This window comes from Bos grunniens, chromosome 14, assembly GCF_055505025.1.
Source record: "Bos grunniens cultivar Pamir isolate PY7600 chromosome 14, Bosgru_T2T1.0, whole genome shotgun sequence".
Lineage (NCBI taxonomy): Eukaryota > Metazoa > Chordata > Mammalia > Artiodactyla > Bovidae > Bos > Bos grunniens.
In genome coordinates, this window is record NC_141178.1 from 50,912,913 (window position 1) to 51,472,386 (window position 559,474).

A 559,474-nucleotide genomic window follows, 5' to 3' on the forward strand; every position below is an offset into this window, starting at 1 on the left:
TGCTAAGTCACTTCAGTCGTGTCCAACTCTGTGCGACCCCATAGATGGCAGCCCACCAGGCTCCCCCATCCCTGGGATTCTCCAGGCAAGAACACTGGAGTGGGTTGCCATTTCCTTCTCCAATGCATGAAAGTGAAAAGTGAAAGTGAAGTCTCTCAGTGGTATCTGACCCTCAGCGACCCAATGGATTGCAGCTTCCAGGCTCCTCCATGCATGGGATTTTCCAGGCAAGAGTACTGGAGTGGGGTGCCATTGCCTTCTCCTGACTTAACCTAGTGTCTTTCAAAGTTTCAAGTTTCTACCAAATGCATTTTCTGTGCCAATGGCTACACTAGATGCTAGGCTTATAGAAATGGATAGATGACGTTTTTGCTCTGTATTATTCATTAATGAGTGTCAAGTGCATTGATTAGGATAAGGCTAGCTGCTAAATATACCCTTTTGCCCATGTAAAGTCCAAAACAAATATTGGATGACTCTCCATCAAGTTGTAATTCCAGGGACCTTGGCTCCTTGTAACTTGTGGCTCTGCTGTCTTTAGCATGTGGCCACTGAAAGGAAAGAGCATGGAAGACTGCCTGTGGAAGATTTTTTTTTTTTTAATGAGCTAAATCTGGATGCTAAGTCGCTTCAGTCCTGTCTGACTCGTTGCAACCCTAGGGACCGCAGCTGGTCAGGCTCCTGTCCATGGGATTCACCAGGCAAGAATACTGGAGTTGGTTGCCATTTCCTCCTCCAGGGGATCTTCCAGACCCAGGGATCAAATCCATATCTCTTATCGTCTCCTGAATTGGCAGGCAGGTTCTTTACCACTAGTGCCACCTGGGAAACCCAAATCTGGATGGCTACACTTAACTGCAAGGGAGAGAAGAAAATACAGTATATCTCTGTAAAGAAGAGTAAATAGATTCAGTAATCAGCTAGCACCTTCAACAATACCTGTTCCAACACTGGCATGACAAAGAAACAAAAATTAGAAATGGAACTTGTTCTCAAATCTTATTACCTATGAGAGTGAAGACAGAAATCAATATTATGTCTGATCTAGTATACCAAATCTCTAACTTCCAGGAATCTATATAGAAACAGCTATTTTAAAAAAAAAAAGAAAAGAAAGAAACAGCTATTGGAGTGAAATTAATCAATTTATGGATTTGTTTCTTAGGATAAGAAAGTTAAAAAAAACTAATCTATTAATACTAGCCCACTTTAATTCTGGATCACCTTCAAGGTTTCCATTTTTATTTCCCATGGTTTTTAGCCTGTCCCAAATTACAGCCTCTCCTTTTGAGTTTAGTTGGCTGCATTAGGACAAGTCCATAGTCAAGGGCCCTGGAGGAGGGCATGGCAACCTACTCCAGTATGGTCCCACCGAGTTGGACACGACTGAAGCGACTAAGCAGCAGCAGCACAGTCAAGGCAATCGAATGGATCAGAACAGGGAGAGACACATTCTAATACTTTGAGATCTAGTATTGATAGAGCCACACAGTAGCTTTGAACTTGGAAAGATGTGCACCTAGATCACCATGTAAACGAATTCTTCCCATTTAATGGTTTTCCTTGTTATTTTCTGTTCTGAATGAAAACACTGTGGAAATCCGAATAATTCTTTGGTAACAAAGTAGGCACACGGTCAGCTGTGTGTCTGCGGTAACGTCTGTACTTAAAGCTTTTCCATTCTGAAACTGGTTTTCATATCCTCGACTGAACCTTAGTATTAGAGGCACAGAAAACACAAAGCTCTAAAGGGCCTCGTCAATCAGAAGCATTCATTTGTTCCTTAACTTTAGTCTCAATTCAGAAGAAATCTCAGAGATTCCTGATTTACCCTACAGAGATGAAAAAGTGAAACATTCGTGCATCCTCGTCAGATCGGTTGTACTCTTCCCAAGAGAGAATCCTGAGGTAGTCGGGGGACACGGTCTTGGATCTAGCAGTCTCCTGCGGCTGGTAATTAAATTTAAGAGTCGAGAGCGGCAGGTGGAAACAGTGCCGCCGAGCACCGGCCACGCGGCAGGTGGAACGAGTGCTGTCGGGCTCGGGCCCTGAGGGTGTTTCCGTGAGTCCCAGGGCGGAAGGGGCTGCGCGCGCGCCCGCCCACCCACGGGGACTCTGGAAAGTCGGCGAAGCGCCCGCAGCGGAGCCCGGAGCCGCGTCCGCTCGGCGGCTTCGGCGGCGCCGGGGGTCATCGGAGCCCGAAGCACCCAGCGCGGCGCCGCAGGACGCCCGCCACGCCCCGCACCGCCCTGCAGGCGAACGCGGGAGGCAACGAGGCCCCGCCAGGCCGCCGTAGCGCTGCGGCTCGAGCCGCTCCTCCCGCGCCGCCCTCCGCCCCCTGCCTCCCGGCGCCGCGGCAGCTCTGGGCAGCCAACGCCGCCGCCGCCGCCGCTTCCTCCTCTGCAGCCGTTCGGCCGCTGCGTGACGCGTCGTTTCCTCCCAACATGGCGGCCGGGGCAGGTCGGCGGTGATGGAGGCCAGTCCGCGGCCGAGGCGGGTGCTCGTCCCCACAGGAGCCAGGGCAGCCCTGCTCTCGCCGGGCCTCTGATCCGCCGCCTCGTTCCTCGGTCCACCAGCCTGACGGCCGCCGGGCTGGGCTCCCTCGCCGTCTCCCGGGCGGAGGGGCGAGTGAGGGGGAAGGTGGTGGTGGTGGTGGTGGCCGGGAAGCGACCCCCGGGCCGGGAGAAGCGGAGGTCCCACGGGCGCGGCCCTTTGGGGGACGGCTACGACCTGCGCGCCCCTCGCCCGCCCCGCAGCCGGCCCAGCTCCCCCGCCCCTTCCTGATCCCGCCGCTGCCCTCCACGCCTCCTCCTCTCCCCCACCGCCACCCCCTCTCCTTTCTCTCGGCTCTTCCTCTCCCTCGTCGTCGTCCTCCTCCCCTCCAGCCGCTGGGATCCGCGGGTCGGACGAGCCGCCGCCTCCTTCTCTGCGTCCATGTATGAGGGGAAGAAGACGAAGAACATGTTCCTGACCCGGGCCCTGGAGAAGATTTTGGCCGACAAGGAAGTGAAGAAGGCGCATCACTCCCAGCTGCGCAAAGCGTGCGAGGTGGCGTTAGGTGAGCGGGGAGGAGGCCCGAGGGATGGGGGTAGGGAGGGTGCGGGGCGGGGGGAGGGAGGCCGGCGCGGAAGGTGGGGTCGCCGGGGGCTAGGGGCTCACCCCTGGGCCGGCGCCTCTGACCTCCGGGAGGCCGGGCGAAGCTCTGGGGCTGCGTGGCAGGAGTTGACAGTAACTCGGCTCGATGCGGGGCAGGGGCAGGGTGGAGGAGGAATGGCAGTGAGACGGGCCCGGGGAACGCGGCCGGGCTGGGGGGTGGCGGGGGTCGCCTGGGGAATCTGCGAAGGTTTGGTTGGTGGACCGTGCGGTGCGGCCGGGGCATCACCCTTTGTGAAGAGGCAGGAGTGGAGGTGCTGTTTATTCGCTGAGAAAATTGAGGTGGAGCTGACTTGTCAAGATGGGGCGTGGGAAGGGTTCCGTCTCGTAATTTCAAATAACTTTTCGTTTGGCGTGGTACTTTGGGAAGAGAGGCTGAAGTTGTTCCCTTGTTGACAGTGTCGAGAAGGGGTTTGCTAGAGGTGCAGCCTGTACTGACATCTTTCCGCCTCCGCCACGGGAAAAACAGAGAGTAATGTTGTATCCGACTGGGCTGACCTGGAAGAACAAGACCTGAGGTTAAGGGGTGGGGGTGGCGAGATAAAAGCGGGGAAGGAAAGGACCTTTAGATAAGCTGGCTTTAGTGACGGGAAGGGAGGCTTTGAACGGGGGAAATGAACAAGACAATGACACCCACCAGCCACATGTCTGGACCGTGACAGCTGCTCGCAAGCTTGAATTGTGATTTACAGTTCAGACGAAAGAGATCTAGTGTCTTGAAGCCCCTTTGCAGGGTAAATGCAAACAATACCCTACAGCGAAGACTGGCAGATGAGGAATTGTTAAGGGGAACCACTGATGGATCTTTTGCATTCATCAGGAGTGAAATCCTTTAAGGCAGGACCAGGACGTTAAACGCAAAGACGAATTCCTAATGCTTGGCTTTAGTTTATAGCGCTGGAAACAGACTAGATTAAGTTGACGAGAAAAGCAATCGTGTTAAGTGGGCTTGGAAAAAAGCATTCTTAAAAGGGGCAAAAATCCAGAATAACTTGGATGTATGCTAAAGGGTCAAGATAGGTCAAAAGCAACTTTGCCTTTTAATTATTAAAATAAAAAGACTTTTTAACTTATTGTAGTAAGCGGTTTTTATCTCCTTTTTGGATCCTTTAAAGTGATGAGATAAGTATTATTGAAGAAATTTTCATTAATTTTTTTTGAATTTTATGTATAATAAATTAAACATTTTTTTTAACCCTTCATGGATCAGAAGTACACCTTTTGTCATTCTTGTAGCTAGCGAAAGACTATTCCAGGTTTCTGAGAGGATGTTGTACAGTGGTAAAAATTGAATTTATAGCTGGGTCTTGAAAGAAATAATCACCTTGAGGCAAGGAATGATTTGGGGAATTTTTTTAAAAAATTGTTATGTGTAGGTTTTTTAATAACTTGTAGGTTAAAGAAGTTAAGAGTTCAAACTAAAGTTTTAGTTTTTAAGGTCAGATTTTCTGTGTTAAAATATACCTTTCATATACTAAATTTTAAGTATTAGATTAAGGAAATGGAGTGTTATGTGTGTGTATACATATATATATACACACACACACACACATATATATATATATATATATTTTTTTTTTTTTTTTTCCCTCTCCAAAATGCTAATATAAGTATCTGTTCTAAATGGTATGCTTACTGGAAGGAGAATCAGATCCTGGCTTTAAATTGCAGTTCTGTTACATTGCAGCAAAGTCAGGTCTGTGGGCCTTGGATTCCTTCTCTGTACAGTTAGGATATTGAGCATAATGGTTGTAATGTGCCACGAATGTGAACACAGTTGTTTTGTTAACTTGTACCTTGAGAGTATTCCGGTCACTCTTGATTGGCATCTTTAGAGGCTTTAATGGCTTGGTCCTTGCTGTTTTGAGAGGGAAGGATTACTTGCTCATGTCTGCCTCGGCTCTACAAAGATTATTTCAGATTTTGCCACTTATTACTTGTTTGTCCCTTCCACATAGTTAGCAGAAGCTTATGAGGAATGTCCCAGAGTACTTTTCTTTACTTTAGACATACAGGGCTTTTTCCTTTTATTTCATAGTTATATTTAGTCTCCTACAAAATCTCATTGAGCAATCTGATGGTAATTAATCCCAGATGACCTTTGTTTCTTCCCTTTTAGTCATCCATGTACATTACCGCCCAAACATAATTTAATAGGGATGACACTTTTTATCTTTGCAGAAAGTATAATGTCCTGTAGTAGGTAGTATCCCCAAATACATCCTTGGAAGCTGTCATAGGCCTCCCTCTTCCACTTCACTACTGAGACCTGGGTCAGGCCACCTTTGGTTTCTTGGTAATCTGTATGGCTAGCAAGCTGGATGGGAAAGTAAACTGGAATGGCCTGGTTTGGTCATTCCTTATCTCTGGGTTGTGAGTGGGTAGGAGTTGGCTGGTAGTGGTAGAGAGGTGGGTGTTGCTCTAACTCTTCTAAATAGACTTTGTAAATAACCCACCTAAATACACCTGCCTGCATTTATTCTGTGTGTCGTCAGCCCCCCCCCCCCCATTTTTACTGAGCACCTACCATATAGCTAAAGGGAACAAGAAAATACATCTAATCCTTTCGTGTTTTAAAATCATGTTAGTGGTGTGTGAGTAGATTCAGAGCACTGGAATTCAAAATTCAGTTATCTTTTAACAAGATGACCTATAATAAATTGATTTTCTGTAAATTATACTCATGAAATTACAGTTCATCTCATGTTCTTAAGAATACTGTATTTTTTTCTTTTTTCTTTGGTCACAATATAGCTTTTTGGAAACATTACCTAGATAAGGGGAGATTTTACTTTATTAAAACAAAACCCAATCTCAAAAAACACCACATAAAAGAGCTTTTATTTTCATGTAAAGAAAGATAATGAAACCTTTAAAGCAGATTATTGGAAACTTTTGTAAAATTATCTTACATTTCAGACTTTATTTTGAAGTAAAGTGGTTAAAAAAAAAAAGAAAAACAAAACCCTTCCCACCTTGACTTTATTTTGAAGTAAAGTGGTTAAAAAAGAAAAAGAAACAAAATCCCTCCCACCTACGTTGTTACCATCAGTGTGAAGCCCACAGGCCAGGAACAGCTCCAGGTTGCCCTCTCTTGGTACCTGCCCCACACCAGCTTTCTGCAGCAACCACTGAACTCTGCAGAGTCAGGGCCTCCAGGCTGCCCTAGCTTAGCTTGATCCATTCCTGCTCTCTAGAATCCTGAATTAAAAATAGTCTGGCCATCTGCTGGCAGATGAGACAACAGCAGAACTATTTTTAGTTTTAAAGAATTTAGGATTGTTGAGGGATTGGGCTTGAAGGTAGCATTGTTTGTCTTATAGGGAGGGGAGGGTACAGTTGGGCCGTATTCCAGCCAGGCCTCTTAAAGTTTCAAGAGTTTCTTTGATGTTAGGGCTATGACTAGTTCAGCTTTTGCCTCTAACATCAAATATCTGTGAAGATATCCTGCAAATGTTAGGGTGAGTGAGTTCAAGGTTGGAAGCTGGCACTGATAGAGAATAGAAGTGAAAGAGGTGACCAGAAGAAGGTTTTAGAGGCAAGGGAGGCCTGCAGAGGCAGCATTAAGGTTGGGTTCCCTGCAGAGATACTGGGGAATGATGGAGAAAAAGAGGGATTGCTAGGAAAGTAATTTTTGCATCATACAGGGTGTGAATTTGTGTTCATCATGTTCTAAAGTGATCCTGCTGATTTTCTTTTATGAGTTTGTTATCTAAGCTTATAGTCTTTTCCAGAAATGTAGATATCAATATCATATTTAGGCTAAAAACTTTCAAAACTTGCTCGTTGTGCACCTCCAGTCTCGCCCTTGTTTTGGTTAGTGACGTTCTAAAAAAGAAGTATGAGTCGGCAGGAGTGGGATTATTTGAGTGCATTTGACCTCAGTTTTATGCTACTTCTGGTAATTTTATTAGTTTTTGTCACTCTTGACTATTTACCAGAAAATGACTTTGTCTCAAATAATACCCTGCAGACAGTGAATTATCTTAATTATAATTTAAATCCATTAGCAAGTCTCCTTTTAAACCTTCCGTGATACCTAAAATAAAAGGTGTTTTCAGTAAGTCAGGCTGCTAGAATTTTTGAGGTAGCTAGGAAAGAAGGGCCTGATGAATGATGTGACTGAAAGAGTATATTAGGGTTGAGTGGAAAAAAAGTAAGTTTGGGTTACAGTGTATATACTCTTTCCATTGTGGAGATTTATACTGCACATTAACATAGTTAAGATTCTGAAGAGTCCTCTATGAAAAAAAACCTGCTCAGTTTTGCTTAATGAAGTTTTCCCTAAATTTGACCCTTTTCAGTATCTGTTAACACCCCTCGGAAATGTTGTTCCTTGAAATTTACTTTGGGACACTGTTCAAGGGGAAAAGACAAATGCAGATAGAATGGCCCTAACTGCTGAGGGAACCATTCTTATGTTTTTGGAAAGCAGGAGTTTTGTTGATAGTATGTGAAGAAATGAGGTGTAGTTGGACAGAGTGGTATCAGGATCAGAGGGCCATTTGGTTTCTAGCTCTTTCTTTCCTATCCTGTCTAATGGCAAAGCAACTGCTTGTCTCGGGTGTTAGTGTTTAACTCGTAGAGAAACTTCTGTCGGTAATTATTGTTTCAAACCAGAGTAAAAATGTATTGTGAATGGGAAATAATTTGGGGGAATATTTGTCATAATGTTCATCACAAATTGGATGAGGGAATTTCTGAAAAAGGGAAACACATGAACAAATTATTGTTGCCATTCCAAGTTAAGTGTATTCTTCATTCATATCCTTGGTTGAACTAGTATGGGCCAGGTAGTGTTTCAGCGCTGGGCATAAAGCAGTGAGCCAAATATGCTTTCATGGAACGTAATTTCTAGTTGAGGCTGAGAGTAAAAAACTGATGTTTTGTATTGTCAAATTGATAATTGTTATTATCTGAGGAAATAGTTCAGAAAGGTAAAGGGAGAATGACCAGGAGGGCAAGTATGGGTAGGGCTGTCAGGAAAGGCCTTTTCAGGAGGTGACATTTCAGCAGAGAAGTGACAGATCCGGTTTTTCAAATACCTGGGTGACACAGGCAGAGGGAACAGCGAGGCGGGTGTTGTGCTTGGTACCTTCCAGGACGAAAGGAAGCTTGTGTGGCTAGAGAGTGAGAGGAGGGAGGAGGAGAGGAGAGCAGCTTTGGCTTTTATTACATCTGTGCTCTGAGTCCCTAGAGAGTTTTACAGGGGGTGACAAAGCAGGTTTACACGTTGAAAGGCTCACTTTGGCCAGAGGTGATAGTGATTTAGGCTGATGGTGGTGGAGGGAATGAGAATTGGTTGCATTTGAAATATGTATTTTTTCCCGTGGGGCGCAGGGTGCCATGTTCAAAGCCTCAGTTCTTTTTGTTGTTGTTGTTGTTTTAATATATATTGATTTGACTGGCTCTGGTTTTAGTTGCAGCACATGGGATCTTCCTAGACCAGAGATCAAACCGTCTGCATTGGTAGGCGGATTCTTATCCACTGTCACCAGGGAAGTCCTGGAATATAGAGTTGACAGGATTTGCTGATGGGTTGGTTGCGTGACAACAAACAGCCAGAGCTTCCAGGCTATTGGAGAAGGCGTTCACTATGATGGGGAACACCAGGAGAGAAAACATATTAGTAAAACATTTTATTCAACTCTTTGTGTATTTTAGAATTTTTTAATGATAGAATTTCCTGCTGATGTAATAGGATATTTTCTACTGAGAAAAGGGCACACTTAAAATGATAGAATGGCTTCCCTGGTAGCTCAGAGGGTAAAGCATCTTGCCCGCAGTGCAGGAGACCTGGGTTCGATCCCTGGGTCGGGAAGATCCCCTGGAGAAGGAAATGGCAACCCACTCCAGTATTCTTGCCTGGAGAGTTCCATGGACAGAGGAGCCTGGTAGGCTACAGTGCATGGGATTGCAAAGAGTCGGACACGACTGAGCAACTTCACTTCACTTCAAAATGATAGAACATAGTCTAGTGAGAAGGCACAAAACAATTTCAGATTTGAGTTGTCAGTTTTTTCTCTGAGGTTTTTTCCTAAGGGAGCATGCCTTTCACATTGTTTCAATTACAGTAAACAATTGATCTGGTCTTTTCAGGGACAGTTAAGGATCTTGAGATGAAATCAGCTTGGATTTAAGGGTAGGTCCTAAGTCCAGTGACTGGTGTCCTCTGTAGAGGGAAAAACACAGAGACACACAGAGGAAGAGAGGCATGTGGAAATGGAGGCAGGCAGAGATCGAGGTTATGTTGCTGGAAGCCAGGAGGTGCCAGGTGTCACCAGGTTGAGACGGGGCAAGGAAGGATTCTTCCTGGAGCTTTCATTGGTGGAATGGCTCTGCGAACACCTTTAGTTCAGACTTCTAGCCTCCAGAACTGAGAGAAAACGAATTTCTAATGTTTTAAGCCAAGTTTGTGGTAGTTTGTTGAGTCAGCCCTAGGAAACTAACAACAGTTGTCTTTATCCTGACTTTAGACCCACTTCGATTTATTTGAGCTTCTCTTTTTAGAGTGCAGGTATACTTGAACAACATGGGGGTTAGGGGACCCACCCTCCAAGCAGTTGAAGATCTAAGTATAACTTTACAGTCAGCCCTCCCTATCCATGACTCCACATCCTTGGATTCAGCCAGCCTTGGATCATGTAGTGTTTATTAAAGAAAATCTGCATATAAGTTCAGAAGATCAAATGTGTTTAAATAATCAAATACTGTCTTTGGTCTCTTTCATAAATTTAGAAAGGAATTATTCTCAGGCTTTAATGTTCATGAGTCTTAAGAAACCTCTTCTAATAAAAGAGTCCTGGGCCCAAGTGTTTAATTAAAAGTTTTATGTTCTACTTTTGATAAGAATTCACTAATCAGCTGTTTAATAACACTCATCTGTCCACACCTTGCTAAGAAATTAATTAGTAAAACTGCAAGCAAGCAAAGTAGTATCAGGAAAACCAAGGACTGTTTTCATAGCAGAGTCCTTGTGCCTTTACTCAGTTTACTTTTAATTACATGTAAGTCCAATAAATTTAGCAGTTTACTTTTTTAAAAAAATAAATCCTTTTCTTCAAACCATTTTCAAAAGTAGAACTAGGGGTAAAAAATCACCCATCACAATGGAGGTAAGTGTTGTTACCTTTACAAAAAATTTCATTGAAGTCACAATTTACAATCTGTAAAATATGCCCATTTAAAATATATTTTTTACTAAATTTCACTGAAGTGTGCACCCATCACCATAATACAGTTTTAGAACATTTCCATCACCCTAGTAAGGGCCCTCGTGCCCATTTACAGTTAACCCCAGTTTGCAGACATCCACTAATCCAGGTCTTGGCCTTTTCTGGAAATCTGTGTGTTATACATATGTGGTCTTTCATGCCTGACTTCACTCAGCATAATGTTTTTGAAGTTCATTCTTGTTGTAGCATGTATCAGTATTTTTTTTAATTGCTGAATAGTATTCCATAATGTGGATGTGCCTTATTTTTTTGCTTGTCTTCGCACAGTTGTTAAGCATTTGGGTTGGACACAGAATGCTGCTATGAATATTCAAATGTAAATCTTTATGCAGGTCTAATATTTTATTTCTGATAAATACCTAGAAGTGGAATTGCTGGGTCATATGATAACTTTGTTTAACTTTTAAAGAAACTAAGTTGTTTTCCAAAGTAACTGCATCATTAGGGTTTCTCATACAGCCTTGCCAGTTAATATTTTTTATCTTCTGTGTTTTTTATTTTAGCCATCCTAGTTAATATGAAGTTATTTCATTTAAACAGTGTTAGCTTTTTGAGGCATTTTTTTCCCCCAGACTTTGTATACATACACATGAACAGATAAATTCTTCCAAAAGTTGAGCTATTTAACTTGAGGTGATAATAGGAAAAGAAATAGCTGACATTTATTGAATGTTTACTGTATTCCAAGTTCTTTGCCAATTAAGTACTTCATTACCTGTATCTCAGTTAGTTGTCAGAACAATCCTATGCGCTCTGGTGCTATTATTCTCTGCGTTTTGCAGAGGAAGAAACTGAGGTTTAGAGCTGTGTTTAGTACAGTTGGAATGTACTTTTGGCTTAATGTGGCCGTCCTGAACTGTGCCCTAAGTCACGGAACTGTTTACAAGTAACAGATTAAAAAATGAGATAAGAGAGCAATCACAGAAAGAAAGGCACGCTAAGAAAAGATAAAGAACAAAATACATAAAAGACAGAGAAACAGTCAGCCAACAGCAACAGAAGAAAATACTGCTCTGTACATTTCAGTGAGTCTTGAGGGTGTTTATGTACTGTGTGCTCATAATGGCGTCCCTGAGTCCATCATGCCAAAAATCATTTTATTGTATGTTCTACCTAGAAAATCAGGCAGATTCTTGTGCATTTCTGTGTCTTTTGAAGATTTTTACCAAAATTTTAAAGTCAGATTTTTATTTGAGCTCTTTGAAAAATTCAGCTGTGCTCTGACTCCCAAGGACTCTGGCCAGGCTAGCTTTCATTGTATCTGTAGTCCTAACTTGTAAAAATACACTACTCTCATGTGCTTTCTTTCTTAATGTTCATAGCATTTCAGATCATTTTAAGAATTGAAAACAAGATCTTATTGAAATGTCATCTTATGGCAAATTACAAATAAGACAACCTAAAAATAACTGGTTGTATTTCTCAGTGTAAGTCTCAGTGGCTTCTTTTATAAGTACACAAATGTAATTATTGTGTAATTGTCATAATTTTTGGTTGTATAGTCTCATATTTCATATGCTGTATCTGTTTCTTCCTACCTAGCATTTTAATAAGGTGTCATTTATTTAAATGTTTTTGACTTTGGGAGTATTTACATATAAAATTTGCTTCACAGATTTTTCTTTTATTAATCCCTGCAAAATTCTTTGAGCATTTTGTTATGTATGCAGAATTACCTAAACATTAAGATGGAGCTCACTGGGTCATTAGAGTGTGGTCACTTATGGTTCTTGTTCTTTAGGCAAAGTTATCATAAATACAGTTGTGCTGGGTATAACTGTACATACAGCACAGTATGAGGAAAATAAGTCAGGGTATTCATCCTCTTTAGATTATTGGTTTTGATCCGTTTTTACTGTAAACATTCTTTTTCATTGTTTGCACTTTTTTTTGTTCTAAAAGTAGGAATTAAAGACATAAAAACTGCCTTTTTATAGTCAGGATAAGTATAATTTTGTTTTCTGTACATTTTATTTTTTCATACTTTTTTCCTTGATATTTATTAGGATATAATGAGTTTTATATTTAATAAGTTTACCTTGTCTCAGAATTGATAATCAGGTATTGAAAAGCAGTTACTAAGTTAGAAAAGCATTTTATGACATCTTATTCAAGTATTTCTGTTTAGTGCTTAGTGAAAGTGAAGTCGCTCAGTCGTGTCCGACTCTTTGTGACCCCGTGGACTGTAGCCTATCAGGCTCCTCCGTCCATGGGATTTTCCAGGCAAGAGTGCTGGAATGGATTGCCATTTCCTTCTCCAGGGGATTTTCCCAACCCAGGAATCGAACCTGGGTCTCCTGCGTTGCAGGCAGATGCTTTACCGTTTAGCCACCAGGGAAGCTGTTTAAATTGTATCAAATATGATTGACTAGTCCTCATTGCCCCTTAACTTTTTTAATAACATTTGATTTTCTTTCCCAAATAATTTTAGGATTTTCTTTATTCTTTAATATTTTCTTTATATTCTCTTAGGCAATGGCATGCCACTCCAGTACTCTTGCCTGGAAAATCACATGGATGGAGGAGCCTGGTGGGCTGCAGTCCATGGGGTCACTAAGAGTTGGACACGACTGAGGGACTTCACTTTCACTTTTCACTTTCATGCATTGGAGAAGGAAATGGCAACCCACTCCAGTGTTCTTGCCTGGAGAATCCCAGGGGTGGGGGAGCCTGATGGGCTACCGTCTATGGGGTTGCACAGAGTCGGACACGACTGAAGCAACTTAGCAGCAGTAGCAGTGACTTATTAACATAATACTTAATCAGCATTTCTTACCTTATTCTTGTGTATCAGATAAAAAGTGTAATTACACTTGGTAATAAGTTGGTTATTTGGTTTCATCTATTTTATTGGGTCCTCATGCTTCTAGTCTCTAAGTGTTAATTCTTACATAATTGAGAATGTATTTAATGCAGTACTAAGCAAAAGCTTAATTGTGATTTCTAATGTGCTTGTTTGTATCTTTAGAAATGGAGATGGAACACATGCATCGTCTAGTACTAGGTTGGTGCAAACGTTATTACGTTTTTGCATTGTTGAAATTTGCCGTTTGATATTGGAATGCATTCTTAAATGTGGTTATGTTATACATCATTTTAATGTGCATTTCTCCCTTTGTTTTTTGCTAATGACTTATTACTTGATGTTTATCCTATATTTATTTTAAACTATGGAAATGATGCTAAACGAAAAGCAAATTCAAGCAATTTTCTTGAGTTCAAAATGGGTAGTAAAGCAGTGGTGCATTGGCCCAGTTACTGCTAACAAAGATACAGTGCAGTGGTGGTTCAAGATGTTTTGCAAAGGAGATGAGAGCCTTGAAGATGAGGAGCACAATGCCTGGCCATCAGAAGTTGACAACGACCAATTGAGAGCCATCATCAAAGCTGATCCTCTTAACGACCACATGAGAAGTTGCCGAAGAACTCAAGGTTGCCCATTCTACAGTTGTTTGGCATTTGAAGAAAACTGAAAAGGTGATAAAGCTCGATGAGTGGGTACCTCATTAGCTGACTGCAAATCAAAAAAATTATCACTTTGAAGTGTTGTCTTCTGTTATCCTATGCAACAACAATGAACCATTTTTCAATCCGATTGTGATGTTCACTGGAAAGTGGATTTTATATGACAACCGGCGACAACCGGTTGGTCTGAGAAGACACTCCAAAGCACTTCCCAAAGCCAAACTTGCACCAAAAAAAAAAGTCATGGTCACTTTGGTGGTCTGCTGCTTGTCTGATCCACTACAACTTGCTGAATCCCAGCGAAAACATTACATCTGAGAAGCATGCTCAGCAAATCGATGAGCTGCACCAAAAACTGCAGTGATTTAGCAGCCGGCATTGGTCAGCAGAATGGGCCCAATTCTCCACGACAGTGCCCTGCTGCACCTTGCACAACCAGTGCTTCAGAAGCTGAATGAGTTGGACTATGAAGTTTTGCCTCATCTGCCATATTCACCTGACCTCTTGCCAACTGACTACCACTTCTTCAAGCATCTCAACAACTTTTTGCAGAGAAAATGCTTCCACAACCAGCAGGATGCAGGAAAGGTTTTCCAAGAGTTTGTCAAATCCTAAAGCACAGATTTTCATGCTACAGAAATAAACATTTCTCATTGGCAAAAATGTGTTGATTGTAATTGTTCCTATTTTGATTGATAAAGATGTGTTTGAGCCTAGTTATAATGAGGTATAATGATTTAAAATTCATGGTCCAAAACCACAATTACTTTTGCACCAACCTATTAATAGAACAGAAATAAGATGTAATATGTTTGATACCAGTTAATAATTAAGTTAGCACTTGTTAATAATTAAGCTTTTAAAGTGTATACCAGTTCCAGAATGGGTATTTTTAAATTTTCTTTTCCCACAATGGGTATTTTATAATGATTAGAGAACAGAAGTTTTATAGTAAATACTGTGTCTGCAGATTATTTTTCCAGGAGAGACATGGACAGAAGGTGAACTTACATTATCAGAATGTACTTTTTTCCTAAAAGCAGTGATGAATCTTTGTGTTTGGATATATGAAGTGAAAAAGTATTTTATTCTCTGTTCCCATCTCAACTCTCATTTTTATGGCTATTGGGAAAGTCTTGAATGGCAGATTAGAAAGAAAGCTACTTTTGTTAGTAATGTGTAGCAACACACACACACATGTGCTTGCTTGGCAGGAATACTGGAGTGGGTTGCCAATTCCTACTCCAGGGATCTTCCCACCTCAGGGATCAGACCTGCGTCTCTTGCATCCCTTGCATTGGTAGGCAGATCTTTACCACTGTACCTGCCGCCTGGGAAGCCCCAGTGTGCAGCATATGCTTCCTTACAAAGTCAATGAACATGCCAGAGCCAAAGCTTTTTTATGTGGTCATATCTTCATTGAGTTGTTTTCCTTTTGAAATAGTCAAAGCAAAGATTTTTTTTGTTGTTTTTTAAACTTTCTTGTACATTTCAAAAAGCACGCTTGATTAGGTGATCAGTATGCTGCAATCTGGTTCCTTATAATAAAGTTTGGCATTCAAATCATAACGCTTATAATTCTGTTTGTTTTTACTTGTTTTGAATGAAAAATGTCTTTAGGAAAGATTAGTCTTTTTCTGTTTTATTACTAAGTTAAAATTATATCCATGAATATTTCCTGAACAGTTTAGGATTTTATGTCAAATTGAATATCTTTTTTAAATGCTTCTACACTTGGTTTCTATTAATTTGGTCTTACTGAAGTTTTTTATTTTTAACATTTCTTAAGGGTGTATAATTGTTCATTTATAACAAGCAGGAGCTTTGATTTTTGCCATTTATGTATGCCTCCTGCTGTTCTGTGTCATAAAGTTCTCTCTCACTAGTGTGCTTGACCAAAGCTTCTTAATGTATATTTTGTTGATTCAGTAAGTTAACGTCCCCAAATACATTGTCTAGGATATGCTATGCTATGCTAAGTCACTTCAGTCGTGTCCGACTCTGTGCGACCCCATAGACGGCAGCCCAACAGGCTTCCCCGTCCCTGGGATTCTCCAGGCAAGAACACTGGAGTGGGTTGCCATTTCCTTCTCCAATGCATGAAAGTGAAAAGTGAAAGTGAAGTCACTCAGTTGTGTCCGACTCCTAGCGACCCCATGGACTGCAGCCTACCAGGCTCCTCCGTCCATGGGATTTTTCAGGCAAGAGTACTGGAGTGGGGTGCCATTGCCTTCTCCGATTGTCTAGGATAGTCACACTTAATAATTTGGCTTTCCAGAAGATGGATTAAAAAAACAAAAATCTTTGAGTTTGGAAATTAAATGTCAAGAATGTTTGCTTTTCCTCAGTTTTTTCATTTTTTTTTTTAATTAGTTTTTATCCTAAACTTTTCATTAAAAAAAACCACAGTATTTCAGTTCGTTTTATGGGAACCATTCCTTTTATGTTTATTTCCTACCTGATTCTCTTTTCTCCTTCTCAAACCTTCAGAGTCTCTTAATCAGCATTGATGTATGAAAACATTCTTAGATTCATAAAGACATATTTTAAAGCAGTTGAAACAATTTAAAGAGAATCAGTGAGTAATCTGACATCTGGTTAGCAACCTTTGATGTGACCTTCCAAATGACCACTAACTTGTAGAAATGGAGGAAAATTTACTATGTTGTGGAAAACCGTATTGATAGTAGTCTTACTAGACTCAGGAGGAATGAATGAAACTAAAAGAATGAGAGAAAAGAGCACAGGTATGGAGGACAAAAACCAAAACTATTCCACGTGAATAGTTTCCTAAACACAGAACAAGAAAATTAAAAATTGGAAATAACAAACAGAAGAATAATCAAAGACATAATAAAACTTCACCAAGAAACACCTATGTATGAAAACTGCCGTATCCCAGGAAGAAGAAAACTCAATATAAAGAGACTCTTACAAGTTTCGGTCTAGCAGTATTACTTAAAATTTAAGAGAAAAAAAAATATCCTGTGAATTTCTAGGCAGAGATAATAAGCTTTCAAAGAAGCAATTGTAAGTGTTTAGTTAAGATTACAAGTTTCACCCTAGGTAAACCTGAATAATAGAAATGTGCTGAAAATGATAGAATAGCAGCTCTGCTAATATATTCAGATACACTGTTTTACTTTTTTTTTTTTTTAATCGGTCTTACTCCACCTCTTTATTTTCCCTGTTTCTTTTTTCCTCTCCTCCTATCTCCTTCATCTCCACTCGTCTCATTCCTTTTATCTTAAATTCTACTTCTAAAAAATGGTTAGAAAATAATGATGCATGTTGCGAAGATAGATGTACAGATTGATTCATCTTTGTGATTTAACATTTTTGTCTTGAACTGTCTTTTATTTGCAATCTTGTGTTGATTTCTTTAGAGCAAAGTGAATCAGTTATACATGTATCCACTTTTTAAGATTCCTTTCCTGTATAGGTCATTATAGAATACTGAGTAGAGTTCTCTATGCTCTACAGTAGATCCTTATTAGTTATCCTTATTAGTTATAACATATATAATGTTATACTATTATGTACTATGTTATATAATAGTGTGTATATGTCAATCCCAGTTTATCCCTCTCCTTTCCTCTGCGCACTGTAATCATAAATTTGTTTTCTATATATGTGACTCTGTTTCTGTTTTGTAAATAGGTTCGTTTGTACCATTCTTTTAGATTCTGTGTGTTAAAGTGATATCATATGATATTTTTCTCTGACTGACTTCACTCAGTATGACGGTCTCTAGGTCCATCCATGTTGCTGAAAATGACATTATTTCATTCTTTTTTAATGGCTAAGTAATATTCCACTGTGTATGTGTACCACATCTTTTTTATCTGTTCCTCTCTTGATGGACATTTAAGTTGCTTCCATGTCTTGGCTATTGTAAATAGTGCTACCATGAACACTGGGGTGCATATATCTTTTTGAATTATGATTTTCTCTGGATATATACCCTGGAGTGGGATGGCTGTATCATATCGTAGCTCTTTTTAGTTTTTTAAGGAACCTCCATACTGTTCTTCATAGTGGCGGTACAAATTTACATTCCCACCAATGTAGGAGGGTTCCCTTTTTTGATGATGACCATTCTGACTGATGTGAAATGATACCTTGTTCTAGTTTTGATTTGCATTTCTCTGATAATTAGTGATGTTGAGCATCTTTTAATGTGCTTTTTGGCCGTCTCTCTGATGGCATCCGGTCCCATCACTTCATGGGAAATAGATGGGGAAACAGTGGAAACAGTGTCAGACTTTATTTTGGGGGGCTCCAAAATCACTGCAGATGGTGACTGCAGCCATGAAATTAAAAGACGCTTACTTCTTGGAAGGAAAGTTATGACCAATCTAGATAGCATATTCAAAAGCAGAGACATTACTTTGCCAACAAAGGTTCGTCTAGTCAAGGCTATGGTTTTTCCTGTGGTCATGTATGGATTTGAGAGTTGGACTGTGAAGAAGGCTGAGCCTCGAAGAATTGATGCTTTTGAACTGTGGTGTTGGAGAAGACTCTTGAGAGTCCCTTGGACTGCCCTGGGATTTCTTTGGAAGGAATGATGCTAAAGCTGAAACTCCAGAACTTTGGCCACCTCATGCAAAGAGTTGACTCATTGGAAAAGACTCTGATGCTGAGAGGGATTGGGGGCAGGGGGAGAAGGGGACAACAGAGGATGAGATGGCTGGATGGCATCACTGACTCGATGGACATGAGTCTGGTTGAACTCCGGGAGTTGGTGATGGACAGGGAGGCCTGGTGTGCTGCGATTCATGGGGTCGAAAAGAGTCAGACACGACTGAGTGACTGAACTGACCTGAACTGATGTTATCTTTGAAGAAATGTCTGTTTAGATCTTAACGCCCGTGTTTTGATTGGGTTGCTTTTTTTTTTTTTAATATTGAGCTACATGAGTTGTTTATATACTTTGGAGATCAAACCCTTGTCCATCTCTTCGTTTGCAATGTTGGTTGTCTTTTTGTTTATGATTTACTTTGCTGTGCAAAAGCTTTTCAATTTAATTAGGTCCTATTTGTTTTTATTTAAACATTATTCTAGGAGATGGATCAGAAAAGATCTTACTGCAATTTATGTCAAAGAGTATTCTGCCTATGTTTTCCTCTAAGAATTGTGTAGTATCCAGCTTTACAGATAGGTTTTTAATCCATTTTGATTTTATTTTTGTATATGGTGTTAGGGAGTATTCTAATTTCATTCTTTTACATGTAGCTGTCCAGTTTTCCCAGCACCAGTTATTGAAGAGACGGTCTTTTCTCCATTGTATATTCTTGCCTACTTTGTCACTGATTAGGTGGCCACAGGTGCATGGGTTATCTCTGGAGTTTCAGTCTTTTTCCATTGATCTATATTTCTGTTTTTGTGCCAGTATCATATTGTTTTGATTACATTAGTAGTATAGTATGAAGGCAGGGAACCTGATTGCTCTAGCTCTGTTCTTCTTTTTCAAGATTGCTTTCACTATTGAGGGAGAAGGCAATGGCACCCCACTCCAGTACTCTTGCCTGAAAAATCCCATGGACGGAGGAGCCTGGTAGGCTGCAGTCCATGGGGTTGCAGAGAGTCGGACATGACTGAGCGACTTCACTTTCACTTTTCACCTTCATGCATTGGAGAAGGCAATGGCATCCCACTCCAGTGTTCTTGCCTGGAGAATCCCATGGACGGAGGAGCCTGGTAGGCTGCAGTCCATGGGGTTGCAAAGAGTCGGACACGACTGAGCGACTTCACTTCACTTTACTATTGAGAGTCTTTTGTGTTTCCATGCAAAATGTAAAATTTTTGGTTCTAATTCTGTTAAAATTCCATTGGTAATTTGATAGGAATTGCATTGAATCTATAGATAGCTTTGGGTTGTAAAGTCATTTTCACAATATTGATTCCTCCAATTCAAGAACATGGTCTCCCTTTCCATCTGTGTATGTCATCTTTGATTTCTTTCATCAGTGTCTTATAGTTTTTTAAGTACGGGTCTTTTGCCTCCTTCAGTTCAGTCGCTCAGTCTTGTGTGACTCTTTGAGACCCCATAAATTGCAGCACGCCAGGCCTCCCTGTCCATCACCAACTCCCGGAGTTCATTCAAACTCATGTCCATCGAGTTGGTGATGCCATCCAGCCATCTCATCCTCTGTCGTCCCCTTCTCCTCCTGCCCTCAATCCCTCCCGGCATCAGGGTCTTTTCAAATGAGTCAGCTCTTCGCATCAGGTGGCCAAAGTATTGGAGTTTCAGCTTCAACATCAGTCCTTCCAGTGAACACCCAGGACTGATCTCCTTTAGAATGGACTGGTTAGGTAGATTTATTTCTAGCTATTTTATTCCTTATGATGTGATGGTAAATGGAATTGTTTCCTTAATCTCTCTCTGATCTTTCATTGTTAGTGTATAGGGATGCATAGATTTCTGTGTATTAATTTTGTATCCTACAACTCTACCAGATTCATTGATGAACTCTAGTAGTTTTTTGGTAGCATCTTTAGGATTTTCAATGTATAGTATCATGTTATCTGCAAACAGTGGTTGGAGGTTTTACTTCTTTTTTTCCAATTTGGATTCCTTTTACTTCTGTTTCTTTTCTAATAGCCATGATTTAGGACCTCCAAAGCTGTGTTGAATGAAAGTGGTGAGGGTGGACATCCTTGTCTTGGTCCTTGTGTGTGTGTTTGTGTTTTAGTTCCTAAGTTGTGTCCAACTCTTGAGATCCCATGGACTGTGCCTGCCAGGCTCCTCTCTCCGTGGAATTCTCCAGGCAAGAATACTGGGGTGGGTTGCCATTTCTTTCTTCAGGGGATCTTCCCAACCCAGGGATTGAACCTGGGTCTCCTGCATTGCAAGTAGATTTTTTACTGTCTGAGCAACCAGGGAAGCCCCTAAGCCCGCTTTCAGGAGAGTTTTTAGTTTTTGTTGTTTTTTTGTTTTTTAATCATAAATGGTGTCAAAAGCCTTTTCTGTGTCTATGGAGATGATGACCATATGATTTTTATTCTAAAAATTGTTAATGTGGTATATAACTGATTTTGCCTATATTGAAGAATCCTTGCATCCCTGGGACAGATCCCACTTGATCAGAATGTATGATCTTTTTTCTTTGGCTGTGCGATGTGACATGTGAAACTTCTCAGCTGGGAATCAAACCGTGCCCCCTGCATTGTAAGCATGGAGTTTTAATCACTGGACCGTCAAGAAAGTCCTGTACAGTCCTTTAAATGTGTTGTGAATTTGTGTTTGCTAGTATTTTGTTGAGAGTTTTTTTTTTTTTTTTTTACATTTTTTTGAGTATATGTTCATCAGTGATACTGGCTTGTAATTTTCTTTTTTTTGTGATGTCTTTGTCTGAATTTGTTATCAGGGTGGTATTGTAGAATGAGCTTGGGAGTGTTCCTTCCTCTGCTATTTTTTGAAAGAGTTTAAAAGGCTAGGTGTTAACTCTTCTGTAAATGTTTGATAGAATTCACCTGTAAAGTCATCTGGTCCTGGACTTTCGTTTGTTGAAAAATTCTTAATCTGTTTCAATTTCGATATACTTGTGATTGGTCTGTTCATGTTTTCTGTTTCTTCCTGGTTCACTCTTGCTAAAGGTTATATCTTTTTAAGAATTCATCTGTTTCTTCTAGGCTGTCCATTTTATTGGCATGTTGTTACTTGTAGTCTTTTATGATTCTTTGTATTTCTGCGGTGTCCATTATAACTTTTTTCATTCTAATTTTATTGATTTGAATTCTCTCCCTTTTTTCTTGATGAGTCTGGCTAAAAGTCTTATCAATTTTATCTTCTCAAAGAATCAGCTTTTAGTTTCATTGATCTTTGCTAGTGTGTTCTTTGTTCCTGTTTCATTTATTTCTGCTCTTTATGGTTTCTTTCTTTTTGCTAACTTTGGGTTTTGTTTGTCTTTCTCTCATTGCTTTAGGTGTAGGGATAGGTTATTTGTTTGAGATTTTTCTTGTTTCTCGAGGTAGGATTGTATTCCTATGAACTTCACTCTTAGAACTGCTTTTGCTGTGTACCATAGGTTTTGGATTGTTGCGTTTTCATTGTCATTTTGTCTGTGGGTGTTTTTTTAATTTCCTCTTTGATTTCTTCAGTGATCCATTGGTTATTAAGTAACATTGTTTAACCTCCATGTGTTTGTGTTTTTTACAGGTTTTTTCCTAGCATTGATTTCTAATCAGATAGTATTGTGATTGAAAAAAGTACTTGATATGGTTTCATTTTTCTTAAATTTACTGAGGTTTGATTTGTATCCCAAGATGTGATTTGTCCTGGAGAATGTTCCATGTGTACTTGAGAAGAAACTATTCTGCTGCTTTTGGATGGAATGTCCTATAAATATCAGTTAAGTCTATCTGGCATAATCTGTCCTTTAAGGCTTGTGTTTCCTTATTGATTTTCTGTCTGGATGATCTGTCTATTGGTGTAAGTGGGATGTTAAATCCCCAACTGTTATTTGTGTTACTGTAAATCCCCATTTATGGTTATTAACATTTGCTCTATATATTGAGGGACTCCTGTGCTGGGTACATATATAGTTAGTTATAGCTTCTTGGATTGATCCCTTGATCATTGGGTGTTGTCCTTGTCTCCTGTAACAGTCTTCATTTTAAAGTCTGTTTTGTCTGATATAAATATTTCTACTTGAATAGAAATATTCAATAAATATTTCTATTTCTGTTTCTTTCTTTTTCTTCTTTATGGAATATCTTTTTCCATCTCCTCACTTTCGATCTATATGTACCCCTAGGTCTGGGGTGAGTCTCTTGTAGACAGCATATATATAGGTCTTGTTTTTGTATCCATTCATCCTGTCTGTGTCTTTTGGTTGGAGAGTTTAATCTATTTTCAGTTAAGGTAGTTATTGATCTGTATGTTCCTTTTGTCATTTTCTTAATTGGTTTGAGTTTGTTTTTGTAGGTCTTTTTCCCCCCTTACTCTTTTTTTAAAATTTTATCTATTTTAATTGGAGGCTGATTACTTTATAATATTGTGGTGGTTTTTGCCATACATTGACATGAATCAGCCTTGGCTGTACATCTGTTCCCCACCCTGAACCCCCCTCCCTCCCCATCCCATCCGTCAGGGTCATCCCAGTGCACCAGCCCTGAGCACCCTGTCTCGTGTATTAAACTTGGACTGGTGATCTGTTTCACATATGATAATATACATGTTTCAATGCTATTCTCTCAAATCATCCCACCCTGTCTTCTCCCACAGAGTCCAAAAGACTGTTCTGTACATCTGTATTTCTTTTGCTGTCTCACATATAGGGTCATCGTTACCATCTTTCTAAATTCCATATATATGTGTTAGTATACTATATTGGTGTTTTTCTTTCTGACTTACTTCACTCTGTATAATAGGCTCCAGTTTCATCCACCTCATTAGAACTGATTCAAATGTATTCTTTTTAATAGCTAAGTAATATTCCATTGTGTATATGTACCACAGCTTTCTTATCCATTCATCTGCTGATGGACATCTAGGTTGCTTCCATGTCCTAGCTATTATAAACAGTGCTGCGATGAACATTGGGGTACATGTGTCTTTCAGTTCTGGTTTCCTTGGTGTGTGTGCCCAGCAGTGGAATTGCTGGGTCATATGGCTGTTCTATTTCCAGTTTTTTAAGGAATCTCCACACTGTTCTCCATAGTGGCTGTACCAGTTTGCATTTCCACCAACAGTGTAAGAGGGTTCCCTTTTCTCCAGCATTTATTGTTTGTAGACTTTTTGATAGCAGCCATTCTGACCATCATGAGATGGTACCACATTGTGGTTTGATTTGCGTTTCTCTGATAATGAGTGATGTTGAGCATGTTTTCATGTGTTTGTTAGCCATCTGTATGTCTTCTTTGGAGAAATGTCTATTTAGTTCTTTGGCCCATTTTTTGATTGGGTCGTTTATTTTTCTGGTATTGAGCTGCATGAGCAGCTTGTATATTTTTGAGATTAATTCTTTGTCAGTTGCTTCATTTGCTATTATTTTCTCCCATTTTGAAGGCTGTCTTTTCACCTTGCTTATAGTTTCCTTATATGTGGAAAAGCTTTTAAGTTTAATTAGGTCCCATTTATTTATTTTTGTTTTTATTTCCATTACTCTGGGAGGTGGGTCATAGAGGATCCTGCTGTGATTTATGTCAGAGAGTGTTTTGCCTATGTTTTTCCTCTAGGAGTTTTATAGTTTCTGGTCTTACATTTAGATCTTTAATCCATTTTGAGTTTATTTTTGGATATTTTGTTAGAAAGTGTTCTATTTTCATTCTTTTACAAGTGGTTGACCAGTTTTCCCAGCACCACTTGTTAAAGAGACTGTCTTTTCTCCATTGTATATTCTTGCCTCCTTTGTCAAAGATAAGGTGTCCATAGGTGCATGATTTATCTGGGCTTTCTATTTTGTTCCATTGATCTATGTTTCTGTCTTTGTGTCAGTACCATACTGTCTTGATGACTGTAGCTTTGTGGTATAGCCTGAAGTCAGGCAGGTTGATTCCTCCAGTTCCATTCTTCTTTCTCAAGATTGCTTTGGCTGTTCGAGGTTTTTTTGTATTTCCATACAAATTGTGAAATTATTTGTTCTAGTTCTGTGAAAAATACCGTTGGTAGCTTGATAGGGATTGCACTGAATCTATAGATTGCTTTGGGTAGTATACTCATTTTCACTATATTGATTCTTCTGATCCATGAACATGGTCTGTTTCTCCATCTATTTGTGTCATCTTTGATTTCTTTCATCAGTGTTTTATAATTTTCCATATATAGGTCTTTTTGTTTTTGTTAGGTAGATTTATTCCTCAGTACTTTATTCTTTTCATTGCGATGGTGAATGGAATTATTTTCTTGATTTCTCTGTTTTCTCATTGTTCATGTATAGGAATGCAAGGTATTTCTGTGTGTTAATTTTATATCCTGCAATTTTACTATACTAATTGATTCAGTCAATCAGTCAGTTCAGTCGCTCAGTCGTGTCCTACTCTTTGTGACCCCACGAATCGCAGCACGCCAGGCCTCCCTGTCCATCACCAACTCCCGGAGTTCACTCGGACTCACGTCCATCGAGTCAGTGATGCCATCCAGCCATCTCATCCTCTGTTGTCCCCTTCTCCCCCTGCCCCCATTTCCTCCCAGTATCAGAGTCTTTTCCAGTGAGTCAACTCTTAGCATGAGGTGGCCAAAGTTCTGGAGTTTCAGCTTTAGCATCATTCCTTCCAAAGAAATCCCAGGGCTGATCTCCTTCAGAATGGACTGGTTGGATCTCTTTGCAGTCCAAGGAACTCTCAAGAGTCTTCTCCAACACCACAGTTCAAAAGCGTCAATCCTTCGGTGCTCAGCTTTCTTCACAGTCCAACTCTCACATCCATACATGACCTCTGGAAAAACCATAGCCTTGACTAGACGAACCTTTGTTGGCAAAGTAATGTCTCTGCTTTTTGATATGCTGTCGAGGTTGGTCATAACTTTTCTTCCAAGGAGTAAGCGTCTTTTAATTTCATGGCTGCAGTCACCATCTGCAGTCATTTTGGAGCCCAAAAAAATAAAGTCTGACACTGTTTCCACTGTTTCCCCATCTATTTCCCATGAAGTGGTGGGATCAGATGCCATGATCTTCGTTTTCTGAATGTTGAGTTTTAAGCCAACTTTTTCACTCTCCTCTTTCACCTTCATCAAGAGGCTTTTTAGTTCCTCTTCACTTTCTGCCTTAAGGGTGGTGTCATCTGCATATCTGAGGTTATTGATATTTCTCCCGGCAATCTTGATTCCAGCTTGTGCTTCTTCCAGCCCAGCGTTTCTCATGATGTACTCTGCATAGAAGTTAAATAAGCAGGGTGACAATATACAGCCTTGATGGACTACTTTTCCTATTTGGAACCAGTCTGTTGTTTCCTGTCCAGTTCTAACTGTTGCTTCCTGACCTACATACAGATTTCTCAAGAGGCAGGTCAGGTGGTCTGGTATTCCCATCTCTTTCAGAATTTTCCACAGTTTATTGTGATCCACACAGTCAAAGGCTTTGGCATAGTCAATAAAGCAGAAATAGATATTTTTCTGGAACTCTCTTGCTTTTTCCATGATCAAGCGGATGTTGGCAATTTGATCTCTGGTTCCTCTGTCTTTTCTAAAACCAGCTTGAACATCAGGAAGTTCACGGTTCACGTATTGCTGAAGCCTGGCTTGGAGAATTTTGAGCATTACTTTACTAGCATGTGAGATGAGTGCAATTGTGCGGTAGTTTGAGCATTCTTTGGCATTGCATTTCTTTGGGATTGGAATGAAAACTGGCCTTTTCCAGTCCTGTGGCCACTGCTGAGTTTTCCAAATGTGTTGGCATATTGAGTGCAGCACTTTCATAGCATCATCTTTCAGGATTTGAAATATCTCCACTGGAATTCCATCACCTCCACTAGCTTTGTTTGTAGTGATGCTTTCTAAGGCCCACTTGACTTCACATTCCAGGATGTCTGGCTCTAGGTCAGTGATCACACCATCGTGATTATCTGGGTCGTGAAGATCTTTTTTATACAGTTCTTCTGTGTATTATTGCCATCTCTTCTTAATGTCTTCTGCTTCTGTTAGGTCCATACCATTTCTGTCCTAATGAGCCCATCTTTGCATGAAATGTCCCCTTGGTATCTCTAATTGTCTTGAAGAGATCTTTAGTCTTTCCCATTCTATTGTTTTCCTCTATTTCTTTGCATTGATCGCTGAGGAAGGCTAATTACTAGATGCTAATAATATTAATTTATTAGCTCTAGTAATATTCTGGTGGAGTCGTTAGGGTTTTCTGTGCAGAGAATCATGTCATCTGCAAACAGAGTTTTACTTCTTTTCCAATTTGGATTCGTTTTAGTTCTTTTTCTTCTCTGATTGCTCTTTTCTTGTGGTTTGATGACCATCTTTATTGTTATTTGGGTTGTTTTTTCTCTTTTATGTGTGTATCTTTTGTAGTTTTCTGGTTTGCATTTCCCATGAGGTTCTGATATAGTAGTCTGTATATACACAAGGTGGTTTTATGTTGCTGATCTCTTAATTTCAAATACATTTCCCATTTCCTACATTTGTACTCTCTTCTCACAGTTGCTGGTTTTGATGCCATATTTTTTCTTTTCTATGCCATATTTGTGTGTGGATGATTTCGTACTTCTGCTGTAAGTGTCCCTTAACCAGTTCACTTTCCCATTTGTGATTTTTTTGTTTGTTTGTTTCTACTTGTGGCCTTCTGGCCTCCCCGACCTCCTCACTGTATTCATAAACATTAGCCATAGACCAGTTTTGAAGAGGCAGGGGCTTGAACTTAAGGCCTTGTATTGAGAGCTTAGATCTCAATAAACCAACAGGGCTTCCTAACTGGGTATAAGTAGTGAAGGAAATGAAGGCATTTAGGATGATTCTGAGGTTTCTAACGGGGGATTTCAGTCTGTTTGATTTCATTCACCAAAAATGGCAGTATAGGAATAAAGCACATTTAAGAGCAGGAATTGAGGAAGAAAATGGATTCAGTTAAGGTTAAAATGATTTTGAGGTGCATATGGAGCATCTAAGTAAAAATGTTTCATTTTGTTGACAGTTGTTAGTAACTTTTGTTTTTTATTTGTTTATGACAGAAGCTTAAGAGAGACAGAGAGAGAGAGAGAGCTGAGCTGTAAAGAGAAGTTTAGCTATTACCAGTATGTAGTGAACCACTTAGGTCCTTTTGGAGAAAAGGAGATGTATATTCATTTGCCCAGGAAATTTACTCTCATTTACTCTTTCTTCAAGAAACATTTGTTAAGTACCTATTTGTTCCAGAGTTTATGCTAAGCTTGAGAAATAGAAATTTAAAGAGGATGACCTTTGCTGTTAAGGAGCTAGTTGAGGGAAATGGACATACAAAGTAATTTCAGTGTAATAAGGTAAGTGTTGGGGATAACCAGAGGGAGGTATGGGATAGAGAAGTATAATTACTTTAGCTTGGAAGTGCATCAGAAGAGTTTTTTGGACTTGACAGCTGTTTTTTTTTCTAGAATGAATGGGTATGTGCCAGGAAAAGATGGGTGGGAAAAGAATTCTGGGGAGGGAGGAGCATCATTAGCTAAAGGTTTGATCAACAAAAAAACATGAAGTGTGGGAGACAGTTACCCAGAAAATTGGCATTTTAAGGGTCTTAAACATGAGGCGGGAATGGAGGAGATGAGGTGCATGGACAGTGTAAGTGGTGGTGAGCATGGGCAGAGAACCACTGAAGGTTTTCAGTTGGGAGTGACACAGAACACGTCATGGAAACTGCTCTGAAAAGTGTCTGCCAGGCAAATTCTTGGTGGGGCAGAATTCCAGACAGAGGGTATGGTTTGGGCAAAAGCCTAGAGGTGTGAAATAGCAGATCACTTCAGGGGATTTAGAGTATTCTTTTATTATTGAATTGTGGAACTCAAGGGAGGGCATGCAGAGAGACGAGAGTGACAGGGAGCAGATCTTGGAGAGTCTTGCATGCCATGCTAAAGCGCTTGAACTTTATCCTGGTAAAGGTCACTCTGGCACTAATAAGGCTCAGGAATAGAGATGAGGAGTCAGTAGGCCTGATGAGAGATGAGGGCCAACCTAAAGAGGTAGAAAAATGGATAAATCAAATTTAAGAAGTTTTATAATAGTTCTCATCCTTGGCTATACACCAAGATCACCTGTGGAGGATCTTAAAAATGCAACCATCTACATCACAGTACTGGACGTCCTTATTCACTAAGTTTAAACATGGGCCTGAACGTCCTATTTAACATTTTAAATTTTATATTTTTCATTAACATAGAGTAAAATTGAATTTTTTTTAAATTTTTTACATGAATTGAATTTTAATCCCTGTAAAGATTTGTGTGATCTCTGTCAAAACTGAGATACAGAACAGTTCCAATACCCCAAAATTTTCTGTATTGATGTCTCTATAATAATACCTTTCTCACCATCTCTGATCCCTGCCAAGTTCTGTATCATTATAGTTTTGTCTTTTTGAAGCTGTTGTGTACAGTGAAGGCAAGCTTTTGAGACTTACTTCTTTCACTTAGCATATCTTTGAGATTCATCTAGATTGTTGGATGTTTTAATAGTCTGTTCCTTTTTATTGCTCAGTAATATTTAACTGTATAGTTGTACTACAGTTTGTTTATCCATCACCCACTGAAGAACATCTTAGTTGTTCCCAGTTTTTGGCAGTATGACTAGAGCTGCTGTGAACATTTGTGTACAGATTTTTATTTGAACATAAGTTTTCATTTCTTTAGATTAGGCACCCAGGAGTTGGATTGCTGGGTCACATGGTAAGTATATGTTCAACTTTATAAGAAACTTTTAAAGTGTTTTCCGAAGTGGCCATGCCATTTTACGTTCCCACCATCAGTGTCTAGTAGGAGTTCAGTTGTTTCACAGTCTCACCAACTCTTGCTGATGTCCCTATAAACTATTTTAATAGGGGTGTAGCAGTGTCTCATTGTGGTTTTCATTTGTGTTTCTTAAATGGCTAATGATGTTGAATATCTTTTTGTGTGTTTATTTGGCATGCATATATCCCTTTGACATGTCTTAAGTCTTGCTCAGTTTTTTAAAAATTTGGTTATTTTCTTACTATTGAATTTTAAGTTTTAAAGTAAATTTATATACTGTATATCTAAATATATATATACAAACACAAATCCTATGTCAGATATGTGATTTGCAAATGTCTTCTGTAGCTACCTTTTCATTTTCTTAACAGTGCTTTTCATAGAACAAAAGATTTTAATCTTTATAAAGTCCAGTTTAACTTTTCTTGTGTCTTATTAGTCCAACACCATTTGTTGGAAAGATAGTCCTTTTTCCATTGAAACCTTTGCACTTTTGTTAAAAAACAATTCGTTATATTTCTGTGTTCTTTTTTTGGACTCTGTGTCTATCCGTTCTTCAGTAACACATTGTTTAATTGTGACTTTAAAGTCCTACAGTGAAATCTGTTTCCTCCTACTTTATTCTTTATTAGAATTATTTTATCTATTCTCTCAGTGTTACATTGCTTTTCCTTATTTCATAGGTAGTTACATAGGTCATTCCCTTATCTATGTATGGGAAATTCTGCTGGACTGTTATTATCCATGGGTTAAATCTATGGACCAATTTGGAGAGAATTGACAGCCTTTACTGTTTTGAGTTCTCTAATCCATGACGATGATGCGTCTCTCCTATTTAGTTTTTCTTTGATTTCTTTCAGTATACATCCTGTACTTGTTAGGTTTATACTTAAGAATTTTATTTTGGGGAGCGCTATTATAAATAGTATAGTTTCTTCAGTTTTGGTTTCCAGTTGTTGGTATATAGAAATTTGATATTTTTGTGTGTGTTTAAACTTTGCACAATAAATGCACTTATAAGTTCTAAGTGTTTTTCTTCCAGATTTCTTGGGATTTTTTTTTTAAGATAATTATGTCATTTGTGAATAAGAACATTTTTATCTATTTCTATACAATTTGTGTGACTTTTCTTTCTTTTCCTTGTATTATTGACTTGACTGGGATGTTTGGTACAAAGTTGAATAGAAATGGTGACAGTAGCCATTCTTGCCTTGTTCCAGATCTTGGGGGAAAGCATTCAATTTTTCACCATTAAACTTGGTGTTAGCTGTAAGTTTTTTATAGTTACTTCTTGAAGTTTCTTTATTGCTAGGTTGCTAAGAGTTTCTTTTTAATCATGAATGGATGTTGAATTTTGTCATATGCTTTTTCTGCATCAATTGATTTGATCATGTGATTTTTTTTTCTTTTGCCTGTTTATGTGGTAGATTACATTGGTTGACTTTGTCATTGGTCGATCATGATGTATAATTCTTCCTATAGGTTTCTGTAGGTTGCTGAGGCTTCCGAGGTGGTGCTTAGTGGCAAAGAACACGCCTGCCAGTGCAGGAGACATAAGAGGCACAGGTTTGATTCCTCGGTGGGGAGATCCCCAGTAGGAGGACATGGCAACGCACTCCATATTCTTGCCTGGAGAATCCCATGGACAGAGAAGCCTAGCAGGCTGTATAGTCCATGGGGTTGCAAAGACTCAAGAGATGACTGAAACGACTTAGCACATACAGGTTTCTAGAACAGGTTGTTTTATTTGCTAATATTTTGTTGAGGATTTTGATATTTTTACTCATGAGTGATACTGCTCTCTATTTTCTTTTTCTGTACTGTCCTTGCAGTGTAATTCTTACACTACCTACCTGGGATCAGGTCAGATTTAACAGGTTAGGGGCACTGTCCTCCACAAAATGCCTCATTTAAGAGTGTCCACAGTGTCCAGGCCATTTGTGCTTCTAACCAATTGGCTACAAATTGGGGGTTCCCACTGTTCCCTTAGATTTGCCAGAACAGCTCACAGAATTCAGAAAAGTGCTTTACTTAGGATTGTAAACGTGCACTTAGTTTTATTAGAAAGGATGCAAATCAGGACAGTCTAAGAGTCCGTTGGGGTGAGCTCTGGCAGAGCCCCAGTTGCAAAGCTTTCGTGGCTTTAGGATGCACCACCCTCTGCCACGTCAGTGTGTATCACCAACCAGGGAAACTCACCCCCAGCTTCGGGTGTCCAGGGTTTTTGTCGGGGCTTCATTTCATGGGCATGATTGATTGTGTAGCCACACGATTGAACCCGGTCTGCAGTCATGAGATCACATGACTGATCTTAGTTGATCTTTCCAGTGTGACTAGCAGCTATCCTGAAACTGCCCTTAGGCCAATCATGAATAAAATGGATACTCCTTTGGGACTTCCACTGCAGGGGTCATGGGTTCAATCCCTGGTTGGGAACCAAGATCCTGCATGTGGCACAGTGCAGGCCCCCCTTGCACCCCACCCCCCTCCAAAAAAGATACTCCTTTAACTGGGAAATTCCAAGGGGTTAGAGACTTTCTTCCTTCCAGCACTAGGGACAAAACCTAGCCAAATTGTTAATTATACAGCAGTCCGGTTTTATCATCAGGTTAATACTGACTTCATAAAATGAATTGAAAAGTGTTCTCTCCTGAACATTTTCTGAAGGAGAGTGTAGAGAATTGGTGTCCGTTTTTCTGTATTTGGTAGAATTCTCCAGTGAAAACATCTGGTCCTGGAGATTTCATTTGTGGTTGTTTTTAAACTAGAAATTCAGTATCTTTAACAGTTGGAGAGCTATTCAAATTATTTCATATTGGGTGAGTTGTGGTAGTTTGTACCTTTTTGAGAAATTGGTCTGTTTGATCTCAGTTGTTGAATTTACACGTATAGAGTTGTTTGTGCTAATCCCTTTAATGTCTGGTGTTTGTAGTGATACTCTTATTTTTGGATTCTGGTGGTAATTTGCGTCTTTTTTTGTTTCAGTCTTGCTGGAGGTTTTAATTAAATCTTTTCAGAGAACCAGCTTTTTCATTCATTTTTTTCTATTGTTTTTCTGTTTTCAATTTCATTGATTTCTTCATATCTTCATTTCTTTCAGCTGTGAAAGTGAAGTGACAGTTGGGTTTAGGTTTATTCTGCTTCTCCTTAAGGTGAGAGGTGAGATTTGAGAACTTTTCTCTATTACAAAAATGCTGAAGTTGATTGGCAAGAATACTTAAGTTCTACTCTTAGCAGATTTACACTATATAGTGTTATCAGCTGTATTTACCTCATTATATATTAGGTCTTGATACTTCATTCATCTTATGACTGCAAATTTGTACCCTTTTACCAAGCTTTCCCTCTTTGCCTCAGCCCTTGGCAGCCCCCTGTAATTGTGGCTCCTCTCTGTGAGTTCAGTATTTTTTCCACATGTAAGTGATACTGTGCAATATTGGTCTTTCTCTGTCTGGCTTATTTCACTTAGCATGTGCCTTCCAGCTTTATTCATGTTGTTGCAAAGCTGAATGATACTTTATTGTATTTATATGCCATGTCTTTTTCGTCTATTTATCTGTTGATGGACAGACACTTAGGTTGTTTCTATATCTTAGCTGTTACAAGTAATATGAACTTGGAGAACAGATACCTCTTTGAGATAATGATTTTGTTTCCTTTGGATGTATACCCAGAAGTAGAATTGCTGGATCATACGATAATTCCATTTTTAATTTCTTGAGGAACCTTCATACTGTTTGCCTAGTCACTGTACCAGTTTGCGTTCCCACCTACAGTATACGGGGTTTCCTTTTCTCTGCTTCCTTGCCAGCATTTGTTATCAGTTGTAGTTTTGATAATGGACACCATAACAGATACGAAGTAATATCTCATTGTGATTTTGATGATCACATTTGATTGACCAGTGATATTGAGCACCTTTTCTCTTACTTGTAGGCTGTATGTCTTCTTTGGAAAAATTTCTATTCAGGTCTTGTGCCCATTTTAATTGAATTGTCTGTTTTTTTGTTGTTGAGTTGTATGAGTTCCTTGTCTATTTTGGATATTAAATCCTTATCAGGTAAGTGATTTGTGACTATTTTCTCCCATTCCATAGGTTGCTTTCATTTTATTGATGGTTTCCTTTGCTCTGCAGAAGCTTCTTAGTTTCATATAGTCTCACTTTTTTATCTTGCTTTTGTTGCCTTTGCAACAAAATTCAGTGTCAAATTCAAAAAATCATTGGTGAGGCCAATGTCGAGAAGCTTACTCTTTGTTTTCTTCTAGGAATTTGATAGTTTCATGTCTTCTGTTTGTCTTTAATCCATTTTGAGTTGATTTTTGTGTATGGTGTTAAGACAAGGGTCCAGCTTCATTCTTCTTGAATATGGTTCACCAGGTTTTCCCAGTACCAGTTACTTGAAGAGACTATTCCTTTCCCCACTGTATATTCTTGGATCCTTGTAGAAGATTCATTAACCATAGTTTATGAATGGGTTTATTTCTGGAGCCTGAATTCTGTTTCTTTGATCTGTGTGTCTGTTTTTATGCCAATGCCATACTTCTTTGGATTACTATGGCTTTATAATATAGTTTGAGTTCAGGAAATATGATGATTCCAGCTTTGTTCTTCGTTCTCAAGATTGCTTTGGCTAGTCAGGGTCTTTTGTGAGTCCATACGTATTTCAGGATTGTCTTCTTCTTCTGTGAAAAACGCCATTAGAATTTTGATAGACATTGTATTGACTCTGTGGATTGCTTTGGGTAGTGTGGACATTTTAATGATATTTAATTTTTTCTGTTCATGAATGTGGAGTATCTTTTTGTTGGTTTGTGTTCAGTTTCTTTTATCAGTGTCTTACAGTTTTCAGTGTATGGATCTTTCACCTCCTTGATTATTGTATTTTTTGAGGTCATTGTAAATGGGGTTGATTTCTTAGAAAATTCTCTTTCAGATAATTCATTGTTGGTGTATAGAAATGCAGCTAACTTCTGAATATTGATTTTTGTACCCTGCAACTACTGATTTCTTTTATTAGTTCTGGCAGTTCTTGGGTGGAATCTTTGGGATTATCTATATATAAGAGCGTGTCATCTGGAAATGAACAATTTTACTTCTTCCTTTTCATTTTGGATGCCCTTTATTTATGTCGTTTTCTTGCCTGTTACCTCTAGCTTAGGGTTTCCAGTACTATGTTGAATGGAGTTGGCAAGAAAGGGTATCCTTATCTTATTTTTGAGCTTAGAGGAAAAGCTGTTCACCATTGATTATGATGTTAGTTGGGGGCTTATAATATATGGTCTTTATTATGTTGAGTACATTCCTTCTATATCCACTTTCTTGAGTTCTTACCATGAAAGAATGTTGAATTTTGTCCATTTTTTCCTGCATGTCTTGAAATGATATGGCTTTTATCTTTCATCTTGTTAATGTGATATGTCTTACAGATTTTGGTATGTTGAACTATCGTTGCATCCCATGAATAACTTCCACTTGATCTTCTTTTCTAATGTAAACATTCACAACTGTAAATCTCCCTCTCAGTACATTTTAGCTGTGTTCCACAAATGTATTTGTTGTAGTTTTGCTTTTATTTAGTTTCTGTATTTTTAAAATTTCACTCTGGACTTCTTGACCCTTAGATTGTTTAGAAGTGTATTACTTAATTTCCAGGTGTTTGGAAAATTTACTGTTATCCCCATTCATTTCTAGTTTTATTCCATTGTGGCCAGAGAATATATTCTGTATAATTTCTGTTCTAAATTTGTCGAAGTTTATTTTATGACCTAGAATATGGAGTGTCTTGGTGAATATTTATGGGCATTTGAAAAGAATGTATTCTTCTGTTGTTGAGGAGAGTGTTCTATAAGTTCAGATCCTGTTGATTAATGGTATTGTTTAGTTCTGTATCTTTAAAGTTTTTGTCTAGTAGTTCTGCTGTGAGTGGGGTGTTGAAGTCTTCAATTGATACTGTAGATTTTGTTGTTGCATGCGCATGTAGGATTGCTATGTGTTCTTGTATTGGACTCTCTTACCATTATGTAATGTATGTCCTTTGTTCCTGGTCATTTTCTTTTTTGTTCTGTCAGTACTTTGTCTGGTATTGATATAATCATTCCTGCTGTCTTTCAGTTAGAGTTGATATGGTATATCTTTTGTATTCATTTACTTTTAACCTACTTGTATCATCATATTTGAAGTAGTTTGATGTAGATAGCATATAGTTAGTTCATACTTTTTGAATCTAGTCTGCCAAACTGTCTTTAATTGTTATGTTTAGACCATTTACATTTAATGTAATACTGTTATGTTAGAACTTAATTCTGCCTTTTATTTTTGCTTTTTGTTATTCCTTCTTTTTTTTTTTTTTTCCCCTGTGTGTGTCACTTTTCCTGCCTTCATGTGGGTTGCTTGAACAGATTTTTAGAATTCCATTTCAGTTTTTCTTTCAGTTGAACTTTTAGGGTAGATCTAGTGGTGACAGCTTTCTTTTCTCTTTTTCTGGGAAGATTTTGGTTTTACCTTCATTGATAGTTTCACTGAATATGGAACCCTGGGTGACAGTTCTTTGCTTTCAGCTCTTGAAAATGTGACACTGCCTTCAAATAGTGGCCTCCCTAGTTTCTGATGAGAAATCCACTGTCATTTGAATCATGTTCCTGTGCAGATAATATGTCTTTTTTTTTTAGCCTGCTTTAAAGATTTTTTCTTTGTATTTAATTTTGTAAAGTTTGATTATGATACGTTTTGGCATGGGTTCCTTTTAATCCCTATCCTGTTTGGATTTGGTTAGCTTCTTGAATCTATGGTTTGCACATTTTGCCACATTTGGAAGATTTCATCCTTGGCTTCTTCATATACAGTTGAGCCTTGAACATTGTGGGGGCTGGGGCACCAGTCTCTTCACTGCTGTGTGCAGGCATCTTTATGTGTGGCTTTATAGTCAGTCCTTTGTATCCACAGTTCCCTGTTCATGGATTTAACAAAACATGGATAGTGTAGTACCGTAGCATTTATTGGAAAAAAAAAATTTGCATATAAGTGAACCTGTGCAGTTCAAGCCCATGTTGTTCCGTGGTTATCTGTACTCTTTTGGCCCCCTCCTGTGTTTTTGTTTTAAATGATGGCCACTTTAAAATCCTGGTGGTGTGTGTTTGTGTGAGTCACTCAAGTTATGTCCAGCTCCTTTGCAACCCCATGGATTGTAGCCTGCCGGGCTCTTCTGTCCATGGAATTCTCCAGGCAAGAATACTGAAGTGGGTAGCCAGTCCTTTCTTCAGGGGAGCTTCCTGACCCAGAGATTGAACTCCAGTCTCTCTGTTCAGGCAGATTCTCTTTGGAATATGAGCCACCAGGGAAGCCCTAAATTCTGATAGATAAGTCAAATATCTGTGTCGCTTGGGATTGGCACCTGTCAATTCTATTTGCTCATTGAAGTTAATTTAAGATTTTCCTGGTACTCGGTATGATGGATGATTTTCAGTTGTATTCTGGATGTTTCTGTGTTATGTTGTGAGATTCTGGATCCTGTGTAAGGCTCGCTTTGCAGTGCCCCAGTTTAGGTGTAGTGTACACAGGTTCAGGCAGCACCAGAGTAGATGAAAACAAAGGGCCTGCTTACACTGTCTAGTTGCTGCTGGGCTGGGAGTTGAAATTCAGCTCTCCCTCACTGGACCCTTGTGACACTATCCCTGTTGGGAAGGAGGATTGCCAAGCTAGCATCACCGTGCATCGCTTCATCCTGCCTTTTTGCTGTCTTGTGGGATTGGGAGTTTAACTGCCCCACTGACATCACCTTAGTGGGAAAAGCTCAGGGTCACTTGTCCTGTCTCACTGACACCAGATGGGACCATAAGTCCAACTTGGCTCACTGGCACTGCAGGTGTAGTTTTTTCCTTTAGTCTTTGGTTAAAATTGGGCACATACTAACAGAAAGTTTTCTGTTCTGTTGGCTGCTTTTCCCTGTCCTTTGGCTAGAGAGACAGGGCTTTTCTTGAGGGTGTTTTTTGTTTGTTTTTGATATGTGCCTGTTGGCAGTTACAGGTTGGAGGCTTCTTCAGCATGCCATTAAGGATGTATGGGAGACTCAGAGAAACCCAGGGAGTTCACTGTGCTGCTCCGAAAGTCCCAGGGTCCCTGAGGCATTTTGCCTTCTTTGTACCATTCAGTCTTCCTTTGTGTGTTGTATTACGTACCCTAGGATTTTTTAGTTGTAAGTGGGAGAACTGGCAAGGAATAGGGCTTACTCCATCTTGGCCAAAACAAATGATCTGTGAGTCTTTTTTCTTAATAATTGTGAAAAATAGACATATCATAAAATTTTTCATCTTAACCTTTTTTTTTGTTTTGTTTTTGGTTGCACTACACAGCTTGCAGGACCTTAAGTTCGCTGACCTGGGATTGACTCCTGGGCCACAGCAGTGAAGCACCAAGTCCTAACCCTAGACCACCAGGGAACTCTCCATCTTAGCCATTTTTAAGTGTGGTACAGTTAGATAATCTTAAGTACATTCACATTGTTGTGCAGCTCATCTCCAGAATTTTCTTCATCTTGCAAAACTAATGCTTATTACTACTGAACAGATTTTCCACTCTGCCTCCTTTCCCCCAGTCCCCGGCAGCTATTGTTTATTCTGCTTTCTGTCTTTATGAATTTGATTACTCTAGGTTCTTCTTATGAATGAACTCATACAGTATTTGTCTTTTTATGAGTGGTTTATTTCACAAAGCGCAACATCTTCAAGGTTAATCCATGTTTGTAGCACATGTCAGAATTTCCTTCCTTTATCAGGCGTAATAATGGTCCACTGTATGTGCAGTTGACCCTTAAAACAACATAGGTTTGAACTACAAGAGTCCACATATACGTGGTTTTTTACCATTGGTAAATACTACAGACCTACATGAGCCACAGTTGGTTGAACCTACAGATTTGGAACCACGGATAGGGACGAATCGTAGGTCTGGAAGAATTACAGCTACGTCAGTCAACTTATCTGACTCTAAGTTGCTTGTAAATTTTCCACTGAGTGGAGAAAGTTGGTGCCCCTAACCCCTTAATTGCTCATGGGTCAACCACATTCTGCTTATCCCTTCATCGGTTGATGAAACTTGGGTTGCTTCCACATTTTGGTTATTGTGAGTAATGCTCCTGTGAACCTGGGTGTACAAATATTTAAGACCCTGCTTTTAATTCTTTGGGGTATATACTCAGGAGTGAAATTACTCAGTCATATTATATTTTAAGTGTTTTGAGGGATTGTCATACTGTTTTCAGTAAGCAGCTATACCAGTTTATATTCCCCCAAACAGTGCACAAGGAGTTCAATTTCTCCACCTCCTCACCTCTTGCTCCCTTTTTTTTTTTTTTTGACAGTAGCCATTCTGATGGCTGTGAAGTGGTATCTCATTGGGGTTTCTATTTGCATTTCCCTGATGATTAGTGATGTCGAGCATCTTTTCATGTTCTGGTTGGCCATTTGTCTTTGGAGAAATGTCTGTTCAAGTCCTTTGCCCACTTTTAAGTCAGAGTTTTGGTTGTTGAAGTTCTTTATATATTCTGGGTATTAACTCTTAAATAAATGATTTGCAAATATTCTCTCCCATTCCTTAAACTACTTCTTCACTCTCTTGATTATACTATTTGATGCACAGTTTTTAGTTTTTATGTAGTCTAATTTATTTTTACTTTTGTTTCCTGTGCTTTTGGTATCATATCCAACAACTCATTGCCAAATCCAGTGTCATGAAGCTTTTCCTTTATATTTTTTTCTATGAGTTTTAGCTTTTACATTTAGATATTTGATCCATTTTGAGTTAATTTCTGCATATGGTATAAGGTAAGAGTTCATATATTTGTCTCTTTTAACATCAGTCTTAGTTTTAGAAAGATAATAAAAGCCTTTAATAGTAGAAGTTGTTAATAAGCACAAAATTCTAAACAAACTTGAGTTGCTTGGTTATTAGACGTCTCTCTTTTTAACTTTGGTGACCTCCTAAGGCTTTCTGCAGTAATGCACACAAATGTAGTTCTTTTACTTAAGCTACTCTTTTATAAAAATAATATTACTGTTTAAATTGTCTATGGTAGCCATGAGTGTTGTATAAAAAAGCAGAAAAACAAGTATCATAGAATAAGAGAGAAGGACCAGCATTCTCTTTTTGTTTTCTTTTGTTTTTTTTTTTAATAGTGTTCAGCTAGATTTCATGGTATGCTGGAAAAAAACCCGGATAGGCAATTTTTAATCTGGATTTTGTTATTAGCTCTGAGACCAAGTTGTCAAGTTTCTTTGGATCTCTTTTGTTCATCTGTAGTGCCTCCTTCATAGTTACAGAATTAAATGAGATAGTATATATAGTCAATAAATGTGAAGTTCTTACCCCCTATATTGTGATTTTCGAAGAATGTATATACAATTTATTTACAAAACTAAGTATCTGCATAATATTAAAATAGTTGTTTAAGTCATTTGAGTTTAAGTCATTGAGTTTTCAAAGTAAAGTGACAGTTACCCTTTACTATTATAGAAGGAGAGTCTATTGAGCTTATTAACTCTTAGAACACTTATAACTCGTATACCGTCCACCATATATATTATACTTTAATAAAAAGATTACTCTAAAAATATTCTACAGTATAGTGTTGACTAGATTTATATCTATATTGTGGGATCATGGTTGGTGTTTTTTTTCTTCTTTATACTTTCCTATATTTTCCAGATTTTTTGAACTGATCATGGTTACTTTTAAAATTATGTTTTAAAAGACATTTTAAAGGTAACTTCATACTGAAGTGTTTATAGATTAAATGGTATGCCTGGAATTTGTGTACCATTGAATTGAACTCATTGGGGAGGGGAGCATGAAGTGGGTGGAGGGTATAAATGGAGTATGGTCATTGTTGAAGGTAGATAATGGGACACGGGGATTTGGTATATTATCCTCTACTGTCAAATGTGTTTGGAATTTTCAGTAATAAAAAAATTTTTTTAATTGTTAAAATGAAAGAGTACACTGTGAAATGGGAGACTTAAAAAGGACTCAAGAATAAGATGATTTTCTTTTTTCCAAGAAGAGCAATTTGTTTTATCTCAAAGTTGCTCTGTGACATGTGGGATCTTCCCTGATCAGGGATCAAACCCATGTCTCCTGCACTAGCATGTGGATTTGTTACCGCTGAGTCACCAGGAAAGCCCCAATCCACTCTTTTTTACATTTTTTTCCCATTTAGGTCATTACAGAGAATTGAGTTACAGTTACCTGTGCTAGGTCCTGACTAGCTATTTTATATGTAATAAAGAACCATAACTGTCTTCAGTTCTCTAAAGGCTAAGAGAGGTGAGGAAACTGCAGAAGAAAAGGTTGAAGCTGGCAAAGATTGGTTCATGAGGGTTAAGAAAAGAAGCTGTCCCTAGAACATGAAAGGGCAAGGAGAAGCAGGAAGTGCTGCTGTAGAAGCTGCAGAAGTTTCCAGAAGATCTAGCTAAGATCACTAATGAGGGTGGCTGCCCTAAAAAGCAACTTTTCAGTATCAATGAAACAGCCTTGTATTTCAGTATCAATGAAACAGCGAAACCATAACCACTGGATCACCAGGGGATTCCCCCAAAGTATTTTTTAATTAGAGTATGGACATGTTTTTAAGGCATAACGCTATTATGGCACACTTAATAGATAAAGTGTATAAACATAACTTTTATAGGCCCTGGGATGCCATCTAGGACTTTCATAGATAGAGAGGAGAAGTCAGTGCCTGGTTTCAAGGCATTGGAAGACAGGCTGACTCTCTAGTTAGGGGCTAATTAATGCAGCTGGGGACTTTAAGTTGAAGCCAGTGTTTATTTGCCATTATGAAAGCCCTAAGCACCCTTAAGAATCATGCTAAGACTCTTCTGCCTGTGCTCGGTCAATGCAGCAACAAAGCCTGGGTGATAGCATATCTGTTTACAGCAGGGTTACTGAATATTTTAAGCCCACTGTTGAGACCTACTGGTTAGACAAAAGATTCCTTTCAAAGTATTTCTACTCACTGACAGTATTCCTCGTCACCAAAGAGCTCTGTTGGAGATGTACAACGAGATTCATGTTTTCATGCCTGTTAATAACACATTATCCATTCTGCAGCCCACAGATCAAGAAGTAATTTCCACTTTCAAGTCTTATTAATGAAGATGAAGAAATATATTTTGTAAGGCTATACCTGCCATAATAGTGATTCCTTTGATGTTTCTGGGCAGAGTAAATGAAAACCTCTGGAAATGGTCCACTATTCTAAATGCCATTAACATTTGATTCATGGGAGCAGATCAAATACCAACATTAACAGGAGATTGGAAGAAGTTGATTTCAACCCTCATGAGTGACTTTAAGGAGTTTGAGGGTTCATTGGAGGAAGTAACTGCAGATGTGGTAGAAATAGCAAGAGTAGTAGAATTAAAAATGGAGCATGAAGATGTGACTGAATTGCTGCAGTCTGTGATAAAGCTTTAACAGATGAGCTGCTTTTTATGGATGAGCAAAAGAAAGTAGTTTGTTTAGGTGTAATCTATTCCTGGTGAAGATGCTGTGAAGATTATTGGAATGACAACAAAGGATTTAGAATATAACAAATTTCGTTGATTTTGAATCTGCAGCAGCAGATTTTGAGAGGATTGACTCCAATTTTGAAAGTTCTGCTGTGGGTAAAACACTGTAAAATAGCATTGCATGCTACAGAGAAACTGTTCCTGAAAGGAACAGTCAGTTGATGTGGCAGACTTCATTGATGTCTTATTTTAAGAAATTCCCATAGCAACCCCCACCCTCATCAGTCAGCAGCCATCAACTCCAAGGCAAGACCCTCCACAAGGTGAAGGTTTGAATGATTGATAGTATTTTTTAGCAATAAAATACTTTTTGTTTTGTTTTGGGAGGGGTAGCGCCACACCACCTGGCTTTCAGGATCTTAGTTCCCAGACCAGGGATGGAACCTGTGCCTGTGCATTGAAAGCACGAAACCATAACCACTGGATCACCAGGGGATTCCCTCAAAGTATTTTTTAATTAGAGTATGGGCATGTTTTTAAGGCATAATGCTATTATGGCACACTTAATAGATTGCAGTATAGTATAAACATAACTTTTATAGGCCCTGGAAACCAAACATTTGTGTGCCTTTATTGTAATACTTGCTGTATTGCAGTGGTGTGGGACTGAACCCTCCAGGATCTCTGAGATATGCTTGTATACATTTATGAAATGCTTTCATAAAATCAAGCTTGGGTGGTTGCCTGCTGCTGCTGCTAAGTCAGTTCAGTCGTGTCCGACTCTATATGACCCCATAGACGGCAGCCCACCAGGCTCCCCCATCCCTGGGATTCTCCAGGCAAGAACACTGGAGTGGGTTGCCATGTCCTTCTCCAGTGCATGAAAGTGGAAAGTGAAAAGTGAAAGTGAAGTCTCTCAGTCGTGTCCAACTCTTAGCGACCCCATGGACTGCAGCCAACCAGGCTCCTCCGTCCATGGGATTTTCCCGGCAAGAGGACTGGAGTGGGCTGCCATTGCCTTCTCCGTCACACTTCCTAGATGCTCCTAATATTCTTATGAGTGGTTGTTTAGTTGCTAAGTCGTGTCCAACACTTTTGTGACCCCACGGACCGTAGCCCGTCAGGCTCCTCTGTCCATGGGATATCCAATGCAAGAATACTAGAGTGCATTTCCATTTCCACTAGAGTGCACTTCCCCAGGGCATCTTCCCAACCCAGGGATCAAACCCCTGTCTCCTGCATTGGCAGGCAGATTCTTTACTGCTGAGCCACTGGGGAAGCCCCATTCTTACGAGATAGAAATCTAAATATTATTTTGCCTGTTTGAAAAGTCTATAAACTCAAGTTTAGAAAGGTCATACAGTGGCAGACCTGGGGTTTGACTCTCAATCTTTTGGGGCTTCTAACCCATTTCTTGCTACTGTATTTTGCTTATGCAGCCAAGTTGAAATAGAACTCAAGGCCCTGACTTACACAAGTGCAGTATTCTTTCCATGATCCCATAGCTGTGGCTTCTGCATATCTTCCTTTGAGCAGAATCTATGAAATGTCGATTGTTTATTTACCAGTAGGGATGTTAACACTGAGAACAATAACTGTTCTTGTTGATTTTCACTGTAGCCACTGCAAGTTGTTGATCGAAGATGGCCGCTGCATTCCTTTCTGTCCAAATATTTAGTTCTGTTAAAGGACCATGTTCATAATTCATGATTTCACTAAGAGTTTATTTTGTCTTAGTTTTCTTTAAATTTGGCTTACCTATATTTATCCCTTTAGTGTCATTAGACAGGCACTTGATCTGAATTCTATTGAGATTTTTTATTTTGTATTTTATGCATGAAGCCTGGAAATGGAAAGAATTATTGAGTTGAAATATTTACTATTCAAATTGCATTTCTAATTTTGATTTTCAAAATATGATTTTTTTTCTATTTCTGAATTAACAGGCAGCACAGTGTTTTTTGTTTTGTTAGAACTTGTATGGGCACATTGAAAAATTACAAAAATAGTATTGTTCTAAAGTTAATATTCTTTTTAAATTAATATGTCATTGAAATTTAGTCCTTTGATTTAGGCTTATTCCATAGCAAAGTCATACTTAAATCATTCTAAATCCTTCTTGTCATCTTGGGTAAGTCACTTCAGGTTTTTTATTCAGGTTATTTAATCTGTAAAATGGACATGTTGGCAGTACTGTCTGCTGTTCTAAGAATTAATATGTATGTAGAACTTGGTAAATTGTAACATGCTACACAAATACAAGATATTTTTGTTGTTTATTAGACTTGTTTGTATTTGTGTGATTTTGGTGAGCTAATCAATTTTCATTATCTTAGAAGACATTTCTCATTAATCTCGGTTTTATTGATGTACCACACATTGAAGAAACAGTTTCAGTCTATTAGAATTTTTCATTCCTAGTTTTAGGTTATTTACCATGGAAAATTTACTTAAGTACATTAGAGAAGTTAAATTTCAGTAGTATGCCATGTCTGCAGGGAATGTTCCAAAATCCCCAGTGGATGCTTGGAACAGTGGGTAGCTATTGAACCATCTGTATACTGTGTTTTTACCTAAACATACATACCTATGATACAGTTTAAGTACAGTAAATTCTGAACAATTAACATAGAACAATTAAAGCAATATAGGTAATAAGATTAGTAAATATGGTCTCTTTCTCTAAATATATCTTATTGTGAAAATTTAATGCCTTTCCCATCTTAACTAAGCACTTAACACACTATGGCTGTAACTTTTGCAGTTTGAGGTGTGACAGCAAAATTAACACAAATTTCTTTTTCTTTCTTCACAATTTTGTGTGTAGAAGGTTCGTTTTTACCAAATATTGTAGCAACCTCAGCCTTCAGGTTTTTTTCTTTCCTTATTACGTCAAGAACTTACACCTTTTCACTTAAAGAAAGCACGTTTAGTTATGTGCACGTGTGCTCAGCTGTGTCCTACTCTTTGTGACCCCATGGACTATAGCCCGCCTGGTTCTTCTGTCCATGGGATTTCTCGGGAGAGATTACTGGGTTGCCATTTCCTCTTCCAGGGGATCTTCCCAATGTAGGAACCGAACCCACATCTCTTGCTTCTAGGGATCAAACCTATGTCCCTTACATCTCCTGTGTTGGGAAGATGGGAAGCCCAAAAGAAAGCACTTTAAGTGAAGCTAAAACTATTCTTTACCAGCATCACTGCTCTTGCACTTTGGGGCCATTTTTCAGTCACATACGGGTTACTTGAACACAGCACTGTGATACCATCTGTGACTGTTGATCCTGATAACCAAGAGCGATAATAAGTCAGAGCAGGAAACTCTGAAGAGATGGATGGTTCATGCCCTTAATGGGACCAAACAGGACCAAATGGTGTGGGTTAGCACAGGATTTCATCACACTGCTCTGCATGTCATGCAGTTTAAAACTTCTGTTTATATCTGGAATTTTCCATTTAATATTTTCAGACTGCAATTGACTGTGGGTAATTGAAATTTCAGAAAGGGAACCATGAAAGGGGGTCTACTGTATATGCAATCTTTGGCTAGAAATCAGGGTCTAAATTTAAAAGTTGTATAGTGCCTTTCTGTTACAAGTAATGAACAATCTTTTCAAACGTTAACTTTGGGAATTGTAAGTTTGAGTGATGGTAGGCTGACTGTCGGAGAAGGCAGTGGCAACCCACTCCAGTACTCTTACCTGGAAAATCCCATGGATGGAGGAGCCTGGTGGGCTGCAGTCCATGGGGTCGCTAGAGTCGGACACGACTGAGAGACTTCACTTCCACTTTTCACTTTCATGCCTTGGAGAAGGAAATGGCAACCCACTCCAGTGTTCTTGCCTGGAGAATCCCAGGGACGGGGAAGTCTGGTGGGCTGCCCGTCTATGGGGTCGCAGAGTTGGACACGACTGAAGCGACTTAGCAGCAGCAGCAGGCTGACTGTGGCTCTTGTGTCCAGTTTTCATTTAAGTGGGAGCATCCCGTCTCTCCCCCTTAGGTGGCTTCTCCTGTTTTTTGGTGGCAATTTCACTTTACACCTTTATTCTGAAAATTCCACCAGTATTCAACCCATTGAGGACAGTTAGAATGTTTGCAGTCAGAATTTTGCCCTTCTTTTTGACACATCCTCCAGAACCATATTGGGCTTCCCAGGTAGCTCAGTGGGTCAAGAATCCTCCTGTCAATGCAGGAGACATGTGTTTGATCTCTGGGTCAGGAAGATCCCCTGGGGAAGGAAATGACAACCCACTCCAGTATTCTTGCCTGAAGAATTCCATGGACAGGGGAGCCTGGCAGGCTGTAATCACTGGGGTCACAGAAGAGCAGGACTCGACTTAGCGACTAAGCACACATGCACACTGGAGCAATAGTATTAAATGGGGCTCTGCTGGCTTTCCGTGGAGAGGGCAGGACTATTGGCTTTTGAATGAAAATCTGTTCTTCTCCCTTCATATTTCAGAAAATAGCCACTCCTATCTAGTTCTGACTGTGATACAAAAACATATATTTGGGATTCAGCAGGAAATTTGGTAGTATAAAGGACTGCTCAGTTTGGTTTATGATGCTTGTTTCCTTTTATAGAAGACTGCAAGGTAAATTTTAGCTTAGCTCAGGGCAAAATGATTACACATACATAATCAGTAAACTTTCTAAGCTGTGTAAGAGTACTTAAATTATTGCATTGATAGCTGTGTCAGTTTTTATTGTAAGCTATGGCGATTGATAAAATCTTACAGTATAAGATCTTTCTGCTGCTTTTAGATTGGAAGGAAGATGGTGGTGAGAGTAGTAGTGTAAGAAAAAGTTATCTTTCTGTTTTCTGGGTGCTAAAAAGAAACTTCAACTGGTCTTTTGTGTTAAATTACTTTGTACTTCATAGCTATCAATTATTTATATATGATTTAGTCATAATTTTGTAAATGAATTTTGCAGAGGACCTCCAAGTCCTGAGGAGGCTGCTAAATCTATTACAAGGGTAGAAGTCCAGGCTGCATTTTTATACCTGTTAACCACCTGGACTCCAATTGCTCAGAATCCACTGGAACTTTCCACATTCCTGGCAGGTTTTCTTTTTGTGGTGTGTGCTCCTCAGTTAGCTGTCTCTCCCATTTGCCAAAGTTATTTCAAATCCCAGTCTCCTCCCGCCTCCTTATCCCTTTCTAAGGAGGCCCAGTTACCTATTGCTGTATGATAAACCAGTCCAAGACTTAGTGGTGTGACTCAACAACCATTTGATTATGCTCAGAGTCTCTGTGTTCCAGGAATTCAGGTGAGCCATGTTGCTGCTCTACAGCATCGGGAGTCTCAGGTGAGAAGACAAATGCTGGGGGAGACATGAATGACAGAGAACTGGAATCCTCGGGAGGCTTCTTCACTCAGCGTGTCTGGTGCCTGGGCTGTGATGACTTGAAAGCTGGGCTCAACTGGTGTTGTTGACTGAACAACTTACATACAGCTTCCCGGTGGCTTGGACTTCCCACATCAGGGCCTTTGTGTTCCATGAGTGGGTGTCTGGAGACCCAGCATTCCAGGAGAATTGGTCAGGAGCTGCTTGGCCTTTTCTGACCTGAATCTTGGTGGTGTTCCCTGTCACTTCCACTGTATGCTATTGGTTAGGAATGAATTTCCGAGGCCAGCCATATGTAAGAAGGATGAAATTAGACTATCTTCTCTTGGTGAGGTGTGCAAGGTCACTTTGCAGAAGGGCATGTGGGGGTGGAAAATAAAATAGTGACTATTTTTGAAAATACAGTCTTTCACGTTGTCTCTTGATCTTCAAATTCATATACCTGAGTGCCTGCTGAATACTGCCACTTGAATATCCCCATTGCTTAAAACAAGATACGTCCAAAATTTTCCTCCTCTTCTCCCATGCACCTTCACCCCAACTACTGCACAGGGAGAAAACTGTTTGGTGTCTAAATTAGTGGTACCTTTATTATCCAGTTAGGCAAGCCCCATCTTCTCTTCTTGCTCCTTCTCCTCCTAGATAAATGAGATTGTTTCATTGTTTTTCCTCCCACGATGTCCATGGAATCACATTTACTCATCCCTGGTGTCACAGCTTTTGTTCAAGCCATTATCTCTCTCTTCCGTAAATACTGTAACATTCTATTTAATGCCTGTATTTTTGTTTAATCCTTAACTGTTTGAAATGTGATGCTAAAGTCATAGGATTGGCTTTGAAAAAGTAAACCTAACAGAATATATATACTTTGTTATTTTTCAAAGTGATCCCTTACATTTACGTAGTATTTTAGAAATGTTTTGTTTAAAATTGCTTACATGTATAGTCATCTTTAGTCATTGTTGATCCAAATTACTGCTTTTAATTCTATATCATCTTTATAGTCTGGGTTACAGACTTCTTTCAGAATCTAATGAGAGTTACATACTTTTTCTAAAACACTGCTTGCAAACTGACAATTTGCCATGGTTTGCAGAAGCGCTGAAGTTAAGAACTTTTGTTTTGAGGTCACATACCATTCTTCATGCTTGGCTCCAAACCACTTGTGGTTAATTGGTGGTTAGAATTTGATTCCTTTTCTAGAGATTTTTTCCTTCTATGAGATTATTCATTTAAAAGAAGGAAGCAGGCAGGAAAGAACTGCAGGCAATGAATTCCACAAATATTTTTGAATACTGGCAGTATTATGATAATCGAAGCATAACCTCCCACAGTTACTGCTCTGAAGGAGACAGTACATTGGACGTGTAAGTTTTAATATGTTTATTACAAACTCTTCATTTGGCTTTGTCTTTCCTTAGATTGGGAGCTTCCCTTGTGGCTCAGATCGTAAAAAGTGTCTGCTTGCAATGCGGGAGATCCGGGTTTGATCCCTGAGTCGGGAAGATCCCCTGGAGAAGGAAATGGCAACCCACTCCAGTACTCTTGCCTGGAAAATCCCATGTATGGAGGAGCCTTGTAGGCTATAGTCCATGGGGTTGCAAAGAGTTGGACAAGATTGAACAACTTCATTTTCACTTTTCCTTAGATTGGGGCTTCCCTTGTGGCTCAGCTGGTAAAAAATCCACCTGCAATGTGGGAGACCCGGGTTCAACCCCTGGTTTGGGAATAACACCTGGAGAAGGGAAAAGCTACCCACTCCAGTATTCTGGCCTAGAGAACTTTATGGACTGTATAGTCCATGGGATCACAAAGAGTCAAACACAACTGAGCAACTTTCACTTCACTTCCTTAAATTATCAATTTGCTTTGAGTGAGTAAGTGCTGTTGCTCTGTAAGCAGTAAGACAGTGATGTCATGAGAAGTAAAGTGATGTCATGAGAGGTAGATGTAAATCACATGTATCATACATATGCATTTTAATAGAATTTCTTGAAATCTGTATAAATGTCATTTTGAAGTTTATATTGTACTGTCAGTGGGGGAAAAGAAAACTGCTCAGCAAGTTGATGAAAATCATATTATGAGACAGAATATTGAATATACTTGGGGAACCAGGTACATAACTTGCATGTGATCAGCTGTTTTTTTGTTTTTAATAAATCATTCTTTCCTGCTCATTAAACAAGTCCTGTGCCTTATTAACTGTTCTGGTAATTTAATATACTTTGTTTGCAGTAACTTAATGTACCCGAAAGGAGTAAAACTTGTGTTTCTTTTAAAATACTTTAAAATCTATACTTTTTATGCTAATTTACACTGACCTATTTCCTCCAATTTTTAACCTTTTCCTTCTATATATAATATGGTGGTTGTTTCTAAGGTTTTAGAAACATTGTATAAAAATGGTTGTGAAAGGATAGGGCAAGTTAATGGCTAGAGAGACAATGATTCCTGAAAGAATTTCAGTAATAAAGTGTTATGACTACATATTTAAAACAAACAAATCCAGCGTCTGGTTTTTGTCTTATTTCAGCTCAAGAGTGAGGACTTTTATTATCACGTCTGGTATTGTCTAGTTGCATCGTCTAGTGTTTCCAGAGCAATGTCAGAACTATTTTGCTGTTTGTGATCATCCTTGTAATGAGTCTGACTTTAATGGGAAAATGTTTCACAGTTAATTACCAAGTGGTTTTGAATTTGAGTATACTATTTCTTAATTTGATACTTCAGAATTTTGTTTCTTCTGGGTTTTTTTCCTTTAATAATTGAGAATTAATTAGTTTACAGTTGAGACTTGAACAGTGCAGATTTGAACTGCGTGAGTTCACATGTACATGGATATTTTTCAGTAGTAAATACTACAGTAGCACACAGTCCTTGGTAGGTTGAATCATGGATACAGAGGAACAGCAGAAGTGGAGGGCTGACTATAATTTAGCCTTCACCTTGTTCAAGGGTCAACTATACTTCTCGATTCTACTGTTGAAGGCCAACCTGAAGCAAACTCTCTTCAAGCCCTGATTCGTCAGAGAGGCAGTTTCCTTGAATGAGGTGTTACTAGGCATTTATTACAAGTTAAGAAATACGTTAGTCCATGTGAAACGTAATAGTGCTTATCCCATAATAAATACTCAATAACTATAGTTATTATTAATGGTATATTTGAATGCTTTTCTTACAAATTTCCTACAGGTTTAATCAATTAACCAGATTCCTCAATTATTAAATTTAAGGTTATTCTGTGACAGGTACAATTCCTCAAATTTACCTCATCTCTTAGGGATATAAACAGCAAAAGGGGAAATTTCCCATTAAATTGGGCATGTGTATGTTATAGTGCCTTGTATAGTCATAAGTAGAAAAATTGGTTAAATATCAACACATCTGTACATGATCAAGAATTTATAGCCCTGGCCTGATAATCGCCTTGAGATAATCCCAAGGGGGTATCTTGAGTTATTTTCCTCACCCACATGTGCCTTATATTTTGTCATTTGAATACAGTATACATATTATTCTGTTCTTAATATTAATGCCTCTGGTTAATGCAAATACCAACTTGACCCTCCTCCCCCAAGAAAAAACTACTTTGAGAAAAGGAAATGCTTTGAAAATTAGTAATCTGTAATTTGTACCTATTCTTGTGGTTGTTAATGTATGTTCTTCATAAGTCTTATAGAATTACATTATTTGTGTAAATTAATACATTTGGCAGCAATGGAGTTTTAATACCTAATTTTTTTTGAAATTGTATTCTTCCTGACATCTTGTAGAAGTTATAAATTAAAGCCTGTAATCAAATTAGTTAATGATCTTTCTCTTGTCAAGTTTTCTAATGTACACTTCTTTTCTTCCCCTGCCCCCAACCAGAGGAAATAAAAGCGGAAACTGAAAAGCAGAGGTTTGTGGGTTTTTTTTTCCTTCAGTAAAAATAATTTGCAAACTTATTAGTCTTGGCAAAATAATAATGTAATCATCTCTGTTTGGATGTGGCAGATTTTCTGTATGTGATCTTTATAATAAAATCAATTTTTAAAAAATGATTTTGAGAAATACTATAAACATACTTATAAATACAAAAAGATTTTATAAATAAGGGTATTTCTGAAATACCGTAAGATATGCTTTGTCTTTCCTTAAAGACTGATTCATGTTTAGAAAGATTACTAAATATTTAGTAACCTATATAATTTAAAAATTAATTGCTTAATTAAATAATTTTCTTGAGTTTAGTTATAGCTTTGATGACTAGCTTATGACCTGTAGCAAATCACTTAACTTCTCTGGGCTTTGGTTTCCTCATGAAATACGAGAAAATGAAGATTGGTTTAGCACAGTGCCTTTTAGAACTGGAATTAGAGTGAGACTATCATCAAGATGATGAATATGATATTCTAATCAAACTCTTCATTTTTCCTTTAGTCCTCCTCACGGAGAAGCAAAAGCTGGATCAAGCACCCTTCCACCAGTGAAATCAAAGACAAATTTTATTGAAGCAGACAAGTACTTCCTCCCCTTTGAATTGGCATGCCAGTCCAAATGTCCCCGCATAGTCAGTACATCTCTAGATTGTTTACAGGTATGTATAAAATGGCACTATGTAAAAACCCTCCAATTTGAATGTATTCCTATATATTATAGTTGATGAATAGCTCAGGCATTTTATGTGAAAGCCTTGATTATTCTTTTTGTGGTAAGAAACTAAATGGTTTCTTACACTCAAAGAAACAGTAGTTGCAAAAAGATGTTTCTAGGTTAAAGGTAATACAAATCATTAGTTAGCTTAGTGAGAGGCAGTGTTTTCTAAGGTTATTAATAATGAAAGTTAACCTGCTGGTGATTTTGCATATTTCATTATTTGCAGTGATTTTACTAGATGCTTGCTGTTTTATGTAAAGCAGTAGGTTAATATTAACAGTTCAATATTTATACTTACTACAAAACTTTAGCACTGACCTTTATTTATATCAGAAAATTCTTTTCTGTCTTCCTATTTTACTTAACACACACAAACATGCGTGTGTGCACGTGTGTATGCAGATTCTCTTAGATATTTGTGAGACAAACCTCCAGAGAGAGAGTCCTTCTCTTTTCAGGTATTTTCACTGTTTGGGGATTATACCTTTTAAACTAACAGTTGAGTGGAAAAGATCATATCCATATGATTTGTTGTTAAGATAGGTTAAGGATAAGTTCATTTGATTTGTGGCCTTGTTTTCTCTGAAAAATTAAAATTATAATATCTAAGGCCTTTCTTCCAGGGTTGTAATGGTAATGATACATGAACAAATCTGTGATACATTGTGGCCAGTGTGTGGAAATTGGGTTTCAGCATATTCACAGATCCAATTTGGAAACAGATTTGGGTCGTTTGAGTGTGTTAAGATAGCTTTCACAAAAGCAGTATCAGTAATGTTTGGATAGAAGGCAGTGAGTTGTTACAACTCATCAGAGACAAGTTCTAAGGCCTGCCTTTGTCAAAGCATTGCCCGATGGTTTTGTTATCATTATTTTGCTGTTTTTGTGATTATTACAAGTGTAAATGATTTCACATGTTTATAGCTAATAAAGCTTTCTTCAGGAAAAGTTGGTATAGCCTTGACTTTTACTATATCTTAATATTTTTGTGTAAAAAGTTTAACATATAATCAACTTGTATATTATAATTTTAATGTATTTTATTAGTGTATATGTGTGTGTTTGTGTGTGTGTGTGTGTATATACATATATATATATAAGCTTAATCAGGATCTTTATCTTCTTTCTTGGTTTCAGAAACTTATTGCTTATGGGCACTTGACTGGCAATGCTCCAGATAGTACAACACCAGGCAAAAAATTAATTGATAGAATTATTGAAACAATTTGTGGCTGTTTCCAAGGTCCTCAAACAGATGAAGGAGTTCAGTTACAAATAATAAAGGTAATTAATTATAAGAACTGAATTTGTTATTCATTATCTGTACTTTTTAAAATCAGAAGCCTTTTACCTTGACTTCCCTGGTGGCTCAGATGGTAAAGCATCTGCCTACAATGTGGGAGGCCCAAGTTTGATCCCTGGGTCGGGAAGATCCCCTGGAGAAGGGAATGGCAACCCACTCCAGTACTCTTACCTAGAAAATCCCATGGACGGAGGAGCGCGGTAGGCTGCAGTCCATGGAGTCACAAAGAGTCGGACATGACTGAGCGACTTCGCATTCACTTTTACCTTGAGAGCATTGGGAAAAGTCATTTTTTGTGCTTTCCAGATAAGATAAAGTTCATTTGGGCTTTTTAGATTCTATTTCAGGGGACTTTATTATTAGATACTGAGAGTTCACTAGGGGAAGACTCTTGTTTTGAAGGTCCCAGTTTAGGCCCCCACAATCTTCCAGAGCTTTTCAGTTTCTGGCATGATCTATGTTTTGAGTTTTAGGGTCCCATGTGAAGGTCCCGTGACCCTTCTAGTTTCTTCTTCTCCTGTCATACCCCTTGTAGTCTGCTTTCTAGTCCCAGGCTTCACCATGTGAAACACTTGTGCACCAGTTTCCCTGTTTCCCTTGCACCTGTCAGTCTGCTGAACCTGCTCGGGTAATCCTGTCCTAGGTTTGTGCTCTGATACACCTGGATCATTAAACTCCTTTAAAGAAAAATCACTCATTTGTGTTTTCAGTCTGCTATGTAGATACTCAGTTTTTAATGTTACTGCTAATAGCAGTGGTGGTATGTTGATTTGTCAGCAAAATTCTCTTGTACTATTAGTACTTTAGTTTACATGTATAATGTGTTTACGTGTGGTTATCACCCCTCTGAGCTTTTCAGTCTCATAGCAGCATTCTCTTCATAAATCATAAAATATCTTGATTCTAAAAAAGCCACCTAGTCTGGCCTCTCATTTGCAGCTTCATGTCAGCTGTGGTTTGTTTAGTATGTGCTCAGTGCTGACCTACATGGCACTGAACAGCACGTTAATGGAAGGACAAAGATACGAGTCCTTGCTTTTGAGAAGTTGAGTAACGTGTGACAGTACACATAAATTAAAGCTGTTCGTTTTATTGGAGGATTATTTAAATGTTTTATTTTAAAACAATTAAAACATTTATCTTCAACAATAACAACAGCACACTGAGTTCAGTCTAAAAGTTAGATCTCAGAAAAGTTTGAAAGTGAATAGGACGCTATATATTCTGTAAAGTTGATGTTAGCTCAACAGATACATCATATGAAGCATATATCTGTGCTATACTATGACAGTATTAATGTTGTGCATTTTAGTAGACTAAAATATTTCTGTTAAAATGACACAGTTGATGATATATTTAAGGTAGGTAGAAACTCTTGTATACTTTACCTTAGAGTGGTAATGGTGTCTGAAAGTTAATTCTGATACAAAAATAGCCATGTATTATTGTGCTGAAACTCTGGATATGAAAAATTGCTTTATCTTAGTTTTCTTTTTCTTTTTTTTTTTTTTTAAGGCTTTACTAACTGCAGTAACATCTCAACACATAGAAATTCATGAAGGAACTGTACTGCAAGCTGTGAGAACATGTTACAATATATATCTAGCAAGCAAAAATCTCATCAATCAGACAACAGCCAAAGCTACTCTTACTCAGATGTTAAATGTTATCTTTGCACGCATGGAAAACCAAGCAGTAAGTATTAAAAAATGAGAGAGATGGTATAGAACACCACAGGCATCAACTATAGAAAAGATTTTGAAAAAATTATAATAAAATCTTTTGTGACTGTGCAGAAAATATCTTTACAGTTTTATGTACTGGAGATCTGTGGTATTTTGTTTTGACTGGCTTACTGACTTGTTTGGTTTTGGATTAAAATGTTTTGTGTTTTTTTCTCATCACAAATAGAATTTGAAAGATAGAGACTGATTGGCATCATCCTGATGGAAGTGTTTATGAATTGATATTTTTATTGCTCTCAAGCTTAGATCAGTGAATATAGTTAGAAGTTACCTAGTGTGATCTATTCTTATAGAAAATTATTCATTGAGCCTTTAAAAAGTGAAATAAATTTCTGTAGTAATGGAATATATTTGGGAAGGAAAGTAAGAGACCAGTAGCTAGAGAATCTTTTTTAATTGTTTAGGTCTTCATAATTGAAAACCAACTTCTGACTTTTTATTTTGAACTGATTTTAAACTTAAAAATTACAGAGGTATTTACAGAGATTCTCTTTATTCTGCTTTTCTTAATACCGATATCTTGCATAATCATATTACAATGTTGGGAAACAGGAATTCACACTGGTATAATACTGTTAAGTACAGTAACCCTGATTACTTGCTTAAAGTGGTATCTTCCAGGTTCCTGTACTGAAAATTTATTCTTTTACATTTAATAAATATCTTGGAGATTCTTTCACACTCCCCCACACCCAATTTGAGTATCCCTCAGTAGATCTTGTTGGCAACAGTTATTACTGCAGTGTTTTCCTGGTACAGGTTTTTGTTTCTCTCTCCTTATATATTTATTAACCAGAGTTAATTCTCCTTTTGTATTTTTTCATTCAGTTTTTAATTTCTATCAGTCCGTATTCATGGGTGTTTATTCTGTGGCTTCTAATCTAATTCTGTTATTATTTTGTTGCCCCAAATATTCCAGCTTTGGCCTTCTGTCCTTTTTGACAAGCCCATGTCCTTTTTTGAGTACTTCTGGAATCTCAGGATATTCCAGGCTCATTTTGAATTTTTTCTGCTTTACGTCTGGAGTAGTAGACACATAAACAGGGAGCCCTGGCTCCTTTGAATGGTAATAGGAACCAAAGTCTGAGTGCTAGGTGTGTTCATTGCAGCTGGGTTGTTATTGCTTCCCTCTCAGTGGATTGAACTAGGAAATATATGTGTGCATACTAACTACCCGCCCTTCCCTACCTCCCCCACGTCTGTATGTGACTACCCATCCATATATATTAAAACTTATGTGTTCATACTGATACTTCTGATTCCAATACCACAGGGTTCATTGCAGCCTCCTCTCTTTATTTGTGACTTCTTCTCTCTATACAGTGAGATAAAAGGCTTTCATTTTCTGTGGTACATTATTTGTTCAGGCCTATTACATACATATGATAGTTTTTGAATTGCTGACTCATTCCACTGTGAGAAGCAAATTTACTGGGTACATTATAACATTTATATTTGTTTTTTTTGTTTGTTTTTTTTTTTTGTCTTCAGCCTTATAGTATCTATCCATTTAGAATGGTTCCCAGAGTTACTTAGGTTAGTTCTTCTCTTCTCCATACTCTTCAATGGGATAATGTTATTACTTTATAATACAGTTAAGTTCATTTATTACTGCCTGTTTTCCATTTCAATACCCCTCACGTTCTGGTTTAATTGCTTGCTTATTTTTTAAGTAAATTAAACCCTACCGTGCCTTAAGAGTTAGAGATCTACAAAAGGTATTCTCATTCTTATCATGCCAGTCCTCTCCCTCCTGCCTTTCCACCTCTTGGATGTAGCTCATCTCTATGGTTTTTGGTTTATCCTTCTGCATTTCTTGAGCACAAGAGAGCACATGTATGTATGGTTTCATGTATCACCTTTCTTACATGAAAGGTAGCATGCTGTATTAGTTATCTATCACTGCATAGCAGATCACCCCAAACTTCAGCTGCTTAAACCTCATAGTTTAGCTGCTCATCTCTTACAGTTTCTGAGGGTCCAGAACTCTAGTGTCTTAGCTGGTGGCTGTGGCTTGGATTTCACAAGAGGTTGCAGTTAGTTGGCTGTGTGGATCACAGTATTAACTGGGGATGGGGTTATTTAAAGCCTTTACTGGGCTAGAGAATGAGAAGAAAGAGAAACAAGGCAGAAGCCATTATACATTGTCTGTCTCATGATCTGAACTATCACCGAAACCACCCTGGCCTGGTGTGGGAGGAAACTCTACTGGGAAGAGAGGGTCGGAAATGGAGATGGTTGGTGGCCGTCCTAGGAAGACTGGCTTCCACACTGCTCTGGATACTCTTTCATACTTTACTTTTTTCAGGCAGCAGTATTTCCTGGAAAGCATTCCATGTCTGTCCTTAAAGAACTTCCTCATTCTTTTTGACAGATGGTATAGTACTCAAGGATGTACCATAGTCTATTCAGTCACTCTTCCTGTGTTTTAGATTATTAGCATTGGATTATTGCTCATATTTTACAACCACAAAAAATAGTTTTGCTGCTTTTTGAAGAACCACTACAATATTGTAAAGTAATTAGCCTCCAATTAAAATAAATAAATTTATATATAAAAAAAGAATGAGACTAACTTTATCACTTTTTAATGACTCGATCAGCAGATTATGCTGTTTTCTCTTTATGTTCTTGGCACTGTTCTTGTTCTCAGTTATACAGTGCTGGACAAAACCAGCACTGAATGACCATTACTCTCAAAGATCTTAAAATCTGTGAAACATAGAGGGAAAAGTGAGTCTTAAATAATCACACAAATATATAACTGAATTATGATAAAGGCTATGAACATGTGTCAAGTCATGAAACATATTTACTTCTGTGCTATGGATAATTAGAGAAAAGTAGGAAAGGGAAGAGAGTGAAAATTAAAGGGGGGACAGAGTGATTTTCCACATATGCTAAAATATTCTAAGCTGGATATATAATTCATTTATATATACTACTGATAACTTTTCCTCACCTTTCCAAATAAAATCACTATAAAGTGTTCAGTTCTAAAATTTGAAAGGAGAAAATGCTAGTTTCTTTCTCTAGAGTGGTCGTCTTCAACTGGAGGTGCCCAAAGCCACATTTGAGACACTTGCTGGGGTGAGTCATGACCTGTCATGGACTGGGATGTTGCTAAACTCAGTTCAGTACAGCAGCCAGTGTCCACCCCATCCCAACCCCACTCACATATAACAAAGGATTATCTGATCCAAATGTCAGTAGTACTGATAGTGAGAAATCCTGCTCTAGAAAGTGTGAGAGTATATAGAAAATGTTTAAAGGTTATTTTCAGGAACGTTTCTAGAGTTTATACAAGTCTAGGATAAGTAGAAAAAAGCTAGAATTCAATACTGTTCTTGTCTGTAGTTCCAAAACATGTGCTTGCCCTACTAAACCATGGTACAAATTAGCTGAGGTTAGGCTGAGGGTGAAATTGGACTGCAGGTCATAGGTTCCTCGCTGTTAATTTGGAAATTGACTTTCTCATAAATGGGCTAAAGCTTTGGTTTGAGAAGTCTCTTCTGATTGTGTGTGCAACTCGTCATGCCCATCAGTTTCCTTATCTGTAAAACAAGGGAGTTAGATGATGTAGATTATAAGTCTCTTACTACCTTTTGAGCATTAAAATATTTTAATTCAACTTTATAAATTCATATAACTAATTCTGATATTCCACATAAACTAGAATTTTTAATTTTTTAAATTAATTTTTATTGGAATATAGTTGCTTCACATGTTATGTTAATTTCTGCTGTACAACAAAGTGAATCAAAAAGAAAAAAAGAATATATATATATACACACACATATTCTCTCTTTTTTAGTTTTATGATACACATAACCTGGAATGTTACTAGGAGTATGAAATGTTCATATTTGACACTGTAAAGTATTTATCTTTGTGGAAATTAATTCTGTGAGAATGTTTCTTATTAGGTCATGAAGACCAAAAGAGATGTGTCTAAAAGCAATAAAGTGCTAAAAAATGAAACCCTGTGATCTTGATAATTACTGTGTTTAGCATCCTGTAAGGGAGCCAATTTTACATGTGGTATTATATACATAAAAACGACAGGTCTCCTAAAATAAAACTGGAACATTTATAGATAGTTTTTTCATTCTTTAAATGACTGATTGGTCAGAGGCATTTAAGTACTTACTGCCATTTTATTTATTCATTGTAATTTTATTATTTTTAATACATTTGACAAGGTGACAGAAGAACATACTACAGAAAGGTATTCACTGAAAAGTTCCCTCCACTTTTCCTAACTTCTGTCCCCTATAGATAACCATTGTTACTAGCTTCTTATATATATGTCTAGGTTTTGTTTCTGTATATATAAGTAAAAATGAATGTGTGTGTATTTTATTTCCCTGTCTACTTTTTTCCTCCCTTAGTGAAACTTTTATTTGATTTTAGGTTAAGTCTGCTTTTCTGTTGGCAACAATCTAGTTATCATCCTAAGGTTATTTTTTTTTAAATTGTTTTTTCTTTTAAGTAATACATTTACATCATTTAAACACCAAAAATACTGACAAGAGGACACAGTGAAAGACGTCCATCTCTGTTCTTATTGCCAAATACAGGAAATTATTTTCTTTCTTTGTAGTTGCAGGAAGCCAAACAAATGGAAAAAGAAAGGCATCGACAGCACCACCATCTGTTGCAGTCTCCAGTAAGCCATCATGAGCCTGAATCACCTCAACTCAGATACTTGCCACCTCAGACTGTTGATCACATACCCCAAGAACATGAAGGGGACCTTGATCCCCAGACAAATGATGTGGATAAAAGCCTTCAGGATGATACAGAGCCCGAAAATGGATCTGATATTTCCAGTGCAGAAAATGAACAGACTGAAGCCGATCAGGCAACTGCAGCTGAAAGTAATCTTTTTGAGAAAGGGTTTGCGGGGGGGTCGGGAGGGTGGCATGGAGTGTGTATTAAGGGAAGAATGTAGGAAGGCAGTTCTGGTAAAGAAATGTGAAAAGAGTAATATGACCTAATGCATATCGGACACATTGTGGTAACTGTGGACTTCTTCCAGCCTAGTCGGTAAAGTTAATTTTACTTCAGCCCATACAACATCTATTAGTGATATTATGCATTCATTAGTATCTCACAAGCAGGATGATTTACAGATAGGTTTGGAGGAGATATGTTGCTAAAGAGGGTCATAAATGTCTGTGAACATGTTATGTAGGCACTTCAGGTTTCTTAAAATTAGTTTATAGCAAACAGGAGACCTATTTATTTGTAAGGTTTTCTGGAATGTGACTGAGAATTTTAGGACATCGTTTTAAATTCACAAAATACTGTTGTCAAAAGAGTACTGAAATTAAATATGAAAAGAAATCTTTTGAGTAACCACCTGACATATAAAAATACTTATTTTTAAATCCTGACATGTAATAGTCAATGATATTTAGATATTCTCTGGCAGTGTTTTTTCTAAGTATACTTATTTATAAGAAAAAGGTTACAAGATTACAAAAATTAAACTATATTCATTTATATTACAAATTTTCTCTAAAAATAATCACATGCAATCAGTTTTCCTCTCAAACATTGTTCTCAGCTTTAGCTATTCTATAAAATTGCCAGGCAGTGAGTTTCTTCCCTTCATCCCTCCTTAGCTTGGTGTCAAAAAATGATGGAAATTGTTACCTTTCCAATAGAGTTAGGATGGTTAGGGTTTAGTTACAGTTCATCTGAATTCTGTTTTTACTTGCCTTTGAGGAAAATCTTCTATAGTATATTTTCAGCTCTTGACTTTTTTAAACCACATCTTTTCTGTAACTGTGGCATGAACATTGGCAGTGGCGTGAATAAGTGGCTTTTTACTCTCTCGTGCTTTATTTAGTGTTTATTTTAAAAGGGACACTTTTGGTAAACCAAGCATTCTCAGTACTCATGCTAATAGTGAATCCACACTGCCTATAATATGATTTACGTTTTTCTAGTCTGCCCTTGATAAAATTTCCCCTTCTTTCACTGTAAGCTTATAAAGGGACTGATTCAAAGAGCTGATCTATAAGAAAGCTGCAACTTTATTTATTCTTCTATTTCTTCATCCATGCATTCAGCACACATTGATTTCACATACTATGTCCCAGGCACTGTGCTAGGAACTGGAGTTAAAAAGCTGATAAAGGTGTAGCCATTGCTCTTAGGGTATCCATCATCTGCCTGGAAGGTCAGGCATGTATAAATGAGTTATACCCTGCAGGTGACATGCATGAGATAATTCTGTCGAGGAAAGTTAGGAGGTACTTTTGTAGAGAAAGTGATGTTTTAGCTGGATCTTGTTCAGGTAAAGGTAGGAGTTGACTGGCTAGAAAATTTAGGAAGTTTTCTAACAGAAAAAACAACATAGGCTGAGACCCAAGGAATGGAAGCACCTACTGTGTAGTAGACACCACTGTAGGTGCTTTCAGGATGCAGAGCTACAAATACAACATAATTCCTGCATCATATTGTGATTACTTTGAATTTAAAGGTGTTTTTCTCCCTATAGCTATATAAATGAAAATTTTGCCTGTGAGCCATTGGTTCAGAGTGCATGCTCTGGAGTGGGGTCACCTGCTTTGAATCACATCTCTGACACTTCCTGGCTGTGTGACTTCGGCCATAACAGTTAACTTCTGCAATGGTTTCCCATGTGTAATAAATATTACTTTAATCTATTTCTGTCAAATGACTTAAAAGAGAATTGACTTCTGATTCACTAATCATTTTGTGCAAAATTTAGTGACTATATTTAGTTACATTGAAACTATTACTTTTTAGACTCTTGGTAATAATTTTAGCCAAGTAGAGTGCAGAAACACACACCTTAAGAGTGATGGAAAGATTATCTCTCAAGACATTTATGTTTTTATTCCACGGAAGAATCTAAATGCTGTTGTATTGAATTTTTTGTAAAGTTACTGACTTGACATGCTTATTTATCAAATTTCTTCTGTAACATTCAGTATTTTGCAGAATGCAGCAAACAGTAGATTAGGAGCAGTGAACAGTAGGAAGAACGGACTTCTGGAAGCCAGAGTTATAAGTAGTGGTTCTTTATTGTAGGGTGAGTGGAGATCAGGGAATGTAGACAGTAGCACTGTCGGCTTGCATGCGGTCTGAGGCCATTTGGTATAGGGCAGTGGCTCCCAGAACAGGATCCCAGTTCCCAAAGCATCATAAAGTGCTGGTTGAGCCTTCCGGAGATATTTTCAGCATTTCAGAAAACCCAGTGGAAATCCTATTTTTATCTGCAATAGTCTTTACAGGCTCACCAGTTATATCAAGTTTTATTAGTTTCTTGTGTGTTCAGAATTTCTGATTGGCAGTTATATCTGTTTTCAATTACTGTTAAATTGAGGGATGGATTCTTTTTTACTTATTAAATTTAGTATTAATAAAACTAAATTGGATATGTGGAGTCTGTTGGGGAAGAAATAGTAAGGAAGGGCCCAGATAGCCTTGTCTCTGTTTCTTCAGTGACCTTGTTACATTAGAGCACAGTAATAAGCTTGTTGTTATTGGTGGGCCTCATTAATCAAAACAAGATTTAATTACATTTAATATTATTTGATTAGCATGTGGGACATGTTAGAAATGTTTCCTTCAGAATACTTTAAAATTTTTTGATTTTTAAAGGATTATGTAATCTATAGGATTAATCTAAAGGATTAATCTTCTAGAAAACTTGAAGTTGAATAATTAATATTAATAGCTTGTCAAATGAATCATTTTTGAAGTTGACTTGAAATTATAAAACATTTAAAAATATGGTTTGGTTAAAATATTGAAGATTTAAAGAATAATTGCATCTACTTTCATATATCTATTTGATTTTTTCTTTTATTCTTAATTTCTTAGATTTTTTCCATTATAAATGTTTAGTAAAAATTTCCAAAAAGCTAAAATGATATTTTCTTAAATTTTTTTCTCTTTTAAAGCATTGTCTAAAAATGATATATTATATGATGGAGAAAACCATGACTGTGAGGAAAAGCCACAGGACATTGTACAGAGCATTGTAGAAGAAATGGTGAACATCGTTGTTGGAGGTAGTGTATCTGACTTGAAATTAATTTATTCTGTCTTATGTTTTATCTAAGAGTGGAGACAGTTTTTATAATGTGTGGAACAAAAAAGGCTAAAATTGTATGTAGAAAAAATTTTTAAGTGTCTTTGCTTATAAAAGAGTAGTTCCTTTTTTTCCAGTTTCAGTGATAATTTTTAAAAAAGTAAAAATCCACTATTTCCACTGCATTTAAAAAAGTTGATACCGTTTTATTATTATTTTTTGTTTGGTGGGATACAGGCAGGGTATATTCTTCATCCTCCTAAATATGCTAAACTTTATAAATTAGAAACTGTTTAAATTTATTTGGTTTTTAGTATTTTATATCTTTGAAAAAATTGTGATTTCTTATACCTTTATTATTATGACTAAGTCATAATATAGGGTATAGGGTCAAGTCCTACCATGTGGATTGTATTATAAAACTTTTTTAAAGTTTCTTAGGAATTTCACTCACTTTTTTTGTAAATAATATTATAGATTTATAGATAGCATTAGATTCAAGACCAATCCATTGAAGCTTATTTAATTCTTGTATCTTGCATAGGACTAAGCACAGTACCTTGCTACAGATGCTCTAGAAATATAATTAAATGTACAGTATGGCTCTTGAATGACAATAGTACTATTTCAGCCATACCTGATTTCAATTTGTAGCATCATTTCTAATAATATATTTCCTTCTTTAGTTTGAACATTTGAAGCACATATTCATCTGATTGCATTTTAATTTTTCATACATCTTTTCATTCAACAAATACTTAAGCAGCTCATAAAATTTCATGGTTCTGTTCAGTTCAGTTGCTCAGTTGAGTCTGACTCTTTGCGACCCCATGGACTGTAGCACGCCAGGCCTCCCTGTCCTTCACTAACTCCAGGAGTTTAACCAAACTCATGTCCATTGAGTCGGTGATGCAATCCAACCATCTCATCCTCTGTCGTCCACTTCTCCTCCCACCTTCAGTCTTTCCCAGCATCAGGGTCTTTTCAAATGAGTCAGTTCTTCACGTCAGGTGGCCAAAGTATTGGAGTTTCATCTTCAGCATCAGTCCTTCCAATGAATATTCAGGACTGATTATTTAGGATGGACTAGTTGCGCAATCCAAGGGAATCTCAAGAGTCTTCTCCAACACCACAGTTTAAAAGCATCAGTTCTTCACTGCTCAGCTTTCTTTACACTCCAACTCGCACATCCATACATGACTACTGGAAAAACCGTAGTGTTGACTAGGTAGGCATTTGTTGGCAAAGTAATGTCTCTAGTTTTTAACATTCTATCTAGGTTGGTCATAACTTTTCTTCCAAGGAGCAAGCATCTTTTAATTTCATGGCTGCAGTCATCATCTGCAGTGATTTTGGAGCCCCCCAAAATAGAGTCTATCCCTGTTTCTTTTGTTTCCTCATCTATTTGCCATGAAGTGATGGGACCAGATGCCATGAACTTAGTTTTCTGAATGTTGAGCTTTAAGCCAACTTTTTCACTCTCCTCTTTCCGTTTCATCAAGAGGCTCTTTAGTTCTTCTTCACTTTCTGCCATAAGGGTGATGTCATCTGCATATCTGAGGTTATTGATATTTCTCCTAGCAATCTTGATTCCAGCTTCTGCTTCCTCCAGCCCAGCGTTTCTCATGATGTACTCTGCATATAAGCTAAATAAGCAGGCTGACAATATACAGCCTTGATGTACTCCTTTCCCAATTTGGAACCAGTCTGTTGTTCCATGTCCAGTACTAACTGTTGCTTCCTGACCTGCATACAGATTTCTCACGAGGCAGGTCAGATGGTCTGGTATTCCCATCTCTTTCAGAATTTTCCACAGTTTATTGTGATCCGCACAGTCAAAGGCTTTGGCATAGTCAGTGAAGCAGAAGTAGGTGTTTTTCTGGAACTCTCTTGCTTCTTCCATGATCCAGCAGATGTTGGCAATTTGATCTCTGGTTCCTCTGCCTTTTCTAAATCCAGCTTGAACATTGGGAAGTTCATAGTTCACATATTGCTGAAGCCTGGCTTGGAGAATTTTGAGCATTATTTTGCTAGTGTGTGAGATGAGTGCAATTGTGCAGTAGTTTGAGTGTTGTTTGGCATCACCTTTCTTTGGGATTGGAATGAAAACTGCCCTTTTCCAGTCCTGTGGCCACTGCTGAGTTTTTCAAATTTGCTGGCATATTGAGTATAGCACTTTCACAGCATCATCTTTTAGGATTTGAAATAGCTCAACTGGAATTCCACCACCTCCACTAGCTTTGTTCATAGTGATGCTTCCTAAGGCCCATTTGACTTCGCATTGCAGGATGTCTGGCTCTAGGTTGGTGATCACACCATCGTGATTATCTGGGTCTTGAAGCTCTTTTTTGTACAGTTCTTCTGTGTATTTTTGCCACCTTTTTTTTAACATCTTCTGCTTCTGTTAGGTCCATACCATTTCTGTCCTTTACTGTGCCCATCTTTGCATGAAATGTTCCCTTGGTATCTCTAATTTTCTTGAAGAGATCTCTAGTCTTTCCCATTCTGTTATTTTCCTCTATTTCTTTGCACTGATCGCTGAGGAAGGCTTTCTTATCTCTGCTTGCTATTCTTGGGAACTCTGCATTCAAATGGGTATATCTTTCCTTTTCTCCTTTGCCTTTCGCTTCTCTTCTTTTCATAGCTGTTTGTAAGGCCTTCCTAGACAACCATTTTGACTTTCTTTTTCTTGGTGGTGGTCTTGATCACTGCCTCCTGTACAATGTCATGAACCTCTGTCCATAATTCTTCAGGCACTCTGTCTGTCAGATCTAATCCCTTGAGTCTATTTGTCACTTTTCACTGTATAGTCATAAGGGATTTGATTTAGGTCATACTTGAATGGTCTAGTCGTTTTCCCTACTTTCTTCAATTTAAGTCTGAATTTGGCAATAAAGAGTTCATGTTCTGAGCCACAGTCAGCTCCTGGTCATGTTTTTGCTGACTGTATAGAGGTTCTCCATTTTTGGCTGCAAAAAATATAATCAGTCTGATTCAGTATTGACCATCTGGTGATGTCCATGTGTAGAGTCTTCTCTTGTGTTGTTGGAAGAGGTTGTTTGCAATGACCAGTGAGTTCTCTTGGCAAAACTCTATTAGCCTTTGCCCTGCTTCATTCTGTACTTCAAGGCCAAATTTTGCCTGTTACTCCAGGTGTTTCTTGACTTGCTACTTTTGCATTCCAGTCCATTCATAAGCCCTTTTGGAGGAGGTCATCATTACCCTACCATAAAGCCACCAGAACTGACACAGGACTGGGGAAACAGACTCTGGGAGGGCACACACAGAACCTTGTGCACACCAGGACCCAGGAGAAAGGAGCAGTGACCCCACAAGGGACTGACCCAGACTTGCCCGTGAGTGTCCTGGAGTCTGTGGTGGAAGCGTGAGTCAGTGGTGGCATGGCTCTGTAGGGAGATACAAAAGTTTATCTGAAATAGACCATGCTCTGAAGGAAAAAGGTTCTGGAGTGTAGGAATGTAAGATAAGTGTCATTAGAAAGAAACAGCTAAAATCCTATTAAATTCAGAAAAAAGGAATGGTTATTTCTAGCTGGAATTATACAGGAAGGCTTCATATAGGAGGTGACACTGGAACTTAGACTCTATGGATTTATGCAGGTGTAGGGAGTGGTGTTTGATGGTTGGACACTGTTCATGATGGTGTGGGGAGTGGTGGTGATGGTTTTACACTGTTGGCTAAAGTCTGGAGAGAATGACTTGGGAATCAGCAGGCATTGGTTTGGGTAAGGTGGAGAGGATGTTGTGTCATATGGTAGAAAATAAGTTTGAAATAGTTAGGAGCCAACCAAAGGTTGGCGACTTCCTTGGTGGCTCAGACAGTAAAGCATCTGCCTACAATGCGGGAGACCTGGGTTTGATCCCTGGGTCGGAAAGATCCCCTGGAGAAGGAAATGGCAACCCACTCCAATATTCTTGACTGGAAAATCCCATGGACGGAGGAGCCTGGTTGGCTACTGTCCATGGGGTCGCAAAGAGTCGGACACGACTGGGTGGTTTCACTTAAGCGACTCCCTTAACCAATGATTGGTTATACATTCCAGGCTTAGGATTTTGGATTTTGTCCTAGGGCAAAATAAAATTACCACTGAAGATTTTAGAACTAAGAAATGAACTTATCAGAATAACATTCTAAGAAGCTAAGTGGAGAAATAGAAAGTTATAAAAGATCAGTGTGTAGTAATCTAAAATTAAATAGGACAGTAACAGTGGAAATGGAGAGGAAAAACTGAATGAGAAGTGAGATAATAGATGTTGAATCAAGAAGAGCTTGCAGATGATTGACACCTAGGTGAAAGAGAAAATGAAGTGTCAGGAATTCCCAGGATTACCTAAGGATGTGGTGATTCGCTAGCAGGACACATGGCGCTCATCATATAGTAACATTCAGCACTATGATTTATGACATGTCACAGTATGAGGCAAAATCATCAAAGGGGAAAGGTGTGCAGAGCAAAGTCTGAGGAAGTCAGGTGCACATTTCCAGGAGTCCTCTCCCAGTGAAGCTGCCTGAGAAACTTAATTCCTCCAACACTGAACTGAGAAGTGTTGTCTACCTGGGTAGGTCCCTAGAGACTGGAGTGCCCAGAGTTTTTACTGGGGCCTGGTCCTGTAGGCACCCTCAAGCTGCATATTCCTAGATTCCAGATTCCCAGAGAGAACACTGGTGTTACAGGATAAACAACATTATTTGCACAAACTGTTGGGGCACAGTGAGCCACTTCAGTAGTTCTGGGGATGGTAGAAACCCTTCTGAAGTACAAGTTCTGAGGTTCCAGCTATGGGTCAACCTTGCAAGCGGGGCTTTCTGAGCGTAGGCAGTCTCAGGCCTGCTATATTAATATTAGCTCTTCCTGCTCAAGCAGTCGCCCAGTTTTGAGCCTAAATGGTTAAGTAGGTGGTAGAATTATTGACAGAATTGTTGAAGTGGAGGTTGCCATGAGGAAAAAGGGACTAATTTTTATTTTGACATTGAACTTGACCTTCAGGCGTGCCATTCATGTGAAAATGTTCATGAAATATATAATGGAAATATAACACCTGCCTTGATACCTCTTAGAACTCTGGCCTGAGAGATATCAAGCGGGTGTTATAGGTGGGAGTCATTCTGTTAAAATTAGTACTTGAAGTAGATTACCAAACAGAAAGGTGTAGAAGCAAAGGAGACAGCATGGTCTTAGGGGGTATGAATTTTTCCCTGAAAAACCATGAACTTATAAAAGATGAAAGAAAGAGCATTAGGTACCCATGCATTGTTTTAAAGTCTCATCATGTATATTAGGAGTTGGAAGACTGATCTGTGGACCAAATTTGATCCGTCACCTATTTTTGTAAATAAAGTGGCATTGGAATACAGTCATGCTCATTTGTCTATATATTGCCTATAGTGGCTGCCTTTGCACTACAAAAGTAAATTTGAGTAGTGGCAACAAAGATCATATGGCCAACAAAGCCTAAATGTTTATTGTCTGGCTCTTTACCTGAAACACTTGCTAGTTTCTAATACATATGAACACAGACTGTGAAGTGAAAAATTTTTCCCTTGTTTTGCTTTTTTTATTTAGAAAGTTTTCAAACTTTTTAGTTCAATGAACAGTACAGTGAAAGCTGTATGTGCTTTGATAGGGCACTAATTAACAATTTTGCTACATTTTTAAAATTGTCTTTAAATAGACCTGTGTGTGTGTGTCTTTGCTGAACTATTTGAGAATTGCCTGTATACAACATGCTACTTTCACCCTAAATAACTCAGCATATATCTTCTAAGAATAAGGGCATTCTCATACACGACCACAATTCCATTTTTACACCTAGCAAAAACAACACTCTTTTAAGAATATCTAATATAAAATTTAAAAATGTTCCCAGTTGTCCCCAAATGTGTTTCTTAATGTCCTTTTTTTTTTTTCTAGTCCAGGACATATTCTAGGGACACTCGCTGCATTTGATTTTTCTCTTGGGTCTCGTTAGTTTAGAACAAGTCCTCTTGGCTTTTTCTCATCTTTCATAACATGTATTTTTAAGAGTATAATATTGTCTTGTAGACTGTTCCACATTTTTAATTGATCTGATAGTTTCCTTATTTTGATTTAGAGTAAATATATTTGGCAGAATACTGCATTGGTAATATTGGTATATTACATCATATAAATTGGTACATAATGAAGTTACCAGCTGTTGATATGTTTAGATTACTTGGTAAAGATAGTGACCACCAGCTCTCTTCACTATAAGGGAACCTTTTTCCCTTTATCATTAATAAGTAATCTGAGAGTGACACTTTGAGATCATATGAAGATACATTCACTTAGTGGCTTTAAAATCAGTGTAGTGATTTCATAATTCTAATAAATTAACATCTTTCTGTGAGAGCATCTCCCTTTAAAAAAAATACTGTGAGCTCATAAATTCTTCTATTGTTAAGTGTGTTGTAATTCTTTACCGTCAGGAATCCCTTCAGGGTAATTCTCATGTCCTTTTGATGTGATTGCATTGCTCTTTGAGCAGATTACTTAATTTGAAATCCCAGATTTATCCTAAATGTATCTATTGGTGTTTTCTATACAGTTACATTGAGCTATTTATTCTTATCCAGTGTTGAATTGCTCTGACAGTCTTTCCTAATTTCCGTCATTTTGTCTTACGATTCTGTATTCAGAGAGAATGTTACAGGGGCTTTCCAGTACTTTATTCATCAACGTCCATTCTGCTGCTTTTCATATTTTTGTATTTCAGTAATTTTGTTTTTGTCTCAAAGAATCCTGTTTTTCTTGAGCTTCTTTTTTCATAGCACTTTGTTCCTGTTTGATACAGTATTCTTTTACATATATCTGGGAGTACTAATTAAAATTGTTCCAGCTATAAAATCTCTCTCACCAGGAAACCCATTTGCTCAGAGTGCTGACCTTTGTCCTTACTTTTGGTCTACAGACTTTGCATTTCTGTCTATTTGGAGACTAGAAAGACTAGGAACCCTCCTCCACTGTTGGTGGGAATTTTAATTTTTAAAAGCCACTATGTAGAACAGTATGGAGGTTCCTGAAAACACACACACAAAAAAGACTAGAAAGGGTAGATTAAAGAGCTTTCTCAGTCATTTTGTGTGCTCTGTTTCCAGTTCTCATGAGGCTTTCCTCTCCAGAATTTGCGAGCTGACTGTGATCCAAAGGCAGACCTTGTTTCCCAGCTGAGAACTAATCATAAGAAGCACAGGCCTCCCCTAAGCGAGTGTGGTGTAGTGGTCCTTGGGCTGTGCTGTAAGCACAAACTTAAGCCAGGTGAAGCTTAGGATAAATGCTCTTTGAACATTTCATAAATTCTAGACTTGGAGTCGGGGGTGTTCTTCCAACTTGTTGGTTTGTTCCCATCCTTTGCCAGGAAGTCTTAGGCTGCCTTCCTTCAGTTAGGGCTTTATTTAGCATTAGTTAAGCAGAAACAGTTAGAATGGAAGCACAGAACTTGTAGGAGATTTCACTGCTTTACCAGGTTGGTTTTCCCTCTGTTTATTGCAGCGCTCTGAGTGAGCTGGGATACTGCTCTCTCCCTACTACCTTCTTCTTAGGTTATAAGACCTACTATGCAATTCCTGCTCTTCAGTTAACAGGCTGATTTCTAATACCTTCTCCATGATAATGGCTGCGGACAGCTCTTCTGGTAGACACTGGCATGGTTCCCCAGGATTCCCCTCCTACCCTATAGCCCTTGGCCTTCTTTCTATCTAGGCTTCAGAGTTTATTGGAACCCACATGGCGCAATTCAGCAACCTCTCAGGTAGCTCTGTCCTTTGTACGTGTTCAGTCGCAGGCTTTTGACGTTGGCTTTTCCATTAATATGAACCTATCTTTTTTTTGGAGGGGGTCATGTTATGTATGTGGCTTGTGGAATCTTAATTCCATGACCAAGGATTGAACCCAGGCCTCCAGTAGTGAAAACACTGAGTCCTAACCACTGGACCACCAAGGAATTCCCAGAAACTCTTCTTAACCTTTAGGAATTCTTTCAAGATTTTGATCTCTTGATTGTATCTTCCTTAGTTTTCCAGTGCTACTAAAGACAATTTTTCCTATTTATATTTTTTCCTAGGAATTTCAGTGAGATTTATGAAAGGAGAAGATATATTAGTGGGCTTAGCTCACCACCTTGTAAATAGAAGTCTGCACTAATTGTTTAGGGAACAATTAGAGGGAGAATTAGAGGAAAAACATAGAGAATAATAATATCTGTTAAGTGCTTTCCTTGTATCCTTAATGATTTTATGTGTTTTACTTGTGTTTATTTATGTAATCCTCCCAGACTTGGAGATGTTTAGATACTGTTATGATTCCCTTTTTTACACATGAGAAAATTGAAGCACTGGGAGATTGGTAACCTGTAAGAAGTGGTAAAGTGAAGACTCCAATCCAAGCATGTCTGGCTTCAAAGCTTGACAATAAAAGAATGTTTTCAGTTCTTTCAAGAAATTTCCTAAGAAGGAAGGTATTATCAGTGATTATTAATTCCTTTAGAAATTTGATTAAAAAAGAAAAATAGACAGTAGCTGGTATGTGGCAAGAGTTGAAGGAAGATCATGTTTTTACAGTGTAAAGACTTGAGTGTGTTGGTTGAGTATTGGGGAAGATCCAGTTATGTGCACAAATTGAAACCGTAATATTACAAGAAAATATTCGGGGAGAAACGTACTACTAAATTAGGCAAGAAGAGATGAATTTTTGAGGCTGAATGAATGGTGTGCCAGGTACAAATATGAAGGAATGTTTTTTTCCCTGAAATGAGAGGGAAGGAAAAGATGATTGTTGATGTTAAGGAACTTTCTGGTGGGGTGAGGAAGAGTGAATTAAGTTAAATTATCTACTTAGCTAGGTAGAAAGTCTAAGTTATTTACTAAGGGAAGGGCAGAAAAAAAAAGTTTGGAGTAAGTGCTTTGGGAAACAATTACCAGTTTCTGATAATCATTATTAAATTTTTTGTGCCTTCTTCCAGGGAGTTCTTTATAAATTCCTCATCTGGTTTTCCATATATATATATATATATATATATATATATATATATATATATAATTCTTTACATATATATAGAAAGCCATAATAGTATTTAGTGTGGCAGACATTAGCGTATTACCAGGTACACTCCTTTCATTACCCAGATCAGTTAAAAAAGAAAAATTGGGCACATGTTATCAATTATCAACAAAATTAATAATAGCTACCACTAATTGAGAACCAGTTGTGTTCTTTTTGTATTGTGCATGTGTGTGTTTGTTGGTGTTCCTCACAGACATTGTTATAGACATTGTTATCTTCGTTACTTAAAAAACTGAGGCAAAAGAAGATGAAATGACAAGTAACTTATCCAGTTAAATGGTAGTGACATGGGTGAAACAAGGGTCTTTCATGTTCCGAAATCTGTGTTCCTTCTAGTCATTGTATTTCCCTTATGCTAGCCTATAGCTTCTTTTACTTGGTAGCATGAAAGGAGTGGTTCTTTGCCAGACAGCTACTGAGTTATGACCACAGACATGTATGTGTTCCTTTTTTTATTCGTATTCTTTGCCATTATGATTTATTACAAGATACTGAATATAGTTGCTGGGCTATACGGTAGGATCTTGTTGTTTATTCATTCTATATATTGATATAACATTAATAGTTTACATCTTCTAAACCCAACTCCCAGTGCGTCCCTCCCCTGTATCCCCTACTCCTGTAACCATAAGCCTGTTCTCTATGTCTGTGGGTCTTTTCCTGTTTGTGTCGTATTTTAGATCCCACATAAAAGTGATGCCATGTAGTATTTTTCTTTCTCTTTCTAAAGACTTCATTTAAGTATGATAATCTCTAGGTCCTATGTTACATCAAAGGGCATTATTTCATTCTTTTTTTTAAGCTGAGTATTATTGCAGTGTGTGTGTGTGTGTGTGTGTGTGTGTGTAAGGTTGGCCAAAATATTTGGGTTTTCCCATAAGATGTTACCAGAAAACCTCAATGAATATTTTGGCCAGTCCTACACACCCACACACCCATCCCCAAACACACACACACACACACACACACACACGAATCAGAAAACCTGAAAGAACATTTGGGCCTTCGCATACACACACACCCATCTTTATTCGTTCATCTACTGATGAATTAGAAAACATGAAAGAACATTTTGGCCAGTCCTACACACCCACACACCCATCCCCAAACACACACACACACACACACACACACACACACACACACACACACACACACACACACACACACACACACACACACACACACACACACACACACACACACACATCTTTATTCCTTCATCTACTGATGAACATTTAGATTGTTTCTTTTCTTGGCCACCACTGCAGGGCTTGTGGAATTTTAGTTGCCTGACCAGACATTGCACAGGGGGTCCTTGGCAGTAAAAGTGTCAGGTTCTAACCGCTGGACCCAGGGAATTGCTTACATTGTTTCCATGCCTTGGCTAATGTAAATAATGCTGCTATGAAGTGTTCCTTTTTTAAATAACATACATTACACCTAGAGTAGTTCTAAAACTTGGTATTATTTCATTATCTATGTTTGTTCTACTAGAAGTCATTTATTTCTGTTTATCTTACAATTGTGATTACTCAGAGTGACATACTGGAGTATATTCAGGGCCATTATTTCCATAATTGTTCCAAAGAGTCTATGTTATTAGAGGTATTAATGGGTGTTCTAAAAAAGGGGGAGTCTTGTGATAAAATGAATTTTGGAAACACTGCATATTGTATATCCCCTTCGGAGAACTCAATGCGTATTAGAGAATTAAAATCTATAATAAAGATACATATTTTCCATCATTTTAGTAATTTATTTGAAAATGGAATTTTGTTTGGAAGAATTTTCTTTTCATTGTCTTAAGGCATTAGCATTCATTAGAACTCAGTTTAGTAAATGCTAATATATTAGTAGACTACAACTAAGCCTCTGTTTTGGCACATTCTGGTTAGCCTTTCATCAGCTGAGTGTGTTTCATTGCTAGAGCTACTTACAGATCATGTTTGGATGTATTCCAAATGAATACTTACTTGTTTATGCTAACCTTTAAATGGTGCCAATACATCTTGCTTCTCATTGCTTTTCTGCTACTGTTTCATTTTAAATAGTCTATGCCTTTTTAGCACACTTCAATTAGAAATGTTTGCATGTTTTTTATTCTTGCCATTTCAGATATGGGAGAAAGGACTACCATAAATGTAAGTGCAGATGGCAACAATGGAACCATAGAGGATGGTAGCGACAGTGAAAATATTCAAGCAAACGGAATTCCAGGAACACCAATTTCTGTTGCTTATACACCGTCCTTACCTGATGACAGATTGTCTGTCTCTTCCAATGATACTCAGGTAGAAATAAAGGAAAAAGTCCTCTTCATCTTAAACATTGATAGGCTACCAGCACCTTGTGGTGAATATATCCAGTTGATAGTGCTGGCTGATTTCAGTTTGAGGAAATAAAAACTTTTTTAATTGATATAAATCTGAGCAGTTTATTTTCTTTAAAATATTGATAGCTAAATTTCCAACTTGGAATGTGTCTTATAGGTGTTCACATCTCCCTCCCATTGAAATTACATTAAAAAAAAATTATCACATATTCATAGGATACTTCTAGTATACTAGGAGAAGAAAGAACTTTTAGCTAGAGAACATTGTCTTTGTTTAGGGCTGCAGTGAAATCCATACTGTAGTAGTAATGGGCCTTCCTCATCCTTCCTCCCCTATATTTGGTATATTTTTTCCTTACCTTTTTAGATAAGGGAATCCTACTCTGAATCATTGCCCCATACATAGGGGTAAGTCTTCTTGGCCTTGCTGGCCTTCATCAGTTAACTTTTAAACATTGCCTGAATAGTCTCGACTGTCTTACGTCTTATCTGCACAAAGTAGACAAAATATAAAATAGGACAAAAAGATAAAATACCCAAGGACTGGTAGTAGAAAGCATAGCTTAGGCCATGGACGAGGTATCTTATCAAGGCACGATGTGCTATTAATAGTTTCTGTTAGTAGTAGTATAAACCAAGTAAACGTTAAGAGTTTGGTAGCTGGGGGAATGTTTTAAAAGAGATATTTATTGTTGGGGATGGGAGTGGCATGTCACCGTAAAGAAAAGCCATGTGGCCATTCCTCATCTGATTTTCCTTCCAATAGAACCCCACACCCTACTGATTGAGTAAAGAATATTGAAGACTGATATGATTTTATACTGGCAAATACCTGTATTTACATGGTGTGTTCACTCATTTAGGAATCTGGAAATTCTTCAGGACCTTCACCTGGTGCTAAGTTTTCCCACATTTTACAAAAGGATGCCTTTCTAGTATTCAGGTCATTGTGTAAACTGTCAATGAAACCACTATCGGATGGACCACCGGATCCAAAGTAAGTCCTCGGCTGTTCTGCCTGACTGATGCAGGTTTTGAAGCTTGAACCTTCTTGTGTCTTTGGGGTTTCTTTTTTCCTCTTTGTCTTTTAGGACCTTCAAAATTATTTTTTAGGGTTATTTTACTTTAATTAAAAAAAAGGAATTAAAAAACAGTGAGTGTCAGAATTTAGCTAGAGTAGATGTCTTGCACTATTTCTGAAAGCACACGAACAGCATTATAGAATTGTGTCTGGTTCATTGTAGGTGCTCATCAGGGATTGAATGACTGAGTGAATTATTTTTTCAGTATAGTACGTAACACTGGAAGTAATGTAGCCCTTTACATGTGTCCTTATGCTAGGCATCTGAAAGCTACCAGTTGAAAGGTAATAAAACCTAACAGAAATAAATCTTAAAAGTCAGAATGTAATATAATAACATACTCATTAAGGTCTGAAAAAATGCTATAAGATAACTTCCTCCTGTGGGGAGCAGGAAATACTTTAAGATAGGAATCACTTGTCTGATTCTCTTCTTATATATTAGTTTAAACAGTAGAGAAGTGCCATTTTTCTAAGTCATAAATTGGCAAATGTCTTTCCATTTAGATGATTCCAATGCAACTGATTCCTGCTGAAGATTGAGTTTGGGAATTTCTAGAGAGCTCTGCTCCTCTGATGTTGCAACATGATGTGTCATATACATCAGTTTTAGGAGAACTTCTGGAATAAGAGCTTGGAGAAGGCCTGAATGATTTTTAGAAAGGAATATTGAAATAGGGGGAAATTCATTTTAAAGACTCTATTTCAGTTTCTAGATGTCAACTGGGAAGAAGACTGGAGACAGTTATATTAAAAACTTTATAAGTTTTGGGAAACCACATTTGTTACACTTTCTACAGTTTTGTTTTCTTTTGTCACAGATTACTGATTCAGTGAGAAACATCTTTTAGGCCCCAAAACCTGGAACTCTCAAATCTTTTTAGGCCCAAATCCTGAGAGGCAGAAAGAAGTACAGTTTATTGATTGTTACATACTTTGAAAATACAGATGCTACATAAAAAGGATTAAGGTTGTTCAGATTACAATGTAAAAGTTGATTATAACTATATATTTAAAATTTTTAGTATGAGGGGAGGCGGAAACTGACAGCTTTGACAGCTCATTCTGGATTGATGAAACCTTCTTTAAGGAGAAGATAAGAATTTGGTCCTAGTGTTGAAGGCCATTTTTGCCATTATTTAAAAATATTATTGACCTTAAAAGCCTTATATGTTTGTTTTTCCTAAATCAAACCTTTAATATTACAAAGGATAATTATGAGGATTAATATAAATTATCCTCCTACATGGTGGGTTTAAATCAAATACTAGGAAATTTTGTTGGACCATAAAAAAAACCTTCTTGACCACCAGAGTCATTAAATACTGGAACTGAATTTTGAAAGAGATCAGATTTTCTACCCCTAAAACTGTTCTTTTTCCAGAATATATGATTTTCTATCTTGAATGGTATTTTTCCAAAATTAATGATCTCTTATATATAGTTACATAATTTTCTTTTTTGTGTTTGCTTCTCTTTATATTTTGTGACCTTTCTAAGATAATGATCCAGGAATTGTTCTTTAAGCTGGAATCATATTAATAATTTGAAACTACCCCATGAAAAACTGCAAACCTGTAATTTCAAGCTTGTTTTGCCTGTCAAAAGTATACTTGTGTTATAAGACAGTGATTTGCTCATTTCTTCATTGATAGATATCTTATACTTAGTAGATACTTAATGTTTAAATAAGAACATGAATAAATCCATTGATTATTTTGATCCATGCTAACAAGGCATTCTGTTAGATGCTGGGAATACAACTGGGGAAACATTAAAACTGTGTTAGAGAATGGTAAGCTACAGGATTTAGCTACCGTTGGAATTGAGCAAAAAGGGTGATAAATGTGAGCTAGACTAGGAAGTAGCAGTAGTGGATAAGCCTGGGAAAGCTTGGCGGCAAGGGGGAATACCTGGTCCACTCTGTATTTTCCTGTAGCTATTCAGTCGTAGCTCTCATTGTTTCTAACTTGATTTATCTACTTTTTGGCAGGGTGGTTGGTTTTGGTTTTGGTAATACTATATCTGCTGTACATACGGATTCATAGATTCAGAGGCATAGGCCATCTTGGAAACATGACTGTGTATTAATGAGCTGTGATATTATTGGTTCCAGTTTCATTTCAAAGATGGCAGTATTTTTTGTGGTTCCTATTTGCATAAAATTAAATATTCCCTGTTAGTTTTAGGTCCTTGAGTCGCTTGACACTTTAACCATAAAATTTTTAAGGTAGAAATCAAGAGCAATTAAGCTTACTATATGGTAGAAATGTGACTGAGTAAAATTTGGAATAAATAAACATAAGAACCATCTGCTAAGCATTTAAATGTGTCCTGTATTTGGAAAGTTGCCAAGGATAAATCACTCAATCTCCTTGGTCTATTGGACTTAAAAAACCTGTTTCAATGGGAGAAAAATTGTATTTGTGAAATCCTGATAATTAAAATTTTAGATATTGATCAGAAAAATAAAATTTTAAATTTAAGCTTAAATGTATTTTTCAGCTTTTCATTATAAAAATATTTATTAATAGAGTGAATGGGTAAGCTACTAAGAGGTACAAGTATTCTAAAAGCCTCTATTTTTTTTTTTTTAAAATTTAAATGGTTACTGAAAAAGTAAGCTTTAAATAATGCTTTGTTAATGCCCTAATAGTGTGTTTTATTACTGTTCAGGATTTTTGAGTAGCATAACTTAGAAAAAAAGTACTTTGGAACCTATTTATACTAAATTTGGCCCTTCGTCTGAGAAGTTCACAATGATTTATAAAGAGTGAAATATATTTGTGAAAGACAGGAACAAGGCATAAATCTTTTCTTGTTCAAAGGAGTAAGCTGATGTTAGATATGTGTGAATGATAAAAGTTCTTGAAGTTATGTGGTAGAAGAGAACACCAGTGGAACTACGTATTACTAGCGGCTAAGCTTACTTGTGTACTTTTCTTTTTTTATGCTGTTGAGTTTTCTCTTTCTTTCCATGTAAAGGTTTATGGAATTATGTGGTATAGGAAATATCTTCGGAACAACCCATTGTCACCATGATGCTACACTTGTCCACATACTGTGCCTTCTTTTTTGTATTTTAGGTCTCATGAGTTACGATCCAAGATTCTTTCACTGCAGTTACTTCTATCCATTCTGCAGAATGCAGGACCTATTTTCAGGACAAATGAGATGTTTATTAATGCTATAAAGCAGTATCTGTGTGTTGCACTCTCAAAAAATGGAGTTTCATCTGTCCCAGAGGTTTTTGAGCTGTCTCTTTCCATATTTCTTACTTTGTTATCAAACTTCAAGACACATCTGAAGATGCAGATTGAGGTATGTTCTGCATTTAGGCATTGTTGGATATTTCATTTGTTTCATGTTAAATCATATTTTAACACACTGGAAAGTTCAGAACATGAAATAATACTTGTGTATTGTTGTGTTAACATTTGCCTACAAAGTGCTAAGCACTCAGTAAGCACTAAGAATGCCAAATCAAATTAAGACATAGCTCCTGCCTTCACAGAATTTATAGTAGTTCCACGAATGATTTTAATTGTCTTGAATTAATTTGGTCCTCACAATAACTTTCCTATTGTATGTATGGTACGTAATAGTGAATTTGGTTATCTTGAAAGGAAGCTCTAAATAAATACTTTGTCTATGTGGTTTTAAGCTATTTAAGTTTTTAGTACTTTAAAGAGGTGATCACGAAGAATTATATTTTAGGGATTATATTTAGGAGATTTGAAATTTTAGCTTTTGTATTTTTTCCCCAATGTACTTATTATATTCCTCAAGTTTTCTCTTAACATCTTTGGAACTAGAATAACAGTTACATCATTCTAAAATATTTCCAGAGACTTAGCAAAATGAAACTAGGGGATGTTTCTAACCATGACATGTATTATGCAAGTGTACCAATTCATGATCTTTTTTTCACACCTTCAAATAATTCAGTATATAAAAACAGCACTTTTTGTTTTACCTATTTAATGGGTTTCTTTTCACAATTTGTCCTTTGTGGAAATATTTGTTTTGGTTGGGACATGATATAATTTAGAAACACTTCTGCTAGTCAACTTTTACCTTCATGTTTTGTTTGATATGGTATGCAGGTTACATTTTAATTTTTATTCCTGACTCTAATAATTCATTAGCTCACAGGAAGAATAAATTATTACTTTGCCAGAGTTTTAATATCTCCTTTATTGTAAATGTTCTGTAGTATCAGATTCATGTAGAGCATTATTATGGGAATGAGACAGAATAAGGCTTTGGTATTTAAAGTAAAAATTTTTTAATTTGGGTCCTATTTTTGGACAGGAAGAAGTTTCAGGTGCATTTTTGTTGTAAAGTTTTTGATGTTTGCCATATATATGTTAAAATAATACAAGGCAAAACTAGAAAGTTACTGTTTTTAGATAGTTTTTTCTCATTATCTTCAGGAACTACAAATAAGAGACTTTAAAATAAAAACTTGTGAAACTTTTGCTTCTGTAGCAAACCAAAAGTATTTCATTTGATGATGAGGCATTTAAATTGACATTAGAAAATTTTGGAAGACTTTTGTGCATTCAGTTACTACTACTCTGAGACGACTGCTTTAAGTACTATTTAAATGACTCTGTGAAGTATAAATTCTTATGGAACCAGATACCATAAAGCTCATTTAAGTTGTGATTACTGTTTCTATAAAATAAATTTGATATAAAAATTTTTGTGTAGGCATGAATTTAAAGGGAAATACTTAAAGAAATTTCCTGTCTGTTCATAGATGGTAGATTCTCATTAAAACTATTGTAGTAATAGTCTGTTGTTGTGTTTTTTTTTTTTTTTAAGCGATCAGGTTTATTTCACTCTCGATTGTCCCCTGTGGGGAGAATATGAAGATAAAACAAGATAAATATAGATATGCTTTTAAGAGTACCAAACATATTCAAATACAGGATGAACTGTGTTCCAGTTGGAGAGAAGCCAACATAAGACAACCTAAATTTGCAAAACAGAATTGAGATGGTTGTTACATGAAGATTTATTTTATGAGAATATTCACTTCAGAGTTTTTACAATATGATTTTTCCTTGGGTAGTAACTTACGTATCTATTTTAGAAAATACAGTTTATACACACTTTTTCAAGACAATATCTATTATGTGAAGACAAAGTACTTCTGTTATTTTACATGTATTTCATGATAGGTGCTCTGTAAATCTTTAGAATTTTTTTTTTAGAGCCCCTGTTGATCGGCATGGTGTCTTAAATTACTCTGATAGTCTTTTGCTTATTAGTGCAATTCAATAACCCATAGATAGTAGCTAAAGACGTTTTCCCCCTGTTTTCTCCAAATTTGTGTTTTTTATTTATCCCATAAATGAGGGATATTCACACTGATTCACAGCACCATTAAGCTTCTCATCTTTCCATGGTGTACTTACTCCAGACGAAATATCCAACAGTTCCATTTATTAAACAATTAGGTCCAAACAACTAAACAATTATTTTTCTGAGCAATGAAGTCTGCATTAAATTGAAGAAAGTAGGGAAAACCACTTAGCCCATTGAGGTATGACCTAAATCAAATCCCTTAGGATTATACAGTGGAAGTGACAAATAGATTCAAGTGATTAGATCTGACAGACTGCCTGAAGAACTATGGACTGAGGTTTGTGACATTGTACAGGAGGCAGTGATCAAAACCATCCCCAAGAATAAGAAATGCAAAAAGGGAAGATGATTGTCTGAGGAGGCCTTACAAATAGCTGTGAAAAGAAGAGAAAGGCAAAGGAGAAAAGGAAAGATAAACCCATTTGAATGCAGATTTCCAAAGAATAGCAAGGAGAGAGAAGAAAGCCTTCCTTAGTGATCAGTGTAAAGAAATAGAGGAAAACAACAGAATGGGAAAGACTAGAGATCTCTTCAAGAAAATTAGAGCAAGGAAACATTTCATGCAAAGATGGGCTCAATAAAGGACAGAAATGGTATGGACCTAATAGAAGCAGAAGATATTAAGAAGAGCTGGCAAGAATACACAGGAGAACTATACAAAAAAGATCTTCACAACCAAGATAATCATGATGGTGTAATCACCAACCTAGAGCCAGACATCCTGGAATGCGAAGTCAAGTGGGCCTTAGGAAGCATCACTACGAACAAAGCTAGTGGAGGTGATGGAATTCCAGTGGAGCTATTTCAAATCCTGAAAGATGATGCTGTGAAAGTGCTGCACTCAATATGCCAGCAAATTTGGAAAACTCAGCAGTGGCCACAGGACTGGAAAAGGTCAGTTTTCATTCCAATCCCAAAGAAAGGCAATGCCAAAGAATGCTCAAACTACTGCACAGTTGCACTCATCTCCCACGCTAGTAAAGGAGTGCTCAAAATTCTGCAAGCCAGACTTCAGCAATACGTGAACCGTGAACTTCCAGATATTTAAGCTGGATTTAGAAAAGGCAGAGGAACCAGAGATCAAATTGCCAGCATCCGTTGGATCATCAAAAAAGCAAAAGGGTTCAAGAAAAACATCTGCTTTATTGACTGTGCCAAAGCCTTTGACTGTGTGGATCACAGTAAACTGTGGAAAATTCTGAAAGAGATGGGAATACCACACTACCTGACCTTCCTCCTGAGAAATCTGTATGCAGGTCAGGAAGCAACAGATAGAACTGGAATGGAACACAGACTGGTTCCAAATAGGAAAAAGGAGTGTGTCAAGGCTGTATATTGTCACCCTGCTTATTTAACATATATGCAGAGTACATCATGAGAAACTCTGGGCTGGATGAAGCACAAGCTGGAATCAAGATTGCCATGAGAACTATCAATAACCTCAAATATGCAGATGACACCATCCTTATGGCAGAAAGCGAAGAAGAACTAAAGAGCCTCTTGATGAAAGGGAAGTACTTGCGTTTGAAAGAGGAGAGTGAAAAAGTTGGCTTAAAACTCAGCATTCAGAAAACTAAGATCATGTCATCTGGTCCCACCACTTCATGGCAAATAGATGGGGAAACAGTGGAAACAGTGTCAGACTTTATTTTGGGGGGCTCCAAAATCACTGCAGATGATGACTGCAGCCATGAAATTAAAGGATGCTTGTTCCTTGGAAGAAAAGCTGTGACCAACCTAGACAGCATATTAAAAAGCAGAGAACATGTGTACACCTGTGGCAGATTCATGTTGATGTATGGCAAAACCAATACAATATTGTAAAGTAAAAAAATAAAAATAAAAATACTTCTGTTTAAAAATAAATAAAAAGCAGAGACAGTACTTTGCCAACAGAGGTCTTTCTAGTCAAAGCTATGGTTTTTCCAGTAGTCATGTATGGATGTGAGAGTTGGACCATAAAGAAAGCTGAGCACCAAAGAATTGATGCTTTTGAACTGTGGTGTTGGAGAAGACTCTTGAGAGTCCTTTGGACAGCAAGAAGATCCAACCAGTCCATCCTAAAGGAGATCAGTCCTGGGTATTCATTGGAAGGACTGATGTTGAAGCTGAAACTCCGATACTTTGGCCACCTGATGCGAAGAGCTGACTCATTTGAAAAGACCCTGATGCTGGGAGTGATTGTGGGCAGGAGGAGAAGGGGATGACAGAGGATGAGATGATTGGGTGGCATCACCGACTCAATGGACATGAGTTTGAGTAGGCTCCGGGAGTTGGTGATGGACAAGTAGGCCTGGCGTGCTGCATTCCATGGGGTCGCAAAGAGTCGGAAACGACTGAGCCGCTGAATAACTGAAGTCTGCATTTGGGGGCAGGGTTGGAAGCACACATAAATTGAAAGAAAAAAGGTTTTATGTCATTGTTAAATAGCAGTTACTGACTACTGGAATGTATGAGCCTGTTGGACACTACACAACTTCTCAGACCTTGAAATCAAACTGGACACTGCCACCCTCATTTCTTCCTTTGATTTTCATGGACTACCTGCTACCTTTCATAGCAACCACTAATCCCCAGGTTTGCGAAAATGATGATGTCATTGAAAGGAATGTAGTGTGATCTAATTGATGATGAATCTGTGAACAGTCTTTTGAGGTTTCCACAGATACTCAGAGGGACTATTGTATTTCCCTCTGAATTTTCCCTCAGAAATTCTCATGGCATCCATCTTGAGTTTGCTTCAGCATTCTGGGGCGCCTTGGTGCAGTATTTGGGAACTGTGGCTGCAAATATGCATTGAATGCCTACTGTATATGCCACGCAGTGTGGACACAATGCTTAGCAAGAATGACCTTGTATCTGCCCTCTAAGAGCTTACAGTCTTACAGGAAATACTGACATTGGACAAGTCATAGAAATATATTAAATTTTGTGAAAGAAAAGCTCATTACAAGGGTACATCACCCATTTGGGGAGGCGAAGATGTTAGTAGTCCTAAATTATAAATATGAATTTTTGGATTCATAATAGCATGTGCCATAAAAGTTATTATGTTGTTCTAGGTTTTCTTTATCACTTATCCCCTCTTAAGTTACAGTTACTTTTCCAAAATAAATATGAGTCTGAAAATTCTTAGCTCTTAAATTGAAATTAATTAGGTTAACTAAACCCTTTGTGCTGGACATTATTTGATGTAAAGAATAGTTAGAAATAGTTTTATAGTTTTCAGACATAGATTTCTACTTGTGTGAATAATTATAAAAATATAACAATATATGAGAATTAGATCCTTTTTAATTGTGTAGATTATAACATTAGTTACTTTAAAATCTAGGAACCCTCAGGCTTGCCCAGTACTATAATGTCTGAAAAAATGTAACTGATGAATAGAATATAGTTTATGGTCTACGGGGGATTAAAAAATGAAATAGGAGTTTTATTAGTTTTGTAAATATATTTAAGAAATAATCTCCCAGAACTCCAGATTTTTGCAGATTTCATTTGTAGTGACTATGTGATAACAAAATACAGTGATGTGAAGTCAGTTCTTTTATTGCAAAGGCCAGTGGGAGTGACCAGCTCATGTTATTGAAGTCCTGACATTTCAGAAACAGAACTCTAAAGGAGTTGAACCCCAGGACCGTGGGTCCTGATCTTTGCTTTACAACTAAGGGACATTTACAAAGCGATCACATATATGAATTATAAACAATATTTTAAGTAGAGGTTTTTCCCTAATCACAGGTGTTCTTTAAAGAAATTTTCCTATATATTTTGGAGACCTCTACCAGCTCATTTGACCACAAATGGATGGTTATTCAGACATTAACAAGGATTTGTGCAGGTATTTGAAATTACCCTTCTTTATTATCTCTTTCTTACTGTGAGATATTTAAAAGGCCATATTCTAGATGCCTTTTGTTAAAATTAACATATTGCTCTGTTACAGATGCTCAGAGTGTAGTGGATATATATGTAAACTATGATTGTGACTTAAATGCAGCAAACATATTTGAACGACTAGTAAATGACCTGTCAAAAATTGCCCAAGGACGAGGCAGTCAAGAACTTGGTATGAGTAATGTTCAGGTAAGAACTTGAAAAACATTTTCAAATTGGAACTTTGCCAAGGAAGAGCTATTTGTTTTCCTTAAAAGATTTGTTGTTGTTTTAATTGCTTTTATGAATTCTTTTGTAGGAACTGAGCCTAAGGAAAAAAGGTTTAGAATGCTTAGTGTCAATTTTGAAGTGCATGGTTGAATGGAGCAAGGATCAGTATGTGAATCCCAACTCACAGACGACTCTTGGTAAGCTGATATTTGAACCTAATTTTTCGTCATTTAAGTAAGTGATACTGTGGAGGATGGTTGCAGATGCCACTGAACCAGTTTAATGACATCTTTCCCATTTAGCTGATGAAGCAGAGTTCTCTGTGAGTTAAATAACAAACTTAAAATTATGAATTTCTCAACTTAGTTATCCAAACTTTTTTCTTTCTAAATCTTCCAGAAGTATTTTGCATATCACATTAAAGTGAATCATGTTTATGCAGCTTTGTTAGAGGATAATTATAGAAGAAACATATAAAAACCAGAAATATTTTAAGAAGATTGACTTGTTCATTTATGTTTGACATTTACCCTTACTCAGAGAAAAACTCATAGCTGCAGGGTCATCTTGGTGTTATCTTAGTCAAGAGTGCTATGAGGGAAAACTATTCCAAAACTGTTCCTTGAGCTGAGAGCAGAAACCCAGTGAATACTCAGCACTGTAGTTGTGAAAAGAACTGATGGTACAAATTGTACACGTACTAATTGCAGTGTGTTGTAGTATCAGTGTATATGATCTGTTACAGCAGTTAATACATTATTTGTATTAAATAATAGATATTAAGCAACATGAAATTATCTTGCCTTATTTGAGAAATCTTTTTCCTTTGACAGAATAATTTATTGAGGCAGTTTTTCAACTTACAGGTCAGGAAAAACCCTCAGAGCAAGAGACGAGTGAAATGAAACACCCAGAGACAATAAACAGATACGGAAGTTTAAATTCCCTGGAGTCAACGTCATCATCAGGAATAGGCAGCTACAGCACACAGATGTCTGGCACTGATAATCCGGAGCAGTTCGAAGTCCTCAAGCAGCAGAAAGAAATAATAGAACAAGGGATAGACTTGTGAGTGTACGATTCTAAGGAGAAATGTTACTGAATGTTCCTCTGCCAGTTCTGTGCCGCCTTGTCCTGGGTTTCTCTACATCTTTGGATTATATTTAGTCCCTTCTTATTCCCACCCTTCAGTGAATAAAATGAGGCACAGTTCAACCAGACCCAAGACTCCCGGTGACTCCTTAGTCCGCGCCCCTTGTTCGTTGGAGTCTAGCCCAGACAGACCCTTGTGATGTGCGTTAATTTTGTACCTCGTTTTACATGCTGTTGAACATCATCCGAGCAGTTTTGCTTTGTTCATTTAGCTCAGTTAAAAGAACTCAGAAAATTTCAAGTATAGAACGTCTCCTGCCAGTGTTGCTCCTTTACAGGTTTCATATTTTCCTCACTTCAGTTACGGATGTGCTACTCTTATTAGTGATTGATTGTTACTGCTTGCATTTTTATATGTTGATAAGGTGATCACCTCATTTTCAGACTTGAATACTGTACCCGACTCTGCTCTTGTGAAGTCAGTTTTCCTGCTAAGCTGTGTGCTATCAGCTCCTGGGCTGTTTTGGGTCTAAATAGGCCCATACTGCTTTCCTTCCTCTTATCGCCGGTCTCTTCTTTCAAAGAGATTCTCTAAGGAAAACTGAACTTGCTGGCTTTTATCCATGAATCTCAATCCATGAATCTAAACTGTTAAAAAAAATTCCCTTATATGTTTACTTGGCTTGCTACCTCCACTGTAAAGCATTTCTTCCTGAATCTTAAGCAGCAGCTTTTGCTAAATGTTCAGGGGTCCCTTTTCACTGTTAATGTTAAAAGAAAAAAAGTTGATAAAATGTACACATACTTATCATCATAAAACTATAAAATCTCAAAAGTAGCCTCAGAAACAGCCATCAATACTTCATTGATTCATTTATTCTAACTGTTCTGCTCCTGCTGCTGCTGCTAAGTCGCTTCAGTCGTGTCCGACTCTGTGCGACCCCATAGACGGCAGCCCACCAGGCTCCCCCGTCCCTGGGATTCTCCAGGCAAGAGTACTGGAGTGGGGTGCCATTGCCTTCTCCATCTAACTGTTCATTCAGTATTTATTGAAGTCCCATCTGTTGCAGACATTATGCAAAGTGCTGGAAAACCTGAGGATTGAAACAGTCCTTGTTTCTGAGGTCACAGGGTCTAGTATTTGCAAACAGATGCTCGTATTGAAATTTTGTAAGTCACTCAGCAAACACATGTTTGGTACTTGGGACTGTTTACCAAGAACCATGAAGGTTCAGTTCAGTTCAGTGGCTCAGTCATATCCGGCTCTTTGCAACCCCATGGACTGCAGCATGCCAGGCCTACCTGTCCATCACCAACTCCCGGAGCCTACTCAAACTCATGTCCATTGAGTCAGTGATGCCATCCAACCATCTCATCCTCTGTCGTCCCCTTCTCCTCCTGCCCTCAATCTTTCCCAGCATCAGGGTCTTTTCAGATGAGTCAGCTCTTCGCATGGGGTGGCCAGAATATTGGAGTTTCAGCTTCAACATCAGTCCTTCCAATGAACACCCAGGACTGATCTCCTTTAGGATGGACTGGTTGGATCTCCTTGCAGTCCAAGGGACTCTCAAGAGTCTTCTCCAACACCACAGTTCAAAAGCATCAATTCTTTGGTGCTCAGCTTTCTTTATGGTCCAACTCTCACATCCATACATGACCACTGGAAAAACCATAGCCTTGACTAGACGGACCTTTGTTGTCAAAGTAATATCTCTGCTTTTTATTATGCTGTCTAGGTTGGTCATAACTTTCCTTCCAAGGAGTAAGCGTCTTTTAATTTTATGGCTGCAGTTACCATCTGCAGTGATTTTGGAGCCCCCAAAAATAAAATCAGCCACTGTTTCCCCATCTATTTGCCATGAAGTGATGGGACCAGATGCCATGATCTTAGTTTTCTGAATGTTGAGCTTTAAGCCAACTTTTTCACTCTCCTCTTTCACTTTCATCAAGAGGCTTTTTAGTTCTTCACTTTCTGCCATAAGGGTGGTGTCATCTGCATATCTGAGGTTATCCTTATATTTGATATTACAGTCCAAGTATGGGCAAAATATATTTTCTACTAGTACTGAGTGATGTCCATAGTGGAGTGTTATACAGAGTTATGCCAAGGTAGGAAAATTCAGTTTGAAGTATTAATACTGAGGAGTGAGGGAGCACTCACTGGGCCCCTGAGTGGACATGTCCCCTGCCTCCAGTTCTCCTCCCAGCCACTGCGCGTGCATTCTGCTTCACACTTCAGTGAGCACAGTGTGCTCGCAAGGTACTCTTCCTCAGCTCTTCCTTTCATGACACCACTCTGTCCGGTCCCTCCTACCTTCTGACCATGCCACCTCAGTCTTGGTATGGGCTCTTCATCCAGACCACATGTCTTAACATTTCCAGTGTCTGTCCCTCATGACTTCAACTACTGTGTGCTAACATCTCACAAGCCTCAAGTGTTATTTTTCACATAGAAACTCTACTGAACTCCAGACTCTTCTCTAATTGCCCATTGGACATCTCCCCTGGACACTGCATAACTTCTCACACTCGGCATGTCCATAACCATATTTATCAGTCTCCATAATCAACTCCCCAATACAACCCAAAACAAACGACAAATAGAAAACCCTATTGTTTCCCATCCAGGGTAGTAACCCCAGCATGCTACTAAGTAATGAGCTAAAATCGCAGGAATTACCTTAGATTTCCTCAGTTGATCTGATTTGTCACTAAATCCAGTTGATTCCACTTCCAGAATATTTCTGCAGTTTATTGTCTTTATCTCCCACAGTTGTTTTCTCAAGTCACGCCATCACCATTTCATGCCTTGAGTATTAAACTCTTTGAGTTGGCTTGCTTTCTTTGGTCTCATTTATTCTTTCATCTTTTCTTACACTTAGCTGGAGTCCTCTTTCTTTGAATGAAATCTGCTTCTGTTTCCCTCCTCTCTCCCTGTTAGAGGATAAAGCCACAGCTTTTTCTCATAGTTCATAATACCCTCATGATTTAAATCTGCTGGTCTCTTAGGTACCTCTTCATCTCACCTGATTTTTCCAACAATGCAGAGCTATTTAATATCATGCTGTCTTATGCTTTATGCTTTTGTGTGTTTGTATGACCTCTTCCTCTCTGGGATATTTTTCTTACTGTTCATAATAGTTGTCAGCATTCTTCAAAGCTCAGCTCCATAGTCACCTTCCCAGGAGCTCGATCACGGTCATCTCTGTTAACCAGTCAACTCCTCTGCTGCGCTGTCTTCTCAATAATACATTATTTGTTGCATTTTCACTGTTAAATGTTTTCTTAATTTATAAAAATTTAAAAATAATTTTTACTATTACAATTTAAAAATTTTTTCCTCAGTTAGAGTGAGAGCTTCTCAAGAGCAGAAGTTGTGTTTATCTCCGGGAAGAATGCTTGATTTTGATTTGTGTATGTGGCAGCAGTTTAATTAGGAGTTGATAGGGGAGTGTTGGGAGGACAGAGCAGGGGAGGACATTTCAGACAGAATGGCACTGGCAGAGGGACAGGAGGACATTTGAGGACCATGGTTAAGCGCGGCAGGAGGTGACATGAGAGCACTGAGTTGGATCCAGATTACAGGGGCCTCTCTTCTCCATGTAAAGAAGGTTTTGTCTTGTTCTCGGCGTTGGTATTCTATTGAAGGATTTTAAGCCAGAGGTCCAACAGCGACAGATTTCTGTTTGCGACACATGACCTTGCCAGCAGCTTGAAGAAATTATGGGAATGTGAGCAAACACGAGATAGGGAGACCAGTTAGGAGTGCTTGCAGTACCCAGGTGATGGGGCCACAAACTAATTGTTGGACCAATGAAGGGAGAAAGAAATGATTTAGGAACAGAGAGGTGACACTTGACTCAGATATTAAACCATGAAGGAGAATTCTCCAGTGAATGGAGCACAAGGGCATGTGGAGAAAATAAGATGCTGCAAATGCTTTTTGTTTAGGGAATGAGAAGGGGATGCGTGGAGGTGGATGAGAGGAACAAGCTGTATGGAGGAAGGTTTTGTATGTCTGTCTAATCAGTGTGAAGTTTATTTTGAAAACACTGGGTATATAAATTTTTTTTATAAGGGAAATAACGCCATCTGGTTGTAGCTAAAACAGTCACCAAAATTCCAGTTGTGTGTTTTAAAAGCAAGAAACTTAGAATTAATCATTGAATAAAAGAATGAGCCAAGATTACTTGAGTACTTGTGCTGCTGAGTTGCTTCAGTCATGTCCGACTCTGTGTGACCCCATAGATGGCAGCCCACCAGGCTCCTCCGTCCCTGGGATTCTCCAGGCAAGAACACTGAAGTGGGTTGCCATTTCCTTCTCCAAGGCATGAAAGTGAAAAGTGAAAGTGAAGTCGCTCAGTCGTGTCTGACTCTTAGCGACTCCATGGACTGCAGCCTACCAGGCTCCTCCGTCCATGGGATTTTCCAGGCAGGAGTACTGGAGTGGGGTGCCATTGCCTCCTCCGTGAGCACTTAGGGAGACTGTATATTAAAAGCATGAGAAATTTAGTATTCATATCCTTTTACTCAGAGTTTATCTACTGAAGGGCCTTATCTCACATATGAAATGATCTGTATCAATGATAAAGATTGCCCTCCATTTGAGATTCTTGTCTAAGAAGAAAAAATAAAACTTTGCATAATGTATTATTTTGTGTGCATTTGTTCATTGATTATTTTAAGTAAAGTGCTGGAAACCTAATTTACTGTAGTTTTAGATCTTTTCAGGGAATATGAATGGCTTTCTGTTTCTAATGTTCCTTTTAACTTTAACATCATCCAGATTTACTAAGAAACCAAAGAGAGGAATCCAGTACCTCCAAGAACAAGGGATGCTTGGCACCACCCCTGAAGACATTGCCCAGTTCTTACACCAAGAGGAAAGATTAGACTCAGTAAGAACACCATGTTACTTCATCCTAGCCTTTTCTATAGGATTTCTTTTTAAGTTAACAATAATATGTGTTGCTGCCCCTTTCAAATGCCCTAAGTATGTAAAAATAAACTAGCTAGCTGTTCTTAATTTTGCTTTTTAATTTTCTATATTCAAAAAATATCTTGATTTTTATTTTTTAATGCATTTTGGTACATTTAACTTCACATTCAAAATAGTTAATTAACCCTGTGGTTAATGGACTAGTTAACTGTGGATCTTATGGACTTCTCTGCTTTTTAAAAAATTGGGTGTGTGGGAAGTGTAATGTTCCACTAGGATATCAATTTCTGTCTTTTATTCTTCAGACTCAAGTGGGTGAATTCCTGGGAGATAATGATAAATTTAACAAAGAAGTCATGTATGCTTATGTGGACCAACATGACTTTTCAGGAAAAGATTTTGTTTCAGCCCTTCGTATGTTTCTGGAAGGATTCCGTCTTCCAGGGGAAGCTCAGAAAATTGATCGATTAATGGAAAAATTTGCTGCAAGATATCTAGAATGCAACCAAGGGTAAGCAGGATTCAGATTCAGATGTTTTTTGATTGCTGGCTGATTCCAGAACCTCTTCTGGGAGCCTTGGGTGATCCATAACCCCCTGCCCCAGGGAACTTAGATTGTCTACGACCTGGAAGTGATGAGACAATTCCATAGAATATTATGAGGTAGAACATAAATCTTGAGAGAGAAAATGAAAAGTGATGTGGGGTTAGAGGTAAGTTATTTAAATGGTGTATGTAAACAGTATAAGTTTATAACATGACACATTTATTTTTCCAGGCAAACCCTTTTTGCCAGTGCAGATACTGCTTATGTTTTGGCTTATTCAATTATCATGCTGACCACAGATCTTCATAGTCCACAGGTATGGTATTAACCATAATTTTAAAATATCAGACATCCAAGAAGTGTTTAAATTTCATTTGCTTCATAAAATTGTAATTTCTTCTTAAATATTAAGGAACTGTCACTAGATTTCTGATAGCCATTAATAAAAACATTATTTTTAAGGTTTTAGGTTTAGTTTCCAAAAACTTGGGGAAAATTATCTTTAAATAAACCTATTTGCAAGAATTTCTTATTGCTTCTTAGGGATGAGCTCCTAATGATACCTGTTAGAAGAAGTAAACTATATACTTATTATTAAGCTGAGATGAACTGGACAAATTGTAAAATTTGAGATTAAACTTTATAGGAATTTTTTGGAAATGTATTTTGAGATGTTTAAGACAGGATTGATACAGAAAGTATTGACCACATGTAAGATTTTAATCATTTAAAATTTGTCTTTGGCCTGCTACTGGCAGTATTGTAGAAGCAACTCACTTCCAGGGCTTTCATTATCTAGCATGACACTTTTTTCTGTGGTTTTATAAAGCAGTATACAGATAAAGACTTATTTGAATATTTTCCTATCAAGAATTTTCTGTCAGGTTTTTCACTCTAAAACAAAAGTAACTTTACATTTTACACTGCCTTCCTTTGTTTTTAGAAGGTCATACTTTTAACAAATTTTGTTCTGCTAATGAACTATAACATTAAACGCATCTATGTCATATCTTCTTAATTTTCTTTTTTATTGTAGTTGATTTACAGTGTTGTGCCAGTCTCTGCTATACAGCAAAGTGACTGAATTATACCCATGTGAAAGTGATAGTCGCTCAGTCGTGTCTGATTCTTTGCAACCCCATGGACTTTAGCCCTCCAGGCTTCTCTGTCCATGGGGTTCTCCGGACAAGAATACTGGTGTGGGTTGCCATTCCCATCTCCAAGGGATCTTCCCAACCCAGGGATAGAACCCACGTCTCCCACAGTGCAGGCAGATTCTTTACCATCTGAGCCACCAGGGAAGCCCCAGTTATACACATAGACATTCTTTCTTTAATATTCTTATCTATTACAGTTTATCCTAGGATATTGAATATAATCCCCTGTTCTGTTTCAGTCAGTTCAGTTCAGTCACTCAGTTGTGTCCAACTCTTTGCAACCCCATAAACTGCAGCACGCCAGGCCTCCCTGTCCATCACCAACTCCCGGAGTTCACTCAAACTCACGTCCATCGAGTCGGTGATGCCATCCAGCCATCTCATCCTCTGTCGTCCCCTTCTCCTCCTGCCCCCAATCCCTCCCAGCATCAGAGTCTTTTTCAATGAGTCAGCTCTTCACATGAGGTGGCCAAAGTACTGGAGTTTCAGCTCTAGCATCATTCCTTCCAATGAACACCCAGGACTGATCTCCTTTAGGCTGGACTGGTTGGATCTCCTTGCAGTCCAAGGAACTCTCAAGAGTCTTCTCCAACACCACAGTTCAAAAGCATCAGTTCTTTGGTGCTCAGCTTTCTTCACTGTCCAACTCTCACATCCATACATGACCACTGGAAAAACCATAGCCTTGACTAGATGGACCTTTGTTGGCAAAGTAATGTCTCTGCTTTTGAATATGCTATCTAGCTTGGTCATAACTTTCCTTCCAAGGAGTAAGCGTCTTTTAATTTCATGGCTACAATCACCATCTGCAGTGATTTTGGAGCCCAAAATAAAGTCTGGCACTGTTTCCACTATTTCCCTATCTATTTCCCATGAAGTGATAGGACCAGATGCCATGATCTTAGTTTTCTGAATGTTGAGCTTTAAGCCAACTTTTTCACTCTCCTCTTTCACTTTCATCAAGAGGCTTTTTAGTTCCTCTTCACTTTCTGCCATAAGGGTGGTGTCATCTGCATATCTAAGGTTATTGATATTTTTCCCACCAACTTGTGCTTCTTCCAGCCCAGCGTTTCTCATGATGTACTCCTCATAGAAGTTAAATAAGCAGGGTGACAATATACAGCCTTGATGGACTCCTTTTCCTATTTGGAACCAGTCTGTTGTTCCATGTCCAGTTCTAACTGTTCTGTATAGTACAACCTTGTTGTTTATCCATCCTCTATATAGTAGTTTACATCTGCTAATTGCATACTCCCAGTTCTTCCTTCTTTCCCTCCTTGCTTCCCCTTGACAACCACAAGTCTCTTCTCTGTGTCTGTTGAGTTTGTTCTGTAGATCAGTTCTTTTGTGCCATATTTTAGATTCCTTATACATTCTTATATATGTACACTCTCGTGTAGGTTATTTTCTTTTTAAACTTCTTTGAATGTTCTTTCACAGTTTCCAGATTGTTAAAAATTTCTGGCTACATACCAGTTCGGGAGCGTTCTCTTGACATCAGTGTTGTATCTTTGTGGCCCTGTTGCTGTCACTGACCATGTGCCTGGAGTCCCACTCCAGCAGTGCTCACTGCCTCTGAGGTGCTGCTCCCTGTCAGGCTGGTGTCCTTGCTCCCATTCAGCCTGCCGGCTCTCAAACAGCTTAGGAGTCCCTGTGAGGATAGGTGGCCTATTAGAAAATTGAACCCCATAATTAGGACCCCATGTAATTTATGATGCAGGACCAGATGAACTGTCACAAATGGTTGCTTTTTTTTTTTTAAGAATACAAGTAACTTTAAAGAATTTTCTTAAAACTAATTCTCCACTTTCTTAATTGTTTTCAGAGTTAAAATATAAGTGAATTTTCCAAGTCATTTATGTTCCTTTGCTAACTAGAACATTTACCTTTTATATATAGTGTGAATCAGTTTTTAAATTTTTAGATACATTTAGAACATGTTAAATTTTTTTGTTTATTCATTTTCATCAGTGGTAACAATTGGCTTGAAGAGGTTTAAGCATTAAAACTTAATTAGTCACAGCTTAATTTAAGCACATGAGAATAAACGTCAAGAGTAAAGTGTTCCATAAAAGATGAGCCGGAGAAGAAAAGTAGGATTATATTTTACGCTGCTCCCAGAACCCTGCTGTGGCAGAAGTGTTCCGTTTGCGCGGTGTGCTTTTATTTTCTGTACCTGAGACTAATGTATTCTATTCTCTAACGTGCTGGGAGCTCCTTCCCCTCCCTTCCAACCTAGATCCACAAATGTACTTTATTGCTACTTCAGATTTTCTGCCAAGATTTGTTTTGTGTCCGTCTCTGTCTCTCATTGGTATGATGTTAAAATATTGTACCATGTTCAGAATTTCCAGTGATGTTAATCTTCTTGTAGCCTCTTACTAGAAGCACTTGCTTGGTCATTTATTTTGATGTCCCTGCATCATTGCTTTTTTAGTACTCATTAGAAATTTAGGTGAAATGGCTTTCTTTTAATGTTTTTTAAGTGCCTTAACTCAAGTTTTTAAAGGTTTAGTATATTAGAGCGTTTTTCCCTTGAATAATAATGATTACATTTGAAAACTTTTACCATAATATTTTTGCTTTTTTGTAGGAAAACTCCTCTCATCTTTTCTGACATTCTAGAAAGATCTGTTCGCAGAGTAGTCAGAACAGGTGGTGCAGTGGTAAAGAACCCATCTGCCAATGTAGGAGTCGTAAGAGACACGGGTTCGATCCCTGGGTCAGGAAGATCCCCTGGAGGAGGGCACAGCAACCCACTCCAATATTCTTGCCTGGAGAATTCCATGGACAGAGGAGCCTAGTGGGCTACAGTCCATGGGGTTGCAAAGAGTCGGACACGACTGAGCACGCAAAAACACAAAACTAGTTAAATGTTTGTATCCCACTTATTATGTCTTCTGGACCTTCTGGTTTCTCTATAGTTATTTTTGCAAACTTCTGATGATTTACTACTGATGTTGATTGTTATTCTGTGTACCTTCTTCAAAATTTACAAGAGCCTTATCTTTAGAGGTGCCCTAAATTCTTTGTGGAAAGTGGTAGGAATATATTTAACTAATAAGTAAATATAGAGATGTCATGACTTCTGGGTTTTATCCATGGGCAGAAAAGTTTTGGTTGTGCTGGTTACCAAGTTCAGTGGCAGGGCCACCATCTTACATACTACAGATTTATACTCCACAGACTTACCATGGTATGCAGCATGATGTTACTGTCGTGCGTACTCTTAAACAAGATGAAAAGTTCAAAGAATACTTTGCCCACATCACCTAGCATTCAGTTAACCACACTGAGTCAGTCAGCAAGGTTGTTATCTGATTTTAAATTTCAGCTCGTGTTACTCACATCCACTGTTCCATAAAATCAGTTCGCAAATCATTAGCAAACACACTTACGTTCTTTTGAAAGAAGATCTGAATCTTTTTGGTAGCATAAGTTTCTAATGATTGTCATGATCCTATTTTAAAGACTGGCCAGAACTCTTAAACCTCAGGCAGAAACAGTTTCATTATTCCATCTGCCTGTTTTCTTACCACAGATCGCTCGGGGACATCACAGCAAGGTGAATTAGCGTATTGCCAACCTGGGTCTTTGCTACATTGGCCTCATTTTCTGTGACTTCCTTTTTTCACTTTAATGTCTGCCTTGTTTAGTATTTTCCACTTTCTGTCTCAAAGTATTTATGAATTCTCTTATATGAGTATTTTTCTGTTCATTTTTAAGAATTATAACAGTTGTTCATTTCTAGGTTAAAAATAAAATGACCAAGGAACAGTACATTAAGATGAATAGAGGCATCAATGACAGTAAAGATCTCCCTGAAGAGTATCTGTCAGCCATCTATAATGAAATAGCTGGAAAAAAGATATCAATGAAAGAAACGAAGGAGCTGACAATCCCTGCAAAGTCAAGTAAACAGAGTAAGCGTCCAGATCAACTGAATCCTGGTTGTTTAGGAGGGAAAAATACAGTTCTTAAAAAGATAAGTTAGAGTAGACCAAATATCACTTATTCTAATGAAAAGTTTTATAATACATTGTTTGATGATCTGATTATGTCTTTCTCCATATCCTGAAGAAAGATAGCACTGACCAATGATAAATGGAAAATGCTACATACTATGCATGAATTAGCGTGTGTTGAGTATACACTTGTCCACGAGGCAGTTAACCTCAGCATGGACTTGGAGAGCAGACAGATTGGTTAGGCAACCCCGGTAGTCAGACTTCAACTCTTCTTTCTTCTGCCTCCTTGTTGTCTACCAGCAACTTATTTCCATTGGTTTACCTATCATTACACGATAACAGAAGCTAGAAGTTAGGGGTGATTCAGGGAGATGGGGAAGGTTAGGATCATGGGGGAGCTCGGGGGGTTGGAAATCACTACTTGACATGCACCAGAAATTATATCACTCTGGCATTCCTCGATCTGACCGGCATCAGGAGTTACCTGTGCCTGGCTCCATTCTCAACATTCTATATGTATAGACAGTGGTGATTAAAGTAGAGCTAAAATTGGACTACAGGCATGAGGTTAGGGTAGTGGCTCGGAGAGCTCCTGCCTTTCTGAACAGCTTCCACTTGGAAATGAAATCTCAAGCTTCATCAAAAAGAACAGATTGCAGCAGCAAAATGCTGTTGAAAGGTTATTGGTGTTCAGTTGCTAAGTCGTGTCCGACTCTTTGCGACCCCATAAACTGTGGCTGTTGACAGGAGCGAGAGTCCAGAAGGCCTGTGTGATATGTGTTTCTGGAAGTTTATGAAGAATTACAGGGTGGGAGTCAGAGGCTCCAGAGATAATGTTAGAAGGGATAGTGGAGTGTAAAATGGCCTTCTCTTCGGGGAGTAGAGGAGTGGGCCTGAGGAGTGTTAGTAAGTTCTCCCTCATTTTATCGACAAGGAATCAGAGGTGCAGAGAGATTAGGACACCTAGAATCAGAGAAGCTTTGAGCTGAGTGCAGTACGAAAGCCTTTGTTAAATCTCTGTGCCTAAACCCTGATGAGTGGCAAAGGCTGGCCCAGAAGCCGGCGTCCTTGGCCCTTACTGCAGTCCAGCACCAGTCGGTAGTTCACACGATAACGTCATTCTCTTCTACCTGAAAAACCGTTCAGTGTATTGATCAGGATTTCATTTTTACACCTGAGTAGATGCCAGTTATCTGATTTCATTTTCGTTTTCGTACCCACATAATGATGTCTTCCTATCCCTCTTTGTGTGGCCTGCTCTGTGCACAGTGAGGAGGTCACTGAGAGAGCTGGGTGTGGGAAGCGGGTGGCAGTGTGCTGATATTCTGCAGTCATCTTGCATGTGAGGCCTCTGTTTTCTTGTTAACTCAGGAGACCCCGCAAGTCACACAGGTGAACCATGGCCCCTCGTCTGTTCTCCTAGCCCTTGTTTGGGCTGTTTCCCTGGCGCTTTCAGTGTGACAGATTTGTGCCTGGTCTTTTCCCTTGGCATAGATTTCCTGCATATCCCTGAAGCCTAGTTGAGGATTTTTTTCCCCCCATTTTTGAGGTAAAATTCATATAACACAAAATGAACTGTTTTGAAGTGAGAAGTTACTGATATTTAGTACCTTCAAAGTGTTGTGCAATCACCACCTTGATATAGTTCCAAAATATTTCATCACCCCCAATAAAGCCCCGTATCCATTAAGCAGTTCTTCCACGTCCCCTGCCTTTCCTCAGCCTCTGGCTGGCACCAGTCTGCTTTCTTTTTTATGGATTTACTACTCTGGGTATTTCATCTAAATGGAATCATATGTTATATGGCCTTTGCATCTGGCTTCTTAGGACCATTTTGAATTAGTATTCATTGGTTGTGTTGATGATTTTATGCTGAAACATCAAAATATCATTCTTAAAGGCTTTATATATTAAATGCTAATAGCGTTTGCTGTTTCAGACGTAGCCAGTGAAAAACAAAGAAGACTCCTGTATAACTTAGAGATGGAACAGATGGCCAAGACCGCTAAAGCTCTCATGGAGGCTGTGAGCCACGTTCAGGCACCTTTCACGAGTGCAACACATTTGGAGCATGTGAGACCCATGTTTAAGGTAAGAGTTATTAACGACTTTTGGTTGCAGTATATATATATTTATATATACTGCTGTTCAGCATATTTTTAAGTTAAGGCAGTACGGTGATACAGCTCATTAGTATAGACCCAGAAGTGAAAGCCATGTTATTTAGGTATGCATGATTAGTAATTGATAGGTGTGTGACCTTAAGAATAGAAAGGTTTGGGGAGAATTAATCTCTGGCCTGGTTTCCTCTGAGTTCTCTTTAGATCTTAGGAGTTCCCTGACATCTCAAATTGACCTTGGGCCTCTTGCTGTCTTCCAGTGCCTATGGCCCAAGGGCTAATGTGAGGGTTCTGAGTGCTCCTGGGGCCCAGAAAGTAGCATTGGGAACAAAAGGGAGCTTTCTTTTATGTTTATAGATCTAGTAAGGATGGTACTTACTGCTTCTCTATAATTTGATTTTCCATTTCCTCTTCATTTTCCTATGCTTTTTTTCTATCCTTTCTTCAAATTCCAGAATGAGTAAGCAGTGCATCATAAGGGTTATAGGGAAGTGGACGGGAGTCTAGTCAAGGAAAGTGGGAATTTTTCCTAGAGAAGGAACAATGGGTCACGCACATGTGCATTTGTGAGACAGTGCAGTTAGATGGTCTGTGGGGGTTATCACTTGAGTTCTTCAGACATTAACTGCATTTGTGTGGGTAGTAAAAGATGATGATATTTCAGCTCTAATATGTTATAGTTCTGCCCTTGCTTTAAGGTCTGTGTGATCGTGATATTTCTAAAACTTGATGGAGAGTTACAGGCTCAGAGTGGGAATTTGGGGAGAGAATGTTAGAAGAAATAGTGGAGTATTGCCGGCCTCTCTTTTACCGTAATATAGGAAATGAGATTGAAATTAAGAGCACTTATTATGAAATAAATTACAAAGCAAGTTTTTGTTCTGTTTTGAATAATCTTATACCTTTGTTTTGTTTCCAAATGTTTTTGGTAGACAGGAGGTGGAGGTGAAAAAAACAAAAAGAATAAGGAACCAGTCATAATTCTGCCACTCAGAACATTTCTCTTACTATATTTACATACTACTTTTTCTCTTGTTAAACAGTTGTGACCCTACTGTGTATAGAATTTTGTAACTTGCTGTTTCTCACATGAGTGTTTTCCCATGTTATTGGGAATTCTTCCTAAGTAGCTTTTATGATCTCTTCTCTGGATTAGGTGTCATTTGTTCCATCCTCTGAGCTGGAATTGAGAACCTTTCCTCTCTCTGCCATTTCTATTGTCGTTACCTTTTCAGACAGTGTCCTTCCTTTCTCACTCTTAATACTGGAGTGTTCCCCTGTCTGGTGTCCATGTCTGCTTTTGTGCTTCTCTTACCCATTTACAGAGCACAGAATGTTTAAAACACAAATGAACTGTCACCTTCTTCCTTAAAGCCATTCACTGATTTTGCAACTCTGGTGAAACCTAACACAACCCGAGGGTCTGAATACCAGGTGTGATCTGGCTCCACCTGCCTCCAGCCTCATCATTAGATTTCCTCTTACCGTGCTGCAGTCACACTGGCATTCTTTCTATTTCCAGAATGCCTTAAATTATTTTCTCTTCAGAGCATTCACACAAGCTGTGTCCTTTGTCTAGAATGCTTTTTCCTTCTTTGTCCAAGTTGTTTCTACTTTCAATGTTACTTTCTTAGTGAGTTCTGCCCTGGCCTCTAAGTCAGGTCTCCTTTCATACGTGCTGTGTTCTTCCTTCACTGTATTTATGTGTATCTACACATTTATTTATTTTAAACCTTAACGTCTGTGCTAGACTTTAAACTCTGAGAGGTAAGGGAGTACATCTGTTCTGGTGACTTTTCTCGAAGTCTGACAGTTCCTGGCTTGGAGTTAGTGCGTAGTAACTAAGCATTGGTTGAGTCAAGGAATAAAAGAGTCCTAGCAGTGATGTGATATTAAGGGATGTAGTTAAGAACCTTTTTACATATGGCCAGGTCATTTTCTACAGAGGTTTATACACTTAAGCGAAAATTTCACTGTCCCCTGGGTGTTATTTAGGTATAATTTGATAATACAGATCATTCTTTAATTTGCAGTGGGGTTGTCACAGGCTTAAGAAGCTTATACTTCTCCTTGTATATATTACATAGGTTTCCAAAGAGAGATGTGTTGTTTCTTCACTTAGCATAGGATGCATAATGCATTACTCTCCTGTGGTGCTTTGTATTTTAAAGTCCTGCCCGTCATATGCTTCCCTTAGCATCTCTTTGTAGTGGCAGTCCAGGTACTAAAGAGGAGGAAATGAAGTTCAGGAAAAAAAGAGGTGAAATAAGGGACAAGGCTAAGACTGAAAGTTAGGTACTGTGACTTACGTTCCTTTAAGAACTAAACTTCCGAACTTCCTGAGGTTACAAAGCTGTGGGTAATTCTGTCTTAATAATGCAGAAATTTTTTTTTAGATCTTTTAAAAATTCCAATTATTGTTTCTGTACCATGTTGTCATAAATACTCTTTATCTGTGTGACTATATATAGTTCTGTTTCATTTTGATTTATTAAAAGAAGCCAATACTCTTATATCAGACATTTCAAAGTTACACACACACACATATATACATGCCAGTATATACACACCAGTGTGTGTGTGTGTGTGTGTGTGTATGTGTGTGTATATATATATATATATATGTTTTGATATGAGGACTTTCAGTAGTCAGGGATACCTCTCTTTTTTTAAATTTTACATTACAGTTTCAGAAGGTATTCAGTTTTGATAAAATTTAGTGCTTGTTGGCTTTCATAGTCTGTAAAGAGGATGCATTTTATTTAACTGTATTTTAAAATATTGTCCAACTAGGAGCCAGAGATATCTCTGCTGTCTCAATGTAAAATATTAATATTTTACTACAAAAAATAATAAGGCTAAATGACACCTACAGAATAGGCTTAAAGAAAAGAGAGTAACGTAAGTCTTACAAGTAGAAAATGGTTAAAAGGATTTTTGTGGAAATAAAATTAGTCCATGAAATATTGCAAGAGACACAGCTTGCAGAGAGAGATGAGTTCTGAAGTCAGGGGTAAAATTAATATAATTTATGAATATAGACTATCCCCATTTTTTATTGTGAGTAACTCATAGGTGCTATGCTTAAAATGTATCTACCATCTTCTCTTGAATTTACAATGTTTCTCTCCCACTTACTTAAGCCCAGACAGCATTATATAGTTTCTCCTCTTTTTCGAAGAAAGCTCTCCAAATAACTATGCCTAGAAACTTATTGCTCTTTTTCAGAACTTCCACAAATCATTTATTGTCTGAAAGCATTGAGAAATGTTAATGTGGTCTTAAAGTTTGATTATCATTTGATGTTCATGATATATTTAAAATTTTTACCTTTTCTAGCTGGCTTGGACCCCTTTTCTGGCTGCATTCAGTGTGGGTCTACAAGACTGTGATGATACTGAAGTAGCCTCTCTTTGCCTGGAAGGTATAAGATGTGCAATCAGAATTGCATGCATTTTCAGCATTCAGGTAACAGAATTTTGCGTTTGTAGCCAGTCTGGAAAACGTAAATTACTTATGTCATTACTATAGTTTAAATTATTTCTTGTGTTGACACTGTTAAAAAACTAATTTCAAGTGTATAGTGGAGTTTAAATGAATCTTAATGTTTTAAGTTTCCAAGAAGCTGTGACAAAACCGGGTAGTTCTCTGTTGATATGTCTACCATTCATCATCATAACTTCGTGTTGCAGTTTTTTTCTGTATAGAATATTAGCTGTGTGGGAAATTTCCAAGAGTTTGAATTCCTGTATTGTAATTTGAATATATTATTTATATTGCATGTTCTTATTTATTGAATCATATAATACTTTTTCATATTTTATATATTTATAGATACTATTTTATAACTTAAGCCTAAGAACAGGTTATCTTTAAGAGACTCAAGTATCAAGGACATAATTCTTATGAAGATAGTCCTTTCTAGTAAATTATATGCTTTGTCTGATAATAAATTTTATCCAATACTTGCCTACTTTCTTTTTGAAAACCCATTTCACATGTAATTATGAATGTTATAGCATAAAAAGCATAGTCTTAACTGTAGGGGAAACATGAGCAAATTTGTAAATCAAGTTTCTGCTACTTCACACAAGTCAGTTGAAGCATGTGTTCAATGAATGCTTTCTTACTATATGAATTATTGTTGCTGAAATTTCATCTTGATTTGACACCACCATTGCCTTTCAGTTTTAAAAATTCATCGTTTTTGGCTTCATTCATATTAAAATTTAAAGAACTTTAGTTTTGAGGTATCATATGTAATTCATGACATAGTTGAAAACTTACTAAATTAAGTAAACAGTTCATCAGTAGGGAACCGGAGCCTACTCTGTTGTGCTTACAACCCTGTGAGCTCTCTTTCTCTGTCTCTTTCAACAGCTGGAAAGAGATGCATACGTCCAGGCGCTGGCAAGATTCACCTTACTCACAGTGAGTTCTGGGATTACTGAAATGAAGCAGAAGAACATTGACACAATCAAAACGCTTATCACAGTGGCTCATACAGATGGAAATTACTTAGGAAATTCATGGCATGAGGTATAAGCACTTTCTTTTTTTTTTGCAGTTTGGTTTATAAAATGAGCTAATGCTAAATATTATATCACTGACATGCTTAAGTGTTTGGGGAGAAGATTAATCTAGTACATTCAGGATTAAGTACATTTAACTTGCTTATTTATAATGTAGCCTGTGTTTAAATTGTGACTTTGTACATTTAAACATTTTTATGAAGATTTTTAACACGTAATTTAAATTTGTTTTTCCTCTTGTAATTAAGATTCTGAAGTGCATCAGTCAGCTGGAGCTTGCTCAACTTATAGGAACTGGAGTGAAGCCTCGGTACATTTCTGGAACAGTACGAGGCAGAGAAGGATCACTTACTGGAGCAAAAGATCAGGCTCCTGATGAATTTGTGGGGCTAGGGCTAGGTGAGAATTTTTTGAATTATTTTTGTGAAGTATCACAGTTGTTTATAACTTGCTCAATATAAGTAACTTTATTGTATGAATGAAATATAATTAGAGGGCTAGGATTAAAATGCCCTTTGGCTAACCTTATAAGGGTGAAGCAAGATAACATTGTAAGTCTTTTTTGCCTGGTCCAGTTTGCAATATTAAGTGACCCTTAGTCTTAACCACATAGTTGAGGGTGGGAGAAAGGTGCAGTTTAAAATTACCTCCTTTTACATTAAAAAAAAAAAAGAATGAAATGCTGCCATTTACAGCAACCTGAATGGACTGAGAGAATATTATACTTGTGAACTAAATCAGACAAAGAAAGACAAATATTATGATATCACTTACATGTGGAATCTAAAAAATAATACAAGTGACTCTGTATACAAAACAGAAACGGACTCACAAGCATAGAAAGCAAATTTATGGTCACTGAAAGGAATAGGGAGAGAGGAAGGGATAAATTAGGAGTATGCAATTAACAGATACAAACTACAGAAAAGAGATAAGTAACAAGGATTTACTGTATAATACAGGGAACTATATCCAATATTTATAATAATCTATAATGGAAAATAATCTGAAAAAATGTTTTAAAGAATTACCTGCTTTTAAGACTAAGCAGATAAGTTAAACGAGTGAAGGCTTGTTTAAGATGATAAATAGTTGGGGGCACCTGGAGAAAGCATTCACATGCACATGTTTTAACGGCACTATGCAGACATAACCCAAGTCTTAGGCCAGTGTGGAAACTGTCCCAGGGCTCCCCTCGAGTTCAGTGCAGCCAGGAGCAGCCAGGTTTAACCCAGCAGGAAAAAAGGAAGGTACTGTCAAAAGCAGATAAAGAAGAACCAAAATCATACATTTCTAGTCATAAGTGGAAAACGTTCTACCAGGGAAGAAACAAAGTTTAGACTGTCTTTGACGTTAAATATGTACTTCTGGGTTTGAATTCTTCCATGTTTCTTCTTCACTTGTGCTTCTTCTGCACTTGTGCAAGATGTGTGTGCAAGTTACTTTAATTCTCTGAGCTTCAGGTTCCTCTTTTCCAAACTAACAGTAGTATCTACTTACAGAGTTGTCAGGATTACAATATATTAACATATAAGTGGACTTAGTGCTGCTATACTGTTTCTGGATTGTTGTTTTTGTTCAGTCACTAAGTCATGTCTCACTCTTTGCGACCCCATGGACTGCAACACGCCAGGCTTCCCTGTCCTCCACCATCTCCTGGAGTTTGCTGAAACTCATGTCCATTGAGTCTGTGATGCCATCCAACCATCTCATCCTCTGTTGGTCCCTTCCCCTCCTGCCCTCAATTTCCCCAGCATCAGGGTGTTTTCCAGTGAGTCAGCTCTTTGCATCAGGTGGCCAAAGTATTGGAGCTTCAGCTTTAGCATCAGTCCTTCCAATGAATATTCAGGGTTGATTTCCTTTAGGATTGACTGGTTTGATCACCTTGCTGTCCAAGGGACTCTCAAGAGTTTTCTCCAATACCACAGTTCAAAAGCATCAGTTCTTCAGCACTCAGCCTTCTTTATGATCCAACTCTCACATGTTTCTGGATTATTCTTTATCTGGCCTCCCTACCTGACTTCCAACAGAGAAATCTAAAGATACAACCTAAAAAAAAAAAACATGAAGGAATACACCTGAGGTCTAAGAATACTTATATTTACCTTTTAAGGCTTTGTGCTATATATAACATTGTACTTCTGGACTTTCTCCTTTTATCATTTAGTGATTTCTTCGTTGTTGCTGGCAATAAAAAGTCTTAGGAAATTCAGAAGAATTTCAGGTTTGAAAAACAACCCACAGGGAGGGGAGTAAAGACAAGGACCATGTTGTGGCTTCAGGTTGAGTGAGTTTGCAGTGGTAATTCAGCAGTGCAGTCTGCACCTCACTTGTAAAATACCAGTGTGTTCTGTGGCTCTGGGAGGTGCAGGTATAGACAGCTGCAGAATTTACAACTGCTTGAGCACCCGCATGGTTGGTGACTTATGTAACCTGCAAGCCTGACTCAGACATTAGAACTCTATCAGTGTTAGTAAAACAAGAGAAATCATCCTTGCTGATCATGTTTACTGGAATACCTGAAAATGAGTTAAAATTAATTTGACCATTGTGCTGCTCTACTGCTTAGGTTGCAAAGAGGTGACCTGACCTGCTTTCTCCCTTCAGGAAAAGGGAATTTATATTAAATTAAACACATTTGGAATCTGGAACTGTGATTGAGATAAAAATTCCAGGCCTCCAAATCACACGAGCGACTGACCACACCCTTCATCTCTCATCTTTTTCTGTGTCATCCACTTCTCTCTGCTCCACGGCCTGCTCCCTTCTGCTCACACTGCTGAGGGATCAGGTCTCAGGTTCTAGTCTGCATCCTAGAGGGAGCCCCTATGCTGACTCAGCCCCTGTTGGGCAGTGCTCCCTCTAAGTTGAGCTCATCTCAGTAGCTGGTTCCCGGCTCACCCAGCATGGCAGGTGTCCACCCTGTGCTGCGGTGTCCTGGCATCGACTCAGGATGCTTTAGTCCATACCAAAGCTGGAAGAGGTGGTGGTGCAGACGATTGAGCTGGTTTCATCTGTATGTAATTTGTTTTTTAAAAATAAACTATTAGCCTCCTTTGTTAACAGAATCTATACCTCAAATATTGATGTAACCAAGTTAATAGGGCTGAGTGCATATTTATCTCACGTCCTTACAGATGTGATACAAGACTATACTTTTAATTTTTGGAAATAGGAAACTTTTATTACTAAGAATAAATAGTTTATGAATTATTAGATTTGAATTATATGCGTACTATTATATGTATTAAAGTTTTAAAATTCAGTTGCTTGGTCATATAAATCTTGAGTGAATATTATGACATCTTACATCTTTGTTTTTAGTTAATCTAAATGTTTGTTCTTTTGAGTCATTTCTTTGGTAAAACCGAAATTATTGGCTTATTACTTGTACTGTCATACAAATGTTTGATAGATGTCATATGTTTATGAAATTGGTTCTTGGATTGTTAGGCATTTTAAATCTTCTTTAAATGGGTTTAATGATTACAAATTATTATATCTAAATAGAGAAGGTACAGAAATACCTTCTGTGGGTATTTGAAGAATACCCACAGAAATGTGGAAAGGACATTCAGTTGATACACAGACGAAGTTATGTAGTGACTGGCATTTTTTTCTCACAGATTTTTCTTCATTAAATTCCTGCAACATGCCACATACCTCATCTTGCTTGACACTATCCTCCTACCACCCCATTTCTCAGTCGCTTATTTCAGGCTTTCATCCTTGTTCACTTGTATTACAGAAATAGACCCTTAATTTGTCTGCATGGCTTCCGTGGCTCTTCATGTTTCACTGTGTTCTACAGATATTACCAGAATTATTTTTCAGAAAATAGACTGGATCATGTCGGTCTTTTAAAAGACCTAATGGTTCCCTGTTTTCAAAAGTAGAATGTTAAACACGATGGTCAAGGTTCTTCACATTCTGTTTCTGGTCTCTCTGTCCAGCTTCATCTCTTACTGTTTGTTTCTCTCTCTCCTTCCTTGTCCCCTGCCAGATCATCCTCCATAATGGCTACATCCGAGTGTATTGGAACATGAACTTCACATGCCTCCTTCCATTACTTCATATATGCTGCTCCTTCTTCCTGAATTGCTTTTTCTTCTTTCTTTCCCGCATGATGATCCTTTCAGATCTAACTTGAATTACTGTTTCATCACATGTGAAAACTTTCCATGAGCTAACAACACCTGCATTCTCCCTTCCCCTATAAAAATTAGTTCTGTTTAGTCCCACTTGTGTTATATATAATTAGTTGAGTTCAGCCATGAAATAATCATCAGAGTATATGAAAGTAGGTAATGAGTCTGTCTCTCGTGGTAAATCATTAACTGCGTGAGGACAGGGGTCACATTCTTTTCCCTTTGTTCAGTTCCTGGAGTAGATTTTGAGTTCAGCTGGTTTAAATAAAACCATCTATTACATCTGCATTCAAAAAGTCACTTGAGTGTCTAGTCAGTCAACAAGTACTTGTTGAGCATCTGCTTTGAGTATGATAGAGGAAGAAAAAAAAAAAGGGTATGATTTGCTTCCTAACCTGGGAACTTTTTATCTGGCCGAGAAGGCAGCAGTGACACACCTGAAGTAATTGATAGTAAGAAACTAAATGGAAGAAATTCTGAGTTGAGCAGTACTTATCTAAGTAAATACTTCATTCAGAGGAAGGTGAAGGGGAATCCTTCATTGAGAACTCAGGTTGGGTCTCAGTAGATAAACTTTAGATGATGACCTGAATAGAGACATATGTTGGAGGGAGCTGCCTTAAGTCCTAGGCTGAAAAGCTTATACTTCATCCTGAAACTAATAGTAAGCAAAATAAAGGTGGTGATTTAGGAAAATTAATCTCCAGGAGAAGAAAGGAGATTGAGGGGGTGGGGGAGGGCTGGGAATCAGCAAAAAGGAAGGCAGTAAACTGTTACAGTAATCCAGTCCTGAAATGATAATGGTCTAAACTAAGTAGGAATGAAAATGAACGAATCAATGAAAAACATGCCAGAAGAAAGATTTAGTGATAATGGAAGGGAGAGATATTAAGAGCTTGAGAACTGGGGGAATTGTTTTGCTGTCTACAAACACATGGAACCAGTGTTGGGGGGAAAAACCAAGTGATTCTTTTGAATAAGAGGATACTATAGCAGCATACCAGTTGAATTTTCAGTGAACATTTGTGAACAAGGGACTGAAGATTACATTACAGGAGAGATCTAATTGTATGGAATTGGGAATCCTCCTGAGTTGATGCATTTGGAACTGGGGTTGGTTCTGTTTCTTGCATGCTGAGAGAGGAGTTTCCCTGGTGGCCTAGTGATTAAGACTCCGCGCTTCCACTGCTGGGGCCACAGGTTCTCTCCCTGGTTGGGGAGGTTCTGTATGCTGTGCGGTGCAGGGCTGAGTGGTCGGGGGAGGGGGTTTCTCCGAAACATTGAAAGAAGTTCTGCCTAATGTCACTGAGTGATTAAAAAGTTCAGTGTCCCTAATTTGTGTGGTCTTTGAAACAAGTCTGTCTTTACCCACGTCTGTATACCACTTAGCATAACTCCGTAAGTCACTGATGCCAAAAGAATTGTTCGCCCAAAGCTTTCTTTCATTAGGAAAATAACTAATTTTATTAGAAATGTGTTTTAGAACTGTAGGTACATTCTTTCACTGAATTATTTTCACACTGAAATGACTCTCTTTTCTGTGTGGTAGTTGGAGGAAATGTGGACTGGAAGCAGATAGCAAGTATTCAGGAATCCATTGGAGAAACCAGTTCTCAAAGTGTTGTTGTTGCTGTAGATAGGTAAGGTATCTGTTTTATTCTCTTTTCAGATGAATGCTGTTTTAATTCTGTAGCATTTAGATGTGTGTTGCTCATTAGTAAAAATTAAAAAAAAAAAAGATTGCCAAAATATCTTTCCTGAGGTAATATAAGACTATATTGTGATATGCTATGATTTAAATGATGAAGTACCTACAGTTTTGCTTTTAAGTGACAGAACATAGGAAGGAGATAAACAGTATGGAAACTTAAGTGGCAAGTAGACATTAGTGGGCATTAGGGAAACGTTAACCTTGATGAGAAAGAACAATTTTTCTTTTCCTTTATTTTTTAAAAATTTCCTTTATAAAAAATGTACTCTCTTTATTATTCCTATTTGAAAATAGAGTATAATTTATCTTTCTGAGTGTATGATATGGGATTGCATTATGGGGAAAATGAAGGGGTTTGCTGGCAGTTCTCACTGGGGAGAATTATATTTTATAGTATATACATTAAGAGATATTCCTCATCTCTAATCTGGTTTTCTAAAAGACTATTTCTAAATATTTCTAAAAGAATATATTATGGTTTGTTTTACTATAGAATATTCTAGAATATTTAGAATAATCTAGATTTTAAAAATCCCCAGTATTCAAAATAATGTCTAGGTTTTTTTTTTTTTTTAAGAAGATGAATATTTTCCATATGGATGCCCAAATAATTGAAACATTTTGTAACACTGGTGTTTACATTTTAACACTTCTGATGGGAACTGTCAAAAACACAGTGTGTATTGTAATCTTTCCTGATGCTGAGAGACTCCTGCTGATCTATTATTTTACTTTGCTGTAGATGAAAACTTTTTGCTCTTAGATGGAACTAGAGTGTTTAGTTGTTACTGACCCTGGCAGTACTCCCTGGAACTTCTTACTTGGAAAGAATTCTTAGTGTCCATGTGCCCACTTGCTTTTTGGGGGTGGAGGGGTGGAGGGAGGGGCTTAATTTGCCTTTCTCTTGTGATGGTTGAAAAAAGATTGTGTATCATTTTATATCTACTATATAACTGAGGCTTAACATGTGCTTTTCAGAGTGCTCTCTGGGAAGGGAATTTTTTTAAAAAGTGGATGTACGTATAACTGATTATATTAAACAGAAAAGGTGCTTTCCATGTGTTACTTCATTTAATCATCTTAGTAGCCTATAAGATACGTATTATCACTGTCCTCAATTTACAGATGAGGAAGCTGAGACAAGGGGAATCAGGTAACTTGCTCCTTCCCGCAGCCAGGCCAGTCTGGTCGTGATGATTACAGTGACACTTTCATCAGCAGAGAGCCTGAGGAATAGCGGCAGGGGTGCCCTCAGCCTCTCGGCCTGTCTGCCCGTGTGTGCAGCTCCAGAGCACTGTAGTGTCTGTCCTGCTGCTGCCAGGGTAGACCTCCTCCAGATGGTTTTCTAGCCACCCAAAAGCACATCATCACTGTTAGGAGAATCTGCCAGACAAGAGTCGAATTTTACTTACTAGTCTTGTTGCCATAGCATACTTCATGTGATCAGAGCCAGTTCTGATTTACCTAGCTGGCCACTTGGCTGCAGAGAAACATGTCACTCATTTGAACAGGTGATCTGCCTCTCCATTTTAAGAGTTTGTGCAATTTCAGAGGAGTCTTAGCACAAATTCTATTAGTACGTCACTGTCTCAAACTCATCGTCACCAGATACTTTTACAACATAAATTCAGGGTCCACACTTTTATGCACAACCTGAGTATTTACATTTTACCTTATAGTGAAAGCATCAAAAATTACATCTTTGATTTGTTGCAGGATTTATATTATTCTTATGTGGTACGTATCACAGTTCTCATTAAATCACTTCTGAATTTCTTTCTGAGTATCTGAGTTAATTTTTTATTTGTGATATTCTGATTCCATAGGCTAACTCAGTGAGACAGCCCTGGTAGTCAAGATGGTGCTTGAGAGTATTGTCAGGCATCATCCTTGAAAGTCCCGCACTTGTTCAGCAAAAACGTTTTTCTGACCTTAGGCCTATTGTTCTGAATAATCTGTTGTGATAAGTATAAGAACTAAACATGCAAAATGAAAATAATAATTATTTGCTTAATTATATATAGGTTCTGTTTTTTAATGGAAAAATTTTTGATTCCATCAAAAGCTTTAAAATGGTAAAATTTTCTGATTATCTTCACTTTTGTGTTTGGAATCCTGTATTATTAGAACTTAAGAGTACAAAGGCACTTTAACCTGGAGTCCCTGATCCTCTCGGATTTGCTAGGAAAACATTTTCTAGGCGTTGTTAAACCAGCTATTTCTTAAATGTTACTCAACTTCGCGGGGGTGGATTTTATCTAGGAACGATTTACCCCTGAAAGTCAAAAGTCATGTAGCACCATAGTTTTTTCTTTAATTATTGTTTTTTAAGCACACCAGATCTGGCTTTATATTGACCTGTCCCACACTTTGGAATATTCTGTCACCTATCAGAAAATATGCACTACTCCTCCCTGTTTTCTCATAAACGTCTTTCAATTGAGTCTAAGCCATAAGTGTTACCTCTGATATTTTCACTATGAAAACTTTAGATACGCAGTCATTTCATCTGCCTGTGTGTTGCGTACAGCTTAAAGTTGATTTGATCTAGAATCTGCAAGTTTCATTTTTTTTTTTTTTTGCATTGTTTCATCACTATCATAATGTGTAAGAATTCAGTAAATCTGTCAATCTTTTTTTCCTACTTGTACTTTTCAGGGGCGTGTCTTTTAATATTAACACATAAGATTCTCATGCGTCTGTTCTCTGCTTTTCACACAGGCGTGTAGAATCCATTTTATAGTTGATGTTGTGAAGCATAGCTCTTTTCTGCCTTAGTATATTAAGGCTTTACTATGAATGCCTCCCCAGACCACTCTGCTCTCCCATATAACTTATCTTTAATGGAGCATTTCTAGAAATATAGTGACCCCTCAGAGGCTACCAGAGTGAGTGGGAATCAAAATGCTCTTTCCCAGGATGGATGCTCCCCTGCTCACACTGTCTGCAGAGCATGGCTGTTTGCTTGCGGTTCTCTCTGGCCGTCTTCACAGGGATCCTTGTGGCTTTCCTGGAGTCCTCTGCTGCTGTTCTTTCCTCCCCTGCTCTTTGTCACTTGCGTCCTCCTTGTTTAAAAAAGGTTCTTTGTCTCCTTTGCTGTTTTTCCTATTGTTTCCCTTGTACTGTTTAGGTTGGACTCTGTTTGTGGTGTGGTTTTTATAGCCACTGCCTTCCAGGAGCACACCTCTAGTTTGAGAAGCAGCTAATGACATTCATAATGCAGAGTCTAGCACTTCTCATTTTTGTTCATGTGAGAGGTCTGTAGCCTTTATTTTAAATTTCTGGATCCAGTCTAACCACTAGGTTCACTGGGGCCCTGTTACTCTTCCTCCCCACCCCCCATAGTGTTTTCAGTCAGATTTTTGAACTTTTGTTTTGTTCAACTCACAAAAGCAATAGAGGAAATGTGAAGATATCTCTTTAGCAGGAGTTCAGATTCTGAGTTATTACCTTGTCAGTTTTTAAGCTGCTTTTCCTTCTTGTTTTCATTATTCACTGTTGCCAGGACGCATAGACCTTCAAGGGCATAGAGGTTGAAAAATCATGATATACTCAAAACATTTAGACTGTGGTAGTAGGAAAAAACTAGAATGTATTGTAAATGTTTAAATTCTGTTTTGCTCAGATAAATGTGGGGTGGTTGAGAGGGTGGACTCTGGGGTCAGCCTGCCCTGGTTTGACTGGCTCTAGTACGTACTAGGAGAAGGCAGTGGCACCCCACTCCAATACTCTTGCCTGGCAAATCCCATGGACGGCGGAGCCTGGTGGGCTGCAGTCCATGGGGTCGCTAAGAGTCAGACACGACTGAGTGACTTCACACTCACTTTTCCCTTTCACGCATTGGAGAAGGAAATGGCGGCCCACTCCAGTGTTCTTGCCTAGAGAATCCCAGGGACGGGGGAGCCTGGTGGGCTTCCGTCTATGGGGTCGCACAGAGTCGGACACGACTGAAGCGACTTAGCAGCAGCAGCAGTACGTACTAGCCTTGTGATCTTCAGACAGTTGTTATATATTTTTGTGCCTCAGTTTCTGTGTTGATAAGATTGGGAGTCTAACGTACTTCATGGTATCTGTGCTTGTTATATGAGTGGATATATAGATAAATAGATAGATAGGTAGATATAGATATAAAGCACTTTGGGTAGTACCCACCCTGTGATTGCTGGTAGCTGTACTGTTACTGTGATTCCCTTTGTTTCTGAGTTTAATGTTTGACCTGCTCCTGCTTTTGAGGTTTCCTTTTTATCGTCCAAATCCTATCATGTACAGTTTACATTGAGGAATATCAATTTATCCTTGATGTCACTACATCAGACCCTTAGTTATAAACTCGGAACATGGCTAAAAATGCAGACTTTAAAGTAAGAGGACTAATGTGTTTATGCTGAAATCTTTTATGAAACTTCGAAACACAGAAAAAGAGCTCAGTGAAGAAGGCAGGGCAAAGCTGGATAGCATAGCTTAACTCTAAACGTTTGAATGCTCTAAGAAAAGGGGTTAGTTACGTGTTAGTTAAACTGTTGGAAACTATTTGTAAGGTTTTATTCATCACTTGTAATTCAACATGAGTTTTTTAAATCAGATGTACATTATTTATAAAAATAAAGTAGAAGTTTTCATTTTAAGAACATGTTTAAACTAGTAAAATACTCAGAAAAATTGAGAAGTGTGTTTTGTGTATGCCAGTTATTAGTTTTACAGATTAATAGTGTTTTATTTTGAGGCTCATGAAATACCCATCCTAGTGTTGATAAATTTACTAGTAAAATTGCAGCAATGTATTCATTCTCTAACATCATTCAGTGCAAGGGTGGGGGCTACATTCCAACTACACTTGTTACTAAACTGTCTGGTACAGAGTACACATTCAGTTACAAATAAAAGTAGTTAGTAAACTAGGCCACGTGTTTTTGAATTGATAGATCAGAAGTGAGACTTTATAAATTTTTGCATTGTGATTTTTGTTTTTTCTTTAGAATATTTACAGGGTCCACAAGGCTAGATGGAAATGCCATTGGTAAGTATGTACATTCAGTTAAAAAACTGACTTTTGGGCTAAAAGACTTTAAGCTTTAAAGTAAATGTTAATCTATTTCTATTACAGTGGATTTTGTCCGTTGGCTCTGTGCTGTGTCTATGGATGAATTACTTTCTACTACGCATCCAAGAATGTTTAGTCTGCAAAAAATAGTAGAAATATCATATTACAACATGGGAAGAATAAGATTGCAGTGGTCTCGAATTTGGGAAGTTATTGGAGATCATTTTAATAAGGTATTTGAGTAATTATACAATTTGCTTAATTTGTAATTTTTTTTGTTTAAAATTCCCTTACCATAATCTAGTTGAGAGGCCTTTTTCCTTTCTAATCAGTTTTTTATTACATTTTTTTGTAATTAGATTAGAAAACACTTTGTCTTATTTTTTCTTCTAGAAATAATTGTTCTAGGTTTTAAGAATTTAGTTAAACTATGTTCTTCTTGTTGAGAAATATTGTTAGCATACTTAGTGCCGCTATGCAGAATCTTTGGATTTACCTGTCTTTGCTATTAATGATATATTTTTCTGGAAAATTACCTATTTTTCTGCTGATAATTAGCATCCTGTATTTCTGTTGCTGTTGCAGGTTGGCTGTAATCCTAATGAAGATGTAGCTATTTTCGCAGTAGACTCCCTGAGGCAGCTGTCAATGAAGTTCTTAGAGAAAGGGGAGCTTGCTAATTTCAGATTCCAGAAGGATTTCTTAAGACCTTTTGAACATATAATGAAACGGAACAGGTATTATATTTGTTGAACTGCTTAACATCAGGAAAATAGTGTATTTTCCACAGTAGTGGGTGGGGTGATGGGGGTGGAACAGAAGAGAAGAGGGGAGGGGGAAACCTGAGATTTATCCAAGCAATTATATTACTATTTTAGGTCTCCAACAATTCGCGATATGGTTGTACGGTGTATAGCGCAGATGGTTAACTCTCAAGCTGCTAACATTCGGTCCGGATGGAAAAACATCTTCTCTGTATTTCATCTTGCTGCATCGGATCAAGATGAAAGCATAGTTGAGCTTGCATTCCAGACAACAGGACATATTGTCAGTGAGTATCCCCTAAGCTCTGTTGAAGTTAGAACACAGCACAACACAACATCAGTGTGTTCAGAGGATAGCTCAAGTGTAAGATTATTGGCTTGTCATGGGCTTTACCAAGTTTGCCTATAGAAGCAGAGTAAAAAGTGATAGTATTACCATTATTATAATATTATAGTTAACATTTATTGAATGTTTACTGCATGGCAAACACTATAAGCACTTTGCATGTATTTTCTTCAATTTTCACAATAACTGTATGAGAAAAATATCTTTATTATCTTTTTTTTTAATTAGATACAGAAATGCAGATCGAGTGAGGTTATGTAATTTGTCTAAAGACACAAAACTAATGAGTGATGGATTGAGGCACAAAACCAGAGTCTTAAGACATAGCCTTTGTTTCTGATACTGTACTACACAGCCTCCTTTGACTTTGAAACACCTAAGATGTTCATTAAGCCTCTCTTAGAAGATGATAATGACCATCGTTGTCATCAACATCAAGAGTGATGACATCACCATAGCTATCATTTGTTGTTTGCTTAAATTTAGTAAATTAAATATTGTGCTAATGATAAGCACTTTGTTGTCGTTTAGTCGTTAAGTCATGTCTGACTCTTTGCAACCCCATACACTTGCCTCCCAGGCTCCTCTGTCCATGGAATTTGCCAGGCAAGAATACTGGAGTGGGTTGCCATGCCCTTCTCCAGGGAATCTTCCTCACCCGGGTATTGAACTCAGGTCTCCTGCATTGCAGGTGGATTCTTTACCATTTGAGTGTTCCAGTCTCCGTTAGGTGCTGGGTTTATAGTAAAAACAAAACACAGGCCTATCTTGCTGTTCCCACTACCCATGGCAGTCAGGTGACTGGTCAAGACAGACTTTGGAACCCATATCTTTTGGAATCAAAACCCTTAACCTTCAAGAAGTATCCATTATATCTAGAGCTTGGTATATTTGGGTATAATTAGGAATAATTGAAAATCTTTATTTGGATATATTTTTCTCCCTTATAGCCCTTGTGTTTGAAAAACACTTTCCAGCGACCATTGATTCTTTCCAGGATGCAGTGAAATGTTTGTCTGAATTTGCGTGCAATGCAGCTTTCCCAGATACAAGTATGGAAGCAATTCGACTTATTCGCCATTGTGCAAAATACGTGTCTGATAGACCTCAGGTATAGCATCGTTTAGTAAACAAAATGTGATTTAGTATTTATTTCTAGTCTGAGATCTAAGTTTATTTGGGAATCTAGGGGATATGAAGCATGTTTCAAAATTATCTTGAGTTGTCACATTTATTGAAGACGGGGTATTTTTCTGAGTGTTTCACATGTAAAAACTTGTTTAATTTTCAGTAACAACTTTATGGGATAGATTGTGTTATAGCCCCATTAAATAAGGAATCTGAGGCACAAAGAAGCTCAAAACGTGCCCCTGCTCATAGGGATAGTGAAGGAGACAGGATCTGAACCCAAGCCTGTGTGTTCAGCCATTACCTTGATACACTCTTTTTTGTGTGTCAAGCTCTGCAGCACTGAAGGTAACTGTGGGTGAGTGTGGTTGTAAGCACTGGAGTGAAAGCTTGAATTGGCAAGCTGGCAGCCAGCTTTGACTTGCATATCTTTGTAACTGTCATTAGGAGAAAAGATGGCTTCATAGATTTTGTGTCACATGCTGACATGGACCTGTGGTGTGTTCGATCCGCACACCTCCCCAGTGTGGTAGTGTGGCTGTGTGATGTTATAACCACTTAAATGCCTGCAATGGAAAGCTGATGATGGAGTTGGAGCTGAAAGCAGCTTTTGGACTCTATTCCATGCTCTGTAGGCAGTTATAATCTCCATCTTTTTATAAGTGTTTTTTAATCAAATTGCTCATTTTTGATTTGCAAAGTGTTTATTTAAGAACTGCTTTGGAGAAATGTATATAGGTGTTAATGCCTTGTCTTTAATAAACCCGCCTTTCTTTTTAAGGCTTTCAAGGAGTACACAAGTGATGACATGAATGTGGCACCTGAAGACAGAGTGTGGGTGAGAGGCTGGTTCCCAATTCTCTTCGAGTTATCATGTATCATCAATAGATGCAAATTAGATGTAAGAACCAGGTAACAATCAGTATTTGTAATTAAAACTTTGCAAGGGTTATTTTGACCTTAATCAAATTAACCTTTCTTATGTGAACATAAGTTTAACTTGATCAAATATAGTAATTACTACATAGGCAAATTTTAAAATGTGTTAAATAGAGCAACAAAAAAGGGAAATAGATTACTTTTCCTTAAATTTTGATTGTTTCCAAGTTTGAATTTTAGAGTCCGTGTTAATTTACACATTCTGTCTTTTCATACTTTTGTTTCCAATCAGAAATTGAAGTTAGTCCCAAACTTTATTTTCTGATGAATGAGAAAAGAATTTCCAAATGCATGTCCCTGGTTGCTTTTAGGTAAAGAACCATTTCTCTTTGAAGACTGGCCAGTAACCTAGTTTTGAGTAACATAGGCCTGTTGAAAAAGAACTCTTTCAAAAGTATAATCTCAATGAAAGATCTGTATGACTGCCCAGTGCATTTGTAAAGAAACTGCTGTGGGTGTGGTATAAGCAGACAAGTGCTCGGTGCACACATTTTATACTCACAAGAACTTGTTAGGAATTTGTTAGCGTTCTTAGCAATCCCATAATGTAGTTTTTCTCACTCTGTATTTTTGACTGCCAAATTGAAATGACCAACTTGAGTATCCTAATATCTGTCAGCAGGACATCAGAAAGGTAGTATAGACTTGTAACAAATCAGTGATAGAATGTAATAAAAGGATGAATCTCTCCTTCCTCCCTCCTCTTATGCCAGAACCACACCCATCCCTGCTGCTGCTAAGTCGCTTCAGTCGTGTCCGACTCTGTGCAACCCCAGAGACGGCAGCCCACCAGGCTCCCCCGTCCCTGGGATTCTCCAGGCAAGAACACTGGAGTGGGTTGCCATTAAATTTGTTTTATAGCCTAAGAAGTTTTTTGTTTTTAGAGTGTTATTTGTTACAACAGATTCTTACGAACTTTAAAATAATGCAAAATATTCTCAAATCTTGGAAACTTGTCACAGAATTTAGTCATCACAAGCACATTTGACATTCATTTCACATTTAGGCCCTGAGGAGTTTTTGTCAGTGGACCTGTTAGGAAGCTTGATAAAATTCAAGCTAGCCCCTAATTGATTATATATACCACTCTCAGATGTCCACCACTTCAGTAGAGCAACTTCATGTGGTAAGTGAAAGTCACAGAAACTCAGCACTCCCTCCCTGCCCGTGTTTATTTGTAGAAATCTCTTTGGCGGGGGACGAACGGACCTGCTTTCTTAGTCTCTTACCTGTCCTTGTCTGGGACCATGCCACCTTGCTTTTCACTGTATCCTGTGTTCAGATTATGGATGGGTTTAGTTCTTAAGAAGAGAAAATAAGTGTTCTAGGTGGTAAAGAGAGAGAAAATGTGAGTAAGCTTTGTCCAGGGATGGCTTTGATTTTCTTACCTCACTCCAGGATTTGTAAAGGAGTTATTTCAATTACATCTAAAAATGCAGCACTGCGATTTGTATAACACACTAATTATAGAGTACTTTCACATGCATTCTCATTTGAGTCCCTCAAAATTCTGTAGATTTAGGGTTAAATAATTAACTTAGAGCCCTCCATATTCTTTTCCGTATACCAGCAACTTAAATATTCAGCAGAACTCCTTCGATAGGTGAAAAGCCTTGGGAACCTCTGTGGATCTGTGTTTGCTCTAGGGGCCTGCAAGAAGCAGGATGTTCACGCCTGCTCAGCCCAGCCACAGGGAGCTATTCAGCATCCAGTTACTTGGAGTGGGAAGAAGAACCAGCCTGTCTCATTGTGTGTGTGTGGAGGGGACGTGGGGGGCGGGCATGGAACTCAAACAGGGTTTTCTGGGAAACATACAGTGTGTTTCTTCCACAGAAATTCCTTTACTGTAGTTTTACACATTAGGTATCTTACAGAGCAAACAAACTTAACTTGCCTTAGGACCAAACTACTGTAATGTTATTTTACATCCGTTGAACAATCGCGTGTTACTGTGTACCACGCGTGTATTGGTACCAGGCCCAGGGGGTAGCATTGCAGCAAATGAGCTAGACCATCTCAGGGAGCCCTCAAGTCCTCAAGGAGTATTTCACAGGAAATATTGTTCTGACTTATGACCAGACTTTGGGAAATACAAACCTTTTCTAAGTGGAAGGGTACCTATATTTTCTTAGAAGAAATTTAACGAGAGAGAAAAGATCAAGCTTTTTAATGGTTATATGAAGGCATTATTTCAAGAAGGATAATAAGGAATCAGAAGGCAATTTTGAGTTTCAGTTTTAACACTTATTCAGAAGAGAATGAATGGAATGCTAAAGCAGCTTATTCTCAGGGAACACTTCACTGTGCGCCCTGTGTGGCACATGCTGCCCTGGCCTGGCACGCGGCTGGGAGTAGACACCCTGCCCCCTTGAGTGGGGGTCTTAGTGAATTAGTTTGAGAAGTCCTTTAGTTTGAGGATACTACATGAACAAGTGGGGTATTAGCTAAAAATTCCTATAGTTCTTTGAAAAAGATTTTCCAAAATCTAATTTTATTTGTTCTTAAACATATCAGTATACTTTCTTCTGTGGTCATAGAGCCACCGAATTAGTATTCACCGAAATTATAATCTTTCTCACTGTGTAGTTCCCGTGTACATTTTTTGAATGCTGCAATGATGGAGTGGGAGTAGAAGAAAAATAAAAAACTGAAGGCCAGGGCCTTTGGAGTTTTTCCCTAAACAATCCAAAAAAAAAAACCTGTTTACAACCTAAATTTCTTAAAAGTTTAGTATCAATTGTTTTAAACTTAGCTTTCAGTAACTTTGTGAACTAACTTATAAAAATCTATTTTAGGAAGGAGATACTGATGTAGTATGCTAGCTTTTCTAACTATAGTTTTTCATTTTAGGGGTTTAACAGTAATGTTTGAAATAATGAAAACTTACGGCTACACTTATGAAAAACACTGGTGGCAGGATTTATTTAGAATTGTTTTCAGAATCTTTGACAATATGAAATTACCAGAACAGCAGACAGAGGTAAGAGATTTTCAAGTCAAAAGGTTCTTTTTTCCTAATACATTTTAGTATTTCAGATTAAGCACAGTGAACAGAAAAAAAATCCTGGAGATTTCTTCTTTGAGGCATTATGATATAGTAGTATATCTTTGTAGCATGTTTTCTGTCATCAAAACAGTGCAGCTTTGACAATAGAAGTGAGTTAAGGTTTTCGGTATTTTTGTTGAACTTTCAGTATCTTTTCCTCATTTTAATACTGTCACAGCTAAAACATCAGTAGTTCTACTTAGTATTCATAGTGACTTATTATTCTAAATTGAATAAAGAATACATGGTAAGTTTTATTTATTTCAGTATCTTTTAATTGTTTTAATTTTTGGAGTATGGTTGATTTACAATATTGTGTTGGTTTCTGCTTTACAGCAGTGATTCATTTATACATCTACTCACTCATGGTGATTCCTTTCCCATATAGACCATTACGGAGTATTAAGTAGAGTTCCTGTAATGTTCAGTAACTAATGTTCAGGTTCTCATTGGTTATCTACTTACACGTAGTAGTATGTATATGTCAATCCCAGTCTCCCAGTTTATCCCTCTCCCCACCCACCCCCAACTCCCTGGTAACCATAGTTTGTTTCCTGCATCTGTACCTCTGTATCTGTTTTTGTAGATAAGCTCACTTGTACCCTTTTTTTCCGATTCCACATGTAAGTGATACCATATGGTGTTTGTCTTTCTGTGACTTCTCTCAATACAACAGTCTCCAGGTCCTTCCATGTTCCTGCAGATGACAGTATTTCATTCCTTTTTAGGACTGATACACATATGCACCACATTGTCTTTATCCACTCTCCTGTTGATGGACATCTAGGTTGCTTCCTTGTCCTGGCTGTTGTAAACAGTGCTGCAGTGAATATCAGGGTACATGTATCCTTTCGGATCATGTTTTTTTCCAGATATATGCCCAGGAATGGGATTGCTGGGTCCTCTGGTAGCCGTAGCTCTATTTTTAGTTTTAAGGAACCTCCATACTCTTCTCCATAGTGGCTGCACCAATTTGCACTCCCACCAACTATGAAAGAGAATCTGCTTTTCTCCGTGCCTTCTCCGCGTTTGTAATTTGTAGACTTTTTTGATGATGGCCATTCTGACCGGCCTGAAGTGATACTTCATGATAGTTTTGATTTGCATTTCTCTGATAACTAATGATGTTGAGAATTTTTTAATGTGCTTTTTGGCCATCTGTATGTCTTCTTTGGAGAAATGTCTCTTTAGATCTTCTGTCCATTTGTTTTTTGATATTGAGCTGTGTGAGCTGCTCGTATATTTTGGAGATTAATCCCTTGTCGGACTACCCTCATAGCTCAATCGGTAAAGAATCTGCCTGCAATGCAGAAGACCTGGGTTCAATTCCTGGGTCGGGAAGATCCTCTGGAGAAGGAAATGGCAATCCACTCCAGTATTCTTGCCTGGAAAATCCCATGGACAGAGGAGCCTGGACGGCTACAGTCCATGGGGTCACAAGAGTCGGACATGACTGAGCTACTGAACCACCACCAGTCCATTGTCAGTTGCTTCCTTTGCAAATATTTTCTCTCATTCTGAGGGTGTTTTTTTGTTTGTTTGTTTGATTCCTTTGCTGTGCAAAAGCTTTTAAGTTTAATTAGGTCTTTTACTACAAACCAGTTACAGAATGTGTTTCAGTGTTTGTGGGGAGAGAACATCAGGTCTTTGCATTTTGTTCCATATAGTGTGTTAAATGCAAATTTGGGGGCCTCTCTGACCTGCAGAAGATTTTACTTTAGATCTACCGGTAGGCTCTTACTTAAAACATGTTATTAAGTAGACATATGTTTATGCAGGGGCATAAAACCATGAATGAATGAATCAGATTAGTCCATTTGAGAAAAATAAATTACTTACACCAGTTTTATTTTAAATCTATGCTAACCCCACTTGGAAAATTCTTATCATTTCCTTCCTCTTATTTTTTTCCCATGTTCTGTCATATTCTGGAGCAAGACCAACTGTTGCAGTTAATGCTATGACTTTTCAGTAGCAGACACTAATAACAGGACAATGCAGTGATGGTTTTTTATAATCAAAACAGTGCAGAAAATAGTTATTCTATGCATAGATTTATGAGATAATGAGAAATAGGTATCAGATATGAAGTTGAGGTGAGTATATTCTAGAGGGAGTTAAGCACTCTGAAAGGAACATGCACAGTCTTTTTTAAATATGCAAACATTTTCTTTGTAACTTCTAGAAACTAATGAGTGGCCTGACCTCCGTGTGATTACTGTCTCCCTTGTAGAAAGCCGAATGGATGACGACAACATGCAATCATGCACTCTATGCGATCTGTGACGTGTTCACCCAGTACTTAGAAGTGCTCAGTGATGTGCTTTTGGATGACATTTTTGCCCAGCTCTACTGGTGTGTGCAGCAAGGTAGGTCTGTCCCAGTAAATAACACAGTGTTAAATGTGCCCCTGGTGATACACAAATGAATTGCTCTTTTCTTTTCCAGACAATGAGCAGTTGGCACGATCTGGTACAAACTGCTTAGAGAATGTTGTTATTCTGAATGGTGAAAAATTCACACTAGAAATCTGGGATAAAACGTGCAACTGCACACTGGACATCTTCAAAACCACAATCCCACATGCGTAAGATTTTACACCGCTTTGTATCGAATGAAGGGCATAGAAGACTTGGTAGTAACTAGTGATTCCTCATAGCGAATGCTTTGTCAGATAGCTCAGTGTTCTACGAATTTGTGTTTATTACAGACCAAACTCCTATAAACCGTAACAAATACATCAGTTGTTTTATAAACCAGAACCTTTAGTCTCATCATCCAAATTTGGGTCACAATGAAGTACTTTTATGAGATTTTATTCATGCAGATTAAACCAAGCAGTGGTTCTGAATTTTTTAAAAATCTCAGCATTTATTTTAGTTACTATAAATAGTCTAAGAAAACTTTATTTGTAAACACTTTAAACTACTGCATTTCGTAGTTATTTGTTATCCTATTCTGAGGGTTAAGTTTGGAATTGACTCGTAGGTGAGTTTGTACTAGTGGGGAAAGTAAGACATAGTCCTGCTGCCTGACGGTTTATGGCACCTGAATCATTTGTAGGACAACTTGAACTTCCCCAGCTTATTTTATTTCAAAGTGTGTTGGCTGTGGCATGTCTCACGCTCTCAGTGATTGGTATGGTTTTGGTATTTCAAAGGCTCTTGACCTGGCGTCCCATTTCTGGAGAAACTGCTCCCCCAACCCCATCTCCTGTGAGTGAAAACCAGTTGGTAAGTTTAAATAAATCAATCCTAGTTTAAATCATTGGACTATTTATGATAAGAAATTTTACCATGGGGCAGATCCTTTAGAAAGATGGTGTAAAATATAGATGGTTCTGAGATGAAGATTCAAATGATTTCTCAAGTGCCTGCACGATACCAGTTTACATAAGGGTGTACATGCCAAGTTGCAGACGTTATTGGATATTGTTTAAACATCAAATTTTGATAAAAATTTTACCGTAGAGAAAAGTTGGAAAAACAGTATAAAGAATTCCAGCAGACCCTCACCCTGGATATTTGTTTCCTGGGCATGTGGTCACAAATTACTAATAAACTTAGCAGCTTAAAGCAGCAGCAATTTATTCGCTCACGGTTCTGGGGGCCAGAGGTCCAAACTGAAGGCATCAGCAGGGCCACACTCCTCCCCCGGGTTTGCTGCCTCTAGCTTCTACTGGCTGCTGACAACCCCCGCTGTTCCTTGGCTTGTACACACATCACCCCATTCACAGCCTCCATCTTTACATAGCTGTGTAAAGTCAGATCTGTGAATCAGATCTCTCTTTTAAGGACACTAGTCATTAGATTTAGGGTCCACCCTAAATTCAGAATGACCTCACAGTTCCTTAATTCTGAAGACCCTATTTCCATGTAGCCTTCATAAGTACCAAAGGTTAGGACTTGGACTTAGCTTTTGGGGGCCACTATTTAGCCCACTGCAGTCTACCCTCTGGTGCCCCAAAATTCATGTCTGTCTTCTGGGCTAAGACATTTATCCCGTCACAACATCCCCAAAGTCTCAATTTATTGTAGCATCAGCACTAAGTCAAAATCTCATGTAAATATCATCGTATCAGAAGTTCCAGATCTTGGCCTCTAAGTCATCTAGATCAGGTACATAGTCTGTTCTGGAGTAAAATTTCTGTGTATCCGTGAACCTGTAAAATAAATGACCCCTTGCAAAATACAACGGTGGGCAAGCATGGGTAAAGATTCTCATTCCAAAAGCAAAAACTGAAAGAAATAAAAAGGGTCACTTGTGGAGGCCGGCAGTGATCTTCACAGTCTTTCCTTGGGTCTGTCTGAGACCTGCAGCTGCCCTGGCTCTGCTTCTGGTCTCATGCTGGAACCTGGTGGGGCTGGCAGAGTAGTCTTGTCAGCCACCACATACCGTCTGACACCGCAAGTGCCTTGCATTTACTACCAAATCCTCCACAACCTGCAGAGAAAGTGTCGTCTTCATTTTCAGACCAGAAAACCTCAGCCTAAGAACTAGATTCCTGACTTTCCCAAGGCTACACGTAGCTGGAACTGGACTCTGGTGTGGTTCTGTGGACCTGTCAGCTTCTCTGCAGGGCCAGTCTCCTTGTCGGCCACCTTCTCACTGACGTTTCTGGATGCGGGTCTGGGGTGACAGAACACCCTTCCTTCACAGAGCTTTCCTGGGCGCAGCCTGCACTAAGTGTGCGCAGACCGCACCCACTACACACGTTCTGTTTGGATTTCATGACAGTTCATGGATATCGCCGACAAGTTTTACCACACAGTGAAGCTTAGAGTTTTTATCTGTTGCCCTTGGGTGCTGTCAGGCCTGATCTCAGTGAGGGTCAGAAAGTAAGCTTTTCTTTAAAAGATTACTGGCTCTTATATGTGTGTAGTGATATTAAATACTTTTCCCATTATGTCCATTATTGCAGTGTGTGCCCTGTCATTTTCATAGGCACACAATGTAAATTATGTTTTTAAAGACAATGTAATAGAAACTGTTTTCATCATTAAGCTTTATTTGTTGTACTTAAAATGAATTTTTTTTTATTAGGATACAATATCACAGAAATCTGTAGATATTCATGATTCTGTTCAACCAAGATCTGCAGATAATAGACAGCAAGCTCCGTTGGCTTCTGTCTCTACTGTGAATGAAGAAATCAGCAAAATTAAACCCACAGCAAGTGAGTTATTTCTCTCAATCAATTGTGTATTTTGTTTTGTGTATGCAAGACTTTATAAATGAAAGTTTTGCTTTTACTCACACACACATACCGTAGTTGGTTATACGGTCACTTTATTACTGAGTTTGCCGCAGCTTGGACATCCCTGATAGAGGCTGTCTTGGAGGTGGTCAGGACTCTGCTGACACCTGCAAGGCTCGTTTTTTTCCTACAGTGCTCTCAGCTGGTGTTTGTTACAAGCATGTGGGGATTCTTCCTGCAGAAGAGGGGGCCTAACAGGTCTTCCTCTGTCCTCAGCAAGAGGGGAGATAGCGGCCAGGGTGTCCAAGGAGCACTCTGCTGCCCCCCAACCCTGCTGCCCCCCAACCCCGGTGCTCCTCTGCACCTCCCTCACCTTTAGTTCTTTTCACAAAGAAGGAGGACTCCCTTGTTTTTCACTAAATTGGTTCAGTTTCATTTACTGAACAAAAGTTAACAACACTGAGAAGACAGCCTCCTTCCTGGAGGAAAACGGGAAATGTGTTCCACAGTGGCTGCACAATTTTATATTCCCACCAGCAATTCCATTTTATCCACATGCTCACGAACATTTCAGACTTCTTTTTCTCTTCTTAATAATAGCCATCCTAGTGGGTATAAAATGTTGTCTCATTGTGGTTTTACTCTACATTTCCTGATTGATTGATGTTGAGTATTTTTTCATGTGCTTTTTGGCCATTTGTAATCATTTTTGGGGAAATACTTATTCGTGTCCTTTGCTAATTTTTAATTGGGTTGGTTGGTGTTGAGTTGTAGGAGTTTCTTACATACTCTGGATACTATCCCCATATCACATAATGATTTGCGAGGGTTTATTTTCTCCCATTCTGTAGGTCATCTTTTCACTTCTGATGATATGCTCTGATTGCATGAAAGTTCTTCTTTAGCTGAAGTTCAGTTTGTCTTGCTGTTGCTCACGCTTCTGGTATCATGGTTATGAACCAACCGCAGCCCACTAAGGTCAGGGAGGTTTTCCCTAGTGTTGCCTTCCAAGAATTTTATCCTTACAGCTCTTAGATTTAGGGAATTGATCCATTTTCAGTTTATTGTTTTCAGGGTATTTTTACTAACCCTCAGTATTTATACTTGTTGTTGAGGGAAGACAGATTTTGTACCTCCTGGAAAGGAGCCTCTGGCTTCAGTTACTGTGTCTCGCTTCTTAAAAGGGAGATAGGTGGTGGTGAGTTGTCCATTTTCGTTTTTCATTCCTGTTTTCTGGAGCACAGCTGTTAGAATCTGTACCAGCTTCTGTCTACCCTGGAAAATGCCACAGTACATGGTGGCTTTGCTCTCAGCCCCAGGACTTGACCTTGGAAGGGAAAGACATAGTTGCAAGTTTGCACTGAGCTGATCTGGGCACAGGCCTTGAACTGGAGTGGAGAGTGCTGCCCCCTGCCCCTCTGATCCGAGGGCTCACGTTTCTTTCCTCCTCCCACTCCCTCACAGTCCTTTAGGAAGAGCTCCCGTGTCACCCAGAGCCCTTTAGGAAAAGCTCCTGTGTCCCCCAAGGGCCCTCCGTGCAGGGGACGGCGGCAGTGCCCAAGGACGTGGCTCAGAGGAGCGCAGATTGTGGCTGCTTCGCTCCTCCTTCACTCTCAGAAGCTGGTGCTGCCCCAGTGAAATGGTCCCTAATGTGACCCTGTAGCCCTTGTGAAGTGGACTTGTTCAGATAGACATTGTCCCCCAGACACACTGCTGGTCCCTGCTGGTGCAGGCCAAGTGCAGCTCCTCACCCGCAACGGCTCTGAATGCCCACGCAGACGTGGTGGCTGGTGAGAACACGTCTCCTCAGCCTCAGTCTCCCCGAGTCTGGGGTGTGGCCTGCGTGTCCTGCCCCAGAAACCTGGAGTGTAGTTATGACTTGGATGAGGGAGGGCTAGGAAGGGACAACTTGGACTTGGGGGGTGTCTTTGGTTTTTTACATTTTTTGACTTGAGACCTAATACTAAGAACTGAATATTCAGTACAGCAACATTTCTGAAAACTATCTGGAAAGGAGCCGTCACGACCTAATAGAGAATAAATTTAAGCAAGTTGTTTGGCTGTCTTCCCCAAATTCCTAAAACCTGAATTTAACTTCCAGAAATTGGGGGATTCCCTGGCGGGTCCAAGTGCTGAGGACTCAGGGCTCTCACTGCATGGCTTAGATTCAGGGAACTAAGACCCTGCAAGCTGCAAGGTGTGGCCAAAAACAAAAAAACTAAATCCTAGAAATTGGTGCCAGAAAAGGGAGTTTGTGATAAAAGCAAAGTAGAGAAAATTTGAAGGGTTGTCAAGGCGTCCAGTGCTGGAGCTGATGTCCTGAGCCCAGTGTACGGGCCCCCCCGACCCCACCCAACCAGGGACGATCATCCAGCTCCTGGAAAGCTTCCTGGAGAACTGACCTTGGCTGGGTCAGTGCTGCTGGCTCTTGAGCATCTCAGTAGTTGAATTGTCTTTCCTAACCTTGTGTTTCTGCATCTTCTCACCTGACCCCATGTAGGTGGAAAGTCCTTCCTTCCATGAGTCTGTGTGTCCTTACAGAAACGGCCCTTCCGAGCAGTGGTTCAGGCCAGAGGAAGGCAGCCGTGTTCCACCCCAGGCCGTGTCTGAGCACCGGTCACCTCCAGGGCGGTTGCTCTTAGTCCTGCACTAGGCATGACTCTGCGTGGACTGCTGGGCTCGTTGTGCTTTAGAAATAGGAGGCCATTTTAGACGCAGCCACCAGCCTGGATCCAAATAAAGCAGGTGCTCTGGTTGACCCTCCGTGTCTTCCAGTTGGTCACAGTCCTGAGCCCCTCGTTCCTTGCCTCACAGATCTAGCTCCTGTTGTTTTCTTCTGGCTTTTTTATATTCAGTTTTTTATATTACCTGTAGTCAAAGGTCAAACTTGGGTTTGTAGCAAATGCTATTGAAACTGTAGCTTTTAATCCATTTGATACATTTTTATTAAGGAATAACCTAAATATTACTTTAAAATTTGTCCTGGCACCTCCTTGAATGTATTCACTGTTCTGTTATTTTGAATATTTTTGTTTACTGAAGAAGTGAATTTTCTAAGGCTCTTCTAAATACTGATGAAATGCAGCTTTTACTGAGTGCTCATGCGCAGAAGCAGGCTGTCCTTCAGTGTGATGTGTGCAAGTTACCTTCATACATGTTAATGTTTCCTTAGCATTGTAATGTCACAGAAATTATAAAGGATTCAAAATAATTTTTGTTTGCATGTGCATTGGGGTGGGTTTCCTCACAGAATTTCCAGAACAAAAATTGTTTGCCGCCCTGTTGATTAAATGTGTTGTGCAGCTGGAACTCATCCAGACTATCGACAACATCGTGTTCTTCCCCGCCACAAGTAGGAAGGAGGACGCGGAAAACTTAGCCGCGGCGCAGGTGAGCGGGTGCGGGGGTCAGCTCTGCCATCTGGGCTTCGGAGCAGAGGCCAAGCGAGAGGGGCCATTTGGGTGCCATTGCCCCACGGCTGTCAGCCCAGACCATGGGACTGAGGACATGGCCGCGGTTGAGTGTGGGCATAGCGGGGAGGGGGTTCAGGATTGAGCCACAGGTGAAGAGCTTGGGGGCAAGAACCAGGGAGGCAGGAGGAGCCGGGAGGCAGGAGGAGCCACGAGCCAGTGCTGCCTTGCAGCTCCGTGAGGAAGCTGTGCTGAGAAGGCTGCAGTCAGCTCTACTAGAGCAATTGATCCTTCATCCATTGTGGAGTAGGGGGTTTGCCAGCCAGTTACTAAAGGGGTGAGGGGTGGGTTATGCACAAGGATATTTATGATTACAGTCCACAGCCTCCTACTGGTTAACAGAAGTGAGGACCTAAGCAGGGTGAGGAACGTGAAGGGGGCGGAAGCTGAGGGTCTCCTGGGGCAGAGCTTTGGGGTCAAGAGTTGTGGGCAGGGAGCCAGAGACATTGAGGGTAGTGCTCAGTGAGAAGGATGCAAGGAATGAAGATTCTGGAGATTTAATAAGAGAAGGTGGTCTTTTACTGTTGAGACAGATTACGTTCTATGGCTTGCTCATAGAAGTGGTCTTTCGTTCTAACTGTGACTGTGGGTGCCTGTGCTGTGGTGGTTTGTTTTCCAAAGAGAGACGCTGTGGACTTTGATGTTCGAGTGGACACTCAAGACCAAGGAATGTATCGCTTTTTAACATCACAACAACTCTTCAAGCTCCTGGACTGCTTGTTAGAGTCACACAGATTTGCAAAAGCTTTCAACTCCAACAACGAACAGAGGACGGCTCTGTGGAAGGCGGGTAAGCTGTGCTGGGCGGGCCGCGCCCTTAGCGGGCTAGCAGCGGGGTCACACGAGGGGACTCACAGCGCGAACGCTGAGTCTTCACCAGCCGTCAGCGAACACTCCACCGACGGGTCTTTCTCCGGCCTACAAAATGCCGAGGAACTGCCTGGGTGGATGAGCCTCCTACGTTTAATCACACTGTCAGCTGACTGGCTTTCACGTTGTTTTTCACTTTCTGTGCTCAGCCTGGGCCTTCCTATCTATACCGTCTGCTTACTAGAGCTGAGAGGGTCCCAGGCATGAAGGCATCTGTATTGAGTGCCTGCTCCCCAGGGCGTGGCCAGAACATAAGTCAGGGTTTTGAAGTGGGAGGGAGATTTGTTTTTGAACAAGTTGGAAGATTTAAGTAAGAAGCAAGCTTTTTAACAATTTTACTGACATTGTTATTTTTTAAAGAAATAGTTACTTGGGGCAAATAAGGTGCAGAACAGTGCTGAAAGGAGAGGCTGAAGAATATGCATAAAAAAGAAGGAAGCTGCTGTTCTTGAACATGACAGTGCTGGGTGCTGTACACTTAGGAATTTTATTTCATCCATGGTATCTCTTTACCACCTCATTAAAGCCACCCAGGCTCTGTTCATTCTCCCCCTTCTTGTACAGCCTCGCTTCTGTAAACAGACGGTACTTAACTTTTTCCCTTTTATTCAATCCAAGTTGTGGCCACTGTTCAGCTGAGACCGTTCCTGCCAAGGGCACTGGGCTCCTCACTTCCCTGGGCCTGCAGGCTGCTGACCTTGGACCATTCTGCGTTCCAGGCAGGCTGTGCTCCTTCACTAGATGTCTCCCCTCCTGTTAACTCCGACTTCCCCTCTGCAGGCTTCAAGGGCAAATCCAAGCCCAACCTTCTGAAGCAGGAGACGAGCAGCCTGGCCTGCGGGCTGCGCATTCTCTTCCGGATGTACACGGACGAGAGCCGGGCCAGCGCCTGGGAGGAGGTCCAGCAGAGGCTTTTAAAGTAAGACTTGGGGCTTCGGCCCATGCAGCTGCTCAGTACAGAGTGCGGAGGGCCGCGCCGTGCCCGGGGAGTCCACAGCTGGGCAGATGACTTGGGGCCTGCGGAAGAGATTGTAAAAGCTAACGCAGTCTTATAGACAAATGTGCTTCCGCAGAGTTGTTGAGATATAAGCAAATTGTCTTATTTTTGCTGTTACAGGACAAAAGAGGAAGTTCTGTGTCTTAATTTTTAGGCTCTTTTTCATGTCATAGATAGATTTGTTTTTAGAAACTGATCTATTTCTGAAAGTGGAAAACATTCCTGCTGACATTTAGTTTGAAAAAGTATGTGGAGTTTCTCTTTTAGTTTTGTTTGCATTCCATTTTTACTCCATGACAACTTAAGATTTTGTCCTTTCAGAAAGAATACAGTCTTTTACCTTGTATTTTTTTTTGTCTTCTTGAGAGAATAGATGTTCTCAGAAACCAACTAATTTCATTTTAGAACTTCTGGCAGTCACCTGGGCCGTTTCCCCAGTTCTTGATGAGGCTGTTAAGGCCCCAAAGCATCGAGGGCTCGGTGCAGGAGGGGAACGGCCACCCGGGTTTCAGCCACAGTCTCGACACCAGCCCCGTGCTTGTGCTCCTCCACGGCGGTCTAGCATATAAGAGAACTTCCGAAAGGAAGAAAGTGCGGGTTTCCTGATAGGCTCCAGTTGACAGTAGTTACCATTCACTGTCCTCCTGGTCTCAGTTGTTCCTGCGCCGTGATGTCAGGCCAGCAGGTGCACCACCAGGAAGCGTGATGCGGAACCTTTTCCATTTCAGTGTCTGCAGCGAAGCACTCAGTTACTTTCTTACTCTAACGTCGGAAAGTCATCGGGAAGCCTGGACTAACTTACTGCTCTTATTTCTGACTAAAGTCCTGAAGATCAGCGATAATAGGGTGAGTACCAGGCACCTTGTCTACCAGCATCCCCAGCCTGAGGGGTGCATGCCCGAGTGGGAGGTGGGGGTGCAGGCCCTCCCCACCCCACTCTGTTCTCCTGTAGGGCAGCACTACAGGAATCAGAATCCGTTAGGATACCAACAAGCTGCCTAGGTTCCCCCACCCACCCCCACTCCCATCCCGACCCCTGGAGTCTCTCCTGTCACATCCAAGACAGCTGCCAGGCGTGGCCGAGATCATGGTTGCATCTGGGCAGCAGGCCCCCATTGTTCCTCTGGCAGAGGGACTGATTCTGTGGGAATGCACCATAAACTCATTTAAGAATTTTCACCAGTAGAAAACAAAGATCAGATGTATAATGTATAGCTGTATATACCATTTAGACTTTTCAGAAATACACATTTTACTCATTAAAAAATGTAGCAACGTACAGCCCACATAAATGGAAACGGGTTCCTGTGATCTCTAAATAGGTCTAAAAATGCCTAATCTGGAGGCTGACACTGTGGGCCCCACAGATGCCATGTAATGCCACTCTGTGCCCATGTGTGTGCCCCTCTGACCTGGGCCAGGTAGAGCTTGGAGAAGTACCTTCCGGCAACCAGCAGCCAAGTGGACTCTGAGGACTTCCAGTCCGTCTGCCTTGCCCCACACTTGGCCTTCTTAGCACTGTGTCACACCACTCCCTCATACCTTATGAGGTGGGAGAACAGCCAAGGAGAGAAACAGGCAGACAGCTAGTATTCAGAGATTAAACTACAACAAAAATATAATAGAATGTATGGAGCCCTCATATTTTATATTGCAACATTAGATAGAATTTGAAGTTTGAGAGACAACTCTATTTACCAGACAGAATAGTTTCAGTAACCCATAGCTTACAAAAACTGTGATTCTTGCTTGGCTTCTTACTTTTGCTTATTACCCAAGGGAAAACAATGATAAATACTAAATGTCTGTCATAAGTTTGTCAAGGAAACGCAATGAGAAATGTTTTCCAAAATAAGGATGGATAACTAAGTGAATCAAATGAAGTTCCGAATACATCTCAGTCTTTCAGGTGCATGATCAGTAATCTCTGCTTTATGCAGATGCGTCTCCTGTCTTCACTCTCAGGGCAGTGTCCCCAAGTGGGTTCCTTCTAAAGGCACTTTGAGGTTCTGTGGTTTGCAATGAGAACATTACTAACAGAGAATTCATTTCCCCCCAGTTTAAAGCTCATGCATCATTCTACTACCCTCTCTTATGTGAAATTATGCAATTTGACTTGATTCCTGAACTTCGTGCTGTTCTTAGAAGATTTTTTCTGAGAATTGGAGTAGTTTTTCAGATATCACAACCACCTGAACAGGAACTTGGAATAAACAAGCAATGATGGGAACTTCATATTTTTGTTGGCGTTTACATCCCTCCGTTCTTTAAAAGGACCCTGGAGCTGAGGTTTCCTACCTGAAAAATGGTTTCTCTGGATTGCTGTGTCTGAAGGTTACTTCTAAGAAGCTTAGAATTTCAGTTCGAACCTGCAGTGCTCCCGTCCATCCCTTTTGTAACCTGGTGGGTTCTGTTTGTCGTGTTGGGCTCACAAGCAAAAAACCTGTTCCCACAGTGTCAGCTTGTATGCTCACATGTCCTTCCTTGTCCTTGGTGGCAGGGAGAGCCCTACATATTTCTGGCAGGTATGGAAGTGAAACTTACCCAAAGAACTCTAGATGTAAAGATTTGAACTTCTGCAAGAAGTACAACTCAGGAGAGCTGTATTTTGAAGGATAAAAATGTTTATAATTGGGGGTTGGGGGGAAAAGAAGAAATTATTGTTCATGGTAAAAGTTATTTAGCAACTATGGTATTCTTATTCTGAAGATTTTTGCACACTCAGGCTATCTGAGATACTGGTAATGATCCTTCTGTGAAAAATGTACAGAGATGCAGGTCTGTAATATAAAAATCTTAAGACATTATAGAGTTCTTCCTGCACTGTTTTATTTCTTTATTTTCTTATTCATTTGCTAAATACCTATAATATTTTGTCAAATGCACTAAACATTTGGGTTGAACTTCTTGTCTATTTTATTTTGTGGGGATTTGGTTTTGCCCTCTTTACGGGGTGGTTATTTTGAGGGTTTAACATGCCCAGAAGCTGTTGTGGCTGACATTTGTCATGATCAACACCAACAAAGGTGGAACATACCCCTGCTGACGTAACTACCTGTAATACACTTCTCGTAGGGCTTTGAAAGATGAGCCATTAAAATAGAATGATCCTTCATGGACCGAAACTTGAATCACTGCAGAATGAATCTCGGTTGCTGTCACTTCCTTTCCTTTTCTTTTGGGTGGCGGGGCTTGATGTAGATTTTACTCTATGTACAGAATTTAATGTTGAATATATTAAAATAACAAATCTGGCATGGTTTGGGGAGGTTAGATTTACTGGAAACGTATTCATACTGTGAATTGTGCTCTGATGGTTAAAAAAACAAGATTGTCAAGCATTCCGTATTAACAGTGGATGTAGAAAATTTTTTCAGATGGATAAAATGTATATGGTACAGATGTAAAGTTTTCTATGTAAAAATTCTGTACAACTTTCTGTACAATATTGATTCTCATCTGGCATATTCTAATCAGGTTATAGGTCAATAAAGTTTTTGGATTATTTCATCAGTGCAATCAAAACCTATGTCATCCATGGCCCCATGTTTCATTGACTTTTTTTTTCTTAAAAGCCTAACTAGAGAAAGGATATTCTCATTCACAGCTCCATGTGAATTCAATGTCCATTAGTTGTGATATTTTCTCTCCAGCTCCTGGCATTTGATCCTCCCCCATATTCTGCTCTCTCAACTTTAGGCTATTCAGTTTAATATTTTGTGCATGTATGAACCCAGAATAGGGCAGTACTATGTGAACAAATGCTGAGAGGGCTAAAATTACCTTTGAGGCAGCTTGCAGGGTGGCGGCGTGTGTCCTCAGTCGAGTGGTACAACAACCTGAAAAGAAAAAATAACATGTAAAGACTATTTATTTTGATGGTTGTGTTAAAAAAACAGGAGAGCGTTCAGTCTTAGCCCTTGCATCTCTCAGGTCACCAGCAGTCACTGAACAGAGCATTTGTAAGTACACTACATTTGTTACCCTCAGGACCTGGCCCTGTGCAAGCCCAGCTGGATGCTGAAAGAGCCAGGAGCCCCCGTGACCATCTAGGCCTGTCTCAGGGTATTTTAGAGGACCTGGCTGTGTGTTATTAATATTTATGGTATAAAATCAGGACTTTTCTCCAGCAGAGGCTTTCATCTTACTCAGGTGAAGACATAAGAAAAATCTTTCATAAATGATTTGATTACAAAAATTGGCATGGCATTTACATGCAACTAAAATTTCAAATATCTGAGAAGTTTCCCACTTAACAGTGTGCTTACCTGATCTTAGAAGCATACCATCAGTGCCTAGGCATGTTCTTGGCTCTCATTACTAGAATCTGAACAAGAAATATTTCCAAGGATTTGAGTTAGTCTTCCCTTTTTTAAAGGCACCTCTAGCATTTAGGAGGGTTGATCACTCACCACAGGGTCCTCAGCCATGCGGCAAGGAGTCTCCATCCTCGACCCCGGGTTCTCCTGCCTCTCCTCGACTTCTATATAGAAACCTCAATTCTAGTTAAAATAAGAAACTGACATTGGTAATAAAAATAATTTATTTTTATCAAGAAGTAATTACATCATATAAAGAGCAAACTTACTGCCTTCATTGGCACAAAAATAGAGGCAGAAAGATGTGACATGTAAGTGCATGGCTCACAGGAAATAGTCACTAACAACTCTCTCATATTTATACTTAGTCAGTAGTTCTAAATGAAATGGAAGTAGCACATCTGATTCTGATTACAGAGCAACAGCTATAACCAGTATATTTACTAAGTGAAAAAATGATTTTGAATAGTGATAATAGCAGATGTACACATAGCAAAGAGTATTCTTACAGTACTGTTAAGATACTTGTTTTATTCACCTTATCTTACAAGTAGAATTTAAAATAATGCACATACGGTAGTTGATTGCAAGAGTTCATTACCACCCTACTTTATGGCAAAAGTTGTGCAAAAATAATTCTATACAATTCTACATTATATAAATAGCCATGGCTTTTTATTTATGTACATAATATAAATACATCATATACATCATCATGGAAAAAATATACCTTCTATACAGATGGAATATGAGTAACTGCCATGTACAGGCCAAAAGTAGCACATATTATTCAGGTTCAGGTTTCACATGCCTTTCACCTTCAAAGGCACTACTGGGTCCAGTACAGACTGATTTTAACCGTGTGCAGTAGACAGTCCCTGCCAGGTGAAAGCGCCTGGTTTGCCAGGACCCTGCTGCTGCTCCTGCCTCAGCTGTTCCACCATGAATCGCTTCAGTGTTTCTGAGGTGCCTGGGCGGAGCCAGGGCTCAGTGGCTACAGAGTTTGATCCGTCGTCACCCCGGTGCCTCATGATGTCATCAGGGTCAACCAGTGAACTCTCATCATCTAAAGGAGGCGAGAGAGACTTGACTCAGTAACAGGAGCTGTAGGTAGGTGATGGGAACAGACCTCCTGTACTCTAACCCATTAAGCTCTGCGTTTCTCCACAGCATTGTGTTCTAAACTGCCCTGTTGTCCACACCCCTCCTTAGAGAGAGAGGAAAGCAAACCCAGGAACAGGCCAGTCATAAGGAACAAAATGGGGTCAACTGAGCAATGGTCCCAGCACCCACAGGGATTCAAGGACAGCAGATGACTAGAAAAGTGTCCACAGTCTTACTTTGTGTCCCCTGAAGGATACCACACCAAACTTTTTTTAGCAAGGTTTTGGAAATACTCCTAACACTGTTTTAAGGAAATAAGGTCATTTTAGGAAAACATTAGACAGGGATGAAATTAATTCCATTCTTCTACCTAATCTAAGAGGTTGTATTTATGCCATTAAGACGTAGCTCTCATTTTTCATTCTTTTAATTGGTTATGTGCAGAGCTTCTATAGCTATTTAACTTCTCATTAGATATAATAATAGGAAAATCTGTCTTCCCTACCCTGTGATGTCAATTATTTTTTTTAATTACATCTTCTGGTCTGTGAAGCATTAGTTCAGCAAACGGACATGTGCAATCAATGCAATGAGCAATCAATCTACATCACACTTAAAAGCTGTTTGAAAGGACCATGTTTTTAAAAGTTTAGAAGTTGAAAGTCTTCTGAAAAAGATAACTTCAAATGGTTTATTTTCTCTCAATTTAAATATATCCCTGTTCAGTATTAATTCAACTTACTTGGTTCTAAAAGAAATTGAGGAATAGGTAATTCTCAGTACAGATTAAAATGTCTTTTAGCCAGAAAGCAAGCATTCTTTCCTACTGTCCACATTTTTCTAGCTATGGCATGAAAAGTACTTCTCTTATCAGTCTACCATGTTGTCTGGTATTTGGTAAGAAATTCCTACAATCAGAACACATGATATCTTGATAGAGATGGTATGAGTACAGTTTTAAATTAGTATAACATTAAAAGTTGGATCTAAAATATATCTTTCAAAAATCTTAAAAAATATAGTTATTAGAAAATTATTGTAGTCTAACAGAATAAGGTGAATTGTTCAAATAGACCACTCTGCTATTTGCTAAAACTAATAATAGGGCTTATTACTATAGTATCATCCTATTATCCTCAAGACTGATAGCAGTGCCATAAAGAAGGTGGCCAAGAGCTGGCAGAGGAGCTCATGAGTTGCCTAAGGAAGTGTCCTGCCTGCCTGTGCTCAGTGATCAAGCTTTTAACCTGCTGTTCACCTAAGATGTGAGATATGGCAATGCCTTGCATGATAAAAAAAGACTATATTTTGACATTTAAAAAGAAAACACTATCCAGAAGCTTTTTTGCTTTATCCACCTACAAAAAGCCAAGTAAAAATGTTAAAAAAAATTTCTTTGTTACCCCTACAAATTTATAAAAGATGTGTTATATAAAGAACAAGGTTTTAAAGTTGACTTCTGATAATCTGTCACTTCAGTCCAGACATCCTGGAATGCGAAGTCAAGTGGGCCTTAGGAAGCATCACTACAAACAAAGCTAGTGGAGGTGATGGAATTCCAGTGGAGTATTTCAAATCCAAAAAGACAATGCTGTGAAAGTGCTGCACTCAATATGCCAGCAAATTTGGAAAACTCAGCAGTGGCCACAGGACTGGAAAACGTCAATTTTCATCCATCCCAAAGAAGGTCAATGCCAAAGAATGTTCAAAGTACTGCACAACTGCACTCATCTCACACACTAGTAAAGTAATGCTGAAAATTCTCCAAGACAGGCTTCAACAGTACATGAACCGTGAACTTCCAGATGTTCAAGCTGGATTTAGAAAAGGCAGAGGAACCAAAGATCAAATTGCCAACATCCGCTGGATCACAGAAAAAGCAAGAGAATTCCAGAAAAACATCTGCTTTTTTTTATAAATAAAAACATATTTTATTGTGTAGATCAAAATAACCCATGGAAAATTCTTCGAGAGACAGGAATACCAGACCACCTTTCCTGCCTCCTGAGAAATCTATATGCAGGTCAAGAAGCAACAGTTAGAACCAGACATGGAACAACAGACTGGTTTCAAATAGGGAAAGGAGTACATCAAGGCTGTATATTGTCACCCTGCTTATTTAACACATGCATAGTACATCATGCAAAATGTCAGACTGGATGAAGGACAAGCTGGAATCAAGATTGCCAGGAGAAACACCACCCTTATGGCAGAAAGCAAAGGGGAACTAAAGAGCCACTTGCTGAAAGTAAAAGAGGAGAGTGAAAAAGCTGGCTTAAAATACAACATTCAAAAAATGAAGATCATGGCATCCAGTCCCATCATTTCATGGCAAATAGATGGCAAAACAATGGCAACAGTAACAGACTCTATTTTCTTGGGCTCCAAACTCACTGCAGATGGTGACTGCAGCCATGAAATTTAAACATGCTTGCTCCTTGGAAGGAAAGCGATGACCAACCGAGACAGCATATTAAAAAGCAGAGACATTATTTTGCCAACAAAAGACCGTCTAATCAAATCTATGGTTTTTCCAGTAGTGATATATGGATGTGAAAGTTGGACTACAAAGAAAGTTGAGTGCCGAAGAACTGATGCTTTTGAACTGTGGTGTCAGAGAAGACTCTTGAGAGTCCCTTGGACAGCAAGGAGATCTAACCAGTCCATCCTAAAGGAAATCACTCCTGAATATTCATTGGAAGGACTGAAGCTGTACCTCCTGTACTTTGGCCACCTGATGCGAAGAAGCAACTCCTTGGAAAAGACCCTGATGCTGGGAAAGATCGAAGGCAGGAGAAAAATGGGACGACAGAGGATGAGATGGTTGGATGGCATCACTGACTCGATGGACATGAGTTTGAGCAAGCTCCGGGAGTTTGTGATGGACAGGGAAGCCTGGCATGCTGCAGTCCATAGGGTCACAAAGAGTAAGACACGACTGAGCAATGGAACAACTTCTTCAGTAGGGAAGCAAGACATCAGTACAAATCAACATTTTCCCTGCTGAAAGCAAAGTCTGGATATGTTTAACACACAAAAACCTTATCTGTTTAGATTCCACTTGAAAAGGGGTAGTCCCTCTGGTAGAAAGAATCCGCTGCAAAATTAATCCTTAGGCTCTACAACTCAAAGGATTTCAGAACTCATTTCCTCTCTCAGCCATCAGTGAAAACTTCTATGAAGCAGGTTTGAGTTTTCACCGAATCTGCTGTTGGCTATTATACTTGGCCTTTTACCTGTAGTAATAGGTTTATTCTGAAGTTCATTCAGTCTTCGCATTCGTTCTTCATTTCTCATTCTAAGCTGATCAATATTTATACTGGATACAGATTTTAAAGAGACACCATCTGGTGGCACATCAGGGTGACTGTTATCCTGTAATTAAGAAAACAGAACTTCAGAAATGATCATTAACATAAAATATGTTCACAATAAATCAGTGAATCAAAATATGTTCTTAAGCTTGATAAATGTATAGTGATGAACAAAATTAAATCTGTAGCATTTATATTCTAACTTGTGTTTATCCTTGCAGGCTCAGATGAAGGTAAAGCATTTGCTGATAACATATAAATGCTACCAGAGTGGATAAAGGTGGGGAATTACAAAACACAAAAGGAAAAACTGAAACATCAGGGGCTAAGAATCAGTCCAGCTATACTAATCAAGACAGGGTGGTCCTGGCCTAAGGGTAGACATAGATGAATGGAATAGAAGGAGAGTCCAGAAATAAGCCCTTATAGTTAGGGGCAGAAAAACCAATAAAATTCACTAGGATTTTTTTCAACAAATGGTACCAAAATAACTATCTACATGTAAATAATGAATTTGGACCCTTACGTTTGCAAAAATTAGCTCAAAGTGGATTCACTGACCTAAATTTAAGAGCTAAAACTCTTAGAAGAAAACAAAGAAATAACATTCATGATCATGGGTTAGGCAATGGTTTCTTAGATACGACAGCAAAAGCACAAGCAAAAATAAGATCTGTAAGCTCTACCTCTGTCAAGATCAAAAGCTTCTGTGCTTCAGTGGACACCATCAAGAAAGTATCTGTTAGGTCATATATCTAATATGGGACTTGTATCCATAATCTATAAAGAGCTTAGAACTCAACAATGAAAAGATGACCCAATTAGAAAAAGGGCCAAGGATTTGAATATACCTATCTCCAGAGAAGATCTCCAAATAGCTAAGAAGCACAAGAAAGGATGCTCAGTATCATTTTGTCAGAAAAATACAAAATCAAATCCACAATGAGATAATACTTTGCACTCACTAACAAATGTTGGCCAGGGTGTAGAGAAACTGGAACCTTCACAGAATGTGGGTGGGAATGTAAAGTGGAGCAGGCACTTTGGAAAACAGTCTGGTAGTTCCTCAAGATGTTATAGGAAAAGAAAACATAACATCTATATGCTAATGTTAAAAGCTGCTGTATTGATAACAGAAAAAGTGGGAACAACCCAAATGTCTATCAAACAATTGGGAAAAAAAAACACGTGGAATATCCTTACAATGAAATATCACTTGGCAATAACGGAATCAATTATATGTTATGACTTAGGGGACCTTTGTGTCCCAGTAACCTGCTCACAGTCATCCAGCATTTGGTGGCAGAGCCTCTGTTCAGACCCATGTCCAGCTTAATCGAGAGCATGTTCTCTTTCTTTACTGGACCACACCAGTTTAGCCAATCAGCCCAGACCTCTCCTTCCTAAACTTGAAAAAAAAAAAGGACATTTCATACATACGAAGTCCAATCCTTTCAGTTTGTTCCTTCTGCGCTCTCTGGCGGAGGGCAGCGGAGATAGCAGCAGGAAGCCCCCATCCTCAATGGCTGGGTACGTCTCGCCATGCGCACCTAGAGAACACGGGGGGAAGCTGTGAACGTCCACCTTTCACATCTCCATTCAGAGCTAATCCAAGACTGTCTTTTAATAGTTTTATTAAGATATTATTTACATATGATAAAATCTGCCCACAATAAACATACAGTGATTTTTAAAGAACTGCGCAATCACTATAGTTTTAGAACATTTTGGTCACAAAATCACTCTTCCCCACTTCCACCTGCCAAGCCCATGTGAACACTGATCTGCCTTCAGTCTGGAGATGTACTGTTCCTAAGATTCCATATGGAATTGTACAATGTAGTATTTTGTGGGGGCTTATTTATTTTTTGCAGAATAAAAAATACTAAGCTGAAGACATCATGATACCTCGTCCCTAAATGCTTTAGCAGAGGCCATCTAAGAACAAGGGCCACAGACTGTACAGCCACAGTCTCAGTACCACATTCAGGAAATGTAACATTGATAAAATACTATCATTTAATATATAATTGATATTCAAATTCCTGAAATTTAATGTATAGTTTTTCTTTAAAGCAGCAATAACTGTATTCTATTGAATGAGATGTGCGATTTTCTAAAACTCCAAAAATAAAGTTTTCTGACTTCTTTATTATACCCCACCAATAACTCACTTGCTCTTTTTTTAAAAGCTTTATTTACAAGTTTTTAAGGTCAGTAAAACTGAGTGAAAGGCATGGAGAATTCCTACTAAACCCCCTGCCACCACATATTCAGAGCTTACCCATCTATCAGCAGCCCCCACAAAATGGCACATTTGTTAAAACCAATGAACCTACACTGACACATCATTTTTGCTGAAAGTCCATAATTAGGGTTCATTCCTGGGGTTGTACATCCTCTGGCTTTTAACATATCCACCATTCCAGTATCAGACAGGAGAGCTCCACCATTCATTCCTCCCCCTGCTGTAACCTTGTGGCAACCACTGATTTTTTAACTGCCTCCATAGTTTTACCTTTTCCAGAAAGTCATAGTTAGAACCATACAATATGTAGATTATTCAGATTGATTCCTTTCCCTTACAAACATTCAAGGTTCCTCCATTTCTCTTCCTGGCTTTGTAGTTCAATGCTTTTTAGCACCAAATAATACTGCATTGTCCGGACCTATCACTGTATATCCATTCATCTACTTAGAGACAACTTGGTTGCTTCCACATCTTAGCAATTATGGATAAACTGCTAAAAACATCTGTGTGCAGGTTTCTGTGTGAACATAAGTCTCAACTCCTTTGGGTAAATACCAAGGAGTGTGAATGCTGGATCATATGGTAAGGGTATGTTTACTTTTGTAAGAAACCACCAAACTGTCTTCCAAAGTGATGGTACTGATTTCCATTCCCACCAGTGATGAGTTAGCGTTCCTATGGCTCCATATTCTGCCAGCCTTTGGCAGTGTCTGTGTTCCAAATCTGGGTCATTCTATAGCTATGTGGTGGTGTCTCGTGTTGACCTGAGTTTCCCTGATGACACATGACCTGTGTTTCCCTAATGACAATGACGGACATGGGGCACCTTTTCATACGCTTACTTGCCATCCTGTCTGTGGTGAAGTGTCTGGATCTTTTCCCATCTTTTAACAGGGCCATTGTCTTAACTGTTTTAAGAGTTCCTGGTGTACTTGGGATAGGAGTCCTTTATTAGACATGTCTTCTGCAAATACTTCCTCCCTGTCTCTGGCTTGTTTTATTTTCTTACCATTTGCAGAGCACTGAAGTTTAATTTTAATGAGGTCCAAACAAAGAGTGGGCTTCCCTCATAGCTCAGTTGTCAAGAGTCTGCCTGCAGTGCAGGAGACCCAGGTTCAATTCCTGGGTCAGGAACATCCTCTGGAGAAGGAAATGGCAACCCACTCCAGTATTCTTGCCTGGAGAATCTCACGGACAGAGGAGCCTGGTGGGCTACAATTCATGGGGTCCCAAGAGTCGGACATGATTGAGCGATTAAGCACAGCACAAACAAAGAGTAAAGTACTGATTTTTTAGGTATGGAGAAAAACACTTGAATATAAATAATGCTAAATATTTAAACAAATAGATTGGTAAAATAAACATACTCACCAATAAAAGCACTATCAGATTCTAATAATGAGTTTTTCAAGAAATCATCAGTGTCCTCTCTGGGCTAAAAGAAACATCATATATTAATGACTATTTTTATTAGTCCTGTGTAGAAAAACAACAAATCTGTACAGAGGCACAAGTCTCCACACTCCCCAAAGCTAGCAAAAGTGCATGGGGGGAAGCAGGACTGGCTGGTTCCCTCTTTCACCACATTCCAATGCTAGAAACCACAGGAAAAGACCTTTTAAGAGTTACATTACTGCTGATAAAAATATAATAGAGTGTGAAGCAATGAACCAAATTAAACATCTAAAGTCTTTACATCATTGTCAAGATTTATTCATTCTCTGAATAAATCTGCTGAGTGCACTTAGTATTTCCTGCATGTGAGGAACTGGAAATAGAAAGAGGAGTAGGAGTTTATGCTATGGAGTGGGTCACGCTCCCATGGGGAGAGGCATGCCCTCAGATAACGACAGCCCCATGGGATGGCATGTGCCACAAAGACAGCAGATAGACAGGGATATAAGAGTAGGGAAGGTAATGCTAGGGTCGGGCTTGTAATGAGCTCTCAAATTAGAGGTAAACTCTAGATGTCAATTTCCTACAACAGAGAATGTCCTCTTACACACTGGAAGAAATCTAAAGTCACCCCACACCCCTCCCTGCACTTCCCTACCAGATTTCTAGGATGTGCTAGAACACTCCAGTGAAAAGCTGTCCACTAACCTCTAAGGAAGTGCACGCAATGAGACATAGTATTGGTTACCAGAAAGTTATTATCTTTCACTGAGGTCTTCCATATACTGAACTGAATTCTTTTACCTTTAAACCTAAGGATTCTACTTCTGCCTTCAAGAACGACAGTAATGGTGATAATAGCTTCTCAAATTACCAAATGGTCTGAACCAGCAGCTCTCCTTAACACTGTGCATACTGTCCAGCCTCTCTTCTGTTTCACAGTCCCTCCCACACTGGAAAGAGTGACCACCTCAGCCCAACCTTCTCCACGACAATCTTCCCCAGTCTCACCTTGAGTTTCCATATAATCCAGTCTCTAGAAAGGTGAGCCCCAAATCTATTAGCTTTTCTTTTCTAATGGCCATGTTAAATTGTTGGTTCATGCTCAGTTTCTATGCAGCAAAAAGTGTTATTAATCAGCATTTTAACTAAAATCCCAGTGGTTACATTTCAATGCCTTTTCACTGAGAAATGTGGTTGCCATATACAGAGAAACCTACAGCGTGTTCAGAAAAGATGTCCATACATCTCAGGTAACGTGGGACAGGGAAGGGCTCTGGAGTTCAGCCGGCGTCCAGACATGGACTTTACTGCTCACTGGCTGTGTGATCGTGGCCTGAGTCTCCTCTTAAGTAAAATGGGGGTAGGCAGACCTTGTTTTGAACTTCAGAGCAAATACACACCAAGTACCTCGCAGGTAGTATGGGTACAGACTTGCTGCTGTGAGGCTGTTACCACCACTATCAGTTCAAAACCAGCACCAACTGGTAACACTGAGCAAACAGCAGCCTCAGTTCAGTTCAGTCGCTCAGTTGTGTCCGACTCTTCGCGACCCCATGAATCGCAGCACGCCAGGCCTCCCTGTCCATCACCAACTCCCGGAGTTCACTCAGACTCACGTCCATCGAGTCAGCGATGCCATCCAACCATCTCATCCTCTGTCGTCCCCTTCTCCTCCTGCCCCCAATCCCTCCCAGCATCAGAGTCTTTTCCAATGAGTCAACTCTTCGCATGAGGTGGCCAAAGTACTGGAGTTTCAGCTTTAGCATTATTCCTTCCAAAGAAATCCCAGGGCTGATCTCCTTCAGAATGGACTGGTTGGATCTCCTTGCAGTCCAAGGGACTCTCAAGAGTCTTCTCCAACACCACACTTCAAAAGCACCCATTCTTCGGCGCTCAGCCTTCTTCACAGTCCAACTCTCACATCCATACATGACCACTGGAAAAACCATAGCCTTGACTAGACGGACCTTTGTTGGCAAAGTAATGCCTGCTGTTGAATATGCTATCTAGGTTGGACATAACTTCCCTTCCAAGAAGTAAGCATCTTTTAATTTCATGGTTGCAGTCACCGTTTGCAGTGATTTTGGAGCCCCAAAAAATAAAGCCCGACACTGTTTCCACCGTTTCCCCATCTATTTCCCATGAGGTGATGGGACCAGATGCCATGATCTTCATTTTCTGAACGTTGAGCTTTAAAGCCAACTTTTTCACTCTCCACTTTCACTTTCATCAAGAGGCTTTTTAGTTCCTCTTCACTTTCTGCCAGAAGGGTGGTGTCATCTGCATATCTGAGGTTATTGATATTTCTCCTGGAAATCTTGATTCCAGCTTGTGTTTCTTCCAGTCCAGATTTCTCATGATGTATTCTGCATAGAAGTTAAATAAGCAGGGTGACAATATACAGCCTTGATGTACTCCTTTTCCTATTCGGAACCAGTCTATTGTTCCATGTCCAGTTCTAACTTATTCCTGACCTGCATACAGGTTTCTCAAGAGGCAGGTCAGGTGGTCCCTGGTATTCCCATCTCTTTCAGAATTTTCCACAGTTTATCGTGATCCACACAGTCAAAGGCTTTGGCATAGTTAATAAAGCAGAAATAGATGTTTTTCTGGAACTCTCTTGCTTTTTCCATGATCCAGCCAATGTTGGCAATTTGATCTCTGGTTCCTCTGCCTTTTCTAAAACCAGCTTGAACATCAGGAAGTTCATGGTTCACATATTGCTGAAGCCTGGCTTGGAGAATTTTAAGCATTACTTTACTAGCATGTGAGACGAGTGCAATTGTGCAGTAGTTTGAGCATTCTTTGGCATTGCCTTTCTTTGGGATTGGAATGAAAATTGCCCTTTTCCAGTCCTGTGGCCACTGCTGAGTTTCCCAAATGTGCTGGCATATTGAGGGCAGCACTTTCATAGCATCATCTTTCAGGATTTGATATAGCTCAATTGGAATTCCATCACCTCCACTAGCTTTGTTTGTAGTGATGCTTTCTAAGGCCCACTTGACTTCACATTCCAGGATGTCTGGCTCTAGGTGAGTGATCACATCATCATGATTATCTGGGTCGTGAAGATCTTTTTTGTACAGTTCTTCTGTGTATTCTTGCCACCTCTTCTTAATATCTTCTGCTTCTGTTAGGTCCATACCATTTCTGTCCTTTATCGAGCCCATCTTTGCATGAACTGTTCCCTTGGTATCTCTAATTTTTTTGAAGAGATCTCTAGTCTTTCCCATTCTGTTGCTTTCCTCTATTTCTTTGCATTGATCGCTGAGGAAGGCTTTCTTATCTCTTGTTGCTATTCTTTGGAACTCTGCATTCAGATGTTTATATCTTTCCTTTTCTCCTTTGCTTTTCGCTTCTCTTCTTTTCACAGCTATTTGTAAGGCCTCTCCAGACAGCGATTTTGCTTTTTCGCATTTCTTTTCCATGGGGATGGTCTTGATCCCTGTCTCCTGTACAATGTCACGAACCTCATTCCATAGTTCATCAGGTACTCTATCTATCAGATCTAGGCCCTTAAATCTATTTCTCACTTCCACTGTATAATCATAAGGGATTTGATTTAGGTCATACCTGAATGGTATAGGGGTTTCCCCTACTTTCTTCAATTTAAGTCTGAATTTGGTAATAAGGAGTTCATGATCTGAGCCACAGTCAGCTCCTGGTCTTGTTTTTGTTGACTGTATAGAGCTTCTCCATCTTTGGCCTCAAAGAATATAATCAATCTGATTTCGGTGTTGACCATCTGGTGATGTCCATGTGTCCAGTCTTCTCTTGTGTTGTTGGAAGAGGGTGTTTGTTATGACCAGTGCATTTTCTTGGCAAAACTCTATTAGTCTTTGCCCTGCTTCATTCCGTATCCAAGGCCAAATTTGCCTGTTACTTCAGGTGCTTCTTGACTTCCTACTTTTGCATTCCAGTCCCCTATAATGAAAAGGACATCTTTTTTGGGTGTTAGTTCTAAAAGGTCTTGTAGGTCTTCATAGAACCATTCAACTTCTGCTTCTTCAGCGTTACTGGTTGGGGCATAGACTTGGATTACTGTGATATTGAATGGTTTGCCTTGGAAACGAACAGAGTTCATTCTGTCATTTTTGAGATTGCATCCAAGTACTGTATTTCAGACTCTTTTGTTGACCGTGATGGCTACTCCATTTCTTCTGAGGGATTCCTGCCCACAGTAGTAGATATAATGGTCATCTGAGTTAAATTCACCCATTCCAATCCATTTTGGTTCACTGATTCCTAGAATGTCGACATTCACTCTTGCCATCTCTTGTTTGACCACTTCCAATTTGCCTTGATTCATGGACCTGACATTCCAGGTTCCTATGCAATATTGCTCTTTAAAGCATCAGACCTTGCTTCTATCACCAGTCACATCCACAGCTGGGTATTGTTTTTGCTTTGGCTCCATCCCTTCTTTCTTTCTGGAGCTTTTTCTCCACTGATATCCAGTAGCATACTGGGCACCTACTGACCTGGGGAGTTCCTCTTTCAGTATCCTATCATTTTGCCTTTTCATACTGTTCAGCCTGTTTCATACTCTAGCTGAGCCTTATTTTTAAAATCTGAAAATGGAGATAATATTACCTGTATTATTAGTGTGGGGAAGATTAAATTTATTTCCAACCTCAATCTTCCCCCAAACTTTTCCTCTTAGCCATCTATTTGCCACCTCCCAACTGTCTGTCTGGTGGGCATCTTAGACCTACCAACTAAATATTTTATAATTTCTCCTTGTTTCTTGGCTTCTCTTGTGGCTCATCTGGTAAAGAATCTGCCTGCAATGCAGGAGACCTGGGTTCAATCCCTAGCTTGGGAATATCCCCTGGAGAAAGAAAAAGCTACTCACTCCAGTATTCTGACCTGGAGAATTCCATGGACAGTACAGTCCACGGAGTTGCAAAGAGTTGGACACAACTGAGTGAAAGTAATCCCTCTGAGGGCAAAGATTTTTGTTCATTCCTGTGCCTGCGGGCACATACAATATTATCTGGTCTACAGTAAGTATTCCACAAATATCTGCTGAACTAAAATGGCTGGTCCCCTCCCTCTTTAGTCTTCACACAGATGTCCCTTTCTTAGGATAAGTTATGCCCTTTACAGGTCTCACCACTGCATGAATTACAGACTCTTACTCCCACCACTACTGACTGCACTAAAACTGATCGCATTCATTATGGGACAGGCCCATAGGGTTTTTAATGTTTTATCTCATTTAATCCTCACAATAGCCTTTGAGCCATTTTTTTATCCAGTTAATACTAAACATTTATAGGCCTATCCTTATGTGCTTGCAGATATTGGTTGATTTTAATCTTACAGCCACCCTCAGAGATAAGTACTATCATCCCATTTTACAGACTAGGAAACTGAGGCAAAAAAAGATTAAATAAAACATTAAGTACCTTGCCTAAAGTCACACAGCTAACAACATACTAACTTGAACAGCCTAGCCCTAGAGTCCTATTCTTGGTCAGTCCTATTCATTACACTATGCTTTCTCTACATATTAGACTTTGGCTACCCATAACACTGATGGGACAAGATTTAAATTCTTTTTTAACTCAGTATTTCTGAAGAATTCAAAATTGGAATACTCCCTTACCATGTTCCTAAAATCTTCTATCACTCAAAAACTAGCTTGAAAAATTATAACTGTTTTCTTACCATTCTGTGGTCCCGTACTTTAGTGCTTGGGACAGCATCCAAGTCAACTGTAGTCAATGAGGGGTAAAAACGAGATAAAAGGTTAGAAAATACTTTACAAGTAAATTTTAGAGCATCTTTTGTAATTAATTCCTTACTGGAAGTTACTTTTCAATGATCACATTTCAGAATATTTTAAAGATACTACTTGTTTATCAATAAATATAACTCAGCATCCAATTCATTCCAGCTGCATAAAATTCTTCCATTCACATTTAATAAATAAATAAAAGTAAAATCACTGTGAATTTAAAACTGATGCCTATAGAAACATAACCATCTCTTCTCGTATTTCTGCAATCTGTGTAGAAAATTGTTGAGAAGAGTTAAACAACTCCCTTATGTGGAATTGAAGGAAATGAATTCAACTCCAAGAGCCTGGTTTCAGGGGTGAAGAATTTTGGATCAGCTATCCCAAAGGCCTCTCTGATATGACCAGGGTTCGATGTGTTCCTCTGAATAGCGCATTTTAGCCTTTTAGCTATTGCCTTTGGGAATAAATACACTACTATTGGTAGCCTGTATTCCTTTATAGCTATGTTTTTGATTGTTGTGAATTCAATCATATTCTTATGAATTCAGTCATCACAGTGTTTGGTAGAAACTGGGGTGGTTGCCATAGAGGGTGTATACCCTCCATGCCAAAATGGACCTATATCCACATAGGCTGAGATTAGCCCATAAGCAGTCCCCCAGTTGCCAATATCACACCAGATCAGATCATCAGCTAGGTCACCTAAGGGAAAGTTCCACCAAAATGGGTGTAACGATTGAAGACTGCAATTGCTTCTCTCCTGATGAAATGCCTACTATTTATCTTTGGGTTACTCTTTTATCGGAGGGTGATCAATAAGACCACTGTTAAAAATTCTGTACAGATGGAGGGAGGACATGCCCTATCCCCTCCACTGAAGTCTTGCCCTGTGATCTGGGCCTGACATGGTACACAACTTACTCCTGTGATCCTCTCATGTGGTCAAAACAGGCTCCTCAGATTCTGCTGGTCAGACAAGCCTGCTAAGTAGGGTTTTTAATTTTCCTAAAAATAACTGGTAGGACTGTCTCCTTCTATTCTTGTTGCTTAACTGTTGTATTTTATGACTCATTTTCCATGGCTGCACTCCATGGCCTGAAGGCAGGCAAAACTGGTGAGATATTGCGAGGGTCATGCAGGACCCATCGATGTTCTGAGGCCACTAGCTCCACTCCACCCCTGGCTGCCCACCCGACCTCCAGTTACACACTCCCAAGGGACCCTAGATTTCTCCTTTGCAACATTCATCACACTTACACTTACTTAGCATCTAACTCTTCCAATAGAGTATAAATTCCTTGAGAGCAGCAGCGTATTTCATTCATCCCCATATTCCCTGGATATGGGCAGTACCCACGCTCATAGTAGGCACTCAGTAAGTTATCTGCTGATTAGCTAATTACACAGAGATATACTTATAGCCCCAGAGAAGGCAATGGCACCCCACTCCAGTACTCTTGCCTGGAAAATCCCATGGACAGAGGAGCCTGGTAGGCTGCTGTCTATGGGGTTGCATAGAGTCGGACACGACTGAGCGACTTCACTTTCACTTTTCACTTTCATGCATTGGAGAAGGAAATGGCAACCCACTCCAGTGTTCTTGCCTGGAGAATCCCAGGGACGGGGGAGCCTGGTGGGCTGCACAGAGTCGGACACAACTGAAGTGACTTAGCAGCAGCATACTTATAGCCCAGTATGGAGCTTATTCATAAAGATTTTATGCTCTGTCAAAACCCACAGACACACACGGTAGAAATGTCCCCCAGGACACTGGTGTGTATGCCAGGCATTCTTTCCCCTGGTTCAGATGTCTCCTGGCCTCATCAAGGAACTCAACCCTTCTGGCTACAGTGAATGGATGGACTCCTCTCATGCATGGACAGCCAATCAGAGCCCTCTCTGGAACTTACTCTTTTCTGGGACTACAGACCAAAGGGGCATGTGAGCATGAGGCTGCCAGTGGAGGCAGCTTGCCTTGGACTGAAATCAATATTAGAGATGGAGAAAGAAAGCCGACAGAAAAACAACCCACTGAAGTGATCTGAAATAGCAATGATTATTTTTTGCCTTTAGCACCTTCCTGCATTTTTAGTTTATTCAGTCTCTTCTGCTGCTCTCTTAGCAAGGCTTGTTGTTCTATCTCCAAGGTGTCATTATCTCTTGGATCATCTGGGTACATAGATTTCAGATCAGCTCGCGTTTCTGAATCTGGTACAAAAATAAGTTATATAACCAAGTTAAATCTTGTTTCCAAATGAGATTTTATAAAACTTCACTATAGATAACATATGAATAACCTAAATTCAAAATCAAGAAACAATATAAATAATGAGACATCAGCAAAGTCAAAGCACATCATCATACAACTAATGAACATGAAATTAATATTCTTTAAATAAATACGTTTTCACAAACTCAACATTAAGGGAGCCCCAGAACAAGCAGCATCTTACTGCCACATACTCCATCCCAACTCTCCACTTCCCCAAGACACTACCCAGAGCCTGCAACCATGTGCAGGAGCATCCAAGCCATCAGTCAGTCAGATGGCTGTGACTCTGGCAGCTACCAGACACTGAATCACAGCTGAGCCCTCAAATGTACTGGAAAAACGAAAACATAATGTTATTGGCCAATTAATATGTGTAAATATCATGCCAAAAAACAAAAACAATTTTACAGGCTGGCTGGAGCTTTAAGAGGGATGTCATTTCTGGAGGAAATGACAGTCTAAGAATTCACCTATGGCACAAGTTCAAGAACATCACTGATCAGAATGAACATGTTAAACCTTAATTTTTAAATCTTGAGAATAAAGATATAATTCACACATTTAAAAAGTCTTTTGACCCATAGTAGAATCAAGCAGAATCCTGTGCCCCAACCTCCATCCCCTTTTATAGAAAGGCTGAAATCTCCCAGGCCTCCATGAGTCACCAAAAAGCAGGTTCAAGCAGCTAATGATTAGGACAACAAAGTTCCAGATTTGTGTCTGCTGCAATTCCTGAGTTGTTCTACAGATACTTTTAATTCTCACCAGAGGGAAAGTGCATGATGACTGTTCTGCAACCACAACATAAACTGCTCCATTTTGAGCAGTACTGAATTTATGGCTAGGACAATTCCAAGAACTGGCCTCAAGAGAATGGGATTAACGCTTTTGCTCATACTAATCAATATCTTCGTGGGCATCAAAGTAGTTGTAGCTTGTTCTGCCCATATATGTAAATGGGCAACTACGACTGCCAGCAGAGAGATGCTACAGAGCATGTCAACATCTCTAATACAGCATCCTGTGTCAGCATGAAGTTACAGAAAAGGGACCTTCACATGTGATCCCACAGAAACGGAAAGATGTTCTGACAAGTGGGGGTTTGTAAGCAGCTTTTGGCAGGAAAGAATTCTCTGCAGGTGGTCCCTTTGTCTTGTCACTAACCTTAAACCAGGCACCCCAAGTTCTACTTACCTCAAGCCCTAGCACACCTTTCAAATCTTTTTTTTTTTTTTGCTGTTAACAATTTTTGCTTTAATATATGAATTACATTAATACCTCACATTACATATATGAAGCCAAATTACACTAACTTAGTTGTTTACAACCTCAACTCTTACTCCCAGTACACATTCCAATAAATTTATTCTGTAAAAACAATACATTTTTTTGTTTTTGATTTTTTTTTTTACAGTAAACTTTTCAACTACTTCAAATCTTTTGATCACGCAATACCCTGCCTAATTTGTTGACTCTTTCCATATGTAGAAATGAGGAACAGGTGATTAACAGATGACCATATCTCTTCCCTAGCTTCCCCTTCAGTAATCTCCTAAACAAACCGTGTGAATCAGAGAGCACCTAAAGAAAGATCAGGAGGAGTCCACAAGCCTGCACAGATTGGGGGACGGCGAAGACTCTGACCCCCATCTCACTGATTAACTGAGATTACTTCCCTTCTTCCACTTAAGAACTTTCATGGTCCATCAGAATCTTCGGAGATGGTTTTGAGGGGGACAATGAGTCTACCATCTCCCTAGATTGTCAGCATTCTGATCGAAAACAACTTTCCTTCCTACCAACTTTTACAAGCATTGACTTTTTTAAGCAACAAGCAGCCAGCCAGACCTTATTCCATAACAACAGTGGAAAATGGGAACATGCTGAATATCTAAGAGTAGAAAATGACTAAAAGCAAAGTTAACAGAAGAGGCTCTGGACACATGGACTTGGCTTCACCTGACTTCCCCACTTCCAGACTGTTTCCTCTCCGTAAAAACAAGAGACATTAACAACTAAGTCATATGACGAATGAGGACTAGTTGTGATAACAGGGAAATGAATTTCCCAATTTTATGGTTTAAACCTTTTTGTTTTGAAGACCTACCTTCTTAAAAGTTAAGGACCCCCAAAGAGCTTTTATTCACCACTGTCCCACACATCACATTAGAAATTAAAACTAAGAAACTTTGAAAACATGAAAATACAAAAACACATTCTATCAGCTTCAGAGCAATGAAGTTATCACATGCCATATAACTTCTCAAAGAATAAAAATTGAAAGGACAAATAATGTCTTAGTTTATAATAAAAATAGTTTTGACCTCAAAAAGTCCCCTGACGAAATTCTAAGACCTACTGGATTAATAGAATGTCTGGCATATAATAAGTAATCAATAAATCATAGCATAAAAACTATGATATATGTAATTGATGACATGTATATCTAAGTGGAAAATAAAACTGAATAACATAATTACATCTAGCTTTTATCTTTTTCATTTTAATTAAGCTCAGAAAGACTAGTAAATATACCAAATATCAACTATTTTTATATTTAGGTGATTTGAGTAAAGAGATGTTTCCTTCTCTTTCTAAATTTTCAAAACTTCTAAAATAGATACTACTTTTAAAATGAGAAACAGAAGTAAACTCATCTGGTATAGGTCATATGACCACCATCCAACAGCCTGCCTCCTCTGCTCCCAAGGCTGCTCTGAGAGTGCTTCTGAATAAAAATCACATACAACACATTCTGGTTCCCCTACACATTTTCAGTCTCCCAGGCCTTTGTTACCCTGGCAAGCCAACTTCCCTAATTAGCTTTCTCTCCTCCTCCTTACTCCCTTCAACAATCCTTCATTTCCTCCGCTGCTCAGGCACTCTGCTCTCTTCAGCGGTTATTCCCTCCCTGCTCTATACTATAAGCCTCTGAATTCTCTAACAGCTTTCACATCAGTATCCTAACAAGTTCCTCCAGTTCCAGACCCTGTGATCCCCCCTTCCAAGCCATGCTTCTTCCAAGGGTTCTTATGCTTATTGCCTCCAACACCATGCTTCCTAATTATTCAATCCTCATTCCAAAGGTAATTGGCTTCTGATCCAATAATTCCACCAAAAAAGGTCTATTTGAGGTCACCGCTAACCTCTGATGCGACTGACACCTTCCAATATTCACTTTACACAACCCTCCTCCCTGGCAGACTCTGTTCCCTCAGTTTCAGAACTGACATTCTCCTGCTTTTCCTCCAATCACTGACTTTTTCTTCATCTCTTTCCCAAGCTCATCTTGCTGTCCATCCTCCACTAAATGCCAGGTGCCACTCTTCACACTATGTCACTGATCTAATCCACTCCTGTGGCTTTAAGAGCTGTATGCCCTGCAAAAGAAAATAACTACACCAAAGCTCTATCCCCACCAGACTGGTAAACTGAAGAACTAGAGTAATACAGAAGTTTTATTCATTATCACTTAAAATAGATACCATAAATGAAACTTTACTTGAGAAAAAGGATACAAATATCTTTAAAGACCCTTGAATATGGGTAGAACACTCTGGCTCTACCTTTAAAATAGCAGCATTCTTACCTCTATCTTTCAGCTCCTTAAAGTCATGAATATTCTGAGAAGAAGCAGAGTCTAAGCTCTTAGGTGACGGTCTTCTGACGGGAGCTTGTAATCGATGTCTGGCCATATCAAATACATCCATGGAACTTTCTCTTTTCCTATAGATAATAACACATTATGATAAAGGCATTTTTATGAGAAGAAAATCTGAGTTGACATTTAACTCCCTATACAAGAAATCTGGCATCTTTCACTACAGTGTATTATAAAAATTGATTCTAATAGCTGTTATTTCAATTCCCTGTATTAAAACAGGTAATTTACAAGGTCACTGTAATCTTTCAAAATGCTCAGAAGCAAAGTATCTTATTGGAAGAATAGAACGAATTAGCTTTACCTTAAAAATGTTCATGTAGTAGAAACAGTAGTCTTTGGTTAAAGAAATCAAGATTCAAAGACCAGCTCTGCTACTTACTATACATTTGACTGCATCATCTATGCCTAACATATATGAGGAACTCAATAATATGATGAATTAATTAATAAGAGATTCTTTTTGTGAAACTATTTATAAAACTGGAATAAAGAACCAACACTAAGATGTCTCTGATCACAATACACAGTGAAAACTACACCGAAGTAAAATATATTTAACCAATTCTTGCTAAATGATGGCAATTCTAACATATATTAACTTAAGTTAGCATACAGAATTTACAAGGTACTTTCCAATAAATATATCTATTTATTCTTCACTAGAATCTCATGGGGTAGAAATTATTATGCAAGATTTGCAAGTGAGAAAACTGAAAAGCTGTCTGGTTTCTCTTTCTTATAATGTTTTGCCAAAAAAGAGCACATATAGTCTTCAGTTTATGAATGAAAAGAAATAAAATGTCAATAATCCATTACATTTAATTGAATATGTATGTCTGGAATATGGAAAGTTGCAACAGTTAAGGCATTTATAACATCTTGAAAGTAAATATAGAAAACCAATACTGACCTATTACTTCAAAGTAGTTGACCGACTACAGAAGAATTCTTTGTTGAAAATTACCACCTTGGGTTAACATTCCATTACCTAGCCAGTCTATATCTTGACATTTCCTCACCTTGTTTACTTAGCCAGAACACGCCTAGAGAATGCTAACAAAAATCTAAGTGAAGCATAATTATGCAGGTTAACATGCTACATTAAAATCCTACCATATCCTGGACTACAGTCATAAATATCAGTATAATTGAATGCATATACAAATTGATAATATACAAATTGATAGACACAACAATAACAGATGTTTATGACTTAGTATATATACATGTGTATATTATCTAGCTATGTCCACCAAGAGCCTGGTTTATAGACACAGTTCTCCAAGAGGAACCAGGACTCCTTAGAGAAATGGCTGATTCCAAGGCAGAGGCAAGGAATACACAAGAGGATCCTGGAGCCTCCTGCAGCAACAGAGTAAAAAAGTGCTCAAAAAACACCAGGTTCCACCGTCCATGGAATTTTCCAGGCAAGAGTACTGGAGTGGGTTGCCATTTCCTTCTCCAGGAGATCTTCCCGACCCAGGGATTGAACCCGGGTCTCCCGCAGTGTAGACACTGTAGGCAGACGCTTTACCGTCTGAGCCACCAGGGAAGTAAGCAACACCACAAATAACACTGGATGATAACAAAAAAGTACAAAATAAATGTACATGAAACAACAGTGATATAAGTAAATGGTTGGATAACTAAACAAAGAGAGGAGAAGGAACATTCTTTCTTATAGAAGAATTCTAACAGAATTCTAAATATACATAGATGACACCCTCTCCAGGAGATAAAGCTTATTCCCAGAGTGTGCTAAACTTAGTGGTTCCATCATATGCACATCTTGTACCCCCTGATACAATGTGATGAGAAGGCTACCCTGTGTTATTCTTTCTAAAACCCCTTAACCCTGGCCTAATCATGAGAAAACATCAGACAAATGTAGACTGGGGGACATTTTATAGGACAGCCAGCTAATATCTCCCTAGGCTGTCACAGTCATAAAAATACGAGGAAAGATTGAAAAACTGTCCTGGATCAGAGAAGACTAGGAGACATGACAACTAAATGCAGTGTGGTGCCCTGTACTGACTAAATCCTGGAACAGAAAGAAGATACTGATAGAAGAACTGGAGAAATCCATAAAGTCTGGGATTTAGATTGTGGTTAATATTCCAATGTCAGCTTCTTAGTTGTGACAAACATCCTGTGAATGTAAGATGTTAAAAACAGGGAGAACTGGGTGAGGGGTCTATAGAAACTATGTTTGCAACTTTCCTGTGATCTAAAATTATGCGAAAATAAACTTTTTTTTTTTTTTTAAGATAAACACTCTTCAAAGAAAATGTGGTAGTTACCCACTTGCATTGATTTTACAAGCTACTAAAAGACTGCAACCTACAGTTTGAAGAATATTGCTTTAGAAAACTTATGAGGCCTTTTGGCAAAAACGATCGGAAGTGTTTGATAGTCTGTAAGCTATTTTGCTGGAACATAAATATTTCAGGAAACAATACACCGTTGAAGGAAAATATTTTAAAAACAGTTTTAAAAAGTAACTGTCTTTGGTTATTCCATCTCTGAAGTTTTCTCCTATTATTATTTTCCCTTCAAGGACCAAGCTTCTATGCCTGACGTTTTAAGACCAAAAAGGGGAGGTAAGGAGATTGTTGATTAATTGTCTAGTCTATGTCTATGTATGGATATGAGAATTGGACTATAAAGAAAGCTGAGCACCAAAGAGTTGATGCTTTTGAACTGTGATGTTGGAGAAGACTCTTGAGAGTCCCTTGGACTGCAAGGAGATCAACAGTCCATCCTAAAGGAGATCAGTCCTGGGTGTTCATTGGAAGGACTGATGTTGAAGCTGAAACTCCAATACTTTGGCCACCTGATGCAAAGAGCTAACTCATTGGAAAAGACCCTGATGCTGGGAAAGGTTGAGGGCAGGAGGAGAAGGGGACGACAGAGGATGAGATGGTTAGATGGCATCACCGACTCAATGGACATGGGTTTGGGTGGACTCCAGCAGTTGGTGATGGACAGGGAGGCCTGGTGTGCTGCAGTTCATGAGGTCGCAAAGAGTCGGACACGACTGAGCTAATGAACTGAACTGAACTGAGTCTATGTCTTCTTCAACTATCACTTTCCTATCTTGGAATTCCTTATCACCTAGATTAGCTTATGAAGCAACTTCTGACTCCATCTGAGTCCTAAACTAGTCAATTATTTTTCACGCAGTGATTTCTCTGTAGTAAGACAATCTGTCCTAAAGACAGAGCTTGAAGAACGGCCTGTTCCCACTACTGATTTGTCACTGTCTAATCCTATTAAAAATGTCATGGTTAGGGATAAGACTCTTGGTTTGCCGTAAGAAAGTCCTACTTCTTTCTTTTTTTCTTTCTTCCTCCTATCAATACGACCACTGTCATCACCACTGCCATAAATACATTACTGGCAGTACAGAGGGACAATTAAAACGCTCAACTTAAATATTTTATATTTGGTTAAATCAATATTCATTAAATATCCCATATTTTCACAGTGAATAGATTTCACAACTGTAATGAAACATTTTATGAAGGCAACTTTATCTACATAAAATTCAAGAATGTGAATTAAATAGCATATTAGCTAAAAGAAAGAGCTCTTGTACCAAAAAAAGAAAAGAAAGAAAATATACCATATACTACAAACACAAATAGACTAAAGAAATCACACATTATTTTGTATTAGTTGTACTGAGTCCCTCCCTTGCTTGTTGCTTGTGAAATGTGCTTAGTCATGTCTGACTCTTTGTGACCCCACAGACCACAGCCTGCCAGGCTCCTCTGTGCATGGGTTTCCCAGGCAAGAATACTGGAATGGGTTGCCATTTCCTCCTCCAGGGGATCTTCCTGACCCAAGGATCGAACCCATGTCTCCTGCGTCTCCTGTATCAGCAGGCCAATTCTTTACCACTAGAGTAAGTGAGTCCCTCCACTAGACTATAATTATTTAGCTTATTTCTTCTGGGGGGATGGGGGTGGAGAGCTATTTTCAATCATTACAATTTCACCAATAATCCACTAAACACCTTTTTCAAGCTTGCAAAATTCTAATAGATGTGGGTTTATGATAATTAATCCTGTTCCAGAACTGTAAAATTGCTGGACAGATTCTGATTCCTGATTCTGACAGAAAAGAATACAAGAACAGACAAAACTATGGAATTCAGAACTTGCCTTATATGAACGTCGTCGTCACTATCAATGTGTAGTAACCGCCCCTGCAGACGTCGCTCTTCACTACGAAGCTGTTTTCTCATTTCTGATAATTCCATAATTACATTTTTTTTCTCCTCTGAAAATTCCCATCAATAAGTGAAAAATAAGAGAGGTACATGAATAAAAGGTTAAACACTAAACACAACCTGACTTATAAAGCTAAATGCTCAGTTATATTTTTATGGAAAGTTATTTTTAAGGCTTTATATATAGATGTATTGTATGGACATTATTAAGCATTAATAATAACATTAACCCATAAACACACTTCTGACAATACAAGAATTTCAAACATTTAGAAACATTCCTGAGGGGAGGGAGAGACTGCCTTCCCCTATTAAGGAGCAGCAAAATGGAGTTCCTTTGTCATGATACACAAAGGAAGGATGTGTATGATACACAAGGTTACAATTCTGTAACCTTGATTGTGTGGTAGTTACACAATTTACACATGATAAAAATGCACAGAACTACACACAAAAACACATAAATTAGTGTAAGTGAAACCAGACACAGGTCCATAGAGCATGCCAATGTCAATTTCCTGGTTGTGATATTGCACCACTGAGGGAAGCTACGGGGAGGATGCACAGCACCTCTCTGTACTATTTTGCAATATTCTGTGATTCTTATTTTTCAGAACAATAAAAAGTTAGAAAAAAGGAAACAGTCTAGATTACAGGTTTAATAGTCAGCTCTACCTTCTGCACGAAGCTGGTTTTTCCTGGCAGGTACAGGAGGAGATTGTGCCATGGACATGGAACTGTCCTGTTTAACAATCAAGACAAAGATAAAGTCAGTATATGTCTTCCCTACTCAGAAGCTTTAAAAGAGGAACTAAAAAAAAAAAAAACAGATGAGGAACCAGATTCCCAACCAATCTATCTATAAACTTACCTATATCTGTTTTTTCTTCCCACTACAATGGGAGCGGCCTTGCCCCAGCCAAAGACAGTACACTCACCTGTGCTCTGTATCTGACAGGGGACCCCCACCTCCTCCATCCCTGACTCTTCTTTCTCTACCACCTTTCTATCAGGCTGTGCTTAAAAAACTAACCTCACCCTTCATCACTCACTATCTATCATCCATTCTCTCCTTCCTTCACAGCCATTCTTTAAAAAAAAAAAAAAGTATGTGCAGTAGTATGGCACCTGCTTCCTTATTCCCATTCACTCCTCACCTCAAAGCCACTGCCTTTGCAGCTCCTACCAAGTGATCCCTCAGCAATGCATTCTATGGGCGTTTTAAGCCCTTGTTTTACTTGGCCAGTAGCAACTACTATCATTGACACTTTATTTCCTTGTTCTAAGTGGTGATAATTCTCTACTGTTAGATCCTCAGCCCTCTACTTCCCCTGAACACACATGAGACAATCATACTACTTAGACAGTAATGTTAGTAGTTTGCAAACTACAAATCCGGTGCAGAGCTCCTTCCTTGGCCACGACCTGTATTTTCAACTGCCTACCCTATAAAGTTGTCATTGACTCTGACCCACCACACAGAGTCAATATACCACTATCTGTGTTTCACAAACATCTTGAAGTTGTCACCCTTTCTCAGTTCTTAATGTCACTGCCACTGTTTAGGTCCTCAAAATCACATCTGGGCTTCTGCAAAAGCATCTTAACTTTACAGTTTTGCTCCACCTCCATGATGCATCTCCATACCACTGCCTGAGAGAACATTATGCAAGACAACCACAGCCGTGTCATTTTCCTACTTAAAACATTACATAAACACCATACATGACCACAGACCTACTAAATCAGAACCACAGAGGGTGGGGTTGAGGAAGACATTCTAATATATTCCTTTGTCTATTCTAGTAATTGGCCTCTCTGATATCCTATAGAATGAAGTCAAGCCCCCTAGCACTCCATACAACACCCTGCATATGTTCTAACCTTCACCTCCCCTACCTCATGGTCAGGCATTATCAGGCCAGACCAAACCATGTATTCTCCATGCTGCCACGTGGCTTACAGTTCCCTCCAAGATTCTGCATGTGCTGGAAGTTGCTCTTCCTCATCCTCTTTTTGGCAAATTCCTACTCACTCTTCAAGAGTCAACTCAAGGATCAACCCTTTCTGGAACATTTTCCTGGCTGTCTTTTAATTGTAATTCAGTCTAAAGTACAAGGGACTTTATTAGTGTAACTACAACTAGCTAGTAGATATATTATCAAAGAAAAAGCCTTCCTGAGGGACCTGAACAAGAGCCACATCCTAAATTATGAGCTGTCAAAAGAATTTAAACTTCGGGGCACCAAAGTTTAATCATTTATAAGTATTACCATTTACAACTGAAGAAACAGACAAATTAATGTAAACATTACCTATGTTTCAGATCTGAAAAAAAGTAATCTAGCTAATTAGGATGAATAAGAAAATCTCATTCAATCCCCTTAATCTTAGATGAACAATCAAAAGAAAAAACATATACCTGAGTAAAGGAAGTTATAATGCTGTCAACTGAAGGAGGTCTTTGGAGTCTGCTTGCAATCTTATTCTGAAGAGCAGGAACCACAGGAGAAGGCTGTCTCAAGTGCTGATGTGGGGAGAGGGGCGGGAAATATATATATATATATATATGCATATACACACATACTCCCCAACATATGTCTATGTGTATATACACATACCCCAACATGTTTGTGTGTGCATACACACACATATACATGTATACATACACATATGCAAACACACACAACCCTAATAGTTAACAAGACCACCAAAGAGGTTCGGACTACTATTGCTTTAATTTAATAAAATATTTACCAAAAAATCTATAAAAATATTAGATCACTATGTTGTGCACTCAAAACCAATATATTAATATTGTAAATCAACTACCGTCCATTAAAAAACATATCTATCCAAGAAGTCAGAAAATAAACTAGGTAAGATCAAGTATATTGGTTAGGATAAACAAATGGATTTACATATCCTTATTAAAGAATATGACTATCAGATTAGGATTAAAAAATTCAACAAACTGAAGTAAAGCAATGGCATACCAGATATCAGGAAAGTAGCAAAAACAAAAAAAATATAGCCAAAGTAAAAAACTGTCTTAATAATAAAAAGAAATAGGATAAAACAAAAAAGAAACAAAAATCCTTTCTGGGAAAATGATATAAAGCAGCTCAAATCAGTCTCTAAAATCTAGATTCCCTTGTCACCAGGAACATCAAGGGTCAGAGCAGAGCTCTGCATCTCCATGAGAGAAGAAAACAGGGTTTCAGATCATGGTGTAATAAAGCTAATAGCTCCCAACTTCATATTAAAATCAAAATGCTGGAAACACAAATACTCCCAAAAAAACGCAATAATGATTGGCTGGGTAAAAATATAAATGTGTATTTCTAAAGGTGGATGTTAAATTGTTCATTCTGCATAGTACAAAATCAAATATTACTTTCACTAATGACTAATACAATTAGAAATATAGAGAGACAATATTTAAAAAGAAACTCTAGGTGACCACAAGCAGAAGTATAGCAACAAATTAAACCTTCTAAAGGACTGCAAAGAATGAAGCAAAGAAAGCATAGTCCACATAACAAACAATTAACTGTCAAGGAAACAAAAACAAACAAAAAAGTCAGAAATTCAATTAATATGATCAAATACGTTGGCTATGATAAACATAAATGGATTCAATGTCTCATTAAGATTATAACTCAGATTAGGATAAAAAACAAATTTCAACTAATTAAAATATACAGACTAAAAATTAAAAATGCAGACAAAAAAGTAAAAACTAAAAGAGTAGACAAATATATTTTAGGCCTACATATATTAAAAAATAACAGCTAGCAATGATAATTTCAAAATTGAGGGTAAAATGCATTAAAAAGAACAAAGCTGCTCTAAAACTTTCTGATATATCACAATTAAACTATAAACAGTCATAAAATTACATATCCCTATATGCAGGTCAGGAAACAACAGTTAGAACTGGACATGGAACAACAGACTGGTTCCAAATAGGGAAAGGAGTATGTTAAGGCTGTATATTGTCACCCTGCTTATTTAACTTATATCCAGAATACATCATGAGAAACGCTGGGCTGGAAGAAGCACAAGCTGGAATCAAGACTGCTGGGAGAAATATCAATAACCTCAGATATACAGATGACACCACCCTTATGGCAGAAAGTGAAGAGGAACTAAAAAGCCTCTTGATGAAAGTGAAAGAGGAGGGTGAAAAAGTTGGCTTAAAGCTCAACATTCAGAAAATGAAGATCATGGTATCTGGTCCTATCACTTCATGGGAAATAGATGGGGAAATGGTGGAAACAGTGTCAGACTTCATTTTTCTGGGCTCCAAAATCACTGCAGATGGTAACTGCAGCCATGAAATTAAAAGACGCTTACTCCTTGGAAGGAAAGTTATGACCAACCTAGACAGCATATTGAAAAGCAGAGACATTACTTTGCCAACAAAGGTCTGTCTAGTCAAGGCTATGGTTTTTGCAGTAGTCATGTATGGCTGTGATAGTTGGACTGTGAAGAAAGCTGAGCGCCAAAGAATTGATGCTTTTGAACTGTGGTGTTGGAGAAGACTCTTGAGAGTCCCTTGGACTGCAAGGAGATCCAACCAGTCCATTCTAAAGGAGATCAGTCCTGGGTGTTCTTTGGAAGGAATGATGCTAAAGCTGAAACTCCAGTACTTTGGCCACCTCATGCAAAGAGTTGACTCATTGGAAAAGACTCTGATGCCGGGAGAGATTGGGGGCAGGAGGAGAAGGGGACGACAGAAGATGAGATGGCTGGATGGCATCGCTGACTCGATGGACGTGAGTCTGAGTGAACTCTGGGAGTTGGTGATGAACAGGGAGGCCTGGCGTTCTGCGATTCATGGGGTCGCAGAGAGTCGGACACGACTGAGCTACTGAACTGAACTGAAGCATTTTTTTAGGTGTAATAAGTGGCAGAACCAGAACTGTGAAAAACAACTTTGATTTTCAAATAATCAATTTTACAATATTCTCTGCTTTCCATTCAATTCTGCTATAAACCAAACACTGCTCTAAAAAACAAACTTTATCAATTAAAACTGTGAGTGATATGACACTTGACTGATATATTTTAAAAGGCTGAGAAAATATATATCCAATTATATATCCTAAGAATGAAGGATGTTAGCCTTATGTTCCTGGAACACTGAAAATAGAACAAAAATATAGATCTGACTCATAGATTCCCCTTTAAACAACATTTCAGCAAATTCAAATTGTGAATACTTATTTCTATAACCATAAAACCTGGGGGTGAGAAATTCAAAGAGTATATTTGCCCCAGTCAGAAATGGCTCACGTTATCTGCAGAAGATTATATATTGAACAGTGTACCAAAACACACCATAAATACACCAGAGCAGTACACTCAGTTAGGTTCAGTTCAGTCGCTCAGTCGTGTCCAACTCTTTGCAACCCCATGAATCGCAGCACGCCAGGCCTCCCTGTCCATCACCAACTCCCGGAGTTCACTCAGACTCACGTCCATCGAGTCAGCGATGCCATCCAGCCATCTCATCCTCTATTGTCCCCTTCTCCTCCTGCCTCCAATCCCTCCCAGCATCAGAGTCTTTTCCAATGAGTCAACTCTTTGCATGAGGTGGCCAAAATACTGGAGTTTCAGCTTTACCATCATTCCTTCCAAAGAAATCCCGGGGCTGATCTCCTTTAGAATGGACTGGTTGGATCTCCTTGCAGTCCAAGGGACTCTCAAGAGTCTTCTCCAACACCACAGTTCAAAAGCATCAATTCTTCAGCACTCAGCCTTCTTCACAGTCCAACTCTCACATCCATACATGACCACAGGAAAAACCATAGCCTTGACTAGACGGACCTTTGTTGGCAAAGTAATGTCTCTGCTTTTCAATATGCTATCGAGGTTGGTCATAACTTTTCTTCCAAGGAGTAAGCGTCTTTTAAATTCATGGCTGCAGTCACTGTCTGCAGTGATTTTGGAGCCCCAAAAAATAAAGTCTGACACTGTTTCCACTGTTTCCCCATCTATTTCCCATGAAGTGATGGGACCAGATGCCACGATCTTCATTTTCTGAATGTTGAGCTTTAAGCCAACTTTTTCACTCTCCACTTTCACTTTCATCAACAGGCTTTTTAGTTTCTCTTCACTTTCTGCAATAAGGATGGTGTCATCTGCATATCTGAGGTTATTGATATTTCTCCCGGCAATCTTGATTCCAGCTTGTGTTTCTTCCAGTCCAGCGTTTCTCATGATGTATTCTGCGTATAAGTTAAATAAGCAGGGTGACAATATACAGCCTTGACGTACTCCTTTTCCTATTTGGAACCAGTCTGTTGTTCCAAGTAATCTTTTTGTCAACTCTACTTAGAAGAAATAATGTCTGCATAAATCTAAATTTCTGAAAACAATATTTTAAAAATTAAATTGGGCTAAACCTATAAGATATGGTGTTTTCCAACGTATGGTTCACAAGCCAACTGCATCCAAACCGCTATGGGTTAGTTAGATACTGCTGAGAAAGACTGAGGGCAGGAGAGAAGGGGCAGACAGAGGATGAGATGCTTGGATGGCATCACCGACTCAACAGACATAAGTTTGAGCAAACTCCAGGAGACAGTGAAGAAGAGAGAAACCTGGTGTGCTGCAGTCCGTGGGGTCAAAGAGTTGGACATGACTTAGTGACCGAACAACAACAAATCAGCTACACTGTAGATGAGACCAGGAAGATGAATTTTTATTAAGTCCCTAGTGATACTATGGGCTCAGTGGTTAAGAATCTGCCTGCCAACGCAGGAGATGTGGGCTCAATTCGTGCGCCAGGAAGATTCCCTGGAGAAGCAAATGGCAACCCCCTCCAGTATTCTTGCCTGGGAAATCCCATGGACAGACGAGTCTGTGGGCTACAGTCCATGGGGTTGCAAAACAGATGGACGTGACTAAATTTTAAATACAGCTCTGAAATATAAGCAAAGATATGAACTGGATTTTCATAAGGGCCAACTGATTTTCTAGAGAGAAAACACCTGTCTAATAACTTAGATTCACACATCTAAGGGTGAATCAACCCCCATCTCAGAAACATGGACTTCAAATCAATCTGCAGTGAGCCACAAGTTTCTTTTTTAATTTCCAATCCATCATGGACAGATGCATAAAAGAGTAAGAATGAATTACAGTTGATCCTTGAACAATGCAGGTTTGAATCACACAGGTCCACTTCCACAGAGAGATTTTTCTGTATCAAATGCTGCAGTACTACAGGCAGTGGTGGGCTGATTACACAGACGTGTAGGAACTGTAAGTATGGAGGGCCAATTATCAATTACACACATGGATTAACCCCTGGGCTTGGTTCAAGGGTCAACTGTACTAGCTAATAAAAACTTTTAACAGATGTTACAAAATCCAAACCCAACTTTTTTTTTTTTTAAACAGATTCAACAGACATTAAATTACAATGACAAATTGCTATGAAAGTTTCCAAACACTTTCAATCTTATCAGGAACAGTTTGTAGGGTGCTGGTCTATGGACCATGGGAACAAGACTACTCTGTTCCCAGCAGGGAAAATACCACAAAGCACAGTGACATCATCTAATACAGGAAGTTCAGTGCACTGCACCCAGAAAAGCACCATGACAAAGTAGAGACAAAAGCACCTCCTCTGCTCTCTTTTTGCTGACCACTCTACTTTTACAGGGAAAATGGGTTAAACAATGGGTTCCACAGACATTTTTGTCTGAAACTTACCTTTGTATCTTCCCCAATCATGTTTTCTCTTTCATAGTAGTGCTGAAGTTGTAGATTATGTTTTTCTTCTTCTTCTTTCTTCTTTCTTTCTGCTTCTTTTCGTCTTTCTTCAGCTAACCGAATAAGCTCTTCGTTTTTCAGTCTTTGCTTTAAAATAAAGAAAAAATACACACTCCATACACACATTCAGTTCATTCGTATTTGTGTGAAATAAAGAGATAAAACGGAGGGTATAGATGATATGTCCTCATATCACTCAGTTGTGTCCAGTTCTTTGCAACCCTTTTGGACTAGAGCCCACCAGGCTCCTCTGGCCATGGGATTTTCCAGGTGAGAATACTGGAGTGGGTTGCCATTTTCTCCTCCAGGGGATCTTCTCGACCCAGGGATCAAACCTGTGTCTCCTGCACTGCAGGCAGATTCTTTACTGCTGAGTTATCAAGGAAGCCCATAGATGACATACTGATCTGCTTAATAATAAAATATTAGGCATCTAAAATATTACAACATGCTAGTCAGTCTAAACTATTTTTTGGCTATAAAAAAAGTCATCATTTATCTCTTTTCTTAATTTAGTTATTTCATTTTTATAAAATAACATCTAACAAATGCATAATGATCTGCTATTTTCTAAATGTACTCCAAGACTGTTCTCCTTTGTGAGTAACAGGTATCTTTTCAAGTCAAAGTAAGGAGTTCACTCTCAGACTAAGCAGAAAAAGAGAGTAGGAAAAAACACACCTCCTCCTCTTTCTCCCTTTTCTTTTCCTGCTCCTCTTCATACTCTTGCTGGATTCGAGCTCTCTGTTCTGCAAGCCGTTTTTCTTCTTTTTCTTCAGCAATTCTTAATCTCTCTCGCTCTGCTTCTTCTCTTTGCTTCTTTTCCTCAATCTAAAGAATTAAATCTAGTTACTACTTTGTGAAACTACTGAAAAGTTAGAATACCACTTAATTTACCCTTTTATCCTATGAATTCAACCTTTATATCCTGCTTTTGTAAGTAAAAGTAAGTTCCTAAATTTTTCAGTTTCCTGTATTGTACTAGAGAGGCCCCATGATATAATGATAAGAGCTCCAAGTAAAATTCCAGCTCCCACAGACCTTATGAAACTTTCTGGTTCAGTTTTGTCATTTGGTAAAAAGAGTTACTAATGTCTATATCTCCAAGTACTGCTCAAAGATTGAAATGAAAATATGTATGTAAAAAACATAAAAGTTCCTATGTAGAAGGCCCAATACTTAGTAATTAATGATTATGTTATTCTATAATGACTACTACTACTATGTCTCAAAGTTCCTTGTGACTAGTATCCTGAAACAGCAGTGAAATGTTTTAGCAACCATTTTTAAGTAGAAATCTCTTCCCTAGAATAGCCTTTATTTCCTTTCTAATGACAAGATGTAAGGTATATGAAGATGTCAGCTACAAGGATTCATAATTAAGTTTTGTTTGAATGCCACCTGAAACCTGCAGTGCTGAGTATTCTAGGTGAATACTACAAGGCAAAGTCTAAGATGTGACAGGAAGAAGACTCTGAGAGATAGTCTACATCCTGCATGAATGAGACAGAAGAATGACAGCATGGGACCTGAGGATTCATGATGCTGGTTTAAGGATATCAATAAATTTTTATCCCTCTTAAGTATGGACTGATCATGACTATTCACAATATTTTAAGAGTTCTTGTCTGCATTTCCTCTAGTCTCAAGGTTACTATATTTAGTGCTGTCAAACTTTTGAGCTATAAGAACTGCAGTCTTCTTACCTATGCCACAACTTTACATGCTAGGGCTTTTTCCAACATTTATCACAAACCTTTTAAATATGTACAGTCCTAATATTTAGGACTAAGTGGTGTGTACATACACACCACTTAGTCCTAAATCACCTCCTCAATTACAATAGCCCTAAAGAAAACATCATTCATGAACCATACAATAAAACCACACACTGAACACTCAGTTCCCTTTCTCTCCTCCATGAAAAAAAATAATCACAATCACCAGGTCACTTCACCATTAATGGGTCACAATCATAAATGATCTCACACCTAATGAATCCACAGAAATATCAATCCAACAAAAGTGCCACACAGCTCTTCAACAGAAAGAGAAAAGTTATTGCTCAGGTCAGTGGTTTGCAAACCATATAATACAAAAGTAGTTCAATGGTCCTGCAAATAGTTTATTAAACTTGCTAATTATTTTTAAAGTTGCAGTTTAAAATGACATCTAAACACTCACATGTATTAATCACCAAATTTGAAGCACATGAAGACTTCTGCTGCACTAAAACTAATAATGGTATAACTTTTTTAGGGTTAAAACCTATTTATGCAGACATGGAGCTAAGGCTTCCTTTGAATCTTTATGCACAGATCTGAACATTTTACAACATTTCTTTTAACACTTAAGTTTAGGGATTCTTTTTGTCTGACACTATATTGTTGATATTAATAAATACCATTTAGCTATTTTACATTTTCTTGGAGCTCTGGAATAGATTTTGTTTGGAGGGAAAGCAGGAGATTTTAACAGACTCCTAAAAGAAAAATACATAAACCACCATTTTATAGGCTAGGAGAACTGAAGATTGCGCTTATTCTGAAACTAGTAAGTCAAAGTTTCCCACAATACTACTAGTTTTTTGCCAGAAGAAAGACACTGGAGAGTGTGGAATCTCTAGGTATGACACTTAAAGTTAGGACACTTGGGGTCAACGTGCTAGTTCTGCCACCACAGGTGAGCCTCAGCCTTTTATTGGTCTTAAAATAAAAATAGTAATACCTTCCTCAGAGTTGTGAGGTTTAATAAGAAAATATATTTAAACCTACCTTACAAACAATAAAAGACTACAAAATGACAAGATTTCTTTATTTTTCCCTAAATTCTACCCTCAGTTCAGTCAGACACATCCAACTCTTTGTGACCCCAAGGACTGCAGCAAGCCAGGCTTCCCTGTCTATCACCAATTCCTGGAGCTTGCTTAAATTCATGTCCATCGAGTTGGTGATGCCAGCCAACTATCTCACTCTCTATCATCCCCTTCTCTTCCTGCCTTCAATCTTTCCCAGCATCAGGGTCTTTTCCAATGAATCAGTTCTTCCCATCAGGCAGCCAAAGTATTGGAGCTTCAATTTCAGCATCAGTCCTTCCAATGAATACACAGGATTGATCTCCTTTAGGATGGACTGGTTGAATCTGCTTGCAGTCCAAGGTACTCTCAAGAGTTGTCTCCAACACCAGAGTTTAAAAGCATCAATTCTTCAGTGCTGAGCTTTCTTTATGGTTCCACTCTCACATCTATACATGGCAACTGGGAAAACCATAGCTTTGACTAGATGGACTTCTGTTGGCAAAGTAATGTCTCTGCTTTTTAATATGCTGTCTAGGCTGGTCATAACTTTCCTTCCAAGGAGTAAGTGTCTTTTAATTTCATGGCTGCAATCACCATCTGCAGTGATTTTGGAGTCCAAAAAAATAAAGTCTGACACTGTTTCCACTGTTCACCCATCTATTTGCCATGAAGTGATGCCATGATCTTCATTTTCTGAATGTTGAGCTTTAAGCCAACTTTTCACTCTCCTCTTTCACTTTCATCAAGAGGCTCTTTAGTTCCTCTTCACTTTCTGCCATAAGGGTGGTGTCATCTGCATATCTGAGGTTACTGATATTTCTCCCGGCAATCTTGATTCCAGCTTGTGCTTCCTCCAGCCCAGCGTTTCTCATGATGTACTCTGTATATAAGTTAAATAAAGCAAGGTGACAATATATAGCCTTGATGGACTCCTTTTCCTATTTGGAACCAGTCTGTTGTTCCATGTCTAGTTCTAACTGTTGCTTCCTGACCTGCATATAGGTTTCTCAAGAGGCAGTTCAGGTGGTCTGATATTTCCTCCCATCTCTCTCAGAATTTTCCACAGTTTACTGTGATCCACACAGTCAAAGGCTTTGGTACAGTCAATAAGGGAGAAACAGATGTTTTTTTGGAACTCTCTTGCTTTTTCAATGATCCAGCGGATGTTGGCAATTTGATCTCTGGTTCCTCTATCTTCTAAAACCAGCTTGAACATCAGCAAGTTCACAGTTCACATATTGCTGAAGCCTGGCTTGGAGAATTTTAAGCATTACTTTACTAGCATGTGAGATGAGTGCAATTGTGCAGCAGTTTCAGTATTCTTTGGCATTGCCTTTCTTTGGGATTGGAATGAAAACCGACCTTTTCCAGTCCTGTGGCCACTGCTGAGTTTTCCAAATTTGCTGGCATATTGAGTGCAGCACTTTCACAGCATCATCTTTTATGATTTGAAATAGCTCAACTGGAATTTCATCACCTCCACTAGCTTTGTTCCTAGTGATGCTTCCTAAGGCCCACTTGACTTTACATTCCAGGATGTCTGGCTCTAGGTGAGTGATCACACCGTCATGATTATCTGGGTCGTGAAGATCTTTTTTGTACTGTTCTGTGTATTCTTGCCACCTCTTCTTAATATCTTCTGCTTCTGTTTGGTCCATACCCTTTCTGTCCTTTATTGAGCCCATCTTTGCATAAAATGTTCCCTTGGTATCTCTAATTTTCTTGAAGAGATCTCTAGTCTTCCCATTCTATTGTTTTCCTCTATTTCTTTGCATTGATCTGAGGAAGGCTTTCTTATCTCTCCTTGCTATTCTTTGGAACTCTGCATTCAAATGGGTATGTCTTTCCTCTTCTCCTTTGCTTTTCGCTTCTTTTCACAGCTATTTGTAAGGTCTCCTCAGACAGCCATTCTCTTTTTTGCATTTCTTTTTCTTGGAGATGGTCTTGATCCTTGTCTCCTGTACAATGTCACGAACCTCTGTCCATAGTTCATCAGGTACTCTGTCTATCAGATCTAGTCCCTTAACTCTATTTCTCACTTCTACTGTATAGTCATAAGGGATTTGATTGGGTCATACCTGAATGGTCTAGTGGTTTTCTTCACTTTCTTCAACTTCAGTCTGAATTTGGCAATAAGGAGTTCGTGATCTGAGCCACAGTCAGCTCCTGGTCTTATTTTTGCTGAGTGTATAGAGCTTCTCCATCTTTGGCTGCAAAGAATATAATCAATCTGATTTTGTTGTTGACCATCTGGTGATGTCCATGTGTAGAGTCTTCTCTTGTGTTGCTGGAAGATGTGTAGAGTCTTCTCTTGTGTTGTTGGAAGAGGGTGTTTGCTATGACCAGTGTGTTCTCTTGACAGAACTCTATTAGCCTTTGCCCTGCTTCATTCTATACTCCAAGGCCAAATTTGCCTGTTACTCCAGCTGTTTCTTGACTTTCTACTTTTGCATTCCAATCCCCTATAATAAAAAGGACATCTTTTGGGGATGTTAGTTCTAGAAAGTCTTGTAGGTCTTCATAGAACTGTTCAACTTCAGCTTCTTCAGCATTACTGATCGGGGCATAGACTTGGATTACTGTGATATTGAATGGTTTGCCTTGGAAACAAACAGAGATCATTCTGTTGTTTCTGAGATTGCATCTCAGTACTGCATTTTGGACTCTTTTGTTGACCATAATGGCTACTCCATTTCTTCTAAGAGATTCATGCCCACAGTAGTAGATATAATGGTCATCTGAGTTAAATTCATCCATTCCAGTCCACCTTAGTTCACTGATTCCTAGAATGTCGATGTTCACTCTTGTCATCTCCTTTTTGACCACTTCCAATTTGCCTTGATTAATGGACCTAACACTCCAGGTTCCTATGCAATATTGGTCTTTACAGAATCGAACCTTGCTTCTATCACCAGTCCCATCCACAACTGGGTGTTGTTTTTGCTTTGGCTCCATCCCTTCATTCTTTCTGGAGTTATTTCTCCACTGATCTCCAGTAGCATATTGGGCACCTACTGACCTGCGGACTTCATCTTTCAGTGTCTTATCATTTTGCCTTTTCATACTGTTCATGGGGTTCTCAAGGCAAGAATAATGAAGTGGTTTGCCATTCTCTTCTCCAGTGGACCACATTCTGTCAGACCTCTCCACCATGACCCGTCTGTCTTGGGTGGCCCCACACAGTATGGCTTAGTTTCACTGAGTTAGACAAGGCTGTGGTCCATGTGATCAGATTGGCTAGTTGTCTGTGACCCATGCTTCCAGTACTTTAAATCCACCCAAAATACTTCAACAGTATTGCCAGATCAATTATCCTTAAGACCACATCCATTATGTCACTGCCTTATTTAAGAGTCCATAATAATTAGGATCAGAAAGATGGCATATTTGAGTAGACTCTCTTTAAGAAGAATTTAAGAGGCTGGGGTCAGACTGGATAGCCTTAAGTGTCAGACTAAGGAATATGGACATTTTATTTAGAAAAGCTATTGACAGATTTTAAATAAAGAGAAATTATATCAAAGGAGGATTAACCTGGCCAAAGGATTAATCTGACACTGGGTTGTAAGTGTGGGTATGGAAGGGAGGATGGTAAAAAGAGAAAATATTGTGAGCCCACTATGGGCAGGTACCTCATTCACCTCAGGCTCCATCCCAAGGGTGGACACAGTATGAGAGTTCAATAAACCCATTTGCTTAATAAACACCTGATGCTCAAGTGTCTTCCTCTGGGCATTTCTAGTGTTTTAAATGCAATTTGCTTACACACATAAATGAAGCAAATAAATACAAAATGTGAGAGTATTTTTAATATTTACTTACAAACTAAACAACTGAGTCAAGAATATAAAGTCATTTAGAAAAAAACTATTTCTATTAACACATAAACATCTAGAAAGATTCATTTTATGCCTGATAGGTGAACATTTTAAGAGTTTCAGTTTTAGAAATTCCAGCACTCTCTAACAATTAATGATTTAACAAAATTTTAAAAAGATTAAGTCAACTGGTATACCTGACATGTCTCCTTATTCCTTTTTCATATATAAGTAAAACATTATAATAATATAAATAATATAATTTCTATCTAATATGAATTAGATATTTTAGATAACTGCATGGCATTTTAGAATTTATTCTAAATTTAAGATTTTATCTTGTGGATAAAATCTTTGCAAGTTTATTAAAACTTTTATGAAACTTTGAAACCATGATCAAATAAGCATTTCACCTGAAAACGAAGAAAATTCTTGTATAATTCCTGCTGTTTAATCTGAAGTTCAGTTGGAGGCTCACTAAAAATATTTCCCCGAGCAAAAGGAGAGCTCTGTGATTGCATATGACCTTGAAAAGGAAATTTTGCAAAAACATACCATTAGCCAGTGCATAGAAAACATAAAGGTTAAAGAAGAAAGACTTTGCTAAATAAATTCAAATTTTGAAAAAAGGCACTAAATATGGAAGCCCAAAGGCTAAACTCGGAAGACGACCAAGATTAGAATCTAAAGACCAGATGAAAAGAGAGGGAAAAAATGGTGAAACTAAAAAAATTAATACACAGTTGAAAAATCATAATATAGCTATATCTGAAAGTCATCAAGGAAACATAAAAGTTAGTAACCTAAGCAACTCTCACTGCAGCAAAGGCTTTAAAATAAAATTTATAAAGCACACATTTAAGTTCTTATGTACGATGTAAATATCCTTTTCTTAAGAATACTGCTTAAGTACACATTAAAATGTATTATGTATACACATATAAAAAATTTCTAAAATTGCTTTTAAAAAATCAGTGGATTCCTATCCATGGTTTAAAACACAAATTAGAAAATTAGCTCTAAAAACATTTTTAATTTTTACAAAATTAAAATGACTTTTAATCACTGCAATACTTTTTACTTAAAAATTGTATCAGATTAATGATATAAATTTGAAGATTAAAAATATGCTATATATATGTTATTTATAAATAGTATTAAACATTCTGGGAAAGGAAAAATATTATTTTATAAAAGCAGCCTGGAAAATAAGTATGCCCCAGCAGTCTTTTGAATGCAGAAAAAAATTGTATGCAAATTTAAGGCTCACATAACTTTTTTATATCATTTTATATTTATATAAAAATACATCATTTTTTAGTTTCCTTATACCATCAATCTAAAGCATTTATTTCTCTCACTCATATAGTGGTTGTAAGCCAATTGCTCTGCAGTTGAGCTGTCATTTGGGTCTCTTTTCCTTTGTATTTAAATTTACTAATGCTTACTTGAATAGATCAGCAGAAAGGCAAATCAATACCTAAACATTAAAAGCTTAGGTTATCGTGGAAAGGCTGATCAGAAAAACAAAACTTAGTAGTTTGTTTCACATTGAGATCTGTCAAATTCTAAACCTTTGAGGCAATTAGAGAAGAAATATTGTTAGAGACAGGCAAGATAAGTTCCTTTAAACATAAAAACATTATAAAAACAAAACCAAAGGGAAAGACATGCTCTAAACAAAAATGAAAATGCATTCAAGCATAATAAGCAAAAAAATAAATTTAATCCAAATTAGTATGAACTTTTTAAACATGATTTTTCACCCAAAAACCATGAAGTAAAAGAAAAACAACAAACATTAAGAAGAGCTTTTAAAACAGGCCTAATGAAGACAAAATATTAGAGGATAGTGAATCTCAAGTATATATTAAGATATTCAACTTCCAGGCATATTTGAGCTCCCTTAAGGCCTTTAAAATACTACGTGTCACATATGTATATTTTATGTGTGAACACATGTATATAAATACACACATACAAATACATAAACTCATATACATATATGATGGCATAGCAACAAATTAAGTGACTCTCAATAGTTTTTCTGCATTCAGAAAGTCTATTTTAGGTTAATTTTTAGGAAATGAAAGTTAATTTAGGGAATTTCAATGCACAAAAAAGGGGAATTTAAACATTTTATGATTTCTTAAACTAGAGCATCCTGACCACATCCTGGCCACAAATTAGCACCAAAACCCTGGTGTTAGACACAATAAAAATAGATAACAAATTCTGCTGTGCATATTCAGTCATCAAGGTTGTGCTCTTTTTTGGGAAAGAATCATGGAAACTTTCTATTTTTCCTGTGTTTTTGCTTAGTAAGCAAAGCTAGATGCCTGACGTGTTATTACTATGACAGAGAAAATTCTAAGCTAAGAGGGAACTATGTACAAACAATACAGGGGGTGGAAGAGAGGAGTAGAGCAGGGGTCTGTACCACTGATCTCAATACAGACTGCTCCAGAAGCAGCAGCCAATGAAGAGAAAAATAATGGTAATCAGAAAGAAGCAAAAATTCTCTAAAATAAAATGAAAAGATGTTTTGATGTACGAAGAAATAAAATAAGTTTACTTTGACTTCTGGTCACATTCCCCATTTATTTACAGTAAACACTCTGTACTTTCTCAAAAATTTTAATTTTAGACAAGAACACTGTATTAAAAAGTCCTTTCAAAATATCCCTGACTGATCATACACTCTTTTAAAAATTTTTTTTACATGTTTAATACATATGACTTATTGGCCAAACAGATAGACTAAATGGTAAGCTCTGATTTGAATTACTAGCCTTGCATCTCTCAAACCTTTGATAGTAGCACTAATTTCTGCAGCCTTTTGGAATACTTCAAGAGATGTACTGTAGGTTGTTTCCATGGACAGCCTGTATCACTATTTAAACTCTAATTATAAGAAAATATTTTCCTACTTTGATCCACAGTAGATTTTTACACAGTGAATCTAGTTTTGATTTTTGAACTACTAAAAAGTAGAATTTTTGATGAAATTATTAATTTGGCTCTCACTCTGAGTCCTAATAATTCAATTTGCTGTAAATAAATGGTTATTTTTATAGGCATCAAAATACAGTATAAGGTAGTATATTCTTTAAACTTCACTTGAATTCTAAATATGTAACATATTTTCACATATACTTGATAAAGAAAGATGATTACAAATTTTCCTGGCAAGTCATAAAGATACTGAATAATCTTTAATTTACAGAATCTTTAAAGGACCCTGTTTAATACCAAACCAAAGGTATATGCTTATGAAAGGGAGATGTGACCAGAAGTCAAAGTAAATTATTTACTTCTTTGTACACTGTGGCTTATAAGGGAGCGCAAATGTTTATAAAACAAAAAATGAATTTTACTGTATAATTTATCATATACAACATCTGGTATGTTCTCACTAATTTAAACTAATTCTTATGGGTGTAAGAACCAAACTCTGTATGGGTAAAAAAAAAAAAAAGAAGAAAACTATTTAAGAAATCTCCTTCCCACTAGCAAAATAAAGCTGTTAGCAGCACCTAAAGTATATATAAGAACTAATAAAGCTGAGAAGAAATACAGAGTATAATATTAAGGAGCAAAATGTATCTCTCTATTCATTTTTTCAAAATACCTATATAGAAAAGTTATTGTAAATAGCATAAATAATGTGTTATGCTTTCTGACTCAGAATAACCAAATTCTCAAAATCTTAATAAGAACTTTGTTGGAGAACAGAAGAGAAATGCTACTGAACAACTTTAGAAACGTAAAAAAATATATATATATGATTAAAAACCTGAGTTTTTATTTGCAGCATCTTCTTGGTTCTCAGCATTTGAAGTGGCTAAATTTTGGTCTAGAGATACAACAGCCCTTTTATCTTCATATGCTCTTGCATCTGGGTTATGGTAGGCATCTATATTTTGTCTGTGCATCCTATTCAAATCAGCTGAGAGGGAAAAAATAAGCCATTTATTTCAATAAACACATTCCTATAATTAATATGCTTAATAGAAATGAAGAGAACCAACAGGACCAGAGCTGGAATACTTAAATGGTCATCTTGGTACCCTGAAAACAGAAACAAGATTATCAAAACTTGTAAGAAATTTTTCAAAAATAATGTTACAAAATAAAGTCAAAATTAGTAGAGAACTTAAAGAGTGTATACATTTTTGACAATCCATAAAAACCATATTTATATGTACCTTACCTCAGAACTTTTGACTATCTAAATATAGAACAAATAGTAGCAATTCAAAACAAGTCACAGTGACATTTACCCAACATCATTAGTATTCCTAATGAAAAAATATCATGTGGAGTTTTAAAACATATTCATAAATTTTTTTTATATAAACATTCCTTAAAAGATGGAGCTCTAGTCCCTTCCTCTAGAGTGTGGATTACTTCTTATGACAAGGATTCTGCATAGTGAAGTCACTTGGTCGTCCCCGACTCTTTACGACCCCATGGACAGTAACCTACCAGGCTCCATGGTCCATGGGATTTTCCAGGCAAGAATACTGTAGTGGGCTGCCATTTCCTTCTCCAGGGGATCTTCCCAACCCAGGGATCAAACCCGGGTCTCCTGCATTGCAGACAGACGCTTTACCGTCTGAGCCATTAGGGAAGCCCAGGATTCTGCATAATGATGGTATAAAACTTTCAAGGCTACTTCATAAAAGACATTATGTTTCCATCTTGCTAGATCTATTGGTTCACTCACTTCGAAGAAAGCCAGCTACCATTCCATAATGAACACTCTAAGGAGCTCTAAGGGAAAGCCCACATGGCAAGGAACTGGGGCCTCCTGAGTCATGTGAGGGAGCCATAGAGAAAACAGATTCTCCAGTCCCAATCAAGCCTTTGAATTACTTATAGCCCTGACTGACACATTAAAAGGGTCAATTGTATCATATGCAAATTGTCTCTCAATAAATCACATAAAAACAAACATAAATCTAACTGGGGCATATATAATACATAAAAAATATATAAATACCTAATCAAATATACATGAAACAATCTTGCTATTAATCAATTAGAACTATGAGATACTTTTGTTATCTTTCAAACTGGTTAAGTATTTTTAATTTTTTTTTTACTTTTTCTCTTAGTGTACAATTTTTAAAAATTTTAATACACAGTCAAGTAACATCACCATAATCAGGAATCAGAACAGTCCCATCACCCCCCAAAATTCCATCATAGTTATTCCCTGTCCTCAGCCATAATCTTGGTACCAGTGATTTGTTCTCCATTTCTGCTGCTGCTGCTGCTAAGTCGCTTCAGTCATGTCCGACTCTGTGCGACCCCATAGACGGCAGCCCACCAGGCTCCCCCGTCCCTGGGATTCTCCAGGCAAGAACACTGGAGTGGGTTGCCATTTCCTTCTCCAGTGCATGAAACTGAAAAGTGAAAGTGAAGTCGCTCAGTCGTGTCTGACTCTTAGCGACCCCATGGACTGCAGCCTATCAGGCTCCTCGTATTTTGAGAATATATGTGTATGTAAAAGGGCTTCTTTCCCTTAGGTCTTCTCTTTGAAGCCTCCCAAATTGTTCTGCTCATTCTTTTTTTTAACTGCTAAGTAGCATCCCATCATATGAATGTACCACAGTTTATCCATTCACTCACTGTAGAATATACTCGGTTTTTTCTTTATGGGAACTTTAAAAAAACTGAGAAAGGAAACAGATGTTAAATGTATTACAAATAATCAAAATGAGAGGTACTTACTCTCAAAGGGTTGATGCTATGTTAAAATTGTATGGGTAACAGATTTTGATATTTTATTAATAACTACCTTACAAAGAGATCTTTCTCAGAGAGCTAAGAATATGGTGAACATCCAATTTCTTTAATTTCTTTGTAATAAAAGATGAAAGACGAAACAGGAGTAATTAGAAAAGCCAGCAGCTGAATTAAAGTCATCCAACATAATCCCTGTTATATGGTCTTGGCCATCTAATGGAGTAAAAGAAAACACTGGTTTTTACTACATATTGGGAATATAATAGGAAAATTAGGTTCCCTCTCCTTCTCTCAAATGTAACAGCTAAATACAAAACAAACATATTCTTCAAGTTTACTTGCTTTGAAAATACCATTAAAAAACAGTTCCACTGCATTTGATAAAATAGCACACCTTTTTTACTTCATGGCATAACTGAAGCATTAAATAAGCAAACTAAACATTACCATTAAAAATAAAAATCTCAGAAAGGTTTGCTCCATTCCTGTTAGGTCAAGCAATTCTAAAATAATATTTTATAATTCAATAACAAACACTTAACCTACTCACTTCCACCAATTAAACACATATAGGACATTATAATTATATTCTCTGAACTGGAAATAATTTTTGAGGCAAGCTGGAAACTTCTAGGAAATTATTCCAGTGTTTCCCAAAGTTTCTGTTACATAAGCACTTCCTTCATGGTAACTATTATGCTTCTATCAATTCATAATTTAAATTTATTATAGCAAAGACTGGGTAGATGCTTATCAATTTTATGTCCTCCGCCTGGGTATAAAGAAACCCTTCTAGCCTCCCAAGAAGTTACTTTAGAACCTTATAAATAGGTTTGAACAATTGAACAAAGACAAAAGTGATACTTCTCCACCTTTAGGTCAGGCCCCATCAAAATTCTCAACTTGTTCTCCCATCCTCTGGACCATGTCTATGCAGCTAGAAATTAAAGACTCCAAAATGGTACGAGTGACACACTGGAAGAGGCAGATTCCCAAGTCAACTTTTGGAGAACCACTCAAATAGTATCAAATGCAGTTTAAGTGAGAAGTAATTTACACTGCCTTAAGCCTCTGAGAAACGGGAGTTCTTTGTTAGACCACTTTTCGTTTAAATACCTTTACTTTCAAAGGAAATGTTGCAGTACCACCCATAAATGGAAAACCAGTAATATATATTTTATTCCAGTAATATATAATTTTAAATATATGTTTAATGGATCACCTAAAATCATCTTATTAAATATGATCACCTAAATCATATTTAATGGATCACCTAAATTAAATTTATATATTAAATTAAATATATATTTAATGGATCACCTAAAATCATCTTATTTATAAACAGAATAAGAGTTCTAATCTTCAAAATTGTGAAGAAAGTATGAGATGAATATAGGAAAGGAATAAATCTATCGGGAAAGAAAAGAGTTTCCTCATTAATCTAAGTGGGCCTCTAATACATCTTTTTTAAAAAGCCATCTTTAACAGAGAATCAAAGACATAGCCATTAAGAACTCTAGTAATTCAACCCCCAATATCTTCTGACTGCATCACTCAGTTATCCCTACAACAAAGCATAAACCTGAAGAACATCAAATTTACTTTGTATCACTCTAATGGGTTTTCTAATTATTCGTTTCCCATTTCTAATTAAATGATTTTTAAAAATCCATTATCTTTCTCTGCTTTTATTCTAAGCTAATTGAAGACCATCCCAACATATATAACAAGTTGCAAAAACTCTCTTTTCAAAGTGCCCGTTGTGTGATTTCTAGATTAAACATTTTTAAGAATACATGATTGAAAGATAAATCAATATAATTCTGCAATCTGCCAAACATTTCTGAGCCCAGGTTTTTGTCAAGAGCCCCTGCATTGTGCGGGTATATGGCATATAAGAATTAAACATAACATTCCACAACTGAGCTCAACTGGTGGCTCAGAGGTTAAAGTGTCTGCCTGCAATGCGGGAGACCTGGGTTCAATCCCTGGGTTGGGAAGATCCCCTGGAGAAGGAAATGGCAACCCACTCCAGTATTCTTGCCTGGAGAATCCCATGGACAGAGAAGCCTGGTGGGCTACAGTCTACGGGGTTGCAGAGAGTCGGACACGACTGAGTGACTTAACTTTCACTTTTTCCACAACTACATCAGATCACTTAAGACACCTTATTAGTTTAAAAATATTGCAGTAAGGATTTTATTATTTTTACTAGAAAACTTAAAAAAATTCAAACTACTAGTTTGGGTAAAAACTTGCTAACTAACATAAACTTTTCTCTGCAATCGAGTTATTATCATTAGAGGGTGAAAATTTTGTAATAATAATAAATGAAGAAAGGCTTTTTAACATGCTATTATGTTTACTATCAAAATACCTCTTCTGCATCAAGCTGTATAAAAAGAGACCTTTCCTTACAGACTATGATTCCCACTTCTTTCTACTCCCCATTTTTTTAAAAGTTAAACTTAGATTCTTTTAAAAACAACAAATCAGAGACTTCCCCAGTTGTTCAGTGGCTAGGACTCTGTGCTCCCACTGCAGGGGGCCAGGTTCAACCCCCGATCAGTGTACTGGATCCCACATGCTGCAACTAAGACCTGATGCAGCCAAATAAATATTTTTTAAAAATCAATAGAAACAACATACTTATCAGATTTCCTTTGTCATCTCTCAGAGGAGCACCACCTCCACCTTTCCCCCAGGGGTTGTAACTTCTCATTTCAGCTTCTAATTTGGCTTCATATACTTCTTTTTCTTCACGTTCTTTCTTTCTTCTTTCTTGTCTTTCTTGAATCTTAACAACATTAAGAAACATTTGTAATAAATGCTAACTGCTAACAAGTATTCTGATACAAAAAATTAGTTTTAAGATCATATTTTATTTTATTTTTCCTATTAGAAAATTAGACTTTTTCCCAGTATACTTTACTATAAATTTAATATCACAAATATATGCAAAAACAATTAAAAACACTTTGGTAGCTGGAATACATAGCTGCTACTCCCTCACATCCTGTCACTTGGGCCCTTTCCAGCCACTGGTGCCACTTGGACTAAGGCAACTTCATCTTCCCAACTCCCAGAGCTATTCCCTTCCTAACCTCACCATTTTCATGGGCTCCAACAGACTCTCCCTACCTTCATTTTCTTCATCTACCCTTTCATGGTACCTGGCCAGCCACAAACTACTCCCCACACCTCTGAGACGTGGGCCAACTACTCCCTACGCATCACCAGACCTACTCTACCTTGGGCAAACTCCATTCCCAAAGTTCAAAGGTACTGAAGGTTCAAAGCTCTCTAGAGAATGCCAGGCTATTTAAGTACACTTTATGAAAGCACACAAAACGGTCTTATCATCATCAAGTGTAAGCACAGGGTTGGTCTTTAAAGACATATAAATAGGCAATGAATAAAGACCTACATTTTGGAAAGTTATTTTTAAAATCATTACCAAATGCATAGCAAATTTAAGTAACTACTTCAGGAAGGTCAAGGAAGTCATCACATAAAAAATTCTAGGGTTAGGGATTCTGGTTCTGTCAGTGGTGTTTTTAATATGCTCATTTGAAAACAGATAAATACAGTCTCTTGTTTATAGATTCCTAACACAAAAAAATAATGTTGGTAATTCTGTAATTTTTAAAAAGCCCACTTTTCAAGGAGGTTGCCTAGTGTAGAAAACAGAACAAAAATCTGAGCTTTAGAAGAAATCCCAGTGGAATTTTGTAGAAGGGTACCTCAGGTGAATATATAAACCTAGAATTCCAGGGACCTCTCTGGAAAAGATATAACTATTCCCTCCCAAAATCCACACATTTGATACAGTTATTCCTAAGTAAACTCTCTCCAAATATTACAAACCACAATAGAATGTCATCTTCCTCCCTAAGTGTTCTGCCTCTGTTTTCCCTATCCTTAAGAGTTCATAGCTTTATCATCCTCTTACAAGACTCAGAATCATCTTAAAGCCCTGTTCTTTCCTCAGTCCCTAAATTTAAGTCCTATTAATGAAATCCAAGAAATGTCTCTTCCGATGTCCTGTCCATCTTCCCCACCTGGTGCAGGACCTTGTTACTTCCTGGCTGGACTACCTAATAGTTTTACTAAAAGGTTTCTCTGCCACATCTCTTTCCCAACCGTCCACATCACAACCAGATATCTTCCTAAAAGCCACATCTGCTCACATCAATTATATTTCTTTCACCCTTTGGCTTGAGATTTCCTCCCTTTGGCTGTCGATAGATAACAAGATGAAACTGAAAACCCCTTACTTGCTATCTTTCACAATCCAGTATAATCTAACACTCCAGCCCCTTCTCCTACATCAATTCCATTCCCTGAATACACCAGGAATTTCATATTTATTCACTGTATAACATGAAACTCAAAAGCCATCAACCACGTGAAGCCCTCCTAATAGCCAAGGCAATTACTCTCCCTATCCCATGCATTCCAGCCTGTCTATATCAAACTTTATCACATTTAATGATAAATAAATGGAATTCTTTCTCCTCAGCCACACTCTGAGTTTTAAAGGGCCACTGTACTAACACATAAGATGTTTAACATTACATGAATGAACAAATGAAAAAAATGAATGGATACCTGCTGCTGCAAAGCTTCCTGGTAAGACTGAAATGACTGTTTTGAAGGCTTTGGTTTATCTTCAAAAAACAATCCTGAATTTATTGCTCGATTACTTGTAATTTTCAGCTCATTCTGTCCAACTGTACTCCTACATCAAATACACAATTAATAATTTAAATCCTTTTATGACAAAACAAGAAGAAGATGCAATACTTCTTTGAAATAGCATGGCATATAAATACATTTAAAATAGAGAAATGGCAACCCACTTCAGTAATCTTGCCTGGGAAATCCCATGACAGAGGAGCCTAGTGGGCTACAGTCCATGGGGTCGCAAAGAGTCAGACATGATCAAGAGACTAACACACACACACAAAATAGAGAAATTATTTCTTTATAATTCAAAGAGAAATTTTTAAGTAAATGCCCCTTATCTCTGCTTTCAAAATTAATGGAACTTTCAAATTTACTGAATCTATTTCCTAATTTAGGTGGCAGTTACACGCAAGTAAAACATTCACATACAAATAAAAACACTTGTGATAATTCATCAAGCAATATACACATGACTTATGCACTTCTCTGAATGCAGTGGAAGTCCCTCAAATAATATCATAACTAATGATTTACTTAATAAGTTTACTCCAAAATAAAGTAATAACTTCCTAGCCATTTTAAGAATAAAACAAATAATTGTAGTAAAAAGTCTGACTATCTCAAATAAAATTTTTTTCACTGAGTCATAGATTTTATTAATGGCATTGATGGTATAAGACTAATAAAATCCCTAAAACCTTGCCCTGTTTATGGAGGCCTGGGATGGGAATTTTGTCAAAGGTGAGAGGTTCTAACTGTTGGGTAAAGTTACAGCAATGATTCCCTAGTAATTGAAGGCCCCTTCTACCCTTCCTTTTATTTTTTTTTTTTCTTTTCCCCTGGTAATCCAGGGCTTGTACTTCTTAGAAATTATGTATACAGAACTCATCAAACTCAAAGCAAAAAGGCTCAGAGATCCATATCTATACACATCATGGTCAAAGAGAAGAACTGCAAAAGCAGCAAGAAAATAAAAACTCATCATATACAAGGGATCTTCAGTAAGATTAACAGCTCATCAGAAATGCTATAAAGGCCAGTAGGCAAGGAAACGACATATTCAGAGAGATGATGGGGGCAGGGGGAAGTCAACCAAGAAGTCTATATCCAGGAAAACTATGCCTCACAAGTAAAAGTGAAATTAGAACATTATTAAATAAAATTCAGAGAAGACATCACTAACAGACCTGTCTTATAAGAAATAGTAAATGATGCATTTCAGGTTGAAATAAAAAACACTTGACAGTAACCGGAGTAAACACAAAGGAATAAAGACTAGTTAACAGTAACTACATAGGTAAAGGTTAAAGATATTACTAATATACTTTTATTTGCAGCTATATTCTCTGATTTAAAAGACAACTACATAAAGGAAAGAAGGAACAGTTAAAAACTATTGATGAGCTTAAATATATAACAATATACTTTGTATGCAATAGGCGCATCAAGAAGGGAAGGAATGGCATTATACTGGAGAAAACATTTTACATATTATGGAAATTAAACCGGTGTTAATATGAACTCAGTTCTTTTAAATTAAAAACATAAATTTCAGTCTGCAAGGAAACCACAAAGAAAATGACAAATTATACTAAAAGAAGCAAGAGAATTAAAATGGAATGCTACATTTAACAGTAAAGAAAAAGCATTACTGGAACCAAAAAAGGAATCTTTTATATTGATAAGGGTCAACTTATCAGTAAGATATAACAATTATGAGCAGATGTACACATAGCTACAGAGATTCAAAACACAGTAAACAAAAACTGACACAACCGAAGAGAGAAATAAATCAAAAATAATAACTGGAGACTTCAATACACTACTTCTAATAACAAACAACTGCACAGGAGCTCAGTGCAGAAAATAAACAAAACTATAAACCAACTATATCTAAGTCACACTGATAGAACTATCCACCCAACAACAGGAAAATGCTAATTTTCTCAAGTGCATATGAAACATTCTACAGCACAGACCACATGTTATAAGCCTCAGTCTTAAAATAAACCTTAATAAATTAAAAAAAATACAAAATATGTTCTCTAACTGCAATGCTGCTAAGTCACTTCAGTCATGTTTGACTCTGTGGGACCCCATAGACGGCAGCCCACCAGGCTCTTTTGTCCCTGGGATTCTCCAGGCAAGAATATTGGAGTGAGTTGCCATTTCCTTCTCCACCAACTGCAATGAAATTATATTAAAGCTCTATTAAAAATTTCCACAATCATATGGAAATTAAACAACACACTCCAAACTAACAAATGGATCAATGAACAAATCAAATTAAAAACTGAAAAATAATGAGATGAATGAAAACAAAAAGATAATGTATAAAATTTAAAGAAGAAGCTAAAACAATAAGAGGAAAATTTAGTTGTAATATATACATATTAAAAAACAAGACACTATATCAATAACCTAAGCTTCCACCTTCAAAAACTAGAAAATATACAAGCAAACTGAACCCAAAGGAAACAGAAAGAAGAAAACAAAAAGATGAAAGGAGAAATAATATGAAATGGAGACTAAAAGCACAACAGAGAAAATCAACTAGACCAAGAGCTGATTCACTAACAAGATCAACAAGATTGACAAATGTTTAGTCAAAATGTACAATAACAAGACTAAAATTATTGAAATAAAAAAATAAAATAAGAAACATTACTACTGACCTTATAAAAATAAAACAGATTGTAATACTATGAACAACATATGCCAACACATTAGATTATCTTGACGAAATGGGTAAATTTCTAGAAAGAAACAAACTACCAAAACTGGTGCAAGAAAAAAATTTTAAATATGAATTAACCAATGACAAGGGAAGAGATTAAATTAGTAATCAGGAAATTATCCATAAAGAAAAGATGAGGGTAAACTGGATTCCTGGTGAATTCTACCTAGCTGAAAAAATTAACAATGCTTCACACAACGCACTCTCCAAAGTAACAGAAAATGGAAGAGCACATCCAACTAATTCTATTAGGCCAGTATCATCCTGATACCAAAATCAGACAGACTTCAAAAGAAAACAAAAACCAAAGACCAGTATCACTCATGAATACATAGACAAAAGTCCTCAACAAAAAATTAATAAACTGAAAAGTCCAGCAAGATATGAAAAGGACTGTACTCGCTGACCATGTGAGATTTACCACAGGAACGCAAGTTGATTTAATATATCTGAATCTAATAAATATATCCCCACCATACTAACAGAATGAAGAACAAAAACCACAGGATATCTCAATAAACGCAGAAAAAGCATTTCACAAAATTCAATTTCCAACTCAGTAATATGTTGAAAGAACATACCAAATACCCCTTCCTGAATCAACAAAGAATACAAGGGGACTTCCTCAAGCTAATAAAAGCGATATGAAACATCTGCAACAAACATCATACTTAATGGTTAAAGACTGAATGCCTTAGATGCCAAGATAGTAAGATTATCTTGACAAAATGGGTAAATTTCTGCCTAACAGCAGAATAAAATGAAAATGCCCATTCTCATAATATCTATTCAACATTGCACTGGATGTTCTAGTCAGGGCAATTTAACAAGAAAAAAAAAAAAAAAAAAGCATTAGATGGAAAGGAAGTAACCTCTATTAACTGATGACATATTATATATACAGAAAAATGCTAAGAAACCCATCAAAAAAGGAGTCCATCAAGGCTGTATATTGTCACTGTGCTTATTTAACTTATATGCAGAGTACATCATGAGAAACGCTGGGCTGGATGAAGCACAGCTGGAATCAAGATTTCTGGGAGAAATATCAATAACCTCATATATGCAGATGACACCATCCTTATGGCAGAAAGCAAAGAAGAACTAAAGAGCTGCTTGATGAAAGTGAAAGACGAGAGTGAAAAAGCTGGCTTAGACCTCAACATTCAGAAAATGAAGATCATGGCATCTGGTCCCATCACTTCATGGCAAATAGATGGGGAAATAATAGAAACTGTGAGAGACTTTATTTTCTTGGGTTCCAGTATCACTGGAGATGATGACTGCAGCCATGAAATTAAAAGACGTTTGCCCCTTGGAAGAAAAGTTATGATCAACCTAGACAGCATATTAAAAAGCACACACATTACTTTGCCAGCAAAGGTCCGTCTAGTCAAAGCTGTGGTTTTTCCAATAGTCCTGTATGGACGTGAGAGTTGGACTATAAAGAAAGCTGAGCACAGAAGAATTGATGCTTTTGAACTGTGGTGTTGAAGAAGACTCTTCAGAGTCCCCTGGACTGCAAGGAGATCCAACCGGTCCATCCTAAAGGAAATCAGTTCTGAATATTCACTGGAAGGACTTATGCTGAAGCTGAAACTCCAATACTTATTTGGCCACCAAATGCGAAGAACTGATGCATTTGAAAAGACACTGATGCTGGGAAAGATAGAAGGTGGGAGGAGGAGGGGATGACAGAGGATGAGATGGTTGGATGGCATCACTGACTCAATGGACATGAGTTTGAGTAGGCTCCGGGAGTTGGTGATGGACAGGGAGGCCTGGCGTGCTGCAGTCCATAGGGTCGCAAAGATTGGACACGACTGAGTGACTGAACTGAACACTAAATAGATTTACAGATTTTATATCCTCTCCATCAAAATCTCAAACTGAGCAGCTCATTCCAAGTAAGATTCACATGGAAATACAAAGGATCTAGAATAGTCAAAAAAGAATCTTGGAAAAGAAAAACAACTTTGAAGAACTCATACTTCTCAATTTCCTAACTTCCACAGAGCTATAATTATCAAGTGACACCAACACAAGGACAGACACACAGAACAATGGAAGAGAATAATCCCAGACAGAGACTCACAAAAACATGCCCAGCTTTTTTTGACAAAGGTATAAAACCCATTCCCAGGAAAAAGGATCTTGTCAACCAATGGTTCTGGGAGCTACTGCCACTCACATGGCAGGGAATGGGTACCCTGACCTAAATCTAACACCTTACCCAAAAAATAACTCAAAATGGATTATGAAGTTAAATGTAAAACTATAAAAACTTTCAGGAAAACAAAGAACTAAAGAGTTCTTTTGTTTTTTAAAAACAAAACGTAGAAAATCTTTTGGATCCAGGCTTAGGAAAACAAGTACCTAGATACTTGATACTGAAAACATGATCCACAGGAAAAAAGTTGATATATTGGACTTATTTAAAATTTACAAGTACCCTTCCAAAAGGATGAAAAGACAAACTTTAGACCGAGAGAAAATATTTGCAAACCACATATCTGACAAAGAACTAATATTTAGGATATACAAAGAACTCTTAAAAACTCAGTATTAAAAAAAAATGCTCCAATTGGAAAATGTGCAAAAGACATCAACAGAAAGTAAAAAAGTGAAAAGTGAAAGTCTGAGTTGCTCAGTCATGTCAAACTCTTTGCAACCCCATGGACTGTAGCCCACCAGGCTCCTCTGTCCATGGGATTCTCCAGGCAAGAATAGTAGAGTGCGTTGTCATTCCCTTCTCCAGGGGATCTTCCCAACCCAGGGATTGAACCTGGGTCTCCTACGTTGCAGGCAGATTCTTTACCATCTGAGCCATATCAACAGACGTTTCACCAAAGATTTACAGATGGTAAATAAACACATGAAAAGACGTTCAACATTATTAGGAAACTATATTAAAACCCCAATCACTATATATACACCTATCAGAATGGCCTAAACACAAGTCACATGCCAAATATTGGGGAAGATATGAAGAAACCAGGTTTTTGTTTGTTTTTTAAAAAAACAGGTTTTTAATACATTGCTGATACAAAAGGAAAATAGTACAGTCTCTCTGAAAAATGTCTGGCAGTTTTTTACAAAAGTAGGCTTGTAACTACCATACAACCCAACAAATACTCCTAGGCAATATCCTAAAGAAATAAAGACTGTGTTTACAAAAAAAAAAAAAAACCTGTACAAGAATGTGTACAGCAGCTCTATTCATAATAACTTCAATTCAGCTCAGTTCAGTCGCTCAGTTGTGCCTGACTCTTTGCGACCCCATGAATTGCAGCACGCCAGGCCTCCCTGTCCATCACCAGCTCCCAGAGTTCACTCAAACTCACGTCCATTGAGTCGGTGATGCCATCCAGCCATCTCATCCTCTGTCGTCCCCTTCTCTTCCTGTCCCCAATCCCTCTCAGCATCAGAGTTTTTTCCAATGAGTCAACTCTTCGCATGAGGTGGCCAAAGTATTGGAGTTTCAGCCTTAGCATCAGTCCTTCCAAAGAACACCCAGGACTGATCTCCTTTAGAATGGACTGGTTGGATATCCTTGCAGTCCAAGGGCCTCTCAAGAGTCTTCTCCTTGAATTGATGTTCAAAAGCATCAATTCATAATAACTTATATGATCTTTAATAAGTGAATGGTTAAACTGTGGTACATCCCCACCAATGAATGCTACTAACAATTTAAAAAATGAACAATTTACACATGCAAAAACCCGGATGAATCTCCAGTTATGCTGACTCTAAAAAGTCAACCCCTAAAGGTTACATATTATAAAAATCCACTTATAAAACATGCTTGAAATATTACAGAAATAGAAAATAGATCAGTTATTGCCAGTGGCTAAGGAGAGAATTCGGGTAGGACAGAACTATGTCTGGCTATAAGAGGGCATCTTCAGGAATCCCTGCAATGATGGGAGTATATTTTGATTATATTCAGTGTTATGTATCTGAGTGATACTGAACACAGTTTTGCAAAATATTAGCAACTGAAATATTGAAAATGCTGAAAGAAACTAAAGGGTACACAAGATGTCTCTATATTGCTTATAATTTCACCATAGGAATCTATGCTTATCTCTACATAAAAAGGTCATTTTTTTAAAATGATGCTATAGTGTGTTCTGTATATATTTTTGTGATTTTATTTGTACATAAAATGGGTTCCTGAATACATATTTAGGTATATCTACCTCTGGATGAATGAGATTCTAGGTGATTTCAATTTTTTACACATTTGTACTCTTATCAATAAGACCCACAAATGACTTTTCTAATAAAAGAGAGGTTATTCTTAATTTTTTAAATGTGCTTTCTATGAAATATGAAACACTGACTTAAAAGCACTGCACATAACGTTGTTGTTATTCAGTCACTAAGTTGTGTCCGACTCTTTGCAACCCCATGAACTACAGCATGCCAGGCTTCCCTGTCCTTCACTACCTCTCACAGTTTCTTCAAATTCATGTCCATTGAGTGGGTGATGCCATTCAACCATTTCATCCTGTGTGGTCTCCTGCCCTCAATCTTTTCCAGCATTGTGCACTGGTTATGTAATAACTGGAAATTAAAATAAGTTATATCTGTTCTGATGGAGAAGGCAATGGCACCCCACTCCAGTACTCTTGCCTGGAAAATCCTATGGACGGAAGAGCCTGGTAGGCTGCAGTCCATGGGGTCGCTAAGAGTCAGACACGACTGAGCGACTTCACTTTCACTTTTCACTTTCATGCATTGGAGAAGGAAATGGCAACCCACTCCAGTGTTCTTGCCTGGAGAATCCCAGGGACGGGGGAGCCTGGTGGGCTGCCGTCTATGGGGTCGCACAGAGTCGGACACGACTGAAGTGACTTAGCGGCGTATCTGTTCTGAACAAAAAAGAGTGCACTGAATAATACAGGTTCAATGGAAGACAAATTAACCTTGAAACAAAGAATTATTTTAACTACTTACACAATAGGCTGTACTGGCTGGTGGGTGACAGGAGCTGTAACATAAGGAGCAGGAGCAGGCTGTACTCCCATCATCCCTGAACCATCTAAAAAGAAAACAAACACATTTATGTCTGAGTACTCACTTAATTACACTTTATCCCTAAAGGAAAAGTCACATACTGAAAATGCTACCTAAGGAAAAAAAAACATATTTCCTTCTGAGTTAAAAGTTAGCAAAGAATAATGCAAGAAAACATGAAATAGTTATTTCTTAAACCTAGATAAAAAGGAAATAACTATGAATTATAACTGAGTTTTAAAGTAGAGCATTTACTAAATCAATAAATATATAATATTGGAATTAAGTAAAGTTGTGCTTTTTCTCATTGATGTATTTTTGCTTGCACAGAAACCAATTTTCTTGACTGAACTGCTGTACAATAATGTTTACCCCACAGATAACTTACAATAAGCAAGACTAGGATCCAAAGTATTCCTGGCCCCATAGAAATAGTACGCGTCATCGTAAGGAGTTCGGTAGTTCGCAGCCAAAGGGGGCAGCATGGGAGGTGGAGGCAGAGGTGCAACTCTGTACCAACAGAAAATTGGGAAATTCTTCTCATATTTCATTGCAACTTTAAAAAAAAAAAAATCAAGATAGTATTCTTTTACAAAAATCTTACTGAAAATCTAATTGCTACTTTAGGAAAAGTCATCATCTTGCTTCAGTATCTTATCAAAAATTATAATTCAAAAAACAAAAAATATAAAATTTCAGAATTTAAGGTACCACAGTTACTCAGTGAGTATCTAATTTGTCACCATCTGCCAGTATTGAACAAACATGGTCTCTGTCCCTCAGAAATAATACAGACATAAAACAACCATTAAAGCAGTGTATAGCAAATGAAGCAGTTTCACAGGTGGCACTAATGGTAAAAAAAAAAAAAAAAACCTGCCTGCCAATGCAGGAGACATAATGAGACACAAGTCCAATCCCTGGGTTGGGAAGGTCCCCTGGAGGAAGGCCTGGGAACCGACTCCAGTATTCCTGCCTGGAGAATCTCATGGACAGAGAAGTCTGGTGGGCTACAGTCCAAGGGGTCGCAAAGATTTGGATACGATTGAAGCAATTTAGCACAGCACAGAGCAGATGAAGCAATACAAGGAGACATGGGGTGTTAAAAGAATAGGAACATTTAGATTTTATGGAGTAGGAACATTTAGATCACATAGAGAAGGAGAAGAAGTATCAGGATGTTTTCCAAGAAAGGCAATGCTTCAACCACGCTGCCAGAGTGAATCACAGAGGAGGAGGAAACAAGAAGAAGAAAAGGCAGAGGTACAGAATGGCATTACAAGTGGTTCCATGTAACTGAGAGAAAGGTGTATTTTTTTTTTAAACTCTAAAAATGTATTGTTCTTTCAAAGGAATTAAACTATAATGTGAAAAAGAAACTACTTAAATATCAACAGTAAATTTTTGACTTAATTTTCAGCACTTCATAAAGTTAAAACTTCTGAAAATGTCTACATCAGCACTTCATTAATGATTAAGAAGTACCTCTGTATTTCCACCAAGGCAATATTTTCCATTTGTTAAAAGGTAAAAAGCAGATTCCTTTAGATGAACAGAAAGACAAAGGAGGCATCCTAGAATGTCTTCACATTTGAGTGTGTATCTTAGGTTCCCCTTTGTATACTTCAAAATAATTCTAAAGAGCTGAGAAGGCATTAAAGTTCTCTTCAGTCATGAATACTCTTCACATTTACTAAGCATTTATGTGTCTAATCTTACTATCCTTACTCTGTAGATACATCAACAAAACAGCTGAAAAATTACTATAAAAGAAAACTTTCAGTATCATTAAAGCTTAAATTTTTAGAGATTTATACAAGATTTAATCCTCATAACAATCCTCTAACTGTAGATTTAAAAACATATACACACACTCACACACACATATGTATGTTACTATTCTACTTTTACAAGTGAGAAAACTGAAGTTCAATAAGTCTGGTTTGCCCAAACTCCAGGCAGTGAAGCAACCATTTTAATCCCTAAGTCAACGCTGATATCATCTAGCTTTTTGAGTTGGGAAGCCATCAGATGAAACAAACCAAACACCTGATAAGTACAGTAAACATGGTTAGACAATTTGTTAGCAGTAAATAAAAGATGATACCAAGTATTACTGAAGGAATGTATAGCCCAGAAAGTATCAATGTTAAAAAAGAAAACACCTGATTAAATGTAATCCGTCAATTAATACATTAGTAGTGAACAAAAAATAAGCAAAAATCCTGAGAGAAGAAAGTATAGACCAGAAAATACCAACATTAACAAGATTTTCTTTATGTTTAAATCCAATATAGTATGATGCCTTTTACCTGTGACATTAAATCTTTACCCTAATACCTAAATTACAGGTTTTATAATCTCAACACTTTATTTCAGATACTTGAGTTGCATAGCCTGTAAGTAATCACAGAGAAAGAGTTGAAGAAAACAAACTAAAGTAATATATATAAAACAGTCACATTAGAAACTTTTTCAGCATTAACTGAAGGAAGTATTCAATGTTTGCCAAGTGGAAATTACAAAATTGAAAATGTCCAGGTTTTATATGTTAAAAGATATTAAAATAGACATTCCAAAATATGACCTAAAACTAAATACTAAATGTATTTAGTTATACATTTTAAAAATACTGAAGCATCTTTAAACAATAAAAGAATGTTATAAGAATTTCTCTTGTTTTTTAACAGAGCAAAGATCAACAATGAAAACACATTTCAACAGAAATTATTTGACAAAATCCATTAATTGTACGAAAATCTCTGAAGGATACCATCATCTGCTTCAGCAACTACTTCTAAATATAAAATATAATGATACCTTACCTAATTTCCAAACACAAAACATTTTAAACAAGCACCTGGGAGGCACCATGTCACCAAGAGTGCTGCTGAGTCCACTGTGCACATCTTCACTCTGAGATGGGATGGAGTAAACTGATGGGATGGGTGGGACAGATGGGGCGGACAGAGGAGGGAGAGGTGTCTGGAAAGCTATTCTGGGTCTCTCAGGTGGTATCATCTCTTCAAAGTGTCTTGGTGCCACACTAAACTGCTTTAGTCTATCAGGCTAAAATAAAGAGAAAAATCTGTGTGTCACATGTAATCATAAATTTAAAGGTGGAAGAGATCTCAAAAGACCCTCTATCCCAGACTGCCAGCAGGCACTTAAGTTAGACACAGAGCAGAGACACAAACACTTGGGATTTCCCAGCTGGCTCAGTGGTAAACAATCCGCTTGCCAATGCAGGAGACCTGGGTTTGATCCTAGGGTTTGGAAGATCCCCTGGAGGAAATGACAACCCACTCCAGTATTTTTGCCTGGAGAATCCCATGGACAGAAGAGCCTGGAGGGCTACAGTCCATAGGGTCACAAAGAGTAAGACACGATTGAGTACACACAACAGAATTTTACAGCTATAAGAGATTTTTAAGATCCAATTCTTATTTTATAAAATGAGTAACTGAGTCTCCATGAAAGTACATAAATCACCTAAGGTTTCACCATTAATAAATAAGCAAAGACTAGAGCCAGATATTAATTCTAAATATAAAACTCTATTATACTATAACACTATGCTGCTTCACTACTCTCAATTGTCATCAAAGTATTCTAACATTAAAGTTTCTCCAGAGCAGAGTGAGCAAACATTTTCTGTGAAGAGCCAGTTAGTAAATATATCAGACTTTGTAAGCCACATGATCTCTTCGTAACTTCTAAAGTAGACCAAAACAGTATGTAAGCAAATTAGCCAGGAGGGTGTGATGCAATAAAACGTGACAAAAACAGGCAGCAAATGGATTTGGCCACAGGTTATAGTTTGCTAACCTCTGCTCCAGAATATCATTTAAGTGCCCTTTTCTAAGATTTGCACATCAAAAATAAACCCAAAAGTGATGGTCTAAATAACTAATACATGTAAAATTTTTATTTATTCTCATAAAAAGCAACTTGACACTCTAAAAGTTGTTTAAATATAAATAAGAAGATCCATCAAACAAAAAGGTAACTATAAATGCGAGGTTTAACATGCCACCACATTATATTAAAAAGCTCAAGATTCTAAAAGGAAATTCTTGACTGTCAAAACTATTTGGAAGGTATTTACTGACAGAGGAAAATATATTCCGTTTTGGAATTTATTCTTTTTTCCTAGCACTTTTAGTTTCTCAAGAATGATTTCTCAGATGAATCTTAAAGTTTTACTCTATGAGAAGTCAAAAAGTACACTAGGAGTGATACTGGCGCAGTATCAAAATTTTTAAAATGAAGAATCCACAGGTTATATGTAGCATAAGAAAATGTAAGACAAAAGTTGCCTACAACAGAGTTATTTTCAGTTGCTGTATTCTTTTTAAGAACAAACTTTTTAATGTAATTTTTAAAGAAATTAAAGTTTCTTAAGAGATGAAACAAAAACTTGCCCTAGCAAATAAATTCTACACATCCAACTAAAAAAAAAAAAGTAGCTTTTGAGAAGAGCAATAAATTATTACCTTCTCCTTACTCAACTGCAATGATGTGTATAATTCATTCCAATTATGAAAATTAAAAAATTAAAGTAATATAAGGTTATTACTTCTAGATTTACATTAAGTAAAAATTATTAAAATGCTTAGACTAGAATTAAAGATTTCAATTTCTCTGGAAACCCCTCTAATACAACAAACATTATCAAATTACAATGAAGATTAACATTCATTATATATTAAACTAAAATAGTGCATGAAAATAAACTGAAAGGACTAATTTATAAGAAACTTTAAAAATATATATATATGAAAAGGGAAAAATTATCTTAGAGAAGTAAAAAAGAGTTAGGACTCCTGAATTTAGTTTATTACTGTTCAAACTTGTCTACTCTTACATTTTCCCCAATATGCTCTGTCTCTACCTGCCACTACATCTGAGTCTTATTTGAATGAAAGAGTAAACATTAAAAGATGGCAAGAACTCTTACCGATTTCTCAGGGTCTTGTGCTCCAGAAGCTGCAACCCTGAGATCCAAATCTTTTTCTCTAAACAAAATTAAAGTTTTACATATTACAAGGTTATAATAAACAGTATCAAAATCATAATCATTATTGAAACAAACTTACAAAGTCCATGCAATGACATCTCCAAAAATAAATAGTAAATAATTTAATTAGCAATAAAACCTTAAATAATTCTGAAAACTAAGTTTTCTGATTTGGTGGAAAATAAACAAGCATTCACATGCAAACTGACTTGGAATAAATATCTCTAAACCAGTGCCTGGGATACTTCAAAGTTTAAGCAATTTACACAGAATAAAGAAGTAAAACAAAGTCTTAGTAAAACAAATAAAAACTGCTTTTAGGGTACATGTATATCTTCAGTTCACAAAAGGGAGGATTAAAAATTAAAAGTTAACATGATACTCTCCAATAAGAGTATTCCAGAAAAATGATCTTAAATATGGCTAATACCGGACAAGAGATACTGGCTTCCTCTAAGAAAAAGGCAAGACTAAAAGGTGATAAGTCTCGAATTCTCTAGAACCAAAATATCTATCCCTAATTTTAAACTGAAATTATTATTTCAGAGGTCTTTCTACATGAATGATTACAAATTCTGCGAGTTGTATACAATATAAATATCTGTGGATCTCTCATGATTATTTTTATATGGCATGTACATACACGTGTGCTTACCATTTCATTGTTAAAAGACAAAACGCTTTTTACTTGCTACTATATATGGGGATAACACAGTGGGCATGTAGATAACATTAAATGTTCCCCTAAAATTGAAGAATTAATGAGAATATGTATAAGGCCTATTACAGAATGAACACACAGTCTCTTTTGTTACCTGTGATGAAGAAAGTGATCACGCTCAAAGTATCTGTTTTATTACCCTGGCTGATTTACAACGTGGAGACTGAAACAGAATGATTTACAAACACAGAACTGTATTATGAAAAATATTCCCTTATTTTACCATGTAATAGTTACTACCATGTCATTTTAAACCAACATTTAAATTCAAAACATGGTTGTTAAATGCAAACCTTTCATTACCGTCTCTTGTTCCTCTGTTGTTCAGCCATTTGTTCCAATAGTTCTTGTCTATATTTCTCTTTCCTTCTCTGAATAAGTTCTCGATCTTCGCCCCCTAGAAAATGGTAAAAAAAAAAAAAAAAAAAAAAAAAGGCAGTCTTAACTCTGAAGTAACACATGTAACTGCAAAGTTAATTTTTTATTTTTCATTGTAATTATATCAGAGTATAATTATTACATATGCAGCAAATATAGAAGGTAAAATCACATGTAACATTACCTATTCAATTTTAGTTTTATAATTTATTAATAACTATGCATCAAACACAAGGCACATTAATCCTTCTCAAAATTCTACATTAGTCAAAAACCTTCTTAAATAAGAGAATAATTTCTATTCCCACTTTCCAAAAATCAGGATACTATCTCTACTAATATTTCTCACAAGCCCCTTAAATTTAACAAGTGTGTTCAAAAAGGACATCACAAAAGCAACTGTCCTTTTGTTTTCTGTTAGCGGCCTAATTGAGCCTCAAAACGTCACTATAACTTTGCTATCTCATTCTTTCTTATTTATTTCATGTGAGGCCCCTCTTCTCTACTGTTATGGCCATCAACCTTGGATAGGAACTCTATATTTTACCTGAATTGCAGCAATAACCTTTTAACTTGTCTCCACAACTTCTTCCCTCCCTATTCTAATACATCTAGCACACTTACATATGATTAACTGTCCTAAAGTACAACACTAATCATGATGACACCCTGCTCAAAAAATTTCAATGGTTATTTCAATTCTACAGAAAAAAAATATGTGAACCTTTTACTCTGGTATCACTTATATGAAAATCCAGTCATGCAAAATCTGGAAAACTACACAAATCACAGGATATCAAAAATGCAACTGAACCAGAAACTTCTCTACTACCTTAATTATTAGTTTCCTTTTGTCCATTAAGCACAGATATCAGCAACACTGAAGCTCCCATAAGGTAATATAAATCATGTTAAGGTTAATAATAATGGTTTACAATCAAAGTAGATATGTCCATTCTGCTTCTGATCATGATGGAATTAACAAGCACAAAACTCAGCCTTCCATTAAAAAAAAAAACATAATAAAACTAGGCAAAATATATGAAATAACTTTTTCAGACACTGGACAACAGGTAGCACACAAGTGTAATACCTGAGAGAAGGTAAATAAATGTGAGCACCTTTCAAGCACCCTCCGTTTCTGCCTGCGTGCAATCTTCACGGGTATAGGGAGGGAAAAAATTTAACATGGGAAACAGTTAAATTGAGCAAATAAAGGTCAAAATTAGGAAAGCTAAGTGGCTAGAAGTTTGGGCCAAAAATTCAAGAAGAAGCGTAAAAGGGCTTTGGAAATCTGTAAAGGGGTTCCTCTGAATTTTACTGTGAACTAGTCAGTGTATGCAGAGTGAAATTCCATTAGGCTGGGCAAAAAATTACGAAGAACCCATAAACTGAATTCACAGACCTCCCCCAATGAAGTGGGGAGAAATTTAAGCTCCAGCCAGCTAGACTGGAGTTCTTGGTGATCCTTTACGAGTACTCAGGGAAGAGGAGCAAGCATGAAGACTGAGCAATCTTCCTTGAGGGAAGGTTGCTCTAGATGTTCCAGCTGAGTTTAAAATAAGGCCTCAGAGAGACTGGTCCTTAGGAAACAGAAAAACATGAATGTGGCAGACAAAGTTCTCAGACATATCTACATTCTTTCTCTGCCTTCTGGCACGAACTTCCTGTACAAACCTTTCCCTGAGTGTGGCAGGACTGATGACTTGCTTCCAGCCAATGAATGTGGCAAAGGTGAAAGGAATCTGCAGATGTATTTAATTGAGGCACCAAATCAATTTTGAACTAATTAAAAGGGAGATGATCTTGGGTGGGTCTGACATAAGCAGATAAAAGTTCTCATTGAGTTCAGAGATTCTCCTTGGTGGCATGATAAAATGAGCAGTCTTGGAGGAAAAGACCAAGTGGCAAGAAATAGCAGACGGCCTCCAGGAACTGAGGAGAGTGTCTAGCAGATACACAATAAGAAGCCAGGGCCCTTAGTAATGCAGCCACAAAAAAATTAATTGAGCCAAAAATCTGAAAGCTCTTCTTTCCCTATAAGACCCCAGATGAAAAACAGCCTGGCTGACACCTTATGAGATCTTGAGCAGAGGACCCAACAAAATTAATGTCACACAGAAACTCAGATGTGTGACATTTTGAGCCACTAAATCTTACTAATCTGTAATGCAACAATAGAAAAGCAATACAGTGACCCATAACCATTAGAAAAGTTAATCCGTTGGAAAAAAAAAATCACAGAAACAGAGGATAGAACAATGAACAAAGATGTTAAAACAGCTACCAAAACTATGCCCAAATATTTAAGTGAAAATAGTAATAAGGATAAAATAAAACTATTATGAAGAACCAAATAGGGACTCCTCCTTAGAAAGTAGAAAGCCACAAGAGAACATTGTTCATACCCTACAATAGGAAACGGAGAAGGCAATGGCACCCCACTCTAGTACTCTTGCCTGGAAAATCCCATGGACGGAGGAGCCTGGTAGGCTGCAGTCCATGGGGTTGCGAAGACTCTGACATGACTGAGCGACTTCACTTTCACTTTTCACTTTCATGTATTGGAGCAGGAAATGGCAACCCACTCCAGTGTTCTTGCCTGGAGATTCCCAGGGACAGGGGAGCCTGGTGGGCTTCCATCTATGGGGTCGCACAGAGTCGGACACGACTGAAGTGACGCAGCAGCAGCACAATAGGAAAAAGCTCATCTACAAAATCGTAACTTTTAAAAAGCCCATCAGAGAGCTGAGGTTATAAGCAACCAGGTAAACTGAATTTCAAAGGGTATAAAAACCAATTCATAGAAAGATGGGACAAGACAAGTGTTTTACCTTTACCAGTGTATGGAGAAATGGGCAGCAGCCTTAACAGTAAGGAAGCTGCCTACAATGCAGGACACCTGGGTTTGGTCCCTGGGTCAGGAAACTCCCCTGGAGAAGGCAATGGCAACCCATACCAGTATTCCTGCCTGGAGAATTCCATGGACAGAGAAGCCTGGCAGGCTACAGTCCACAGGGTAGCGAAGAGTCAGAAATGACAAAGTGACTAATACTTTCACTTTAGAAGTAGGTAAAAAGAAAATAACTGAAATGGTAATGAATTCTTAAAGGTTTGTGTGGGGTTGGAGTAGCAGTGTAGCTTCTCTGAAAGCCCCAGACACAAGGGGAATCTGCACTCATTTGCTGCCTTCACCTGACGCTCATGAGAGGCTGGAGATGGGGCAACACAAGACACCTGGAAGACAGCATTCCGAGGCAAAATCAACCAACCAACCATTGCCCACATTCCAGACTCTTCTCTCATATACAGAAATCTATTGGTTGAAGGACAGAAAACCTTGGACCCAGAGTTCTGCCCTCATACAAAGCAAAGGTCTGCTACTGCTAGGGGAGAAGCAGGAAATTCTTACATAGAAGACCCTCCACAAACACAAAGGAGAGTTTGGCCACCACCCTGGGGAGAAGCAGAACACTAAGAAAGACTCATTACTGAGAACCAAATACACAGGGCCAGCCTGGCATCGAGGAACAAGCTACAGCAAACCACTGCTGAGCAAGGAAAACTGGCGAGAGAGATCCTGTCTGTCGGGGGCATGGAGGAAACTGCGGAAGGTGCAGAAACACTGCGAAAATCCCTCCAGGCCCTACACTAAGAACAAGGTAGTCAGGAATTGAACTCTTCTCTCTAAACAAGTCATTAAAGATGTATAAGACATGAACATCACTATCAACCAAATGGCTTGACATTTATAAACTATTACATTCCACAACCACACAATGCACATTCTTTCAAGTACACATTAAACACTCAGCAAGACAGACCAAATTCTGAGCCACTGTTTAAAATTTTACTTAAAAAATTCAATTTTGAAATAACTGAAATTTAAAAATTATTTTCCCCACAAGGGAATTAAACAAGCAGTCAATGACAAAAAGACAGCATGAAAATCCCCAAATAATGGAATTTAAAAACATACTTTTGAATGATCCATGATTCCATTATAAACCCCACAATATATTATTTTTGCTCTCAGCAGTCAACTGTCCTAATTCTTCAAAGAAAGCAAAACACTCTAAACAAGATCCCTGGGGAAAAATTAAAGGAAGACAAATTCCAGCTCAAGAGAAATGAGAATACTGCAACAATCAGAGTCACCGCAAGTTGGAATGTACTGCCTCAGGGGAGAGTAAGTTCCCTAAGGGGACACACAAATATAGCTGGGGAAAAAAGATCCAAGCATGCGGTAAATCACTGAATTAAATGAGCTTAATAGTCTATTCCAAGCAACAGAGTCTATTATCAAATATCAATCTATAATTCCTGGATTGAATTAATGATAAATTCATACCATTCATCTTTAAAATTTTAGGGTATAGTAATCCATTTACTGATAAAATTGTCAGTGGGTTTCCAACACAAAAAAGCATTTCTCCAATTTTTATCATGTTTAACAAAAAAAGAATCCTAAGAAGGAAGCCATTACTCTGACTTATTGATAGGTTAAATTGGTCAATTCTCATTTAAAGACATTAGAATAAAACTCTGGGTATTATGCCATTTTTCTCATAATAGCCATTTCAAGGAAACAAAAGTGAGAATATCACACAAATACATATCTCTAAGCCAAAATTTGCTGGGAATTTTTGAAGGCAGGATTGCTGGGAGGAGAAGGGGACGACAGAGGATGAGATGGTTGGATGGCATCACCGACTTGACGAACATGAGTATGAGCAGGCTCTGGGGGTTGGTGATGGACAGAGAAGCCTGGTGTGCTGCAGTCCATGGGGTCGCAGAGTTGGACACGACTGAGCGACTGAACTGAAGCTAAAATTTAAATTACTGATTGATTTTAGGTTGAATGAATATAAACTGCATTCTTATACTCCAATTTCTTCATATACTTCACTGAAATATAATCTCAGGCAATTTTTCTAACATATTTACACAAAGAACAGACCACTTTTCTACTTAAAAGTTACACACAGGGAATACTTTCTCTTCACACCCTTTCTGAAATTAAATGTAACAAGTTAATAGAACAAATCAACATGCTTAAGCAATGACCTTCATTTCTGACAAAATGAACAGAATATCTGGATTATAATCATTATTTGACCAAAATACTTTCTCAGAAACTAAATGGAAAGAACATGGGAAAGGATTTTATCAAGAGATTTCATTCAGGGGAGCTAAACTAAAATGTACGGCACTTTTGTGGTAGCTAAAGAAAAAGAATCAAGAAAAAAATATTACGTATAAAAAAGAATATAAGAAACAGCAACACTACAATAAAGTGAAATTTTAAAGATTTTACTGAACTTAATACTTCATTTATCATCTACAGAAAGTTCATCACTAAATAAAAGCTATTTAGCTTTAAAATTATACACAGAGCTATATAATACATGCTAAATGTTTAGAATAGTGCCTATCACAGAGTAAGCACTAGAGAAATTTTTCTATTATTAGTAAGAGTGGTACTAATTACAACGGTGAGTTCTCACTAAAGACCTTTTATAAAACACTCCACAAAAATCTAATTAACTGGAGGGCATGTACACACCAAAGAGCATTCCCGCAAAAGGACTGCATGTCTCTCGATAAGTAGGTTTGGATGGTTCATTGTCTCGAGCACTAAAAACAAAAAAAAACAAAAAGAATCAAGACTCAAACAATTCTCAGGAAAAAAATGTTAAAGTGAAATGTAGGTGTGAGTTATTGGCCTTTCAACATACTGTGGATATTACTAACATAACAGTTATTACATGTTTTTAAAACAAAGGTAAAATCACGGCATTTTCTCTCTTTATACAGTGGGACTCCAAGGCATTCACATAAACATGTGACCTTTTTCTTCAGCCAGCTTCACTGACTCCAGATTCAGTCAGTGAAGGGTTTTATAAAATAAAACCCTTTTTCATAAGAACAGTTACCCCAGTAAGGAAAATGAACATCTAAGTACACATAAATAAATCCCCAAAAAAGAGGATGATATCTATACCACCCACACTCTGAAAAGATCATCTTTAAAAGAAACTCTTTCCTTGAAAGACAGAATCAAGGGGGGAGGGGGGAGGAGACAACTCTTTCAAAGTAAATTTAATTTGACTCAAATAGAAAATCCAAATACAGATAGACTCAAAATAGACAACTTTCCTGACACACAATATTATCTTCGTTATGCACTATAAATTCAAAACCACTTATGTACAACACAAGAAAGCCACCAAAAGATAAAAAACTATAGAAAAAGAACATGAATATAAAATGCATGTAATTTCCTTTTTTACCCCAATATAACACAATTATGTATGAGCACTAACTTTACAAAGTAAGCAAAAATGTTATCTACTCAATGTTGAAAATGATAGTTTTGAAATGGAAACTCATATTACAAGAACATTTTCAATTTATTTCAAGTTACGTCCCCTCCATAACTCCAAGATATTTTAAATTGATCTTTGGTCCATTAAATTATATGCTTATTTTTCCTTTCGTTAATTCAAATTTATAGATTTTATAATGATAGGACTCAGAACACCTTGGCACACTTTATAATCAAAACTTGCCCTTCAAGAGAATGCTGTAAAGTACCAAAAAGTTTCATATAACACAATTCTTCCCTCCCCCCTTTCCCCTAAATCCTCTCTCACTAATAAGCAAGGCTGTTAACATACTATGCCTTTCTAGTTTTCCAGCAAACCAGTTTTAGCAGTTGCTGTTTTACAATGCAATGGCTGAAGGGCAGAATTTATATTACATACTATACCTTTGATTTCCAGCAGATGAAATTCGTATGTTTGACTGTTCTGTGACATCACCATCACACTCCATAGGAGGCTCATTGCCTCGTCTGTTCCCGTACATCCTTAAAAACATATTAGCTTATAGAGCTTGTTCCACATACAGTGGACTTCTCTTATCTTTCTTTGGTGATTTTACATTTGTTGTTGGAAATATTAAAGGGAACAAAGCGTTATAACGAAGTTTTACTGTAAATACATTTGAAAATTAACTCAAATGACATCTGACAATATGATCTGCTGGTTAATGAGACACTAAGAGTTTAGATTCAATAGTCTTTAAAACAAAGGGAGATCAGTTATAAATTATTTCAATATAACTTCTAGAAAATCTTAATATTAAAAATACGAAAATACTAATAAGACTTTTTCATTATTCAATTAGTCAAAGAGTATTTATTGAGCACCTACTACATGGCAAGTACTACTCCAGGCACTGAGTATGTGGACATGGTCCTTGCTCTCATGAAGATAAGTTAAATTTCAAAAATGAGATCTTTTTTTTACATCAGAATTCACAAATTCTGAGAATTATTTCACTGCATATACAAACCTTTTAACTTACAAATAAAGAAGCAGTCTTACTATGAAATTAAACCAAATGTAGCAAGCCACAACATTTGCTAACACTGTAAATCACATGAAATACTAAATAATACCCACAGGTGAATAGAGAACATTATAAGCAAATAGGCTGATACATGAGAAGAAAATGGTTAGGTCATTTTACTCACAATTTCATGAACAAGAAAAAGGAAGATTAGAATTTTTAAATTTATTTTCTTCTTAAGAATTCTTTCCAGAAAACAACTTTTAAGTGTTTTTTAATTTTTTATTTCCACTTGGCAAACAAGGATTCCTTGAGCTTAATTTCTCACATCAAGAAACCAACATGACTTTTCACACTAACCTTTATCAGCACCCATGAAAATCAGCATTTCATAAGTCATATTTTTTTGCATGGTTGTTAAACTATAATCTCTCATGAGGTCAACTGGTAAGAAATGTGATTATTAAAGTATTATTCAATATTTTAGGTGAATTTCATTACCATATTAAGAAAAACCAATTTTCAGAAGAAAAGGAACTTATCATTCTCCACAGAGCCAGCATGTAAATCTCCTCTTTGTTTCCATTATACTTTTCAATATCCCCTGTAGAGGAAAGACTACCCAGAACTGTAACCTTACTATTATATGAACTGTGGCAGAACAGATATATGGCTTCCATTTCTCATCCACATCTAAAATAGAATCCTCCCCAATCCCTTTCAAAACACAATTTCAAATTATTTCAATTTATCACAACACAGCTGATTTTATATCTAAAGCCAAAGAACTCAAATCTCTCTTTTAAACTGACACATCAGTTTACTGTTATTCCTTACTTCTATCACTTAAAGAACAGGGATATATAAACTTTAAGTCAGCTTTGTAGTTAATAGTGCCAGGCAACCAGATTTAGTTATACTGCATCTATACAAACACATATGTGCAGAAAAGGGTAAACAGCAGGCCTGAGACCACCACCCTTAACAAAGGCCTGTTTACAAGAATGGCCCTTAGGGGTACCTGGGAACACAGACTGTGGGAGGAGTCCACCATTCTCAGAACTGGCAAGTGTGACCCACTGTGCCTCAACTGTTTGTACAAGCAATAGAGTTTATGCTGAACTCCTTTCTCTCAGCAAGTGTATAATTTGGGTACATGCTAGGAAAAGGGTGCCTACATGACCAGCCCCCAATAATAACACTGGGCAGTGAGTTTCTAATGCACTTTCTGGTAGACAACACTTCACCCCTGTTTTCACACTTTGATACTGCAGGAATTAAGCATGTCCTTGGCAGGGAACTCTTGGAAGTCTGCTCCTGGTTTCCTTCAGACTTTGTCCCATGCAATTTTTTCATTTGCTGATTTTACTGTGTATTCTTCCACTGTTATTAAACCACAGTCATGAACATAACTACATACACAAAGTGCTGTGAGTCCTAGTGAATTGCCAAACCTGGGGATGGTCTTACAAATCCACAACACAACAGACAGAAGTGAAGTGATAAAGCAGAGCATACACCAGTGAAAGTGTTCAAATATAGAGACATTTAAAGTTACACATTTTAAAAGACATAACGTGGGATTAAATCAGAATTAATCAGAATTAAAGACTAAGACATACAAAAATTCTCTCTAAAATTTATTGAAAAGTTTGTGGCTTCCTGTATTTTCAGTTGTCTAAAAACAACATTTGGACTTGTAATTGTGGCTTATCTTTATACAGTTGTCCCCAGAGTATGGGCTTCCCTGATGGCTCAGTGGGTAAAGAATCTCCCTGCAATGTAGGAGACACAGGAGACCTGAGGTAGATCCCCTGGAGGAGGAACTGTCAACCCACTCCAGTATTCTTGCCTGACTACAGTCCAGAGGGTTGCAAAGAGACACGACTGAGCAATTAAGCACACCGAAAGTATGTTATATTTAGCACATCTACAATGTTTTATCAGCTCTTCAGTATATAGAAATGTATCTTAATAAAGCAAGCACCAAAAATGCAAAAAGAAATTTCAATCATTCTAAATTAATTTAAGAAATGATTTTATGTATGCATAAGGTCAAGGTCTCTGCTAATTCTACAGTAAAACCATACAGATTTCCTAACAAAAAGACCATATGAAAGATACTTCAAAGTATACCCTTTCACTAAAGAAAAAAAATTAATTATATCATAAAAGTCCCCTTCTGTCACTTATAATCATAATAAATTCAAGACTGGAAAAATATTTAAGAAGCCAAAAAAGAACAAATATATGCATTTCACTAAAATAATAAAAATCTTAAGACATCCTACTCAATTTTATGAAATGACTGATGACATGATTGTGCTTACTTTGTTAAATCAAGGAAAAAAATAGAGATTCATAAATATTTTTTAAAGTACTAATACAAGACTTTTTAAAAAAAAAAGCAAAGAAGCAAAGAAAGCAACCTAACAAGCTGTGAAGTCAAATTATAGTTTGGAAAGTTAACCACCTTACTTATTACTAAAATGTCCCTATAATTATAATGGAATTTCCTTCATTTATTCAACTCTCCTTCATTTTTCCAATAAATTCAGCATTTAATCACTCTTAACTATCCCAGTGAGTTGGCTTTAACTGGTTTTCTGAGGCTCTCACAATTTATTTTTATTTTATTGAAGCAAATGAAGTCCCAAGACAGGGGAACTGGTGAGAGGCAGCAACACTTTCACCATTTGTATCTTCTTATCTCTTCAGCCCTCTTTACATTAAGGGGTAACTGACAGATGATAAAATCCACAAGTAATGAACTCATCAATCATCTAAGAACAGCCTAATTTTATTCAGATCCAGGGATTCCAGTTAGGGCCAGTAAGTTCCTTCTGTTTAGCTATAACTTGGGAGCCAGTTCCACATTAAAACCATCGCTGTGACCCAGAACTAATTTATCTAAATATTCTACCACGTTTGATGCACAGGTTCACTTACCACACCTCAAGCCACTGAGATTTTTTCAGAAAGGGACAGATCTCATAAAAGGAGAACTTTACTTCCTTTGACATATCAAATCAGATTTGATTGAGGAAATAAAATAACTACAAAATATTTCACCATCTTACTATCAAAAAAAGTTAAATCTATGCTAAATGGAAAAAGCTTTTTCTATTTCCTTGAAGACATGGGTCACTAATTCTAGGTAATTAGGTTCAAATTTCAAGGCCCAAAGAAAACAGGTATAGGCTAGAGGCCAAGTTTACTCTAAAAATTAACACATTTATCTTTTTAAAAATACTCTCTTACAGAAGAAAAAGCAAGTTGTTTAAAACCACAAGTATTTTCAGCTAAGTTAAATGTGAATGAATAATTTCTGATAATAAAAAACATTTTTCATTAATAAATCACAGAATCAAAAAACCCCTTCAGGAATAAATTTACAATTTTTACGCTATCAAGAATGACATAAAATATTTACCACCTGTTGGTCCTGACACAGCTTACAGGGAGAAAGAATCAAGTTCCTCCTTACTTAAATCATAAAATTCATAATGGTTATACCACCTGTTTGTTTTCATATAAAAAATTTCTCTAATGTGAATGAATTTTGCTAGGGGGACTCTCAACTATAGAAATTATAAAAAAGCTACTGAGCTGTTAAATGTTGATCACTATTTTTCTCCTTGTTTTCTGTTATTTTCCAATTTTCATATTCACTTTAATTCAATAATGGGTTTTTCTAATGTTGATCCCATCTTTAAAGTGGTGAAAATGACATAAAAATGGTCTTTCCAAATAAAAATGAAAAGTAACTAAGAAAAAAAAGTAATACCAAGTTTAATAAACTCATGTTCTAATAAGCTATTTCTCCTCATTTATATTCTACATATTAAGTATGCACACTTAAGAGTGTCCCACACTAAGCAAGCACTTAGTCTATTGAGTCAGATTCTATCTCAGGTTCTAATTTCACATGAAGCACAATTTCAGAATTTTCTTAAATGAAAATCACAATTACAAACTAACAAATTCAAGAGTTAAACTGCAAGTGCTAACTGCCTTCATCACATAAAAACTTTAAAAAAAAAAACATTTTTAAGGCTAAAAATTTCCTTTACCCATTACATAAACATTGGTTGTAAAATAAAACATAATAAGGTAGTTAGTATATTAACTTCTACAGCTTAATAAATAATAAAGACTAGGACGACTATCTTTTTTAAAAGCATGTAAAAGTTTCAAAGTATTATGAAACAGTATTATACTCAACTTCAGAAAGCTCCTAAAACATTATTAATTTACTTAAATTGGCAAATATGTATCAAACTACACACACATACACACACACAGTGCAACTGTCAAGCTAATGCTATCTGTTACCTATTTTAAAACACTGTCAGTGATTGATTAATTAAAGTAAAATCATTCTTGGGCTTTATGTTCTCATATTTAAAGTGAGGGAAATATTAATAAATACATAATGGTATATGGAAAAGTTAATAGGGTAATTAGAAAAGAACTAAGATTAAAAACCTAAAAATCAAAATCAAAACTAGAATTCACTGCATGTTGACTATTCAAAGGAAAAAAAAAAAAAGAACATGGGAAATTTAGAAGTATGAAGAAGAACTTTGTACTTCTCACAATCAGCAGTGATTACTTGTTTTCAAGAACTTATGGTTAAGTAGACAGTAAACCAACTATATACTCCAATAAAATTAATTAAAAAAGAAAAGAAAATGACCTGCAGAGCCAAAAAATGATTACAATATAGAGTCAGCCCTCTGTATCTGTGGGGGTTTCCCTGCTGGCTCAAATGGTGAAGAATCTGCCTGCAGAGCAGGAGACCCAGGTTCTATCCCTGGGTCAGGAAGATCCCCTGGAAGAGGGAATGGCTTACTACTCAAGTATTCTTGTCTAGAGAATTCCATGGACAGAGGAGCCGGGCAGGCTCCAGTCCCTAGGGTCGCAAAGAGTCAGACACAACTGAGTAACTAACACTTTCACTTTCTCTATCTGTGGGTTCTGCAACCAATCTCAGATAGAAAGTATTTGAGGGAAAAAAAATTCCAGAAAGTTTCAAAAGGCAAAACTTGAATTTCTTGCAAACAAGTAACTATTTCCATAGCAGTTACAACTATTTACATACCATTTACATTGTATTAGATATTATAAGTAAACTAGAGATGATTTAAAGCATAAGGGAAGATGTGCATAGATTATAAGGAAACACTACACCACTTTACCGAAGGGACTTGAGCATCCAAAGATTTTTATATCCCTGAAGGGTCCTGAAATGGATCCCCCTTGAATACCAAGGAACAACAGTTTTAAGAATAGTCAAAGCAAGAGACCAAATGATGGTACACATTTCTTTAGTCTCAAAAATTTCACTAACAAGCACAGTAATTTTTCCTAGCAACCACTCTGCCTGAAATCATTTCTTTTTTGCTGGAAATAAGAAATCTACAAATCTGAAATACAGAAATCCAATTTTAACCTCAACTGTCAGTACTCTTGCCTAGAAAACCCCATGGATGGAGGAGCCTGGTAGAGTCAGACATGACTGAGCGACTTCCCTTTCACTCTTCACTTTCATGCACTGGAGAAGGAAATGGCAACCCACTCCAGTGTTCTTGCCTGGAGAATCCCAGGGACGGGGGAGCCTGGTGGGCTGCCGTCTATGGGGTCGCACAGAGTCAGACACGACTGAAGTGACTTAGCAGCAGCAGCAGCCATTGAGACATATATGAAAAACCTACATTTAGAGACGTAAAAGTTTACACAGTAACAAAATGTATAATAATGATTCACATTTTTAAGAAATATTGTTAACAACATTAAAATGTATAACAGGAATTAGTCTCACTGACCTATATATTTAATATAAACTACTGCTTGAGGAAGATTTTATATAGAAATTTCATTTCATTCATGGGATACATAAGAAAAAAGATTGCTCTCAAATAATTGGGCTGAAATAGATTTGTTAGTTCATGTAAAAATTACCACAAGGTATAATTACAAAAATAATAGACTAAAATATGTTAAAAACAAAACAACCATCATAGTAAGTTTTTTGAAATTCCAATCTTAAAAGGTATACATTACATTACACTCTAAACATAAATTGACACCATAAGGAAAAAAAGTTTTCATGTTCAAGTTAAGGCAGTACCAAGAGTCCATAAATATCTGTATTTCCCCAACTGAGACTTCCTGTAGTTCAGGCAGCCTTTGACGACCTCCAGATATAAACATTTTCAAATATAACATGTTACAGAATTTGGAGCATTTTCTGAAGTACAGCTAGATCCAAACAAGAAATAAACTATAATTGGCATTACAAAATTCTAATCCTTCAATCAGATTACCTAAATCAAAGTGAATATGTTGTACAGCAGAAACCAACACAACCTAGTAAAGCAATTATCCTCCAATTAAAAAACTAAAAAAAAAAAAAAGACTGGATATTAGCAGAATGTAATAACTACAGAATAAAGAGCAGATGAGAAAGAACTGCAAAGGCTTTATATGATTATTAATAATTAGAATAATAATCATGCAGCATTATGTTTCAGAAATTTTTCTAAAATATTTAAAAAATAATCTATTTGGATGAATGAATGAAACAAGTCCCATAAACTGTTCAATATTTACATTTAATCCCTATAGGTTACCTAGTCAATGAAAATATCAGATCCTATCATATTTCTATCTCCAAATCAAAAGTTAGATTAAAGCAAGCTTTGAGTATTAAGACAAATGACTTAATAAGACCCCATTGTAGCAAATGATAAATTACAAATAGTATCACAGAAACAACATCTAAAGGAACTGAAAAGCACCTAAAAATCTGATCAAAAATATTAAGTGCCATTTCACTTAAATAAATGTTCAATAAGTAACTTAAAAGCAAAAATGTTGATAAAAGTACTTAAGAGCGTAGAAACATTAAAGGAATGAACTGTATTTCATCTATTATAAAGTACTCCTACCCACCCCACCACCCCCCCCCCCTACATTTTAACTTCTGAAACTCAAACAGCCTTGAATCTGGCTGTAAGTCAATTATTGCAGGGAGAAGTTATTCTTCTCATGCCAGTCACCATGGCACCCTAGGAGAATGAGATAACTCATTCTCACCTCAGGGTGAGAATTTCCTTATCATTTCCTTATCATTCCTAATGAATTCTCACCTCAGGGCTGTTTTGGAATTGTCCTGTCCGACTCTCTGTGACCCCATAGACGGCAGCCCACTAGGCTCCTCTGTCCCTGGGATTCTCCAGGCAAGAACACCGGAGTGGGTTGCCATTTCCTTCTCCAATGCATGAAAGTGAAAAGTGAAAGTGAAGTCGCTCAGTCGTGTCTGACTCTTAGCGACCCCATGGACTGCAGCCCACCAGGCTCCTCCGTCCATGGGATTTTCCAGGCAAGAGTACTGGAGTGGGCTGCCATTGCCTTCTCCGGTTTTGGACAATACTGCAGCATGAATTCAGACTGAAAACCTGAATCAGTACTGGCTTACACTTCAAATTCTCAGGGAAGTTCTTTTTAACTCCCTCCACTCAGTGCCAAGTTTGAGAAGTGGAAGTTTCTTTTCTGTCCTTTTCTGTGGGAAAGTTTATTTCCCTTTTCTGAAGTTGTAGGCTTTCAGTGTCCTAGCTTTTTAATTGGGTCTCTTTTTCCTTATCATGAGTTGTTTCCTTTGTTCTTCAGTGACACATAAATTATGGTATAAAACTGATAGCATCCTAAAATTAATCAAATATGTACATCAAATGAAACAGCATCTCTCTAACATAATGATAAAAAGTAACAAGAGTAATATTAAGCAAATAAAGAAAATAAAAATGAAGTAAATACCTGTTTTTTGTATAAACTCTCAAAAGTCTTCTATCAAAATCACTTTCATATCTAAACCTCTCATCCATGTCTTCACTTACTTCTGGATCATAGCCTGGTCTGTAAGACTGTTTATCAAAAGCAAGATCCTCATTAAACCTGTGAAATCTTCTATCTGGAATGTCAGTCGTGCTGTCAAACCTTTGATGTTTTTTACTGGAAACGCCCACTTCTTCATCAGTCTTTTTAATGACTCTTCTATTGTTCCTTAATTCAATTTCATCATCTAATTTTCGGTACCTGTCCTCTTCTAGTCGTCTTTGGTTTAGAAGTTCTTCATATGCCTCTGAAGGAGTTAAGACATCTTTTCTAGGACCCTCTGAATTTTCGAAAGATGATTGTATTTGTGAAGGTAAATCAGGTTTAACCTGACTGATAGGTTTTTTACTTCTTTGATTCTTCTGCTGGTTAATTAAAAAAAGAAGAAAAAAATCTTAATGAGATGCTATCTTCTAAAAGGTAATTAAATTCTAAAATGATGTTTAAGCTATTTACCATCTCAACTCAAAGGCTTAATCACCCATAAAAAATATCTTTTCTTTAGGAAATAACCTTCAAGGAAGTGTTATCCTTTAATAAAACTTAATAAATACAAAATAGACAACAATAATATGTATAGATTGTTACAAAAAGAGAAGATAAACTATCCCAAGGAGATTTTACACATATTTTGGCAGTTAAATATTTGTTCAGAGTATTTCAAATTAAATTCCTTCTCAACACAGAGAATATAGGATGCAGTAAATTTTTCAACCACTCTTAAATTTGGTTATATTTCTTTACATATATATGTATATACATACATACAGCTAGAAATTTTTCAGTATAAAAAATCACTTAAAAATAAAATATAAACAAACATTACTTAAAACCGATCTCTAAAATTAAATCCCCTCCATGAAGTTAAAGTTAAAAAGCAGAGTAAGTTCTTCAGTATGAGATAAAACCATTTACAAAATTAAATCTCTCTCCTGTGTTTGGTTCAGTTTGGCTTAACTTTTTAAATATTTATATAAAAACTAAGTGAAATGTTTAATAATATAAAAATATTTTCAAGTGAGTACAAATATTCAGCATGTAAAGATTTATTTAGAAGCAAAACCTACCTCAGTACTCTTTTCTACCTGTCTGAACTTTTCAGTGGATTCTTCCTTATCCCTGAGAAATTGATTGTATTCTTTGTTACGTTCAAGTTTCAACCTTTCCTTAAAAAAGAAAACCAAAAGGCAATGTTAAAAAAAAAAAAAAAAGGCAATGCTAATTTCAACATTAGGAAAAAGTACCTAACAGTCAAATCAGACTCATACAATTCAGAGATCCTACTCAGCATCAAACTTTACTAATAATATCAAAGGCAGGAATAGTTGTAAGGCACAGGAGATGCAGGAAGAGATCAGAGACCACCAGTGCACTTCCCCTCGTCCATTCTGGCCACATTAAAATAAGGTTTACTACATGCTTAAGTTCCAATTAACACACGAGATCTCTAACATAAGGGCATGGCTTTGATTTTGAAACACTTACTTTTTTTTTTTTTTTGACTTAGATGATACCTTCTTAGGACCTGTGACCAGTAAGTCCCTGAATTCTAGCTTTGTTTTTACCAACAGCAATCCTAGAGAATCCTGGTGCACTCTGCCAAAAGCATTCATAAATAAATCTCTTCCACCAGGAAGTACATGAATGTGTTTGCCAGTAGGTCTGTCATTAGCATGTTTCCAAGACTTGACCAGGTTACCTTCCTACTTTCATTTTCAAGGGTATCTCTTGCCTCTAATTCCTCACACCTCACCCTTGAAAGACCTGCTTCTATCCATTTCCTTCCCAAGTTTAAGGAAAGATCTTCGTTCTATTTAAAACATACAAACATAAAATTATCATAGTAACTAAAGTGTTATAACATCAATGTTCTGTTGAAACATAAATATGTTGTATTAGAAAATGTTCTTAAGCCCCAATAATTTTAGCATCATTGAAATAGCACAATCTAAAAAAGTTTTGTAAGAAGTGAGGCTGTCTTTTGAAACTTACTGTCTATTTGCTTTATATATCATGATTCTGATCTAGCTTGGGAATCTGAATATCTGCAAGAGGAATACAGTGCTTAATCACTACCCGCTGTTAAGATAATATACATTTATTTGTGATAGAACACATATTCAAATAGCCCAAAAGTCTCCTATATAAAAGCTCAGTATACTCTCATCCTGGAGAAGGCAATGGCACCCCACTCCAGTACTCTTGCCTGGAAAATCCCATGGACGGAGGAGCCTGGAAGGCTGCAGTCCATTGTGTCGCTGAGGGTCAGACATGACTGAGCAACTTCACTTTCACTTTTCACTGTCATACATTGGAGAAGGAAATGGCAATCCACTCCAGTGTTCTTGCCTGGAGAATCCCAGGGACGGGGGAGCCTGATGGGCTGCCGTCTATGGGGTCGCGTAGAGTCGGACACGACTGAAGTGACTTAGCAGCATACTCTCATCCACTCATCTCACTGATAATTTTTTTCATATACCATGAACTTTATAGCTTAGAAATCAATGCTTTAAAAAATGAATTCTGAATATTCAATTAATATATTAAAGGAATATAGCATATTACATGGTTACAAATGTAACATTCCAAAACATTTTTTAAACAGCACTAGAGACTCAACAGATTTTGAAAAAAATCAAGTATGGAAAATGACGTAAACTTGTTTGCATTTAAATCAAGAATATGCTCTTTCATGATTTTGATGCCTCAAGAAACTGCTATCCATAACAACTATTCCTATCCACCTACCTTAGCAGATAACCTCTCACCAATAGGAAGGGAAACTCCCAGAGTAGATGGATCTGTTTCACTCGTGGATAGAAAATTTTTCTGTATATAGACACACACATTAAAAAAATATATTACCTAATTGACTTTATAAAATGCTTCATAAATGTGCTTTACATTCTATTAATATAGTCTAAATTATTACATTATTCAGAGCAACAGAATGAAATGGAGATGAAGACAGAAACTACAAATGTGTGAAGACTATACCAAAATTAGAAAAGAGAATTTTCTAATTTCTCTGCAATTATGGATATCTATTTAAATGCCAGAAGATATAAACTATGAACATTATTTCTTTCTGAGCCTCTCCATTCCTGTCCATTAAGCATTTATGTAATGCAATGTGACAGACAGAGCATCAGACTAGGAATCCAAAGGCCTGGGCTCTTGGACCAGCTACAACAATTTTCAGCTGTGCTACACTGAGCAAGTCACTTAATCTCTCTGATCCAGACTTTCTTCTGTAAAATGAAACTGGAATCTGTTCTGCCTTAACAAAGCTGCTACACGATCAAGAAGGATTTAAAAAATGTAAAATCGCTTTGAACACCATAAAACAAACACAAGAGATTTATAAAAAATATATATAATCCCCAACTTTCTGGTACTGGTGCTGAGTAGTCATATAATCTGGAGAAGTTACTTAATTTATCTGCTTCTGTTTCTTTGTAAAACAATAATAATAACAACGTCTATATTATTAGGTAATGAGGATTAAATCAATCAATACTTATTAACCTAATTCTATGACTTTTCTGTATTCATAAAACAAGCAATCTAATACTTTTCTGTTACTTTTACAGGTGACAGGGAGAAAAAGATAAGCATATGTTCCCTATATTTAAGAGATTTATAATTCAAATGATGAAACAAACATGGAAACAAATAACTACAATATAATGTACTGCAACAGAGTTATACTCAAAACATCATGGGAACAAAATAATTGATAAAAGACTAATCTGAATTTAGAAATAAGCTGTGCTACAAAAGCTAATTTGAAAGGTGGTTATATAAATTCTAAGCTTATTTAGTAAGAGAAACAATTTGACACACAACTAGATCCCTGAATCAGTCTGATCCCTATATACCAAAGTACAATGTAAACCTAGTCATTTTGTAGTTACACATGTATCAAAAAACAGAGTTCCAATTTTGAGCATACAGAGATACTGCATCCTTATTCCTTCATTAAGCCATGCCCAACTTTAAAGCCGGCCCAGAATGATGTCTGTACTTTTCAATAAAATGAAAAAAAACTAGTAATAAGGATGACACAGTGAGCTTTGCTGAACTTTAATCATTCACTCATTCATTTAGTAATTATTGAGTGCAACAATGTCTACACTGTTCGATACATCTGGGACTTAACAGTGAAGAAAACAAAAGATCTTTGCCTTCCCAAAGTTCACATTCCAGCAGGGGAAACTGACAAGAAATAATAAACACAATGAAGAGTAATTCTACAGTATGTTAGAAGGTGGTAAGTGCTGTGGCCAAAAAATAAATAAATAAAATGAAAAGAATAGTTTATAGGTAGCCTACAGGCTTCTAGGGGATGGGAGTCAAAAGACTGGAAATCTGAAGTTCCCTTTTTAGACATGCTCAACACAAGATTCCCACTAGATTTCTAAGTGAAAATGTCAAGAGTCTGAGGTTCAGGAGAGAGATCTGGGCTGGAAATAATTTACTGACTCAGTTTAAAAACTTCTTCTGAGAATATGTTCTTTTTGTGTTTAGATGGCCAAGTGTTTTTTATTCTAAAGACTAGAAAGATGGTAGTTAACTGTTTAAGTGGCTCTTCTTGGCAGAACTTTAAGATTTGATCATTTTTTTAAAGTTAATACTCTTGCAAAAGTCTGGAAGCCACAAGAAATCCAGAGAGAATGGGACTTGGAAACTGTACATATTCCAGGGGTCAAGGAAGCCATGGCAGCCGCCTCCCCATATCCTACATAATTTTCTTTTTCCCTTGCTTTCCTCTCCACTCCCGCTTTCTCAGATGTCAACCAAAAATTGTCTTTGTCATATTAAGGAACTACTGTTCTTCTACCACAACTATATTCTTTATGATGTAAGACCAAAAATTCCTTCACAGCCCTTTACATTTAAAGATTTGTGCTCCTCAATTCTTCTCTTTCATAAAGGCAATTTCTTCTTATACCTTCCAGTGCCATTCTTTTTTAAAAACGTTGTGTCTATAAAATAATGTAAAATCCACAAGTGAAAGTGGTGGTGGTTTAGTTGCAAGTTTTGTCCAACTCTTGCGGCCCCACGGACTATAGCAGATACTAAAGGAAAACCTCAGCCAAGGAGCGGTAGGGAAGGGGAGAGGACAATGAGGCTCAAGGCCAGGGAGGCAGGCTAGATCGTGAAGAGACTACTCATGTCATGCTAAGGAATCTGGATTTTTATCCTGAAGGCAGAGAGGAGACACAGAAGGATTTCAACTGGTAAGGGACAAGATCATGCTGGAAAGTATTATGGAGAATGGGCTGAGAATCAGGGCAAGGAGATCAGTCAAAAATCTGGAGGCCTTTTCTGATCATTACAGTACCTGCCTTGTTAAGAGTTATCACTGTCTGAATTGTATAAATGTTATCTCTACAACTAGATTCTAAGCCCCTTGAAGACAAAATTCATACCAGATTCATCTCCATGACAAGTGTTTAAAAAGTGTTGGCTGAAAGATAAATGGATGTGTGAGATTCATTTTAAAAACAGTCATTTTCCAATATATGTTTGCAAATGTAATCCACAGGTTTGGGAACCAAAATATCGAGTAATCCAGATTGACAACAAACAGTTCAAAAATATCTTAGAGTATCTTAAATATTCTGTCGTTTTATTAATCTTAATGCAACTAGTACAATTATAATTATTTTGAAGAACAAAAACGTGCATGCTGAGAACAAATGAATTTACAATAGCTGCAGAATATTTCTAAAAGATGCATAAGAAAGCAACAAAAACAAATGCAAAGCAGGAATCAAAAAGAATGCTTGATTGCACTAATGGAAATGTACAATGTATAGAGTGTCATTTTGCTAAAAGCAAGGATCCAAAACGGTGCCATTAAAAAGTCTCTGAATCACAAATGAAGTTATTTTTATTAGTTTGCGAACAACAATATCATATATGCAAATAATCACAAGCTACTGGATCTAAAACAAAACAGTAAAGAAGAACATTTTGCAGGCAACCCTACCTTTCTTTTTGCTTGTGTAATACCCTAAAGTCAAGGGAAACAAACCATTGGTAAAATGTATTCAAAGTCCTTTCTCTTTATGTCAAATCAGAATGAATAAGAGACGATTCATACATGTGGAATAAACATTACAAAGCAGGAAGAAACTAAAGAATCTCTTGGGATGACTAGAAACATGATGACTGTTTTAGATACATTTATAACCTAGTAAACTATATTTTAAAACTTATAATAATTAGTTATCATATACTTTAACAAAAAATACTTAAAACAAGAGTTCCACTAAGTAAATAGATTAAACCATAAAGCAAAACCTGATAGTTAAGGAAATATGCTGAATGACGTTTTATAAGCTTAGTTCTTAAGAAAATAATTAGAAACTAGAACTCCACATGTCATTTTAATACATGGTTGAGGGGAAGAGAGTAGTAGGCTGGGCTATTTTACTACTTTACAAAAAACATGAACAACAAGAACTTACAATCTCATTTAAAATTAGAACCCACTGTCCTCCTTAAAAGGTCAAGAGTCTGTTATTTCATGGCACCAATGCTCAGAATCATTTTTTTCTCTATCAGTGTCATATGTATCACTTAACTTTCGCTGCAGTACATTGCTAGATACCCCTAAAAATGTAAATATTAATGTATATGACTAAAAAATCTTATGAAAATAAATTCAGGAGGTAAATTCTAAAGCACAAAACCAAACGAGTTACTAGAACTCATTACCTGAGTAAGATAGCGTCTGTAATCTTGTCGCAATTCTTCTTTCAGTTTATGTTTCTTCTGTTCATAGTCTTCCCCAAGTGGTAAACTTAATCCATAATCAATTCCTAGAAAGAAAACAACTTCTTAAGCAACGTAGCTCATTGCAACCCAATCTCAATTTCAATGCAGTGTCTTATAACAAAGCACAGTAGGAAGGAACACAGTCATGTGGATTCTGAGACTTGGATCAGGATAATAAATTTTTTATTTGAAATGTTCCAATAGGTAACACATTCAAACAATGGAAAATATCCCTCCCACCCACTTCTCCCGCCCAGAACAACCAACACTGCTGTATCTGTGTCTTCTTCCAGAGGTTTTTAATACATCTATAAAAGGTGTCTTCATAGTACTATGTGGGTGTGTGTTATATTTAGTTCTTCCCCCTTTAGATAGATGGCTCTGCATTGTTTGCCATCTTGCTTTTCTTTTTTTTTTTTTTTGACATGGACCATTTTTAAAGTCTTTATTGAACTTGTTACAACATTGTCTCTGCTCTATCTCTGGTTTTTTGGCTGCAAGGCTTGCAGGATGCCAGCTCCCCAAACAGGGATCTGTTCCCACACCCCCTAGATTGGAAGGTGAGGTCTCAACCACTGGACTGCCAGGGAAGTCCCTCCCATCTCGCTTTTTGAAGGACAGCAAAATTAAAGCAAAGAAAAGCCAATTACCTTTACTTCTTCTTTTAATTCTGCTGAAATTTCTTTTAAAATACCTACAACAACTTTAATATGTGTCTTTCAGTCTGTGAAAATTAATAATGTGATATTCTAACATAAAAGAATATGTGTCATAACAATTTTTTAATTGAGGTATAGCTGATTTACAATGTTGTGCTAATTTCTGCTGTACAGCAAAGTTATTTAGTTACACATATACATGTAAAAATGAAAGTGAAGTCGCTCAGTCATGTCCGACTCTTTACGACCCCATGGACTGTATAGTCCATGGAATTCTCTAGGCCAGAATACTGGAGTGGGTAGCCTTTCCCTTCTCCAGGGGATCTTCCCAACCCAGGGAGTTTTTCATATTCCTTTCCATTATGGTTTATCACAGGATATTGAATATAACATGTCTGAAAAAACCAGCCATGCATGGTTTAGGCTGAAATTTCCAAAAAATTTTAAAGTTGCCAATTCTGATTTCATATAAATGGATATTAATTTTTATTGTGGTAAAACAGACATTTTAACCATTTTCAGGCATACAGTTCACTGGTATTAAGTACATTGAAAATGTTGTGCAATCATTACCACTATCCATTTCTAGAGTTTTGTCATTCCAAATAGAAATTCTGTAGAAGAATCTTAATTTTCTAAGAAAAACTTCCATTTTGAGTAGGGCCTTCTTATGCAAGAGTTCAAAAATCGAATTACATTTTGGGGTGATGACCATAGCGATGGCTGCACAACTTGTAAATACACTGAAGACCACTGAATTGTACAATTTAAATGGGTAAACTCTATGGTATGTAAATTGTATCTTAATAAAACAATTAAAATCAAATTATATACTTTAAAAATATTTTTAATACTAAAACACTATGTCAAGCACCGATATCACATAAGTGTTTCAATTTCTGAAGCCTCTTTCGCTTTTTTAGTCCTACTAGGCAATACTAACGGAGAAGGCAATGGCACCCCACTCCAATACTCTTGCCTGGAAAATCCCATGGACGGAGGAGGCTGGTAGGCGGCAGTCCATGGGGTCGCTAAGAGTCGGACACGACTTAGCAACTTCACTTTCACTTTTTTACTTTCATGCATTGGGGAAGGAAATGGCAACCCACTTCAGTGTTCTTGCCTGGAGAATCCCAGGGACGGGGAAGCCTGGTGGGCTGCCATCTATGGGGTCACACAGAGTCGGACACGACTGAAGCGACTTAGCAGCAGCAGCAGCAAGCAATACTAAAGTATAAAATATTATTTCTGAACAAAATTAATTTTCCTCAAAGTCAGCTACAAGAAATACAGATGAAACAACTGACTGTAAGTAATACACCAACAAGGATATTACCATTTTTTCTGCCTTATTCCTCATAATGCATCTAAATGATGGAAACTTTTCATGACTGGTCGTATCACTGCTTTGTTACATCACTAAAATGTTTCAGGAGCAAAAATAAAACCAAAGTAGTATAAATATAAATGAATGTCAATTGATTTTTATGTAATACTAAATTCCCCTTCCTACCATAAAAACCCGAATTCTCTTCATAAACACTCCTGGCCTACTTAACTCCTACTGACGAGGGTATGACAGAGGACTCCTTAAAGACACCTCTTACTCATGCTCCCAATTCTCTTCCAGAAGAATCTAAAGCATTCCATATAAATTCATCTGAGAAAGACATTCTTTCCTCACAAAGAAAATTTAAAAACCTATTTTCAAAGAGACAGAATTTAAGCCTAAGAGAAAAATGGCTTGCTTCTCACATTCAGAAAGGAATTTCAGACATGAAATTAAACTATAAAATCCATGAATGCATGGTCCACGCTTTATTCAACTTTACAATAAATGTGTATATGAATATATGAATGAATGCCTGAGTAAGAGAAAGATTAAGAAGAAAAACACTATTCTTAGTATTTCATTTCTGCTTTTAGGAGTATAATTGCATAGAAAGAGTAAGCATAATGACTAGTAACCAGAGTTACATGTCTCTAGTTACACAGGGTCACAATGGATGCATTATTGTGTCAAGGAGGAAAAGAAAACAATGCTAGAAGGATGACGCCCCCCAACGTGCTCAGCTTTCCTACTCAGCAGAACAAGTAATTTACATCTTTTTAAGTCATGTATTTAAGGTGGCTTTTACTGCTGATTTTCAACTCTGCTTGGTGGGTTTATATGAAAGAAAATAAAGAAAAGTATGGTTCATTTTCATCTATAATTACTATTCATATGAAGTTTATCATGAGTATCTGCTTTTTACTATTGATTCAAATAGTATTTGTAATAACTGTCTTAAAAAATGAGTGAGAATACATAATACCTTCAGAATTATCTAAAATTTTATTAACTAAATGTTCAGTCAACAGAAAATACTTAGTTTTTAATTATTTTTGTTATCTGGTACCAATATTTTACAATATTAGAGGTAGGTCATAGACATAAAATTAAGAACTGTATAGAACAATTTAAATATTCTGTGGACTTTAAGTATTAACAATGGGATCCTAACTGACTTAAGGAACTGAAAAATATGGTGAACTTACTTTTTCAGGGCAGTTGTCTTCTGATTGTTCCAGGGGCAAGTAAAGCATCAGTGTCACCTTAGGGTCAGTTGAAGTGATGTCACTTCACCAAATACAACATCAGTGACTCTAAGTTAACATTATGCTTCAGAGCTAGAGCAATTAAAAGTATCTGGTTTCCACAGTGGCTATGGGTTAAATATTTAAAACCACAGTGTGTAATCTTTTAAAAATTAGTTTTAATTTTCTAAATAGCACTCATAGTAAATACTTTACAGATTACCATGGAACACTTAGTTTCTTCTTTTCAGTATTATATTACCATCAAAAAGTATTACATCAAAATAATCAAAGGACAAATTATAGGAAATAATACTAAGCCTTTCCATAAGCAAATGACTTATCAAGAGATGCAAACACTTTGAGGAGAACTTCAGCTAAAAGACATCATTACAAAGGACCCATTTGACTTGTACAAACTACAACAAAGAGGCAGAATGTTTGGGATTTAGCTTTGAATAAGAGAAACCGGAGAAGGAAATGGCAACCCACTCCAGTATTCTTGCCTGGAGAATCTCATGGATGGAGGAGCCTGGGGGACTACAGTCCATGGGGTCGCAAAGAGTCGGACATGACTGAGCGACTTCACTCACTCAAGACCACACATGCTACAAGGAGTGACAATTAAAAGTACTACTAAAAATTAGTAAAAACAATTTTCTTATATTTTGTCTAATATCCAAAATCTTTTTTAGTTAAACCCTAGAATGACGCTGCAATATGAAACTCTGCTGTTGTTTCTTTGCTGATATTATTTTTAAATTGCAGCAATGTAATTTTCCTTCCTTATAATTCTTTTCCAAATTTCCATAAGCACAACTGTATTTAGAATAATTTTTAAAAATCATACTAATTTCTAGTAACAAGAATAAAATTTTTTCTTACTTCAATAATCTGCAAACTTTTTGCTTGCAGATTTACTTGACTTCTAAGAATGAAAACTAAAATAAATTTTGGAGGTTCTGGAGCCTGAAATCAATGGCACTTTGATATGAGTGAGAGATACTGCCTAGAAATGGCGGATGGATAAAAAACACCTAGGGCCTACAAACATTAAAGATGGATTCTGGAGTATCCAAAGTTTAGAGGTGAGGGAGAGAGAAAGGAACCAGAAAAAATAAAGACTGAAAAGGACTGTGTTGGGAGTCTTCAAAGCCATCCCCAGGTTTGTTGACTTGACAGGACTCATAGAATGCAGAAGCCATTATACTCACAATTATGGTTTATTACCCTGAAAGGATACAAAGCAAAACTAACAGGAATGTGGCACTGTCCAGGGTAAACTAGGTTCAAACTTCAAGAGTTCTTCCCCAGTGGAATCATACAGGACGTGCCTAATTCCTGCACAACAAGCCGTGACAGCACACGTGAAGTGTTGTCTCCCAGGGAAGCTCCCTACTCAGTGCCCAGGGTTTTTAATAGGAACTGGTCACTCAGGCACCCTCTGCCTAGTACGTACCAAAATTCCAGACTCTACAGACAGAAAGCAGGTACTCTACATAAACCATATGGTTTATATAAAGTTTAGGCACAATGACCCATTCTTTTTATCAGTGTAAGAAACTATTTACAAGCTAAGTTCCAGACAGCAACCAACAGCCAGTCTGCAGTGGAAACCCTAGCAGCAGACAATAACTGTTCCAGGTCTGTCAATAAACAGCAAGGTTCTTTTTAATCTCAAGAGGTCATGGTCATGCCCCTATACTGTAAATGGTGGTATCTTCAAACGCACAACAGGATTTACGCTACCATATACAGAAAAAGAAGAGAGCGTTATACACATGTGTGCAGTCTAGTCATGAAACTGTATACAAGAAACTGCTAAATAACCAGAGGACAAGGTTAGGAGGATCATCAATTCTCATGCTATATACTTCTGTGTCAATTTTTTTTTTTTTACCATGTGCACGTTTTCCTTTATTTCTTTAATGAAAAACAAAAGGGGGAAAACCCTTAAATACAGCAATGCTCTCATCCCTATCATTGAGCCAGGAACTACACTTTAAAAGCGGTACAAAATCTATGGATGTAAAGTCAAAATACACACATACAAAAAAAACGTTGAAAGTATTTACTGTATTATTTATTAAAAATGTCTTCCAGGATATAAAACATCAAAATGAAAAGAATAATCCTCAACCAATCTAAAGGGAAATGTTCAACTTCTCTAAAGAAGAGACAGGATGAGGGGATGATCTTTGACTGAGGTATAACAGAACTAAATTTAAAAGATTAAAGGAAGCATTTCTCATCAATAATGCTTATGAAACATGAAAATGAGCTGGTCAGAAAGGTTTAGGACTTTTAAATAAAATAATAACAAGTATTATGCCTAGAAATGGTTTAGGGAAATGGAAAACAGCATTTGCTTTTACAGATTGTTTTCAGCCGATTTTCTCATAATTTCATTAAATCTAAATAATTCTAACCAACTCCTTATCAATGACACCATTTCATCAGCATATATTAACTAAGCCATGCACATGCTGTGTATAAGAAAGAATCTAGCTAGCCTCTGTCTCTGGGAGGTAACGTCTAAATTCTTGGAATCTTCTGAGTCATGAGATCATATGTTACTCATGACAGGTCCCCAGAACAAACCTCTAAGTTGATACTAATAAGGTGACTCACAATGAGTCCCTAGATGGTTTAAGCTAAAGAGATAATACAGATAGGGACTGTTCACACCAAAAAGATCAAACATGTAATTGGAGTGTTGGCCCTTTGACCCATGTGACATCAGCCTGACCTCAGGAAAGTAGGAGGTCTGGAGAGAATGAGCCACATGGACAGTGACAAAATCATTCATGCTTATACAATGAAACCCCTGTAAAAATTCTAGACACCAAAGCTCAGGTGAGCATCCTAGGTGGCAGTACTCTATACTGTCACCTATTAATGTGCTAGGAGGGTAACACATCCCTGAGGCTGATGGAACCTTCACGTTCGGACCCTCCCAGACCAGGCTCTGTTTTGTATGTTTCTTCCTTTGGCTGGCTGATCTGTATCCTTTTGCTGTAATAAACCGGTAATGATAAATACAGCACTTTCCTGAGCTCTGGGAGTCATCTAGAGAGTTATCAAACTTGAGGTAGTAGAAACAGTTCATCTGAAGGAAGGATGGCCTGTGAACCCCACACTTGCACCTGGTATTTGAAGTAAGCGAAGTCTTGTAGATTAAGACTTGCAGAAGTCTTAACACTCCTCAAATCCTTTGCTCAGAGGTATAAATGGTGGAAGAAGGAGCTACATGGATAAGCATTATCCATGAATATCATCGTCTAACAGAAATGAATTTACATAATCATAAAAATGTAGTGGTACATGGGGTCGCTAAGAGTCGGACATGACTGAGCGACTTCACTTTCACTTTTCACTTTCATGCATTGGAGAAGGAAATGGCAACCCACTCCAGTGTTCTTGCCTGGAGAATCCCAGGGATAGGGGAGCCTGGTGGGCTGCCGTCTATGGGGTCGCACAGGGTCGGACACGACTGAAGAGACTTAGCAGCAGCAGCAGTACATGACAGCTGTACAATGAGCTATCAATAGACAGTCTTCGTTGGCTAAAACAAATATTGCCAGTTTACCTATCACTGATAGCTACTATGCTTAATTACTCAAAGTATGGTGTCACTGAGCTTAATTAAATGTATAAATTTTAGACCAGTTTGTTTTATAATTCCTCGAATCACTTACAGAAAACTGTTGCCAAGTTACTTTACATTTTTCCTAACATCAAAAATTAAGTATTTGTCCTAATCTTAAGACCACAATTATCCAGGCAAGAAATCAGTAACTGAATGCTCGAAGATACAAAATCAAATTATTATTCTTTAGAAAGATTCAATGTGCATCAAAAATAATTATACTTCAGTTGGCAATTAAAAAAAATAATCCAGAAAATTAAATTCTATACACCTAAAAAATTGCTTATTTTTGCCATGGGAACTTCATTCATTCAAAATATCTTTTCTAAACACCAAAGTGCCAGACACTGTGTTAAGCAATGAACGTACAATGGCAGAAAAGCTGGGGTGCTACTGGGGTAAAATAGAGAGCTGAACGAGTTCAAAACTGTTCTTCAAGGGAAGAGCCAATGTCCCAGGAGTATAAGGTAGGGATGGCCAACACAATCTGGTAAAGGTAATAAAAGAGTAAAATCACCGTAACGGAAACAAGAATCCATTGAAGGGTTTGAAATAGAGACTAACATGATCAGATTCGGTTTGGGGGAGGACATCAACTGGCAGTGCAGAGACTTAATAGAGAAGGCTAGATTGTACAACAAAAAGAACACTAGAAAAAAAAATCTAAGTGAAAGCCAATGGACGCCTACATAAAATGATCTCTATGGAATTAGAGAAAAGTCAACTTATTTGAGGTTTAGATGTTAGAATCTCTGAACTATGTAATTATTCGCTGTGGGATACAAAAAGGGGAAAAAGGTCAAAGATGACCACAAAACCAGCTCACTTAAGTTTGAAAGGAGTCAAGTTAATTTTGCACATGTTGATTCTGAGTCCAAGACATCCAAGTACAGATGTCATTAAAACATTAGACATATAGGTCTGGAGTTCACCAAAGAAACTGGAATTAGGATAGAGATTAAGGAGTAATGAGCACACTAATGGTAAATAAAGTCCTGTGAATGAATAAGGGATACCAGTTAGGGAAGAGGGAGAAGTCATTATCTGTTAAGCTGGACTTTAAACTCTACATGATTTGTGAATGTAATAAAGAATAAGTTTTAATATAGTTCTTAAAAATAAAAAACCTGAGCGCGCGGCCATGGCTGCCGCGGCCGGGCAGGGGGGCCGGGTGGGGCGGCGCGTGAGCGGGCGGCGCGGGGCGGGCGAGCGCCCGCGATGTGCCACTCGGCTCCTCCCCCGCCAGGCCCGGGCTGCGCGGAGACCAGGCGGCCCTAATTTTAAAAAAATAAATAAATAAAAAATAAAAAACCTAGTTTAAAAAAGTAAAAAGTCATGGAAATTAATATTTACTGTCCATCAATAATGCACCAATCATCTCTTCATACATATTCAACTATTGCCACAATAACCTTTTAAGATAGACACAACTCTTAAGATGAGGAAACAAAGAGCTTAAATAATTGATGCCAGGTTGCAAAGGCATGACAGCCACATTCCAAAGCAACTCATAACTCCAGAAAGTCAGTGATTCACCTTAGTGCTTGAGAGAACCTACTATCAAACTTTCAAAAAACTCTCTCTCAGAATACTTAAATTTTCAATTCATAAAATTTTAGGGCTAGAAGATAATCTAACCTCTTTATGTTATAAAGAAACTGAGTGCCTTAGAGATTAAGGCACTTAACCAAAATATAATACTTAGTTCACTAAAGCTGCAGGCATGTGTGCGTGCTCAATCGTGTCCGACTCTCTGCAACCCCAATGAACTATATAACCCTCCAGGCTCCTCTGTCCATGGGATTTTTCCAGGCAAGAATACTGGAGTGGGTTGCTATTTCCTCCTTCAAAAGCTGTATGCTGCTGCTGCTAAGTCACTTCAGTCGTGTTCGACCCTGTGCGACCCCATAGACGGCAGCCCACCAGGCTCCCCCGTCCCTGGGATACTCCAAGCAAGAACACTGGAGTGGGCTGTCATTTCTTTCTCTAATGCATGAAAGTGAAAAGTGAAAGTGAAGTCCCTCAGTCGTGTCCAACTCTTAGTGACCCCATGGACTGCAGCCTACTGGTAGGCTGGCTCCTCTGTCCATGGGACTTTCCAGGCAAGACTACTGGAGTGGGGTGCCATTGCCTTCTCTGCAAAAGCTGTATATTAGCCAATAATTTGTAACAGACTCAGAGTGGAAAAGGTTTTCTATATATATGATACTAAAAGTATGGCATTCTTCTAGTAGAGATAGAGAGCCCACTAAACTATTCAGCAGTCTTTTGGCCAACATCCCCATGTACTCCTAGCAGAATACAAATGCAAAGCAACTAACAACTTAAGAGTATACTCATGGCCATGAAAAGTCATCCACATGAGAAATGCTTTAACCAAATGGATTAATCATATTTGACTCCTTTAATGTGAAAAAGGTTCAGTTATCATCAGTAATTCACAAGGTAATTTTTAAATATTCATATATTTTCTTTAAAAAAAAAAAAATACACCTACCAAAAAGCTAAAATGAGGTAGTATCCCAAATATTTTCATACCAAACCATAATCAAAGACTCAATATAGCTAAATATTAACTTATTTACAATTTCAAAATAGTCATCAGTAATATTTTCTATCTTTTAAGCATAGTTCTTTGATTTTTAAATAAAAGCAAGTCCACCATTATTCAACAGTTAACACTTTCTCACACAATTTCCATTCAAAATTTTCAATTATGATACCTACTTATGGCTATGATTTCCATAAATCATAACCAAGACAATAACAGTTACAATGAGAACAAGTTTCTCAGTATACATTATATTTCATATGTAGACCACAATGTCACATATAAGATTCCAGAAAGGAAGGAGTTACTAGAATTCAAAAATTGTCTTTTTTTCTGACAAGACAAAGCTCCTTCATGACAGCCTGCTAAGAATATCTTAAATTCAGTTTAGCATACCTAAAGAACGCCTTGTCTGTTGACTGTTAGGTGGTATGTTTTCCTTAGCCATGGAAATTAATATTTTACTGTTTTCAGAAAGCTTCTCTGATGCTTTTCCCTGAAAGAGACATAATATTTACAAAGCAGTGGGGGAAAAAAATTCCAAAAATGTACAATTAATTTCAGTATGTTTAAAACAAAATTTAAGTGTAAGGTTTGAGGAATTACTCAAAGGTATTTATTAGTGCTGCAATGTTCTATTATTTAGCTCACTGATTTATCAACAAATATTCACTGAGTTCCCACCAGATATTGTCCTAGGCATCAAAAACAGGTAAGTGAAGAAATACTAAAGGATCTCTGCCATCACAGAGCTTATAAACTACTGTGATAACAAACAATAAATGCAACACACAATTAGATTATGTTATATGTAGTGAGTGATACAGAGGAGAAACAGGAAAAAAAAAAAAAAAGAACAACTGTAAGGAGGCCCAGAAATGATAACGGAGGAACTGCGAGGCCTGAATGAATAGGTGATACTTGACCTAAAGACTTGAAGATTATTATCTATCTGCTATAGTATTAGAAATCATAATGCTGCTGCTTAAGTTGCTTCAGTCGTGTCCAACTCTGTGCGACCCCATAGATGGCAGCCCACCAGGCTCACGCTGTCCCTAGGATTCTCCAGGCAATAACACTGGAGTGAGTAGAAATCATAATAAAGCTATATTTAAAGCTATCTAATAACTCCCTCCTAAACCTGTCAGTCCTAGTACTAGAGAATGGTTAAGGGCATAAAATGTGGAGCTGGACACATGAATCCAATCCTGTACATGCCTGGACGATTTACTTAACCCTGTAAGCCTCATTTTTGGAATCTGTAAAACAGACAAAAATTCTGCCTACTTCACTGGGATTTTATGATTAAATGCTATCATACATGTAAAGTCCTTGGCACAGCACCTTGTACATGGCAGGTACTATGGAAGGAAAGATAGTTAAGAGAATAAACACTGGATTCAGGTTGCCAGGGGTCAAAGCCTAGTTCTACTATTCTGTCACCTAAGTCTCATACTTAACGTCACTATGTACCAGTTTACTCGTTTGGAAAATGACAACAGTACTTATCTCATAGATTCATGATGTGAAGTATCAGTGTAACCGCTAAAGACTTTATGCCTCACCCATAGTTAGCACACAATAAATGTTAGCTATATGAATACAATTATTTTATAATTATGGTGTCCGTGTTATTTATCATTTCCACCAGGATACCTTTGTCCAGGGCAAATGCTAAACCAGATGAGACACTGGAACAACAAGAAAATCAAGACTGTCTTGGGCAAGTCATTATATCCGATTCCTCTAATTAGGATGACCCATATGGCATAGATTAAGATACACACTGTTTCTCATTACACACACTGAGCCCACGGGAGAAAGCATCACATCTGTCTAGACCATGGCTATATTCTCTGAGCCCAGCACAGTACCCAGTAGTCTCAATAAATATCAAAGCTAGAAAAGTTTTAAGAAAGCTTTTTCAGACACTGCTTTCAGAAACATTTTAACAAATTTATATTCTGAAAAGTAAATACACAAAGAAACTATCCTTATAAATTCATTTTTGTAGATTTCAAAAATGTTTAAGATACTGATTCATTAAAAAAATGAACCTTTTCACAAAGAATATAAGAAATTGCTTTTACATCTATTTATATTCTGAAAATTCCTTGCATTAGAACTAGTCTCCTAATCATGTTAGAAAGCACATAAATTATTAATTAAAACTCCAATAAGAGAGAAGAGAAACTGTGAGGTACAAAACACCACAGAAGAAAAATTGCATTCAAAATTACTGAAATCTTATCCAGGTTCAGGGTCTCAGACTTAGAACAACAGCACAGTTAAACTAAAATATGAAACAAGCTTCTCACTCCCAGAAGAAGAAATTTTGCATTTAAAGAGGGTAATCTTCAGAGACAATTTAATGAAACACGTTGGAAGAAAATGATTAACTTTACCTTCATTTCCATGTACGGTGGATCACTTTCCAATTCTGCTTTGTCTCTGGCCAATCTGACTTTTCGCTCTTCAATAAATTCATCCAAATTATCAGCCATTTTGAAGATACTAAAAATAAAAAAAAATTTTTTTTTAATAAATTTTTAGGGCTTCCCTGGTGGCCTAGTCATAAAGAATCCGATTGCCAGTGTAGGAGCCATGGGTTCAATCCCTGATATGGGAAGATCTCACATGCCCTGGAGTAACTAAGCCTGTGTACAACCACTGAGCCTGTGCTCTAGAGCCTGGGAGCCACAACTAACAAGGCCATACACCCTAGAGCCCATGCTCCACAACAAGAGGAGCCACCACAGTGAGAAGCCCAAGCACCTGAGCTAAAGAGCAGCCCCCACTCTCTGCAACTAGAGAAAAGCCTGCACAGCAACGAAGACCCAGCACAGCCAAAAATAAAATTATCTTTTAAAAAAGATCACAGTCTAAATATTTAAAAACCCTTCAGTGAGCATAGCTATACCAGAATATCTTTAGGCTAATTATTAACATACAGGTTTAGTCTACATTTAGTACTCAGTGTCAGTTATCAAATTGATAACAAGCTTGAATGAAATTTGCCTACCAGCTTTCAATCTCAACTCCCCCCAAAACCTACAACATACTTTAAAATATCAGAAAAGAAATAAAAAGGAAAATGAACAACTACCACCACATCAGAAAAAAAACCTTTGAGCCTTAAATCAAAACACTTTTATTAAAATTTATTTTAACCATTTGGAGATAATTCTGAACTTACAAAAAAGTTACAAAAGGAATAGTACAGAGAATACCGTATATTATTTATCCATTCTCTGTTGCTTAAGATTTTGTACCTCTTGCTTTACCTTTGTGCATACAAGTTTGTCCTCTTCACACATTTTTTTCTAAAGTTATTCACAGCATGAATTACATATATCAGCGCTCTTTACCCCTAAACGTTTCAGTGTGTATTAAGAATTATTTTCTTACATAACCTCAACATACTTGTCAACCTCAGTAACATGTTTTAATCTATTGTCCATGTTCCATCATTGTCACCTGACCTAATACTATCCTCTACACCATATTTTTCTCTCTCTTCCATCTAGGATCCAGTCTAGGTTAGGTATAGCATTTCACTGTTATGTCTCTTTACCCATCACTTTGGAACATTTCTACAACCTTACTGTTGTTTATGACACTAATATTTTGTAATACAGCCCACCCACCACCTACTCTTTTAACAGAACAGTCCTTATTTGGAGTTTGCCTAATGTTTCTTTGTGACTAAATTCAGGTTATGCATCATCAGAAAGAATAGTACATAGGTGATGTGTCCTAAAGGTGTCAACAATGATGGACACACATTCACCTGCTCTTTACTAGTGATGTTACTTTTAATCACATGGTGGTCAAGACTAATCTCTGCACTACTGTTTCCTTATAAGTAATAAGCAGTCTATAAAATAGTATTTTTACACCATGCAAATATTCTGCTCCTGAACAAAATTTCCAAGATTTAGCATCAACTGGTGATTCTTAATTGATCTAATCTTTGATTCCTGATGCCTGCAAAATGCTAATTTCCAAATTTTATCACTCCCTGCATATATATTTATCAGTTGCCACTGATTCATTTTTCAGTTTATTGTTAAGACTTCATGAAATTTTTTTTTCTGTAAATCCTGGATTTTTTAAATCCAAAGTTGTTGGTTTTCTTAAGGAATAACTTACATCCCACACAACTCACTCATTTAAGTGAACAGAAGTTTTAGTAAATCCACACAGTAGTACAATTATCACCACAGTCATACTTTATAATGCTTCCATCACCCCAAAAAAGTTCTCTCATGCCCCTTTGCAGTCAATCCTCACTCCCACCCCTGACTTGGGCAGCAAAGATCTGTTTTCTGTCTAATTTTCCCTAATCTGGAAATTTCATATAGATGTCTTTTCTATATGATTTCTTTCACTTAATGTAATGTTTCCAAGATTCATCCTTATAATTGCATCTATCAGTAAGTAGTTTTTTTTTTTTTTTAACTACTGTGTGTGTTCAGTCACTCAATTGTGTCCAACTCTCTGCAACCCTATGAACTGTGTGGCCCGCCAAGCTCCTCTGTCCATGGGATTGCTCAGGCAAGAACACTGGAGTCAGTTGCCATTTCCTCCTCCAGGGGATCTTCCCAACCCAGGGATGGAACCCACGTCTCCTGTGTCTCTTGGATGGCAGGGCAGATAGCATCCAATTATATGGAAATGTTTTCTATCTATTCATACCTTGCTAGACATGTGAGTTGTTTCCATTTGAAAGCTTGCTTAAGAATAATGCTGCTATGAATATTTGTATAGGGGCTTTCATGTGTTTTCAACTTTGTTTTATAAATACCTAGGAGCGGAACTGCTGAGTCATCTGTAACTCTGTTTTAACATTGTGAGAAACTGTTCCCCTCATTCCAACCAGCAGTGTATGAGAGTTGCAATTGCTATATATCCTCGCTAATGCTTAGTACGTTCAGTCTTTTCAACAGTCATTCTAGTGGGTATGTTGGGCTCCCCTGGTGGCTCAGCTGGTAAAGAATTTGAAATGCAGGAGACCCAGGTTCCATGCCTGGGTTGAGAAGATCCCCTAGAGAAGGGAACAGCTACCCACTCCAGTATTCTGGCCTGGATAATTCCATGAACTATATAGTCCATGGGATCACAAAGAGTCGCACACGACTGAACGACTTTCACTTCACTAGTGGGTATGTTAAAGTTTCTCACTGTGGCTTTAATTTTAATTTCTCTAATGACTATGACGGAGAAGGCAATGGCACCCCACTCCAGTACTCTTGCCTGGAAAATCCCATGGATGGAGGAGTCTGGTAGGCTGCAGTCCATGGGGTCGCTAAGAGTCCGACACGACTTAGCAACTTCACTTTCACTTTTCACTTTCATGTATTAGAGAAGGAAATGGCAACCCACTCCAGTGTTCTTGCCTGGAGAATCCCAGGGACAGGAGAGCCTGGTGGGCTGCCATCTATGGGGTCGCACAGAGTCGGACACGACTGAAGCAACTTAGCAGCAGCAATGACTATGATGTTGAACATCTTTTCACGTCTTTATTCACATATCCATATATATAACCATTGGCCCAAAGTCTTCAAATCTTCAGGCCCATTTTTAAAATGAAATTGTTTTCTTATTGAGATGCAAGAAACAAACAAAAAAAACTTTTATATAAGCTAGACACAAGTCCTTCATCAAACACCTTTTGTAAATATTTCCTCCCAGTCCGAAGTTTGTTTTAAAATTTTCTTAATGTCTTCTTTTTTTTAATACTTTTTTTACAGCAGTTTTAGGTTCACAACAAAATGGAGCATAAGGTACAGGTTTCCCTTATATCCCCTACCCTGACTCATGTAGTCTCTCATCCATTATCAATATCTTCTACGAGAATGGCACATGTTACAACTGATGAATCTCTACTGACACATCATACCACCTTCAGTCCACAGTTTATATGAGGGTTCATTCTTGGCGCTGTGCATTCTATGGGTCTGGACACATGTATAATGATATGGATCTACCTTTACTGTATCATACAGAGTAGTTTCACTGCCCGAAAAGTACTCTGTATTCCACCTTTCCATTTCTCCCTCCCCTCCAGCCACTGTCAATTGCTGATCTTTTTACTGTCTCCATAGTTCTGCCTTTTCCAGAATGTCATATGGTTGTAAACACACAGTATGTAGCCTATTCAAATTCGCTTCCTTCACTTACTATTACATACTACTAAGGTTTCTCATTGACTTTTCATGGCTTTTTAGCTCATTTCTTTATAGCACTGAAAAGTATTCCAGTGTCAGGATGTACCACAGTTTTATCCATTCCTTCACCCCACACTGAAGGCTAGCATGGTTGCTTTTAGATTTTGACAATTATAAATAAAGCAGCTATGAACACGTGCAGTTATGTGTTCCAACCAGCAAACGTTTTTAAATTTTATGAAGTCTAATTTATCTATTTATCATCAATTTTTAATCAAATGTTTGTGCCTTTGTATCATATGTAAGAAACTTTTGCCTAACCTGAGATCACAAATATTTTCTTCTATGTTTCCAAATCCTAAAAGATGATGCTGTTAAAGTGCTGCACTCAGTATGCCAGCACTCATAATGCCAGCAAATTTGGAAAACTCAGAATGGCCACAGGACTGGAAAGGTCAGTCTTCACTCCAACCCCAAAGAAAGGCAATACCAAAGAATGTTCAAATTACTTTACAGCTGCACTCATTTCACATGTTAGAAAGATTATACTCAAAATCCTTCAAGCTAGGTTTCAACAGTACATGAATGGAGAACTTTTACAGATGTACAAGCCAGATTTAGGAAAGGCAGAGAAACGAGAAACCAAATTGCCAATATATGCTGAATCATAGAAATACCAAAGGAATTCCAAAAAACATCTACTCTGCTTCATTGACTATACTAAAGCCTTTGACTGTGTGGATCACAACAAAGTATGGAATATTCTTAAAGAGATGGGAATACCAAACAACCTTACTTGACACCTGAGAAATCTGTATGCAGGTCAAGAAGCAACAGGGAAGCCTGGCATGCAGCAATTCATGGGGTCACAAAGAGTCGGACACGACTTAGCAACTGAACAACGACGTTTTCTTTTAGAAGTTTTATAACCACCTCTCTTACATGTATTATTTCTTACATCTTATACCCATGATCCATTTCAAATGTTTAAGGTCAGGGTCATCAATGTTCAATTGTCTGAATCTGGATATAAATTCCAGCACCAGTTTTTGAAAAAACTATCTTTTTCTCACTGAAACTAATTTATTTTAAAATAAATCCTTGAAAAATCCACAAAAATTAATGACTAATTCAATGTGTGGCAAGAAAGGAGCCAGTGCTAACTGAAGTTTTAAGTCCTGGAAACTAAACATTAATAGACTCCTGGACAGAAATAAGTCAGAAGAAGCTGGGTAGTTTGGCAAGGTTTGGTTTCACTGTGTTAAGTTACAGTTAGTCACCGATGATGACCAACTAGCTGATGGAAATTTCCAACAGATTCAAGAGGACCACATTAGAAACCTTTGTTTAAAAGTTAATAATTTTAAAGATAATAGTTGAAGATCTGAGAAATTAAGGCAGACAAGGACAAAAGATGATCCAGAACTAAATGATAGGAATGTTCATTTGAGGTGGTAACGGAAGAATTGAAGCTGAGGTATGTGGTGGGGGGGAGTACAAAGAAGGATTAAAAGAGGATACAAAGCAAAACCCAGTCAATGTAATTTACAGAAGAAAAAAAATGAGAAAAAAAGTAGTAAACAATATTAAATCCAAGAGAGCCGAAGAAAAAGGCATCCACAAAATTTAATGTTTGGAAAGTGGAAGTCACTCAGTTGTGTCCAACTCTTTGCGACCCCAAGCACTGTACAGTCCATGGAATTCTCCAGTCCATGGAATTCTGAGTGGGTAGCTTTTCCCTTCTCCAGGGGATCTTCCCAACCCAGGGATCGAACCCAGGTCTCCCACATTGCAGACAGATTCTTTACCAGCTCAGCCACCAGGGAAGCTCTTAATGTTTGGAGGACAGTAATAATTTGAAGAAATGTAGAAAAGCAAGTTTTACCTAAAAGAAGTATGTTGAAACTTATATTACTACAGTTAAGTAGTACATAATGTGAACTTCATTTTATTATTTACTTCCAAAAAGAACACTGATTTTAAAATGTGGCCTTAGCAAAATATATTGCAAACCAAGAAGAGTTAAGTGCAGTTTTTCACAAAAGAGCTTTTCCTAATAAAAATTCAAAACAGTTCAACAGCAAAGAGTAGTTTCAAGTGAAAAAGTCACTTTTTAAAACCTCCTAGTTTTCCTAAGTATTTTATGTCTGAAAAAAATAAAAGATAATGATGGGATAATACATATATAATAATATAATTTGCTATAGGATTTTATAAAGAATTTAAGCAGAAATGTCTTTAAATCTAAAAACAAAAACCATTTTACAGGCCTCTTTCACTCTGTTAAAGAGTTAATTAAGGTCTGTTAATAATTATCAGTTTAACATGCTCATTTCTTAATTCTAACCAGACTTTGAATTTATAAATAAGTGGATTTCTCTTTATTACAATAACTTAACATCAATTATAAATTCTAGAACTGATTTTACTGAACAGCTATCATAGCAATAAACATTTTTTAAGCAGTGGTAGTGAGCATAAAATATATCAATACCTTAGCTGGGAATTTCTTGGTGGTCCAGTGGCTAAGACTCAGCCCTCCCAGTTCAGGAGGCTCAGGTTCAGTCTCTGATCAGGAAATTAGATTCCACTTGCTGCAACTAATTAAGAGTTCACATGCCCCAACTAAGACAAGGCGCAGCCTAAATAAATAAATAAATTTTTTTAAAAGATGCCATAGTTAAAATATAAAATTTAGCAGATATAAGTACATGTTTAATTATCTCTAATTTTGCCCTGCTGTCTAACCTGATTAGAGTATAACATTTCAAATACTAAATTGAAGAGTCAAAAATACTAATAAGCTTTCTTCTGGTAATACCCTCCATAGAACACCAGGCACATTACTATAGTTAAACTAGCTGGGTTTATTACTCATCAAATTGAGGGATGTCAACGCCACCATGGGGAACTCTGGAGTATCTTATTAAGAAGGTGTTAACAATTATACAGTGGAAGTAAGAAATAGATTTAAGGGACTAGATCTGATAGAGTGCCTGATGAACTATGGACGGAGGTTCGTGACACTGTACAGGAGACAGGGAGCAAGACCATCCCCATGGAAAAGAAATGCAAAAAAGCAAAATGGCTGTCTGAGGAGGTCTTACAAACAGCTGTGAAAAGCAAAGGAGAAAAGGAAAGATATACCCATCTGAATGCAGAGTTCCAAGAACAGCAAGGAGAGGTAAGAAAGCCTTCCTCAGTGATCAGTGCAAAGAAATAGAGGAAAACAATAGAATGGGAAAGACTAGAGATCTCTTCAAGAAATCAGAGATACCAAGGGACCATTTCATGCAAAGATGGGCTCAATAAAGGACAGAAATGGTATGGACCTAAAAGAAGCAGAAGACATTAAGGGGTGGCAAGAATACACAGAACTGTACAAAAAAGAGCTTCATGACCCAGATAATCATGACGGTGTGATCACTCACCTAGAGCCAGACATCCTGGAATGTGAAGTCAAGTGGGCCTTAGGAAACATCACTATGAACAAAGCTAGTGGAGGTGATGGAATTCCAGTTGAACTATTTCAAATCATAAAAGATGATGCTGTGAAAGTGCTGCACTCAATATGCCAGCAAATTTGGAAAACTCAGCAGTAGCCACAGGACTGGAAAAGGTCAGTTTTCATTCCAATCCCAAAGAAAGGCAATGCCAAAGAATGCTCAAACTACTGCACATTTGCACTCATCTCACACGCTAGTAAAGTAATGCTCAAAATTCTCCAAGCCAGAATTCAACAGTACGTGAACCATAACTTCCAGATGTTCCAGCTGGTTTTAGAAAAGGCAGAGGAACGAGAGATCAAATTGCCAACATCCACTGGATCATTGAAAAAGCAAGAGTTCCAGAAAAACATCTATTTCTGCTTTATTGATTATGCCAAAGCCTTTGACTGTGTGGATCACAATAAACTGTGGGGAATTCTGAAAGAGATGGGAATACCAGGGACCACCTGACCTGTCTCTTGAGAAATCTGTGTGCAGGTCAGGAAGCAACAGTTAGGACTGGACATGGAACAATAGACTGGTTCCAAATAGGAAAAGGAGTACGTCAAGGGTGTATATTGCCACCCTGCTTATTTAACTTATATGCAGAGTAGATCATGAGAAACGCTGGGCTGGATGAAACACTAGCTGGAATCAAGATTGCCAGGAGAAACATCAATAACCTCAGATACGCAGATGACACCATCCTTTTGGCAGAAAGTGAAGAGGAACTAAAGAGCCTCTTGATGAAAGTGAAAGACAAGAGTGAAAAAGTTGGCTTAAAGCTCAATATTCAGAAAACAAAGATCATGGCATCTGGTCCCATCACTTCATGGGAAATAGATGGGGAAACAGTGGAAACAGAGACTTTATCTTTTGGGGCTCCAAAATCACTGCAGATGGTGACTGCAGCCATGAAATTAAAAGACATTTACTCCTTGGAAGAAAAGTTATGACCAACCTAGACAGCATATTAAAAAGCAGAGACATTACTTTGCCAACAAAGGTCGGTCTAGTCAAAGTTATGGTTTTTCCAGTAGTCATGTATGGATGAGAGAGTTGGACTATAAAGAAAGCTGAGAGCCGAAGAATCGATGCTTTTGAACTGTGGTGTTGCCGAAGACTCTTGAAGAGTCCCTTGGACTGCAAGGAGATCCAACCAGTCCATCCTAAAGGAGATCAGTCCTGGGTGTTCATTGGAAGGACTGATGTTGAAGCTGAAACTCCAATACTTTGGCCACCTGATACGAAGAACTAACACATTTCAAAAGACCCTGCTGCTGGGAAAGATTGAAGGCAGGAGGAGAAGGGGATGACAGAGGATAAGACAGTTGGATGGTATCACTGACTTAACAGACATGAGTTCGGGTAAACTCCTGGAGTTGGTGATGGACAGGGAGGCCTGGTGTGCTGCAGTCCATGGGGTCGCAGAGAGTCGGACACGACTGAGGGACTAAACTAAAGAAAGACTCATAGGCTGGGCTTGTATTAGTTGATTTGGGGGAGGGCTTAAGGAAGGCATTACTGGTAAAGAATCCACCCACCTCTTTCTTGTAGGAGATGCAAGAGATACAGGTTCGATCCCTGGGTCGGGAAGATCCCCTGGAAGAGGAAATGGCAACCCACTCCAGTACTCTTGCCTGGGAAATTCCATGGGCAGAAGAACCTGGCAGGTCACAGTCCATGGAGGCACAAAGAGTCAGACATGCCTGAGCACACACTAGCTAGCTAGCTTAAGGAAGCAGAGCTTTGCTCAGGACTAAATGCTGTCAGGCTGCTGCTGCTGCTGCTGCTGCTGCTGCTGCTGCTGCTGCTAAGTTGCTTCAGTTGTGTCCGACTCTGTGCAACCCCACGGACTGGAGCCCACCAGGCTTCTCCGTCCATGGGATTCTCCAGGCAAGAACACTGGAGTGGGTTGCCATTTCCTTCTCCAATGCATGAAAGTGAGAGTGAAGTCGCTCAGTCGTGTCCGACTCTTAGCGACCCCGTGGACTGCAGCATACCAGGCTCCTCCATCCATGGGACTTTCCAGGCAACAGTACTGGAGTGGGGTGCCATTGCCTTCTCCAGAGCAGCAGCAATCATTACCAACTGGGCGTTAGTTATTTTGTGGCTGGGACAACACTCTTGTTTCATCTGTGTTTGGACATGACGGTGGAGTAGTACTGTTTTTCACTTGATTTACCATGGACACAGAGCAGCTCTGTCTGATATTGATGTTCTGTGCAACTGTGTATCTTCAACAGAAGAACACCAAGTCTAAGCAATATTGTCAGGCCAGTTTCTAGCAACACCAAGCCCTTGGTTACATGCCGGCCTCTAGCTGTCATGGCCATTTTTCTCCTTCTCACTCCTAAAAACATGTGACAACTTACATAAAACATATTTCAACTAAAAATTTATTCAAGAATTACTTAATGAATCACAGAGACTGAATTAATGGATACAGTCTAAGTACAAAATTGAGTAAAAAAGGTTTACAATTTCGAGATTAAGTTATAAGGAAGATCAACCTAAGGAAATCTAAATGGGATTCTTCATTCTTCCTTCACTCTACAATGTAAGATCGTTCATACTTTTCCCAAGATATTACCAGTTTTTCTCCCCACTAGCTGTATATATAGTATGTAGATGATAACCAGTTTTCAGGAAATCAGTTTAAGTGAAAGACATGGATTTGAAACCAATTCCATATGTGATTGACCTCAATGTTTTCCTTAATTTCTCTGTTCCTCTGTTCCCTCACCTGTAAAGTGGAACTACCTACACCAGGGGTTGCTATGAAGAAAAAATGAAATGATTCAGTACATACAAACTGTACGGTACCTTTGTCACATAGACATCAATAACCAGGGACTTCCCTGGTGGTCCAGTGACTGAGAATCCGCCCTGCAATGCAGGGGGACGTGGGTTTCATCCCTGGTTGAGGAACTAAGATTCCACATGCTGTGAAGCAACTAAGCCGGCGTAGTGCAACTACTGAACCCGTGTGCTCCAGAGCCTGCATGCCACAACTAGAGAGTGTACAGGCACCCCAACAAAAGATTTCACATGACTCTAAAAGATTCTGCATGCCACAAGAAAGACCTGACACAGCCTAATTAATTAAAATAAATCAATAAATCACAACTGTTTTATTAATTCTCATTGTATCTTCATAGTCTTTGTATTCATGTATCAGTACTCATCCAAAGTATACTGGGATTTATATCACCAACAAAGGATACTTATTTATCATAATCCAAATCAATATCTTTAAATTTTAAACATAGACCCTTCATGCTTATTATATAGATAGTAATATAAGCTGACCAAAAACATATTCATTCTGAAAAACCTGAGTCAATCCAAAAAACAGAGAAACCAGAAAGAACTGAGTATGCCTGATGCCTTCTCCCAATCTCATAACCACAAAAGGAAGGGAAAATATTGTTCCCATCCTTTCTCTCTCTGGTGAAGTGCAAATTTCCACCCTTCTATGGAAGTATTACGAAGGGAAAGTAACTCCCACCCCAAAGGAGGACATTGCTCTAGATGCTAGGGGAATGAAAAGTGTAATATATGATCCTTGCCCTCAAATTTGGGGACATTATGTCCCCTGCCACACTGGCTCACAGTCTAGCCAGACTGGGGTTGATGTGAAGTGCCCATCCATAAAGGATCCAACAGTGGTATCAAGAAAACAATCTGAATATGTCTGGAATTCAGAGTAGAGTCCATGTTAGTTAAAAAAAAAAAAAGGGTTAGTAGTTTTTTAAATGATTTTTAAAGCTATAAAAGAGGCTGTCAGGAAAAAAAGAGACCCTAGGCAATGGCACCCCACTCCATACTTTTGCCTGGAAAATCCCATGGACGGAGGAGCCTGGTGGGCTGCAGTCCATGGGGTCGCTAAGAGTCAGAAACAACTGAGTGACTTCACTTTCACTGTCATGCATTGGAGAAGGAAATGGCAACCCACTCCAGTGTTCTTGCCTGAAGAATCCCAGGGACGGGGGAGCCTGGTGGGCTGCCATCTATGGGGTTGCACAGAGTCGGACACGACTGAAGTGACTTAGCAGCAGTGCAAGAGAACAGAACAGCAGGGAGTGATTATATATGGGTGTGGGGTGCATCGGGGAGCCTGTGAAAAAGCCTTAGAAGATAAAAAGGGAGTTCTGAGCTGAACCAAGACAATGTTTTTCATTTCCCATCCACATGGAGATCTTTCCACCTAATGAAAGGTGCTAAATCTTTTTCTCCTTGCAGATGACATCCACATGAATGAAACTTCCAAGGGCGTATCTAAACTTTGACAAATCTCTCTAAATATTGCTAAGAAGTAAATACCATGTTATTGGAAGGAGAAAGGAAACTGAGGGTTAGGATAGAGAGAGCACACAAATTTATAAAAGCACAACTAAGTCTGTTAGTAACTGTTAATAATACATCATTAATGCTAAGAACAGTAACATAAATTAGATAAACTTTTGGTTATGCAAAACTTCCAAAACATTTATTCAAAGACTTTTGTCTCCCACTCAGGAAAGCAATCAGAAATTAAGTCAGAAAGACGTTAAAGGATAATCTGCAATCTGCTCAAAGTCTGTAATAGTTAATCAGGTTAAGTCTAAAATCTTCATTTGAGAAATGCTGTACTCAAACCACCCTTTTTTTCCCCCCAATTTTTAAATTTATTTCAAAGTTAAACCCAAGACACACTGATTTCATAGGAAATCCACTGAGAAATATTTTTCTAGGCTGACCACCTGCTTCCCCTTAGTCTTCCCCAGCAGAGAATGTGCATGCTAATTACTTTCATTCTCAATCACTGCTGTCCCATCACTATACCAGCATCACCTGAACTGTGTGTGTGGTATTCTGAATGTTCTTAGTTATACCCTAATTTCACTAACTGCAAAAGATTTTCTGGGTTAACCTGTCACTTGAATTTTCTGGCTACTTTTGAAGATGAAGTCTAAAGAACTCTTAAATGACTTTCCAGTGGGGGGAGGGAGCAGATGTTATTTCATAGTATAGGTATTAGCAACGGAGCACCTGGAGCTGTGCTGATCCCATCTGCCATCACTAGTGGACAACCTGTAAAACCAAAGAATCATTTGATGCAACAGCCAACTAAGTGACTCAAAACTGGAGGTTTAATTTAAAGAAAAAACTAGAGGGAAAAAGCAATCCTAGAGGAACTCATTCTAAGCAATCCATCATCATGCCTCTGTATGTGTCTGTGTCTGTGAAGGCACAACCAGATCCATTCAGTGAAAGCACCCTTTTTCAATTTATCCTATCTAAAACCACCTGCTCCCTTTCATCGGGTTATCTGTACTGCGTCCCTGGGTGCTAAGTCACTTCAGTCATGTCCGACTCTGTGCGACCCTATGGACTGCAGACCTCCAGGATCCTCTGTGCATGGGGTTCTCTAGGCAAGAATACTGAAGTGGGTTGCCAAGCCCTCCTTCAGGGGATCTTCCCAACACAGGGATCAAACCCTCGTCTCTTAGGCCTCCTACACTGACAGGAGGGGTTCTTTACCACTTGCGCCACGTGCGAAGGAGACTCAAAATTTCATCCTTGGGGAGCACTTCAACATACAGAAAGTCAGTGCACTTCTAGCAAGAAGAAATATGCAGAAAAGAAAGCAACATTTTATGGGTTACCATAGGATTCATTTTTGCTTATGAACATGAAAAGCCATTCTTTCATGCAAAGTTGAACGCCGTCTGTGTAGGCTTTTTACAAACTCATATTGGTTACTATTAGACTCCTGCATTTCCCAAGGTGTTTGGAATCGAGGTAGTGGTTTACTATAGAAATTAGTCTTCCCAGAAACCCAAGCTAAACTTCATCCTATAATCTTGAGACCCAGCTTCTCTCAAAGGATGAATCCCAGTGCTAAGTTATTGCAAACGCGATTCCAATCGCAGGTAACTATCCTAAAATCAAGGCAAATAGAAACAACAGGTTCAAGCTCAAGGAGCCCGGGGGAAACTGGGTAATAGCAGCGCCGACCTCACAGGGCTGTGGGAATCCAATTTTACTTGCAAAGAAAGCACTGAGAAACAGCGCTGGGACACAAGCACTCAATAAACGTTAACCATTAACCAGCCCCGAGTGAAAGGAATGGTGCTTCCACAGGCACTGGCGGGCAGCGGAGAGAGGCTGATGGGGAGGGGAGGCACGCGAACCGAGGCGCAGCTGGTCTCCGGGCGCCGGCGCCGTGGGTGGCAGTCTCCTCGGGAAGCGTCAACGCGTTGTCAGGCAACCGGGTCTCAACAGCACCCAGGGCGGCGGCGGTGGGAGCTGCGGCCCGGAGTCCAGACCACGTAACCAAGGCACCGCCCCGGGCCGGTCTGGCGACGGCGAGACCCTCACGCACAGGGCAACCCGGGCACCGAGCACCGCCCCCAGCCACGCTGCAGCGAAACCCCAGAGAGGTCCGGGACCCCGGGGCCCGCAGCTGCTAGACACCAACCACAGCCCGGCGGCCACGAGACCCCAGTACCCAGGGAACCCCACCCCAACCCAGGTAACCCCAGGACCTTGGCCCCCAGTGAGGCCCTCAGCCGCGAACCCAGCCCCGGGACGCTCCTCAAGCCCGGCCACACCCTGACAGGCCCGCTCCCCACCGTGGCCGACGGACGCTTACTCAGCTAAGCGGTCTGGCGTCGGGGAACAGCACAGCGTTCTAGCGAGGCTCTTAGCCGCGGTCCGAAGAAGCGACGGCAGTCGCCCAGCGCGGGAACGGTGTGACAAGCCACCCGGGCTCCGCCTCTTAGGCCGAGCCCTCCGCCCGCCCTTCGCCAACGGCCGGGCGTGGCCCCGCCCCACTGCGGCCGCGGGGCAGAGGCTCGCGGCGGGGGGCGCCCCCTGCCGCCCCGGAGGCCGCATGGACGCCCGGCGGTTCGCAGGGCTCACCCGAATCTGGGCTCGGACTCCGCCTGAGACTGTTGAACTGCCGGAGCCACTTTCCGAGGCTAAACTGATTCTGCCCACTTCAAACCTTCCAAGCCCTAGCTGGCCTCTGTTCAGAGCCTGGGGGAGGTGGGTGGGGGGAGCCTGGAGGGGACAGACAGGGGAAAAGGTAGAGAAAAACTGTTGGCACACCTCTCCGGGCACTATTGCTCCCTCAGGAGTCTGGTCAACGTTTTGTCCTAGACTTTATTACTAATTTCAAAATACTCAGTTCACCCGAATACTTAGTGGCCATATATCACCACTAGAAAAGAGATCTCTCTCTAGCTTCCCAGGCCAGTGCAGCTAAGGCTCCTTTATCTCAAGTCACCTTGTATGAGGGTTTGAAAGATAATGTCAAAACCGCAGGTGGGGCTGTGGATTCTGTAATTCCTATATGTTTGTCTTAACTAAATGTCACACACCTTTCTAGGAGTGGAGGATACAACCCAGAGCAGAGTGCACCCGCTTACAGTGAAAAGGAAAACTTCCAAGTAAACAAACACATTATTTCAATGTGTAACAGCTACAGAAGCACCTACAGACATTTAGATTCGTCGTGGAAGGAAGATGACTGGAGAGAGAAAGAAGTTGAGAATGATTGCATGGTAGAGATCTTTGAGCTCTCTTTTTAAATATTACTATGAGCTCCCAGTCAGAAAAGTAAGGGGAAAGCACTCCAGGCAACGCTGACCACTTATGCAAACTTTCAAGGTAACTAAAAGTTGAAGTTGCGGAGGTGAAACTACCCCCCGCCCTCCCTCTTTATTTTTCCCAGTAATATAAACACTGAGCATCTATGGTAGGTATTAGGGATAAAACAAGGAATAGAGACCCGGTCCCTGTGTTTTGGAACTTAGAATCTAGTGTGGAATGGGGGATAGGAGAAGAAAGAAGGATACCTAAAAACAAGCAAATAAATGAAATAATTAAACACTGTTAACTCTTCAGATCAGATCAGATCAGTCGCTCAGTCGTGTCCGACTCTTCGCGACCCCCTGAATGCAGCACGCCAGGCCTCCCTATCCATCACCAACTCCCGGAGTTCACTCAGACTCACATCCATCGAGTCAGTGATGCCATCCAGCCATCTCATCTTCTGTCGTCCCCTTCTCTTCCTGTCCCCAATCCCTCCCAGCATCAGAGTCTTTTCCAATGAGTCAAGTCTTGGCATGAGGTGGCCAAAATACTGGAGTTTCAGCTTTAGCATTATTCCTTCCAAAGAAATCCCAGGGCTGATCTCCTTCAGAATGGACTGGTTGGATCTCCTTGCAGTCCAAGGGACTCTCAAGAGTCTTCTCCAACACCACAGTTCAAAAGCATCAATTCTTCGGCGCTCAGCCTTCTTCACAGTCCAACTCTCACATCCATACATGACCACAGGAAAAACCATAGCCTTGACTAAACGGACCTTTGTTGGCAAAGTAATGTCTCTGCTTTTCAATATGCTATCTAGGTTGGTCATAACTTTCCTTCCAAGGAGTAAGCGTCTTTTAATTTCATGGCTGCAGTCACCATCTGTAGTGATTTTGGAGCCCAGAAAAATAAAGTCTGACACTGTTTCCACTGTTTCCCCATCTATTTCCCATGAAATGGTGGGTGACAACATATTCCCCCTAGATTAATTCGGTTTAGGGGACAGAAGTGGTTCCACAGTGGAATGTATAAGATTAAACTGTAAACTGTTTCAAGAAGTGGGTACTGGACACTTGGCAAAACACTAATAGCTCGTATAGATGTTATTTTTACAAATGCGCCAAAAGGCACGACCATAGCCATCCACAAGTTTCCATGGCCACCTTGAGACGCTAGAGAACGCCCCTCTAGGAAAGTTTTGCGCCAAACCACTACAAGTCAAAGGGCTTTACGCATGTGCAATGATTCATCTGGAAGTAAACTAGGATGCCATGTTATCATTCTCTCAAAAGCGGCATTCGGAACTACTTCTATGTCTACTTTTCCATAGACATCTTTTTTTTTTTTTTTTTTGGCTTTCAACAATCTTAAGAGTACCTGCTGCTGCGGCTGCCACCAAGTCGCTTCAGTCGTGTCCGACTCTGTGCGACCCCAGAGACAGCAGCCCACCGGGCTCCCCCGTCCCTGGGATTCTCCAGGCAAGAACACTGGAGTGGGTTGCCATTTCCTTCTCCAATGCATGAAGTGAAAGTGTAGTCGCTCAGTCGTGTCATTTGCCATTGCTTACACCCACGTAAAAACAGTTCTTTGCCCCATTGCAGCTTCTTGGTGGCTCAGACGGTAAAGCGTCTGCCTACAATGAGGGAGACCCGGGTTCAATCCCTGGGTCGGGAAGATCCTCTGGAGAAGGAAATGGCAACCCACTCCAGTACTCTTGCCGGGAAAATCCCATGGACGGAGGAGCCTGATAGGCTAGTCTATGAGGTCGCAAAGAGTCGGACACGACTGAGCGACTTCTCTCACTCCCATTTTTAATATGGCGGAAGCCGAACCTGCGCAGAACGAACAAGGAGGGCCAATTCCAGTTTCTGGCATAACGTTACATGCCCTTCTTCCGGTACAGAAGGCTATACCATTCCCTAGGTAACTACTGTTTTCGTCCTATTTCACACATATAATTTTCCAAGATAGTAAGTTCTCTTTTCAGTAATGAGACGACTCCTCTGCCTCTTAACTATTGTGTAACTGCTGTGTATATAGCCGCGTCCCCCAAGGACCCCCGCCATCCCGCGGATGGTCCGTACCAACTTCACCTCCGGTGCTGGGTGTCATGGCTGCCCCGAGAGCCTAGTGTGAGTTTGCACCTGCGGTGGGGTGGGTCCGGAGCCCACGCCCGAAAACCTAGCGAGATAAAGTTGCGTCTCGATTGCGGAGGCGACAGCTTATCAGATTCCTCGGCGATGGCAGCTTCCGGGAGTGGCATGGCCCAGAAAACGTGGGAGCTAGCCAACAACATGCAGGAAGCCCAGAGTGTCGATGAAATCTACAAATACGACAAGAAACAGCAGCAAGAAATCCTGGCGGCGAAGCCCTGGACTAAGGAGTGAGGAGGTCCCTGGCGAAACGCAGGGGAGGGAGGGGTGGCGGGACTTTTAAGAGACCCAGGGGCAGTGAGAGTTGGGGATAGAGAGCTTGTCTTTCCCTCTGCAGCAAGGAGGAAAAGGAATCGTCTAAGAAATTTTATTTTACCTTTTTATCCCCGCAAATAAAGCGTAAGACCCTCCACTGGGGCTTGCTTGATTCCCCCTTTCTGTCTCGTTTGCCTTGGGAGAATGGAAGAGGAAAACGACAAGCGGTAGTTTGGGCTTTCACTTCTCAGCCCCCGTATTGTTAGAGATACTCCACACTCTGCCTTGAACCTTGTGTCGATATACACTTTGTTGGGATCTTCAGCTGATTTCAGACTGGGACTACAGCTATCTTCAGATATTGAGTCAATCCAATGGTCTCTAAAATAATTATGCGCCAGCTTTTTTTAGTCTGTAATCTTTTATATCTATAATTGCTTCTTTTTTGCTGGTAATTATTTCAGAAACAACAAAGAGGCTCTACTCAGTCTCCCACAATGTTTACTCCACCATTTTTTTACAGAAGCTGTAAATTTTATCAATAGAACTTAAGGTTTTTTGCCCCTTAGCAAAACTCATGTGTCCCTCGGAGTGATGACAGGTCAAGATTTCTTTGCAGCGGTATTTATCCTTTCCTGACAGCAGATATTGTATGGAAAGAGTAAAAAGGTCAGTCTCTCTAATGGATAGACAGGAAAGCGGTGGTCAACAACAAAAACCATTTCATCTGTCTCACAGGTTTTTCCAAGGCAAGCTTTACCTGTGGGAATTCAGATTCAGCAGTGTTTACTGAGTACTTAACTACAGGCTGAGTTTTGAGCTGGGAATTTGCATATGTCACTTAATCTTTATGACAACGAAGTATTTTTATTCCTTTTCTGCATATATGAAAACAAGCAAATATAGTAAATAACTTAGTTCATAATTACACAGAGGCAATGAATTCTTAAGTGAACAACAGTTAAGACCGAAAATCAAATCTCACAAGTATAACTAATTAGTTGAAATTTACTTATCTTTTTTATCTGTAAAAGAGAAAAAAGACCTATCTGTTGGTGATGTTATAAAGATTAGATCAGGGCATGTATAAAAAAGGGTCTAGAATGTATGTAATAGAAGCACAATAATGGACTTTTTTTGCCAGTAGATAGAGGAGTGAAGATTTTAATTCATGTCTTGACTTCCAAGGTCAGGTCTCTATATTTTTCATCTGTGATTGAAATCTGTGGGCAGACATTTTAAAAAGACTTCTCAAAGACACTGACACTCTTTACAGACTGGTTATTTTGCCTGGTTGTCTGCTATTTCTATAGCAGGCTGCATACTTAGATTGATATAGCCTATTGAATATTTTAAATTATCAGCCTCACTGTGTCACTGTATCTCCAGTTACAGTCATCCTTGCTGTCTTTGGCTACATCAATGAGACTGAAGTGGAATTTTATTCAACAGTAGTTTAGTCACATACACAGATGACAAACTGAAACACTGATCACAGTAGGACTAAAGCTTTTAAGGCTACATTTTACATTTTTAGACTGATACCACAAAGAGAAGCTACAACCCTCAACACATTGTACTCTCAGAGTACTATAAAAGATAGGTTAATAATGCAGCTAGCACTTAAAAGGGAGAAGGCAATGGCACCCCACTCCAGTACTGTTGTCCGGAGGAGCCTGCAATCCATGGGGTCGCTAAGAGTCAGACATGACTGAGTGACTTCACTTTCACTTTGCACTTTCATGCATTGGAGAAAGAAATGGCAACCCACTCCAGTGTTTTTGCCAGGAGAATCCCATGGACGGAGGAGCCTGGTAGGCTGCAGTCCATGGGTTCGCACAGAGTCGGACACGACTGAAGTGACTTGGCAGGCAGCAGCACTTAAAAAGTTTTGTATGTGTCAGGCACTAACCCATGCACTTTACGTACATTATTTTATTCATTTCCTCCAAACAACAACTCTATGAACAGGCACAGACATTAAGTGGTTGTCTCAAGGTTACAGCCAGGATATGGCAGTAAAAGGCTTCAAACCTAGGTAGATGGATGTCAGAGCCTACATTCTTAACTGTTAGGCCTGGAAGGTTAAGTGGGAGAATAATGAGGCAAAACGGACCAACCAGGGTCAGAAACCTAGATTTGGTGATTCCAAAATTAATGGAGAAAAAGTCTATTGAAATGGTCGTGTAATTCCCTTCTGTCTACTCAAATAGCATATTTTAAAATTATTTCATACTTTTCCCTTCCCCCAATGGGAAGTAATTTGCAGGATTATGTTTATCATTTCCATCCCCCTTCAGGAACTCTGTCCTTTTCTACTTTGTTTTTCTTTCCCTCATTCTATATATATATACGCTTTCTCCCCATTTCTTCAGTGTAAATTGCTTCAATACTTATTTGTTAATCTCCACAAAAACTGTACAAAAACTGTCTTACAATTGTACTTATATAAGAAAGTTAATTACACCATGCCTTTGTTTTGTAGTCACCATTACTTTAAGTACTGCAAAATCTCAGCATTGGCTCTACTGAAAATGGTGATGCATGCCAGATCAGGAGGCAACCTGGAAGTGATGGGCTTGATGCTGGGCAAGGTGGACGGTGAGACCATGATCATTATGGACAGCTTTGCTTTGCCAGTAGAGGGCACTGAAACGCGAGTGAACGCTCAGGCTGCTGCATATGAGTACATGGCTGCATACATAGAAAATGCTAAACAGGTAAAAATGCTGTTCCCTAAAATTTGGTTACTGCAAGTTAAGAGTCTCATAGTTTTGAGTTTCTAAACTTAAAACTATCCTCCTACATTAGAGTTTATATTTTAAGTTATTCTTAACTATATGTAACATATATGAGATTAGCATGGATTTTTTTAAAATTCTCAAGAGAGTAGATCTTAAAAGTTCTCATCACAAGGAAAAAAAATTGTAACTGCATGTGGTGTTGGATGTTAACTGTACTTACTGTGATCATTTCACAGTATATACATATATTGAATCATTATGTTGTACATCTGAACGAATGTCTATATATATTATACATATATAAACTATATCTGAGTTTTTAAAAGAAATTATAATTCTCATATTCATTATGTGTGTTTAAAACCAAAAAATTGTAAACAACCTAAATGTAAGTGGATATCAAGCTGATTAAATAAATTATATCCCACACAATGAACTGCCAGCCAGCCTTTAAAAGGTAGCTATCTATATGTTTATTTATGTGAAACAAATCCAAGAATATTTTGTTGAGTGAAAAAGCAAAGTGTAGAATACTATTGGTGGTATGCCATTGTGTGTTTTTATTAATCTACATATATGCAAAGAATATATTCTATATGCAGAGAGTAACTCTGGAAGATAGGTGTGTAAACCTATGACAGTAACATCTGGGCTGAGAAACTAGTTGAGGGGAAGGAGGTGGAAGGAGACTGAATGACCTTATTGTACATGTATCTTATTAATTTTGTGCCTTGAGCATGTAGTATATAAAAAAAATTTTTTTAAGCACCATATGCTATAATTATTCTGCATACTGTTATTTAACTGTAGGGCTGTCTAGACAAATCATAAGCATCTCTAAGATTAAACAAGAACCTCAAGCTCCTTTGCTCTCTTCATTTGTTAGGTTGGCCGCCTTGAAAATGCAATTGGCTGGTATCATAGCCACCCTGGCTATGGCTGCTGGCTTTCTGGAATTGATGTTAGTACTCAGATGCTCAATCAGCAGTTCCAGGAACCATTTGTAGCAGTGGTAGTAAGTATTTTTACAACCAGTTGTAATTAATTTTCATGAAGATTTACTAAAGCAGGTATACAGGGAAATAAAAACAGTATGGTAAAGAGCAAGGGTCTGGTGCCAGCCTAGGTTTGAGTCTAAATTCCACTTCTTTGTAGCTGGGACTCTGAACAAGTTATGTAACTTCTATGCATCTTTCCCCACCCTCTGTTAGATGAGAATGTACACAGCACCTGTGTCTCAGTTCCCTGCACACAGTGGGCATTTGGTCGATGTTGAGTGAACTGATTGAATCAGGAAATTGCTAGAACAGCTCTTGCTATGCTTAAAGTATTTTAGATGTAATTCAGGTTACTCTAAGGAAGGTAGAAATTGTTCATCTGTTTAAAAAGACTTCTGGAAAAGATGAGCAAATCTGTAATTAATACTCTTAAATAGTATAATAACTAGATCTAATCTCTAAATAAATGATGAGATTTCCATATTTAACCATTCTGTTGAACTTCTGTGATTTTCCAATTTGGTTATTTTTTTCCCTATTGGTTATTTTTAATTATGTGTGTGTGCCTATAATGTTATATGTACATATGTATTTCTAGGCTTATAATGTTTAAACAAGTAAGTCAGCAGATATTAAATATATCTTTCTTGTAGATTGACCCAACAAGAACAATATCTGCAGGGAAAGTGAATCTTGGAGCCTTCAGGACATATCCAAAGGTAATTTGAAAAACTCCTAGTTCTTATAGTTTTTCAATTTTTAAATATTTGGTTTATTTTTAAAGATGTGTTATAGTTAGTATCTCATTTTGTCCTAAAACAATTTAATGGTATTTACAAAATAGAAGCCCAACTACCACAAATTGTCTTTAGCAAAAAAGTAATACATTTGTGCTGCATGTTGTTAATTCTACTAGAAAAGCAGTTCTTTTGTTAATAAGGATTTGTGCGTCATGGCCACCTTCTATCTACTGCAAATCTGAAATAGATATGAGCACAAGTGAATATCACCTAAGGACAAGAAAAATTAATCTATAAGCCAAATCTAGCCTTCAGCCACCGAATGGGGTTGAGGAAGAGTATAAGCAATAACGGAGAAGGCAATGGCACCCCACTCCAGTACTCTTGCCTGGAAATCCCATGGATGCAGGAGCCTGGTGGGCTGCAGTCCATGGGGTCGCTAAGAGTCGGACACGACTGAGTGACTTCACTTTCACTTTTCACTTTCATGCACTGGAGAAGGAAATGGCAACCCAATCTTGTGTTCTTGCCTGGAGAATCCCAGGGATGGGGAAGCCTGATGGGCTGCCGTCTGTGGGGTCACACAGAGTCGGACACGACTGAAGTGACTTAGCAGCAGCATAAGCAATATACTTTTTTTTTAATTAGGTGTTTATGTTCAGTAATTGGCTCCCCCAAATGAATGTTTCTGTAAACAGAAAGTCACATAGAAAACATGTTTTTCCTCTGTTGTGTTTAAGTCTTCTATTTTCTTCATTTTTGTTTAGGGCTACAAGCCTCCGGATGAAGGACCTTCTGAGTACCAGACCATCCCACTTAATAAAATAGAAGACTTTGGTGTACACTGCAAACAGTAAGTCATTTAAAAATGTATCTGATGCCAGAATCATCATAAGAAACCTCAAAGATCGTCCAGACCAAGCCCCTAATTTTATAGATGAGAAAAAAACTCAGGTGAAATGCATTTCATAATACCTTTTAAAATAATAGTAAGAATATATAAATTTAGGATAATGTTTGAATCTTTATTAACAATTGTTTTAATCTAACATGTTATTTGCCTTTCACCCATCTATATACGTTTTATCAATGTATAAGATACTTGGCCTGTTGATGAAAGTAAAAGTTGAAGGAAGCTGTATGCAGAGCCAGCCTGACGCTAGCAATTTCTACAGCCCTCAATGTACCCAGTTTCCACATAGCAAAAGTTCTCCCTAAACATTTTTACTCCGAGTTAAAGAAGTCATACTAAAAACTACTTAATTGTATACTCCTTTAAAACAGTGACTTTCATGCTATGTGAATTACATCTCAATTTTTTAAATCAGTAAACCAGTGAAGACAATTTTCTCCACCTTCTAAATACATCACCTCTCTTACTATCACCTTGACCCAGGCCACAGCCATCTGCAACTTAAATCAGAGCACTAGCCTTCTAGCTAGTCTTCTTGCTTCTGCACTTCACCCCACCCCTTAAAGGGCTTTTGTCAGCCAAACAGATTCTGTTAAAATATAAGTCTGATCATGTTCATCCTTCTCAGAGTGATTTCCTGTCTCATTAAGAGTCAGATCTATAGTGCTTACCATGGACCACACAAGCCTATGTAGACTGGCCCCTACAATCGTTCTGAGCCCATCTCAGGGACTCTACTTCTTGTCACTAAGCCTTTGCTCTGTCTGTTCTAGCCATAGTGGCCTCATGGTTTATCAGATGTACTAGGCTGGCTCCTGCCTTAGGGCCTTTGCACTTGCTAATCCTTCTGCCTGGAACATTCTTCATTATTTCCATGTGATTCACTATTTCAGTCAACGAGTGTCTGTTTAAGGGTCACCTTAACAGAGAATGTTCCTTGATCACCCTATTTCAATTAGCACTTTCTAGTCACTGTTACCTTTCCCTGCTTCATTTTTCTTCTTAGCACTTGTGACCATCTGATATGTTTTTGCTTCCTTTATTGACCTCATTAGAATGTGAACTTCATGAGAGAGAAATCAATTCACTGCTATATCCTAACAATTAAAATAGGGCATGGCACATAGAAGTGTGGGCACCCCCCTAAAAAAAAAAAGTTTTGCCTGATTACTACTGTCCCTTTCTCCACATCTCCTATCCTAACTTCAAGGAATACTTTACTACTCATGTGCTACTACTGCTCTTATTTTTCTGTTTAGAATTCCTAGAAAATACCAGAATTTCTAGAATTTAATTTTTAAATATGTCTGATCCTTGGCATACTTCTGGAAAAAAAGATTTTTATTTTCATTTATAAACCAATGAGAGGTTTGTAATTAAATCTCTTAATTTGCTCTACTGAAAAGAATTTAAGCCATTCCTATTTGAGAGAATTGCTCCTAAGCATGAAAACACCTTTGCTGTAATACTTTCACTTTCAGAGTTAACAATTTTTTTCATTTATATTGAGTTGCAGTTTCTTTAATACCTACTCTGCTTCTCTCATCACCAGTAGCAGCTTTTAAAACAAAGACCATGAGGCATACTGTGCTTCCTATACCCAAACAAACCTGCATTTCCTGTTTTTTTCTGAGAAATGAGCCTCTCTAAGAGGAGTTGCTGCTTTCTAACTACCTGCATTGCTAGAGCCTAGAATTTTGAACCTGGAATAAGTAGGATGTTCAAAGATACTCTCTTACTTAGGACCAGTTCCTAAATAAAGAGTAAACTTTTTTTAATAGGGCAAATAAGTTGCTTATTTTTATTTCAAATCTTCAATGAATCATAGTGCCAAGTTAAGAGCAGACTCATAGATCATTTCCTAAATCATTTGACAATGAGCTGTAATTTGTAGTTTACACTGATCTTTTTTCTTTCCTATTTTAAATTCTAGATCATAATCCAAAATTTGTTTTCAACATAGAATCTAATACAGATATTAAATATATTTAACTTTGAAGAGCCTTAGTAAAAATAGGACACAACAGATTTTTAAAATTAGCTTGTATGTTATCAATGTTATACAAGCTTATAGTTTAAAGAGTCACTGGTTCTATGAAAATACCATTCCCTTTCCCCCACCCCCAGAGGGAATCACTTCAACTATTATAGCTATACTCCGTTTAAGTATTTACCCCATTAACTTCAAACAGCATGCTGATAGTGCTACTTCTTGATTTTCAGTTCTAGGCAGTATCTATTATTGACTTCCTGTACAGAAGATGAGGATTTAGCTCCACGAGTAATTTTGAATATTCTTCTTGCTTTCAACTCTGCTACTGAGATTTGCAGCTAATATTAGACCAAAAAATTTCATTGCATCAGCCTACGGAATTAAGACAGTAATAACATTAAGGTGATCCACAAATTTTAAACATAAAAGTCTATTCTAGACCCTCCAGTTTGAGCTCCCTTATTTTCCATCCTTTATAATCTACATCTTTTGCTCTACTCATCCTCTCTTTCCCCTAAAGTATCAGAGGTACAACCTGTCATTTCTAAAACTGACCTTTCCACCTGAGCCCCTGCCTCCTCTCCCCATACCTAACTGCCTCAACTCCCAGGGCTTCACTTCTTAAACAAGGTCTTAAATGTCTACACTCTGGATATAACAATAAATTAGACCATGAGGTTTTGATAACAGACATAATATCATATACTTTTGCTGCCACTTTCTGTGGTGTTGAACAAGTCTCTACTCTAGAGTTGTTTCTTCTGCCTAGAATGGGAATAATAAATCTTTCCTTTTGTGGTTGTAGGGAAGATTAAATGAGTATATATAAAGCGCCAGGACATAATAAGTGGCTCAAGAAATACACTGTTTCCACATCCTACTTCCACATTTCACTATAGCTTTTCATCTACACATATGCAGGGATATCTTATTTATAAAGCCCTTACTTAGAATTGTCTTTAAATTCTTACTCTTTTTAATCTTTTCATCTACACATACGCAGGGATATCTTATTTATAAAGCCCTTACTTAGAATTGTCTTTAAATTCTTACTCTTTTTAAATTTCTTCACTCCTGAATTGAAAGAACACACATTTCTGTTCGTCCCTGTGCCTTTATCTTCGACAGCACTAACCTAAGAGTGAGGCCTTTTTCTCCTGACATCTGCTTCACTGCAGTGGCATCCTTTGCGGTCTCCCTGCTTCCCATTTCTCCTCTGACACATCTTACCACAGCCGGCCTTCTCAAACACTGATATAAACGGCTGTATCACTGATCTGCTCAGACACCTTCCATGAGTCCCAAGTACCTAGAAGATAATTTCTTAGCCTTATATGTAATGTCTTCTGCTAGCTAGACCCCAACATAGCTTCCTAGATTTCCCTTACAAAATCCTTCTGCTCCCTCTAAACTTACCAGGCAGACTGATTAACTTCTTGTTCCTTTCATGACTTTCCTTTTTGTGAGTTAGGGCTCTCTGCCTAATGCTTCCTCCTTGCTCTTAACATAGCCACACTATAGACTCATGTTAGGGTTACTCGAAATCCTGCCTTTTCCCTGGAGCTTCTCAGGCTGTTCTGTCTATACTAAGAATACTCATTATTGTTAACATTTAATTGGCAGATGATTCATTTTAAATATGCACTATAGCATCACTTACTATTATTCAATATATATCATTGTATTTGTAACTTTCCATGGATTCATCCCACGTGTCCCATGAAAATGGTAAGCTCCTTAAGGTGAAGAAGTCCCTTCTGTTTCTTTGTAACATAGTGACATAGTTAAATATTTCTTTCTTTAAAAAAAAAAGTTTTTCAGACATTTAACCAAATTTCCCTTGATTATAAATTAGGCACCTTTAGAAGCAGCAGCAATTCTTTTAAAATATGCTTTAATGACCAACCTTAAAGTTTTGCTTTTCCAAAAAGCAGTTGTTCCTAATTAGGGGATTAGAAAGGAGGAATCGAGAATCCACATGTCATTTTTAGTATTTTTAAAAGCCTAACAAAAGTAATAGCTAACCTTGGAGAGGGGAAGTTCATTACTGTTGGCTGAAATTTATGAAGTCAGTGGCATGGGTAAATACATGTCATTCAGAAATTTTGATTAGTTATTAATAATTTTTTGAGAATTTCCGGGCTTTACAGAGGGGAGAAATATAACTAGAGAATATTTGCTTAACTGAATTGCAACCACCCCTCTGAAGAGTAAGAAAACCAGTTACTGTTATTTACCTGTTATTCTGTTGGAAAAAATTAAAGCATGACTATTTGGATATAAAATGTAATTAACTTAAATTTGGCCATAACCTTTATGTGATGTGGTTGAATGTGTTTTACTTACTAGATTTGTGGTTTTGTTTCATTAGATACTATGCCTTAGAAGTCTCATATTTCAAATCCTCTTTGGATCGGAAATTGCTTGAGCTTTTGTGGAATAAATACTGGGTGAATACGCTGAGTTCCTCTAGCTTGCTTACGGTAAGTACTATGCTTGTGAGGAATGTGTCTGAATTTTATCAATCTATATAAGTTGTTTAATGTCTGAAAGTCTTTTTTATGGAAAGACTGACTTTGCCAAGATGGTGGGCTTGGGAGCAGATTCTGTATGACCAGAGGCCAAGCTAGGATCTGTATTGTGTACTATTGAGACCAGATGAGGGTGAGATCTACCTCTAACTGAGTTAGAGAAAAATGCCAATAGTGTTCTTTGTTGTGTGTCTCAGGTAGCACTCTAGTTACAAGTGACAGGAGACCCAACCAACCTGGCTAAAACAAAAAAGAGAATCATGTAAGCTGCAAAGTCCAGGAATACCAGGAGGAGGGCTGACTTCAGGCACAGCCTGAGTTTGCATTCAGACAATATTATGAGGTCTTGGTCTTCCTTTCTCAGCTTTGATTTCAGGTCAGTTGGTTTCAGTTTCAGACTTCATGTGAAATCAAGATGGCCGTATTAGCTTAGACCTCCCAATTCTACATTCAAAAGAAAAGATCAAGATACACAACACACACATACACAGACACATACACACCACTCAACATATTCCCCGGCAAAGCCTCACTGTGTGTCTGAGTTTGTAGGTCACATGCCTAACCTTAAACCTGCTCTGGGCCAAGGGAATGAACACCATGAGTAGTTGAGCCAAGGCAGTCCGTCAGTGCTTCACTTCTGGGCTGGAGTAGAAGAAACTCTCCAGAGCACTTGGACTAAGAATGTCCCCCAAAGAAATCAGAATATCACTACCTTATAGCAAGCAGATGCTGCTACCACCAAAAAAAAATGAAAAAGTCAATATTTTCCAATATATCATTAAAATCTAATACCTAGAAGAGGACAGAAACTTCTGTCTAGATCTTAGTTAAGGAACAGTTTTGTTTATCTTTTTTTTTTTTTAAAGTAAGCCACTTCATATAGTACAGTATAGCATAGTGGTTAGAACCACTAAATTTGGACTAAGATAAACTCAGTTCACAAAGAAGTCTGCCATTTTACTAGCTGTGTGTGACCTTCACAGCATTATTTAATGTGTCTGAGGCTTTCTTGGGCCCGAAGATGATAATACCCACATTGTTAAGTACACTGAGAATTATATGAAATATATATAGTAATTAGCAAAGTACTAGGCATATAATAAGGCAATGGCACCCTACTCCAGTACTCTTGCCTGGAAAATCCCATGGGCAGAGGAGCCTGGTAGGCTGAAGTCCATGGGGTCGTGAAGAGTCGGACACGACTGAGCGACTTCACTATCACTTTTCACTTTCATGCATTGGAGAAGGAAATGGCAACCCACTCCAGTGTTCTTGCCTGGAGAATCCCGGGGACAGGGGAGCCTGGTGGGCTGCCATCTATGGAGTCGCACAGAGTCAGACACGACTGAAGCGACTTGGCAGAAGCAGCAGCAGCAGGCATATAATAAAGCCTCAATAAATTATTTTTTGCTCATTTGATTCATTGCACTCATGGGTAAAAACCTCACTTGAGCATATTTACTATGATTTTTTTTCTTATTTCTTATCCTCAACAGTCAGAAATAGTAAATTAGAAAGAGGGAGAGTGATCATAATAGCAAACATTTATTAAATGTTTTCTGTCTATCTAGCACTGCTAAATGCCTCATGTGTCATGTTTCCTTAGAGGCAAGTATGCTGATAGCAGCCAGAAGTGACACATGATGGCATGGGCAGGAAGCAGTAAGACTGGAGCTATCTGAACCTTTGTACAAAAGCAGCCAGCTCTGCTTACTCAGCCTGTGGCTGTCCCTGTATTCCAGCACTGTATATACTGAGGACATTAATAATCAAGAAAAGGTTAAATTATATTTCCTCCTTTTTTGTGTGTAGTTTAATACCTAGTACATTACAGCATTCTAAGAAAAAAATATATAAATAAATGTATGTCATCTCTTTCCCTTTACAGCTAAAGCATGTAATCTAAAAGCTACCAGAAAAAAGTTATTTTTATTTATATTAGTTTTCTCTGTTTGAAATGTAATTGGTTTCTTTTTTCATTTTCATAGTATAACTGTTTCTGCCATCCCACATTTTTATATCTGCAGCTAAATCTTCTAGATGTGAAGTGATCTACAAACATTAGAGTTTTCTCCAAATCTGTTGGGGAAGGATGTATTGGTGACCTAAACCATTTAGAAAAAGTGAATATAATTGCATGTTTAAAAAATTATCATGTTTGTAAAATCACTGGAAAGCTGGTAGCATTTTAAAGGGCTTTTTATAGTAACTATGATGACAGCAAATGTTTTTAAAATGTCTTGTGACTGAACTGTACTGCCTTTACAGTATCTTACAGACTGAATAAATAGAATAACATAAAGATATTCCAGTAGAAACTTTTAAAAAATATTACACTTAAGTACACTTAAGTGTACATATGTGATTATTAAACTTTTGGTTTTAAACATACATGAAATATCAGCAGTATATAGAATATTTCAGTTTACCAAATGTGGGTCTGACTGTGCTGTTTGTGACCCTGTGGACTGCATGTAGCCCACCAGGCTCCTCTGTCCATGGGATTCTCCAGGCAAGAATACTGGAGTGGGTTGCCATGCCCTCCTCCAGGGGATCTTCCCAACCCAGGGATCAAACCCGTGTTTCTTCAGATCAGATCACATCAGTCGCTCAGTCGTGTCCGGCTCTTTGCGACCCCATGAATCGCAGCACGCCAGGCCTCCCTGTCCATCACCAACTCCCGGAGTTCATTCAGACTCACGTCCATCGAGTCTGTGATGCCATCCAGCCATCTCATCCTCTGTTGTCCCCTTCTCCTCCTGCCCCCAATCCCTCCCAGCACCAGAGTCTTTTCCAATGAGTCAACTCTTCGCATGAGGTGGCCAAAGGACTGGAGTTTCAGCTTTAGCATCACTCCTTCCAAAGAAATCCCAGGGCTGATCTCCTTCAGAATGGACTGGTTGGATCTCCTTGCAGTCCAAGGGACTCTCAAGAGTCTTCTCCAACACCACAGTTCAAAAGCATCAATTCTTCAGCACTCAGCCTTCTTCACAGTCCAACTCTCACATCCATACGTGACCACAGGAAAAACCATAGCCTTGACTAGACGAACTTTTGTTGGCAAAGTAATGTCTCTGCTTTTCAATATGCTATCAAGGTTGGTCATAACTTTTCTTCCAAGGAGTAAGCGTCTTTTAAATTCATGGCTGCAATCACCATCTGCAGTGATTTTGGAGCCCAAAAAATAAAGTATGACACTGTTTCTACTGTTTCCCCGTCTATTTGCCATGAAGTGGTGGGACTGGATGCCATGATCTTCGTTTTCTGAATGTTGAGCTTTAAGCCAACTTTTTCACTCTTCACTTTCATCAAGAGGCTTTTGAGTTCCTCTTCACTTTCTGCCATAAGGGTGGTGTCATCTGCATATCTGAGGTTATTGATATTTCTCCCAGCAATCTTGATTCCAGCTTGTGTTTCTTCCAGCCCAGCGTTTCTCATGATGTACTCTGCATATAAGTTAAATAAACAGGGTGACAATATACAGCCTTGATGAACTCCTTTTCCTATTTGGAACCAGTCTGTTGTTCCATGTCCAGTTCTAACTGTTGCTTCCTGACCTGCATACAGATTTCTCAGGAGGCAGATCAGGTGGTCTGGTATTTCCATCTCTTTCAGAATTTTCCACAGTTTATTGTGATCCACAAAGTCAAAGGCTTTGGCATAGTCAGTAAAGCAGAAATAGATGTTTTTCCGGAACTCCCTTGCTTTTTCTATGATCCAGCAGATGTTGGCAATTTGATCTCTGGTTCCTCTGCCTTTTCTAAAACCAGCTTGAACATCAGGAAGTTCACGGTTCACATATTGCTGAAGCCTGGCTTGGAGAATTTTGAGCATTACTTTACTAGAGTGAAACTGTGCGGTAGTTTGAGCATTCTTTGGCATTGCCTTTCTTTGGGATTGGAATGAAAACTGACCTTTTCCAGTCCTGTGGCCACTGCTGAGTTTCCCAAACTTGCTGGCATATTGAGTGCAGCACTTTCACAGCATCATCTTTCAGGATTTGGAATAGCTCAACTGGAATTCCATCACCTCCACTAGCTTTGTTCGTAGTGATGCTTTCTAAGGCCCACTTGACTTCACATTCCAGGATGTCTGGCTCTAGGTCAGTGATCACACCATCGTGATTATCTGGGTCATGAAGATCTTTTTTGTACAGTTCTTCTGTGTATTCTTGCCATCTCTTCTTAATATCTTCTGCTTCTGTTAGGTCCATACCATTTCTGTCCTTTATCGAGGCTGTCTTTGCATGAAATGTTCCCTTGGTATCTCTGATTTTCTTGAAGAGATCCCTAGTCTTTCCCATTCTGTTGTTTTCCTCTATTTCTTTGCATTGATTGCTGAAGAAGGCTTTCTTATCTCTTCTTGCTATTCTTTGGAACTCTGCATTCAGATGTTTATATCTTTCCTTTTCTCCTTTGCTTTTCGCTTCTCTTCTTTTCACAGCTATTTGTAAGGCCTCCCCAGACAGCCATTTTGCTTTTTTTGCATTTCTTTTCCATGGGAATGGTCTTGATCCCTGTCTCCTGTACAGTGTCACGAACCTCATTCCATATTCATCAGGCATATCTATCAGATCTAGGCCCTTAAATCTATTTCTCACTTCCACTGTATAATCATAAGGGATTTGATTTAGGTCATATCTGAATGGTCTAGTGGTTTTCCCTACTTTCTTCAATTTAAGTCTGACTTTGGCAATAAGGAGTTCATGGTCTGAGCCACAGTCAGCTCCTGGTCTTGTTTTTGCTGACTGTATCGAGCTTCTCCATCTTGGGCCGCAAAGAATATAATCAATCTGATTTCGGTGTTGACCATCTAGTGATGTCCATGTGTAGAGTCTTCTCTTGTGTTGTTGGAAGAGGGTGTTTGTTATGACCAGTGCATTTTCTTGGCAAAACTCTATTAGTCTTTGCCCTGCTTCATTTCGTATTCTAAGGCCAAATTGCCTGTTAGTGCAGGTGTTTCTTGACTTCCTACTTTTGCATTCCAGTCCCCTATAATGAAAAGGACATCTTTTTTGGGTGTTAGTTCTAAAAGGTCTTGTAGGTCTTCATAGATCTGTTCAACTTCAGCTTCTTCAGCGTTACTGGTTGAGGCATAGACTTGGATTACTGTGATATTGAATGGTTTGCCTTGAAAATGAACAGAGATCATTCTGTCGTTTTTGAGATTGCATCCAAGTACTGCATTTCGGACTCTTTGGTTGACCATGATGGCCACTCCATTTCTTCTGCGGGATTCTTGCCCGCAGTAGTAGATATAATGGTCATCTGAGTTAAATTCATCCATTCCAGTCCATTTCAGTTTGCTGATTCCTAGAATGTTGACATTCACTCTTGCCATCTCTTGTTTGACCACTTCCAATTTGCCTTGATTCATGGACCCAACATTCCAGGTTCCTATGCAATATTGCTCTTTACAGCATTGGACCTTGCTTCTATCACCAGTCACATCCACAGCTGGGTATTGTTTTTGCTTTGGCTCCATCCCTTCATTCTTTCTGGAGTTATTTCTCCACTGATCTCCAGTAGCATATTGGGCACCTACTAACCTGGGGAGTTTCTCTTTCAGTATCCTATCATTTTGCCTTTTCATACTGTTCATGGGGTTCTCAAGGCAAGAATACTGAAGTGGTTTGCCATTCCCTTCTCCAATGGACCACATTCTGTCAAATCTCTCCACCATGACCCGCCCGTCTTGGGTTGCCCCACAGGCATGGCTTAGTTTCATTGAGTTTAGACAAGGCTGTGGTCCTAGTGTGATTAGATTGACTAGTTTTCTGTGAGTATGGTTTCAGTGTGTTTGCCCTCGGATGCCCTCTTGCAACACCTACCATCTTACTTGGGTTTCTCTTACCTTGGGCGTGGGATATCTCTTCACGGCTGCTCCAGCAAAGCGCAGCCATTGCTCCTTACCTTGGACGAGGGGTATCTCCTCACCACTGCCCTTCCTGACCTTCAGTGTGGGATAGCTCCTCTAGGCCCTCCTGCGCCCACGCAGCCACGGCTCCTTGGACGTGTTTCTTAAGTCTCCTATATTGGCAGGTGGGTTCTTTACCAGTAGCACCTCCTGGGAAGCTCATGTGAGTATATAGCAATACTCTTTAAAAAAAATTGTGTTTATAGCTAGGTGGAGGGGATGGTAGGTATTTTCTTTTATATATATATATTTATTTATATATATATATATACACACACACACACACACTGCTCTACATTTTCCAGATTTTCTGTATAACTATTAATTTTGTAATTAGAAAAGCTAAAACACAAATGTAATTTTTTAAATGTGTTATAAGTACTAATTCTGGAAGTTCAACGTGAAAAAGTAACAAAATTAGCTAACAATTGTTAAGCTTTTGCTAGGTGTCATCAACAGTCCTACAAGCTTTGTATACATCACTCACAATAGCTTTAAGGTAGAAATTATCACCCTCCTCCCCCATTTTCACAGGAAGTCTGAAAGGCATAGAAAAGTAAAGGACCTCTCCCAAGGCCTCCCAGCTAATCTGCAGGAGGACCACAATCTGGACTCAAATCTGTGTACTTCAAAGCCTCTCATAATAACAAATTATTAGATTTAAGCAGTCAAAAAAGACAATTCCAAATTTAATCTTTAAACTATAAAAGGGTAAAATTTCTATATTCAACTGCTTGAGCTTTGGAATCAGTTTTTGCAAGTATAATTTGACTTCTTATTTCACTGACTATCCACTTAGATTTCAGAGTAGAATTATTTGTAAATGAAATACTATATATGGAAGAAAATTTACATATGTATATTTTTTTATGTGATAGACTAGTATTGTATACTGATACAATATCATTTTCCCCATAGAATGCAGACTATACCACCGGGCAGGTCTTCGATTTGTCTGAAAAATTAGAACAGTCAGAAGCCCAGCTGGGACGAGGAAGTTTCATGTTGGGTTTAGAAACACATGATCGAAAGTCAGAAGACAAACTTGCCAAAGCTACACGAGACAGGTGAGAGCAAATCTATTCCTACCCCCAACTTTTTTTTTTTCTCAAGATTTGTAAATAACAGGATTCAAATTCCTTACAGTTCAACCTATAACTTACAGTGGTACCTAAATGTTAACCTTTAAGGTTGTCAGATGCAGGTTTTAACTTTGAAAATTTAGGCGATAGGTAAGAATATTTGGAGAAGGAAATGGCAACCCACTCCAGTACTCTTGCCTGGAAAATCCCATGGATGGAGAAACCTGGTGGGCTGCAGTCCATGGGGTCGCTAAGAGTTGGACACGACTGAGCGACTTCACTTTCACTTCTCACTTTCATGCATTGGAGAAGGAAATGGCAACCCACTCCAGTGTTCTTGCCTGGAGAATCCCAGGGACGGGGGAGCCTGGTGGGCTACCATCTATGGGGTCGCACAGAGTCGGACACGACTAAAGCGACTTAGCAGCAGCAGGTAAGAATATTAAAGGCTTCTGGGTCTAGGTGATGTTGTGAAAAACTCCCTTTCACCTTTTCTAGCTTCAGCCATAAAGTATAAGAAAGAAAACCAGTCCATTGCTGGGTCTTTAAACAAAAACCAAAACAAAACTTTGCAAAAAGATGTCCTAATCTATTCTAATATAATCCTTTTGTGAAGGATTAAATTAGGATTTCTTAAGTTTATCAAATTTCAAATTTTTATAAAGTTTTAAGCCCTAAATATCAGAGAAATGATTGTTATCTCTCAATTTATTTTTCTGAAATAATCCTTTATATAGTAATTTAGTATCTCAAATCTCAGTAAAGAATTTATTAAGAACAAACTTGATATAACATGAAATAATTACATGATCCTTCAGATACATACAGAATTGGGAAGTAATATAATATTCACTTTCACAAAAATTTGAATTTTAATATGACAGGGATAGAGAGGAAAGGAAGACTGTGTTGACATCTATATAAATCACTATCTTGGTATCCATTTTGAGAAGAACTAAATTAGTTGATAGGAAAGAAAAGAGAGACAGAAGGCCGAAATGTGTTGGAATAGAAGCTATCTTGGGTTAGAATGACCTCATTTATTTCTTCTCTGTGAGTAATAAAAGGTATAAAGATAGCAGCCTGGATAAAAATCACATTTTTCTTTGACATTAGGGCTTACTTTTGATACTTGCTCTGAATATGTCATTTTGCTCATCTATCTTTATATGTGTCTGATTTATAGTTTTATCTGCATTTACATCTCAATTTCTTAAGAAGCAAAAATGTGACTGTGGGAATGTAACTGTATAGGAAGAAAAGTAGGAAGGAGAAGAGTAATGGTACAATAGTAGAGAATTTTCCTTTGGGCGTAATTTTACAAGAATTGCATCTTTTCTGAATATTGGTGGGTTTTTTTTTTTTTTTTATCAGTTCTAAAATCTAAGTCCTTCATCCACTAATCTGACTTTACCTTTGCGTTGTTTGAAGGATGTCTCTGATTTTTCAGGAGAAAAAAGCATAAGGTTCATTAAAATCATTTTAAAAAACAATTCCAACTAATGAACAACAAGGAAAAGCAGATTTTAGTGTAATATTGGAATCAATCTATATTTCTGAATTATAAATAACTTTAGTAACCTTCTAAAATAGAACTTTTCCCAAACCTTTTCACAAATAATAAAATAACTTTTGAATTTTATCAGATATTTACATTGTCATTCTTTTGGGAAAATTTAGTAAGTAGGAAATAATCAAAATACATGCAGAAGGCTAAAAATCACTATGGTATACTATAGAGAGTAAACTGTAGATTGGTATGGTATACAGTATGTTTTGCAGAGTACGAATAGAACCAGAATCATTACTAGGGGTGCAAGGATGGAATTGGGGGGTGGGGGAGGGAGCATGGAAGTTGCACGTTTGAAACAGTTCTCAGTTCTTGTGACATTATGTGATCTGTTTTTTCTTTCTAGCTGTAAAACTACCATAGAAGCTATCCATGGATTGATGTCTCAGGTTATTAAGGATAAACTGTTTAATCAAATTAACATCTCTTAAACAAGCACCAAGTAGTACTTTTGCCTGAAAGCCAGTATGAGGAAAAATACTCAAGTAACACTTTAAAACCAGTTACCAAAAATCTGATTAGATGAATAAGGTGCTCTGAAGGTGTCCTGGATATTAACATCCTATAATAAAATTCTTTAAAATGAAATTGTTCTTTTGTTGTTTTGTGGGAGGGGTTACATTCTTTTTCTAGTATCAATGTTTTAAAATATGAGGGAAAGAAATATTAGAACTTTTCTGTTTTAAAAGAGTCTTGCCTGTTTAAATTAGTCAAAGGATTTCAGCATTTCACTTGCTGTACTATCAGAGCCAGTTCAGTTTGCCTAAGCCTTCTTTATCTACGGCCATACCACCCAGAACCCACCTGATCTCCGAAGCTAAGCAGGGTTGGGCCTGGTTAGTACGTGGATGGGAGTCTGCCTGGGAATATGGGGTGCTGTAGGCTATTTAGGGGGCTTCCCAGGTGGTGCTAGTGGTAAAGAACCAGCCTCCCAATGCAGGAAATGTAAGAGACACAGGTTTAGTCCCCAGGTCAGGAAGGTCCCCTGTAGGAGGGCATGGCAACCCACTCCAGTATTCTTGCTAGAGAATCCTATGGACTGAGGAGCCTGATGGGCTACGCTTATTGGGGTAGCAGAGAGTCAGACCCGACTGAAGTGACTTAGCATGCATGCATGCAAACCTTCTTTTGATCTATTAGTAAAAGTACAATTTAATATAACATTTTTATGTTCCAATAAAACATTAACCAAGTCACACCATAAATTATTTTCCTGAAAGTCAAATAAGTCATTTGAGACAGAGTCTAGCACAGGTACCTAAGTCGTTAAAACACTCACCAAGTGCCTTTACTGAATGAGGCCCAGTTTTACTCTCTGGAGATACTCTGAACAAGGTAGACCTTGTAAATTCTCTAAACAATGGAGTCTAAAGCTAAGTTAACAAGAACCTAAGTATACTGCTGTGAAGGGAGAATTAAAGTGGCTGGGAACTACGCCAAAGCCTTTGACTGTGTAGATCACAACAAACTGTGGAAAATTCTGAAAGACATGGGAATATCAGACCACCTGATCTGTATGCAGGTCAGGAAGCAACAGTTAGAACCGGACATGGAACAATAGACTGGGTCCAAATAGGAAAAGGAGTGTGTCAAGGCTGTATATTGTCACCCTGTTTATTTAACTTAATATGCAGAGTACATCATGAGAAACACTGGGCTAGAGGAAGCACAAGCTGGAATCAAGATTTCTGTGAGAAATATCAATAACCTCAGATATGCAGATGACACCACCCTTATGGCAGAAAGTGAAGAAGAACTAAAGAGCCTCTTAATGAAAGTGAAAAAGGAGAGTGAAAAAGTTGTCTTAAAGTTCAACATTCAGAAAACTAAGATCATAGCATCCGGTTCCATCACTTTATGGCAAATAGATGGGGAAACAATGGCTGACTTTATTTTTCTGGGCTCCAAAATCACTGCAGATGGTGATTGCAGCCATGAAATTAAAAGACGCTTACTCCTTGGAAGGAAAGTTATGACCAACCTGGACAGCATATTCAAAAGCAGAGACATTACTTTGTCAACAAAGGTCCATCTAGTCAAGGCTATGGTTTTTCCAGTGGTCATGTATGGATGTGAGAGTTGGACTATAAAGAAAGCTAAGCGCCAAAGAATTGATGCTTTTGAACTGTGGTGCTGGAGAAGACTCTTGAGAGTCCCTTGGACTGCAAGGAGATCCAACCAGTCCATCCTAAAGGAGATCAGTCCTGAGTGTTCATTGGAAGGACTGATGTTGAAGCTGAAAAACTCCAATACTTTAGCCACCTGATGCAAAGAGCTGACTCATTTGAAAAGACCTTGATGCTGGGAAAAATTGAGGGCAGGAAGAGAAGGGGACAATGGAGGATGAGATGGTTGGATGGCATCACCAACACAATGGACATGGGTTTGGATGGAGTTGGTGATGGATAGGGAGGCCTGGCATGCTGCGGTTCATGGGGTCACAGTGTTGGACATAACTAAGCGACTGAACTGAACTGAACTGCTCCTTGGAAGAAAAGCTATGACCAACCTAGACAGCATATTAAAAAGCAGACACATTGATAACAAAGGTCCGTCTAGTCAAAGCTATGGTTTTTCCAATAGTCATGTATGGATGTGAGAAAAGGCAATAAAGTGATAGCTTTTATATACATATAATTGGGCTTCCCTTGTGGCTCAGTTGGTAAAGAATCTGCCTACCATACAGGAGACCTGGGTTCAATTCCTGGGTCAGGAAGATCCCCTGGAGAAGGAAAGGCCAACCCACTCCAGTATTCTTGCCTGGAGAATCCTATGGACAGAGGAGCCTGGCAGGCTATATAGTCCATGGGGTTGTAAGAGTCAGACATGACTTAGCGACTAAACCACCACTAAAGAAAGCTAAGTGGTGAAGAACAGATGCTTTTAAACTGTGGTGTTAGAGAAGACTCTTGAGAGTCACTTGGACTGCAAGGAGATCAAACCAGTCAATCCTAAAGGAAATCAGTCCTCAATATTCATTGGAAGGACTGATGCTGAAGCTGAAACTCCAGTACTTTGGCCACCTGATGCGAAGAACTGACTCACTGGAAAAGACCATGATGCTGAGAAAGATTGAAGGCAGGAGGAGAAGGGGAGACAGAGGATAAGATAGTTGGATGGCGTCACCAACTCAATGGACATGAGTTTGAGCAAGCTCCGGGAGTTATTGATAGACAGGGAAGCCTGGCGTGCTGCAATCCATGGGGTCACAAAGAATCAGACATAACTGACTGAACTGAACAGAAGAATTCTCAGGAGGAAAATCCCCCAAAGAGGAGCTACCCCAGTAAACTTCCTGAAGGAAGTAACCTGACATTAAGCTGAAATTTGAAAGATAGAACTAGCCAGGAAAAAAAAAAAAAACAGGTGATTACTTTTCCAAGCAAAGAGTATAGTGATATGTGGAAGGCCTGAGGCAGAGAGCAAGAATCTAGAACCATTAAGAACTGAGATTCAGTTAGACCTGAGAGTGGAGTAGTACATGGGGAGTAACAATCGATGACTTTAGTCAATAAGGTAAGTACAGATCCTGCAGGCGCCTTTTGGACTTTATCCTAATCGCAATAGGGAGTTACGAGAGTTTTAAGCAACAGAAATGTATTACACTGATGTTTCTAAGACCACTAGGTTAAGTTTTGACGAGGGCTAGATGAGATCAGATGAGATGATTTGTGGAAATAAAAAATGAAAAGAGGGCCCAAGACATGACAAACATCAGATGTAAAATGGTTAGTGGAAGAGGAAACCACAGAGCAGAGAAGAAATCTTTAAGAAGTAATTTATGAGTGACTTCATGTGTGGCCCAGAGGTCAAGGAAAACAAAGTCTTAAAGTTTTTCATTAGATTTACCAATGAAGTGGTCTTTAGTAAAATGAGGAAGCCAATTAACATTAGTATCCAAATACTTTCTCAGATAGTTGATGATACAGCAGCATTTTTGGTCTCATTTTATACTCCTTTAAATAAAAGCAGGCATCCCAGTTTCAGATGGCTCAACCTGACCTTCATTTTTAGGCCCTTTTAAAATAAAGGATGACTGCCCCCGATGAGTGGGGTTTTCCAGGTGGCGCTGATGGTAAAGAACCTGACTGCCAGTGCAAGAGACATAGGAGACGCAGATTCAGTCCCTGGGTCAGGAATATCCCTCAGAGGAGCCCACCCCAGTGTTCTTGCCTGGCGAATCCCATGGACAGGGGAGCCAGGTGGATGACAGTCCATGGGGTCGCAAAGAGTCGGACACAACTGAAGCAACCAAACACACATGCACGCCCCCAATAAGCAGCTAAAATCTGTTTACTGCCACAGCCTTCAGTGATACGAACTCATACTGAGCCATTCAATTAGAAACAATAACAAAGTCATTGAGGTTTCTCTGACAGACAAGATTGAAGGCTTAAAGTTTTGACATGAAAGAGTAAGGAGTCAGTGAAGTCACCATGCAAACAAACTCACAGTTTTCATTCTAAGATGTGAATACTATTATCCATATTTAATTTGACATTGGTGATCTAATCAATTGAGTCATCTTGGTGTGATGGGAAATGTCTAGCTAACAACAAAGAGAACTGCCAGAAAAAAAAACTTGTCAGTCCTAACTTCACTGGACTCAGTATTTCAGCTATTATGCCTTGGTTGCAAGTAGCAACAAAAGCAAACAAAAACAGTTGCTTGAACAGAGATTGCTGGTTCACCTAACTTCAGAGTCTAAAATCATACTTGGCTTAGGCATAGTTGTATTAGGCTTCTGGTAATGGTTCCCAAGCTCTGCCCTCCACATGCTGACCTAAGTCTCAAGCTGGATACCTCCCAAATGGCTGCACACCACACCATCTAGTCACTGGAAAGAGCTGCTCACGGCTGTCACAATAAGGTTCTGTCTTCACTCTGGCTAACTAGGGTCATGAAGAGCTACCCTTGGGATTATATATAGTGACTGGTTTAGACCAGTTAAGTTTATTTATATATGATTATTTATATACATATAATTTATATGATTATTTATAGTGACTGGTTTAGACTAATTAAGGGCAACCCCTGCAGCTGGAAGTGGGGTCAATAATATACCAAATTCATGACTACTACGCACGGAGGCTAAACTGATACCACAGAGACAACAAACGATGTCCCCTCTGCTTTATAGTCCAGTCCACGTGAAAATAGCCCCAGAAAAGAGTAGTTGCATTTTATTGTAAATGCAGTTACTTTATTAAGAAGCAAGAACCTTTATTAATATTTCTGAAGTATATTTTTAAAATTTTAATGTATTGTCATGAACATTTTTGGTATAAGTGATCCAATTCATAATACTGAGATTTTAGGAAATCAAGGCTCAATTTGCAGCCATCATTATTCAGAAACTAAGTCATGAATTGGCATTGCCTTTTCCTACAGATTATTATCTTATAGCCTTGAGCTATTCAGGAGTTAAAAAGGCCATTTTCTAAGAAGTCTGGTTTTTGTTTGGCTTCAAGTTTTTTCAGAGATAATTTCTCAAGCTCTTTGGTGATTACAGGGAATGTCAATCATCATCAAAAATTTAACCCCAAAATCCAAGTAATAAAGCCAGAGCCTGAAGCACAGGCTGGAGCAGAGATGGAAAGAGAAGTCAATGGTTATGCACTGGGGATTGGGACCCATGAAGGGACAGCGAGATCCCAGAACTAAAGCTGCTCCAAATTTTCCAGATTGTTTTAATATCTCAAGGTCCTAGTTCCAAACAATTCATCTCAAGGTCCCAGCTCCAAACAGTTTGACAACATTAACTTCTATATATATTGTTGAGACTTTATGCATTTAGTATCATTTTAGGTTACACTGTCCAGTTATAGAAGGACTTCAATCTACACATTTTATTTATCAATTAACAATAAGATACCACACGAGTTATTCTGAAATCAACTGTACTGCCAAGAACAAACAGCCAAAAGGGGCAGAGAAACCATTTGCGCTCTGCTGTTTCTGAATTTGGAAAATCAGCTCTGAAACCAAACATCACGTGCTTCATCTGAGGGATCAAGTCTGAAGACTGTTGTTACAAATTAGTATGACTACCTGGTATTCAGGGTTTTGAAAAATTACTGCATCACACAATAGAATAATAAACTGCCCTATAGTGCAGCCACTTGAAAATAAACACTGAAGAGCAGGAGCGTAAGTAACTTTACAGTGAGTCAGAGGGACTGTTTGGGTGTTGGAGAGCTGCATATTGCAGAGGTTTCAGAGTTTCCAAAAACCGTTCTGTGAGTGATGAGGTACAGATGCATAAGTCATGCATGCAGAGAAGAGTTCATTTATATTACTAAGTCTGCACTGTATCCACATGCAGCTGACTAAAATGAACGGAACACAGACTGTTGAGTTTCCAAAGTTTCTTTCTAAATTTCTGGATTGTTTTAACTATAAACTCCAAAGAGATGCACATGGGTGAGCAATGTGGTTTTTTGTTTTTTGAAGATATAAAAATATACTACACCGAATGATGGCTCTTGGTTTTGCTCCTCTGTTTGATATAAAGGTTGATTATATTAAATTATGATAGGGTAATTATTTCACTCATTGTTTAATAATTGATGTGTCTATGTCACTACATTTGAAAATTAAATATCAAGTTGTATGTTCTCTCATTCTAGTCTATCTTCAATACAAGTTTTAGCCGCAGATAAATTTATCTCCTTAGAGTCAAATGCTAGTTTAAGGACTTCAAGTAATCAGTCTGTTCTGAAGTAATCAGTTTGTAAGTTTCTAAAAATTTCTAACCCGTCTATCCAAATATTACTGGAAGAAATGCCATTTATCTTTATAAAGTTATGATCTACTTATTTTAGAAAACTAGTAACACAAAAATCAGGTCAACTGTAACCAGACTGGTGTATTTAAACTTTTGATCTCAGAAATCAGAATATTACAAAAATAAAATAAGGAACTCTGTCATTTCAGGTCAAATTTGGGAGGAAACAGCTAAAATCATAGCTTGATAACTAACACCAATGATTAATTGCTTTTTCAACATGTGGATTATCCTGGTGCCAAAAATTATGGAACAATTGCCTAACAAATTGGAGAGTCCCTGATGTCAGTACTCGTATTTTCTTTGGATTATACTAAGCAATTATGCTAAACTTTCTAATGACTGAGTAAAATGGTATTGTGCCTTGGGGCACATTTTGATGAACTGCAGTTGTACTTTTCATAACGAAAGAGGAATATGCATAAAGCAATATATTTTTAAGAATAGAGCTTTGTGACCTTTATGTTAGGTTATAAGGGGGTTATAAATATCTATTACATAACTATGAATATGTTTACCATTACAAAACATAACTTTAAACTACTTTCCTTCCTTCCTGAAAATTTAAGTTTGTATAAGTACATCTCTAAATAAATGTTTTATTTAAATGTTCATTTTTGTTCCTAGAATTTTCACTTTATACTCCATGCTCAATGTATTATTTAAATAAACTTCAATTTATTATTTATATTATTGATGATACTAAATAAGTCCTTTAAAACATGTATGTGTTTAGCTTTAAATCTTCAACTCCTATGTAATCCTATCATTTCTTGCATGTGTTTCTAGTATACTTGAGGATATTAAGATTCTGGGCTTAAATAAAATAACACAAATTAGACTAAATAAAAAATTAATTTATGGTCTTATATGAGAGGGCATACCATGTTGAATAATTACAATCATCTGAAAAGTTCTATACCTTCAGAGAAGTTAACTTGATATGCCACCAATGTAAAAGCTATATACAAACATCACTTTCCAAGGGAGATTATTTTTTAAGTTTCTTTTTTTTATTTTTTAAGTTTCTAATTAGTCTTAATATTCAAGGTAAAACAACACATTACCTAAAACTAAGGAACTGTGGACTGTTGAAATAGTAATTCATTTAGACAGACATCAATACTATGGATTTCTAGTTATCTCAAAATAGTTCTAAAAATAGTTTATTAACAAGTGCTTTAAGCTATTATGGGAAATAGTATGGAGATTTCTCAAAAAACCTAAAAACAGAACTACCATATGACCCAGCAATCCCCTCCTGGGTATATACCTGAAAAAAACAAAAACACTAATTGCACCCCAATGTTTATCATAGCATTATTTACATTGTCTAGATATAGAAGCATCTATGTCCATCAATAGATGAATGGATAAAGAAGTGGTGTATATGTGTATGTGTGTATATATATATTATATATATATATACATAATATATATTTTCAACAACATGGATGCACATGAAGGGTATTAGGCTAAATGAAATGTCAGAGAAAGACAAATACTGTATGATACCAGGATGATACTATATGATATCACTTGTATGTGAAATCTAAAAAATATAACAAACTAGTTACTAAAACAAAAAGCAGACTCACAGATATAGAAAAGCAGTGGGGAGTGGAAAGGGTTAGGACTACTATGATTAAATAAGCTACAGGATATATTGTACAACACAGGGAATATAGCCAATATTTTGATAACTATAAATGGAGTACAACCATTAAAAATTGTTATATTATATACCTATAACTATTATAATATTGTATATTGGGACTTCCCTAGTGGTCCAGTGGCTAAGACTCCATGCACCAAATGTAAGAGGGCTGGGTTTACCCCTAGTCAAGGAACCAGACTCCACATGCTGCAATTAAAGATTCCACCTGCCACAATGAAGACAGAAGATCCCACATGCAGCAACTAAGACCCACACAGCCAAATAAATAAAAATACTATATAGCAACTATAACTCAGCTTAAAAAATGCTTTATTTCAGTAAAGAACAGGCTGAAACAAAAGCTCTATTAAATTTGGGATTTGGGAGCACAAGTTGAAATTACACTTTCTAATTCTCAGGCTCCTGCTAAAACATCTTTGATAATACTATATTCATTACATTAATATCACACTATAAGAACATTACATGTAGTTGGTAAGTATCTGTTCAATAAAGAAATAAATGCAATGGACATTTCAGTTTACTCTTAAGAAACATTAACAATATATGTTTTTAGGATGACAAAATTAAATATGTATGCCTTTTTATGGGAAGCTGACTTCTTTCACTGTTAAGATTATGATAAAATGAAAATCTTTTCCCAAACTCCTTAGCAGATTTAAAACAAGAGTGAAAAAACGCTTTTTAAAATTTTTCAATAAAGGATCACTACTGCAGAAATATGCAAATGGAAATGCACATTAGTAAAAAAAAAAAAAAAAATTGACAACAAAAAAAGCACCAGTCATTTTCAAAACAAACAAGAAGGATGAAACCCTTTTCAAACACATAAACAATCTGCCTGCCAATGCAGAAGACACAAGAGATGCGTGTTCAATCTCTGGGTCAGGACCAGCCCCTGGAAAAGGGAATGGCTACATATTCCAGTACTCTTGCCTGGAAAATTTCATGGACAGAGGAGCCTTGTGAGCTATAGTCCATGGGGCCGCAAAGAGTCAAACACGACTGAGCACACACACAGACACACACAACCAAAAAAGCAGACAGGAGCCAAAAAACGAAACAACTAAATACAAATATACAAGACATTTTCAATGATTTTCACAAACTGTTTTGAAAGACACAGGACTACAGTGTATTACATTGCTTAGTTTTGCTCTTAGCCTCAATCCATCATCAACTAATTAAACTTTTGCTGAACTTATTATTGGCCTGATAAACTTAAGCAGTGTCTTGGAACTCTATTAGAAGACAGAGGTTCCCCACCCGTGGTTCAAGAGACAAAAATTTTTTTTAATTCCTAAAACATAAGCAATGAACTGTTCCTGAAACCTAAACTTTTTCCAAAATTATAAGTCCTTTTCTTGCAAATGCTTCCTGAAAGACTCAAACTAAAGTGTTAGGCTCTACTGACACTAGATGTTTCAGGAATCTTCATTCCTGAATAAAACATAATAAAACATTGCTTCAATTAGAACATCTGTGGCAATGTTAACAAAAATACTTTCCAGAAAACATTTTTACTCTAAAATACATTACTAAAATATAATTAGATATAAATGTGACTTTAAGATAATGAAACTGATTTGCAGCTTAGAGCGCTTAATTTACAGTCACATCTAATATAACTTTAAAAATATAACTTGAGAAACTTTAGTGTACTAACATTAAAAGAACTTTTAAAAAATTAATAGAACTTGTTAAAGTCCTTTCCAGTCCATTCTTAGGTACTGATGAAAGCATGGTTAGACTGCTGGATTTAAAGTCATTTCTGAGCTTAAGTGGACTTGATGTGCTGACTCTACATGGTGATACTAATAATATATGAGAGTCCTGGAGATGGCTCTCAGGCTCTTCTTTGGGTAGCAGGGTCGACTGTGGGCAAGACAGAAACTAGAGAAGGCAGAGCAGATGTGTGAAGGATACAAATGAGTTCAATTCTTGACAGGTTCAGGGGGTTTTTTGGCCTCTGGGACATTCATATTCATGTGGAATGAGTGTCAGGCAGCTGGCTGGATGCATAGGTCTGGAACTCAAGAGAAATACCTTGGTTCGTTTTACTTAGAATTTATATAATCATCAACCAGCCACCTGGGAACTTGTTGGATTAAAAAATTAGTGATTCAACCATTTTAAACTATTTTAATATTAGCTGTCTCAAAGAGATTTTTTCTACAAAGAGCAGAATCCAATATGAACATTCAGAATATAATGTTATAATTCTTAAAAACCTTGATAACTAAAAAAAAAAAGAAGAAAAATTAAACAGCCATAATCCCACCACCAAAAAATAACCACAATTAAATATTTTGGGATATAGATATAAGAATATATGTATCTAATTCTATACATGTACAGACACAGATGGGCTTCCCTGGTGGCTCACTGGTAAAACTTGCCAATGCAGGAGACACGAGTTTGATTCCTGGGTTGGGAAGATCCCCTGGAGCGTGGAACAGCAGCCCACTCCAGTGTTCTTGCCTGGAGAATCCCATGGACAGAGGAGCCTAGTGGGCTACAGTCCATAAGGTCGAAAAGAGTCGGACACAACTTAGCAACTAAAGAATATAGACACAGACATAGATATATTTCCTTTCAGACATGTAAATATATATATATAATATTTCCACAATTGAGCTCATACTCCTTTTACAATGACATATGAAACTGATATAATACAAAGATTAACAGAGCAACTGGTTTTCAATGAGGCGTTGCTAAACATGTTTCTCATAAAATAATGTTAGCAAATTCAATGAGGGCTACACAGAGGAATAGGATGGCCCTGCATATACTGCCGGATCTATTGTTCCCAAATAACCTTTAAAATAGATAAGAACAACCTTGGTTTGTGCTGTAGTGTTTTAGCCATATTGTTCTGATCATTCTTTTACATCATCATATCCTTCTGTAGCTGTTCATTCACTTAGATACCCTCCTTCTACAATTCTTTCCCTAGCATCTGAATCTAATTTACTGGTTTTTGAATCGCTAATTATTTGTTCTTCTCAGAACAGATCTTAACCTCTGACACATCTTTCTCTGATAACTAGCTTTGCTTCCCTTTTCCATTCAAACTAGCTGGCTTAGTTATTAACTTGTCTGTCCCTTCTGTCCTCCCTCACCACCAGTTATGACTCCATGGTTTAAATGATTAGCTCTATTATGGAAACTACTGAACCTTTTACGTCACATTTAACATGTGTAAACGAAATTCATCCACTTCCACCCGAATTACTTGTCACCCTCTCCAGTATTGTTCCTTTATCCTAACTAACATCCAGGAATTATCTCCAATTTCTCCCTCCCCTTATCCTATCCTTTCTCTCTTTATTAAATCATGCTTCAAGATGCCTCCTAAATTTGTTCGTTCCATGTCACTTTCTTTGCCTTAACCCTAATCCAGACCAACACTACTTCACAACTGGACAATAGCAACAATGTCCTGAATGGGGTTAGGACATCTGTCCCTATCCCCCTGTCCCTCTTTCTAGGCTACTCTTACTGAAACAGTCAGTGAAACATAAGGAGGGGAAACCTTTGCTTGAAATTAGGAGCTCAAGGCTAAATTCTCTCTCTGCCACCTCAGATAACACCTTCAGCATATTTCTTTCCTCTCTCTAGGTTCTGAGAATTTCCTTATCTGCAAAATGGTAAGTTGGACTGTTCACATGGGCTCCAAGCCACCTGGTAATTCTAACTATCTTCTACTCTGACACTTCTTTATTCAGAACAGCAATGACTTTTCCACTGTACTCCCACCCTAAAGATCAGAGCTATTACAGTTTTCCAGCTCGTAGAGTCCTTAATGCAGATTGCTCACTTTACCAAATCCCTAATGAGCCCCCTTTCCAAGAAACTGCCCGCGAAGTGGAGACGCGTGAGCAAAGCAGAGACATTACTTTGCCAACAAAGGTCCGTCTAGTCAAAGCTATGGTTTTCCCAGTAGTCATGTATGGATGTGAGAGTTGGACTATAAAGAAAGCTAAGCACCAAAGAATTGATGCTTTTGAACTGTGGTGTTGGAGAAGACTCTTGAGAGTCCCATGGACTGAAAGGAGATCAAACAAGTCAATCCTCAAGGAAATCAGATATTCATTGGAAGGACTGATGCAGAAGCCAAAACTCCAACGCTCTGGTCACCTGATGAGAAGAACTGACTCACTGGAAAAGACCGTGATGCTGGGAAAGATCGAAGGCAGGAGGAGAAGGGGACGATAGAGTGAGATGGTTGGATGGCATCACCAACCTGATGGACATGAGTTTGAGCAAGCTCCAGGAGTTGGTGATGGACAGGAAAGCCTGGCTTGCTGCAGTCCATGTGGCTGCAAAGAGTCGGACACTACTGAGCAACTGAACCGAATGAGCTCCAGTCTTTCCATTGTCAATGTCAGTTTCTTGTTCTATTGTTCTTCTTCTCCTTCATTTGCACATTATGTATTTTCTAAATACTTTGGGGTGACTGTTAAGGTACAAGGCATTTTGCCAGGTCCTGAGAATGGCAAGGTAAAAGGTAAATAATCTTTACCCCCAAAGAATTTACTGTCTTATTGGAGATATGGGTAACAAACATATTGTAGTGTGTTTGTGCTATACTAAAGAAGTTACCACATCCCAGTGGTCGGGGGTGGGGGACGGATAAAAGTATCACTTAACAAGACTGAGAACCTATGAAGGCTTCAGGAAAAAAAGAAATGTGCTAATTCCAAGCTGATTCCTTGAATCTCAAAAGGCAAAGTAAGAATTGAGAAAGGGATAAATTTTTTTTACAACAGGGCATACAGGGCCAAATGCCAAACTGTAAATACTGAAGAAAGCAAGAGGCAAGCAGTGAAACTGGTCATTATAAACGGACTGGACAGTCACCCTGAAGAGTTTGGATTTTATCAGAGGAAAAGTGTGGGCTACACTTTCAGACAATTCTTTTCCTGCCCTATTATTGGGGAAACGTAGTAACAGCACTGAAACATTCAAAGCTGATGGCAAGGAGAATCCAGTAGGGGGAAATGGTGACCTGCCAAAAACTGTTCTGGTCCACGAAAACAGTAACGTGACCGATGCTTTACGGCCTCATTCCGCTAACCGACATCCACTCGGACTCTGCCTCGTGGATACCCATCAACCCCCGGCTGCTATGTCACAGAGGAGGGAGGTCGGCGCATGGCCACAGAGGAGCGCGCTTCCGGAGACCGAGCGACATTTCCCGTGAGCCGCGTCCGACCAGGAGCGTCTGTATGGTTGCTCAGCAACCGCACCAGGAAGGAGGCTGGCACCCGCGATATTTACCAAACCTGAGTTACCGACCTGGCGCGTCCCACGAACGGTGAGATGCCTTCTGAGGCGAAGTGTGGGAACCGAGGAGGCCCTAGAGCCATGTTTCTCAAACTTGCCTGCCTGTGAGACTTTCCTGGAGCACTTGTTAAAATGCGGGTTCTTAACCCTTTTCTCCAGATATCTAGAATTTCCAGAAAAAAGTCTTAAAGTCCGTATTTCAAACCGAGGGCTAGAATCAGGCAAGGCTGGGAAACACCTCTAGAATAGGGAGACAAGGGTGGAGGGGTAGCCGCGAAGCTGAGGGAGAGGGATCTGTGGGTTTGAAAAAGGGAAAGCCTCATAGCTGGCAGTATACCGCTTCTGAGTTTGGAGCTACCTAAGGGAAATATACAAACCGAATTCAGAAAGGTCCCCTGCATCTGGCCTAGCCTGCTGGAGCCCAAAACGATAAAAGTCAAGGGGTCTACTAAAGTGGATTCCCCAAGCACTTGTAGTAGAGCTGCTGATGCTGCTGCTAAGTCGCTTCAGTCCTGTCCGACTCTGTGCGACCCCATAGGCGGCAGCCCACCAGTCTCCGCAGTCCTTGGGATTCTCCAGGCAAGAACACTGGAGTGGGTTGCCATTTCCTTCTCCAATGCATGAAAGGGAAAAGTGAAAGTGAAGTCGCTCAGTCGTGTCCGACTCTTAGCGACCCCATGGACTGCAGCCTACCAGACTCCTCTGTCCATGGGATTTTCCAGGCAAGAGTAGTGGAGTGGGTTGCCATTGCCTTCTCCATGTAGCAGAGCAGGTCTAAGCTAACGTCCCTGGTGGCTCAGATGCTAAAAGCATTTACCTACAATGCAAGAGACCAGGGTTCCATCCCTGGGTTGGGAAGATCCCCTGGAGAAGGAAATAGCAACCCACTCCAGTACTCTTGCCTGGAAAATTCCATGGATGGAGGAGCCTGATAGGCTACAGTCCATGGGGTCACAAAGAGTAGGACACGACTGAGCAACTTCACTTTTACTTTAAGCTGTCCCCACTAGTGATCTGGAGAGATAGAGACATCCTATCAAGTGGATGCCTGAGATAACAGAGATATAGAGCAGGGATAAATTATGAAAAAGCAGTTTACAAAATTTTAGAAAATAATGAAACTCTTTTAAAAGAAAATCAGGGAAATCTCACAAATGTTGACATAACTATTTTTATTATATTGTTCTAAAGTGTATTCAAATCCAAACTAGGTTCAGTTTAAACTCCTGAAGCTTATAATTTCTCTAAAACAAACTATAGAACCAGTAAAGGTGGATATTCTATTCAGGAGATCAATGGTGGTGTTTTGATGAAACCAAATCCTCTCTTGCGGATCTGACTGCTACAATGCACATTGTTTTGAGTCAACAGTCTCTATTATTGTGTTACTGGTTGATTCAATTCTCTCCCTTTCCATATTCAAACCCTTGGGAAGCTTGCCTATGACTTGTTGATGAGGTCCATTGGCCTTCCTCTGGTTTAATATATACTTCACTTATATACAACATTAGCCTCTTTCCTTTTCTAGTTCTCTGAGGAAATTAATTTCTGTACAAACACCAACTTGTGCACTGGAATGTAGAGACAGAGTCCATTTATAGCATGGTCTTCCGTGAAGATTCAGATGATCCAAAATTTATGTTTTAGCCCAGGTTAGAAAACAGAGCCTGAAGGAAAAACTCATGTGATAACACTTTTTCAGGGGTTGTAATCTCAGGGAAGCAGGAGAGAGGCAGGAAAGGACTAAGAGATAGAAGGAGAGCAAATTAAGAGAGTGTATAACCCAGAAGAACACCACATATTTTCAAAGGGACCTTTTGAAACCAATGTGTCTCCTAAAAGTCCATGGGGGGAAGAAGGGAGAAGTCATTCATGGCACCTGTCTCCCATTAGTCAAAGTCACTCTCAAAGGACATCACTTTCTTCATAGTATAGGGCTGCTCCTGCATGGCCACCTGTATAGCAGTCTCCTGCCTCAGCTATAAGGGAAAAACCTTGGGTTGTATAACTTCTTTATGATATGCATTTTTACCATAGTTATCAGTGTAAAAAATGTATTTGAAGTTTCTAGAAAAGTTTCCAGAATTTTAAGATATGGGCCAAAGAAATCATATTTTTAAAGTATTTTAAATATTTTTAAAACAGTGCATTTCAACACATTAGGTACAGAGAATATAATTCCTAAAAGAATGACATTTACAGTATAAACAAAAATATTTGATCCCTAAAAACTTCTCAAAAAAAACACCTCATGTGTGGCCTTAATTAGAAGAAAATTATAAAACAATTGAAAGTCATTTAAAGAAACATTCTAAAATGGAGACACATACCATAGTAATGGAAAAGATAATTCAGAGAGATGTTGTGTGCATGCGTGCCTGCTCAGTTGCGTCTGACTCTTTGAGACCCTGTGGACTGTAGCCCACCAGGCTCCTCTGTACATGGGATTCTCCAGGCAAGAACACTGGCGGGGGTTGCCATTTCGTCCTCCAGGGGATCTTCCTAATCCAGGAATCAAACCTGCATCTCCTGTGTGTCCTTACATTGGCAAGTAGATTCTTTACCACTGATCCACCTAAGAAGCCCAGGTGTTAGTGCTTCACTAATTATTTCTAAATTCAATGCAATTCCTAATAAAATTCTGAGAAGATTTTTTATGGAACATGATAAGTTGATTTTTTTTTACATGTATATGAAAGAGTTAAGGAGGTGAGGATTCCAGAACTGTAGCAGAATAGGGAGCCTAAACAGCAGCTACATGGGTAGAACATGTCCACTATAACTATTTTAGAATGCTGGAGTCTGCTGAAGGCTTACAACTTCCAAGGAAGAATTAGATGATAAACTGCGTAAAATATGGTTCATTTCGGTCAATTTCAGATCTTACCTCTACAATAGCTACCCATCCCCCAGACCCAATCCTGTGCAGGAAGCTGGGCAGGGGTTTCTGTAGCATCTTGCACACAGCTTACAGGCACCAGGTGGGCAGAAAGCACACTATCCACCAAATATTGAGGATCTGCCCTCCTATCACTGACTGCTGCTTCTGGTTACAGAGATGCAGACAAAGAGGTGGCACCTCTCCCCACTCTTACAAACCCCATTCCCTCTGACTGAAATGACTTTCAGGGGGATTTACAGGGCTACTGCCTCCCTTTCCCAGAGAAGGCAATGGCACCCCACTCCAGTACTCTTGCCTGGAAAATCCCATGGATGGAGGAGCCTGGTAGGCTGTAGTTCATGGGGTCGCTAAGAGTCGAACACAACTGAGCGACTTGACTTTCACTTTTCACTTTCCTGCATTGGAGAAGGAAATGGCAACCCACTCCATTGTCCTTGCCTGGAGAATCCCAGGGACGGGGGAGCCTGGTGGGCTGCCATTTATGGGATCGCACAGAGTCGGACACGACTGAAGTGACTTAGCAGCCTCCCTTTCTACTAACTTCCATTTATTTTTCTCTTTTTTCCTTTTTTGGAACAAGACATTAAAACACTAGGGCATTCAAAAGCAGCTGCACATAAAGGGAAAACCAGAAACTGCCCTGTACATGCCAAGAAAAAGGTTTCAGACTCAGGAAACACCTGAGAAGACCTAAGTTTACACCTCAGGCTGGTCCCCAGCACAGAAATAGTCTGTAACAATCAAATAACCAAAACAATAACAACAAACCATAAATTCTAGAGAAGGAGGAGAATCTGATTTTAAGAGCTACAATATTATTAGATTAAAATGTCCAGTTTTCAACAACAAACAAAAGGTATACAAGGAAACAGGAAAGTATGATCTATTCAAAAATAATCAGAGATTGTCCCTGAAAGAGACCTGATGGCAGATATACTAGACAAAGACTTTAAAACGACTGTATTAAAGATGCTCAAAAAAACTAAAGAGGTAGAGAAAAGTCAAGAAAATGATACATGAACAAAATGGAGATATCAATGAAAGGTAGAAAGCCTAAAAAGGAATCCTGGAGCTGAAAAGTACAATAACTGAAATGAAAAATTCACGTGTGGGTTTCAAAGGCTGATTTTAACAGGCATAAGAATCATCCAATGATCTTGAAAAGAGGACCATGAAAATTATTAAGTCTAGGAATAGAAAAAGAAAAATACTGAGAAAAGTGAACAGAGTCTAAGGGACTTGTGATACAGCATCATGCAGACCAATATATGCTTTGTGGGAGTCCCAGAAAGGAGAGCGGGAAGAAAGAAAGAAGGAAGAGAAGAGAGGGAGGATTGAGCAGAGAGAATGTTTGAAGAAATAATGGCTGAAACCTTTCCTAACTTGATGAAAAACATGAATCAAAACATGCAAGCAGCTCACTGAACTCCAAGTAAGATGTATTCAAGAGACCCACACTGAGACACATTATAATCAAACTTTCAACAGACAAATCTTAAATGCAGCAAGAAATAACTCATTACATACAAGGAACCCCTAATAAGATTATCCACAAATTATTCAACAGAAATGTTCAGAAGACAGTGGGCGTATATATTCAAAGTGCTAAAGAAAAGAAGAATCCAGTATTGGCAAAACTGTTCTTCAAAAGTCAGGCAAAAATACATTTCCAGGTAAATGAAAGCTGAGGGAGCTCACTGCACTAGACCTGCCCTGCAACAGGGAGTCCAGCAAGGTAAAATGATAGAACACTAGTGATTTGAAGATAGTAATTCGAAGCCATATAAAGAAACTAAGATCTCAACAAAGGTAAATACATGGACAATTATAAAAGCTGGAATTTTTGTAACCGTGGTTAGTAATTGCACTTTTTATTTTTCCATGTGACTCAAGAGACTTATATATTTTAAAACATGATTCTAAAATCTAGTATTATTGTAACTTTAGTTTTTAACTCTCCATATTTTATTATATAATTTAAGTAACTAATGTATTCAAAAGAATTGTTTTAGGTACACAGTGTATAAAGAGGTAACTTTGTGACATCAACAATCAAAAAAGGTAGGGCGAGAGCTATAAAGGAACTGAGCTTTATATATTATTTAAGTTGTGCTTAGCTGCTCAGTCATGTCTCACTCTTTGTGACTCCATGGACAGTAGCCCATCAGGCTCCTCTGTTAATGGGATTTTTCAGGCAAGAATACTGGGACGGGTTGCCATTTCCTCCTCAAGGGGATTTTCCCGACCTAGGGATTGAACCCATGTCTCCAGTGTCTCCTGCATTGCAGGCAGACTCTTTACCTCTGAGCCATTGGGGGAGCCCCTTTATTTAAGTTAAGCTGGCACATATTCAAATTAGAGTGATATAACTTTAGGATGGTAAATGTAATCCCCATGGTAATCATAAAGAAAACAGCTCTGGAATATACACAAAATGAGAAAGGAATTTAGTTTTACTACAAAAAATCAACTCAACAAAAAATAAGACAGGAAAGCAGAAAACAAGGGGCAAAAAGCTATAAGGCATATAGAAAATAGATAATAAGATGACAGAGACAAACAGTTATGCACCTCATGAGAAGCCATCAAAATATATGAAGTAAAAACTGACAATTGAAGAGATAAACAGATAATCCTACAGTACTAATTGTAGACGTCAATATTCTGCTTTCAGTAATGTCTAAAACAACCAGACAGAAGTAAGGAAATAGAGGTTTTAAATAACATCATAAAATAACTGGGTCTAACAGACACATACAGAATGCTCCACCCAACACCACCACCACACACATTTTTCTGAAATGCACATGGGACATTTTCCAGGATAAACCACATTAGTCTACAAATTAAATTCTGATAGATTCTAAAAGACAGATGTCATACAAAGTATCTTCTCTAACCATAATAGTATGAAGTCAAAAATCAGTAACAAAAAGAAAATTGGAAAATTAACAATAAGCAACACACATATGAATCAAAAAGGAAATCACAAGAGAAATTAGAAAATACTTAGAGATGAATGAAAATGAAAAACACAACATACCAAAACTCATGGGACACAATAAAATTGATACTAAGGGAAATTTATAGCTATAAATGCTGAGAGAAAAAACAAGAAAGATCTCAAATCAACAGGCTAACTTTACAACTAAAGGAACTAGAAAAATAACTAAGGCTAGTAGAAAGAAGAAAATGATGAAGATTAGAGCACAGATAAATGAAATAGAGAATATAATATAGCGAAAACCAATGAAACCAAAAGCTACGTCTTTGAAAAGATCAACAAAATTGACAAACTTTTAGCTAGATAGACTAAGAAGAAAAAAAAGACACAAAGAACTAAAATGAGAAATGAAAGTGGGGACATTACTATCAATCTACAGAAATGAAAAGTATTGTGAGAATACTATAAACAACTGTATGTCAAAAACTGGATAACCTAGATTAAATAGGAAAAAATACTAGAAACATAAAACCTACCAACAGTAAATCACAAAGAAATAGAAAATTTGAATAGACATGTAACTAGGGAGGAAATTGAATCAGTAATCAAAAATCTCCCAACAAAGAAAAGCCCTGGCTCTGATGGCTCCACTGGTGAATTCAACCAACCATTTTAAGAAAAACACCAAACCTTCTCCAAGTTTTCCAAAGCTCTGAGAAGGGAACACATTCTTACTCATTCTGTGAGGCCAGCATTACTGTGATACCAAAGTCAAAGACACTGCAACAAAAGAAAACTACACATGTATATGTATGACTGGATGCCTTTGCTATTCACCTAGAACTATCACAACATTGTTAGTTAAATCAGTTATACCCTAAACCAAATAAAAAGTTAAAGAAAAGAAAAAATTAAGACGCAAAAGCCTGAAAAAAAAGAAAATTACAGACCAATATCCCTTACAAGCACTGATGCAAAAACGCTCAGCAAAACACTACCAAACCAAATTTAGCAGCATATTAAAAAGATTATACAGCATGAATAAGTGGGATATATCCCTAGAATACAAGGATGGTCAACATATAAAAACTGATTTACATAATATTTTATATTAACAGAACGAAAGAAAAAACAGATAATACAGAAAAAAATTTGACAAAATTCAACAACCTAAATTTTCACAATAAAAATACTCAACTAACTAGTAATAGAAGGAAACTACCCAGACATAATCAAAGCCACATATGAAAAACTCAAAGTGAACATCAGACTTAATAATGAAAAATTGAAAGCATTTCCTCTAAGGCAAGAATGCTCACTTTCAACACTTGTATTCAACAGCACACTGTAAGTTCTAGCCAGAAACATTTGGCAGGAAAAAGAAATAAAAGGCATCCAAAATGGAAAAGATGAAGTAAAATTATCTCTGTTTGCAGGTAATAGGATCTAAACCATAGAAACGCTAAAGATTACACATATACATACACACAAATGTTAGAACTAATAAATGAATTCAGCAAAGTAGCAGGATAAAAAGTCAACAAATATCAGTTTCATGTCTATACATGAACAACAACCTGAAAAGGAAATTTTTTTTAAAAATTCCATTTACAGAAGCATCAGAAAGAATAAAACACTTAGGAATTAACCAAAAAGGTGAAAGATTTATACACTGCAAACTATACAACACTGCTGGAAAATAATTTAAGAGACAGAAATAAGTGAAAACATATCCCTTCTTCATGGCCTGGAAGACTTAACATTGTTAAGATATCAATAATACCCAAAGCAATCTATAGACTTATTGCAAGCCTTATCGCAAGCCTTATCTAAACCCCAGTGATGGGTTTGTGTGTGTGTTTTTTTTAAGAAACAGAAAAATGCATCCTAAAATTCATAAGGAACTCAAGAAATCCAAATATCCAAAACAATTTTGAAAAAGAACAAAGCTAGAGGACTTGTACTTCCTGATTACTGCAAAGTTATAGCAATCAAAACAGCATGGTACTGGAATAAAGACATATAAACCAATGGAATAAAATAGAAAGAAATAAGTCCTTACATATACAGTCAAATGATTTTTGACATGGGTGTCAAGATCATTCAATTGGAAAAGGACAGTCTTTTCAACAAATGAAGCTGGGAAAGTTGTATATCCACATACAAAGAATGATGTTAGACCCTTATTTAACATCAAATCAAAGATTAACTCAAAATAGATCAAAGACCTTAATGCAAGACCTGAAACTATAAAACTCTTAGAAGAAAACAAAGAGAAAAAGCTCCACAATACTGGATTTGGCAATGATTTCTTAGAAATGACATCAACAAAACAGGCAACAGGATAAAAAGTAGGCAAATTATTATATTTCATGAAAATATTTAAAATTTGTGCTATCAACAGAGTAAAAAGACAATACAGAGAATGGGAGAAAATACTTGCAAGTAATATATCTGATAAGGAATTGATATCCAGAATATGTAGAGAACTCTTAAATCTCAAACCGGCAAAGAACATGAAACTGTTTGTAAATCATACATCTGATAGGGGTCTACAACTCAATAAGAAAACAATCTGATTAAAAATGGGCAAAGGACTTGAATACATTTCTCCAAAGAAGATAGGCGAATGGCCAATAAGCACATAAAAAGCTCAACATCACTAATTAGGGAAATGAGTATTGAAACTACAATGAGATACTACCTCATGCCCATTAGGATGGATACAATAAAAAAATACAGATAATAACAAGTGTTAGCAAGAATATGAATTACTGGAACTCTTGTGCAGTTGGTTGTAATGTAAAATGGTAAAACTACTGTGGAAAACAATAGCAGTTACTAAAAAAGTCAAAAGTAGAATTACCATATGATCCAGCAATTCTGCTTACATACATATACCAAAAAGAATTAAAAACAGGATCTCAAAGAGATTTTTGTACATCCATGTTCACAGCAGCATTATTCACAATAGTTAAAACACAGAATCAGCTCAAATGTCCATAGATGGGTGAATGGTAAACAAGATCTACTACACACATATTAGATCGATCAGTCGCTCAGTCGTGTCCAGCTCTTTGCGACCCCATGAATCACAGCACGCCAGGCCTCCCTGTCCATCACCAACTCCCAGAGTTCACTGAAACTCACATCCATCGAGTCAGTGATGCCATCCAGCCATCTCATCCTCTGTCGTCCCCTTCTGCTCCTGCCCCCAATCCCTCCCAGCATCAGAGTCTTTTCCAATGAGTCAACTCTTCGCATGAGGTAGCCAAAGTACTGGAGTTTCAGCTTTAGCATCATTCCTTCCAAAGAAATCCCAGGGCTGATCTCCTTCAGAATGGACTGGTTGGATCTCCTTGCAGTCCAAGGGACTCTCAAGAGTCTTCTCCAACACCACAGTTCAAAAGCATCAATTCTTCGGTGCTCAGCCTTCTTCACAGTCCAACTCTCACATCCATACACGACCACAGGAAAAACCATAGCCTTGACTAGACGGACCTTTGTTGGCAAAGTAATGTCTCTGCTTTTCAATATGCTATCTAGGTTGGTCATAACTTTCCTTCCAAGGAGTAAGCGTCTTTTAATTTCATGGCTGCAGTCACCGTCTGTAGTGATTTTGGATCCCAGAAAAATAAAGTCTGACACTGTTTCCACTGTTTCCCCATCTATTTCCCATGAAGTGATGGGACCGGATGCCATGATCTTCGTTTTCTGAATGTTGAGCTTTAAGCCAACTTTTTCACTCTCCACTTTCACTTTCATCAAGAGGCTTTTGAGTTCCTCTTCACTTTCTGCCATAAGGGTGGTGTCATCTGCATATCTGAGGTTACTGATATTTCTCCCAGCAATCTTGATTCCAGCTTGTGTTTCTTCCAGTCCAGCGTTTCTCATGATGTACTCTGCATATAAGTTAAATAAACAGGGTGACAATATACAGCCTTGATGTACTCCTTTTCCTATTTGGAAACAGTCTGTTGTTCCATGTCCAGTTCTAACTGTTGCTTCCTGACCTGCATACAAATTTCTCAAGAGGCAGATCAGGTGGTCTGGTAGTCCCATCTCTTTCAGAATTTTCCACAGTTTATTGTGATCCACACAGTCAAAGGCTTTGGCATAGTCAATAAAACAGAAATAGATGCTTTTCATATACTGGAATATTATTCAATAGTAAAAAAGGAAGGAGGTTCTGACTTACATTACAACAAGGATGAACCTTGAGGACATTCAGTTCAGTTTAATTCAGTTGCTCGGTCACGTATGACTCTTTGAGATCCCATGAACTGCAGCACGCCAGGCCTCCCTGTCCATCACCAACTCCCAGAGTTTACCCAAACTCATGTGCATTGAGTTGGTGATGTTGAGGACATTATGCTAAGTGAAATAAGCCAGTCACAAAAATAAAATATTATTCCACTTATATGAGGTTCTTAGAATCATCAAAATCATAGAGACAAAGTAGAATGGTGGTTGCCTGGGCCATGGAAGACAGGTAAGTATAGGGAGTTATCGTTTAACAGGAATAGAATTTCAGTTTTACAAACTGAAAAGAATACTAGAGATAGACTATGGCAATGGCTGTACATTATAAATATATTTAGTAAAACTGAACTGTACACTTATAAAATGGTAAAGATGATAAACTTTGTATTTTATCATAATAAAAAAATTGGAAAATAAAAGAAAAGAGTTAGGAATCAAGAGTAATCAAGGTGGAGAGATACTATTAAGCAGAAGCTATATTTTTTTAATGTAGTAAAAGATATCAAGAAATTTTTTGTTCGTGTTTTATGCTTTTTGTAGCATATAAGTTAACTCCTTCCATATCCTAATTTTAAGAGAAAGACCTGTATTTCCTTCTAAATATATTAAAGTTTTGCTTTGCACATTTTGGTCTCATCTAGAAGTATTTTCACCACTGTCCGATGAATACACTAAAGGTTTTCACACCGTGTGTTCTTGATTTTGGACACTAAGGTACTATGGTACCAAGGTACTATGAAAAAAAGAGCCAGGAGGCCTGGTCTCATTTTCAACTGTCACTAACTTGATTGGTTTGAGACAAATCTCTGGCCTTTAATTTCTTCATGGGAGAACACTAAATGATACTGAGGTCTTTTTCAACTCAAAGAGAGAAAAATGATCCATCCACAATAACAAGTCAACACTAGGGAGAGTAAAAGATTTAAAAGTAAAACTGAATTTGCACTGTAATTTAATTTAATTTTGGTGTTTTATATCTTTTTATGAAAAGAATTAAAACTATAAACTTAGAAAAAACATAACCCTAAAACTGCTTGTGAACGACTTTATCAATAGTTTTATATATTAAAAAGTCAAAGTAATTTTTCCTAAATTGCTGTGTACATAATACTCCTTTTTTTCTTTGCTTTTTAGAAAGTTGGGCATAAAACAATACTTAAACCACTTTTTAACATGGTTATCAGAAGAGAGCTATTGCCAAGAGTTTGATTTATAGAGAAGTCATGGTTCGACTGACTTTGGATCTAATTGCCAAAAACAGCAATCTTAAACCCCGAAAAGAAGAAAACGTTCTACAATATCTGAAGAAAATAACTCATATAAATTTTTCAGATAAAAATATAGATGCAATTGTAAGAACTCTGAAATTATTTCTTATTTTTATATAATTAGCAATGTAAAGTATAGAAATTGGTATATCCAACTAGTTCCCAAGATGTGGCTGTATTTTAAAAGATCTTAACTTAATGAAAGCTGGGATATTTTTTAGCAGAATTTCACTCCTACCTCTTGCCTACTTACTCTAACTCTACCACAACACAAAAAATGATAGATTCTTTAAAAATATCTTTAAGTATTTTCTTACCTTCAAAAGTAAGTAGTGTTCATTTATATAAAGACATATAAAAAGAAAGAAATTGACTTTAATTCTTTCACATAGAAAAACCAAGGGTGATGTCCTTTCTCCCTTTTTTTCCTAGACATAAGTGTTAGTCAGTCAGTCCTATCCAACTCTCTGTGACTCCCTGGACTATAGTCCACCAGGCTCCTCTGTCCATGGGATTCTCCAGACAAGAATACTGGCGTGGGTAGCCATTCCCTTCTTCAGGGGATTTTTCCCGACCCAGGGATTGAACCCAGGTCTCTCATATTACTCCGGCAAATTCTCTACCACCTGAGCCACCAGGGAAGCCCCCTATACATACTATACATATAGTCATATAGTTTTACAATAATGGGTCATATTGAATGTACTGTTTTCATTTTTTTAATGAGATCTACAAGATATTACTAAAGAAATTAAAGGATATTTAATGGTGTTCCCTTCAATCGCATTATTATAGCTTATTAATCCATTGTTCTTGAATATCTAGATGATTTCCAGTGGTTTTTCAATATTCCAAACCACACAGTTTATTTCCAATCCTACAGAAAGATTAAGCCCTGATTCATAACGTTGAAGCAATAATTGGTTAGATGCTTTAACTTCCAGGAGTCTAACTGTTTCCAAGGAAAACTGCTTGCACTGGGAAAACCTTTCTTAGCAAAAACAATTTTATTGATAAGGTTACAGAATACTAAAGCCTAGAACTAATATTGTAAGCATTCTGGTCTTATTTTGACTGTGCTAAGAATGGGGGAATTCTGTTCTTTTATATTAACCTTAATGAAATGTATCGAATGATAGAGTGAAAAGCTTTCTTGAAAACGACCCTCTAAGTTTTCATAAGAAATTAAGTATGATCTGTTTTTGTTTTCCTTTTAGGAAGATCTCTCTCTTTGTAAAAATCTTAGTGTTTTATATTTGTATGATAACCGCATTAGTCAAATCACTAACCTGAATTATGCCACCAATCTGACCCACTTATACCTACAAAACAATTGTATTTCATGTATAGAGAACCTCAGGTCATTAAAGAAACTGGAAAAACTGTAAGTGCTTTTATTTCTCAGTAATGTAATTGTCATCATTACAGTAATATTTTTGCATGCAAGCATTTCCTTTATCTGTCCCATTTTTATTCCTCTGCAATATTACTGTTATATATGTAATACTTGATAATTTGTATTCTGTAAGCCCTGGTATGCTTCTTTTGCAGGAGGGTGAGTTGTCTCAAGGGCTTATAGGGATATCTAAAACATGCTTATTTAGGCTCAAATGGTGAAAAAAGTATCCATGGAACCCAAATGAGTTCTGTGCCTTTCAGAATCACACATCTCAAAAGGGCAGGGTCATAGAACTGATAATGTTGATGTAGATTTGACTGTAAAAGGCATTACTGCCTATGATTTTAATTAAACAATGGGGCCCAGTGGATCCAATTTCCCCATATTGGAAGAACTATCACTGCTTTCCAAAAAGCAGGCCAAGGTCTCAGAATGGGGGGAAGAAGTAAGGTGGGAGACGCTTATTAAAACTTCATATTGCTGTATAAAACAGACATGCAAAAAGGATTTACTATGTAACACAGGGAACTATGTTCAATATCTTCTAATAACCAATAATGGAAAAACAATCTGAAAAAAAAATATATATATATATAATTGGGTCACTTTGCTATACACCACAAACTAACACAATACTGTAAATCAACTATATATCAATTTTTAAAATGCAGATTTCTGGGTTCCAACCTAGGTAACCAAATCAGAATCTCTGGCAGTTAGGCTCAGAAATCTTTACTTTTAAACCTATAACTCAGATGATTCTTATGCACTCTAACACAAGAGGAGCACAGATAGAGAGGACTAGTCCAGTTCTCTTATTTTAAAAATGAACATTTCTCAGAATTAATTAATTATAAGAATCAAATAAACAAACCTTTCACTGATTTAATACAAAAGAACATTCTGCATGTACAGATGACCTTTGACTACCGAGGTTTTTCAATAGAAAACACTATAGAGCTGCATGGTCCATGGTCCAGTTGGTAGATCTGCAAATATGAAGTAATCAGGGATAAAGAGTGCCCCTCTAAGTGATATGCAAATTTCACTACATGAAGGTCAGCGTCCCTAACCAGACCCCATACATACACCCAATATTCATTGGTAAACTGTATAATTTTCAAATAGTTCAATGATTTTGTTATGTTTTCATCATACACATAGACCGTGATGTCTCAGAATGCCTCCTTAAAATTTTGTTTTATATTTTGCAGATATCTGGGAGGCAATTACATTGCTGTCATAGAAGGCTTAGAAGGACTAGAAGGACTAAGAGAGCTTCATGTTGAGAGTCAGAGGCTTCCCCTTGGAGAAAAGCTCGTGTTTGATCCAAGAACCCTTCATTCTCTGGCAGTAAGGCTGCATTTGAGTATTCTGACAAAGACTATAGTGACCAATGGTTATAATGAAAAAAAAAGAAAGGTGGTGAAGGTTTATCTGGACATTGTACATACTGTGCATGTTTATATGGTCAGTTGAGAATTTAAGGGCTAAAACTAATTTTTCCTACATAATTTATTTGGCTGCTCTGGGTCTTAGTTGCAGCACAGGGGATCTTAGTTGCAGCATGGGAAATCTAGTTCCCTGTCCAGGGATTGAACCCTGGGCCCCCTACATTGGGGCTTCCTTGGTGGCTCAGACAGTAAAGAATCTGCCTGCAATGCAGGAGACCTGGATTCAATCCCTGGGTGATGAAGATCCGCTGGAGAAGGAAATGGCTACCAACTCCAGTATTCTTGCCTGGAAAATTCCATGGAAGGAGGAGCCTACCAGGCTACAGTCCATGGGGTCACAAAGAGTCGGATACAACTGAGCAACTAACCCTTTCACTTTCCCCTACTATGGGAGCATGGAGTCTTAACCACTGGACCACCAGGGAAGTCCTGGGTAGTGCTTTAAATTGGAAAAGAAAGGAGTGACCTGATTTCTATCCTATCCTCCCTACTCTCCTATAGAAACAACTATGTTTCAGCTCAACCTCAGCTGAACCAAGCAGACTTACCCCACTGTGGGGATGGCTAGTTCTATTACAAATTGCCACTGAAAATACTTTTGCTTGCTCATTTTGGCATAGATTCAGGCAGATTCTGAAATCCTATTTGAAAGGAATACTTTTAAAGCTATACTTCAAGTCCTGAAAAGTATCAGGAAGTATCTTCTCTAAAGGTGGGATACCTGAGTGAGTTGTCTCCATCTTGGTAGAGAATCCTGGGCCTTAACAGTTTAGATGCCTCTGACTTAGTGTTGCTCTATTATATACTTATGTCCTCATTAACAGCTGATTTTGAAGTTCTTGTTGATTGGTAATTATTATTTTACCTGGCTCCTGAACATACAAATTACCAAGAGAAAACTATATGGAGAGATACAGATAAAAATACAAACAAGATATTCTTTCAATTCTTGATCATGTTTCCTATTTAGAAAAACAAAGATGAAAACTGTTTCTCCCTAATCTTAGTGATATTTAACACAGAAGGATAATTTGCTTAAACTAAAATAAGCATTTTTTCTACAATGTGTTATTTGCTTATTGGGACATCTTTTTTCTCTCTTTCCTTCTTTCTTGGCTTCTATCTATAAATTTCTCTCATATCTTGGAAGAGAAAAATCAGATTTATGAAGGAACTTTAGACAAAAATAGTAAGTTACATTACAATTACCATAGTCCTAAAAGTTTCATCAGAAAAAGAAATGGCATAAAAACAAAACTTCCAAGGATTTTTATTTTCTTGTCTAAAGAGGAAAACAGCCTGAACTGATCAATTAAAAATTTTTCACAGATTAGGATTTCTGGTTTCTACATATAGCATTTAAGTAGATTATTTATTAATCCTAAATTAGTTCCTTTTCTTACAGAAATCCCTCTCTATATTGAATATCAGCAATAATAATATTGATGACATAAGAGACTTAGAAATACTGGAGAATCTTAATCAGCTCATAGCAGCTGACAACCAACTTCTGCATGTGAAGGTAAGGTAAAGAAAAAAGTTTTCAATATTTACATGAAATTGTGGTTGAAAATACTTATTTTACTATAGCTATAAACTTACTTTTAAAACTATTCTAAGTTTGTTCTAAAAGTAGTTCATTAGTCTTTACTTTGTAATGTATTTATTTGCATAATTCTGCTCTTACCTGATTTTCTCTTCCATACCCCAAGATCTCCATCCCTCACCGACAGACAGATGTTTCTCTGAGAAGCAAGTATATGCTTTTTCCACTCAATGTTATTTTTCTATCAAATGTTTCCCTCTAGATACTTTGCTGTCAAAGGTCCATATAGTCAAAGCTATGGTTTCCCCAGTAGTCATGTACAGATGTGAAAGTTGGACCATAAAAAAGGCTGAGTGACGAAGAAATGCTGCTTTTCAAACTGTTGGAGAAGACTCTTGAGAGCCCCTTGGACTACAGGGAGATCAAACCAATCAATCCTAAAGGAAATCAACCCTGAATATTCATTAGAAGGACTGATGCTGAAGCAGAAGTTCCAACACTTTGGTCACCTGATGTGAAGAGCTGACTCATTAGAAAAGACCCTGATGCTAGGGAAGATTGAAGGCAGGAGGATAAAAGGATGACAGAGGATGAGATGGTTGGATGGCATGATCAACTCAATGGACATGAGTTTGAGCAAACTCTGGGAAATGATGAAGGACACAGAACCCTAGGGTGCTGCAGTCAATGGGGTCGCAAGGAGCAGACACAACTGAGTAACTGAACAAGACACTAGATTTCTTGCCTCTTAACTCTGATCTCCCAATGAACGAGTTTCTAGTAACTGTAACTAGACGTGAACGCTCTCCTTGCTGCTCCTCCAAGGGAAACACCTGTATCTTTAATTTATTCTAATTTGCACTAGCTATATTCTGGTCATATTATGCCATATCATACCACATTCATTCAATTACTCATTCATTCAAACATGTATTGAGCATCTACATGTTTGCCAGGCATTATACTACTCTATGTAGATCAGAAGAAGAAAGAGTACAGGCCCAGGGAATAAAAAAAAAGTCAACAAGTGATCAGACTACAATGTGGTTCTGTTTTCATAAGTATTATAGTATCACTAACTTAGCCTAGGGCTAGGGAAGACTTCCTGGAACCAGTCATTTGTGAGCTGAACCACTGCCAAGACCTCATAGTTTCTGGTTTGGCAATGACGTGGCTGTGATATAATTCCTTTACATTAGACCATAGGAAGAAGAATAGGCTTCTTTCCCCCCATAAATAGAACTCTTGTTTCAAAAGCACTTACAGCAAGAAAAAAAAAAATAAGCACTTTCAGACAGCTATCCACTGACTCTAAAACAGTTATTTCTGGTCTTGTTTCCAAATTTAGCACTATTACCTTGCTCATCTCATAGCCACTGTAGTTGTTCACTTGCTAGGTTCTGTCCAACTCTTTGCAACCCCATATACTGCAGCACACCAGGATACCCTGTCCTTCACTATCTCCCAGAGTCTGCTCAGACTCATGTCCATTGCATTAGTGATGCCATCCAACCATCTCATCCTCTGTTGCCCCCTTCTCCTCCTACCCTCAATCTTTCCCAGCATCAGGGTCTTTTCTAATGAGTCAGTTCTTCACATCAGGTGGCCAAAGTGTTGGAGCTTCAGCTTCAGCATCAGTCCTTCTAATGAATATTCAGGGTTGATTTCCTTTAGGATTGACTGGTTTGATCTCTTTGCTGTCAAAGGGACTCTCAAGAGTCTTCTCTGGCACCACAATTCAAAAGAATCAGTTCTTCAGTGCTTAGGCTTCTTTATAGTCCAACTCTCACATCCGTACATGACTACTGAAAAAACCATAGCTTTGACTATATGGACCTTTGTTGGTAAAGTGATATCTCTGCTTTTTAATACGGTGTCTACGTTTGTGATAACTACGGTCAGCAGTAGATAATTACTAAAATAAATATTATTCTACTACAAATGAATTCCCCCAAATATCAAAATGCCTTTAAGAGCAAGGCCTTTTTGTCGATTTCAGGATGCCCTAGAGCTCAGGCCAGTGCCTGGCACACAGTAGACACCTACTACGTGTTTATAAAATGAATGAATACAATAACAATTTAAAATATTCAACCATCTGGGGAAGGAAAGCAAATCATTTAGTAAGTTCCGAAGGCTGAGATACACCAGAAGTTGCTTTTCCTTCCCATAGAGAAAAGATATTCACATTGTGAGGATGAAATCTCAAGTTCTTTTGCTGCCAGCAAGAAGATACACACAATTAAAAACACTGAGACACAGCTTCTTGGATGTCTGAATACAGACTTGCCTAGGAGTCATTTGGAATGTGCTTTTATGGTCATTTTAAATCATCCTCCGAAGGCTTAGTCAAAGGGCAGGAAGGTTAGCATCAGAATATTAACTTAGTTCTCTTTATATATTCCTGGGATCAGCGTCTCCATTTTTTGGCTTTAATTTTTCCATTCTTTATACTCATTGATCAAAGTTGCCCCAAAGCTGCTGACATCAAGCCCTGTGCCATGGGAGAGAAAGCTCAATGTGCCATACATAAAGTCACTGACACCCATCCTAAGAGTCTTCAACAACAGACAGCTTTGTGCCATGGGGAAAAAGAAATGTACATCATTAGAGAATTCTAACCAAACCACTATAATTACCGATGGCTTTTAGCACTCAAACCAGCTGCCCTTTATTTGGACACTGTAGGTTCCTCAAATGCATCTACAGAAAATACATGAAATAAAAAAATGAAAAAAATAATGGTCCCTTAGGATGATTGCATAAGGACCTGGAGGAATCTGGGCAAATAGCTTCTGTCCTCCCTGCTATTTGGGATTTCATTTCCTTCCCTCTCACCCACAGCTGCCACGGACTCCTTCCCCCAAGATCTTCTAGCCCTGCCAGCATCTCTCCTATTCCCTAGTCCAAAGTCCAGGCAGAGACTCTGGGTGAGGGAGACGAGGTGCGGGTAGAAGAGGAGTAGAGGAACAAACAAAATAGAAGATAAATCCTGTCTCTCCATTCTATGTCTGCAGCACTTCTAATCAGCAGAATTTTCAAAACAGTTCCATATAATCTCTTACTTAAAACTCTTGTTCTGCTTCTCACCTCAGATCCATTCATTCATTCAGGCATTCACTATTTCTTCTTTTTCATTCATTCAGAACACCTACCATGTGGCAGCACTTGCTAGACAAAGGGGAAGACGATAGTGAGCAAAAAAAAAAAAAAAAAACAGATCCAGTCCCTGAACTCAAAGATCTCTCAGCATTGAGAGGAAGAGAAACATTAAGCACATAACTATCCAAAACATAAGTAAAATTGTACCCCAGGCAAGTGCTATAAAGGAGCAGTATGTCGCTCTGAAAGCCTATAACTAGGGGAACTACCTTAGGGAGCTGAATGAAGGCTTCCCTTAGGAAGGCAGTGCTGAGCTGAGCTCTGAAAGAACAGAATGGCTTACCAAGTAAAGAGAATAATGTGCAAAGGCCGAGGGGCAGGTAAGAGTAGGACTCAGGGAGCCTGCAAGAAAAGCCATAAAGGATGCAGTCAAGTAGGGTAAGTTGCTTCCAAGAACTGAGACAAAGAAAGTACAAAATTGTCAATGTATTGCTCAGTGGTAATGTTAGTGGTTCCTGATCAAACGCACCAGGTTGTAACAGTGCCCAGTGATTGAGGAAGCAGAGGCAGTGACCAAGACCCTTATAATTCCAAGTGTGGTCCTAGAACCAGCAGCATCAGAAGTACAGAATCTCAACTTCTGCCCCCATACCTACTAAACCAGGACCTGCATTTAAACAAGAACTCTACATGATTCATAAGGACATAAAAGTTAGAAAAGAATTGGTCTGGACTACTATTTAAGGAAGTGTAGTGATGGTGGGTAAGAGATAGGATAAAGCCCAGAGGAGGTGGAGAGACTGGAAATTGAAGAGAAGGATGATCCCAAGAGTAGGAGGCCTGTGGAGAGAGGAAGGGATGAGAGAACTAATTCATTTGGGAAAAGAGGTAGGACTTTTCCTTTGCTGATAAAAATTGGAAAAAGGAATGGAAGAGGAAGTGTGAGACCAAAGGCAGAAAACTGAGAGAACTCTATGCTAGATGACCCAGTTCTCTTTAATAAAAATGGTGGCAGAATCAATCACTGAGGAGAAAGAAACATTTTAAGCCAAATAATAATCCATACTTTAGAAACTCCCTTTTTTAACTCATAGAGCTCTAGTTTAAATATTTTCTTTTGACTAGTATTTATTTGCATTTTTTCCCTGGTAACTCTTTTAAATAAGAATGAGACAATGGGGACTTCCTGGCAGTCCAGTGGCTAGGACTCCATGCTCCAAATGCAGGGGGTCTGGGTTCAATCCCTGATCAGGGAAATAGATGCCACATATAGTGCAACTAAGAGTCTGCATGCCACAACTAAAGATCTCGCATGACTCAACCAAGACCTAGCACACCCAACTAAATAAATATTTTTAAAAGAATGCAACAATGTATTAACCATTTATAATAAAACCTGGATTTCTGCAAGTAACTTGATGAGCCATGAACTAGTAAAAGGCCAACATTATATATCTTGCTGATACTATTAAATCAAATAAATATCATGGCTGCAAAAATGTATAACAACTTGAAAAAAAGTTTAATCTTTACCTTCAGTTTTTATGTCTGCAAAGTTTGCTAAGTCAATAAAATGATGTGAAAAGTTCATCTCCCAGTCAGATATATCAGTCAGTGATTTACTTCATTAGTTTTCTGATGCCCATTTATCATGAGGTAAAGCATTTTAGAATGAACAGTGGAAATCAAAAATTTGACGTGCTTGCCTTTTATAAAATATTTGACTTATAAGATACAAACAAATAAACCACTATGGCCTGTCATGTATTTCCAGTTTCTAATTTATTCAACCTCTGCTCAATATTGATCCTGACAAGCAAAGTAACTCAAAAGATAAATTTATTCACTCCACAGTTTAGTCAGGAACAAGCCCAAAATTATAGATTTTCCCAGGCAGATGATGACAGGCAGTCACAGGGATGACAAATGGCTGTCTTTAGATTTAGTTAGGACAGTTGGGCTAGACGTTTCCAATAAAGATTGGCGCATGCTGGTCAAATACAGGTTCATCAGTGGCCATCATTAATTGCAGCAAGAGCACTGCCAGTGCAGCACGCTCCTATCCTAGAGCTTAGACACCAGCCCTGCATGGGAAATAAAATCAGCTCCTTAGTATTTTGCAGCACTCCTCTAAGTGATAGCATGACATGATCATTTATCATACCGAGACTGTCCAGAGAAGTGTCTGCTCCCTTTAGCAACTTACTGAAGGGCACAAAAGTGAAAGCATTTTATGAAAGACAGGAAGGCAATGCACAACCAGAGCGTATCCAAAGGGTAATCATATTTCAACACAGGATTAGTTTAGTCTTAAATAAACATACACTGGGAGGAGGAGTATGCTGAGGGCCATTTATCAAGTGATGAACAATTAATAAAAACATACAGGACTCTTTATCCATATAAATTTTAAAGTTTTCTTATTGTTACTATAATGGGCATCATATTCAACACAGTACAAAGATGCAATGCGTAGTTCCATCCTTCCAGAGGTTTTTAAACTAAGAGAAATCCAATTAAATTCTCACAGAAAATTATGGTTGCATCAAAAGCTGTGGAACAAATGCTGAGAAGAGGGCATAACCCATGACCCAGGACTGAAGGATGAAATTAGAACTTTCGAAAAGAACTTTCTTTTAAGGCATCAGTTACTTGTCAGTGGATCAGAACCTGACTCTCTCTTAACGTCACTTTTTCTCTGTGTTGACCAAAATTGAGAGAGAAGTAGCTCAGGGGTAGCAGGGCAGACAAAGAGGCAGAGAAATAACACATGTATTCCCTATCTGCTCTGCCTCACACACTTTACATGCCACAGCAACGAATACTCTAATTACCCTCACTTTATAAATGAGGTCACAGACTTGCCTAAGGTCAAATAGTAAGAAGCGATGTCAGAAAGTTTAGGATTGCTTGTACAATTGCTTATACAATTCCTTGTATTTTTCACATAACTTATTTATTTGAATCCATCGGAGTCTAGCACAAAAATTAACCCGTAACTCAATACATACCTGATGAATAATGAAGTAAGCAGAACTAGAAATACTACTTTATATGGGAAGACATTGGTCTCTGAAAGATTAAAGTGCTCTGCAGTGGGTTCTGAAAACCCAGCTGTGCTTCTAATTATTCCCCAAAAGACAGCATTTCTTCATGTAGACACAGGCACCTATCTGGATGTTCCATTTTTGTTACCTCCTTTTACAGTTTTGGGAGGATATTTAATATGTAGAAGGGACCTGCTACCAAAGCTTCATGGTAAATATATATTCTAAAGTCTAAAGAATAAATATAGTCTTATTATATGAGTTTTTTTCCAAAAATGGAAAAATGAAATATCTAAGCAACAGTAAACATGGATCAAGCAAGAATAAGGTGGAAGATACAAATAGTTAAATAGATATACAATGCTAAATAGTATCCAGCTTTGAAGGTGAGGAAATGCTATGGGGAATAAAAATACCAGCCAATGCATTAACAATTACTTTCAGCTTAGAAATTAAGAATATGTATGTATAATTTGTATTTCCTAATTTTTCCCTTATAACCTATGATAAGTTTGGTCTTAGCCTGAAGAAAACAAAAGAATCATAGGTGTTTGCCTGCTGCTATCCTCTGGAACTTTTATTAACTTTGTAATTCTCATACTCATATTCTAATGAAAAGCAGTCCTCTTGGATATGCACAGTATCATATGTATACAGCAGTGCTCAGAAAACCAAAAGCTCTCCACAGGATTAGTTATTATCAGTATTTATTATTACTGTCAGCAACACATTTGCTTTAAAATAATGGTTTTGCCCTATTGAAGGTAGTTTTCCCTTTTTTTGCCTATGGCCACTGAATTATTAAAAATCAATCATGGGCAACAGAGTAGAAAGAGGGAAGAAAGCAAGGAAAGGAATGACAGAAAGACAAGACATTGGAGAAAGACAGTAACACTGGATTGAAAAAAAACAGGGAGAGAGAGGAGGTGATGAGGGCAAACAGAAAGCTTGTTCTTAAAGGTGACTAATCTGTTTTTCTCACATTTAGTTGGGTTTTCAACCATAGAACAATTTAATCATCCCTTTAAATATCAATAAGCTGATTTTCTTAAAAGCTATTAAAACATGAAAATGTTTATGATGCACATAAAACAAAACTGTACACACAGTATGATTGACAATTAAAAAAGAAATCCCTATGCTCAAAAAAGAAGACTAGAAGGATACATAACACATTAAAAGTGATCTTTGGGACTTCCCTGGTGGTTCAGCAGTTGGGAATCTGGCTGCCAGTGCAGGGGACGCCAGTTTGATCCCTGGTCTTGGAAGATTCCAAATGCCACAAGGCAACTAAGCCCGTGTGCCACGACTACTGACACCATGCTCTAGAGCTGGTGATGCGCAACTCCTGAGCCCATACGTCACCACTACTGAAGCCTGTGTGCCCCAGAGCTGGTGCTCCACAAGAGACGCCACCACAGTGAGAAACCTGCCACGGCAACTAGAGAGTAGCCCCTGCTCACAGCAGCCAGCGAAAGCCTGCACTCAGCAACAAAGACCCAGCGCAGCCAAAAAGAAATATTTCTTAAGTGATCTTTGGGTAATAAACACACATGGGATTTTTTTCTTCATTTTCTCCCTTTGATACATTTTTTATAGGTTTTAAAAGGAAAAGCAACTATATTGCTTGCAATGTCAATGGACTGCTTACTTACTACTCCATAATGGCCTTAATCTGTAAACTTCCATAAACTCTGCTAAGAACAAGGCATCTTCTGTAGCATGGATAGCCAGAAAGGCAAAGTGTTTCCTGAGATACAGGTTGGGTCCATTTAAGCTAGTGTGACACAGTACAATTCTGTGGTCCTCAACTCAGGACCTTACTTTTTGTCTCATCTTTAGCCCCTTCTATTAATACTACAGACCATTTCATCAAAAAAAGATGTATTGTACATCATCTAAGTACCTGGCACTGAGCTAGAACTCCATGGAAAATAGTAATTACCTTTAAAAACAGTTAACTGACATGAAAAAAATATTGATAAGTATGAAATACCTGTGTCTTGCTTTTTTCTCCTCTAATTATAGGATTTGGAGTTTTTACTGAACAAGTTGATGAAGCTGTGGAAAATGGATCTAAATAGAAATCCTGTTTGTCTCAAACCAAAATACAGAGATAGACTGATACTGGTGTCCAAATCACTGGGTACATGTTTCTATTATATTAATATAATTTTCCTAGAGAAAGAGACTTGGTTAACTCTTTAGTTAATGTATCAGCAAGCCTTCAGAAATATGAATATAACATCTGGACCTACAAAAATGGTCAGCTTTAAATTTGATATTTTAATAAGAACAAAAGTTAAAATTGAGAAATAAAACATGAAAAAATATATTCTGTTCAGAAATAATTAAGATATCAAACACTTTCTTTAAAAAAGAAAATGTGGCTGTTACCAACAAAAAATATTTAGTCATAAATGTGTACAACTTGCTGACCTTTTGCCAAGTTTTCATTGGCACAAATCCTCTGAAGATGCCACGAGACTCTTGGTTCTGTAGGTAAAACTGATCAAAGTTTTCATTGCTTGACATTTGCCAAATGGCGCCTTAAGAACTTTCCTTTCATTTAAAATGGGAGCAAAGTAGGGAGTCACTTTATGAGACCCTTACAAATAATAACATTCCTGAATATGCACTATATAAGGGAAAATGGACGAGTGCTCTTCAGTAGGGACCAGCTTACACAGTATCAGAAGGATAAGCACTGCCCTCTCACAGAGGAGATTGTGGGAGAGTTTCTATGACATGCTGTGTGTGCATGCATGCATGCTAAGTCACTTTAGTCATGTCCGACTCTTTGCAACCCCATGGACTGTAGCCCACCAGGCTCCTCTGACAACAGGATTCTCCAGGCAAGAATACTGGAGTGGGTTTCCATGCCCTCCTCCAGAGTATCTTCCTGACCCAGGGATCAAACCCATGTGTCTTACATCTCCTGTATTTGCAGGCGGGTTCTTTACAGTATTCTCAGGCTTCCCTTGTGGCTCAGCTGGTAAAGAATCCACCTGCAATGCGGGAGACCTGGGTTGGATCCTTAGGTTAGGAAGATCCCCTGGAGAAGGGAAAGGCTACCCACTCCAATATTCTGGCCTGGAGAATTCCAGGGACTACACAGTTCGTGGGGTCGTACAGGACTCGACTGAGCAACTTTCACTTTCACTTTCTTTACCACTAGCGCCACCTGACATGCTGTACTTGGGCATCAGTTCAGTCAGTTCAGTTCAGTCGCTCAGTCGTGTCTGACTCTTTGCGACCCCATAAAAACTAACCAACCATTTCAAAACTCATGGCTGTAGTAAACCTTGGTTAATCACAACGCTAGTACAGTGGTTCTCTTGAGGGAAGGAGGGGTTGACAGGCGTATCAAAAGTATCCAAAACGATTTTTCAAAAAACACATATGGGAGGATCACACCCTGCCTACCCTTTACCCCATCAGCCAAGAGTAGGAAACAGAGAACACACAGGAAGAACGATCATGTATATTAGGTATATTTTTAAAGTAAATTACTTGTATATTTATATTTAGAATACTATCATTCATTAAAAATTGTCTTTAAAGAAAGACATGATAAAATGTTCACAATATAATATTTAAAAAGTAGGATGTTAATACTATATAGAGAGTTCCATTTCTATATAATATACACATATATACATGGTACATACCTAGAAAACAAACCAATGCTAAGAAATATACTCAAGTATTATCAGTGATTTCAGTGATTATTTCGGGTTGTGAAATACAGGCGATGTTTTGCTTTTTTCCATTTCTTTGAATTTTCCAAATATCATACATACAACATACAAAAATTATTTGTGTAACTGAATATGCTCAATTTTCAAAACTTTTAAAAGGAACAAAACGTTAAAATAGCTGAAATTTCAATTCGTAGAATAAAGAAGCCAGCTATGTGTATTATTCCTATTATTTCCTATATCTTAATGTATGTACTTTTAAAATACCATGTTACATATATAAAACTTCTTATTGACATTAACATAAAATATACTTTTCTTTTTCTATGAATAACCGTAAAATTATTAAATATTTAATTTTTGTTAAGTATGACATTTTTGTTTTGTAAAATAACAATGTAACTTATGCTTCAAGAAGGGCAACCAGACATCTAATTGTTTATAGTGATTCTCTTTGTTAGTCATGGAAAGGAGAGATACGGATAGTAATTACGGAGTCATTTTATGTTTTTGCCATCACGTTTTAGTTGTTTATAAAAAGCACATATTCTTTTTGAAATCAGAAAAAATAAAAATAAAAGCTCAACAGAAATTGTACAAATACAAGAAGTTGTATAAATAAGGTATTTTAAAAATAAATTTATTTCAGTCTAGAGTGTAACTTAAGTTCATGTGCCCTAAACCAGTGGTATATATATTTTATATGTATTATAATATTTATGTATTATATAGTAATATTTATGTTGTACTGATAGATAGCATTTATAACATGTATATATTACATTTTAAACATATATATTGTTTTTCTCTAGAATTCCTTGATGGAAAAGAAATTAAAAACATGGAAAGACAATTCCTAATGAATTGGAAAGCATCCAAAGATGCCAAGAAAACCAGCAAGAAAAAGAACAGTAAGAATGAGGATACACATAACTCATGCAACAGTAAGTAGGCCATCATTCATAGTCGGTCACTCCTGCCAGCAAAAGGAATATTATACTCAAGAACAACAACAAAATGCCAAAAATTAGGAGGGTTTGTTTCATTTTTTTAATGGGCTTTTTTTCTTAACTTGATTACAATTTCTAGAAAAAATTTCCTATAATGTTTATATATAAAAACGGTAGCTACTATCAAAAAAAGCTATGTTTAGTTCATACTGAGTTATAATTATGTTGGCTATATAAACAGAGAGCCATGAGGGTGGGGGAAATGTATAATTTTATATCTGGCAAAAGTGCATGGGGACTTCCCTGGCGGTCCAGTGGATAAGACTCCAAGCTGCCAATGCAGGGGGCCCAGATTCCACCCCTGGGCCCTAAGGGAACTAAGATCTCATGTACTGCAACTAAGCCCACACATGGCAACTAGAGAAGCCTGTGTGCCACAACTACTGAGCCCATGCCGCAAGGAACAGTCCATGTGGTTGGTGCAACGAAGACCCCGTGCAGTCAAAATTTTTTAAAAAGTGAATGATACTAGTTATCTAAATGGTGAAACAACAATCAGCTATATAACTTGTGAAACTGAAGTCACAAGTATATTCATTTAGTAACAGCACAAAAATCACATTTTCATCAGGATAAAAAATAAAGATGTATCACAATCATATATGTGGCCTATACTTGGTGGCCTGTCCCCTTTCTTAAGTACATACCCTATCATTTGAATATTTTGATTATAATATGCCTAAGGTGGTGTTACAAGGATATGGCAACCTCCCGAGTATAGCCTAACTAATGAAACTAACTGTAGCTAAGTGTAATGTGTAATAATCATCTTTACCATATTGGGGAGTATCCTAGAATTCACTCTTCACCAATTCTGTAGTCAACAATATTGGAATGAGCCACTTCCTCTGTTCCATGTTCGTTTTCTAGTTCCACAGCTAACAGGATGGAGACATGGGAAGAAGTGAGACCAGGCGAACAGGGAAAGAGGAACTAAAACAGTGTAGTGTGGCTTTATGCATAGACAGCATATCCTAGGAGCTCTATCACTCTAGGACAAGGAGGTTGAGGTGAAGAGAAGGAGGTGGAAAGCTCTGATGATTTTGCCATATTGTATCCACTGAACATGAACTGTTACTTTTATCTCACGAGTGATGATACTGTATTGGCAATATGAATTTCTCAAGATTTGAAACTTATAAAATGGACAAGAGGCATTTCCCCCTCTGCTTATACGTGGTTGGCTGTGAAGGGCAAAACTAGACTCAGGGTAAGGATTTACCTGTTTTCAGTATTACCTCAAAGATGCCAAAGTACAACCAAAGCAATGTTGAGAAAGATCAATAAAACTGAAGGGATAATGCTCCCTGTTTTCAAGCTACAGTTGAACCCTGAGCAATGAGGAGGTTAGGGGCACTGACCCTCCCCAATCTCGAAAATCTGCATGTGATTTTACAGTCAGCCCTCCATATCTTTGGTTCCACATCTGAGGATTCAACCAACCTCAGATCATGTAATACTGTAGTATATACTATAGAAAAAAAAATTCATGTAAAAGTGGACCTGAGGAATTCACACTTGTGTCATTCAAGGGTCAGCTGTATACTGCAAAGCTACAGTAATCAGGGAGATCAAACCAGTCAATCGTAAAGAAAATCAGTCCTGAATATTCACTGACTCATTGGGAAAGACCCTGATGCTGGGAAAGATTGAAGGCAAGAGGAGAAGAGGACAGCAGAGGATAAGATGGTTGGATGGCATCACTGACTCAGTGGACATGAGTTTGAGCACACTCTGGGAGATTGTGAAGGACAGGGAAGCCTGGTATGCTGCAGTCCATGGAGTCACAAAGAGTTGAACATGACTTGGTGACTCAGCAACAACAGTAATCAAAACAGCATGGTACTGGCACAAAAATAAGACACACAGATCAATGGAACAGAATAGAGAGACCAGAAATAAACTCACAACTATACAGCCAATTAATTTACAACAAAGAAGGCAAGAATATGCAGTGGGGAAAAGACAGCCTCTTCAGTAAATGGTGTGAGGAAAACTAGACAGCTACATGTGAAAGAATCTGTCTTCTCAGGCAAGGGAAACAAAAACAAACAAATGGGACTACACCAAACTCAAAAGCTTTTACAAAGTGAAGGAGACTACCAACCTGGTGAGAAGACAGTCTAGTGATTTTACAAAGTGAAGGAGACTACCAACCTGGTGAAAAGACAGCCTAATGATTTTACACAGTGAAGGAGACTTACCAACCTGGTGAAAAGACAGCCTAGTGAATGAGAGAAGAAATCTACAAACGACAGGACGTATAAGGGGTTAATATCCAAAATACATAAAGAACTCACACAACTTAGTATCAGAAAAACAAATAACCCAATGAAACAATGAGCAAGGACCTGAATAGACATTTTTCCCAAAGAAGACATACAGACAGTCAACAGACAAATAAAAAGATGCTCAGCATCACTAATCATCAGAGAAATGCAAATCAAAACCACAATGAGATATCACCTTACACCTGTCAGAATGGCAATTATCAAAAAGGCAAATTACAAGTGTTGGCAAGGATGTGGAGAAAAGGGAACCCTGGTGCACTGTTTGTAGGACTGTAAATTGGTGCAACCACCATGGTAAACAGTATGGAGGTGCCTCAAAAATTAAAAACAGAATGGACCATGTGATCATGTGATCCAGTAACTTCACTACTGGGTATGGAAGAATCGATGAAGAAGATGCAATATATACAATGGAATATTACTCAGCCATTAACAATATGAATAGTATCTTACCACTTGTGACAACATAGGTGGATATAGAGGGTATTATGCCAAGTAAAATAAGTCAAAAAGAGAAAGGCCAACACTGAATGATCTCATATGTGGAATCTAAAAAACAAGGCAATGAAAACAGACTCATACAGAAGAGTGGTTGCCAGGAGGAGTGCGATGAACAGGTGAAGGGGATTAAAAGGTAAACCTCCAGTTATAAAATGAATAAGCCACACGGACAAAACATACAGCACAAAGAATATGCTCAACAATATTACAATAACTTTGGATGAGGACATATGGTTACTAGGCTTATTTGTTGTTGCTGTTCAGTCACTAAGTTGTATCCAACTCTTTGTGACCCCATGGACTGAAGCACACCAGGCTTCCCTGCCCTTCACTATCTCCCAGAGTTTGCGCAAACTCATATCCATTGAGTCGGTGATGCCATCCAACCATCGCATCCTCTGTTGCCCCCTGCTCCTCCTGCCCTCTATTTCTCAGCAACAGGGTCTTTTCCAATGAGTTGGCTCTTCCCATCAGGCAGCCAAAGTACTGCAGCTTCCAGGCATATGGTGGTCATCATTTTACAATGATACAAATGTCAAATAACTATGTAACACTCCTGAAGCTAACAAGATATTATGCATCAACTACATTTCAATAAATAAATAAATAATTTCAGGCACACATTTTTTGATTGCACTTTACTGCACTTCCCTGATACTACATTTTATACAAATAGAAGGTCTGTGGCAACCCTTTGTTGAGCAAGTTAATTGATTCCATTTTCCCAACAGCATTTCCAACAGACATATTTCCAAAGAAAACCTACAAATGGCCAATGGGTATATTTTTTAAATGTTCAATGTCACTAATTAACCAGGAAAGGCAAATCAAAATCACAATGAGATATTTCCTCATACCTGTCAGAAAAACTCTTATCATATGACAAAACAACAACAAATGTAGGTGAGGATGTGGATAAAAGTGGAATCCTTGCATGCTGTCAGTGGGAATGCAAAATGGTGCGACCAACATGAAAAAAAGTATGGCAATGCCTCAAGATTTAGAAATAGAACAACCATATGATCCAGCAATCCCACTTCTGAGTATATCCAAAAGAACTGAAATCAGGATCTTGAAGAGATGTTAACACTCCTATGTTCATTGCAGTTGGCTATTACTATTCATAATAGCCAAGATGTAGAGACCTAAATGTCCACTGAGGAATGAATGGATAAAGAAAATTAGGTATATACAAACAACTGAATACTACTCAGCCTTAAAAAAAAAAAAAGAGAGAAATTCTGTAATATGAAACAATGTGGATGAACCTTGAGGATATTATGCTAAATGAAATAAGCCAGTTCCAGAAAGACAAATACTCCATAATTCCACATATATGAGGTATCTAAAATAGTCTATTTCATAAAATCAAAGAACAGAATGGTGGCTGCCCAGGGCTGTGGGTGGGAGGGTAATGGGGAGTTACTAATCAGTGGATATAAAGTTTCAGTCAAGCAAAATGAATAAGCTCTAGAGATATGCTGTACAAAGCTGCACATGCATGCTAAGTCACTTCAGTCATGTGTGACTCTTTGCAACCCTATGGACCATAGCCCACCAGGCTCCTCTGTCCAAGGGATTCTCCAGACAAAAACAGTGGAGTGGGTTGCCATCCCCTTCTCCAGGGGATTTTCCCAACCCAGAGATCAAACCCATGTCTCTTATGTATACTGCACTGGCAAGCAGTTCTTTACCACTAGCACCACCTGGGAAGCCCACAAAGCTGGGCTAGAGTCAACAATAATGTATTTATTGGACATTTAAAACAGTAACAGGGTAGATTCCATGTTAAGTGTTCTTACCACAATTTTTTTTTTAAAAGCCATATGGAATGCTACAAAGTACAGAAGCGTCATTTCATACCTTATTGTAGTTGCTATCATGATAACCATTAATAATTTAAATGGAAAGCACTCCAGTCTAGGAAGCCAAAAAGAGGGGCAAAGGAAGAAAAAAGAACCAATATTATCGTGCCAATCATTTTAGATCTTTATATGCATTACTGCTTTAATCATTTTACCTTGTGGGAAAAATTATATCCATTTTTCAGCTGAGAAAGCTGAGTTTTAGAAAGATGAGATAACTTGTCTAAGGTCACAAAGATAGCAGAAAGTGAAAGTAAAAATGTTAGTTGGTCAGTCATGTCCAACTCTTTGCAATCCCATGGACTGTAGCCTGCTAGGCTCCTCTACAGACAAGAATACTGGAGTGGGTTGCCATGCCCTTCTCCAAGGGAATCTTCCCAACCCAGGGACTGAACCTGGGTCTCCCCCATTGCAGGCAGATTCTTTACCATCTGAGACACCAGGGAAGCCCAGTAATTAATCAAAGTTATCTGACTTTATCAAAGAGCTTTGGTTTCTAGTGATTACTGTATTGATGACCGGTGGACAACTCATGCTTGGACATAAGGACAATAATGTCTGCCCTACTTAGAAATTCACTTCGGTTTGGCAGGAATTTAGAAAAATCTGCAACTGTATAAATGCATGATATGTAAACATATAATTTTTGCAAATACAAAGAAACTAGGGAGAAAAATGAGACTATATTATGAAAGAACTTTGAAATTTTATAAGTATTCAAATAAATTATATTATTTACTCTATTGAAAAACAGACTTTAAGGTCAACTAAATTAAATTTAAATTGAAAGCTGACTACCTGCAATAGAAATTATCTGAGTTTGCCTCAGGCGTGTGCTAAGTCCGACTCTTTGTTACCACGTGGACTATAGCCTGCCAGGTTCCTCAGTCCGTAGGGTTCTCCAGGCAAGAATACTAGAGTGGGTTGCCATGCGCTCCTACCAGGGGATCTTCCTGACCCAGAGATTATACATTGAACATCTTGTGGCTCCTGCACTGCAGGTGAATTCTTTACTGCTGAGCCACCAGGGAAGCCCTTTTCTCAGGAGTACTTAGGTATTTTCTCTTGGCCATTTATAGATATCCTTCTTTCTTGTCACCTACATGCTTCTGTGAACCCTTTGCAAACAAATGGTACAGTTCCTGAGCCTCCCAGGCTTACAACCAGTGACCTCCCTAGACACACGCATGTAACACACAGTAACTATGCACCTGGCCGATAGCTTGCACTATGGTCTTCATGTAAAGTCTCTCTGTTATTGCTGCTCAGGAGAAATGGAAAGCGTGAATTAAAGTCTAGAAGATACACTGTGCTTTTGAAAATCTACAGTATACCTTCAGGACTTTAGAAGAGTTAATATGAACCATTTAAAGATACCTCTGCACAACCAAATACATTGTAAGTGAAGAGGAATTCTTAGGAAGATGGTCATTTTTAAATTTCCTGACCTTTGACATATTTTTGGTAGCCCTGTAAATTTGGAGCTCTATAATAATAAAATTACAGGGATTATGTCTTTAAACTTCAAGGATCTTACAATAAAAAATCTTGTCCTAAATACAGTCTCAAAATCAGAAGTAGTCAAATACTTTAACGAAGTTCAAAATATCTTAATAACTTTCAGCATTTACTTTTGTAGTGTTTTGATGGAAACATTCATTTATTCACTTAATAAACACTTGTTGAGCACTGCGGATATGCCCAAGATTATGCTAAGCTCTGAGAATTAGAGTTGATTAAGGCAGTTTCTACTTAAAAGAAAAATCATTGCTAGAAAGTTACGAGGATCTATAAACAGGGAAATGATGTTAAGTGTGGAAATAAGGTATGAACAGATTACAAAAACTGTAATTGACTAATCTACTCCCTAAAGGTTAAAAACACTGAAAAAATAAACACATAACAGCAAAACACAAGGGTAGTTAATATTAATTAATGTTGGTATACCCATTTTATCTATGAGAGTTGACCATGAACTTTCCTGTGTGGGTTCTCACGTATGAAAATCTGTCATATTTTATCTTGGACATTAACTTTTTATTGGTTTTGCTATGAAACTATTTAGTCATATTTAATTCCATTTCTCAAAATATAGTCTAATGCTGTTCTATGTCATGTTTACAATTTAGTTATTAGTTTCAAAGCAGAATGCTTTTAATTCTTTGTACGCTACAGGTAACTTTGAAACAATGCATCACATAGTTCCTGTTTATTACCCAAAGGTGGGTAAGCCAAAATTAGTTTTTTTCTCTGACATACAGAGATTTCTTGCAAATGGAAATGCAGCTCCAGAAAGCTCCCAAGAAGATAACTCTAAAATTATTGATGACATGGGGTAGGTTCTTTCAAATACTTCTGTGTGATTTATGTTTTGGCGGGAAGGATGGGATACCCTCACTGTCAACAGCACAGAGAAAGAAAGGTCCTCCATCCATCTTCTAGTTCTCTGTTCTCAATTCTTCTTGACCAAGCACCAAAAAAAAAAAAACAAAAGTTCACTGTTCACCTGCCAAAACAGTCATTAAGTTGCAGTGGTTCAGGAAGAGCTGGGACTCACAGACGAGATACGTCAACTGGAATAAAGCAGGTGACTCAGGCAAGTCCCAAAAGCAGCAGGTAAAGATGTCTAAATGAGCAGGGATAACAGCAAAGGAGCCTGAGGCTGAGATAGTAATGACGGCCCATTGGTGAGTAGAGGGCATCTGGTGGTGGAAAGGAAGGACAAGCCACAGCACGACAGGGACAGGCTAGTTTCACCACTTCTCCAACCCAAACGTTCCTAATTTGGGGTCCCAGAAGGATGCATTAAAAGTTTCATTAGGTTCTCAAAGAGATATATGATCTGAAAAGTAGTTTAAGAATCACTATTCTAACCTCACGTGCGTGCTAAGGCCCTTCAGTCATGTCCCGACACTTTTCGACAACATGGACTTCAGCCCTCCAGGCTCCTCTGTCCATGAGATTCTCCAGGCAAGAATACTGGAGTGGGTTGCCAAGCCCTCCAGGGGATCTTCCTGACCCAGGGATCAAATCTGCATTTCTTAGGTCTCCTGCATTGGCAGGCAGGTTCTTAACCACTAATTCTAAACTTTGAATATACACAAGGGCTTCCCAGGTGGCATATACGTAATTTCAGTTCAGTTCAGTCGCTCAGTCATTTTCGACTCCTTGCGACCCCATGAATCACAGCACGCCAGGCTTCCCTGTCCATCACCAACTCCCGGAGTTCACTCAGACTCACGTCCATCGAGTCTGTGATGCCATCCAGCCATCTCATCCTCTGTCGTCCCCTTCTCCTCCTGTCCCCAATCCCTCCCAGCACCAGAGTCTTTTCCAATGAGTCAACTCTTCGCATGAGGTGGCCAAAGTACTGGAGTTTCAGCTTTAGCATCATTCCTTCCAAAGAAATCCCAGGGCTGATCTCCTTCAGAATGGACTGGTTGGATCTCCTTGCAGACCAAGGGACTCTCAAGAATCTTCTCCAACACCACAGTTCAAAAGCATCAATTCTTCGGCACTTAGCCTTCTTCACAGTCCAACTCTCACATCCATACATGATCACAGGAAAAACCATAGCCTTGACTAGATGGACCTTTGTTGGCAAAGTAATATCTCTGCTTTTCAATATGCTATCTGGGTTGGTCATAACTTTTCTTCCAAGGAGTAAGCGTCTTTTAATTTCATGGCTGCAGTCACCATCTGCAGTGATTTTGGAGCCCAAAAAAATAAAGTCTGACACTGTTTCCACTGTTTCCCCATCTATTTCCCATGAAGTGATGGGACCAGATGCCATGATCTTCGTTTTCTGAATGTTGAGTTTTAAGCCAACTTTTTCACTCTCCACTTTCACTTTCATCAAGAGGCTTTTTAGTTCCTCTTCACTTTCTGCCATAAGGGTGGTGTCATCCGCATATCTGAGGTAATTGATATTTCTCCCAGCAATCTTGATTCCAGCTTGTGCTTCTTCCAGTCCAGCGTTTCTCATGATGTACTCTGCATATAAGTTAAATAAGCAGGGTGACAATATACAGCCTTGACGTACTCCTTTTCCTATTTGGAATCAGTCTGTTGTTCCATGTCCAGTTCTAACTGTTGCTTCCTGACCTGCATACAGACTTCTCAAGAGGCAGGTCAGGTGGTCTGGTATTCCCATCTCTTTCAGAATTTCCCACAGTTTATTGTGATCCACACAGTCAAAGGCTCTAGCATAGTCAATAAAGCAGAAATAGATGTTTTTCTGGAACTCTCTTGCTTTTTTGACGATCCAGCGGATGTTGGCAATTTGACCTCTGGTTCCTCTGCCTTTTCTAAAACCAGCTTGAACATCTGGAAGTTCACGGTTCACATATTGCTGAAGCCTGGCTTGAAGAATTTTGAGCATTACTTTACTAGCGTGTAAGATGAGTGCAATTGTGCAATTGAGCATTCTTTGGCATTGCCTTTCTTTGGGATTGGAATGAAAACTGACCTTTTCCAGTACTGTGGCCACTGCTGAGTTTTCCAAATTTTCTGGTGTATTAAGTGCAGCACTTTGACAGCATCATCTTTCAGGATTTGGAATAGCTCAACTGGAATTCCATCACCTCCACTAGCTTTGTTCGTAGTGATGCTTTCTAAGGCCCACTTGACTTCACATTCCAGGATGTCTGGCTCTAGGTCAGTGATCACACCATCGTGATTATCTGGGTCATGAAGATCTTTTTTATACAGTTCTTCTGTGTATTCTTGCCATCTCTTCTTAATATCTTCTGCTTCTGTTAGGTCCATACCATTTCTGTCTTTTATCAAGCCCATCTTCGCATGAAATGTTCCCTTGGTATCTCTAATTTTCTTGAAGAGATCTCTAGTCTTTCCCATTCTGTTGTTTTCCTCTATTTCTTTGCACTGATCGCCGAGGAAGGCTTTCTATCTCTCCTTGCTATTCTTTGGAACTCTGCATTCAGATGCTTATATCTTTCCTTTTCTCCTTTGCTTTTCACTTCTCTTCTTTTCTCAGCTATTTATAAGGCCTCCCCAGACAGCCATTTTGCTTTTCTGCATTTCTTTTCCATGGAGATGGTCTTGATCCCTGTCTCCTGTACAAGGTCACAAACCTCCATCCATAGTTCATCAGGCACTGTATCAGATCTAGTTCCTTAAATCTATTTCTCACTTCCATTGTATAATCATAATGGATTTGATTTAGGTCATACTGAATGGTCTAGTGGTTTTCCCTACTTTCTTCAATTTAAGTCTGACTTTGGCAATAAGGAGTTCATGGTCTGAGCCACAGTCAGCTCCTGGTCTTGTTTTTGCTGACTGTATAGAGCTTCTCCATTTTTGGCTGCAAAGAATATAATCAGTCTGATTTCAGTGTTGACCATCTGGTGATGTCCATGTGTAGAGTCTTCTCTTGTGTTGTTGGAAGAGGGTGTTTGCTATGACCAGTGCATTCTCTTTGCAAAAGTCTATTAGCCTTTGCCCTGCTTCACTCCGTATTCCAAGGCCAAATTTGCCTGTTACCCAGGTGTTTCTTGACTTCCTACTTTTGCATTCCAGTCCCCTATAATGAAAAGGACATCTTTTTTGGGTGTTAGTTCTAAAAGGTCTTGTAGGTCTTCATAGAACCGTTCAACTTCAGCTTCTTCAGCATTACTGGTTGGGGCATAGGCTTGGATCACCGTGATATTGAATGGTTTGCCTTGGAAATGAACAGAGATAATTCTGTTGTTTTTGAGATTACATCCAAGTACTGCATTTCGGACTCTTTTGTTGACCATGATGCTACTCCATTTCTTCTAAGGGATTCCTGCCCACAATAGTAGATATAATGGTCATCTGAGTTAAATTTACCCATTCCAGTCCATTTTAGTTCGCTGATTCCTAGAATGTCGACGTTTACTCTTGCCATCTCCTGTTTGACCACTTCCAATTTGCCTTGATTCATGGACCCAACATTCCAGGTTCCTATGCAATAGTGCTCTTTACAGCATCGGACCTTGCTTCTATCACCAGTCACATCCACAATGGGGTATTGTTTTTACTTTAGCTCCATCTCTTCATTCTTTCTGGAGTTATTTCTCCACTCATCTCCAGTAGCATATTGGGCACCTACCGACCTGGGGAGTTCCTCTTTCAGTATCCTATCATTTTGCCTTTTCATACTGTTCATGGGGTTCTCAAGCCAAGAATATTCAAGTGGTTTGCCATTCCCTTCTCCAGGGGACCATATTCTGTCAGACCTCTCCACCATGACCGTCCCGTCTTGGGTGGCCCCACACGGCATGGCTTAGTTTCATTTAGTTGGACAAGGCTGTGGTCCATGTGATCAGATTGACTAGTTTTCTGTGATTATGATTTCAGTGTGTCTGCCCTCATGTTAACAGTGGAGTGAAGCAAGCTCTGGCTTTGCTTTGTATTTGTTTTTTATTTTTAGTCCATCGTTGAAAGGTTTTTATAGTGCATAGAATGTATACTTGTTGTTGTTTAGTCATTAAGTTGTGTCCCACTCTTTGGGACCCTATGGACTCTAGTCTGCCAGGCTCCTCTGTCTATGGGATATCCCAGGCAAGAATACTGGAGTAGTTTGCCATTTCCTTCTCAAGGGGATCTTCCCAACCTAAGGATCGAACCCGTGTCTCCAGTATTGGCAGGCTGATTCTCTACCACTAAGCCACCAGGGAAGCCCCATATCATAGTAGTCACTATGTTATAATAAAGGGCAATAGCAAATTTCATTAAGAAAGTAATCAGAGCCAGTAGATGTACTTTGGAATGGATTTCCTTTTTCCAGAACTGCTTGATGAGGGTCACATGGGCTTGTCATGAGACACTCTCTGAAGGGTCCAATCAAGGGATGGTGACTCAGCATTCCTTAATGGAGCCCACCTGAAGAAGACCCATGAACAACAGTGCTGCTACCCCCATTCCCTGAAGAGTGGCTTAGGCTTGTTGAGAGAGGCCTAAGGGGGAGAGAGTCCTATAAGTCTGGAAAATGCTTCATCTGGGGACAGGAGATAGGATACGTAAGGAGTCCTAGTTTGGATCTTGCTTCCTCTCCATTCACACACACACAAAACAGAAGTCGTGTGTGAATTTGCCATACCTGATTATGTCCATTGCCATCAAAACCGTAGCAAGTTTGTTCATAGCACCCCAAGAGTTTCTTAAAGATTTACATAACTCAGCGTCAGTTCCACAACAGTGTTCTTGCATTTTGTTTCTTCGCCAAGCATTTTGAAAGGTCTTGCTAGTGTATCATCAAGGTGGAAAAGAAAACAATAAAAACAGACACAGCCTCAGAAAACAATATTGGTAAATCTGTACATTGTCACACATACTGTTAGATCAGTTGTGAGCTGTGGCACGTACTACATATTCTGCAGCCCCAAACAAAGCTCTGGTCACTAGGACTGCACTGACAAATCCTACTTCCTAACTAGGAATGCTAAACACAAGCTAAATGCATTTTCAACTACCAATACTAAGTACTGTTGAGATAGGCTACCCTAAAGAAACCACCAGCATAGAGGGGTTCCTGTGAGAAGAATATATTGTCCTGCTTTTGCCACTGTCAGTGAAACTGATTATGTTCAATCCTGATTCTTAAGTTTTATTTTGTGAAAAAGTATTACATAAACATTTTCATTTTTAATTTTCATTTATTTATGTTTGGCTGTGCTGGGTCTTCCGGAGAAGGCAACGGCACCCCACTCCAGTACTCTTGCCTGGAAAATCCCATGGATGGAGGAGCCTGGTAGGCTGTAGTCCATGGGGTCACGAAGAGTCGGACACGACTGAGCGACTTCATTTTCACTTTTCACTTTCTTGCATTGGAGAAGGAAATGGCAACCCACTCCAGCGTTCTTGCCTGGAGAATCCCAGGGATGGGGGAGCCTGGTGGGCTGCCGTCTATAGGGTCACACAGAGTCGGACACGACTGAAGCGACTTAGCAGGAGTGCTGTGTCTTCATCACTATGTGGACTTTTCTCTAGTTAAGGAGGATGGAGGCTACTCTCTAGTCGCAACATGCAGGCTTCTCACTGTGGTGGCTTCTCTTGCTGTGGAGCACAGGCTCTAGGGTGCACAAGCTTCAGTAGGTGTGGCTCCCAGTCTCTCCAGCACAGGCTCAATAGTTGTGGCACATGGGCTTAGTTGCTCCACGGCAGGTGGGATCCTCCAGGATCAGGAATCAAAGCCATGTCTCCTGCATTGGCAGGTGGATTCTTTGCCCCTGAGCCACCAGGGAAGCCCCAACATTTTCTTTTAAATATCTTTTATCTCCTCAGGGCACATTTTCACTGAGGGCATACCAAAACATTGATTTGGTTATCACAAATGATTTAAGTCTTATTAAATGGAAATATCACCAGTTAATATCACCTTCAATCAAAGGTGACCAAACCTATTATGGAATTTCATTAAGCTCTTGATAATAGACTATTAGGGTGTGCCTCTTGCTAACATTTTACTAATTTAGTGTAAGGCTACAAGACAGTCCATGGAGTCCCAAGAGTAGGATACGATTTAGCAATTATACCACCACCATGAGACAATGAGAATAAAGTTAGAAGGTTAGTAAAGTATTAAAATACACAGCTCTTAAGAACAGATTTTTAGTTTCTAAAAAGTTGATTAAACCAACTCCCTCCCTTAATTACTTGAAGGAGGGTTAATGAGCTGGTATCAGCAGGAGAGTCCCCTACAGTCTACATTTAAGATTCAAGGTGGGGAGCCTGATCAGAGGTGGAAAGGAGCTTTAGAGGCTTCTTCCAAAACTCTAGAAGTATAAGCCCCACACTCCTTTAAGGTTTACACACTGAGAGCTGTGCCTGTGTCCTGTGTAGAACACAGTGAAGCAACATCTGTCCAATGACAGGGGAATGTTTTCCACCTCCTTTATAAATGCATGCCGTCTGTGCTCATGTATATTTACACAAGCCTGCCTTCCCTACAGGGAGGAAAAAGTCAGACTCATTGACGTTGCTGCTGACCCCCAAACTGAACTTGATACTATCAATGTACACTTTAATTAAAGATTAGTTCAACACTATTTTTTTATTTAAAGGCTGATGCTGAACAAATGCCTTCACTGTTCAATTAAAAATAGTATGTGGTATGGAACAAAAAATGTGCAAATTATTGCCTCTTTTTCTGTTTGTCACAGTAAATACTTTCTGACAGATGTTTCCTCTCTTTTCAAGCTGGCTAGGAGGTATTTGAGCCTTAGTAATTTAAAAATAGGCATTAAATACATTTATACATTGTAAATAAGATCCACTGAGAATACAGTACCCACAGCACGGTACAATGAAAAGAGCAAACTGTTACTTGATTAACTATCTTTCAAGCCCAAGCAATGTCAATAGAGTCAATCCATCCCTTCTGTTAATGTAAAAATAATAACTTCCTAGCTGGGTTAGAATGCCCTTAGGTTCAGACACCTTTAAGGAATGTGAATCCCTGGGACCTATAATTCATAGGAAATGTTCACTGTATGTTATTTAACTATTTATAAAATACCTACTAACTTTAGTTAGAAATGAATGCTTTGGGTTTCTTTGAGTTAAAAAGTGATCTTTAAAAAGGGTAAATTTACCACTGTTAAGGCTATGCTATGTTTGAACAGTTGTAACAACAGATCTCCTATGTGCTTCAAGAAGAATTTTTTAAAACTTAGATAATACTTTTAGTCATGAAACTCTGGGATGATCTTATATAAACTCATTTGTAAAGCTCTAACTACGTTTAATTTTGCCGTATTAAATCCAACCTCAGTCTAACTAACTTTTATATGCAAAATAACTGTATACATCAATAATATAGGTATAATGCTAAGATTTTGGTTTGCAGTTCTCAAAGAACTCTTTTGAAATTAGGAGAACTCCCATCTCCCTAAAAAAAAAAAAAAAAAGAAAAAAGAAATTAATAGTAATGAGCAACAAAACTTTTTTTAGAATACTCTAAGCTAGCTTTTCGGAGAAGGCAATGGCACCCCACTCCAGCACTCTTGCCTGGAAAATCCCATGGACGGAGGAGCCTGGTGGGCTGTAGTCCATGGGGTCACTAAGAGTCAGACACGACTGAGCAACTTCCCTTTCACTTTTCACTTTCATGCATTGGAGAAGGAAATGGCAACCCACTCTGGTGTTCTTGCCTGGAGAATCCCAGGGACAGGGGAGCCTGGTAGGCTGCCGTCTATGGGGTTGCACCGAGTCGGACACGACTGAAGTGACTTAGCAGCAGCAGCAGCAACAAGCTAGCTTTTGTGATGTCTAGTCTCAACTCTGTCAATGGCTTACTCTATGAACAAGAATTATGTAAGTTACAAGAACTGTACTAGTTATTTTCCATTTTAAAATATCTATTCTGAAAGCTTAGTCTTCATTACCCCAACAAATTATAAAACACAGTAGGACCCTTTGAGATAAGAGTACTATTAGCCCCAACTTATACATAGGGAAAATGAGTGTTGGAGAAACCCAGTCAGAGGAGCCCAACGTCACAGGATTGCCAGGAGGCAGAACTGGGACATGAATCTAGGTCATTGACTCCAAAAATCAAGTTCTTAATTACACTGCCAGGGGGTCTCAAAAACATTACACTGCCAGGGGGTCTCAAAAACACCCTAAAGAAAAGGCAGATAAAATAAGTAAGGGAAGCATGTGAGAATGTGACTGAGGTAAACTGGAGAGCATGCTGTCCAACTAAAGGCAACCGTAGCTACTTGGCTCCAAAACACTACAGCCAGGCAGACAAGTTGAACTTGGGAAATCAGATTATCTGACAAGAAAGATATCTAGGTTGTGGCATCATCTGATTTTTAAAATGCTGTAAATATTGGATCAGTATTTTTTCTTTAAAAATGTCCATTACAGTAGGTAAAAAGAAAAAAAAAAATCAAGTAATGCTAACGAGGATATGGAGCCACCAGAACTGTCATGCACTACTGGTGGGGATGCAAAAAGAATAGTTCAGCCAATTTGGAAAAAAGTTTGACATATTCTTACAAAGTTAAACACACACTCAACACACTCAGCAGTCCCACTCCTAAGTATTTCCCCAGGTGAAATGAAAACATATACTCACACAAAAATCTGAACCCTAATGTTTTCCATGGCTTACGAAGAATCACCAAAAATTGAGAACAACCCAAAAGCCCCTCAGCAGGGAATGGATAAACAAACTGTGGTACACCCATACAATGGAATACTACTCAGCATTAAAAAGAAATGAACTAGCAATATATGAAATGACACAGACTTCAGAAGCACTATGCTGAATGAAAGACACCAGACTTAAAAGGCTACACAATGTATGATTTCATGACCTACTGGCAAAGGCAAAACTGCAGAGACAGAAAACATGAGTAGTTGCTGAGGACCTGGGGTTGACTACAAAGGGTCAATACAAGGGAATCTTGAGGGGGTGATGAAATGTTGCATATCTTTATTGTGGTAGTAGTTACATGACTGTAAATGTTTTATCAAAACTGTTGAACTATATACTCAAAGGACTGTTTAAGTCTGTAAATTATACCTTAATTAACAATAAAGGAAATAGTTGAAAGGTGAAAAAAGCACCAACTGTATACAGATAACAAAACAATATATTTTCTTCACTGGTATATGTGATCATTTTACATTATAAAGATAACAAACTATGTGACACATTTTTTAAAAAGATAAGTATGATTTTGAGACCTACATCACACTGGGACTTCCCTGATGGTCCCGTGGGTAAGACTCCAAACTCCCAATGCAGTCTTGGATCCCTGGCAAGGAACTAGATCTCACACACTACAACTTAAAGAGTCCGCATGCTGCAAATAAGGATTCTGCATGCCACATCTAAGACCTGATGCAGCCAAATAAATATCTTTTTAAAAGGCCTAATCACACTCAGTGAAATAAAATCTATAGCACTCTAAAACCAGATTAGGCAAGAATTTCAAAGAAAGATGTATAATGAAAATAGTATTTGGATTGTTAATAGGGATTCAAGTTAATGCTCTTTACTGAGATAAGAGATACAAAAAAAAATGTTTTGCAAATAATGAAGATCCCTACAAATAGTAAATAAAATAGTATGGTAAAAAACACAACTGTTAAGGTCAATCTGCCTGGCTTGAATCCTGTCTCTGCCACTTAGTAACTGTGTGACCTTGGACAACTTATTTCAACTCTCTTAGCTTTATTTTCTCAACTATAAGGTCCTCAAAGGGTTTTTGTAAAGACTAAATGAGAAAATAAAAGTGCTTTCTGTAAAACACTTAGCACTTAAAAAGATACCTGTTACTAATTTATATAATGTTGAAAATTTGAAGATGTTTATTCTCCATTTCAACTGTAATTGCAAATACTGGAGTCTTGCAGGAATTAGGACTAGAGTCATCAGAGCATTCAGAGGCTGCTTAGAGTGGCAGCAGACAAGACAAGGGGGTGGCCTGAGGTGGCGGGTCCTGTTACATCAGTCCTTTCGAACCTGTTGGGCAACTCAGCAGGCAACTGGCCAGTCGTCATTAGCAGTGAAGTGCCTGTACTGTGCCGCACATGCACATTCGTCCCAATTCCTAGAGTAGCAGAAGACTCTAGCAGTCTAGGCTAGGGGGAAGCTTGTGAGATGCCAGGGTGCAAAATATAAGGAGCCCTGAGCACCTAATTTGCCTACCCTAGTCCTGGCCCCTACCTTCACTCCAATGTTGTTATTTCCACACCTCTCTCAACTCACAGATTTCCCATAATCTTCCCTACCTCAGGGGCACAATCTTTGTTTCTGCTTTCTTTAAAGCCTGAGAAGATTCACAGTTTAGTAACTAATCATTAGCCTTCACTGTTGTTAATGTGTCCTAGATTATATACGTTTCCTACCTGTTTTGGATAACTTTGTTTTGAAATAATTTAAATGCTGTTTTTTTTTTTTCCTCTGTCAATACAGAACTCTCTCTTTGAAGACATCTGAAAGCTTGCTGACAAAAAATGATGTACGTGAACCTCACCTTCTTCATAATTTGCAAGTAAATTTGTAAAACAGTAAATTCAACCTCAGTGATCTGAAACGTTTCATTCTTTACCTTTACAGCACTAGGCAACATCATCATTTGTGGTTTGTAGCTTTACAGTCTCTCATTAAGAAAAACCTTTGCAATTCCTGTTTGATTTGCTTCTTTATAGAATCTGAAACAGTCCTTTACAATTGCTTTATTTCTCATTACATACAATTTTCTGGGAAGATAAAGATGTGCTTTCTCATTCATCAAAAGTAATCGTTTTCTGAACTCACAGTATTTTGGTGTGCTTCTTTATCTTAAAGTGTAAATCTGACTATATTTATCAAACGGGAATTGAGATGAAAACCTGAGGATTACTCTGAGTTACTAATAAAGTGTGTGGAACTTTATACTCAAATGAAGTAAGTGCCACCATTACTATGTACTAGGTTTGTTATTTAGACGCTAAGTCGTGTTTGACTCTTTTGCGACCCCAAGGACTGTAGCCCACCAGGCTCTTCTGGCCATGGGGATTCTCCAGGCAAATATACTAGAATGGGTTGCCATTTCCTCCAAGGTATCTTCCTGACCCAGGGATCAAACAGGTGGATTCTTTATCAGGAAAGCCCTGTACTTGTTGGCAGCTCCAATTTTTAAATATATGGTAAAGGATGAAATTATGTCACATGTAAAAGAACGGTTTCATTAAGGATACTTTAAATTCGATATTCTGTCTCGACCCTCAAAGAAGATTGACGCAAGAATTGTTTTCAACGATGCATTAATCACATTGCTGGGAAATATTGGGCGTCTGCTCAAACTTCACCTGTGAAGACACCAGGTCGGGGGCATCCAGGGCCCGGGCTTCCCCGGGCAGCGCCCCCTTTCCTCAAGGAGCCTGTACGGAGCCCCTCCCCACACGGCCGCCATCCCCGCTCCCCGGGAGCCACGAGGGTACAACACCTCGGGCGAGCTCCCCGCAGGGAAACTCCCAAATCCGTTCCAACTACGGAAACAAAGGGGGGCCCCGGGGTGGGGGATGGGACGATGGAGGCGCCGGCCTCGGGAAGAAGCAATTGCGACTAGGGGAACTAAAAGTACCACAGACCGTGGGCACGCTCGAACTCAGTGCAGTTTACCTCCGGGCGGCTCAATACACTGGTCGCGGAGTCCCGAGGCGGCGGGACTACGCTTCAAGCAGTCAAGACGGCAGGAGACGTTGACATTGTGGTGGAGCAAACTGTGAGCGCGTCGAGGAGGCACACGCCACACTTCCTCACCGAAAGTTAAGGCGCGTTCCACAGAACGGCCACCTTCGCGCCTCGGCCCGGCGCGGATCTGGAAGACGCCCGGGGCTCAGCCTGGGCCCGAGGCGGAAGGCTCACGGCGAGACAAGGTAACTCGCGATGCCGCGCTGGGGTCCTTAGAGCCCAGGCCGTGACTGCGGCCCCGCCGGCCGCCAACCCAGCGGGCGCTTGACGTACCACGCTCGGGGCCCGACCTGGGGGAGAACCTGAACGCGGGGGCGTGGTCAGGAAGACGCCCCGCCCCCTATGGCCCCGCCCCGCCGGACGGTTTGATTAATGAGTCTCCCGATGCAGAGAGGCTCCCGGAGCACGCAGCCCCACAGCACAGCACCACAGGTGCCAGAGGACGTCGGCGGGTCCTGCCGTGGTGATCCGGCGCCTAGCTTGGCCCACAAGCAGTCTTCGCCTCGCACGAGCCCGCATAAAAGGCGCACCCGATCCGCTGGACGAAGATGGAGTGACCGGCGCGGTCCAGGCCACGCAGACCCGGCTAGACGCTTCAATTCCCGAGCAGCGGAGCCGAACCCCGCACAGCCCCTACAGGAAAGGTGAGGACCCGAGTCCGACCCCTGCCTCGCAGTTCCCGGACGTGGACGGGTGGTGGGTGCCTTAGTCTGAGATGAGGTCACAGGTCCCTCTGGCAGAAACCACCCCGGGCTCCTGCCGTCGCCCCTGGGGACCCCGAGCCTCCGGAACGCATAATGCGAGGGCGGCCGGCGCGGGCACCGCGGGCCACGGCGTGCTCTACGAGTTGACCCGCTCCATCTTTCCCGCGGGATGGGCAGGCTAATAATCCAGACGCGCGAACAAGTTCTGAACCTGAAATCTTCCTTCTCCCAGTATCGTAGCCCTCTTGACTAAATTGTTGGTGGAAAGTAAGGCTGGTTGGGCTTTCCTGGTGGCTCAGACGGTAAAGAATACGCCTGCAATGCGGAGACTTGGGTTCGGTTCCTGAGTCAAGATTTCCCTGGAGAAGGAAATGGCAACCCACTCCAGTATTCTTGCTTGAAGAATCCCATGGACAGAGGAACCTGGTTGTCTACAGTCCACGGGGTCACAAAGAATCGGACACGACTGAGCGACTAAGCACAGCACACAAGGCTGGTTGGTACCGGGGCCCTCCTGAGCCTTCTAACCAGTCTAGGAATCCTCGGGCCCCGCCACTCTCCCCAGACCCCGGAAGGCAAAAGTGCCCCAATCAAAAGGTGCTCAACTCTGAGATGGCCCGGAGCCACATCGGATGCTGGGGCGGGGTGCGCAGGGGGAGCGAGAGGGCTGCGCTTCCATCCGGGCTAAGCTCGACCAGCGCCGCGGCCTCACCGCGCCTTCGGTCCTTTGCAGGGAAGCCGCTATGGACCGCGGCGGCCCCGCAGGCAGCCCCCTGATCTCCAGCAGCGAGCCCGCGCCCCCGGTAGTCGCAGTCCGAGACTTGAGCCCCGGACGGACCGGGCCGGGACCCTCGGGCCCAGGCGGCGGCGCGCGGTCGGGAGGCGGGCGGCCGGCGGCCGCGAACGCGGCGCGGGAGCGCAGCCGCGTGCAGACTCTGCGGCACGCCTTCCTGGAGCTGCAGCGCACGCTGCCGTCGGTGCCGCCGGACACAAAGCTGTCCAAGCTGGACGTGCTGCTGCTGGCCACCACCTATATTGCGCACCTCACCCGCAGCCTGCAGGACGACGCCGAGGCGCCGGCGGACCCAGGACTGGGCGCCCTTCGCGGGGATGGTTACCTACACCCGGTCAAGGTAGGCGGGCAAGGCACTGAGGAGCCGGGCCCGGGAGCAAGGCACCATGACCTGCCGAGTCTGACACTGCTTGGGCAGATACCAGCGAGCTCTCACCGCTCCTTCCGGGTGAGACAGGGGACAGACCCGGAGAGCGATCTTCGCCTGCCAAGTCACCGGCAGGGAGGTCCCCACTGCACTAGGTTACTCCTTAACGGTTTGCAGGTAGTGGCTTAAACCTGGGGTGGCTTGGGTAGGGGGAGTCTCATGCCCCCTATAGGATGATGGAATCTACAGGATACCTTTCCTAGATGAGACGTTTTTCGGGGGTGCCTGGTGGGGTGCTTGGTTGCACATCCTGATAATTTTTAGTAATCAGAGCCTTTGAGGGTTTTAAATTTACATAATTATGTTTCCCCTTGTGATTTTTGTCAATTTTTTTAAAGTTTCACGAATTAAATAGGGTGATGGAATTATCTGTTGCTAACTCACCCTAGGAAACCAATGTTGAAATTTTTTTGTAAAATGAGACCGTTCTGCATCCCCATATGGTAAATTTTCAGTACATTTTAATGTTAACTATCATAGACTAGGAACTACCAAGAATGTTAGAAAAATTACAATGAGTTTATGTAATTTTCATAATAAATTGGCATGTATTTGTGTTCGGATTAAATACTATATTCAAATTCTTTAATGTACAAAATTAGCCAAGAGAGTTCCTCTTGTATAATATTTTTTACATTACATGTAGGTAGCAATGTACAAAATTGGTCAGGGTTTTGTTTAATACAGTTTTTATGATTATGATTTATTACCTATATTGCAATATTTAGACTCTCATCATCCTTTTCTCCTAGATCTAATTGTTTTTTAAATATTACATCGATCAGGCTTTCTGTTCAAAATGAATCTCCTTCCCTATATTTTCTAAAACTAAATATTCAAAATTTTTATTCTACTATTCACATTTTCACACACACAAATATAAAATTAAGACTTTGCCTTAAGTATATCAATGTTCAGTAAATTATTGAATAATCATTATTGAAATGAAGGTAAAATACATCCTCTAATATTAATTGAACTTAAAATTCTGTGGTAAGCTTTAACAAAATGTACTTTGCAAATGCAATCAACATGATGATATTCAAACTAGTTCAAATATTAAGTGTAAATATTTGAAGTATTATTTATTCATAATTATGATAGGCTATTCCATTCCATTCATGTGTTATATAACCTCAGCTGGAAATTTATTCATTACTAATTGAGGGGTTTTGTATATAACCATTAGTGTTATTAATCTATCAATATTAGATTAATATTAGGTACGTCAGATTGCTATTCAAATGTATCATTTATATTAGATTTCTTTTGACTTGACATTATACTCTAACAAATTTATTTCAACATTAAGTAGGCTTAATAAAAAAGGCATCTGTTAAATGCCTCTTTGTGGGAGAGAGAAATCATATGAGAAATCCCGTTGTTTTTCACTTTTGTTTCTTGCAGTGCTTTTTTGAATGAGTAACGTTAAAACCATAATTTTCATGAATGCTAAAACCATAAATTTCATGTAACAATAAGCTTAACAAGAGTTTCTTTTTGCCCTAATTCCCATACCAAATGTTTTTGTAGTCTTATAACTCTTTAAAGAAAAATTATATCTCATTTGTCCTCTGAATCAATTGTTTTGATTTTAAAAGACAATTATAGGGATAATGAAAGATGGCCAAAGATTACCTCTTAAAATGAAATTGAGGGACTTCCCTGGTAGTCCAGTGGCTAAGCCTCTGTACTCTGAATGCATGGATGCCAGGATTCTATTCCTGGTTAGGGAACTAGACCCACAGCCATAGCTAAAGATCCTGCATGCTGGCAAGGAAGATCAGAGATCCCAGATGCCACAACTAAGACCTGGGCATATAAACAAATAAAAATAAATATTAAAAAATGAAATTGATGGTGGTTGAACAAATGACTAGCCTATTTTAAAATTATTTACTGGGTTTCTGCTATGTGCAAAGCACTGTTAAGAGAGTGAATACAATTAAGGGTAAGACTCAGTCCTTGCCCTAAATGAACATAGAATGGAGAAAAAGACATAAATACAATAACAGTATTATAAGACACAGGCTTCCCCAGTGCTGCTGCTGCTGCTGCTAAGTCGCTTCAGTCATGTCCGACTCTGTGTGACCCCATAGACGGCAGCCCACCAGACTCCCCTGTCCTTGGGATTCTCCAGGCAAGAACACTAACACTGGAGTGGGTTGCCGTTTCCTTCTCCAATACATGAAAGTGAAAAGTGAAAGTGAAGTCGCTCAGTTGTGTCTGACTCTTAGTGACCCCATGGACTGCAGCCCACCAGGCTCCTCCGTCCATGGGACTTTCCAGGCAAGAGTACTGGACTGGGTTGCCATTGCCTTCTCCGCTTCCCCAGTGGCTAAGCGGTAAGAATCTGCCTGCCAATGCAGGAGATGTGCGGGTTCATTCCCCGCATTGGGAAGATCCCCTTGCGGAGGAAATGGCAACCCACTCCAGTATTCTTGCCTGGAGAATCCCATGGACAGAGAAGCCTGACGGGCTATAGTCCATGGAGACGCAGAAGAGTCAGACTGGACTTAGCGACTGAACAACAACAATTTTAAGAGAGAATGCTGTACATGCCATAAGAGACTATAACCTTGTGCTGTGGCGATGCAGAGGAAAGAGATTCTGTGTACATAACTGAAACTGTTTGTGACACTTTATTTTACAGATACTACCAAAATACTTAAATATTAAGTCTGTTGATTAATCTAATGCCAAAGACATATTCTAATTATTTGTACTTTTTAATCTACAAAAGGTACTATAACCTTTAGTTAAAGAGTGTTCCAAAATGACTATTTTTCTTACAACATAGTATTACTGGGCCTTACTTTGATGATCAAAGATCCATTAACAAATATTTCAAGGCCATAATTTTGAATCATCAAAATAATCATCTTATCATCAGTATTGGAGATTTGGCATTGTTAGCATTGTTGGGAATTTACAGTAAGAGTACCTCAAGAGACTTGCCCATTGGTCCCGTGGTTAAGATTCTGTGCCTTCCAATGCAGGGGGCCAGGGTTACATCCCTGGTCAGGGAACCAGATCCTGAATACCGTAAGAACCTACATGCTGAAGCTAAGACCCGGCACAGCCAAATAAATTCTAAAAAAAGAAGCTCTCCTGAGAATCTTAAAAAAAAAAAAAAAAGAATACCTCAAATGCAACTGGAAGGTTTAAGAGACTGGGATCCCAGAGGATAGGCTAAAACAACACTTTATATGCATTTGGGATGTGAACAGTTCTGATCAGCACCAGCATCCGAAAGAGCAGAACTCCAAGAGAACAGGGCTGTATTTCAGTTACTTACATTGTAAGAAAAGCACTGTTGGCTTTATTAATTGCATTAGCCCTGGAGAATCATTGTTGATAACACAGATAAACAGTAATTTTTAAAAATAAATTTTATTACTTTGTTTTGTTATTTTGGAATCATTTAACTCCAAAAATCAAGAATATATATTTTTAAAGTCTTTTATTTCCGGTTTAGTTCTGGTTAATTGTATGAGTGCATTAGATTGTTCTAAGCTAATGAAACTACATAATTTTAAATATGCCTTCTTAGGTAAAGTAGAAAGTCAAGATTGTGTTAATCTACACAATGCTAAAACAGACCATTGAGAAGTGAAATGTAAATCAGTCACCTGTTTTTTTTGGCGTGATGCTGCCGTGCAACCTAACCAATATTTTATTTATATGTTTATTTCTAACTCCTAAAACTATTTGTGTGTCTACTTAAATTCATTAAAAAAAATTTTTAGTAGCCTTTTTGAAAATCCAGGGACACAAAGTTATTAAAAAGGAAACTTTACGAAGTTCATGAAATATCAGGCAAAACTCCACATAAACATTTTTAGGTTTTTTTCATAAATTACATATAAATTACTTATGTAGTGTGTGCACTCAGTCACTCAGTGGTGTCTGACTCTTGGCAGCCCCACTGACTGTAGCTCGCCAGGCTCCTCTGTCCATGAAATTTTCCAGGCAAGAATACTCAAGTGGGGTGCCATTTCCTGCTCTAGGGGATCTTCCCTACCCAGGGATCAAACCCTCATGTCTTGCATTGGCAAGACAGTTCTTTACCCAGATACTTTACCTCTGGGCCACCTGGGAAGGCCACTTACCTACTAGCAAGGCTGTAGAGCAGATCCCTTCATTGGTCTCCACTCTTGGTTGCATGCTTTAGAGTGATTCTCAATACAGTGAAACCCAGGTAACACATAGAATTAACAGGGAGCATTCAGTAATACTTTTATTTTATTTATTTTTTAATGTGTTTTAATTCACATTCTCAAATTATTATTATCTACATTCTCAAGTGTAGAATTCTCAAATTACATTTGAGGTTTGAGCATGAGATTTTTATACTCATGAAAATGTGGCAGTAGTGTAAAAGATTGAAAAGTGCAGATTTAGGGACTTCCCTGGTGGTCCAGTGGCCAAGACTGCATGCTCCCAGTGCAAGGGGCCAGGGATTGATCCCTGGTCAAGGAACCAGATCCCCACATATGGCAACTAAGAGTTCACCTTCCACAACTAAAAGACCCTGTATGCTGCAAGTAAAGATCTTGCATGCCTCAACAAAGTTCGAGGATCCCACATGCTGCAACTAACATCTGACACATCCAAATTAATTAATTAAGTCTTTTAAAAATAAAAGCACTTGTTTATGATATGCCTGAAAATCTGCACTTCAAATTGATGATCTATGCCCTATACTACTTGCTGGACGTGGTGATCAGCTCAGACTGTGATAACAAAATACCACAGACGGGTAGATGAAACAACAGAAATTTATTTTCTCACAGTTGGAAGCTGGAAAATTCAAGATCATGGTGTTGGCCAACTCACTTCCTAGCGAGAACTCTCTTCTGTCTTGCATTTGGCCAACTTCACTCTTTCTCAAAGAAGGGGAGCTCTACCTCTTCTTAAAAGGCCACTAATCCTATCATGAGGGACCCACCCTCATGACCTCATCTAACCATAATTACCTCTCCAAATTATCATCACACTGGGGGTTAGAGCATTAACAAGTAAGTTTTGGGGGAACACAAATGTTCACTCCATAATACCATGACACTGGATTCTTCAGTATAATGCAGGCCTTAACTCTGGTCTAACAATGCCAAATTCAGACATATCAAAAAATCCCAGGCAAATTTCTAAAACGCTTCACATTCCCAACTGGTCAAGGGAATCCCAGGAATAGGACCAATATGATACATCCAGAGCATACACGAATGCACTTCTATGATTTAAAACAAAACCTGAAATGGATTTGCAAAAATAAATAATAGTCAGTCTTATTACTGTATTGAATATAAAATACAAGTTTGTTTATAGGAAGATTATATAGGAGTGGAACATTTTAAATTCCAAGTAACACAGATGTTGTATTTAATCTGTGTTGAAGTTCTGCTAGATTCTGAGCAGAATAATCTGACTTTAGGACTCTGAAATGATCTAAACCACATTGGAGCAAGTTCAGTTATCACATCTGGAGGCATAAAACTCACATGCTTACTTATTATTCCTTATGCTACATTTTACATCTGGAATCCCAGTTGAGGTGACAGTCCCTGTATTTGGAAGGCTTATAAGGCAGGCTTATATTATTCCAGATAAGAATTGGCTCTACCTGATACTTTTATGAAGAGGTCCAGTCTGATTTAATTGTTCTGGAGTGTGATTTGGCCATTAGTTTTTGTTTTTTTTTAAAGCTCCCATGTGATCCTAATGTGCAACTTGTGTTGAAAAGCCAGAGCTCTTATGAACTTTTAAAAAATTTATTTATTTATTCATTTATTTACTGGATGTATTGGGTCTTCATTGCTGTGCACGGGCTTTCTCTGGTTGTGGCAGATGGGGATTACTCTCCGGTCGGGCTTCTCATTGCAGTGGTTCCTCTTGTGGAACACGGGCTCTCAAGCATGGGCTCAGTTGCCCTACAGCATGTGGAATCTTCCTGGACCAGGGAACCTATGTTCCCTGCATTAGCAGGCAGATTCTTAACCACTGTACCACCAGGGAAGTCCTCTTATGGACTTTGAATTGTTAATAACAGTACCTCTGTTTGAGCACCATGGATTATCTTCCAGGCATTTAAGAACATTTCAAGGACCACCCTTTCCACTGGTGGTCCAGTGGCTAAGACTCTGTGCTCCCAGTGCAGGAGGCCCAGGTTTGACCCTTGGTCAGGGAACTAGATCCCACATATCACAACTAAAGATTCTGCATGCCACAACTCCTGTATGCTGCAATAAAAATTGAAGATCCTGTGTGCCACAACTGAAGCCTGGCAGAGCCAAATAAATATATTAATTTTAATTTTAAGTTTTTTTTTTTTAAAAGAACATTTCATGGTGCTGTGTAACCAGCAGTCTGCCCATGTACATTCACTGGTGAAAGTAGCCTGCTGCTCACAGCAGTGTTTACTCTCTGGAGAGTGTGGGACCCCACTGCCGACCTCAGAGAATTGCACTTTAGTCTAAAGACTTATCTTTGTATTTAAAAAAAAAAAACCACAGTATTTCTCTGATTAGTATTCCAAAGACCTTAAACCAAAATTATATGACCCTCCCCTCTAAGAAAAAAAAGTCCATCCTGAAAGTATTACCTGTGTAGTATATTTTTTCATCATCCTGTTTGGAAATTAATTATATTATTTGAGAGGCTGGCCATTTTAAAGGTGAATTTAGAAAAGTCACAATCAGAATAGAAATGTGATAATGACTGAAGGTTAGAGCGTGTGATGCCAGTACAAGCAGACATTTAATCTAGGTGTTGTAGCTGTGTAACCCCGAACATTCTAATATTTGCAACTTCCGGATATTGCTTTTAGCAGAATAAAATGTTTAGGTAGGTGAATTAGTCACTTTTCATTGTAATCCTTTGACAAATGTAGATGCATAATACCACATATAACTTTTTAAAACATTTTTAAAGCCAGGGATTTTGTTTAAGGTTGAGTTTACAGTTAAAACATTGTAGATAGATAAATTTTCCTACATCTAAATATATTTATTCTTCATAATTTTTTGCAGTTCTGGTCCACATGCACGCATATTATTTCATACAGTTATAATCAGAGTCTGGGTATATTTTAAATTTTGCTGTTAGCATTAATAAACATTTTTTTGTCATCACTTAAACTTTGTAATCACTGTTGTTACTAGCTACATAGTATTGCATTTGCATTGAAGCATTAGGAATTTTTAATATTATAATTGCACACTGTAGATACTAACTTTTGGATTATTGTTTAAATATTCTTTTTCAGAAATGGCCCATGCGATCAAGATTGTACATTGGTGCTACTGGTCAGTTTCTGAAGCATCCTGTCTCTGGAGAAAAAACAAATCATGACAATATTCCAACAGACTCTCAGCCTTAGGCTCTCCCCTGATGGGAGCTGGTAGAAAGTGATGTTGTTGTTTTTAACTGATATGAAATAACTATATTTATTACATCAGACATAACAAGCATTATTTCTGAAAGTTTTCACGTGAATCCATAGTTGGATATTCTAATTTATCTAATCTAAGTAAATGTGGAATGAAATCCTCAGTCAAGTGTAAAAATACACAGCTTGTCCATTCAGTATGAGAGAGTCACTACTATAAATTGCAGAAGAAACTAATGGGAAAAAAAAAAACCCACACAACAACAAAGAATTGTGTATATAGCCAAAAATACATATGTTTTCTATAGTGTATCTATCACAAGCTCATCTGTACAATCTTCCTGGTTTAAAAAAATTAAAACTGGGTTTGTAAAACACCAGTATTTCATTTTTGAGAAAACCGGCCTGTGCTTAAAATTGGTCTAAGAAGCCATTCCAGCTGGAAGGTGCTAGATCATTTACTCAGTTTTAGCTGAATATATGTGAGGACTATTGAACTATATGGCGACACAGTAACTTCTATAACTGTTTTTCCCTCTTAGAAAACTTGTTTGGAATATTAGAAATGGTTTGCTTCCTAGGACAAGTCTTGGCCGCCTTCCTAGAGGATTATTAAATATCTTACTGTGTTTCCAAATTATGGAAGGCACTGGGCCTCCCTGCAACCCTGTGCGAACAGCAGATGGTTGTCACTGGGCAGCAGGGTTTGCCACCCTCCCTGCCCCCCAGTCACACCATATTCACCCTACTCTCTGGTCCTGCACTAGGTAAGCAGGTTTAGCTGTAGCCCCTAGAGACAGTGGCATGTTCAGGCCTGTCGGGGGCCTCCAGTGAACCCCTTGACTTCACAGTCACAACCTTGGCCAGGTTCCTTCTCCCCTTGTCAGCTGCTGTTCATAGTGAACCTACCTGACCCTTATGAAACAGGAGAAGTCCTTTCTGACTTGGGACTTCTGGGGCTGATCTGTACCTTGAAGAGGTCTAAGGACACAGAGTGACCATCCTGAGATACAGGATGCTCCAATTTGGACCCACAAGCAGGAAAAGCCCTCTGCTCTGGGTCTCTCCCACTGTCCCGCACATGAAGTACCCAGGGAGCAGCTCTTTTGCCTGACTGAACCAGTGGTTTCAGTTCTGGCAGGAACTTGATGGTCCTAGCTGAGAAGTGGGGATATTTATCAGGGAACACATCAAATCTCAAAACAACAGAGTGTAGTAGAGACACTTGTTTAAATTATTAGTCTCTTTTGTCATCTTTGCTGATTTAGATTCCCTTTTATCTCCCTTTCTTATTTTTCTCCTCACTCTTTACTATTTCACTGTCCAGGTGTGTGAAGGTCATTCATTTCTTGATAACCTGCAGTTTTAAAGTTGTGGGTTTGTCCAAGATTATAAAATAGAAATGTGTATGAATGGCTTTGGTTGAATTAAGATAGCAGCTGAACCACCATTTCATTTCCTCCTCCATTTAACTCTAGCTTTTGGCAGTGAAATGAAATAAAAGACTATTTGAAGGCAAAGTTGATTTGAGGATGATCATGTCTTGGCTCATGTCTGATAGTTTGTAACTTTTATTTTAATGTGAATATACTCATTGTAATGTGACCAAAGCATGTCTTTAAAAAGAAAAGGCATATAATAAAAAATGTCTGCATATTAATATGTAGCAAAAATGTTTGTATATTTAAATATTTGTGAGTATACTTACCCATTCATATGCCATTGAAAGGAATACAAAATAAAATGAGATGGATTCAGCCATTCATTATTATAAATTATTAGAATAAAAAAGTGCTAAAAATAATCTTTTAAGGAATGAAATCAGAACTTCTTTAAAGTTACCTGGAACTGAACTGAAAACACTAAATGTGATAGCAAGAATTTCAGGGGGAAAATGCCGTTTTTAAAGCGTTTAGTTGGGGAATAATTACAATTGTTGTTGAATTATCAGACTTTTCTAAATCCTCCTTCTAAATTATTAGTCACTGTCTTAACAGTATTACTTTTTATTTCTTCTTGTCCAGTTACAAATGTTTTAATGCCAAAGAACTATAGTTCTCTCATAAGCTTTATAACATTTTATTAAATTCCTAAATATGGTAACAGCGTTTGGTAGGTTGGAAAACTTGAGGTGAAATTGCATATTTTCACTCAAAGTTTAAAAGAAGCATGCTGTTTAATTAATGGTGCATGGTCAAGATAAAGGATATTACTAAAATAAAATAAAGTACCAATTTGAAAATTAGTTTAGTCTGTTATATCTATCTCTGAAGTTATTTAACAAATACCTATTGCAACACTTGAAAATCTTTCTAGAAGATAGACACCTACTTGGTATTAGCTTCTTCACCATGCTATCTTTAGTGGAGTATGTAATATGGAGGGGAAGAGGGTATACTGGATCACCATATTATCCCATAATATGCAAGGGAAATCCTCCTTTAAGTGTCTTCAGTTCACTCACCTCTCTCAGTAATAGTCATATATTTACGATTCCTCGGTAGTGGTAATTTGGGTGGATGAGGAAATACCTTTTCAGAAGCATAACCAGTTCTAATAGACCTTTAAAATATTTGTTGCTTCTTTTTCTGATTATAAAAATGCTTACAGTGCAGTTTGTGTGTCAATTATACATCAGTAAAGCTACATTAAAAAGTATAAACATACCTGTTTTAAAAAATAATAATGAAAAGGAATGAAGTGGAAAAGTAAAAGTCTCACAGTGGAAATGGTTGTTTAGAACAGAGTGAAGGTGAAAGTATCTGTTTCACACATTATTTGGTGATAGAAAATACTGGTTTTAGGGACTTCGTTGGTGGTCCAGTGTCCAGGACTCCATGCTCCCAAAGCAGAGGACCTGGGTTTGACCCCTGGTTGGGGGAACTAGATCCCACATGCCATAACTAAGATACAGTGTAGTCAAGTAAATAAATAAAAATAAATATTTTAAAAAACTTTTTATATTTTGATAAGGCTTTTTTGATCCAACTACTTCAATCTGCAGTTATTGATAATCCTAAACAGTAATTTTCTTATCTACTCATGGAGAATTTATTTAAAGTAAGAAAAAGCTATAAGAAAAGTAAATAAATGCTAGTTGTCCTCACTGAAATGCACAGTATTTTAGTTGAAATTGCTTTTTAGGTTAAATTATTCAATAATTTTTCCTTTTTCCAAAGGGTCTCATTTTATATTCATGAAGGCAGCTAGCCAGTTATTATCAGAAAGAAAGCTTTCAAGCTCTAATAAGATCTCTTTTTTTGGTTTAGGTTTTTGTGTTTGTTTGGGGGGAGGGGGGTGGGTTATAGAATAATTCTATATATATTTTCCAGCAGTATTTAATCTTTTTATTTAGTCTTCAGTGTGTCAATAGTGCCATTCTGAGGAAATAATCCAATCCAGACCAAACATCTCCACCATGGCCGACATAATTCCGTTAGAAATCAACACATGAATTGTATTTGGCATCTTTTAAGACACTTTGCATGCTGGCTGTATATAAAACTGTATTCTTAGCTGGCAGGGAGAAGAAATGATAAGTCAAACAGATTGCTTCTGATCCAGATTCATATATTAGATACCTTGAGAGGGCAGTTTAACCTAAATGCTCTTTCCTAGCTCTGTATGCTGCTGCTGCTGCTTCTAAGTCACTTCAGTCGTGTTCGACTCTGTGCGACCCCATAGACGGCAGCCCACCAGGCTCCCCCATCCCTGGGATTCTCCAGGCAAGAACACTGGAGTGGGTTGCCATTTCTTTCTCCAATGCATGAAAGTGGAAAGTGAAAAATGAAAGTGAAGTCGCTCAGTCGTGTCCGACTCTTAGCGACCCCATGGACTGCAGCCCACCAGGCTCCTCCGTCCATGGGATTTTCTAGGCAAGAGTACTGGAGTGGGTTGCCATTGCCTTCTCCAAAGGGAGTACTACAAAATTGTATATCTCAAAAAACTACTTTTATTTTGCTGCACACTGGTAGCTGGTGTCTTATATGTGGTTATTTTATTGAAAAAAATAAATGCCCCTTAAATCCTGTAGATTTGCTTTCTATAAACTTTGAGTACAGCACAGATGGTACTGCAGCACAGTTGGGAATGAGGGACATTAAATATTCTTGCCCAACTACATAAGCCCGGGAAAGGCTTCCCTTCCTATGTTTACACAAGCCTTAGTTTCAACTCATAAGAGAAACCAGTTCAGTGAAATATACCTCAATCAGTCAGACTTTCATTATAAATTATACCACAGCACAGAGCTGTCAGAAGCTTTTAAATTATAAACTGAAGAATAGTCTTAACTATTAGGCTTAAAGATTATGTCAATAGTCATTTCCTGTACACATGAATGTTACTGAAGAAATGCATGCATTCCTGCCCTCTCAGGACCAAGAAGTATGTCCATGGGGAGGTCTGGGGATGAACTTAAATCACTTGTCTCTGTTTTTATGGCCATTAAAAACTGGGGGCCTTTTAAAACAATGTGAGGTCTAAATAAGAACTGATTTTAGATGTTCTTATTTTCAAATAAGTTCTGAAGTCACTTAATTTACAACCTTTAAATGTGTGCTATTATAAGGCACCTAAATGCTTTACATACTTATCTATGTAAGCATGTCTTGCATGTCAAAATTTTTAAATTAAGTTTATATTTTTCAAAGGCCCATACAAAACTGTCCTTACTGTGTGTAGCACACCTGTACCTCTTGCTGACAGTAAGCCCCTAGACCAGAGCCCTCTTGAAACTGCAATAATAGCACTTGCAATAATAATAATTTCACTTGCAATAATAGCAAGTGAAAAAAGTGGGGTTCAACAGCAGAGATGTGCTACAGTCCATGAAGTCACAAAGACTCGGACACAATTTTGCAACTGAATAACAACAGCAATGGCAGAGACAGGAGAGTCGAGAGGAGAGAGAGGTGAGAAGCAGGAAGCTATTTCCAGATCCTCCTCTCAGAAGGAGGAGGCCTGGTCCACCCATGTTCAGTCAGGACAGGTGTGATGTTCTGGGACACACAGGAGAGACTGCCTTGAAATGAACCTGACTTCCAGCTAAGATCAATCCATCACTGCAATAAGCACCAGGCTTAGTGTTTGCCCTCAACAAACTGCCCCTTGCCTTTTCTCCTCTTGCCCTCAGTGCACAGTTGATGTGAAATAATTCCCTGGTAGCTCAGCTGGTAAAGAATCTGCCTGCAATGCAGGAGAGCCCGGTTCAATTCGTGGGTTGGGAAAATCCCGTGAAGAAGGGATAGGCTACTCACTCCAGTACTCTTGAGCTTCCCTGGTGGCTCAGACAGTAAAGAATCTGCCTCTAATGCAAGAGACCTGGGTTCAGTCCCTGAGTTGGGAAGATCCCCTGGAGGAGGGCATGGCAATCCACTCCAGTGTTCTTGCCTGGAGAATCCCAAGGACAGAGGTGCCTGGCCAGCTACAGTCCATGGGATCACAAACAGTCCGACATGACTGAGTGACTAATCACAGCACAGCAATAGCTAAGAAAGTACACGCAGGCAGCTCAAAGCAAGTCAGGATTGTCGTTTCTGGCTGGTTAGATGTTAGAAAAAGGGTTAAAGATGATAAGGTGAAGCATAACACAAAAACCCAAGAAGCTGGGCTTCCCTAGTGGTCCAGTGCAGGAGACGTGGGCTCAGTCCCGGATCTGGGAAGATCCTACATCCTGTGGAGCAACTAAGCCCGCGTGCCACAGCTACTGAAGCCCAAGTGCTGTAGAGCCTGTGACCCACAGAGAAACCACTGCAGTGAGAAGCCCTCGAACCACAACTAGAGCGTAACTCCCGCTTTCTGCAACTAGAGAAAGCCAAAGTGCAGCAACAGAGACGCAGCACAGCCAAAAATAAATTTTTAAATAAATGAATAAATAAAAACCAAGAAGCCACGAAAGAAAAGCTCGGTAATTTTGACTATGTAAAATTCATAAAACGAAAGAAAAAACATAAGGTAAAGATACCGAAAAAAAAAAAAAAAACCTTGGGAAAAAAGCCACAACACATGATATCCACACTAGTAATCTCCTTTGTATAATGCAGCTCTCAGATTTAAAAAGACCAGCTACTCAGAAAAATGCCGCAAATGATGTGAGTACGAAGTTCATAAAAAGAAACCAAACACCCAGTATCTTTATGAAAAGACACATGAACTGACCTAAGAAATGTACATTTTAAAAAGCAATGAAATAAAATATTTCACCTATCTGAATGCTATAAACTATCCAATTATAAAATAAGTCCTGGGGATGTAATATACAATATGGTAAATATAGTAATATCTGTATTGTATATTTGAAAGTTGCTAAGAGAGTAGATCTTAAAAATTCTTAACACAAGAAAAAAATTATAATTATGTGAGGTGATGTTAACTAAACTTGTAGGAATCATTTTGATATATATCATTATGTAATACCTCTTAAACTTATACAGTGTTATATGTCAATTATATCTCAATAAAACTGGGAGGGAGAATGTGTAAGTGATGTTGACTAATTTTTCTGGTATACTAGAGTTAACTTGTTTTAACCATAATGCTTGAGTATTTATGTTTTTGATGAAAATTAACCTTTGTCATTTTTATCCTCCTGCCTTTTCTCTCCCAGGTTAAATTAAATGGAGAAATGTGACCAAAAAAGAATGACATAAAGTAAAATACCCATTTTTAGTGAGGGTGGGGAAATGATGATTATAGCACTGTTGGAGTATCAGTTCAGATCAGTTCAGTCGCTCAGTCGTGTCGGACTCTGTGCGACCCCATGAATTGCAGCACACCAGGCCTCCCTGTCCATCACCAACTCCCGGAGTTCACTCAAACTCACGTCCATTAAGTCGGTGATGCCATCCAGCCATCTCATCCTCTGTCATCCCTTTCTCCTCCTGCCCTCAATCCCTCCCAGCATCAGAGTCTTTTCCAGTGAGTCAACTCTTCGCATGAGGTGGCCAAAGTACTGGAGTTTCAACTTTAGCATCATTCCTTCCAAAGAAATACCAGGGCTGATCTTAAGAATGGACTGGTTGGATCTCCTTGCAGTCCAAGGGCCTCTCAAAAGTCTTCTCCAGCACCACAGTTCAAAAGCATCAATTCTTCAGCGCTCAGCTTTCTTCACAGTCCAACTCTCACATCCATACATGACCAGTGGAAAAATCATAGCCTTGACTAGATGGACCTTTGTTGGCAAAGTAATGTTTCTGCTTTTGAATATGCTATCTAGGTTGGTCATAACTTTTCTTCCAAGGAGTAAGTGTCTTTTAATTTCATGGCTGCAAGCTTTTTAAACACAGTTTCACCATCTCTCTCTCAATATGTTAAGTGTACATACCCTGACTTAGCAATTCTACATTAAAGAATTTGCCTAATGATATACAATTTTAAAAATATATAACAATAATTATTGTAGGTATTCATCATCTTTTGTCTCATCATCTGTATACTTAAAAGTTTCCCCTGCCTTCTGTACTGGCTGCACTCAAGTAACCTACCAAAAATGCAAACCTGAGGATGTGATGTACTTGATCAAATCCATTCAATGGTTCCTCATTGTGTAAAAGCAGGTCTAACCCCTTAACTTGGCTTATGAAACCTCTGTCTATATCACTGCCCACAGTCCTCTACGACTGCCTATTTTACACTTTGTGTGTGTGTGTGTGCCTGTGTGCTCAGTCATGTCTGACTCTTCGTGACCCCATAGACTGTAGCCTGCCAGGCTCCCCTCTGTCCATGGGATTCTCCAGGCAAGAATATTGCAGTGAGTTGCCATTTCCTACTCCAGGTGATCTTCCCGACTTAAGGATCAATCATCATCTCTGTGTCTCCTGCATTGGCAGGCGGGTCCTTTACCACTGAGCCACCTGGGAAGCCCACCCATTTTATACTTCAGGTTATAGTACACACACACACACACACACACACACACACACACAGAGCTGTTTCATGCTTCAGTGCTTTTGTTCATCAATCATCAGTTGGTCCACAAATATTTTCTTAATACTATGGCATGCATTGTTCACTGCTTGTCATATCAGTTAGGAATTGCATTCAGCTGCTAATTAGAAAGTCTGAACCATACTGGCTTCAATAAATTAGGGCTTTATTCTCTCCTGTAAAAGAAATCTACAAGTAGGAGGTCCAGGGCTGGTAAGATGACTTTGTAAATTGATAAATTTACAGGGGCCAAAGCTTCTACATATTTCTCCTTTGCCAGAAGTGAGTTACAAGGTCGCCCCTAGGTGTAAGGGAGGTGTATCTATCAGTCTGGGTTTGGAATGGTATCTGCTCTTGCTCAGTTAAAAACAGTCAGACTTCTTACAAGGAATTACTGACTTTCATCACTTGGATGAAACCAACTTGAGCTGGATTTCTAGGAACAGTTTCCTAAGTCATTCCATGGAACTTGGCTGCCAAAGCAGCTGAACCTTCTGCCGCAACCTGGACTCTGCCTGCCCAGTGGAAGCTGACTGACTCCAGAAGCGCACAGCCTTTGCTGTGTAAAGGCCAGCACAATGGATGTCTCACAGCTTGCTTTTCTCCTCGTGTAGCTCAATTTAGAATCTGGGTTTTACACAAGTGTGTTTCATTGGTGGGACCTAATTCACATCCAGAATCTAAGCTGCTGAAGAGTTTTGGAATGCTATATAATACTTAGCCTTTCATCCTCTGACGTATAGAAACAGATAAAAGGAGGCTGGGGAAGCAAGCAAACAGATTGAAACAAGAGGCTTAGCCCTAGAACCAGGCATATAACACAAACAAAATCAGGGTTTCACTATCAGGGAAGAAGGCTGGGGATGGATACAGGATGGTAACAAAGAACCTGACCCAGTCTTAAGAAATCAAGGAAGCCTTCCTGAGAAGGCAAAGAGGGACAAGAAGAGCATTCTAGTTAAAGGAAAAACCAAGTGAAAAGAATGTGCTGCTTTGAAAGAAAGTGCCTGGGGAAGAAGGGTGGGTGTTTCACATATATTATCACATTTATTCCTCACAAAAATCTTAGGAATAAGTTATATTATTCCCAATTTTTAAATGAAGGAAGGCTTTGAAATGTACATTAAAGGATTTGGATTTAAGGGTAGCCATAAATCTTGCATAGAAATGCAGCGGTATTGGGTATCAAGGAGCTATTCATAAGCAGAAAGAAAAGTACAAATTTCCAAACAACATAAAACCCCATAACTACAACTAAAAAATAAAACAGAGAAAAGTTATTGGCAGTGCATGTGACTATTAACTGACAAAAGATTAGTATCCAGAATATAGAAAGAAATCCCATAAATCAAATTTTTTAAATTACAGATACTTTAGTAAAAAAAACTGGGCAAAGCTGTGAAGGCTATGATTTATAGAAAAGAAAACCCAAATGATTAAAAATGTGAAAAAAAGGGAAAAACAAAACATTTATAAAATTATCTTTTCAACCTCATAGCAAGTGCAAATTAAAATAACAGTTAACACCATTTCATATTTATCATATTGACAGAATTGTTTAAATTCTGAAAACAGCAAGTTTTGACAAGGGTATAGAGTAACTATTTGGAAAGCAATTGACTGTTAAGTATGAAGATGAATTTATCCTTGGATCCTTAAACCCGGCAGTTCAGCCTCTAGAGACAATGGTATGTCAGGAAAGCTAGTTGTTAATTATTCAAGTATTCAGGTATCTTGTGAGCCAGTTGTTAGTAGCTTGAAATCACCGTGATATATTAACAGCATTGTTATTTTCGTCATTTAGTTGCTAAGTCGTGTCTGACTCCTTCATGACCCCATGGGCTGTAGCCCGCCACGCTCCTCTGTCCATGGGATTTTTCAGGCAAGAATATTGGAGTGGGTTGCCACTTCCTTCTCCAGGGGATCTTCCCCACCCAGGGATCAAACTCACGTCTTCTGCGTTGCAGGCGGATTCTTTACTGCTGCGGCAGCAGGGAGGCCCAGTTAACAGCATGGATATCTGAAAATGCTACAGATAAGGGTTTTGTTTGGGGGAGTTGGGTTTTACTCTTTTGTTGTTGTTTTGAGCTCTTATTTACCAAAACACCAGCAGACATAGAGAAACTCATGCCTAAGTACAAGGAGACATCATAGGAAAAAACATTCAGAATCTCCACTGTATTTACGTTTAATGGGGTGTTAATTTCAGGACATAATTCATATTAGATCATCACAGAGGTACAATAACATCATACTTTAACCTTAGTTTGAATTTTTCTATTACTTCCACATTCTCTACTCTCTATGTAGTCATTCTCAAATAATTTTTGTTTAAACAGTAAGGAAAGTATATTATTTCACATAAGAAGAAGCTGGAGAGGCTTCCTGGCTGCTTAACTTGCTGACTATTTTTAAGTTGCTTGGTTCCTTCTCTTCCCATTTTGCCATCAACGGAAGCTCCCCTCATTTAACAAGAGCTGTGGCGATGCCAGGAATTCTTTCACCAATGATCGATGGTGATCATATGTAGGGGATAAAAGCTGCTTCTTCCCACATGTTCCTTTTCATCAAAGAACAAAACTTTCCCTGAATTCCCCTAGCAGACTTCCCCTTCGGTCCCATTGGTCAGCTTGAATAATTTAAATTTTAACTCCATTACATTCAAAATTTGTCATAGGATTGAAGTAGTTGTTTGCAAGCCTTACATAAAAGTTAAATTTTTAAACAGAAAAGGAAAACCCTAGAGTCTCACACTGACAATTAAAGCCACTCATTATTTTAGATCCGGGCAAAAATCGTAAGTAATTTAGGTAATTTTCACTGAAATTATCTCAGTAAAGTTCATGTACTTCAAGTGCTTAAGAATCAACTTTCATTCAGATCAGTGCCCTATTTTCTGACAATTTAATGTATTTTTCACAGATTTAGAACTTTAACCTTGACGAGAGGTATAAATGCTATGATTATCTTAATGTCAATATTATGTTTAAAAATAATCTTGCCGGAGGTAAAAGGATCATATATATGAAAGTCATGCAGTTATGACTAGGGTCATTTACATTTCTCTTGCTTAACTCTATTTTGACATGCTTACCATTGAGCCAGGGAAAGCACAAGCATATGGTTATTATAGCCACTTCCTCCCAGTTCCAACCTCATTTTCTGCTGCAAACATGGAGGGGAACCAGGTTCTCCGAGTCATTCACTAATATGAAAAAGGACTGAAGGCCAAATGTATTAATTTACTAATGAGATTTACATGTGGAAGTGCAGACGATAGATTCTGACAGCTTCTAAGGAAACAATACCCTGTATGCCCTGAATCCACATATATGTCTACCAAATGTAAACTGTCTAAGATAATCCAAGTTATACTGTCAAAAAATAGCTATTTTTTAAAAAGTTACATTTGGATAAACCGTTATATTTAGGGCTTCCCAGGTGGCACAGTGGTAAAGAATCCACCTGCCAATGCAGGAGACTCAAGAGATGTGGATTCAATTCCTAGATCAAGAAGACCCCTGGAGGAGGAAATGGCAACTCATTCCAGTATTCTTGCCTGGAAAATTCCATGGACAGAGGAGTTTGGCGGGCTACAGTCCACGGGGTTGCAAAGATTCGGACACAACTGAACACACGTGCACACACATGTCATATAAACCATGAAACTTTCCCTTGGAAGTGGTTTTAGTTGTATTTGCAACTGGCAGCGTTAACTCACTTCAGCAACCTAGAGACTGGCAACCCCTAAGATGGTGCTCCTTGCTGGAGAATACTGAACACTTGTCATGATGTTAATAAGGGAATGATGGCTGAAGGGGGCAAATCTTCAAACAGAAAGGGGGCAGATCTTCAAATAGAAAGGAGGCAAATAGAAATGGTATATTTTTGCAGTCAGAAGAGAAAATGTACTATTTTAATAATTTTTCAACTTACTTTAATTATAAAATTGCATACACACAATAAATATCCAAACAGTAGTGAACGGCATACAAAAAAAAAAAAAAATCACTTTCCCTCCAAAACCAACTAGAGACATACATTGCCAACATTCCTTCTGAACCTCTTAAAAAATCTATAGTTAAATAAATGCATGTTCTTTTTATTTAGGAAAAAATAGGATTTTACTGAACACCTTCTGCATCTAGCTTTTAAAATTTAACATATCTTGAAATAATTTCCAAATCAGCAAATACAGATCCATTTATTTATTCAATCAATAGCTAGAGCATTTAATTCAATTAAATAGCATTTAATTCAATTAAATAGCATTTAATTCAATTAAATGCTAGAGACTATATTAGGTACTAAGAATAAAATGGTCAGCAAAACAGACTAGATGTTTCCTCTCACAGAATGTATATTTCAGTGAGGGCAGCAAAAGTATAGAATTTCTTTTTTTTTTTATGTAACTACAGATTATGAAGGAAACAGAAAAGGATATGTTTTACAGTGGACCCACTTTAAATAGGTGGCTCAGTCAGTAAAGAATCCACTTGCAGTGAAGGACATCTCTTGCACTGTAGAAGTGAGTGAGTGAAAGCTGCTCAGTTGCTTCTGACTCTTTTCGACCCCATGGACTATATAGCCCATGAAATTCTCCAGGCCAGAATCCTGGAGTGGATAGCCATTCCCTTCTCCAGGACAGGGGATCTTCCCAACCCGGGGACTGAACCCAGGTCTCCCGCATTGCAGGTGGATTCTTTACTAGCTGAGCCACCAGGGAAGCCCAAGAATACTGGAGTGGGTAGTCTATCCCTTCTCCAGTGCATCTTCCCAACCGAGGAATCAAAATGGGGTCTTTTGCATTGCATGTGGATTCTCTACCAGCACTGCAGGAGACCTGGGTTCAATCCCTGGGTTGGGAAGATCCCTGAAGAAGGAAATGGCAACTTACTCCAGTATTCTTGCCTGGAAAATCCCATGGACAGAGCATGGCAGGCTGCAGTCCATGGGGCTGCCAGAGTTAGACACAACTTAGTGACTAAACCACCACCACCACCACCACCACACTTTAGATAGTAAGGGCAAGTATGGCCTCACTGAAAAATTGACCTAGAAGCTAAGATGAAAAAAAGCAGTTAGTCACTCAAAAAACTGGGATAAGAGAATTCCAGGCAAGAGCAAACGCCTTGAGATGTGAAAGTTGTTTGCCATGTTCTAAAAACTAAGAGTCGGGCAGGGTGATTTGTGTGCAGCAAGAGAGGGGCAACAAAAGGTGAGGTGAGTCATGTGAAGTGCAGAAATTTTTTCCTCTAAAATATTTTTTAAATTTTAGTTGTATTGTTATAAAATATACATAACATAAACTTACCATTTTAACAATTTTTAAGTGTATAGTTCAATGAGATTAAGAATATTCACAGGGCTTCCCAAGTGGCACTAAAGAACCTGCCTGCCAATGCTGGAGACTTAAGAGACACAGGTTCGATCCCTGGGTCAGGAAGATCCCCTGGAGGAGGGCATGGCAACCCACTCCAATATTCTTGCCTGGAGAATCCCATGAACAGAGGAGTCTGATGGGCTACTGTCCATAAGGTCACAAAGAGTCAGACATGACTGAAGCCACGTCACACAATCACAAATTTGTTTTGCTAGGTTTAGATTCTCACACCATGCTTCTTTGAGGCAAACATATCCTGCTCTGGATTTTGTATCAATTTTTTAGGATTTGTTACCCAAGAATTCCAAGAACAGAGATCTGGCAGCAATAAAGAGGTGTTCATTTTGGGTGTGTTGGGACTGCAGCCTGGGGAGATAAGAGCTCCAAGAAGCACCTGAATTATGTTCTGCCACACTGAAACGTGGGGGAAGCTCATAAAGGCAGAAAACCACATAAATTATAAATTACATAAACCACATAGATTACATAAATTGTATGTCAATAATTAGGACTGGAGTTGGCAAGAAGTAAGGGTGCTTGCCAACATCCGATGGATCATCAAAAAAGCAAGAGAGTTCCAGAAAAACATCTATTTCTGCTTTATTGACTATGCCAAAGCCTTTGACTGTGTGGATCACAATAAACTGTGGAAAATTCTGAAAGAGATGGGAATACCAAACCACCTGACCTGCCTCTTGAGAAATCTGTATGCAGGTCAGGAAGCAACAGTTAGAACTGGACATGGAGCAACAGACTGATTCCAAATAGGAAAAGGAGTGCATCAGGGCTGTATATTGTCACCCTGCTTCTTTAACTTCTATGCAGAGTACATCATGAGAAACGCTGGGCTGGAGGAAGCACAAACTGGAATCAAGATTCCCAGGAGAAATATCAATAACCTCAGATATGCAGATGACACCACCCTTATGGCAGAAAGTGAAGAGGAACTAAAGAGCCTGTTGATGAAAGTGAAAGAGGAGAGTGAAAAAGTTGGCCTAAAGCTCAACATTCAGAAAACTAAGATCATGGCATCTGGTCCCATCGCTTCATGGGAAATAGATGGGGAAACAGTGTAAACAGTGTCAGACTTTATTTTTTTGGGCTCCAAAATCATTGCAGATGGTGACTGCAGCCATGAAATTGAAAGACGTTTACTCCTTGGAAGGAAAGTTATGACCAACCTAGTTCAGTTCAGTTCAGTTCAGTCACTCAGTCGTGTCCGATTCTTTGCAACCCCAGGAATTGCAGCATGCCAGGCCTCCCTGTCCATCACCAACTCCCAGAGTTCACTCAAACTCACATCCATCAAGTCGGTGATGCCATCCAGCCATCTCATCCTCTGTTGTCCCCTTCTCCTCCTGCCCCCAATCCCTCCCAGCATCAGAGCCTTTTCCAATGAGTCAACTCTTCACATGAGGTGGCCAAAGTACTGGAGTTTCAGCTTTAGCATCATTCCTTCCAAAGAACACCCAGGACTGATCTCCTTTAGAATGGACTGGTTGGATCTCTTTGCAGTCCAAGGGACTCTCAAGAGTCTTCTCCAACATCACAGTTCAAAAGCATCAATTCTTCAGTGCTCAGCTTTCTTCACAGTCCAACTCTCACATCCATACATGACTACGGGAAAAACCATAGCCTTGACTAGACGGACCTTTGTTGGCAACCTAGATAGCATATTAAAAAGCAGAGACATTACTTTGCCAACAAAGGTCCATCTAGTCAAGACTATGGTATTTCCAGTGATCATGTACGGCTGTGAGAGTTGGACTGTGAAGAAAGCTGAGTGCTGAAGAATTGATGCTTTTGAACTGTGGTGTTGGAGAAGACTCTTCAGAGTCCCTTGTTCTGCAAGGAGATCCAACCAGTCCATTCTTAAGATCAGTCCTGGGATTTCTTTGGAAGGAATGATGCTAAAGCTGAAACTCCAGTACTTTGGCCACCTTATGCAAAGAGTTGACTCATTGGAAAAGACCCTGATGCTGGGAGGGATTGGGGGCAGGAGGAGAATGAGACGACAGAGGATGAGATGGCTGGATGGCATCACCGACTCCATGGACGTTAGAGTGAACTCCGGGAGTTGGTGATGGACTGGGAGGCCTGGCATGCTGCAATTCATGGGGTCGCAAAGAGTCTGACACGACTGAGCGACTGAACTGAACTGAACTGAAGAGTGCTTGATAAACAAAGATTGCTTTGGGACTGAAATGATACATAGCTGAGAAAGATAGGGGGTAACCTTTGAAACTATAAAGTTGTAGCTAGCTGCTGCTAATACATTATTATTTTGAAACCGGCTGGTGGTGTCCTGAGTTTGACACAGTTCAGAAAATTCAATTTCTCCCTGATGCAGAAATATGTCTGAAACCACACCCAACTATGTCCACTTGGCTCAATTCTGAATGCCTGACACCATAGTTACTCCATCTTGATATCTTAAACGATGTAAAATATGTAATCAACTTCCAGTTTTCAAAGGAGAGATGATGTGTCTTTTACTGATTATTGTTTAATTATATGTTTTCATGTGCATTCTTTCTGACAAGATCATCAGCCTGTCTCTACCAAAGCCTAGTGCTATACAGTCAAGATTCAAGATATAATAGACTTGAGAAAAACAAGCATAATAAAACGCAAAGCACGAAAACTAACGAATGGTAAGTTTATAAACAAGGCAAGTGTTTTATAAATGCTTTTTCTTCACCCTCTACTATTATTATCAATAAAATTAGCAACAGTAACTATTGTCATAATATAAAGGACTATACAGCTTTTTTTCTGGTAACAAGTTCTTCTGTGAGTGTTAACGGGTCGATTCTGGGTACTCTTACTCTATATCGGGGTTTCCAATACCACTTTTCTAAGTACTGAACTACCTGAGGAAGTAAAAGACCAAGCAAATGAAAACCAGGAATGGGAGGAACTTTCTTTTCTTTAGCATTTTCTGGTTGCTTGGATCCATTACAAACTGGTAGACTAATCACATTGTCTACAGACCAGCTCAGAATGAGGTCCTCAGCAGCCCTAAAGGCCAATGCGGAAATCCCAAAAGCACTACTCAGCTCTCGGTGTCAACTGCCGTACCGCAAACACGCGCTGGCTGAGGGGCGGGGCCCAGGCCCGGAAGGGGCGGGGCCAGGCCTGGAGCGTCGGAGCGCCAAGCCGGGCCGTGGCGCTTTCTTTTCCGCTTGGCCGCGGGAGAAGGAAGGGCATTGAGGCTCCGTCTGCCTTACGGGAGTGGCGGCAACGCCCGCGGACACGTCTCCCGGCTCTTCGAGGGGGGAAGTCCCCGCGGAGTTAGATCATTTTCTATTTCTCCCGGGAACCCGACTCCGTGCCAGAGTCTATAAGTCGGCCTCGGGCCACTCCGCCTTGTGCGTTCCGCCCCGGGGCCCCCCATCCCGATGGCCTCCGTCCATTGCCCGGCACAGCCCAGCGGTCGGCGCGGCCTAGGCCTCCAAGTCATCCCAGGAGGCCACCTTCCCCTCCCCCACCCGGTTGACGCCGCCTCGAGCTCTCCTCCGTGCTTCTGCTCAATCGCATTTTGTGAGTAACCGTGACCTGTGAGTTTTAGCCGACCCTTGTTACTAAAAGCCGATTTCGACTGTTATCAGCTCATACTAACGAAGGGCCTTTTGCCATTCTCTGGGTTCCGAGGCGGGTGGCCTCGCGCCCAGCCCAGGCCTCGACCGGAGCCCTTTTGTATCCCAAGTAAACCTTTGTGTGCGGCCTTTTGGCTTCGGGGCCCCTTAAATGTGCGCTCGTTTACCCTTTCTAAGGAAACGTTTTGTAAAGGGGGAAGGGATTACCTTTTAAATCTTAAGGCAGTCTTTACTTGGCTGGACTTCTTGGTTGTTTTTAAAACTTTTTAACGCGCACGGTTAACCTGCTAACAGTGAGTTCCGGGCACTGCGCAGTGGCGCGCTGTAGGCATTTGTTCCTGGATCTTCCTTTGTAAATAGGCTCTAGAGACGTGGCACTGAAGTTGCAGAACAATCCGTAGGGGTTAGAAGACCCTTGGGCTATAAATGCCGGCTGTAGCCTTAGATGCTTGGATTTACGTAGAGATGTGTATTCTGAACTTGATACAGAAGAAACTGGTCAAGAGCTGGAAGACCTTTTGTCTGTTTAAAAGCACAGTTGTAAGTACTCGTCGATGAGACTTACTATAGTCAGGTGTTTTGTTTTTTTCTCTCCCCCCGACTTGAAATACACTTTTTTTCATCTCAAACAATTCCAACAGTTAACTTTGACCAGGGCAAATGTGATGGCTTGAAGTAACTTATATTTGGCATTTCAGCCATTCTTTTTGAGGCATGGTGACTGGAACCCTATTTTCATTGCTAAGTGTTGGAATTTTTTAAAACTTTACAAAATAACCGTTTGATTAAAATTTTGATAATTTATGTAAGTCCTTAAGAATAATTAAGGCTTCCCAGGTGGCGCAGTGGTAACGAATCCCCGGGTCGGGAATATCCCATGGAGTAAAATATGGCAACCCACTCCAGTATTCTTCTCTGGAAAATTCTATGGACAGAGGAGCCAGGCGGCTTACAGTACACGGGGTCGTGAACAGTTGAATACGACCGAGCAACTAACACACACAAGCATAAGAAACACACAAGAGTCCAGTGATCCATTTAAGAACTGGAATATTATTGATACCATAACATCCATTTGCTTCTCTTTCACATTCCTTCTCTCCTGAGGTGCCCATCATCTGGGATTTTGTGTCTAAACTTGGTTTTTTTTGAGGGGAGTAGAGTGGATAACAGTATTATACATACATATCCCTAAGTGTTGGTTGTTTCAGGCCTTAAATAGAACTTGTATGTAGTTGTCAGAAGTGTTATGAATCATATATTAAACTGAAGTTTTCCAAGTTGAAAATATTCATAACCAGTAGTTTGTGTTCCTAATATTATGTGAAATATCTCAGCATTTCAAGACTTGAAAGTGATAAATTGTTTTGCAAGGCCCAGCATTTGTTATGTCCTCATAAATCATTTCCAGTAGCTGTCTGTTCAATGATTTATCCTCTTGGGGTTCTAGGGGATATGATCTGTGGCCCTGACCGTGCCCTTTGCAGTATGTAAATATGCTTTCAGGCAACTTGGGACTTAATTCTACAGGACTGTGTCCAGTAATGATGTCAACATCATGTATCTCTGGTCTGAAATTATATTAGAGCTGCCATAATAATGTTTTTAGTTAGACGTCTGCACATGTGTTTTTCTATATCTAACCTTTAACCTGGCTCACCTCATCCATGTCAAGCTCTGAGACAGAAAAGCAATGGTTAGGTACTCATTAGGACCATCATGTCTTAAAATCTGTGCTGCCACAGTAAAAGAACATCATAAATACATCCATCATTTTTACCTATGCTAATGAATCCATTTCCAGCTTGGAAAAATCATTTATGGAATTATTAGGGCCTAACCAATTAAAGGTATCAAGACATGCCCAAGTCATTATAGGTATTAAACTGGGAGCCTTATCAGTTTTGATTACCAAAAAAAGTATAATTAAGCAGCAAGCACATTCTTTTGTTCCTTTCAGTTCAGTCGCTCAGTCGTGTCCGACTCTTTGCGACCCCACGAATTGCAGCACGCCAGGCCTCCCTGTCCATCACCAACTCCCGGAGTTCACCCAAACCCACGTCCATCAAGTCGGTGATGCCATCCAGCCATCTCATCCTCTGTCGTCCCCTTCTCCTCCTGCCCCCAATCCCTCCCAGCATCAGAGCCTTTTCCAATGAGTCAACTCTTTGCATGAGGTGGCCAAAGTACTGGAGTTTCAGCTTTAGCATCATTGCTTCCAAAGAAATCCCAGGACTGATCTTTAGAATGGACTGGTTGGATCTCCTTGCAGTCCAAGGGACTCTCAAGAGCCTTCTCCAACACCACAGCTCAAAAGCATCAATTCTTCGGCGCTCAGCCTTCTTCACAGTCCAACTCTCACATGCATACATGACTACTGGAAAAACCATGGCCTTGACTAGACAGACTTTTGTTGACAAAGTAATGTCTCTGCTTTTCAATATGCTATCTAGGTTGGTCATAACTTTCCTTCCAAGGAGTAAGCGTCTTTTAATTTCATGGCTGCAGTCACCATCTGCAGTGATTTTGGAGCCCCCCAAAATAAAGTCTGTCACTGTTTCCACTGTTGCCCCATCTGTTTGCCATGAAGTGATGGGACCAGATGCCATGATCTTAGTTTTCTGAATGTTGAGCTTTAAGCCAACTTTTTCACTCTCCTCTTTCACTTTCATCAAGAGGCTTTTTAGTTCTCTTCACTTTCTGCCATAAGGATGGTGTCATCTGCATATCTGAAGTTATTGATATTTCTCCTGGCAATCTTGATGTTTCTTCCAGCTTGTGCTTCTTCCAGCCCTTCAGAGATGTGTTAAACAGCAGAAAATTACTCCACTTGTTAGTGGTTTTTATTAAAAGTTGATTGGGAGTCAGAAAGATTGTAAGTTTTTCTTTTTTTTCTTAAATGGTTCTTGATGAGTATGGGGAAAAGAGCCTACTTGTCCATACTAGATATAAGATGCCAAACAGATACAAGTGCAAATGAGAATTCACGATGAAATATATTTAATTTTTAGGTGTAGCAGTGCCTATGAGTTGAAGATGAAGATCATTGTGATAAATGTTTTCCAAAAACCTGTCACAGAAGATGGCTGTGAAAACACAAGGAGGACCGCTGCACATGTAACAAGGTACCAAAAGTTATAATGTTAAGTTGTGTGCTTTTTTTTTTATGTGTGTGTGGTATTGTTCCTGAGGCACAATACCAAAATGTTTAATAACTGGCACAGTGATGACAAGTTACTTTTTGCCGTTTACCCAGCTGAGGGTATCTTTGAAGAAATAACTTTAAGACTGAGATGCCAGTAATATATATTATGTGAATTACTCAAATCTAATGCAGTTTTTTATTAAAATGGGTGAACTCTTCTTTTCAGCAGATAAGTACCTGCAAATGAATGTTCAAGTGCTTAGCAGTGGTGCTTAAAAACTCTTCATTACCTCAAGTAAGTGGTTACGATTTGTCCCGCAGCCACATGTTGACAGTTTGAAAGTATCTGATAAACTCCAGAAAGCTGAGGACATTTCCTTTCCTGTTGAAGGTGCCTTTGTGTGTCAGGTGTATGACTTTTAAGTTTTGAGTATGGAATGATTTTCACTGTTGGTTTCTGATTTTTCCCCAGAGGTGTGGCAAACGACGTTTTCGAAGGAAAAATGAAGAGTTGTTCAAGAAGACGTGCATTAAAGCAAGTGACAAAAATTAAAATTGTATTTAATGTTCATCTCACAATAAATTATGGAGAAAAGTACATCTTCCAATAATTTTAATTGCTGGGCAATAAAGTCTGTTCTCTTTAAAATATATCAGGTCTTTAAATAGCTTTATTTTCATAGTTACTGGTCAGACTTGTTTTTAAAGTACTTTAGGGATAGTATATTCTTGTCAGTAACCAGCTCCTCTGGATAGTGATTCTTTTTGAAGTGGCAGGTGGCTGGCAGCTGGGGAGACATTTTTAGTACCTCCAGTTCTCACTCACCCTTTTTGCCTTAGGGGGTTTCTGCAGAGGTTAATCACTATGTACTAGATAACTACGAGGGCCTCCCCCTTGAGAATCTCTGTGTATCTGAAAAAGAAGCACAGCTGACCCTTGAACAACAAAGGGGTTTAGGGGCACCAACTAAACATCTCAGCATCAAACATCCAAGTATAGCCTTATAGTCCAGCCTTTGTATCCAAGCTTCCACATCCTCTGGTTCAATAAGCTGTAGATTGTATAGCGTAGTATGTATTTATTGGAAAAAAAAACCCACCCTGTATGTGGTGGACTCATGTAGTTCAAACCTGTGTTCAAGGGTACACTAGTTGAAATTTTCTCAACTCCTTAAATGATACCTTACAAGTAAAGGTTTCACCTGTGACCTACAGATTTTTTTAAATTTTAATTTTATTCTTGGTTTGCTTTTACATTTATGAATTAAAAAGGGATCTGGGAGTTAATCTAAGGAAAATTGCAATTTTTCCTAATTCTAGTATACATAATAATATGCTCAATTATTAAGCAAGTAGTGACAGTCCAGTCTGTCCAGGGCATGCGAATTTGAAAACAACTGAAATCCTACCAAGATGATTTAAATTTAGCTGAATCTTGCTTTTCCCCTGTTGTGTCCCACAGTACATAAAATCCTTGCTTTTATCAGGGTTATAATTTCAGTTTGGTAAATCAGTATAAAGTGTACAGCAATATCTTTATAATGCCTTCCCATCAGGGGTGACATTTGAAAACCATTTTCACCTGTATTTGATACTAGTCCTTTTCATCAACAGAATCTGAACACTTCACAATTAATTGTAAAGAGGATGCCATTTTATAGATCCTAGTTTTATAAAGAAATGTGTTTTGCCTTCATCTCATAGGGAACAAAAAAACAAACCTAAATACATAAACCACAAAGTAAAGGCTTTAACTTGTGATACACATTTTTTTAAAAGACGAGGCTTGCCTTCTGAAAACACTGTATAGTCTCTGGCACTAGTGGATATTCAATAAATACAGCTGAATGAATGGCTAGGAAGTAGAATAATAAATGGTGAGTAGAGAGTCTAGAGTCTCACTCTAGAGAGTGAGACTACCTTCATGGTTAAACTCCATGAAGTACCCATTTCTATAGAACTGATGTGTGATAGTGTCTTGGTTGATAAGGTGGCAATTTTGTGATGACATTTTCTTTTTAGTGAGTAGTCTTTTACTAAAACTTTGGAAAAACAAAGGGTTTGGGGGATTTTATAAGTATATTTTCTCATCATGTCCCTACCTTTTCAGAGTAGATACCGTCCCTCTAAAAATGAAGACAGGGTTTGAAAATTGGTTTGTTTGCATTTTGGTATCTTGCAACTGGGTTTAAGGAGCCAATTACTGCTCTTCAATTCAGTGTAACTTTTTTTCATTGAACCTGGTTTAAAAATGGAAAATTTCCAAAGCTTTTTCTTATCCTAAAATTAGGGTTTCTAAAACAATGTAATAGACATGACAATATCTAGTAAAGCATGAAAAGTTCTTAAATTGAAGGCTTTTGGTTATATAAATGCTGTTGTTTACCCATCAATTTGTCAAGTTCACAAATTTTTAAAAAATGGTTTTAACTTTGTAAATATTTAAAGTGTTACTGCCATCTTGAGACAAATAGGGGGAACTACACAAAAACACAAAACTTACCTTTTTTTTTCCATTTCTTAGTTTGTAACATTCTTTATATTTTAATATGTGGGTCACTGGTATACTAGGCTAACCAGAAGTTCTTTCTTTTAATAAAATTCTCCTAACATAAATTGCTGCTGCTGGCTTTGAGATTTGGATTAGTGTTTATTCCATTAGCAATTTGAAGAAATATATTTTAAGATGACATTCTAATGTGTCCTACACAATGTAGGTACATTCTAATGTAGGTACATTCTAATGTATGTACACACAAGATTGCCTGAAGCATCACTTAAATCATTCACACTTTTTTCCATTGCTTAAAAAGGAATGAAGAAAAAAAAGTTTCCTCACTGCCTATTCATCACTAGCAAAAATAGCTGTCCCAGGTCCATATGTAGCAATAAACTGCTGGAGCTGTTGTTGGCACTCAGTCAGATAGACATCCCTTTGCTCTAAATAGTCTTCATTATACTGTTCAAATGGAAACACTGCATTTGGAGCAACACAAAATACAGCGGCCCCTAAGTGAAGAAGGAAAAAGTAAAAATGAGAAATACTTAAAATGCTAAATGTGAAGGCATACTTTCAACAAAAAAGTTTATGCCTGCATTAGGTTGCTAGGCAGAAAAACAATAATTGGTATTGATTTCACTTTAAATAAAGAAGCCTCAAATGGGCAGTTGCACTGCCTGAAAAACCTGTTTCTCTTCTAGCACACTTTATCTCCCCCCCTACCCCACAGTGACTATTATATTCCATTCTGTTCCCCTCAGACCGAGGCCTTTACCTTCACACATGCTCCAGATCCCATCCTCTCTCACCTTTTTAAAGACTTCACACTTCTTTCTATAGTGTCATTAGTTTACTTTCTACTGCACGTCATATGAACTATTAGCTTCCATCTTAAAAAAATCCCTTCCTGGACCACACAACCTTCTCTAGCTAATACCCTTTATTTCTCTCTTCATCTTCATAGTCAAACGTCTCAAAGTTTGTGTGTGCTATCTCCATAGCCTCACTTTGTACCCCACCTAAATCCCAACTCCATTGAAACAGCTCGAATCATGACCGTCCACAACCTCTAGATGCCAAATCTGATCTTCAAATTCTCAACACATGATACAGTTGACCACTCCACTCCTTTATTGAAAGACTTTTTTCTTGACTTCTCTAATACAACTGCTTCTCAGTCTCATGAGTTAGCTCCTCCCCCTCAACTCCTTTTCTAAATACTGGAATTCTTCAAAGGCAGTCCTGTGGTTCTCTGTATAGTCTCTCTCTCAGTGATTTCATCCACTCCATGGCTTTGAGTACCATCTCTGTACTGATGATACGTAAATTATATTTCTAGTTTAAAACTCTCTTCTAAACCCCAGATTATTGTATCTGTCTATTGATATCTCTCTAGGATGTCTTAAACGTGTACCTATAATTTGATTCTCCACCCTTGACCCAACAAGCTGGGTTTTGAAGAGGTAGAGGAACCAGAGATCAAATTGCCAACATCTGCTGGATCATCAAAAAAGCAAGAGAGTTCCAGAAAAAACATCTATTTCTGCTTCACTGACTATGCTAAAGCCTTTGTGTGGATCACAAAAACTGTGAAAAATTCTTAAAAAGATGGGAATACCAGACCACTTGACCTGCCTCCTGAGAAACCTGTATGCAGGTTGAGAAGCAACAGTTAGAACTGAACATGGAACAACAGACTGGTGCAAAATTGGGAAAGGAGTATAACAAGGCTGTATATTGTCATTCTGCTTATTTAACTTCTATGCAGAGTACATTATGTGAAATGCTGGGCTGGAAGATTCACAAGCTGGAATCGAAATTTCTGGGATAAATATCAATAACCTCAGATATGCAGATGATACCATTAATGGCAGAAAGCAAAGAGGAACTAAAGAGCCTCTTGATGAGGAGAATCAAAAAGCTGGCTTGAAAGTCAACATTCAAAAAACTAAGTACATGGCGTCCAGTCCCATCACTTCCTGACAAATAGAAGGGGGAAAAGTGGAAGCAGTGACTGATTTTATTTTCTTGGGCTCCAAAATCACTGCAGATGGTAACTGTAGCCATGAAATTAAAAGACGCTTGCTTTTGGGGGAAAAAAGCTGTGACAAACCTAGACAGCATATTAAACAACAGAGACACCACTTTGCCAACAAAGGTCCATATAGTTGAAGCTATGGTTTTTCCAGTAGTCAGGTACAGATGTGAGAGCTGGATCATAAAGAAGGCTGAGCGCCAAATAATTGATGCTTTCAAATTGTGGTGTTGGAGAAGACTGGAGAGTCCCTTGGACTGCAAGGAAATCAAACCAGTCAGTCCTAAAGGAAATCAACCCTGAATATTTACTGGAAGGACTGTTGCTGAAGCTCTAATACGTTGGCCACCTGATGAGGAGCCAGCTCATTGGAAAAGACCCTGATGCTGGGAAAGACTAAAGACAAAAGGAGAAGGGGGTAGCAAAGGATGAGATGGTTAGATAGCATCACCAACTCAATGGACATGAATCTGAGCAAACTTCAAGAGAGAATGGAGGACAGAGGAACCTGGCATCCTACAGTCCCTGGGGTTGCAAGAGTCAGACTTGACTTAGGGATGGAACAGCAACAACAACAACTGGACCCAAGCCTTTCTTTCTAGTCTTGGTAAATGGCAACATGATCCACTCAATTGCTCAAGGCAGAAACCTGAGAGTTTTCTTTAATTCTTCCTTCTCCCCACTGCCCCAACTCCTAAATCCAGTTCACAAGCACAGGTATTGGTTTTTTCATCCAAGAAAAACATCGCTGAGTAGGGCTTATTTTCCTATCTTTAACACTTACGGACTTCTTAACATCATTTTGCTTAAGACTTAAAAAAGAATATACCTAACTGACACTCATTATGGAAACAAAAAGTAACTAAAGGAAAAACTTCACATAGCTTTATTTCCGTCAACAAAAGCTTTCTTAAATGCTTCAATAAAGTCTTGACAAATAGTTATCAAGTGAAAATAGCCATATTCAGTGACAGGAGTCCTGAACATTGTAGTACCATATTTCCTAAATTCAAAAACATACATTTTTATCTTCTTACTGAAATCTAGTTTTGTCTTAACATTTTGATGGTGATAGTTTGTCTTAGTAAAATTGGCAGCATTTTTTCTTAATAGTACATAATGTCTTAAATTTTATCAAGTATATTTTAAAATATAGAATAAGAGTGTAAAGATAAAGCAAATTACAAATAAAAATACATATCCTTATTTATTGCTAGTTGGGAACAAATGATTTTCAGTGAGTGAATGTGTTAGTTGCTTGATCATGTCTGACTCTTTGCAACCTCATGGACCGTAGCCCACCAGGCTCCTTTGTCCATGGGATTTCCCAGGCAAGAATACTGGAGTGGGTTGCCATTTCTTTCTCCAGGGAATCTTCCTGACCCAAGGATTGAACCCAGGTCTCCTGCATTGCTGGCAGACTCTTAACTGTCTGAGCCACCAGGGAAGTTCTTAATTCAGGATGATAATTAACATTTTCTGAGGGTCATGAAACTCTAAGACATACTCCACAAAACTTAATGATTCCTCTTCCTAAGCAAGAAGGTAGAAAGCAAATACATATACAAATTCACATGTAGCTTAGGGATTCACAAGCCCCTAAGGACTCTCTCAGTATCCATGGATCCTAGGTTAAGAATTCTTGATTTAGATAAGAACAAAGTTCTAATGGATGTCTGTGAAAAATTATTATAAATTGAATCTGAAGCAAATTAAAACACTAAATATATACACACAGAAAAGTCGGTGTTAATACTTCATTGCCCAGGGCTGGAACTGAAAATAGAGTAAAAATCTCACTAAATTGGAGTCGTGAGACCAGAAGGGGGAGCTCTCATACAGGTACCTCTCAACATCAATATAGATCCCAACAGGAAGAAACAAACCTTGCATCTCCAGCAAGAAGTGACACTACTCTAGTACCACCAGCAGGAGGAAGAAGATTTGAAAGATTTTTCTCCTTGCCTGGCAACAGCTCTGCCAAAGAGAGACTGTCACAATGTAGCTAATGAAAAGACACTAAACTTGGAACTCCCAGTTTTCTCCAATGGACTTTCTATTACAACCCTCCCAACTGTTTTTCTCCTCTATAGAAGAGTTTCTTTTTCTTTGCTTTACCAGATTTGCGATGTCCTGAATTGCAATTCTTTCCTGCTCCTGAATAAAAACCATTTTCCTGGTAAAATAACTGGCTGTTTTATTGTTATGTTAGCAGAACCAATGTTTGAAGGATGGTGTATCTCATCAAAATTAATGTCTCATAATAATTCAAATTGCCAATATCCACTGGATCATCAAAAAAGCCAGAGAGTTCCAGAGAAACATCTATTTCTGCTTTATTGACTATGCCAAAGCTTTTGACTGTGCGGATCACAATAAACTGGAAAATTCTTCAAGAGATGGGAATACCAGACCACCTGACCTGCCTCTTGAGAAACCTGTATGCAGGTCAGGAAGCAACAGTTAGAACTGGACATGGAGCAACAGACTGGTTCCAAATAGGAAAAGGAGTGCATCAGGGCTGTATATTGTCACCCTGCTTATTTAACTTCTATGCAGAGTACATCATGAGAAATACTGGGCTGGGTGAAGCACAAGCTGGAATCAAGATTGCCAGGAGAAATATCAACAACCTCAGATATGCAGATGACACCACCCTTATGGCAGAAAGTGAAGAGGAACTAAAGAGCCTGTTGATGAAAGTGAAAGAGGAGAGTGAAAAAGTTGGCCTAAAGCTCAACATTCAGAAAACTAAGATCATGGCATCTGGTCCCATCACTTCATGGCAAATAGATGGGGAAACAGTGGAAACAGTGGCTGACTTTTTGGGGGGGCCTCCAAAATCACTGCAGGTGGTGATTGCAGCCACGAAATTAAAAGATGCTTACTCCTTGGAAGGAAAGTTATGACCAACCTAGATAGCATATTAAAAAGCAGAGACATTCGTTTGTCAACAAGTCTGTCTAGTCAAGGCTATGGTTTTTCCAGTGGTCATGTATGGATATGAGAGTTGGACTATAAAGAAAGCTGAGCGCCGAAGAATTGATGCTTTTGAGCTGTGGTGTTGGAGAAGACTCTTGAGAGTCCCTTGGACTGCAAGGAGATCCAACCAGTCCATTCTAAAGGAGATTAGTCCTGGATATTCATTGGAAGGACTGATGGTGAAGCTGAAACTCCCATACTTTGGCCACCTGATGCAAAGAGCTGACTCATTTGAAAAGACTCTGATGCTGGGAAAGATTGAAGGCAGGAAGAGAAGGGGACGACAGGATGAGATGGTTGGATGGCATCACTGACTCAATGGACATGAGTTTGGGTAAATTCCAGGAGTTGGTGATGGACAGGGAGGCCTGGAGTGCTGCCATCCATGGGGTCGCAAAGAGTCAGACACAACTGAGCGACTGAACTGAGCTGAATAATTCAAAAAGAACTTTGTAAGGATAATTCTCTTTACTCTCACCTTTAACAGCTCTTTTTATATTTTTATTAGCAAAACCATAATAAGCTTCTTTGATTTCAGATAATTAAATGCTATAGTCACAGTATTATAACTAGTAATTCAGAAAAGGTGGTGATACAAGTTGATCATATTTTTTTTGGCTTAGTGTCTAATTCCACTGTAGGGTATTTGCTTGACAATTATATGTTGCATGATAATTTAAAAGGAAGATAAATTTAAAATCATTTCATGCATCATACTAAGTACTTTTTTTTCAGAATTTTCTAAGCAATGCAAAAGTTAAAGTATAGGAATAACCATGGACAATTAGGAAATTAATATCAAATAATGGTACGACCTGTAAACAATAATTAAATGTTTAAATTCAAACTGGACTTATCTTGTAGAAATTTATTATTCTTTAAAATAATATTTAATATATATGTAACATCTTAACAGATTAAGAATATTTAAGTTTAAATATAATTTGTAGTGATCATTAATAACTTAATAGATTACCATATTTCAGTGTTAGAGATGTTTCAAATAATAAGGCTGCAATTAGTACATCTTCTTTAAGCACTTTATTCCTTAAGTTCAGTCGAGCATGGGCTTCAGATAGGGAAACTCTAAAAGAAAATTGAGGCCAATCAAAATATGCTGATATTATAAAGAATATATATTTTGGCAGGAAAAAAACAAGATATGTGTGAACATAAGCCACCCTTAAAGATCAGCATATTCTTATTTTTAAAAGTTTTAGTTTCTTTACAAAGCATTTTTTTCCTACCAAGTTGAATAGACTGTTTCAGAATGAGGAAGTCTCCTGATTTGTTATCAGAGAATTGTCTTTTATCCTGGTTTTTCTTTATTATTCTACACATTACCCTCCCTAAGTTCTGTTCAGTTAAATACACAGCTAGAAAATTAACTAAGTATCTCTTATAGACACGTGCTTGGTCTTTTCTCCCAGTTCTTAACCCACTGGAAGTCCTCATAGAACCTTGAAATTTCTGTGTTGGAAGAGATTTTAGAGAGCAAATTACAACATCCCATCAGATAACTGAATTTTCTATACAGCATCCCAGGATACTTATTATTTGACCTCTTTTGAACTTACCCTAGGATTCACTCAGAATCGGGAAGCAATCCATTCCTTTATTATTTTTAAGCTAGCTTTAAGGCACTTGACGGAGAAGGCAATGGCACCCCACTCCAGTACTTTTGCCTGGAAAATCCCATGGACGGAGGAGCCTGGGCTCCAGTCCATGGTGTTGCTAGAGTCGGACACAACTGAGCGACTTCACTTTCACTTTTCACTTTCATGCATTGGAGAAGGAAATGGCAACCCAGTTCAGAACACTGAACATTCTCCAGTGTTCTTGCCTGGAGAATCCCAGGGATGGGGAAGCCTGGTGGGCTGCCGTCTATGGGGTTGCACAGAGTGGGACATGACTGAAGCGATTTAGCAGCAGCAGCAGCAAGGCACTTGAATGATTGTTGGATGTAGGAATCAGAAAATCTGAACTATGTCTCTAGAAATTTACTAGCTGTGTGAGTTTGTATGAATCATTTAATTTCTGAGATTTTTTTGAAGCTCTGCTATAAAATGGGGATAATAAAAATTAATAGGGTTATTGTGATTTCAAATAACGCATTTGAAAATTTGGGGACTCACCCACAAAGCTTATATAAATGTAAACTGAAATTGGTTTCACTGCAATTTACACCCACTGGTCCCTGTTTTGTCCTCTGGGATTTCAAAACAAATCTAACACTTCTTAAATGAGACAGCTCTTCAGATATTCAAAGACAACTTTTCTAGTTGCTCCTTAGTTTATTTTTTCCAAGATAAATATTCCTAGTTCTATTTTTCTTTTGGCCACATTCCACAGCATACAGGATCTTAGTTCCCTGACCAAGAAACCTGCACCCCCTGCTTTGGAAGTGTAAGGTTTTAACCACTGGACCACCAGGGAAGTCCCTCTTAGTTCTTTTAATATGTCATGTGACATGATTTTCATGCCCCTTATCATCCTGGCTGTTCTTCTTGTGACCAAATTTGGTTAATATTCCATTTCAGTACAGTACTAAGGTGTGATTTGATCAGTAGAGAAGACTTGGGGCAGAATTAGCATTTTCTCACTCTTGATACTATGTTCTATTAATACAACCGCAAATCACAGTATTATTTACGGCCCTATTACATTACTTATTCATATTAGACATAAAAATATGAAATCTCAAATCTTTTTCATATTAAGGCAGATCACCCCTTTCCCATGCATTCACACATGTATCAGGGAGGTTGGGACCTAATTAAAGACCTTCAGTTCAGTTCAGTCGCTCAGTCGTGTCTGACTCTTTGCAACCCCATGAATTACAGCAAGCCAGGCCTCCCTGTCCATCACCAACTCCCAGAGTTCACTCAAACTCATGTCCATCGAGTCGGTGATGCCATCCAGCCATCTCATCCTCTGTCGTCCCCTTCTCCTCCTGCCCCCAATCCCTCCCAGCATCAGGGTCTTTTCCAATGAGTCAACTCTTCTCATGAGGTGGCCAAAGTATTGGAGTTTCAACTTCAGCATCAGTCCTTCCAATGAACACCCAGGACTGATCTCCTTTAGGATGGACTGGTTGGATCACCTTGCAGTCCAAGGGCCTCTCAAGAGTCTTCTCCAATACCACAGTTCAAAAGCATCAATTCTTTGGCGCTCAGCCTTCTTCACAGTTCAACTCTCACAGCCATACATGACCACTGGAAAAACCATAGCCTTGACTAGATGGACCTTTGTTGGCAAAGTAATGTCTCTGCTTTTCAATATGCTATCTAGGTTGGTCATAACTTTCCTTCCAAGGAGTAAGCGTCTTTTAATTTCATGGCTGCAGTCACCATCTGCAGTGATTTTGGAGCCCCAAAAAATAAAGTCTGACACCGCTTCCACTGTTTCCCCATCTATCTGCCATGAAGTGATGGGACCAGATGCCATGATCTTCATTTTCTGAATGTTGAGCTTTAAGCCAACTTTTCACTCTCCTCTTTGACTTTCATCAACAGGCTTTTTGGTTCTTCTTCACTTTCTGCCATAAGGGTGGTGTCATCTGCATATCTGAGGTTATTGATATTTCTCCCGGCAATCTTGATTCCAGCTTGTGCTTCACCCAGCCCAGTATTTCTCATGATGTATTCTGCATATAAGTTAAATAAGCAGGGTGACAATATACAGCCTTGATGTACCCCTTTTCCTATTTGGAACCAGTCTGTTGTTCCATGTTCTAACTGTTGCTTCCTGACCTACATATAGGTTTCTCAAGAGGCAGGTCAAGTGGTCTGGTATTCCTATCTCTTTCAGAATTTTCCACAATTTATTGTGGTCCGCACAGTCAAAGGCTTTGGCATAGTCAATAAAGCAGAAATAGATGGGGTTTTTTTGGAACTCTCTGGCTTTTTCAATGATCCAGCGGATGTTGGCAATTTGATCTCTGGTTCCTCTGCCTTTTCTAAAACCAGCTTGAACATCTGGAAGTTCATGATTCACATATTGCTAAAGCCTGGCTTGGAGAATTTTGAGCATTACTTTACTAGCGTATGCTGCTGCTGCTGCTGCTAAGTCGCTTCAGTCGTGTCCGACTCTGTGCAACCCCATAGACGGCAGCCCACTAGGCTCCTCTGTCCCCGGGATTCTCCAGGCAAGAATATTGGAGTGGGTTGCCGTTTCCTTCTCCAATACATGAAAGTGAAAATTGAAAGTGAAGTCGCTCAGTCATGCCCGACTCTTAGAGACCCCATGGACTGGAGCCTACCAGGCTCCTCTGTCCATGGGATTTTCCAGGCAAGAGTACTGGAGTGGGGTGAGATGAGTGCGATTGTGCGATAGTTTGAGCATTCTTTGGTATTGCCTTTCTTTGGGATTGGAATGAAAACTGAACTTTTCCAGTCCTGTGGCCACTGCCGAGTTTTCCAAATCTTTCAGGATTTGAAATAGCTCAACTGGAATTCCATCACCTCCACTAGCTTTGTTCGTAGTGATGCTTTCAAAGGCCCACTTGACTTCACATTCCAAGATGTCTGGCTCTAGGTCAGTGATCACACCATCGTGATTATCTGGGTCATGAAGATCTTTTTTGTACGGTTCTTCTGTGTATTCTTGCCATCTCTTAATATCTTCTGCTTCTGTTAGGTCCATACCATTTCTGTCCTTTATCGAGCCCATCTTTGCATGAAATGTTCCCTTGGTATCTCTAATTTTCTTGAAGAGATCTCTAGTCTTTCCCATTCTGTTGTTTTCCTCTATTTCTTTGCATTGATCGCCGAGGAAGGCTTTCTATCTCTCCTTGCTATTCTTTGGAACTCTGCATTCAGATGCTTATATCTTTCCTTTTCTCCTTTGCTTTTCACTTCTCTTCTTTTCACAGCTATTTGTAAGGCCTCCTCAGACAGCCATTTTGCTTTTTTGCATTTCTTTTCCATGAGGATGGTATTGATCCCTGTCTCCTGTACAATGTCACGAACCTCTGTCCATACATTACATTTGTCCTATTAATTTTCTTGTTGCTAGACTAAAATAATAATTTGAGTCTGTGAAGATCTCTCCAGAGTTGCTTATTTACAAATTTGATTATCATGTTCCTGATGTCCTCACCCAAGCTTCTTCTAAAAATTTTGACCAGGACAGAATATATATATACATATATATATATATATATAGTTTTTCAGGGAAAGCAAAGAGCACTGTTCAGCTCCACTTCTCTAGAAAAGCATGAAAGTGAAAGTCACTCAGTCGTGTCCAACCCTTTGGAACCCCATGGATTATATAGTCCATGGAATTCTCCAGGCCAGAATACTGGAAAGGGTAGCTTTTCCCTTCTCCAGGGGATCTTGTCAACCCTGGGATCAAACCCAGGTCTCCCGCATTGCAGGTGGATTTTTACTAGCTGAGCCACAAGGGAAGCCCAAGAATACTGGAGTGGGTAGCCTATCCCTTCTCCAGGAGATCTCCCGATCCAGGAATCGAACTGGGGTATGCTGCATTGCAGGCAGATTAAGCATGGCTGGTGTTAATAGGTACCTGTCTATAGAAGCGGGAGAAAAAGTCAAGGTTTATGACTCTTCTGAGAAGTGCTTCATTTACTTGACTATTTCATAAGACCCATTTCCATCTCTAGTATTTATTTCTACAAGAGGAAAAGGTAGAGTTGTCATATTAAACTTAATTCTGTCTTATTCTTGGATTAGTAGAGTCAAATGTAAACTGAGGCTATGTGAGTTTAAAAATATCTTTTCAAGACAGAGGAAAAAGCAAATAAGATAATAGGGCTTTCAAACCTTTAAGCTCTGAGTATTTGCAATATTACTTCAGAAAACAGCATTATATAATTCTGTTTGCCATTTTAAAACATCACAGTTAATTTCTACCTTCCCTTTCTGTCGCAATTTTTTAGTTCTATGAAGACAGAGTTGGGGAAATTAACTAAACATATTTATCTCTTTTAGTCCTACACTTGACATTTCCTATCAGTCCTCCACTTGTCTTATTTTATACTGCAGTCATAAAAAGATATTTATTTATATAATAGATTGTTTTTACCCCTGGTCCTACTTCATAATTTGGGTTGAGATTACATATTAATCTATATCAAATGAAATAATGGTCTATCAACAGAGGACTGTTTAAATTATGGAATAGCCACATCATAACACAGTAAATCTGTAAGGGAGCTATTAAAACAGAATGAGGTAATTCTTTATGTGTTGATAGTAAGATATCATGATATGTATGCATGATTCCATTTGGGCAAAAAGAGAATATCAACATGGCTACATATGTATTTATGTATTATAAAAATATTTTTATATAATATGTTAAATAACATATTAATCTAAAATATATAACATTTAAATAAAATATGTACTTAATATACATCACATATTTAAACTATATATTTGTATATGCTAGTATCTGAATGGGTAATTTATGAAAGGACAGACAAAACCTCTTAGCAGGGATCATCTCCAGGGAGTGAGATAATCACAGGTAGGGTTAGCAAGGGACTTAACTCATTATTTTAGACTTTTCTTTCACTATGTCCATACTTTACTTTTATAATAAAAATTAGTTTTAAAAAACTTCTCAAGGAACAATAGTACTTGAGTGTACTAAAGTGTTTAAAAGTACAAAGAATAACATAATTTTTTTTTCTAAGCTCAACTATAAAATATCTAGAAAGTCAACTGACTCAATGGACATGAGTTTGAGTAAGCTCTGGGAGTTGGTGATGGGTAGGGAGGCCTGGGGTGCTGCCTCCATGGGGTCTCAAAGAGTCGGACATGACTGAGTGACAACTGAACTGAAGTGAACTGAACTGAACTGAACCACATTTACAAAAAATAATCATTTGCATTAAAAAATTCAGTCAGTGCATTTTTTTCAGATGTACCTGATACCAGGTATCCAATAAAAAGTAATTTAGTGAAAACAAATTGTTGGAGGTTCAAATGATGTAAGGCTATAACAGAAGAAATAATTAAGTTACCTTAAATTCTTTTGGAACAAAGTATATTGTAAATCAACCACCCAGCAATCAAAAAACAAGTGAGACAGTTAATTATACACATCATTTAAAAGTAAATAAAGGGGGCTTCCCTGGTGGCTCAGTGGTAAAGAATTTGGCTGCCAATGCAGAAGATACAGGTTCGATCCCTGGTCCAGGATGATCCCACATGCGGCACAGCAAGTAAGCCTCTGGATCACAACTACTGAGCCTGTGCTCTAGAGCCAGGGAGCCACAACTATTGAGCCTTCACGTCGCAGCTATTGAAGCCCATGAGCTCTTGAGTGCATGCTCCACAAGAAGAGAAGCCACTGGATTGAGAAGCTTGTGTACCTCAACTAAAGAGTAGCCCCCACTCTCTGCAACTAGAGTAAACCCCACACAAGGAGAACCCAGCACAGCCAAAAAAAAAAAGGTAAATAAAGATTTTTTAAAGTCAATAATGATTTTAAAATTGCATACTTACAAATATTTTAATGCAGATGCTGACAGTTTTGATCCACATATAGAATCTGTTCTGATTCTGCGACTTGCTAGGTAATAGCCATGAATCATTCTTTCTGCCTCCAAGCTGAATTCGACATTCAAATTTTTTGCAAAAGCAAGCAGCTAAATTGAAAGTGTGAAAATTCAAGAGATTCAAACTTTATTAAGAGAACCTATATTACAAAAATCCAAAGTATATGGTCATTTTATTTTTTAAAGTTTGCATACTTTATTTATATCAAAACTGATTTAAATATATGAGCCATCCAAAGCCACTGAGCACTTTAAATCATTTTATACTTACAAAGAATATTACAGTCTACCTAGAATAACCTCTTCTTCCCTCTTAGTACAGAAATGTTCTGTGCAATGTATTTGAATGACTATCAACTCTTTGCTTCCAGTGGAATAAAGGCTTACTCAGAGCCTTCTAGTGGGAGACAGCTCCCCTCAGAATCTCATTTCCCTTTGAATAGTCTTAATTCTCTGACAGTTTATTTCTAGAAAACTTTCTCTCATTGGCCTTCTTCCTTCCTTTTAAAAAACACATCTAAAGACCAGCGATGTGGGAAGTACTGTGTTAACTACTATGAAAACAGGCCTTGAAGACTCAGAAAGATTTTGGGTAGAAAATAAGCCTTCAACTTAATGATTATCACTGTTTTCTCTGAGTTTTGTGCTTTCTTTCTTTTTTTTTTAAATTTTATTTTTAAACTTTACATAATTGTATTAGTTTTGCCAAATATCAAAATGAATCCACCACAGGTAATTCCCAGTTCCTCAAGTCCTTATTCTATGACACCATTTCCAGACTTTTCACCATTCACCATTTCTTTTGTTTCTGTGAGTTGTAAAACCAGAAAAACAAGAGGAGGAAACAAAAGAGAAAAACCACCCATAATAAAGTTGCTATTAACTATTATATCTGTATTTTAAATATAACTTTTTAAAAAGATCTAGATATGGCAGTTCTATTTCCAGTTTTTTAAGGAATCTCCACACTGTTCTCCATAGTGGCTGTACTAGTTTGCATTCCCACCAACAGTGTAAGAGAGTTCCCTTTGCTCCACACCCTCTCCAGCATTTATTGCTTGTAGACTTATGGATTGCAGCCATTCTGACTGGCATGAAATGGTACCTCATAGTGGTTTTGATTTGCATTTCTCTGATAATGAATGATGTTGAGCATCTTTTCATGTGTTTGTTAGCCATCTGTATGTCTTTTTTGGAGAAATGTCTATTTAGTTCTTTGGCCCATTTTTTGATTGGGTCATTTATTTTTCTGGAGTTGAGCTGTAGGAGTTGCTTGTATATTTTTGAGATTAGTTGTTTGTCCGTTGCTTCATTTGCTATTATTTTCTCCCATTCTGAAGGCTGCCTTTTCACCTTGCTAATAGTTTCCTTTGTTGTGCAGCAGCCCAGCAATCCCACTGCTGGGCATACACACTGAGGAAACCAGAAGGGAAAGAGACACGTGTACCCCAATGTTCATCGCAGCACTGTGTATAATAGCCAGGACATGGAAGCAACCTAGATGCCCATCAGCAGATGAATGGATAAGAAAGCTGTGGTACATATACACAATGGAGTATTACTCAGCCATTAAAAAGAATACATTTGAATCAGTTCTAATGAGGTGGATGAAACTGGAGCCTATTATGTAGAGTGAAGTAAGCCAGAAAGAAAAACACCAATACAGTATTCTAACGCATATATATGGAATTTAGAAAGATGGTAACAATGACCCTGTGTACGAGACAGCAAAAGAGACACTGATGTGTAGATCAGTCTTATGGACTCTGTGGGAGAGGGAGAGGGTGGGGAGATTTGGGAAAATAGCATTGAAACATGTATAATATCATGTATGAGACGAGTCGCCAGTCCAGGTTCGATGCACGATACTGGATGCTTGGGGCTGGTGCACTGGGACGACCCAGAGGGAGGGTATGGGGAGGGAGGAGGGAGGAGGGTTCAGGATGGGGAACACGGGTATACCTGTGGTGGATTCATTTTGATATTTGGCAAAACTAATACAATATTGTAAAGTTTAAAAATAAAATAAAATTTAAATTAAAAAAAAAAAAAAAGATCTAGATATGTCCTGGGTGGGATATGTCCTGTCTTTATTTTTCTTACATTCCACAATTCCCTCCAGGCCTTCAGAACAGAACAATACTATCAATAACGTTGATAGCTCTCTCTAGGTTTTATGCTATGGGGTCACAGTGATAAGACAACCACATCCCCCTTCATAAAAGACCTGTTGTCTCTGCTATTGGGAATGTAGCACTGGGAGCCAGCACTGGCCTCCAGTTATCAACTTCTTCAACAGTTGCCTAATCTTGATGACTATATAATATAATTTTTGCTCCAGTTGACAGGTCTTCTCATAGTTTTCTATGTGTACTCATCTCTACTTTTATGTTTTTGCTCTTATTTTTAGCTGTTTTTTTTTTTAATGTCCATCCTTCCTGTCATTTAAATCTTACCTTTTGTTTTCTTTTTTTCCTTTTTGTAAAATTTAGCTTTAATTGGAGGGTAATTTAAATCTTACCTTTTCTTAAGGCCCAACTAAAGTCTCACCGCCTTTTGGGTTATTCCTAACTCTTGCATTCTACTTGATACCTTCCTTTCTGAAGTCATGCAATACTTATAGTCAGCACCACCTAACACAGCTTTAAATTGTCCCTTGTTTCATATATCTCAATTAAATGATAAACTAAGGAAGAAAAATGAACATTTCTAGGAGAATATAAAAGAACAGAAAGAGGCTCATCAATATTAAATACTCAGTAAATGCCTGACTAATAAATCCATAGACTTTTTTGTTGTTGTTTTTCAGGGAAAGACTGGGCAAAAATTTTTCCAGGTTATTAGCATGTCTATATCATTTAGTACCCCAGTTCCTAAAGACTAATTGCTTTTTTTTATACACACTAAAACAAATGAAAAGACCTTATTTTATAGTAAATATTGTTCTTTTTCTGTTTTAATCTATGTGAATAAACTCCACCTTTCAACCTTTTATCCATGCAATTTGGGCTACAAAAAATGGCAGGTATGAACAAAAAATTTACTGACCTGTGGATTCCCGCTTCCCAATGTTACAGGCCATTTAGCTATCCTACACAGACACTTTAACTCTATTGTGGACAGATTTCTCAACAGTTAATATTAAAAGGGCTTCACTTGTAAATACTTGAGTACCTTTAATAGCTATGAGAGTCATTACTAAATTTGCATCATCCAACTTTCAGGTTCTCTGAACATGCCACACATGTTTTCAGGTCAAGACATTAAAATAAATGGGTTTGTGAGTCATGATAGATACTCCCTATAGTCAGAACTATTCCCTTTGAATAGTCTGTAAAATGTAAAAAACTGTGTATCTAGAAAGCCTCTCATCATAATGTTTTATAAAAATATTCTATTTTGAATGTTTTAATGGAAAGATAAACCATGGTGATCTGATTAGTGATTCAAAGAATAAACTCAACATTTTAATATCTATGTCCTTATAGCTTTTAATTTAACTAATCTAAAATATTTTCTATACAATGTCCTTAAAATTCTTAAAAGCTAAAAGCAAACTGAAATAAAAGAAAATTCTAAATAAGGAAAACTGAATGTTCAAAGGGAGTTTTATTTAAATTGAGAAACATTAGCACAAATATTGGAGAAGGCAATGGCACCCCACTCCAGTACTTTTGCCTAGAAAATCCCATGGACGGAGGAGCCTGGTAGGCTGCAGTCCATGGGGTCGCTAGAGTCAGACATGACTGAGCGACTTCATTTTCACTTTTCAGGAAATGGCAACCCACTCCAGTGTTCTTGCCTGGAGAATCCCAGGGACGGGAAGCCTGGTGGGCTGCCGTCTATGGGTCGCACAGAGTCAGACACGACTGAAGCGACTTAGCAGCAGCAGCACAAATATTCATGGCACTCATTTTTTCCACCTTTACCTTTTCAAAATCTTCAGTTGTGAACTGTTTAGAAGCTAAATAAAGCAGCCCTTCAGGATCAATAGCTTTCTTTAAAGTATGTTGCACAGTTGGAAGAAGTGGGTGGCAAGGAGATGATTCACTGCAGTTAATCAATAATGCAAATGCCTCTACAAGATTAGCTGGAATTAAACTGCAATCCTACATCAAACAAAAATGTAGAAAGTAAATATTAAACACTGGCATTTTCACAAACACTTTAAATAATAACAAAATAAAATAATTATTAATTTATTATTTCATAATTTAATGTAATTAACACTATAGTGATATAATTATATTATAATTTAAATAATAATTATAAATAATACTTCATTTAAAGTGATTCCCAAATAGCATGGGATCTTTTTGGTAACAAATTTTTTAAAATGCTCTTTATTGAGTATTTTCTTACACATTATTCATGAAAACCTCCCCCACTACCTACTCAAATAATAATTTCTAGTGAGCTGATACCTGCTTTCTATGACTAAAAAATGAAAAATTGCAAACAACTGTGTCATTATTTAGTTCCAGGATCTGAGTAAGACAGAAAGTAAGCACAGAAATAAAACATTAAATTGTTATTAAAAAATTGAGACTAAAATCCATGACTAAATTCCTTGAACAATATTCTAACAATAAAATACACATATACTTTACCATCTGACCAATTAGCATATTGGTTTTCTGTATATTTCTCCTTGAAGGTGAATCCATATCAAGAAAAGACCAAAAACTGCACTGAACTGGAAAAGTCATTTGTTGATCCACATCATCCCCAAACTTCTTTCCCGAGATGTAGACTGTGATGCTTCTACTTTCCACAGCTAAGTCAAGAGACATTATCCATTTGTTACTTAAGTTCACTTTGGTCAATATAGCTACAAATTAATAAATATTATTATAATGAATTTTATGACTTAAATTTTGGATAGCAAAGATACAGGAAAACTTCATGGTTTTGCAGGATATGGCTAAATTAGAGGATTTGCCATAAAAAGAACAAGGCAAGAAAAATATTTGAATGTTTCTGTATCCCCTGATGATGAGAACCATTAGTCCAAAGCATGAAGCTAGAATTGTGGACTGGAATGAATAGGCAGAGGGTAAGGAGACTGGTTGTATCATGCAGGTTACAAAGGAGGCTGAAATTAAGCAATGTTCTTTTTTTTTTTTATTTTATTTTTAAACTTTACAATATTGTATTAGTTTTGCCAAATATCGAAATGAATCCGCCACAGGTATACCCGTGCTCCCCATCCTGAACCCTCCTCCCTCCTCTCTCCCCATACCCTCTCTCTGGGTCATCCCAGTGCACCAGCCCCAAGCATCCAGTATCGTGCATCGAACCTGGACTGGCGATTCGTTTCATACATATTCTACATGTTTCAATGCCATTCTCCCAAATCTCCCCACCCTCTCCCTCTCCCACAGAGTCCATAATACAGTATACTAACGCATATATATGCAATTTAGAAAGATGGTAACAATAACCCTCTGTAGGAGACAGCAAAAGAGACACTGATGTATAGATCAGTCTTATGGACTCTGTGGGAGCAATGTTCTTTTCTGTGGGGAAAAAAAGAAAGCAGATCATCTAAGTCAAGAATGAAAGAGGATAAGATTGTGAGACAATACACACAATCTGGTATTTTGCATCTGGTTCTTTAGGGGTTTTTTTTGTGGGGTGGAGGGTGGGAGGTTCCTGGTGGCTCAGTGGGTAAAAAAATCTGCCTGCAGTGTGGAAGACTCAGGTTTGATTCCTGGGTTGTTAAGATCCCCTGGAGAAGAGAATGGCAACCCACTCCAGTATTTTTGCCTGGATAATTCCATGGACAGAGGAACCTGGTGGGCTATATATAGTCCACGTGGTCACAAACAGTTGGACATGACTGAGTGACTAACACATACATTTTGTTTTTTAAATTACTGACCTGTAGGAATTGTTTCTATGTTCTAGGTATATGTCCTATGTCAAATATATGTATTGCAATTATTTTCTTTTCCTTTATTTGCCTACTCACTTTTTAAATGGCCTTTTGATGTGTATAACTTTTTAGTTTTGATGAAGTCCAATTCATCAATTGTTTTCTGTTAATTGCTTTCTGGGTTTTGTCCAAAAAATCTTTGCCTACTCTGGTGGCACAAATGGTAAAGAATCTGCCTGCGGTGCAGGAGATCACGGTTCAATCCCTGGATAGGGAAGATCCTCTGGAGAAGGAAATGGCAACCCACTCCAGTGTTCTTGCCTAGAGAATCCCATGGACAGAGGAGCCTGGTGGGCTGCTGTCCGTGGGGTTGCACAGAGTCAGACACAACTGAAGCAACTTAGCATGCATGCATGCGTTGGAGAAGGAAATGGCAACCCATTCCAGTATTTTTGCCTGGAGAATCCCAGGGACAGAGGAGCCTGATGGGCTGCCGTCTGTGGGGTTGCACCGAGTTGGACACAACTGAAGCGACTTAGCAGCAGCAGCAGCCAGTGTTCTTGCCTGCAAAATCCCATGGACAGAGGAGCTTGGCGAGCTACAGTCCATGGGGTCACAGAGTCAGATATGACTGAGCATGCACACAACATACCCTTAAGTCATAAAGATTTCTCATGTTTTCTTCTAGTAGCCTTATAATTTAAGTTTTTACATCTAGGTTTATGATTCATCTGTAATTATTGTGTATAGTTGTGAGGTATGAACAAATATTAATTCTTTTCCAGATGTTCCATCATCATTTGTTGAAAAAACTTTCCCCATTTTCCCCATTGTTTTGATGTTGTGATCAAAAATCAGTTGAACATATGAGTGTGAGTCTATTTTTGCAGGCAGAGGCAATATGCTATGTCTCCTGTGTATTGCTGCACGTGCTTGCTGGCATGCCAGGAATTCAAGGTCCTAACTTTTCTTTGCCCAATACTTATTTTTCCATATCCTTGTTAGTTACAAATCTGGCTCAAATAGCATTATCCTAATACCAAAATCAGATAAAAGATATAACAAGAAAACTACAGACCAATAGCTCTTATGAATACACAGGCAAAAATTCTCAACAAAATATTGCAGATTAATTCAATGATGTATAAAAATAAGTATATATCACAGCCAGTAAAATTTATGTTAGGTATGCAAAGCTAGTTCAACATTTGAAAGTCAATTAATGTAATCCCTATAATATTAACAGGCTACAGAAGAAAAATCACATTATCATGTCAATAGATGCAGAAAAAGCATTTGGTAAAATTCAACACCCTTTATTTAAAAACTCTTAGTAGATTAAGAATAGAAGGGAACTCCTTCAACTTGAAAAAGAACTTCATCAAAAAACCTACAACTGACATCATACATGATGGTGAGAAACTTGAAACTTTCCTATTAAGATCAGGAACAAGACAAGATCATGATGTTCCTTTTCACCACTGTTTTTCAACATCATCTTGAACGTCCTAACTAGTGCAATAACACAAGAAGAGGAAATAAATCTGGAAGGCAAGGCAACCCACTCCAGTATTCTTGCCTGGTGAATTCCATGAACAAAGCCTGGTGGGCTACAGTCCATGGGGTCACAGAGTTGTATACAACTGAGCAACTAACTCTAACTAATACAAATTCATGTATTACAACTGAGAGCAAAGGCTTAAACAGTACATTTACACATTAAATTCCTGTTTTTATTTATCAAGGTAAAATGAGAAGTGTCATTTAATATAATTTCTCTATTTCTAAAACCTGTACAATATAATCTCTATTGTTAGGTAAGTCCTAGGCTTCCCTGGTGGTTCAGATAGGTAAAGAATCGCCTGCAATACAGGAAACCTGGGTTCGATCACTGGGTCGGGAAGATCCCCTGAAGGAGGGCACAGTAACCCACTCTAGTATTCTTGCCTGGAGAATCCCGTGGACAGAGAAGCCTGGAGGGCTACAGTCCATAGGGTCTCATAGAGTCAAACATGACTGAAGTGATTTAGCACACTCAACTCCATGACACTGATGGAAAAGTTAAATAGGTAAAAATTAATTTGAAGAAATATTGTTTACCTGACTGGAGCTGTTCAAGTTTATCTTTTTTGTGTGAAGCCAAGTCTCCTATAAAGCAGATACCACCTTTAGCTAGCAAAGCACTGCCAGCTTGAATGCTAACTGCTCCAGTTCCATACTTATTCCTGGATACAGTAGGGAAAATTTCAGTAGAGACTGAATGACGTATACCACGGGGCACAAGGCTTATACTAAAATTCAAAAGCCTAAGGGGAAAAATAAATCATTAATTACTACTATTTAATATTTGATTTTCAGAAGTCATAATGTATAATAGCTATACAATTAGATTTAATTTGATTTAATGTTTATTGAGCACTAGTGCTAGGGATAAAAACATATATGAGATTTGGTCCTCAACTTGGAAAGCTCACACCTTAGAGAGATGAAAACAAAAAAGTAAAATACGATATGATGAGTACTAAAATAATGCTGTGAGGACATCCATAAAAGATTTATTTCTTCCTGGAAAAAAATCAGAGAAAGCTATAGAGAGATGACATTTGAACCAAGGCTTTCTCTTTTGATGCCCTGCTTTCTTTCATTTTTCAAAACTTCTGCATTTAGGTTTTGCAAATAGTCCATCATGACTACCCCTGCTACCTATGTATCAACATAACTCTTGATACATCCTGTTGCTTTCTAATATCTTTGCCAATTGCCTCAAGCCTCTTCATTTCTCAAATTTAAATTATAAGAAAAGAATATGATTAACTTAGCTTAGCTTTTAAATCCTTGCTGCAGAAATCATAGCTTGCTGGTGCGATCTACTATGATGACCAGACACACACATACAATGCAAAAGAGGGTGAAGCAGATCTCTTAAGAATGGACAGGTAAGACACTATAAAATGTCTAGAATATGTGTCATTCCAGGGAATTCAGATGTTAATTTGAATATATGTAAAATGGGTAAGATGTAGAAGGAAAATTTGCAAGTCTATAGGGCAGCAGTTCTCAACCCTAGTTCACTTTAAAATCACCTGGGGAGTCAACAGTCATGTGAAAAGATGGTCAACGTAAAAAATCATCAGGGGAATGCAAATCAAAAACACAATGAGATATCACAACACACCTATCAGAATGACAGTTATCAAACACACACAAACCCAAAAACCAATTGTTGGCAAGCATGTGAATAAAGGGACCCCTTATGCACTGTTGGTAGGAATATATATTGATATAGCTTTTTATGGAGAACAGTGTGGAAATTCCTCAACAGAGTTATCATATGATCCAGCAATTCCACTTCTGGGCATTAATCCAAAGAAAACAAAAACATTAATTGGAAAAGATATATGCACCTCCATGTTCATTTCAGCATTATTTACAATAGCCAAGATATAGAAACAATCTAAGTGTCCATCAATAGATGAGTGGATAGAGAGATGTGGTGTGTATATATACATATATATAATGGAATATTACTCAGCCATAAAAACAATGAAATCTTGACATTTGTGAAAACATAGATGGGCCTAAAGGTTATTATTCTAAGATACTTTAACAAAAAAATTGCTTGGGGTCTTTAAAAAATTCCAATGCTAAGCCATACTCCACACAATATAAATTATAATCTTTGGGGGTGAGCCACAGGCATAAATATTTTAAAAAATATTTTTCTAGATGATTCTAACAGGCAGGCAGGCTGAGAACCTAACCATATGGAACAATGGGACTCAAAATTGGCAAATCATCAAAATTAACTGAGGAAGTTTTTGAACTACTGATATAAGGTCACAGAGAATAAGACACAAATACAAAAATCAACGCTATCTCTAATATATTCAAAGCAAATACTTAAAAATAAAATTAACAAAGCACTACCACTTTAACAGCATCAGTAGAGTTCAGTTCAGTTCAGTTCAGTTGCTCAGTCGTGACTGACTCTCTGCAACCCCACGGACTGCACCACACCAGGCCTCTCTGTCCATCACCAATGCCTGGAGTTTACTCAAAAGCATGCCCATTGAGTTGGTGATGCCATCCAGCCATCTCAGACTCTGTCTTCCCCTTCTCTTCCTGCCTTCAATCTTCCCCAGCATCAGGGTCTTTTCCAATAAGTCAGTTCTTTGCATCAGGTGGCCAAAGTATTGGACTTTCAGCTTCAGCATCAGTCCCTCCAATGAATATTCAGGACTGATTTCCTTTAGGATGGACTGGTTGGATCACCTTGCAGTCCAAGGGATTCTCAAGAGTCTTCTCCAACACCACAGTTCAGAAGCATCAATTCTTCGGCGCTCAGCCTTCTTCACAGTCCAACTCTCACATCCATACATGACCACTGGAAAAACCATAGCCTTGACAAGATGGACCTTTGTTGACAAAGTAATGTCTCTGCTTTTTAATATGCTATCTAGGTTGGTCATAACTTTCCTTCCAAGGAGTAAGCGTCTTTTAATTTCATGGCTGCAATCACCATCTGCAGTGATTTTGGAGCCCCAAAATAAAGTCTGACACTGTTTCCACTGTTTCTCCATCTAGTTGCCATGAAGTGACGGGACCGGATGCCATGATCTTCGTTTTCTGAATGTTGAGCTTTAAGCCAACTTTTTCACTCTCCTCTTTCACTTTCATCAAGAGGCTCTTTAGTTTTTCTTCACTTTCTGCCATTAAGGGTGGTGTCATCTGCATATCTGAGGTTACTGATATTTCTCCTGGCAATCTTGATTCCAGCTTGTGCTTCATCCAGCCCAGTATTTCTCATGATGTACTCTGCATATAAATTAAAGAAGCAGGGTGACAATATACAGCCTTGACGCACTCCTTTTGCTATTTGGAAGCAGTCTGTTATTCCGTGTCCAGTTCTAACTGTTGCTTCCTGACCTGCATACAGGTTTCTCAAGAGGCAGGTCAGGTGGTCTGGTATTCCAATCTCTTTCAGAATTTTCCACAGTTTATTGTGATCCACACAGTCAAAGGCTTTGCCATAGTCAATAAAGCAGAAATAGATGTTTTTCTGGAACTCTCTTGCTTTTTCCATGATCCATTGGATGTTCTCCAAGCCAGGCTTCAGCAATACGTGAAGCGTGAACTTCCAGATGTTCAAGCTGGTTTTAGAAAAGGCAGAGGAACCAGAGAGCAAATTGACAACATCCGATGGATCATCGAAAAAGCAAGAGAGTTCCTCTGCCTTTTCTAAAACCAGCTTGAACATCTGGAAGTTCACGCTTCACGTATTGCTGAAGCCTGGCTTGGAGAATTTTGAGCATTACTTTACTAGCATGAGATGAGTGCAATTGTGCGGTAGTTTGAGCATTCTTTGGCATTGCCTTTCTTTGGGATTGGAATGAAAATTGACTTTTTCCAGTCCTGTGGCCACTGCTGAGTTCTCCAAATTTGCTGGCATATAGAGTGCAGCACTTTCACAGCATCATCTTTCAGGATTTAAAATAGCTCAACTGGAATTCCATCACCTCCACTAGCTTTGTTCATAGTGATGCTTCCTAAGGCCCATTTGACTTCACATTCCAGGATGTCTGGCTCTAGGTGAGTGTTCACACCATTGTGATTATCTGGGTCATGAAGATCTTTTATATACAATTCTTCTGTGTATTCTTGCCACCTCTTCTTAATATCTTCTGCTTCTGTTAGGTCCATACCATTTCTGTCCTTTATTGAGCCCATCTTTGCAAGAATTGTTCCCTTGGTATCTCTGATTTTCTTGAAGAGATCTCAGTCTTTCACGTTCTATTGTTTTCCTCTATTTCTTTGCAATGATCACTGAGGAAGACTTTCTTATCTCTCTTTGCTCTTCTTTGGAACTCTGCATTCAAATGGGTATATCTTTCCTTTTCTCCTTTGCTTTTTGCTTCTCTTTTCACAGCTATTTGTAAGGCCTCCTCAGAGAGCCATTTTGCTTTTTTGCATTTCTTTTTCTTGGGTTGGTCTTCCTCCCTGTCTCCTGTACAATGTCACAAACTTCCATCCATAGTTCATCAGGCACTCTATTAGATCTAGTCCCTTAAATCTATTTCTCACTTCCACTGTATAATAGTTTGGGATTTGATTTAGGTCATACCTGAATGGTCTAGTGGTTTTCCCTACTTTCATCAATTTAAGTCTGAATTTGGCAATAAGGACTCATAATCTGAGCCACAGTCAGCTCCTGGTCTTGTTTTTGCTGTCTTCTCCATCTTTGGCTGCAAAGAATATAATCAATCTAATTTCAGTGTTGACCATCAAGTGATGTCCATGTGTAGAGTCTTCTCTTGTATTGTTGGAAGAGGGTGTTTGCTATGACCAGTGAGTTCCCTTGGCAAAACTCTATTAGCCTTTGCCCTGCTTCATTCTGTACTCCAAGGCCAAATTTGCATGTTATTCCAGGTGTTTCTTTTTTTTTTTTTTTTTTTAATTTAACATGGCTTTCATTGGGAAAGGGGGAGGAGGGGGAAGAGGAGGTCTTGACGAAGAGACCAATAGACAAAAAAGGTAAATTAAACATACAATGCTTTTCTTTAAAAAAAAAAAAGAAGAAGAAAAAGAAGAAGAAAAGAAGAAAATGTTGTTTTCAACAAAAGGGAAAAAAAGTATTGAAAGCCCATGAGTCAAGCCATAGCCAAAACCATATTCTATCTTAAGTAGCTTTTCTTTTTTTCCCCTCTTTTTCTTTTTTTCTCTCTCTTTTTTTTTAAATAAAATCCCTCCCCAGACCATCATCACTTTTAATCTTCCCCAGACTGGGCTTCATCTTCAGAACCTTCATCCCCAGATTTCTCAAGTGGAGGGCTTGAAGACATTTTCTTTTCCAGAGGGCTTTCTGGTTCCTTATCTTCTTCTTTGGGAGAAGGAGTCTTTTCCTTTGATGCCTTTGAAGCTGTGGGGCGACCCACGTTCCCCTTGCCTTTCACAGGACTTGGCGTCACTGTGGCCTTTAGCCTGGACTTCGGCATTTTCTTTTCTTTTCTCTCAGGCTTCGACTTCTTAACCATCTTTTTGTTTTTCTTTTTTGAACTGCCAGAGTCACTATCATCATCATCTTCTACTAGGAAATCCTCATCACTGCCGGAATCTTTCTCCTGGAATGGCGCCTCGTCCTCCTCTTCTTGCTCCTCCTCACTGCCCACATCTTCCATGAGCATCTCCCTCTGTTTAGAGGCTGCTTTAGAGGCTGCCTGCCCTTGCTGGCACACATTTTTATGATCTTCTTTTTCATCTTCACTGTCCTCTGCTGAATGAGAATCATCCTTCTTAGTCTTTACATCTTTTTCTTCCGAGTCCTCACTATCTTCCTGTGAATTCTTTCCAGATCGCCTCTTATTTTTAGCTTCTCGGGGAGATGATCGAATTTTCTTAGCTGGAGGGCCTGAATCTCTTCCATAATCTTCATCAGCATCATCGGATTCCTGAAATTGTGAATAATCAACGACCTTCCTATTTCTGACAGGCCAAGACATGTTCGCTGTCGAAACAGGACCGAGTCGAGGAGCCAAAGACCAGGACCCTCCCCACCCCACACGCTTGGCGCCCCTCCCCCCAACTTTAGCTCACGAGCCCCGAGCTGCTGGCTTCTCAAACTCCGCCGCTCCCTGGTTCAGGGGCCCTTAACCAGAGAAGCCCCCCACTCCCCAGTCTCTTCAAAATGTCCAGGTGTTTCTTGACTTCCTACTTTTGTATTCCAGTCCCCTATAACGAAAAGGACATCTATTTTGGGTGTTAGTTCTAAAAGGTCTTGAAAGTCTTCATAGGACCGTTCAACTTCAGCTTCTTCAGCATTACTGGTTGAGGCATAGACTTGGATTACTGTGATATTGAATGGTTTGCCTCTGAAACAAACAGAGATCATTCTGTCGTTTTTGATATTGCATCCAAGTACGGCATTTTGGACTCTTTTGTTGACTATGATGGCTACTCCATTTCTTCTAAGGGATTCTTGCTCACAGTAGTAGATATAATGGTCATCTGAGTTAAATTCACCCATTCCAGTCCATTTTAGTTTGCCAATTCCTAAAATGTCGATGTTCACTCTTGCCATCTCCTGTTTGACCACTTCCAATTTGCCTTGACTCATGGACCTAACATTCCAGGTTCCTATGCAATATTGCTCTTTATAGCAACGGACCTTGGTTCCATCACCAGTCACATCCACAAATGGATGTTGTTTTTCCTTTCTCTGTCTCTTCATTCTTTCTGGAGTTATTTATCCACTTATCTCCAGTAGCATACTGGGCACCTACCAACCTGGGGAGTTGATGTTTCAGTGTCCTATCTTTTTGCCTTTTTGTACTATTCATGGGGTTCTCAAGGCAAGAATACTGAAGTGGCTTGCCATTCCCTTCTCCATTGGACCACATTTTGTCAGAACTCTCCACCATGACCCGTCTGTCTTGGGTGGCCCTACACGGCATGGCTTATAGTTTCATTGAGTTAGACAAGGCTGTGGTCCATGTGATTAGATTGGTTAGTTTTCTGTGATTGTGGTTTTCAGTCTGTCTGCCTCTGATAGAGAAGGAAAAGAGGCTTATGGAAGCTTCCTGATGGGATAGACTGAGGGGGAAACTGGGTCTCCAGCTTAACAGCATCAAAAATACCAAATACTTAGTAATCAACAAATTACGTACATGACCTTTGCAATTTACTGAAAGAAATTAAGATTTAAATAAAAGGAGATATATACCATATTCATGGATTGGAAGAATGAACATTGTTAAGATGTAAATTCTCCCCAAAATTGATTTATAAGTTAAAAGCAGTTCCAATCAAAATTCTTAAAGGCTTTTTTGGTGTGACGGAGGTTGGTAATAACATATGGATTCTAAACATTTTAAGAAAATGCAAAGCACCTAAAATAGTGAAAACAAATCTTAAAAATGAAGAATAAAGTTGCACTACCTGATTCAGACCTTAATATAGAGCTTCAACAATCAAGAATGTGAGGCATCATCATAGACAAACAAGTCAAAATAGCACAAAAGAAAGTTCAAATAGATGTATACCCAGTTAATCTGTGTACCTAAATTTATAACCATATAACCAGTTTAACAGATTTTCAATACTGGTACCACAGCAATTCAATGGGGAAAGGAAAGTCTTTTCAACAAATAGTATGGAAAAGTTTGATAAATGCATAGGAAAAACATTAATCTTGACTCCTACCTTGCATATATACAAGGTATATACAGAAACTGACTTGGAATAGATAACAGACCTATTGTAAAAGTTAAACCTATATGCTCCTAGAAGAAAACACAGAAGAATATCTTCATGACCTTGGTAGGCAGAGACTTATTAAACAGAAACCAGAAAACACTAAACATAAAAGAAAATAATAATCAAAACTAAAAGGTCTGCTCATCAAATATATCATTAAGAAAAAAAATACAAACTATTTTTGTACCTGGAAGAAAAATTTCGTGATACATGTGACAATCGATGTGCATTCAGAACTCCATTTAAAAGTCAGCAAACAACTTGACACTTCATAACATGAGTAGCAAATAAGTACATGAAGAAGATTTCAGATCAGTAGTCATCAGGGAAATGCAACTTAGAAATGTAATGAGATACCATTTCACACACACTAGTATGGCTAAATTGAGAAAGACTGACAATACAGGATGTTGGTGAGGAGAGAAACATCTGGAACCTTACCTCATTGGCTGGAATGTAAAATTGCACAACCACTTTGAAAAACTGTTTGGCAGTTTCTTATAAAGTTACATACACCTATCTTATGACACAGCAATTCCACTCCTAGATATTTATTCAAGATAATGAAAACACAAATCTACAAAAAGACTTGTACAAGAGATGTTTATTGCAGCTTTATTTATATAGTCAAAACATGCAAAACCCAAATGTCCATCACTAGGGAAATGGAGAAACAAATTCTGGGACATTTATATAATGGAACACGACTCATCAATAAAAACAAGTGAACTCTGACACACACACAACAGGACCAATCTCAAAAACATGCTGAGCAAAAGAGATTAGATCCTAAAGAGGATGCATTGTGTGATTCTATTTATACAAAATTCAAGAACAGGAAAATTAACTTATGGCGACAGAAATCACCTGTGGAAATAGGAATTAACTAAGAGAATAAAGGAACTTTCCAAAGTGATGGAAAATGGAAATGTTTCATGTCTTATTGAGGTGATGGCTATAGGAATGCACGTTATCTGTCAAGATTCATCAAATTGCATACTTAAGATCTTATTACTTCACTTTATGTAACTCTTACCTAAATAACAAAACACCAAATCTCTCATACAGCCCCAAATACTACAGGAAAAGGTTAATGACAAACAGAAAGAGAGACAAGGGCTTTAATTTGCAGAGGTATCACAAATCAACAAGAAATAAGCAGATTAATTTAAAAATGGACAATGGTTACAGTGTCCATAGAAAAATAATAAAAAGTGTTTAATAAATTCTAAATGATGCTAAAGCTTACTTCTAGTTAAAGAAATGAAAATTAAAATAAAATACCAGTTTCCACCCATCAGAGGGCCAAATTTAAAAGTCTAATAATACCCAGTATTGGTGAAACTGTTAAACAAATATTCTCATGCTCATTAGTGGAAGATTAAATTGGTGCAATCCGTGGCAGTTAGCACTATATTTATGTTATGATTTAATTTTAATGTTAGCAAAACATCACCTGTCCAATTAAGTTAGAGCTAATTGGACTTTTATTTTTCTAATTTAAATTTCATTCTATAAATTTGTTTTTGCCTTATAATTGCACATACTATATTAATATATGAAATTCATTCCTAGCTTTTTGAACATTTAAGTAAACTTTTTAAAAAGAGTACTTGCTAGTGGGGAACAATTTATATCAGATAAATTCTAAATATCTGTCTTATAATAATCTTTATGGAAAAGATTTATGCAAAGCTGTGATCAATTTGTAATGGCATATATTTTACCTGTCTATGAGTAGAGTATCACTTGTTACAATTAAAATATCCAAGAAATTTTCCAGTTCCTTGTTACGGTCACTTGTCTGTACTAGACTCATTAGCAAACAGAGCTTGAGCAAATTGTAAGTCCCAGGAGGAACAATCTGTGATGCAAAGATGTTGGCAAGTATGGCTGTAAACTTCCAGCATGAGCTGGAGGTCAGAGAGAGGAGACACCTGAAATTGTCACTAATTCCTGAAGGAACTGAAAGTAAATATTAATACACATATTAAAAAGGGCTTTAAAACAAGCAAATGACATACAGACTAGATGTGCCACATTAAAATTATTACAATGATAATAAATTATGATTGGAGGTCACTCTGGTCTATCATTTCTACCCAAGGAACATAATAAAAGGACGCACACCCTGTGTGCCCACATAGATTGCCTGTGGGTTGCAAGTAAATTTCTAATTTTTTCTTTTAAGACCTATGTGAGCAAAGTCAGATCATGAGGCTCCTGTATCACAGTGTTTCCTTTATATTTCTGTGTTTGAAACAGTATCACATTTAGTGAGGGCTAAAAAGCAGAACTGAATATTCTGCTTTAGCGAGGGCTAAAATCAGTCCTGAATATTCTTTGGAAGGACTGATGCTGAAGCTGAAACTCCAACACTTTGGCCACCTGATGCGAAGAACTGACTCATTTGAAAAGACCCTCATGCTAGAAAAGATTGAAGGCAGAAGGAGAAAGGGATGACACAGGATGAGATGGTTGGATGGCATCACCGACTCGATGGACATGAGTCTGAGTAAGCTCCAGGAGTTGGTGGTGGACAAGGAACCCTGGTGTACTGTAGTCCATGGGGTCGCAAAGAGCCAGACACAACTGAGTGACTGAACTGAACTGAACTGAAAAAGCAGAATGGGATATATTTGAATGCTTCTGTTAAAAGGGAAGATTTATACCCTACTACTTTAACATAGACTATAACATTCTAGATCTTCTCCACTCCCTTATTTTGTCCAACTCCTGAAAGGGATGAGCAATTTAATCCAATGGGTCAGTTTGGGAAGAGCTGTGCACATATTACTCAGTCCCTTTCTCTTTCCTCTTGGGCTGTCTTCACGGAGCAATGATTTCTTCTATTCAGCCATGTCCATGGACTAAGGGAGGCCTACCTAGGGTAGGTCTTGTCACATTTAGGTGGTTAAATCTGCCTAATTCTAGAGTTTAGCAGGAGAAAGCACACTTCACCTACATATAAGTCATGTTCTGCTACCAAATCAGTAAATTTTAAAACATTTCATAGCAGAAAATACTGAAAGGATCTTTAAAATGTCTATTGTTCATTAATGCTTTCTTTCTTCAATATTTTTATTCTTTTAATAAGTTTTTCTCTTCAAAATAAGCAGAGGTGTCTTGAATTCATTGTATTTAAATTCAACTTGAAAGAAAGTGAAAGTGCTAGTTGCTCAGTAGTGAGCAACTCTTTGTGACCCCATAGACTACATAGCCCTCCAGGCTCCTCTGTCCATGGAATTCTCCAGGCAAGAATACTGGAGTGAGTAGCCATTCCTTTTTCCAGGGGATCTTCCTCACCGAGGGATCGAACCCAGGTCTCCCACATTGCAGGCAGATTCTTTACCATTTAAGCCATCAGGGAAGCCCTAAATTCAATATGGGCCTCTGTTATTCTAGATAGCTATCTCAGTTCAGTTCAGTTCAGTCACTCAGTTGTGTCCAACTCTTTGTGACCTCATGGACTGCAGCATGCCAGGCCTCTCTGTCTATCGCTAACTCCCAGAGTTTACTCAAACTCATGTCCATTGAGTCGGTGATGCCATCCAGCCATCTCATCCTGTCTTCCCCTTCTCCTCCTGCCCTCAATCCCTCCCAGCATCAGGGTCTTTTCAAATGAGTAAACTCTTCGCATCAGGTGGCCAAAGTATTGGAGTTTCAGCTTCACCATTGGTCCTTCCAATGAATATTCAGGAATGATTTCCTTTAGTATAGACTGGTTGGATCTCCTTGCAGTCCAAGGGACTCTCAAGAGTCTTCTCCAATACCACAGTTCAAAAGCTATCTAGTGATTCAAAAAAAAAAAAATCTATTATTCAAGATTTAACTAGCCTGTCTTACATTTAGATATTTGTTTGCCAAATTAAGAGTAGATCTGCTCTTCACTTTTGTTTACTTAGTGCTTAATTAAGTTGGAAGAAAATTATCAGTAATAAAGCAGATATTTTGGCACCCAGCTACCTTTGCCTCTTATTTCTCGATTGGCTAAAAACTCAGATGAGGAAGAGGATGCTATTTCATCCAGCTCTTTTTCTCAACCACAAGTTACTTAGCATTGCCTTAGCTAGAAAACAAAGGTAAGAAAAACTTTTAGACTACTCTTTAACTCCTGGCATCTTAAAACATTCTTCTCATTGGTAATTACTTTTTAAAAAATCTAAATAGAGTTTAGCCAAAAGAAAAGAATCATTCCTAGGGGCAAGTTTCCACATTATCCTGCTTTATTTCCTTCATAGCATTTATTATCTGAAATTGTCTTATTAATTAGTTTAGATTTATTCACTATCTACCATATGATTTAAGGGTGGGAATCTTGACTGCCTGATCACAACTCTATCCCTAGTGTTTTGAAGAGTGTCCAGCACACAGGCAGCCAATACTTGTCTCCTGAACGAATGGATTTAAACTTGCAAGTATTGTTAAAATGATATTAACATTTTCCTTACCTTTTGGAATGCAAAAAGTGATACTATTTGCTTCTACACAGACAGCAGTTTGTGATGTTTTTACACAGGTTGGAATTCCAATAACCTTATACTCATTTCCTATATTCATTTTATTCACTGATTCATCTAAAATTATTAAAGACAAAAGAAAATATGTGTTTACTGAATGAAACTTTTACTGATGATATGGTTCAAAGATCTAAAACCAGTAACAATTTAATAGTTCAGTTAGCTGTTAAATATTTACTTTTGTTTAGTATAACATGCATACTGAGTGACATGAATAATATAAATTGAGGTACTTTTACTGCTGATAAATTTTGATACATCATTTTGAGCCAGTGATGAATTAACTTCAAGAAGTATGTAGCATAGCAACTAAACAGTCTCCTAAACTCTGTTTAAATGAAACATGTTTCCATTAAATAACAAAAATGTTAATAAAAGACTTTATAAGTAATAATTTTATTTGGGAAGAAAATTATTTTTAAAAGTATTATGTACTGTCTATAATATAGGCAAGGTACTTTTAAACACACTATGTAATTATAAACTTTAAGACAAATATTGTTATCCCCATTTTATATAGAAAGAAACCAAGAGGTTAAGTGGCTTATACAAGGCTAAAGTAGTTAAGTGCTTAGTCATTCAGTCATGTCTGACTCTTTGTGACCCCATGGACTGTAGCCTGCCAGGCTCCTTTGTCCACGGGGATTCCAAGCAAGAATACTGGAGTGGGTTGCCATGCCCTCCTCCAGGGGATCTTCCCAACCCAGGGATTGAACCCAGGTCTCCCGCATTGCACATGGATTCTTACCGTCTGAGCTACCAGGGAAGCCCAAGTAGTTAAGTAGCCGAGTTGAAATTCCTGTCTGGGTCTGCTCCTGTCTAAAGTCTACCCACAAGACACTTTACTAGGTTCCTCTCACCTTTACGGATTGAGCAAAGCCTTTGCACAAGTTCAAAATTTATTCTGAAAAACTAAAAAGTCTTGATCCTCCATTACACAGTTAGAATTTGGATGGTTGTAAAGCTGTGAAAGAAAGGCTTACAAGCATGAGCAAGGATTAACCTCCCTCTGTGAGTAAACAGTGATCCCTGTTTCTCCCTCTCTGTTCTTTCTCTCTCTCTCTCTAGCTCCAAAGAGTATATTGGTAAACCCTGGGAAGAATCAGGCCCAAGACTTCAGAAAATAAAAACCCCAAACCAAATAAACAAACCAACACTCCCTCTTCCCCTACCCCCCCAAACCCCTGAGGAAAATTAAATAAATCATTTTTCAGCTGTTCCCTGGACTCTTAGAGTTTGGTGAATGTATCCTGAGGTCAAAAAAGGATCAAGAGAAAGGCTATGAGACTGGGAAGTCTGGGTATCTCTTCTGATAATCCCCAAAGGCCTCCTTTTATTAATTTAATTTAAAAAAATTCATTTGGGTTCTATTAAAAGTTTATTTGAAGAAAGGGTTTTCTACTAAAATATATGTTGGATAGTCACTTATATTTCTATATTGTAATGTATGGTTTGTATTCAGTAGAATTAAGTAGTTAAAATAATAGACTTTGCAGCTAGAATGCCTGAGTTTGAATCATGGTTATGTCATGTGCTAGCTGTGTAACCTTGGAAAAGTTATTTAACTTCTCTGTGCATCCATTTCCACACTGTAAATGGAGACAACAATTGAAAGAGTTGAGAGTTGCTTTGATTAAATGAGTTAATATATGTAAAAGTGTCTGGCACACAATACTTGGTATTAAAAATTATAGTCATCTGGGCTTACATGCCTGCCTTGTCCTTGTCAAGCCATGGTGAAAAGAATTCTTGTTTGAGTCTCTACTTTCCAAACTCTTGAGTTCCTTACACATGTTTGCATCCAAAATCTCTCTTTAAAAACAGTTTAATTCTTCCAATTTTTAGCCCAAGAAAAGTGGCTGAACCCATCCTCATTTTCACAATTCTGGCTTCTTAATGAAGACTCACTCTTCCCTGGGTGATTGATACTGATAATGATTTCCTCCTTTATTGTAGAATCTGTCTACTCACAGGTCTTAACCCATGGAGTTCATTCATTTATTGAATGAATTTACTTACTAAATTTTTACTACGTGCAGTAAAAATTCACGTCCTACCCTCATGAACATTATATTTTAAAACATTAACTCCAATACTTACATAAGACATACACACACAATAATGGGAGATTATTACTGTAAATAACTGTCACCCTGAGATTTAACATAGTGGTTCACAGCATGTGCTAATATCTTTTTAAGTGAATGTTGTGTGACTGAATAAATAATTGGTACATTAGCTGTTTATGATTCTAAAATATTTAAGAAAGAGAAGACCTATGATTATCAAGCTATACAAGTACCATGTATAAATACCATGTTTATACCATGTATAGCAAGCATAAAGTCAAGTACATTTTAGTGCAAACAGGTCTTACCTCTGAGGAAGACTGTAAGAGATTGAAACCTAAATGGCTGGTTGTTACAATATCCTTGAAAAGCATGAAGTGACTCTGCAGTAATTATTTCAACTATCTGTTTATCTGAATGCAAAAAGCAAAAAAGAATTAGTTATTAGGATATATATTCAATTTAATTTCTACATTAAAATATCAGACATTATTTTAAAAATTATAATTATAAAACAGAAATGCATTTTACCACCAAGTACTCTAAATTTTCTGTCTTCTTGAAGTGAAGATGAACATAGATTACACAAAAAGTCATTTCTTACTGTTGCAGATTCTGTAGCACCAGGTACATGCACTCTTATATACTGAAATCCTGAAAGAAAACAGTTAAGCTAAATTTGCCTTCAGATTCAGCTTTCTATTTTCAATCCTTTTGTCGAGTCGTGAAGTCGCTCAGTCGTGTCTGACTCTTTGCAACCCCATGGACTGTAGCCTACCAGGCTCCTCCCTCCATGGGATTCTCCAGGCCAGAGTACTGGAGTGGATTGCCATTTTCAATCCTTTAAAATGAATCTAATTCAACATATAATTAAATTGGGTTTGGATGTGAGTTCACAGCAGTTCAATGGCTATTTTTTGCCAGGCACTGTGCTAAGGCACTGGTTTTATGGATATTTAAATACACAATTTCAATAGGTGGTGACCAAAAACAGACAATTTCAATACAAAGTGTTCAGAGAGAAGACAGGAGGGGCAACCAACCCAATGAGAGGTGGGGATGAACGGAAAAGTTGTCCTGGAGAAAGACTGAATGGAGTTAAGTCAAAGAGTTGAGAGAAGACATTACGTGGAGAGGGAACACCATGAACAGTCATGAAATTGTGTGAGAGAACAAGTACATCAGCAACACAAGTACACCTATTAAATTATAGGGGAGAGGTGGGGAAGAAAGAATGAATTTCAAGGTTATACAAAGTAGAATTGTAAACATTGTGAAAGTCACTCAGTCAGGGTGCAACTCTTTGCAACCCCATGGACTGTGTATTCCATGGAATTCTTCAAGCCAGAATACTGGAGTGGGTAGCCTTTCCCTTCTCCAGGGGATCATCCCAACCCAGGGATCGAACTCAGGTCTCCCGCATTGCGGGCAGATTCTTTACCAGTTGAGTTATGAGGGAAGCCCTTGTAAGCATTGAAAGTGAAAGTCAAGTTGCTCAGTGGAGTCCGACTCTTTGCTACCCTATGGACTGTAGCCTGTCAAGCTCCTCCATCCATGGGATTTTCCAAGCAAGAATACTAGAGTGAGTTGCCATTTCCTTCTCCAGGGGAACTTCCCGACCCAGGGATTGAACCCTGGTCTCCCACACTGCAGACAGACTCTTTACCATCTGAGCCACCAGGGAAGCCTAGGAGACACCAAATTTTATCCCATCCTTTTTATGCTATGAATGTTTCGTAACTAATTATAAACATGATTTAAGATTAAACAATAAATTATTTTGATTTTACATTTTAATATTTACCTTTTGAAAGAGGGCATGCTTCATCTGAACAAAGAAATCTTGCACCTTGTGTATACTTGGTTACAGTTGTCATTGCAATCACAATTCCTTGCATTGTATAAAATCTTTGAGATGTATAATCACGTGGAAACTCACAAAGATCAAGATAATAACTTGGCAGAGGAGGTAAATGTGTTAACTTCAGCACTATATTAATCTAATAAGAACATAAAAAATAGTATTAATAAAAAGCGCAGATCCAATTGGACTTGCATTACAATATAGTAAATATATTTGTAGAATAAGTCAAATAAATGATTTGTTAGTATTAGGAACCAATCTTTTGAGCATTAAGAGAAAAGATATTTAAATGTAAAATTAAAATGCAAAATCCTTATAATCTTTTAATTAAAAGTATTATGAACTATTATCTTTCTTTAAAAACATATATTTCCGTAGAAAATAACAAAATTCTGTAAAGAAATTATCTTGCAATTAAAATTTTAAAAATAAAATAAAATCAGGGAAAAGTTAAAAAAAAAAAATATATATATATATACACATTTCCTCACCATTCCCTGAAAAACTTATTTATAAAACAATGACAACCTCATAGCAATAAATACTTCTCATGCCCAGATATCTAAATATAATTTCTCACTGAAAGGAACCAGAGCTCCTTAGGAAAAATGGCTAGTTTCAGGTCGGGGGCAGAAAAGACACTAATGAAATGTATCAAAAGGAAATAAGAACAAACTTTAAGAAGCCCCCAGTGAAAAAAAAAAAAAGAAGCCCCCAGTGACCAAAGTTAGAGAATATAAACATCAAAAAAAATGACAAAGATTCACTGAAACATATCAGATATATTTAAAAATGCATGTATTGATAGCTCCTCATAATTTAAAAATGGAAAAACAAACAAAAAATATTGTTCATCATTGGAAGCTGCTATATTTCAACTTATCACTCCAAGAATTTATAAATGGAAAGAATCAAACATTTCTTATGCTTTTCCTGTACAAATTGTATTGCAAGGTAATTAAACAGTTGATGAGAGAAAAACTTCTCTTGCAGGATAATTTTAGCTAATAAACATTGAAAGTTTTCTAAAATCTGGAAAATCACAATTTTGCAACTCCTAATGAAATAACGGAATCTAGGCAATGATTCAGGAGATCTGGGTTCGATCCCTCAGTCAGGAAGATCCCCTCGAGAAGGAAATGGCAACTGGCTCCAGTCTTCTTGCCTAGAGAATCCCATGGACAGAGGAGCCTGGCAGGCATGGGGTCACAAAGAGTCGGACACGGCTAACACACATACAGGCAATGATTATCAATGACTGCAAAAACTGAGGTGAAAGCTGATGGTAGACTGTGATTTGGAGGGGTCTGACTGACATCATCTGCACCCACCGATCAATTGTGGCATTGCTAAAAGTGGGACCACAGAGAGGGCACGTCTAATGTAAGGCAGTATGAACATGTGACACTATAATATATTCTTGTCGAAATGAGTTGAATTTGAATCTAAGCAAGTATAATATTTAGAAGCAACTGCTATTTTTCAGAAATATGGGGTCTAGGGAATAAGGTAAATACCACATTAACATAATCAGACAAGCCCAGATTATAAGACATTTTACAGGACAACTAACTGCTGCTGCTGCTGCTAAGTCGCTTCAGTCCTGTCCGACTCTGTGCGACCCCATAGACGGCAGCCCACCAGGCTCCACCGTCCCTAGGATTCTCCAGGCAAGAACACTGGAGTGGGTTGCCATTTCTTCTTCAAAAATTCAATGGCATAAAAAGGGAAGGGAAGGAAATGCCTCCAGATCAAAAAAGACATAGTGAGATATAAGCACCAGTTATAATGTGTACATCTTGTTTTGATCTTGACTTGAACAAATCAGCTGTGAGAGATTCTTGAGAATCCCAATTGGGCAAATTTAAATTTGGGCTGGACAGGATATTAGACGATACTAAGAAATTACTGTTTTTTGTAAGGGGTAATACTGTCATTGTGGTTATAAAAGAAAAATGTTCACAATTTTTAGAGGTTGATACATACCAAAGTATGTAGGGGTGAAATATCAAATGTATTTTAAAGATTTGCCTTAAAATATTTCAGAAAAAAACTGATGATGCAGGTATGGCAAAATATTGCAAACTATTAAATCTGAGCAATAGATAATATGGAGGTTCATTGTATTATTCTCTTTATTTTAGGGTATGTTTGAAATGTTTTATTATTAAAATGTTTAATATAAGTGATGTTATAAATGAATGCAGGAAGTAAAGATGTGTATGTAGTCCACTGAACTTTGAAAAAATGTTTTAATAAAAAATATATTTTAATATAAAAATATTTATTTACAAGTTATCCTGAAAGTACTATACCTTAATTTTTTTTGTTAAATTTAACTAAAACTTACTTGAGTTTCAGTCTGCAACTGTCCAATTAGTGAGAGAGTCTTAACAGCAATATAACAGACCTGTGATTTCAAACAAGAAAACCAAAGAAGTTATGGAAGATTCCATGTGGCATAAAATTATTTCTTTCTTTAACTTACTGATTGAAAAACTTGAGCAGCTTTTAAAGGCTGGTGTAAAATGTGATTTCCAAGTTCAGCATCCAATTCAACAATATCAGAGGGATTTATTAAAACATTGAATCGATAGACAGCATAACTTTGTTTTGAATCTGTAAAAATACACAAATTTTAAAATGAAGTTAGTTATATGTAGGACTTTATTTTAAAGTTTCTAAAATAAAGTCACCTTTGCTAAACATACCATTGTAGTATTTGCAATCATCTATGAACTTCTGGAGGCCTCCACTTCTGTCAAGATAGATAAGGGCTGCCTCTTTCATTTTTAGATTTGACATTTTCTTCTAGTTAATGATTCTTCTCTTTTACTAACTGCTTAAATCACAAGTGCTAGTGAAGACTACAGAGACTGATACTCATAGAAAATATAAGAACACCTAGAAATAAAATAAAATTTACATTTAAGGATATAAAATAAAACTGTTTACACTATTAAAGGTAAAACTGAGAGTGAAATAAAATGAGGTAAAATTTTCCACTTAAAAAAATTCCTAGGAGTTCCGTAGCAGCCTAGTGGTTCGGATTCTGAGCTTTCACTGCCTTGACGCAGGTTTAATCCCTGGTCAGGGAACTGAGATCCCACAAGCTGAGCAGTGCAGAAAAATCCTACCCAAAGGGAAACCACACTTCGGCTTCTTTTGCCAAATGATATTTTATTCAAGACTAGGTTATGAAATTCTTCACAAGATTGCAAATTTAAGAACAGGATCCTCAAATGTCTCTTTACAGAGTAAGTATACCAAAATACATTTGTTGAAAAAAATATTAGATAATGAGGTCCTAGCCTAAGGGATCTGAAAACCTGGTTCTAAATCCAGAGTTTTCTAGTTGCTGTAGGGAAATCACTTGACCTCTCTTGGCTAAGTATCTTCACCTGTAGGAAATTAAGGGGTTGTATTAGATGATAAGGCCTCTTCTGGCTTTACATTTTTTTTCAGTGACCAACATAAAACATTAAACCATAGCATTGAGAGTGGAATACATAAAATTAATTTAAAGATAGATAGCAAACAAAAATTGGAAACAATATATGCCAAATATTCGTTCAGGTGCTAGGGATAAGATGATTAAGATTGAATTCTGCCTTCAATGAGGTGCCAATTTAGAGAAGTAAAAAATAATGACTATCACATTTATTCATTATCAAATATTTATTGGGCATTTACTATTTAATGGATATCATCCTGTCCTAGCCACTGGGGATACAAAGATCAGTAAAATAAGTTCCCTATTTTTCCAAGAGTACAGTGAGGGAAAGCAGACATGTAAAAAAGTTAAAATTCTGTACAATTTATGTGCTATAAGAGAAATATTAATGTACTAGAGAGCACAGAAGGAACTGTATATGAAAGAGTTCACTAAACTTGGGGTCTTCCTCGTGTAGGGGTAATAATATTTTCTATTGTTTTAGGACATTTTGATTTAATATCGTTGAGTCATAGACATTTAAAGGTGACATTTCAGTAACTGGCGGAGAGTTAAGTGAGATTTCAGTAACTGGAGGAGAGGTGAAGAGAAGAAAAAGTTTTTCAAGGATAGAGGTAATCTCCCTTCTCCCAATTTTCACGCCTACACTATTGAATCCACACCCCTGCTACTTGTTCAGCTCATTTTCCAAAGCGAGACTGTCCTTTTGGCTAGTACATGGAGGGCGAGGGGGGGCGCCGGCAGGGAGGCGGGGAACTTCAGAGTTTCTCAGTGCCCCTAATCTAAATAAAACGATCTCAAAGCGTGTGTTGTGTTCAGAACGTTCCATGTGTTTCATCAGACCATAATTTGGAGGCCGAATGATGGGAGACTGCTAATAATGAAATGTTTCAGTGAAGTTCAACAGGGTTGAAAAATTTGGAAGTCCATAATGATTATATAGACAAAGGGAAATCATCAAAGTTTTTTACAGGGGAGTAATATGGTCAGATTTTTATTTTGGACATCAGTGCCTGCTGCCAGAGTGGAAAGAGGGGTTGGAATAGAGGAATTCTATGATCAGTTTCTAGTCTTTGGAGATACGTAGCCCAACCTAGGGCATTAGGAATGAAAGAGAATGGAGGGGATGGATTCTAGACTTTTAAAAATTTCACGCCGGTCTACTGGTGTGGGTGGATGCTGCTGCTCTAAAAAAATACCAAAGTCTGGGGAAGGGTAGGGAAATGACAAGGTGAAATTCATTTCAGATATGCTGACTTTGATCGGTTCTGAGGACGTCCAGACAGACAGAAGAATTAAGGCGACGTAAACTAGGGCTTGGCCTTCAGTAATTTTAAAAAGACCAGAGATAACGCTCTGGGTATCACTGGTGTAAAGCGGAGGTCCTGGAGTACTGGCATTATCAAGGAAGCGGACAGTGGAGGAAAAGACAGGAACCCTTTGGGAAAGCATTAAATAAGCCAACAGGGACAAAATGTGACAGGTCTCCCCACAGCCTAAAGAACCCAAGTGCTGGTTCACCAGAAACAGGCGCAGGTCGGGTCTCCTCTCCTGACGGAGTCAGCACGAAAACACCTCACAATCAAAGTGGATGGAAGCAAGTCCGGCCTCACATCCTGAGCTCCAGGACCTCTTCCACCCACAGAGGCACTGTGGACTGTGCCTGTGGACCCCAGCCCAGCGGGGTGTGACACCCTTCCACCCACCGAACCTCTCCTGTCACGCGCCACCTGGAGCCCAGGAGCCAGCGATGTCCTCGCGCGCATGCGCGCATCTCTGGGCCGTTGGTCGCGCAGAGCTTGCTGGGGTTGCCCCTTCCAGTCACCAGAGCACCTAGTCTGACCTGCACTCCATCTTCTTTAATATAACGGCTCTTGCTCGCTCCTTGCGAGGCAAAGAACAGAGAGAAAGATAAAAAAAACGTTGGTTGTGTCAAGTTTGTTAAAAAGCTTACATAAAAATCTCCTGGTGGGAATGCAAAATGGTGTAACAGTTCAGAAAACATTCCCTGATAAAGGACCACAGAGTTATTACATGACCCAACAATTTCGTGCCACATATTACATATTATACATATTATGTATAGATAGTATGAGAAAGAATGCAAAACGTATGTTCACACAAGAACTTACATGTGAATGTTTGTAGTATTACAATAGCCAAAAAGTGGAAACTGATAAATGGGTAAATAAGATGTGGTATATCCATATAACATGATGTTGTCAGTTCGAAAGAATGTCTGTTCAACTGAACTGACTTTTAATACTCAAAAGAATCAGTATTAAAATGTGCCACAACATTGATAAACCTTGGAAACACTATGTAAAGCAAAAGAAGCTACATAGGAAAGGCCAAATATTATAAGATTCCATTTATGTAAAATGTTCAGAAATAACAAATCTGAGAGTGAGATAATAGATTAGTGGTTTTCCGGGGGATTTAAGGGGAAATGGAGAGTGACTGCTAATGGGTATAACTTTTTTAAACTGTGGTAATTCACATAAAACTTACCATTTTAACAGTTTTTAAGTGTACCGATCACTGGTGTTGAGTACATTCACATTGTGAAACCTCACCACCATCCACCTCCAGAACTTTTTCACCTTCCCAAATTGAAACTGTCCCCCTTAAACAGTAATTCCCCATTTCCCTGGCTCTCTACTTTCCTATCTGCCCCTGAGAGCAAGCTGGGTTCTGTCTCCATGAATTTGACTACTCTGGGTACCTCATGTAAGTGGAATCAGTGTTTGTCCTTTGTAACTGCCTTATTTCACTTAACAAAATGTATTCAAGGTTCATCTACATTATAGCATATCAGAACTTCCTTTTAAAGGCTGAATAATATTCTATTGTATGTATATACCACATTTTGTTTATCCACCCCTATAGGTGGAGAGGGAAAGGGGGATGACAGAGGATGAGATGGTTAGATTGTGGCATCACCAACTCGATGGACATGAGTTTGAGCAAGCTCCAGGAGTTGGCAATAGACAGGGAAGCCTGGCGTGCTGCAGTCCATGGGGTTGCAAAGAGTCAGACATGACTGAGTGAACTGAACTGACCCATATAAGGCTTCTTTTTGAGGTGATGAAAATGTTCTAAAATTCATTGTGGTGATAGTTGCACATCTCTGAATAAATTAAAAGCCAGTGAATTTTACACTTTAAATAGGTGAATTCTATGGTATGTGAATTAAATCTCAATAAAGCTGTTACCAAAAAACCAAAGCTTGTGCTGAGTCCTTCCCTGTTAGTATTAGTTTGAACAGTTATCAATCTTGCTGTATTTCATTGGGTTGGGGGGATCCAGGAGTTGGAAGCCTGGACCACTTTCCTTGGGAAATAATAGAAGCCACTCCTTTCAATACTTAATAGGGTTGACAAAACACCACAGACTTTGTTTGTTCCTATGGGAGAATACCATCTATGTGAGCGATGAGGTAAAGAAAATGTTTTGCTGAACTAGAAATCAATCTGCAACAGCAAAGGTCTGTTAAAACTGTCTTGTACTAAAATCCTGTGGTTATGAATACTATTTTATATGAGAAGAACTAGACTATGGGCTGCTAATGGATCTTGTTTTAAGGTAGAATCAATTCTTCTGAAAGGTATTTATTAATATATATACAAAAGTTTTGGTTAATCAGTTAACTGTAATGATTCATTTCCATGCAAAGTAATAATGGAGTTTTAAATCAACCAAGTCCAACAAAACCTTCCAATAGGTTTTTATGTATTTAGTACATCCTTTAAAGTATGTTAGACATAGAAAAAACACTTAAAATTTTAAGTATTCAGTGCATTACTGCCTGTTGCAAATTCTCTGAAAATGAAAATATCTAGAGTCAAAATTTCATTGCTTCTGATTGCTACATTGTTGTAAATACTTATAGCATTTTATTGTTTTAGGAGATCACTGAACATCACAAACAAAATCTCAGTGGCAGGTTAAGAATTAGAAGCCTCCCAATAGGAGGCTTGAAAATTTAAAGTAGATACCCAGTGTGTAAAACTAGTATGCTTTGCAAGAAGCAACAATTTAATTTTAGATACACATATAGGGCATCTGTTGGGAAGATTTATAAAGATAAATACATTGTAAGTGATTGGTTCATTTTAATTTTTTAACTTGAATGTGGTGGTGTGAAAGAGGACTGTTTTATGCAAATCAAAGTCCTTTCCATTCTCATCCCCTCTTCCATTTTTTCCTCTTTCAGCAACTAACTACACAGGACCTGCTGTCATGCCTTTTAAAGATTTAAAAATTTTAGAGCAGTTTTTTTTTCACAGCAAAATTGAGCAAAAGTTAACAAGTTTTAGGTAGAAACTTAGATCTTTCTTCCTAATATATGCATTCAATGATATAAGTTGAATTATATCAATTCAAGCCAATTATCTCCAAGCACTGTTTTCTCTTATCTACAAATTTTGATTATTGTTTTCATTTTCATTTAGTTCAAAGTATTTTAAAATTTCTCTTGATATTTCTTCTTTGACCTATGTGTTACTATATGTTATTTCATCTTCATGTATTTTGGGACTTTTCAGTTATATTTGTTATTGATTTCTTGCTTTGTTCTGTTATGGTTTTAGAGCAGACATGATATAATTTCTATACTTTTCAATCTGGTTAACTGTTTTTTATGGTCCATGATTTGACCTATCTTGGTGAATGTTCCATGTGAACTTGAGAAGAAAGTGTATCTGCTATTTTTGGATGAAGCAGTCTATAGATGTCAATTATATCCAGTTGATGGATGGTGTTGAGTTCAGCTAAGTCCTCACAGACTGCTGTCTGCTGGACCTGTCCATTTCTGAGAGGACTGTTGAAGTCTCTAACTATGACGGTGAATTCATTTCTCTCTCCTTAGTTTTATCAATTTTTGTCGAACGTAGTTTTATACTCCGTTAGGTGCCTACATATTAAGGATTGCTATGTCTCAAAGAATTGACTCCTTTATCATTCATTATGTAATGTCCTTTATGCCTGGTAACTTGCCTTTCTCTGAAGTCTCCTCTGTCTGAAATTAATATAGCTATGCCTCCTTTCCTCTGATTAGTATTAGCATGCTATATATTTTTTCCATCTATTTACTTTTAATCTGTATGTCTTTATATTTAAAGTGGATTTCTTACAAACAACATAGAGCTGGGTCTTGATTTTTGACCCACTCTGAAGAAAATCTTTTAATTGGTGCACTTAAGACCATTTATGTTCAAAGTGATTATTGATATAGTTGGATTAATATCACATTTGTCACTGTTTTCCATTTCCTGGCTCCTGCTTTTGTCTTCTATTCTCTTTTGCCTTTCGTGGTTTTAACTTATTCTAATTTCTCTTTTTTTAGCATATTTTTTCCTTTTTTAAACTGATTGTCCTAGAGTTTGCAATATATATCTACAATGAATCAAAGCCCACTTTCAAAGAACATTAATGGCTTCACAGGATAGTGAAGTACCTTAGTGCAAATACTTTATATGACAACAAACTAATCTTACTCTCTCCCTCTCATCCCTTGTATGATGATGTCATATTACTTATGTAAAAGTATGAGTAAGCATATTTATACATTATATACATACTCAAATAACATTATTATTTCAAACAAACAATTATCTCTCAGATCAATCAGTAAGAAAAATAAGTTTTTATTTTACCTTCACTTATTCCTTCTTGGATGCTCTTTCTTTACGTAGATCTGAGTTTCTGAATTATATAATTTTCCTTCTCTCTGAAAGTGAAAATGTTAGTCACTCAGTTGTGTCCAGCTCTTTGCAACCCCATGAACTGTAGTCCATCAGGCTCCTTTGACCTTGGAATTCTCCAGGCAAGAATACTGGAGTGGGTTGCCATTTCCTTCTCCAAGGGATCTTCCTGACCCAGGGATGAAACCTGGGTCTCCTGCAACTCAGGCAGATTATTTACCATCTGAGCCAGGAGGGAAGCCTTTCTTCTCTTTAAAGAACTTCTTTTAACCTTTCTTGGAAGGCAAGTCTATTGGCAACAAATTACCTCAGTTTTTGTTTGTCTTGAGAAAGTATTTCTCCTCTACCAAGCTGGTGGGCTTTTCCCTCTCTTCACTTCACTCTCTTCTTGCTATCATAATTCCTGAGGAGAAGTCACATGTAATTCATATCTTTGTTTCCCCTGGCTTCTTTCAGGAATTTTTGTCCCTAATTTATGCCTAGGTATAGTTTTGTTTTGTGGGTTTTGCATTTATTCTGGTGTTCTCTGAGCTTCCTGTATCTGAAATTAATTTGGAGAAATACTTCTATTCCTTTTTCTCTCCTTCTGGTATTCTCATTACACGTTAGTCACATCTTTCGTAGCTGTCCAACAGACTGAGTATGTTTCTGTTTCCTCTCCTCCCACCTCCACCCCTTCGGTGGGACAGAATTGCTAGAATGGACTGGACTTGGGTACTTCCCTTCCCTTCCGTCAGTTAGGCTCTGATAAAACTGCTGTGAGTCAGGTTCAGATTAACTAGTTTCTTCTGGGAGCAAGCCTTGTTAAGAACACAGTGCTCTGGCATATTTGAAAATGGTTCATTTTCCCTCCTCATACTGGAAGTACAAGGAAATGTTTTTCTTAGTATTTGTGAGAAGTTGGTTCAGCCCTGTGACCAGGTTCCCCTGGACTTCTGAACTCTCAAAAAGCTGTGCACATGATCTCTAGCATTTGTTATATAGGTTTTGCCACCGCTGCAGTGCCTCCTGCAGGGGTTGTCTGCTCCAGTAAACCACAGCTCTTTACACTTGGCCATCTGTCTCTCCAGTCTTAGGGGCAGCAGTTTGCCCTGTGTCCTCCACTGTCATGTGTATCCGACAAAAACTGTTGATGTTTCAGTCTGCTCAGCTTTTTATTAGGCAACTTCTAAGCTCCATACACGTGGAACTGGGAAAACGGAAGTCACCACAGCACATTCCTGTGCACTTGCACTGCTTAGGTGATGCTGTTTCTATCTCTTTTCCACTTTCCCTTTGGTCCAAATTCCTGATTCACTTATCAGTAATGTGGTACAATGGCTGAAATACTAAAGATGGTAGAATAATGACTTAACTTTTATTTCCATAAATAAAAACTGCTATTACAGGTAAGTGGCAGAAAACCCCAATTTCAAAAACAGCTAACTTCCAAACTACATACATGAGAAAATAAGTTATTAATTTTAACACACTTCATTAAAAATCATTCTGGCACTACCAAAAATGTTCCTATATACCTACTCCCACTTTTCATACAGCATGTGATATACAAAAGAATGAGTCATAAAATATCTGTGTAAAGGTCTGTATGTCTATGGATAAATCACCTCAAAAGTTACAGGTATGCTAAGAGATTGGTAATGGTAAATTTTTATAGTGATAAAATTTTATAGTAATAAATATTACAAATATTTAAATCACTTTTCAAATGTTTATCATTACTGAAATTATATCGCAACAGTGTTTGCTGGCTCCTAAGTTCAAAAATTATTTTGGCATAGAAAACTTTTGAGCAGACTACTTGTTGCCAGTATCTATGTCAGTTAACACCTCCCTGTGGGTGTGCCAAATTCTGTAATTTTCAGCCTGTGCTGTAACATGACAAAGGTTCAGAGGCTCTACACTCTACCATATGCAATAAAATAAGAGATATGTATAACATGAAGAATGTTGGGGCTTCTTCATTTCAACCTTGAGTTTATTTTGGCAATAACCATGAAATAGTTCAACTATTCAAATGGCATACATTTTCTAAAAGACAGCATGCTCTGAGAAAAAAGATAATCTTGAAACTTGGAAGAGATTTTGCTCACTGAATATTAAACATGTCAGCCTATGATAATCTAGTAATTTCTGTGTAGGCCCAAATATTTAAAATGTTATACTTCTCTCCCTTACATATATGAATAATTACTGTCTGCAATGACTATTGTAACCATCACCAGTTTTAAAATAATGGGAGGCATTAGATGATCATTAATCTTTTTGCTAGTTTTTATTATACTTACAAGATCTGTATTTCTTATGACCCGAGAAACATCAATATTCTATTTAAAATCTGTTGTTAAAAACATACAATATTGCACTTTAATTTTTGGCAGTTTAAGGAACGGCTGAGTAAAAAAATCATACAAGAAACTACAGTTTTTATTTTGCTTTACAATAAGCAAAGAGCTCTGTATAAAAGCAGAACTTACAGTAGTGCCAAATAAACCAAATATTTACAGTGTTGCTGTTAAAGTCTTACCTCTAAAGGAAGATTCAGTGTATTGGATGCAAATATTACTAATCTAACAAAAGTACACTCTCCCGTCCCCGCTTCTGCTGAATAACTGTAAACTAAAGGGAATTCTATAATTTCTTTCTCAAGAGAAAATTACATGAAAGAACGCTTGTTCTTGAGGCATCAAAACTGTGTCACTGAACTCTTTCACAGTTTCCTACAAGACTTGAAAAATCTCTAAACTAAGAATCAGAACCCCAAGGTAAGCATAATTTTTAGTTTTCTGAAGATACTCCTTTTTAACAAGTACACAAGTTGGTTTTTAGTATGATTTTAAAGATCAATTTCCTGTACTTTTTCTAAGATAAATAAGATACTATGTATCTGCCTAAATTATTTTTAACTTTTGTTACACTGTAGTAAAACTGTATAGATTTATACTGACCCATAATTTGCTATTCTTTTAATTCCCAATTAGGTAAACAGACAGTGCAATAGTCTTGTTACTTATCAACCAACTAGGAAGATAGCTTCGAACAGCTATTTGCAAAAGCAAATACCAAGATTAAGACCTACTTAACAATATATTAAATATTCAAAAGACCAAAAAGAACATAAATAGAATGTATTGGTAATATAAATACATGAAACAGAGACATTCATTTTTGGCACCACCTAAAAAAAAAATCCAGCAGTTACTTTATTTCCCTTCAGATCTTTGGGAATATTTAAATTTTCTAACTATTGAACTTTCACTTTTCCTCCAGAGGAAAAATAATTCACAAATTTGAACTGGTATTTCAGAAACACAGAATTTCCTCTTGTTACTTCTTATTTGGATCTGTAGAATGAACAGTTATCCAAAGCATCAGCTAGCAGCCAGTGAATTAACTATGCTTTTATATTTTAATCCTACCAAGGAATGATTATGTCAAACAGTGATTCATTATGGAAAGATGGTTTTTTTTTTAAACAACCATGTACCAATTGCATAGTTGTGATCAGAGAACAAAGGTCAAAGTAGAGAGCTACAAAGGCATTAATATACATTAACTGAACTGCAATAGACTGCTGAAAAACAGCTGATCTTGGGTAGATGTTAGTGTAAACCTAGAGGGGAAAAAAACAGTCATTAGCAAAAAGGTTTTTTTTTTCCCCCAAAAAAATAGGTTAGTGCTAAGAACAACAGCTTTCAAAATTTGTTTAAAAATAAGCTTAATAAACAAGAATACAAATTTTAATCCAAAACTTAGCTCTTTGAAATGCCCTATTTTCTTGCATACAGCAGAAAATACATTTTTCATAGTTTTAAACATTACATGTAAAAATGAGGCACTAGTTAAACATATTTGAATATATTCACACAAACAGAAGTTTCCGTCTCATCTGTAGGCTTATATTTGCTTAACGGTTTCTGGAGGGCAGACTGTTCACAAAAATAAGTCTTCTGAAGGAGGCGCGTAAGAGAAACCAACAAAGGCATCATCTGCCTCGAGTACGCTGGCGTTCACTATGGAATAGTCAGAAGACACACAGACAGAATACGGAACTGTTTCTTCTGTAAACACTGCATCAAAGTTCCTGATATCATCCGGTCCCACCTAAAACATCGAAAAGCATACCATTATTCACCATATCTTTTTTTTCCCATTGATGCAGTCACCCATTAAAGCCCTCTTTGGAATCTGTCCATTTATTCCTGGCAAGTTTAGATGTCTTCCTACTCCATCATGTCTCTGACACATTTCCTGCTTTTTCCTTTTTGACTTTCATTATTCATGCCCTTCTCACAGTTAAGGTTCTCGTTGTTGGGTAGAGGGAGGAGAGAGAAGGGTGAGGAAGGCCAGTATGACAGAGTCCTTGCCTCTGTTAACGTGACTCTCAGGTCCTGTAACTGATCTGCTTACTCTCTACCCACCCATCATCACCTCTAAGTTTAGAAAAGGAGCTCAGGGGCATTTTCAAGACAGCATTTTGCATCTGCTCTTCCATAAAATGCCTGCCCATCCAGCTTCTCAATTCTGGGGAGGCCTTTTGATAAAGAAATGAATATTAAGTAAAATTGTGAAAGGTGATTCTACAGAGGTCATTCATTCAATATCTGGCTGTGACACCCTTAGCTTTGGCGACCTAAGGGGACTGGAACCTGAGAAGTGAAGTATCGTGGCTACTTAGGCTCAAAGGCAGTGGTTAACCTTCCTTCAGGAAGCTGATACAAGCTAATGGACTCTTTCCTTCCAATGTATTTACAGATCAAAACTGGGATACAAACTCAGGTGGTTCACTCTTCAAGCCCATCCCTGAAACTCTGGATATTTTCCACTCAGGGGAAGGGAATCCTTAAAATGTCAAAGTCACCAACTCTAACCAAGTTAGAGTTAAAATGGATTCACAGAAGATATGGAAGTCAAGGACAGAGTTAGCCCAGCAGGTCTACAAACAAGCAGAGCAGAGACCAGGGAAATCCAGGATGCTAGATCCTTCCACATGAGATTCTCCAACAGAAGAGAAAGAATGCTAAAAATTATATTCATGTATGTATATAAAAGTCATCAAATTCTCATTTATAACCCTAGAAGCATGGACTCTGGAACAAGACTAAGGTTTGAATACTGGCTATGAAGGCTGCTAGCTATAATTCCTTATATAAACTAACCTATCTCTGTGAGTTTGTTTCTTCTCTGTAAAATAAAAATACTACCATAAACCTGTTAAGGTTATTGTGAGGACTAGATGCGTTGATACATAAAATTTCCCAAATCTGACACATAGAAGGTGCTCAATAAATGATGACAAATGTTTCTTCATTTGACTTTATAAATATTTTATGAGTACCCTGATGGTTCATGGCTCGTATTGTGAGGGATAATACTGCATGACTCATGTTAAGAGTAAGAAAGGACTCTTTTCAAAGCACCCAAGCTCAAGTTCTACTTCTACAATTTTAATTTTAAACTTTCGCAAGTGATTTAACCTTTTTGAGCCTAAGTTAATTCATCTGTATTATGTGGAAAACACCAGTACTATTCCATAGGATTGTTGTCTGGCTTCAGTAAAAGACACTAGTATTGAGGACAGTATAGGAGCTAATTTTTTAATCTTTGCTTATCTGTTAGGTGAAAAACAGCAACATGTTAGGGTTTTATTTTGCTTTCCTTAAATGTCAGTGAGGTTGAACATCTCATACATTTGAAAACCATCTGTATTTAGTTTTCTGTAATTGCTTATTTTGTGTCTTTTGTCCATGTACGAAAGCATAGAAGGAATAATGACCTTGAATCAGGCACAGCTTTGAATTGCAGCTCTACTACTTTTAACCAGCTACATGACATCTCTGAGTTTCCATTTCTTCATTTATCAAACATGTATAGTAAGAACAGTAATAGCAGTAACTTGGCAGCTTATTTGACACATAAATTACATGCTGTAATGCATAAGAAGTATAATATGCCTACATATAGGAAGCTATCATTAGTAACATCACTATTAGCCTTCTCATGATTTATTAATAATCTCCCTATCATTATATATTTATTTCCAAACATTTCAACACTGTTAATCCTTTAAGTAAAATGTTTCCATCAGCAGATTTAACAAGTCAAGCTAACATAAGCATTTTTATAATACTGTCTTACTGTTTTCCAAATAGGATGTAACAATTTACATTATCATTAATAATGTTTGACTGTAGCTGGTTTTACATCAATCTAGGAAAAAGTGCATTAGTGTTACTTATAAGGTTTTTTTTTTTAACAGATATGAATTTGATACCTCATGGTCACTTTAATTTGCATTTTTTTAACCTATTGTGCTTATTCCTTTTTCATACATGCTCTAAAGAAAACACTTTACAGATACTGGGCTGGAAGATATCTGTATCAATCTAAAGTAACTAAAATCTTAGGAATCATCCCGAAGTTACCAGTTGTGCCTGACCTGTTTCATAAATATTTCAGCACTGATTCAGTTTTATTCAGGTTAGATTTTGAGATCTAGTCCTAAAATTACGAGGAGCTATAGTCCCACACTTTACTATTTAGAAAGAAAGACTTGGATGTAACCTTACCACGTTAGGATTAAATGGTGGTGGAATCTTCTTCTGCACAAGATCAGTCCAGCTGAGTGACTCAAAAAAGGGATGATTCTGAATCTCAAGCTAGAATGGTAAAGAAACAGATTTATTATTTACTAATTGCCAACATCCGCTGGATCATGGAAAAAGCAAAAGAGTTCCAGAAAAACATCTATTTCTCCTTTAATGACTATGGCAAAGCCTTTGACTGTGTGGATCACAATAAAGTGTGGAAAATTCTGAAAGAGATGGGAATACCAGACCACCTGACCTGCCTCTTGAGAAACCTGTATGCAGGTCAGGAAGCAACAGTTAGAACTGGACAGGGAACAACAGACTGGTTCCAAATAGGAAAAGGAGTATGTCAAGGCTGTATATTGTCACCCTGCTTATTTAACTTATATGCAGAGTACATCAGGAGAAACGCTGGGCTGGAAGAAGCACAAGCTGGAATCAAGATTGCCTGGAGAAATATCAGTAACCTCCGACATGCAGATGACACCACCCTTATGGTAGAAAGTGAAGAGGAACTCAAAAGCCCCTTGATGAAAGTGAAAGAGGAGAGTGAAAAAGTTGGCTTAAAGCTCAACATTCAGAAAACTAAGATCATGGCATCTGGTCCCATCACTTCATGGCAGATAGATGGGGAAACAGTGGAAACAGTGTCAGACTTTATTTTTGGGGGCTCCAAAATCACTGCAGATGGTGACTGCAGCCATGAAATTAAAAGACGCTTACTCCTTGGAAGGAAAGTTATGACCAACCTAGATAGCATATTGAAAAGCAGAGACATTACTTTGCCAACAAAGGTCCGTTTAGTCAAGGCTATGGTTTTTCCAGTGGTCATGTATGGATGTGAGAGTTGGACTGTGAAGAAGGCTGAGCACCGAAGAATTGATGCTTCTGAACTGTGGTGTTGGAGAAGACTCTTGAGAGTCCCTTGGACTGCAAGGAGATCCAACCAGTCCATCCTAAAGGAGATCAGTCCTGGGTGTTCATTGGAAGGACTGATGCTAAAGCTGAAACTCCAATACTTTGGCCACCTCATGTGAAAAGTTGCCTCATTGGAAAAGACTTTGATGCTGGGAGGGGTTGGGGGCAGGAGGAGAAGGGGACGACAGAGGATGAGATGGCTGGATGGCATCACCGACTTGATGGACATGAGTCTGAGTGAACTCCGGGAGTTGGTGATGAACAGGGAGGCCTGGCATGCTGCGATTCATGGGGTCGCAGAGTCGGACACGACTGAGTGACTGAACTGAACTGAATGCTAAAAAATATACTGAGTACTCACTGAAGAATTTTAGGAAGCCAAACCATTCCCACTTGGTCCCGCACCTTCCAAAGTTCTTTCTAGGCATATGTTCATGTCATTCAATGTGGCACAACAGTGTAGTGGACAGACAGTGTAGTCTGTCCACTACAGATGCCCAGAGGAGGCGTGGGAGAGTTAACTCAGAATGACCAACTTATGTCCTCTTCAAGTCATTGTTTCCTCACAGGTAAAGTGAGGTTAACATTTCTGCCCTTTATATTTCATAGGTTGTTGTAAGAATCACTGGCAAATATGGAAATAAAAGTGGTTTGAAAGGAATAAAATACTACCTAGATACAAAGAATTATTATTACTGCTGAATGTGGAGATAAAGATGTCGAACGAGACTTTTACATGGTGAGGCTGAGGTAAAACTCAGGTGACAAGCTCTACTATCAAAAACAATTCCATTCTGGGTTACTACGGTTGAAAGCTGGCAAAGTACTCATACCCATTCCATTTTTTCTCCTACAAGGAGCCACAAAGTGTATAAAAAGTAGGATCCCTATCCTGCTTCTCAGGGGAAGTGATATCTGACCAGAGTTCTGGAAGATCAGTAAGAAGGAGCCAGACAAAAAAGAATGAGGGGAGAATATTCTAGGTGGCATACAAAGGGCCTGAGATGGCAGATAGCTTAGTTTGGTCAAGAAAACAAGAGCCCAGTATGGCTGCAGTATAGGAAAAGATGGGGACTGTCACACACAGAGGAGCCCAAGAGGTAAATGGGCTGTACAACACTGGGTCTACGTGAGGAGTCGTCTCTGCTGATTCTATTTTCGTTATAAAACAGAAGGCAACAGCATCTGCTAAAAGTGAAGAAGGAAAGGAACGTAAAAACTTGGCAAGAATGCTGGAGTGGGTAGCCATTCCCTTCTCCAGGGGATCTTCCTGACTCAAGGGATCGAACCTGGGTCTCCTGCATTAAGCCACCGGTGAAGCCCAGAAATTTGGAGAGAAGGTCTGAAATAGTCACTACAGAGAGCAGGAGCATTAGGTGGAGAAGCATCCAAGAGACTAATGACTAGACTTCACAGTTCTTCTAATAGTCTCAGTTGTGTAACTTCCATCAGCACCGTCCACCAGCCAAGGGATGGCAGATGGATTGATTGATCCAGGGTTCCAATTTCTGCCAGTGAATTCAACAAAAGGACTGAGGTACAAGGAGGGAGGGAGCATTAGCAAGGCTCCCTGAAACAGTGGACTCTGGAGCCCAAGTCCTGTACTCCACCAGGGAGTTCACTATTCACAGCTCAAGTTCAAGACTGACAAACAGCCCTCAAGAATTTCTGAGAACTTTTAATGAATTTAAAATTCATGTTCCTCAGTAATTCATGAATTCACTAATGTAACACCAGTAACTTTGTTAGCAATTAAATTATTCTGATTTGAAGTGAAAAACAAAAAAGAAAAAACCCCTGCAGATCCCATAATTTTTTCAAGGAGGTGTCACATTTGCATTCTCAGGGAAAAAAAGTCCCTGAACAATAGTTCAAGCAAAAGTTACTACCTCATGCAGTCAGGAGGCACTTAAATTCTTCCTAAACAAAATGAGCTAAAAGTTTAGGCAATCAAAAAATGCAAGCCACACATTATTTTTTTAGGAAGAAGGGGGGAGCAAAAATGCTAATAAATGAAATCAAATAAATAATAGGATATGAAAGCTGGATATGGAGGATGAAAAAGGATCAAATTATTCTGAAGGTCAAATGAAAAAATGCATGTGCAAAAGTTTTATACACTGTACAGTTTTATATAAACCCTGGTGAAAATTTTTGGGACAAGCATGCTTCCTTTTCATGGTACTATTCTTTAGGAGGTGTATTCATCCCATTAAATACTACATAAAATAAGGATTTTTCTTCAAATGATAAATAAATAAAGAGGCTACTGAGAAAGATGTACATACAAAGTCTTCTTTGGCACCAAGTCGATTTTGCCTGTCTTTTTCTAGGAGTTCTTCCAGAATGGACCAGGCAGTGAGGCTCACTCCTGGCCTCAAACTTAGAGGCTTGTGAAGAATATTGTCGTACATTTCAGCCACGTCTCGGCAATAAAAAGGAGGCTTAAAAAAAAGAAAACACAACATAGAGAAAGAAAGTTAGCATTAATTGAACTATGCACAAATGGGGTTTAAAATTGTTAGATTTGGCCCTGACCTAAAGAGAGCAGTCTGTGTCCAGCAGCTGCAGAAAAGCACTGGCATCTCTGGGCCTGTGTACCCCTGCAGTAAGGCCTCCCATGGGAAGAGATTTTAGAAATCAGCAAACTGTAGAGCTTAATACATGGTCACCGAATGAATAGGGGCCGGTTTATTCAATAACACTGGGCAGACAGGTGTGAATTGCATAAAAGTTGTAATAATAACTGTTTTTAAAAAAACAACCTCCAACTTCACCATAAGACATAATGATAGAATTACTGGAAACAGAGATTTGACACAGGGCGAACATTAAATGATTTCTTGAGACACAGTAATATACTAATTAAAACAGATTTCTAGAAAGTGTTCTTCCTAAGAACTTGTGGCCATGGCAGTGTCCTGCTGCTGTAACTGCTTAAAGACCTGAGGTACAGCTTCAACGTGAGGATTGGCCAGTTCATTACTGAGTTAAAAGTTTTAAAGGAAAAATTATTTTTAAAGTTAAAGAAGTTACAGGCTTGTCATTTTTTTCCCCTTTTGTACAGGAAAGAAAAACCTCATTTTTCAGTTTTTATAATGTAACTTTATTTCTAAATCATTAATACAAGCCTGATTAATGAAGTATGTGATTCAAATATTCCCTATTGAGTCAGCTGCATTTTACATGCAAGATATTTTATATTCTCAAAGACTTCTAAAGAAATTAAAAGGATATGAAAATATCAGGATGAGAAATACTCAACACTTAAAGAATGTAAGATATAACATGGTTAGCAGGTCTTCTAAGTTACCAGCATAACCAGAAAACTAGGTCTTTTTTTTTTTTTTCAATTGGAGTATAATTGCTTTATAATGTTGTATTAGTAACAATGTGAATGAGCTGTAAGTATACATATATCCCCTCCCTCTTGAGCATTCCCCCTTCCCACCCCTCTAGGCTGTCACAGAGCTCCAAGGTGAGCTCCCTGTGTTAACACAGCAAAACTGGGTCTTTTTAACAAGTGGATTGTGGTCAAGGGCAGAGAAGAGAGTGTTGGCTGTCATAGGCATCTGTCATTCAGAGTTAACAACATGAGACAAATTCTCTAAAACATACCTCAGCGGTTAAATTTCATCACCCCTGTTTTCAGGGGACACACACACACACACACACACACACACACAGAGCAAACAGAAAAGCCACGCCCACCTCAGGTCTCAGTGACGGTGGGCGTGGCCTCGTGAGGGCAGCATGGAGTGCACGGCTCCCAGCATGAGGCTGCTGACCACTCACAGGACCACCAAGGGAACCTAAAAATGTTTGTTCTGGCTGAAATGATATTAACTCAATGTAGTAAAGCAACTTGACTTGTTAATCAGAAACTTTGGCTGATAATGTCTTTAATTAATAAAAACTGGGGAAACTGATTACATAGTAAACATCACTTTTTTTCCAATGAAATCTTACAAGACATGGTGTTTATGGTAAAGGGAATAAAGGACTCCCGGTGATTAAAAAAAAAGAAAAAAAGCAGAGCACCAGTATCCTAATTAAATCCTATGAAAACAAAATACAAGGCAAAAACCTAAAGGTATTATTATCTTTTGGTAAATAAAATCTTTTTCTTTCCATCTTTTTGAAATTAAGAAAATTAGAAATTAGGCAGAATGGCCAGAGTAAACTGCATGAAAGTGGGTAATTTTAATGTTATAACTAGGTATCTATTTCTAAAAAATGCTAGTGGGGTGAGAATATTTGAAGTAGTGATTAGTGTGGCAGAGAAATCTAAAAAATCAGTAACCAAATGACAGGGTTTCTTTTTGTGCATACCCCTAATGTGGTTCTGGATTCATTTAACCATGTTACTACTGTTCTGTTAGTGTTATCTAGTTAACAAGGGTCCACAAGATTACTGAAAGGCAAAAGAGAAAACTCAAATCAATTACAATGTACTGGAATCATAACAATAGAGTAGAAACACATACCAATCCATAGAGCATCTCATACAGAACAGCACCAAGGCACCACCAATCCACAGTGTTGTCATAGGGCTGTTTTCTGATTACTTCAGGTGCTAGATACTACAGAAAAGATTAACTATTAGAACTCAGAAACAAATCAAGACAAAACCTAGGAATAATTGAGAAATTTAATAAATCTTAGGTGTTATATCACACTAAATGAAACATGTTATCTAGATTTTCAGTTGGTTCGGTATTCTCACTGTATATCAGTGGTTCTTGGTCAGTGGTACTTGAGAATCCACTGGGAGAATTTTCAAAAACCACATATTCAAGTATTTTCCCCAGAAATGATGATGCAGTTAAGACAGAAAAGGATGACAAGTATAGAAACCATAATAAAGTAGGTATTTTGCAGGGGGTTGTCTTTCACAAAATTAATTTTAGATTAATTAATTAAATCTTATTTCTCTTTATTCTTATTTCTCTTTATTCTTGTTTTTCTTGAAGAAACAAGTCGTGATTGAAGAAAGATTTCTTAATATGACAATTATAATTCATTTTTTTTCTCTTCAGTGAAAGAAAAAATAATAAACTGCATTCTTATTTAAGAATTACGACAGCAATTCTTTAATGTATTATTTTTAAAAGTTGTATAAGTTATTAGATGGCTATTTACACTTCAACTTGTAAAACATTTAAGCATCATGATTTTCACACATATATAACAGTGAATTTGAATTTTAGATTCCAAAATATATATTTCCTCTTCCCACATGAAATATATACAAGGAAATACATTTTCAGCTTTTTTATGTGATACAAAGAAATGGGAAAATAAATTAAAAGGGTTTAATAGTTTGCGATCACATTAAAATTTAGACGACAGAAAAAAGCTACCTGGCACTTAAGATCGCAATAAATAGGATATTTTAAATGTGTGTATGTTGAGCATCTTTTCATGTGTTTGTTAGCCATCTGTATGTCTTTTTTGGAGAAATGTCTATTTAGTTCTTTGGCCCATTTTTTGATTGGGTCGTTTATTTTTCTGGAGTTGAGCTGTAGGAGTTGCTTGTATATTTTTGAGATTAGTTGTTTGTCGGTTGCTTGATTTGCTATTATTTTCTCCCATTCTGAAGGCTGTCTTTTCACCTTGCTAATAGTTTCCTTTGATGTGCAGAAGCTTTTAAGGTTAATTAGGTCCCATTTGTTTATTTTTGCTTTTATTTCCAATATTCTGGGAGGTGGGTCATAGAGGATCCTGCTGTGATGTATGTCGGAGAGTGTTTTGCCTATGTTCTCCTCTAGGAGTTTTATAGTTTCTGGTCTTACGTTTAGATCTTTAATCCATTTTGAGTTTATTTTTGTGTATGGTGTTAGAAAGTGGTCCAGTTTCATTCTTTTACAAGTGGTTGACCAGATTTCCCAGCACCACTTGTTAAAGAGATTGTCTTTAATCCATTGTATATTCTTGCCTCCTTTGTCGAAGATAAGGTGTCCATATGTGCGTGGATTTATCTCTGGGCTTTCTATTTTATTCCATTGATCAATATTTCTGTCTTTGTGCCAGTACCATACTGTCTTGATAACTGTGGCTTTGTAGTAGAGCCTGAAGTCAGGTAGGTTGATTCCTCCAGTTCCATTCTTCTTTCTCAAGATCGCTTTGGCTATTCGAGGTTTTTTGTAGAGAAATGCAAATCAAAACCACTATGAGGTACCATTTCACACCAGTCAGAATGGCTGCGATCCAAAACTCTACAAATAATAAATGCTGGAGAGGGTGTGGAGCAAAGGGAACCCTCTTACACTGTTGGTGGGAATGCAAACTAGTACAGCCACTATGGAGAACAGTGTGGAGATTCCTTAAAAAACTGGAAATAGAACTGCCTTATGATCCAGCAACCCCACTGCTGGGCATACACACTGAGGAAACCAGAAGGGAAAGAGACACGTGTACCCCAATGTTCATCGCAGCACTGTTTATAATAGCCAAGACATGGAAGCAACCTAGATGTCCATCAGCAGATGAATGGATAAGAAAGCTGTGGTACATATACACAATGGAGTATTACTCAGCCATTAAAAAGAATACATTTGAATCAGTTCTAATGAGGTGGATGAAACTGGAGCCTATTATACAGAGTGAAGTAAGCCAGAAGGAAAAACATAAATACAGTATACTAACGCACATATATGGAATTTAGAAAGATGGTAACAATAACCCGGTGTACGAGACAGCAAAAGAGACACTGATGTATAGAACAGTCTTATGGACTCTGTGGGAGAGGGAGAGGGTGGGAAGATTTGGGAGAATGGCAATGAAACATGTAAAATATCATGTAGGAAACGAGTTGCCAGTCCAGGTTCGATGCACGATGCTGGATGCTTGGGGCTGGTGCACTGGGACGGCCCAGAGGAATGGTATGGGGAGGGAGGAGGGAGGAGGGTTCGGGATGGGGAACACATGTATACCTGTGGCGGATTCATTTTGATATTTGGCAAAACTAATACAATTATGTAAAGTTTAAAAATAAAATAAAATTGGAAGAATAAAAAAAAAATAAAAAATAAAAAAATAAAAATAAATAAAAATTTTAAAAAAATAAAAAATAAAAAATAAATGTGTGTATGTGTGAAATTAGAATAACAAGGCTTTAACATAAATCTTAAGGATTATTATTACTGTCTCAAATGGAAAGATAGATTTTCTGCTAGTTAACATGATTAGAGAATAGGTGTTCTGGTTAATAAATTCTGATTTGTAATTCCCAACCCCCATATACATTGCTTTATTTTTTATTTTATTTTTTTTAATTTTATTTTATTTTTAAACTTTACAATATTGTATTAGTTTTGCCAAATATCGAAATGAATCTGCCACAGGTAAACCTGTGTTCCCCATCCTGAACCCTCCTCCCTCCTCCCTCCCCATACCCTCCCTCTGGGTCATCCCAGTGCACCAGATTTTCTTGCATTAAATAGCTTCATTATGAAATATTTTAACCATATAAAAACTATAAATATGTAATAGAAACCAACAGAGCTGCCATCCAGACATAAGCAATGCTAACATTTTGCCATATTTGCTTTAGTTTATTTCCTTTAAAAAAAAGCAGCTTTATTAAGATATTCAAATACCAAGCAATTCACCCATTTAAAGTGTACAATTCAATGGCTGCTAATATATTTACAGAGTTGTTCCAACATTATCACAATTAATTTTTGAACATTTTCATCACTGATTAATGATTTTTTTCTTAAGGATTAGAAATGTAATCAAATGCTTGAAGAAATCGAAGATAAACTTTTAACATTAAAAACGAATAAGCACAAAAAAGTGTAATTTATCTTTGTTGGTTACTGGTGATATCACAAAATCAGAGTTAAAAAAAAACTATCAATAAAGTTTTAAACGTTTATTTATTATTTAAATGTTTGTTTATTAAAAGAAGAGATGATTATCAGATATTCCCAGCTGGTTGGAAGCTGAAAACATTTTATTCTACTTTTCTTTCCTTTTTTTTTTTTTTGTGGCAGCGCCATGAGGCATGTCGGAGAAGGCAATGGCAACCCACTCCAGTACTCTTGCCTGGAAGATCCCATGGATGGAGGAGCCTGGTAGGCTGCAGGGCATGGGGTTGCTAAGAGTCAGATATGACTGAGCGACTTCACTTTCAATTTTCACTTTCATGCATTGGAGAAGAAAATGGCAACCCACTTCAGTGTTTTTGCCTGGAGAATCCCAGGGATGGGGGAGCCTGGCGGGCTGCCGTCTATGGGGTCGCACAGAGTTGGACACGACTGAAGCGACTTAGCAGCAGCAGCAGCAGCATGAGGCATGCAGGATCTTAGCTCCCCAAGCAGGGATTGAACCCATGATGCCTGCAGTGGAAGCATAGAGTCCTAACCACTGGACCACCAGAGAAGTATCTTTACTTTTTTGATTTCAAATTTTATATACACAATATGTGATTCAGTTTTGCATTTCAGGTATAATTCCATGAATGACAAATGAGATAAATTTCTTACCTCTGGTGTCCCACAAAATGTTGTTGTGGTGTCAGAAATAGCAATTCCTTCTTTACAAAGCCCAAAATCTGTTAAGACGACATGTCCCTGACAAATACAGGGGCAGTAAAATAAAACAATGCATGGATATAAATTGACACTTTTAAAGAACATTTGATTTTGAAATAATCATAGACCAAAAGGAAACCGCAAAAAAGAGTACACAAAGCTCCATGTCCCCTTCCCCCAGCTTCTCCCTCCTCCCACCCACCCCATGCTGACAGCCTATATAATGTAGGACAGTGTCAGAATCAGGAAACTGATACTGGTACAATCCGTTAGCTAGACTGCCACCCTTATTCAGTTTTCACTCTTTTACACGTATGCATTTGCGTGTATGCATGTGTTGTTTTAGCTGCTGAGTCGTGTCCGACTCTTTCATGACCCCATGGAAAATAGCCTGCCAGGCTCCTCTGTCCGTGGGATCTCCCAGGCAAGAATACTAGAGTGGGCTGCCGTTTCCTTCTCCAGGGGATCTTCCTGACCCAATAGTTGAACTCACATCTCTTGCATTGCAGGTGGATTCTTTACCACTGAGCCACCAGGGAAGCCCTGTGTGTAGCTCTAGGCAATAGATATATAGATTTGTGTAACTACCTCTACAATCAGAAAACTTTCATCAACCCAAAGGAACAAAAGAACTCTCTTATGTTACCGCTTTATTTTTTAACTCCCCTATCCCTTAGTCCCTGGTCCCCTTACAACTACTAATCTGTTCTCCATCTCTCTGGTTTGGACTTTTACAGAATGTTATATAAAACACTGATGTATGAATGGAACATGTGTTCCATTATATGGAATCACACAGTGGGAACCTCTGAGGCTGACTCTTTTTCACTAAGCATAACATCAACAAGAATCGTGAACCAGCAGATTTTTAAAAGCCAATACTTACTATTGAATCCAAGAGAATATTTTCTGGTTTCAAGTCTCTATCAAATTAAAAGGAAAGAAAAGCAAAACTCAATTTGAACTGAAACAAAATAATAAAAAGACATTTCAGAAGTGCAATTTAAAAAGTTTACCTGTACACTATTTTGATGGAGTGCAAGTAACCCAATGCACTGGCAATCTCAGCAGCATAAAACCGAGCTCTGTGTTCAGGAAAGGACCGCTCTCTTTGTAAGTGAAAAAACAGCTATAAAATTGAAGTAAAAAATGAATACTAAGATAATTCACACATAAAGTGAGACAAATATACTCTGTAAATATAAAAACAGGATTTATTTTCGTTACTTTGAACATGAGATAAAAAAGCACCAAAGTACAGAATTTTGACACTCCCTTGCCTTTGTCCCCCATCCGCCCAGCAATCATTCTCTCTTCAACCATAACTCTTTCCCTGCTCTTGCTAACTTACTCATCTATTTACCACTCAATTCTCAAGTGTGGCAGTATCCCCACCACACCAGGCAACCCCTCTAGAAAAGATTATTAATGAAGACCAATGATCTTGATTTTTCCATGTTAATTATCTTAACTTGATCTTTTTGGACTATTATTTGAATTAAACCAAATACTATTCAGAAATTGGTAACTAGTGGCTGGCAGACCAAACGGAACCCACAGATATAATTTGTTTGAACCAAATACTATTTTCAGAAAAATCTAAAATAACTGGTAACATTTAAAAACTGGGAACATTTTTTTGGGTAAAAATTCATAGTTTTACTTCGGGCAGGGGGCGAAAGGAAATGGGGGGTGCGGGTCTCTGAACCATTAAGCCTAAATTCAGCGTGGTAGCAACTGGCTGAAGCTCAGTGGCAGAGGGATTCTCCAGTTGTCTTTTTTTACTTTTTGGCTGTGCTGGGTCTTCACTGTGGTACACACAGGCTTCTCTTGTTGTGGCACATGGGCTTAGCTGCCCCACAGCATGTGGGATCTTAGTTCCCTGACAAGGGATTGAATCTGTGTCCCCCATTAGAAGGCAGACTCTTAACCACTGGATCACCAGGGATGTCCCTTCAGTTCATTTCTTACAACCTACCCTCTAGTCATCAGGTTACCTGCCTAAGCTAAATTTGCCCTAGGTTCTTACTCTAAATCTTTAGGTTCTAAAACAATGATCTCTCTCATTGGGCTTTCTTCTACCTTGGAGAGTTACTGCTCCTTACTACCCCCAATGATTCAAGGATTGATAAGGTGTCTGTCCTCAGTTTCTCTACTATTATTCTTTCTCTGGATACCTTCCCAGCCGACTCAGTCCAATGACTTTAACCAGCAGCTCTATGTGGATGTCTTTCACACGGACTAACCCATATGACTTAATCAAGTTATTAGCTTCTCCGTACCTCACCAAGTTCCTTTGTCTTATACAACACAATTGTTGTGAGGATAAAACAATATGTATAAAGAGTCATAAGAATGCTCAATACAAGTTAGCTATTACTGGAATTACTATCTTACCAGCAGCATTTCTCAAAAATATATTTCAATATCCCTCTGACTCAGAGTTTTGGGGAATATTATTATTAGATTTGGTTCAAACAAACAAAAGGTGACTGTGTGATTTAAAAAGTTTTAAAAAAATAAATCCTGGCTGTCTTTAAGGCATTAATTTCTCAAAGTCTCAAATATGCTGAAATGTACTGTAAACCACCAAGAGGTTATAACATGAAACGTTTTCCAAACTAGCTTCACCACAGAACCCTTTATTACAGGATCATCTCATCTGATTTTGCACATTTTGGAAAATGACAGACTAACGTTTATATGCAACTGCTGAAACCTTAATTATCAAAAATTACAAATCAACTTTCATTCCAATGTTTCAATATATGTTCTTGCTACATAGTTCAGTGACAAAACTATCAGAGAAGTCTGTAGCTTCATAACAAGGTTCCCACCTGCACCATAACCTGCTTAGGAAAAGAACTTTATGTCTCACTTCTCCACATCCTGCACTGTGCTGATTAGCCAGCATCTTATATATTATTGCTACTCAACAAATAGCTGTCTATTCTGGGCTTTGCTTCCAAAACTGGTAAGAAAAACTCTAACTCAATTCTATTTTTTTTCCCTAAACATCATCAATACTGAAACACTAATTACTCACCTCTCCTCCATTAACAAAATCCAGAACAAAATAAAGCTTTTCAGTTGTTTGGAAAGAATAATGTAATCCAACCAAAAACGGATGTTTCACATTTTTCAAGAGCACATTTCGTTCAGCCATAATGTGTTTTTGCTGTTTAAAAAAAAAAAAGGTAAAAAAAATCAACTTGCATTATACACCAGAAAACAATTCTGTTAACTGAGAAGATGGATATAGGAAAAACAAAGCTATTTTATTTTACCTCTTTTCTATTGAGAACTATCTTTTTCTGTAACACTTTGACAGCATAAAATTTTCCATCCAGTTTCCGTTTTGCAAGAAGAACCTGTTATATTTAAAGATTGTGCTGTTAGAAATATCAATGTTTTGACAGAGACAATTCACTTATCACTAAGTCAATATTTTATAAAAATAAAGTCCACAACAGACCTAGATAATGTAATGTTTTTATTTTGAAAGCTGAAAATCCCTAATTTGTTTCTACAACTCCACTTTTCCTTAGATATTTTACTAAAACCATAGAAATGTAGATGATTTAAAGAGCCAGGCATCGTTTGTCACTTAACATGCAAATGGTTAAGGTTTTTACTAAGTTTAAGTATCAAAATCTATACTGCTTGAGAAATGTGTGTGTTTGTGTGTGTGTGTATGCTAGCCCTGAGTCCCAAGGTGTCTTTGGAAAACACTGAGGCTATAAATTTCATGGCTACATTAAAAAAAAAGAGAGAGAAGAAAATGGTTTCTCAGTGATCAAAATGCATTTTCATTTTAACATTTGGGTTTCTCTTATAGGTTTCAAATTTAGAAGCACTCAGAGAAACAAACACCGTATGTAGCTGAGATTCTATAATGGGCTGCAGTGCACACAGACATCATGGATGTGAAGAAACTTAGAAGATCTTACCCCAGAAAAAAGGCAGACATACTCCAAAGTTTTAGAAATAAATTTTAAGGGATTCAAGACACCCTACAAGTTGGGTAACTATCAGCTGATCCATTTCAAAACGTCTTGAGATGATCTGCCACTGGTGACAATGCTGGGCCTTACTTTTCAGTATATCTGTGGTCTTCCTCGCTTATATCTGTAATCAGTCTGGTCTTGAGAAAAACACCAAACTCCAACAACAGACAGATGTCTTACAATACACTTAACCAGTGCTTCTCAAAACCATCAAGGCCCTCAAACACAAGAAAAGTCCTAAGGAGACATGATAACTTAATGTCCTGGATGGGACAAAAAAACAGGACACTGGGTAAAAACTAAGGAAATCTGAATAAATGATGGGCTTGAGTCCATAATTATGGATCAATATTGGTCCATTGCTTGGAACAAATGTACCATACTGATGTAAAATGTTACTAAATAGAGCAAACTGGTGGTTTGGAAATTCTCTGAACTTTCTTTTTTAAAAAATTTTAAAAATATTTATTTTATTTGACTGTGCTGGGTCTTTCTCATGGCATGTAGGATTTTTAGTTCCAGCATATGGGATCTAGTTTCCTGATCAAGAATCAAAACCAGGCCCCATGCATTAGGAGCTTGGAGTCTTAGGTACTCAACCATCAGAGAAGTCCCCCTGAATTTTCTCTCTACTCAGTTTTTTTTTTTTGGTAAATCTAAAATGGTTCTGAAAAATAAAGTCTATTGATTAAGATGTTTCTTACTCATAAAAACAAAGTCAAGAATACCTTCAGGGTATACATTTCCTCAGTTCAACTGCTGGCATCTCTCTCATTTCTCAGGCTTTTGCTCTCTACAATACTTGACTCCATTGAATGTTCCTTCTTTCTTACATTGTTTTTTCTTTTCTTGACAGCTCCCACTCACCTGACCTTCCCTTCTCTACTCTGATTGGTTCATCTTCAAGTTTGTTCTGAGAAAGTAATTCAAAGAATGTGGCAACTAAGGAAGTACCTTGATGGCAGGCATTTTTTTCAGCAGATTAGTAGATGTGGAGAATAGACAGTTAAGAAACAGATGGGCAAATGGAAAGTGGAACCAAGACCACCATTTGCAGAAAAGCTTAGAATATGAGATTCCCATTATTTATTTTAGTTTGTCATACATATTTTTCTATTTTTCACCTTCATTGTGAATCTACATTTCTGCTTGCTTTTTTTTCTTTTGTGTACTCTGCTTTTGTTTTATTGTACTTTGCTGGTGTCTAAGCATTTTGCTAAATTTAAAGCTTTTATTAAACATAATATGCATGTAGAAAAACTCACAAACATTACAGCTCAATAAATTATTACAAAACGGACACACTGTGTAATCACTTTCAGGTCAAAAAACCCAAACACTGTGAGCAGCCTGAGGCCTCCCATTTGCCCTATGCCAGAAATGATTCATCCTTTCTTCCTCAAAGATGACTACTATTTTCACTTGCAATAAAACAGGTGAGTTTTGTCTATGAATTTTATATATTGGAATCACATAGATAATGTTATGCCTGCCTGACTTCTTTCACTCTATATAACATGTTCACATTGTGATATGTATTGGATTGGCCAAGAAGTGCATTCGGGTTTTTCCATACAATACTACAGGAAACCCAAATGAACTTTTTGGCCAAACCAATAGCACTGCTTTCATATTTCATTACTGTGCAGAGTACTGCATTCCATAGACATACCACAATTTATCCACTCTTTCAGTGACATTTAGATGATGAACAATGAAGCTTATGAATATTCTGGGACACGCCTTTCCTAGTGAGTATGTGCAACATTACTGGTGGCTACACAGCTTAGAGGAGAACCAGTGTGTCACAGGTAATGCGTATATTCAGCTTCCAGGTTTAACACCAGTTCTCACCGCATAAAAAATGAAACACAAAGGAATACACTCAATTAAAGATACATAAAAATCAAATACATAATGCCACAAAACACTACCAACAAAAGCTTAAGATGAATTAAATTAACAAAGGGATATGCCATGATCATGGACTGGAAGACTCAATACTGGTAAGATGACAATTCTTTCCAAATTGATCTACAGATTCAAAGCAATTGATCAAAATCCAAAAGAATCTTGGGGAACTTAACATGCTAATTCTAAAACCTAAGACTGATACACAAAGGGCTAAGAAGAGTCTCTTGAAGAGGAGCAAGGTGAGATGTTCTGTTGAATATCAACCTTCATTTTTAAGACAATGTGGTACTGGTCCAAGGATAGACAAATCAGTTAATGAAACAAAATATAAAATCTAGAAACAAGTATAAAACAAAATCTAGAAACAGATCCAACACATATATGGACACTGGATACATGATGGAGGTTACCCTGCAGAGTGGGAGGGAAAGAAAAATCTTTTCAATGAACTGTGTAGGACCAGCTGACATTCATGAAGAAAAAAGTGAAGTGTGACCCTATGCCTCACATTATATACACTAGATAGATCTATTTGACTCTAGGTCCAAACATGAGCTTTCTGAAAGATAATGCTCTCTGTCTTTAACAGTAGACTATCTCTAACGTTCCAACAGACTGTGAGCATTTTGACAGCAAGATGCACTTCTACTTTTCTATAGCTTATTTTAGCACAATGCCCAGCGTGTAGCAGGTGGCAAACATATATTTGCTGAATTAATGAACACACACGGGTTTAATTTTATGGTCACAGTTTCTGGTCTCTAGGGAACTCAGAAAACAAACCAGATCTAGATACTGGAAGCTATGAATATAGTACACTATAATTAAACACATACATATTTATTTTTACTACAGATTGAAGTATAATGCAAAAAAGGAACTTAAATACATTTGATGATTCTGACAACTTCCATCTATGATGCTTCTGGCTTTAGGGATTCTTCTTGCTGTGGCACACTGTCAACTTTCGTGATTCACTCAATATTCACTGCACGAAGAGGGACAGGGGTCTCAAACTTCCCTTTCCTTCTCCAACTGCTGTTAACACAGCTGCTCACTGATGTCTTTATGGCCTCAACTTAAATAATACCTCTTCAAAGAAGTCATCCTTAGGGACTTCCCTGGTGGCCCAATGGTTAAGAATCCACCTTCCAATGCAGAGGATGCGGGTTCAATCCCCAGTTTGGGGAACTAAGATCCCACGTGCCGTGGAGCAACTAAGCCCATGCCTGCAACTAAAGAAGCCCCCATGTGTCAGTGTAGCCAAAATATGTATGTGTGTGTATATATATGCATAAAGCTATCCTTGACTAACTCACCTAAGTAGGGGCTTCCCCCCGACTGCCTACTCTCCTGTCTCTTCACTCTAATCTTCATCCCCTGTACAGCTCCATTACTACATGTAATTATTTACTTGACCGCATATTTTTAATTGACTATTTCCCTCAATAGGATGTAGGCATCACAAAGGTACAAAGTATGTCATTTTTGTTCAACACTATCTAACACGGAGCAGAACAGTGCTTAGCACCGAGGTGCTCAACAAAATACTCATCGAACAAATAAATTTTAGGTTAGAATCTGAGTAGATGCCTTGTATCTTGAATTATTCTGTCAGTTCTTTGAAGGTAGAGAAAGCATCTTAATTCTATATCCTGCATACCAAAAATCGCCATGGTATCCCATATATAAATCATGCATTCCCCTATAAACTGGTACAGCCACTATGGAGATCAGTATGGAAACTGCTTAAAAACTGAAAATAGAGCTACCATATAACCCAGAAATCCCATTCCTGAGCATATATCCCAAAGAAAACTAGAATTCAAGAGAATGCATGCACCTAATGTTCATTACAACCCTATCTGCAATAGCCAGGACACAGGAGCAAATTAAATGTCCATCCCATTGATGGAGGAATGAATAAAGAAGATGTGGTACAAATACACAATGAAATAATACTTAGCCATAAAAAAGAATGGAATAATCCCATTTGCAGCAACATGGAGAGACCTAGAGATTGTTATACTGAGTGAAGTAAGTCAAAGAGAGAAAAACAAATATTGTATGGTATCACTTTTATGTGGAATCTAAAAAACTGGTACAAATGAACTTATCTACAAAAGAGAAACAGTCACAGATACAGAAAACAAATTTATGGTTATCAGTGTGGAAAGGGCGGGAGAAGATAAATTGGGAGATTGTGATTGACATAAATACACTACTGTATAAAAAATAGATAGTAAGAACCTACTGTATAGCACAGGGAACTCTATTCAGTATTCTGTAATGACCTATATGGAAACAGAATCTCCATCTATCTAGATTCACTTTGCTGTACAGCAGAAACTAATACAACATTGTAAATCACTGTGTGTGTGTGTGCTTAGTCACATCTGACTCTGTGTGATCCCATGGACGACAGCCCAGCAGGCTACTCTGTCCATGGAATTTTCCAGGCAAGGGTACTGGAGTGGGTTGTGGGTTGTCATTTCCTACTCCAGAGGATCTTCCTGACCCATAGATTGAACCTGTGTCTTCTGCATTGGCAGGGGGACTCTACAATTAATTTTTAAAAAGCATGCATTTTTAAAGTATTAATTTACTGAAGAAAAAATAAAAAGACTCTTACCTTGCCAAAGCTGCCTTTTCCAATAACTTTTAAGAAATCAAAGTCTGTTGGTTTAGCACTGAAATAAATGAAAAATGACAAGAATTAGTCTCCAAGAAAACTGATAGGATGTTAACTTTTCAATAGTTTTTAATACTTCACTCCTTAATAAGTAAATCTGGGTACACTTCAGCATGAGAACTCCAGCCTTTACACTGGTAGGATCTCATTTTTACTATAAAAAAGGTAATGAGTGAATGAGTGATAGTCACTCAGGCATGTCCGTCTCTTTGTGACCCCATGGAGTGTAGCCTTCCAGGCTCCTCTGTCCATGGAACTTTCCAGGCAAGAATACTGGAGTGGGTAATAATGAATAGTAATAATACCTACTTTCTGGTTAGATAAGAGATTTTGTCATTTTCTTTAAGCTTTGTTAAGTTTGGCTTAAGAAGGGCTTCAGTAATAGACTTTTTGGGAGAAAAAGGTCTGTCTATACAAGATCTGTCATTTTGAACTCAATGTAGCAAATCACTTTTATTAACCATAAACCTCACAATATTGTTAATAAGGAAACTGAATGACTAGATAAATCAGTGATATATTTCAAGGACTAAGTAGTCTGGAAATTATTATGAAAACAAAGTTACTAGTAGGAATACCTGGTGAAGTCCCTAAGAAAATTTTCTGATGGAGGAAAACTCACCAGTGTTCTGCATACACACTACCTGCATGTTAAAAATAAAAGGACGCTCTACTTATTCCAATAGATGGTAATGCAGAAAAGCCAGGAATCGAGAAGGCAGGAAGAATACTATGACAGCCTTTTGATTTTTATCTTAACCTCAGGTTAAAAGCAGCATTGGCTGTATGTAGGCAAAAACAGATGGCTGCACAAAGTTGAACTTAAGTAGCCAGAAGAGCTGTTTTCTTTAACGGAGGATGAATTCCTAAATTGGACTAGGGAGAGTGAAATGACTCCATTCACATTTTAAATGTCCTTCAATTAATTACCAAAACAAAGTCAATACAAACATGACAGTAATACCAGGTCTGGGTTAAATAATAACCGGTCAGGATTATGGAGATAAATACTTAACTAAGCTTAGGTGTTTTTCTTCTTCTAGAACTTGCTCTTTGAACTATTTTGTTCTCTAATGATATGCTGAAATACTGAAATAATTTTTTGAACAAATGTAATAGTGAAAAAACATGCAAATCCTTCAAACACAGTAAACACACCGAGGCCACAGCCAAAGTCCTATTGTTAATTGTTGGTGACAAACCCTAACTGGAAGCATATTTCCATTTTGTGCTGCCTGACAAACTCTCTTGTATCCACCATACGACTGAAACTGCTCATAGAAGTCACCCGTGACATTAAATTCAACGATCCATTCTCAATCGTCATCTAACCCACCCTATCAGCAACGTCAACAGTTATTTATTCCCTGTCTTCATCTGCTTTTATAATACCACATTGCTGGTTTCCTACCTTACTAATTATTCTTTCTTTAGTCTCCTTTATCATTTCTTCTGTCTATACTCACTGGGCTTCCGTGGTGGCTCAGCTGGTAAAGAATCCACCTGCATGCAGAAGACCTGGGTTCGATCCCTGGGTTGGAAAGATCCCCTGGAGGAGGGAACGGCTACTCCAGTATCCTGGCCTGAAGAATTCCATGGACTGTACAGTCTGTGGGGTCACAGAGTCGGATACGACTGAGCGACTTTCACTTCACTTCATACTCATTCTCTAAGTGAACCAAAAGGGTGAGAGAAGCAGTACAGTATGCTGGCCTAAGACAGTATTCTTTAGAATTAATCTGGTAAGCCTGGAAGGATAATTATGAGGAGAGCCACACTACACTCTTCTTGTAACCCACAGCAGTCATCACTCATCTGTCAGGGCCCTCCTCCTCAGAGCCAGAAGTGGCCTTGGACTCCTCCATATCCCAATGAACTGTTGGAGTGGAACCTTAAAGTGAAGCCTACATTTGCCACTCCTGGTGTTCTCCAAAATGTTTCCCCTGGGTTCAAATAAATATGGGACTATGGGAGAAATTGGAAAAAAAAAAAAAGTTTAATAGCTTTTCATATGCTGATTTCCATCAAGTCTCCTCTGGACCAAGCTGGCTAACAACCAGGGCTGTACTGATGACATTGGGTAGCAGGAGAATATCAATTAGGCCTGCACAGATGTTTTTGCCAGAGTACTTCCCAAGTGCCTCCCAGGACTTCTGTTCCTCGGGGAAATATGGTCTACTCATCTTACACACACACATACACACCCACACACCAGGAAAGTGACGATGGCAAAACAGCAGAACCCAATCAACAATCTGTGGATTAAAAACTCCTCAGAGCTCTACTATAACAAAGAGAAGCTAGAGCAGTGAATCAGAAAAGTGTATGACAGTACAACAGTCACTGTAACCACAGTTCTGTTTCACAGGCTTCCAGTTAAACTGGTATAATTATGTACATCTGCACATTTACAAAAAAGGATCTTCCTCAAATCCATTTAGACTGTTGAAACAAATTAAACCTACTGAGGATTTCCAGATGGTCCCAGGTTGATGTTCTGTGAGGTAGAGAGTAGCTGTTGGGACGGAAAAAAAAAAAAAAAAGAAGAATTTAACATTCTTACTAAAGTTTCAAAGGTTATCAGTCAATGGATATTTCTGAAGTAAAATACACATAACTATATCACAGATATTTGCCATGTTAAACCTAAAGCTTTAATTCTCCATAAATGCATACAGTCTTGGAAAGATACACAATCAACATAAACAATCATTTTAATGATAAATTTCAAGAGAAGTTGTAAGGGAAAAGGTAAGGCAGAAATCAAGCTCAAAGATGGCAAATGAATGAAGTAAACTGCAGAAAGCTCCTTAGAAGAGGCGGGCACTGAAATAACAATTTAAGAGGTATTTTTTTTTTACATTAAAAGACTGGTTAAAATAGCTTTTGTTTTTAAATTTTCATATATTTTAATAAGCTATTATTAAAGATAAGAAATGATAATGTGATTATTATAACTGCAAATGCTGGATTAAAGTTTTAATTTGGGAGGAGGTAAATTTACTTCTAAAGCAAGCACATAAAACCAAGAATGCTTTTCTCCCTAATTTCAGTATTATGATAGTACCTAATTTTTAGATAGGCTTCTCTTATTATAACAGTAGCAAAGTACATTTAATCTCTCCTATTAACTTAGAAGCAAATCTTTACTCACCTATTAATATAGCATACCATAAAGCAATTTAACTAATAAAATTCTAGCTCACTAATAATTAGCTAGAAATTTAACTCAAAATCCCAAAAGATTAAACTAGTGATCCTTTTACAGTGAGCACTTTTCACAAAAGCCAAATGGAAGTGAATTCTGCTTCAAAAAACTATGAAATTCTTAATATATTCAAAGAATTAAATCAGAGATGTCTCAAATATGCACATTTACCAGAGCCTTGTACAATTATACATCATATAAGATTATATAAAATAAGTTTTTAAAAACATTCTCTTTAATCAGAATCAACAATTTTAAGCAAATTTCTTATTAGAGACATATGTCATATATATTCCCACTTAAATTCATTTGCAACTTACAATTTCTAGAAAACAAGTTATTTTTTTAAATTAAGGGCAAAGGGTCTAAAGTATATGCTTCTTATAAAGTAACAATGTTGGCACCAAACTGATACATTTCCTATGAATTTTAATTAAAAAATAAAAAATAAATATTTACAAGTAGAAGATGAAGCAAGGATTTTTTTTTTTTTTTTTGGAGAGGTTCTTTCTATTGGTATTTTAAAACAGCAAAAGATCCTAGTCCAAGTTCCAGATTTTATGGATGAAACAAGAAACAAAATCTGGATCTAAAGTCAACAGAGCCAGAACAGGAGCCAGAACCCAGCAATTTCTCTTAGTCTGGTTCCTTCTTCAAAAAGCATTTTCCTACAGCAGTGCAAGATATTCTTCACATGACCTACACCTACACACGCTCAACATGATTAACAAAAAAAATCATGGTTACATAAATTTCACTCCTTAAAATATTTTTTGAATAGTAGTAAACTATTAAAAATCTTTAAAAATCCATACTAACAAGTAATTTGATTACAAATACTTCTAGCACCTCCATATAGTTTTTGCATTAACTTCTAAAAACTGACCGTGCTCACACTGTGTAAATTTGCATGAGAAGTTTTATACCTGATTTCATTTAATGGTATGTCAAAATAATATCATCCTTAGAAATATTTTTTAAATGTACAATATATAGGGACAATCACTATTTGATGAATGTTCAAACTGATTCTAACTTTTCATTATAAATCATACTAAAGTGAACATCTTTGCTTTTTTCTGTGAGAAGGGTTGTTTCATTTACATCAACTCCTAAGTGACATGAATTATTTTCATGTTTGATACACTTTGCCAAATTGCTTTCCAACAGCTGCATAAAATGATAACGCCAGTAAGGCCCAAGGATGCCCATCTTACCTTACCCTTATTAGTCCTGGTGCATTTCAGTTTCTTGACATTTTTGTTAATTTGGTAGAGGAAAAAAACCTGTCATTTAAAACTTTTATTTGCTACTGGCATCAAGGTTGAACATTTTCCCATATATTTGTTTACCAAGAGTTATTTCTTCATGGTCCTGTTCCTTTAATCTACTACAGTCTTAAATATCATTCTTTTCGAAAATTCATTTGTATGAGCTTTTTTTTAACACAGATATTTTTCCTTCTTATGTTTATTTACTATGTTTTCCCAGCTGGTTATTTCTCTTTTGACCAACTGCGCATATATGAAATTAAAATATCCTTTTACATTGTCCTAGGAGCAACCCTGTCACAAATGGAAAGAGTTAAACCTTTTCTCTTAACTGAGGGCCCTCTTAGAGAATCAGAACTACTTTCTAGTAGTCATGTCTATTTTTCAAATGAAGATTTTATCTGTGGGTAATGACATTACCTTTTAAATTAGAAAAACAGCACCATGACAAAATTAAAATATTATAAAGACAAAACTGTACATCTCTCATTTTCATGTATGTATTTCCCAATAGTATGAATCAATTATAAAGGTATTATCATATTTATAAACACTTGCAATTATACTTTTTTAATAATGTACTTTTAACTGCTACATAATAATCCTGAGTTAAATTATGGTAATTTACCTTTCTAATATAACCTTTTAAAGTATATGTTGAAAATGTCTTCCTAAGAAAGCACAAACTTACTATATCACAATTCATTAAAAAAATAAGAATATCTATTCTTTATTCAGAATACATATTAATTATGTGCATATACCTACAGCAATAAAACTTAGTCAATGCCAACCAGCACATGTATAATTGACTGCTCTACGTATCAAAACCTGACAAAGCAGAGAAAGAGGTATGTAGTGTTCTGGTTGAAAAGCCCTCTTCTGCTGGTCAAAATTCACCATTTCAAGTTACAATGATCTTGATGAAGATACATGATGATCAAAAAGTATGATGTAAAGTTAACAGAGCAGAACACAAAACTGTATATGTTGTACAATTAAAATCAGGTAATTAAAAAATTCATATATTAAGAAATCTTTCATATATTAGAAAGAAAATCACTGAAATAATAAAAATAGGTTGGGTTGTTGATAATAGGGATATTTCTAACTTACTATTTTCAAATCTTTAATTTACATTACTTTTTGTTATAAAAAGTACTCATTTTATCAATTTTACAAGAAATAGTGATCAGTTAGAAGTATACACATTTGTTTTTATGTTTTCTACACAGCAAAAAATCTACAATGGAGGAAATTATTTTAAGTAAATGTGGCTCCTAAGGTTGCCAATAATTTCATCTTTGGGTAATGGTATTTTTTTTTTTCTGTTAAAAAATACAATTCCTCTTACTACCTTCTGAGTACTTCTTTCATCCTCATCCTCAGATGGATCTGACTGATGTTTTGGACTGTCCATTTGAAGGAATGCTCTGACATCTGGACTAAAAACAAAAATTAACTTTATTATGACTGCATTTCTACACCTTTTCTCTCTTTTAACATGAAAACAAAAGTCAGCATTGTAGCATTTATAGTAAGAAAGGCAAACAAAATCCAATAATAATCATTACTGTATTATAATAAGCAAATTAATTATTTTATTTTATTTTATTTTTTGAATTTTGAATTTTATTTTTAAACTTTACATAATTGTATCAGTTTTGCCAAATATCAAAATGAATCCACCACAGGTATACCCGTGTTCCCCATCCTGAACCCTCCTCCCTCCTCCCTCCCCATACCATTCCTCTGGGTCGTCCCAGTGCACTAGCCCCAAGCATCCAGTATCGTGCATCGAACCTGGACTGGCATCTCGTTTCATATATGATATTTTACATGTTTCAATGCCATTCTCCCAAATCTTCCCACCCTCTCCCTCTCCCACAGAGTCCAAAAGACTGTTCTATACATCAGTGTCTCTTTTGCTGTCTCGTACACAGGATTATTGTTAGCATCTTTCTAAATTCCATATATATGCGTTAGTATACTGTATTGGTGTTTTTCCTTCTGGCTTACTTCACTCTGTATAATAGGCTCCAGTTTCATCCACCTCATTAGGACTGATTCAAATGTATTCTTTTTAATGGCTGAGTAATACTCCATTGTGTATATGTACCATAGCTTTCTTATCCATTCATCTGCTGATGGACATCTAGGTTGCTTCCATGTCCTGGCTATTATAAACAGTGCTGTGATGAACATTGGGGTACACGTGTCTCTTTCCCTTCTGGTTTCCTCAGTCAAAACCACTATGAGGTACCATTTCACACCAGTCAGAATGGCTGCGATCCAAAAGTCTACAAGTAATAAATGCTGGAGAGGGTGTAGAGAAAAGGGAACCCTCTTACATTGTTGGTGGGAATGCAAACTAGTACAGCCACTATGGAGAACAGTGTGGAGATTCCTTAAAAAACTGGAAATAGAACTGCCTTATGATCCAGAAAATTAATTTTAAAAAACAGGGAGTCCAATAAACAAATGGGCAAAGGTTCACACAAGAGAAAAATCCAAATGGTAATGAAATTTAGGAAGATGGCCAACTTCACTAATTATCAGGAAAAAACAAAACAACAGTGAGAAGTCATTTTATGTCCACTAACCAGAAAAATCTAGAAAGATACATAAAACCCCAAGTTGGCAGGGATGAAGGGAAAGGAACACTCTCACGTACTGCTCACAAGAATGTAAAATGAGGCAACTTTTCTGAAAAGCACTTTGGCAATATTTGGTTAAACTGAGTATACATTTTCCCTGGGGCCAGAAATTTCAGTTTTAAGGATAAACTACAGAAAAAAATTATGTACAAGTTCAGTGAAAGACATGTAACTAGGAGACTCATTGTTATACTCTCTATAGCTGTGAATCAGAAGCAGAACAGCCATCCACCACTAGGGAAATGAGTAAGCAGGCTACAGTAACTGACTGCAAAGAAGACTGACCAGCCAGCAGTCAGAAACAAGGAACCACAGCAAAGCACCATTACGTGTACACATTAAACACTCAGACACAAAGCAACAGTCAATCAACATATACCCAAAGACTTATAACAAACCTGCTGAAGTGGGCATCAACAGTGGGTATGAACAAATGGATAGAAAGAGGAAAGAAAGTGAAAGTCACTCAGTTGTGTCCGACTCTTTGCAACCCCGTGGACTATCAGTCCATGGAATTCTCCAGGCCAGAATACTGGAGTGGGTAGCCTTTTCCGTCTCCAGGGGATCTTCCCAACCCAGGGATGGAACCCAGGTCTCCCACACTGCAGGTGGATTCTTTACCAGCTGAGCTACCAGGGAAATCCAGAAATACTGGAGTGGGTAGCCTATCCCTTTTCCAGCGGATTTCCCTGACCCAGGAATAGAACTGGGGTCTCCTGCACTGTAGGCAGATTCTTTTCCAACTGAGCTACCAGGGAAGCCCATAAAGAGGAAATAAGACTGCACAGATTAATGACGATCCTGCTGCTGCTGCTAAGTCGCTTCAGTCATGTCTGACTCTGTGCGACCCCAGAGACAGCAGCCCACGAGGCTTCCCCGTCCCTGGGATTCTCCAGGCAAGAATACTGGAGTGGGTTGCCATTTCCTTCTCCAATGCATGAAAGTGAAAAGTGAAAGTGAAGTCGCTCAGTCCTGTCCGACTCCTAGCGACCCCATGGACTGCAGCCCACCAGGCTCCTCCATCCATGGGATTTTCCAGGCAAGAGTACTGGAGTGCGGTGCCACTGCCTTCTCCGATGACGATCCTGAGGAACGGTTAAATCTCTACATCTGGGTATCTCCTCTTAAATTGTTCTTTTTTTTTTCTTTTAAAAAGTTGAGATATATTAATCCCCAAATGCTAATTTATCTTCCCCCTGCTCCCCACCCTGTTGCTATCCTCTCTGGTAACCATCAGTTTGTTTTCTTTGTCTATTTCTATTTTGCCATCATTTCATTTGTATCATTATTTCAGATTTCACATATAAATTCTATCATACTGTATTTGTCTTTCTTTGTCCGACTTATTTCACTTAATATGATAATCTTTAGGTCCATCCATGTAGCATTATTTCGCTTTTTATGGATGAGTAATATTCTATTATATATATACATACACACACACATATATATCACATCTTCTTTATCCATTTGGCTGTTCACGGACATTCAGGCTGCTTCCATGTCTTGGCTACCGTATATAGTACTGCTGTGAACACTGGGGTGCATATATCTTTTTGAATTAGAGTAGTCTCCAGATATATGCCCAGGAGTGGGACTTCAGATCATGAAGTAACTCCTTTTAGTTTGTAAAGGAAACCTCCATACTGTTTAGGATTAATATACACACACTACTGCTGCTGCTAAGTCGCTTTACTCGTGTCTGACTCTGTGCGACCCCATAGACGGCAGCCCACCAGGCTCCCCCGTCCCTGGGATTCTCCAGGCAAAAACACTGGAGTGGGTTGCCATTTCTTTCTCCAATATACACACTGCTATATATAAAAAAGATAAAAAACAAGAACCTATTGCATAGTACAAGGAACCATATTCAATATTGGGGTGCTAATAATGTTCTATTCCTTGGCCTGGAGGGGGTGATACTCAGATATATTCACTTTCTCATAATTCATTAAGCTGTACAGTCACAATTTGTGCTCTTTTCTATTTGTGTTATACTGCAATAAAGCTAAAATATTTTGTTCATTTGCATTTTTTAAATAGATAAGGAAATATTCCGTTTCTCTAGTAATTAATCAGCCATTTGCATCTGTTAATGTGCTCTGTCTATTTGGGGGGTGGTTCTTAAGTGTGTATTATCTGCATGAGCTCTTTTAGTAAGTATATTTATCTAATGTCCTTTATTCATAGGAAACTTTTTATATTTTTGGTTTTAAATTTCACTTGTAATTTTTGGAGGTCAAAAGGTTTTAGTAATCAAATTTATCAATGTTTTCCTTTGTAACATATCACTCACTCCCAATATGCTCAGAAAACCCTTTCCTATCCACACGTCAGAGAAATAATAATATTTTATTTGAGTTTTAAAATTCCATTTTAATAGGCGTTATCTTAAAAATAACCTTTTCTCTACTAACGGAAAGCTACTTTTGAAGTGCTTTTTCCACACATAATAAGAATAGGCATGTAGTAGGTGTTCAAGATACATTCGCTGATTGGCTTCTCTTTCTGTTTTCTTAAACCTATTTTTATAAACAGTTTGATGTTCAAATGGAGAGTGTGGAAACTAACAAAGTTCCATTAACAGAGGAGATCCAGAAAACGTGAAATGTCACATTGGATTAAAAAGAAAACATCCGTTAAACCTTAAATTGAAAATTAAAAGAAAATCTCTTGGCTATTTAATCTGGGGGTGCTGGAAAAGTCCTCTACTTTAAATGGAAGAGGTGTATATATATGAAAAAGTCTACTGGGCTGTATAATTAAGAATTGTGTATTTTATAGTATAATGCTAAACTGAAATAACCAAGTTGGTTTCAGTTAAATTTCAATACCAAATGTAACATCTTTATGATACCATAGTTCAAGATCCAAAATGAATACTTCAAATTTAATATACACTGTCAGAAGTTCTGAGCAACAGCATTCAAAATACCAGCAGAAATAATGAACATCACCACCATCTATTCTATACTGACTCCATGTGAAGTTCTGTCAAAGGAGACAAATTTAAGCTCTTAGCATATGAATTTCAAACAAGTCAGAAATATGTCAATTTGAAGTAATCTCAAGTGTATATAATAATAATTAAACATTAGAAAGGTAGGGCTTCCCAGGTGGTTCAGTGGGGAAGAATCTGCCTGCCAATGTAGGAGACATGGGTTCGATCCCTGATTGAGGAACATCCCACAACAACACGGAGCAACTAAGCCCACTCACCACACTACTGAGCCTGTGCTCTTAGACCTGGGAGCCTAGCTACCAAAGTCTGTGTGCCCCAGTGCCCGTGATCCGCAACAAGAAAAGCCACTGCCACGAGAAGCCCGCACACCACAACTAGAGCCCTCACTCTCCACAACTAGAGAAAAGCCCCTGCAGCAACGAAGACCCAGTAGAGCCATAAATAAATAAATACAAGTTAAAAAATAAAAACTAACTTTTATTTTGTTTTTATTTAGAAGGGTAGATGATCTAAGCTGACGATAACACAGAATTTGTCTGAGGGAAAAGGCATAATGTTCAAAAAATAATTATACAAAGAGCCAAGTGATAAAAGGTTCTTTGCTGAGGAACACACAAGACACATAAGAACCCTGAATTTAAGGATCCTACCGAGTTTTGTGCCCCTCCGCCACCTGCTCCTCCCTGCAGAGGCCAATCTCAGAGCTACAGCAGGGGCTGACCTTCCCCGGACCCTCATCTTATCTGTGAGCATCAGGGGAAAGGAAACCCAGAGCACTGGGCTGAAGACCTTGGTGAGAGGAGGTCCAGCTCAAGTATTTTACTAATTTAGTAAATTAGGTTAAAAAGGAGGTCAGAGCATCTGCTCAGAAGATAGAAATCCTCTATAAACTGTAAAGAACTATAAAATAGTAATCACTGTTACAAGGGGAACAATGAAAAAATACAGTCCTCGCGTTGTTGTGACTCTGAAACGTCTGTTAAAAGCATGGGAGCCAATGCCTCTGGAAGGTAAGGGTAACACTCATTTCTCCTTTTATTCCCACACAGAGGTACATGAGGAAATGCTTTCTCAGTGCACGAATAAATATAGCATCAAATAATCAGCAAAATGTTTTAACTGTGCAAAGTCTTTTCAAGTTAAATCTATAAAACAAGTACAAGTACAGTAGGAAGAAAGAAAGAAACTAGGACCTTGAGTTGATGGAGGAAAAAGGTGGAAAATTCTTAGAGGATTAAAAACACCAGGGGAAAAATGCTTGAGGAAGATTCCACAAGAATATACAGCACAAAGTAACATTCCACAGATCTGAGGCTGGGTTTCAGTGTATCCTCAGAACACAATGACAATTACTTACTGGTTGTAAAGCTCTGGATGCCTAACTAAGTTCTGAATGAATTCATTCAGTCCTGCTCTTCTCTGTTTAATAAAATCTGTTAAGAGAGATAATACTATTAGGATTATTTACATCAGACTGTAATTATCATCAATACAGTTATATAAGAATAGACCAACACAAGAGAATGAATTTTGATTTAGAAGTTATTTCTTAATTCATACTTCTTGATATAAAATAAGGAATATTTAACAAATATATTTTAATCTATAAATATGATTATAACATTAAAATAAAGCAGGTAACATATTTTGCTGAAGAAAATTCTCCCCCACAAAAATGCCTATTTTAGGTTCTAAACAGACTCACTACAAAACCTGGAGTCACCAGTTTGCTTTGTCCAGCTCCTTGTATACTTTCAGGTAATGGATAAGAATTAGCACTATGACACTGATGGCTGAAAAGTCATACTAACTGAAATACACACAAACAAAAAGCAAAAACAAGCGTAATCAGTTAATACTGAAATCCTTGCAAGTGGGAATGATGATTAACTGGTTAATTATTATGAAAACTCTGCTGCTAAAAATAGGTTTTTATCTTGTATAAACCTATTTCTCTTCAGAGGTTAAAACTGAGAAATAAAAGTGTTTTCTATGTAAGTCACTGAAGACAAGGGTCATGCCTTTAAATGTATTTTTAACATTAGCCCTTAACACAGTGTCTTGGAACATACTTAACTGATGTTTGCAAATGAATAAATAAAATAACAAACAAATGATTACACATTTTAGCATTTGTCATCTCTAAATTTCATATGCCAATCCTTATCTAACTTACATTGTTTTTGTTCTTTTGTAATTTTATTTTTCAGTGGTAAAGATATCCTTCTTTTTATAAAAGTACCCCAAAAGTAATTTATATATTGACTCCAAGATCCAATCAGCAAAAAGGTTTGATATTAAACTATTCAGAATATAAAAAAGTATATCTAACTCTGTGTGTACTCTACAGAAAGATCCTTCAATTCAAAGTGAAATTTTAACTTTGCAAAGTATAGGCAAAAAAAAAAAAAGAAAAGTATAGGCAGTTCAGTTCACTCAGTCCTGTCCAACTCTTTGCGACCCCGTAGACTGCAGCATGCCAGGCTTCCCTGTCCATCACCAACTCCTGGAGCTTGCTCAAACTCATGTCCATCGAGTCAGTGATGCCATCCAACCATCTCATCCTCTGTTGTCCCCTTCTCCTCCTGCCTTATCTTTCCCAGCATCAGGGTCTTTTTAAATGAGTCAGTTCTTCTCATCAGGTAGCCAAAGTATTGGAGTTTCAGTTTCAGCATGAGTCCTTCCAATGAATATTCAGGACTTATTTCCTTTAGGACGGACTGGCTGGATCTCCTTGCAGTCCAAGAGATTCTCAAGAGTCTTCTCCAACACAACAGTTCAAAAACATCAATTCTTCAGTGCTCAGTTTTCTTTATAGGCCAACTTTCACATCCACATATAACTACTGGAAAAATCATAGCTTTCACTATGTTGGCAAAGTAATGTCTCTGCTTTTTAATATGCTGTCTAGGTTGGTTATAGCCTTTCTTCCAAGGAGCAAGCATGTTTTAATTTCATGGCTGCAGTCACCATCTGCAGTGATTTTGGAGCCCCCCAAATTAAAGTCTCTCACTGTTTCTATTGTTTCCCCATCTATTTGCCATGAAGTATTGGCAGAAACAACCCTAAATTCTGCCTCAAGTATGTAAAACTTATCTTACAGAGATTGGTAACCACCAAAATAAAGTGAAAAGAAAAAGGAAATGACACATATGGACTTAAAAGTCGCAGCATAAGAACTCAGAAAGATATGTGGGAAAATTCTACATGGTAGCTGCCAAACACGAGGTTAAAAGAGCAACTTCTTTTTTCATGGTCTTATTGTCCCATCTTTGGCTGGTAAGGGCTTCCCTGGTGGCTCAGAGGTTAAAGCATCTGCCTGCAATGCGGGAAACCCAGGTTCAATCCCTACCTAGGTCAGGAAGATCCCCTGGAGAAGGAAATGGCAACCCACTCTAGTATTCTTGCCTGGAGAATCCCACGGAGGGAGGAACCTGGTAGGCTACAGTCCACGAGGTCGCAGAGTCAGACATGACTGAGCTACTTCACTTCCTTGGCTGGTAAAAGCCCCCATCAATTGTGCTCCTGTGTCCTTTTGATAAAACTTCAGTCAGTATTCTTATACAGCTTCTTTGCTTTCAGGCAAGCTGTCCTAGGATATCTTGCACACTTCCTGCCCAGCACCTGGAAATGGCACTTTTCTATGGATCTCTGGTTCCTTTAAAGGGGAAATGGTATTTAGATGGATGCTAAGGGTGTTTGCTGCTCCTTATTTGTTACTGTTTTTAGGCATTTCCAGGGGAGAGAGCTAGGAAATGTGTACTGTTTTAGAAAGGGAAAAATAAATTGTGACTTCATACTATATTCCCAAATCAAGTTTAAAAATCACAGGACTTTTTTAACTTAAAATCTCCAGTTTTATATTTGTATCTCTTTCATCTTCTGCTTAAAACTTTGGTTCTCATAACACTAACACAATCACAAAAGAACTCTATAAAATTAACAATAAGATCACTGAATGCAGAGTAACATTGCTTTGTGTGCTTTTTTTGCCCTTAGCATACGTCCCATGAGGAATATACAGGTTAATGTCCATGTTTTAAAGTCATTTAAAATAATTATTCTCCATGCGTTTCACCACCAATTAGGTTATAGATTTTTTCCTTGCTTATTTTCAATTGTTAGAGACCTCCATATTATGCATATTATGCAATATTATTGCATTTATTTTTGTTTTTAAATTGCTTAAAATATGCAAAGCTATGAACAAGATTCATCCAGAGGTGTCTTCAGCTGACCTCTCCTTGAAGTCATCAGTTTTCAGGTTTTGATTTATTCTTCCATTATTTCCTTTCGAATATTCACATCCTTTCCTACACAAAAAACATACAATGTCCAGATCTGCACCTTGTTTTTTCCACTTAACCGGGTATTCTGGAGATCACTTCACAGTAATGTACAAAGAGTTTTTTGTTCCTTTTCCCAGATGCATCATAGTCCAAAAATGGAAGGCTATTTCAGTTGTTTCCAGTTTTTACTATTAAAAACAGTGCCACAATCCACAGTCTTATACATACATCATTTCCTATGCAGTTTAGAACAGATCCCTAGAAATGTGATTTCTTGGTCAAAGTGAAACGCATGATAGTTTTGCTAAATATTACCAAATTTCATATGGTTTGTACCACTTTGTATTCCCACCAGCAAAACATGAGAATGTCTGTTTCCCTAAAGCCTAATTAAATGAGCATTCTATCAATCTTTGATTTGTTGAGTGTAACTTGGGTTTTCCAAAAATCTATGGCATGTAGTCTATTTAACTGTTGCCAAGTCATATAAAATATGCTCATGACTAATTTCCAAATGTTCAATAAAAATCAATTTTTAGTGTCAAATAATTAATCCACAAAAACATCAATACCACAAGAACTTGTCTGGTATTTTGCCTTTCACAATGGAATAGCAATGTTGCAAGTCTTTATCCCTTTGCCTTCTTCCCTGGATAAAATGATTCTGACTTCAGGGTTTAATTGAGGGCTCCACAAAACTCTAAACGTACTTCCAGTCTCATATTAATTACTAATATGTGGTTTGAGTCACCGTAAGTGTCTTTCCGCCACTTCAAATTAATTAATTCTCTCATTCCCCCAGGTCGGACACATCAGTTGTCTCTGATTCTACTCTATGTCGCCTTTACCCAAGCAACCACCAAGATTTTTTATAGGTTTTTCATTAAAAGAATTCTTACATCTGACTCAATTTTTATTTTTAATTATTTAACTTTACAATATTGTATTGGTTTTGCCATATATCAACATGAATCCGCCACAGGCATACACATGTTCCTCATCCTGAACCCTCCTCCCTCCTCCCTCCCCGTACCATCCCTCTGGGTCGTCCCAGTGCACCAGCCCCAAGCATCCAGTATCGTGCATCGAACTTGGACTGGCGACTCGTTTCATATATGATATTATACATGTTTCAATGCCATTCTCCCAAATCATCCCACCCTCTCCCTCTCCCACAGAGTACATTTGAATCAGTTCTAATGAGGTGGATGAAACTGGAGCCTATTATACAGAGTGAAGTAAGCCAGAAAGAAAAACTGACTCAATTTTTAGCCCCATTTCCACCCTACTTGCAGCTCTCATTCTCTAACTGGAGGACTCCTGGAATATTCCCTTCACCAGCCTCCCAGTCTCTATCTTGTCTTCCCTCTGCTGTGCATACTTACATATACACGGTGGGTTTCACATTATATTGCCATTTTGCTCAAGTAACTCTAAAGCCCCCAGGCTGCCCTCCACAATGTTTTTCAACCCATGCTCTACAGACATACTTCACTGCTGCACCAACAAAGCAGTTCCATTTTTATTTGTTCTACACATGACATTTTCTGCATAAGATTTCACTATTCTGCAGCTAAAGAGAATACAAGAGAATAAGAGCTCAAAAGTCACTGGTCTACAGAGTCAACCCACGGAATGTGTAATCTGACAGTGTTGTGCCAACTCAATCTTCTATTAATGAATTCATGTAATATTTATTGAGAACCAAATATTTACTAGGCATCATAAATAAAAAAGATAAAGTATCCACCTTCGTAAAATCTACACCCAGATAAAACAGACTGGTAGGACAATAAAGTGTGCTAAGTTCTCCCAAGAGGAAAACAATCTACATAAAATAGGAGAAGTGAAAAAAAATTGGGGAAATGAGAATCCTTTCCAATCCAAAGGTTCAGAAAGTATAGGAGAATAAAGCGTCTTCAGTTGAGAGGATTACAGGGGATTCCAGCAGCCTGCGGCTGTGGGGGTGGGGGGGAGTCAGTTTTAATTAAAGCAAGAATGTGAAAGAAATATGAAAAAGATGGAGGGTAAAGGAGTTTGTTCATCGTGGACAGAACTGCACTGGGTATGGTGAAAAGGTCTGGGAGACAAAGAACAGTGTAGGGTCAGGCTGTAGAGAGGAAGCAGGATAAGTGGTTTGAGAGCTCATATCCTGAGTAACCACCAAGAAAGCAGACACTCAGGAATCAGAGGTCTGATGGTTACAAGCAAGTTAGCTGAGGAGGCAAGATGGTGGGGAGAGAGGAAACTCAATAGCCTGTCAGGATCCACCTGTGGCATAGACAGATGACTTTACGTATGGAATTTCTAGTGGATAGAGATTTCTGTCTAATAAGTAGATGTTTGTGTACTAGGTTGATTTCTTAAAGTCTAGTAAAAAAATTTTTTTTGCAGTTGAGGCTTCAGACATACATACAGCCTCCAGATTTCTGAGATCCTATGTGACATTAGGCTTCCCAAAGGTGAACAATAGGATACTTGTATCCCATTCAAAGGCCTGAAAGGTGCCATGTACAGACCACACATTTAGTAAATGTTTCTGGATATAACAAAGAATGCCTCTCATGGTTAGGAAAGTAATCCACATTATCCTTAGTGATCAACAGATTTATCTGAAGCCAGACCACTTGAATTTAACTTTCAGATCTGCTATTTATTAGCTGTATGTGAGCCTGGGCAAATTATCTAACATGTGCCTCAGCTTCCTCATCTATAAAATAGTGATGATAGTAAAACCAGCCTCCAAAAGCTGCTGTGAGGAGTGAATGAATTAAAACATATAAAGTATTTAAAACAATGCCTGGTAATCAGGCATACAGCCTGAGAACCATCAGCTTTGCAGATTTACACTACTATCCAGGGCAATGAATATGTTAACTGCTTCTTCAAAATTTAACATTACTCATGGCTGGTCTAAGAATTTACTGCCTACCTGGATCAAAATTATCACCAAATATTCTCTTGGCAGGAATCTTCAGGGCCATAGCAGGAAATTGTTTCCTTAACTAGAATTGAAAAAAATAATATTACATAAACTTACTATATAGGTCTTCTAGTTATACACATGCCAAAATAAAATATAGTCTAATTTTCAAAAAAAATTCCATCATAAAAACCCATCATACTTTTAAGTATATCATGATTAAGTGTACAATATTAAATTATGCCAGTAAAATACCATTAATCTGGCTAATTCTCTTTTGTCCCAATAAAACAATTAATATCTTTGTGACCTTGGATAAGCTACTTAACATCTCTGTGCTTCAGTTTTCTTGTGGAAAATGGGGATAATCTGAGCACTTATAGATTTGCTGTGAGGCTTAAAATTGTTTAAGTTAAGTACTTGGACAAGAACCTGGGGTATAGGTTTTGAATACCTGTTACTTACTCCCTGTTTATGATGTCAGGAAATGTAACTTCTGTGTTCTGACAGACTGGCAATTGTTTTCTGAGAAAGCTGATGAATTTTCAATTTCCTCTGCTCAATCCTTCCTCCTGTTAATATTCTAACACATTTGTCTCTTAGATTTGCCTATCCCCAGAGAAAAACAACTTGGTCCTGAAGAAATTCAATTTAGGGCAGTAAAGCCATGAAAATGGGTAAATGCTTATTTTTACTATAAGCCTGACATCACTTGACATCAAAGAACCACGAATATACTGTCTTTACACAGCCTTACCAATCCTTGCATTTCTCTAGTAACTTTAAATGTTTTAGAAACAAACAAAAAAACCCAAACATATACTACATACACACACACACACATACGCATACACACACATACAGTGTGCGTTTATGTGAGAGAATACAGATAAATCTCCAATGACAGGAAATACAAAGAATAGGACAGTGAATTAATCAGTCTAAACTATGGGCAAGCTGTCAGCAAAATTCAGATAAAAAAATCTGTAGAGAAACGACCCCGTTTTTTCCAACAAAAAAATTGTACACAAAAGAGAGGTGGAGGGGGAAACTTAGTGATTAAAAGACAACTCATAAAATCAACTATATTTCAATAAAAATTTTTGAAAAAGTTAAAACAAAAAAATAAAATTTATAACGGTTTGAAAAAAAAAGACAATTAACAGGATTTTCAACCAGTCATATGAACACTGAGTATTTGATATTAAAGCATTTTCATTAATTATTGTGATAATGACATTGTATATTTTTAAAGAATCTATCTTTTAGAGATATACACAGAAATATTTACAAACAGAAAGATACGATGTTTGAGATCTGCTTCATAATTATAGTGGGCTGGCTAGGGATACAGATGAAACAAGAATGACCATGTACAATAATTCTTGAAGATGGATGGTACATTATCTGATGTTCTCTATTTATACTAGTCTAGTTCTATACATGTTCAACAAGTTCTATAATAAAAAGCTTCCAAATGCAAACTACAGTCATAAAAAACACATGTTTACAGATTGAAAATGTTATTTTTTTCTCTTCCCTTTTATTCTAAATGGGCTTCCCTGGTGAATCAGACAATAATCTGCCTGAAACGGAGGACACATGGGTTCGACCCCTGGGCTGGGAAGATGCCTTGGAGTAGGGACTGGCTCCCCACTCCAGTACTTTTGCCTGGAGAATTCCATAAACAGAGGAGACTGGTGGGCTACAGTCCATGGGGTTGCAAGGAGTTGGACATGACTGATGTGACTCAGCATGCACACACATGATGTTTCTAAAACTGGCTTACCTGAATGTGGAATAAATGCTGAAGACACTGCAGCAAAAATGGCCAATCCCATACCGTGATCTCTCTGCTCTAACACTTAAAGCTAACAGTTGGGCAATTTAACTAGAAATAAATAGCATGATCATTCGAAGAAGGCAATGGCACCCCACTCCAGTACTTTTGCCTGGAAAATCCCATGGACAAAGGAGACTGGTGGGCTGCAGTCCATGGGGTCGCAAAGAGTCGGATACGACTGAGCGACTGCACTTTCACTTTTCACTCTGATGCATTGGAGAAGGAAATGGCAACCCACTCCAGTGTTCTTGCCTGGAGAATCCCAGGGACGGGGGAGCCCGGTGGGCTGCTGTCTCTGGAGTCGCAGAGTCAGACACGACTGAAGTGACTTAGCAGCAGCATGATGATTTACAATTATTAGAAAAACAGATAGAAAGGATTTATTTCTAATATTCTATGACACTGAAATGTATTTTAGACTACACATCTATATCTTCAGTAGTTTATCTGAAGTCCTCTCTCACCCTTTTTAGTAAGCATTCCAAAATTAGGATGATTTTGAAGAATCTCTTTTCTGCTTGTCTGATATATACATAAGTATTGTTTAATCATCAAATAATTCCTTCAGCTTCCAGTTTTCTCAGATGTTTTAAGTAAAAATCTTGTAGACTGTTACTTACAGTATTGTAAAGTTTATCAAACTCTGCATATCTCCTGAAGACAAACCACTCACTCCTGCCCACTGAGACCAGAACTTTATAAACCTGTAGAAATTAAAAATAATAAAATAAAATTTGAGGGAAACTCCCCACTAGCTATTTACATATGCAAATAAAATGTTTTCATACCTATGAAATAGATAATTAAACATTAATATTTATATACAATCCTCCAAGATACACAAGTATACCAACTCAAACATTTCTTTTATCTTGTTGAAAGGTGTTTTATTTTTTAAATGGTAGGAAAAATTTTCTGTAGTTTTCAGAGTAACATAATGAACACCCGTGTACTCATTATTTACATCTTCTGAATTCTGGCATTTTTCCATTCTTGTTTCAGATTTCCTGGAGAAGGCAATGGCACCCCACTCCAGTACTCTTGCCTCGAAAATCCCATGGACGGAGGAGCCTGGTAGGCTGCAGTCCATGGGGTCGCTAAGAGTCGGACACGACTGAGCAACTTCACTTTCACTTTTCACTTTCCTGCATTGGAGAAGGAAATGGCAACCCACTCCAGTGTTCTTGCCTGGAGAATTCCAGGGATGGGGGAGCCTGGTGGCTGCCATCTATGGGGTCACACAGAGTCGGACACGACTGAAGTGACTTAGCAGCAGCAGCAGCCCCAAGAATAAAACACAGTTTCAACAGATGACATTGCTCTCTTCTTTCCCAAAGGTAACCACTACTCTGAAATGATAAAGTATTTTCAAAAGTGATGCCTGGTACATAGTAAATACTCAGTTATTAGTTCTCCTCCTTTCAGGGCATCTTTTACACAATATTTTTCAAACCAAGACTTTATTCTCATATTTCCTATGACTTTCTTGCCTATGTTTTAACATTTTCATGCACACATAATTTCATATAACCAGAGTCAACAACCCTATGAAGTAAACAGAAAAAATATTACAACCCCTATTGCAGATAGGAAGAAATGATGGCCCCATGAAGTTAAATAACTTGCCCAAGTTCACAGACTTGTGAGACTAAAATCTAAATATTCTAACCTCCTATGCACTAGAACAAGAGTCAAATCAACAGTTATAATACAGAATTATCTTTCATAGTCCATCCCACAGAGAGGCTCAGAATATAATTCAACATAACACAGAGAAAACAATTTGGACCCCAAAGATCTTTTTATCATTTCTAAAAACAGCAAGTATCTAGGTGTATGAAGAAAAACTCACTGATGTATGTCTTGGGTTATCAACCTCACTATTTTACAGTGAAGATTAGGGGAAAGAGATGTTTATAATACAATTGTCCACAGTCTGTAGATAACACAGTACATTTACTTCAGAAGATGGCCAGAAAATTTACTTCAGAAGATGGCCAGACAAGCATTTACACAAACTATCCTTTCGCATGAGAGACTGGAAAGCTCCACTCACCACTTCATAGTTAGATAATACTGTGAGCAAAGATCTCTCTGACACTGTGTATGTTTATGAAGTATGAACTCTGAAGTACTGTTAAAGATAAGGTCACATTAACAGACCCACAGTAAGAAGGGCCCCACAACGTAAAGCCATACCCTCCCATGAGAAAGGGGACAAAGTCTCACCTGGAAGGTGAAGCCAACCCATTGCATTAGTCACCTGGATAAGTGAGGCAGAGAGAACAAGACCATCCAGGCACCTTTACATGAGCTCCAAGGGTAAGAGAGCTTTTTGGTGTTACCTCTGGTGTTAACCAAGAGGACATTCAGTTGTCTTACAGGAAGCTGTTGGGTAAGATGTCAGAATTGTTTATAAGATGACATGGCTCCCTTTGGAGAGAGTGCAGAAGTAGAGGAAGAAGAACCTAATCAGAGTGCCAGCAAAACAGAGCCATGTTTCTAAAAGCAGACTACAGATTTTATCTCCCATGGTAGTCAGCATCAGATGGGCCTGGAAGCAGGACTCCTTCCAAAGGATCAGAGACTTAGCTTTATATGATTATGAGCATCTTGAACAAACAACATTGTCTGTGCTGACTTCCTGACAGGATAAGGTGGCTTCCCATGGATACTCGAGTACAGCCAAGACTGGAACCAAACCTAGGTTCCAGGCTGAGGCAGCTCTGCTCTCTATTTATAGGAGCTGAGATAAAGCCCTGTGAGGTTACTCATTAGCAGGATGATTTATGAACAAGAGCTTACTAAGTAAGTTCTAATAAAATACAAGTGAATAAAAAAACCTTTCAAATTTGAAAAGACACTCTCATTTGCAAAAATACACAGAATTTAACAAAACCAAGTACAATAAATCTTATGAAGTTTTTTTTAAAAAAGATTTCCTTGTTGCTTGTCTTGCACCAGAATTTAAGTTCCTTGAGAGCAAGGACTGCCATCATGCTTGCTACCCACTTATCTCCAATGCCTAGAACAGCAGCTGGCATAAGAAAAAAGCTCAAGGACAGTTCTCTGAGTGGATAAATCAAAGTATAATTTAGACTTGGTTTAAGTCAAGACTTTCTAGAATGCAGTGCATTTTTCTGAGAGAAGCTGAACTGAATAAAGTCATTTAAAAGGCACATGAGAACTATTCATAAAAATATTACTGAAGAGTTAACGCAGTGTCTATTTTTGTTCCCAAGTATTACACAGACATGCTGAAGCTGGACAGAGTCTGTGCTGGGTTGGGTGGGGTCTATCTGCACTGACTAGAACCAAGCTTGTCGAGGACCGAGGACTGTACTACAGTGGTCAGCAACAAACACAAGAACTTAACCCTCCTTTCTCATTCAACTTCAATGCCACAAACACTTACTAAATGTCCATGTCTGATCTAGATATGGTGATATGTGATAGTGAGGGAAGTGATAGTGAGGGAAGTTGTTGCTTCAAAGAACAAGTTCAGGAGAAGTGCACATAAATAAACCTAAAGGTATGTCAGGTGGTGATAATTGCTATTAAAAAGCTAAACAGGGTAAGTGGGACAGAGTGTGAAAGAGGCAGGGTGACGTGTGAAGGGGCAGGGTGACGTGTGAAGGTGCTATTGTATAGCAGGTGGTCAGTAAAGTCCCTCTTTGACAAGGTACCATCTGAGCATCCGATAGGAGGAGGTGAACAAGGTGATCTAGAGGGAGCCTCAGAGAACTCCAGGGACAGCTCTGGGAATAGCTGGTAAGAGTGACGCTAGAGGCCTCCCTCACCCTTTCACAGAAGACAAGGAAATACTCCTACCATGAAAAACAGGACCCTTGAGATAACCCACTGCATGTATCTGCTATGGATGAGCTTCCAACAAACTCGGCAGGAGGTTCTGTCCTTGAAGGAGAGAACTTACCAAAGTTAAAAATAAGGAGATGGAAGGAATGAAAACTGCACATTCTACTCTGCTACCTAAAGTATACTGATCTCTGGTTTAACATCAATATGATGGTTTTTTCCTCTAATATTTATTTACTTTTGGCTGTGCTGGGTCTCCATTGCTGTGCGCGGGCTCTCTCTAGTTACGGCGAGCGGGGGCTCCTCTCTAGTTGTGGTGCGTGGGGTTCTCACTGCGGTGGCTACTCTTGTTGCAGAGCTCTAGTGCACACGGGCTTCAGTAGTTGTGGCATGTGGGCTCCAGAGAGAGGGCTGAGTTGTTGAGGCATGTGAGATCTTCCCAGACCACACATCAAAATCTTGTCCCCTGCATTAGCAAGCGGATTCTTAACCACTGGACCGCCAGAGAAATCCAACGTGATGTCTCTAAAACTGGCTTATATGAATGTGGAATAAACACTGAAGATAATGCTACAATGTCTGAGGAGAGTCAAATGGCCAGACCCATGCTGCAATCTCTCTGCTCTGGGCGTGCATGCAGGCTGTGGAAGCATGTTCATTAAGGAAGGGAGAACAGAAAATGGAAGGGCTGTTCCCAGCTCTCTGTCTGAGGCTCTGGGAGAAAACCACCATTAGGGGGCCCCTACGTCGTTAAGAAGGCAGACTGGAGTGGTCAGAGGGTTTAGTTTAACTCCTCAACCCCCTCCTGTGATGTGGACTCTGGCAGGGGCCAGGTTGCCCAGTGGTCAGAGCCCAGGACAGACCACTTGAGTGAGGAGCAGTGGAGGGCACACAGAGCCTCAGTGGGCTCCACAGCCACCACAGGGCCAAGGGGAAGCTAAGTCAGCAGTCAGTCACCCCCACTCACCAAGCCAACAAAGAACAGATTACAGATCAGTCCGTCAACGGCGGATGCCAGTGGTGGATGCAGGCATGAGGCCCAGGGTTGGATCAGGTCAACCACAGCCAGAGATTCACCAGACCCGTCACTCTACACCTGGAATGGCAAAGATCTAGAGGATGACAAGAAAGCCGGCATTTGCCAGGCTACCATGAGGTCAGTCATCCACTGAACAAACACTGTGAAAGGGGACACCTCTCTGGCCACAAACCACGATGCCAAGCTGGAGAAGGAGCATGTGTTCACATAAGAGAAAGAGACCACAATGAAAAAGACAGCCTAGGCGTTTTTACATAAAAGAACTGCTTACATTTTCAGTCAAACTGTTAAACAGGATGGGGTTAAATGAGTTTCTTCATAGTGCTCAGTGGGTGGGGCCTTACAAGGAAGAACAGATCTGTTACAGACAAGATAAATGACAGTTTTTGAGGAAAAGGAAGACAGCAGATCTCTATATACTAACAAGACTGCCAGACTAAATACTAATAGTGTGGCATTACACTAAATAAAAAAGTGAGTGTTTCCCAACAGCAGTCACTGATATACTGACTCAGCCAAATACCCACTGCTTGCTCTTTATAAAGTCCTATAGTAGCTGATGAGGAGAAGGTGATACATTGCGCAGTCGTTTCTGACTCTTTGTGACCCCCTGGACTGTAGCCCGCCAGGCTCTTCTGTCCATGGGATTCTCCAGGCAAGAATACTGGAGTGGGTTGCCACTTCCTCCTCCAGGGGATCTTTCCCACCCAGGGATTGAACCCTCATCTCCTGTGTCTCCTACATTAGCAGGCGTATTCTTTACCACTGAGTTACCACCATGATAATAAAAGGTAAAATTAGAAATGGACTTTGCCTCTCTGGTGAAAAAAGAGATTAAATATTTTTTCAATGAGGTAGAAAATGACAAATGTCAGGGCCTCCCTGGCAGTCCAGTGATTAGGACTGCACCTTCCAATGCAGGAAATCCGGGTTTGATTCCTAGCCAGGGAGCTAAGATCTGACATGCCTTGGGGCCAAAAAATAAAATAAAATAAAACAGAAACAAAATTGTAACAAATTCAATAAATATTTTTAAAATGATCCACATTAAAAAAAAATCTTACAATGACAAATGTCTTAAGAAAGATATGTGGAAATTAAGACAGTGGTTCTTCACATGGAATCAATGACTTTCAGAGTCCACAGATCCTGAGAAGTGTATGTGCCACAGAACCACTCGTATGCACATTTTCAATTGAGAGGGTCTATCGGACAGTTCACAAGCATCTCTGAAGGGATAGTTCACAAGCATCTCTGAAGAGATAGGGAAACAGGCAAAAACTACACCGAAAAGGAAACTATTTCACCACAGTACACAGAGAAGACTGTGGAGGACACATCATTTGAAAGATAAGCTGCCAAGTCTAGGGGAAGCCATTCTAGGTTCAGGAAGAAAAGCAGAAATGGAAATATTCTCTACATTCAATTTTGTCCCATGAACTTCACATTACATACTTACAGTAAACCTCTTCTTTTTCTCTCTGTGTTCATCAGAGCTGGGGATGCTTACACTTGGACAGCTCTCCTTGTAGTCCATGGTATAATCCCTTTGAGTTTATTGCCTCAGAAGGACACGAAGAAGCGAGTCCAAAGAAACAGTCAGCAGAGGACAAACACAATTAGCTAATCCAAAACATAAAACCTCTTGAGGTAATGTTCAAACTCCATCATGCAACCTTAACCAACAGAAAAAAAAAAAAAGAAAAAAAAAAAGAACTGATTAGCAAAATGATTTTAAAATACCTTGATTTGTCATTCCTGGCTCACAGAACCCATTTTATCCCTCTTCTTGCAGGAATTTAACTTTTGATCTTAAGTCTCAGCCCAGGTTAGAGACATAGTTTCTGTTATGTCCCTTTCAATAGCTAAATCGTCCACTTTCTTCTCTACTAAGAATTTCCGGGAGCATCGTCCACTTTCTTCTCTACTAAGAATTTCCGGGAGCATTTACAACCACGTTTCCTATGGACCAAGGGTTAACTCTCACCTGAAAGGACTCTATTGTGATGGACTGAGAGTAGGGTTTTCAAAGGGTGGTTTTTAAGTTCCTAGCATCAAGAGGAACTGGTGAAGTCTGCTTCCAATTGGGAACCTGTTTAGTAACCAATTATTTACTCCCATTTTACAAATGAGGCAACTGAGACACAGAGAGGTTAAGTGACTTAAAACAAGGCCTGTCTGGCTCCCACCAGGTGACCTCTCTCAAGCTACAGCTGAAAGCCTGGGAGCAGTAACGGCTTCCAAACACTGTGAGAAGGGTGCTTCCCCATGTCCTATTGCTTCTCTCACCTCTGCCCCCATCAGCTTAGTCAACAGTCCCTTTGTTCGAGTCCCTTCTACTCCAGTAAATGCACCAAGAATGACCCCAGAAAACTGACCCTCAAAAATGAAATGCATGTTTGATCAATATCCTGATAACATTACTATGGAGGGAGGGGAGGGGAAACTGACAATCTGGCACATAGTGATACCAAGACCATTCAAACTTCCTGTCCCACGATGAAGTACAAGTGGTGAGCAAGGTGCCATAAGGTCAAGTATATGATGAAAATGTTGATTTCAAAAATAGTGACCTAGACTGTAGCTGCTTCTGACTGTCCCTGAGAATATACACAAAACAAATGACCAACTGAAAGCTGTGAATTCCCAAATAGATGAGTGGAAAATCTATGGCTGTTCTAAATGAGCCCTTTTCCCCTAACAGCTGCTAATCTGATACAACTAAAAATCAAGGCATGGTTTGATGACAAGGGTTGCAGAACCAATTAAATATGCAACGCTGTAAAATCTCTTATGCTAACATGAGGGCAAGAGCTGGAAAAGTGAATGACCCTAAATCACAGATGCAGGCACTTGGGCAGATAAAGATGAGGCTTGCTCCTTGGAAGAAAAGCAATGACAAACCTAGACAGCATATTAAAAAGCACAGACATTACTTTGCCAAAAAAGGTCCATATAATCAAAGCTATGGTTTTTCCAGTAGTCATGTATGGATGTGAGAGTTGGACCATAAAGAAAGCTGAGCACCGAAGAATTGATGCTTTTGAACTGTGGTGTTGGAGAAGACTGTTGAGAGTCCCTTGGACAGTAAGAAGATCAAACAAGCCAATCCTAAAGGAAATAAACCCTGAATATTCATTGGAAGGACTGATGCTGAAGCTCCAATACTTTGGCCACCTGATGCGAAGAGCTGATTCATTGGAAAAGACCCTAATGCTGGGAATGACTGAAGGCAGGAGGTGAAGGGACAACAAAGGATGAGATGGTTGATGGCATCACCAACTCAACGGACATGAGCTTGAGCAAGCTCCGGGAGACGGTAAAGGACAGGGAAGTCTGGCATGCTGCAGTCCATGGGGTCGCAAAGAGTCGGACACGACCAAGCAACTGAACAACAAGGGTGTTTAACTCCACATTTGGCCAAACATCTCAGCTGAAAGTAGCGACCTGCCCTCTGAGGAGACACGGCCTCCTAAGTCCCCTCGCATAAGCCCTTTCAAATTGTTTCACGATTTCTCTTTGCCCCACCATCCCTCACTGCCTCCTAACGGGAATTACATGCCAAAACAGCCCAGAAAGAAGTTCAAAGCCCACTCTGAGAGGAGATCAACTTTACACCAAAAAATGTGAAGAATCTCAACAATTTTACCAGGAGTCTGAGGTACACATAAGGGAGTACATTCACGGTAATCTAAACATAAGATTACTGTGGCCCTAGACATACCCACACGTGCACCCCATCACGCTTTCTCCAGACCTTACTTAAGAAGTACCTGCAGCCATTCACAAGGGTGACTGGCCACTGGGAAAGAGAAGAGCGAGGATTTTCCAAAGGTTACCAGACACTAGCTCTGAAGTGACTCTAGTCCCAGGAAACCTAAAACATAGCCCTCCAGTCAGAGCACCCATCTCACTCCAGAGAGCAGGTGAGAGATAAAGTCAAACCTGGTATCTATCGCATGGTGGGTCCAATGGGAGCACTGGCCTGTCCTGTGGTTATTTTCCTAGTCCTAGAATTTTAGTGGAAATAGATACACTTAGTCACTGGCCAGATCCCTAAATTGGCTCCCTGTTCTGTGTCATAAAATCCATTATGGAAAAAAGGTGAAGGAATCCTTGAACCTCTCCCCCGTCTCCCCACTAAAGCAAATCGAAAACTTCATCACATCCCTGGAGAAGCTCAGAAACCAGTGCCACTGTCAAAAACCTGAAGGATACAGGGGTGTTGACTCCTACTACACTCACATTTACGGGTCTGTTTACCTGGCTCAAAGATCTTAGGGCACGACTACGGATGATTCTAAATTTAATCAGATGGTGATGCCAATGGGATGTTTTTGCTGGAGAAAACTAGCACAACCCTTGACATCCGGTAAACAATGACTGACCAGGCAGAGGGTAAGGGGAACAGAAAGTAAGTATTAGAAGAAAAAAAGGAATGATGAGCCATTTGAGCCAGAGGACTAGCTACAGATGCTGAGACTGCATCTGTAGACTGCAGACAGCGGCTGCATTTTATTTTCGTTTTTTTCTATCACCTTACGTGAAGAACACTAGCAGTGACTCCACGTGGGAGCATGAATGAACTGGCTGAAGTGACTACAGGACCTTGAGTTTCCTGAGTCAAGAACAGAAGCTTTATGCACCAAGTGTGAGCGAATGCTAAGGGACAGAAAGAGGAAGACTGCACTGACATTCTCTGTTTTCCTTTTCAGACTCCACCCTGCTCCACACCACACTCCATAACCTAGGATAGTGACCACCACAGCCCGCACCACACAGGTTCCCTGGCCCTCTGGCTGCCGGCTGATTTAATCCAGAGAGGCACTGGCAGGACATGGGGTGGAAAGAAGGGCATCAGGACATGCGTCTCCTGGCCCTGCTCCCTCCTGGGCAGGCTGTGGCATGGCCGCTGCTATGTTCCTCTCTCTCTTAAGGCCGAAGCTCCTGTTGGGAGACCCTTTCTTCTATGACCACAGCTCTTATGGGGATGAAATACACAATTTTCTACCTTGAGTCCTTACATAAGTTTAAATGATAGGAGTTCCAATTTTCTAATCTAGCAGATGAAGCTAGCAATGCCTACTTCACAAGGTTGTTTTAAGGATTTGCGATGACGAAACCTAGCACTGTTCAGTCAGTCAGTCAGTAAACTGGATCAAATACATTACAATTTGCTTCAAATGAATTTATATTTCCTCATTCAACAAATACTTATTAAGCTTTCATTGCGCACTAAGCAACACAAAGACAAAGAGAAAACTCTATCTGCAAGGAACTTGACTAATGGGGTAGAATGATAAGCAATACAGAACTTATGATAGTTGGTTATACAGAATTTATGATAGTTGGTTAAGTATGATTTTAGATGTATGCATGGTACACTCTGAGAACACACAAAAGGGACATGCACGCAGATCGTCATGGATCCTCAGGCTTGTTAAAGATAAAGCCAGGCAGGGATTTCCCTGGTGGTCCAGTGGCTAAGACTCTGAGCTCCCAATAGAGGGGCCCAGGTTTGATTCCTGGTAAGGGAACCAGGTCCCATGTGTCGCAACTAAGAGTTCCCATGCTGCAACTAAAGATTGCAAATTTATTTTGCAAATTATAAAGCCAGGCAGGTATGGGAACAGATGTTTGAAAGATATCACACTTGTCTGCCTCAATTTTCTCTGAAAAAGGGAGTTAGAATAATGAAATTATTGCTGTGAAGAAATCGTACAAAGATCAAATCATTTGTCCACACTAGTATCCAGCAAACAGGTGATTCCAACTCAAATCTGTGACTCCCCAAATCTATATGTATTCATTTGCTATACCACACTGGCTCTCCTTAAGCTGAGTCGAACCTGCAACCTAACAATATTTAATATTTAGTGTCTAAGCAAGATGATAACCCAGACTGTGCTTTACATGTGTTAACCTGATTGCTCCTCACAACAGCTCCACTGAGAGGAAACCAAGGAGAAACCGAAGCATAAAAAGATGAAGTAACCTCCTGAGGCGGTGGAGTCAGGATTAGAGCCAGTAGTGGTCTGACTTTAGGATCATTATCCTTTAGATCACTCTACCTCAACAACACATGTATGCTCTAAAGAGCCCTCTGGGAAGCAATGAAGAAGGTTCATGGACACGTTTTTAAATGGTCAGAAGCAAAATTTTGAAAAAGCAATTTTGCTATGACTGTATACTTAAGGTGTATTTATTCTGTAAAACTGAAGCAATTAAAATTCTGAAGCAATTAAAAATCTAATGGCCAGGCAGCTCAATAAAATGGAGTGAGAAGAGGACTGATATAAGAATCTCACTCTAGGCACGTCCCTGGCAGTCCAGGGGTTAAAACTCTGTGCTTCCACTGCCAGAGGCGTGGGTTCCATCCCTGATCTGGGAGCTAAGATCCTCTGCATGGTGCTGCCAGATAATAATAACATTAATAGGGAAAAATGGATGTTGGATACATGGGTACTTCTGTACTACTATCTTTGTTACAATTTTGTAAGTTAAAAAAAAAACTATTCTACTATTAAAAGTTTAATTAAAAAAAGGAATCCCACACTAAGAAAGAAAAGAACAAAGAGCCATGTGTTCACATGAGAATCAAAGTTGGAACTCTGGGGCAGGTTCAGAGGTATGGAGGGCCTCTCAAAGAGGAACAGAAAAACAGTCTGCCTTCGTTCTGCTGGAGAGTCACAAGATCATCCTGCAGACTGGTTCCCAGGGGCAGCTGGCTTGCCTAAGGGAGGTCACATGGTTCTAAGGAGACTGAGTTCAGATGTGTGTGTGAAGTCGCTCAGTCAATTTCCACTCTGGGATCCTATGGACTGCAGTCTGCCAGGCTCCTCTGTCCATGGGATTTTCCAGGCAAGAATACTGGAGTGGGTAGCCATTCCCTTCTCCAGGGGAACTTCCCAACCCAGAGATCAAACCCACATCTCCTATGTGTCCTGCATTGGCAGGTGGATTCTTGTACCACGGAGCCACCTGGGAAGCCCTGACACCATGAATGAACTCAGACATGTTCAACATAACAAAACAAAGTGGGTCAGATAAGAAAAGAACTTTCAGAGGACCTTAGGGGTGAGAATGCTTTGCCAAGATACTGTCACAGCTAGTAAATGTTGTATGTATGGTTGTTCTCAACAGGGGATATCTGTCAACGAATGGAGACATGTTTGGTTGTCATAGTTTGGGGGGCTGCTAGTGGCTACAGGTCAAGGATGATGCCATGCATCCTGCATTGCTCCTACAACAGAAAGTTACCTGGTACCCCTCCCCAACAAAATTAACAAATAGGTAACAATAATAAATAAAAGGGACGTCCCTGGCAATCCAGTGGTTAAGACTCTGCACTTCCAAAGCAGGGGATGCAGGTTCAATCCCTAGTCAGGGAACTAAGATCTCACATGCTGGGCAGCATGGCCAGGAAAAAAAAAAATTACCTGGTCCATAATGTCAATACTGTTAAGGTTGAGAAAGTAACATTTATTGAGTGCTAACACCAGGCACTGTTTCAAGTGTTCACATCCAACACATAGCTTACTTCTCACAGCAACCCAAGAAGTCAAGGGTCATTATTCCTATTTTACAGATGAAGAAACTGAGGCTACCAGGTCCACATCCTCACAGACCTCTGGGTGGCAGCACTGGGATGTGAACACGGCTCTCACCAAGAGCCCAGTGGGCACACGCCGCCTCTCAATTTCCTACACTTCTGCTGCACACATCCCTTCTAAATCACCTTTGGAGGCAAAGCAATGGAGCACCAAGTGCCCATTAACCATGGAGTTACAGAAAGAGAGCTGCACACAGGAAAAGCAGCTTTCAACTCTGCCACCAGGAGGCGAAAGGGAGTGCTGCTGAGACCATCACCCTCAACATCTAATCAAAAGCCTGGAACAGAGCCGGCTGTGAGTGGTGGTGGTCCCATCACTAGGACAATCAAGAGTTAAATTATGAAATAAAGAAAATACCAAAATAGATCTTATCATAGGATTTTTTTTGAGCATTAATAAATTCAATTTTTTAAAATATTGGGCCTGTGAGACTTAGAAAATGAACTTACGGTTGCAGGGGGAAGGGATAGTTAGGGAGTTTGGGATGGTCATATACATATACATATACATTTAACATATACAGTTAAAATGCACAACCAACAAAGATCTACTGTATAGCACATGGAACTCTGCTCAATGTTATGTGCCAGCATGGATGGGAGGGGAATTTGGGGGAGAATGGATACCTGTATATGTATGGCTTAGTCCCTTCCCTGTCCACCTGAAACTATCACAACATCGTTAATCGGCTATACTCCCAATACCAAATGTTTTTGGTGTTAAAAAAATAAATAAAAACTTAAAAAAAATGTGGGCCTATGAAAAGCAGAAATATGAAAAAAGATGAAATTTCATGATAGAAATCTCCAAATTCAAGTTATATTAAAAATGTTAGATAAATATTGATTAAAATAGACAGATACTAATTAAGACTTATTCTCCCCCTTCATCGCCATGTTCACCTTTTTGTCCCCTGTATGCAATTATTGGCCTGGATTGTGTCCATCTTTGTTTCAGACAGCAGAAAAAAAAAAAAAAACACAGTTCATAAGAAAGTCAGAAGATTCTTCTGCTTTTCCCTCTACAATAAAAGCAGAGCCCTTCTTAACTCATTTCTTCCACAATCACAGAGACTGTTCAGTATTGACTAATGGGGCCTACCCAAAATTACAAGGTAGGTGCATTCGTAACTATCAGCATCCACTCAACTCAACACGACAGAGAGGGGTCAGTGATTCATACCAAAGCACAACGGAATTTAATAATGATCCTGTTCCGAGCAGAAGGAGCAGGCCTGGAGGACCTACAGGTTTTCTTCATCAGCAGGAACACGAGTGGACACTGTGTGTTTGGAAACAAGGATCCAAAGGAGGGAACTGACAGAGACGGTGAAGGAAGAGAAAAGAGAAAATTCATGCAGACCCTGGGCATGGCTTGGGGACTGGTATGAGAATTGCTCTGGGGAAGGGGGATTTACCTAGAGAATTCAAGAAAAATAACTGGGGGATGAGGGCAGGAATTACTCCTGAGAAGGCTATAAGTCAAGTGGGTAGGTCTGCTTTTAAACTATATTAAAAGCAGCTTCCTAGGACATTCTTACCCCAAGCCAACTGGTTACTTCATTGAAAGTTTACATAAGAGTATATAATCTAAATCTGTTTACTTCCCCCTCACAGACTACCAGCTCCAAATATATTGGAAATGTTTCAACAGAAACAAAGCACCTCTTTGTCACATCTATAAACTAAGTTCATTGCAGAAGAACTGAAAAATCTAACAGGATCTGCCAATGAAAGATACATAGTAACCTCCCCAGCCTAACACATGATGAATCAGTTACAACTTTTCCTGTTTTCCTACTTTATTCTAATTCTCACCCCACCCTCCTCTTTGATTTCGCTCTCATTCTGTAATCACAAAACAGTCCTAGTTTTCCTTACTGCAACTCTTATTTGAGACACCTTTTATCCTGATTCTGGATAAAGAACAGTGATACAAGAATCAGAAATAAAGTTTGTGCACAATATCCAATGTGGGGACACAATATAGAATAGTCTGCACCCAGCAATTTGATAGGAGTGTTCCAGAATCTGGACAAAAGTTACATGAATTTGTTGGTTTTCTGAAAACTGGTTGCATTTTATTAGATACTTAAGGAAGGGACTGAGTGAGGAGGCAGAAGTGACTGCTGACAATCCTTTGTTCTCCACTATTAAAATCAAAACTGCTAGGAGAAAGAGGAAGGCCTTAACCTCATGCCAACTAACATGTCCCTTCACTGGTTCCAGAACTGACAGGGCAAGGATGTGAACTGCAGCAGCAATGCTCTGCTCTACCCTCATCAGCCTCCCAAAGCCACTATCTTGGGGTCCCCATCACCAGAACACCTGCCCTATTCTCAGCTTCCCACGCTTTTGCACTGTTGAGGGGAGCACATTCCCACCCAGAACACTTCCAGAGATGATTCTCTGAGGGAGTATGATCATTGGCAGGGAAATAGGTAGATGGGTGCCTATATGAGGCAAGAGAAAAGTGCAGGGGCAAGTGGCACGGAACCAGCAGTGGTAATAAAACACCGCAGGCCCTAGGAAGGCTACGATAAAGCTGCTTCTGACTGCGGAGGTTGGCAGAATTCAGATTAAGGAAGCATCAAAACTCCAAAAAAAAAAAAAAAACCACACAGAAAAACAAAAACCAACCAAAAAAACCCCCACAAAGACAACGATAACCATCTCATCGCAGAGTGTCCTGGGAGCACCTTCAGCTTTGTATCTCTTCTAATCTCATTTCAATCCATTCTTCCCACAGTAGCCAGAGCAATTTTTTAAAGTCACTGTAAATCTGATAATTTCACTCCTTTCCTTAAACTCTTTCTATTGCTTCCCCCTGCCCTTAGAATAAAATCCAAACTCTGAATTACTGTCAACAGCCTACAAGCACCCATGTGACCTAACCACTTCCTACCTCTCCAGCTGCCTTGCACCAGGGCTCTTAACCCTGCAATCACTAGACTCCAATCAGAACAGCCTCTCTCCAAGGCTCACACTCACTGAGCCTGTTCCCAACTCCGGTCTCTGGTCCCTGGCTGGGTCCCCTCTGCCTAGATGGAAGGCTTTCTCTTCAGCCCTTCACATTGAGGCCTTTGTTCAAAGGTCACTTTCTCCTACAAGCCTTCACAATCACCCTAACTAAAGTGCTCCTTCCCCAAATGAATTTTCTGTCATCATCCTGGGCTTTCCATTTTAGCATTTACATCTAAGATAGCATGTGACTTGTTTATTGAGACCCAACTATAGTGCAAATTTTGTGACTTCTTTACCACCATGCACTCAGTAAACCCCAATATACATTAGCTTGTTTATTCTTTCAACAAATGGGTGGAAAGAAACACTTGGGAATTCTAATTTGCTAAAGAAGGTAAGTAAGATCTTCAAAGCAGCCACTGCCTCATTATTCCTTCATCAGTCTCCAGAATCACCCATTTCTCCCCTTTCATTAGATCAATTCTATTACCATACATACTAATATACTACAGTATCTTAATAAAATTTTCCTTAAAACATATAGACTTACTTAATTTAATAGATAGTTACACAGTGCTTACCAAGTGCCACAGATATATAATTAGTCTATGCTACAACTTTCAAATATTTGCATGAATGATTCTATCTGATAACACCTTTAACTAAGGCGTTTTATAAACAAAGAAGACTCAGTGTAAACACAGATGATTATACGGTGTGATAAAGGATACTTTACTCCAAAGCAAATATTTGCTTTCAAGGTTCTTTTCTGACAGTAAAATTTCACTGGTTAGCACATTAGAAGAAATTTCCCAAAGACAAAATTTACAGTCAATTACAAATTTAAATTATAGTACACTTTAAATTTAAATTGTAGTATGTTTGCTTTAAATCCTGACCTCACATTAGCTGTTGTTAGTAAAGATGCAGATTTTTACCTTAAAGTTTTAACATTTCAAAAATTAGGTCTTAACCTAATCAAAAAAATGGGCAGCAGATCTAAACAGACATCTCTCCAAAGAAGACACACAGATGACTAATAAACACATGAAAAGATCCTCAATATCAATAATTATTAGAGAAATGCAAATCAAAGCTACAGTGAGGTATCACCTTACACTCGTCAGAATGGCCATCATCAAAAAATCGACAAAAAATAAACGCTGGAGAAGGTGTGAAGAAAAGGGAACCCTTCTACATTGTTAGTGGGAATGTAAATTGGTACATTATGGAGAACAGTATGGACGTTTCTTAAAAAACTAAATATAGGACTATATGATCCAGCAATCCCACTCCTGGGCATATATCCGGAGAAAACCATAATTCAAAAAGATAAATGCACTCCAATGTTCACTGCAACATTATTTACAATAGCTAAGACATGAAAGCAACCTAAATTCCAAGAGAGGAGTGAATAAAGATGTGGTACAAATACACAATGGAGTATTACTCAGCCATAAGGAAGAATGAAATAATGCCATTTGCAGCAATATGGACAGACCTAGAGACTGTCATACTGAGTGTAGTGAGACACAGAAAGACAAATATCATATGATATCACCTGTATGTAAATCTCTAAGAATGGTAGAAATGAATTTCTTTACAAAACAGAAAGAGTCACAGATGTAGAAAACAAACCTATAGAAGGGAAGGGGGATAAACTGGGAGATTGGGAATGACATATATACACTACTATATATAAAATAGATAACTAATAAGGACCTACTGTATAGCATAGGAACTCTACTCATTATTCTGTAAGGACCAATATGAGTAAAGAATCTAAAAAAGAGTAGATATATGTATATGTGAAACTGACTCACTTTGCTGTACACCTGAAACTAACAAAACACTGTAAATCAACTATAGTCCAAAAATAATTATTTTAAAAATCCACAAAAATTAGGACTTAACGTATGTGTATTTTTTTTCCCTACCAACTCTTTCCTGTCAATAGAAACTACAGATTCATCCCAGCAATGGTAAAATAAATTTAGAAGATATTTGTAAGAAAATAAATTAGGCTAATGAGTGCCCTAGAATGGAAAAACTCCAGCTGAGGTTTGGGAGGCAAAAGAGAAGGAAAGAAAATTAAACTGCAGAAATGTCTACACAACTTCCGTAAATAAGATTTAATCTATTAGGAAATAAAAAAATCACAAGTAAAATAAAAGCAATCACTCAGCTAGAATATGTGCAAGGGCATGTTTATAATGAAACGAAGCAAAATATATAAAACCAAATGCTGACAGAAGACTTAATAAAACCGGAAGCTTCAACAACAGACAAATTCAAGAATCTTGTATCTATCACCTTTCTCTGAAGAATTTAAAAGCTTCTGGCATTTATCCTCTGTATATATCCAGAAAATAAACAACAAAAGAAGCACAAACATTTTATGAAACAATGAAGGAAAAGAAGGTAAACTGCTCTCTGCAGGTCAGAAAGAACGTTCAGTCTTCCAGCTCAGAAAACAAAGGGAAACAGTATTATTCATGTCAAGAGATGCAAATACAAAATACAGTTTAGGAATAACTCTTCACAAGAAAATCCAAAGCTGCAGATGGCTCCATGACTCTATCTTGTTCTAATGGTTTTCTGAGTGAGTCTGCGTATTTTTTTTTAAACTTGGGCCTGGCAGCCTACATGGGTGTTGGGTCTATTGCTCTCCCTTCCAAAAATCCAGACCTCAGTAACTTGCATTAAAAATTTTTCTAGAACTGAGCTTCCTTTGCCTTCTTCCTGGAGTGTCCACCTTGTAGAAATGATCGCTGAGGCTCAATATTTCATGATTTAAAGACCTATTAAGGTGAACTTTATTTTATTTTAAAAAGAGCTAAGTGGGTACATAGCTTGCTTTCCTCAAAAAAGTAACTAGAATTTGTGTGTACATGCTTCCCGTCCTCCAGGACCTTGTATGTACCAAAAAAGAAAAGACAAATGCCCAGAGAACTACAATCAGAGTGTGGCAAGTTCTTTAAAAGTCATAAAAGTCTCTAGACTTCAGAGACAGGAAACACATTTTCCAACTAAACCTATATAGGTATCTGCAGTAGCAGTAACATGTGAGAGGTTTTTAAGGCTGGGCACTTAGAAACAGCAGCAAAAGTCCTCGGGACAAACAGGTAACAGTCATATAGTCCTATTTGTCAGAATTCCTGCCCACCCGGAGGAAAAGACCTACTTATTAATAAAAAAAGAAAGAGAAACTGTTGTGAGGCAACCCTGGAATTTTATAGGGAATCACCATCAAAGCCTTATTTTACTTTCACATTTACAAGTATAGGCTGGAAATCACTTTTCTTCTATGTGGGAGACACAGGCTTGAAAAGTGGATTTGAGATCTCATTACAGAGAACTCAGAGCCAGCCTTCTCACTCTGGATTTCACCCTGCAGGTGAGGATGTGAAGGCAAACGAGAAGGGAGCTAGTAGAGCTGAGTGTAGAGGGCGAAATGGAATCCAGGAGGACATGAAGACATGGGAACGTGGCAGCAATAGGAATGGCAGGACTGCGAAAAACTGACAAGAGAACTCAGTCAGTAGCTATTATCTGCACATGGAGTGCCAGGGAGAAGGAGGAATCAACACTGCCTCCAGGTTTCGCTTCCCTGGTGGCTCAGGCGGTAAAGAATCTGCCTGCAATGTGGAGACCCAGGTTTGACCCCTGGGTCAGGAAGATCCCCTGAAGAAGGAAATGGCAACCCACTCCAGTATTCTTGCCTGGAGAATTCCATGGACAGAGGAGCCTGGTGGACTACAGTCCAAGAGGTCACAAAGAGCTGGACACGACTGAGCGGCTAACACAACAGGACAAATAACTAGAAATGGGGGCGGGTGGATCATGGCAAAATGAATGGTGAACTGGCTTAAGTAATTACTAGTCCTAGCTGGAAATGCCGGCATGTGACCCTCCCTGGTGCCAGGCACTTCGGGAATAGCAGTGGACACAACTGGCAAGCACCCCTGTCCTCATGGAACTTACCGTCTCGTGGCAGACAACAGATAACAGACAAGTAGACAGGCAAATACATATTACAGGAAGAGTAGGGCTGAATGGGATTTTAAACAGGAGGGTCTGACTGATACAGCAACATCTGAACAAATACCTACAGGTGAGGGAGTGGACTCGACAAGGAGCCAGGGGACAGTCAGCAAGCAACAGACCAGTATCTCCAAATAATTTCACTTCAGGACGCTTTTGAAGTTAGTAGCTATTGCAACGTATCTCTTTCATGACTGGTACTCAAGTCTGATTTCCTTGCGCTAGCATTTGGTAACTATCTTACCCAACCAAGGAAACTTCACCAATAACACAATGATAATAAACTGCCTAGAAGGTCAATGTGTTTACACTAGCTGTTTACATTCCTTACATGAGAGAAAAGGGATGTATAAAATAACAAAACTAAAGCGCTGTTAGAACATGTTTGTACAAAGCTGAAGACAATCATCTTGTTCTCAAAGCAATCATTGATGTGGCAACTCTGAGACTTGTGATTTAAATCAAAGGTGCTAAAGAATGATTATGAATCATGCAATTAAGCCATGAAGCAGGATGATGCTGAGAAAAATCATTCACAGCACCATAAAACTGTCAAAAATAAAAATAGTACTATCATCAACACCAGAAGTAATATCATCCTTTGATTTTATAATCTGCTTCTCAGCAGAGCTGAATTCTAGTCTAAGCCCTGTCACTTGCTGGTTTTGGATCTTTGGGTATGATTCTCATCTATGATGGGCAGCCCATCTGATTTTTCAGATTCCTTTCAATACTGAGTTTCAACCTGGCAAGTTAGGATTCTTATGATGATGGTTAGTTTATGTACTCTGGTTTACTTCATTTTGCAATGATATTATAAATAAGTACCCACCCAAAGGAGTAGGACTTATAAGTTCTGTATAAAGTGAGATGAACTTCTTTTTGAGCACCAGAGTTTAGTGCTTAAAATGAGGCTAAGCTAAGTTGCTGCTAAGTCGCTTCAGTTGTGTCCGACTGTGTGTGACCCCATAGATGGCAGCCCACCAGGCTCCCCCGTCCCTGGGATTCTCCAGGCAAGAACACTGGAGTGGGTTGCCATTTCCTTCTCCAAGGCATGAAAGTGAAAAGTGAAGGTGAAGTCGCTCAGTTGTGTCCGACTGTTAGCGACCCCATGGACTGCAGCCTACCAGGCTCCTCCATCCACGGGATTTTCCAGGCAAGAGTACTGGAGTGGGGTGCCATTGCCTTCTCCTTAAAATAAGGCTACACTCACTGAAAAAGTGCTGCCTTTCTTCATGCCTCTTTGAGAACAACCCTCAAGATGCTGAGGTTTTGGTATCATTTGAAAGTGGTTTTGATTTGGAAGAAGGGAGAGGATCACATCTCTAGCACGACAGAATAGTAATGAGAACTTTTCCAGTGGGATTCAGTCTTTGAAAACTGTTCCAAAGCAACCTCCAAGCAATGGTTCTGCAGGAAGGTTTTTCTTTGAAGATGAATGCCCATCTGATTGCATAATAAAACGGCTCAAGTTACTGTGGACTATGCCTGCAATGCAGGAGACCCAGGTTCAATCCCTAGGTCGGGAAGATACCCTGGAGAAGAGAATGGCAACCTATTCCAGAATTCTTGCCTGGAGAATTCCATGGACAGACCATGGGGCCTCAAAAGAGTCAGACACGACTGAGCGACTAACATGAGCCAGACACTACTAAGTAGTAACTCACTTAATCCTCAGAAAAAAATCCTATAATGCTGGATCTATTATTATTCTCACTATACGCATGCAAAAACAAAGTCATAGAAAAGTTAAGCAAACTGCTGGGGTTTTCATAATTAATAAGTAGATTCAAACCCCAACATTCCAGCTTCAAAAGCCTGCCCGCTTAATATCCACAATCCACTGCCTGTGCAAGCCTCCGTGTCCTTGCTGAAATAACAGTCCCATTACCAGCCGCACTCTTCCTGCAAACTTTGTAACACGAAGTCAAAATAAAGGCTCCCGGTAAGCTCACTGCCGAGTTTCTCCTACAGTTTCTGAACCACGAGCTAGACATGTACATTACAAAGTATAAAGTCTCTGCAGTACCTGAGGTCTCTCGAGATTTGTGTGGTGGGTGGAGGGAAGAGTTTCGTGGCTCGGAGCTAGTGCGGTTAACCCGCGCTCCGAAGCTAGAACCCGACCCTGTCTCCCTCCTTTCCTCCCTTCCGGGGCTCACGCCACCCGGCCGCCCGCCCGCGCCCTGCACTCCTGCTCCGCGCGGAAGTGGTACCGGGACCCGTCCGGCCAAACCACACCTGCCTCTGGCGCGCCCGCCAAGGATGCCTCCACAGGGTCGGCGCGGCGCCGGGCCACCTGCCCACGCTTACCTTCGGAGACAGACGCCCAGCGCGTGGCGAGCGGGAAGCGCGGCCACAGCTGCGCCACACTCCACAGGCTTCCACACCGCGCCTCCCGCCCCCACCGGCTCCCTCCGCGTTCCCCGCCCCACCGTGGCAAGCCACGCCCCCACCTATCAACGGCGCCGTCTCGGTCGCCAGCCCCGCCCAACCCGCAGCGGGGCCGGGCTTTTGCTCACTCAGCTCCACCCTCTCAGCCTCCTGGGGCGGAGCTTCCGAGAGGAGCTGTAGGCGGGTAGCAGCCCCGGAGGGCCTGGGGTTGTCCGACCCCGAGGAAGGAAGGGCGGGACGCTAGCAGAGGGAAAGGGTGAAAGGAGAGAGACAGCCTTGAGGGGTAGGATGAGGAAAGAGGCTTGGGAAAGGGAAGAGAGGGCACTCTGCCCAGGTTCCAGCTAAGGTGTTGGACTGGGTGAGACAACGTAACGTAACAAGAGTTCACTTATTCAGGGCATTGGCTAATCTCATTCTCTTCGGACAGTCACACGAATTCTGGGTTCCAAGCGTGAAAAGTCATAGGGAACGGTTTCGAGGGGCAAAGAAAGGAAGCAATTCCTTTACCTATCTTCATCACACAGCCTCCTTGTTTTAAAAATTGTGGAAAAGACTCCCAGAAAGTATCCTCACTCCAGATTTGTTGCTGAGTCACTCGTCTCCAACTCTGAGACCAATGGACTGCAGCACGCCAGGCTTCCCTGTCCTTCATCATCTCCCTGAGTTTGCTCAAACTCACGTCCATTGAGTCGGTGATGCCATCCAACCATCATTCCAGATTTAAATTAATGTTAATCATTCCCTTTCCCTTCAAACAGCTCCCCTCAAACAACCTTTAAACAGAGCAGACCCGAGTTTGGCATTAATGCCCATTGTGTACTACTTCGAAGTTTGCCATGGTGTGTATGGATAAAGAGGAAAAAAAAATCAGATCTCTGGAAAGGAATTATTTTAATTATTGGTTGATTTAGGAAGGTGAAAAAACGATTTAGGGAATCAAGTCAATATCTAATTGAATTATGGTGGGGAAACACACAACTCACTTTGTCACAAACAGGAATGATATACACAAACCTTTGCTAGAAGATTTTCTGAAAATGGTGCCAAGAGGCCAGCCTAGCTGTGTGGCCTGAAGGGAAGTCACAATATCTGAAGTCCTCAATTTCCTTATCTGTAAAGTGAAGTGATTAGGCCTGGAAACCTCATGATCTCTTAAATACGCTTCCTCACTCCATTTTATCCTGCCAGGTTCAATGATAAGGGAGAAGGGCCATGGGAAAGGTGCTGTCCAGTTAGGAGACACACAGAGAAATTGGGAATTTTTAGGAAAAGCCTCAGAGATCTCTGGCATCATTTCACTGAAGCGCTCCTCTCTGACTTTTCTATTTGTTATAATAGTAACACTCTGGTCCTAGCTCAAAAGTTTAGACGCTTCTTCCTTCTCAATCCTCACAACTAGTCACTAGGTCCTTGATTTTCTCCATTTCAAGGTCTCTTCAATGACCCCTCTCATTTTCAATGTCATCTCTGTACAGAGTACAAATGCAAAGAACTCAGAATCTTGTATCTGACCCTCACTTACTCTTTCCACCTACAATCTCCAACTGCTCTCTGTGTATCTACACATTTGTCTGATAGACTGTCTTCTCACTGTATGGTACCCACAATAAACAGCCAACACTTCTGCCATGGCACACTTATAGCCACTATTCCCTGCTTAGAATACCTCTCCTCAGTCCTAGTTACCTGTCAGGACTACAATAGCTCAGCTCAGGAACCTCTCTATGTAATAAAATGGCTGCAATGCTTAAAATCTGTACTGCTCCACTTGGCACTCAGCAACAACTACTTGTTTTGTTTTCTCTGTTATTTATCATATTTATCTTCAAAACTAAACCATAAGCTATTTACTGAATATCCCCAAGCTCCAGCCAATCCAGAAAGAAAAAGCTATTTTCAATATCTCAAAAAGCCTAAAAGAAACTATATATTCATCTACAATTAGGCTATTCAGGTTACCTATCACAGAAAGATTCTCTGTATTTGTCTGAAATTATACAATGCTGAAGTTACACAATTACTTCAAGTTAAACCATGGACAGAGGAGCCTAGTGGTCTACAGTCCACAGTCTAAGAATTGAACACAACTTAGCAACTAAACAACAACAACCAAAGCTTTGATGGGCAGTTATATGTGACTGATCAAAGACACAGGAAAATAAATTATCATTAAATAAGATTTGTTTGTTTTGAAGACCAAATCTTTGAGATTCATGGAGCTACATAAAAATAAAAAGTAGCCTACCCATTGTTTGTCACCCCATGGCCAAACAAGTGATGTACCTATGTGTGTGTGCTAAGTTGCTTCAGTTGTGTCCAACTCTTTGTGACCCCATGGACTGCAGCCTACCAGGCTTCTCAGTCCATGGGATTTTCCAGGCAAGAATACTGGAGTGGGTTGCCATTTCCTTCTCCAGGGGATCTTCCCAACCCAGGGATAGAACCCAGGTCTCCTGCATTGTAGGCAGACGCTTTACAGTCTGAGCTACCAGGGAAGCCCCTATAGTGAGTCCTTAAAAATATATTCATCAGATGATGATTATTTTCAGTTTTTTGTAAGTTCTCTCTCTCCCTTGCTATAATTAAAATACTGGCCTTTTCTTTTTCATGCAAATAAAGCTGTAGGAGTTTCCCTTTCTAATTTCAAATAAACTTTCAAGAATAAGATAAACAAGAATCACACAGCACCTCTTGGTGTTGGACTAGAAAAGGTTTTAGTATTCCAGAAATAAACCCTCGATTCACAGTAAACTGCCTGTGTTAGGGGGCCCTAGGTACTATTAAGATCTTTAGAAAGTAAAATTTCCTTCACTGCAACCTTACCCAAACGAAACAAGTAGAAGCAGAACCAAGTTTGCAGAACCATACCAAGTAAAAGAGTGAAAACTGATTTGCAATCTATCAATGGCTCCTTGTGTTTTGAAAATGTCACTGGCATGTTTAAGGGAGGCCGCAGAGCTCTGAAGTCTGGCCTAAACAATCTATAAATCACCAGTTACAGCAAACCTTTCTAATATTCTAGAGATTTAAGAAGTATTAAACAGGCAGACTAAACAACAGTCACACTTCATTTTACAGAGTGGTTGTACCAGAGGCTATTTATTATAGACTCTTGGAACTTTTCCTCTCCTCAGAGTGTGACTCTTAAGAGCAGAGCCTTGGGACTTACCTCGTGATCCCGCCTGCCAAGGCAGGGCACACGGTTCGATCCCTGATCCAGGAAGATCCCACATGCTGCCGAGAGGCAAAGTCCATGTGCCACAACTATTGAGCCCGTGCTCTGGAGCTCAGGGAACTGCAACTACTGAGCCTGCACATCTAGAGCCTGTGCTCCACAACAAGAGAAGCCACAGCAATGAGGAGCCAGCACAGCACAACAGTGTAGCCCCCCGTTAACCACAACTAGAGAAAACCGTGCAAAGCAACAAAGACCCAAGTGCAGCCAAAAAAAAAAAAAAAAAAAGCAGAGCCTTGGGGAAACCATTGAATCCAGAGAATAAGATGGAGTAACAAGGGCCGTATTTGCCCTCCCATGTAAACCAACAACAAGGAAACAGACAACATATATAAAACAGCAGTTCTTAAGATATTGCATGTTAGGCAGTGAAGGAGAGTGATCCCTCAGGGATGGGAAGTGAACAGAGTTTACCTCAGTTTATAACCTTCAGAGAAATTACAGGTGATGGAAAGGAAAGGGGAATCACAGGTGAGTCCAGCAGATTCCCTGAGCTGAGGAGATGGACCTGTGAGTTCAGGGAGAACAAGATGGCTGGAATTCACAGGACAAAGTCGGGAGATTGACAAACAACAGAGAATCCCAGAGGTCTGCAAAGGGTCCTCCTTGAGAATTCAGCAGAGCTGGTCAGTGCATGCACGGAAGGAAACTTACTCAGGGTTGAGGAAAGAACAAGCCACTGAGGCATCAGAAGGAACAATACTGAGCACTCACAGAGGGCCAGGAATAGTGGCTGTTCACACCAGGCCAACTAGAAAACCTCCCAATTCAATTCAATCAGGAGAGTATTCAGAAAGGTCTTGCTTTGGTACTGGAGAGTAACTCTGTGTGTGTGTGTGTGTGTGTGTGTGTGCACACACACACCCACTCAGTCATGTCCAACTCTTTGAGACCCATGGATTGTAGCCCGCCTGGCTCCTCTGTCCATGGAATCCTCCAGGCAAGAACAGTGGTACCGGTTCCCATTTCCTCCTCTTGGGGATCTTCCCAATCCAGGGATTGAACCCCCATCTCTTGCATTGGCAGGTGGGTTCTTTACCACTGTGCCACCTGGGAAGCCTATCTGAATCATTACCTCTTTCTCAACTGCAGTTCCAAATTTCTAACTACCTGCTAAATATCTCCCCTCATAAATGAATCAATTAATGGTTTTCCCTTCAATCATTTTTTATTCATAGTACCTCCTCATACCCAGTCACACTAATTCAAAACCTTGGATTCTTCTTGGACTTCTCCCTAAATCTTCCCTCCCTTTCCCATTTAAGTTCTCAGAGTCTTTGATAATTTTGTTGTTTTGCAAAAATGAAAAAACTGATCCTCAAATTCACGTAGAATTGCAGAGGGGCCATATAGCCAAAGCAATACTGAACAAGGTCTCACACTTACTGATTTCAAATTTTGTCACAAAGCTATAATGATCAAAACAGCATGATCTCAGCATAAAGACAGCTCTACAGACCACTGGAATAGAATGGAGTTAATAAATAAACCTGTACATCCATGGCCCACTAATTTTCATCAAGAGTGCCAAGATGATTCAATGGGAAAAGGATAGTCTCTTCATATGATGCTTGGCCAACTGGCTATTCACATGTAAAAGAATCAAACTGGACTCCTCCCTCACATGACATGCAAAAATTAACTGAAGATGGATCAGTGACTTAAAAGACTAAAAACTATTAAAACTCTTAGATGGAAACACAGGGGTGAATTTTCACAACATTGGATTTGACAATGGATTTGACAATGGATTCTTAGATATGGCACCATAAACATGACCAATAAAAAAAAAAATAGGTAAATTAGACTTCAATTCTTAGATATGATGCCAAAAAGAGTTAAAACTTTTTGTGAATCAAAGGTCATTATCAGGAAATTAAAATGACAATCTATAGAGTGAGAAAATACAACTGCAAATCATATATCTGATAAGAGTCTAGTATCCAGGATAAAGAAGTTGTACAGCTCAACAAAAAGATAAATAACACAATTAAAAAGTCAGCAAACGGCCTGAACAGACATTTCTCCTAAGAAGATATACAAATGGCCAAAAGGGACATAAAAAGATATTCAACATCACAGTTCAGTTCAGTTGCTCAGTCGTGTCCGACTCTTTGCGACTCCATGAATCGCAGCACACTAGGCCTCCCTGTCCATCACCATCTCCCAGAGTTTACCCAAACTCATGTCCATCGAGTCGGTGATGCCATCCAGCCATCTCATCCTCTGTCATCCCCTTCTCCTCCTGCCCCCAATCCCTCCCTGCATCAGGGTCTTTTCCAATGAGTCAACTTTCGCATGAGGTGGCCAAAGCATTGGAGTTTCAGCTTCAACATCAGTCCTTCCAATCAACACCCAGGACTGATTTCCTTTAGGATGGACTGGTTGGATCTCACTGCAGTCCAAGGGACTCTCAAGAGTCTTCTCCAACACCACAGTTCAAAAGCATCAATTCTTAGGCGCTCAGCCTTCTTCACAGTCCAACTCTCACATCCATACATGACCACAGGAAAAACCATAGTCTTGACGAGACGGACCTTTGTTGGCAAAGTAATGTCTCTGCTTTTGAATATGCTATCTAGGTTGGTCATAACTTTCCTTCCAAGGAGTGAGTATCTTTTAATTTCATGGCTGCAATCACCATCTGCAGTGATTTTGGAGCCCAATCACTATTCATTAGAAAAATTCAAATCAGAACTACAAAGAGATACTACTTCACGTGCATTAAGGTAAAAATAAAAAACAATAACCAATAATCAACTTAGTAGAAACTGTTAGTGAGGATGTGGATAAACTGGAGCCCTCATACATTGTTGGTAGGAAAGTAAAATGGTACAGCTGCTGGGGAAAACAATTTGGCAGTTCTTAAAAAAGTTAAATATAGAATTACCATGTGACCCAGCAGTTTCACACCTAGATATATATCCCAAAGAACTGAAAACAGTTACCCAAATATTTATACATGTATGTTAATAGCATTATTCACAACAACCAAAAGATGGAAACAACCAAATGTCCATCCACATAGACAAACTGTGGTACATATACTCAATGGAATACTGCTGCTGCCGCTGCTAAGTCGCTTCAGTCGTGTCCGACTCTGTGCGACCCCATGGACTGCAGCCTACCAGGCTTCTCCGTCCATGGGATTCTCCAGGCAAGAACACTGGAGTACTAGTCAGTCATAAAAAGGAATGAAGCACCAATGCATGCTATAAGGTGGGTGAATGCAAAAACATCATGCTAAGGGAAAGAAGTTAGACACAAGAATTTACAGCCTGAATGAATCCACTTATATACAATATTCAGAATAGACAGGTCCAAAGGAAAAGAGAGCAGGCTGGTAGTTGCTAGGGGCTGAGGGACTGGTCAATAACTCATTAATGTGTATGGGGTTTAATTCCAGGGTGGCGATAATGTTTGCAACTAGACAGAAGTAGTGGTTGCAAAACATTGTAAATAATCAAAGTATCTCTGAATTGTACACTTTAGAATGGTCACCTTTATGTTATATGGATTTCACTTTAATTTAAAAAAAAACCTTAATGATGACTGAATGAGATCTTATCAGTTTAGTCTCCTAGATCCTCTATATTTTGACTATCATATGACCTTAACTTCCCCTTCATGCACTCCGTGCTCTAAGCAAAACAAGCCTTTTCCTTTATATGCAACACAGACTTCATTTCTCTCTATATGTAAGTCCAACTGATTTTTCAAGGCATTATTCAAATACAAGCTCCTTCAAGATTTTTTTTTAATCTTTTAGTGGGAATGCTCTCTTTTCTGTAAGCTCCTATGAGCATTTTATCTGCACCTCTTGTTTTCTACCTCAGAGTATGTCTTTATATCTATATATCCTCTACTATCCAGGAGTTCTCAACAAGATCCATAAGTGATTCACCCTGTTATTCCCAGGATCCTTAGGACACTCTTACACAGAAAAGACACCTCAAGGTTATAAAAGGAAAAAGATGAATAGAAAATGAATTTCTGCATATGAATCCTCTCAGCTTTCATTACAAGACTAGAGATGTGTTTTTCCGGGAATATATTTGGCTCCAGAATGTCTAAAACACTTTGAAAATTACACGGGGTAATATTACAATTTCCTGATGAAATGGTTATAAAAGTATTTCTGAACACTAATATAAAATAACTAGAATTATTTGTATCCTTAATAATTTCTAATGCTAACAGTACAAGTCATAATAATAATTTCCATTAATACCAGTTCTATAGCACATATGTGCTGTACTCTCCAAGCACTTTATATATATTGAGCAGCTGTATAAAATTATCACCCCATTTTACAGGTGAAAAAAACACAAAGTCAAGTAACATGGCCAAATGTCACTTACCCAGTAACTAGTATGCTTGGGATTAGAACCCAGGTACTTTGTTTTTTAAAAATGTTTATTTATTTGGCTGTACTGGATCTTAGTTGTGGCATTCAGGATCTTTTTTTCTTTTTTTACTTGCAGCACATGAGATCTTTAGTTTCAGCATATGAACTCTTAAATGTGGCATGTGGGATCTAGTTCCCTGACCAGGGATCGAACCCACACCCTCTGCATTGGGAGTGCACCAGGGAAGTCCCAGAGCCCAGGTACTTTGGTTCCAGAGTCCATGCTTTTATTTATTTATTTATTTATTGGGTCACACCACACTGCATGTGGGATGTTAGTTCCCTAACAGATCCAACCCGTGTCCCTTGTATTGGGAGCATGGAGTCTTAACCACTGGACTCTCCCAGAGTCCATACACTTAACTACTATGCCCTGTCATCTCTCTACAATAGGAGTTTTACTGTGCATAATAAAATGGCTTGGAAAGGTCAATGAGTGTCCAATAAAACATTTCCTAATATTTCAGAGCAGGTTAATATGAAACTTTCACTTTTTTTCAGACTTTGTATTTAAAATTTTGAAATGGTTGATAACTTATAGAACTACACTTGATTTCACTCTACTGAAAGTCTCTTGAAAGTGAAAGTGTTAGCTGCTCATTTGTGTCCAACTCTTTGTGACTCCACGGACTGTAGCCTGCCAGGCTCCTCTATCCACTGAATTCTCCAGGCAAGAGTACTACAGTGGAGCAGGTAGCCATACTGTTCTCCAGGGGATCTTCCCAACCCAGGGATCGAACCTGGGTCTCCTGCATTGCAGGTGGATTCTTTACCATTTGAGCAATCAGGGAAGACTGAAAGCATTTTGACTGAGAAACAAATTTGAGGTAAGAACACAATGTAACACACGATTAAAAATGTAACTGGATGAACTGTATATAATAAAGGAACACAATAAAAGTACACAATGGGACTGTAGACACTGAAATATAAATGAGCCTGATAATTTGATAAAGACTTCCGACAATATAATTTTAAAGTGTGATTTTCTGTATCTCAAATTCCAATAAAATTCTGGTGTAAAACAGCGCTTATGTATCTTTTTGCTTAAATGCATGTTGGTTTACATAAACATTAATGTTATAGTGAAGGAATCTAACTCTATAAAAGAGAATTAGTAATCTATGATGTAATTACATTCATCTCACATAGCAGTGGACCAAAATAACAATTAGAAGTTGTTCATCTTAGGAAATAAAATCTTTGAATTCGACATCCAATTAAATCATTTTCTCAACTCTCAAAAGTCTTTTCTATTAATCTTGCATGCAGAAAGTCATCTTATTAATAATGTACTCTATAATTTTATTTGACACTGGAATTTGGAGTAGGCCTTTGGGTTTAAATTTGTCTGAAATGATTTATATGATATGGTCAGTAAGTTTTAATCCATGATTAATTACCCATGTTTCCTTTAAAATGCTGCCTAATTCAGATTCCATTAATGGACACAGAGATCACAAGGTCATTTTTATGCATTCTTTTGTATGCTAAGGGGGGGAAATCATTTTCTACCTTATTTTCATGATTCAATAGATTATGTTATAAATAAGGAAAAGTTTTTTGCTTTTTTCCAGTTTGGGTCCCAGAGTTCAGCATTAACAACTTCAATCATATGAATTTACTTTCTAAGATTTTATTGTAGATTAACCTTTTACCTAATTAAAACACTTTCAAGTTCTCTTCCTTTGTAATTTTTCTCTATTCATACCAAATTTGCATCACAATAACATATCTTTTAAAAACAGAATAACACAAATATTAAAAAAGTGATGCTACATCCAAGTCATTTACAGAGAATGAGGGAAAAGGAAAGGAGACAAAGATGACTATTCCTGATTCTAATACGTTAATCTGACATCATGAGTTATAAAACTAATTATTAATTTAGCTAATATCTGCATTAATTGAAGACTAACATTTTATTTGGCAAAGAGTATAATAAATACTCAACTTAATTTAGTAAGTATTGATTACCTAATATGCACATTGCTCTCTACTGGGTCCTATGTATAGTACATTAAGTATATAAAATTTCAAAACCTTTCAATCCCACCACCTATTGTTGATAGAAGAAGAAACATATGTTTTTAAATATAAAAGTTATAGAGTGATAAATGGAGTATTTTTAAATGGTGACCTTACTACAGTGAGGGGAGGAGTTCAAGTTTTATTTATTATATGTAACTGTATGTACAAAGTTGACAAAAATCAAGAAAGATATACATTCATTATATAGAGATATTCAGGGAAATAAAACAGCAACTAAAAGCAGAGAAGATAAAATATGGTTCCTTCTCAAGATGAGAACTTCTCAAGAGACCTAGCTAAGCTGATTAGAGGAATTATTTCAAGTGACTTCAAACAAAGTATATCTAGGAGGGTAAACCCTAAGGACAAAAGGAACTGAAAAAAAAAAAAAAAACCTTAAAATCTTAAATTCGAGCAATTGTATTGTTGGTTGGGTAAATAAAATAAGTAACTACCTTTGTGTCTTTAAGAATCAAGAATTCTGATGTGGGAGAAAAGAGGTCTAGGTGATTTAAAATAAAAAACAAATCTAAAGTACTGAATTTCAGTTGGAAGTAACATTCTGTTTTGTATTTTATCTGTAAAATACACATATATATGTATTACTCAACTCTGGCAGAAAAGGTCTAAAATCAATGACCATTTCAGTGAAATGGGCACCACCTGCATCTGGATAGTGGCCTCTAAATATTTACCATTACAATGAGTTAGGGCTTCCCTGGTGGTTCAGATGGTAAAGAATCTACCTGCAATTCGGGAGACCTGGGTTCAACCCCTGGGTAGGGAAGATCCCCTGGAGAAGGGAATGGCTACCCACTCCAGAATACTTGCCTGGAGAATTCTACATTCTATGGGATCACAAGGAGTCAGACACGACTGAGGGACTAACACACACACACATAAAATGAGTTAAGGCTCCTTGCAGAACTGGCTGACAAGGAAGTGTACAGATGAGAATTCCAAGGACAGAGGAGCCTGGCGGGCTACAGTCTATGTACAGACAGCCTGGTCTTCCTTAGTCCCTGGTATGATGTCAGTGATTACTAGAGTTACATCAAAGCCCCAAGAGGTCACTCAAAGAGTTCACCAAAGATGGAAAATAGAGCCTAAGCAATAATAACGACAATGATGAACTGAAACACACTGAATGTTAAGTCTGAAAGTTTACAAAGATACTAAAAAATACAAAATAAACAAGGATTACTTTTGAATGATGTTAAGGAACTAAATCATTTTTTTAAACTGGTAAATAAAGAATAAAAATCAAGCCTTTGTTATGCCTTTCCAATACAAACTATACCCTAAGTTAACCAAAGAGCTGATGGGGGGATGATTCTATTTATAGAATTTCAGCTAATGAAGAACAGAATTAAAATACCATTTTGCAACCCCTAATGAGTTACCGTGGGACTTCCCAGGTGGCTCAGTGATAAAGATCCACCTGCCAATGCAGAAAAAAGATGCAGGTTTGATTCATGGGTGGGGAGGATCCCTTGGAGAAGGAAATGGAACCCACTCCACATTCTTGCCTGGAAAATCCCATGGACAGAGGAACCTGGCAGGCTACAGTCCATCGGGTCTCAAAAGAGGCAGACACGACTTGGAGGCTACAACCACAGCAACGAGTTAATGCATCAAGGCAATGGGCATTGACAGCTACTCACCTCATAAAAGAAAAACCAGCCAGACCTTTCAAGCTTTCTGATGGAAAAACAGACCAGCACTTAGAAGTGTTCTTGCCAAAAAACCTGAACCCAAATCTCACAAATTATTAGCTCTAACTTCCAATTTATAGGCAACAAAGGATCAGATGTGAATGATATTTCAGGAATGCAATTAATAAAATTTAGCGGGAAATTCTACAGGACAAAGGATCTTCTTTCTTCATTATACAACTTGTGAAAGAAAAAAGAAAGGCAAAAAACAAAGATAAAAGACAAAAAGGTGCATCAACTACCAATTCTAATGAATGCATATTATTCTAACATATGCCTGTCTGGATTGGACTAAACAAACTGAAAAAATTATGAGGCAACTGGGGAAATTCAAATATCTGATTAAGAATTCACTGTACTTTTCCCTTTTAGGTATGATGATGTAACTGTGTTACGTTTTTTAAAAGAGTGTATATTTTAGAGATAACACTGAAATATTTATGGTGAAATGACCTGATATCTCAGATTTGCTTCAAAATTACATATACGGGGGGAATGGGATAGTGATTAACCGAAATAAGATTTAGTCATAAGTAGGAGAAGGCAATGGCACCCCACTCCAGTACTCTTGCCTGGAGAATCCCATGGATGGAGGAGCCTGGTAGGCTGCAATCCATGGGGTCGCTAAGAGTCAGATACGACTGAGCGACTTCACTTTCACTTCTCACTTTCATGCATTGGAGAAGGAAATGGCAACCCACTCCAGTGTTCTTGCCTGGAGAATCCCAGGGACGGGGGAGCCTGGTGGGCTGGCGTCTCTGGGGTCGCACAGAGTTGGACACGACTGAAGCGACTTAGCAGCAGCAGCAGCAGACAATGGTTGTAACTGGGCAACATGTTTATGGGAGCTAACTATACAACTCAGACTAGTTTTGTATATGTTTGAAATTTTCTATAATAAAAAGGTTTTCCCTAAAACAGTATTTGCTTCAGAGGAATGCTGAGGTGAGAGACTTTTTCATTATAAGCTTCTTTTACAATTTTTTTTTAGGTACATGCATATATTTCATTTCTAAGGAACCAGTTCTATTAATAATATAAGAAATACCCATACATTAAAATTTTAGCCAGTCCATGATGATTTAGTTGTAACTGAATGGTATACACCAGTTTTCCAAGTATAGTCTGTGGACCCCTGGGAGGTGCTAAGACTTTTTCAAGGGGTCTGTGAGCTCAAACTATTTTCATACTAACACTAAGGTGTTAGTATGTGCCTTTTTCACTGTGCTGCCATTTGCACTGATGGTGTAAAAGTAATATAACGGCAAGAATGGTTGGTGCCCTGGCCTGAGTTAAGGCAGTCACACTGCTGTACTAGTATGCATTGCATTCTCTACTGTCACTCACTTGCAGTTTAAAAACAGAAAAAAAGCCAAGCTCATTTAAGGATGTCCCTGACCGAGCAGTAAAAATTATTAATTTTATTGAATCTCAACTTTTGAGTACCTTTCTCTGACAAAAATAGGAAGTATGCATAAGGCAATCTGCTGTTCAATAAAGATGGTGTGGAGGGAAAGCCGATCCAAGTGGTTGTTGGAGTTCAAAAAGCTGAACTAGCTGCTTTTACATAAAACACCATATTTACTCATAGGGACAACTGACAAACGACAATATTTGCCAAACTTGGGTACTTGGCAGACATTTTCTTGGAAATGAACAAAGTAAGCCTGTCACATCAAGGAAAACAACTCAATGTATTTGTTGGCAATGATAAAGTTCAAGCCCTCAAGTGAAACTTAGAGTTTTGGAAAATTTGTTTCTGCTACCATGAGCCTGACTGCTTTTCTCCTCTGAAAGAGTTTTCTGATTCATTTGGTTGGTGATATTAACAAACATGATTTTTTTAACATGTTGTTAAAATAAAATGTTGACTCATTGGAAAAGACTCTGATGCTGGGAGGGATTGGGGTCAGGAGGAGAAGGGGATGACAGAGGATGAGATGGCTGGATGGCATCACTGACTCATGGACGTGAGTTTGAGTGAACTCTGGGAGATGGTGATGGACAGGGAGGCCTGGTGTGCTGCAATTCATGAAGTTGCAAAGAGTCGGACACGACTGAGCGACTGAACTGAACTGAAAACAAAATGTGTCAACATTTGGAAGATCCGCATAGATCAATGAGCCAGTATTTTTCCAAATGACTAATGCATGAAGTTACAAAACCAGGCAAGCATCAAGGATCTATTCAAAATGAAAGAGGACTGCCATGGGTGGAATGGTGGCCCCCAAAAGGATCATGAGATAGATCATCTGGACCATCCACGTGGACCCTGAATCCAAGGACATGTGTCCTTAAAAGAGATGGAAGAGACAACACTGAGACATATGGGGGAGAAGGCCCCGTGAAGACAGAGGTAGACAGCCACTGGATGTAAGGAACCACTCAAGCCTTTGGAGGGAGTGTAGCCCTGCTCATACCTTGATTTCAGACTTCTAGCCTGAAAACTGTAAGAGAGTAAATTTCTGTTGTTTTTAAGACACGTAGTTCGTATTAATTTGTTATAGCAGCCATAGAAAAATAATACAATGACCACTGGACTTTTTAAAGGTGGTTTTAGTATTTTAAAGTTTTTGTTGAATTTGTTACAATATTGCTTCTGGTCTTACGTTTTGGGTTTTTGGCCCTGAGGCATGTGGGATCTTAGCTCCCCAACCAGGGATCAAACCGGCACCCTCTGCATTAGAAGATGAAGTCTTAACCACTGGACCGCCAGGGAACATGCCAACCCCCCTTTTTTTTTGACCATTGGACCTTACTGTAACTGAGTACAAAAGTTTATTGATATGGATTCAGTACGCACACTATATCTAATCTTTAAGAAACTACCACTTGCCAAGTCTTGGTATGGCATCAAAAAAGAATCTCCGTATTTTTCAGATAAGGCTGCTAAAATATCCCTGCTTTTTCTCACTACACAGCTTTATGAGGCCTGATTTTTACATACACTTCAATCAAAACAATATACTGTAATGGTTTGAACGAGGAAGCAGGTGTAAGTATCCAGCTGTCTCCTATCAAGTCAGACACTAAAAAGATCTGAAATATGTAAAATTATGCTAATCTAATTTTTTAGGTGGGGGGGATTTATTTTTCATTAAAAACGTTTTATTTAATATGTAACGGGAGTATATTTTTAAAGTATTTTTAATTTCTCAGTTTTAACTTATATAGTAGATATACCTAATAGATATATAATATATAATACATAAATACTAACATAATATATATATGTTATATATGTATATAACATAGTAACATAATACATAAATACTCCTTGGGATCCTCAATAATTTTTAAGAGTGTAAGTGGTTCTGAGACTTTCCTGTGAAAAACCACTGGTTTACATCATCAGGAAAAGAGGACAAACTAGGGGCCTGAATAGTCAGAGGTATCATGTATGTAAGATTTTGGCTATTTTGAACTATATATTGGATTCTCAGGGGCAGGAAAAGGCTGAGAAAGAGGCTTTTGGCAAAAGGACCCTGTGAGCATGTAACATACCAAGAAGCAGGTCTACACACGGTAAGGTCAGGGGAGAGGGGGACATCAATAAACATGGAATTTTACATATCAAAATTAGTATTATCTTTTTTTTTAAACCAGAGGATAATTGCTTTACAATGTTGTATTGGTTTCTGCTGTACAACAACATGAATAAGCTGAAGTATACATATATCCCCTCCCTCTGGGACTTCCCTCCCCTCCACCCCTGTAGGTCATCAGCACAGAGCACCAAGCTGAGCTCCCTGTGCTATACAGCAGCTTCCTACTAGCAATCTATTTCACAAATGGTCGTGTGTATATGTCAATGCTACTCTCTCAGTTTGTCCCATAGTATTATCTTTTTAAAAACTCGATTTCAGAACTCTTCATTTATCTTTGTGTAACTTGAAAAGCTGTTTGGTTTTGTGAATGTGGGTGACATGCTATTCTTCTCCTGTTTCTTGGGCTCCAAACAGATTGAGTAACCATGACGATGTGAAGTTGCTCAGTCATGTCTGACTCTTTGCCATCCCATGGACTGTAACCTACCAGGCTCCTCTGTCCGTGGGATTTTCCAGGCAAGAGTACTGGAGTCGGTTGCCATTTCCTTCTCCAGGAGATCTTCCCGATCCAGGGATTGAACCAGGTCTCCCGCATTGCAGGCAGACGCTTTACTATCTGAGCCATCAGGGAAGCAGATGGAGTGAGTCCTGTTAAATACTGAAATGACCAACCGCAGTTCTCCCCAGGTCGCCCTACATTCACTCCACCTGAAGCCTCGCAAACCTGCTTTTTGCCTATTAGTCAACTAGGGTCCCAATAACAAAGCGCCACAGATGGGGTGGCTTAAACAACAGGAATTTATTTTCTCACAATTCTGGAGGCTTGACGTGCAAGATCAAGGTGTCTGCAGGGTTAGTGGCTTCCGAGGCCACTCTCCTTGGCTTGTAGACAGATGTCTTCTCCCTGTGTCTCCACGTGGTCCTCCTCCTGGGTGTCTGTGTCCTAATTTCTTCTTTTAGAGACACCAGCCATAGTGGCTTAAGGCCCACCCTAATGGTCTCATGTAGCCTTAATTACGTCTTTAAATAGCCTCTCTTCAAATAAAGTAACATCATGAGGTACTGGGAGTTAGGTCTTCAGCATACGAACTGCAAAAAGGAGGGCACAATTCAGTGCACAAAACTTGGCTAACTCCTCCCACTAACCCTTTGGGAATCTGAATCAGACTTCCTTAGAGAAGCTGCCCTTGAACATGGACTTAGGTTAGGACTTAGGGCCCTACCTAAGTGGATGCTGTTACATTCAACCAGCACCCACTACCTATCAGACCAGTCAATCCTAGAGGAAATCAACCCTGAATATTCATTGGAAGGACTGATGCTGAAGCCGAAGTTCCACTACTACAGCCGCCTGACGCAAACAGCTTACTCTTTGGAAAAGACTCTGATGCTGTGAAAAATTGAGGGCAGGAGAAGAAGCGGGAGACAGAGGATGAGATGGTTAGATGGCACTGCCCCCAGTCTTACCTAAAACAGAGTGGCCACCAGACTTTATCTTCCTCAGCATCCCTGTGGGAGCACCGGGGCTTTCTTCCCCCAGCCCTCCAGCAACATCCTCCTCTCTTTCTGGAAAAAGCTAGTTGTGTTTCTCTATAGACTGCATGCTGCACACTTTCTCTGCCTGAATTGTTCTGCCCTCTCCTCCCCAAGCACAGCCCGTTTTTGTGTTAAGTGTTTGAGTACAACATGGATTCAGGAAACCATCCTATGTGTTTTTCACATAGTTCCACATGGCATGTAATACTTATGATTTCATAAAAATAATCACACCCACAAAAAATGATCAATGACCACTAAATGTCTTCTAAATAAGAAGTTTCCATAAGTCATGACTCATGGAATTAAAAAAAAAAATTATTGAAGAAAAGCAGTTCTCCTTTTTAATGCAATCCAAACAAGAATACAGGATGGTATTTTAGGAAATACATAATGATTTTTCTTTTTCTTTCAGGCTCTGAAAATATAGGTATAAAAATGACCTAAAAAAAAGAGTAAGTAAACAAGTAAATTTATTGAATATTTATTTTTAATTAAAGAACAAGTTTTAAAAAATATCTTAATAGTGGAGGCTTTTCCTCATCCTTTCTTAAGACTAAATATGAACCAACTCTTATTAAAAAAAAAAAAAGATGTCTGTGAACTACCTGCTATTCTTCTCTTCCAATGAGCTCTACCTACTTCTGTGCGGGCAGGATTGGATCTTGCTCCTTCCTGCATCTCTGCTACTTACACAAACAGGTGGCTGGCCCAGGCAAGGGCAAACACAACGTCTTAAGTAAGGAGGCGGGGAGGAAGGAAAGAAATCTAGAAAGAAAGTGAATTTTACATTGTTGTAAAACAAGGACTTTTCAGAAGAGAGGGCATTATATCAGAAAAGCATAAAATTTCACTTGTAAAACATTCTCAAATATATACAGAGGAAAGCACTGGCGATAAACACTAATGGTGAAGTTGACAATTATGATAGCTATTATTGACTCATCTTTTCCTGAAATTGTATCATTTTCAGCATCACAGTGAAAAATTAATTCAGCCTCTTATATAGCCCATCTTACTTCCAGACAGTAGAAGATGCACTGGGAATCAAAACAGGCTGAATAAACAGAAAATTCCTCTTTTATCCCCAAATCAAGAAGTCTGAAGGCAATTTTTTCACTTTCCATATTCAGACATTTACACACACACACACAAAAAACTACTTCCAGGCAGTGGCAGATATTCAGTTATTCATGTGGCACACATCAGGACAGTCATTCTGTTTTGTATATATTCAAGTTAGTCATTATTATTATTATATTCTGATTTCTGAAATTGATCTATCTTATTTTATTTATATATCTATATCTTTACAACTATGTATGTGCTAAGTCACTTCAGGCTCCCCTGTCCATAGAATTCTCCAGGCCAGAACACTGGAATAGGTTGCCATACCCTCCTTCAAGGGGATTCTCCCGACTCAGGGATTGAACCCATGTCTCTTACATCTCCTGCATTGGCAGGCAGTTCCTTACCACTAGCACCATGTTGGACGGAAGTCCTTACATCTATAATATAAACATATCTAAATAATCAAGAATTTCTCACTTCCTGACCTTTTTGAATAAATCAATTATCTCTAATTTCAAAAGGAAACAATTTTCCTAGAAAAACTGCTAAAATTGATATAAAATTATCAATTTGTATAATTTTGAAATAAATGATACAAATTTATTTGATTTGAAATAAATGATCTCAATCTCAAATTCTCAAGTTCAAAGAAAAGCAAATGCATTTTTCATGAAATTCAAAGATTAAGCAATTTGCCTAGCAATTCAGCTTTGGCTCATGGGACACGTATAAGAAGTCAATGTTTAGGACTTCCCTGGTGGTCCAGTGGTTAAGACTTTGCCTTCCAATGCAGGGAGGGCAGATTTGATCCCTGCTTGGGAAGCGAAGATCCCACAGCCAAAAAAATAAATAAAACCAAAACATCAACCAGAAGCAATATTGTAACAAATTCAATAAAGTCATTTTAAAAAAAAATCCATATCAAACAAATTCTTTAAAAAGTTAATGTTTGTACTAGCCAAAATCTAGCCATGACTCAAAAGTCCATCAAGGGAAGACCAGGTAACTGAATTGTGGAATATTATACAGAATTGAAAATTAATGAATATCCGTATACATCAACATGGGTGAATGTCACCAGTGTTACTTTGATTATATTAAAAGTAAGTATCAGGAGAAATTATTCCATTTGTTAAAGTTTCAAAAATGAAAAAGTTCAACAATTTATTGTTTAGGGATAAACAAGAATTAGTTTTACAAAAAGTCAAGGGACAATACAAATACAAAGTTTTGTCATGGTTATTCGAGGGACAGAGGGAGGTAAACTGAATTGGGGAAGGGCAATGGGGAAACTGCTACTGCTACTGCTAAGTCACTTCAGTCGTGTCCGACTCTGTGCGACCCCATAGACGGCAGCCCACCAGGCTCCTCCGTCCCTGGGATTCTCCAGGCAAGAACACTGGAGTGGGTTGCCATTTCCTTCTCCAATGCATCAAAGTGAAAAGTGAAAGTGAAGTCGCTCAGTCGTGTCTGACCCTCAGCGACCCCATGGACTGCAGCCTTTCAGGCTCCTCCATCCATGGCACTTTCCAGGCAGGAGTGCTGGAGTGGGGTGCCATTGCCTTCTCCAATGGGGAAACTAATGGATGGCTAATATTCTGTTTCTTGAACTGGGTGATAGATACATGATATTTGTTTTGTTGTTATTCTCTATACTATGTATACATGCTACAGATTTCTTCTTAATATGTTTAAAAGTATGTTAAAGGAATGAACAGTTTACAAAAATATTTTAAATAATTCAAATCTAAGTCCACTATATCCCTGGAACATTAAATCTTTTATTTTTTAAATAAAAAAGCATACAAGGAGATTGATAGTATAAGAAGAAATTGTCTATAAAGTTGTGTATTATCTGCCTTCAAAATTTAGAATAAGTCTTCCAAATAAAAGAAACAACCGAAATAGTAACTCTTCTATCAGATGAAACAAATAAAAGTTTGCCCATTCAGTTATATGGTGACCAAAGGTAACTAATTTCATAAAGTGTATTATTCAGAATAACTTTCTGAACAATACAAAACAGATCCCTTACTTCATATTTTCTTCACCATTCTCTCATATAAGCATTCATACAATAGGGATATCTACTGAGAGTTTCACTGGAAATAATTAATAGCAAAGTCAGAAATCCCTAATGGCCAACTCTGACATGACAGGTTTCAAATTGATGAGTCTATCATCTCTGTAAAAGTAACCCAGACAAATTAATGACCATAGTATGTAGGCAGTTTTCACAATTAAAATTGATGAGTGTGCTCCTTTTACTTGTCAGAGTAGAGAGTTTATTGATCTTAAAATCAGTGGTGTTACAGGAAAATGCAAGTCAGGGCAGGGCTGGACTGGTCCTATGGGTCGCAAGCCTGAGTAGGCATTACGTCAGGCCCAGAGGGATAGCGACGCTGGCGATTCCAACAACAGTCTGAACAAAGCATGCCCCACAGGCAGGATGAGCCCAGCATACTTACAGTACATTAACAGAAAAAGGAAGAATCTATCGAGGCTTGACATATTGATAAATTCTCCTTGGTAATCCCCCAAATCGTGAGTAGCCTCGGAAATAAATTATTCCAAAAATTTGGAGTTCCTCCAGTAACTCACTATTGTTTTTATAGGTTGCTAATTCAGCACAGACAGGATTGACTCTTTAGAAAGCTCTGGGCATAAACATTACTTTAGTGGCAGTGTTTTTTTTAATTTACCAAAACTATCTCCAAATTAAATCTTCTAAGAATTAGTAGAAGAAAGGATCTATATTATATAACTTCCTAGTGGTAGTTTTGAATCTTCAGAACATCCTGAGTAAGTAGGAGGACAGTAGGAGGAAAGGGTGCTTGCCAGATTCTTCACATACCTCAACAGAACCAGCTACCATTGTACTAAGGACTTCACATGCATTCTCTCATGGAATCCCTATGAGGAAATCTTATGAACTCCATTTTACAGATCCAGGAAATGAAATACTGACTTGTTCAGATTCACGTAGCAATTGGCAGTGCTGGGGCTCAAGTTCAACACTTATGCTTGTGTTCTATCTACCATTTTTTGTTGTTGTTTGGTTGCTAAAGTCATGTCTGACTGTTTTGCAGCCCCATGGACTGTAGCCCGCCTGGCTCCTCTGTCTATATTATGCTGTAAAACACACCGCATTGCAGCATAATATAGACAGAGGAGCCAGGCGGGCTACAGCAAAACACACCGCATAAACTGTGGAAAATTCTGAAAGAGATGGGAATACCAGACCTCCTGACCTGCCTCTTGAGAAACCTATACGCAGGTCAGGAAGCAACAGTTAGAACTGGACATGAAACAACAGACAAGTTCCAAATAGGAAAAGAACTACGTCAAGGCTGTATGTTGTCACCCTGCTTATTTAACTTATATGCAGAGTACATCAGGAGAAACACTGGGCTGGAAGAAGCACAAGCTGGAATCAAGATTGCCTGGAGAAATATCAGTAACCTCAGATATGCAGATGACACCACCCTTATGGCAGAAAGTGAAGAGGAACTAAAGAGCCTCTTGATGAAAGTGAAAGAGGAGAGTGAAAAAGTTGGCTTAAAGCTCAACATTCAGAAAACTAAGATCATGGGATCTGGTCCCATCACTTCATGGCAAATAGATGGGGAAACAGTGGAAACAGTGTCAGACTTTATTTTTCTGGGATCCAAAATCACTGCAGATGGTGATTGCAGCCATGAAATTAAAAGACGCTTACTCCTTGGAAGGAAAGTTATGACCAACCTAGATAGCATATTGAAAAGTAGAGACATTACTTTGCCAACAAAGGTCCATCTAGTCAAGGCTATGGTTTTTCCAGTGGTCATGTATGGATATGAGAGTTGGACTGTGAAGAAGGCTGAGCACTGAAGAATTGATGCTTTTGAACTGTGGTGTTGGAGAAGACTCTTGAGAGTCCCTTGGACTGCAAGGGGATCCAACCAGTCCATCCTAAAGGAGATCAGTCCTGGGTGTTGATTGGAAGGACTGATGCTGAAGCTGAAACTCCAGTACTTTGGCCACCTCATGCAAAGAGTTGACTCACTGGAAAAGACTCTGATGCTGGGAAGGATTGGGAGCAGGAGGAGAAGGGGATGACAGAGGATGAGATGGCTGGATGGCATCACCGACTCAATGGACATGTGTTTGAGTGAACTCTGGGAGCTGGTGATGGACAGGGAGGCCTGGCGTGCTGCGATTCATGGGGTCACAAAGAGTTGGACATGACTGAGCGACTGAACTGAACTGAAAACACACTGCATTAATTTTTGATAACAGCTTTTTAAAAAACCGAACTGCTAAGTAGCTAAAAGTTTGAAAGACAAGAGGCTTTTTAGCTTTATCCTAAAAGAGCACACATGTCAAAGAACTTAAGACCATTATTCCAAAGCATGGCACCATACTGGATCTGAGTCTCCCACCCCCCACCCCTATTCTCTTACTAGTCAAGACCTGGACTTTCAAAAACAGGCATTCTGTGCCCTTTAATTAAAAAACTGTATGGCTGCTTAAATTACTTAAAAACAGTCTTTTATTTGTAAGCATTACTCTGTAAGAAATCTTACTGAACTTACTGAGAGGAAAAACCATGGTCATATGCTCAAAAAGAACAAAAACATTAAAATGAGGTTAGGGAATAAAAGTCTATTTTAAAAGTAAACTTCACACTTTAAAATCATGAGAACTAACAACTTTCACAAAGGTTCAGCATGCTTCGTATTACGAATCATCTCCTGATGTCATACACTGGATATCTGAATTGACCATGAGAGACCAACAAAGACTGGCCTACCAAAATTTAAATTTTCTTATTTTTTTTTGAAATAGTAAACCACATAAGGTAATCCAAAAAAATATATAGCATTCCTTCTATGCTCTCTGGAAACAGCATGCTAGTTAATACTTTTGAGAATATTTCATCTTCATAAAAGCACTAACGTTGATTAGGTCTCAAAATCCCCATGTGGGAGAAACAACAGCATATTCCCTCCATTTTCTAAATGATGTATATGGAGAGACTTGTGAATTGAGAAGTTCAAGTAGGAATTTCTGGTTTTAAAATGTTGGTGTAAAGATGTTTCACCTCGTCTTCTCAGAAATCACCTCAAAATAGGAAGACACAAAACATCCTACTTGAAGACAGAAAGCCTATGGAGGAGTAGGAAGGAGGTAAGAGTGGCAGAAGGGGAAACCTGAGAGGGCCTGAGAGGGGTGCCAGGCAGGAGCCCACTGACATAGCCCGCAGAACCTGAGAAGAGGCTCAGGCTTTAGGGCAACAACAGGAAGGAGATGAGAGGCTTCTTACCTGGGAAAACTGTATGGTCCTGAGAAAAGAGAGGCTGCTGATGAAATCTGTGACGGTCTCCATCTTTAACAAGTTCCATCCAGATCACAGAACTTTTATTCCATTTTTAATACATTCTATTAGTGTCTTGAAAGTGTTAGTTGCTCAGTAGTATCTGACTCTTTGTGACCCCGTGAACTGTAGCCTGCCAGGCTCCTCCATCCATGGGATTCTCCAGGCAAGTATACTGGAGTGAGTTGGTATTTCCTTCTCCAGGATGTATTCCTGACCCAGGGATCAAACCCAGGTCTCCTGAATTGACAGGCAGATTCTTTACTGTCTGAGCCACCATAGAAGCCCCTATTTTAGTGTCTTCAATTCAGTTTAGTTCAGTTCAGTCTCTCAGTCGTGTCCAACTCTTTGCGACCCCATGAACCGCAGCACACCAGGCCTCCCTGTCCATCACCAACTCCCAGAGTCTACCCAAACCCATGTCCATTGAGTCAGTGATGCCATCCAACCATCTCATCCTCTGTCGTCCCCTTCTCCTCCTGCCCTCAATCTTTCCCAGCATCAGGGTCTTTTCGAATGAATCAGCTCTTCGCATCAGGTGGCCAAAGTATTGGAGTTTCAGCTTCAACATCAGTCCTTCCAATGAACACCCAGGACTGATCTCCTTTAGGATGGACTGGTTGGATCTCCTTGCAGTCCAAGGGACTCTTGAGAGTCTTCTCTAATACAACAGTTCAAAAGCATCAATTCTTCGGTGCTCAGCTTTCTTTATAGTCCAACTCTCACATCCATACATGACTACTGGAAAAACCACAGCCTTGACTAGATGGACCTTTGTTGAAAAAGTAATGTCTTACTCTTAAATAATTATCAAGCACTTAAAGGAAATCTCTAACACAAAGGACCAAAATTAAAAAAAAAAAAAAAACTAGAATACATTAAAAATAGGAAATAGAATACTAGGAATAGACAAAGGTTTTTATTTACAAAAAAAAAAAAACAACTTCACAGAGACAGAAAATATTACATGCATGAAAGAAAAATAAAATTCTTTTTTTTTTTTTTTTTTTAAGGAAATAATGAGGGACCTTCCCTGGTAGTCCAGTGGTTGAGGCTCCAAGCTGCCACTATAAAGGGCAAAGGCTTGATCCCTAGTCAGGGAACTAAGATCCAGCATAAATTGATGCTTTTGAATTGTGGTGTTGGAGAATACTCTTGAGAGTCCCTTGGACAGCAAGGAGATCCAACCAGTCCATCCTAAAGGAAATCAGTCCTGAATACTCATTGGAAGTACTGATGCTGAAGCTGAAGCTCCAATACTTTGGCCACCCAATTCGAAAAACAGACTCATTAGAAAAGACCCTAATTCTGGGAAAGAGTTAAGGCAGGAGGAGAAGGGGACAACAGAGGATGAGATGGTTGGATGGCATCACCGACTCAATGGACATGAGCTTGAGAAAACTCCAGGAGTTGGTGATGGACAGGGAAGTCTGGGGTGCTGCAGTCCATGAGGTAGCAAACAGTCCAGAGTGATGAACTGAACCACCTTGTTGGGGCTTCTCCTTTGCCCTCGGACGTGAGGTATCTTTTTTGGTGGGATCAAACAGTCTCCAGTCGATGGTTGTTCAGCAGCTAGTTGTGATTTTGGAGTTCTTGCAAGAGAAGATGAGCACATGTCCTTCCACTCTGCCATCTTGAGGGTATAGAGTGGTATCATCTGCCTATCTAAGGTCACTGATATTTCTTCCTGCAATCTTGATTTCACCTTGGGACTCATCCAGCCCAGCATTTCACATGATGTAGTTGCATATAAGTTAAATAAGCAAGGCGACAACATACAGCCTTGACGTACTCCTTTTCCAATTTTGATCCAGTCCATTGTTCCATGTCTGGTTCTAACTGTTGCTTCTTGACCTGCACACAGGTTTCACAGGAGGCAGGTAAGGTGGTCTGGTAGTCCCATGTCTTTAAGAATTTTCCACAGTTTGTTGTGATCCACACAAAGGCTTTAGCATAGTCAACGAAACAGAAGTAGATATTTCTCTGTAATTCCTTTGCTTTTTCTATGATCCAGCGGATGTCTGAATTTGATCTCTGGTTCCTCTGCCTTTTCTAAATCCATTTTGTACATCTAGAAGTTCTTGGTTCACTACTGTTGAAGCCTAGCTTGAAGGATTTTGAGCATTACCTTACCAGCATGTGAAATGAGTACAACTGTATGATAGTTTGAACATTCTTTGGCATTGCCTTTCTTTGTGATTGGAATGAAAACTGATCTTTTCTAGTCCTGTGTCCATTTCTAAGTTTTCCAAATTAGCTGGCATATTGAGTGCAGCACTTTAATAGCATCATCTTTTTGGATTTGAAATAGCTCAGCTGGAATTCCATCACCTCTACTAGCTTTGTTTGTAGTAATGCTTCTTAAGGCCCACTTGACTTCACAGACCAGGATTCAATAAATATTTAGTGAATACAAAGATTCTGTTTAGTTTACCAACACACACCTTTAAACTCTATACACTGATTCTAAAGCCTAGATTTGAAAAGTCAAAATCTGCTCCAAAGGAGAACAACTAATCCAGATTTCCTGCCTCCTCTGCCCATGAAGTAAACTGATCTAACTGCACAGACTCATTCTGTAGAAGTGCTGCCCAAAATCAGTCTAGGTAGGCAGGACAGGGTGAGGAATTTGGACTTGAACTCATAAAGAGCTATTGTAGGTTAGGAAATGTACGCATGCAATTTTTAAAAAGAGCTTTGAGAAGATTAGCCTTTCCTGGTATGCAGGATAGAATGAGGGCAAATTTTTTCCTCCATTTTTTAGCCTGTTTTTAAAGATATGAGGTGACCAGTCAACTACAAAGGCTCAGTCAGTTTCTACACTAAGTGACCGATGAACCACTATCTGAACTATGGTCTGGAGACCCCCATTCTTAGCCACTATTAGCATAATCTGTCACAGAAGTTGAAAATAGATGAGTCACCAGAGGCAACCTGCTACTTCTGTACACAACAATGCCTGTCAATGACACTCATTCCATTTTATAACATACCCATTTTAAATAAACATTCTATTTTTACATATAATTACACTAAAGTTTAAAGATTCAATTAAAGGTTCTATTAAATACCACAGTCCAAAGACTCATTCTGCTTTAATTATACGAGAAACATAAAAATTGAAACCTGAGTGGTAAACTTTAATGACAGACAATAAAATAAAATTGCTTTCTAAGTTGAAAATGTTAAGTCTGTACCTAACTACCTCAGAGGAAATGAGAAAGTGCTCCTTGCTTATTATTCCTGCATCTTTTTTTTAACCAAGAAAAATGAGTCTGAAAGTCAATCCTACCCACATAGACAGGGCTAGATCAGGTGGGTCCCAGAAAGGTTTAAGGACAAATGGTGACCAGGGTAGAGCAGAGTAGAATTACCCTACAAATACCTAGTTTTCAACACAACCACTTACCCAAAACCTTTTCCAAGTGACCCAGGCTTTATGTTTTAATGATTAGAAAGTGCATGAGAAGTGACTTCCACGGAACATGTACACTGTCCTTTTCATTAAGGATTTGGGGAATCTGTTATTTCAGGAGAGCTGTATGCCTGATAGGGGCTTCCCAGATGGAGTTACTGGTAAAGAACCTGCCTGCCAATGCAGGAGACTAAAGAGACATGGGTTCGATCCCTGCATCAGGAAGATCCCCTGGAAAAGGGCATGGCAACCCACTCCAGTGTTCTTGCCTGGAAAATTCCATGACAGAGAAGCCTGGCAAGCTATAGTCCATAGGATCACAAAGATCCTGGACACAACTGAAGCGACTTAGCATGCATGGTGCATGCCTGATAGAGCCTCTCATTTCTGTACATACTTACACAACAAACCGTAATGACTCATTACCAACATCCATTACCTAAGTTACTGTTTCGCAACTTGTTTGCCACTTTTCCCTCCTTTTAAAACTGAACTTAAGTTTAAATATAATTCTGTGTACATAGAATTATGGTAAATGAACTTTAATAGCAAGAATTTAAAATTAAAAAAAAAGAAAAACCCACAGTTACACTTGGATGATTGCCTCCCAGTTTTCCCATGAAAGCTCAAATGGATATTTAAAGTGTATTTTTTTTAATATAGGTAGAAAAAAAACTGTTTTAGTTCTCATAACTTTAATAATTTTTAAGCAAGGTACAGTAATATGAGATTGTGATTTCTATTAAGATATATAAATATACATTTACATATTTATAAGATATACAAATAAATATAAATATAAAAATTGATATATTTAAATGGGCTTCACATAAGCCCATAAATAAGGGCTTATTTAATAAGCCACATAAATAAGGGCTTCAGCTCTTATTTAATTACGCTGCGGGATAAACAGGGCTTCCCTGGTGGCTCAGATGGTAAAGAATCTGCCTGTAATGCGGGAGACCCACATTAAATCCTGGGTCGGGAAGATCCCCTGGGGAAGGAAATGGCAACCCACTCCAGTATTCTTGCCTGGAAAATTCCATGGACAGAGGAGCCTGTCAGACTACAGTCCATGGGGTCACAAAGAGTTGGACACGACTGAGTGATGAACACATCACTTCAATTTCAAATGTAGTGATTAACTTTCACTTTCATGTATACACACACACACACACACACACACACACATTCGGTCTGTCTGTTTCTGGTACAGAGCTCCTAAAACCCTTGGAATTTCCTAAGTGATAAGAGAGATAAAGGTGAAATAGGTATCTTTTGTTATTCATATAATAAGTCTCTTTCAGTCACATCTGACTTTATATTAATGCAATGACTCTTAGAAAGCCCCTAGGTAATTTAAGGCTGGGAAGTGGTTGCAAAGACAATCAATCTGATAAATTAGAAACATGGGAGATTTTAGTTCCCCTTACCTCCTGGGAGGGGAAAGGGGCTGGTGGTTGAGTTGATCACCAATGGTCAATGATTTAATCAACTACGCCTACTCAATGAAGCCTCTAAAAAAATCCCAGGAGAGGTTGGGAGAGCTTCCAAGTTGGTGCACCTGGAGGTAATCTAGTAAGTAAGCTGTTTTCCTGTGTACTGAGAGCCACTTAGCAAATATCACCCAAAGGAGTGGTGGAGAAATGATTTATAGCCTCTGGTCAGAAGCCCAGGTAACAACCTGGATTTGCAACTGGCAGTTGAAGGGTGCGAGTGCAGGTATACAGAACTAAACCCTTAACCCGTGGAAGCTCCAAGAAGACAGTGTCAGCACTGAGTTAAACTGTAGGACATCCAGCTCGTGTCTCAGGCTTGGCTGGTGTGGGAAAAACTAGCACCCATGTGGGAACCAGAATACACAAGTGTCAGTATCACATGCAGTGAGTGTAAAGGACAACAAGGGAGTTTTGATTTGATTTTGATTCTGCACAGCATTTAAAAGTCAGGCATTGGCTTCCTTTAAAAGCTAAGGTAACCAACCACACAGTCTCATTCTCTGTCACACCATATATCAACATTTCAAAATGCTAAGAATGCTTCTAAAATCTACATGACTATGAATTTTTTTTATTAAAAAAATCACACAGATTCAGAAAACAAATACAACAAAAGGCAACAACAGTTTCTCCAACAGCCTCTTACGATCTCGGCCAAGCTTCCAATCTGCTTTTTACTATGATTCGTGCAGAGAATTCCACCAATACATTTATAACTTTTGCAAATTAAGTTACAAGTACTTGTTCACCTCCATTCGTCTCTGTGAATGACGGTGGAACTCTAAATTTAAATACAACTGCATTACTGTTCTCTGATTAGCGTAGAATAATTCTTGGATTCATGGCAACGCCAGGCTAAATGACACTGCAAAGAAACCCTTTGTTTTCAAACAAATCAGTGGTTGGCTTTAGATAATGCTATAAAGAGTCTTATTCACGCAATGTACCCTAGTCAAAATTGTAAAAGTTGAGAACAAAAATAACAACTTCTACCTCTATTAAAAGAAGAATCTATAGTTAAAGCTTTTTTTCTACATGAATAGAACTGTAAAATTTTAGAGGTAGATAGAACTTTGAGTAATTTAAAGTCAAGGAAAATAAAGTCATTCGCTAAGGATCATTTAATAAATTACTGGCAGATCAAACACTATAACCTAGGCACTGCAAATTCCCTAGTGTAGGCTATTAAATACTATAGAATGTTATGGACAAGTTAATATCAGCCAACATTTATCAAGTGCCTACTTTATGCCCTTAACTATGGCAAGCATTTTCATATCTATTATCTATTCTCTAAGTCAGCTAAAAAGATTTTAATAAAAGAATCACATCTACTTGTTTGGACATTCAGTGTTGCCAAAACAGAGTGTGCTACAGGAACTAAGTGGAAAGAGGTAATTCAATTACTGCAATAACTACACTTCAGAAGAGGCTGTGTTCCAACAATACACTTAACTCTCAGGAATTTCCATCCCAGAGGCATATATAGATTTAGAAAGCCTAGGAGTGCATTTCTGGGTACTGGCCTCTCTGCCAAGGACCGATAAAGACTTCAGTACTACTTCCTCCTCTTCCTTCTTCTACTCCTATACATTTCCCACTGTCACATTCTTGTTTGATTCTTCTGTAGTTGTTGTCTGCTCTTTGATCTATGCTTTCTCCTGAACTGCTGTTCCCCACCACCCCAGAAGGAAGAAAGTAATAATGACTAGAGCAGAAATCAATGAAAAACAACAGAGAAAATCAATGGAATGAAAAGTTAGTTCTTCAAAATAATTTTAACAAAATTGGAAAAACTTTACCTAGACTGATCAAGAATAAAAGAAAGAAGACTACTCCAATACTTTGGCCATCTGATGTGAAGAATTAACTCATTTGAAAAGATCCTGATGCTGGGAAAGATTGAAGGCAGGAGGAGAAGAGGATGACAGAGGACGAGATGGCTGGATGGCATCACTGACTCAATGGACATGAGTTTGAGTAAATTCCAGGAGTTGGCGATGGACAGGGAGGCCTGGCGTGCTGCAGTTCATGCGGTCACAAAGAATCAGACACTACTGAGCATCTGAACTGAACTGAAATAAGGAATGAAATATGGAACATTACTTCCAACTTCACAGAAATAAGAATTTTAAAAGAATATTATTAACAGTTGTATACAACAAATTATCTGGTAGATAACCAGATGAACATATTCATTGGAAGAAAAAAGCTATGAAGCTAAGTCAAGAAGAAATAGTACTTATCTGAATATATACATAACAAGTAAGGAAACTGAACTAGTAATTTAAAATAAAAAGTGCCACAAAGAAAAGCCCAAGTCCAGATGGCTTCACTGGTGACTTCTACCAAATATTTGAAGAAGAATTAATACCAATCCTTCACAAAATCTCCCGCCACCCATAGAAAAGAAAAGAAAGGAACTCATCAACGAGGCCAGTATTATCTTGATACCAAACCCAAATGAAGATATCACACAAAAAAGAGAAAGTTATAGATCAATTTAAGTGCAAAAATCCTCAACAAAATGCCAGCAAACCAAATCCAGGAACATATGAAAAGGATTATATAGCATGACAAAATATGATTTATTCCAGGAATTCAAAGTTGGTTTATCATCTGAAAACCAATCAATGTAATATACTGTATTAACAGACTAAAGGACAAAAACCACACAATCATCTCAATGGATGCAGAAAAGTCATTTGACAAAATTTAACACTCTTTAATTATAAAAACATAATAAACTTCGAATAGAATAGAATTTCCTCAAGCTAATAAGAGGTGTCTACAAATAAACCACAGCTAACATTACATGTAATGGTGAAAGACTGAATGCTCTTCCCCTGAGACTAGGAATGAGACAAGGCTTCTCTTTAACACTGAAGGTTCTAGCCAGAGCAACCAAGCAAGAAAAAAAATTGTAAAAAGAAAAAAATTATAAATTTTCTATTAAAAGGTTGACAAGGAAGAAGCAAAACTATCTCTATGAGCAGAGATAAGATCTTATATACAGTTGTCTCTTAGTACCCATAGGGGATTGGTTCCAGGAGGCCCTGCAGATACCCAATTGGACCCAGAAGCCCTTATATAAAACAGTACGTGAATACAGTCCACCGTCTGTATCTGGGGATGCAAGACTCCCAGATATTGAGGACTGACTGTATAAAAAATCCTAATCAATTCTCCAAAAAAACTATTCAAACTAATAAATAAGTTCAGCAAGTGTGAATACTAGTATGTGTAAAATAGATAGCTAGTGGGAAGCTTCGCTCAGTGTTCTGTGATGACCTAGAGAGGTGGGATGGAAGAGTGAGAGGGAGGCTCAAGATGGAGGGGAGCCATATATGTATATATATGGCTGATCCACATTGTTTAACAGCTGAAATTAACACAATAGTGTAAAGCAATTATCCTCCAATTAAGAGTTTTTAAAGATAAAAATTTTTTTAAAGAATTTAGAATACAAGCTCAATATTCAAAAATCATTGTATTAATATATTGTTATATAAATTATACTCAAAAAATCAAGTACAGTAGCATGAGTAAACATTAAATGAATTAAAAAAAATAATTCCATTAACAGCATCAAAAATAATAAAATACTTAGGAATAAATTTTAATGAAGTGCAAGATTTGTACACTGAAAACTATAGAAAATTGTTAAAAGAAATTAAAGGACTTCCCTGGTGAATAAGAGTCCAACTGCCAATGCAGGGGACACAGGTTCGATCACTAGTCCAGGAAGATTTCACAAGCCATGGAGCAACGAAGTTAATGTGCCACAACTACTGAGCCTGTGCCCTAGAGCCCACGAGCCACACCCACTGAGCCTGCGAGTTGCAGTTACTAAAACCCATGCACCCTAGAGCCTGTGCTCCGCAACAGGAGAAGCCACCACGATGAGAAGCCCACACACTGCAATGAGTAGCTCCCATTCACCACCTAGAGAAAGCCCAAACGGAGCAAAGAAGACCCAGTGCAGCCAAAAATAAAAATAAATTTTAAAAAATTACAGAAGACTTTAAGATACGGAAAAACAATCCAGGTTCATGGATCCGAAGACTAAATACTGTTAAGATGGCAATACTCTCCAAATTGATCTACAGAGTGAATCCAATCCCTGTCAAAATTCCTTGCCATTTTTTTCATACTGACAAGCTGATCCTAAAATTCATATGGAAATGCAACTGACCCAAAATAAGACAGTGATCTTGAAAAGGAAGAACAAAGTTGGAGGACTCATACTTCCTGTTTGTAAAACTTACAACAAAGCCACACTAAGCTAGTTAACACAGTGTGGCACTGGCATTAAGACAGAAAGAGCTTTCCACTTATATGTGGCAGCTAAAAAGTAAAACTAACTGCTACCTGGGAGAGCTGAAGGAGTGTACACAGAGGTCCTGTGCCAGCACCCTGGACCAGAGATCCACACAATTTAAACATTAAACACAACAGCCGCCTCAAATCCCTGGGAATTTCAGAATGACTGACACTTCTCAAGCTGTTCCAAATTTTGAAGAGATGTTTGCCAACAGATTCACAGAAGATGACAAAGAATACCAAGAATACCTGAAACACCCTCCTGAGTCTCCTCTGATTGTTGAGGAATGAAATAGCAGAGCTGGTGGCAACCTGAGAAATAGAGGCAATTGGCTGTAAGATAATAGACAGTTTAGAGGTAGGGACAGCAGACAGGGAGGGCCAAGTGACAATCGATCCAATCAACGGCATGGACGATCCTGGGATAACAATTGCCCACAGCACAGACAAGAACCTTACTACCCCTGTCAATACGGACACTACGGTTACAACCAAAGGCCTCCCTATGGCTACTACTGATAGAAGTGTCAGCAACTTTTAGTAAAATTATTTACTCTGCTAACATGACAAAAGTTTATGTTGCATTTTCTGTTGGTCATAGTTGTACATCTGATTGTAGAAACTGAATTTTTTTTTGGAACTTGGGACTTCTAAAAAAATTTTTGGAACTTGGAACTTTTTAAAAATTAGATCTTACTGGAGAGACATGATGGTTGCTGGGAATAAATACTCCCCTAAAAAGGTTGTGGGTTATATTGCTTGACTTCTACCTCAGATTCATCTTTGTTTCATGACTTAATAGTGCTTTGAATGTTGTATCTTTTTTTCCTTGTTAGACCTTCAGGAGTTGTCTTTATTTCACACAGAAATAAAAATTTTATGTAGAAAATGCTTGCTTTTAATTTGTAAGATAAGGAAGTATCCCTACACTCAGATGTGCTCATTCCTAAAATTTTACACAGGGAGTACAATCAGCTCCTAAATGCACCACTCTGCCTACTTATGACGTACTGTACACAGTAGTAATTGAAAGGTAACACAATCATAGTATATCTCGTTTGGTTTTTGTTGTTATGTGAATGTGGTACTTGGTAATTACTCTATAGGTATGAGTCATCTTCACAATCATAGTGGTGTCTTTTTAGAGTGATATCAAAAATAAAGCTGTAAAATCAGGAAGGAATCGGTCTCAGTTTCAGTGTCTTAATCTAGTGGTGGGTGAGATGAAGGCACACAGTCATTTTCCACAAACTCAAAGGCTTTGCTAACATAAACATTACACGTTATGCAAAAGTTTAACTCCGTAATGTTCCCTTCCTTCTCAGTCACATGTAAATAATGGTGTGTTTTGACTCTATTTACTTTTATGGTATTTAATATGGGTTGAGTTTACAATGTTATTTCACCTCCAGATGTACACCTTTGCTGCCTCCTCTTCTGTAAATACAGTGATGCTGTAACTTCCTTTCATAATGAGCACCATAGTTCCCATCATTTTAATGGCCATTATAATGGTTTTATTCAAATAAAATACTTGTAAGCATTCTCTCTCAAAAAAAATAAAATAAGAAGTAAAACTAATGGGTACAATTAAAAAAGAAACAGTCTCATAGACGCAGAGAACAAACTACCAGTTACCAGTGAGAGAACAGGGGAAGAAGAGGAAAGATAGGATTAAGGAATTAAGAGGCACAAACTACTAGGCATAAAACAAGATACAGGGTGTAAGGTACAGCCCAGGTAATACAGCTAATATTTTATAATAACTTTAAATGGAGTATAGTCTAGAAAAGTATTGAATTGTACACCTGAAACTAATATAACATTGTAAATCAACTATACCTCAAAAAATAAGTTTTAAAAAGATGGGGAGAATAAAATTGAAAGTACAGAAATAAATCTTTATGGTCATTTGATTTTCGAATGAATGCCAACATAGGACAACTGAATACCCACATACAAATGAATAAAGTTGAACCCCCTACCTCACACCATAACCAAAAGGTAACTTGAAACAGATCAAAAACCTAAAAGCAAGAACTGAAACAGTTCTTAGAAGAAAACACAGTAGTAAATCTCCGTGACTTTGGGCTAGGCAATAATTGCTTAGATGAATAAACTTGGCATCAAAAGCACAAGTGACAGAAGAGAAAATTAACTGAACTTCATCAAAATTAAAAACTTTAGTGCTTCAAGGGAAAACCATTAGGAAAGTAAAAGAAAACCCACAAAAATAGGAGAAATATTTGTAAATCATATAATCTGTGCATCCAAAATATATAGAGAACTCTTACAATTCAGCAAAAAAGACAAATAACCCTATTAAAAAATGGACAAAGGAACTGAACAGACATTTCTCCCAAGGTTACAAATGGTCAACAAGCACATAAATGATGCTCAATATCATTAGCCATTAAGAAAATGAAAACCAAAACCTCAGTGACATACCACTTCAAACCTACTAAAATGACCAAAGTCCAAAAAGGACAGATAATTAATGTTGGTGAGGATGTGGAGAAATTTGAACCCTCAAACCTTGCTGGTGGGACTGGGAAACAGTGCAGACACTGGAAAACAGTTTGGCAATTCCTCAAAAAGTTAAACTGAGTTATACATGACCCAGCAATTCTGCTGCAAGGTATACACCCAAAAATGAAAATACATGTTCATACAAAAGCCTGCACATGAATATGCACAGCAGCCTTATTAATAATCATCAAAAAGTGGAAACAATCCAACTATCCACTAATATATAAATGAATAAGCCAAATATGATAAACTGAAAAACTGGAACATTTTTCAGCACTAAAAATAAATGAAGTATTATATGCTACAATGTGGATGGACCTCAAAAACATTATGCTAAGTAAAGCAAACCAGTCACAAAAGACCACATATTCTAAGATTCCACTTTTTTTCTGGCCGGTCCAAGCAACTTTCCAAGCATTCCCTAGTTCCCTAAACCAGGGACTGAACCCAAGCCATGTAAGTGAAAGCACCAAGTCTTAAAAATTCCTGTAAGATTTCACTTTTTACAAAATATCCAGAATAGGCAAACACACCTACCAAAAGGGCTTCTCTGGTGGCTCAGATGGCAAAGAATCCGCCTGCAGTGAGGGAGACCGGAGTTCGATCCCTGGGTCGAGAAGATCCCCTGGAGGAAGGCAAGGCAACCCACTCCAGTATTCTTGCCTGGAGAATCCCCAGGGACAGAGGAGCCTGGAGGGCCACCGTCCATGGGGTCGCAAAGAGTCGGATACGACTTAGCCACTAAGCACATACCTACCAAAAGTAAACTGATCATTGTCAGAGGCGGAGCACGGAGGGCGCGGCGGCAGCGGCGGGGAGAGGGGGGAGTTTGGCAGGGAATGAGGATGAGAGACTGCTAATGAGTCCAGGGTCTTGGCGGGGATAATGAAAACGTTCCGGAATTAGATAGTGATGATGCCTGCACAGCTCTGTGACTAAAGCACCGAATTGTACACTTTAAAGTGATTAATTCGATGGCATATCAATTAAGTCTCAATAAAGCTGCTTTTCTCTTTAAAATATTAAATGCAAGAGAATATGCTATGGGTTTATTCTGTCTTCTCCATTCACCTCTGTGACATTTTAAACTTTTCTAGTCGTGTGAATTTCCTCAGTGTCTTTCTCACCATTTGTTCAAAACATAAGTATATTTTATTAGATAATAGAATCATAAAATGTTCTTTCATTCCTACTTGTTTAACAGGAGCTCATCCTTTAAAGACGGAGAAGGCAATGGCACCCCACTCCAGTACTCTTGCCTGGAAAATCCCATGGACGGAGGAGCCTGGTGGGCTGCAGTCCATGGGGTCGCTAAGAGTCAGACACGACTGAGCAACTTCACTTTCACTTTTCACTTTCATGCATTGGAGAAGGAAATGGCAACCCACTCCAGTATTCTTGCCTGGAGAATCCCAGGGACGGGGGAGCCTGGTGGGCTGCCGTCTATGGGGTCGCATAGAGTCAGACACGACTGAAAGCAGCAACAGCAGCATCCTTTAAAGAATATTTTCTGGCAAGACACAATATTTTTGCATTAGCTAATACCCAACAAGAATCAGCAAAATGGTAGATGGTATCTGCGGATGGCTCTCTTTCTAAGGATTAATATAAATGGGGCTGGCTATCGCCAATATGGGATTTTAGAATATGGCAACAGGATTTGTTAGAGTTGGTAAAGTTCATTGGATATTGGCTGCTAACAGTAGGAACTTGACAGCTCTACAGATAACAAATAAGACATTCAAATTCTGTAGGTTCAGAATTTAACATATTCAGGAATTAAATTTAGGATTTTAGCTCCTTTCTATTAGGGAAGTAATATATTTAAAACATTTTCAGTCAGCTTCTTTCCTGAGGTCTGGCAGCAGTTTCTAAATGAAAAATGAATACCATCTCAGAACCCTACAGTAAAAATGAAAGGCCAGTTTTCAAAACTCATTTAACCACAGCCTCATCAGTAGATGGTAATCAGAGTGACCTATAAATCAATTCTGCCTGTTCTCTCTGACGAGGGTCTTTGAAAGGAATTAGCCTTTACCCCCTTCTCAAAGGCAAAGGGGACCCCCTGGTAAAGTTAAGTAGACCAGACCAGCTTCAGATCAGCGCTGCCCCGTGATGGCCACACAAGGCCACCTTCGAGGCCTCACTAAACCCTAATTTGCTGTTGTTTAGTTGCTAAGTTGTAGTCATGTCTGACTCTTTGTGATCCCATGGACTGTAGCCCACTAGGCTCATCTGTCCATGGGATTTCCCAGGCAAGAATACTGGAGTGGGTTGCCACTGCCTTCTCCAGTGGATCATCCTGACCCAGGAATCGAACCCAGGTCTCCTGCATTGGGAGGCGAATTCTTTACTGCTGAGCCACCAGGGAAGCCCAGATCCTAATTTGCTCATCTGTAAAATGAAACCTCCACCTACCCTACAGAGTTATTTTGAGTATTTAATGCAATACTATCTCTAAAGCACCCAGCACATGGTAGGTACAAAATAAATACTAGTCTCTCTTTGTTCTCCAAAGGATAAAATACATATGACAAATGACAAAAACTACAAAAATCATGATGAACGAAACTCTTGGGTTTAGCATACACTGAAAAGAGCAGAATTATCTGAATACTAAAAATAAATCTTTATTTTCTAAAAGACCAAATTCATATAATTTTAAGTAGGGGAAATATAACCATGATGATCAGATACAAGATATCAAAACAGGGGCGGTCTGGAATCAACTAACTGTGCACTAATTATATTGGCATTATATAACAGTTTTATTAGGAAAAACTGAATATCCAGTTTGTAGGATGCTGCAGACAATTTCAGTTAAATGGTTCTTCGAAGAAGCCAACAGTAACTCAAGATTTGGCCATATTTGCAGTATTAGAATTTCCTATAGGAAGGCTTCATAATGAATTTAGTCACAGGACTTGAGAGTGCTCCTGAAAGGGAACAAAGCCAGGACCAGATGTCTGCAAAATACTACTAATCCTTTGAGACTCATCTATACAAGCATTCTTAAAAAATTTTTTACTAAAGACGTATGGAAAAGGGACAACAGAAATATACATATATATTTGAAGTCAGGGAACTCACAGACATAATTTTTTAAATTATTTTTTAAAGTGGGTTATATATTCACCTGGTTAAAACACCTCAAGAAAATATAAAAGAGACTCAGTGAAAGTTTGCTTCCCACCCCTCCCCTTTCCCTACCCACCTAGTTCTCATCACCCAATCTCCAAAATAGATAAACACTTAATTTCTTATGTATCCTTCTTTACACTTAGATGAAGCAAAAATACATTATTTTTCTACACAGAAAGACAAAGCAATTTATATACATATCATTCTGCATCTCAAAGGCAAATTTTTAAATCCTAAAATGTTCCAATGAAAGTGTGAAAATGAAAAACGGAAACCTCATTTAAAATGGTCAGAAGCAAAAGTAAACATCAAACTAAAGAGTTTTTGCACAAGGCAGGAAATTATCAACAAAATGAAAAGCCTGCCTCCTGAATAGGAGGGAATATTTATAAATGATATATCTGATAAGGGGTTAATATCCAAAATATACAAAGAACTCACACAACTCGATATCAGAAAAAAGCAAAACAAAACATATAACCCAATTTTAAAATAGGCAGAGGACCTAAACAGACACTTTCTCTAAAGACAACATAGAGATGGCCAATAGACACATGAAAGATATTCAACTTCACTAATCATCAGGGAAACACAAATCAAAACGGCAATGACATATCACTCATGCCTATTAGAATGGCTGTCATCAAAAAAAACAACAAACAACAAACGTTGGTTAAGAATGTAAAGAAAAAGGAACCTCATGCACTGTTGATAGGAATATAAATTGGTACAGCCACCATGGAGAACAGTAGGGAGGTTCCTCAAAAGTTTACACTAACAGAGCTAGCATATAATCCAACGATTCTACTCCTGTGTATTTTCCCAAAGAAAACAGAAACAGCCCCATGTTCATCACAGCATTATTGGCAATAGCCAAGATATGAAAGCAATCTAAGGCTCCATTGATAAATAAATGGATAAAGAAGATGTGGCAATACATAATGGAATATTCAGTTCAGTTCAGTCGCTCAGTCGTGTCCGACTCTTTGTGACCCCATGAATTGCAGCATGCCAGGCCTCCCTGTCCATCACCAACTCCCCGAGTTCACTCAGACTCACGTCCATCGAGTCAGTGATGCCATCCAGCCATCTCATCCTCTGTCGTCCCCTTCTCCTCCTGCCCCCGATCCCTCCCAGCATCAGAGTCTTTTCCAATGAGTCAACTCTTCCCATGAGGTGGCCAAAGTACTGGAGTTTCAGCTTTAGCATCATTCCTTTCAAAGAAATCCCAGGGTTGATCTCCTTTAGAATGGACTGGTTGGATCTCCTTGCAGTCCAAGGGACTCTCAAGAGTCTTCTCCAACACCACAGTTCAAAAGCATCAATTCTTCGGCGCTCAGCCTTCTTCACAGTCCAACTCTCACATCCATACATGACCACGGGAAAAACCATAGCCTTGACTAGACAAACCTTTGTTGGCAAAATAATGTCTCTGCTTTTGAATATGGAATCTAGGTTGGTCATAACTTTTCTTCCAAGGAGTAAGCATCTTTTAATTTCATGGCTGCAGTCACCATCTGCAGTGATTTTGGAGCCCAAAAAAATAAAATCTGACACTGTTTCCCCTGTTTCCCCATCTATTTCCCATGAATATTACTCAGTCACAAAAAATGAAACACTGCCATTTGCAACAACATGGATGGCCACAGAGGGTATTAGGCTTAAGTGAAAGAAGTCAGACAGGAAGATAATACCATATGATTTCACTTTTATAAGTAGAATCTAAAAAAACAAAACAAATGAACAAACATAACAAAACAAAAACAGACAGAGACAAACTGGTGGTTGCCAAAGGGGAGGAGGGTGAGGGGATGAGTGACATAGGTGAGGAACAGTTAAAGGGACAGACTTCCAGCTATAAAATAAGTCACAATAATGTAACATACAGAATAGGGGATACAGCCAATAATACTATAATGACTTTGTATGGTGACAGATGGTAACTAGACTTACCATGGTGACCATTTTATATAGTATAAAAATACAGAATCATTAGGTTATATACCTGAATCTAATATAAAATTTTAAGTCTATTATATTTCAATTTAAAAATTTTAATAGGGAAAAAATTATTTTAAAAAAATAATAAAATTTAAAAATAAGATAAACTACAGTCAGGAAGCCCTGAAGCAGGGGCTTTCACACATTACCCTGGTTGGTGGTGGCTGCTTGCAGACCTCAACAGGATGCTTACTTCATATACCCCTGCAGGAGGAAGGAAGTTTTCTCCTTGCTCAGCACCAGCCCAGCCAATGAGAAGTCAACAACTAAACCAATAAGGGGCTTCCATAACCCTGATTTCTCTCTCCTCCAAAGGACTTCTATTCAAAAACAGTCCCTCCCAACTTCTCTTCCTTTTCTGTAGAAAAGACCTCTCCTTTCCTTTGTTCTTTGGACTCACCTACAGTTCACTATAGTTTGCTCGTCCTGAACTATAAAGTGTGTCAGTAGCTCAGTCGGGTCTGACTCTTTGCAACCCCGTGGACTATAGCCGGCCAGGCTCCTCTGTCCATGGGATTTCCCAGGTAAGAATACTGGAGTAGGTAGACATTCTCTTTTCCAGGGGATCTTCCCAACCCAGGGATCAAACCCAGGTCTCCTGAACTATAATTCCTCTGCTATGCCTGAGTGAATTTGATTTTGCTGGCTAAGTCACCTACCTCTTTGTTTTAAAGACTGATTAAAGCAACAAATACATTCAATGGGACAGGGGCTTCTGTTCACACTTGAGTGGATTTTTAAAAGGAGGAACAGAAATAAATGTTAATGTTAGTAGGAATTAGAAATAAAGGAAATCTATGTCAGACATGGGGGTTCCCTTGTGGCTCAGAAGGTAAAGAATCTGCCTGCAATGTAGGAGACCTGGGTTCGATCTTTGGGTTGGGAAGATCCCCTGGAGGAGGGCATGACAACACATTCTACTGGATACTACTGGATACTGAATACTTCTTTTCTTGGAGAATTCCCATGGATGGAGGAGCCTGGCGGGCTACAGTCCATGGGGTTGCAAAGAGTCGGACACAACTGAGTGACTAAGCACAGCACAGCACAGCACATGGCAGACACAAAAATCAAGGAAGGGGACATAGTTTCATAAATCTCTGAAAAATCCTTCACAGCCAAACACTGGAGCATCTTATCTTTCATGAATTAAAAGGATCATTTCCCAACAAATAAGAAGTAAATTAAACCAAAAATTCATGAGAAGAGAGAGTAGGGGGTAAAAGCAGATGAATTAGAAAGAAAACTAAAAGTACTGATGTTGAAATGGACTAAAATGTAAACTATGAATAAATATGTTTTTCATATTTTTTTTATTTACAGTAAAGTCTTAACTTCTGACTGTTTATTAACAGTAGTCCAGGTTCAAATAAGCAAATAAAACAGTGCTTTCATGTTTAAGCCATCATCAATTTTACCACCAGGCTGTCTGGAAGCTGGATAAAAATATCTTTTTAAAACCTTTTTCATCCCTGCTTATGAAAAAATAGGCCTTAATTCTCAGTGCAGCCTAAATAGCTATTGCCTTGGTCCTGAGCTCCTTATAATATTTGGCTCAGGTCCCATTATAGGTGAGCTGAAGTTGCTATGAAGTCAGCTGCTGCTGCTGCTAAATCACTTCAGTCGTGTTCGACTCTGTGCGACCTCATAGACGGCAGCCCACCAGGCTCCCCCGTCCCTGGGATTCTCCAGGCAAGAACACTGGAGTGGGTTGCCATTTCCTTCTCCAATGCATGAAAGTGAAAAGTGAAAGTGAAGTCGCTCAGTCGTGTCCGACCCTCAATGACCCCATGGACAGCAGCCTTGGAAGTCAGCTACCTGGGCTAAATCACCTATGTGCATCTTTTGAGAGAGCTTCCAGGGATATTCCTGCATCCAGCACCACTTCTCTAACTCCCAAGAATGGAAGGCTGATCTACATGTGCTTCTCACCAATGCATTTCTCTGCTGATGAAAGGCTGCAAGAAAAGGGTTTGGAATCCTGACACAGCACATCTCAAAGACTGCTAACCTTCGGTCTAAGAGTTGGTGATGGACAGAGAAGCCTGGCATGCTGCAGTCCATGGGGTCGCAAAGAGTTGGACACGACTGAACTGAACTGAACTGAACCTTCTTCATCTTCTGCTTAAAGACAAAGAGGTTGCTTTTAAACCAGAATTGGACACGACTGAACTGAAGTGAACCTTCTTCATCTTCTACTTAAAGACAAAGAAGTTACTTTTAAACCAGATGTCGAAACTTAACCCGAATGAACTTTTTGGCCAATCCAATATTTTCTAAAAGGAACAGTGCTCTTATCCAGAAGTGAGCTTTTAAGACCAAAACACTCTCTACTCAATCTATAACATGGTTAATATCTTCAGTGAGAAAAAAAAAATAGCACAAAATAATGCTACTGCCATGACATGAATCAAAAAAAATTATAAATAGTTTTAAATTTTATCATATATGCCAATGCTTAAGGAAAAAACAGCTTATTTAGAGATGAAGAGGTGGGTGGAGACTTCTGTGGAAATTTTGGAAGGAATTACCGGGTATTCTCAAACACTAGTTCTTTATAATATCTACCTTTCCTCCCAAACTAAAAGCTTTCCTTTTCCTTATTAAAGGCTTGTTCTTAACAGTATTGCCATGATTAGTATCTTTTTTGCTCAAGACCAAAATAAAGAGGGAGGAATGGAGAAAGGACAGAGAGAAATATTCTTAAAGCAAAAGCAGGAAGAAGAGAATTAAGAGAACAAGGTTAAAAGAGGGACTAAACTCTCAGAAAGTGGGGGGGAAGCCACAGAAGGATACAGGAGGAAAGTATGGGTCACAGCTTGTGTAGGAGAAAAACAGGGTGGAGAGATTAGCCCAGACAGACAGTGTCTGGAAAAGCTGGTGGAGTTAGTAACTAGACAGTTGTATGCATGAAATTATTCTAAATCAACTGTTACTAACTCTGAGACAGCCTATAAGATGAAGATCACAAGAAACTTCAAGGTCACCTATTCCTACTATAGGAGGGAGCTCTGTTAAGCCAATTACTCCATACACTGTACTTATCATTAGGAAACTATTTCAAAACATCTGAAGTTCAACTATTCTAATCTTCAACTGAATTCAACACTTTTCCCTTGGTTTAGGTCCATTATTTCTGCTTTTCCTTTTATGATCGTAATTGATGATATATGAATATCCTATCATTTCTCTTCTTAAATATCTTGTATTTTAGATGTGCACAGAACACAAATGTTGACTCACCTCCATCAACAGGATACATGCTTTATGCTGATTTGGATGGGTATTTCGGTCCATCCGACACCCTCACCTCATCCCCTTTATGAGCACTAGTATAAATTTCCAGTAGTGCTATTCAGGTTTGGGGAATGGCAGGTGGCCAGGAAATACAGTAAAATAACTTGCTCCAAAGTGCCTGGAATCTCTGATGTTGGCTGACTAAACAAACACGATTCTCTAAGCGACAAAACAACCCTGTGTAAGGGAAATTTTTAATGGCATTGGAAATATGGATATGCACATACATATGAAAGTTTACAAAATATACTCTAAAATGCTAACAGTGATTGAGTGGTAGGTTTACTGATGATTCTTATTTTCTCTTTTTCTTCTTTTAATTTTTCTTAAAAATGTATTACTTTGGTGATTTAATATTTTTTAAAAGATACGAAAGAGTGCACATATAGAAAAGAGAAATAGAAAATGGATAAATTAATTACAAAGTGGAATATTATGCAGCTGTCAAAACCAATGATGCAGACCTACAGATGTCCATGATAAGGTGTTAAATAAGAGATAAAAGGACAAACTGTATGGAATGAGTCCCATTTAAAAAAAAACTCTATATATATTTACAGATATACATACTTATATAAGCATGGGGTAAAGGCTAGAAGAAAATAAAAACCCAGCAGTGGTTACCTTTGTCGTTAAGATTAGAGTGAAGAGGACTTATTTTTTTACTTCACACACTTCTCAACTGTTTAAATTTAAGGGCATACTTTTTAATTAAAAAGAATATTTAGAAAATATGAGACAAACTAAAATAAAAATGAGAAAAAAGACGACAGTGTTTTCTTGGGAAATTAAGAAATTAAGAAGATGATTTCTATATTCCATTTTAGCTGACCATATACAACTGAGCGACTCACATACACACGTGTAATATATACGTGTATTAGATTATATAGTCTATATACTGGTCCCTATGCACATTTATCTGCATTTGTGGATGCTGAGTTGGAAATCAGATTATTTTAACTTCGACCTATTTTTATTCTAAAAAACAAGGAGGTAAATAACTAGAATAATAAAGTTCCTTCTCATTTTTCAATTCAAGGAAGCAGTCAGCCAAGTCCTTAGTGAAGCCCCACTGGACTGAGGACTTTTCATCCAGCAGCCAGTAGATTGGCTAGTCCACCAGTGAGTTCGATTTTGCATCTGAATATATTAGATGTGTTAGTCGCTCTGTTGTGTCAACCCCATGGACTGTAGCCTACCAGGCTCCTCTGTCCATGGGATTTCTCAGGCAAGAATACTGGAGTGGGTTGTCATTTCCTCCAGAGGATCTTCCTGACCCAGGGATGGAACCCAGGTCTCCCAAATTGCAGGCAGATTCTTTACCATCTGAGCCACCAGGGAAGCCCACTTTCCATCTTACGTATTATTCCTCTCTTTTTTTCTTCTTAAAGTCACTCAGTCTTGTCTGACTCTTTGCAACCCCATGGACTATACAGTCCATGGAATTCTCTAGGCCAGAATACTGGAGTGGGTAGCCTTTCCCTTCTCCAGGGGATCTTACCAACCCAGGGATTGAACCCAGGTCTCCCCCATTGCAGGTGGATTCTTTACCAGCTAAGCCACAAGGGAAGCCCAACAATACTGGAGTGGTAGCCTATCCCCTCACCAACAGATCCTCGGACCCAGGAATCCAACCGGGGTCTCCTGCGTGGCAGGTGGATTCTTTACCAACTGAGCTATCAGGGAAGCCTACATAATTTGCCTTACATAATCACCCTTCTTTCACTCACCCTCATTGCCCATCCAAGGAAAACAGATTTCAGTGTTGAACAATAGAAGAAACTGTGGTTACAAGGAGGTGAACTAAAGCAGGTTTTCGGGACCTGTCAGACACAGGAAAGGCCCTGAGAAATTGGTCAAGAGCAAGAAGATTTACCCTGCCTAGTTCTCTTTGAAAACTCTCTGGCTCAACTTTAGACAGGCAATAACATTTTACTTCTTGAGGCTCTGAAACAGCCTCCAACATTGGATTTCCATGTTGTCTTCTTCAGCAATGATAACTCAGAGTTAGTATAGACTTAAAATTTCTTTGACATGAACTACCAGATGTGGAATCACTACTATCTTTCTCCATTAAATTTTTTCAAAAGTGAAATGAGAACAAAGACTCCACCATAAAGAATGCAATAGGTAAAGGAAAACAGAGACACTGAGTCCTTTAACATAATGCGGGGGCTGTTTCTGTCAGGAATAACATGTTACATAATTTGAGTTTCATGAATCAGCAGTTTTAGCCTGTAATTACAGGAATTTTTCAAAAAGGGAAGGAAAAAAAAAATCCCTGAGGATTGGAAAAGGTAAAGTAGTTTTTGAAACGAGGCAGGTTTCAAAAGTATTTTATTCCACCCCCATACAAAAGAACGTTGACAGGCAGATGACTCAGTCTGGCTTCATTAAGGGTTTCTTAACACCTAAAATTCCTCATGGGAAAGCCCACCTCATCTCTCATTTTCCTCCATAGCCCTTCCCAGTTCCTCCCACCAGGTAATTGCCATATTTTCCTCTCTCACTGAAGGTTATCCATGTAGAAGAAACATACTTTAGGATATACAGAGTTACACTTGAAGGAGAAAAGTTGAGGATTTTTGTTTGTTTTTTGAAATACTACAGTAATTGTAACACTTCAAAAAACACAGCAGTGATGTCAAACACTTCAAAATAATTATAATACCTATGATCTCTGTGTTTGAACTTGCTCATAAACCCAGGTGGCTTAATTGAGTTCACTTAGAATGAAAACCTACAGTGATTGGCAGTCCTTAAAAATGATCTCGAATGATCAGGAAGAGACAAGAAAAGTCAACACAACCATGAGAGCCATGTGTTCAATGGCAACTATAAATCAGAGGGGGGAAAAGTAGGATGCTTGGAAAAGGGGAATAACCAGCTTATTTGCTTTTTCAAACACCAGAGATGATCAGTTCCAAGAAGTTCAAAGGACTTTCCAGCTCATCCCTTTTGTAGAAATTACGTGGTAGCAGATACTGTTTGAAAAAGAGAGGTGTTAGATTAGGCCTGGCAATCCCTTAGTCACAACTCAACTATGGTGTGACAACTCAACATATAATGTTTTGAAATACAGCAAGAAGTCTGAAGTCATTGGGAGTCATTCATTCCACAAATGTTTATTACAGGCTGGCACGTGCCAGGCACTGTCTATACACCTGCTCTCTATTCAAGCTCTGCCTCTTACCAGCTGTGCTATCCAGGCTAAAGCACTTTCACATTTCTATGCCTCAGTTTCCTCATCTGTAAAAGTTGGAATGAAAACTGGCTACCCACCTCATGAGGTCTCTCTGAAGAGCAAATAAGTATACACGGAAGCACTCTGTAACCCATGGAAGTGCTGGTTGCCATTTGGCTGAACTGAGGTCATGAATGTCTATGTGCCATAAAATTATATCAGAAGAAAGTGAGACTTCTTGCTTCCAGGAGACACTTCATAATCTTATTAAATAAGGCTCAGAGTGTCATTTCATCATCTCCCTGGAAATTTAAATATATGAAACAGAGAAAGCTAGTATGATGTGCAGATTTTGACATTAGATTCATAATCACCGTAATGACAAGAACCATACTTATTTTAGTCACCATTCTGGGTTTCCATCTGGCCATCAGGCTAAGGCACCCATTTGAAGAGGGTGCTTAACTCTGGAAAATATTCTCTCAATATATCTGCAAATCACAAAATGGTTACCTAGAAGGTTGACCCATCAACTCAGCGTTACCTGAGTTTTACAGTTTACAGCAAATGGTAGTAAAATTACAAAGTATTGTTTGTTATGTGGATGTGTTCAAACAAAAATGTTCTATTTTATAGTACATTTCAAGTTCAGTCTGACCCTCAAATCTAAGCTACAGTCACGTCTGTGTGTATATGTTAGTCGTTCAATTGTGCCTGATTCTTTGCCACCCCATGGACTATAGCCTGCCAGGCTCCTTTGTCCATGGAATCCTCCAGACAATAATACTGGAGTGGGTTTCCATTCCCTTCTCCAGGGGATCCTCCTGACCCAGGAATCAAACCTGGGTCTCCTTCATTGCAGGCGGGTTCTTTGCCATGTGAGGCACCAGGGAAACCCAAGCTACAGTCATACCAATTGTCAAATATATTAGGAAGGAAATAAAATTAAGCTCAGTGCAGTGGCAGCTGAAGAAAGGGGAAGTTCTGGTCTCCTCAGAGTTAGTTAAGGATGGGCACTCTGTCCACTGAGAAGGACCATGATATTGAAGATGCTAGCGATCTGGCCAGAAATCTGTAAGAAGAGTTCTCACTCCCTTCACTACAGACTCCCTTCCCCCAGGGGAGTAGATGGGTGATGGCTTGCTTTACTGGACTGGAAGCCAAGCCGGCTAGAAGGCACACCCAGTCCTAAAATATGCCTGAAACTTCCTCTGTTTCTAAAAGCTCTTGCAATGACATTCAGGGAACTGAAGTATGCACAGCCTGGACACTGCTAGACCTGCTATAATTTAACATTTTGAGTTAATAATTTCAGTTAATATTTATAAAACACTTAGAACGAGCCTAACACATGTCAGAGCTACCTAAGTGTTTGATAAAAAAGCACTTCCCAGATTGGCTGGGTGAATGATCAACCTACTGACAAAGTAGAGAATCAAAATACACAACGGTCTACTTTTTTATTTTTGACCCTGATAAAGACTTAGAAACTGTCGTGTTCTGCATCTCAAGTGTACCCTGTACAGCCTTGTGCAGAACTGAAACTCTAGTCGTGGTTCAGAAGTCACTACTAAATTAAATAACCTAAGAGTTTAAGTTTCAACAGATGAATTCTTTCTCTTTTCTGTCTTTCCCGGTAACCACCACTAAAAATGACAAAATCTAAAAATCCCAAAGCATTTCTAGATGGCACATACCATGCTCAACTGGGAATCAACAAAGCCAAATGAACGCTAAAAGGGACAGAAAAGGTTTCAAATCACAGAGAGCTTAAAGGACAGCCACGCATTAAGGTTTCAGACGGCAGGTTCGCTGACAACAGGTTAAGGATTTCGGTGCCCTCGCAGATCCTCACAGGTAACCTGCACCCACTTTCGACCTCAGGTAGGGGGTCTCCCACCCTCCTGGTTCCCGGCTCCGAAGCTGCACTCAGATTAACAACATCTGTCCCCGGGGACACCCCTCGGGCGTTTAGAAATCGCAAAGCAGACACCGATTTCACCTCGAGGAAACAAAGACCACAAACTCTCAGAGTCGAGGGCTGGGCGAGGGAACGGCTTTTCCCACCCGACCAACGCGGAGGTTTCCGGGCTGAAGGACGGGGGCGCCGCCACGGGACCCGGGAAAGTCACGTTTGCTCCAGAAAGAGGCAGCCGAGGAGGCCCGGGTACCCTCGCCCCGCCCGGTCCCACCCGCCCGAGGGCCCGACTGCGGCCCGGCCGCTCGCCCGCCCCGCGGCCCAAGGTCCCCGCCGCCCCGCACCTACCCGGCTCCGCGGTGCTGCCTCCCCGCGTGGCGGTCGCGGAGCCGAGCGCTCTCGTGCTTCCTCCTTCCCGGGGAGGCCACCGGGCGCTGGCGTTTCCTCCCAGACGCGTCACGGCGGCCGGCTCCTCCCGCAGGGCGAAGCCGGGCGACCGGCAGCGCGCGGGGAAGGCCCCCGCTCCGGGCTGAGGGGCGGCCCGCCCCGGGCCGGAGGCGCGGGCTGGGCGATACCCCCAGCCGCGGAGACCCGCGCTCCGCCCGCTTCCCCGAGGACCCTCGCGAGAGCCCCCCGCCTCGCCCGGGGCGCCAAGTTCGGGGGACCCCGCGGTAACCGCCTAGACTCCCCAGGGTTTTCCGCTGCTCCGCTTGTAGTGACCGCTGCCCTGGGGCCCAGGAGCGGTGTGGGCCATCGTGCCCGGCCCGGCCGGGGATTCTAACCCTGGTGCGCGGAGGGGGCAGGACCGCCCGACCCCCGGAGGCTCCCCCAGAGCCACCCGGGAATGGTCTGGTGGGCATGTGTAGTGGTGTAATGTAGAAGTATCCAGATAATTTTAGGGGAACAGCTGTGCTTCATTTAACATTATTTGCACAATTTTCTACTTTTTCATCAGCAGAATTTTGGCCTTTGTAAGATGGGAGAGCGCTTTCACAAAGTGGCAGGTCCTGTGTACAGAGAAATTTCCTTTCCACAGCTATTTTTGGATCTCTCTCTCTCTCTATATATATATGTATATATTGGGAAAATGGGCATAAAGTACAGTAGATATTAAAATCCAATACATACAAATCAACATATCGCCAGTGGTCCTTTGTATATTTTCTGTGGTCCACACAAAACAATCCATACAATAAAGCACAGAGAAGCTAAAGAAGTTCCTCTAGTAACAAAATCAACAAGTGATCAGTGTGATCTCTTAATGAAAGCTATATTCACTGGACTGAAAAATTTCTCAGACAAAAGGAAGTTTTGTGACAATGAACTCCAAGTGAGATGATAGACAAATACCTGGCTATTACTATTTTTCAACTTTTTTTTCTTTTGTTTGAAAAACAAACATCTGGGAACCATTACCTTTTCAAGAGAAATTTGTCCTCCTACTGTGAAGAACATAACACACACACACACATCCCCATCTTGCACAAACATTTCAAGACAGGAAGGTTGGTGGGCAATGTTCAGCTGATAAGCTAGTAAGACTTCAGTTATTTTGCATTTACAATCTGAGAGCTGCAATTTAATACCTTGATTTCTCAGAACACTAGAGGTCATAAATATATTCAAGAACTATTAAAGGACTTTTTCACTTAATTAAAAGCACACACTTTAAGGCTGATCACTTTGATTAATCATATTCCCCTACAGATATAGATCATATCTCCATTTTCCTTTACATTTCCAATTTCCAAGTTTACACTGTAAAAGCTATTGAATTTTCAGCAATATCTAGCTGATGTTTATGCCTTTATAAAAGGTTTCGTGTACATTTCACATAAGGATTTTTTTTTAAATAGAGTTTTTTTGTTAGACTCTGGGTTCTAATATTTTGTTTGCAAATATGATTCATTTCATGAGATAGGGCAAATATTTTGTTCATCTGTTATATTTATATGTAGAAATTATGAGCACAAGCTTTGGAATCAGACTCAGATTTAAGCTACTCTCTACTTCAAATTCACCTCTCTAAACAATGATTTCATCTAAAACTTAAGGATGATGATAGTACTTTTTTCTCCTTAGTAAAACACATAGTGCGTGTGTGTATGCTTAATTGTGTCCAACTCTGCAACTCCATGGACTGTAGCCCTCCAGGCTCCTCAGTCCATGGGATTCTCCAGGCAAGAATACTGGAGTGGATTGCCATTTCCTTCTCCAGGGGATCCTCCCAACCCAGGGATGGAACTTCGACTCCTGCGTTGGTGGGCAGATTCTTTATCACTAAGTCACCTGGGAAACCCAAAACACATAGTAATAGTGCTTGTCTCATGAAATTGCTATCAGGATCAAATGAACCTAGTAGAATGGCTGGAACATATTATCAACTGACTGATGATTGTCTTCACATTATTATAGCTTTAACACAGATATAGAAATGCCAATTTTCATGTTTCATTTGCACTACTATAAAGAATGATGCTTCCCATGTAGCTCAGTTGGTAAAGAATCTGCCTGCAATGCAGGAGACCTGGGTTCGATTTCTGGGTCAGGAAGATCACCTGGAGAAAGAAATGGCAACCACTCCAGTATTTTTGTCTGGAGAATCCCATGGACAGAGGAGCCTGGCAGGCTACAGTCCATGGGGTTTCAAGAGTCGGACATGTCTTAACGACTAAACCACCACCACTATAAAGAATGGTTAATTTTTAGAGCTTTGAGATTTTTGTAGAAGTCCGAAAAGTAACAGGAAAAAAAAAAAATCACAAGAGGAAGGGGATATATGTATGCATATAGCTAATTCACTTCCTTGTACAGCAGAAACTAACAACATTGTAAAGCAATTATACTCCAATAAATAAATAAAAATAAATTAAGGGTCTCACGTTAAAGAAAAAGAGAAATATTGAGACATAGTTACATTCAGAATTTTAGAAAATTGGACTGGCAATACTGTAAACTACTGACCCAAACATTAAAAAAAAAAACCTACCTAACCAGGGCATAGGAAGGAAGGCTTTGTCACTCAGTTGTGTCTGACTCTTTCTGACTTTTCCAGGCCAGAATACTGGAGTGGGTAGCCTTTCCCTTCCTCAGGGGATCTTTCCAACCCAGGGATCGAACCCAGGTCTCCCATATTGCAATAGGATTCTTTACGAACTGAGCTATCAGGGAAGCCCAACCAGGAATACAGTATTTCTTTTTAAATAATATATTCTGATAAGATGAGTGCCTGGTTTTCATCCTTTTTTCAAAATGGAAAGCCTTTTCTCTAATATGGTGTCTGATATGGAACTATCATGACTTTTTATATCATAATAAAGTCCTGTGTTATTTATAATTCTTTTATTGTAACCATGGAAAAGTTGAGGAGCATAACAATATAAGATTATCACTTCCCTTCAGTTCAGTCAGTTCAGTTCAGTCTCTCAGTCGTGTCTGACTCTTTGTGACTCCATGAATCGCAGCATGCCAGGCCTCCCTGTCCCTATCACTTCCCTTAGGGAAAAAAAATTTGATAAAATAGGCAGTCACAGGACCTGAATGACTCTATTCATAAGTCAGCTGGAAATGGAAGTGAGGGCCAGTATTCATTAGAATATTTGTTTTATAGCAGGAAACTCGCCAAGACTAGAGATGTAAAAATACTACTACCAACTACATGATTAGAAAAGGAAAGATGTTCTAGATGCATGTTATTTGTATAGTTTTTATATAAATTTTTTATACTTTTTTTCCTTCCTTCTACTACATACTCATCTACTTAAGTGGGTCAGACATTGTGAGTTGTTGCTATAGTTTCCAGCTATGTTTATCCGTTGATATACCAACCATCTCTGTGCTTGGCGTTCTAAGTCCCTTCCATCGTGTTTGACCCTGTGTGACCCCATGGACCGTAGCTTGCTCACTACTCTGTCCATAGGATTCTCCAGGCAAGAATACTGGAGTGGGTTGCCATGCCCTCCTCCAGGGGATCTTCCTGACTCAGGGATCAAACCCACGTTTCTTTTGTCTCCTATATTGGCAGGCAGGTTCTTTGCCACTAAAGCCACCTGGGAAGCCCCAAGCCAATCACAGTCTCCCACAGTTTAAGTAAAGAGAAAAACCTTTTTTTTTTGAGAATGTAATTTAAGGCATAGTCCTAGCCATGAATTGGTTCAGAAAATAACAAGAAAAACCTGCTATAAAAATAGGTAAGGACGTGAGAATTAAAGTGACCAACTTACTGAATTTTCTGAGTAAAGTAATTTAATAAAACACAAAGCAATGCAAGTATGGAGAAGGCAATGGCAACCCACTCCGGTATTCTTGCCTAGAGAATCCCTTGGACAGAGGAGCCTGGTGGGCTGCTGTCCACGGGGTCGCACAGAGTCGGACACGACTGAAGCGACTCAGCATGTCTGAATGCATTGGAAAAGGAAATGGCAACCCACTCCAGTATTCTTGCCTAGAGAATCCCAGGGACAGAGGAGTCTGGTGGGCTGCCATCTATGGGGTCGCACAGAGTCAGACACAACTGAAGCGACTTAGCAGCAGCAATGCAAGTATATTTAGAAAAACTCCAATACTCACTGGAACTGAAACAGATTGGTTTATCCTGCCTTAGCACAAAGCGGAATTTCCCTGTTTCCTTGAGCCCTTGTGGCTCAGCTGGTAAAGAATCCACCCACAATGTGGGAGACCTGGGTTTGATCCCTGGGTTGGGAAGATCCCCTGAGGAAGGGAAAGGCTACCCACTCCAGTATTCTGGTCTGGAGAATTCAGTCCATGGGGTGGCAAAGAGTCAGACACTTTTGATCTGGAAAATGTTTCAGAGCGTGCTCATTTTGTATGTTGCAGGTGGGAGTGGCTCAAAGCTCAAAGTCTTTCTTGGGCCAGATTAGCCATGTTCAAACTCAAAACTGAAATACCAGATGTTCAGGCATGTTTTGTATTGGTAATAAAGAGAAAACTCTATTTTAAAACTATATGAGGGATAAATATAAAGCTTCCAGATCACAGAACTTTCTTACTTTCTATATTAGACTCAAGAGAAAAACTAAGGGGAAGTGTCAGATCAAACTCCCTAAACTGCTAGCATCAGCTTTTTGATTAAAAAGTTGCTAGAAATTGCTTTAAATCCTGCTAAGACCATTCATTATCTGAAGTAAGACTATTATCTTCCCCTATTAAGGAAATGTCATTGCCTTCCCATCTAGTTGTGAGTATCAAGAACAAAATGTAAATTGCTTGCTTTTTCTTTCTTGTTTTTTATCTTGGTTTTTTTATGTCTCTGGTTTGGATAGTCTGTTATGTACAGTAAACCGTGTCTGTTAATAGGTGACCATAACTTATTTATGTTAAGTCAGTCAGCAGTTCCTATGTTCCTCAGAGAATCGTATTAGGCCTTTGAGCTCCAACCTACTAGGTGAACTTTGAAGATAATAATTATTTTAGTTACTTATCAGTATGGAATAATAGCTTTTCTTAAACACCATTCATTTGGTGACTCAGTTACTTACTGTCAATTATGTGTGATTAATGATTGAACCCATTTCAGATGGCAAAGGCTTAATAGCCTTTGGCTGGAGAAAGAAATGGCAACCCACTTCAGGATTCCATGCCTGGAAAATCCGATGGATGGTGGAACCTGGTGGGCTACAGTCCATGGGGTCTCAAAGAGTCGGACACGACAGAGCAACTTCACTTAAGGAGGAGCATTGCTGTCATTTCCTCACCTAGTTCCCCAAGGAATCTGTGTCAAAGGCTTAATAAAGCTTAAGGGACTATAACTCTTCAGATACCAAAAGACCCTTAAATTCCCTAGGTTTTGTAGAATAAACAGCATTTTAACTTTTTGTACTCTTTCTCTTTCTGATGTTTTACAACTCTCATACAACTTCTTTCCAAATTCTCCACATTCTATTTTAGATGAGATGCCATTATGAGTCATGGAATCTTCTTGGAAATGATTGGGCAAGCCTGTAATATATAAGAGCTTTCTCTCAGCTTTGCAATTCACACTCTTATAATGCAATTTGGAATTATTCTTATATTTAAAATTGAAGTAAAGTGTTAGTCACTTAGTCATGTCCGACTCTGTGTGACCCTATGGACTGTGGCTGCCAGGCTTCTCTGTCCATGGGATTCTCCAGGCAAGAATACTGGAGCGGGTTGCCATTCCCTTCTCCAGGGAACCTTCCCGACCCAGGGATTGAACCCTGGCCTCCCTGCATTGTGGGCAGATTCTTTCTCGTCTGAGCCACCACATTTAGTATTATGTAGACTAAAATCAGAACTCTAAATGTTTGTTTAGCCTACTTATACTTCTCAAACTATATTTAAGGGGTTATTTTGATTATCCTATTGCACTCCTCTGTACCTGTTTTACCAGACCTCTATTTTTCCTGGATTATTTAAAAATATATATTTATTTATTTGGCTGCTCTGGGTCTTAGCTGTGGCACGTGGGATCTAGTTCCCTGGTCAGGGATCTAACCGAGGCCCCCTACACTGGGGAAGTACATGCAGAGTTTTAACCACTAGACCACAAGGGAAGTCATCGGCTCTATGTTTTTTTTTTTTTTAATTTTATAAAATTCTTTAAGACCAAAAACATCCAAAGCAGAGGGTATACATCCTAGGAGTATTCAAGACAATCTACCACAGTTGAGAAAGAAAATATCCCAGTGTCTAACAGATCTTCCTCAGCTTATGATGGGATTACGTCCCCAGTAAACCTCTGGTAAGTTGAAAACATATAGTACACCCTACCTATTAGACATCATAGCCAAGCCTAACTTAAACCTGCTCAGAATATTCACATTAGGTTACAGTTGGGTAAAATTCTCCAACACAAAGCCTCATGGATATCTCGTAATTCATTGAACACTGTACTGAAAGTGAAAAGCAAATACTTATCTGGGTCCAGATTGGCATGGACTATTCACCCTTCTGACTGCATGACTGTTCAGAAGCTGTCACTGGCTACTGCTGTACACCATCACCAAGAGGATCATACAGCATATCCCTAAACTAGGAAAAGATGAAAATTCACAAGTCAGAGTTTGGTTTCTACTGAGTTTGCTTTCACTCCATCTCGAAGTTGAAAAATCTTAAGATGAACCATTGTGAGTCAGGGACTATCTGTATTTGTTTTACCTAAACGGAAGAAATTAAGCTTTATTATTTAACATATCAGCTTCCCCAGTGGCTCAGATGGTAAAGAATCTGCCTACAATGCAGGAAACCTGGTTTCCATCCTTGGGCCAGGGAAGATCCCCTGGAGGTAGGAACGTCGACCCACTTCAGTATTCTTGCCTGAAGAGTTTCATGGAGAGAGGAGCCTACCTGGATACAGTCCACCGGGTGGCAAAGAGTTGGACACAGCAGAGCGATTAACACTTATACACTTATGCTTATTTAACATACACACTACCACTAGCATGCTCATACAGTCCTTTGTCAGTCATTCGTCTGTTCTGCAGGGTATCCTGAGAAGGGTGGGCTTCCACTTGAATGGAAACTCTCAATCATCCACCATCAGTGTGTTGCAGTTTTGTGCACTATCGGAAGTCACTGATATGATTAATTTTGTAAAAACAGATCCTCTCAATAGACTGTATATAGTACTTTGCACTGAGATGGGGAGTAATCATGGAAAACTCTTTATCTTCCATCAACGTTTTCAGGATGCTTAGAATTAAAAGTACAGCTCCAAAATAAATAAATAAATAAAAGTACAGCTCCTGGATCCACACAGTCTAGTTCTGACCATAGTTCTGCCATCACCAGCCACGTAGCTCTGAGTAAGTTATTTCACATCTCTGGATTCAGTTTCTTTATCTGTAAAATGGAGATCATCATAATATCTACTGCACTGGGTTGGTTGTACTGAGGGTGGAATAAGTTTACGTATGTGAAAAACCTGTATGCAAGTCAAGAAGAAACAGTTTGAACCCGATGGAGTTCAACAGAGCAACAGACTGGTTCAAAATTGGGAAAGGAGTACGTCAAGGCTGTACACTGTCAGCCTGTTTATTTAACTTATACGCAGAGTACATCATGAGAAACACTGGGCTGGATGAAGCACAAGCTGGAATCAAGATTGCCAGAAGAAATATCAATAACCTCCGACATGCAGATGACACCACCCTTATGGCAGAAAGTGAAGAGGAATTAAAGAGACTCTTGATGAAGGTGAAAGAGGAGAGTGAAAAAACTGGCTTAAAACTCAACATTCAAAAAACTAAGATCCTGGGATCCGGTCCCATCACTTTATGGCAAATAGATGGGGAAACAATGGAAACAGTGACAGACTTTATTTTCTTGGACTCCAATTCACTGTGGATGGTGACTGCAGCCATGAAATTAAGACACTTTCTCCTTGGAAGAAAAGCAATGACAAACCTAGACAGCATATTAAAAAGCAAAGACATCACTTTGCCAACAAAGGTCCACAGAATCAAAGCTATGGTTTTTCCTGTAGTCATGTACAGATGTGAGAGCTGGACAATAAAAAAGGCTGAACACCGAAGAACTGATGCTTTCGAACTGTGGTGCTGGAGAAGACTCTTGAGAGTCCCTTGGGCTGCAAGGAGAATCAAACCAGTCAATCCTAAAGGAAATCAACCCTGAATATTTATTGGAAGGACTGATGCTGAAGCTGAAGCTCCAATACTTTGGCCACCTGATGTGAAGAGCCAACTCATTGGTAAAGACCCTGATGCTGGTAAAGATTGAAGGCAGGAGGAGAAGGAGATGACAGACAACGAGATGGTTGGATGGCATCACCGACTCAATGGACATGAGTTTGAGCAAACTGTGGGAGATGGTGAAGGACAGGGATACCTGACATGCTGCAGTCCATGGGGTCACAAAGAGTCGGACATGACTGAGTGACTGAACAGAACAGAGAATATATAAATCTACCACCAAAATAAGCTTTACATAAGCTCTAGTTGTGATTACTTCCTGTGCTATGCTTAGTCGCTCAGTTGTGTCCAATTCTTTGTGACCCCATAGACTGTAGCCTTTGGGGCTCCTCTGTCCATGGGGATTCTCTAGGCAAGAATACTGGAGTAGGTTGCCATGTTCTCCCTCCTCCAGGTGATCGTCCCAACCTAGGGACAGAACCCACGTCTCCTGCATTGCAGGCAGATTCTTTACCGTCTGAGCCACCATGGAGTGGTGGCACATCCATCTTAAATATCAAGATGAATGATGCATTTTCCTCTGATGAAAATACAAGGAATCCAAATTTCCCTGTCTTTTCTGGGATTAGTACTTTCCTTTCAAGGTAAAGTTGAAGCAATGAGTGAGAAAGTAACTTTATCCACCCTCCTTTTTAAGAGTATGTGTTTTGAAAGAAATACTTCAGAGAGAAGGTTTTGAAAATGATGTTTGGAAACAGGTAATTCTATTTCAAAAAAAACTCATTGAGAATAAACAAACATATGGATACCAAGAGGGGAAGAGGTGGGTGGGATAAACTGAGAGATTGGGATTGACGTGCATGTGTGCCTGCATGCTAAGTTGCTTCAATCATGTCCAACTCTTTGTGATCCTATGGACTGTAGCCCGCCAGGCTCCTCTGTCCGTGGGATTTTCCAGGCAAGAATACTGGAGTGGGTTGCCATGCCCTCCTCCAGGGAATCTTCCTGACCCAGGGATTGAACCTGCATCTCTTAAGTCTCTTGCATTGGCAGGTAGGTTCTTTACCACTTGTGCCACATGGGAAGCCCTGGGATTGACACATATACACTATTATGTATAAAATAAATAACTAATGAGAACCTGCTGTATAGCATGGGAGGTGAGAAAAAGAAGGTACAATCTGTTTGTTGCGCATATATTAAGTTAACCTTTAAAATGCATTCCAGTATACATTGTTGCTGTTGTTATTTAGTCACTAAGTCATGTCCAACTCTTTTGTGCCCCCATGGACTGCAGCCCACCAGGCTCCTCTGTCCGTGAAATTTCCCAGGCAAGATTACTGGAGTGAGTTGCCCTTCCTTCTCTACCAATATATATTCAGTTCAGTTCAGTCACTCAGTCGTGTCCGACTCTTTGCGACCCCATGAATCTCAGCACGCCAGGCCTCCCTGTCCATCACCAAGCCCCGGAGTTCACTGAGACTCATGTCCATCGAGTCAGTGATGCCATCCAGCCATCTCATCCTCTGTTGTCCCTTTCTCCTCCTGCCCCCAATCCCTCCCAGCATCAGTCTTTTCCAATGAGTCAACTCTTCACATGAGGTGGCCAAAGTACTGGAGTTTCAGCTTTAGCATCATTCCTTCCAAAGAACACCCAGGGCTGATCTCCTTTAGGATGGACTGGTTGGATCTCCTTGCAATCTAAAGGACTCTCAAGAGTCTTCTCCAACACCACAGTTCAAAAGCATCAATTCTTCGGCACTCAGCTTTCTTCACAGTCCAACTCTCACATCCATACATGACCACTGGAAAAACCATAGCCTTGACTAGACGGACCTTTGTTGGCAAAGTAATGTCTCTGCTTTTCAATATGCTATCTAGGTTGGTCATAACTTTCCTTCCAAGGAGTAAGCGTCTTTTAATTTCATGGCTGCAGTCACCATCTGCAGTGATTTTGGAGCCCCAAAAAATAAAGTCTGACACTGTTTCCACTGTTTCCCCATCTATTTGCCATTAGGTGCAGACAAATACTATTTGGTTCCACTTATACGAGATATCCAGAATACTTGAATTCATAGGATCAGAAAGCACACTGGTAGATGCCAGAGGCCAGAGGATGGGTGGGGGAGGTTTGGAGGAGGACAGGAGATTTTGAGTTTAATGTAGACAGAATTTCAGTTTAGGAAGGTAATACATTTGGGAGATGGGTGATGGTGAGAGTTGCACAACAAGGTGAATGTACTTAAAGACACCGAAATGTACTGTTAAATACAGCTAAAATAGTATGTTTTGTATTATGTGACTTTTACCACAATAAAAAATACCTGTGTGTGTGTTATATTAAAACTCTAATACATGTACACTTAAAATTTTTGGAAACAATTTGTAATGTGTAAAGTATTTTCCAAATAATGGATTTCACTGAGTCTTAAACTCATCTCTTGAAAATATTAAATGCAATGCTTTTAAACTGCAGGCAGACCTCAGGGATACTGCAGGTTCAGTTCCAGACCACTGCAATAAAATGAGTATCTCAGCAGAGTCACAAAACTTTTGGTTTCCCAGTGCATATATCAGTTATATTTACACTCTACTGTCATTATATTAAGTGTGTAATAGCATTATAGCTTTAAAAAGTATACATGTGCTGTGTCTACTCACACAGTCATGCCTGACTCTTTGCAACCCCATGGACTGTAGCCCTCCAGGTTCCATCATTTACTTCTCCAGGGGATCTACCCCACCCAGGGATTGAACCTAGGACTCCCGAATTGCAGGCGGATTCCTTTTACCGTCTGAGCCACCAGGGAAACCCAAGAATTCTGCAGTGGGTAGCCTATCCCTTCTCCAGGGGATCATGCCCCCAGGAATCAAACCGGGGTCTCCTGCATTGCAGGTGGATTCTTTACCAGCTTAGTTAACAGGGAAGCCCAAAATGTACCTACTTTAACTTAAAAATACTTTATTGCTAAAAAAATGGTAATCATCATCTGCACTTTCAACAATCTTTTTGCAACAGGAACATCAACGATCACTGATCACAAATCACCATAACAAGAAAAAGTTTGGAACATCTCAAGAATTGCCAAGATGTGAAGTGACCAAACGCTGTTGGAAAAATGGTGGCCAGAGACTTGCCTGATACAGGGTTGCCAGAAATCTTCAAGTTGTAAAAACTGCAGTAACTACAAAGCATAAGAATATAAAGCATAATAAAATGAGGTATGCCTGCAGTTTGCCAGAATTGCTAATTGATAGCAGGGAAGATGGAAATTTCCTTGTCAAGCTTCAGCATAAAACTTTGCAGAACTGGTTGATGAGATTGAAAAAGAAAATGAGTATTTTAATAGAAAGAGGCAACAATAAAACATTTCTTCTATTTAAATCCAAATACTCTCTTGAAATATCTTTTCCAGCTGGGAAAGCTATTCAAATGTAGTGTTAGAATAATCTAACCTTAACACCGCATGTGCAAATCACTATATCATAAAATATTAAGCCAAGATTTTAAAAGAGTAATAATGTACCAATAACAAAGCATCAAGTGAAAGCAAAAGGCTCTTATACTAGGAATAACATACCATGAAATTATTTTAGATATATTGATTATTTTATTTTTTTAATTTTGGGTTTGTATTGTGTATAATCTGTTACCATGGGTCACAAATACATAATTCATGTGTGTGCAGAAACATTCTTAAGGATGGGTGCACAATTCAAAAAGCAAGATATTAGTTACCTTTCACCATCCCTGTTCCTTGGTTTGGTGTCATCTAAGAATTTAATGACTTTTGTTCTCTTCTTTCTTCACTCAATAACTATTTGTTGGGACTTCCCTGGTGGTCTAGTGGCTAAGATTCCACACTCCTAATGTAAGGGACCCAGGTTTGATTCCTGGTCAGGGAACTAGATCCCACAACCAAGAGTTTGCATGCCACAACTAAAGATTCAGAAGACTGAGGATCCCTCGTGCTGCAACTATAACCCTGGGGTAGCCAAGGAAATAAATATTTAAAAAAAACAACAAAACTATTTGTTGAGTGCCTAGTGTGCATCAGGTATTGTGCTAGATACAGAGAGGTAGAAATTAAAAATGTAATCCTCACCCACATCAGTAGTTTAAATCCTTTATGAGATATATAAAAATATAAAAGGACTGTTCCTATGACTAAACTCCAAACTATCACCTGCTTCTCGATTTCTCCCCTGACCTCCAAATCAGACCTTTTACCTAGGGAATGATTCCCCATGGGTTGAGATTTAAATTTGAAACTGGCCATTTGAACACCTACTTAGTTTTTATGTGTTTAAATAAACCACTTATGACTCATTTTCTCTTCTAAATATCTGCAAGGTGCTTTTAATGCAATCTTATGTAAACATAAACATTACTAATTCAACAAACACTTCCTCTGCAAAGCACTGTGCTAAGACAGGGGGAAGTTTCCAGGTACAAAGACAAAGATATACTGTACTTGCAGGGAGGATTTTATATCCTTGATAAAACAAAAGAAAAAATGAGAAAAACACCTTAATTTTTTTGTATGCAGTGTAGCTTGCCTTCACTATTGAACATATTCCTCAGTATACTGCATTTTAAATTATTTTACCACTTTGGCCTTGTGTTGTTTCTTCAAGCCTAGTACCATGTGTTTGGAAGTTTTACAGGCATATTGTTTGACTTCAACCCCGTCTTTCAAATTTCATCTCGTTACTTGTAATTTTAACCCATGATTGGGGTAAATTATTTTTAATTGCTACTTATCTTCATAGGAGAACAATCATGAAAAACAAGTAGAGGAAAATACTTCTGGAAACTAAGATCATAGAATGATCCTATCTACTTAAAATGGTATCCTGTACCATTTCCCTACATAGCAAGAAAATGTGGTGATTGGAGGGATTCAGGGCAAGAAACTGGATCATGTGATTTCCTGAGGTCTTGTTTACTTTTAAACTCTGCAAATAAGCAAAATCCTAAAGCTCACAACCTTTGGAGGAATTTATACCCATTTGTCTTTTTAAAAAGGAAGCCCTATTAACAATTCAGAAACTTTGGGCATGGTATGCTACTGCTACTGCTAAGTCACTTCAGTTGTGTCCGACTCCGTGCAACCCGATAGACGTCAGTCCACCAGGCTCCCCCACCCCTGGGATTCTCCAGGCAAGAACACTGGAGTGGGTTGCCATTTCCTTCTCCAATGCATGAAAGTGAAAAGTGAAAGTGAAGTCGCTCAGTCGTGTCCGACTCTTATCGACCCCATGGATGGCAGCCTACCAGACTCCTCCATCCATGGGATTTTCCAGGCAAGATTACTGGAGTGGGGTGCCATTGCCTTCTCCGAGGCATGGTATGAATAGCCAAATTTCTTACAAAAGTCTGTGATAATATAAAACTACATTTAGAAACCTGTTAGCTTCCCAGGTGACACAATGCTAAAGAATCCACCTGCAAATGCAGGAGATGCAGGTTTGATCCCTAGGTCAGGAAGATTCACTGGAGGAGGAAATGGCAACCCACTCCAGTATTCTTGCCTGGGAAATCCCATGGACAGAGGAGCCTGGCAGGCTGCAGTTCAGGGGATCACAGAGTCAGACAGAACTGAGCATGTATGCACATATATGTATGAATAATTGACCCTTGAAAAACGTAGGGATTAGGGGTGCTGATCCCTGTCTCAACCCCAGCTGAAAATCTGTGACTAACTGTTTGGCATCTCTTCATATCCACAGTTCCACATCCATGGATTCAACCAATCGCAGATCGTGTGTTACTGTAGTATGTGTTTGTTGAGAAAAATCTGCATATGAGTGGATACACACAGTTTAAACCTGTGTTGTTTAAGGGTAAACTGTTAATATACATAAATTACATATATATTACATATATAAAATACCCGTTTAGATAGGCAGGATGGTGGTTCCCCTAAAGATGTCCATGTCCTAGTACCCAGAATCTGTGAATATGCTACATTACCTGGCAAAGAATTAAGGTTGCAGGTGGAATTAACATTACTAATCTTAAGACTCTTGAGCGTCCCTTGGACAGCAAGGAGATCAAACGAGTCAATCCTAAAGGAAATAAGTCCTGAATATTCATTGGAAGGACTGAAACTGAAGCTGAAGCTCCACTACTGGGCCACCTGGTGTGAATAGCCAACTCATTGGTAAAGACCCTGATGCTGAGAAAGATTGAGCGTAGAAGAAGGGGATGACAAAGGATGAGATGGTTGGATGGCATCACTGACTCAATGGATATGAATTTGAGCAAACTCTGGGAGATGGTGAAGGACAGAGAAGCCTGGTGTGCTGCAGTCCATGGGGTCGCAAAGAGTCGGACCCAACCGAGAAACTGAACAACAACAACAATGTTCAGATAGGAAGAACGTTCTGGATTTTCTGGGTAGGTCCAATGGAATCAAAGGGTCCTTAGAAGTGGAAGAGGGAAGCAACAGAAAGGAGTCAGAGAAAGAGATGTGACTCTGGGAGAATGTTCAGAGACCTGCAACACTGCTCACTTTAAAGGTGGAGAAAGGAAGGGGACTTCCCCAGTGGTCTAGTGGCTGAGACTGCGCTCCCAAAGCAGGGGGCCTGGGTTCCATTTCTGGTTAGGGAACTAGATCTTGCATGCCACGGCTAAGACCTGGCTCAGTCAAATGAATATATATATTTTTTTTTTGTTTAAGGTGGAGAAACGAGCCAAGAGTCAGAGAATGTGGGTGGCCTCTAAAAGAAGCTGGAAAAGCAAAGGAAATGGATTCACTCCTAGAGCCTCCAAAAAAGAATGCAGCCCGCTGACACATTGATTTATCCCAGTAACACCAATGTCAGATCTCTAACCTGTGGAACTGTAAGATAATGCATTTCTATTGTTTTAAGTTTCTAAGTTTGTGGTAATTTGTTACAGCAGCAGAAGGAAAACAAATTGGAATGTTAGATTTATAAGCAGCTCTGCAGAGATGCAGCTAAGCTTGGGATATGAAGAATTATCTTCGTTTTCCCCAGTTTTGGGAACCATGCTAATTCAAAAACATTTTCATTTTTGTTTTCTTTATAGAACTAATTGCACGAGTCTGATTTAACATACTGTAAGATTATCTGGCGAGTAATGGAAGTGCTGTTGGCTAACTGCTTATCTCCTTATGACATGTGCTTAGTTGTATGTTACTCTTTGTGACCCCATGGACTATAGACCACCAGGCTCCTCTGTCCATGGGATTTTCCAGGCAAGGATGTTGGAGTGGGTTGCCATTTCCTCCTCCAGGGATCTTCCCAACCCAGGAATCGAACCCATGTCTCCTTCACTGGCAGGTGGATTCTTTACCACTGTGCTGCTACCTGAGAAGCCCTTCTTGATGATAGCAGCTAGAAACTAGGGAGTGCTTAGTTAAAATTTATTTCCTATAATTGTCCTTGATGATGACAGCTGACAATTACAGGAAATAAATTTTACTTAAGAACGCACTCATTTCTTGTGATTTTCTCACTTGTGTCTACACACCTAGAGTATTGTACAAATCAGTTACAAGTTGATGACCACAGGAGTGGCCTTGTCATCTTCCAGAGAGGTGAGGACAAAGGTTGTCAATGGAGGCAGGCCACACTCACTGCCTGCTTCCTGCTTCTTCTATCAGAAGCACATTATCCACATATTGCCATTAATTCTCATAACCATGCCAATCACACTGTTTGACAGATAAAGAAATGGAAGTTCTCAGAGGTCACCCAGTAGGAAAGTGGCAGAGCTAAGTCCATTTGATTCCAAGCCCATGATCTTTGTAGAGCATCACAGAGCCTCCAGTGACAACAAGTAGTGCTGGGTGAAAGGCCACAAAGACCAGGTGTAGGAGAGTTTACAAACACCTGAAGCACCAGGTGGCACCACCGGTACTGAGCGCTGGAGCTGGTGAAAGTGACGTGAATGGCAACTACAGTCTTGGTGAGTGGCAGGTGGGGGCGTCCTCTCTCCAGGGAGCAGCTGACAGCTGCTGCATGTAAGAGCACAGGCCCAGTGTTGCCAGGTCAGTTCATTTTTCAATAAAAACTAGCAATACACATTTTCATGTGAAGTGGCATGACTTCAACATGCTAGGAAAAGGAAATTGCCTTGGTGGGCCAGCTGTTAAGGCTCCATGCCTCTATCGCAGGGGGCCGGGGTTCCATCCCTCATCAGGGAACTGCAAGCTGGGCATCATGGCCAGTAATAATAAGTAGAACGAATTCAGGTTTTCTTAAAACACTGTGCAAGCCAATAAGCCATATCTATCTAGCAAATCTGCCTCAGTTCAGTTCAGTTCAGTTCAGTCGCTCAGTTGTGTCCAACTCTTTGCGATCCCATAAACTGCAGCACGCCAGGCCTCCCTGTCCATCACCAACTCCCGGAGTTCACTCAAACTCACGTCCATCGAGTCAGTGATGCCATCCAGCCATCTCTGTTGTCCCCTTCTCCTCCTGCCCTCAATCCCTCCCAGCGTCAGAGGCTTTTCCAATGAGTCAACTCTTCTCATGAGGTGGCCAAAGTACTGGAGTTTCAGCTTTAGCATCATTCCTTCCAAAGCTGCCTCAGGGACTGTCAATTTGAGACCACTGCCTAGACCCTGGGAGTCAGTACTCCCCCAAGAGTGGTCCATGGTCAAGTTACAAGAGATATGTGGAAAGGACTGGACCAGATTTTGACTGAGTAACTTGAGAAAGGAAGGTGCCCTAATCTAAGAACAAGGGAGGCGTATTCTAGGGCATTGAGGTACATTGGATAAGGGAGTACGACTCAACTTCTCCACAGAACCTTCTTAGAGAGACCTGTCTAACCACGAATTAAAGCAACTCTAAACATTAACCTACCTGTTATTTTCCCCTCTCCTCTTTGCTAATGTAGAAGCACTTTTGGGTGAGTCTTCATCGATAGATATGTTTATCTGCCATATTACTGCGTGTGATAATTAGTAGCCAGATTCGATCAATTATTTTAATAGAAAATGGATCAATTAATGAGGTGAACTAATTTTATGCATATGCAAAAAGTTGACATGTATCTATAACACAGGAATAAATGGCATAAGGCTTTGAAAATATTTAATCAAAATAAAACAATATCAAAAAAAGAAAACTACAGTTAAAACTTATTGATACGCATTTTGAACTAGAAAGCTCTGATTTGAGAAACACAGTTGCAGAAAACACTGAGGGATAAGCTGATTAGAGGGATAAGACTGCAAGTTGTACTGCAGACAGCATGTTGACTATTATGATTTTGGGGTACTTCCTTGGTGATCCAGTAATTAAAACTCTGAACTTCCAATGCAGGGGGTGTGGGTTCAATCCTTGCTGGGGGAGCTAAGATCCCACATGCCATGCAGTGTGGAAAAAAAAATCAAACAAAAAGAAAACACTGTTGTGATTTTTCTTCAGCAGAGCTGTACAGTTCCAATGTAGACACCTGGATTGAACCTGGGTTGGAAAGGTTCAAAAGAGAGTCAACAGGGCAGAGGAAGAGAGCCCATATGGGGAGTCGGGCCTTTTACACTTGTTAAGGAAAGGAGGAAGTTGCAAGCAGAAAGATGCAGCCAAGGATGTGTGGAACTTGAATGGGTACAGAGTAAGGTTAAAAAAAAATTACTATACACACTGACACTATTAACAATATTTTCCATTTTAAAACACACTGTAATTTTCAAAGCATTTTAAAAGATAAACTGTATTGTTCAGAACAGTTTTAGGTTCCCAACAACCCTTAGCAGGAAGTAACAGAGAGCTCCCATAGACCTGATGGCCCACGTATGCACAGCCTTTCCCACTATTGACATCTCCCACCAGAGCAGTACATTCATTAAAATCAATGAACTTACACTGATGCATTGTTACTAAACAAAGTCTATAGTTTACATTAAGGTTCATTCTTGGTGGTGTACATTCTGTGGGTTTGGACAAATGTATAATGACGTGTGTGTGTGTGTGTTAATCCCTCAGTCATGTCCAACTCTTTGTGATCCCATGGACGGTAGCCCGCCTAGCTTCTCCATCCATGGAATTCTCCAAGCAAAAGTACTGGAGGCAGTTGCCATTCCCTTCTGAAGGGAATCTTCCCGACCCAGGGATAAAACCCAGGTCTCCTGCACTGCAGCTGGATTCTTTACTGTCTGAGCCATCAGGGGAGCCCATAATGATGTGTGTTCAACATTATAGTATCAAAGAGAATAGATTCACTGCCCTGAAAACCCTCTGTGCTCTGCCTGTTCATCTCTTCCTTCCTCCCACCCCCACCACTCATCTTTTCACTCTCTCCATAATTTTGCCTTTTCCAGATTGTCAGGAGGAATCATATGGTATATAACCCTTCTAGATTGGCTTCTGTTACTTAGTAATATGCATTTAACACCCCACCCATCATCTTTCCCTGACTTAATAAGTCATTTCTTTTCAGCAATGAATAATCTCCTCTTGCCTGGATATACAAGTTTATCTATTCAGTTACTGAAGGATATCTTGGCTACTTCCAAGTTTTGGTGACTGTGAATAAAGCTGTTAAAAACTTCATGTGCAGATTTTTGTGTGGACAATGCATTTTTACATTCATAGCCTGAGTCTGAATATAGAGCACATTTTCTAAATCAAATTCTAATGAGCCAAATGCAGCATGTCAAATCACATCATTGACCAATATGACTGGTAGGGATTACCCTTCAAGTACACAAGGAAGTCACAGAAACTGTAACATTTACATTAGGAATGAAGAACTCTGTACCAATGGTGTCAATAAATGTTTTGAAGAAGTCCTTAATTTTATCATTTCCCTCATCTCTCTGCTCTGTACCTCCCTAACACTAAGCACAGGTAGCATGATACAGCAGATCAGTGGATGCCGTAGCCACGTTGTTTTTGTATCCGTTTGTATAAAGGGGCTCTGACACTTACGGGCCACAGGAATTGAAGCAAGTTCCTTAACATCTTTGTGCCTCTTCTTCCTCACCTGTCAAGCAGGGATTTTTAACAGTGGCTACCTCGTGGCTGAAATGAGTCTGTGTTCATACACTTTTAGAATGATGCCTACCTGGTACGTAAGTACTTGTCAATTAAAACGAAGGGTATGTACGTGGATCTCTTCTGTGAATGCCAGTCTCACAAGCCTGTACACAATTCTGATGAGGTTGTCCTGTTCAGTCAGACTGTCAGGTCCGTGATTTGATTTTATCCTACTTACAAGGCAACAAGGTAGCTAATTGGTGTCTCACAGATGCTGGAAGAAGACACAAGACCCCTGAGTGACAGAAAAAGAACTATAGCAAAAAAAGTATGAGCATCAGAATGTCTGTATCAATTCCTCTTGTCTCCAAGTTATACACAGGTGACATGGTGGGCGGGGGGCGGGGGGGTGTGGCCCAGAGAGATGTCATACATGCAGTAGGTTGGTGTTGCAGCTGGGAAACAGTAAGCCTGGGAATCCACTGCTTTTCCAGCAAGCACTAAGCTAAGCCTGCTCTTTGTCCCAGAGGGAGATAATTCATCTCTCAAGACTGCCCACTGCAAACTCAATCATGGGAAATGATGTGGGTAGAGTGACTCCCTTGTTGTTTGCTGCTATTTAGTTGTTAAGTCCTGTCTGACTCTTTTGCGCCTGCTAGGCTCCTTGTCTGTGGGATTTTGCAGGCAAGAATACTGAAGTGGGTTGCCATTTCCTCCTCCATGGGATCCTCGAGACCCAGGTATTGAACCTGCGCCTCCTGGCATTGGCAGGTGGATTCTTTACCACTGAGCCTCCAGGAAACCCCAGAGCACCTCCCAGAGAGCCCATAGTGGTTCTTGCCTCCCAGTATCTGCTTTTTTGTATGACCCCCTACAGCTGACTATAGACTGGACTTACTGACTTACTTCTAACTAACTGAATATAGCAGAAGTGTCAGGATGTTGCCTTTGAGAGGAGGTTTTAAAAGGACTGTGGCTTCAGTCTTGGGCACCATCTTTTGTTTTCTTACTTACTCACTCTAAGAAAGACTGCTGTCATGTTGTGGGCTGCCTTATAGAGAGACCTGGATGGTCAGGAAAGGATGCCTTCAGCCAACAGCCAGGCGAGTGAGCATGGAAGCAGAATTTCCCCCATTCAAGTGAGGACATGACTGCAGCCTTGGCCAGCACCCTGACTGTAGCCTTGTCAGAGACCCTGCCCCAGGGACACTCACCCAAGCTGTTCCCAGATTCCAAATCTACAGATATTATCAGAAAGTAAGTGATTGTGGTTTTAAGCCTCTGTGATTTAGAGTAATCTCTTATGTAGTAATAGATAAGTAATACAGTTAGGGTCTTGCATTCTGGGCATACTGAGCAAGACATGCAGGGTCATGAGAGACTCACAGATAACCATCTCCCAGCAACAGGGTAAATAGACAACTCAGGGGTCAGCAATGCCATCTTCCCAGAAGAAGCCTTGCAGGACTTCTCTGGTGGTCCAGTGGCAGGGACTCTGTGCTCCCAATGCAAACGGCCCAGGTTCTATCCCTGGTTAGGGGGACAGATCCCACATTCCAAAACTGAAGATCCTGCATGCCACAACTAAGACCTGGTGCAGCCAAATAATAATAATGATAACAAGGCTGGCAAGCTTAGTGTCCAGCATGTAGGAAAGAAGCAGATACTGAAACTGGAAACTAGAGTTTGGAAGAAAGCCCAGAGCTGAAACTCATCTTACCAATCTTTAGAGCTGTTTTTGAAAATTTTTACTTGCTGGAGGACATAATTGGTTGTTGTTGCTTAGTTGGTAAGTCGTGTCTGACTCTGCCACTCCATGGACTGTAGCGCATCAGACTCTTCTGTCTGTGGGATTTTTTCAAGCAAGAAAGAATACTGGAATGAGTTGCCATTTCCTTCTCCAGGGGATCTTCCTGACCCAGGGATCAAACCCAACTCTTCTGCATTGGCAGGTGAATTCTTTACCCCACTGAGCCACCTGGGAAGCCCTTGAGGACATAACACAGGGTACAAAAAAGTGGCTTCTGGTTTGTGCAGGTAGTGGGAAGCAAGGTAGGGAGGAATCCTTTTATGGTGTCTAATGCAGAAATGCCTGCACTTCATTCAGTGAATAAATTATCTAGTTGTGTATTATTACTCCCTGTACTCGTTTGTCTTTTTTTCTTCCAGAGCCCTTTGTAAACTTCTGTTAAATATTTCTCCTGGTCTTATCTGTATGGCAGGGAACTCCTGAGTGTCAATGCTTGAGCCACAATATTAAAGGGGAAATGGCTCCCCCTGGAGGCCAGACTGGCAATGCTCAGAGATGCCAACAAGGAGAAACTAGGCCAGGCAAGGGAGATGGCAAGGTTCTCAAGAAGTGCTAGGAAAATATGTGATACGATTTAAAATCCCTCTGATTTAAAAGCCTTTAGGAAATTGACATGAGAGTTTTGTAATTATGTGTGGTGATGGATGTTAACCAGACACTGTAGTGATCGTTTTATAATGTATATGAATATAGAATTATTTTATATATCTGAAAATAATGTTGTATGTCAATTAAATCTCAATTAAAAATTCATTCTAAATAACTAAAAGAACTTTTTTTTTTTTTTAAAAAAGAAAGAGGTTGGTATGTTTATCTTTAATACCATAAAGAGCTTTTTGGTTTCCTTTTTTTTTTTTTTTTCCGAAAAGAGACATAGCTTTATATGTAATGAAGGGCCAGATAGTAGTTATTAAAAACATGGTTTTTGAAATATGACAAGGCTTCCTTTTGTTAACTTTGGCAAGTTAACAAATCTGAGCCTATTTCTTCATCTGTAAAACATGGATAATATCTTACTGGATTATAGTGAGGATTAAATGAGATTATATATATAACGTCCTTAGCACTTAGTACACCCCATTCCAGTACTCTTGCCTGGAAAATCCCATGGACGGAGGAGCCTGGTAGGCTGCAGTCCATGAGGTCGATAAGAGTCGGACACGACTGAGCAACTTCACTTTCACTTTTCACTTTCATGCATTGGAGAAGGAAATGGCAACCCACTCCAGTGTTCTTGCCTGGAGAATCCCAGGGACGGGGGAGCCTGGTGGGCTGCCATCTATGGGGTCGCACAGAGTCGGACACGACTGAAGCGACTTAGCAGCAGCAGCAGCAGCACTGCTACTAGTGGTCCTAGCACTACTATTACTGCATTGATGAGATGATGTGTTCTCTGTAACCACAACTTAATATAGTATTCTACATGCTGGTAATAGAATTTTCAGATAAGAAGAATTTAAAGACATATCTGGATAAGAAACCTCAATATTTGCTTTTTAAAAGCCCATTCTTCCCATGCTGATCTGTAAATTAAATGCAATTTTTATCAAATTCCCAATGGAATTTTTAAATTTAAAAGTTGATTCTCTAGCTTCTCTAAAAGAGTAAATGTTTGAAACTAGCCAAGAAAGTTTGGAAAAACAACAACTGTAGCAAAATAGGACTTGGCTCACGAGACACTGAACTATAAAACATGGTAAATAGGATAGTGTGGTACTGATCAAGAAAACATAAGTATATCATTGAAGTGGAACCGAGTCCAGAAAATAATGAGGGTTTTTATGTAGAGGGTTTCATATATGCTCAAGGCTATATTTCAAGTCAATGAGGGAAAACTGGATTATTCAATACAAACAGCACAGGGATAACTGGCTACCCATAATTTACCAGAGATTTAAAGATCTAAATGGAAAAAATGAAACAATAAAACTGTTAAAAAAAAAAAAAAAAAACAACTAGGGACTTGCCTGGTGGCTAAGACTCTGTACTTCCAGTGCAGGGGGAGTCTGACTCTTTGTGACCCCATGGACTGCAGCATGCCAGGCTTCCCTGTCCTTCATCTCCTGGAGCTTGCTCAGACTCATGTCCATTGAGTCAGTGATGCCATCCAACCATCTCATCCTCTGTCGTCCCGTTCTCCTGCCTTCAATCTTTCCCAGTGTCAGGGTCTTTTCTAATGAGTTGGCTCTTCTCATCTTATGCTCCAGCAATTCTAAAATATGTCACTTGTAAACGTCCTTTTCCTGTTTGAGGCTCCAATTTCAGATACCACATCGCATTGAGTTGCCATGTTTCCTTAGCATCTTCTAATATATGGCAAGAATCTCCGTCTCGCCTTGTTTCTCAGAACATTGATACTTTCGAAGAGTACTGATCAGGTATTAATATTTTGTGAAATGTTCTTCCATTTGGGTTTGCCTGATGTGTTCTCATGATTAGACTATAAGATTGTCCCCTTCTGTCACCTGCTACATTAAGCTTGAGGATGCTGGAGATGGTGGTTGGACTCTGTCGTGTCCAACTGTTTTTGACCCCATGGCCTGTAGCCCACCAGGCTCATCTGTCCATGGGATTTCCCAGGCAAGAAATACTGGCATGGGTTGCCATTTCCTTCTCCAGAGGATCTTCCCAACCCAGGGATCAAACCCATGTCTCCTGCATTGCAGACATACTCTTTACCACTGAGCCACTGGGGAAGAACCCTTGAGGATGCTATGCTAATTAAAACAGGCCGGTCACAAGGGGACAGTCACACTGTATGATTCCACTTATGTGAGGTTCCTAGAGAAGTCGCTTTCACAGAGGCAGGAAGTAGAACACTGGTTGGCAAGGGCTGGGGTGGAAAAGGAGAATGGGAATTTGCTGTTTAATGGGTACAGAATTTTGGTTTTGCAAGATTAAAAGAACTCTGGAGATGGATGGTGGTGATGGTTGCACAGCAATGTGAACACGCTTAACACTAACGAACTGGATGCTTTAAAAAGGTTAACATGATAAATTCTGTTATGTGGATTATTTCACAATTTTAAAAAAAGAACAAGGATGGCAATGGATTAAAACACTTCAGATAAATCTCACTTTGGATAAAATGTTAGAGATGCCTAATTAGAGTTGTATATTGCATTTGATCATGGCAATAAAGACAAGTACCAGCATGGGATGCAGTGATTTGGGAACCTGCATACATGGACAGGTCAACTCATGTTATTCTGGAGTGAGTGGAGGCTCTGGCTTGTTAGGGTAGAGAAATCTGACTCTCTTCATTGGAAAGATTTTTAAACTTTTTATACTTAGAAGTCACTGTGATTCTTACTGTCTGTCAGGCTGGTTTTCTCATATGTGCTGGCAAGCCTCACTGGTGATTCAGTATTCAGTAGTGATTAATAAAGGCAAGAGTTAAATTCTAAATCTACATTCTAGCTATTATGACTTTAGGCAAATTGCATAATCTCTTCAAGTTTGTTTCCTCATCTGTAAAGTGGACTGTTGTGAAGATTCAATTATCTACAGTAAGAAAAACAATTAGTATAGCTCCTGGCGTATAGCTGCTATTCAATAAATTACTGTAATTATATATAGCACTGTAAACTACTTCCCTTTAGGACTCTTGTGACTTATAACTCCTATTGCTCTTTTATGATTATAAAAAATCATTCCCAGACACTTGATGTATACATCAAGGTCTCAATAAACATTTGCTAAATAAATGGATGATGTTGAACAAATATCATGTTGAACCAACAATTGGTTCAACAATTGGTCCATTATAACTCCCAGAATATTATCTGTCAATGTTAATCTCATTGTTAGTATAGTTGGGTTTGGTTTAAGTTGCTTTTGCTACTTTACAACTAGTTGAATGGCAGGATGAGGAAGTATCAACATTTTCTACCATTAGAAGGCCAATTTAATTAAATAAACATTTACTGAGGTCTTACTAGAAGGACAGCTACGATCCCTGCTCTTAAGATATTTCAGTGGAGGGTATATATTTGTACATGGTAAGTATAGTACAAGGTAGGATATGATCCATCCAAAGAGCTATAGGAGCACAAAGAAGAGGGACTAATGATCAGCGGACTGTGGGAAAGACCATCCACTGCCCACCCAATTCATCCCAGACAGTATGTCAAGGCTCCAGCCTGGTTCTCCACACATATATCTCGCATATGGATCAAGAGAGGGCAGCAGAGGCCACAGTAGCTGTGTGGTTGAGGCTTCAAGGATCCTGATTTCCCAACTCTCTTTCATGTTAAAATAAGTAATCTAGGGACTTTCTTGGTGGTCCAGGAGTTAAAACTCCATACTTCCACCACAGGGGGTTGTAGGTTCAACCCCTGGTTTGGGAACTAGGATCCTCATGCTGCATGGTACAGGCAAAAAATGTGCCTCCCCCCAAAAAAACTAATATATACCCCTGTCAAATGGCTCCTAATTTAAGGCCTAATCTTTTAAGATCTAAAAGACACACCCAGAATTACCCAAGTTACACTTTAAACCCTGTTTCACTTATTATCCCTAAGTCCCTATAAATTAAGTAGGGTATGTCCGTTTTACACGAGAAAACTATTTTACAAGTTTTCTCTAGCATGTACTGTGGTAGGGCCAGGATCAGAATGTGTGAGACACATTCAATGAACAGATTACCTTTGTTTTACAGAAGTGAAATTATACCAAATAGTTTTCTAAAATACAAGATTTATGCGCAGTTTGGAATTGTAGCTATTCTTTGAATATTCAAACTACTAAATGATTCAAAATGATTAGTATAAGATGGATATATTTTTTAAAATCCTTTAAAATTTACAATAACATTCATGTACCTGTTGAAACAACAAAGCCAAAAGAACCAGTGATCTAATTCTAGTTATTGCAGGTAAGTTCTTGGCATCATTGACAACAGAAGCTAATTATAGTAAAGAAATCAAAAGTGAAGCTGACACTGAGGTGAAGAAAACATGCATTGTTTCGGCGCTGCTTTTTCTGTGCATCCTTAAATTGAAACCAAATGTGGTTTTCAGTGAGGCTACCTCCCCCGCAGGTGGCGCTAGTGGTAAAGAACTCACCTGCCGTTGCAGGAGACATAAGAGAGGCGGGTTCAATACCCGGGTTGGGAAAATCCCCTGGAGGAGGGCACGGCATCCCACTCCAGTGTTCTTGCCTGAAGAATCCATGGACAGAGGTGCCTGGTGGGCTACGGTCCATGGGGTCACAAAGAATCGGACACGGCTGAAACGACTTAGCATGCTGGCAGGATGCTACCTTCAGTTCAACTATTTTTAATTTTCTAACGTCTGAAGTAGAGAAGACTGAAGTTAGCAAACAGGCATTATCTTAATTGTTTTTAAGTGCTTCAAAAACGGTGCTATGTTTCAGATGCTGTTAATTTAGTAACAGTAGACAAATCACAGTGAGGAAACAGGTCAAGAACCTGAGAAGGCTGAATGATAAAATTAAAACATTCAGCACAAGCTCTCTTGTTTAACAGCCTGTGTATGCCTGCCAAGCGTGGTGAGTGTTTATGGTTCACTGGACTGGACTGTATGCCAAACACTTCAAAGAACGTTCCAGAGAGATGGGCTAACTTATTGGAAGTTGAAAGGCTCAAATTCCACAGTTTGTTCTTATTTTTACTTTTAACTTAAAGTTTTTATTATGAAATATTTAGACATTTTATAGGATAACTAATCCAGTTTCCACAAGTCAATGACATAAATTTTTAAAAAGGAGAAAAGAAAAAAGGAGGGAGGAAAAAAGCAATGCCCTGGATTAAAAGAGACTTAAAAGATCTGAGATCGAAATACATGGTGTGGACCAACTATGAAAAGATATTTTTGAGACATCAGAGAAATTTGGTTATATTAATAGAATTGATACTAGATGTTAGCAGTAAATTTTCATGTTTATATTTTATGCTTTGTGGTATGTAGGAAATGTTTATATTTTAGAGCTAGAGAAGATATGTGAAGGGATAAAATTACGTATTTGGGATTTGCTTTTAATTACTTTTAAGGGAGAAGGAAATGGCAACCCACTCCAGTACTCTTGCCTGGAAAATTCCATGGACTGAGGAGCCTGGCGGGCTACAGTCCATGGGGTCACAAAGAGTCAGACACGACTGAGCGACTTCACTTCACTCACTTTAATTACTTCAACAAAGGATGAAAAAAGTGATAGATTAAGTAAATGTCAGCAAACTTAATATTCATTGAGTAATTCCCAAGGTAATGGGAATTTATTATACTCTTCCTTTTCATGAAGTTTAAATCTTTCAAAATAAAATGTTTTTTTAAAAAAACCCTCTAAACTTTAAAGTGGGAAAGGGAGTTTTGGTTATCAATCTCGACCTTCCAGACTTATGAAGAGTCTATGATAGTTATTTGCAAACTGCATAAACAGTTCTTTATAGATGAAGTTACTGTAAGTCTGTTTTATTTGCCATTGTGGTTTTTAAACTCTCTGACAAGAGGGAAAAATAATCTGAGGTCACAAAAACTTTCTTTGTCAAAGATGCCCTGAATGATACCCCTGTATCATGTCTGACTTTCTCTACTCACTCTCCACCTACCAGCTGGAGTTATATTTAAAACTGTAAATACAGGCATCTCAGTCTCTGCTGAAACCCTTCAGTGGATTCCAGTTCCTGGAGTGAAATCAAATGCTCATGGCTCACTAGGCCCATGGGAGCTAGTCCCCGTGTGTCTCTCCTGCCTCCTCTGGGCCACTCACCTGCACTCACTATACTCCTGCCCCCTTGGCTTCCGTCAGCCCTCCCAATGGCCGAGGTCTGTCCCAGCCCATGACCTTCCCTGAGCTTGTCGTTCCTCTTGGAACATCCTCCCCAACCCATTGTTATCTCCCTAATGGAAACAGTTCTTTCCTCTTTTATCGATTTTCACAGTTGTTTAGGGTTTATAGTTCTGTCTCTTTACCCTACTCTTCTCCATGTGTATTCTGTTTACCACTGTATAGCCAATGACATTCCATTTTTGTTGAATTAGCTAAGAATCATCTTTACTAAGCTTCTAGTCCTGTAACTACCATACGAATCTTGAAATTTAGAGTTGGAATTTTGGAAAAAGGGAGTATGGTGACTATCATCTGAAAAGTTAACTGAAGCTTTGGAGGAATTAGGGTTGAGGGAGCAGGGGGAATTTGAGAGGAAAAATATCAGAGCAGAGCAAGTGATGAGTAGGTTGCAGAGTGAACCTTGCGCAGGGAAGATGATGCCACTGTGGTTCCTGGTGTGTTTGAATTCATGAACTCACATTTCCCTGTGATATTTCTGCTGTTCAGCCAGTGTCCTAACTTCCATCTTAGGTCTCTGCTGTGCACTGAAGCACAGCCCTCACTAATGGGAGGGATCAGGGGCTGGGATTCGGGCAATGACTAGAATCTCTCACTTCTGTGCCAAGGAGGAAGAGTTGGAAGAATACAGGCAAAGATACACAGCTCTAAAATCACAGGGAGATTTCAACCCACTTCTCTAAAAATTGACAGCTTTTGTACACATACAATTTGAACAAGACAGTTAAAAAATATGAGCCAGAGGGGCAAGATAGGGGTAGGGGATTAAGAGGTACAAACTATTAAGTATAAAATACATCAGCTCCAAGGAAATAGTGTACACCACAGGGAATATAGCCAATATTTTGTAATAAATTTAAGTGGAGTATAATCCATACAAATATTGAATCACTATGTTATACACCTGAAACTAATATAATTTTATAAATCAATTATACTTCAATAATAAAAATATGAGCTAGTGGGCTTTATTTATAACTGTACAACCAAATGGCTATTTATTAAAATTTTAACACTTTATGGTGCTTATGCTGTGCTAGCCACTGTTTGTAAGTGGTTTCCAGCTATTGGATCATTTGAAGAATTAGAGGGTACACATTCTTTCTCGGGTTATATAGAACATTCATAAAAGTGATCAAGTTCTGGATTACAAAACAAGTCTCAAAATAACAAAAATTCATCTCTAGGTCTAATCATATATAGTAAAATGTTCCCTGACAAAGGTGAGGGAAGGCAAGGAGAGAGGAAAGGAGATGGGTGAGGAATAGGGAGCTCAGCTCTACCTAAATGTTTTATTTGAGAGAAAGCAAGCAAGGAAGGAGAGCTTCCCTGGTGGCTCGGATGGTAAAGAATCTGCTTGCAATGCAGGAGACTTGAGTTCAATCCTTGAATTGGGAAGATCCCCTGGAGAAGAAAATGGCAACCCACTTCAGTATTCTTGCTTGGAGAATTCCACAGACAGAGGAACTTGGAGGGCCCCAGTTCATGGGGTTGCCAAGAGTTGGACATGACTGAGTGACTAACACACACACAAGGAAGGAAAAAGAGGGAGGGAGGGAAATTTATCTTAAATGGCTCAGGAAAAAAAAAAAAAAAAAACCAACTGCCAATCTAACATAGAAAGACAAGGATAAGCAAATGTGGTAGATATTAACACTTGGGAAACTGTGAAGAGTGCATGGGAATTCTTTGTAATATTCTTCTGGCTTTTCTAAAAGTCTGAAATTAAGTTAAAAATTTTTTAAAAAGTTATAGCAAGTATGGCTATGTCAGTTTATGGGTAAAGGAGTTTCACATGATATCTTTCTTACATGAATTTATAATTAAAAGATAAAAAGAAAACATTTAAACTGGGCATAGCGAATTATTTATAAGAGGAACCCCTCATGTCAGAAGAGACACTGATAGGCCAGGGCAGGCTGTCATCTACCCATAGAAGGCTGCCTTCGAGCCAATGAAACATGGTGCTCTTTGGGGCTCTGTGAGTCCAGAGCCCAGAGCTTGGTTCCCATTCTCCTTTGGAGTTGGTGGCTCAATGCAGGAAACCATCGAGCTGATGCTTAGGCCCTGACTCCACATCCCATTTATCTACAGTTGGCAGATTTTCTCTATGATAGGATAAACTTATTAAATATTTAAACATACCTAGCAACAGCAGCAGCAGGTGAGTCCTCTGGTGGTCCAACGGTTAAGAAAGTGAAAGTTTCAGTCACTCAGTTGTGTCTGACTCTTTGCCACCCATGGACTGTAAAAGCCATGGCATACCAGACTCCTCTGTCCATGGAATTCTCCAGGCAAGAATACTGGAGTGGGTTACCATTCTCTTCTCCAGGGGATCTTCCTGACCCAGGGACTGGACCCAGGTCTCCCACATTGCAGGCAGATTCTTTACCATCCGAGCCACCAGAGAAGCCCCAGTGCAGGGGATGAGGGTTAGATCCCTGGAGAAGTAAGATCCTACGTGCTGCAGGGCCACTAAGCCCATGGGGCCACCACTAAGATCCTGCATGCCCCAACTAAGTTCCCATGCAGCCAAATAAATATTAATAAATAAGTATTTAAAAAAAAACCCACACCTAAAATCTACCTACCCATGATTCAGTTTCTGCTCATGTATGCCAACACTGTTCAGCTGGTATCTATAGGACGCTGCTGTAAACAAAGCACTGTACTTTATATAGTAGAAAAGTGTAAAAATAAACACAAGACTTGGCAGATGCTTGCCCCCCAAACCACAATCTGAGAGCAGAAGGAAATGTCCAAGTGTCTATGTGTGCCAGGGCTGTAGGGTCCACTTTCATTTTTGCTGGCTCATTGCATGTTCATACCCAATTCTGTGAAGCAGACTTCATTATTCCTGTTTTACAGATGAGGTTGCCCAGAGAAGTTATTAACTAGCCCCAAGTTGCACAACTACTAAGTGTCAAAGCCAGGAGTTTACCTCAGGTCTGTCTGACTCCAAAGTCCATGCATGCGCTTTCCACACTGCCATGTTTATAAAAGTCACAAAAACATAAATACTGTAAAATTTCATTTACTCCACACTCTTGGGCATGAGTCATGCTGGACAGATGAGTAGGTGAAAATTCATCCTCTAGGAAAAAGGGCATTGCTCCAGACCTTCCTGGTTAGAGCAGAGAATGCTCCAGGAGTCTCTGGGGAAGAGGCTTTTTCTCCCTGTCCTCTTTGTCCTCTTGGGCCTCAGTGGCATTTGAAGCCCAGCACATGGTGTGTGCACGCATGCTAAGTCATTTCAGTTGTGTCCGACTCTTTGTGACCCCATGGACTGTAGCCCACCAGGCTCCTCTCTCCATGGGATTCTCTAGGCAAGAATACTGGAGTGGGTTGCCATTCCCGTTTCCAGGGGATCTTCCTGACCCAGGGATGGAACATGAGTCTCTACATCTCCTGCATTGGCAGTTCTTTACCACTACTGCCACCTGGGAAGCCCCTTAACACATGGTAGCTTAGTGGTAAAGAGTCTGCCTGCAATGCAGGAGAAGCAGGAGGCTGGGGTTAGATCCCTGAGTCAGGAAGATACCCCTGGAGGAGGAAATGGCCATTCACTCCAGTATTCTTGCCTGGAGAATCCCATGGACAGAGGAACCTGGTGGGCTACAGTCCACGGGGTCACAAAGAGTTGGAGACGACTGAAGCGACTTAGCATACATCCACAAAGGTAGATTCACTGGGGGAAGGAGAATGGGGGTGGGATGAGGGGGACAATACTAAGGTTAAGTAACTTCCAAAGTTAGGAAGAAGGAGTTGCATATAGGAGGGTGTGATTTTTTTGTTTGTTTGCTGTTTAAGGTCAGTTATACTGCATTGAAACAGTAACTTATAAGTAAAAAGTGAGTATTTTCCCCCATCATTAGGACACTGATTAAGAATGAGAGTTAGCAGACAGACATTGAAGTCCAGCAACACTACTTTACTAGCTGTTCGAACTTCTGTGTTTTCTCATCTGTAAATGGGAATGACAATACCTATCATCTAGGGGTATTGTTAGGCTTAGGTGAGACAGTATGATTAAGGTGCTTGGTACAGCGCCATATGTATCACCAGGAAGCAATAAAATACTTTTATTTTTACAACATCACTGTAATGGCTGAAGAGTATCCTGTCTCATGGCTGTGCCAGGATTCATTCAACCAGTCCCACATTGTTAAACATTTGGACCATTTTCAATATTATCCATAATATAAACAACAGCAAAAATTTCCTATACATTATGGTAATTTCTTTAGGATTAAATTCTGTAAGTGATGTGGTAAAGCAAAGAATGTCAACCCTGTAAACTTGTGACACACATTATCACATTATCGATCAATATATAGTTTTACCAAGTTAGTCTTTTCTATGTTGAAAGTATCTAGTCAGCTCTTACCAATAGTAAATATCGTCTTAAAAAGAAATATGCTGATGTTGTAGCCCCCCCAAATCATACTGTTATTTTACTCATTAGATGTTTCAATCTCTTCCTTTGTTATATTATAAAGCTCTTGGGTTCTAAATTAATTAAAGTATGAAATTGGCAGTAAAATAGAAAAAAAAATGAAATGGGTAGAAATTTTAACGTAGCATATTACAGACATGGTGTTTTAAAGTCATTTATGAGGGGATGAATTACTCCAATGATGTTCAAAATACTCCCTGGAGCCTCCCAGATAGGGAGGGTGGGAACAGGTATAGGGAGTGTTGACAGTTGGAATAACTCTCATCCTTCCTCATTTCATCCACATTTAACTATTTTACATATTGAACTTATTGGTAAGTTGATCTGAAGGATTCTGGACCTGAAAACAAAACCAAAATCACACTTAATGCAAGGTTTGGGGACAACTGATATTCTGTAATATAAAATAAAGAGATAAATAAAATAAGGTGAATCTTTTGCCCACATCTTATACAAAACCACATTTTTTTTTTTTTTTAGGAAAGGAAGAAGTAAAACTTTATTTGCAGATGACATAGGTATACAAAAAATCCTAAGAAAACCACTTAAAAACTTAAAACTAATAAATAAGTTCAGTGAGGTTACATGATACAAGATTAATATATAAAAATCGTATTGAATAATACAAACAATTAAATTAAGAAAACAATTCTATATACAAGAATATCAAAAAGAACAAAATACTTAGGAATGATTAACAAAGAAGTGCAAGACTTGTACATTGAAACTAGAAAACATCACTGAAAGGAATTAAATGCAAAGGCATCTGTCTTTCTGTGTTAGAATATTTAACATTGTTAAGATGGCTCCTGCTGCTAAGTCACTTCGGTCGTGTCCGACTCTGTGTGACCCCATGGACTGAAGCCTACCAGACTCCTCCATCCATGGGATTCTCCAGGCAAGAGTACTGGAGTGGGGTGCCATTGCCTTCTCCGGTTAAGATGGCAGTACTCCCCAAATTGACCTACAGACTCAACATAAACTTGATCAGAATCTTAGCAGCTTTTTTTTTCCCAGCAGAAATTGACCAGCTGATTCTAAAATTCATATGAAAATTCAAGGTACACAGAATAACCAGAATAATTTTTAAAAAGAAGAAATAGAATTGAAAATATATAAATAAACTCTTACATTTATGTTCAGTTGGTTTTCAACAAGAACACCAAAGCAATTCAATAATGCAAGAAAAATGTTTTTAGCAAGTTATGCTAGGGCAACTGGATATCCACATATGAAAGAATGAAGTTGGACCCTTACCTTTTGTGAGATACAAATGAACTCAAGACGCTTCATAGACCTACATGTAAATGTGGCAACTACAAAACCTTTAGGACTTCCCTGTAGCTCAAGTGGTAAAGAATCTGCCTATGATGCAGGAGACCAGGGTTCAATCCCTGGGTCAGGAAGATCCTCTGGAGAAGGGCTTGGGAATCCACTCCAGTATTCTTGCCTGGAGAATTCCATGGACAGAGAAGCCTGGTGGGCTATATATAGTCCGTGGGATCGCAAAGAGTCAGACTTGACCGAGTGGCTAACACACACACACACACACAAGCTTTAGAAGAAAACATAGCAGTTAATCTTTACAACCCTGCATTAGACAAAGTTTTTTATATATGACAACAAAAGCATAAACACCAAAAGAAAATACAGATGAATTAAATTTTATCAAAATCTAAAAACTTTTGTGCTGCAAATAGTACCATCCAGAAAATGAAAAGACAATTCACAGACTGGGAGGAAATATTTGCAAGTCATATGTTTAATAAGGGTTCAGTATTTGCATATATAAAGAACACTTACAACTCAACAACAAAAAGATAAACAACTCAATTAAAAATAGGCAAAGGGTTTGAATAGCTGTTTCTCTAAAGAAGATAAACAAATGGCCAACAAGCACTGGAAGATGCTCGATGTCACCAGTCATTAGAGAAACACAAATTAAAATCCAGATGAGAGACTACTTCATACCCACTAAGATGGCTATAATAAAAAAAAAGAAAATAATAACATTGGTGAGGACGTGGAGAAATAGAAACCTTTATACACTGCTGGTGGAAATGTGAAATAGTGCTGTCATTGGAAAACAGTTTGGTGGTTTCTCACAAAGTTAAACATAGGATTACCAATTTCATACCTTAGTATACACACAAAATGACTAAAACTAAACTCAAAGAAATGCTTGTACCAGGATTTTCATAGCAGCAGTCTTTGTGGCAATCAAAAGATCAATCAACTGATGAATTAATAAATAAAATGTTGTACAAGCATCATTTTATCACCCCAAAAGAAACCACATGTACATCAGCTGTCACTCCCCATTCCATTTCCCTAACCCCCACCTTGGCCTCTGGCAACCACTAATCTACTTTCTGTCTCTACAAATTTGCCTATTCTAGGCATTTCATATAAATGAAATCATACAACATGTGACTGGCTTCTTTCACTTAGCATAATGTTTTTCAAGGTTCACCCACATTACGGTATGAATTAATTTCTTTAATTGCAAAACCACATATTAACTAGAGTATAACGTTAAATGGAAAAAGCCTCCATATCCTAGCAGAAAATATGGGCAAGCAGTTGACTCTTTTTCAAGCACCCAGATAAAGGTAGACCATAATGAGAGAGGCGAACTCTGTCTGTGTTGGTTTTTCCTAAAGAGTGTGCCTCTGACACAGATTCAAACTGGTTTTGCAGCCAAAGAAGTGTAGAAACACTCCATGTCAATAATAGGGTCTGGGTGGCTTAGGCCATTACTTCTTTCACCATCCCCAAAACACCCTTGAAATATACACTCTAAAGAAAACAAACCAAAAAAAGTAAATAAATAAAACTGCAAAGAAAGTAAGTGTAACTTAGGATCTTGGGCTGCCAGCAGACTCTGGTCACTAAGCCCTTCTCTCCCTAGGCGTTCAGAGCTGTCAGCACTGCTCTCTGGAAAGAGTAACGTTGTCATCAGCTTAGAAAGGCTCTGAGAAGTTCTTCAGCAGAAAAAAGACAGTTTACTCAACCTTTCCTCAACGTATCTGACTGTAGAACCCTTCCCTGGACAATACCTACTAATAGCCATAGAATTTGGGGAGCACACCTTAGCAAATGCCAGACTATTTGAAAATAAATGTTCAAATGGGAAAATGCTGGCTGAGGTGTCCTGTCAGGGATATGCTATCCACTTAATCACTGTCTCCACGTTGAGATTTGCTGACATCTAGTGCCGATACTTTAATTTAGGACATGCACGTAATTTCTTCAATATACTGCTGCTCACTGACGTAAAAGCCCCCTCCTGCAGACTGCCTTGGATTTAACTTCTTGCCCATCACCATTATGATGCATTTATATCTTGGAATATTATGAATTTACATACATGATTCACTGGGCTAAAAATGTGTATTGGCTTATACTTTGGCTCTTCCCTTGCCTTTTAAAATATGTCTTATGAACTATACATACAAAAACTGTGTCAAGTACTTCTTGCTCTAACTTTTTGTTCATGAACGGCACGACTGTGTTTAGGGCATAGAGCTAGAAGGTTCGGAGAGAGGTCTGACGATTCTAGAAAAACTCAAAATTATTCCCGGAATGAAGATACAAGTTTTTATTTTAGTAAATTCTTGAACTTTCTTTTACCCTTCAGGTTCTAAATTGAGGGAAAAGAAAAAGAAAGAAGAGGAAACCGTAATATAACCACAGTGATGAGTATTCTCCTGCCCCAGGACAATGGTTACTCGGTCCATCCATTTAAAATTAATGTCAATGAAAATTGTAAAATGTTAGGTTTGTGAGTATAAGACTCAACTTATGATCCACATTATATGTGTCTCTGTATGTTTAATAATGGCAGTGCAAATGATACCTGTTTACACAAAATATTAATAACTTCCAAGATTTTTGCTGTTAGTTCAAGATAATCAGATTTCATATTTTCATAAGAATTCTGGTACAAAATCCTGGAATGTCAATTTCAATTGAGTATCACTTAATAACTCTGTAAAGCAGTCTTATTCACTATAGATAGGGTTAGTATTTTTGAGTGTTTGTAATCTGGATTATGGAGAAGGCAATGGCACTCCACTCCAGTACTCTTGCCTGGAAAATTGGACACGACTGAGCGACTTCACTTTCACTTTTCACTTTCGAGCATTGGAGAAGGAAATGGCAACCCACCCAGTGTTCTTGCCTAGAGAATCCCAGGGACAGGGGAGCCTGGTGAGCTACCGTCTATGGGGTCGCACAGAGTCGGACACAACTGAAGTGACTTAGCAGCAGTAGCAGCAATCTGGATTAAATAATATTTAATCTAATTTTGAGGTTTCCCAGTTGGCGCAGTGGTAAAGAATCTGTCTGTCAATGTAGGACCACAAGGGTTAGATCCCTGGGTCGGAAAGAGCCCCTGGAGAAGGAAATGGCAACCCACTCCAGTATTCTTGCCTGGGAAATCCCATGGACAGAGCAGCCTGGAGAGCTACAGTAAATGGGATCACACAGAGTTGGGCACAATTTAGAGACTACCCAACACAATTTAATTATTGCTGGGAACCAAAGAGCAATTTCTGTGTGTTTAACTGGTTCACTCACAGCTAAAGTTTTTTTGAATATAAGCACGTTTGTGTGTTTTGTGCAATTTCTGCTTCTAACTGGACTATGGCATTGACAGTTAACATGCTGGTTCTTTTGTTGAGGTTTCTCTGTGACGTATGATGACTCAACTCTCAAAATTACATGAAATCTGTATTCACACACTTTGTCAGGATGTCCTTTGGTGTTCATCAGATCCAAACAAAACCCTAACTCAGTGTGAACTCAGCACTCGAAATTTCATGTTTTAAAGTGCTCATCTAGAAAAATCATAATATTACTTAGTATTGAAATGATAACACAAATTTTTTTAAATTTTGTAGAGAATTTGTGGGTTTTCTATGAACACATACTTGGATCTCAGGCTGAGAAAGTGCCATGGATGATAACCATTCATTCATTCAACAGTATTTATTGAGGCTATTGTGTGCCTGGTACTGGGAATCCAACAATCAACAAACTGCCGGCCCTTATGAACAGGCTTACAGTCTGATGGGGAAAGAGGACAATAGACAAGTAATTATATAATTTCAGATAGTGATTCGTGCTGTAAAGAAAGTGCAAGGGATAATGGAATGGACAGTGACAAGGACAGAAGTGCTGTTGAAGAGAGGTGGCACGAATGGCATCTTTTTGGAGCTGACATTTGAGCAGATACCTAAATGAATATTGTCTGGGAAGGTTTAGAAGAAGAGCAAATGTAAAAGCCTTGAGATAGGAATGCACTTGGAGTGTTTGTTGAGGATCAATAAGATGGCCGGTTGGGCTTCCCAGGTGGCTCAGTGATAAAGAATCTGCCTGGGACACGACTGAGCAACTTCACTTTCACTTTTCACCTTCATGCATTGGAGAAGGAAATGGCAACCCACTCCAGTGTTCTTGCCTGGAGAATCCCAGGGATGGGGGAGCCTGGTGGGCTGCCGTCTATGGGGTTGCACAGAGTTGGACACGACTGAAGAGACCTAGCAGCAGCAGCAGCAGCAGCAGCCAACGCAGGAGACACGGGTTCGATCCCTGGGTTGGGAAGATCCCCTGGAGAAGGAAATGGCAACCCACTCCAGTATTTTTGCCTGGGAAATCCCATGGATAGAGGAGCCTGGCGGGTTACAGTCCATGGGGTCACAAATGAGTCAGACACTACTTAGTGACTAAACAACAACAAAAATGGCCAGTGTGGCTGAATCACAAGCCAGGGAAATAACGTCAGAGAAGTAGCCAGGGGTCAGATCACACAAGGTCTTATTATGTCGCAGTAATGACTTTGGGGGCTGCTGGGGAAAGAACTGGGATTGCAGAAGGCATGCTTGAGATAGACAAGAGGTAGAACTCCTGTCTCAGAAAATCTTTTGTTTTCCCCCTTCTAAAAATCAACTTTATTGATTTACATACAACAAAATGTCCCCATGTTAAGGGCACAATCAGATGAGTTTTGGCAAATGTATATATCCATGCCACCATTACCATAATCAAGATGAAGACTATTTACAGTATCCCCCAAAGTTCCCTTGTTCTCTTTTGCAGTCAGGGCTCATCTCCTGACCCCCACCAGAGCCAAGAACTCACTGGCCTTGGGGGACTCATTATTTTTAGTGTGGGCTTTAAGGACCTAGATCTGGGCTGCCCAATATGGTAGCCACTAGCCGAATGTGCAGATGGTGACTGCAGCCATGAAATTAAGATGCTTGCTCCTTAGAAGAAAAGTTATGACCAACCTAGATAGCATATTCAAAAGCAGAGACATTACTTTGCCAACAAAGGTCCGTCTAGTCAAGGCTATGGTTTTTCCTGTGGTCATGTATGGATGTGAGAGTTGGACTGTGAAGAAGGCTGAGCGCCGAAGAATTGATGCTTTTGAACTGTGGTGTTGGAGAAGACTCTTGAGAGTCCCTTGGACTGCAAGGAGATCCAACCAGTCCATTCTAAAGGAGATCAGCCCTGGGATTTCTTTGGAAGGAATGATGCTAAAGCTGAAACTCCAGTACTTTAGCCACCTCATGTAAAGAGTTGACTCACTGGAAAAGACTCTGATGCTGGGAGGGATTGGGGGCAGGAGGAGAAGGGGATGACAGAGGACGAGATGTCTGGATGGCATCACTGACTCAATGGACGTGAGTCTGAGTGAACTCCGGGAGTTGGTGATGGACAGGGAGGCCTGGCGTGCTGTGATTCATGGGGTTGCAAAGAGTCAGACACAACTGAGCGACTGAACTGAACTGAACTGAGCCAAATGTGGCGACTTTAATGTAAATCGAATTAAATGAACAATTCAGCACCTCAGTTGCACTAGCCTTGTTTCAAGTACCTAATAGCCACATGTGGCTAGTGGCTGCCATATTGGACAGGACGGGTAGGGACTTTTCCATTACTGCAGACAGTTCTATTGGGCAATACTGAGACGAAACCCTGGTGGAATGTGACCTTCACCACACAGAGATAGGCCAAGCAGCCTGTAAGCTGAATAAGCTGTACATTTTGCATCACCCAGCTGTATGTTACTGTGTTTATTACCTTTTTTATAAGTAGTCAATAAAGCCATACTTGGGCTAGGGTGTTTAAGGGGAATGGTATGGTTGTGCTATGATAATGGTAACAGTAACAATGGAGTTGCTCACTACACAGAAATTCTTCCTGCATTACTAAGTTTAAGGGATGTCCTATTTTTATTAAGTGGAATGATTTCCCTTATGACTTCTAAGGCACAATCTTAAGTAAAATCAAACCTAAAAATCATAGTCTTACTAAGTCTATGTGTGTATGTGTGTGTGTGTGTGTGTGTTTTGGAAGGGAGTATTCAGATGCAAATATTCTGCAATAGAAACATTTGTTAAACCTAGTAGTGGTTTTTATATTATTTTTCTGTACATCCTTGAAAGCTTGAAATATTTTTTTAAAAGGAGGTGTTCATTTTAAATGTTGGACAAGAATAGTTAATGTTATTAAGGTTGTTCATGACGTGAATGAATACAGGTTAAGAACTGTGTGCGTGGTAGTATATATAGCACAATGGTCAGAACAGCCTAAGGGTCAGTATAGCACAACAGTTGAGTGTACTCTGGAGCTAGACTACTTGGGTGTTAATTATGCTACTTATTGGGCTTCCCTGGTGGCTCAGACAGTAAAGAATCCACCTGCCAATGCAGGAGACCTGGGTTCGATCCCTAGTTTGGGAAGGTCTCCTGAAGAAGGGAATGGCTATCCACTCCAGTATTCTTGCCCGAAGAATCCCATAGACAGAGGAGCCTGGTGGGCTAATCTGTGGGGTAACAAACAGTCGGACATGACTGAGCGACTAACACTTTCACTTTCATGGCACTTATTAGCAGTGAGACATTGAGCAAGTTACTGAACTTCTCTGTGCCTCAGTTTCTTCATCTGTAATATAAAAAAGATAACAGTAGTACCTGGCTCATAAGGATGCTGTAAGGATTAACTAAATAAATGTGGATAGCCTGGCGCACAGTAAACGCTCAGTGTTAATAGCTATTACGATAAGGCTGAGAATGATACAATTTTGGCTTCTTAAAAAAGGATATCCTCCCTCCATCTTTTATTTTTTTTAAGAAATAAAGGACTTGAACAGTCCATCAAAAATGTTAACAACTGAGAAATCTAATTGATAACAGACTTAATTTTCTTCCTTTAAACATTAATTTTTATTGGAGTAGAATTGCTTTACAATGTTGTGTTAGTTTCTACTGTACAGCAAAATGAATCAGATATACATATTCATCCTCTCCCTTTTGGACTTCCTTCCCATTCAGGTCCCCCACAGGGCATTACATAGAGTTCCCTGTAATTTTCTTCTTTTTTACTTATTTTCTAGACATTCTATGTCAAGTGATTCTTTTTGGACTTAAAACAATAGAAATCAAGACACAAAATCTTGGCTTTGAAACCTTCCCTCAAAGCGCCCTGCAGTCAGGTAACCAGTGATTTTCCAAGTGTGATCTTTGGACGAGTAGCATCAGCAGTACCAGAGAACTTGCTAGAAATGTAAATTCTCAAGCTCCAGCCCAGATGTATTCATTCTGGAGTAGAGCCCAGCAATTCATATGTTAGCTTTATATTCAATTCTGAAGCTTGCTAAAAGTTTGAGAATGACTGTGCTAAGGCAAAACATGTGGCTCTATACTTGACCTCTCTCATGTTCATAGTGGTAAGTACTGCCAATCACTCTTCCTCAAATACTCTGCAGCTCTTGTGTACAATGTCTACCCTTGGACATACTTTCTTTGTGAGCCTCTCGAGAACTACTGCTTCTCCGGATCCTCAGTGACTGCCCAGTGATAGAAAATGCAAATGCTTCCTGGAGCCAGGCAGGTAATTTGTCTCAAGAGGGCCTGGTGCATGACCTTAAAGAGTGAAATGCTGGCCACTGCCCAAACACGTCTACATTTTTTGCAAAGTTAAACTGCCTCTGGCCGAACAAAAACACATCTAAGCCAAGTTTGGCTCCTGGCCACCATTTGCACTC

General features: G+C 38.6%; 7 protein-coding genes, 1 non-coding gene and 2 pseudogenes across 103 annotated transcripts; 6 read left to right on the forward strand and 4 right to left on the reverse strand.

Annotated features, from left to right (window-relative positions):
* The first annotated feature begins 1,914 nt into the window (after positions 1-1,914).
* ARFGEF1 (ARF guanine nucleotide exchange factor 1) lies at positions 1,915-134,366 on the forward strand. 4 transcript variants are annotated; one of them, XR_015140777.1, is made up of 40 exons: positions 2,340-3,058; positions 13,357-13,392; positions 50,938-50,968; positions 51,490-51,646; positions 52,843-52,989; positions 54,524-54,703; positions 59,357-59,633; positions 62,697-62,807; positions 74,046-74,221; positions 75,126-75,259; positions 78,430-78,664; positions 84,464-84,563; positions 84,669-84,808; positions 84,918-85,026; positions 85,696-85,897; positions 90,708-90,819; positions 91,166-91,371; positions 91,639-91,723; positions 96,316-96,487; positions 98,472-98,623; positions 101,992-102,120; positions 103,033-103,191; positions 103,433-103,583; positions 108,882-108,972; positions 114,020-114,060; positions 114,148-114,317; positions 114,670-114,821; positions 114,963-115,135; positions 116,145-116,305; positions 117,104-117,234; positions 120,112-120,241; positions 122,541-122,676; positions 122,756-122,894; positions 123,468-123,540; positions 125,351-125,483; positions 128,808-128,894; positions 129,596-129,764; positions 130,625-130,763; positions 131,570-131,687; positions 132,901-134,366. XR_015140777.1 is itself a non-coding variant. In XM_086336659.1 (40 exons), exons 1-40 carry the CDS (start codon positions 2,935-2,937, stop codon positions 133,063-133,065), a joined length of 5,586 nt encoding a protein of 1,861 aa, XP_086192785.1. In that variant the 5' UTR covers positions 2,340-2,934; the 3' UTR covers positions 133,066-134,366. The 4 variants fall into 4 exon arrangements, 2 of the variants coding, with proteins under 2 accessions (XP_086192786.1, XP_086192785.1); XM_086336659.1 differs by having other exon boundaries at positions 128,755-128,894; XR_015140778.1 differs by lacking the exon at positions 13,357-13,392 and having other exon boundaries at positions 1,915-3,058.
* A 1,000-nt stretch (positions 134,367-135,366) lies between these two features.
* Positions 135,367-245,817, reverse strand: CSPP1 (centrosome and spindle pole associated protein 1). 50 transcript variants are annotated; one of them, XM_086336714.1, is made up of 33 exons: positions 245,649-245,817; positions 231,756-231,864; positions 229,747-229,846; positions 219,855-219,958; positions 219,124-219,147; positions 215,874-215,954; positions 214,193-214,291; positions 213,048-213,490; positions 204,643-204,741; positions 203,437-203,507; positions 197,796-197,889; positions 196,712-196,769; positions 194,612-194,820; positions 192,140-192,261; positions 191,692-191,776; positions 191,590-191,606; positions 185,836-185,845; positions 183,915-184,044; positions 181,953-182,100; positions 177,346-177,498; positions 173,963-174,075; positions 167,616-167,765; positions 166,875-167,021; positions 161,569-161,673; positions 159,822-159,888; positions 159,079-159,196; positions 154,835-154,971; positions 151,041-151,181; positions 148,901-148,947; positions 143,201-143,264; positions 141,019-141,128; positions 139,501-139,639; positions 135,367-136,226 (listed from the first exon to the last, which is right to left on the reverse strand). In XM_086336714.1, the coding sequence occupies exons 2-33, from the start codon at positions 231,852-231,854 to the stop codon at positions 136,015-136,017; spliced, it is 3,696 nt and encodes a 1,231-aa protein (XP_086192840.1). In that variant the 5' UTR covers positions 231,855-231,864; positions 245,649-245,817; the 3' UTR covers positions 135,367-136,014. The 50 variants fall into 50 exon arrangements, with proteins under 50 accessions (XP_086192840.1, XP_086192808.1, XP_086192826.1 ...); XM_086336682.1 differs by lacking the exons at positions 185,836-185,845; positions 191,590-191,606 and adding an exon at positions 238,015-238,162; XM_086336700.1 differs by lacking the exons at positions 185,836-185,845; positions 191,590-191,606 and adding an exon at positions 238,015-238,162 and having other exon boundaries at positions 197,786-197,889.
* Positions 245,818-248,180: 2,363 nt separating this feature from the next.
* Positions 248,181-268,075, forward strand: COPS5 (COP9 signalosome subunit 5). 3 transcript variants are annotated; one of them, XM_086336747.1, is made up of 8 exons: positions 248,181-248,512; positions 251,483-251,717; positions 252,628-252,756; positions 253,393-253,458; positions 254,247-254,332; positions 258,757-258,868; positions 265,754-265,902; positions 267,834-268,075. In XM_086336747.1, the coding sequence occupies exons 1-8, from the start codon at positions 248,406-248,408 to the stop codon at positions 267,916-267,918; spliced, it is 969 nt and encodes a 322-aa protein (XP_086192873.1). In that variant the 5' UTR covers positions 248,181-248,405; the 3' UTR covers positions 267,919-268,075. The 3 variants fall into 3 exon arrangements, with proteins under 3 accessions (XP_086192873.1, XP_086192874.1, XP_086192872.1); XM_086336748.1 differs by lacking the exon at positions 248,181-248,512 and adding an exon at positions 248,693-248,980; XM_086336746.1 differs by lacking the exon at positions 248,181-248,512 and adding an exon at positions 248,693-248,972.
* A 5,615-nt stretch (positions 268,076-273,690) lies between these two features.
* On the forward strand, positions 273,691-325,923 carry PPP1R42 (protein phosphatase 1 regulatory subunit 42). 20 transcript variants are annotated; one of them, XM_086336731.1, is made up of 9 exons: positions 281,148-281,275; positions 292,488-292,705; positions 293,839-294,005; positions 295,235-295,373; positions 296,865-296,996; positions 305,198-305,315; positions 307,683-307,814; positions 314,713-314,872; positions 325,454-325,923. In XM_086336731.1, the coding sequence occupies exons 2-9, from the start codon at positions 292,577-292,579 to the stop codon at positions 325,542-325,544; spliced, it is 1,068 nt and encodes a 355-aa protein (XP_086192857.1). In that variant the 5' UTR covers positions 281,148-281,275; positions 292,488-292,576; the 3' UTR covers positions 325,545-325,923. The 20 variants fall into 20 exon arrangements, 13 of the variants coding, with proteins under 13 accessions (XP_086192859.1, XP_086192860.1, XP_086192865.1 ...); XM_086336732.1 differs by having other exon boundaries at positions 296,880-296,996; XR_015140780.1 differs by lacking the exon at positions 305,198-305,315.
* A 1,033-nt stretch (positions 325,924-326,956) lies between these two features.
* On the forward strand, positions 326,957-356,734 carry TCF24 (transcription factor 24). 10 transcript variants are annotated; one of them, XR_015140787.1, is made up of 5 exons: positions 326,969-327,360; positions 351,883-351,993; positions 355,950-356,063; positions 356,313-356,378; positions 356,556-356,734. XR_015140787.1 is itself a non-coding variant. In XM_086336750.1 (3 exons), exons 1-3 carry the CDS (start codon positions 327,089-327,091, stop codon positions 336,019-336,021), a joined length of 465 nt encoding a protein of 154 aa, XP_086192876.1. In that variant the 5' UTR covers positions 326,957-327,088; the 3' UTR covers positions 336,022-338,275. The 10 variants fall into 10 exon arrangements, 2 of the variants coding, with proteins under 2 accessions (XP_086192876.1, XP_086192875.1); XR_015140786.1 differs by having other exon boundaries at positions 326,978-327,360; positions 356,310-356,378; XR_015140788.1 differs by lacking the exons at positions 326,969-327,360; positions 351,883-351,993 and adding an exon at positions 352,419-352,882 and having other exon boundaries at positions 356,310-356,378.
* LOC147359404 (small nucleolar RNA SNORD87) lies at positions 356,153-356,239 on the forward strand. The gene has a single exon (XR_015141370.1). It is a non-coding gene; the product is annotated as a small nucleolar RNA SNORD87 (small nucleolar RNA).
* A 1,979-nt stretch (positions 356,735-358,713) lies between the features above and the next one.
* MCMDC2 (minichromosome maintenance domain containing 2) lies at positions 358,714-400,046 on the reverse strand. Of its 7 annotated transcripts, XM_086336722.1 has the most exons (15): positions 399,684-399,942; positions 397,420-397,612; positions 397,197-397,327; positions 397,059-397,118; positions 394,649-394,844; positions 393,376-393,498; positions 393,153-393,257; positions 390,707-390,832; positions 387,983-388,220; positions 379,107-379,312; positions 375,739-375,905; positions 375,058-375,237; positions 371,076-371,218; positions 364,577-364,686; positions 358,714-359,092 (listed from the first exon to the last, which is right to left on the reverse strand). In XM_086336722.1, exons 2-15 carry the CDS (start codon positions 397,511-397,513, stop codon positions 358,926-358,928), a joined length of 2,046 nt encoding a protein of 681 aa, XP_086192848.1. In that variant the 5' UTR covers positions 397,514-397,612; positions 399,684-399,942; the 3' UTR covers positions 358,714-358,925. The 7 variants fall into 7 exon arrangements, with proteins under 7 accessions (XP_086192848.1, XP_086192842.1, XP_086192843.1 ...); XM_086336716.1 differs by lacking the exons at positions 379,107-379,312; positions 387,983-388,220 and having other exon boundaries at positions 399,893-400,046; XM_086336717.1 differs by lacking the exons at positions 379,107-379,312; positions 387,983-388,220 and having other exon boundaries at positions 399,684-399,945.
* On the reverse strand, positions 382,912-386,877 carry LOC147359406 (nuclear ubiquitous casein and cyclin-dependent kinase substrate 1 pseudogene; annotated as a pseudogene). The gene has a single exon (XR_015140794.1). The product of XR_015140794.1 is annotated as a nuclear ubiquitous casein and cyclin-dependent kinase substrate 1 pseudogene (transcript).
* Positions 400,047-406,123: 6,077 nt separating the features above from the next.
* SGK3 (serum/glucocorticoid regulated kinase family member 3) lies at positions 406,124-518,165 on the reverse strand. 7 transcript variants are annotated; one of them, XM_086336725.1, is made up of 18 exons: positions 518,106-518,165; positions 515,938-516,141; positions 453,996-454,212; positions 448,302-448,385; positions 445,848-445,920; positions 439,984-440,059; positions 434,365-434,452; positions 430,994-431,043; positions 428,469-428,526; positions 423,203-423,286; positions 422,962-423,093; positions 420,932-421,044; positions 420,802-420,838; positions 419,868-419,954; positions 415,863-415,958; positions 413,664-413,819; positions 410,437-410,526; positions 406,124-407,971 (listed from the first exon to the last, which is right to left on the reverse strand). In XM_086336725.1, the coding sequence occupies exons 3-18, from the start codon at positions 454,071-454,073 to the stop codon at positions 407,801-407,803; spliced, it is 1,473 nt and encodes a 490-aa protein (XP_086192851.1). In that variant the 5' UTR covers positions 454,074-454,212; positions 515,938-516,141; positions 518,106-518,165; the 3' UTR covers positions 406,124-407,800. The 7 variants fall into 7 exon arrangements, with proteins under 7 accessions (XP_086192851.1, XP_086192850.1, XP_086192849.1 ...); XM_086336724.1 differs by lacking the exon at positions 515,938-516,141; XM_086336723.1 differs by lacking the exons at positions 515,938-516,141; positions 518,106-518,165 and adding an exon at positions 469,467-469,559.
* Positions 501,817-502,203, forward strand: LOC147359408 (RNA guanine-N7 methyltransferase-activating subunit-like protein pseudogene; annotated as a pseudogene).
* Positions 518,166-559,474: the final 41,309 nt, after the last annotated feature.

Coding starts and splice junctions, on each gene's coding strand:
- ARFGEF1 (XM_086336659.1), top strand. CDS start 2,935: ATGTATGAGGGGAAGAAGACGAAGAACATGTTCCTGACCCGGGCCCTG. Junction 84,809..84,917: donor TTGGTATGAGTAATGTTCAG/GTAAGAACTTGA, acceptor ATTCTTTTGTAG/GAACTGAGCCTAAGGAAAAA. Junction 115,136..116,144: donor GACAACAGGACATATTGTCA/GTGAGTATCCCC, acceptor TCTCCCTTATAG/CCCTTGTGTTTGAAAAACAC.
- CSPP1 (XM_086336714.1), bottom strand. CDS start 231,854: ATGGCTGATAATTTGGATGAATTTATTGAAGAGCGAAAAGTCAGATTG. Junction 214,292..215,873: donor GTGAGAGGTTATCTGCTAAG/GTAGGTGGATAG, acceptor TTCTTTTTTAAG/GAAAGGTTGAAACTTGAACG. Junction 148,948..151,040: donor AATGCAGGAAGGTGCTAAAG/GCAAAAAATAAT, acceptor CATTGACTACAG/TTGACTTGGATGCTGTCCCA.
- COPS5 (XM_086336746.1), top strand. CDS start 248,830: ATGGCAGCTTCCGGGAGTGGCATGGCCCAGAAAACGTGGGAGCTAGCC. Junction 251,718..252,627: donor ACATAGAAAATGCTAAACAG/GTAAAAATGCTG, acceptor TTCATTTGTTAG/GTTGGCCGCCTTGAAAATGC. Junction 253,459..254,246: donor CCTTCAGGACATATCCAAAG/GTAATTTGAAAA, acceptor ATTTTTGTTTAG/GGCTACAAGCCTCCGGATGA.
- PPP1R42 (XM_086336731.1), top strand. CDS start 292,577: ATGGTTCGACTGACTTTGGATCTAATTGCCAAAAACAGCAATCTTAAA. Junction 294,006..295,234: donor TTAAAGAAACTGGAAAAACT/GTAAGTGCTTTT, acceptor TATATTTTGCAG/ATATCTGGGAGGCAATTACA. Junction 305,316..307,682: donor ACTGGTGTCCAAATCACTGG/GTACATGTTTCT, acceptor GTTTTTCTCTAG/AATTCCTTGATGGAAAAGAA.
- TCF24 (XM_086336749.1), top strand. CDS start 327,089: ATGAGTCTCCCGATGCAGAGAGGCTCCCGGAGCACGCAGCCCCACAGC. Junction 327,361..328,153: donor GCACAGCCCCTACAGGAAAG/GTGAGGACCCGA, acceptor GGTCCTTTGCAG/GGAAGCCGCTATGGACCGCG. Junction 328,554..335,907: donor GTTACCTACACCCGGTCAAG/GTAGGCGGGCAA, acceptor ATTCTTTTTCAG/AAATGGCCCATGCGATCAAG.
- MCMDC2 (XM_086336722.1), bottom strand. CDS start 397,513: ATGTCAAATCTAAAAATGAAAGAGGCAGCCCTTATCTATCTTGACAGA. Junction 397,119..397,196: donor CTGCTCAAGTTTTTCAATCA/GTAAGTTAAAGA, acceptor TTGAAATCACAG/GTCTGTTATATTGCTGTTAA. Junction 375,906..379,106: donor ACTTGAACAGCTCCAGTCAG/GTAAACAATATT, acceptor CTCTTGACTTAG/CTGTGGAAAGTAGAAGCATC.
- SGK3 (XM_086336724.1), bottom strand. CDS start 454,073: ATGGACTACAAGGAGAGCTGTCCAAGTGTAAGCATCCCCAGCTCTGAT. Junction 421,045..422,961: donor ATTTTGTTAATGGAGGAGAG/GTGAGTAATTAG, acceptor TCAATTTTATAG/CTGTTTTTTCACTTACAAAG. Junction 413,820..415,862: donor ATGAGATGCTCTATGGATTG/GTATGTGTTTCT, acceptor CTTTTTTTTAAG/CCTCCTTTTTATTGCCGAGA.